General features: G+C 43.3%; 2 protein-coding genes across 5 annotated transcripts; one reads left to right on the top strand and one right to left on the bottom strand.

The window, feature by feature from the left end:
• Window positions 1-150,722: 150,722 nt before the first annotated feature.
• LOC141113183 (probable ATP-dependent RNA helicase DDX60) lies at window positions 150,723-491,355 on the top strand. 2 transcript variants are annotated; one of them, XM_073606131.1, is made up of 38 exons: window positions 150,723-150,807; window positions 194,940-195,096; window positions 195,321-195,390; window positions 195,652-195,841; window positions 201,102-201,440; window positions 203,189-203,299; window positions 205,297-205,422; window positions 219,110-219,268; window positions 226,583-226,733; window positions 230,924-231,085; window positions 234,709-234,811; window positions 255,321-255,427; window positions 257,199-257,368; window positions 284,950-285,202; window positions 290,814-290,980; window positions 292,880-293,029; window positions 293,427-293,576; window positions 297,309-297,428; window positions 329,212-329,307; window positions 329,833-329,948; window positions 332,835-332,959; window positions 333,049-333,158; window positions 350,464-350,568; window positions 351,191-351,319; window positions 355,599-355,720; window positions 357,644-357,787; window positions 364,462-364,588; window positions 376,688-376,840; window positions 379,691-379,795; window positions 385,259-385,459; window positions 386,279-386,383; window positions 395,578-395,719; window positions 412,614-412,735; window positions 419,892-420,039; window positions 423,529-423,671; window positions 450,799-450,950; window positions 452,315-452,377; window positions 485,729-491,355. In XM_073606131.1, exons 2-38 carry the CDS (start codon window positions 194,949-194,951, stop codon window positions 485,829-485,831), a joined length of 5,187 nt encoding a protein of 1,728 aa, XP_073462232.1. In that variant the 5' UTR covers window positions 150,723-150,807; window positions 194,940-194,948; the 3' UTR covers window positions 485,832-491,355. The 2 variants fall into 2 exon arrangements, with proteins under 2 accessions (XP_073462232.1, XP_073462223.1); XM_073606122.1 differs by having other exon boundaries at window positions 290,811-290,980.
• On the bottom strand, window positions 491,281-535,750 carry LOC141113193 (uncharacterized). Of its 3 annotated transcripts, none has more exons than XM_073606144.1 (10): window positions 535,133-535,749; window positions 532,537-532,617; window positions 511,156-511,389; window positions 507,842-507,864; window positions 506,384-506,523; window positions 504,945-505,030; window positions 504,756-504,863; window positions 494,186-494,828; window positions 493,987-494,088; window positions 491,281-491,389 (listed from the first exon to the last, which is right to left on the bottom strand). In XM_073606144.1, exons 1-10 carry the CDS (start codon window positions 535,598-535,600, stop codon window positions 491,385-491,387), a joined length of 1,890 nt encoding a protein of 629 aa, XP_073462245.1. In that variant the 5' UTR covers window positions 535,601-535,749; the 3' UTR covers window positions 491,281-491,384. The 3 variants fall into 3 exon arrangements, with proteins under 3 accessions (XP_073462245.1, XP_073462265.1, XP_073462256.1); XM_073606164.1 differs by lacking the exon at window positions 535,133-535,749 and adding an exon at window positions 533,415-533,463; XM_073606155.1 differs by lacking the exon at window positions 504,756-504,863 and having other exon boundaries at window positions 535,133-535,750.
• Window positions 535,751-564,043: the final 28,293 nt, after the last annotated feature.

Genomic DNA, 564,043 nt, shown 5'->3' with positions numbered 1-564,043 from the left:
GAATTGCCTCCCTCAAAATGACTGTCCTCCCGAAGCTCCTATATCTCTTCCAAACACTTCCCATACCAATTCCGCTCGCCCAACTGAAAAAACGTCAATCTGACCTACTTCATACATGGAATTACAAAAGACACAGGGTACCGAGATCGGTGTTGGTGGCGTCCCGCAATGAGGGGGGATTAGCATTCCCTAATATTAAATACTATTATGCAGCCCAACTGCGAGCAATAGCTTCATGGTTCACCCACAAATCTTACAATAAATGGACTGAAATCGAAAAATTATGGCCAACTCCCATACATCCAAATAATCTGCTGTGGAGTGCGAATGTGGACGTAGCCCCCGAACGTATGCTGGGCCCCATGTCCCATCTAAAGTGGATATGGCGTACCCTAGCTCCTATTCATGGACTCTCATCAGAAAATTCGCTCCTGACTTCTTTCATCTGTAACCCCAAGGTGCCAGATAGCCTAACTTATCAAATGTCACACCCTTGGACATCCCGGAATTTATTCCACTTTGGGAATTTGGTGGACCCTAGGACACGGAAACTATTGCCATTCGCCGATCTACAAAACAATAATGAATTCCCCAGACAGGCATTTTATGGGTATTTACAAATCCGGCATTATGCACTTACTATAGCACCCACCCTGCAATTTTCACCCCCATCCCCATTTGAAACCATAGTTTTGGCAGGTAACACCCAGAAAGGGCTCATATCGAGCATATACAAGATCCTAAACATTTTTTCTAGGAATGGACAGGGTAAAAACTCTTATATGACTAAATGGGAAAAGATCCTCGGCGAGGAAATCCCTATCACACAATGGCAGATCATATGGGCCCAAACGGCGAAGAGCTCAATATGCTCATTATACAAAGAAAACTCTTATAAAATTCTCTTACTGTGGTACATGACTCCAGATGTGCTCCACGCCATTTTCCCCAATAGTTCCGATAGGTGCTGGCGATGCCAGGGAGCAAGGGGCACCTTCCTACATATATACTGGAGTTGTCCGCTGCTAACCCCTTATTGGTCCACAGTCCAACAATTACTGGCCCGCCTCCTGGACACACAGGTCCAGGCGTCCCCAAAATTCTTCTTGTTGGGCTTATCACCACTTAAACTTCCCATCCCATATAAGAAGCTAGTGCGTCACATTCTAACAGCGGCAAGATGCCTCATAGCACTGCACTAGAAACGCTCTACCCCTCCTTCTGCTGAGGATCTTTATGCCAGAATTAAAAATGTGGAAGTGATGGAGAGGATGACAGCCAGAATACAAGACAGATTGGAAGCACATAACAGGGTCTGGAAGCTGTGGCGCCTCCGGGAGAACCCACCATGATCAGGTAACACCACCACTGATACAACTACTATATCCCTCTCTACCTTTTTCTCTTTCTATTACCACCCTCTACTCTCCTATACTATATAATCCTGTGACTCCTACAGTTACAGATAATAAAGTTAGTCTTGCAACAGCACTAAAGTTATAAACTTGCCACCAGATCTACTAAAAGATAGACAATGGATCACTGTTGGCATTTAACAATGTTTTAATATTAGTGTATAGATGTTTAATACCAGCATTATATACAACAACTTGCATTTATGTACCACCTTTTACATTTACCCTTTATTATTACATAATGTATTGCAATTACGAATGATAATAAAACGTTATTTAAAAAAAAAAAAGAGTAAACACAGTTGATTGATAATAAATGGCTTCAGCCACACACTAACCACCAGTGAAAGAAATGTTTTTGTGTTATCATTCATATTCTCTGAAAAATGGCCAAGAAATCATAAATTCTGCCAGGGTAGGTAAACTTATGAGCACAAATGTATGTACAAATAATCTTTGGATTTTTCAAAAGGCCACAAGGCAGATAGCCATCATATGTACCGCAAAAGGAAAATACAAACAACTTCAAAATAAAAAAAACAAAGCCAATCTGACACACTGGACCACTTAGATAATTTGACAGGTCACCAATGACGAAGTCAAGCTGAATTATGCATCTTTTATGCTAGAACTTTTTTTTTTTTTTATTTCTTTGCTATCTGTCTCCCAGAGTTCCTCTATTAGTTGCTTTTTACTTTCTTTTTGGGTTGCCACTTGTCAAGTATTTTACTCACCTGGCTGGCAATAATGGGACTTGTTGCCAAGTTATTTAATTATATATTTTTTGGTCAGACTGACCTGTATTTGACCTCCTTGACTCAGTGAAGCTGCTTTTTCATTATCATTACTTTGTATGGAAAAAAATGTTCTGATGCTAAAAAAACATATATACGAGACATTAGAGCACATAGTTACAATCAGAGTCAGCCACATTGGCCCTGGCCTAGGACACAGGGTTGCCAGATTATGTCCCCACTAATATAGTCTTGGGTTGGTAGGCTTGCTTTTGCTTAAAGTGATTGTAAAGTCTCGTTTTTTCCCTATAAAAATAACAAACATGTTATACTTAACTGCTCTTTTGCAGTGGATTTGCACAGAGCAGACCAGATCCTCCTCTTCTCAGGTCCCTCTTCTGTGATCCTGGCCCCTCCCTCCTGTTCAGTGCCCCAACAGCAAGCAGCTTGCTATGGGGCACCCAAGCTGAGTCACAGCTCCCTGTGTCCATTCAGACATGGAGCCCCACCCCTCTCTCTCCTGATTGGCTAGCTGACTTTGATTGACAGCAGTGGCAGCCAATGATACCACGGCTGAGACACTCGTGGACATTACTGGACAGAGAGGGATCTCAGTGTAAGGGGTTAAATCTGCTTAGACCAGGACAATCAATGAGAATTCTTTCAGAGCTCTGGAAGCATCCAATGCACACAAGATAGTTGTTCAATGAATGCTTGCTTTTATTGGTAAGGGTCGTACCTTTATACAAATTATGGACAAAGAATATTGCACAAAGAAAAGGAGGGAGGGAGGGAGGACAGAGTTCATCACATGAGGCATAATTCCTATATAAACATATAGCATTTCAGACATAGTCTAAACTAGTATTTTAGCTGATGGTTGATATTATTATCTAAAAACATAATTTAAACTATTTAATGCTGATGTTCTGACTTTGTCTGAAGACATCATTTCAAAACCGGTACTTACCAGACCTTATCTATCCTGTGGTGATCGTGACAAACAAGACCCTAAAATAAAGCTATTCCTCTGTCAGCTATTTTAAAGTTTTAGTCATGTTAACCCTTTCTCATCCTTCAATCCCCTCTTAAATCACAAAGTGATTTCACCATGATCACTTAATGTTCTCTGTGCGGGGTCATTTTGTTGCGTTGTATAATTACAGATAGATTGAATAAGCTTGAACAATATATATATATATATATATATATATATATATATATATATATATATATATATATATATAAACAAGGAAAAAAAACAGGCACATTAAAATTAACATTCCTGCCTGTCAGAACCAAGAGAAAATGAAACCGAAAAAATCACCAAAACTTCCTAGTCCCTTAAAGGGGTTCCACCGATCTTTTGCCAATATCTCTGGCTTCAGCTTGGAGGTTTGACACCTTCTTTCGGTGTTTATCAATTATATCATATTAATCCGGAAATTCGATACTGGTATTATGAATCCATGTGCAGCACTCATAGTCCTTTGTTACTTTACAGTCCAGTCAGAGCAGCATTGGATTCGATAGCTTCTTCGTGCATATCTAGTTGTTTACGAATAGCCCCTTGTTCAATACTTAACAGTTTGATGTCTACAGAATTATTTTCCATAATTTCCTCCATAATTTTGGAGTAGTTATTCAATATTTTCATTATTTCTATTCCCCATCCTGTCCATGAGGGAAACCATGCCCAGGCTTGGTCTTTATCAGAAAACAACTCTTTTTTCTATGTGTTTAAGGGGGTACCTGGGGTATGCTCTAGCTTTCAAAAGATGTTGGTGCTTTCCTTTTTCATCCCCTATGATTCCCATAACTGGAATCAATGAGGCCAAATAACACCACCCATGGATACCAACTGGTATCCATGGATAGCATTTCTTGCCGCAACATACATATACACTATCCCCTAGGGAAAATGATGGTTGGCTTATAGTATCCTGAAAACTTTCAGAAACAGCGGCCATGGTCAACTGGTTCAATACGGAACTCACAGGGTTGTTGATACCAGCTCCCTGATTCAAGGAGGTATTTAAATTTGTATTAACTTCTGGGTTATATTTACAGGGGCAGCTAAGAGAGGAATTTGGAGTGTGCTTCGATGCAATTTACTACATACCCAACATTTTTCATAACCTGACTTCTGAGCATAAGAATACTTATAGATAGTGAAGTAACAACATTTTATCAGTAGGGGGGTATGAGTCCTTTGGGCCACCCAAATTGGATTGCCTCCTTTGTCTAGTTACTGTTCCATTAGAAGGGGGGCTGCATATGGTCTTTAGGGTGCCCAAGTCCTCAGGATATAGATACAGTTAGTGATTATCCATGTGGGCAGAAACACCATCAGTGTCAGCATAAAGAGTAGGCACAAGGCTTTCCCAAAAGTCTGTTGTGAGAGAAGTGAGGTCATCTTTTTCAGAGTCTTCATCACCTGTTTCACTTGCTCTTCGAGGATTTGCATCACCTGCTTCACCTCCTTTATCTGTGTCTTGCTTTGTGGTCCTTTGTGGTACTTTATCCTCTCGGCGTGGATCCAGGCTCCAGATTGTTCCGTGAGGGCAGCGGTTCTGGTCACTGTGACTACGCAAGTGGGCAGGCCAAAAGGGTAATCTTGCTTCTTGATCCAGTTCAGCTGGTGAATTACCACATCTCTGGGTTGGAACTCGTGTGTTGGTTCCTATGAGGGTAATGGAAAAGAAGAGAATACTTTACTGTAGATGCCATTCAACTTCATAATCAAGTTTCTACAATATTCTTCCTGTATCAAACTCAGATCTCCCTGCTCTATTACCAAGGGTTTCTTAATCCAGGGCGTGGGAAAAAGGTCGACCCATCAGGATCTCAAAAGGGTACAAGTGATTGGTCTTGGAAGGGGTCATTCTTATTTCTGCTAAAACCGCAGGCAGCACAGTTTTCCATTTAGCAAATGTGCCACCCGTAGCCTTCCATTTTTTTTATCTTTAATCATTCGGTTCATTCCTTCCACTATACCTGAACTCTGTGGGTGATATGGAATTTCCACTCTATTTGCAAAGTCTTGTGTTAACATTTCAGCTGTAGCTTTCCATCCTTTATATCCTATGCCATGGTACTGTGAGATGAATAAAGGTGCACTTGCTTTTGGTATGCCTGGTTTCCCCTCTTTGGCAAGGAGTCCTGTCTCAGGACTCATTGTCAGACCCTGTGTATGCCAATAGGCCAGAACTTCTGGTGAAGCCATAGCCTGTAGATCCTGCAAAACCTGGTCCCAGGGCAAAGTTGGGGTGTAAGGGGGGGCATTTGGATAAAAGCTGGGACCGTCAAAGCAGCTTGTTTAGCAGTGGCGTCGGCCAGTGCATTTCCCTTTGAAATGTCATCAGTACTGTGTGTGTGCTTCCGTAGCGTGACCTAATGTAAATGATGTAGCCATTTCTACAGCCAAGGCACAAGAGGCCAAAGCCCTTAGACACGCTGGCATGCCTTGTATCAGAACTGGGACTACTCTAGAAAAAAAAGGCTGCAGGTCTCAGCTTTCCTCCATGCTCTTGTGCAAGGACCCCAGCCATGGTTTTACAGTTGTCCCTTGCAAACAAATGAAACACTTCACTGTAATCCCAAACCAGAAGCCATTACCATAGCAGTTTTAAGATACACAAAAACATTAACCATTTCATCATTCCGTTTCATAGGGTCAGGGCTGTCAGGTAGAGCAGCTTTTCTCAGTAAGTTATCATGGTAGGAGCAATCAGATATCCAATGGCGGCAGTAAACAATCGTACCTAAGAAGGTTAACACTTCATTCTTGGTACGTGGGTGGGGCAGACCCACGAGAGCCGCAGCTCTCTTGTGACTGATTCTCCTTTCACCGTGGGGCAGAGTAAAATCAAGACACTCAACAGTTTCCTGACACCATTGGAGGCACAGCTTTTTTCTTAGACACTTTGTGACCTGTCTATGCTAAATGTTCTAACAGTAAAACAGAATCTTTCTGACAGGCTTCCTGGGAGGGACTATACAGTAGGTCATTGACGTACTGAAGAGGGACAGAACCATGGCTAGGCGCCCAAGACTGTAAGGTGGCCTGGAGAGCTATTGAGTAGACTGCAGGTGAGTTTCTATAGCCATGGCAAGCAATTCCAGGTTATTTGGCGCCCTCTATAGGAAAAGCAAGTAGACGTTATGTCTCTTCCTCAACAGGGATGGAGAAAAAAACATTACTTAAATCAATAACTGAAAAATACACTGCCAATGCAGGTATGGAGGTAATGAGAGATGGCACAGCAGTTACAATAGGGGCAATGGGAATCACAAGGTTATTTATGGCTCGGAGATCCTGCACAAACCTGTATGATCCACCACTCTTTTTGACTGGGTTTATGGGAGTGTTATAAGGTGATATGATGGGTCTTAAAATTCCTTGTTTCAGGAATTGCTCAATAATGGGTCTGTAGCCTTCCTCCTTTTCTTTGGAGAGATGGTACTGCTTGTGGTAAACTGGGGATACTCCTTGTTTTAGTTTGGCTTTGTAAGGGGTACAGGAAATGTATCCTACATCAAGACTGTCTTTAGCCCAGAGGGGGTGGTCCTGTGGAAATAGGGGAGGGACTTCAGTTTGAAAGAACAGTGGTAATTCTATGGCTACTCCCCCTCTTCGAGTCAAGAAAATTTCAATTTCTAAGACTCCTATTAAATCTCTATCCAAAAGATTTGCCAGGCATGAAGGTATTATCCTGAATGAATGATGAAAGAGTAAAGTTCCAGTGACAAAGTCAATCACTATCAAGGATCATATCTGCCAAAGAGCTAGCTTCCTCTTGGCCTATTTGAGTGGTGGTGGGGGGTCCCTGTTTCCTTCATGTACTTTATGTCCCACTCAGGGTCCCCTGTGTACCATGGGAAAGCTTTCTTATCCCCCAAACAGAGTCCCCTGACCATATCCATATGGAATTGGTCATTTGCGCCTGTGTTTGGGAAGGGGGGGCTACTATACATACTTTCAGTCCATGCGGCTAGATTGTCTATGAAAAGATTTATCAAAATTTAATCCGTTCCACATACTCTGACCACATAGTCTTTACATGTCTCTACGGGATTAGGTGGGGGTATTCTTTACTTTCTCTCTTACCCATTCTTAATTTGGTTACAAACTTATACAAACTTACCAAAGGTTTATTGTCTTACCTTACAAGACCCTCTTGCAATGTACAACAATAATATAAGCTCTAAACAATATTCTTATACAGTACAATACAATAATCTTATACAAGATTCTTATTTTTATACAGCGATAGAAAGAAAAAGCAAAAAGGTTGGTAGAATTCCACTGATTGTCCGGCTCTTTCCTTAAGAGTCTCTATTTTACTATTTTCAAATCAGTCTCCCAAAGACTATAACTTTAATGTGCTTGCCAAAAGCACATGTGCTTCCCAAAAACACGGCAGTTTACAATTAACCTCTCTACAATTTTGCACTATCAGTCTCCTAAAGACTATTGCCTTAATGGGCTTGCCAAAAGCATGGCAGTTTGCAATTTTGCATTATACAAGGATGCGGTATTGTCAGAGCCAAGGCAAGAAGAACAGCGTCAACAAAGCAGACACAATTCACATACTTCAGATGATTATTGCATTCCACACGCTGCTGCCACCACTGTAAGGGGTTAAATCTGCTTAGACCTGGACAATCAACAAGAATTCTTTCAGAGCTCTGGAAGCATCCAATGCACTCAAGAGAGTTGTTCAATGAATGCTTGCTTTTAATGGTAAGGGTCCTACCTTTATACAAATTATGGACAAAGAATATTGCACAAAGAAAAGGAGGGAGGGAGGGAGGACAGAGTTTATCACATGAAGCATAATTCCTTTCTAAACATATAGCATCTCAGACATAGTCTAAACTAGTATTGTAGCTGATGGTTGATATTATCTAAAAACATAATTTAAACTATTTAATGCTGACATTCTGACTTTGTCCGAAGACAATTTCAAAACCAGTTCTTACCAGACCTTATCTATCCTGTGGTCACCGTGAACAACAAGACCCTAATATAAACCTATGACCTCTGTCAGCTATTTTAAAGCTTTAGTCATGTTAACTCTTTCTCATCCTTCACTCAGGTAAGTGTTAGGGGGGCTGAGGGGGGCTGCTGCACACAGAAGGCTTTTTATCTGAATGCATAGAATGCATTCAGATAAAAAAACCGTCTGCCTTTACAATCCTTTTAAGCAGGAAAATTAAACTGCTACTTAATAGTTAGGAGAGGGCCAAAATAGAAATGAAAAATGCCTGAAAGTTCAGTTCATCCGTTCGGGTCTTCTTTCTGAACTGAGGAGAAAGCTTACACTCACAGTGCAGTTTCTCTAATCAAATGTGCAATCAATAATACAATGATTTCAGTTTGATTGTTAGACATTGATGAGTGTTGGGGCTCTTTTTAACCACTTGACCACTGGGCACTTAAACCCCCTTAATAACCAGACCAATTTTCAGCTTTTGGTGCTCTCACATTTTGAATGACAATTACTCAGTCATGCAACACTGTACCTATATGAAATTATTGTCCTTTTTTTCACACAAATAGAGCTTTCTTTTGGTGGTATTTAATCACTGCTGGGTTCTTTATTTTTTGCGCTATAAAAGAAAAAAGACCGAAAAATCTGTAAAAAAATGCATTTTTCTTAATTTCTGTTATAAAATTTTGCAAATTAATAATTTTTCTTCATATATTTTGGCCAAAATTTATACCGCTACATATCTTTGTTAAAAATAACCCAAATTGGTGGATATTATTTGGTCTTTGTGAAAGTTATAGAGTCCAAAAGCTATGGTGCCAATATCTGAAAATTGATCACACCTGAAGTACTGAAGGCCTATCTAATTTCTTGAGACCCTAACATGCCAGAAAAGTACAAATACCCCCCAAATGACCCTTTTTTGGAAAGAAGACATTCCAAGGTATTTAGAAAGATGCATGGTGAGTTTTTTGAAGTTGTCATTTTTTCCCACAATTCTTTGCAAAATCAAGTTTTTTTTTTTACACAAAATTGTCATATTAGCAGGTTATTTCTCACACACAGCATATGCATACCACAAATTACACCCAAAACACATTCTGCTATTACTCCCGAGTACGGCGATACCACATGTGTGAGACTTTTACACAGCGTGGCCACATACAGAGGCCCAACATGCAGGGGAGCAACTTCAGGCGTTCTGGAGCTCCCAGGCCAATTCTGACATTTCTCTCCTACATGTAAAAATCATCATTTACTAGCTAGAAAATTACATCGAATCCCAAAACATTATATATGTTTTTTTTTTAGCAAAGACCCTAGAGAATACAATGGTGGTCATTGCAACTTTTTATCTCGCACGGTATTTGCGCAGCAATTTTAACGCTTTTTTTTAAAAAAAAACAGTTTTGTGCTTTAAAAAAAACAAAACAGCAAAGTTAGCCCAATGTTTTTGCATAATGTGAAAGATGAAGTTACGCCGAGTAAATAGATACCCAACATGTCACCTTTCAAAATTGCACACGCTTGTGGAATGGCGCCAAACTTCGCTACTCAAAAATCCCCATAGGCGACGTTTTAAAATTTTTTACTGGTTACATGTTTTGAGTTACAGAGGAGGTCTAGGGCCAAAATTATTTCTCTCGCTCTACCGATCGCAGCGATACTTCACATGGGTGGTTTGAACACCATTTTCATATGTGGGCAGGACTTACGTATGCGTTCACTTCTGCATGCGAGCACACAGGGACAGGGGCGCTTTAAAAAAAAAAAAAATTTTATTGTTCATTTTACTTTATTTATTTTAGTTTGATGCTTTTTTCCAAAAAAAATGTTTTGACCACTTTTATTCCTATTACAAGGAATGTAAACATCCCTTGTAATAGGAATATGGCATGACAGGTCCTCTTTACAGTGAGATATGGGGTCAATAAGACCCCACATCTCACCTCTAGGCTGGGAAGCCTGAAATAAAAAAATAAAAAAAGATCCTGGCTTCGATCGTAGCGGTGAGTCGGTAGAAGCACCGGAGGGCGGCGGGAGGGTGGGCATCCCGTAAGAACGATCAAGCAGTGGAACAGCTGCTATGATCATTCTTATAGTGTAGGGAATCGCCGGCTGAAAAAGCTGATATCTGAATGATGCCTGTAGCTGCACCCATCATTCAGATATCCCCGCACAAAATCAAGGACGTCGTATGACAGCCAGCGGGCAGGAAGTGGTTAAAACGCATTTTTTTCTTTTAACACAAAGTTGTCCATTTATACAATATTTCTAACACATAGCATGTACATGCCAAAAATGTCACCCCAAAATAGATTCTCCTACTCCTCCCGAGTATGGCGATACCACATGTGTGAGACTTCCACAGCCTGGCCACATACAGAGGCCGAGTACAGCCGAGTATGGCTGAGCATGGCAGAGCATGGCTGGGTATGGCTGAGTATGTCTCAGCATGGCAGGGTATGGCTGGGTATGGCGGGGTATGGCTGAGTATGGCGGGGTATGGCTGAGTATGGCGGGGTATGGCTGAGTATGGCGGGGTATGGCTGAGTACGGCGGGGTATTGCAGAGTACGGCGGGGTATTGCAGAGTACGGTGGGGTATTGCAGAGTACGGCGGGGTATTGCAGAGTACTGCGGGGTATTGCAGAGTATTGCAGTGTACTGCGGGTTATTGCGGGGTATTGCAGAGTACTGCAGGGTATTGCAGAGTATTGCAGAGTATTGCGGGGTATTGCAGTGTACTGTGGGTTATTGCGGGGTATTGCAGAGTACTGTGGGGTATTGCAGAGTACTGTGGGGTATTGCAGAGTACTGCGGGGTATTGCAGAGTATTGTGGGGGCATTGCAGAGTATTGTCGGGCATTGCAGAGTATTGTGGGGCATTGCAGGGCAGTGCAGGGCATTGCAGAGCATTAGGGATGGCTGAGCATGGATGGCTGGATGTCACTGTGCAGCGCTGTGGGCACTACACATCCAGCCCACAGCGCTGCAGCCATCCATCCATCCCCTTTTCCGCTCACAGTGTACCGATCGGTACACAGGGGGGGAGGAGAGGAACCGGCGTCATCAGATGACGCTGGTCTGTTTACATGTGATCGCTCCGTCAATTGACGGAGCGATCACATGGTAAACGGCCGAGATCAGCTTCCATTTACCTGGGTTCCGTGATGCGCCGGGTCCAGAGTCACGCCGGGTCACGGATGTGTTCGGGTGCGCGCCCCAGGGGGCGTGCGAGAGGGGAATTCCGGGAGGATGTCATAGTACGCCCTCCCAGAGTTAAGCAACTGCCCTGCAGCCGTCATTCGGGCTGGTTGTTAAGTGGTTAAAGTCTATACACACACACACACACACACACACACACACACTGCATAGTAAAACTTGCAGTGTACAAATTAGGCCTCCTGAAGTCAAAGCAGTCAAAAATGATTTCTGATTGTTTGCTCTGACATTTGGGACTCTTGCTTATGGCATACATCTATACAACAGTCGTTTTTAACTTTTTAGCCCTTTCGTGCCCCTTCAGGGCACCAATTTTCACACCCCTCTTCATAAGAACAATACTATTTTTAGGGGTATTTGTGAGGCCATGATGCAATGTTAACATATCACTGCAAACCCAAGCAAAACTATTTCCTGGTACCATAAATAATATGTATCGTGCTACAATATCCCCTATATTATGTTTAAATGAATAAATAAATAAATGTGCAATCAAAACCAATCACATAAATGAAAATAGATGCAAAAAAAACAAAACAACAAATAGAGTCATATATATTCTTAAAAAAAATGTGTCCATATATTCTGAAGCAGTCCATAAATAATTAACTTGTGAAGAAAGTGATTTGATCCATCTTAATTTCTTGTAGTGCAATAACACTTCAAACTTAATGTGACCTCCACTTTCCCCTCATAGGCACACTCTCACCTTTATAGATGGCCCTTTATATTTCAAAAGTCTAAAAACTCCCCTTTAAGCTGGGAATAGCTGCAAGCAGGTGGCCATTGCTTAATAGCTGATATCTCGCCTTTTATGGATTCTTATCAGGAAAGTAAATTCAATAGTAAACAAAGACAATCCATATTGCTTTCCATAAAAACAACATTCATTTATTTAAACAACTAGTAGACTCACATGCTACAACATTCAGAAAAGCTTATCTTGCATTGCACAATCTGGACTATCACTTTAATGTCACAGCCACTAACAGGAGATCTTGATCACCGTGCCCCAGTGTCGATCATATTACATATAGAGCCCTCCCACTTGTGTGTTCTCCTTACTCCACCCTACACATTATATCACATTTGCTTTTGTCAGGGGCACGAGTTAAGGAGAACTCTCACTCATTATTTGTATGCTGATGACTGCTGAATTGAGAGTGTTAGTATATAAATATAATATATATCAATCAAAGAAAATATAAAAGCCAAACCAAATAAAATGTATACTCAGCCACATCTATTAGTAAAAGCAGTACATACTGCACACATTACACTTATTAGGCACACAGTTAACCCTTCCATTGCCTCTAACCGTTGCTGCTATATAAATTCTGTATAATAGATGTTAACCCCTTCCCAGCCAGTGTCATTAGTACAGTGACAGTGTATAGTATTAGCACCGATCACTGCATTATTGTCACTGGTGATGTCAGTGACAGTTGGTCAGATCCCACCCAATGTCAGTTAAGTGTCAGATTGCCTACCACACTATCACGGTCCCACAATAAGTTGCTGATCACCATCATTACTAGTATAAAAATAAATAAATCAATATTCCAGTGTATATACCACCATTTATAGATGCTATAACTTTCATACAAATCAATTTATATACACTTATTGTTATTTTTTTAGTGTTCTTGGCTACTCCTCTTCTGTGCCGGCCTCATAGCAATCACAAAAAATAAGCAACATATTCCCCCAAGTGTGAAATATAAAAAAAAAACAAGCGCTGAAATGAAAAGTAAATAAAATAAAATAGAATAGAACAGGTGATTGAAAATTAAAATTACGCTGCTATCAATCATAAGTGTACAGGCACCCAAATGTTAAAATAAAAATAAATATTGATGCGCTCTAATTAATTATCAATCAGTGCACAACTTACTCCAAAGTGAGTTCAAATAAGTGCAAATAAATATAGCCAACAAAAACCGTGCATAAATGCATGAAAATTGCAAGAAATTCCATGTGATAAACACACTAAAATGTGCATATAGGTGTGCATTAATAGTGCCAACAAAGCACAAATGCATAAAATTACATGTGATAAATTAGATACTAATTTTAGAAAGTTTGGTCATTTGATGGAGAAAAAAGTCAGCCTATGGTGGGATATTGCTACTCATGAGCAGTATAGTAAGGAAAATTTAGTACCCAGAAGATTAAGATGGGAAGTTCCCATTAGTGATGGCCTAATAGATCAAGATGGAGTGAATGAATGGTACCAATTTTTTAACAAAAAAGGCATGGATTTAGTGCATTTTGCCTCAAAAGGAAACAGAGGAAATTGATTATGATTAATCAACAAATTGCAGAGTGCGAGTTATTATTGGAACCATTTAAAGATACATATTTGGGGGGCGTGGCTTGGCGCATGGAGCTGTAGGACGCACATCGCGGCAGCTCCCGGTCCTGACGATCTCCACGGGGCTCTATCTCCTTCACCATCACCCATCCAGCTGCCAAGAACGTCCTGATGGGTAAAGGAAAGCCCAGGGACCACTCGAAGCCTGCCGGTGACCGGACACAGGGCGATTTGGGGAACATTGTAACCCGTTCCTCCGTGGCCTACCAGAGCCAGAGAGCCTCCAAGATGGCGGCGGCGCCTCCATCTCTGGCCCGCTCAGCACATGCAGATGCCGAACAGGTACTGTCCAGGGGCCGCTCAGTCTCCCTCACGGATCTGGAGCCCCCACTATACAACCCACACAGCCCCCAAAGCCTCTCCCAGGCCTCCCTGTGCTCCGGGGATGGATGGGACATGGAGTCGCAGATGCGATCCATGCATGCCTACCTCCGCTCTCTACCTACTAAAACTGACTTTGAACATTATGTCTCCCGCATGGAGAAGTCATACAGGAAAGAGATTGCTGAGCTCAAGAGGGACCTAGGGACTAGAATGGAGGATGTAGAAAACACCACTGATGGTATGTGCAATACATTACAGTCCCATGAAGAGATCCTTAACACCCATACTAACATACTACAACAGCTCATGTACCACCAAGATGACATCGAAAACCGTAGCAGACGGAACAATATTAGAATCCGCGGCATACCAGAAACCATAGATCACAATGATTTACATGGAGCAGTCACTGCCATATTTAACCAAATCCTGCAGCAACCCAAAGATACCCCTATTGAGCTGGACAGAGTTCACAGAACCTCAGGCCCACGTAGTTCTGATTCCTCTTTTGTTCGGGACACGCTCTGCAGGGTGCACTTTTATAAAGTTAAAGAGGAGATCATGAAAGCAGCCAGCACGCAGGACTCCATTCGGCTGAATGACACCCCAGTAATGCTGCTGCCTGACCTGTCGCGCCAAACTCTGGCCATGCGGCGTGCACTTAAACCGATCACATCTGTCCTCCAGGAAAGAAAGATCAAATATCAATGGCGGTTCCCTTTTCAATTACGGGTCCATCATGAAGGCAAAACGGCCCTTTTCCGCACATTAGGAGATCTACCAAGGTTCCTGAGCACTCTGGAGCTACCCCAGATCTCCCTGCCAGACTGGCCACTTCCTTCTGCTACTCCGGGACTTCCATTCCACACACAATGGCAGAAAGCAAGCAAAAACAAGTGACCCAGAAGCTCCCCTCAGAAGTCTCCAGACGGCTGACTGGTCTCTAGGCTCTGCAGACACCACATCTTTACCCTGCCACCGTGACTATTGTATTGTTTCCTTTTTTTTTTTTGATCTCTTCTCTCTTTTTTTTTTTTTTTCTTCCCCTCATGGAAGGAAAGAATAGGAAAGCGGTGCAGGCCGTCACCCTTGAACCACTTTCAAGTGGTAAAGACCTCCCTGGACTACCTACCTGTCTACTACACTAACAGTGTTACAGATCCAACACCCCCCCTCCCCCCCCCTTTTTCCCTTTTTTTTTTTTTTACTTTTTTCGCATCATCATTTTTACAGATGCCCTTTTTGTCCCCCCACACTATCCTAGTTGGATGTCCTTTTCAGGATGATCCTTTCAAATTTTTCCTCTATTATTATCCACATTTTTTTTGTTTCTCTCTCTTTTGTGGGGACAAGGCTGGGGCGGATGGGCTCTATAATTATGACTTACCCCCCCCACCCATACTGAAACTCGCTCTTAACTACGAATTAATACACGGAAGCCTTATAGCAATGCTTACATGTTTTTTTTTTTTTTTTTTTTTTCTGATGTGTTTGGGAGGGAGTGGGGGTATACCCGTTATTTGTGACAAGTTGTTACTTATATGTTCTTACCAGGTTACCTTATGATAACAAATTGATGGTTATATAATGTTTTCACCAGCTTTTGCTTCCCCCATGGACCCCGGGACCGGGAGGCACTCTAGGTGCTCACCACATCCCCCCCCTTAGGACTTGTAGTGCCTGTTCGCGCACTTTACTGATATTAGTTTATAAGCACTTTACAGAAATGTTTCTACATTCAAAAGATTACTTAATGCTGCCACCTAGTGGCTTATTTTTTTACCTATTTTTCTTTCTTACTTTCTCCCTCCCTTCTCCTCTCTCCTCTTCCACCTCTTTTCTTTCCCCTACCTACCCACTTACTTCACTCCCCTACCCTTGGGCTGGATGGACCTCGGCGCGGACGTTATTAACATATACTGTTACCTCTCCTCATTCCCATTATGTCTTCACTTGAGCATCTAACCTTATCGTCCTATAATTGTAGAGGCTTCAATACCCCCGAGAAAAGAAGCCAGGTGTTATACCACTTTCATAAGACTAAAACTAAAATCCTGTTCCTACAAGAGACGCATTTCCGGGGTTCCGAGATTCCATCCCTCAAAAACCCTCATTTTCCCCAATGGTTCCACAGTATGAACCCTCATGCAAAATCCAAAGGGGTATCTATAGCTTTTCATAAATCGTTCCACCCAGAAGTCTTAGATTCCCTGATAGACCCACTAGGGCTTTATTTATTCCTCAAACTCAAATTTAATTCTTCTGTCTTCACAGTGGCTAATGTCTATGGACCAAACCAGGATCAAGGGAACTTTCTATCCAAGGTTCTAAACAAATTGCTATCATTTGGGGGTCCTTGTGTCATTTTAGGTGGTGACCTCAACACAACTCTTTCTCCGGCCGTGGACACTTCTTCGGGTAAGTCAGCCATGTCTCACACGACTCTTACACACATAAAATCCCTTTTAAACTCGGCACAGCTCGTAGACATATGGCGGATACAACATCCCCTAGAGAGAGACTACAGTTGTTACTCAGTAGCTCATAAATCCTATAGCCGTATCGATTACTTTCTAATCTCCCAATCATTACTAGATGTACCACTCAAGGCCTCCATAGGAAATATCCTCTGGTCGGACCACGCACCCGTACACCTCAACCTAGCCCATCCACCAAAATCCCGCACCCAGTCCTCGTGGCGACTTAATGACAATCTACTGACTGACTCGGTATGTGTTGCAGCAGTCGAAAAAACGATTAGTGACTTCATTACAGATCACCGCCAAGATGATACTAATCCCCTTATTAAATGGGAAGCTCTGAAATGTGTACTTAGAGGGACACTAATCCAGCATGGCTCTCGGCTAAAAAAAGCCAGAATGGCCGATATCTCACGTCTCTTATCTATGATTAAAACGCTTGAAGTCACACATAAGCGAGACTTAGACCCTGCAACATATACCGACCTATCTAATGCACGTAGAGACCTGCTCCGTCTACTCAATGCTAATTCCCTTATAGCTAGAGATCGAGGACGCAACCGACATTACACTCTAGCTAACAAATGTGGACAACACCTCGCGAGAGTTCTCCATCCTCGCCCCCCACGCCGACCTATACCACAAATCTGTACATCTGACCAACGAAAAATTAATAACCCCAATGGCATTTCTAGCGCATTTACACAATACTACTCAAACTTATACAATCTCCACACCTCAAATGGGACGACCCCTACTAACGACACACACCTTTCCTCCATGCAGGACTACATCTCTGACACAGCCCTACCACATTTAAACCCTGAACAGACATCCGCCATGGACGACCCCCTTACAACAGAGGAATTCACTGCTGCTATTAAAAGCCTGAAAAATGGTAAATGCCCAGGCCCCGATGGGTTCTCCCCGACATTCTATAAATCCTTTGCTCAACATCTGACCCCATTACTAACTAGCGCATTTAACTCTATAGACGATACCCATCTTCCCTCTAGAGACCTCCTAGCAGCTACTATTTCTGTAATACCCAAACCTGGCAAAGACCCCTCTCAATGTAGCAGTTATCGTCCCATTTCACTCCTTAACCTGGATATTAAGCTCTATGCCAAAGTCCTGGCTAACCGCCTATCTCCTATCCTACCTTCACTCATACATAAAGACCAGGTGGGATTTGTCCCTGGCCGAGAAGCTAGAGACAATACCACAAAAACCATTCACCTCATTTCCTATATCCGAAAACACAATCTAAAAGCTTGCCTGCTCTCGTTTGACGCCGAGAAGGCCTTTGACCGGGTCAATTGGGACTTCTTACGCCTCTCTTTGCAACAGATAGGCCTTGGCTCCACTTTTGTCTCTAGGGTCATGGCCCTATACTCACGTCCCTCGGCGTCAGTCCTGGTCAATGGTTCCTCCTCCGCTTCATTCCAGATTTCAAACGGCACACGACAGGGCTGCCCCCTGTCTCCCCTTCTTTTTGTTTTAGTGATCGAACACCTGGCCCAGGCCATTAGACAAAATACATCTATAGTAGGAATTCAGACACCCTCATCTCAACATAAACTTTCGCTTTACGCAGATGATCTACTAGTCTACATACAACAACCTCATACTACCCTGCCCTCCCTGATGCACGAATTTCGTAAATTTGGACAGTTTAGTAACTTCAAACTGAACATGTCTAAGACTGAGGCCTTAAACATATCATTACCCAGTAACACCCTTACCCAACTACAGACTAATTTCCCCTTCCAATGGGGTTCCAGGGGCATCTCTTATCTAGGGATCACAATTCCTGCAAATCTCTCTGATCTCTATGCTTTAAATTATATACCCCTTCTATCCCGGATTAGGAAGGAATTAGATTCATGGAACCCCTCCACACTACCTTGGTTTGGACGCATTAATACATTGAAAATGGACACCCTACCAAAATTACTATATTTATTTCAAACCGTTCCTATTATGGTCCCTAAACAATTTTTCACGTCTCTTCGCTCTATGTCCATACGATTCATATGGCAAAATGGCATGTCCCGCATTCGTCACAACTTACTCACATATCCCAAAATACAAGGCGGTGTGGGCCTACCTGATTATGAGCTATACCATAGAGCTGCACTGTTATCCCGGGTCCTAGAATGGTTCCCTCGCCCTTTCCCCAAGGCGTCCACCATGGTGGAACAGGATCTATCCACCTTAGATCTCAGAGCCTTGCTTTGGGGATACGGACGACATCTACATTCATTCTCCTCTACTTCCCCACTGACGATTGCAGCTTTACATTTTTGGTACAAGAAAGGCATACAGACTCTCCTATCCTCAGACCCTTCGCCACTCACCTCCCTATTTGACCACCCCGTACTCCCTCAGGATGAAGGCTCTACCACAATCGGCCCATATTCCCGCTCTATGTGGCCCGTGGCGAGATCATTTGTGAACCCTACCTCTGGTGCACCCATCCTCCCAAATACACAGGGTAATTGGCTCACAGCCCTCCGTATATCCTCCTATTGCTCAGACCTGTTCTCCACATCTCAAATCCACAGACCCTTAACGGAATTCGAACAACTGTGCTCTCTCACGGAAACCCCCAGACACTTACTTTCCACCTTATACACGATTCAAAATATACTACTACATAACCGACCTCCTTCATACACCAGGAAGTGGGCCACAGATCTGGGAAAGGAACTTCATTCAGAGGATTGGCAAAAATCATATTACTTTACACATAAATCTTCAATTTCCTGTTATACACAGGAAAAAAATTTTAAGCTTCTTTCCCGATGGTACAAGGACCCCCAATCCCTCAATAAAATTTTCCCTTCGGTCCCATCCTCCTGTTGGAGGTGTGGCTCAGAAAACGGAAGTTATCTACATATATGGTGGGACTGCTCATCTATTCAACCACTTTGGTCCCAGGTTTTCTCCATTTACAGTAGTCTCTATGATCATCCCTTACCACCCTCCCCAGAAATTGCATTACTGTCCATGCTTCCTGGTTCCATCACCTCACAGAAACGCTCCCTTTTATGCTTTTTTTTATCGGCTGCCAGGCAGATCATACCCTTATTTTGGAAAACCCCCACTAGACCCCCACTTACTTTATGGGTGTCAACAATGAATGACATTATGCGCATGGAGGAGAGGTTGGCCTTAGATAACGATACTTTTGATAAATTCAAAACTCTATGACTTATCTGGATTGAATACTCTACGTCAGACGCCTTGAAAACCTTATTGACCACTCAAGGTTAGACACAAATGTTCATCTTTAATACTCCTTGCATATATTGTCGCGCCGAGGTCTGCTCCACGCCTTTCCCCCTCCCCTGTATCCTATCCCTCTTTTCTTTTTTCCACCCGCTTTTCTTTTCTTTCTCCTTGCTTTCCTGAACTTTAATATGACCTCATAGTCAGTGGTTATAGTCTCTCCTAGACTAATTTATAGGTTTTTATAGACAGTTTACTACTATACAATATTGCTGGTTAATGATAGTCCCCTTTCACGCAAGATCTAATCAAACATTGTACACTGAACTAAGAAATACTCAATGATGTCTTTGTCATCAATAACTGACTACCAATATTTGTGTACAAATACTCTCTGATATTGTTAATAAAAACATATTTGACACTAAAGATACATATTTGCTACATTAACTAGGCAACTTAACAAAGTGTTAGAGCAGAAAGATGTAGAACTTAAACATAGGAATAAAAGAAAGTATCTGAGAGATACTAATGACTACCAATTAGAACAGGTTTTCAATTGGCAGGTTAATTTTAAACAAGGAAAAACAGGATCAACTACTTCATCCCCTGACAGAGAGGTTAGGATTGTTACCCCAAGAAGAGAACCAAGATATAGAACACCGGAAAGAAGATCAAGAACCTCTGAAGCATCGAGATATGTAAGAGAGTCTGAAGTGGAACAAGAAAGAGTATATAGGGAAGATAATGGACCAAGAACTCCAAAACCGTGGTGGAAAAATAAAACTAAAAAAAAGTCACCAAGAAGACCCTATTGGAAAAACAATGGGAATAGGAAAAATCAGAGGCCTCACCATTCACCTCATAATTACCAGAGGCCATTTTATTCACCTCACAATCAAACTAATAACTCACCTTATTATCAAAATGGCAATGGAAGGAATCTACTGAATGGCAATCCAGGCTATTACCATCAGCAAAATTACAATAGGAATGAGCCAAGAGAATACCATGAGAACTCTTATAGGAATGAGCCAAGAGAATATCATCAGAATTCTAATAGGAACGAGCCAAGAGATTACCAACAGAATTCTAATAGGAATGAACCAAGAGAATACCATCAGAACTCTAATAGGAATGAACCAAGAGAATATCATCCAATCTCTAATAGGAATGAACCTAGAGAGTACTCCCATTATTCTAACCACACTCAACATGATCAATATCAACATGAATTGAGAAGAAGCCCGATACATACCCAGAATAGGTATGAACCATTAAGGGATTACAATGATGAGGAACAGTCGCGCTCTTTTTTAGAACACCGCAGGAACGAAGACTTGCCTCTCAGACAAGACAAAATGATCAAAGAAAGAAGTCCAGACAAAAAAGGGGATGTCGAGGTGGATTCAAAATTCAAAAGAAAAAGAGAACAGTAGGCGAAGACATATACAGTTTAAGTGGAATAGAATTTAAAAAAGCGGAATTAACCACATTAGATAAAGGATTGAAATATGCCCCCACAATAAATCTCAACAAATTCGAGATGTATGTCGACATTCAAAAGTACACTAGGAAACTTAACATCAAGAAGTACATGTTAAATAAACTCCCTAACAGTCATACCACAGAATCGGAAACCCCAGGGAGAATCATTCATAGTAATTTGAGAAACAAATCGTTGTTCAATCCTCCTGCTCAAAATAATTAACATATTGAAGTATTCAATAAAATGGTAACGCAGGAATTGGAGCAGTTGAAATTCAAATGAATATATGAACCTCGGAATATCCAAACAGGAATAAAACAGCTAGAAAAAAACAAGGAAATGTAGTGAGGCCGGCGGACAAAGGAGGGGCAATTGTTGTGTTATCTAAGGACTATTACAATAAAGAATTATTGGGTCAATTGAGTGATATTAATACATATATTAAACTCAAAGGAAAACCTACAAAAGAATATAAATGTGAACTATCGGATCTAGTACTGAAAGGCAGTGCAAAAAATATTCTAACAAAACAAGAATCGAAATATTTGATACCTGACACCTGCAGAGTACCCATTATTTAGAATTTAGAACAACCACCAGATTACCATACAATTTAACCCCGCATTCTCAATGATGGATGGACTGTTGGGTTAACATTATTATTAGTTTAAGTCATAGGAATTGTGACCAACTGTGTTATTCCTTATTCCGCAATATGTATTGCCCACTAAAATATTAGCTTATAAGAGCTGACATGTGCATACTATACACATATTGATTTTTGTTTTAGCGTGTTTATCACATGTAATTTTATGCATTTATGCTTTGTTGGCACTATTGATGCACACCTATATGCACATTTTAGTGTGTTTATCACATGCAATTTCTTGCAATTTTCATGCATTTATGCATGGTTTTTGTTGGCTATATTTATTTGCACTTATTTGAACTCACTTAGGAGTAAGTTGTGCACTGATTGATAATTAATTAGAGCGCATCAATATTTATTTTTATTCCCCCAAATGTGCAGTCAAGGAATGTATCCCATTCACCATGAGTCTACCAGAAAGTTTATTTCAATCTTCGAGCATTTTGTTAAGAAAGTGTATAATATGTAACCAACACTCTGATTGTATCAAGTATTTGCTTTCATTTCCCTAACCAATTTCACCAATTCTTTCTTATATTCCATTGAAGGGTTTCTTTGTCATATGTATCATATTCAGATAAAAGGCATGTCATTTCAGTATAATAATCCTTGTTCAAAACCAAAATTGCTGGTCTGATAGCCACATCTTTTCTTCTATCCTGATATGGTCTCATCCCTTTTTCACATAGTTTGATCTTATTACTACAGAAGAGGTCACCAAACTTTTCTCAGGAGCCTGCCACATTGACCCTGGCCTAGGACACAGGGTGCTGTCAACTAGTATGGTCACCCTCTTGCTCTATCCTATGCCCCCTCACTCACATCTTCAATCTCTCCCTATTTACTGGGATCTTCCCCTCCCCTCTAAAGCATGCACTGGTCACCCTCATACTTAAAAAGCTTTGACTGGACCCACTCTGTAATCTCTATAGTGGAAATCCCTATTCTTGAACCACTTAAATGGTGCAATAAACTGATATCGTGATCCAATTTCCTTTTGTTGTTGCAATGATTTATTAGGTTGAACCCACTGTTGTTTCTGTTCCATCAGATCTGAATCATACAAGGGTCTGGTTAATCCATCCTTGCCTTTACTCTGTGTGTCAGTATCTTTTACCTCTCTTTATATTTGTCTTATCAGGCATGGAATCAGTTGATGGGGGGGGGGGGGGGGTTCTCACTATCACAAATTTTTATTTGCCATATAAAAACTTCCTGATTATTCCTGTATTCCCCCAAATTTCTTAAAAACTCCTTACTCTTAACATGTTAAATTCCCTGATTAACAACCGCTTGCCGACGGCCCTACTTAGGAGTATGGCGGCAGAATGGCTCTCTTGTGCCGGATCACATACCTAGTATGTGATCTGGCACTTCTGGGTAGAGGATGCGCTTGCCAGCTGTGCTTTGATTAGTCACAGCGTAAGCCAATCAGCGGGTGCCAGTCAATGATTGACCACCGGTACCCGCTGATCGGCGAGGAGGAAGACATCACAGAGCTCTGTCTATGTAAACAACACAGAGCTCTGTCCTGTCAGCAGGGATGTGCAGGTTTTTGTTTCTCTGAAAAGCAGGAAATAAAAACCGGCACATCCCTTAGTGAAAGCACCTCACAGTAAACACATAAACACTAGATAGGCACAAATTTAATCCTTTGCTCATCCTAGATGTTTAACCCTTCTTAGCCAGTGTCAATAGTACAGTGATAGCGCATATTTTTAGCACTGATCACTTTATTAGTGACCAGTGGTGACCAGTGACACCAATACAGTGATCAGTGCTATAAAATGCACTGATTACTGTGTAAATGACACTGGCAGGGAAGGGGTTAACACCAGGGGGCGATCAAGGGGTTAACTGTGTTCCCCGGGAGGTGTTTCTAATTATATGGGGGATGGGCTGCCTGGGAGAAGAGAGAGATCGCTGTTCCTGATCACTAGGAAAAGCAGATCTCTCTCTCCTCCCCTGTTAGAACAGGGATCCGTTTGCTTACATTGGCAGGTTCCCATTCTGGCTCTCTTTCCCGCGATCACGGGTGGCCGATAGACATCGAGTCTGCCGAACCCGCAGCCGAGCTCCCACGGCGGGCGCGTGCACACAAAAGCCGGTGCACGAACTGACATACCAGTACGTCGATTCGCGCAGCCGTGCCAACTTGCTGCAGTATAACTGCGGCGGCTGGTCGGCAACTAGTTAAATACATTCATTGTGATTTTTATGGAAAGCATCATGGATTATCTTTGTTTCTTTTAAGCTTACCTTGCTGTTAAGGATCCATAAAAGGTGAGATATCAAAGATCACAAGCCATCTGCTTGTAGCTATTCCCAACTTTAAAGGGGAAAAAAGTTTTAGACCTTTGAAATGCAAAGGTCAATCTATTAAAATGTGAGAGGATACCCACAAGGGGAAGGTGGAGGACACATTAAGTTTGAAATGTTATTGCACTACAAGAAATGAAGATGGTATTAGTTCACTTTCTACACATGTTGATTATTAATGGACTGCTTCAGAATAAATGGACACATTTTTTAAGATCATAAATGTTTCTATTTGTAAGGTCCCTTTCACACTAATGTGGTGTGGTTTTCCTCACACCACAAGCTGCAGTGCAGTGTTCAAAAAAAAAAAAAATTATCAGTTATACTTACCTATAGATAGTTGTATCATAGATAGAAGATATCTGTGGTAAAACATGCAATAAATGTATAGTTCGTCTACATTGCTTAACAATTCCTAATTTATGGGAAAGTCATAGATATCAAAAGTCTCTTAAATGGATGTCCTTTAACTGTCCCTGTTTTAGTAAGGTTCACATGTTCATCAGCATCTGACTTTATAGTAGCTTTCAGACCTCATGCACACTGGGTCTTTAGCCCTAGTGCCTAGTACTGTATGTGCCCAGGGATGAATGCCCGGAACAGGAGAAGTCTACATTCTGGGCATTGGTTCCTCAGCGAACATGGTGCTAAACTTTAGTACCATTTGGTACAGTTTCCAGCCCCGTCCAGCTGTTGAAAATTTCAGCCTCTTATGAATCTTTAGAAGGCTGCTGGTAGCGGGGGTGGACAGTACACCTATACTTTCCACCCACACAAAACCACCAGTGTCTGAAACACAGGAGGTCTTAAAACTGCTATAAGGTTAGATGCTGATGAACATGCGGATTAACAAAGTACCTGATGCTGTATCAACTCTTCTTTCATCTCCCAGCTTCCCTTTCTTCTATATATTTAGACAACCTTAAAGCCTGGTGGGCTGCTTGAGCCTGTAGCTTCTTAAATGTCTTGTATACAGTGCCGGGCTGAGACAGAAGAGGCACCCACCTTGGGCACTGTGCTGCAGAGGGTGCAGCTGAGCTGAGAGGCTTTTCTGTCTATGCTTCGCCCAGCCATGTTCTTTTACTGTGCAGGACTGAGCTGTCAAACTGTTTGGCACTCTGCTTCAATGTCAGTGTGACAGCTGCAAACTGAGCATAGCACCCGGCTGTAATGTAGCCGCAATAAATACAGGGGTTTAGCCACGTTCTCTCTGCACAATCTGCAAAATTGAGTTTGTCAGCTTGGGTGCAAATTGACTTTGCATTAATTTATGAGTGAATGCTACTATTGTAGCTTCCATTCATGTCTTATGCCCCATACACACGGTCGGATTTTCTGATGGACAATGTCCGATCGGAGCGTGTTGTCGGAAATTCCGACCGTGTGTGGGCGCCATCGGACATTTTCCATCGGATTTTCCGACACACAAAGTTGGACAGCAGGAGATAAAATTTTCCGACAACAAAATCCGATCGCGTCAATTCCGACCGTGTGTGGCCTGTTCCGACGCACAAAGTGCCATGCGTGCTCAGAAGAAATTCCGACACGGGACAGCTCGTTCTGGTAAACTTAGCGTTCGCAATGGATACAGCACTTTCGTCACGCTGCAATGTTAAAAATGGTTTAATACAGTGCACTCTCTTCTTCTTTATAATGTGACAAGAATTAAGTCGTTTTGCTGCTCATATTCACACACACTTCTCACAAAGTTTTATTTGTGTTTTTTTAGTGGGATTCCCTCAATATATTGTTATTAGTTGTCACATCTGACAGTTTTATTTATTTTTTTTTTTTTTGGATTTTCAGCCTTTTTTTTTCTTTAATGTTTGGATTTTTTCCAAGGCTGATCTTTGCTCAATGTTATTTTTATTTTTACTCCAGAATATTTTTGTGTGTGTTTTGTGTGTCAAGTTACCCCAACACCATTGATATCTTTTATTATTTAATCTCCAGGAGATTGTTTGGTGTTGGTGTCCCTTGTTCATTTCACATTGTATATTTGAAATGTACCTGAATCCTCACAAACAAACTGTCATTTTTGAAGTAAAACACATAGGAGAGTATAATTCAAAACAAAAATCCTTTATTAAGGGATCAGAACCAAGCAAAGAGGAAGGCAACACTGGATCAACATGAGAAATTAGCGAAGCCTGGGACCCCCACGGCAGACATCAATTCTTCAACATCAAAATTGGTGGCCTGAGGAGTCCATATGTAAGGGAGGGCAGTCTGGTCCAGAAGTCCCAGAGATCCGGATAGCAGCAGATGACATCTGTGTCCCCAGGCTGTGGTACCACAAGAGGCTGCATCTTTTGGCCAACCAGACTGAACCCAGGGCAATCACTGTCTGGTCTTCCTTCCACGCTTCCTTCCGGGCTGTGGCTGTGCAGTTGGAGAGTAGGACCTGGAGGAGGAGGAGGAGGAGGACTGGGAGGACCTGGAGGAGGACTGGGAGGACCTGGAGGAGAGGGAGGAGGAGGAGGACCATCCCAAAGCTGTGTGTGAGGTGTAATTTGGCCCCTCATACCTTTCTCCAGAGCCTCTGATATGAGGGCCTCACACATGGCTTTTTGGCCCTCCTCCATCCTCTGCATTTTATATGCTATGAATGCAGCAATGTTCTCCTGCCTGGTGTGGGGTGCTCCCAGGACCTCTGTAGCCCTCCAAAAGAATGCTATAGCCGCCTCCTCTAGGGCACTCGTCCTACTGCCACTTTCTGTTTTCAGGTGTAGGGGAGGGACCTTGATATCAGCCAGCCGGCTCGGCCCGGCCACCTCCTGGCTGAGACTTCCCTGTGTATGAAAAAGGGACATGGTTGTAATGTTTTGCATCATCAATCACAATCCTAAATTAGTACTCCCAACTAACATCTAGTTATCATTGATTGGACAAGCAGAAATATTTAGAGGAATGCTATACCTGGCTCAATCTGGGCTCCTCCACATGTGGCCTGGAAGGCCCAGGTTGGGCGTCAGAAGCCTCAGCCGGGGGGGAAGGAAGCGTGGAAGGAAGACTGGAGAGGGATGGCCTGGGTTCAGTCTGGCCTGCCAGAAAGTGCAGCCTGTCGTAGTACAACATCCTGGGGACATAGATGTCATCTGCTGCTCCGGATCTCTGTGAATCCAGGACTTTCTTGCGCTCCCTTAGATATGTGCTCCTCAGGCCACCAATGAAAATCTTTAAATAAGTGATGTCTGCCGTGGGGATCACCTGCTTCACAATTTCACACAATTGCTCCAGTGCTGCCTTCCTCTTTGCTTGGTTCTTGAAATGGGGGTGGGTAATCTCCCACAGACAGGGCAGCTCACTTAGCATATCTATGAATACTGACATGAAGTCATTATCTTTCATTAAGATATCCATGTTCACTGCAAGACACAACACAAGACAAAGACTAATGTCAGACAAAACTCTCCTAATCTTGTTACAATATAGGCCTCAATCTAGAAGCAGTATAGGCACAAGTTTGGCTCTTACCTTCGTTCTTACGATCGGCGCGTCCAATGCTCCTTCCTCCGCTCACAGATCGTACGTAATACGCACGCGTGTTACGCTTTATACACACTGCGCATGCGTGTAACTCCGCCCGCCCCTGACGTTCTTTCTAGTCTATTCCCCGCCCCTTTTCATTCGGCGCAGTGGGTGAAGAGCACATGGCGGAGTTACAGCAGGTGCGTGCTAATTCGAACAACGAGGAGGAGGAAAGCCCGGATCCAGGCACGTCCCGATCCAGAAGGAGACGTTTTAAGGCCACAAATATGTTGTTTGGGGAGATGTTGGAGATGGTCGACATCATGAAGAAGTCCGACTATGACGGAAAATATGGGCCTTACCCCAACCCCAACATCAGAAAGGCCAAGATCATGGCGAAAGTGGTCAGGAGTCTTGAGCGGAATTTCGGGGTACGAAGGTCTAAAGATCAGCTCAGGAAGCGGTGGTCGGACCTGAAGTTGAGAGAGCCAGAGCAGTACCGAAAGATCCGGAGAGTGCTGCAAAAAAGTAAGTAGTTGTGCTGTGTTCCTATTCTTTCTGTCTTTATTCCGTTCGTTCTGCTCCATATGCTTTTAGTAATTGTAACGTTTCAAAAGGTCAACTTTAATGTTCATGGGCCCATTATTCGTTCATATCAAACATTTTTCTTTCGGCCTCTAGAACACCATTGCATTTTCACACATTTTTGGGGGCCTACTTGGATGCCAAATATTTGTTTGTGTAGATGGGTTTGTTACTAGAATGAAATGCAAACTAGATTGTGTTTAAGGAGAGGACACTGAGCAGCTGTTTTCACATCTGGACACTGGAGCACTAGTGTGGGACCCCAGAACACCCTTTTTATTAGGGGGGCCACACAGGTGCTCCAGTGTATACTATAGGGGGGGCTACATCTGTGAAGCTTGTACTAAACAGGTAAAGTATTGCAGCTTGACAAAGGGCAATAAAAAATATACATCTTGGAACTCGGCTAAAATAGATAATTGTACCCCACTTCCAAGCAATGTTTTCTATTTCTACTTCTGCCATCAAATATCTGTGTGCTAATTATACAATTTTTGTTTTACATAGGGGAGAAAAGACTCGGACACCCCTCATCCCAGGAGACCAGAGACCCCCCCCCTCTGGTAGAAGGGGAAATACCAACCCAAGAAGCTGAGCAGGAGGAAGAAGAAGATGTGGTGGAGATTGGCACCACAACAGGTGAGTGTCTGCGACCACAGACTCAGGTAAAAGAGATGGATGGTGGCAGATTTTTGAGACCTTTTTTTTTGTTCTTTATCTCTTTTTAGGTGATCGTGATCCAGAACGCTTTACATCTGAAAGTGCCCAGATACTCATCGGGGAGATCATGGGGTGTAATCTCCAATTGCAAAACATCCAGCAACAAATCACTGATGTTATTAAAAAAAATAATAACATCATTGATGTTTTGGGGCGAATTTAAACCCCACAAAATCACCTGTTTTATGTTACTAAAATTTTTACAATGTTTAGAAAAGCCAAATTTGGAGGATGCACACAGTGTGCCAACATGTGCTATCTGCCATCACGGGAGATCAATGGACGCGTTTTGGGGGTGCAACCCCTTCCTCAATTATAAAGTCGCATTGAGGAAGGGCTTGCTCCCCCAAAACACGTCCCTTGATCCCCCCTGATGGCAGATAGCACATGTTGACATTCTGAACTTGGTGTGCATCTTCCAAATTTGGCTTTTCCAGGGGTGATTTCCCCCCATCTGAACGCAATATCAAACACAGTTCCTAAATACTCATGTCTGATATAGCCTTCAGGTTTTACCATATGTGAACAGTGTAAGTTTTTTGGCTTTCAGGCCTGTTTTATCTGAAATGGATATTTCGATTTTTGATAATGCTACTGCAAACATTGTTATACAACAAACATGTTGGTTTGTTTTAAAAACCTTGCGGAAATGCACATGTGATTGTGCAGCTATAAAAAAGTGCCTTACTCAAGAATGTGTGGATTATTGTCTCAACACTACAACACTTTTGGGGTGATGTAATTGCTGTTTTATGCACAAATGGGGGTTATTTCCTAAGGGCAATTACACTTTGCACTACAAGTGCAGGTTCAGTGCAGTTGCAAGTGCACTTGTAGTGAAATGTGTTTTGGCATTTAGGAAGTACCAGCCAACACTATTTTTTATAAGGTTACCCAATCACGACATTTTCTGCACTCAAAACATTTCTGTCAGGGTCAGCTAAAACAAACACAAGCAGTAAATGTCCACCAAGAATTTCTTGTGTTTGTTTTTTATTTTACAAAGGTGTCACAGATTCTCTGGCATATTGATAGCCCCCCTACCCGCAAAGAACTCCAGGTAGCGTAACCGGACATCACGGGCATTCAGGGAGGGCAAGCCAGGACGGCCACTTTCAAGCGCCGTCAGTGTTGATGGATTTGGGATTCCGGCCTCAGGCCCAACTGAGCCAGCATAGTTGGCTGAATGTTTTCTTAAAAAATTATGGAGAACACAGCAGGCAAGTATTATATGGTTCAGTTTATACTCCGCCATATGGATGGGTGTCAGAAATAATCGGAACCGGCTGGCCAGGATTCCAAATGTGTTCTCCACCACTCTTCGGGCTCTGGCCAGCCGGTAATTAAAAACCCTCTGTTCCGGGGTGAGGGTCCTCATCGGTAATGGCCGCATCAGGTGGTCCCCCAGCGCAAATGCTTCATCAGCAACGAACACAAATGGGAGACCTTCAACATTGTCCTCTGGAGCTGGCAAGTCCAAGCTGCCATTCTGGAGACGCCTGTAGAACTCCGTCTGGGCGATCACTCCACCATCGGACATCCGGCCATTCTTCCCCACGTCCACATACAAGAAGTCGTAATTAGCCGACACCACCGCCAACATCACTATACTATTAAACCCCTTGTAATTATAATAGTACGACCCCGAGTTGGGTGGTGGGACGATGTGGACGTGTTTCCCATCAATTGCCCCTCCGCAGTTAGGAAAGTCCCACCGCTGGGCAAAGTGGGAGGCCACAGTCTGCCATTCCTGTGGCGTGGAAGGAAACTGTTGAGGAAAAAACAATAAACATTACTATTTTTTCACAGAAACATGGCAAGCAGATTATACACAAACATTATGGGGCAACCTCCAGATAGCATTTAATAAGGGGAATTTAACAAGGCCAAAGTATAAGGTACACCTATCATATTCCCCCTCCCCCCCTCTCATGGGCCATTTCTAACATTATAGGGGGGGGAACTCTTGGACAGGTAACCCTCTTCACTTCATTTTGAGATGAATGCCTAAATACAGGGTATTACTTGGAACAGCCCCTCCTTAGTTACACTATTAGCAGACCACTGGACAGGTAAGAAGTGTCTGAATACAAAGATATAAATACACATTGTACACATTTGAGGACATTTGGACATTCTGCTATTACCTATCAAGATAATAAGATACAAAAACTTTAAACAGTTCCATTGGAAAGTATACAGGCAGGCCCTTGCACTACATGCTTTGGGGAATTCATCCATAAATCTGACCAGTAAAGAGATGGGTATAGTGTGTATGGGTTTGGCAAAGTCAGCAGATAGATGATTGAGGATAGAGAATTGGGATCAGCTGACTTAGCAGTTGGGGGAGGGAGGGTTACCAAAAATTTGTGGACACCACAAAAAAAGCCTCTGGCACTCTGCCTGAATTTAAAGCTAAGGAAAAACAACAAGAAAGGCGCCTCTTAGTAAACTGTATATTTAATGGTGTATAAGCATTAAAAACACTCACATTGAAAACTTAGATAGTCCGGCATGGAGAGCTCAGTATAGGCATACAGGATTGCGTCCTCCTCTGTCCACAGTCTTATTCCTCTATTGCTGACGGCTGGTCCGTGTGGCAGAAGCTTCCGGTATCAGTGATAATCCAGAACGAGGCTTGGGCACTGCCGAGTAGTCAATTGGGAGGCTGGGACGCTGGAACGCACATCCAAAGTATGTGCAGTACTGCCGTAAGGCGACGCGTTTCAGAGCATGCGCACTCGAGCGCGCTCCTTTCTCAAGCTAGGGAGAATACAAAAGACTAAAGCCTGTTTAAGTGCTCTAATGGCACCGCCACCTAATGGATATAGTTGTAATTGCATAAGGAATACAGATAATATAAAAAAAGGGCCAGACAGAATGATCTATATATTTGTATTAAAGACTAGGTATTCCTATTGTGTGCCTACTGATTACTGGTTATAAAGCATTAATATGTATGTAATGATTTAAATATTGTTATGCTTACTACCACCGCTTATGGCAAATATAGTGAATGGATTAAATGAATAAATTTAAATAAATACATCTATTTAAATAAACTGTAGTGGTGAGCTATATATTTATATAATTGCCTAAATGGACTAGTAAACCATGTATATGTGTGGTTGACTAATGCAATATATAAGAATAAATAGTATTCTTATGGGCACATTATGACACTATCTAATAGAATAATACTAATAAGAAATAAAAAATAAAAATTATGAAAAATAGAAGATGATAATTAAAAATTGGATTAAAATATAAATTATAATTGGAACATATATATGTACTAAAAGATTTATACTAAAAGATATATATGTATATTTATTTTAAAATGGTACTTTTCGTTAAAATGAACCTCAACTACTAATGGGAGGGCATATTAGATATATTACAAGGATTCTTATTATATAAATGTATATTAATCAAATATTCACTCTAGGCCAGTATTATTATAAAATGGTGGATATCTCTAATTCTTCGTTAATTCCACCAGGATTTAGGGCGTCCAAAGAATAAATCCAGAAGGTTTCTCTTTCACATAATCTGTAAAATCTTTCAGCTATGGGTAGATTTTTTGGTATTTGTTCAATAACCCATACCTCGAGACCTTCAGTGGATTTAGCATGGTGTTCACAGAAATGACGGGGGACACTGTGTTTGTCCCTCCCACCTTCTATTTTTCTTCTGTGTTCCCCGAATCTTTGCCTAAGTGGGCGTATCGTGCACCCCACATAGATGAGATTACATGGGCAACTCAGGCCATAAGCTACAAACTCCGAGCCACAATTGTAGAAATTGTCAAGTACGTAGGTTTTTCCTTTGGTGGTAAATTGTTTTTTTCCATGCTTGACAAAAATACAAGTTTTGCACATGGCTTTTCTACATTGGAACATGCCCTTGAGAGGAATCATATGGGCCTGTGCTGGTGCGATTTCTTTAATGGGCTTTAATTTGCTGGGTGCTATTTTGTTTTTTATATTAGGGGCTTTTTTATAAGTGATTTTAGGGTAATTGGGTAGAACTGGTTTGAGATATGGATCCTCAAGAAGGATGGGCCAATGTTTTCTAAATATTGCTTCCATTTTCGAGAATTTTGTATGAAACCTAGTAATAAAACGTCCTGATGAATTGGATGTGTTTTCATTTTGATGTTGGGTAACAGGTATAGGTTGCAAATAATGTTTTTGTGCTTGGTCAACCAATGACTCTGGATACCCTTTGTCTTTAAGTTTTTTTCTGAGTAGATGGCTTTGTTCTATATAGTCAGATGTTTGTGTACAGTTCCTCCGTAGTCGGCAAAATTGCCCTTTAGGGATATTGTTTTTCCATTTTTCATAGTGGCAACTTTTGTAATGCAGCAAGGAATTTCCTGCTGTAGGTTTGAAGAAGTTCCTTGCGTGTATCTCATTGCCAACATGAAAAAGGTCAAGGTCAAGGAAAGATAATCTCTCTTTGTCCATGACATGAGTGAAACTCAGGCCATGTGGATTATTATTGCAGTGGGCCACAAACTTGTTAACAACATCAACTGGACCATCCCAAATAATAATAATGTCGTCTATGAAACGACCATAAAAAATGAGATGCCTGAGAAAGGGATTATTTTGCCAAATGTATCTGGATTCCCATAATCCCATTGCTAGATTAGCATATGAGGGCGCAAAGTTGGCCCCCATAGCTGTCCCCTGAATTTGTAGATAATACTGTTCATTAAATGAAAAATAATTGTGAGTTAAACAATATTTAGCACAATCCAAGATAAACGAGGCCTGTTTGTTGCTCATATATGGGTCTTGGGATAGAAAATGATTGAGTGCTAATATTCCAAAGGTATGAGGAATAGACGTGTACAATGAGTTCACGTCTAATGATATCCAAATATATTGGTCCTCCCATCTATACGGTTTTAATAAATCCAACAGATGGGTTCCATCTCGGATGTATGACTGCAGTCCTTGAGCTAGGGGCTGTAGGTGGTGATCAATATATTTCGATAGGCCAGAAGTAATACTGTCCATGGCAGCGATTATGGGCCTTCCTGGGGGATTGGTCTGGTTTTTATAAATTTTGGGTATGTGATAAAAGTATGGGGTACGGTAGTAATCCCTCCGTAAGAAGGATGCCTCATTCTTATTAATGATGTTTGATTGAATAGCCCCATTAATGAGAAGGTTTATATCATTTTGAAATTCTGGTAGTGGATCAGACCTTAACTTTTGGTAGGTGGAACTATCTGCAAGTAAACGTTCTGCTTCTTTTATGTAATCTGATCTGTTTTGGATTACGATTCCACCGCCTTTGTCAGCAGTTTTTATGATTAAATCTGTGTTATCTGTTAGTGCTTTTAAGGCCAATTTTTCTTTTGTGGTAAGGCTGCCAAGAGTAGTGGAACTTACCTCCCCTTGACCACACATCTTTTTTAGGTCTGAGAACACCATATTATAAAATGTGGTGAGGTGTGGGCCTTTTGATGGATATGGATAGAAAATTGATTTAGGTTTTAGTCCAGAGTGTTGTACTGGTGGAGAGGTATGTAGATGTTGAGTAAAAAGGTCTAATCCTGTATGTGAATCGTCATGATAGAGATGCTCGAGCATCTCGATCATTTCTACGTCAAAATCAAATTCTTGGTTTTCCGATGGAGGATCTGTAGTACTTATCGGACAAGGACTGTTGATATTATTTTTGTTGTCTTTTGCATCTTTGATTTGAAAAAATCTATGCAGTGTTAGGTTTCTGATATATCTGTTTATATCTTTGAACAAAATGAATGGGCCTATCGAAATATATTGATCACCACCTACAGCCCCTAGCTCAAGGACTGCAGTCATACATCCGAGATGGAACCCATCTGTTGGATTTATTAAAACCGTATAGATGGGAGGACCAATATATTTGGATATCATTAGACGTGAACTCATTGTACACGTCTATTCCTCATACCTTTGGAATATTAGCACTCAATCATTTTCTATCCCAGGACCCATATATGAGCAACAAACAGGCCTCGTTTATCTTGGATTGTGCTAAATATTGTTTAACTCACAATTATTTTTCATTTAATGAACAGTATTATCTACAAATTCAGGGGACAGCTATGGGGGCCAACTTTGCGCCCTCATATGCTAATCTAGCAATGGGATTATGGGAATCCAGATACATTTGGCAAAATAATCCCTTTCTCAGGCATCTCATTTTTTATGGTCGTTTCATAGACGACATTATTATTATTTGGGATGGTCCAGTTGATGTTGTTAACAAGTTTGTGGCCCACTGCAATAATAATCCACATAGCCTGAGTTTCACTCATGTCATGGACAAAGAGAGATTATCTTTCCTTGACCTTGACCTTTTTCATGTTGGCAATGAGATACACGCAAGGAACTTCTTCAAACCTACAGCAGGAAATTCCTTGCTGCATTACAAAAGTTGCCACTATGAAAAATGGAAAAACAATATCCCTAAAGGGCAATTTTGCCGACTACGGAGGAACTGTACACAAACATCTGACTATATAGAACAAAGCCATCTACTCAGAAAAAAACTTAAAGACAAAGGGTATCCAGAGTCATTGGTTGACCAAGCACAAAAACATTATTTGCAACCTATACCTGTTACCCAACATCAAAATGAAAACACATCCAATTCATCAGGACGTTTTATTACTAGGTTTCATACAAAATTCTCGAAAATGGAAGCAATATTTAGAAAACATTGGCCCATCCTTCTTGAGGATCCATATCTCAAACCAGTTCTACCCAATTACCCTAAAATCACTTATAAAAAAGCCCCTAATATAAAAAACAAAATAGCACCCAGCAAATTAAAGCCCATTAAAGAAATCGCACCAGCACAGGCCCATATGATTCCTCTCAAGGGCATGTTCCAATGTAGAAAAGCCATGTGCAAAACTTGTATTTTTGTCAAGCATGGAAAAAAACAATTTACCACCAAAGGAAAAACCTACGTACTTGACAATTTCTACAATTGTGGCTCGGAGTTTGTAGTTTATGGCCTGAGTTGCCCATGTAATCTCATCTATGTGGGGCGCACGATACGCCCACTTAGGCAAAGATTCGGGGAACACAGAAGAAAAATAGAAGGTGGGAGGGACAAACACAGTGTCCCCCGTCATTTCTGTGAACACCATGCTAAATCCACTGAAGGTCTCGAGGTATGGGTTATTGAACAAATACCAAAAAATCTACCCATAGCTGAAAGATTTTACAGATTATGTGAAAGAGAAACCTTCTGGATTTATTCTTTGGACGCCCTAAATCCTGGTGGAATTAACGAAGAATTAGAGATATCCACCATTTTATAATAATACTGGCCTAGAGTGAATATTTGATTAATATACATTTATATAATAAGAATCCTTGTAATATATCTAATATGCCCTCCCATTAGTAGTTGAGGTTCATTTTAACGAAAAGTACCATTTTAAAATAAATATACATATATATCTTTTAGTATATATCTTTTAGTACATATATATGTTCCAATTATAATTTATATTTTCATCCAATTTTTAATTATCATCTTCTATTTTTCATAATTTTTATTTTTTATTTCTTATTAGTATTATTCTATTAGATAGTGTCATAATGTGCCCATAAGAATACTATTTATTCTTATATATTGCATTAGTCAACCACACATATACATGGTTTACTAGTCCATTTAGGCAATTATATAAATATATAGCTCACCAGTCGATCAACCACTACAGTTTATTTAAATAGATGTATTTATTTAAATTTATTCATTTAATCCATTCACTATATTTGCCATAAGCGGTGGTAGTAAGCATAACAATATTTAAATCATTACATACATATTAATGCTTTATAACCAGTAATCAGTAGGCACACAATACGAATACCTAGTCTTTAATACAAATATATAGATCATTCTGTCTGGCCCTTTTTTTATATTATCTGTATTCCTTATGCAATTACAACTATATCCATTAGGTGGCGGTGCCATTAGAGCACTTAAACAGGCTTTAGTCTTTTGTATTCTCCCTAGCTTGAGAAAGGAGCGCGCTCGAGTGCGCATGCTCTGAAACGCGTCGCCTTACGGCAGTACAGCACATACTTTGGATGTGCGTTCCAGCGTCCCAGCCTCCCAATTGACTACTCGGCGGTGCCCAAGCCTCGTTCTGGATTATCACTGATACCGGAAGCTTCTGCCACACGGACCAGCCGTCAGCAATAGAGGAATAAGACTGTGGACAGAGGAGGACGCAATCCTGTATGCCTATACTGAGCTCTCCATGCCGGACTATCTAAGTTTTCAATGTGAGTGTTTTTAATGCTTATACACCATTAAATATACAGTTTACTAAGAGGCGCCTTTCTTGTTGTTTTTCCTTTGCATACTTGGAGCGGCTTCACCTCCCATCAAAAGGCTGCCCTACCTATAGACTGTTTGCATCTCACAAAGAGCGCATCGCTCAAAAGGACATTTTTATAGCAACATTTGAATATAATACGAACCATGTAACCTGCGCTATTTGTTTGTTTATCTCTGTGTGAATTTAAAGCTAAAATAACATTAACAAACATTTTAGGGGGTGTTTGGGGTAAAGCACTACTATGGAGCTGATAAAATACATTGTTAAGTGACTACATGAGGTGAATATAGGGCAGGAGACACCATGCTGGAGAGGTTATTGAAGGGCAAATATGTATGAAGGACATAAAATAATAATTACATAAAAATCCAGCATGCATGAGGACAAAGGGGACATTCACAGCATATTCCAATCATGGTAATTAGGGAATGAGGAAAGAAATACAAGATATTAGCAAACATTCAATACAATAAAATATGATATAAAAGGATAAAAATCTTACCTTCATATACTCCTTCTGCAGGACCTGGATGATGGCAGAACAGGTCTCTGGGATAATGATCCCCAGAGCCTGGGGGGAGATGCCTGTCGAGAACTTCAAGTCCTGCAGACTTCTCCCTGTGGCCAAATACCGCAAGGTAGCGACCAACCTCTGCTCCGGAGTGATGGCTTGCCTCATGCAGGTATCCTGCCTGCTGATATAGGGGGTCAGCGAAGCCAACAGACGGTGAAACACGGGGTCCGTCATCCGGAGAAAGTTCCTGAAATCATCAGGATTATTCTCACGGATCTCACGGAGCAAAGGCATATGACAGAACTGGTCACGCTGAAGCAACCAATTCTTGGTCCATGAACTCCTCCCCACCCTGTTCATGGACTGGACTTGTGTCAAGGTCAGGACCCCAACACCAAGCCCCCGCACAGCACGAACTCTACGAGGAGTACGCATAAGAAACATGGCTAGAAAACGGTCGGCTGCTTAGAACGAAGTAACAGAACGCACTGAAGAACAGCAAGGCCTGTGAAGAGCAACCTGAAAACCAGTAACGAACTAACAAGAATACAGTGACTAAAGTCACGCGGAACTTGCTTGCACGCACTGAAGAGCAGATACAAACCCACAAGCACAAACTGAACGGCAGAAAACGATCTGAAAGCCACGAGTCTGAAAAAGCGCGAATCGTCTCTCACCAAACTTTTACTAACACGAGATTAGCAAAAGGAGCCCAAAGGGTGCCGCGCTTGGTTCTGAACCGGCCTTTTCTAGTCTCGTCGTACGTGGTGTACGTGACCGCGTGGTTGTCGATCGGAAATTCCGACAACTTTGTGCGACCGTGTGTAAGCAAAACAAGTTTGAGCCAACATCCGTCGGAAAAAATCCGAGGATTTTGTTGTCGGAATGTCCAAACAAAGTCCGACCGTGTGTACGGGGCATTACTGTTGTGTGTGAATAAAAGCAAAATAAAAAAAATTGTAAATTTTTTTTTAGCCTCTTATTAACCCTTTATTAAAACTAAATTCATTTTTATTAACTCCTTCATTACCTTAGTATTTTTTTTCGTTGTTTGTATAAAAACTTTGGAAATTTGTGTTCATTTCTGTTTCCAGTGCTAAATTTTAACCACTTGACCTCCAGAGGATTTACCCCCTTCATTTCCAGGCCATTTTTTGCAATACGGTCGTGCGACGCTGTACCCAAATACATTTTTTGTCCTTTTTTCCCCATAAATAGAGCTTTCTTTTGGTGGTATTTGATCACCTCTGCGGTTTTTATTTTTTGCACTATAAACAAAAAAATACAGACAAATTTGAAAAAAAAAAACAATATTTTTTTTAATTTCTGCTATAATACAGAAAGTGTAAAAAAACGGAAAATCTAATTCAAATACCGTCATTTCCTTTCCTGACGAGCTCCATGGCAGCACAGTTGGGTGAAGCCCTGCCCACCCCCTACGTAATCAGGACTTAACTATACATTTTTCACTCACCTCAGCCTCAGTGTTCCATAACTTATACTACTTAACTGGGCGGGTATTGTGCTGCCATGGAGCTTGTCAGGAAAGAAAAATTACGGTAAGTATTTGAATTCAATTTTCCGTTTTCCTAACGGCTCCATGTCAGCACAGCTGGGAATTAGCTAGTCACACATGAGAGGGAAATGCTTGAGAACATTTTTTAATCTACACTGGAGGTGGAAGCCAGAACACTCCTGCCAAAATCGACGGTAGTCAGAGTCACCGGCCCCACGCAATAAGGTGCCCCATGAAGGTATGTATGGATGTCCATGTGGTTACCTTGCAGATCGTCTCCAAGGACACTTGTCCCGCCGCTGCCCAGAAGGTAGAGACTCCCCTAGTGGAATGCACTGTGACCCCCTCAGGCACAGACAAACCCTTCGTTCTCTAGGCCAACGATATAGTCTTGACTAGCCATGAGGTGGTCACCCTACCAGAAGTGCGAAGAGATGGTCCGACTTTCTAAGTTCGGCCGTCGTGTCCACATAGGCTTTCAGTGAAGACCCCACATTGAGTGGATTTGGATTCTGAGAGTTCTCTGCGAGAAACATTGGGAGCGTGATTTATTGTGTCATATGCAAACTAGAGGCTACCTTTGGGACGAATCCCAGCATTGGCCTGAGCACCACTCTATCTGGGAAGAAAGAGAGGAAGGGTTCTTTAAACCCCAATGCAGCTATCTTGGATACCCTTCTGGCTAAAGTTAATGCCACGAGAAAGGCGGTCTTCAATGAGAGATGCCATAGAGAGACAGGAGAAACAAAGGTGTCTGATGAAAGGAAATCCAAGATTAGAGGCAAGTCCCACTTTGGAAATCTTAGAGACCTCGGCGGTCTTAGGCGGATGGCCGCTCTGAAGAATCAGATCACCAAATTTATCCACGGCCCCTGGGTACCAGTGAAACCTGAGATAGACACATGGGCCTTCAAAGTACTTGTGGAGAGGCCTAGTTCCAATCCCGCCTGAAAGAACTTCAGAATGTGGCAGACCCTTGGCGAATATGGCAAAAAGTCATGTCTGTATGCAAATTCCACAAACTTGTTCTGGTATAGGAATTGTTGGTACTGTCTTTCCTGGCTTTCATTAGGGTACTCGTGACTCTGGCTGAGCAACCCAGACTGATTAGCCTTTGCCTCTCAAGACCCAGGCTGTCAATTTCAGGCTCTCTTGGGTCGGGTCGCAGATTGGGCCCTGCTTCAGCAGGTCCGAAGTTACTGGTAGAGGGCATGGTTCCCTGATGCTCAATGAGAGGAGCAGAGGATACTAAGGTCTCTTCGGCCAGTCTGGTACTACCGCCAGAATGGACACCTTCTCCTGCCGCAATAAGAGGAGGATCCCCGGGATCGGAGGGAAGGCATATACCTATCTAAAATTCCATTCTGCTGTTAGAGAACCTACCCCCCCCATTGCTTGCGGGTGACTCCCTGCCTACGGATGTAAGCCACTGCCGTCACATTGTCTAGCTTCAAAAGGATGGGCGCTCCTTGAATCCGACTCTTGAAGGCCAGGAGGGCCTGGAAGGCTGCCCTCAACTCCAGTATACTGGAAACTACATTGGCCGCCTGAAAAGTCCAAAGGCCTTGGGCCAAGTGGTCTTTGTATAGGGCTCCCCAGCCTGTACCGCTGGCATTCAACTGGACTATTTGCCACCTTGTTGTGAATCAGGAGTGGCACCGAAGAAGATTCTGCTGCCTTGATCACCGGTCCAAGTTGACCCTCATCTGGACTGTGATCTGGATTCTCCGACCAAGATCCCCCAATCTCCATTGATCTAGGAGACCCATTTGGAAGAGGCGTGAGTTCCATTGAGCCCATTTGACCATCGAGGTGGTTGAGATCATTATACCAAGAAGTCGCATGCAGTCTATTGTTGGCAGGTATGCCTTCTTTCGAGCTTCCGACATCGTCTTCAGGATGGAGGACATCTTGTCTCTGGGTATCTATCTTTGCACTTAAGTACACCAGAGAGTCGGTATGAGGTTACTCTTTTCTTGAATGATCAGCCAGCCAAACTTCTTCTACGTCAACAAGGTTGTCTTCCGGTGTGTCAGGAGTATGTCCTTGTCTTGGCTTAGAAGTAAAATGTCATCCAAATAGTGGTGTATACGGATTCCCTGCAATCGTAGATGTGCCACCAGGATCTTTGTGAATACCCTGGGAGATGTGGTTAGCCCAAAGGGCAGGCATACAAATTGATAGTGAAGTTGTCCTACTGCGAACCGAAGAAACCTCTGGTAGAACAGGGCCACGGGCACATGAAAGTACGCATCCCTGAGGTCCACCGACAGTAGCCAGTCTCCTGGTTGAATGACCTTCAGGATTGTTTGGAGCGACTCCATCCTGAATTGATCCTTCTTGATGGACCTGTTGAGGTCCCTGAAGTCTATTACTGGCCTCCAAGTCCCCGACTTTTTCTGAACCAAGATCAGAGGCGAGAAGACTCCAGAAAAACGCTCCTGTTAAGGAACTGCGACTATCGTTTCTTGCTCCAGAAGGGTCTGTATGTATTTCCAAAAGACATCCTGTTTTCCCTTTTCCGGAGGCATTTTTGTTGAGACCAAGGCTCTGCGGGGCTGCTTGAGAAATTTTCAGCTGTTCCCGTACCTGGTGGTCGATATCACCCATGGCTCCCTAATCCTTTAGTCCCACACTTGATGGAACCTGAATAACCTGGCTCCTACCTGGCAAGTGTAAGCGGTGGGTAGTCAAAAAGACTTCTGAGGTTCTTGCCCCAAGGAAGAAGTTGGTCTTCTAGATTTGCGGTTTGTCGCAGAATTTGGCCATTGCCGGCGAAACTCCCTTCCTGGCCTGTAGGACCTGGCGTCTCTGCCTGTAGGTCTTGCCATGTTTCTTAAGGTTGTGATTTTCTTATGAAGCAACCTCTGATCCTGCAGGATAAATCCCGATTTCTCACCAGTCGCTTTTGCGATGGCCGTGTCCAATTTGTTTCCAAACAGGGAGTAACCCTGGAATGGTATCCTGCACCATCCCTGCTTGGACGCTGGGTCAGCCACCCAGGGCCTAAGCCACAGGGCTCTTCTGGCAGTTACTTCATTTAGCATAACTTTCGCCAAAATCTTGATTAGGTCGATGGATGCTTCAGCCATAAGCTAAGCTGTTAGCTTCAAATGTGCTAACGAGGCTAGGACCTCAGCTTTGCCCAGGTCCTTCTCCACCGCCCCCTCAGCTTTATGCATCCAGACCTCCATGGCCTTAGAAATGGTGGCCAATGCCATTGACGGCCCACATGCTCCACCAGCCAGTGTGTAGATATTTTTAAGATCTACATCTACCCTCCTATCCTTTACGTCCCTGAAGGATACTGCGTCATCCAGTGGCAAGGTTACGTGTCTGGCGAGGCGCATGAGTGCCGCATCCACTACCGGAGGCTCCTCCAGAACCTTCACCTTCTGTTTTAAATGGATACAGCTTTGCGAACCGATTCTTGAACATCATCTTCTTATCTAAATGCTTCCACTCATCATAGATCACTTCCTGGATCTCTTCCATGAAGGGAAAATTCACTGCCTCCCACTTCATGTTTGCAAAATACTTTGCTGTTCTTCCGCCGCATCTTCCCACAGCAGGGCCTGCCTAATCTTTCACAAAAGGTTGGTCTAAGGCGAAATCAAATCCATCATACTGGGTATCCTCCTCTTCAGCAGAGGATGCATCTGAAGCCAACGGTGCTTGTGCCTCTGGGTTAGCCTGAGCGGCTGGATGTCTTTGAGGTAACAGGGAGCGAGAGGTAGAAGAAACTGGAGCAGTTGAAGCCTGCATCTGCGTTGCAAATGACTTCAGTGTTTCCTCAAATGCCTGTTTCATTAATGATACCAGCTCCGTCTTATCAGGTTCCTGGTTCTTTGTCGCTTTTTTGAAGCAATCCACACAAGCCGTCTTACCCGCATTGCCTTTTTAGGGCAAGCCCAACAACCTCCTGGCTTGGGCTGATCATGATGCAATTCTCTGCGGTGACGCCCCTTGAGGGAGAGTGGGAACGAGAAGCCTCTCTTCTGTGGGAGTGTCGATCTTCCTGTGAGGATGAATGTCTCTCATTCCTTCCCGAGCTTCTATCCTCTGATCGCCCAGGAGAGCCACGATGAGACCTGAGGAGCAGCACAGATAGGCTTGAGGAATTAGTCTGCCAATATAGAAAAATCTTAAATGTATATTTTCCGGAGAGCGCATGCGCGGAGCTCTGTGTAAGGCTGCCTGAGCCGAGAGCTCCATTCCAGCCTGATATAGCGGCACCCGTAGCAGACAAAGCAGCAGTCGCACAGACTGAAAATTTTACAGGCAGACTACCTACTTAAGGGGAACACCCTCCTATATTCATACTTTATTTAGGAGGGACTCCAGACCATAATTTAAGTCCGTGGACTTTGAGGGGAAAAATCCAAAATGGCCGCCGATATGCAGAAAACAGAACCCAGCGCATTCTGCCTCACAGAAAAAATGCCAGTTTTTACCCCTGAGACACTAAAATCTACCACAGGGCTTCAGACAGGCACTCCTCAGGTATTCATACCTCAACTGACATACTCTGAACCCCTTACTAGCCACTCAATACCTGACCATTCCATAGTCTCCTCTGGACTAAATTTTTCCTCTCAGAATATCTCAGTCCCCTCAGAGGCTCTTTCAGGGGAGCAGGCATTTATTTTGACGGACCTATTTCAAAGGTTTTCAGAACTCCTTGATAGAGGACTAGCAAACACAGCGGCTAAAATTACCGGAGACCTGAAAGCCGACTTTCAAAATATAGGAACAAGAATTGACGCTATAGAACACAAATTGGAGGAAACAGTGGCTGCATCAAACCAAAATGCGAAACAGTTATACACTGTCCAGGAACAATTAGATTTTGCCATTTCCAGAATCAATGAACTGGAAAACAGATCTCGCAGGTATAATATTAGGATCAGAGGGCTACCTGAATCTGTTACGGACATACCATCAGCAGTCCAGAAAATGATCAGAGCCATACTTCCCAATATTCCCCAGCACCGTCTAGAACTGGATAGAGCCCACAGAGCCCTAGGACCTCCTAGAAAGGATGGAAAACCCAGAGATATTATCGCCAAGCCCCATTTTTGTGCCGTAAAAGAAGAGGTCATGAAACAAGCCAGATCTGCCCCGCAAATATTCTGCCATGGCCACCTGATTCAGCTTTTCGCAGATCTATCCCCTCCACGCTTCAAAGAAGGAGGGCACTGAAGCCACTTTTACTGATCCTCACAAGAAATAAAATACAGATGGGCCTTCCCACTAGCAGTCAAGTTTACTGACAAAAGGAGATCCTACTCCTTTTCCAGCTTCCAGGAAGGGGAGAGATTGCTATTACAACTCAAACTCATCTCGCAAGAAACAAAAATGGATACCGCCACTGTCTGTCCCAGCCCGACCAAAAGACCCAAACCCGACGAGCTCACAAGGCCCACTTTGGAACAAGGGAAGGGCGAAGAAAAGCAAGGACGACGAACCCTCCTGAATAATGACTCCTACACCATTCTTGTTACTTGTCTCTTAAACGGATTTAGAGACCGTTCACAGACCTTTCTGTGACACTTCTTAGGGGCTTTTACCCTCATTTGCTATTCTAGTCCCCTTGCCTGTTTTATAGTTATTCACAATGCTTCTTTTCCTTTTAGCCTATAGGTTCCATCTATACGCTTTTAGGCTTTAACAGCATATATCAGTCATTGATGTCTAGGTCTTCATGAAAAAACTTAATTTTTAGAGGACTGTGACAATGCATAATTGTATAAGTCAATCTTGTAGTGCTATTTTTATTAATAATTTTTTCCTGCTGTGGGCGCCCTGTGTGGGGCTGGTCCACATGCGCTTCCACCTATTCCTTAGAAAGCAGTAGGTCTCTGGGGACTAGGTTGTCTATACCCTTTGGGTCAGACCTCTATTTTTTTTTTCCAGGCTTCGGAGGGGGGTGTCTCCTCTCCCAAACTCTGATTCTGTATGATAGGAGACTTTCCTTTCTCTTTTTTCCTTTTTCTTATTTTCTCTTCCTATTCTCTTCCCCTTTTTATTGATACGTGTCTAACCTGTCTTTACGTTACAGAAATCCACATTCTCAGATTAACAATGCATATAATCCTCCAATCTTATCCAGTGAATGAGGTCATTATCACGCTTTTGGTCAGCAGACTTCCTAGGGTGAGTGAGGACTTAATTCACAAGTACATTTTTATTGACTTCCATGGCTGACAACACACAGACCCTCCTTAAAATAGCTACTCACAATGTTCAAGGCCTTAACTCCCCAATTAAAAGAAGAAAAATTCTGGATTACCATAAATCCCTTAACATAGATATCCTACTCCAAGAGACGCATTTTCCTGTACGGTATAGTCCCAAATTTATACACCCACACTTTCCCCAATTTCACCTAGCGCTGAAAATAAAACTAAAGGGGTAGCTATCATTTTTTCAAAATCGTGTAAATTTGAAAAGAATATAGAGTACATTGATCCTGAAGGGAGAATACTTTTGGTACAGGGTACAATAGAAGGACACCTTCACACTATAGTATCTTATTATGCTCCCAATAGAGGACAGGCTGTCTTTTTTAAGACTATGATGGATACATTAAACCCTATGCTTGCGGGCACAGCCATTTTTGGCGGAGATTTGAATGTAGCATTCGATCAGACTTTGGATAAATCTAAACCCTTAAAGGATCAACTATCTTGCTCAATCAAAGAAAGTCATAAAATTGCAAGAATAATTTCTACTCATGGATTAGCTGATGCCTGGAGAGAACTAAACCCCACTAAATGTGATTTTACACACTATTCACACCCTCATAATGTTTATGCTAGAATAGACCATATTCTGACCCCCACATATCTAATACCATCAATTCGCAGCGCTCGCATTAAAGATACAGCCCTATCTGATCATTCAGTGGTTGTCATAACTTTATGTTCTAGTATGTTAAGTAGGAAGTGAGGTCATTGGAAATGAAATGAGTCAATTCTATCTAACCCACATAATGTAGAGTTAATCGATAAAGCGCTTAAAGATTATTTCTCTTTTAATGCCACGGGGGACATTTCATCTGAAACTCTTTGGGCTGCCCACAAGGCCTTCATTCGGTGTAAAATTATTCAAATCTCTACCCAAACCAAAAGAGAACAAAGAACTGAAATAGAGCGTCTAGAAACTGAGTTCACTACCCTCGGAGCTCGCCACAAACGAGATCCATCCTCAGTCTCTATTTCCCTATTGGATAAAACTAGACTGGATCTCAACCTAGCCCGAACTACGCAAGCAGAAAAGGTGATAAGATGGAGTCATAATAAATTTTATTAACATACAAACAAGATAGGGTCATTACTAGCGAGAAAACTCTCCCCCGAATCAAAATTCATACAACACCCAAGATCAGAATAGCAGGTCAACCCCCCACAGCTAATTCAGTCAAAATCTTGGACGCATTCCAACCTTTACAGCTCATCTTCCCATTCAGACAAAGAACTTCCTATCCCAACTTTAACTTCCTCACATAAAAATTTACTAGAAGCTCCCTTCACGGTAGATGAGGTTCAGGAGGTCATTAAAGACCTCAAAAGAGGGTCAGCACCAGGACCTGACAGTTTATCCATTCCCTATTACAAAGCCTTCTCAAGAACTTTAGCACCCCATCTGACCGATTTCTTTAACTCTAAAACACAGGGTGTTCCCTTAGATACTCACCTCAACTCAGCATACATCACAGTCATCCCCAAACCTGATAAAAACCCTGAAGAAGTTAACAATTATCGCCCAATCTCTCTCATTAATAATGATATCAAGATAATGACAAAAATATTGGCCAACCGTTTATCATCCTTTATTAATTCCTATATACATAAAGACCAAGTGGGCTTTATTCCGGGCAGACAAGGCCCGGACCAAATAAGATGAGCAATTAATTTGATCTCCATTCTACAATCTGGCTGGGGGAGGAGTGAGACAGGAGGGGCTTCTTTTATCACTTGACCTGCAAAAGGCCTTTGATACAATTTCTTGGCCATACATTTTCTCCCTTTTAGAGCGTTGGGGTTTTGGTAGGCGCTTCATAGGACTGCTTCAATCCCTGTACTCGCAACCTAGGGCACTAATTCGTCTACAAGGACATTATTCGAAACCAATAACTATAGCCAGGGGAACAAGACAGGGATGTCTGCTTTCCACTATAATATTCGCCATTGCTATAGAGACTTTGGCAATAGATATTCGCCACAATCCAAACATTAAAGGGGTATCATGCGGAGATCAAACCCACAAATGTGGGCTCTTTGCAGATGATCTTCTCTTATTCGTGGCTTTTCCATTGACCTCTCTTCCAAACATATGTCAGACCCTTAATAAGTTTTCTAAAATAACAGGCCTGAAGGTCAACTATACAAAATCCCAAGCCCTTAATGTTTCGCTCCCCCCACCAACTGTATCTCAGTTAAAACAGTCGTTCAAATTCGATTGGAATGACGACTCCATCAAATGGGTATTACACTTACTGCCGCTTTGAAAATCTCTACACAACTATCCCCCTTTATATAAGAAATTAGAAAATGACCTTAAAACCTGGTCCAAACATGAACTCTCCTGGTTAGGTAAGATCAATTCAATTAAAATGACCTTACTCCCAAGAATTTTATATTTTTTCAGATCTCTTCCCATTCCAATTAATAAATCTCATTTGAAAAAACTCCAGAGCAAGATTCTCAAATTCACATGGGGTGCCACTGGCTATCGAATACCCCAACACACCTTATTTCACCATAAAAGTAAGGGAGGACTAGGTCTTCCAGATCTTCACAAATATTATATAGCCGCTAGACTGGCTCAACTATCCATAATTTACTCAAAGCCTGAAAAACCAGACTGGATCAATATAGAGCAACAAGCAGTACCCCACTTATCCTTAGATTATTTATTATGGTGTCCACCTAAGAAAAGACCTCCCATAATGGCCCAAACCATGTCCCAATCTTGCGCTCTTTGGGACAGCCACAGAACTCCCCCGACTCTCATTTCCATAGGATGTCCCCTATCACACTTATTCAATAATCCAGACTTCCCTCCAGGCTTAGATAGAAAAACATTCCAATGGTGGGTGGACAAGGGACTATATCGTATAGGACATTTCTTTAGATCTGGAAAGCCCATAACCCTTACCTATTGCGTCAATACGCTGAAACGTCCTAATTCTGAAAGTCTCCGTTTCGATCTAATTTCTAAATTCTTACACCAAATTTGGAAGGATAAACCCCTTTCACTCCAATTCACAAAATTTGAGATCTGGTGTGAACAAGCTATGGAACAAAAAGGAGGAATTTCTGTGATTTACTTGTGCCTCACTCACTACAGCTAAATCCTCCTATATGGAGGCCTGGGAAAATGATCTTCAATTCAGTTGGGACTTAGAAACCTGGCATACCGCCTACTCAAAATCTTTATGGGGAATTCTTATGTTTCCCTGATGGAAGCTAACATCAAGGTTATAACCAGGTGGTATTTTTTTTTTTTTTTTTTGTAAAATCTTTATTTTAAGAACATTTCAGTGAAAAAACTTTACATAGAGTAAACATGTATAACAGAGCCCAGAGAAGGTTTACAATGACACATGCTGTTGCAACCGACCAAACCTTAGTTAAGATTAGTTCACAGTTTTTGTGGCCTTTAAACATCCTGTTGAGTTCAAACGCCCCCGGGGAGTAAGTCCCGTCCAATAACGGTCCTCCCTCATCTAAGGTATTGACTGCTTAGGTGGGTAAAGGGGGCACCCCCGCCGGCGGCTGCCCGAGAAGAGGGGGGCCGTCTGCCTCCAACAACCTCTCCCAGACCGCCAGACCGGCTGAAACCCCCCCCCAGACTCCCAGTTTCCAGAGTGTGAGACACGGCCCCCCGCCCCAATAGGGTTTAGAGGAGCCGAGTCCCCCCTCCTGTGTTTGGCCACTGCTATCTTATTTCTGGTTGTTGCAGTGCATAATAAAGTTATTTTCCAACCTATGGGCAGAGAGGTATTATGTGCTTTATCAATCATAATTAGTAGTAAAAGACAAGTGGAAGGGAGAGAGAGAAGGTTAGATAAAGAATTGAAGTGGGGGGGGGAGGTTAGGTAGGGAAGGTGGGGGGGTAGGTGAGGAGCGTACCTTATGATCTGGAGGAGTCTCAGAGATCTGCGCCGAACGGGCCTCAACCACGGCAGGTCCTTTCAATGTTTGAGGTGTAGCTTGTTCACTATGTGAAATTATTAACGTTAAGGCGGGATCTTAGGGAGGGTTCCGCCAGCTCTAGCAGGGCTATATCTAAACTGTAATTTTCATGGTCAGGTTCAGACATATAGTCTTTCCAGGGGGTCCATATAATTTCAAATCTTTCTACCTTCCCCCTACAGGTCGCTATCCAATGTTCGGCTTCTCTAATGTCATTCACTTTCTTAATCCAGTCTGTTTTTGAAGGGGTCTTGGTTTGTTTCCAATAAATCGGGACAAGGTGTCTGGCTGCGTTTAAAAGGTGTGGCAATATGCATTTTTTGTATCTACTGATTGGCATCTGTGGAATATGCAGGAGGAAGTGTGCTGGGGATAAGGGGATGTCAAGATCTAAGATCTCTTTTATTAGGTTTTTGATTTCACTCCAATATGGTTGGATCAGTGGACATTCCCACCAAATATGGAGGAGTGTACCCCTTTGTCCACACCTCCTCCAGCATTGGTCTGACACCAAGGGGTAGATGCGAGCTAGGTCGGCCGGAACCCGGTACCATCGTGATAAAATTTTGTAATTAGTTTCTTGGGATTTGGATTCTATGGAGCTCGAGTGGGTGAGATGATATAGGTGCGTCAGTTGAGCTGGGGAGAGGTCCATCTTTAAGTCCTTTTCCCATGCCCGTATATAAGTATAGGCCTAAGATTGTCGGTAACATTACTTAATAAACGGTACATTTCCGAGACCATGTAAGGAAATGGTTCTTCTTCTATGAAAAACTTTTCAAAGCTTGTGAGAGTGGAAAGGTCTCTAATTGATTTCCCATGTATCTCGAAGAAGTGGTGGAGTTGCCTATACCTCCAGAAATTTATTTTGGAGCCCCCGTGTCTCTTTTGTAGAGATTCAAAGTCCATTAGTTTACCTTTATGCATTAATTTCCCACAGCTGGCATTACTATCATCCAACCAAGGACCAAAGAAGGCCATTTGTTCACCTGGTGGGAACCAAAGGAACCCCCCCAATGGAGCTAGTGGTGACATAGGAGGGGACAGATTTAGAGCCGAGTTTAATTTGTCCCAAGTGGAGAGTGCGTGAAGCGTCAGGGGGGAAGTATCCTCCGACAGTCCCCTGCACTCTCTGGGTAGCCATGGAGCATAAGCCAGGTTCCTGCCCGCTAGCCACTTTTCCAAGGAGACCCAAAGCTTGGACTGGGTGTGGAAGCGCCAGCTGAGGATTCTCTGAAGGACTATGGCTCTATGATATTTCAAGATGTCAGGAATTCCCAGCCCCCCCGTCGATTTGGATCGTTTCAACACTCTCAAAGCTATTCTGGATTTCTGTGCGTTCCATACGAAACCCGATAGTATGCTGTTAATCTGGGAGAAAAACTTGTTCGGTAAGGGGATGGGAATCATTTGTAGGTAAAAAAGGATGTGGGGCAAAATGTTCATTTTTATTATATTGACACGTCCTATCCATGTAAAAGCGGTCTTAGTCCACTGTGAAAGGTCTTTCCTGATTATGTTAAGAAGGGGGGGGGAATTTGTGGCGTATAGGGTATCATAACTGTCTGTCAGTTGTATTCCTAGATATCTGATTGAGGATTTGGCCCAGGTAAATGGGAAGGCGTTTTGTAAGTTACTCATCAGGGAGGGAGGCAAGTGAACAGGCAAAATTTCTGATTTAGAGAAATTAATTTTAAAATTTGATAATGACCCGAATTTGTTTAGTTCCTTCATCAGAATTGGCAACGAGATCAGGGGTTCTGATAGATGGAATAGAACATCGTCTGCATATGCCGACAGTTTGTGTTCAGTTGTTCCAACCTTTAAGCCCTTTATGTCTGTGTTTGCTCTGACAGTGCATAATAACTGTTTAAGAACTAGAGCGAAGAGGAGAGGAGAAAGGGGGCACCCCTGTCTCGTGCCATTCCGAATCGGGAATTGGGAGGATAGGACTCCGTTCACTTTTACATGTGCACAGTGAGTGGAATAAAGAGCTAGAATCAAGGATAGCATGCGTGTTTTAAGTCCTAGAGTCTCTAATACCATTTTTATAAATGTCCAATCAACCCGGTCGAAAGCCTTCTCGGCATCAGTAGAGAGAATTACATAAGGTTTTGAGTTTGGGCGAGTACATGCCCAATGTATAAGTTGGATGGCTCTGACTGAGTTGTCTCTTGCCTCCCTCCCTTTTATGAACCCCGTTTGGTCTGGGTGGACTACGTTAGGTATAAGGTTTCCAAGTCTATTTGCTAATACCTTCGCCATAATCTTAACATCAACGTTAAGAAGGGATATGGGCCGGTAGCTTTGGGGTAGCATCGGGTCTTTGCCCTCTTTGGGTAGCACTGTTATGTGTGCTAGGAGCGCCCCAGTGGGGATAGGGTTCCCCTCTGCAATGGCATTGAAATATTTGCACATGTGGGGACTTAAAAGATGTAGGAATGTTTTATAATATGTCCCCGTGAAGCCATCCGGTCCTGGACTTTTCCCTTTGGGCAGGGATTTCACTGTTAACTCTATCTCCCCTGGTGATATTGGTAGTTCTAGTTCTGTGCATTGATCGTCATTTAAAGGCGGGACACCGGCTGAAGCCAAATAGTCTCGTATGGCTGTAGTTCTATTTGTCTGGGCGTCTAAAGGGTGGTGAGGGGTCAGGTTGTAGAGTTGTGTATAATAGTCTTGAAACCCTGAAGCAATTCCAGAAGACCGAACCGAAATGTCTCCATTTGAGGAGCGTAGTTTTTGGACATAAGTCTGAGCTTGCTTCTTACGAAGAGCTCTAGCGAGCATGAGCCCACACTTATTTCCATGTTCATAATATTTGTGTGAAAGGCGTCTGGCTTGCTTGCGAGTCTGTCTATCTAGTAGACGTAGCAACAAGTTTCGTAGTTCAGTTAATCTCTGTAATGCCCCAGGGCTTCCATTTTGTTTATGTTTCAGTTCTGCTTCTTGTAGGGCGGTCAGTACTCTTGTGAAGTCTGCCTGGAGCATCTTTTTAAGTTTGGCTCCTAAGGATATTAGTTCCCCTCTGATTACGGCCTTATGGCCTTCCCACACTATGCCTTCTTTGACATCACTAGTAGTATTTTCTCTAAAATAATTTGTGATGACCTCCGACACTTTAGCCTCCACCGCCGCATCATCTAGCAAATTTTCATTTAATCTCCACGTCCAATCCCCACGAGAGCCGGACGGGAGTTTGAGAGTCACACCTACCGGTGCATGGTCCGACAGTGTGATGTTTCCAATGAATGCTGACTGTAGGAGCTCCAGTGCCGGCCGATCAACATATATATGGTCTATACGGGTATAGACATTGTGCACTGCTGAGTAATAGCTGAAGTCCCTCTCTACAGGGTGTAGGGTCCTCCAGCTATCAAGAAGCATATGTGATTGAAAGGACTTACGAAAATGTTTTAGAAAGGCATAAGAGTATGTGTGGCTAGTGTTGGAGGTGTCAATGGAAGGGTCTGGGCTGACGTTGAAGTCTCCTCCAAGGACAACAAATCCTTCCTTAAACTCTGTCAAAAGTTCGAGGGCCTTATCTATGAAGGAAATTTGATTTGAGTTGGGAGCGTATATCGAAGCGAATGTGTATTTGCGCCCTGCTATGATACCTTTCAGGAAAATGTATCGACCTTGTGGATCTATTTTACTGTCTGAAAGTTGCAAAGGGCATGTTTTGTGGATCGCTATTGTAGTCCCTTTAGATTTAGAGGTAGGGGAAGTGCTGTGGAACCATTGATTATATAAATGGGTTGGAAATCTAGGTATGGAGAGGTGGGTAAAGTGGGTTTCCTGTAAGAAAACTATTTGTGCCTTCAGTTTTTTGAGTTCCCACCATAATTTGTTCCTCTTCCCAGGGGAGCATAAGCCTCTTATGTTTTAGGATATTACCTTTAGCATAGACATGATGGGTCGGGTGTTTGGACGTATGTCGTGCGGTCGAGCCCGTCCGACGCAGAGTCCCTAGCGATATATTGCTCCTGGGAAAAAGAGGGTGGGGTAGGGAGAGGGTGGAGGAAGTCAGAAAAGTAAAGGGAAAGATAGCACAAAAAGATTACCGTTAAAACATACAAAACAGTACAACTTGTGAGTAACAGTGTTAATGAGAAAAACTTCTGCATGTGAGGTGTGAGGTCCATTCTAACAACGGAAGAGACCTCAGACCTTAGACTAATGTCCCAACTAGGGACAATACCCAACAAGGGGTGGCCTACGTGGGGAGACGTGAGCCTAAACATGGGGGGGAGACTTGGTTTTAGGTTGGTTAAGCTGAGGGCTTGTGTTTGAATAGCCCGCTTTGCATATCAGATTGGTAGAGAGAGGGGAACGTCTCAGAATGTGGGTATGGTTCCTTCGTGGTAAATGTATAGGTAACCCAGAGACATCAAGGTATCACATGAAGACTGCAGCTTTAATCTCGGGTGGTGGAGGGCCCCACCGCAGGATCTTGATTCTGGTGTTGTCTGTCTCTTCTGCGGTTCTTGCGGAAGACTGTTGACCATTGAGAGGGTAATTGAGTCCCAGGGGCATCAAATGGGTTCCTCCAATCCGAAAAGTCCACTGGATCTAAATCGAGAGTGGAAAGGAAATTTGGGAGGTCATCCTTATTGCGCAATGTAACTTGGCGTCCGTTTTTAGTCACTTGTAGGAAGAAGTGGAAGCCCCAGCGGTATGGCAGACCCGCCTCCTGGATGGCATTCAAGAGGTGACGCAGAGCTCTGCGTTGCATGAGGGTGCGCATGGAGATATCTTGATAGAAAAATAAGTGCGCGCCGTCAAAATCATAGAATGGTTTACCACGCATTTTTTTGCATAATGCGGTCTTTGAGGTTGTATTTGTGAAGTTTGCAAATTATGTCCCTAGGATTGTCCACATCTTGAGATGGAGGTCTTAAGGCTCTATGTGCTCTATCAATTTCTATTGGCATAGTTGCTGATAGGCCCAGTATATCCCTAAAAATGTCTGTCAGTGTGGGAATAATATCCCTTGATGCTGTGGCTTCAGGCAGACCTCGAATCCTAATATTGGCTCTCCTGCTGCGATTTTCAGCGTCATCCAGCTGGCAAAGCAAGTTTTCAATCTGCTGGCTTTGTACTTGACATTGGGATTGCAGCATAGTAGTGCAATAGTGGGGAGAACCTCCTCTAGTTTTTCTTCTACAGATTCCACTCTATTGCCCAGGTGTGTGGTGTCAGCTTTCAATTGGGCTATATCTTCAGTGAAGGCTTTTTCTACCCTGCATGTAAAGCGCTCCAAGTCCTCTTTGGTGGGTAGGGACATAATATGGCGCCGAATGTCCTCATCACTGAGATAGTCAGAGATCTCAGAGCGGCCTCCTAGAGAAGCAGGGGAGGTACAGGGGGCTGAATCACTCACCGACCCTGGGGATGGAACCGGAGATGCTGGGGAGTTTGTTCCCTTCAGTGTCCGGGCCGTGGCTGCAGCTGGCTGGGAGGATTTGCTTGTTTTCTGGGCCTTCCCGGTCGGCGCCATCTTGGAGGGTTCGCGGCCTTGTCCCCGGGTCCCTGAAAAGTAGGAATCCAGCTGTCCCTGTCTGGTTTTGTCGGTCCTTGCCGGTTGGGTGGGTTGCCTTAGTCGCTGTGACATGTGGGGAGTCTGCAGCGGCGATTTACCGTTTTTCACTGATTAGTGCGGCGGTGGAGCGGAGCTGAGGCAAGACACAACCTCACTCCTCCATTGTCCGGACACGCCCCCCAACCAGGTGGTATTTAACCCCCACCAGGCTTGCAACCATATATCCAATTGCAGATCCAACTTGTTTCAGAGGTTGTCAACTATTGGGAACAATGGTTACGTTTTTAATAGGATATTTAAGGTGACTGGTCATCAGATTCCTATATCCATTCTTGTAGTTCTTCTAAATGCCCACATACCTCTCATTCCCAAGCACACACAAAAATTAATTCACTTCATACTTACAGTTGTCAAGCTTATAATAGCAAAAGCTTGGAAGAAACCTAGGCCCTTCTAATCAGAGGTCAGAAGAAAAGTTTCCTGGATAATGACCCAAGAAAAGTTAGCCAGCATTTTAGCCGACAGGATCCCACAGTTTGAAAAAATCTGGGATCCTTGGGCTAAATATATAGGGACTTATATTTCGCATGGTGTCACACCGGCTCTTTCTCCTTCCAAGCATTAGGATAGACCCGCATCCCCTTTCTTTCTCTCCTTTTCCTTTCTTTCTCTTCTTCTGTCCTTATATCTATATGTTTTGAGGACACCTGGAAATTACATTTGAAGATTCTTATCTCCCATTTTAATTTATTAAATCAACAATTATAGTTCATTTTATCTTCCTTCATGTTGGACTGGATATTCCTGTCAAAACATTTATTTTGACCGGGTGGTGGGGTCATTGGGGGGGGGGTGGAGGGTTCGCTCCTTCGGCACAGTATGATCCCGTTAGGGGTGCCGGGGGTTGGGAATACCTCTATTCCCTTAGTGCTCTCCATCAGACCGGGTTACCTAATAAGTTGGCCTCACAGGATTGGAATATTCACTATTATTTATATCCGTTTTTATTTTATTCCCAATTATTAATAGCTTACTGTTGTGAACTCGTCATTTTCCAGGATTTAATGTTATGAAATGTTGATGAACATTTAAAATGTTTATTAAATATATCGTACTGTATTCTATGTATTTTTAAAATAAAATATTTTGAAAGTAAAATGTATATACTCCTTGGTATCTCCCCTACCTTATTTGCAAGTGCTGATCTTTAAAGGGGGTAGGCATTTTGATTCTGCTGGAAAAAAAAAATATAAGACATGTTATGTCCTGGATAAAAACGTTATAGCAGGTAATATGCAGGAGTAAATCTTGCAATTTGCAAGGAATACCAGAGAGGAGGGGTGTAGGCACAGGCAGCCTTAGAGCACACAGAGCACAGTAACTGTAATAGCAGATGCTTCTTTAGGTAGAAGCACCTTTTAAAACTGGCTCCCTTAAGGCTTGCTCCACCCCCTCCTCCCCTGATTGGCTGGGCAGCTCTGCACATGCTCAGAGTGGCCGCCCAGCGTGTGTTCAACGCTGGCCCCCATCTCTATCTTGGAGAACACAGAAAAGGCAGAGAGACACAGCACGCCGCCCAGCTCCCCCAAGCTGACTGTTTAAGGCAGCATGAAGCTGCCCCGAGGATCAGCAGCGGGGCTCCCTGACAAAGTTGCCATTAGCAGCTTAGGAAGCAGGGACCGCGTCCACCAGCAGACAAATCTGGACAGACAGCCAACACTTTATACCAGCTAGGAGGGGAGACCCCATTAGTCCTGACCTAGGAGGAAGAAAAAGGAACGCTAGGCTGAGGTAGGTGATCCTGATTACGTAGGGGCTGGGCGGGGCCTCACCCAGCTGTGCTGACATGGAGCCGTCGGGAAATTACATTTCTTCATTCATTTAGGTCAATATGGTTTTTGTTGCATATTTTTTGGTATAAAAATCCCAATAAGCGTATATTGATTGGTTTGCGCAAAAGTTATAGCATTTATAAACTATGGGATATTTATTTTAATTTTTATTTTTTTACTAGTAATGGCAGTGATGATCAGGGATTTACAGCAGGATTGCAATATTGGGGCGGACAAATAGGACACCAAACACTTTTGACACTTTTTGGGGACCAGTGACACTAATACAGTGATCAGTGCTAAAAAATATGCACTGTCACTGTACTAATGACACTGGCTGAGAAGGGGTTAACATCAGGGGTGATCAAAGGGTTAACTGTGTGCCTAGGTTGTGCTTACTCACTCTGGGGGAGGTGTCTTGACTAGGGGAAGGCAAAGATCCGTGTTCCTGCTTTGCAGAAACACAGGATCAATACCTTCCATTCTGAAAGAACGGCAATCTGCCTTGCTTACATAGGCAGATTGTCATTCTGCTTGTGTCCTGTGTAATCGGCAGGGTGCTGGCGCACATCAAGTCCACGGTACCCGCGCGCCACACACTCTGGATTTTTAGATCACCTACTAGGTACGTGATCTGGTGCAGAGCGGATGCTCTACTGCGGTATGTCTACGGTAGGCGGTCGTGAAGCAGTTAAGAAAATACTCTGTTCCAGAAATATTATTCTAATGCTTTTATCAAAGGGAAAACACAATTTGTAGCTAACCCTAATGCCGCGTACACACGAGCGGAATTTCCGTTGGAAAAATCTTGGATGGTTTTTCAGATGGAATTCTGCTCAAGCTTGCCTTGCATACACACGGTCACACAAAAGTTCTCTGAACTTTTGACCGTCAAGAACGCGGTGACGTACAACACTACGATGAGCTGAGAAAATGAAGTTCAATGCGTCCTTTTTTGCGCGTCCGAATTGCATACAGATGATCGCATTTTCGGATAGGAACTTTAGCTGACCGAAAAATAGAGAACATAGTAACATAGTTACATAATAGGCGAGGTTGAAAAAAGACACAAGTCCATCAAGTCTAACCTATGTGTGATTATGTGTCAGTATTACATTGTATATCCCTGTATGTTGCGTTCATTTAGGTGCTTATCTAATAGTTTCTTGAAACTATCGATGCCCCCCGCTGAGACCACCACCTGTGGAAGGGAATTCCACATCCTTGCCGCTCTTACAGTAAAGAACCCTCTACGTAGTTTAAGGTTAAACCTCTTTTCTTCTAATTTTAATGAGTGGCCACGAGTCTTGTTAAACTCTCTTCTGCGAAAAAGTTTTATTTCTATTGTAGGGTCACCAGTACAGTATTTGTATACTGAAACCATATCCCCTCTCAAGCGTCTCTTCTCCAGAGAGAATAAGTTCAGTGCTCGCAACCTTTCCTCATAACGAAGATCCTCCAGACCCTTTATTAGCTTTGTTGCCCTTCTTTGTACTCGCTCCATTCCCAGAACTGGACAGCATACTCTAGGTGCGGCCGGACCAGAGTCTTGTAGAGTGGGAGAATTATCGTTTTATCTCTGGAGTTGATACCCTTTTTAATGCATGCCAATATTCTCTTTGCTTTGTTAGCAGCAGCTTGGCATTGCATGCCATTGCTGAGCCTATGATCTACTAGGACCCCCAGGTCCTTTTCCATCCTAGATTCCCCCAGAGGTTCTCCCCCCAGTGTATAGATTGCATTCATATTTTTGCAACCCAAATGCATTATTTTACATTTTTCTACATTGAACCTCATCTGCCATGTAGTTGCCCACCCCACTACCCACCCCTGACCATTCCGAGTACTCCCCATTTATCACCACCCTCTGAACTCGCCCTTGTAGCCAGTTTTCAATCCATGTACTCACCCTATGGTCCATGCCTACGGACCTTATTTTGTACAGTAAACGTTTATGGGGAACTGTGTCAAATGCTTTTGCAAAATCCAGATACACCACGTCTACGGGCCTTCCTTTATCTAGATGGCAACTCACCTCCCCATAGAAGGTTAGTAGATTGGTTTGGCAAGAACGATTCTTCATGAATCCATGCTGATTACTGCTAATGATACCGCTCTCATTATTAAAATCTTGTATATAGTCCCTTATCATCCCCTCCAAGAGTTTGCATACTATTGATGTTAGGCTAACTGGTCTGTAATTCCCAGAGATGTATTTTGGGCCCTTTTTAAATATTGGTGCTACATTGGCTTTTTTCCAATCAGCTGGTACCATTCCAGTCAGTAGACTGTCTGTAAAAATTAGGAACAACGGTCTGGCAATCACTTGACTGAGTTCCCTAAGTACCCTCGGATGCAAGCCATCTGGTCCCGGTGATTTATTAATGTTAAGTTTCTCAAGTCTAATTTTAATTCTGTCCTCTGTTAACCATGGAGGTGCTTCCTGTGTTGTGTCATGAGGATAAACACTGCAGTTTTGGTTACTGAAGCCCCCCGATTCACTCGTGAAGACTGGGGAGAAGAATAAATTCAAAACCCTTCGCCATCTCCCCATCCTTTGTAACCAGATGTCCTTCCTCATTCTTTATGGGGCTAATATGTTTAGTCCTCCTTTTTTACTGTTTACATACTTAAAGAATTTCTTGGGATTTTTTTTGCTCTCCTCCGCTATGTGTCTTTCATGTTCTATCTTTTAGCCGTCCTAATTGCACCCTTACATTTCTTGTTGCATTCTTTATAAAGTCTCAATGCTGAGGATTCTCCTTTGCTTTTATATGCATTTTTACATTGGAGTTAAGCCATCCAGGACTTTTGCTCGCCCTTTTAAATTTATTACCCAATGGGATACATTGGCTAATGCCCTTATTTAATATGCTCTTAAAGCAAACCCATCTCTCCTCCGTATTCTTTGTTCCAAATATTTTATCCCAATGTATGCCTTTTAGCAAAGTTTGTAGTTTAGGGAAGTTAGCTCTTTTGAAATTCAGTGTCTTTGTATTCCCTTTATTCCCTTTATGTTTCCTATTTGTGTGATTTATACTGAAACTAATTGACCTGTGATCGCTGTTACCTAAATTGCCCCGTATTTCCACATCCGTGATCAGGTCCGTATTGTTGGTAATCAGTAGATCCAGTAATGTTTTATTTCTAGTTGGTGCGTCTACCATCTGACCCATAAAATTGTCCTGCAAGACATTAAGGAACTGGTGAGCCTTAAATGAATGCGTGGTTCCCTCTGCCCAGTCTATGTCTGGATAATTAAAATCCCCCATTATGATAACGCTTCCCATCCTTGCTGCTAATCAAAATTGTGATAGGAGATCTGTCTCCACTTCCTCCCTCAGGTTAGGGGGGCTATAGCATACTCCCAGTATTATTTTCCCCTTAGCTTCATCCCTTTGGAGCTCTACCCATAAGGATTCTACCTTCTCCCTAGATCCCTCAGTGATGTCATCTCTCACATTCAGTTGTACATTATTCTTGATATATAGGCATACCCCTCCCCCTTTTTTACCCTCTCTATCCTTGCGGTAAAGGGTATACCCTTGAATGTTTGCCAGCCAATCATGAGAGCTGTTGAACCAGGTCTCTGAAATTCCCACAAAATCCAAATCCTCCTCATACAACAGTATCTCTAGTTCACCCATCTTGTCCGCCATGCTCTTGGCATTGGTTAACATGCCACATAGTTTAGACCGGTCGCATATTGTCTTCGTATTGGGTGTTTCAAGATTGCAACTAGGACTTGCTACTATACTTAAGTTGTGTTTTTGTGCTTTGGTCAACCTACCACTAATGCCCCCAATACTACCCTCTGGAATATCTTCCACGCTGACTATCTCTACCTCTGGACCCTCCCCCCCATCGCCTAGTTTAAAAACCCCTCTAACTTTTTGGCCATCTTCATTCCCAGCAGATCTGCAGCCTCCTCATTTAGGTGCAGTCCGTCCCTTCTATAGTACCGGTTATCGACTGAGAAGTCGGCCCAGTCCTCCAGGAACCCAAACCCCTCCTTACTACACCAGCTCTTCAGCCACTTGTTTACTTCCCTAATCTCCCTCTGCCTTTCTGGTGTGGCTCGATGTACCGGTAGTATTCCTGAGAATACTACCTTGGAAGTCCTTTTCCTCAATTTAGCTCCTAAGTTCCTAAAATATGTTGCCCGGTAGACAACATACTGTTCGGCGCTTCAGGTCTTGGTTACAGATTGCCCTCTCTGTCCTTCTAAGAATTGAGTCCCCTTCCACCAGAATCTGTCTTTCCTTTCCCTTCGCTGCCCCCCCACTCTCACTGGAGGAGTTCTTCACCCAGCAGCTAGGAGAGTCCCTCAGCTCCAGCAGTACTCGTCCCTGACTGCTTTCACCAATGTCACTCAATGGAGCGTACTTATTGGGATGCTCCAGTCCTGGATCGGCCTCCCTGGCACTTCCCCCTCTACCCTTCCTGACTGTCACCCATCTACTCTTTGCTAGTGCCTGCACCCCTTTGTCTCTACCCGCCTCTGTGCTGGCCCCTGCAGGCCCCTGCCGTGTACGTTCCTGGCTCTCCTTTAGTATGGAGGGACTTCTCAGTGCTGACAGTTGCTTCCCCAGATTCAGAACCTGGGCTTCCAGGGTAACAATGTGCTTACATTTTGCACAGCAGTATCCGCCCTCGATCGGATGATCAAGGAATGCATACATGCAGCAAGATGTACAAAGAGTCGCCTCTCTACACCCACAGGGCATCGTACCCATAAAATTTAGAGAGGACTGGGGATTATACCCTGTCCAAATTACCTAACAGCTAGCTTCCTGGCACTAATACTTAAGACAATACACAGGTACACAACAAGACAATACACAGGTACTCGCAGACCTACGTGCACTTGCAGAACAGTTGCAGACCTACGTGCACTCGCAGACCTACGTGCACTCGCAGAACAGTTGCAGACCTACGTGCACTCGCAGGCCTACGTGCACTCGCAGGCCACTCGCAGGCCTACGTGCACTCGCAGGCCACTCGCAGGCCACTCGCAGTCCTACGTGCACTCGCAGGCCACTCGCAGGCCTACGTGCACTCGCAGGCCACTCGCAGGCCTACGTGCACTCGCAGGCCACTCGCATGCCTACGTGCACTCGCAGGCCATTCGCATGCCTACGTGCACTCGCAGGCCATTCGCATACCTACGTGCACACGCAGGCCACTCGCAGACCTACGTGCACTCCCAGACCTACGTGCACTCGCAGGCCACTCGCAGACCTACGTGCACTCGCAGGCCACTCGCAGACCTACATGCACTCACAGACCATGCTCTCAATCTTTTGCTGGCTGGAATTCAGCCAGCAAAAGACCGATGGAGCATACACACGGGCGCATTTTCCGACAAAAAGCTCTCATCGGAGTTTTGCTGGCAGCATTTCCGATCGTGTGTACAGGGCATAATTCTTTTATATAACTAATTAATGCTTATTTTTATTAACGCCTTCTGTTCGGTTTCAAATACCACTTTATGCATTTACATTCCTCCTTAGACCCAGTCTGTCTAGACAGTATGGTCACCTGATGACTCGGCACAATCCACAGGCAGCTTAAAGAAGGACTATGGCCAAAATGAAAATATATGTGATGTAACTCTATAATCTGTTAAACATCTCACTGGTTGTTTTGCAAATAACAGTAAGGATATTGAGATATTGTCAGGAAGGGCATGCCAGCACCCAAGATGGCTGCCGAAGAAGATGACCTGTTACCTCTGTCTGTCAGGAAGGGCATGCCAGCACCCAAGATGGCTGCCGAAGAAGATGACCTGTTACCTCTGCCCCTGTTAGAATGCCATTGGTGCACACACACCCTGTGACAGCTTTTGACACCCAAACAGGCTACTTAAACTCAGTCAGTTTCCAGACTCAGTGCTGTCTGCTCTACAGCGTTCCCTGTGTATCCTGCAATTACCTACCTGACTTCCGTTCCTGTTGTGACCCGGCTTGCTTCTTGACGTTCCTGTTTCCTGCCTGCATCCGACCCCGGCTTGTCCTCTACTCTGCATCTACCTGCTCCTTCTGCCACTTCGCTGCCAGTCTGCTGACGACCCGGCCTGTAATCTGATTCTGCTTCCGCTTCAGCCTCTGTTCCTGACGTGCCTGTTTGTGTATGACCCGGCCTGCCTGTACCTGCCTTCTCTTCAGCCTCGAGGGTGCCACCATCCCTTCTGCTGCACCTGCACTTCTGCCTGTGGGGACCGATTGTCTACTCGCTCCAGCTACCTGCCTACCACTGCTCTGGGATTTCTACACACACCTCTAAAGCCCGGCCCAGTGCTCCGATCCAGCTCCAGGTTCAGTGATCCCGCCAGGCACTCGTGCGACTCTGCATCTCGGTGCTTCCTGTCAGCTCTATCAGGGGCTCCAAGTCAGGGTTGTAAGGGAGGCCATCCTCTGCATATCAGGCTCCATCACCAGGTACATGACAGTAGCAGACAGAAATGTCTGAGCCTGTGCAAGGACCCTCACCTATGGAGGAACTCTGTCAACACCTAGCCGGATTAACACAAGCTGTAAAGGACTTACAACAGGGTTATACCCAGCTGAAAGGCCAAATACAGACCTTGTCTGCCTCTGCTCCTGCTCAAGCACCTTCCACTTCTGGGATGCCAGCAGCTCCCGCAGTCGTTATGCTACCACCTGAACCCAGAGTCCCAACTCCTGAAAAGTTCCACGGAGAACGCAACGAGTTCAGAGCCTTCCGCAATGCATGCAAACTCTATTTTTCGCTACAACCACAAACCTTCTCCCTGGAAGCCGCCAAGGTCGGGTTTGTCATTTCCTTGCTTCAGGGGGAACCACAGGCCTGGGCTCACCGACTCCTTGAACAAAAGGCCACATCTCTGACGGACTTAGCCTCCTTTTTTGGAGCCATGGCTCAGTTATATGAAGACCCCCAGCAAGCCGCTACTGCGGAAGCCGCCCTTTACACGCTTCAGCAGGGTCACAGGGCCGTGGAGGACTACGTTTCAGAATTCAGGCGCTGGAGTTCCGACACCAGCTGGAACGATGCTGCCCTGCATTACCAGTTCCGCATGGGCCTTGCTGATAATCTCAAGGACGAGCTAGCATGAACAGGTGTCCCCTTCACCCTGGAGACACTTATAATTTTGTCAATCCAGACTGACCATCGCTTAAGGGAACGTAGGTCGGAATGAGCCACCGACCAGTCCCGTCCAGTATGGATGCTTCCACGAGTGTCTGGTTCTTTCAGTCCCGCTTCACCTGCTCCTGCCGCATCCGCTTCAGACGCATCTGAACCCATGAAGCTTGGTCTCCTCCGTCCTTCTCTGACTACAGAAGAACGCCAGCGCAGACGCCAGCTAAATCTTTGCCTGTACTGTGGAGGATCAGGACATTATGTGAGGTCTTGCCCGGTCAAGATCCGCAAATGCCTCTCAGTTACATCCGCTTCTCCTCCATCTCTACCCAATCACTCTGATCATCTTGCTCTTTCCATTTTGTTACAGCTCCCAGGAGGAACTATCCAGACCCCTGCTATAATTGACTCTGGAGCTTGCAGCTGTTTCATAGATTTAGCTTTTGCTGCCAAACATCACATTCCTCTACTACCCAAGGCTCAGAGACTTTCTGTACATCTGGCAGACGGATCCACCATTAAATCTGGATTGGTTACTCATGAAACCATCCCGTTATCTACCACCATTGCCGAGAACCATCAAGAGCTTCTACGCCTAGATGCAATCGCTTCCCCTCTGTTCCCAATCATTCTGGGTATGCCTTGGTTAAAAGCTCATAACCCTCATATTAACTGGGTTACAGAAGAAATCAAGTTTCTTTCCCCCTATTGCCTTCAGTATTGTTGGCAAGAGAATCATCAGGACCAATCTCCCCTGCTGTGCAACGATTTGGAGTCCGAAGCCCGCCAAGTCGTTCCAGTAGCATATCACAACTTTCTGGATGTTTTCAGTAAAAAAGGGGCAGAAATGCTTCCTCCTCATAGGGCTTATGACTATCCAATTGAGCTCCTTCCTGGGGTTGAAGTTCCTTTTGGCAGGATCTTTCCTCTATCTGAATCTGAACTTGTTGCTTTGAAAGACTACATTGATGACAACCTTAAAAACGGGTTTATTCGCCCTTCCACATCTCCTGCCGGTGCAGGGATCTTCTTTGTAGAAAAAAAGGACCACTCATTACGGCCCCCGTGAACTTAATAAGGTCACTGTAAAAAAACGTTACCCTCTTCCACTTCTGTTGTGAGGGAAGAAAAATGTCCGGACAGCCGCACACCAGGAGAATATGATCCAACGAAATTTCTTTATTGTAAAATCAGGAACAAATCATGTACAAAGCACCATGGATAGAATGTACAGATAATCAGCTAACGCGTTTCACGCTCTGCGGAGCGCTTATTCATAGCTAACAGTAATAAAAATGAAACCACATATATACCATTTATCATGAATCATGTGACCAAGTGGTAAATCTAAAATGCAGAACAGCTGAGATCTGATTGTGAAGGGTGTGAACATTGGTCAGTGGTTGATGAGCACAGGGGTGAAAATCCCTGGGCAGGGTGTATATGTGTAAGCAGCGGCAAAATGTAGAAAAAAGGAATCAATTATATAAAATGCTATATAAGCATGTAAGACACGTAAAGTACATATGAAGAATGATAAAATAAAAAGGTGAAGAATGGGGCTATATTTGGATTAACGTGAAAAATAAATGACGAAAAGTGAATGAAAAGATTGAGAAAACGTAATGGGTAGCGAATGCTGGTGTAAAAATAAAAATAAATATAAATTACACCAGAAAAGTAAAAAGGAACAATGCGTGTGAAGTGTTTGGGGGGTGAAGGAAAAAGAAAAATATGGGGTTTCTGTGTATGCAAACAATATCGCAATAACGTGATATTAATGCTGTGTATGGATATTGTGAAACTAAAAAAAATAAATTTTTATATGTATATATATGTATAACAATGGTTATCTGATTGTAAAAAAGTGATGTGGTACTGTGGAAAGTGGAAGTCCCATAAGGAATGTTTGCTTAATGTGTCAAAAGACCATGAATATGTGTGTGTTTCATGTGTGTGAATGAACTCTATGACCAGGATGTATGTGAATATAATAAACATGTGTTTTAATTCTGTTTATAAAATACATGGTCATATAGAAAAAGGGGAGGGGGAAAAAACACATACATGCACACTTCCTCTGTTCCCAATAAAAACAATACTAATATATCAGAATTGAATACATTTGTGTCCACATGTCAATTATTCTGGTGCGTAACATCAATTTTCTGTAAATTGTGAAAATGAAGCACCTTTCCTAAAGAAACGAAAAAGGAGGGGGAAACCTTCATCATTTGACATGTGAAGACATATATTAGTACCGTAAATAACATATTATAAATACTATCATGATAAAAATTATTATAGTGAGCATGAAAACCATGCTTATAACAAAAACAACTCCATATTTTTCAGTGTGTACATAAAAAACCTATAAACTAGGCACTTACATGCACAAACCAATGTTTATATATTTGTGTATCTGTGTGTGCACAGGTGAAGGTCGCAATTAACGGGAGAAAAACTTTCCAGGTCAATAACCTTGTGCACACGCATTCACACAGAGACCGTGCTTGTTAGGATTTTAATTTTCTATAAATGGTGAAAAAAAAACTTTTATTATAAAAATTACGTGTACATATACTGATTAAGATGAAAAACCATATAGAAAAATGTATATTTGTCCTAAACCTGAATCAACAAATCATGGTAATACTAAAGAATATTTGTTAATTACATTAGTCTTGTTTAAAACTTGGATTCCCAGAGATCAGGATAAAAGGAAGAACTCTCACAAAGTGACGTATCTTTTTGAAGAGAAAAGAGTAATGGACATATTTATGTGAAAGCCTCGAGAGGTGTTAATCAAAATAATTACCGGATGTATTGAGTTAAACCCTACCGAGTATTAAGGTTGTCTAGGTATTCAAATATATCAAAATATATTAAGTAGTATTTAAACATAAACTTGACAACCCCAACAAACGATTAAGTGACTGGATGAGACTATGTCGGTGCTAGTGGAGAATATAGTAAAACTTCGTTGTAAGCATAGCGGCATATGAATGATTTTAACCACTTGACGACCGCCTCACGCTGATATACGTCAGCAGAATGGCACGGGCAGGCAAAATCACGTACCTGGTACGTGATTGTCTTCCCGCGGGCGGAGGGTTCGATCGGACCCCCCCCCGGTGCCTGAGGCGGTCGCCTTTGGTCTGGCAGCGATCAGAGATGAGGGGGAGGCCATCCGATCGTGGCCCCCCCTCGCGATCGCTCCCAGCCAATGAGATTCTTCCCCTGCCTCTGTGTAGTACACAGAGGCAGGGGATGTGATGTCATCTCTCCTCGGCTCGGCAGTTTCCGTTCCGGCGCCGAGGGGAGAAGACATCAATGTGAGTGCACAACACACACACATCACAGTAGAACATGCCAGGCACACATAACACCCCCCTTTACCCCCTGTTCCCCCACCCCCGATCACCCCCTAATCACCCCTCCCCCCCCTGTCACACTGACACCAAGCAGTTTTTTTTTATTCTGATTACTGCATGGTGTCAGTTTGTGACAGTTACTGTGGTAGGGCAGTTAGTATTAGCCCCCTGTAGGTCTAGGGTACCCCCCTAACCCCCCCTAATAAAGTTTTAACCCCTTGATCACCCCCTGTTGCCAGTGTCAGTAAGCAATAATTTTTCTGATCGCTGTATTAGTGTCACTGGTGACGCTAGTTAGGGACGTAAATATTTAGGTTCGCCGTCAGCGTTTTATAGCGACAGGGACCCCCATATACTATCTAATAAATGTTTTAACCCCTTGATCACCCCCTAGTTAACCCTTTCACCACTGATCACCGTATAACCGTTACGGGTGACGCTGGTTAGTTTGTTTATTTTTTATAGTGTCAGGGCACCCGCCGTTTATTACCTAATAAAGGTTTAACCCCCTGATTGCCCGGCGGTAATATGCATCGCCCCAGGCAGCGTCAGATTAGCGCCAGTACCGCTAACACCCACGCAGCATACGCCTCCCTTAGTGGTATAGTATCTGAACGCATCAATATCTGATCAGATCAGATCTATACTAGGGTCCCCAGCAGTTTAGGGTTCCCAAAAATGCAGTGTTAGCAGGATCAGCCCAGATACCTGCTAGCACCTGCCTTTTGCCCCTCCGCCCGTCCCAGCCCAGCCCACCCAAGTGCAGTATCGATCGATCACTGTCACTTACAAAACACTAAACGCATAACTGCAGCATTCGCAGAGTCAGGCCTGATCCCTGCGATCGCTAACAGTTTTTTTGGTAGTATTTTGGTGAACTGGTAAGCACCAGCCCCAAGCAGCGTCAGGTTAGCGCCAGTAGCGCTAATACCCACGCACGCACCGTACACCTCCCTTAGTGGTATAGTATCTGAACGGATCAATATCTGATCCGATCAGATCTATACTAGCGTCCCCAGCAGTTTAGGGTTCCCAAAAACGCAGTGTTAGCGGGATCAGCCCAGATACCTGCTAGGACCTGCGTTTTGCCCCTCCGCCCAGCCCAGCCCACCCAAGTGCAGTATCGATCTAACGATCACTGTCACTTACAAAACACTAAACGCATAACTGCAGCGTTCGCAGAGTCAGGCCTGATCCCTGCGATCGCTAACAGTTTTTTTGGTAGCGTTTTGGTGAACTGGCAAGTACCAGCGGCCTAGTATACCCCGGTCGTAGTCAAACCAGCACTGCAGTAACACTTGGTGACGTGGCGAGTCCCATAAGTGCAGTTCAAGCTGGTGAGGTGGCAAGCACAAGTAGTGTCCCGCTGCCACCAAGAAGACAAATACAGGCCGTCGTGCCCATAATGCCCTTCCTGCTGCATTCGCCAATCCTAATTGGGAACCCACCACTTCTGCAGCGCCCGTACTTCCCCCATTCACATCCCCAACCAAATGCAGTCGGCTGCATGAGAGGCATTTTCTTTATGTCCTCCCGAGTACCCCTACCCAACGAATCCCCCAAAAAAGATGTTGTGTCTGCAGCAAGCGCGGATATAGGCGTGACACCCGCTATTATTGTCCCTCCTGTCCTGACAATCCTGGTCTTTGCATTGGTGAATGTTTTGAACACTACCATACACTAGTTGAGTATTAGCGTAGGGTACAGCATTGCACAGACTAGGCACACTTTCACAGGGTCTCCCAAGATGCCATCACATTTTGAGAGACCTGAACCTGGAACCGGTTACCGTTATAAAAGTTACAGTTACAAAAACAAAAAATATATATAAAATAAAAAAAAATAGTTGTTTTATTGTTCTCTCTCGCTCTATTCTCTCTCTATTGTTCTGCTCTTTTTTACTGTATTCTATTCTGCAATGTTTTATTGTTATTATGTTTTATCATGTTTGCTTTTCAGGTATGCAATTTTTTATACTTTACTGTGCTTTATTGTTAACCATTTTTTTGTCTTCAGGTACGCCATTCACGACTTTGAGTGGTTATACCAGAATGATGCCTGCAGGTTTAGGTATCATCTTGGTATCATTCTTTTCAGCCAGCGGTCGGCTTTCATGTAAAAGCAATCCTAGCAGCTAATTAGCCTCTAGACTGCTTTTACAAGCAGTGGGAGGGAATGCCCCCCCCCACCGTCTTCCGTGTTTTTCTCTGGCTCTCCTGTCTCAACAGGGAACCTGAGAATGCAGCCGGTGATTCAGCCAGCTGACCATAGAGCTGATCAGAGACCAGAGTGGCTCCAAACATCTCTATGGCCTAAGAAACCGGAAGCTACGAGCATTTTATGACTTAGATTTCGCCGGATGTAAACAGCACCATTGGTAAATTGGGAAAGCATTTTATCACACCGATCTTGGTGTGGTCAGATACTTTGAGGGCAGAGGAGAGATCTAGGGTCTAATAGACCCCATTTTTTTCAAAAAAGAGTACCTGTCACTACCTATTGCTATCATAGGGGATATTTACATTCCCTGAGATAACAATAAAAATGATTTAAAAAAAAAAAAATGAAAGTTTAAAAATAAGATAAAAAAGCAAAAAAAAATAAAGAAAAAAAAAAAGAGCACCCCTGCCCCCCCTGCTCTCACGCTAAGGCGAACGCAAGAGTCGGTCTGGCATCAAATGTAAACAGCAATTGCACCATACATGTGAGGTATCACCGCGAAGGTCAGATCGAGGGCAGTAAGTTTAGCAGTAGACCTCCTCTATAAATCTAAAGTGGTAACCTGTAAAGGCTTTTAAAGGCTTTTAAAAATGTATTTATTTTGTTGCCACTGCACGTTTGTGCGCAATTTTAAAGAATGTCATGTTTGGTATCCATATACTCGGCCTAAGATCATCTTTTTTATTTCATCAAACATTTGGGCAATATAGTGTGTTTTAGTGCATTACAATTTTAAAAAGTGTGTTTTTTCCCCAAAAAATGCGTTTGAAAAATTGCTGCGCAAATATTGTGTGAAAAAAAAAAATGAAACACCCACCATTTTAATCTGTAGGGCATTTGCTTTAAAAAAAATATATAATGTTTGGGGGTTCAAAGTAATTTTCTTGCAAAAAAAAATAATTTTTTCATGTAAACAAAAAGTGTCAGAAGGGGTTTTGTCTTCAAGTGGTTAGAAGAGTGGGTGATGTGTGACATAAGCTTCTAAATGTTATGTATAAAATGCCTGGACAGTTCAAAACCCCCCCAAATGACCCCATTTTGGAAAGTAGACACCCCAAGCTATTTGCTGAGAGGCATGTCGAGTCCATGGAATATTTTATATTGTGACACAAGTTGCGGGAAAGAGACACATTTTTTTTTTTTGCACAAAGTTGTCACTAAATGATATATTGCTCAAACATGCCATGGGAATATGTGAAATTACACCCCAAAATGCATTCTGTTGCTTCTCCTGAGTACGGGGATACCACGTGTAAGACTTTTTGGGAACGGGACCCCAAAAACCAAGCACCGCCTTCAGGCTTTCTAAGTGCGTAAATTTTTGATTTCACTCTTCACTGTCTTTCACAGTTTCGGAGGCTATGGAATGCCCAGGTGGCACAACCCCCCCCCCCAAATGACCCCATTTTGGAAAGTAGACACCCCAAGCTATTTGCTGAGAGGTATAGTGAGTATTTTGCAGACCCCACTTTTTGTCACAAAGTTTTGAAAATTAAAAAGAAAAAAAAAAAATTTTCCTTGTCTTTCTTCATTTTCAGAAACAAATGAGAGCTGCAAAATACTCACCATGCCTCTCAGCAAATAGCTTGGGGTGTCTACTTTCCATTTGGGGGGGGGATTTGTGCCATCTGAGCATTTTATGGCCTTCAAAACTGATAGGTAGTGAGGAGTAAAATCAAAAATTTACGCCCTTAGAAATCCCGAAGGCGGTGATTGGTTTTCGGGGCCCTGTACGCGGCTAGGCTCCCAAAAAGTCCCACACATGTGGTATCCCTGTACTCAGGAGAAGCAACTGAATATATTTTGGGGTGCAATTCCACATATGCCCATGGCCTGTGTGAGCAATATATCATTTAGTGACAACTTTTTGTAATTTTTTTTTTTTTGTCATTATTCAATCACTTGGGACAAAAAAAATGAATATTCAATGGGCTCAACATGCCTCTCAGCAATTTCCTTGGGGTGTCTACTTTCCAAAATGGGGTCATTTGGGGGGGTTTTGTACCGCCCTGCCATTTTAGCACCTCAAGAAATCACATAGGCAGTCATAAACTAAAAGCTGTGTAAATTCCAGAAAATGTACCCTAGTTTGTAGACGCTATAACTTTTGCGCAAACCAATAAATATACGCTTATTGACCTTTTTTTTTTTACTAAAGACATGTGGCCGGGGGCTTGGCCTGGATGGGCATGTGAGCGGACGCTGTACACGGAGCTCCTGCTATTGATCCTGCATAGATCCTGAACCCGCCACTGATCCGAGCCTAGAACCGACCCACCAGCACAGCATAACCCCGCAGGACACCCCATACCGCAGGCGAACGGTTCCGGACACCCAGAATGACCAGAAAGGGGGAGAAAGAAGCAGCAGCAGCGGCGGCCATGGACGGCCAAGATGGCGCCGGCTCTCCTCTACCCCAGCGTGTGGCTCGCAGCACAGACAAGACACAAGAACCGAGCGGTAAGGCAGCAAAGTCTGGGAAACAGTGGGGGAAAGAGCAGCCCAGAGACATGGTATACTATGCCCAAAAGATGCAGGGACAGAGCAGTGCTCCCCCCTGAACCAGCAGTCACTAGCAATGGAGACTGAGGGGCAAGAAGGCGCCATGGCACTAGATGACACGCTGCCTTTAGAGGGCTCCCTCATCCTTAATGCAGATGGCTCTGACTCCATGCAGGAAGAGGTACAGCAGCCTACACTGAGTGATATTCTGCGGGCGGTGCAGAGCTGCACAGCGTCTGTGAATGGACTGAAAGTGCAATTTGGGAGCCTCACTGAGACTGTCTCTCTCCTGCGCCATGACATTCAAAAGATAAGGGAGAGAACCACAGAGGTGGAGGGAAGGATCAGTGAAGTGGAGGATATACTACCCCCCTTCACTAGGAATACTAGGAGTGCATTGCAGCAAGCAGCACAAGCCAACGCCAAAACATCGAGAGCCGTCTCAGGAGGAATAATGTACGCATAGTGGGGCTCCCGAAGAAGGTGGAGGGCAGGGACCCCACAGCGTTTACAGAAATGTGGTTACAGGACATATTCGGCAAAGATGCCTTTACCGCGCTTTTTGCAGTGGAGCGAGCCCACCGTACACCACTGAGACCCCACCCTCCAGGCAATCCACCTAGATCCATGTTGGCCAGACTCCTGAACTATAAGGACAGAGAAATAATACTTGGATTGGCCAGGGAAAGGGGTGCAGTGCACTATAACGGAACAAAAATTTCATTCTATCCTGACTTCTCTGCAGAGGTACAGCGCAAAAGGGCCAAGTTTGCAGAGGTGAAGAAACGATTGCAGAAGATTCAAGTCACTTATGCCATGTTGTAGCCGGCCAAACTACGCATTACAGCAAGAGGTCAGTCAACATTTTTTGAATCTGCAACCGAAGCGTCCGCCTGGTTGGATCGCAATGAACAGGATCTCAGGAGGCGGAGAGAGGCTGATATGGGAGACTGAGCGACACTACACGGAGTTGTGAGGTCGGTCTGTTACTATAAGACGTTTTAAAGTCTACAATACACAATGTGGGACACTGTTCCTATTTTACAAAGTTAGCGCGTGACAAGAGCTTTGTTCACAAGAGATATACCAAGAAACAGACACCAAGGTGGGATAGTTGTACCCACAGGAACTTTTTTGGTCACTCAATTTTCACCCCAGTTGAAGGGGCTGGTTAGAAAGTGCCCGGTTGGCACAAGTTAACGACACAATTTAAGGTGCGCAGACGGAATGGGGGAGTCCCCCTCTGACCGATGCGGGACAGTTGCTCACACCCAAAAAACAGGTTTTAAATTGCGGACCACACTGTTTCAGCTAGGAAGGACACTTTTGAATATGGAGATACCACGCACATGCTTCCTCAGATGTCTTGGGTCATCATTGCCAATCAATGCTGAATGCCACACCAGGAAAATTTGGGTCCTTGGGACATGCACTGATTTTTTTACTGCCTGTGGAGGAGGCGAAGACAAAGGTTTACCCAGGACATATCACTTTACAGCACCAGACATGGCGAACACTCCAGTTGTGACATGGAACGTCCGAGGTGTCCATGATCCCTTGAAACGTACTATGATAAGCACATGTCTGAGAAAGTTTCACCCTGCAATAGTGAGCCTCCAGGAGACTCATCTAACAAAGGATACAGTTAGCTTTCTGCAGTATTCCTGGGTGGGCAAGGCCTACCATTCCACTCACACTGCATATTCTCGCGGGGTGAGTGTTCTGGTACATAAGTCCTTGGCCTACCAGGAATTAGACGCAGTTATTGATTCCATGGGTAGATTTGTATTTTTACATTGCAGGTTATATACCTTGATGTTGATTTTGGTGTTTGTGTACATACCTCCTCCATTCTCTAGGGAAATATTGCAGCTCCTCTTGACTTACCTGGTCAACAAACCTGATGTCCCTATAATGATCATGAGAGACTTTAATGGCTACCTAGATCCCAGACTAGACAAGCATCCCCGAGCACAACCACCCTCGGGAAACAGGGGCACTATTTTGAGCAGACTACTGATAGAGGTGGGATGGATAGACTTGGAGAGCTAAACACCCTACAACCAAACAGTTTTCGTGCTTCTCCAAAACCCACGGGTCACTTTCCCGTATAGACCTGTGTGTGGGGTGGATTATTTACCCCGGGGGGTCTCTGATCACTCCCCTCTGGCCGCATACCTTACTACCAGACTGGCAACCACACTGCCGAGAGCACCGTGGAAACTGAATGCTTTTTGGCTAAAACTTTTCACTTCCCACGATAGAGTAATGAAACAGATAGAACAATACTTTTCTGACAACCGGAGGCAAACTGACTTATTATTGAGATGGGATGCCTTTAAGGCATGCCTAAGGGGTACATTTATAGCTGAAATTGCTGACGTAAAACACACTTGCGCAGCCGTACTGGTACAGGTGGAAGACCGGGTGAAGCAATTGGAGCTTGCTTTTGTTTTAGACTCCTCAGAGTCCGCGAGGGAGGCATGGATATCGGCTCAGGAGTCCCTGGACCGGTTGAGGTCCTCCGCCGTGGAACGCAAATGGTTCTTTACTAAACAAGCATTTTACGAAGAGGGTGAAAAAACTGGTAGAATGTTATATCTCAACAGTCGTCCCCTGCTATAGGAGCGATACGTAGCTCCTCGGGACGTCTGGTGAATGATCCGGAGAAAATTATAGAGGAGCTGGCATCTTTCTATGCTGAGGTATACAAGCCATGTGACAGTTACAGACGAGGAACTGCAGACATACATGGGTACAATAACGCTTCCAACTCTGACCCACCAGGCGAGGGGGGAGCTGGAAGCACCGATTTCACTAGACGAACTGAGGGAGGCAGCAGCCTCTTTCCCTACATGCAAGGCCCCGGGGGACGATGGGCTTCCCATGGAGGTTTACACCCAATATGGCGAAATAATCTTACCTAAACTGCTTGAGGTATTAAATGCATCCTTTACACTGGGAAGGCTACCCACCACCATGACTAAAGCTAATATTATATTACTGTTAAAAATGGGTAAGGACCCCTTAGACCCCGGCTCCTATAGGCCTATATCGTTGTTACAGAGCGACATTAAATTACTAGCTAAAGTACTGGCCATGCGGGTTATTAGGATTGTTAGATCAATCGTTCACTCAGATCAAGCAGGGTTTATGCCTCGAACATCTACAGCGACCAATCTTAGACGACTATACCTAAACATGCAGACTCCATCGGAATTTGTGGGCCGTAGGGCTGTTGTCTCTTGATGCCAATAAGGCATTTGACAGCGTGTGCTGGAGGTATCTGTGGGCGGTTCTGGCCAAGTTTGGGTTTGGGCCCAGATTCATCCGGTGGGTGAGGCTGCTGTATGATACGCCACGGGCAGCCATACGTATGGCGGATAGAATGTCACATGCCTTTGGATTGGGCAGGGGGACCAGACAGGGGTGCCCTCTGTCCCCCCTGCTCTTTGCACTGGCTATAGAGCCCCTGGCAGTACAGGTGAGAGACTGCCCACAGATTAGGGGTTTTCGGTATGGTGAATTGCATGAAAAAATCATGCTCTACGCCGATGACATGCTTCTGTTTTTGGAAGACGCAGAGGGATCCCTAGACCAGGTAATGTCTCTTATAACAGAATTTGGCCACTTTTCAGGCCTCACTATTAACTGGACTAAATCTGCGTTAATGTTTATAGACGGTTCCCCGATAACTAATGAGAGACCCCCGAGTCAGATACCCGTAGTGTCTACCTTTAAATACTTAGGTATAAACATCTCACCTAAACTTACGGAATTTTGTAATCTAAATATCTACCCTCTGCTGTCGCGATTTAGAGATAAAATAAATGTTTGGAATAAACTTAAGATGTCCCTGGCAGGAAAAGTGAATCTCATAAAAATGATTCTGATGCCACAATTTCTATACATGCTACATAACACGCCGGTAGTTATTACACTGAAGATATTCAGAGTGGTTAACTCTTTATTTCGGCTGTTGCTGTGGCACACCAAACCCCCCAGAATTAAATTGGAGCAGCTGCAGTGTTCAAAGGAGGGGGGAGGCCTCGCCCTCCCCAACCCCTGGATATACTACTTGGCAGCACAACTGCAGCATCTGCCGATGGGCTCATTGGCTAAGCTTATGCTGGTGGGCACAGGGGCGGAGTCTATACCCGAGGGACTGGAGGCTCATCTTTTCCAAAGGCCCAACAAGCAAATGCCCACATATACACTTTTACAGAAGGTATGGAACAAAGCTAAACAACTACAAAATGTAACAGGCTTTACCAAGTATAGCCCGATATGGGAAAATAAAACATATCCTGAACTTGCCAAGATCCAACAAGGGCACAGGTGGCGCTGCAGTGGTATCACTCATCTGAACCAGATATTTAGTAATGGAACATTGCTGTTGTTCAAGGATTTACAAACTAAATACTCTCTGCCTAACAGTATGTTATTTTACTATTTACAATTACAACATGCAATTAAAGCACAAGGGGTTGCGACAGATTGGTCCCAATCCCCCACACCGGTTTTTCATATAATGCAGGAGGCGTCAGAGACTAAAGGCATAATTTCACAATGCTATAACATGCTATTAGCGTCATTGTTAGAAGGGTATCCCACAAAGGTGGCTGCTCAATGGGATGCGGATGTGGGCCCCATATCGGGGGAGGTGTGGAAAGAAGCTTTGCAAGCGGTTAACACCTGCTCACTAAACGTGGCGCAGAAGGTCTCCCAACTATATATCCTATTGAGAGTACATTATACCCCTGTAAGGTTATATAGAATGGGCAGAGCACCAGACTCATTATGTGGCAGATGCAGGGCAACAGCTGGGGACCTGATTCACCTCCTCTGGCATTGCCCCAAACTCCATAGGTATTGGACAGAGGTCCTGGCTACACTAAATCAGGTGTTCCAGGCCAATGTCCCTCTAGATCCGTTGTGTTGTTTACTGGGAGTTCTGGAGGGGGTAATTGCGGAGGAGGTGACGAGGGTTGCCTTTGCACGGGCGTTGTTTCAGGCTTGGAAGGTAATACTGATGGGATGGAAGTCTGCTGCGCCACCTAGTAGCAAAACATGGATACAAAACATGGGAAAAACGCTTATAATGGAAAAATATATATACCACCACAGGGGTAGCCCTGGAAAATTTGATAGACTGTGGGACCCGTGGTTAGACGTACCTGGAATAAGCCCCATGGAATTGGTACAGATGAGACTGCTAAGAAGTGTTTAAAATCAAGGACGGAACGAGGTTCCTGTCGGATGGTTGAGAGATAGACCACATGATAGATATGACATGTAGATGCTGAAAGTGTGTATTGGAGGATGGAGGAGGAAGGTGTGTGGCAACTGGAGAATATATTGCCGGTTTAATCAGATGGGACACATAGTCCGAATGCTGACAGTTTTAATTTGCAAACTATAACACCTGATAGAGAGCTATATTACTACTTGGAAAAAGAAATGTTGATTATGGTTCATGTATAATGTACTGTGTGTTTTTTCTTATGAGCAATAAAACCTTTTTTGATTAAAAAAAAAAAGACGTGGCCGAATACATTTTGGCCTAAATGTATGACTAAAATTGAGTTTATTGGATTTTTTTTATAACAAAAAGCAGAAAATATTTTTTTTCCAAATTTTCGGTCTTTTTCCGTTTATAGCGCAAAAAATAAAAACGGCAGAGGTGATCAAATACCATCAAAAGAAAGCTCTATTTGTGGGAAGAAAAGGACGCAAATTTCGTTTGGGTACAGCATTGAATGACCGCGCATCAGTTAAAGCAGCGCAGTGCCAAATTGTAAAAAGTCCTCTGGTCCTTAAGCAGCATAATGGTCCGGTCCTTAAGTGGTTAAATCGGATACCATTTCTCCACAAAGCTATGAGTGAATATCGCTGTGTCAATGGTCTCTTAGTGATCAGTAAATGTGTTGCCTTGGTTATGATTTGTGTCTAGCCTTTAATCCAGGTGTGGAAAAACATCAGAGGGCTTTAAGATTTTACAAACATTGTGTCACTATTTTGGAAGATAACAAGATGTCTAAATAAATACCATCGATCAATAGACGCAAAATATATTAAGTAGTATTTAAACATAAACTTGACAACCCCAACAAACGATTAAGTGACTGGATGAGACTATGTCGGTGCTAGTGGAGAATATAGTAAAACTTCGCTGTAAGCATAGCGGGATATGTATGATTTTAAAAGGGATACCATTTCTCCACAAAGCTGTGAGTGAATATCGCTGTGTCAATGGTCTCTTAGCGATCAGTAAATGTGTTGCCTTGATTACAATTCGTGTCTAGCCTTTAATCCAGGTGTGGAAAAACATCAGAGGGCTTTAAGATGTTACAAACATTGTGTCACTATTTTGGAAGATAACAAGATGTCTAAGTAATTACCATCGATCAATAAACGCAATAAAGCTGTATGCAAAAGCATGCAGCTAAAAAATATAGCTAAAATAATTCAGTGAAAATGTAACTAGATGGCTATGTCTATGAGTAAGGCGATCCATGGTTACACTAAGGAATGAAGAGTGTGACAGACCTCATAGAGCTGAGCGAAAATCCATTTCATATGTGTCAAGCTATGTAAAAAATAGTAACCATTAAACAAAGGTATTACTGTGTCTATGTGTGTAGCCAACTATGAAAGTTGTATGTAGCTAGAAAAAGGCTCTGAACTGAACATAGCCATACAACAAAAATAGGGATAGATTTAAAAATAGAAATAGATTGCGGTGTCACCACGTCCATAGACACCGTGGGCTATAAGAATAAGTGGAGCCCAGGTGTTTGCTCAGCATTTTCATATGAGTTTCACTCTGTTAGCCCTATTACTGAGTTAGATGGTCTATGTGTCTTTGTTTTTTCAAAAATTAAAAATTGAAAATCTACTAGACCTAATATAAAGGTCAATTTCCAAAAATCTAAACACAAATAATATTATTTATAATATGTAGTAGAGGAAAAAGTGAAACTGGAGGATAAACATGTGTGTGTAAAAGCGGACTCAAAGTGAATATGGATCGCTGTGTCGCCACGTCTATGGACATTGCGGTCTGTGAGATCAGGTGAGCCAAGATATTTGCTCAGCTTTCGGTGTAAGTTTTACCCTATTGATCATATCGCTGAACTAAATAGTCTGTGTGTCTTCATTTATTTATTAAGGAGTAGGGGGTTCGCTAAGCTTTGTATGAAAAGCATAAACATAAATGGTATTATTTTTAATCATGTTTAGTTATATTATGCTTTGAATTTACTTGTTGCTGTTATATTGTGGATGTAAAGATAACTTGACCCATAGTTATGGTTACAGTAACGAGTAAATATTTGGGACCGATGGGAGTGTATATTGTCATTACCATGAGAGGTCTTTGAAAGGGAAAATTAAGCTAAATAATGAGCATAGAGACTATATAATCACAAACCAGAATAAGTAAACCATGTGTTAATCATAGTAATAAGAAACATCCCATTCGAAGTTTAAGCCAAAAGGAATTCTAGTATTTAAAGAAAAAAATCCAAAAAACTTCACGTTTGCATAAAAGATGGAACATATCTCCTCCTCTAATAGGCATAACTATTTTTTCTACTCCTTGAATAAACAAGCTGGAGACATCTTTTTGGTGTACGAAAATCCAGTGCTTGGCCATATTTGTTAATTTATCTTTTGCTGTGTCATATAAATGGTCATGTAATCGATCTTTTAGACGCCGTGTAGTGCAGCCAACATACTGGATTTGACATATGTCACAAGTGATGATGTACACCAAAAACTGTGTGTTGCAGTTAATGAAAGAGGGGACTTTTTGCCTTTTGTACATGAATGTATATTTCTCTCTACTTTGATGTGACAACAGTAATTACAACGCCTTTTTCCACATCGGTAATTCCCCGTTAAATTCAACCAATTAGTTTTATCTTGTTTCCTTGGGAATAAACTCGGTGATAGGGAATTTCCTAGAGTGGGTGCCCTCCAGGAGACCACTTTAATGCCCTTGGACAGGACCTTACTGTAAACTGGGTCATTGTGTAAGATAGGGAGATATCTGTTTATGTTATTCTTTATCTTGTTAAATTCTGAGCTAAAGGGTGTAGAAAAAATTGGGACACCCACTGGAATTTTGCTGGAGGGTTCTTTTTTATTTCTTTTTTGTGTGCTCTCTTCTAAAAGAACATGTCTAGAGATTTTACTGACAGTATTGAGAGATTTTGTAATTAGGGATTCTGGGTAACCACGGTCTTTGAAGCGTTGTGCCATGTCATGAGATTCTGCGTGAAAACTTTCAGGTGTACTGCACAAACGTTTTAGCCTCAAAAACTGGCCGTATGGCACCCCTCTGATGGTATGTTTAGGGTGTGCAGAATCAGCTCTAAGGATGGTGTTTCCCGCTGTGGGCTTTCTGAAAAGGCTAGTGTGAATCGCATCTTCCATCCCTGTTAATCTTACATCAAGAAACACTATACTGTTGGTTTCCAGAGTTCCCGTGAATTTTAGATTGAGATCATTGTCATTAAAATAGGAAAGCCAAACATTGATGTCAGCATTGGCATCAGATGTGATAAATAAAAGATCATCAATGAAACGACAGAAGAATACTGTGTCTAGTCGGCAGGGGCTATTACATCCAAAGATGCGAGACGTCTCCCAACAACCCATAAAAAGGTTGGCCAGTGAGGGCGAAAATTTCGCTCCCATGGAGGCCCCGCATTTCTGGAGGTAATAGCCCCCGTCAAACATAAAGAAGTTATGGGTCAGGAGGTATTCCAAAGCTTGTAAAATTAAATAATATAAATCTTGTAATACTAAAGAAAACCTCCCAGATCTTTTCAAAAACCAAGCAACCGCTTGAAGACCCAAATGGTGCGGGATGCTAGAATACAAGCTAGTGACATCGCAAGTGATCCATCTGTAGTTGTCTTTCCACTTAAAACCTTGGAGTTTACCTAAGAGCTGTTTAGTGTCTCTCAAATAGCCTGGTAAATCAATGGTTAAAGGTTGTAACTGAGAGTCTAGCCATTCTCCCAATTTTTCGTTTAATGAGCCTATGCCGGCTACAATTGGTCTGCCTGTGAGGGGGTTGAGACCTTTATGAACTTTAGGTAGATGATGAAATATTGGTGTGATGGAATGTTCAGGAATGAATAATTCTTTATCCGTGGGTGAAAAAAGGCCAACCTGTATTGCCCTGTCAAGGAGAGCAGACAGTTTGGTCTTAAATGTGGTCGTGGGGTTACATGAAAGTTTTTGGTACGTGTGTGTCTGACAGTTGGCGTGGAGCTTCCTGTCTGTATGTTTCTGCATCTAACACTACCACAATGCCCCCTTTATCCGCATTTTTAATCACAATACTATCATCTGTTGTCAGCGCTTTAAGAGCTGTTCGTTCATTCATAGTTAAGTTGTCCTGCATGGATTTTTTATGACAATTGCGAGCCAGATGAGTCAATTCACCCTCCACCATTTTTTAGAACAGATTCAGATCCTTTCCCCTAGATGCCACCAGATAAAAATCTGATCTAGATTTAGGTAAAAATGTATTACATGTGTCAGGGGGATCCCTGGGGAAAGGATCCGATTCTATAGCCAAATCAGTCAGATCATTAAGAGCACAAACATTCATAAACAATAGAGGTGAAGGGGGAAACTCACCTGAATCTCAAGTGGCTGGAGAGACATCTATTTCTTCTGTAGATGAAAAATAATGTTTTCTAAGGGTGAGATTCCGGGAAAACCTATTAACATCTAAAATGGTTTTAAACAAGTCAAAGTGTTTATTGGGGCAAAAGTTTACACCTTTTGCCAGAAGTTTGGTTTCATCTTCCTTAAGTGGTCTCTTAGAGATGTTCATGACACTGTATGTTACTTCTTTGTTCTGCCCCGCAAACTGTATTGGGTGTTGTTTGGGGTTTTGGTGTTTCCTGCCACCTCTCCTGGTTTTCTTGTGTTGGAAGGTTTCTTCTTCTTGGAGTGTCCGGACCTGTGAGGGTTTCCAGTGTGTCTTGGTGTACCTGCTCTCTGGATTTCTGCGGGTTCTTCGGAGCGATCAAAGGAGGAATCGGATGCGGTGTAAACATAAGTGTCATTAGCAGGTATGCTCTCCTGGTCAGAGAAACTAACCTGCTTTCCTCTGTTCCTCCATGATCTGTTAGGGATTAGGGATGAGCCGAACACCCCCCGGTTCGCACGAACGTTAGAACCCCATTGACATCTATGGGACTCGAACGTTCGAAATCAAAAGTGCTCATTTTAAAGGCTAATTTGCATGGTATTGTCCTAAAAAGGGTTTGGGGACCCGGGTCCTGCCCCAGGGGACATGTATGAATGCGGATTGACGTCCGGGAAGTGGTTCCGTTTTCCTGACTGGACGTCATATGACGTCCAGCAGGATAACATGCCGCAGCGCGCCCCCGGGGGCGCGCATCGCGGCGATTGGTGGATCGGTGTGTCAGTCTGACACACCGCTACACCGATCTTGGTAAAGAGCCTCCACTGGAGGCTCTTTACCTTGTGATCAGCCGTGTCCAATCACGGCTGATCACGATGTCAATAGGAAGAGCCGTTGATCGGCTCTTCCTCACTCGCGTCTGACAGAGTAGAGGAGAGCCGATCGGCGGCTCTCCTGGCAGGGGGGGTCTGTGCTGATTGTTTATCAGCACAGCCCCCCCGCAGATCACCACACTGGACCACCAGGGATCGCCACTAGGACCACCAGGGAAGGGGCAACATGTGAATGGCCAGGTATGTACCCCATGGCCATCCACATGTGCCCAGTGTGCCAAATCTGTGCCAATCAGTGCCCACAAATGGGCACTGATTAGCACCATTATGTTGCAGTGATGCCTAGCAATGCCACCCTTAGGGGCATCACTGCAAACAAGCAGTGTCATCAGTGCCACCCATCAGTGTCCATTCATGCCACCTGTCAGTGCCCATCCGTGCCCATCAGTGCCCATCTATCAGTGCCCATCTGTGCCAACTATCAGTGCCACCCATAAGTAACCATCAATGCCACCTACGAGTGCCCATCAATGCCACCTATGAGTGCCCAGCAGTGCCGCCTATAAGTGCCCATCCGTGCCACCTATGAGTGCCCATCAGTGCCGCATACCAGTGCCACCTATCAGTGCCCATCAGTGCCACCTATCAGTGCCGCCTATCAGTGCCCATCATCAGTGCCACCTCATTGGTGCCACCTCATCGGTGCCCGTCAGTGCAGCCATATCAGTGCCCGTCATTGAAGAAGAAAACGTACTTATTTACAAAAAGTTTTAACAGAAACAAAGAAAAACTTGTTTTTTTTCAAAATTTTCGGTCTTTTTTTATTTGTTGCGCAAAAAATAAAAACCGCAGAGGTGATCAAATACCATCAAAAGAAAGCTCTATTTGTGGGAACAAAATGATAAAAAATTTGTTTGGGTACAGTGTAGCATGACCGCGCAATTGTCATTCAAATTGCGACAGCGCTGAAAGCTGAAAATTGGCCTGGGCGGGAAGCTGTCTAAGTGCCTGGTATTGAAGTGGTTAAAGTAAAAAAAAAAAAAAAGTGAAATATTCCTTTAAATATCGTACCTGGGGTGTGTCTATAGTATGCCTGTAAAGTGGCGCGTGTTTCCAGTGTTTAGAACAGTCCCTGCACAAAATGTTATTTTTAAAGGAAAAAAATCTCATTTAAAACTGCTTGCGGGTTTAATGTAATGTCGGGTCTTGGCAATATGGATGAAAATCAGTGAGACAAACGGCATGGGTACCCCCCAGTCCATTACCAGGCCCTTTGGGTCTTGTATGGATATTAAGGGGAACCCCGCACCCAAATTAAAATAAGGAAAGGTGTGGGGCCACCAGGCCCTATATACTCTGAACAGCAGTATACAGGCGGTGCAAACAAGACAGGGACTGTAGGTTTGTTGTTAAGTAGAATCTGTTTGTAATTTTGAACGGGTACATTTTTAACGTGTTTAGCTCCAGCCAAAAAATCTTTTTTAAGCTTTTTGGAAAACATAGGGAAGGGTTATCACCCCTGTGACATTTGTTTTGCTGTCTGTCCTCCTCTTCAGAAGATTTCACCTCACTTTTTTTCCCAATGACAAATGTTTTTTGAAAATTTGGGGTTTTTTGTGAAACAAGGATTGGAAAGCATCAGTGGAAAGGAGAAATGTTTTTCCCATATTAACTCTTACAGGAGAGAATTTCCCTTCCTAGGGGTAGATTTCATCTCACTTCCTGTTGTCTCCTTCTGTTTGCAAGTAGGAGTCGTTTGTAAGTTAGATGCTTGAAAGTAGGGGCCTGCCCTATATACTCAGCAGAAATTTGGGCCTTAGGTGTTGTTGTGGCCACAACACTGTAAGCCCTCACAGGGCCCTGCTGTGAAATATTAGATCAAGAATTGTAATTACATGCCCCTGTTGAACAAGGGCAGAAAAATTGGGCCTTTGGTGGTGGTGCTGGTGCCACAACACTAATGCCGCGTACACACGGTCGGACTTTTCGTCTACAAAAGTCCGACAGCCTGTCCGACAGACTTCCTGCGGACTTTCGGCGGACTTGCAGCAGACTTTCTAACGAACGGACTTGCCTACACACGACCACACAAAAGTCCGACGGATTCGTACGTGATGACGTACACCGGACTAAAATAAGGAAGTTCATAGCCAGTAGCCAATAGCTGCCCTAGCATGGGTTTTTGTCCGTCGGACTAGCACACAGACGAGCGGATTTCGGGGTCCGTCGTAGTTACGACGTAAAGATTTGAAGCATGTTTCAAATCTAAAGTCCGTCGGATTTGAGGCTGAAAAAGTCTGCTGAAAGTCCGGAGAAGCCCACACACGATCGGATTACCAGCCAGCTTTAGTCCGTCGGCGTCCGTTGGACTTTTGTAGACGAAAAGTCCGACCGTGTGTACGCGGCATAAGTCCTCACTCGCTCTTGGTGGGTGCAGAAATGGGCCCTGCTGTGAAATATTAGATCAAGAATTGTAATTACATGCCCCTGTTGAACAGGGGCTGAAAAATTAGGCCTTAGGCACTGGTGCTGGTGCCACAACACTGCAACCCCTCACAGACAGACACTCTAGTTGGAACGCAGGAACGAGCCCTGCTGCAAAGTATTGCATCAAAAATTGTAATTACACGCCCCTGTTAAACAGGGGCTGAAAAATTGGGCCTTAGGCACTGGTGCAACAACACTGCAACCCCTCACAGATACTCTAGTTGGAACGCAGAAATGAGCCCTGCTGCAAAGTATTGCATCAAAAATTGTAATTACACGCCCCTGTTAAACAAGGGCTGAAAAATTGGGCCTTAGGCACTGGTGGTGGCGCCCAGAACCAAAAATGTTCTTACAAGTTATCAGATTGATCATTGAGGAGGAAGAGGATAATTACTCAGGGATAGTCACTCAGCATCAGCATAGGCAGTCTTTGAAGGGATCTGAGATTTCAAAAAAAATTATTCGGTTACATTAGCATCAGGTGCTTGGTAGCTGGCGGTGATCCAAGACTGATTCATTTTTATGAAGGTCAGTCGATCGACCGAGTCGGTGGACAGTTGCACCCTGTGATCGGTTACAAAGCCTCCAGCAGCACTGAATGTGCGTTCTGAAAGAACGCTGGATGCAGGACAGGCCAGTAGCTCAATTGCATACTGTGCAAGCTCTGGCCAGTGATCCATCCTCAAGACCCAGTAACCCAGAGGATTTTTGGTGGGAAAGGTGTCCAAGTCAGATCTTGCCCCTAGGTATTTCTGCACCATGTAAAACAGACGCTGGCGATGGTTGCTGGAACCGATCATACCTTGGGGCTGCGGACCAAAAAATTGTCTGAACGCATCGGTCAGACGGCCACCTTCTCCACCGCTCCTTCTTTGACTGACCGAAGCCTCAGCAACACGTTGTCCAGAAACAGGAGTGTGTAACCTCCCAGTCTCTGGGAACGCGTTGCACAGACCTTTCTGTAAGGCCTCCCGAAGATGTTTCATCCTCTGCTCCCTCTGCGATGGCAAGATAAGGTCCGCAACCTTACCCTTGTAACGTGGATCAAGGAGGGTTGCCAGCCAGTATTGGTCCTTCTCCTTGATACCACGAATACGAGGATCCTTACGCAGGCTTTGCAGGATCAGGGAGGCCATGCAGCGTAGGTTTGCTGAGGCATTCGGTCTGGAGTCCTCTGGGTCACTAAGGAGGACATGGTCCGCAGCCACCTCCTCCCAGCCACGTACAAGTCCATGTGTTTCTTGGGACTGATCCCTTAAAGACTGCTGCTGATGCTGAGTGCCAGGCTCCACCTCCATACTGACACAATCTTCCTCCTCCTCCTCCTCCTCTTCCTGTGTGATCGGCGGGCATGCAGGAACACTGTCTGGATAAAGGGGGCCTTGAGAGCTAAGGAAGTCCTCCTCTTCCTGCCTCTGTTCTGCCTCAAGTGCCCTGTCCATTATTCAACGCAGCGTGTGCTCCAACAGGTGGACAAGGGGGACAGTGTCACTAATGCATGCACTGTCACTGCTCACCATCCTCGTGGCCTCCTCAAATGGTGACAGGACAGTGCATGCATCCCTGATCATGGCCCACTGGCGTGGGGAAAAAAAAACCAAGCTCCCCTGACCCTGTCCTGGTGCCATAGTCGCACAGGTACTCACTGATGGCCCTCTGCTGCGTGTGCAGCCGCTGCAGCATGGCCAACGTTGAGTTCCACCTGGTGGGCATGTCACAGATTAGGCGGTTCTTGGGGAGGTTAAACTCCTTTTGGAGGTCCGCCAGCCGAGCACTGGCATTATATGACCGGTGGAAATGCACACAGACTTTCCTGGCCTGCCTCAGGACATCCTGTAAGCCCGGGTACCTGCCCAAGAACCGTTGCACCACCAAGTTAAGGACGTGAGCCAAACAGGGCACATGGGTCATTTGTCCCTGTCAGAGGGCAGAGAGGAGGTTGGTGCCATTGTCGCAAACCACCATTCCTGCCTTAAGTTGGCGTGGCGTCAACCACCTCTGAACCTGCCCCTGCAGAGCTGACAGAACCTCTGCCCCAGTGTGGCTCCTGTCCCCCAAGCACACCAGCTCAAGCACCGCATGGCATCTTTTGGCCTGCGTACTTGCGTAGCCCCTTGAACGGCTACGGAGCACCGCTGGTTCCGAGGACAAAGCACAGGAAGAGGCCATGGAGGAAGACGAAGAGGAGGGGGTGGAGGAGAGAGGTGTGTCACAATCATTAGCATTTTGGAGGCGTGGTGGCGGAACAACCTCCAACACTACTGCACTTTGTCCTGCATCCTTCCCAGCTGCCAGCAGAGTCACCCAATGCGCCATGAAACTTAGGTAACGTCCCTGTCCATGCCTGCTGGAGCATGAGTCAGCGGTAATATGCACCTTACCGCTGACCGCCCTGTCCAGCGAGGCATGGACATTGCCTTCCACATGCCGGTAGAGAGCCGGAATTGCCTTCCGTGAGAAAAAGTGGCATTTGGGTACCTGCCACTGAGGAACCGCACATTCCACAAACTCACAGAAGGGGGCAGAGTCTACCAACTGAAAAGGCAGCAGTTGAAGTGCTAGCAATTTTGCCAAGCTAGCATTCAATCGCTGGGCATGTGGATGGCTGGGAGCAAACTTCTTTCGGCGGTGCAGCAGCTGGGGCAGGGAAATTTGCCTGGTACAATCTGACGTTGGTGTACCAAAAGCAGATTGCCCACAAGTACTTGGCTGTGACACACCTAATTCTACACCTTCATTCCTCTCAGTGCAGGTCTCAGAGAGGACTGAAGGTATAGTGGGGTTGGAGATCTCAGCTGATGAGGAGCAAGCAGAGGTCCTCTTTGTTCTTTGGTGTGGGTCTTTTAGATACGCTTGCCAACGAACTGCATGGCAGGTCAACATATGTCTGGTCAAGCATGTGGTACCCAAGCGGGAGATGTTTTGGCCACGCGAGATACGCTTGAGACATATGTTGCAAATAGCAGCGGTGCGATCTGATGCACTCGTCTCAAAAAAGGCCCACACCAAAGAACTTTTTGAATAACGCGCAGGGACTGCAGCGCCCTGCACATGTGGAGCTTTGGGGTGTGATGCAGTCAATGTGCTGCCCTTAGGCTGGCCCCTGGAGGGCATCCAGCCTCGGTGATGTGCCGCCTCCTCCTCCTCCTCCTCTCTCTTATCAGGCACCCACGTTGAGTCAGTGACCTCATCATCCCCTCCCTCCTCATCACTGGAGCAAACCTGGCAGTATGCTGCAGCAGGGGGAGCATGACTGCCAGATTGATGTCCTTCTTGGGCACCCCCTCTGTCCGTGCTCATGTTACTGCCTTCATCGAGCTCAGTATCATCATCAGAGCCTTCCAAACCCTGGGCATCCTCCTGGAGCATGTACCCCACACTGTGGTCAAACAGTTCGAGGGACTCCTCAGGAGGACATGGTGGGGCTAGGGAAGGAGTCACTGATGACATTGAGCCGAGGGAAGAGGCCGCTGCTTTGCCAGACAAAGTACCCTGGGCATGGGTGAGAGAGGATGAGGAGGATGAGGACAGCTTGGTCATCCACTCGACCAAGTCTTCCGCATGTTGCGGCTCAACACGGCCAGCTGCCGAAAAAAAGGCCAAGCGTGTCCCACGGCCACGTGCTGATTAGGATGCACCATCTCCACGACCAGCACTAGACACAGAGCCTGCTTGCCCTCTCTTATTGGCTTGTGACTGTCTGCCTCTCCTTCTTGGCCTTCCAGACATACTAATGGCCTTTAGCTGCACTAAGCTGGGATAGAGATAGAGATATAGAATATATATTATATATATATATATATATATATATATATATACACTCTGATACTGCAGCTAGCAAAATCAACTGCCTGCCAGTAGTATAAGAACACCACCAACCTTCTACAGGTAGCTTTAGCTGAGCTGAACACTGTGCAGAGCTCGCAAATAACTAACTTGTAGCTTTTTTAGCTGCCTGCGGTAGTGATAGGATCAGGAAAACACCACCAACCTTCTACAGGTAGCTTTAGCTGAACACTGTGCAGAGCTTGCAAAAAAATAACTTGTAGTTTTAGCTGAACACTGTGAGCAGGACGCACTGCACTAACTTGTAGCTTTAGCTGAACACTGTGAGCAGGATGCACCGCACTAACTTGTAGTTTTAGCTGAACACTGTGAGCAGGACGCACTGCACTAACTTGTAGCTTTAGCTGAACACTGTGAGCAGGATGCACCGCACTAACTTGTAGTTTTAGCTGAACACTGTGAGCAGGACGCACTGCACTAACTTGTAGTTTTAGCTGAATACTGAGCAGGACGCACCCCACTAACTTGTAGCTTTAGATGAACACTGTGCAGAGGTCTCACTACACTAACTTGTAGTTTTAGCTGAACACTGAGCAGGACGCACCGCACTAACTTGTTGTTTTAGCTGAACACTGTGAGCAGGACGCACCCCACTAACTTGTAGTGTTAGCTGAACACTGAGCAGGACGCACCGCACTAACTTGTAGCTTTAGATGAACACTGTGCAGAGGTCTCACTACACTAACTTGTAGTTTTAGCTGAACACTGTGAGCAGGACGCACCGCACTAACTTGTAGTTTTAGCGCAACACCTGGGATGCATATATATATATATATATATATATTTATATACACACACACACAATACACTGTAAGTGCAGCTAACTCACTGATTGTCCTGCCTAATCTAGCTAACTCAAATGAAATGACACTGTCTCTGTCTATCTCTTTCAACGCCGGAACACACACTACACAGGGCCGCCGTGCAGGCGGCCTTATATAGTGTGGGGCGTGTTCTAAACCCCCTGAGCCATAATTGGCCAAAGCCACCCTGGCTTTGGCCAATTACAGCTCTCTACTGACGGCGCTGTGATTGGCCAAGCATGCGGGTCATAGTGCATGCTAGGCCAATCATCAGCCAGCAATGCACTGCGATGCCGCAGTGAATTATGGGCCGTGACGCGCCACGCGAATTTGGCGCGAACGGCCTATATCATTCGCAATTCGGCGAACGGGCGAACAGACGATGTTCGAGTTGAACATGGGTTCGACTCGAACACGAAGCTCATCCCTATTAGGGATGAATTGCGGTCTTTTCCACGTATAAACCTTGTTATTTTCATAATCATCTTTATCTCTGGCTAATTTGCCTTTTTTGCTGTCAATCACAGATTTTTCCATCTTGTCTAGTCTTCTATTTAGACGACCATCCAGGTCTGAAAACCCTGTGTGGTTTTGTAAAGAGGCGAGTTCCTTTTGTATTGAAGATATGTCTGTTTGTAGCGCTTCCACTTCTTTTTTTCCACTTCCACCTGAATTATTCCAGCGACTCGGTACGGCCACCATTTTCACAAAATTGGATCTTCGGGGTGCTTATAATCTGGTTCGCATACGAGAGGGGGATGAATGGAAGACGGTGTTCCGCACACGGTTTGGGCATTTTGAATACCTTGTGATGCCCTTTGGACTTTGCAATGCCCCAGCTACCTTTCAACACTTCATCAACGATGTCTTCCGAGATTTCCTGGGTCTATTTGTTGTTGTTTATTCTGATGATATACTAATCTTCTCTCCCTCTTTAGATCACCACCGTAGTCACGTCAAGAATGTATTGAGTCAACTTCGACAGCACGGACTTTATGCAAAACCGGAGAAATGTGTATTTGAACGCCAAAGCATCCAATTCTTGGGTTTAATCATTTCCACCGAAGGCATCCAGATGGATCCCCAGAAGGTTACAGCCATCCTGGATTGGCCTGCTCCCAGTGATAAAAAAGGTGTCCAACATTTTGTGGGGTTTGCAAATTTTTATCGAAATTTCAGCAGAAATTTTTCTGCAATCATATCCCCCATTACAAGTTTAACCAAACAAGGTACAAGATTCTCTTGGTCTCTGGAAGCTCAGAAAGCTTTTGACACCCTAAAAAGACTTTTCACATCTGCATCTGTCCTGAAACACCCTGACCCAGCCTTGCCCTATGTCTTGGAAGTAGACGCCTCAGAAACAGCGGTCGGAGCAATATTGTCTCAGAGGCAGGGAGCTAAGGCTCTACTGCATCCAGTTGCTTTTTTTTCCCGCAAGCTGTCAAATGCCGAAAGGAACTACGACGTCGGGAACCGTGAACTTTTGGCCATCAAAGCCGCCCTGGAGGAATGGAGGTACCTTCTAGTGGGGGCCGCACACCCAATCTTGATCTATACTGATCATAAGAACCTCAAGTATTTAAGAACAGCAAAAAGATTGAAACCCCGACAAGCCAGATGGGCACTATTCTTTTCTAGATTCACTTTTCACTCAACGTTCAGGCCCGGATCCAGGAATGCAAAACCCGATGCGTTATCACGCATGTTCAGCAAACCTGAAGAAATCTCATCTCCAGATACCATTATATCCCCTGGGAACTTCCTGTTACTTCAAGGAGAGTTAATAAAACAAATTAAACAAACTCTAGTAAGGAACCCTTCATCAGCCGGGGTCTCTCTACTGGCAAAGGATGGGCTACTTTGGCATGAAGACAAGGTCTTTGTGCCAGAAGACCTCCGAATGGCCATCCTGGTGCGATGCCATGATCATGTGCTGGCAGGTCATTTTGGCATTGGCAAGACAACTGAATGAGTACAACAGACATTTTGGTGGCCTGGGGTGGAAAAAGATTGTGGGAAATATGTGGAATCTTGCACCACTTGCATCCGCAATAAAAACCAGCAAATCCAGAGCCTGGGGTCTGCTAAAACCCTTACCTGTCCCCAGTAGACCTTGGAAGATGATCTCAATAGATTTTATTGTAGAACTTCCCCCATCTGAGAGCCACAACACCATTTTTGTAGTTGTCGATAGACTATCTAAGATGGCACACTTCCTGCCCATGAAGGGCACACCATCTGCTCGAGAAACAGCTCAAACCTTTGTCAAGGAGATCGTAAGGCTTCATGGGATTCCGGCCAATATTGTGTCCAACCGTGGGGTGCAGTTTACATCCAGATTCTGGAGAGCCTTATGTGATTCACTCGGGATTGAACTTTCATTTTCTTCTGCATATCACCCACAAACGAATGGGCAGACAGAGAGGACTAATCAAACCCTCGAACAGTACCTGAGATGTTTCTCCTCATTTTCTCAAGACGATTGGGCTTCTCTGCTTCCCCTGGCCGAGGTTTCTTATAACAATTCAGTACACTCTGCTACAAAGCAATCTCCATTTTTTGCAAACTACGGTTTCCACCCTTCTTTTTTGTCTAATACAATTCCAGATTCCCCTGTACCAGCTGTTTCCGAAACTATAAATTTCTTCAACGCCAATAACAAACTGCTACAGGAAACAATGGCCAAGACATGGCATACAATAAGGACGTTTTTGACAGGAAAAGAAGGGGAGAATTGATCTTGAACCCTGGTGAGCAAGTGTGGCTAGCAACTACTAATTTGAAACTGGCCTGTCCCTCGAAGAAATTTATAGGACCATTTCCGGTGAAGAGACGGATTAATGAGGTTGCGTATGAATTAGAGTTGCCTGAGTCATTTAGAATCCACCCTGTGTTCCACATAACCTTGTTGAAACCTGCCATTCCTGACCCCTTCCCAGGACGAAGTTCCGGCCCTCCTGAACCTGTAATTATTGACGGGGAGGAAGAGTTTGAGGTGGAAACAATCTTAGACTGCAGGAAGAGAAGAAATCAGATCCAGTTCCTGATAAAATGGAAAGGGTATGGGCCAGAGGACAACTCCTGGGAACCTGAGGGTAATATCCATGCCCGAAATTTGGTTCAAGCTTTTAAGAACTCCCATCCTGACAAGTGGGCCAAGTTGGGCATCCGGAGGCTGCCCTTGGGGGGGGGGGGGGGCAGTGTCAGGAAGGGCATGCCAGCACCCAAGATGGCTGCCGAAGAAGATGACCTGTTACCTCTGCCTGTCAGGAAGGGCATGCCAGCACCCAAGCTGGCTGCCGAAGAAGATGACTTGTTACCTCTGCCCCTGTCAGAATGTGCACACACACCCTGTGACAGCTTTTGACACCCAAACAGGCTACTTAAACTCAGTCAGTTTCCAGACTCAGTGCTGTCTGCTCTACAGCGTTCCCTGTGTATCCTGCAATTACCTACCTGACTTCCGTTCCTGTTGTGACCCGGCTTGCTTCCTGACGTTCCTGTTTCCTGCCTGCATCCGACCCCGGCTTGTCCTCTACTCTGCATCTGCCTGCTCCTTCTGCCACTTTGCTGCCAGTCTGCTGACGACATGGTCTGTAATCTGATTCTGCTTCCGCTTCAGCCTCTGTTCCTGACGTGCCCGTTTGTGTATGACCCGGCCTGCCTGTACCTGCCTTCTCTTCAGCCTCGAGGGTGCCACCATCCCTTCTGCTGCACCTGCACTTCTGCCTGTGGGGACCGATTGTCTACTCGCTCCAGCTACCTGCCTACCACTGCTCTGGGATTCCTAGAGACACCTCTACAGCCCGGCCGAGTGCTCCGATCCAGCTCCAGGTTCAGCGATCCCGCCAGGCACTCGTGCGACTCTGCATCTCAGTGCTTACTGTCAGCTCTATCAGGGGCTCCAAGTCAGAGTTGTAAGAGAGGCCGTCCTCTGCATATCAGGCTCCATCACCAGGTACGTGACAGATATCTACCTTTTCCTCCACAGCTGAAAGCTCTCTTCCTTTAACCATTTCCCGACCGCCCACTGTAGATATACTGCAGCAGGGCGGCCACTCTGCGCCGGATCACATACTTAGTACGTGATCCGACACTTCTGGGTCTGGGGTGTGCATGTACAGTGACAGTACATATTTTTAGCACTGACCACTGTATTAGAGTCACTGGTCCCCAAAAAGTGTCAGTTAGTAACCCGACTGTCCACTTCAATATTGCAGTCCTGCTATATGTTGCTGATCGCTGCCATTACTAGTAAGATAAATAAATAAATACAAATATCCCATAGTTTGTAGCTGTTTATTGGGATTTTTTTTAACTAAAAATATGTAGCAGAATACATATTGGTCCTAAATTGATAAAGAAATTAGAATTTTTAGTTGTTTGTTTTTTATTTATTTGATGCGCAATTGTCAGTTAAAATAACACAGTGCCGTATCGCAAAATATGCCCTGGTCATGAAGAGGGGTTAATCTTCCAAGGGTCAAGTGGTTAATGAGGAGACAACGCTACTTCCTCTGTTTCTAAATGCTTCTGTTGTCCCCTTTTGCATGATGCTGCTCTGTACAGTCTACAACATGCCATCATTACATCATTGCGGGAGTGGCTCGTACTGTCCATGAAAAGCTCAGGCATCTCAATCTTCACAGAAGTCCCGCCAAGGCTCAGCCCACTCCCCTCCTCACGATCCAACTGTGAAGCCCCACCCACCCCGCCTATGTCCCGCCCAGTCCAACTTTTGCACCGCCTACTCCTGCCTATGCCCGCCCACTGCTCTGTTTTTATACAGGCTGTTCCCATCCGCTTGGCTTCTCCTCTAATAAGCTGACAGAAGACAACAGGCAGCAAAAAGCATACAGATGAATTGAAAAATCTGTGTGCGAAGTTACCTGCAGGTAAAAACTGATAATGATATGATTATTACAAAATAAAAAACATATATCAAATGTTTATACAATTAAACCTTTGTGAGATTTTTTTTTTTTTTTAATCCAACAAAATGAAAGATATATTTTACACATAAATGAGTAATTTTAATATTTTTCTCATATCACATATCCAAATCATATTATGAAAAAGATACTTATGCTTGCACTTATAACCGCTTTGGTTGCAGAGCACCCTAAACATTCTGTGTCACCTCAGGGTGCCTATTACCCACAGAGGTGGAAGGGTGAGTGACACAGGATGATGATCAGTGCCTCAAAGGTCATGGGGGACACATGATGATCAGGGAACTCAGGAACCAAAGGGGACACAGGATGATCAGGGGCTCGGGGGTTCACAGGGGACACAGGATGATTAGAGGCACAAGGGTCACAGGAAGATCAGGGAACTCAGGAGTCACAGGGGACACCACATGATTAGGGGCTCCAGGGTCACAGGATGATTAGGGGACACAGGATGATTAGGGGCACAAGGGTCACATGATGATCAGGGGACACAGGATGATTGGGATTCAAGGGTCACAGTGGACCTCGGATGATTAGGGAATTTTGGGGTCACAGGGGACACAGGATGATCAGGGGCTCTGAGATCACAGGGGACACCCTCTCTCTTTTTCTCTCACTCTCCTCTCTTTCGTCTCGTGTTTCTCTCCTTCCCTCTCTCTCTCCCTCATTTCTCCCTCTTATTTTCTCTCTCCCTTCTCTCTTTCATTCTCTCTTTAAAAATACGTAAAATATATTTAAACCTTTAAAAAATATTAGGTCAAATAAAAAGCAACATTGTAAACAAATGGTTGACAACTATTCCATCTTCCATCATTGCTGCAGCAGCACTAGCAAAGTCACATAGGTTGTGCTGACTCTACATAGCACACGCCCAGCTATTGATTGACAGATGGGCGTGTGTTATGTAAAATAGACTGAGCATGATGTAGTTCCCTGTGAGATATGCAGATACTAGCACAGTGGAAGGAAATTACATGCCAACTCTGCAGAACTCCTCCCATCATCACTAGCATTATCCAGCAAAAGAGGAATGGTGGAGGGGATTAGAGACCACAATTGCAGACCTCTGCCGGCTTAGCCCCCCCATATCAAAATTTTTGAAAAAAATCTTATGCAGTTTGTTAGATCTTTGTTAGATCAGGTTAGATCAACCATTGTTTGCGTTAGATCTCACACAGAAGAAGCGATACTAACAGTTATTTGCTGGGGGGCTAACCCGTCATCAGCCCCCCCTTATCAAAAAATTGACTAAAGAGTTAGCTATTTTGGAAGCAATTTGTTAGATCCGGTATGATCAAGTGTTTTTAACGTTAGATCTCACATAATTAGAGACTTATTAAGTGATTAATGAGGGGGGCTGGCCCCCCCTTATCAAATTTTCGGGCCAAAAATCATTCAGGCTAATAGATATTCGTTAGATCCGGTAAGATCAAGTGGTTTTAACGTTAGATCTCACATCATTTCAGAGATATTCCACATCAAAATAGAGATATTAGGTGGTACATATGGACGGGTTAGCCCCCCCTTATCAAATTTTCAGGCCAAAAATCATTCAGGCTAATAGATATTCGTTAGATCCGGTAAGATCAATTGGTTTTAACGTTAGATCTCACATAATTAGAGACTTATTAAGTGATTAATGAGGGGGGCTGGCCCCCCCTTATCAAATTTTCGGGCCAAAAATCATTCAGGCTAATAGATTTTTGTTAGATCCGGTAGGATCAAGTTGTTTTAACGTTAGATCTACATCATTTCAGAGATATTCCACATCAAAATACAGATACTAGGTGGTACATATAGACGGGTTAGCCCCCCCTTATCAAATTTTCTGGCCAAAAATCATTCAGGCTCATAGATATTCTCTAGATCCAGTAAGATCAAGTGGTTTTAATGTTAGATCTCACATAATTTCAGAGATATTCCACATAATAATAGAGATATTAGGTGGTACATAAGAATGGGTTGGCCCCCCCACATGCCATTTTCTGACCAAAAATCATTCAGGCTAATAGATATTTGTTAGATCCGGTAAGATCAAGTGGTTTTAACTGTAGATCTTACATAATTTCAGAGATAATTCCATAAAAAAATAGAGATATTAGGTGGTACAGACGGTACATCCATCTTCAACCGTCTCTGGATGGTCTCTGGAACCTTCTTTGCATGGTTCTTCAGCGGGTGCCTGTAGTCTCTCCTCACACCTCCGTTCACCTCGCCTCATGGTGATCTCTTCTCAGACCAACAAGCTTAAGTCTTTAGCTAGCCCCCCCTTCTTGAAAAGCAGGCTGGGCTTGGTAGTTCCACCCCCTGTAGAATCAATGGGGCTATATTGTGAGCCGTGGTCCTCTGCTGCTGCTTGATTGGCTCCCTCTCCCTGCCAATAGGGACACAGGAAGAGGAGAGGGAGGGGGAGAAATCCCCCACAGGGACTGACAGGCGTGCTCTCCCTCAGTGAGTGCCTGTGTAAGTGTCTATTCAGTCCGGTGGTCGCTGGCAGGAATGGCGGGAGGTGCGGGACCATGGGTGATAGAGTAGCACCCGCTACACACTCCCCCCACCAAAGAACCTTTGGTCTGCCAAAGGAGGTAAAGAGTCTATGACCTATTACATGCTTTTGATATGCACACGGAAAAAAAAAAAAAACAGGTTAGTGTGCACAGGAAACCATACAATTTACATCTGAATTAAAACCCTGGCAGAGGAACATCCCACCAATTAGAATAGGAGGGGAGGTTAACTGGAATGGCCCAGCTAGATGTGCCAGGGGCTGAGTGTCAGAAACCAAGAAATCAGGTCGAGACAGAAGTACAGTTAAATCACACTTGTTTAATAATAAAAGTAAAAAGAACAAACGTAATCAAAACATAGCCAAAGTTCAATAACCGGAACGGATAGTCAGCCAAGCCAGAAGTCAGGGATCAATGTAGTGGAACAGCAAGCAGGATCTGGAGCCAGAAGGGATGTCAGCAAAGCAAGTCTTGAACAGGATCGCAGGAGATTGTTTTTGTGATGTTGACCAAGGTGAAGGCAGAGATCCTCTGGACTGGACGGCTTAAGTAGGCAGGACTGACGAGCAGGATATCATCAACAGCTGAGTAACTGTGGAGAGATAGGAGCTGGCAATTATCCGACAACTAAGTGGCCAGCTCAGAGAAGGAAGGGCTGAGCCCAGCCCTGACAGTGAGTTGGGATTGTCCACCACCAAATCTGCGGTGGAAGGGTCAGTTTCTTCAAGAGTCCTTTTTACAATGAGAACGACCTCCTCAGAGCTGTCACCCAAAGTATCATATGTTAGTCTTTTGGGCGGGTGAATAACCCTTCTCTCTCGCTGTTCTTTAGGTTCTGGGGTTGCAGGCACACTGGTCTCTTCTTCTTCCTGCATATCAGCTTCAGCTTCCTCAATGAAGGATGGAAAGTCTTAGGGGTCTCTTGTCAGCAGGGAAGATTGAGGGTCTTCCAACTCTTCAAAAGGTGGACCTTGAGGTACAAACTCAGGAGCCTCTGGCCTGAGAGTCACCTCAGTCACCTTGGGAGGAGAAGAAAGGGGGTGGGGGTGGGTGGCAGGCCCTGGCATTTGAGATGGCCACAGACAATCTTTCTCTTCATCCTCGCTGTTTTCATCTTCAGCAAGGGGTACAGAGTGAGATCTAGTCACTGGCTGGGATCTTTCGGAGGCCGTGGGTGTGGACTGTAAATCTGGCTGTGGTGGCACATGAACTGCTTCTGACAGAGGCAACAGATGATTGTAATGCTAAGTCTTCAGCAGGCCTGTGCATCCCTCTGGCCGGATTTGATATACTGGGTGTCTGGGCAGATGCTTGCAAAGGACATAGGTTAGCCAACTTGTGCTTTCCAAGGACACCCAGGTTTCTCAGCAGTACCTTGTCATCCGGCTGTAGGTCCTGCACTCGTACCCTAAGGTCAAAGTTTATTCTGTTTCTCTGTCCTCAGGCATATGAGGCAGCTTGAGCCTTATCAAAGGGGGTTTTCAGACGTCTCTGCAGGCGATCCACATACCCTCTGTGGAAAGTTGCTAAGGTATGGTCGAGGGATGTGCCGAAGGCCAAGTCTACTGGCAGCCAGGCCTACGGTCTGAACATCAAACTATAGGGAGAGTAACCTGTGCATCATTGGCGATGCTGTTATAAGCATGCACAATAGCCACTATATGCTTGCTCCAGTGCTGCTTTTGTTCTGAACTTAGAGTTCCAAGTATATCCAGGAGGGTTCAGTTGAATCTCTCTGGTTGAGGATCCCCTTGAGGATGATAAGGGGTGGTTTTAGACTTCCTGATGCCCAACAGGTCTGAAAATCTCCTGATGAGACTACTCTTGAAATCTCTCCCTTGATCAGAGTGGATGCGTTGGGACAGACCATAGTGCACAAAGAATTTCTCAGCGAAGATCTTGGCCACCATGGATGCTTGTTGGTCCCTCGTCGAAAACGCCTGGGCATACCAAGTGAAATGGTCAGTCACTACCAGGATATTTCCCTGCCCGCTCAGATCAGGCTCCAAGCACAGAATGTCAATGCACACCAGCTCCATGGGTCCTTGACTCTGAAGATGGTCCATTGGGGCAGCTCGTGAGGCAAAGTCTTCCTTTGGATACATCTGTGGATACATCTGATGCAGGAGTGGCAATAGTCCTCAACTTCAGCCTGCATGCAGGGCCAGTAGAACTGGTCCCTCACCAGGAGAAAAGTCCTTTTGGTCCCTAGGTGGCCATGGTTGTCATGTAGGTGTCAAGGCTGGGCTCAGCCCTTCCTTCTCTGAGCTGGCCACTCAGCTGTCAGCTAATTGCCAGTTCCCATTTCTCTCCACAGTTACCCAGCAAGTCGTCCAGCTCACTTGATCTCTGCCTTCACCTTTGTCAACATCACAGAGTCTTTCTCCTGCGTTCCTGTTGAAGACTTGCTAGGCTGACGTTCCTTCTGGCTCCTGATCCTGCTTGCTGTACTACTACGTTTATCTCTGGCTCTCTGACATTTGCTTGGCTGACTACCCGATCTGGTTACTGAACTCTGGCTTGTTTTAACTACGCTTACTCTGTTTACCTTATTATTATTATTATTATTATTATTATTATTATTAAACAAGTGTGATTTAACTATACTTCTGTCTCAGTCTGATTCATGGTTCCTGACAGTAGGGCAGTTAATACCGTCTCCGTATGTTTTTAAGGTAGGAATAGCTGCCATTTTTCTTCAGAATCGTCAGAGGGGCCCCTTCGGTAGACCAACCCTCTGTGCACCTGAAACCGATCCCACTCTTGGTGCAGCAGATGGGTTTCCTTCGGGGAGTCAGTGAGGAGAAAGTCAGGGCATTGGCTCTCCAAGGCCTTCAATGCCAAGCTACAGGGAGGGTCCTCCAACTGGTCCCTCCACAGGTCTTTGACAGCTTTGGCAGACCTTCATCCCCGACTTTAGCGACATTGCAATAACATCTGGGGACACCAACGACTGACACTACAACCTCTTCAGTCCTGGATCCTACTCAAGGTTGATGTTCTGCTCCTTGACATAAGGCTCATACCCTTCAGGTGTCAGTTGGGCCTATTCTTCTGGAGGGTCTCTGGAACAATTGGGCATCAGCGTCTTGTTTCCTGACCCCAGTCAATACTTCAGGCTGAAAATAAACCCTGATAGAGCAGCCAACCATCTGTGACCCGTGGCGTCCAACTTGGTGGAAGTGAGGATGTAGGTGAGAGCATTGTTGTCGGTCTTGATCACGAACTCCGCTCCATACAGTTAATTCCTCAGCTTATCCACCCACTTCAAGGCCAGGAACTCAAGTTTGTGCATGGGATAGTTCTTCTCGCCGGGGGCCAAGTTCCGACTCACGTAGGCAACAGGCCGTAGATGGCAGTCATGCTCTTGATATAGCACCCCACCTAACCCATCCCGACTGGCCTCAAAGTGTAGCTCGTATGGCTTGGTTGGATCTTCATAGGCCACGACTGGAGCGGTTGTTAGGCTTCACTTCAGCTGCCTAAAACCTCTTCACACTTCAGAGTCAATTGTTCCTGAATTAACTCTCTGGGTTTTCTGGGCCCTCCAGCTGGTCTGACAGGCTTCGCCAGATCAGGGTCAGCGACTTAGCGAATCCCTTGACAAATCTTCTGTAATAGGAGCAGAATCCCAGAAATGACCTAAGCTCAGTCACGTTGGTAGGCCTCGGCCAGGAGGTCAGTGGCTACTTCATCAGCAGACACAATGTGACCAAAGTAGTTGATGGAGGGTTGATAAAACTGGCACTTTTCCAGAGACAGCTTCAACCCCCTCACCATGGCGTCTCTTAAGGACCTTCTGCAGATACTCTACATGCTCTTCCAGGGTCTTGCTGAAAATGATGATGTCGTCTAAGTATACCAACACCTCGATCAGTTTCATGTCACCCACAGTCTTCTCCATTAGCCTTTGGAAGGTGGCTGGGGCACCAGACAGGCCTTGATGCATACAGTCAAATCCAAACATCCCCTGCGGGGTAATGAAAATGGTCTTCTCCCGATCCTCAGGGTGCATGGGGATTTGGTAATACCCACTCTTCAAATCCAGCATGCTGAACCACTTCGCTCCTGACAGACTCTGCAAGTCATCTTATATCCTTGGGGTGGTATATTGGTCGGGAATGGTCCTTCAGTTCAGCATCCGGTAGTCAATACCCAGCCTCAGTGACCCATTCTTCTTCCGTACCATCACTATTGGGGAAGCGTATAGACTCTGGGACTCTCGGATGATGCCTGCCCTCTTCAACTCTGCCAGTTGTTCATGCAGATCCTCCAAGTCCCCTAAAGTAATCCATCAAACGCTTTCCCTGAACAACTTATGCACTCGAAGAGATAGATCTGGTATTGGGCATTTTTTGTACACCCCACATCAAATTCCCTCTTGGAGAATGCAGCCTGCCATCTCAGGAGCTGAGTCTTGGCCCTTTCCTTCCATTCAGGCAAAAGGGGAGTATTTTTCGGATAGAGCTCCTCCACAGAGATCCCATCCTTTGCTCCCCCCACCAAATCAGACGGTCGGGACTGGGGTGGCCAGATTCACTTGTCCCAGCAACATCTGAGCCGGCATCTTCACTGGCGAGGCTGTTATGTTGCGGACACTAACCAAGATCTTCCCGTGACTTCTTTGCAACCCTTTTTTTGAAACCACCTCGGGAATTATCTCCACTCCCATGTCTTCTCTCTGTCCGTCTGATTGAAGGACAATGAAAGGGCCTGCTTGCTTCCAATTTAGCTTGACAGATGCTCGTAAATAGGCCACTTTACCAGGCTGTAACACCTTCTCACACTTGTCCAAGCGCCAGATCTTTCCCTTCTGTTTTTGTACCAGGTGCTGGTAGGCTTGTCTCAGCATGGGGTGCAAACTTGTAGTTGAAGTGCCCGGCTCCAGAACAAGAGGTGTCAACAGCATTCTGACAAGATCAGTATTGGTCCCTATGATGAGAGAACTCTTACTGGCCCCTGGTGGGCGAGGACAGACCACTGCCTGAGTTTCAAAAGTCTCGGCTTTCCCAGCCATGGAGGGATCGAAGGTCAGTTTGACCGGTAGATAGTCATCATAGGGGAAGTTCTGAGTCACAATGCCGCATATCTGCAACTCTTCCAACTTCTGCAAAGGCAGGTGCTTGAGGTGCCTGTCATAGAAGTCTCTGTAGAGAAGGGTCACTTAAGTTTCAGTATCCAGAAGGGCCTTGATTTAGACTCCCTTTACTTGGATGGGAACAACAGGAGAAGGTCCCACCAGCTTGTCAGGGAGCATGGAGGAAGTGGTGGTTTGTATCCGCGCTCCTCTCTGCGAGGTTCTGATTGGGCTTAAGTTTGCGCTAAGTTCTGGGAGTCTGGTGTGCATTGACTCTCCGACACCAGGCAGCATTTGTCAAAAGAAACAGGACACTGGGTTGCTTGGAGGCAACAACGGGGAGCTCTCTGCAAGGGTTTGGACTTTCGCTGCTGTCTCTTCGTGTCATTGGTTTTGAGCCAGCTACCGTAGATGGGCACCCGGTTGGCTCCTTCACCAGAGCCCTCCGAAGTTTCCCTCTGGCTTCTGGCACTGTGCTTCAGGCTTCACTGGGCTTGGACACACCTGTTGATTAATGTCCCACATAATTTCAGCATACCTCGGTATGCTCAATGGCACTCCTCACTGGTACACATGAAAATGCTCATCGCCGCCTCCAATATAGACACTAGTATGGATATGCATGCATCGCTACCAAATATCCATAATATCCCTGTAATTATGGATAATCAAACATTAAAATCACTTGATCTTACCGGATCTAATGAATATCAATTAGCTGGGGTGATTTTTTTGGCCCGAAAATTTGATAAGGGGGGGCCAGCCCCCCCTCATTAATCACTTAATAAGTCTCTAATTATGTGAGATCTAACGTTAAAAACACTTGATCATACCAGATCTAACAAAATGCTTCCAAAATAGCTAACAGGTTTGGTCAATTTTTTGATAAGGGGGGGCTGATGACGGGTTAGCCCCCCCAGCAAATAACTATTAATATCGCTTCTTCTGTGTGAGATCTAATGCAAACAACGGTTGATCTAACCTGATCTAACAAACTGCATGAGATTTTTTCAAAAATTTTGATATGGGGGGGCTAACCCGGCAGAGGTCAATTGCAGCTATATGGTAGGAAAATAATAATTTCAGTTATGTTTATTATCATATGTAACTTTCAGGTATTTATATGAGGATTTACTAAAAAGTGTATGTTGCCTTTAGTTGTACTTTAAGGCCTCATGCAAACTGGATGTTATAAAAAAAACGCCACTAGCATTAGCTGTAGAACAAGTTTTGCAGCGTTTTTACAGTTGCGTTTTTCAGCTTTAGCGTTTTTTAGCTGTAGTGTTTTTAGGAGAACTATACACCCACAAAAGCTTATGGCTCAAAAACACAGATAAACACCAAATAGCCACATTTTTTCATCATTTTTAAGCGTTAAGAGTTAGAGCTTTTTTACAGCTGAAAAAACTCCTCTTAAAACCCACTAGTTCTGGGGGGTGGTTCCAGACAGAAAACATCCCTGCCAAAAAACGCTGATAGATACAAAAGACGAACCCAACAAAGTGGGGGTTATTTACGAAAGGCAAATCCACTTTGCACTACAAGTGCACTTGGAAGTGCAGTCGCTGTGAATCCGAGGGGGACATGCAAGGAAAATAAAAAACAGCATTTTAGCTTGCACATGATTGGATGATAAAATCAGCAGAGCTTCCCCTCATTTCAGATCTACCCCTCAGATTTACAGCGACAGCACTTCCAAGTGCACTTGTAGTGCAAAGTGGATTTGCCTTTCGTAAATAACCCCCAATATTGCTTCAGATAATTGCAGGGCAGAGAATGTTTTTCCACTCTTGAAATCTGAGAAGCCAATGACTTTCCTAAGCCCTGTGCCTGTGAATAACTAACCCACTTACTGAGGGAACAATAAAGAAGTGGGGAGGGTCTAGCTAGGACTAAACCAACTAACACTAAACAAAAGGGGAGGACAGAGGAAGATTCCAAAATCACAGTAGTAAACAAGTTGCAGTGGCTCAAAAATGCCACTAGATGTGAGCATAATACAAAACAATAACAACTAAATGCAGTTCAATACAGCAAACATTCCTTCATCCACATTGAGTGTGGATGGGGGCATCAAATAAAACATGGTCCATATATAACCAGTTTAAGGAGAAGCATTGCCAAAGTTCGTTTGTCCATGCTTCTCCTGTGGGTCACAGGAGTGCTAAAGCCCGCTGTCAGCTGACATCACAGAGCTGGTCCAGGCTCTGGAGAGATCCTGCCCCCCCTCACAGCCCAGTGTTCCAGTGAGCATAGTTGGCAACATTGTAAAAAAAATTTTAGGGACACTTTTTTGGCTGTAGGTGGAGTTGCATTATAATTAGGGGGTGTCTGTAGGCGTGGCTTAGGGGAAACGGTAAAATGCAAAAAAAATAGCCGTGGTTTACGCAAAATAGTGGGCATGGCTTAAATGGGCGTGGCTCAAATGGGTGTGGTTAGAGTCTGAGATGAATGAGAGATGGAGAGGGAAAGGGGGAAAGGGGGGAGAGGGAGAGGGATGGGAGAGGGACAGCAGCCCCAGATCCTACACCACAATAGCAATATGTGTATTCCAGAGTTTAACAATCAGAAGATAAAGATACTCCAAACACCTGGTGTTAGCACTTCAATCATCCCGGCACCATGGTTGTTGTGGTGTCAGGATGATTGAAGCGCATTATTTCTATTATTACATTGTAATATAAAATGAAATCATTCAACTCACCATAATGCAGAATCAGTGGGAGCCCTGAGCGTGTCACCTGCCACGTCGCCTGCCACCAGATGCCCCCAGCAGAGTCCATCCTTACATCAGGTGCCCCCATCAGCGGAGCCTTCCTCACATCTGTGTCCCCAGCAGCGGAGCCTTCCTCACATCTGTGTCCCCAGCAGCGGAGTCCTCCTTACATCTCCTTACATCTGGTGTCCCCATCAGTCCTCCTTACATCTGGTGTCCCCATCAGTCCTCCTTACATGCCCGTGGTGTCCCCATCAGCGGAGTCCTCCTCACATTAGCATCCGTCCCCAGCAGCGGAGCCGGCCTCACATCAATGTCCCCATACAAAAAAATAATAATAAACATGCCATAAATCTATCCTCTATTTTGTAGAGGCTATAACGTTTGCACAAACCAATCAATATACGCTTGTTGCGATTTTTTTACCAAAAAATATGTAGCAGAATACATATTGGCCTAAACTGAGGAAGAAATTTGTTTTTCACATATTTTTTTTGGATATTTATTTTACCAAAAAGTAAAAAAATATATATATTGTTCATAGCACAAAAAAAAAATGCAGAGGTGATCAAATACCACCAAAAGAAAGCTCTATTTGTGGGGGAAAAAAGGACATCAATTTTGTTTGGGTTTAGTTTCGCATGACCGCACAATTGTCAGTTGAAGCAACGCAGTGCCGTATTGCAAAAAATGGCCTGGTCAGGAAGGGGGCAAATCCTTCCAGTCCTTAAGTGGTTAATGCAGATACTGGAAACAGGTCATTTCTATAGTTAGTGCGTGTTGAGTTGCTCTTTTGTTGTTGGCAGATTCCCTTGAGGATCAATTAGAGTCAGTAGGACTCTGCTTGTGCACATGCACCCACTAGTGCATCATTATGACAGACAGGGAGCTTAAAGCCTAAGCTACAGGAGTGAGAAATAGCTGGAGCTGGGAGGAGGGAGGAGGGGACAAGATAGACGCAGTGAGAGCAGACAGATGATCTATTCTGTGTTTGGTTGCCCTTTCCACTGCTCTAATCAATGTTGTTTAGAGTAATAGGAAAGATTTTTTGTAGTTTTTCAAACAAAAATCATGTCCCAGATCCAATGGATCACCTAAGCCTACAGGTACTTCTTACCCTAGAAATGTCATTGCCTCCCTCCTTCATGCCGGCTGCGTCTGTCATGTACCCTTCAGTGGCATCTAGTGCATTCCCAGGTTTCTCTGTGTGTTCAGTGGAGAGGGGAGGGGCCTCCCCTTTCTACTGAACACAAGGGGAGCAGTCCTCACGCCGGCAGTGGCGGCCATCTTATTGTAGCCCGCTGGCTGTTTTTGCTAAAACATTCACGATTTTACCCAGGACAAAAAAGCGAAATCCCGAGAATTTAATTGGGATGAGCTCCGATCAAGACGAGGGTCCCAAAATCGGGATTGTCTCTGGAAAATCGGGACTGTTGGCAAGTTTGAGTGAACGCTGGAGGGGCAGAGTACCAGCACTGTCAGTCACTGCTCTGTGCTCAGAGTGGACCCAATAACTTAGAGATCAGCAGTCTTTGACAGCTCAGTTCTTGGTGTAGAGGCGGCAGAGGATTGGATCCATGCTGCATCTGCACAGGTGACTAATGGCCCATACACACGATCCAAAATACATTTTTGCATGCTAGTCACTTATCAAAAATAGAGAGTTTACTAAAGTTACAAAAAACTCTCATAAGACAGAATAAAAAAAATCGGAAGGGATGTCATGTGTTTTTGTATTGTGTTTTTGGATGATAACTGTACTGATTAAATGAAAATCGTACTATCGGGTATCATACGAGAAACTTTTTCATGCTTGTCCCATCAGATAATATCGGATGAACTGTCGTGATTGGCTCTCAAAAGCTCTGTACTTTACTATCCGATTATCGTACGAAAGCTGTATTTTTCGTCCGATTTTCGGATCATGTGTATAGGCCATATGAATATCCATTTTTTTAAGATCCCACGCTTGTCTTTTAACATCCTGTTTCACAAGTCCTTTATCTCCTGCCATGCCTGTGCAGTAGAGCCCCATAGACGTTTCTAGAGCTTGTCTCCCTGTGTCTCCTTGGCAGAGATGGAGTTAGATGGGCCTCAGACTCCTATGGGGCTCTACTGTGCAGGCATGGCCAGGGACAGAGGATTGTGGTGCAGTATGTAAACAATTCCGGGGAGCCATAGCCATCGGATTGAGAAAAGTATGCATCTCTGGAGGCAGAGAGGAATGGGGTGGGCTCTTTTAATTCAGCCTAAAGAGGCAAACAAGATAGGCACACTATCTGTGAAAATGAACTTATCCTTTCAGGCTGGGTTCACATCTATACAAATGGCCACTGCCCTCACCTATAACTGGCCTTTGCAGCAAAGAGCACATGGAAGGGCGACAGATATCAAACAAAACCAAAGAAAATTCCCAGCTCAACTTACCCACCAAAAAAAGGGGGGATGAGAAACAGAGGGTTTCTCTAAAGAAGGTCAACAGAGAACACTATTGTCAAATACAAAACCAGCTTTATTAATAACCAAAAAATAAATAACCAATAAATGTATCAAAAGTGAAGATATAGGCAATATGGACAGACGGTTATCACAAACCAATTAAAATGGACAACGTTGTCACAGGGGATATTAAGATCAAATGGGAGCCGCGGCTACACGCCCACACATACACATCATACACACTAGATATGGGGTATATTGAATTAGGGATAGTCCTGCCCAGTAGATTGGCGATTAATGGAAAGTGTTCCCAGTATAGAGTATCCAATAGGGCAGGAACAGTCCTATATCACTAGTTTGGAGGTGATGTGAGTGGGTGGATGATCTGACAAATCAAAAAATTGGACCATAGATGGAACGATCTCTCAAACGATCATTGCACTCAGTGGTTACTTAGATCACAGCTGATGAAATAGATTACAAGCGCTTTCCAGGTTGCAGTAAGAATGATTGTACAGACATCTGCAGAGGCAGCAGGATAAATGTCCTTGGAGACAGCATTTAAGGAAACATAGAAAAACTGACATACGTTTTGTTGGAGTGCTGCGTAAGGTGGAAGGATCTCACTAACCGCACTGTGTCCGTCGTCAGACTATGTTAGTCCTGGATGTTGAAGTCTCTCTGTGGACAGATGCCTTTGTGTGGCTCACCAGGTGTGCAGGCCGGTAAGGAGTCGTCGCTCACTGCTCCTCACCATGGAGCCGCCGAAGCACCGCTGCCGCCGTATGATGCGTGGCTGCAAGGAAAAACCAACATCAGCTGTTGGATCAGCTGTTAGGTCCGTGTAAGGATGAGTCAGATCAAATTGCGCGCGGCTCCCAAGGACGTGCTGACGTCACACCGCTGACGCGTTTCACCAGCCAATGGACGCTGGTTTCCTCAGAGCTAGGAGGGGTCAAGTGTGGTGAGTTTAAATAAGCAATAAAGAGTGCAGATACTACTTGTATCCACTAGATGTCGACCATAGCCCCTCAGTGTAAGTCATTCAGCAAACAAAGCATACATTCTAATTACATGATTAGGATAGTGATATTAGATATTTACGAGATAAAGGCGGAGAGGATGTAGAAAAAAAGTAAAAGGAAAAGGAGTACTTTAACAGTTTTTTTTTTTTTTTTTTGGAAAATCAGCCATGGAAAGAGTGAAAAATTAGAGGTAATGTTTATAATAGGGATTTTATCTCCACAAATAAGAAGCATTGTTTATGTTTCTAGGAAGGATTGTAAACTGCATTCAGTGTTTAACCCCTTGGGGGCTAAAGAATCTAAAAAGTACGTCCACATTTTCTCCTTTTGCAGGAGTATAGTGTCAAAATCGCCCCTTCTGGGGGGCAGATTAAGCACATAGATCCCTTTAACTGTAAGGCCTGCTGGGTTGCTGTCATGAAATTTAGCAAAGTGTACTGGAATAGGTCTGTCATCATCCTTATTCTTGGTTTTATTCCTAATGCCACTGATGTGTTCGCTGATCCTGATTCGGAGCTGACGTTTGGTTTTTCCTATGTAATTTTTATTGCAAGGACACGTGAGCATATATATGACACGTGTCGTTGAGCAATTAATAAATTGTTTAATTCGATAGTCATTGCCACCCCTTGGATCAGCGAACACATCAGTGTGATGCACATATTTGCATATGTTACAATGTCCGCATGCATGCATGCCTGGGGGAGGTTTTCTCTCAGTCAGCCAGTTTTTATTAATCGTTCTGGTATATTCTGAATGAACCAGAGTGTCTCCCAAATTACGTGACCTTTTGGCCGTAAGTAATGGTCTAGGGCTAATTATGTTAGCAATGAGGGGTGCCGATTTAAGGATATGCCAGTGTTTGTTTAGGATCTCCTGGACTTGGGTCCATTGCGAGCCAAACCTGGTGATGATTCTGGGGAAGTCACAATGTGATTGGTCCGTTTCCTGGGGATTCTTCTGTGTGATTAGAAGGTCCTCACGTTTAGTTTTAAATGCATTATTTTTAGCTTTTTTGAGAGAATTATGTGAGTACCCTCTTTTCCTAAATCTTTTATACATTTCATGTGCTTCAGTTAGAAATTGATCCTCCTCCGAGCAGTTTCGTCTGATCCTTAAAAATTGTCCAGTGGGTATACCCCTAATTAGCGACTTTGGATGATGACTCTGTGCTAAGAGGAGGGTATTAGCTGCTGTTTCCTTTCTAAAGGTGCTTGTTGCTATTTTATTTCCACATCTAGTGATTTGTAAATCAAGGAATGAGAGGGCATCAGTAGAATACGAATAGGTTAAATGAATATTCCTTTCATTGTAATTTAGTAGGGATAAAAATTCCAAAAGTTGTTCCACTGAGCCCTCCCATATCACGAGTACGTTGTCGATGTACCTTAACCACAGCGTGCATCTATGAGGACGAAGTACTTAGATTGCTGAGTGATAACTCGACCTATAAAAAACTGACTGGGACCCCCTTTCCCGCCCTTGTCGCCACCTTGAACACTAAATTAAAAATAGCTATGGAAACAGGCCTACTCTCTAATAAGGAATACTCATACCTTAAAGTAGAAAATATAACAATCCCCACATTTTATATCATTCCCAAATTGCATAAGTCTTTATCCAACCCCCCAGGGAGACCTATCGTCTCGGCCATCAAGGGTCCCCTTGAAAGAGTTGGCAAATTTGTGGACTCGATGATCAAAGACATGGTAACTGAATTACCTTCTTTTGTCCGTGACAGCAGAGATATACTTCTAAAGTTGTCCAATTTCACTCTATCTCCAAATGCCCTACTGGTGGGGATAGATGTGGAAAGTCTGTACACATCGATTCCCCACCAGTGGGGTATTCAAGCCACAAAAACTTTCTTGGACATTCATCATCCATCATTTGGAGCCCACAATGAATTCATTATAGAACTATTGGAATTCATGTTGGGCAATAATTTCTTTCAGTTTCTTGGGAAGTTCTACCAACAAATCAGAGGCACCAGTATGGGTGCCCCTTGGGCCCCGTCCTATGCCTGTCTCCATTTAGGACTTTGGGAGGAGGAGGTCGTGTACAAGTCCTCGATGTACCTTGACCACTGCGCGCTGTGGTTAAGGTACATCGACGACGTACTCGTGATATGGGAGGGCTCAGTGGAACAACTTTTGGAATTTTTATCCCTACTAAATTACAATGAAAGGAATATTCATTTAACCTATTCGTATTCTACTGATGCCCTCTCATTCCTTGATTTACAAATCACTAGATGTGGAAATAAAATAGCAACAAGCACCTTTAGAAAGGAAACAGCAGCTAATACCCTCCTCTTAGCACAGAGTCATCATCCAAAGTCGCTAATTAGGGGTATACCCACTGGACAATTTTTAAGGATCAGACGAAACTGCTCGGAGGAGGATCAATTTCTAACTGAAGCACATGAAATGTATAAAAGATTTAGGAAAAGAGGGTACTCACATAATTCTCTCAAAAAAGCTAAAAATAATGCATTTAAAACTAAACGTGAGGACCTTCTAATCACACAGAAGAATCCCCAGGAAACGGACCAATCACATTGTGACTTCCCCAGAATCATCACCAGGTTTGGCTCGCAATGGACCCAAGTCCAGGAGATCCTAAACAAACACTGGCATATCCTTAAATCGGCACCCCTCATTGCTAACATAATTAGCCCTAGACCATTACTTACGGCCAAAAGGGCACGTAATTTGGGAGACACTCTGGTTCATTCAGAATATACCAGAACGATTAATAAAAACTGGCTGACTGAGAGAAAACCTCCCCCAGGCATGCATGCATGCGGACATTGTAACATATGCAAATATGTGCATCACACTGATGTGTTCGCTGATCCAAGGGGTGGCAATGACTATCGAATTAAACAATTTATTAATTGCTCAACGACACGTGTCATATATATGCTCACGTGTCCTTGCAATAAAAATTACATAGGAAAAACCAAACGTCAGCTCCGAATCAGGATCAGCGAACACATCAGTGGCATTAGGAATAAAACCAAGAATAAGGATGATGACAGACCTATTCCAGTACACTTTGCTAAATTTCATGACAGCAACCCAGCAGGCCTTACAGTTAAAGGGATCTATGTGCTTAATCTGCCCCCCAGAAGGGGCGATTTTGACACTATACTCCTGCAAAAGGAGAAAATGTGGACGTACTTTTTAGATTCTTTAGCCCCCAAGGGGTTAAACACTGAATGCAGTTTACAATCCTTCCTAGAAACATAAACAATGCTTCTTATTTGTGGAGATAAAATCCCTATTATAAACATTACCTCTAATTTTTCACTCTTTCCATGGCTGATTTTCCAAAAAAAAAAAAAAAAAAACTGTTAAAGTACTCCTTTTCCTTTTACTTTTTTTCTACATCCTCTCCGCCTTTATCTCGTAAATATCTAATATCACTATCCTAATCATGTAATTAGAATGTATGCTTTGTTTGCTGAATGACTTACACTGAGGGGCTATGGTCGACATCTAGTGGATACAAGTAGTATCTGCACTCTTTATTGCTTATTTAAACTCACCACACTTGACCCCTCCTAGCTCTGAGGAAACCAGCGTCCATTGGCTGGTGAAACGCGTCAGCGGTGTGACGTCAGCACGTCCTTGGGAGCCGCGCGCAATTTGATCTGACTCATCCTTACACGGACCTAACAGCTGATCCAACAGCTGATGTTGGTTTTTCCTTGCAGCCACGCATCATACGGCGGCAGCGGTGCTTCGGCGGCTCCATGGTGAGGAGCAGTGAGCGACGACTCCTTACCGGCCTGCACACCTGGTGAGCCACACAAAGGCATCTGTCCACAGAGAGACTTCAACATCCAGGACTAACATAGTCTGACGACGGACACAGTGCGGTTAGTGAGATCCTTCCACCTTACGCAGCACTCCAACAAAACGTATGTCAGTTTTTCTATGTTTCCTTAAATGCTGTCTCCAAGGACATTTATCCTGCTGCCTCTGCAGATGTCTGTACAATCATTCTTACTGCAACCTGGAAAGCGCTTGTAATCTATTTCATCAGCTGTGATCTAAGTAACCACTGAGTGCAATGATCGTTTGAGAGATCGTTCCATCTATGGTCCAATTTTTTGATTTGTCAGATCATCCACCCACTCACATCACCTCCAAACTAGTGATATAGGACTGTTCCTGCCCTATTGGATACTCTATACTGGGAACACTTTCCATTAATCACCAATCTACTGGGCAGGGCTATCCCTAATTCAATATACCCCATATCTAGTGTGTATGATGTGTATGTGTGGGCGTGTAGCCGCGGCTCCCATTTGATTTTAATATCCCCTGTGACAACGTTGTCCATTTTAATTGGTTTGTGATAACCGTCTGTCCATATTGCCTATATCTTCACTTTTGATACATTTATTGGTTATTTATTTTTTGGTTATTAATAAAGCTGGTTTTGTATTTGACAATAGTGTTCTCTGTTGACCTTCTTTAGAGAAACCCTCTGTTTCTCATCCCCCCTTTTTTTGCAATATGTTTAAAAGGCCAACTTGAACTGCATCCAGGCTTTTTTCCTGTATGATAGGTCTATACTTACCCGCTGGAACGAGCCACCATTATTAATATTCATTGGTTGATCCGGGCAAAAATCCTTGTCTTTTTGTCAACTTACCCACCAGCCTGCAACCAATTGAACTATCCTGTCTAACAGTATGCGTTAACAACAGGGATATAGTTTGCAAATACATGCATAAGCTACAGAGCCCTATCAAGGCACTGTAATATTTTCTGTAGTCCTAACTCTAAATTTGAGAGCCTCCACAAAGGAAGCACATGTATCATAATGGATAGGCAAAGGACATGTGAACCTGGAGAGAGCCCACCCCTCCTTACAGGCACAGGGGAGCACTTAAAGTGTTACTAAACCCAGGACCCTGCATTCAATATATCTTCACTATATCTGGTCTCACACAGTACACAGAACATGGACATGCAATTATTTTAGTAAATATAAAATGCTAAATACCTTTACAGTATATAGTAGCAGTATATAGTAGTCTTATGATTTCTATCACTTCCTGGTGAAGCTTGTAGGAGAAGTTTTCATATTGCACTGAGCTGTCCTATAAAGCTGCAGACCCTCTGTCTGGACATGTCTGGACAGTGCTGATTGGCCCTGTGATGATCACATGCAATCTCCCAAGAAAAAAGCACTACACACCAAACTGAGCATGTGCAGCTTAACTCCAAAGGCTCTGTCTTATCCAGACTTGTCCAGGGGGACAGTGCAGGGAGTAGGGGTGCTGAAATTAATCGTTGCATCGCGATTCGGGTGTCCCCGATGCGGCATCGATGCATAAAAACCAGAAAATCGATGTCCGGTGACGTCATTATTAGTAGCCCCGCCCCTCCCGGGAAAGCGCTCCGAGCATATTTTTAAAATGTCTTTATTTTAATAAATGTATTACAATGGATGCTGTGCCCCCGCTGTATGTGCTTTTTAAAAAACAATGTCACTTCATACCGAATTTCGCCGGTATATGATCATGTGACTCCCGGCCTGTCCCGCCCCTCTCCTCTTCCGTCTCCTGAGTCCTGACGTCAGCGGGGATTTCTCAGTCCCGCCCGGCTCTCTTTTGATACGATAACTATAGTCAGCGGGTGGGACTAAGAATTCTCCGCTGACGTCAGGACTCAGGAGACACGTGAGAGGAGAGGAGAGCGGAGAGGGGCGGGACGAGCCGGGAGTCACATGATCGTATACCGGCGAAATTTGGTATGAAGTGACATAGTTTTTTAAAAGCACATACAGCGGGGGCACAGCATCCATTGTGATACATTTATTAAAAGAAAGTAATTGTGGGGGGTTAGTGATGGCTGCATTTAATGGGCACAGGTGGCTAAGTTTGGGCACAGGTGGCTGAGTTTGGCGGGCACAAGTGGCTGAGTTTGGCGGGCACAAGTGGCTGAGTTTGGCGGGCACAGGTGGCTGCATTTGATGGGCACAGGTGGCTGCATCGCGGAATCTAATCCAATCGAATCGTTGACCAGATAATCGTAATCGAATCGAATCGTGAGACCAGTGAAGATGCGCACCCCTAGCAGGGAGGGGGAGGATCTGTGCATACAAGATCAAGCAGCCTTTTTACACAATGCAGAGGATAAACCCCTTAGGTTCCACAGTGAGTATAACAAGCATGCTTTACTACTGTCAGGCTAGGAGCATATAACAGGTAACAGTTCAGGTGTTCTGATTATGCAAAGAGTTCAAAGAACAAGAGCACATACCATGAGCAGGTCTAAGCAGAGCAGGTCAGCTGGGAATTGTAGTTCGCCCTTGTAGATAAAGGTAGATGTTTGCTGGACCTTGTAGTTCACTGCTGCAGATGAGAATAGATATTAACTGGTGCTTGTAGTTCACCGCTGCAGATGAAGGCAGTGGCGTAGCGTGGGTTGTCAGCACCCGGGGCAAGGCAAGTAATTTGCGCCCCCCCCTAACCTGCGGACTTTTATCACTCCCCAAGTCCCTTCAAATACAATAGTACTGACCTACCTGATTCCTATACTGACCATTACACACTACACTGACCACTATACTATACTGTCCACTACACTAAGAACTACACTGACCACTACACTACACTGACCACTACACTACACTGACTACTACACTATGCTGTCCACTACACTAAGAACTACACTGACCACTATACTGTCCACTACACTACACTGACCACTATACTGACCACTACACTAAGAACTACACTGTCCACTACACTATACAATACTGACCACTATACTACACTGACCACTATACTGTCCACTACACTGAGAACTACACTGACCACTACACTAACCACTACACTGAGAACTACACTACATTGACCACTATACTGTCTACTACACTACACTGACCACAATACTACACTGACCACTATACTACACTGACCACTATACTACACTGACCCTTATACTACACTGTCCACTACACTATACTGACCACAATACTACACTGACCACAACACTGTACTGACCACTACACTGTACTGACCACTACACTGTACTGACCACTACACTGTACTGACCACTACACTAAGAACTACACTGACCACTATACTGTCCACTACACTAACCACTATACTGACCACTACACTGAGAACTACACTGTCCACTACACTATACAATACTGACCACTATACTACACTGACCACTATACTGTCCACTACACTACACTGACCACTATACTGACCACTACACTGAGAACTACACTAACCACTATACTGTCCACTATACTATACTGACCACTACACTGAGAACTACACTACATTGACCACTATACTGTCTACTACACTACACTGACCACTATACTACACTGTCCACTATACTACACTGTACTGACCCTTATACTGCACTGTCCACTACACTATACTGACCACTACACTGTACTGACCACTACACTGTACTGACCACTACACTAAGAACTACACTGACCACTATACTGTCCACTACACTAACCATTATACTGACCACTACACTGAGAACTACACTGTCCACTACACTATACAATACTGACCACTATACTACACTGACCACTATACTGTCCACTACACTACACTGACCACTATACTGACCACTACACTGAGAACTACACTAACCACTATACTGTCCACTATACTATACTGACCACTACACTGAGAACTACACTACATTGACCACTATACTGTCCACTACACTACACTGACCACTATACTACACTGTCCACTATACTACACTGTCCACTATACTACACTGTCCACTACACTACACTGTCCACTACACTGTCCACTACACTATACTGACCACAATACTACACTGACCACTATACTACACTGATCACTACACTGTACTGACCACAATACTACACCGACCACAATACTACACTGTCCACTACACTGTACTGACCACTATACTACACTGACCACAATACTACACTGACCACAATACTACACTGACCACAATACTACACTGTCCACTACACTGTACTGACCACTACACTACACTGTCCACTACACTATACTGACCACAATACTACACTGACCACAATACTACACTGTCCACTACACTACACTGTCCACTACACTACACTGTCCACTACACTGACCACTACACTGACCACTACACTATACTGTCCACTACACTACACTGTCCACTACACTACACTGTCCACTACACTACACTGTCCACTACACTACACTGACCACTACACTACACTGTCCACTACACTACACTGTCCACTACACTACACTGTCCACTACACTATACTGACCACTACACTATACTGACCACTACACTACACTGACCACAATACTACACTGACCACTACACTGTACTGACCACAATACTACACTGTCCACACCACTATACTGACCACTACACTATACTACACTGTCCACTACACTATACACTATACTGTCCTGCCTAGTCTTCCTATACTGACACTACATATACGGTGCCTGTCTCTTCTCTCCCCCCCCCCCGTTTATCTATTTCTTACCTTATTGTGTTGCATCGGTTTGGAGGATGAGAAGACATCTGCCCCGGCGCTCACACTCTCGTCTCCCCTGCGCTCCGGCCGCCATATTCATTTTTCCCGGCGCACTGTGATTGGGCGAATGGGGGTCATGTGCGGAGGCGGGACTTCAGGAGCGACTGTGATCGCGGATAGGCCAGCCCCACGCCGCACATGACCCCCATACGCCCAATCACAGGGCGCAAAACACTAGACATGGCGGCGGAGCGCGGGGGACACAGGAAAAGAAATTAGGAGGAGGCAGCCAGTAGTGACACTACTGGCACGAAATTGCGCCCCCCTAAATTTCGCGCCCGGGGCCACGGCACCCCCCGCACCCCCCACGCTACGCCACTGGATGAAGGTACTACAGTAGAATCAGGCAAAGCGTAGTCTAGGCAAGCTGGGTCATACACAGGTAGATTAGAGTCCAAACGGTACAGAATCAAGAGCGAGCAAACAGGGGCAAACAAGCCAGGTCATACACAAAATACACAGAGCAGATATCAGCTGGATCAAAACAAAGGTAAACTCTAACACGAGCACTGATTGAATGCTGATACAGGTGATTTAAAGGTGAGCTGGCCAATCACTGTTGTTTCCCAGGCAAAGGCTGTGTCAGGTGAGTTGTGCTGGGTCCTAAAGGGATCCTAGTACTGACAGTACCCCCCCTTTGGAGGCTGGAATGAACAGGTTTCAACAATGAAACATGAAAGACTTTGGAATGCGCATGGATGGGGGGAGTTTTAATCTATAGGATACAGGATTAACAATCTCCGAAATTTCATAGGGCCCGATGAATTTTGGGCCAAGTTTTTTAGATGGAACATGCAGGGACAGATTCCTAGATGATAGCCACACTTTGTCACCAACTTTACATCCTGGTGCCTTTGAGCGCCTCTTGTCAGCCATTTTCTTAAAAGGCTGCACAGAGCGAGAAATAGCACGATTAACATCGGACCAGATTTTGGAGAAATTTTCAATTGTGGTGTTGGCATCTGGAACATCAGAGAGTGGAAGATCAAAGGAGCACACATGATGATGCAACCCATAAACACAGAAGAAAGGAGAGGTCCCTGTAGATGTGCTGGCACAATTAATAAAGGCAAACGCTGCCCATGGAAGGACGTTGACCCACTCCACCTCATCATTGGCCATCAGACAACGTACCATCTTCTCTAGAGTCCGATTATTCCTTTCTGTTTGGCCATTTGTCTCAGGATGATATGCTGAAGAATATGATAACTTAATCCCCAGCTGAGAGCAAAGGGCCTTCCAAAACTGCGCTATAAACTGAGAGCCGCGGTCTGAGACAATGTTAATTGGTGCCCCATGGAGCCTGAAAACATGTTTAATGAATAAAGATGGCAGTTCTTTAGCAGATGGAAGTTTCGGAAGCGGAACAAAGTGGGCAATCTTGCTGAACCTGTCTATCACCACCCGGATCGTGGAACATCCCTGGGACGGAGGCAAGTCAGTGATAAAGTCCATAGATAAATGGATCCAGGGACAGGTAGGTATTGGTAGAGGACATAGGAGACCGGGGGGGCTTAGAGGTACTGCTCTTGCTTCTGGCACAAACTTCACAGGCCTGGACGAAGGTTAACACATCCTGCCTAATCGATGGCCACCAGAGGTTGCGAGAGATAATCTCAAAAGTTTGTCTAAAACTCGGATGTGCTGCAGGTTTTGATGCATGTACCTGCTGCAATACCTGCAAACAAAGAGCCAGGGGCACAAAAAGCATACCAGAGGGAGTGGAGGGAGGGGCTTCAGCCTGTGCAGGTAACAAGGCCTCAGAGATGTCTGTCTGGGTGAAAGCCAAAATCCTATCCTCAGAGATAATGGGTTGTGGAGGAAACGGAGGAGGAGACTCTGATAAAAAGCTGCGAGACAAGGCGTCAGCCTTAATATTTTTTGGCCCTGGTAAATATAAAATTGTGAAGTCAAATCTGGATAAGAACAATGACCACCTGGCTTGACGTGAGTTCAGTCTTTTAGCAGAACGGATGTATTCAAGGTTTTTGTGGTCAGTCAGAACTATGAATGGATAGCCAGCTCCCTCCAGCCAATGTCTCCATTCCTCCAAAGCTTTATGGCTAGAAGTTCTCTGTTGCCTATATCATAATTATACTCTGCTGGGGAATATTTACGAGACAAGAAGGCACAGGGGTGGATGGCAGCATTTTCTTAATGAATTTTCGATAGAAATTTGCAAAGCCCAGGAAGCGCTGAACTGCCTTCAGGTCTGAAGGTGATGCCCAGTCTAAAATGGCTTGAATCTTGGCTGGATCCATGGTAAGGTGTGTCAGAAATTAGGTAGCCCAGGAAAGGTACTTGTTTAACATGGAATGAACATTTTTCAGGCTTTACAAAAAGGGAGTGAGTCTTTAATCGGGCCAATACCGAGCAGACATGCTTCTGATGTGTTTCAAGATTGGGAGAGTATATCAAAATATCGTCTAAATATACAAGCATGAAGCGACCCAACATGTCACGGAAAATGTCATTCATAAAGTTCTGAAAGACAGCTGGTGCATTTCTGAGACCGAAAGGCATGACAAGACATTCGTAATCACCATCCTTGGTGTTAAAGGCTGTCTTCCATTTGTCGCCTGCACGGATGCGCACCAGATTATAAGCTCCCCTTAAGTGCAGTTTGGAGAAGATTTTGGCTCCCTAGATTTGAGAGAACAATTCTGTGATGAGAGAAAGAGGATACCGATTGGGAACAGTTATTTTATTTTAGACCTCTGTAATCAACACAAAGTCTCAGTCCCCCATACTTCTTCGGAACAAAGAAGCATCCTGCTCCTGCGAAAGAAGTGGAGGGACGGATGAAACCCTTAGCTAGGTTTTCCTGGATTTATTCTTGCAAGGCAAGATTCTCTGGCTCAGACAGTGGAAAGACTCTCCCTCGAGGAGGTGTAGTGTCAGGCAAGAGGTCAATGGGACAATCATAACTGCGATGAGGAGGTAAAGTGTCAGCAATCCCTTTAGAAAACACATCCCGAAAGTCCTTATAACAAAATGGAATCTGTTCCATTCCCACTTGACAGGTAGCAAGTCGAACAGGGTGCTGGATGCAGTTATTTTTACACTGATTGGACCAAGCCAGAATATTTCCTGTTCGCTAGTCAATTACAGGATTGTGCTTCTGAAGCCAAGGAAGGCCTAGGATCAAAGTGATCCCAAAGTGAATTACAGTGGGTAAAAGTATACGATTGTCCCCCTGGGGAGATGAGAGCAGACCTAAGGTGACCTCCCCGCAATCACCTAGGTCCTGGAGTTTCCCGGACGTGTAGGGCACGAACGGAGAATATGACCCTTGAGGCCACAATATAAGCAGAGTCCCATGTTACGCCGGTGTGTGTTTTCCTGGGCAGATAACCGGGTGGAGCCTAACTGCATAGGTTCTTCCTCAGATTTGGCACTGGAGGTGGAATAGTCAGGTGGCAAGGGAGGTATATAGTTTGCCACAGCTGTAGATTGTTCTCGCTTCCTCTCTCGCTGGCGGCGGTCAATTCTAATGGCTAGACTCATAGCCTCCTCCAGTGAGGCTGGGTAGGAGAAGTTGACCAGAGCATCCTTAATTGCATCTGAAAGGCCTATTCTAAACTGGCTGCAGAGAGCTGCATCATTCCAGCCAGATGCCGGGGCCCACCCGTGAAACTCTGAGCAATACATTTCAGCTGTGGTAGTTCCTTGCTTTAAGTTACGCAGGATTGATTCTGCAGTAGCAACATGATCTGGATCATCATATAGCAACCCCAGGGCTTCAAAGAAGGCATCTACTGTTAGCAAGACTGGATGGTTTTGGTTCCAGGTTAAAGGCCCAAGCATGGGGGTCACCCGGTAGTAGAGAGATAATGATTTGAACCCTCTGAGTTTCAGGGCCAGACAAGGATGGCCTTAACTTGAAATATAATTTTCAGCTGTTTTTAAAGTTGCAAAAACCCTTTATGGTCACCAGAAAACCGGTCAGGCAAAGGAATTTTTGGTTCAGGTGGAGTTTTTGTAGCGGTGGTAGTAGAAGGAGAATGCACCTTGGTGAGCTCTGTGGCCATTTCCTGAACTCGATGGGATAAACGGCAAAGTTCCTGTGCAAACAACTGAGCCTGCCCAGGATCCATGATAGGTTTTCCTTTTTATGTATGGCTCGTGTTAATATCAGGCTAGGAGCATATAACAGGTAACAGTTCAGGTGTTCTGATTATGCAAGGAGTTCAAAGAACAAGAGCACATACCATGAGCAGGTCTAAGCAGAGCAGGTCAGCTGGGACATGTAGTTCACCGCCGTAGATGAAGGTAGATGTTTGCTGGACCTTGTAGTTCACCGCTGCAAATGAGGATAGATGAAAACCCAGAGGGCTTTCACACTGAAGCCGTGCGCTGGCAGGACGGGAAAAAAAGTCCTGCTAAAGCGCCGCTAACCCCCCACCCCAGTGTGAAAGGGGCCTTACACAAGCACTGATTGAATGCAGGTGATTTAAAGGTGAGCTGGCCAATCACTGTTGTTTCCCAGGCAAAGGCTGTGTCAGGTGTGTTGTGCTGGGTCCTAAAGGGATCCTAGTACTGACAACTACATATACAGACTGATTTTACTGTTGTGGGTTTAGTAACACTTTTAGGAGGGGTGGGCTTCCTCCAGGCTCACCTGCCCTCTCCCTATCCATTATGATGCATGTGCTTTTACTATGGACGCTCTCAAATTTAGAGTTGGGACTACAGAAAATAATGGGGTGCCTTGACAGGGCTCTGTAACTTATGCATGTATTTGCAAATGTTTGCAAACTATGCCCCTGTTTTTAACGCATACTGTTAACCGCTTGCCGACCGCCAGCCGTCAATTGACGGCCAGGCGGCGCGGCTCTCGTTGCGGGAGGGCGTCATATGACGTCCTCCCATTTAAACAGGGAATGCGCGCGATCGTGCGCGCGCATCCCTGTTCCTTCGGTGGCGGCGTGTCACGGAGACACCGCTCGCCACCAAGGGGGGTGAACAGCCATTGGACATGGCTGTTTACCACGTGATCGGCCGTGATGAAGTCACGGCCGATCACAGATAGGTCCACCCCATTGTGCACGGCGCATGCGCGCGATCGCGAGCGCGCTGCGCATGCACGTCGGTGACGGAGTGTTCCCGGGAACACTACTCGTCACCGACACCGGTAAACAGCCATTGGCTGGCTGCTTACCCACGTGATCGGCTGTGATCCATTCACAGCCGATCATAAATGTAAACACAGAGCGGTAACTAGCTGTTACCAGCTCTTCTCTCCTCACACACCGTTTCCAGCGTGAGGAGAGAAGAGCCAGAAGCAGTGAGTTACCGATCTGTGTTCTGTAGTGTCTGCACCAACACCACACCTGTCCCATCGCCCCCCCCCCAATTGTCATCTGTCACCCAACAGTCACCAGTGTCACCCAATAAAGTGCACCTGTCACATAAGGGACTGCCATCAGTGACCGTCAGCGGTGCACCTGTCACCTGTCACAAATCAGTGACCATCAGCGGTGCACCTGTCACCCGTCAGCCGTCACCTATCAGTACCGCCAGCCATCACCCGTCACCCATCAGTGACCACCAGCCGTCACCCATCAGTGACCGCCAGCCGTCACCCATCACCCATCAGTGACCGCCAGCCGTCACCCATCAGTGACCGCCAGCCATCACCCATCAGTGACCGCCATCAGTGACCACCAGCCATCACCCATCAGTGACCGCCAGCCGTCACCCATCAGTGACCGCCAGCCGTCACCCATCAGTGACCGCCAGCCGTCACCCATCAGTGACCGCCAGCCGTCACCCATCAGTGACCGCCAGCCATCACCCGTCACCCATCAGTGACCGCCAGCCGTCACCCATCAGTGACCGCCAGCCATCACCCGTCACCCATCAGTGACCGCCAGCGGTGCACCTGTCACCCGTCACAAATCAGTGACCATCAGCGGTGCACCTGTCACCCGTCAGCCATCACCCGTCACCCATCAGTGACCGCCAGCCATCACCCGTCACCCGTCACCCATCAGTGACCGCCAGCCGTCACCCATCAGTGACCGCCAGCCGTCACCCGTCACCCATCAGTGACCGCCAGCCGTCACCCATCAGTGACCGCCAGTCATCACCCGTCACCCATCAGTGACCGCCAGCGGTGCACCTGTCACCCGTCATAAATCAGTGACCATCAGCGGTGCACCTGTCACCCGTCACAAATCAGTGACCATCAGCGGTGCACCTGTCACCCGTCAGCCATCACCCGTCACCCATCAGTGACCACCACCTGTCACCCATTAGTGACCGCCAGCCATCACCCATCAGTGACCGCCAGCCATCACTCATCACCCATCAGTGACCGCCAGCCATCACCCGTTACCCATCACCTGTCACCCATCAGTGACCGTCAACCATCACTGATCACCTGTCACCTTTTAGTGACCATCACCCATCACCAGTAACTGTCCGTGGCCTGTCACCCATCAGTGACCATCGCCTGCCACACCGTCATCACCGATCAGTAAACGTCAGCTGCCACCCATTGCACAGCCCATCAGTGACCGTCACCTGCCACCTGTCACACCACGTCATATCCAAAAGAGTATACAGCAGTGAGGAGGCGTTCCAGATCCTCTCCATGACTGATGAGAGCAACGGGGAGTTCTCATCAGATTCCAATTTGGATTCTGATTTAAGTTCGGCATTTGAACCAAATAGTGAATCGACAAATGATTCGGAGGAAGAATGGGTCCCTCCCAAAAGGGCACGGCACTCTGGAAACCAGGATTATATTCCCAGGCACAGTACCAGCGCTGCCACCACCAATAGGCCCCAGGAACAAATTCCCAGGCCCAGTACCAGCGCTGCCGCCAGCCTTAGGCCCCGGGAACAAATGCCCAGTACCAGCGCTGCCGCCGGCGATAGGCCCCAGGAACAAATGCCCAGACCCAGTACCACCACCAATAGGCCCCAGGAACAAATTCCCAGGCCCAGTACCAGCGCTGCCGCCAGCGTTAGGCCCCGGGAACAAATGCCCAGTACCAGCGCTGCCGCCGGCGATAGGCCCCAGGAACAAATGCCCAGACCCAGTACCAGTCCTGCCACATCACGCCTGAGTACCAGCACAGGAAATTCCAATCCAACTACTGGAGTGTCACACCCCCCAAGAGCCAGGGCCTCTACATACATGCCAGATGGTCTTGCCAACCCAATATGGCTGCCTTCCAACTCGGCATCGCCAATTATTCCCCCGTTCACAGCACTGCCAGGTGTGCAGACCAACACCCAAAATTTCTCAGAGATTGATTTCTTTCATATGTTTTTGCTGCAATTTATTGTGGACCAGACAAATTTGTATACCCAGCAATATATTGCCAACAACCCCCAATCATCCTATGCCCGTCCTTTTGAGTGAAGAGATCTGAATTTGGAGGAGTTCAAAAAGTTTATGGGCCTCACCCTAAACATGGGAATTACAAAAAAAAATGAAGGACATGCCTATTGGTCCACCAACCCTATCCACAATATGCCCATTTATTCTGCCCTAATGTCCAGGTCCCGATACAAGATGATAATGCGCTTTCTTCACTTCAGCGACAACACCCAGTGCCCTCCCCACAATCATCCAAATTACGACAAGTTATACAAGATTCGCCCACTGATAAATTTCTTTTCTCAACAATTTGCAGAACTCTATGTCCCCGATCAGAAAATTTGCGTCGATGAGTCCCTGGTACCCTTTTCAGGTCGGCTAGGAATAAAGCAGTATATTCCTAGCAAAAGGGCCAGATACAGAGTAAAGTTATACAAGCTATGTGAGAGAGCCACGGGATATTTGTATGCATTCCGCATATATGAAGGAAAAGATTCCCAGCTCCAGCCCCCTGAGTGCCCGGCCTACATGGGCACAACTGGAAAAATTGTATGGGACCTGGCATACCCACTTCTAAACAAAGGATATCACATTTACGTTGACAACTTTTACACCAGCCTGCCCCTATTCAAACACTTATACACTGCAAAAACCCTGGCCTGTGGAACCTCCAGAAAAAATAGAAAGGGCTTCCCACAATCTTTAGTGAACAAAAAGCTGCGAAGGGGGGAAAGAGCATCATTGAGATGCAACGAAGTGCTGGCCTTGAGGTGGAAGGATAAGAGGGACGTGCACATGATGTCCACCATCCATGAAGACACTGCAATTGTGGTACAAAGAAGACAAGGTCCCATTGAAAAGCCAACATGTATCCAAGATTATAATCTCTACATGGGGGGGTAGATTTTAACGATCAAATGATTCAGCCCTATTTGTCAATAAGGAGGTCCCGATTCTGGTATAAGAAGGTAGCAATTTATCTCATTCATTTGGCCATTTACAATTCCTACGTAGTCTACACCAAATCCATTGAAAGCCCCGCCCCCTTCCTAAAATTCATAGAAGAAGTTGTCATGTCCCTCATCTATCACCAAAGACCCCCCCCAGAAGACCTTCGCTCTGAGGCTGTTTGCCGACTCCATGAGCGCCACTTCCTCTTCAGCATTCCACCATCTGAAGACGGCAAAAAAAATGTCGCGTGTGCACCAAAAGAGGATTTAGAAAAGATACCAGCTACCATTGTCCTCAGTGTCCCTCCTAACCTGGCCTTTGCATTGGTGAATGCTTCGAACTTTATCATACATCAATAAAATATTAGCCCATATTTTTAACCATTTCTCCATTTTCATCATCTGTGCTGACCATTTTCCATTCTTTCCCAAATAACTATGCCACTGCCTTCCATGCAAACTGACCCTGGCCTGTTTTTTGACTATGCCTCTGCCTACCGTTTGGACTGCTTTCATGTTAACTGACCCTGGCCTGTTTCGTGACTATGCCTCTGCCTACCGTTTGGACTGCCTCCACGTGAACTGACCCTGGCCTGTTTTATCAACTACTCTACTGCCTACCGCTTGGACTGCTTACATGTGAACCGACCCTGGCCTGTTTTATGGACTATGCTTTTGCCTACCGCTTGGACTGATCTGTTGCCCTACTACTGTAGTACACAGGGGTCTCACATATGTGAGGGGCTCCAGAATTGTTTTTCCGGTTGGAGAAAACAATTATTTTTGTTTTCTCCGGGTTTCGGAATTAGGGTCTGGAGTCCGGAGGCTTCATAGAGATTTGGGTGGGTCGAAGCCTCTACCCCTGTGCCCCTGTGCACAGGTCTTACCTAATTGTGGCCCTCAGCCTGCTGCTGACTTACTGCCACAATGCCCATGCCTGTCGCATGAATGGACCACACCGCTACCTGGACTATGCAAATAATTAGCTGTAGCAGGAGGCAGTATGTTTATGAAGGGCTGGAGAGCGGTACAATAATGAGTGTCTGCAGTTAACAGTGTACCAGGACCAATATTATGGCTGTGCTGGCTGTCTCTGCCTGGACAATTTCTATGGACTGTTCTGTGCTGACTATAGACAATATTCCTGCCTGCTGCCTGGATAGTTAATATTGCTGTCGCTAAGCACCTCCCTGCCTGCTGCCTGGACCAGTGCTCTCCTCTGTGGATACTACTAAAAGCACAGGTAATGCTTTTTGTTTTACCCTTTCTGCAATAGAATTTATTTTGGATTGTAATTCTTGGTATGTGCATGCTATGTGTTAGAAATATGAAGGGTTTTCAAAAATGATAGGTTGCCAGGAAATTATATATGTCATTTATGCTCCTAGAAAGCCTGATGGTGCTACTTTGATGTTGGGCCTCTGTATGTGGCCAGGCTGTGTAAAAGTCTCACACATGTGGTATTGCCCTACTCAGGAGGAGTAGCAGAATGTATTTTGGGGTGTCATCTTTGCTACGTACATGCTATGTGTTGGAAATATCTGATAAATGGACAACTTTGTGTAAAAAAAAATGCGTTTTCATTTTTTTCCACATTTTCCAAAAACTTCTGGAAAAAAATGAACAGTTCAAAAGACTCATTATGCCTCATAGATTATACGTTGGGGTGTTTGCTTTCCAAAATGGGGTCATTTTGGGGGCAATTCCATTGTCCTGGTGCTCCAGGGCCTTCAAAAGTGTAATAGGTGGTTGAGAACTGAGATGTGTCATTTATGCTCGTAGAACGCATGGAGATGCTACTTCAATGTTGGGCCTTTGTATGTGGCCAGGCTGTGTAAAAGTCTCACACATGTGGTATCGCCATACTCAGGAGGAGTAGCAGAATGTATTTTGGGGTGTCATCTTTGCTACGTACATGCTATGTGTTGGAAATATCTGATAAATGGACAACTTTGTGTAAAAAAAAATGCGTTTTCATTTTTTTCCACATTTTCCAAAAACTTCTGGAAAAAAATGAACCGTTCAAAAGACTCATTATGCCTCATAGATTATACGTTGGGGTGTTAGCTTTCCAAAATGGGGTCAGTTTGGGGGCAATTCTATTGTCCTGGTGCTCCAGGGCCTTCAAAAGTGTAAATGGTGGTTGAGAAATGAGATGTGTCATTTAGGCTCGTAGAACGCATGAAGATGCTACTTCAATGTTCGGCCTTTGTATGTGGCCAGGCTGTGTAAAAGTCTCACACATGTGGTATCGCCATACTCAGGAAGAGTAGCAGAATGTATTTTGGGGTGTAATTTGTTGTATGCATATGCTCTGAGAGAGAAATAACCTGTTAATATAACAATTTTGTAAAAAAAAAAAAAAAAAAAAAAATCTTCATTTTGCAAAGAATTGTGGGAAAAAATTACAACTTAAAAAAATTCACCATGCTACTTACTTAATACCTTGGAATGTCTACTTTCTAAAAAGGGGTCATTTAGGGGGTATTTGTACTTTTCTGACTTGTTAGTGTACCAAGAAATGAGATAGACCATCAGTACATCTGTGTGATCAGATGTGATCAATTTTCAGTGATTGGCACCATAGTTTGTAGACTCTATAACTTTCACAAAGATCAAATAATTTACACTAATTTGGGTTATTTTTACCAAAGATATGTAGCAGTATAAATTTTGGCCAAAATGTATGAAGAAAAGTTACTAATTTGCAAAATTTTATGACAGAAACAAAGAAAAAGGCATTTTTTTCACAAAATTTACGGTCTTTTTTATTTATAGCACAAAAAATAAAAAACCCACTAGTGATTAAATACCACCAAAAGAAAGCTCTATTTGTATGAAAAAAAGGACGCAAATTTCATATGGGTACAGTGTTGCACGACTGAGTAATTGCCATTCAAAGTGTGAGAGCGCTGAAAGCTGAAAATTGGTCTGGGCAGGAAGGGGGTGTAAGTGCACTGTATTGAGGTGGTTAAACAGGACAGTTTGGTTGGTTAGCAGGCTGGTCGGTATTTTGAGCTTGGAATTTCTTTGGTTTTGCTTTGCATGGGTTCACATCTATGTAGTTTGCGATTGGTGGGTTCTACAGTGCATTTTACTGTGTGTTTTTTTGCACACGCGATCTTACCACGATTGTAGCAATTTGCGTTTTTTTAATTTGTTGTTGGGCAGATTAAAAAATGCAAATTATGGCAAAATTACGGTAAAATTGTTAAAAAAATGCACTACATGCTTTTCTGCAGCTTCTCCATTGAAGTCTATGGAACCAAAAAAAAGCACCGTTTTGGGCTTAAAAATGCCCTTTCCAAAAACGCAGCGGCTGAAAAGCACATAGATGTAATTGTTTCCCATAGGAAACCATGTTAAATGGACTATAGTGCGTGTCTGCAAAAAGCACCAAAATGCATAGGTGTGAACCAGGCCTAAATGCTTATTTTTTCCCAATCACACTACTGCAGGCTTTTTGTTGTAAAAAGCAATAAAAGTTCTTGTAAAAAGTTTATGAAAGCATGTTTTAATGGTGAACAGGAGGAATACATGTAAGAATAGTTTCTCCATAAAGAGACCCTTCTAGTGTACGTTGTTATGGATAATGTTTCTTTAAATGCAACTCTGTAGTGCATCTCTGTTGTACTTCTTGTGTGGTGTTTCCTGTTCCTGCTTTGTCTTTTCAGTAAACATGGCTTCTGTACAGTAATGGCTTGTGCTGTCTCTTTACATATATCACATCAGACATGATGTCAGAAGATTTCTGGATCCATGCTCGTTCTACACACTTTGATGCTGAGAGCCTGCTAGCCTTGATGTGAGTGTTCTTGGAACTGATTGTGCCTCCTAAGGCCTCATGCACACGATACGCTGTTAAACTCGCGTTCAGAGGCAGTTGGACACTTTTTTTACTGCCCCTGAACCCATTCATGTTTTCCTTTGTGTCCATGTACACAGTCTCGTTTTTTGGCGTTTTTAGGCAGTTGCGTTTAATCTCGTTTTTCCAGAAGCAAAAAAATGGGTTCAGACGCAAAAGTTTTCCATGTTTCAGACGCCGGTACCGCGTTTAGGTTTATAAGTGTTGTTTACAACCCGACTTTGGGGCCACATATCTCGGGGTCACTTGGAGCTAGGAACCCCAAATTTGGTGTGCTCACATAGAAGCACTAGCACTATAACATATCCAAATTGGGGTTCCTAGCACCAAATGGCCCAGAGATATGGGGCCCCAAAGTCAGGTTGTAAAATGTCATTCTCTGCTGCAGAAAAGTGCTTGACATTTTGCGACCCGACTTTGGGGCCCCATATCTCGGGTCAACTTGAAACCCCAAATGTGGTGTGCTAACACAGTTAGACTAACACTATAACATATCCAAATTTTGGGTTCCTAGCACTAAGTGGCCCTGAGATATGGGGCCCCAAAGTCGGGTCACAAAATGTCATTCTCTGCTGCAGAAGTGCTTGACATTTTGCGATTTTGTATCTCGGGGCCACTTTGTGCTAGGAACCCCAAATTTGGATATGTTTAATGCTAGTTCCACTGTGTTAGCACACCAAATTCGGGGTTTCTAGCACCAAGTGGTCCCGAGGTATGGGGCCCCAAATTTGGGGTGCAAAATGTCATTTTCTGCTCTGCTAGACGCAAACGCGGCTAAACACGGCATGCAAACGCGGCAAAACGGGCGTTTCTAAATGCCGGTTTCAGCTTTTAAAAACATGTATTCAGCAGAGTTTGCACTGGCATCTCGTGTGCATGGGGCCTAACAATTGCAGTCCTGTCCTGGATGCTGAGTATTTGCAGCAAGGAAAACAGCATCATGGCAGCTAACAGCATTCCACTGCCTGAGGCAATGAGGGTGAGTGGACATGTCAGCAGTAACTGGGACAATTTCAGGGCAGAGTTTGAGGACTACTCCCTAGCCACAGGGTTAAATGAGAAGCCTGCAGCAGTGCAAGCAGCCACACTAAGAAGGGTGATGGGCAGTGAATGCCTCCATGTTTACAAGCATAATCTGTGTAGCACTGACCCCCGAAGGAGCTGCTGATTTATTTGGGCCTGTACTCTGCTTTATACCCCTTTGAATGTCTCAGTCCCCCTGACACAGCTGTGGTGTACTAGTGTGCAGTTAGAACGAAATCACAAAGGCAAGTTCACAATACTCAATATAATATACCTGTTTGTAGTTACCTTACCCTCTTCTCGGCTGGTGATGAAGAGGAAAAAACAGCAATCACACAGTTGTACTTAAATAATAACCGTATTTACTGTAGTTGTTGTAAAAGGTTTAAACTACAATGGTTGTACTGTCAGACCAACATAGTCTGACAGACAACTAAACTTTATATTACAAAGGTACAATACAGGTGTATAATATCTGAAGTAATATATGAGCGGTATAACAAAGTAAATAGGATACCGTCAGAGTGAGTGTATCTCACTCTAAGCACTGTCCTATTTCCTGCGCGCTTAAGCTGTACTAAATCAAATGTTGACCTGATTAAGTACAAATTAACACTAGGGAGCTTCCTCCTGTAATATCACACCACCCTGATATAGTAAAATAACCCAAGGCCTTATGTGTTACTGAACAGTCCTTTATCTTCTTTTCTTCTGCTAGCAACAAGGTAATTTTGTAATCCAAGGGTTAATGATTCCTTATCAAAGTATGCTGAAAAGATGAAAGCCAGGCTCTGGTGCCGTGGCACTTTAACTAACTTTGATGCCAAGGACTCAGTACTAATTCCTCTTGAATCTGCTTGTGGGACTATGGGTCCCAGCAACTCTATCTTGTGTACACATGTGTATGAAAGTGCATCAAGGAACTTGTGGACAACAGCCTCTCACCCAACCAGGACAGTGATGTCAGAAAACTCCTTTCTGATGTACAGGGTTCTGTCTCCACAGTATCTCAGTTCATTCGCTGCGGCCACGCTGTACCACTTCACAGACGGAGTCCTCGGTTACCTCCTTCAAGGGTCTCTGGAACAATCACACTGCTGCTCCAGCACGCTGTGATGTAAGGCCAGATCAAAGACTACTCACAGATGACCGGGAGTACTCTGTTACCTCCTTCAAGGGTCTCTGGAATGATCACACTGCTGCACTAGCACGCTGTGATGTAAGGCAGGATCGCTGGCTGCTGTTCCACTCCGCACAGGGTAGGCCGCAACTCTGTGGAACACACACACCCACAGAGCCCTACTGGCAGGCCACGCGTCCCAGGAACAAGAGACTTAAGATGGCCGCTCCCAGCCTTTTTATAAGCTTCCAAGGTCAAGTTAATGTCCAGATATAAACAAACAAAACTTCCAGGTCAACTTGAAAAGCGAAAAGAAAATAAAGATTCAGTCCTTTTGCACTTTGGCCGCTAGATGGCAGCAGAGGATAAGATGTAACATTAACATTAAGTTACATCAAAAATGTGTCCCCGCTACATCTGAATTTCACAGAGGAGCAAAAGAGTGACACCAAAACCATTCTGGATGCATTAGAAGCTTTCTTCAGACCCTCTAAAAATGTCATATATGAAAGATATATATTTGGCTGCAGGATAAACTGATTGACAATATCAATGCAGCCTCTAAACAACAGCAAAGCTTCAAAAACCAGCAGCATAAGTTTTAGCACAAGGGTCACCTACACAACTCACCTGGGAGGAAGCCTGCATCCTGCAAGTATTGCGGCAATATGCATGTACGAGAGAAAGAAAAGTGTCCTGCATATGGGAAAATCTGTACTGCATGTGGTAAACCAAATCACTTTGCAAAAGTGTGTCTCTTCACTTAAATGGAAGCAAGTAAGCTGCACACAATTGAGCAAATGTCAGATCCGGAGAATGCACACCTGCTTAGCACTGTTATGGTTTACTCCTCAGAATATGCTGTAAACACAAAGGGCAAAAAATGGTTTGTAAACCTCAGATTAAACAATATAATCCAACCCTGCCAGCTGGACTCGGGTGCAACGTGTGATGTCATGAGTATAAAGGACAAAATGAAACTGGCACCCAGAGCACCCTTTCAGCCTAGTAGCACCAAACTAAAGTTGTATTCAGGGGAACTAATGGAATCATTGGGGCTATTCCAAACAGAATGCAGCATACGTGATTGTATACACAAACTGAACTTTGAAATTGTTGACGCCCATCAGAAACCGCTATTATCGGGTTAAACATGTGAGCGCCTTGGACTGATGCTGTTCACCATTCCTGCTGAGCTACATAATGTTGATAATCAGCCTGCAAAATCTCTGACTAGGCCACTGACAAAACCGCAAATTCTTCATGCCTACAGTGATGTGTTTGAGGGCCCGATAGTTCCAGGAGAGGTTAGTTTTGAACTTGATCCTACCATTCAACCTGTACAATGTGCCCTATGCAATGTGCCTATAGCCATTAAGGCACAGGTTAAAGCTCAACTAGATAAATATCAAGCTGAGGGACATCTAACTTCAGTATCAGAGGCTATAGATTGAATCAGTAACATGGTTGTTATCAGAAAGCCTGAGAATATGCATTGATCCCAAGTTTCTGAATATGGCCCTGAAACGGTCACACTACTTAATGCCAACACTCGATGATATTTTGCACAAACTACCTAAAACATGTGTCTTCACACTTGTTGATGCTAGAGATGCCTTTTTACAGTGCAAAATGGATGAAAAGAGTAGCTACATGACCATGTTCTGGACTCTTTGGGGCAGAAAGAGATGGCTCAAACTACCATTTGGAGTCTCTGTAGCATCCGAGGTATACCAACGAAAGCAGCATGAACTATTAGGTGGTCTTCACAGAATTGAGCCTATAGCTTATGACATTCCTATAGTTGGCTGCGGTTATACAGATGAGGAGGCTGAGCATGACCATGATGAAAAGTTAATTGCGCTACTGGATCGTTGTAGGCAGGTGATGCTGAGGCTTAGTGTAAAGAAATTGCAGTTCAAGGTGGAAGAAGTCCGTTTCCATGGACATATCCTGTCTTCACAAGGCTTAAAAGCTGACCCGGATAAGATTAAAGCCATTGTGGACATGCCACAGCCTGCTGATGCCAAAGCGGTACAGAGATTTATTGGCTTTGTTGCATACCTAGCAAAATTCCTGCCACACTTATCTGAGGTGTGTGAGCCATTAAGGTGACTTCTGGACAAAGTTGCAGTTTGGCACTGACTTCCTAAGCATGACCAGGCAGTAGAGGATATAAAACGCTTGGTAACCTCTGCCCCAGTGTTGAAATACTAATGTCACAGATCAGCGACTACATCAACTTATACAGCACACTTATGCCCTGTACACATGATGGAAAATGTGTGATAGGACCTTGTTGTCGGAAATTCCGACCGTGTGTAGGCTCCATCTCACATTTTCCATAGGAATTTCCGACACACAAAGTTTGAGAGCTTGCTATAAAATTTTCCGACAACTAAATCCATCGGAAATTCCGATCGTGTGTACACAAATCGGACGCACAAAGTGCCACGCATGCTCAGAATAAATTAAGAAACGAAAGCTATTGGCTACTGCCCCATTTATAGTCCCGACGTACGTGTTTTATGTCACCGCGTTCAGAACGATCGGATTTTCCGACAACTTTGAGTGACCGTGTGTATGCAAGACAAGTTTGAGCCAACATCCGTCGGAAAAAATCCATTGATTTTGTTGTCGGAATGTCCGATCAATGTCCGATCGTGTGTACAGGGCATAACAGTGATGCAACTTTACAAACTTTGAAGTCTATTGTTTTGAGTGGGTGGCCAGATGAAAAAGAGGCGGTACCTGGAATTGTAAGGGAATACTGGTCCTTTAGAGATGAGATCAGCATACAAAATGGTATCTTGTACAAAGGTCCAAGGGTCATTGTGCCAAAGTCACTGAGAGCAGAGATGTTATTAAGCATACACTCCAGCCATATTGGTGGTGAAGCATGCTACAGATCAGCTCGTAATACTCTTTACTTTGTCAGTAATTGTCCCACCTGCAATGAATATGCCCACTTACAACAAAAAGAAACCATGATGTCACACGAGATACCTACAGGTCTGTGGCAGATTATCAGTATGGACTTATTCAACTATGCAGGCAAGGAATACCTGCTATTAGTCTATCATTATTCAGACTTCTGGGAAATAGACCTTCTTCCCAACTTATCCACTGAAGCTACAATTAAGAGGTGCAAGGCTCAGTTTGCACGTCATGGCCAACCAGATACAGTGATCTCCGACAATGGCCCTCAGTTTGCAAGCCTACAATTCAAAAAATTTGCCACTGAATGGGAGTTTGAGCATGTTACTTCCTCACCAATTCACCCACAGGCTAATGGCAAAGCTGAATCAGCTGGTAAGATTGTTAAAAATATATGCAAGAAAGCACAAAGTGATGGTGGAGGGCCATTTTACATTGGATAAATACTCCGACTGAAGGCATGGATAGTAGTCCGGCACAAAGACTGATGTTAAGGAGATTAAAGTCCTCCTTACCAGTAGCAAATAGGCTGCTTGACCCCTCTGTCATACAAGGTGTTACAGAGAAGTTAAGGATTAAGAGACAAGTGTCAAAGGCACGATATGACACTTCGGCCAGAGATTTGCCAGAATTGAATATTGGGGAACGAATCTGTATGAAACCATTACCTGGGGATCGAACAGGCTGTTGGAGGTACTTGTCTGCAAAAGGTTGCTCCACGCTCCTATCTTGTGGACATTGAAGGAACTCTCTATCACTGCAATCGAGTGGATTTGAGAGTGGCAGAGCAGTCTGAATCTCAGTATCCCGTTGATAGATCATACTCACCCATTGACAGTGAGGCATGTAAAGAGGCAATGCCTCATACCAATGGCAATGACAGTTCTGAGCAAGCAAGTATACCCGATAGCTGTCAAGCGCAGAGCATGCCAGCACGTGATGAATGGATCCCAGTAACTTCAGAGAGGGCTAAAGGAATCCTTGCACAAGGGCCAGTCTTCACCTGTAGTGGTAGATGTTCAAAACCACCTATGAGACTAAAGCTATATAATGTGTTATTGCTGTGTCTCTTGAATTTCACAATGTTCATTTATTAACACTAATGCCCCGTACATACGGTCGGATTTTCCAACGAAAAATGTGTGATAGGACCTTGTTGTCGGAAATTCCGACCGTGTGTAGGCTCCATCACACATTTTCCATTGGATTTTCCAACACACAAGGTTTGAGAGCAGGCTATAAAATTTTCCGACAACAAAATCCGTTGTCGGAAATTCCAATCGTGTGTGCACAAATCCGACGGACAAAGTGCCACGCATGCTCAGAATAAATAAAGACATGAAAGCTATTGGTCACTGCCCCGTTTATAGTCCCGACGTACGTGTTTTATGTCACCACGTTCAGAATGATCAGATTTTCCGACAACTTTGTGTGACCGTGTGTATGCAAGACAAGTTTGAGACAACATCCGTCGGAAAAAATCCATGGATTTTGTTTATGGAATGTCCGATCAATGTCCGATCGTGTGTACAGGGCATAACAGTGATGCAACTTTGCAAACTTTGAAGTCTATTGTTTTGAGTGGGTGGCCAGATGAAAAAGAGGCAGTACCTGGAATTGTAAGGGAATACTGGTCCTTTAGAGATGAGATCAGCGTACAAAATGGTATCTTGTACAAAGGTCCAAGGGTCATCGTGCCAAAGTCACTGAGAGCAGAGATGTTATTAAGCATACACTCCAGCCATATTGGTGGTGAAGCATGCTACAGATCAGCTCGTGATACTCTTTACTTTGTCAGTAATTGTCCCACCTGCAATGAATATGCCCACTTACAACAAAAAGAAACCATGATGTCACATGAGATACCTACACATCTGTGGCAGATTATCAGTATGGACTTATTCAACTATGCAGGCAAGGAATACCTGCTATTAGTCTATCATTATTCAGACTTCTGGGAAATAGACCTTCTTCCCAACTTATCCACTGAAGCTACAATTAAGAGGTGCAAGGCTCAGTTTGCACGTCATGGCCAACCAGATACAGTGATCTCCGACAATGGCCCTCAGTTTGCAAGCCTACAATTCAAAAAATTTGCCACTGAATGGGAGCTTGAGCATGTTACTTCCTCACCACGTCACCCACAGGCTAATGGCAAAGCTGAATCAGCTGGAAAGATTGTTAAAAATATATGCAAGAAAGCACAAAGTGATGGTGGAGGGCCATTTTACATTGGATAAATACTCCGACTGAAGGCATGGATAGTAGTCCGGCACAAAGACTGATGTCAAGGAGATTAAAGACCTCCTTACCAGTAGCAAATAGGCTGCTTGAACCCTCTGTCATACAAGAGGGGGGCGTTCACTTGTTCACCCATTGGCTGCACCCGCGACCTATCGCGGGTGCGGCCACACTATTTCTGACTCAGCATTTCCTCCACTATCATACGGCCTCTGCTCTGCATCGCTGCACGACGCTCCCACAACCCACAAGGTAACTGTTTTGCACCGCCATGGATCCCTCCAGGCAGACGCACCTCTGCCTCACCTCCCCTCTCTCCTTACCTCTACCATTGCAGGTTGGACTTCCCTGGCCTGGACCCCCTGGCAGAGCACGCACCTCCACTGCCCCTAGACAGCCACCTCCTTCATCTACCCCCCCCCTTTTTGGGGCACTCCTTACGATCCTAACAAGGAAGTGGATGGCATACAACCTGGGACTTCATATAGGATCATTGCACTTGCTCACCGGGCCGGACCATACCAAACCCCCCCCCTCTCAAGGATCTACAGTCTCCTGCCTGCACGGCCCCCCCTTTCTCTGCCCTCTCCAGGTACATTACTCCTTTTTTGGCATATGTATGCCATATATTCTTTATACACTTGTCCTGTCCCACATCAGGGGCAGGTTTTTATAGCCCACTCCTCCCTGTGACATACCTTTCCACCTGGTTGTAATATCTCCCTTCTTACCCTTTGGCCCCCTACAGATTGGAGCCTACCCAGGATTACTCTATATTACGGTGGCTCTGTGGCGCCCTCTGCTGGGGAGCTCTCTCTAGGCTGCTCCGCCGGGCTTGGGTGCTACAGGCCTGGCGTGGATTGGGAACGAGCGATTTGCTGAAGTCCAGTGGTGTGTTTTTATATCCCCCCAAACAAACCCCCCCCCTCCATTTGAGTGTTGTTTTGGATACAATACAGTAATGCATGCCTTTCAAGCAACGCAATATGGTCAGTACCTAATGTTTCCTACCATGTACGCATAAGCACATTTCTGTAGTAATATAGTTATACTTTTCTATGGTGCTACTGACTTATTATATATTAATATATACATATTACTGTACAATTTGTTTATTACTGTCCTTTTGATTTATAGATATAACGTCTTGCTTGCTGATCCCTATCAGACACCCCTGAGGAAGAGTCTATCTCGAAACGTGTCGGGTACTCTCTGTGTGTGTGTCCCATACATACCTGGAGTTCTATGATTGTGGATCTTCTGCATATTGTATTGCCATGTTTCATGTTTGTATTTTGTATCCTGTACCCTATGCCAACTCATCTGTTGTACCCTAGATTTACCCGAACCTATACCTAAATAAATACCGAACCCTTTGCAATCAAACTTATATCTTCTATACTCCTCATTATACTTTATTACTCTTGAGTAGGTGTCCCCTTTAAAGTTCCGCAAGAGGATCAAATTTCCATTTCTCTCTGTCATACAAGGTGTTACAGAAAAGTTAAGGATTAAGAGACAAGTGTCAAAGGCACGATATCACACTTCGGCCAGAGATTTGCCAGAATTGAATATTGGGGAACTAATCCGTATGAAACCATTACCTGGGGATCGAACAGGCTGTTGGAGGTACTTGTCTGCAAAAGGTTGCTCCACGCTCCTATCTTGTGGACATTGAAGTAACTCTCTATCACTGCAATCGAGTGGATTTGAGAGTGGCAGAGCAGTCTGAATCTCAGTGTCCCATTGATAGATCATACTCACCCATTGACAGTGAGGCATGTACAGAGGCAATGCCTCATACCAATGGCAATGACAGTTCTGAGCAAGCAAGTATACCCGATAGCTGTCAAGCGCAGAGCATGCCAGCACGTGATGAATGGATCCCAGTAACTTCAGAGAGGGCCAAAGGAATCCTTGCACAAGGGCCAGTCTTCACCTGTAGTGGTAGATGTTCAAAACCACCTATGAGACTTAATCTATAGAATGTGTTATTGCTGTGTCTCTTGAATTTCACAAAGTTCATCTATTAACACTAAAAGGGGGAGATGTTATGGATGATATGTTTCTTTAAATGCAACTCTATGGTGTATCTCTGTTGTACTTCTTCCTGTGTGGTGTTTCCTGTTCCTGCTGGATCTTTTCAGTAAACATACCCGGTTTCCCCGAAAATAAGACCTAGTGTGATTGTCGGTGATGGCTGCAATATAAGCGCAACCCCCCAAATAAGCCCTACCCTGTTTCCCCGAAAATAAACCCTACTCTGAAAATAAGACCTACAAGGACTTTAACTAGGGCTTATTTGGGGGGTAGGACTTATATTGCAGCCATCACCGACAATCACGCTAGGTCTTATTTTCGGGGAAACAGGGTAGCTTCTGTACAGTAATGGCTTGTGCTGTCTCTTTACATATATCACATCAAACATACGTCACTGAGAACTCCCTCCCTGGTGTCCCTAACCTGCGCTCAGCATCTGTTGATGTAGTGAGGAAACAAAACTGACACAAGTTAGGAGGAGAGGGTGGGAGGCTCCATGCTCAGCATCTGCTCTATAACTGCCAGCAGGTTCTCCTCTAAGCCCTGAGACTGACTTCTCTGGACTGACTCACAGCTCACAAGGTATGATGGTGCCACTTCTGTCACTTTTTTTTTGACACATTCGCTGAATTTACACATTCTGCAGTTTTCCTGTATTGACTGCAAGAAATAGATTCTAAAAAATACACGCCTATATAAAGTATGTATCTATATATTTTTAGTGCTACTGCATTAACCGTAATTATAGACAACGCAGAAAGTATTTCATGTCATTATACCTTATTTATTTCTTTTTTTTTTTCTCGATAAAATTTTTTTATTTTGAAAGAAAACAAGTACAGAAAACTCAAACATCATGGAAACACATACAGGTGTTGGCATTGCAATACTACAGTGCATGCGTAAATATCAACATTCCAGTAGTGGCCTTTCCTCACTGTCGCCTGGTCTTGTAGTATCTGTGTAGAAATACAACTTGCTCTACTAGACCTGGCCTAACAATAATACCTGTGTAGTGTTCACCTATCTTCTGGTTCACAGATTTAATGTCCGGAGGAATTGGTTATTCTAAGTGGTTGGGAGAGTTATTTTGAGCTTGGTTAGTGGGGTTTGTGGGTGTTAGTAAGGGCCGGTATGTTGTGTCTCTGACTTGGTCGTGGAACTAAATGCGTTTGACAGAAGAATAGGTATGGTGAAATGTATTTAAGGAGATAATCTGTAAGTGATCTGGTTGGTATTTTCATTGTGGGGGTAGTTGTCTCGAGCACTGTAGGTCTTTGTCTAGTGATCTGAGGAAATGGGCGATCAATAGGTATGTCCAGGGTGGGATGGGAGGCCTGTTCATTTGGACAGCTAGGTTTGAGGGCGACCGGAGTTTCCCCGCGTTAAAGAATTGATGTGTCCGGGTTTGGTCCTGTGACCAGTTGTCTGCGAGGAAATGGTGACACATTCCGGTAGGGAAGTCAGGATTTAATTTGACTGAAGTTAGTGGTCCTGGTATGGAGGATATATTCGTGCAGGTGCATAGTTTTTGGAAGCACGATAGTGTTGGTCCTATGAGTGGGTGTTGCCGGATTGTCGACGGGATGTGTTTAGGAGTCATCCAGGGAAGAGAAGCTAGGGGGAAGGAGATGAGGGATTCCTCAAGGGGGACCCACTCTTTGTGTGGTGAATGAATGTTCCAGTCTACTATTCTGGACAGGTGTGTGGCTGAGAAGTAGTTGTGAATGTCTGGGAGGCCAATTCCCCCTAATCTTTTTGGTCGGGTGAGTTGCTGGAAGCTGATTCTGGGTTTCCGATCCCCCCAGAGGAATCTGGAACACATGCTTTTGTGTGCCTTAAAAAAGGTTTGTGGGACGTGGATCGGTATTGTTTGTAATACATACAGTATTCTTGGTAGAGCATTCATTTTTAGGATTGCTGCTCTGCCAAACCATGAGAATATAGGTTTGTTCCAGTTCTTAAGGTCTTTATTAAGCGTATTTAGCAGAGGTAAATGATTTGTTGCGTAAAGATCGGATAAATTGGAAGGGATTTGGATGCCTAAATATGTAATTGAGTCATTTTTCCAATGAAATGGGAAGTTGACCATGCATTGTTTTTTAATTTCTGGTGGGAGTGATATGTTAAGGGCATATGATTTGGAAAAGTTAATTTTAAGATTGGATAAGGATTGGAAATGTTGAAATTCAGACAGAAGGTTAGGTATGGTAGTTAGGGGTTCTGTAAGGAACAATAATATATCGTCCGCAAAGGCGGCGTATTTGTATTCCTTGTGGGGAGTTTGGATTCCTTTAATGTCCTGATTTAACCTTATTTTCCGTAAGAAGGGTTCCAAGGTGAGAATGAAAAGGATGGGGGAAAGGGGGCATCCTTGTCTGGTACCATTGCGGATGGAGAAGGCGTCTGACAGAGTGCCGTTAACCCTGACTTTGGCCGTTGGGTTGGAGTACAGGGATAAGATAAAGCTTAGCATGCGGGGTCCTAAACCTATGGCCTTAAGTACTGCTTCCATGTAATCCCATGCCACTCTGTCAAATGCCTTCTCCGCGTCTAGGGATAGGAAGAAGCCTTTTTTTCCGGTGTGGGTCATCAGATAATGTAGGTTGATGGCCTTTATGGTGTTGTCCCTGGCTTCGCGTCCAGGGACAAAACCCACCTGGTCTGCTGTAATAAGGGAGGGGAGGAGAGGGAGAAGTCTGTTTGCTAAGATCTTTGAAAAAATCTTGATATCGACGTTCAATAAAGAGATTGGCCTGTAACTGCCTGTATTAGTGGGGTCCTTGCCTTCTTTAGGGATGACCGTTATGTGTGCTTCTAAAAGCCCGCGGGAAATTGTTTTTGAGGGGGAGATTGAGTTAAATGCTTTTAGATAGGGGGTCTGAAGTGTCTCTGCAAATAGTTTATAGTATGCCGCGGATAGTCCGTCTGGGCCTGGGCTCTTGCCGGGTTTTAATTGTTTTATGGCTTGTGACCATTCAGCTGGGGTGATTGGTGATTCGAGTGTTTTGGCTATGTCTGTTGGGATTTTCCCTGCACCGAAGTCGCTTAAGAAGTTTTGTATTTCTTTTTGTCTGCGTTGGGATGAGGGGTGTTGTTGTTGGACTTGTTGAGGTTGTATAGAGATGCATAATATTGTTCAAATTCCTGTGCGATATCTATGTTCTTCGTGTGTATATTGCCTGTTGGAGAGTGTATCTGATGTATGGTATTTTTGGCTCTTTTCGAACGGAGAGCCTGTGCTAGTAGATGACCTGATTTGTTGCCGTACTCATAGAAGAGCTTCTGAGAAAGGGCAAATTTTCTTTTTAAGTTACGGCCCAGTTCTTCTTGTATGTGTGAACGGAGTTCGGTAAGTTCTGCATGTGTGTTTTGAGCTAATGTGCGCTTATGTTTCGCTTCTAGTGTTTTGAGTTTTGTGAATAGGTCTGAGAGCTTGGCTGATTTCTCTTTTTTGATTGCCGCAGCTAGAGATATTAGTCTGCCTCGTACTACACACTTGTGAGCCTCCCATTGTGTCAGCTGTGATACCTCTGGTGTGTCGTTTTCGGCGAAGTATTGTGTTAGGCATTTATGGATCTCTTCTTCTCTAGTTTTGTCTGTCAGGATGGACGTGTCCAGTCTCCATATGTTGGTATGTGCTATTTTGTCTGGGAAGGTAAATGTGGCCGAGATAGGGTGATGGTCTGAGAATGTCATGGGCTCTATTGTTGCTTTAGTTAGGGTTTGGAGGTCCTGTTGCATAATAAAGAGGTAGTCTAGGCGGGAATACCTTTTATGTGGGATGGAGAAGAAGGTAAAGTCCTTCTCTTTGGGATTGAGGGTTCGCCAAGTATCATGAAGTGACAGGTCTTGTAAACTCCTCCTAATTTGTTTGATGGCCCTAAAAGGGAGATGTGAAGTGCCAGATGAGGTATCTAAGAGAGGGTCCAGTGGAACGTTCAAATCGCCTCCTAGAATCAGTGTTCCTTCTTGAAATGTAATTAGTCGGCATGCTATGTCTCGGATGAAAGGGACCTGGGATGTATTGGGGCTATATATGTTTGCTAGTGTTATTCGTTTATTTTTGAAAGTTCCTTTCAGAAAGAGGAACCTGCCTTGGTCGTCTACAAGAGAGTCTGCAATTTGGATAGGTGTGTCCTTGGAAAGAAGTATGGAAACCCCTTTGGATTTAGTGGTGTGGGAGGTTGCGTGGAAGCTGTGGGGGAAGAAATGATTTGTCAGTTTGGGCACTGATTTTGTACAAAAGTGAGTTTCCTGCAAGAAAACTACATCTGCTTTCATGGATAGCATGCTGTTTAGTGTTTGTGAGCGTTTTTCAGGGGTGTTCAAACCTTTTACGTTCAGAGATATGAGTTTCAGTTTAGAGTTAAGGATTCTCGTTTTTGGTGTGTCCATGGTAATGGTAGATACGGGATGGGATATGATAATGATACTTTTGGGAAAGAGGAGTCAGAGAGGGAATGGAAAGGTCGGGGGGGCTGGAGTAGAGGGAGTAGGGGAAGAAAAAAGAAAAAAAAAAAAAAAAGGAGGGAGGGGGGGGGGGGGGGGGGAGGAGGGGAGTGAGGGTTAAGGGAAGTTTGGATAGGATAAGAGGAGTGGGTAAGGGGGGTGTGTATCAGGGGATAATACCGGTTAGAGAGTTGAACCTGTCAGCCCTCTATATAGGGGGGTGGGAGTCCGGTATGGTCAACGATAACTGCCAGAGTCTGTTGCGTGGGGGTGGTAGATAAGGTTGCACAAGAGGTGTGTGCTCTGTGTTCCTATGAGGCCAGAGGGCTATTTGTTCGGCATGTTGTAAGTGGTGTCTATGGTTTATGGGGTGGGGGATGAGTCCTCATCCTCTTCTGAGACCGATCCACTACATTAGTAATTAGTGTTAGTAATGGAGTGCATGTGGGTTGTCAGTATCGGATGGGGGGGTGGTGTGAGGTATATTCTAGGGGTGCTGCCGTCTGAATAGAAGACACGTCTTGGACATAGTGACGATAGAATACTATGGCTGAAATATGTTTAGAGGGAATCTCATTTGAAATTGGAGTGAGAACAATTCCTAGTGAAGGGTTTAAGCAGGTGGATGATGTAGAGAGTACCCTTGGTGTGATAGGTTTGTTTAATAACTTTTTAGAAACGTAGTGTTGAGCAACTTGTAGTTTTAACCTTTACATGACACTTAATAAGAAGAAAACCATATAAAAACAACAATCATGGAAACTATAACTGTAATACCTGCTGTGAGTAAAAGTGGGGTTTTGGGGTCCGAGATGGAGGTGTCCAGCTGTTAAACCGATAAGTTAAGTTTTATGGGTTAATCACGATGAGGAAGAGGGTGGGATCTGATAGGCAAGATGTCATTTTGGGTATAATATGTATGACCCTTAGCTCTTCTTGTCATATGTTTTGTGAGGAGTGTGAGAATTTCACCTGGACACCTCCATCTCGGATTATCCGAGATAAGGTAAGGGGAGGCATGAGGTTCTTTAGTGGGACCTCTCGGTCCGTACTCCACTAGAAAAACATGAAAGTCTGTTGTTAGATCTGCTTATGATACAATACAGTGTAGCCCCATTCACAATCAAGGAGAGTAAGGGATAAAAGAGAAGGTGAAGGGTAAAGAAGGTAGGTTAGTTAGGGTGGCAGAAGAGAGACATTAAGAGAGTAGTAAGAGAGGTGAGTTGAGTTAAGTGTGTAGGGTGGATGGTATAGTTAAGAGGTGGGTAAGAGTAAGAGCATACTTGACTTCACGTCCTCGGGTGGTGAGGGTTGTTCCAGTAAGCTGTTGTATGATAGGGGAATGCATAATTCGGCAAACAAAAAGAATGGTTAGGGGGGTGTTGCCCGTCCCCAAAGGTTGGTCCGTATGTCCACAATTGTTGATGAGTTTTGAGTTTCAAGTCTCCATAGGTGTATGGGGGTTTGGTGAGGGAGGTGTTCGTGCTCCGGCTGATCAGGTGAAGGTCCTGGCGGTGAAAAGCTGGGGAAGTCTCTAGGGTGGAGCGGTCCTGCCGTTGCCATTTTCTGCTTAGATCTCCTGGGACATGGCACATAGTGTATCGTGTGGGGATAAGGGTGCTCATGTGGTAAGATAAAGTGTGCTTCGGTCTCCATTGGGTGCTCCGTTAGCGTCTCAGGCGGTGGATGAGAGAAGCTTTGCAGGCTGCAGTATGTTTCAGCTCCGCGGCGTAAGTTAGCTGGCGAGCTTCCTCATTTGTGGGTACAGGTGGATAGCAGAACATGTGGGAGTTATAACAAAAGTCTTTGGTGTGCTTCCGGGGAAAGTCTTCATATCTAAATTGTTGAAGTTGGGCTTTAGATTTCACTATAATTGTATTTGAATGTGATTCTGATAAATTTATTACTGTCCGATTCAGTATTCTCTCTCCGAGTGGGAGTGGGGCAGGCACTGTGTGTCTGTAGTTGTTGAGCTGGGGGTAAGTTTACTTCATGTGGGGCAAGCGATGGGAGCTTTGCTGCTTAGGCATAATGGTGTCAAAGCGTGTGGGCATATACGAGTATCATTGTAGTGCTTCTTATCACAGTCAGGTATAAAGGAGCGAACTGAACTATTGAATGTCAGGTGTCATGGGGGTGCTGAGGTAAGAAAACTGTACCTTATCAGAGCATTCGTGCTCTGCGGTGAGCCGGAGAGGCTGTCGGGCTTCCGTTCCTGGGGCCTTCTGCGGTTGCCATAGTTGAATGTGGTGGAGCCGGTTGCTGCGTGTGGCGGCGGCGGCGTCTTATGCTGAAGCCTCCTGCTTCGTCCACTCCGTCCATGGATGTTGCTCTGTTGATTGAAGGGAGTCTGAAGTCGCTGTACCAATCAGGTAGGTCTACAAGTGGAAGATCTAGGGTAGAGCAGAAGTGTTCTAGGTCTTCAGGGACTCTGAGGTTTGCTGTACGTCCCTGGTGTGTTACTGACAGGCAGAATGGAAACTTCCAGTGGTATACAATTGATCTCGCCCGTAGCGTGTCAAGAAGGGGCCTCAGTTCCCTTCTGCGCTGAAGGGTTATGTTGGACAAATCCTGGAAGATTTTGATGTTAGAACCCCTGAAGGACAATTGGTTTCTGCCTCTTGCTTTATATAGGATTTCCTCCTTTAGTGGGAAATCTGTCAAGCAGCATATTGCATCCCTGGGAGGGTCCGTGTCTTTCCCCCTCGGGCGGAGTGCTCTATGTATTCGCTCAAAGGCGATCGGTGTGTCAGGGGGTCTTTCTAATAGGTCATTGAAGATATTGGCGACCACTTGTGAGAGATGGCTGGGCTCTATGGATTCGGGGATCCCTCTTACCCTAAGGTTGCAGCGTCTCCCTCTGTTGTCGAGGTCTTCCATGTGTCGGTTGATTTCCCTCAGGTGTATGGCGTGTGATTCGGTTAGCTGCTGTACTTGGCAGAGGAAGGCATCATGGCGGGCTTGTGTTGTTTCCACCTCTTCCACCCTTAGAGCTATAGCTTGGATGTCGGCTCTTAAATCCGAGATAGCGGCAGAGAGAGTGTTCTTTATGTCTAAGGCGACACTGCGGAGATCATCGAGGCACAGTGCTGGAGATGCACGGTTCTCTGAGCTCTCACTACCGCGCCGCGGGCTTCTGCTGTGTGAGCGGGACTCACGAGGGATGGCGTCTTGAGAGGGCTGCGTCCCGCCTCTAGGCCTTGTCCGGAATATCTTGGGTATTTGGCGGCTTAGCTGCGTGTCTGGACTCCGGAGCGGAGCTGGGTCTTGTCGCCGGTGCACTCCTGGGTGTGCTCTCCATTTTGTAATGGCGGTGGGTTCGTGTGCTAGCCAGATGCTGAAGTTGCTGGGCCTCGTGAACGGGAGCTCCAGAACTACACGTCCATCTTGGTACGATGTCAGGCCACGCCCCCTCCTTATTTATTTCTAGCTAAACTTTTTCATGATACTAGAATCTTTTGGTGCACATTACATACCAAAAAGAAAATAGTGCTAGCACCAGTATACATAAAATGCTGCTAGCAATAGAAGTAGATACACAAGTAACTTCTGAGTGATAATATAACAATAATTGCAGCACTTCAGTCATAAAATATATTACATGCAAATATATTACAACATTACATGCATAAATCCTTAATATAAAAATTCATAAGGTGTAAGAAGTTCATATGCATGCCATAAATATACCATATCACCATCACTACAAATACAGTGGCTATAGAAAATAACCCCCCCTTAACCCTTTTTCTGCCAGGCCCTGTGCTCCATTTTGTACACTCAGGTGGCCAGATCATTTTTGCAATTTTTTCCTTTGCTTTTTTATTTTTCACTTATAGCTTATAAATGCGTAAATGTTCATCATATCACTATTTTCACTAAAAATACACTAACATCCTTAATATTGCACATAAACACAAAGTAACTTACAAAATTCCTGCTAAATTACTGTAGTACTAAAGCATCGTTCAAGTGTACGCCCATGAAGGGCCATGTTTACCCGCACAGGGATGCACAGGTGTTCCGTGCATCCCCGTAGAGACAGTCCCATTTATGTCAATTGGGATGCAAAGGCTGCACAGGCATAGCTGCTACTTCCAATCTGACATCCGTGTGGGTGTGGGTACATGACCCCGAACGCAGACAATGTGAGCTCAGGGACATGCATGCAGACTTACATGGATATAAAATTGGGAGCAACGGCTCTGTTTGTGCAGTAGCTACATCCCTAATGACATCAATGGGACTGTCTGCACAGAGATGCACGGAAGTCGGAACACCTGTGCATCCCTGTAAAGGTACACTGTGTAAGCCCTGTGTGAACAAGGCCTTAGGCCCCTTTCACACCAGCAGATCGATCGGGTCTGCCTGTTCGTTTATCAATCGGACCACCCATTGTTTTCTATGGAGAGGCTGATGTAAATGGACATGTGTCTGTTTACACCCGCCTGCATCTGATCCAGTCAAGTCCGCTAAAAACAGAAGGATGGGGTTTCCATTCCCCATCCATCTATCGGAGCGGATGGTATCAGATGGAAATGGAAAGGCAGTCTGTTTCTGCCCCATAGCGAACAGCGGCTTTGTCTGTGTCCGCTCTGCATCAGCGGAGCGGACCTGTCATCCGCCTGCTCAGCGGGGATCAGCAGACAAATCCCCCGCTGAGCAGGCAGATCTGCTTAACAGAGTCCGCTCCATGTGAAAGGGGTTTTAACAGGAGCCGGTCCATTACCGTGTAGGGGTGAGTGCAGGAGTGGGTGCTGTCACCAGACCTGGGGGGGGTTGCCTCCCCCAAAAGAGTCACTGAGTCTTACTATGTTTTTTTTTTTTTTTACTTTTTTACAGTTATGTTTTTTTTTTTTAAACTGACAGTCTGATACAGTACATAGTAACAATCGAGGTTACTATTATCAGCTGTCAGTGGACATTTAGAACCGATTATAGTGATCGCTGCCTGCGCCCACTGTGCTGCACGGAGGGCAGGGCCGTTTTTAAGGCAGGGCAAAAGGGGCAGCTGCCCTGGGCCCTGTCATTGTTGTGGGGCCCAAAGCAGCTGCCTCATACTTGCCAACTATCCTGGTTTAAATTCCCTCGTCCCCTGAGGTTTTAGTCCCTTGCTGTGTCCTGATATCTCAGTGTGAAGTGCTGCTACTAATGCTGCCCAGCTCTGCCCTTTTGTTGTGTACAGATGACTCACCTGCAGACCCTGTGTTTACATGTAAATTACCGGCATTCATATGTAAATAGCGGCAGCATTCATATGTAAATAGCAGCGTGCGGCGGCATTGATATGTATATCATGCACCCCTGAAGTCATATCCACAGTAATCTCTAGCAGCCAAACAAGCAGAAATCGTGTCCTGTAACCTCTAGCAACTAATCAGTGAGCCGTAATGTGTGCTGTAACCTCTGGCAACCAATCGCAATAGCTGCCTGATCTGATTCAGTAAACTGATTGAGTCTAGCTGCTATTTATTGTATGTCTCAGAGCAGGTGGAGAGAAAAAACTTCATGGGGGCCCCAAGAAAAGTTTTGCCCAGGGTCCAATCAATATTAAAGACAGCCCTGACGGAGGGGGGTGGTAAAAAGCCCCCCCCAAGCCCAAGCTTCACCCACACCCGCACCGCTCCCCGCTGTGATCCCCAGCCTGTCAGAGTGCTGGTGAAGAAGCTGCAGGCTGCGGGAGGGGAAGGAGGGATGCCGCTCTCAGCATTGATGGATTGGGAGTGCAGGGTCCAGTATGGGGGGTGATCAGAGTGATTGGGGGGGACACATGTGGACCCCCCAAGCCTTATGCAACACCTGAAGCCGGCAGCAGCGGCAGAGGAGGGATGCCAGCTTTTGATGGTAGTTGCGGGGGATCGAGTTTGGGGGGTTGGATTGGGTAATTAGTGCTGGGGGGAAGAAGGGGGGTGAATGGATTGAAAGGAGAGTGGGGTGAGTAGTTTTAGGTGGAAGGGAGCAGTGGGGCGTGGAGAGGCTGGGGACAGGGAAGGGGCGGCATGAAGGGGGCTCTGTCTTATACAGACTTGTCCAGGGGGACAGTGCAGGGAGGGGGAGGATCTGTGCATGCAAGATCAAGCAGCCTTTTTACACATTGCAGAGGATAAACCCCTTAGGTTCCACAGTGAGTATAACAAGCATGCTTTACTACATATACAGACTGATTTTACTGTTGTGGGTTTAGTAACACCTTAAAGCGGAGGTCCAGCTGAAATTTTTTTTTCAAAAGTCAGCAGCTACAAACACTGTAGCTGCTGACTTTTAATAAGCACACTAACCTGTCCAGGGTGCCCGCAATGTCGGCCCGCCCGAGGCCGATCCGTCTATCGGATCGGGTCCCGGCGCCGCCATTCGAACTAAGAGAAACAGGCAGTGGAGCCTTGCGGCTTCACTGCCCGTTTCCTACTGCGCATGCGCGAGTCGCGCGGCGCTTTGTGAATGGCCGGCTGTGTTCTGGGACACACGCGGTTCCCAGAACACAGCGCGCCCCATTCCCCAGAAGACAACGCGAGGAGGAGAAAAATGAAGATCACTGCGGAGTAGGAAGTGGCAGATTAGGACGATCTGCCTAGCAACAGCCATTTCTGGTAAGAAAAAAAATTTTTTTTTTAATTTTTAGGATCATTTTTATGTAATTTTTTTTTTTTTTTTTTTTTTTTTAGGTGGACCTCCGCTTTAAGGAGGGGTGGGCTTCTTCCAGGTTCACCTGCCCTCTCCCTATCCATTATGATGCATGTGCTTTTACTATGGACGCTCTCAAATTTAGAGTTGGGACTACAGAAAATAATGGGGTGCCTTGACAGGGCTCTATAACTTATGCATGTATTTGCAAATGTGTGCAAACTATGCCCCTGTTTTTAACGCATACTGTTAGACAGGACAATTTGGTTGGTAAGCAGGCTGGTTCGGTATTTTGAGCTTGGAATTTCTTTGGTTTTGCTTTGCTTGGGTTCGCATCTATGCAGTTTGCGATTGGTGGGTTCTACAGTGCATTTTACTGTGCGTTTTTTTGCACACGCAACCTTACCGCGATTATGCAGCAATTTTTTTTTTTTAGCCTTTCTTTTTAGCCAATTTGTTGTTGGGCAGATTAAAAAATGCAAAATCACGGTAAAATCGTGGCAAAAATGCACTCCATGCTTTTCTGCAGCTTCTCCATTGAAGTCTATGGAACCAAAAAAGCAAAAAAAGCACCGTCTTGGGCTTAAAAAAGTCCCTGACGCTTTCCAAAAACGCAGCGGCTGAAAAACACATAGATGTAATTGTGTCCCATAGGAAACCATGTTAAATGGACTATAGTGTGTGTATGCAAAAAAGCACCAAAAAAAATGCATAGGTGTGAACCAGGTCTAAATGCTTATTTTTTCCCAATCACTCTACTGCAGGCTTTTTTGTCGTAAAAAGCAATAACAATTCTTGTAAAAAAGTTTATGAAAGCATGTTTTAATGGTGAACAGGAGGAATAAATGTAAGAATAGTTTCTTCATAAATGGACCCTTCTAGTAGTGTATGTCACTGAGAACTCCCTCCCTGGTGTCCCTAACATACGCTCAGCACCTGTTGATGTAGTGAGGAAACGAAACTGATTTAAGTAGGAGGAGAGGGTGGGAGGCTCCATGTTCAGCATCTGCTCTATAACTGCCAGCAGGTTCTCCTCTAAGCCCTGAGACCGACTTCTCTGGACCGACTCACAGCTCACAAGGTATGATGGTGCCACTTCTGTCACTTTTTCTGACACATTTGCTGAATTTACACATTCTGCAGTTTTCCTGTATTGACTGCAAGAAATAGATTCTAAAAAATACAGACCTATATAAAGTATGTACAGTATCTATGTATTTTCAGTGCTACTGCATTCACAATGCAGAAAGTATTTCATGTCATTATACCTTATTTATTTCTAGCTAAACTTTTTCATGATATTAGAATCCTATGGTGCACATTACATACCAAAAAGAAAATAGTGCTAGCACCAGTATACATAAAATGCTGCTAGCAATAGAAGTAGATACACAAGTAACTGCTGAGTGATAATATAACAATAATTGCAGCACTTCAATCATAAAATATAATGTTCAGTGTCAATATACAACATTACATGCATAAATCCTTAATACAAAAATTCATAAAGTGCAAGAAGTTCGTATGCATGCCATAAATATACCACATCACCATCGCTACAAATACAGTAGGTATAGAAAAGACCCCCCCCCCCTTTAACGCTTCCGCTGCCAGGCCCTGTGCTCTATTTTGTACACTCAGGTGGCCAGATTATTTTTGCAATTTTTCCTTTGCTTTTTTATTTTTCACTTATAGCTTTCAGAATTTGAAAAGACCCCTCAAACTAGACATTTTCTGAAAGCACATGACCTGTAGAATAAAAGTGCTACTGATTTTTTTGGGCCCCGCAATAATTGCGTAAATGTTCATCATATCGCTATTTTCACAAAAAATAATTATTAATTAATCATTAATATTGCACATAAACACAACGTAACTTCAAAAATTCCTGCTAAATTACTACTAAAGCATCATTCACATGTGGCATACTAAAGTGTACACCCATGGAGAGCCATGTTAACCCGCACAGGTGTTCTGTGCATCCCCGTACAGACAGTCCCATTTATGTCAAATGGGATGCAACGGCTGTACAGGCATAGCTGCTACTTCCAATCTGACATCCGTGTGGGTACATGACCCCGAACTCAGACAGTGTGAGCTCAGGGACATGCATGCGGACCTACATGGATATAAAATTGGGAGCAACGGCTCTGTTCGTGCAGTAGCTACATCCCAAATGACATCAATGGGACTGCACAGAGATGCATGGAACACCCGTGTATCCCTGTAAAGGTACGCTGTGTATCCCCTGTGTGAACAAGGTCTTAGGCCTCTTTCATACAAGCAGATCGATTGGGTCTGCCTGTCCGTTTTTCAGGCGGGCCCAATCGGACCACCCATTGTTTTCTATGGAGAGGCTTATGTAAATGGACATGTGTCCGTTTACACCCGCCTGCATCTGATCCAGTCAAGTCCACTAAAAACAGAAGGATGGGGATTCCATTCCCCATCCATCTATAGGAGTGGATGGTATCCGATGGAAATGGAAAGGTGGTCCGTTTCTGCCCAATAGAGAACAGCGGCTTTGTCCGTGTCCGCTCTGCACCAGCGGAGCGGACCTGTCATCCGCTTGCTTAGCGGGGATCAGCAGACAAATCCCCCGCATAGCAGGCAGATCTGCTTGACAGAGTCCGCTCCATGTGAAAGGGGTAACAGGAGCGGCCGGTCCATTAGAGGCGCTGCTTCCCTGCAGGGCGCCGGACTAATTCTTTTTTTCAAGCCACATGATTAGAACTCGGGCTTTAATTGGCTTGAAAAAGGTTGGGCTAGGGGAGCAGAGCATTGCACCCCAAAACCACCCACTTGTAACAATAGCAAATTAATATTCGCTATTGTCTTCCGCCATCTCCCGAGGAATGGAGTGAGTGTGGGGGGAGACCATCACCGTGGAGGGGTGAGTGCAGGAGTGGGTGTCGTCACCATGGAGAGGCTGGGTGCAGGCAGACCTGGGAGGGGGGTTGCCTCCCCCAAAAGAGTCACTGGGTCTTGCTATGGTTTTTTTTTTTTTTTTTTTTACTTTTTTACAGTTATGTTTTTTAATATGTTCTCTTTTTTTGAGACAGAGAAAGGGACTGAAGCTAGTCCTTTTCTCTGTATCACTTTACTTGAATGAATCAGGAATCTGTATAGAGATTTCTCGCTTATTCATATACTGACAGTTTGATACATAGTAACAATCGCAGTTACTATTATCAGCTGTCAGCGGACATTTAGGAGCGATCATAGTGATCGCTGCCTGCGCCCACTGTTCTACACGGAGGGGGGTGGTGGTAAAAACATGTTTTCCAAGCCCCCCCAAGCCCAAGCTTCACCCACACCCACACCGCTCCCCCCCCCCCTCCCCACGCCACAATCCCCAGCCTGTCAAATTGCCAGTGAGGAAGCTGCAGGCTGCAGGAGGGGAAAGAGGGATGCCGCTCTCAGCATTGATGGATCGGGAGTGCGAGGGACGGTATGGGGGGTGATCAGAGTGATTGGGAGGACACATCTGGACCCCCCAAGCCCTATGCAGCACCTGAAGCCAGCGGGAGCGGCAGAGGAGAGATTCCGGCTTATGATGGTAGCTGTGGGGGATCAGGTTTGGGGGGGTCACATCGGGTACTCAGTGCTGGGGGGAAGAAGGGGGGTGAATGGGATAGGAAAGGAGAGTGGGGGGAGTAGTTTTAGGTGGAAGGGAGCGGTGGGGGATGGAGAGGCTGGGGACAGGGAAGGGGCGGCTTGTAGGGGGGTGGTCACATTTAGGCTTCATGTACATGGAATGTTTTACGACCTCTCCTGAACGATTTAACTTGACAGATAGTAACCCACGTTTAAAACAGCAGTTTTTCCGCATTTACATGCCGCGTTTAGCAGCGTTTTGCTGCGTTTGCGTTTAAAAGTGTTTAAAAAAAAAAAAAATTAAATTTTATTTTTTTTCAAAAATAGCCAAAAATGAAAAACGCCTGTAAACAAATAAGCGTTTAGCTCTTGAAATGCCTGTAAACTCAGCTTCTGAACCCATTTTTTGCGTTCCAAAAAAAGCCTCTAAGCTCAACTGCCTAGAAACGACTATAAATGACCCTGTGTACATGTACTGATAAGATAACATATAGGAGAGTTCTGGAGCAGTTGAAAAAAATCCCCAACTGCTCCTAAACATTCATTTAGCAGCAGCAGCAGTGTACATGAGGCCTTAACCACTTGCTTACAGGGCACTTAAACCCCCCTCCTATCCAGACCAATTTTCAGCTTTCAGTGCTGACACACTTTGAATGACAATTGCGCGGTCATACAACACTGTACCCAAATGAAATTTTTATCACTTTTTCACCACAAATAGAGCTTTATTTTGGTGGTATTTGATCACCTCTGCGGTTTTTACTTTTTGTTAAAAAAATGTAAAAAACTGAATTTAAAAAAAAAAAAAAATTTATTTGTTTATGTTTTGTTATAAAAAATTTAAAATAGGTAATTTTTCTCCTTCATTGATGTACGCTGATGAGGCAGCAGTGATGGGCACTGATAGGCGGCAGTGATGGGCACTGATGGGTGGCAGTGATGGGCAGCACTGGCAGGTGGCACTGATTGGCACTACAGGTGGGCATTGATAGATGGAGCTTGTGGGCACTGTTAGGTGGCGCTTGTGGGCACTGTTAGGTGGCACTTGTGGGCAGTGTTAGGTGGCACTGTGGGCAGTGTTAGGTGGCACTTTTAGGTGGCACTGATGAGGCAGATGTGCCTCTTCCACTTCGGGACCGATGTCCCTGACATCTCAGCCGGTGATCGGCTTTTTTTTCTACCCGCGCTGTCAGCGTGAGTAAAAAAAAAAAAACGATTACCGATCTTTTGTTTACATCATGTGATCAGCTGTCATTGGCTGACAGCTGATCACATGGTAAGGGGCCGGGAACGGCCCCTTACTCGGATCGGTGATCATCCGAGTCTCAGTGACTCGGTGATCACAGCGCGCCCGGCGAGCGCTCTGCATTGCGCGCGCAGGGAGCGTGCACAGGGGAGGCCGTCATATGACGGCCTCCCAGGAATGCAGGTCCGCGCTGTGGCCGTCATTCGGCCATAAACATCCAAAAACGTTCATGTGTGGACACATAGGATAACATAGAGGGGAGTTTATGGGCTGTTAAAAAAAAATACCCAAACTCCCAAAAACTTCCGTTCATGAGCTTCAGTGTGCATGGAGCCTAGAGCTGAATGGCAAAGGAAGCACCTAGTCTGTTCAGGCTGGCGGGCCTGCTTCTTCTCTACCACTTCCGAGTGCCCCTCCGCCTTTACGAGACAGTGCTGGCCGGTTTGTGAGCAAAAATACAGAATACTACTACCCCAATTGAAGAAGTGTGAAGGTGATTGTTCCTGTGGAGACGTTGTCTGATGCCTGAACAAATCTGTGGTGGATGTCCTTGAGCTGCTCATAATCTGGCAGCGTGTATTTGTTGTGAGTGCACATTCCATAGTCTGGTGATTGGGAATTCATGTGATGACATCTTTTATGGCATGGTAATGCATATGGGCTTTTTGCACTTCTGGATTATCACAACAACATTATGAACTTTTTATTCAGGATTTATGCATGTAATGTTGTATAGTCGCCCATTACATATCCACCGTATATATCCAGCCTTTAAGATGTCTCAAGGTCAAATGCAAGATTTGAAAATATATCTTCAAACATCTTATTTTTTATCAACACACAGTTATGTGTGCACAATGTGCGTGTTAGGAATTTGTTTACATCTGCAAGATATGATAAGATAAGCTGCATTAGCAAAAACCTCCATCGAGTTATGGATTCCATTGAGCTGAACTTTAGACTTGTTATACTTGTTTTTAATAGGCGCATAGGTCTTCTTGTTAAACTTTTTTTTTTGTTGCACTTTTACGAGTTCAACCTAGATGTCACATTTATTTCAGAAACATAAAAACTTAGAAGAGTGAAGGCAGAAAAAAGATCAAGTGGTCTGTAACCAGTGGTGTATTTAGGTTTTGTGCTGCCCTAGGCCTGACTAAACTCGTGCACCCCCTAATTTAAATATGACCCACCCCTTCTTGTCAAGACCACACCCCTTGCTGTTTAAGACCCGCCCTGAAATCTTCAAGTGGGGACACTAGTTCTCAGGGCCTGGGGGCAATGGATTCCCTTAATTTGCATAGATTTCCTCTCACTTCCTGTATGGCTATGGGACAGGAAGTGAAGGGAAATCGCTGCAAAGGGACAGGGATGGTAAAAAATAAACTGAAAGGGGCTATAACCCTCCCTTATTCTATTCACAATGACAAAAAAAAAAAAGTGTTGCCTATAGTTCTACTTTAAGCACACATTTCCAAATTTCTGATAATTTTATGGAGAGGACTAAGAAGATATAACCATGCCAATGGTGCAGCAGAAAACATATAGCACAGTGAGGAAGGTTTGTGGTCCAGGATGATAGGACAATCAAAATTAGAAGCGGCACCCCCCTCCCCCCCCAGTTGCGATACCGGCCGCCCACATACCGTAATTAGTGTGGCCGCCTCATGGGGTCGCTCGACTAATTTGCCTCTCAGCCCAGTCCGCCCCATAAGACTGGCGCTACAATAACAGTGTAGCGCAAGCCGGCGGGGACTCTTTCCCTCCTGCCCCTCTGCAAAGTGCTGCCCTAGGCCTGGGCCTTGGCCAGGATACATCATTGTCTGTAACGTAACGTGGTATACAACCCCTGCTCTTCTCACCAACTCGTGACTAAAGTGTTAGGAATGTAGATTGTCTAGGGGTATTTTTAGACTCTCGATACCTCTGCATAAGGTGTACCTTCCAATCCCCACAGGTCTGTGAGATTAGCCCATTGAGACAATGATTAAAAAAAACAATGACAATAGTCTCTCCGAGCAAAAAAACTAAAAGTTTATTCTAATAAAAAAATGAAACAGAGAGGACCGAGCGTAGATAACACCACATCCCAGGTAAATATTGATAAAGAGAAATGGACTTTAAGGCTTATTAACCCTCGGGACTTTTTTGGTGTATTAAGTTTGCAGTATTTAGAACATATCGATTCAAAAATAATGTTTTTTTAAAACCAGAGATTTTAATTTAAACAACTTTTTAAGAAAAAGGGGAGTATAATATCAAATAGAGATACAGAAATTGAATAAAATATAATGACACATCATGATAAGAATACCACTTTTCTCAACATGTTTCGCTCACTAGAGCTTCTTCAGGAGATTTAGCATGTGGCATCATTGTTGTACTAAAGATTACATAAAAAGAAACAAAACAAAAAAGAAAGAGATCAATTAATTATTAATTACATCATTCGTTTAGATTAACATTTTTGCATTTAAACAGAAGGGGAACATGTATATATAAATAAATATGAACAATATTATCGAAACATAGTGTAAGAACATAAGGTCTACATTTCATATACACACAAAGTATTAGACTGCTGTATTGAAAAGGGAATCTTACCTAAAAAATGTATTATACTCAATGCTAGTAATCCTAGATGCTTTGGGTTCTACTCCATGGATAGTCTACCCCAAAGACTCAACGCCTCATGTAGAAGTTTGTGTTAGGATTACTCTTCTCTTGTGATCAGTCGAACTCCAGATGTATTGAAAAGCAGACAATTTATTTCAGATGTGTCACACAAATGGATGATGCTTACAAGCCAAAAGATGCAGTAAGAATCACACAAAGAGATGTATATAGCTATAACGCTTCTATTGGCTGAGGAAACACAGATAGCGTGCCTGGTACAAAATGGTACTTTATTTGGCTAATTAGTGTTTCCTGTACAGTCTTGTTCTACCATATACGGTTAAGCCTAATCATCCTACAACTTACTATGGAGTTAGTTAAAGCAAACGATATAGCAAGTAAATACAACAATGTGCTCAGAAGTCATCTTAAGGCCCCTTTCACACGGGACGGATTCGTGTTGATCCGCCCCGTGTTTATCCGCTGCTCAGCGGGGATCGCTCCGCTTTCCCCAGCTGAGCAGGCAGATGACAGGGCAGGACCCGCACACTGTGCAGGGACCGCCCTGTCAGATCTCCGCTCTCCCCTATGGGGGATCGGAGGAACACGGACCGTCTGTCCGTGTTCCTCCGATCCGCTCTGCAGACGGATAGAAAAATAGGATTTTCTTCCGTCCGCAGAATCGGACGAGAGCGGAGGCGGACGACATCGGGTGTTAGCGGATGTACATCCGCTGACACCCGCTATCCCATAGGGATGCATGTATGTCCGTATTTCATCCGAAAACGGATGGATGAAATACGGACATACGGTCCGCATGTGTGAAAGGGGCCTAAAAGTCAGTCTCAGGGTTATTGTTTTTCTAATAGTTTTCCTAATAGTCACACAATAAATCTTTAAAACTTTTATAACAGTTTGCAGAGATAATACAAAGGCGATCAAGGTTGGAAAAAGTCCTTACTGGCGAGAGAAGGACCAATAAAAATAAAATCGGTGACAAAAATATATACACATATATACATGCATATAGTATATTATGTTATATTTTTGTTAAATCTAAATAATTGGGTAATGATATCTCAAATAAATAAGAAAAGATATTATTTTGGAAGTTACCTCAGCTGCGTTAATTAGTAGAATCAATCTAATCCGATAGTCCCATCCACAGTGTTAATTGGACAAAAGACATTTTTAAAAAGCGGATGTATAGGAGTGGAAATAGCATGGTGGGTCACAAGTATTGAGGGAGACCTGGAAAGGGAAGGGGCCGGCACCCACCCAGTTTAAACCAGACCCTAAAACGTAATGGTAAAAGAAAGAAAAAAAGTTGAATGTGTTGATTGTTTATAAAAAAATGAGGGTGTCATATAAGGGGTCAGGCAGCTGCTTTTTCATAGCGCAGCATAGATCTACCTTAATGAAGCAATGAGTAAGGGTTGGGGGAAGTCCACCAGAGAAGGAGAGCTCCTTCCGTCTTATCCTGGATGTGTCCAGCAGAGGAGTGACGGGAAAACAATATCCTTCATGTATGTCATGTAGGATAGAACCTTATCATCAGGAGATTGAATGCGTGCAATTATGCAGGTACAACACTTGAAACAGAGGTAAAGAATCAGAGCAAGGATAAATATCATAACAATGACAAGGACAATGTCTTTTAACCATGAAAATACACCTCCAAACCCAAATCCTGCATTGTCAAATGGGCTCCATGTTTTAGCAATGTCCCTAGCTTCCTGCTGGAGCTGGCCTACTTCTTTTTTGTTGTGCAATAATATCATAGTAGTCAGGCACCTTGGCACTTATGTTAGAGATCCAAGTACAGCATTCGTAGTCCTCATTCTTTTCACATAAACCTGTGAGAGCTACACTCATGCTTTCTATAGATAACTCATGTAGTTCTAGCTGTTTTCTAATTGCTCTAGTTTCTATGTTTAACAGCAATGTCATCTGAATTCCTCTCCATTATCTCATACAATATACTTGAATAATTGTTCAACCTTTTCATCATGTCCAAGAAGGAAACCATGCCCAACCCCATCCTGTCCAAGAAGGAAACCATGCCCAGGCCATATCTTGTTCATAGAACAATTCCCTTTTGTCGCGGTGTTTGAGGGGGTATCTGGGGTGTATACTGGTCTCTAGGGGATGTCCCCTTTTATCATCCCCTACCACTCCCATGACGGGTACCAAGGATGCAAGATAACACCATCCCTTAACATGGAGCACCCAGGGATAACACACTTTCCCACAACATACATAGATACTTTGTCCTAGTGCAAAAGATCTCTTAGCGACAATCTCATGAGTGTACTTATCCTGTGTTGCGATTATAAATTGGTGGAATATATCACGTACATTATCAGAGAGGGAGGAAAAGGTTATGCAAAGTACGGTTTAGCTTTGGGTCAGATACTTGAAACAGTGAGCAGGCATCCTTGGCTTTGCCCCTGCATTCGCACATGGAGATGTTAAATATTGACCTGCTACAAATGGAGGGGTTAGTCTGTGTCTCATTCCCTAAATTAAAACACCAATCAGGGGAATGACTTTTACCTGCTATTGGAAAGGTAACAGTGTTGTTTATGTACAGAGTGGATATGTTAATTAAGAAGACAGGAGGAGTCTCCTTGAGGAAGGAGGAAATATTTAAAGGTCCAGCCAAAAGGGGAATTCGGGCAGTGCTAGGATGTAATTTGCTATATATCCAACATTCTTCATACCCTGATTTTTGAGCATAAGCATACTTAAATTTTAGCAAAAGCATCTTATCAGTAAAACTATCTCCAATTTCTCTCTTTGTTCTAGCTTGTGTCACTGTAGTGTTCTCTTGTGTGTGTGTGCGTTCCCACAGATACTTTTAATTGCACCCAAATCTTCAGGGTGGTAGATACAGTTAGTGATGATCCAGGTGGGTAGGAACACTATCAGAGAGATCAGGATCAGGAGGCAAAATGCCTTGCCAGAAGTCTGTGGTGAAATAAGCAAGGTCATCTTCTCTGGTCGGACCTGCTTTCCCAGGAACTCCTACTTCGTCTGCTTGGACTTCTGCTTGAGGGCCTCCTTTATCCAAGGTCTCCTTCCTGCTCCTAGGGCTTTGGGCAACCTTTTTTACTCGGCTGGCATGGATCCAGGACTGGCAGTTTTCCACTAGAATGGCTGTTCTGGTCACTGCAACCACTGTGGTAGGAGGTCAAAAGGGATACTCTTGCTTCTTATTCCTGTTCAGCTATTGGACCACCACGGTGTCTCCCACCTTGAAGGTGTGAGTAGCTTCCTGTGAGGAAAAAGGAGAGGTGCAAGCAACATTTCTTTTGACTGTATCCAATGTTTCAATCAGTTTTCTTACATATTCTTCCTGTATTAAGTATAAATCTCCCTTTTCTATCATTAAAGGTGCTCTGGCCCATGGGGTGGGGAAAGGTCTACCCATCAAAACTTCAAAAGGTGAATACCCTGTTGTTTTGGAAGGGGTCATTCTTATTTCTGCCAGGACTGCTGGGAGGACCTTTTTCCAGTTGGCAAAGGTTCCTCCTGTGGCCTTTCTTATCTTGTCTTTTATTGTTCTGTTCATTCTTTCTACTGTCCCTGAGCTTTGAGGGTGGTAGGGAATGTGAAATTTCCATTCTATCTTGAGAGTTTTTACCAAGTCCTGGCAGACCCTGGCCATGAAAGCTGGACCATTGTCTGAGTTTATTTGAAGTGGGCATCCCCATCGAGGAATGATTTCCTGAGTGAGGATCCTCACTACTGTTTGTGCATCTTCTTTTGTGGTCATGAAAAGTTCAACCCACCTTGAGAACATGTCCACAATTACCAAAAGATATTCCTGTCTTTTGCCTAGTTTGGGCATGTGTGTGAAGTCAATCTGCAAATGTGTAAAAGTTGTTGGATATATCAGGTGTTCATGTTTGGCCTTGTGTGTGATGTTTGGATTGTTCCTGATACATGTAATGCATCTTGAAACATAATCCTTTACCAGCAAGATGCATTCTGTGATATAAAAATCTCTACTCAGAAGATCAGCCGTGACTTGTATACCTGCGTGGCCTATTCCTTGGTACTGAGATGAAGAGTGATGCACTTGCCGTTGGTATACATGGTTTCCCCTCTTTGCAGAGAAGTCCAGTTTATGGATCTTTCTGCACACCCTTTTTATCACAGTCCCTTAACTCATAATTTGATGCATAATCCTGGAGATCTGCGAGTGACTGTTCAAATGGGGATAGGTCAGGTATCAGCATAGCCATTTGGATGTCTGCTGTCTGTGAGATAGCAGCTTGTTTAGCAGCAAGGTCAGCCAGAGCATTTCCCCTGGCTATCTTTGTCTGTTGGCCTGTATGTGCTCTGCAATGTACTATAGCCAGTGTTTTAGGTAGCTGGATAGCTTTTAGCAGTGACATTACCAAAGAAGAATGTGAAATGTTCTTTCCATCAGCTGCCACAAAGCCACGCCTATTTCATATCACACCGAAGTCATGTACCACGCCGTACCCATACTTCGAGTGTAAATGTTTACATCCTGACCTTCAAAGAGCTGGCATGCTCTAGTGAGTGCAATTAATTCAGCAGCCTGTGCTGATTGATATGGGATAGGCTTGGCCTCAAGTATAGCATCTGGAAGCTGCACAACTGCATAGCCTGCATGGTATGTGTGATCATTTGGCCTAGAGCAAGAACCATCTACAAAAACATTCTGTATGTCTGGCAGTGCTGTGGAAGATAAATCAGACCTGGGTGATGTGTCTTGGTGAATGAGGTTTATGCAGTCATGTTGTGGCACGACCTCATCCTGTTCTCCTTTTAATCCTAAAAGGGCGTTTAGAATTGGTGCTGGGCCTGCAGTGGGAGAAGCATATTTAATGAGCAATTTTGGATTGGACAGCAAAATCACCTCATATCCGCTCAACCTAGTAGAGTAGACATGTGCTGTGATTGTACATTTTTCAACAGGATTGACACATTGTGGGTGGTGTGAAGTGTTGTGTCGTCTCCCAGAGTGAAAGAAGTGGCCATCTCAACCACCATCGCACAGGATGCTAGAGCTCTGAGACACGCGGGCATGCCTTGAACCTGCACCAAATAAATCAATCACTGAAAAATACTCTCGGAAGGTATGGCGGTAAGTATTGATGGCACATCAGGCACTATTGGAGCAATCGATACCACTAGGCTATTGATGGCCCTTAGGTCTTGTACAAACTTATAGTCACCAGTTGCCTTCTTTACCGGGTTAATGGGAGTTTTGTAGGGCGAGACAATTTCCCTTAAGATTCCTTTCTTTAAGAAATCCTCGACTATTGGCTGTAAGCCATCCTCCTTTTCTTTTGATATGGGGTATTGTCTGTGATATATAGGCTGGGCCCCTGGTTTTAAAGTGGCTTTGTAAGGTGTACAAGGGATAAATCCCACATCCAGTGAATTTTCCACCTACTCCCTCCTCTATTCCTCCTTCAATCACCTCTTCTGTCAAGGAGATGGATGGAAAAAGGGTGAGGATGTTTATTCTATCAGATTCTACATATAAACCTCCTTGCTTTGTGACTTTCATTGTAATTCCCAGTTTTCCTAGTAAATCTCTGCCCAAGAGATTCACCGGACAGCCAGGTATTATTCTGAAACAGTGTTGAATCACTGATCCTATTCCAGGATTGAAAGGGGTGGTGTTTTAAAAGTTTTGGTCAGTACCCCATTTATTCCCATTGAAGGCTCAGCATTTGTGACCTCTCCTCTATAAAAATCCTTGCTAATTGTACTGCACGTAGCTCCAGTGTCTAGTACATAAGGGGTTCATTTTCCATTCACATACAGTGAAATGATTGGCTGCTCTTGATAAGAGTGAGAGATAAGGGGAAATGCTGGGATACCACCCTCAGGGCAGCTTCATTGTTGTTGTTGATGTTGTTGCCAGGTGATGGGAAATTTTGCATTGTGTTGCTGTGAATTCTGCTGTTGTTGTGTACCGGAATTTTGTGGGGCTGCATATGAGGCAGGGGGTCATGTGTTAGTCAGTTCCTGTTTATAGTAAGGACACTGTATCTTCCAGTGTCCAGGGTCTCCACAATTGAAACACCCTCTTTTTCTCTGTGTGTAACTCCCTCTTTGTCCTTGCCCCCTGCCTCTGCATCCCCCTCCTCTCTTTTTATAAAAGTTTCCCCTTTGATTTCCTGAGAAATCATTTTGATAATGTGTCTGCACTGGTGTTTGTTTAGGAATGTCAAAACATCGTGTAGCATCCTTCTCTGTCAGCTTCTTGCAAAAATCAGTTACCGTGCTTGTAGCCCAATCTGATATTTGCTGTCTTACTGTAAGTGCATGTTTAGGGCCAAGGTTGCTGAGGTATATCTGTATTAAGAGACTGTGCATGTTATCCTGGACGCTAAGTCCTGCCTCTTGTGTCCAAACTATAAATCTTTTCCAGAATTCTAACAGAGATTCTGCTGGCTTTTGTTTGCAAGCTACAGCCTTGGGTAGGGAAGATTTATTAGTGAACGCTTTCTTCATTTCAGCCTCTACCTCTGTCCACATATTGACCCGCCCATCTTTGGTATTTAATTTGTAGTCTGCGGCTTTTGTGGTGGGGGCCTCTACTGTGTTAATAGTGGGCACTTTTGTCCAATCCCAAGGGGAGGTGGTCCCTACCAAGTTGTCTATAATGAGCCTTATGTTTTCTTGTGTGTAATTTCTGCCAGTGCAAGCTTTCTTTAGATAGCTTATAGCTATCAGTTGATGTGGTGGGTTTGGGACAGTGTTTTGATAATGCAGTTAATGTCCTTAATGTCAATAGGCTTCATTACCAAAAAATCACCCACAGTCATAAATGGGAACTGTTGGGCAACTAGTTGCATGTTTTGTTCTCCTTCAAAGTTGTCTTTCCCTGTTTCCACTACCTCTTTTTGCTGCGTGTCCTCATGTGATGAGGTCTTTCATGCAGCTTTTGATCTGGTTGTTGGGGGACTTATTACAGCTATGGCTGAACCCGAAGGCTGTGTAGGATCATGTGGGTGCTCAGTACCTAAGGTGGAAGAGACATCCACTGCCTTCTGGGGAGCAGACGGCGGTGGTCTTTGGGCTACGGGGGCTTGCTGTTGGGCTTGTTGTGCTTGGGGAGGTTGTTGTGAAACGGTAGGCAGTGCCGGAGCCACTGCTGCAACCTCTTGTTGGACAGGGGGTGGTGTTCTATCTACTTGTGGACCTGTCGCTGCAATTGCGGCTAAAAATTCCATGTCCTCTTTCGAGAGCGAGGAATATATTTGTTTATATGGCTCCCCCTTGAGACTGTGGAATGTAAGGGGGGGAGGTGGGGCACCTGGTACAGGCATGGAGAAGGTTGATTTAACCCTTTTCTCAAAGAATGTAATCCTGGAGCTTCTTTGTCCCTTAAATTATGTGTCCTCTTTTTTTGCTTTTTATCTGTCCTTTCATACCAGTGGGGGGCATAAGTTAACCAGTTCTCTCCTCCCTTTCTCATATAAGTCATGTCCCATTGTGGATCAGCCGAATAGTATGGAAACGCCTCTTTATCTCCAAGACACAAACCTTTATCATATCCATATGGAACGTATCATTCTCCCCATTATGGGGGAACGGACTACTGCTACCCATAGCCTCTGTCTATCCTTCTAAGATGTCCACCCAGGGGTTAATGTACACATAGTCAGTTCCACACACACGCGCTACATGACTTTTACAATTTTCTCCCATGTCCGTGGTGGCGGGACATTTTTTCCATTAACTCTTCCCATTATAACACAGTGCAGATTTGTAGATACTAAGTCTTCCTCTTTTTTTTTTCTTGGCAAAATGCCAATAAGCACTCCTTATGGCCAGAGGTTCCCCTGATCAAAAGCAAGCTTTGTACGTTATTACTTTTCTTATGTTTATAACCAAACCATTTTTATTTACATTTCAAATTTTTGGCAGAGTGCCAACAGGTTCAAACAGTGCCTTCAATTGCGGTAGTACTAATGCTGCAAACAATTCCCCACTATTACGATTAGTGAGATATTAGCACTTGAACCCTGTTTGGCAAAAAGCCAAAAATCCAAATTTTGCACCTGAATTCCCCTTCGCAAGAGATGTCAGTAGCAAAAATAATTATTCAAATAGCTTGTTTTGATCAAACGTTATCCTCAGAATATCCTGCCAACTACAATACGATACAGGTTATATCTTATACTTTAGAGTCAAAGCATTCATATGTAAATCATTAAAAGTAAGCATCAATACATCACCTGATGTTGTAGCATCACTCTACGTTTCATTATAACACAGTGCAGTGGAAAGGTGTCGTCTTACCTTACGACACTTGACAAATTCCACACAGACAAATTACAAATTATCTTATGACTGCTACGCAATAGGAAGATAAAGCAAAGAGATCAGGTTTTGTCCGGCACACCTTATCAGACTTTTTCTTATAATTACAGTACTGTATAAATCATAGATTTCTCAGAATCTACGGACTTCCCAGAGCCCTTAAAAACTCTCCCGGAGTTTTTTTTCTCACTGTTTACCCGAAACAGTAGCTGCTGCTACACAGAGCAGTCTCTGAAGCCCTCCCAGGGCTTATGTCACTGTTAACTCAGAACAGCCTTATTATTGCTTCTCAGAGCAATTAAACTTATCGAAGTCTAAAAAATTAATTACAAGTCCCTTTAAAGGAATCGATCTCTAAATAAATCACGGCAAGAGATAAATAGAGATAAATCAACTCACCGAAACATATTATGATCGATCCCGGACGAGCCCCCAAGCTGTTAGGAATGTAGATTGTCTAGGGGTATTTTTATACTCTCAATACCTCTGCATAAGGTGTACCCCCACAGGCCTGTGAGATTAGCCCATTGAGACAATGATAAAAAAACAATGACAATAGTCTCTCCGAGCAAATCTAAAAGTTTATTCTGTCTCAATGAATATAAAGGGGGCTTTCAGAAAGCACAGCCCCCTGAACATTATCTAATATTATCCAATCAGATACAAAGACATTTTATGACAAACCCGAAACTTAACAGAAATATTCATTACAACGTCATTTCTGAGAAATCATGTGCTTTAAGAGAAAATTGGAAGTATCATATGAGAAATGAAACCAGGAAAAGATAACAAGAACAATAGACAGTAACACAGCTGTTTGTAAAATAGAGTACAGGATAAAACACAAAATGGAAACTGATTATTGTAAATATGCCTTCAAAAAGGACTGGCCAATCTCACACTACGCCGTCACGTAACAATGCCAATCCCACCCTGTGCACCCTGCACAAAGATTTTCCATCTTGCTGGCCCACAATCTAGGTGCCAGCAGCCTGAGAGTGGTTGTCACTAGTTTAGTTAATTAAGCAATTAACTCTTTTACTGCCACCATTGACTTTTACTGAAGAGTCGGAACTTCCAAAGACAAATATATTCAGAGATTAATCATATACAGCAGCACTCTACAAGAGACAGGGATTCTTTTAGTTTGCATTTAAAGCTTTAGAGACAATTTCAACACTTTTCAAAATAGGGTTTAATATTAAAAAGGTCAAAGTTATGCAAATAAAATATTTACAGAAAAGGGGTGCTACAAAGAAATAAAGAGACAATAAAGCAACAGAGAAGAAATAAAACGGAGTTGAAAATGAGAATACTTGCATAGTCCTATTTCAGCAGATTCCAGTCAATGAACAAGGTAGTAAATTGGCTCTCATAACGTGACAGGACTTCAGTTTCCTAAAGTTGCCTGAGAGTTGTCAAAATGTCATGCCATTCCCCTTTTCTCTGGTATTAAAGGGGTCTTGACAGAGGCCATCTGACCAATTAACCTCTCTGGCGGTATTCCCGAGTGTGGCACGGGGTTAAATTTCAGTACCATTAACGGTAACCCCCGAGCCAAACTCTGGATTGCATTGCAGGATCCTGATGCAGGTTACTTACCTTGTCCCCAGGATCCTGCAATGTCCCCCCGCTGTGTTCTCCGCCCGATGACTCTGTGTACTGGGCTCCGTTCGTTGCGAGCGTCACGACACATGTGAGCGGAGCCCAGCTGCAAATTCAAAAAGTGAAAAATTCATAACACATACAGTACACTCTAATCTTACAGATTACATTACTGTATCAAATCATTTCACATCCCTTTTGTCCCTAATGCTTTGTCCAGTCCCCTTCATGCAGTTTTATAGTTTTATATTATATATACTGTTCTTTCTGCCTGGAAACTTGAGATTGTCCATGGCAACCAAAAAGTGTCCCTTTACGTCAAAAGTGGTTTTAGACCAGCTAGAAAACAGTGATAGTAAATTAGAACACTTGCAGAATTGAGTGATAGTGAATCGTGGGGAAATGAATTTTATTATTATTATATAATTATTTTTTATAATTATTTATAGTTATTTATTATATTATAATTTATGATTTTGTGTTTTAAACTTTATCATACCCGGGATATCTACTAGACTCTTGTTTGGACAGATTTAAGTGTGTTATTACTAAGAATTACAGGCCTACAATATAAAACGCCAAATTTCTATGCAAAACAATTGTACCGCTTTGAGACGCAAAAATCTGACATAATCAAACTGCCAGGGTGGTTAAGCGTCTGAGGAGTGGTTTTCTGGGATGCCACTATGTTTATGACTATGTCCCAGATTCAGTTTTCTATAGGTATTCATATCTCTGAATACCTACTGGGTACAGTCTGCTAACATGCAGATTATTATCCAGCCTAAATTTAGCTCCAAAATGAATATAAATGTGATATGTTTCGGATGCCCAGACTGGTTCTGCTCCCAGTACTAGGGTGTGTGAGCTCAAAACGCTACAAATTTACTGAGGGAGGTAAATATGTCTATATTCTGGCTGTGCTATTATTATTTCATGAGTTAAGACATATGTTGACGTTTTAGAGTTTTGGCTGCTAGCCAGTCTAGCAGAAATGTGTATTGGCCATTTCCTTCAGCTGAGCTATTTACAACCAGGTATCTGTTAGTTCTCTGGATTGCTCAAGCTTGCGAGGGTGACAGTTTTATTAGGGTTTCCAGACTGAAATTGTGGATTGGGCAATGGAGAGGTCTGTGTGTCCAATAGATGGATTGATGAGGTCTTGCCCTCAGTTAACAGTTTGTGTATTCCATGAACTGAAGGCGGAGGGAGGGGAAAAGGTCACTACCCGTGTCCCTGGTTAAACACAGGACAGATAGTGACAAGTTAAATGTAAGGGCTGTATTTTGAACATTATGGCTGCCACACACTCATCCTGTCATGTGCCTAGTACACAAGACCATCACATGGTCCACCTGGACTGCTGCATTTATTTTTAATTTTTAACTTTTTTTGTCTGAATATACTGTAGGCCTAAAGTAGACTTGTCTCAAACATGTTTAAATCCATTTGGGCCTCATTCACACGGGGTGTATGCATCCGTGCTACATGTGGGGGCTGTGTATGCCGACACAGGGATGCACGGGAGTTCATTGCATCCCCACTCAGGCAGTCCCATAGCTGTCAATTGGGAAGCAGCACTGCAGCACTGTGCACAGACACAGCCACTGGTCCCAATCTGACATCCTTGCGGGTGCGAGTATACGCAGCGCTTACACTGGGCACAGGTGCATATGCCCCATTTCAATGAGGCTTTACAGTTGACTGACTCTCTACCTCTGTTGGAAGTCAATTTGAAACCTCAACTACTTAAAATAATGCTTTCTAAGGCTAATTTTGAACTTTCCTCCTCCTAGTTTGAGATCTTGGCCCTATATTCTTGATCTGAACTTCTGTCCTCCTGAAATTTATTCACACCCCTAAAGCCTAACCACACGTTTAATGTCCCTTTAAATAGTTTGTTTGAGCACAGCTGGCCCAAACAAACTATTACTGCACTAATAGGTACTCTTGCTGGGCATGCTATGTAAACAGTATACTGTGCTGTGTTCTGGCAGTGGGGCAAAAACTTTCCATTCCACTCCCAGAACAAAATAGTCTCGCTGAGTGCTGCTTGGCCATTCTCAGGGAGCTTTGCAGTCATTGAATAAATATAAAGCTTGCTCTGATTGGAGAGCATAATGTCATATGCCCACTTCTCCACCTCAGTCAATCACAGGAAGCTTTGTTTTCATTCATGGAGCACAAAGATCCCTGTGAATGTCTGAGCAGCAATTAACCCGACTCTTTTTTGTTTTGGGAGTGGAACAAAAACAATCCCACTGCTTGAACACAGCGCTGTGACTGGAGGTTGTGTATTCTGTCACGTTTTTGGATTGATATGAACATCACTTGCATGCTGGTTTGACATCTTTTACTGTTTGAGCTCTTGCTATCTGGTGAGTAGTATGACTGGAAAAGAGAAGGAGGATTGTCTCACAGCACTCATATAAAGTTTAGGAAGTCTAATTTCTAGCACTGCAACTTTGTTTTTATTGTTAATTAAGGACCTCATATTTTGGCCTTTTTGTTTTCGGTGGTGTTTGTAGAGACTGTGCACCATTGCAGACATTAATAAACTGTTTATCCAAGGTTCGTAAAGAGAACATGCGGCCAGGATTTAAGGTTAGAATTAATGAGGGGTAACCTTAAATTGAGTAAAGGGTTCTTTACTGTTAGAGCAGTAAAATGTGGAAATCCTTCCTCCAGGACGTGGTACTAGCTGAGAGTGTTGACAAATTGTAGACGTCTTTCTCAGGAAGCAGAATAGAGTAAAGAGGGTTTGATCTCCATAACTGTTGCTTACTTGTTGCTAGGATTTGAATGCAGTTATTTTTTAATGAATATTTCTCGATAATTGGTTTTAATTTGGTGTGTAATAAAATATACTGTATTATTTAAAGTTTATTTTGTTGATATTATTGAGCCAATTGAATGAGTCTATGCCGCAATGAGTCTTTTGCATATATGATCTTTATTGGTCTAGGGAAGATATGGTTGCAATATGAGTGAGTACTTCATACATCTTTTGTGTAAAACATTCTAATAGTGCTAAATTTGATTCTTTGCTAACAAGCGCTGCAACAATAACTGTACATAACTAGGATCTATGACTTTTTGATACTTTCTCAGTTATTTTATTTTATATTGCCATCAAGTTTTTGGAAAGGTCTTAATTTTGTGTAATGATAGTAAAGTGGTTTCTCACATCTCTAACTGCCCTTTTGTGCAGGTTAGTTGTCCACTCTATACTATCATGGTAATTAAAGTGTTATGGGTGTGTCTGTTAGATCTAGATATAACGATGGTGTCTTTCTATGTACAATCCCTGGCAAAAAGTATGGAATTACCACTCTTGGAAAATGTTCATTCAATTATTTAATTGTATAGAAAAAAACAGACATGCCTCAAAACTATTTTCATTTAACATTCCAACCTCCTGGCTTTAAGAAACACTTAAAAAAAGAAAGTCCTCCTTTATATCAGATGTCACCATCAGAGTCCCCCTTTACATTGGATGTCCCCATCAGAGTCCTCCTTTACATTAGATGCCCCCCCCCCCCGTACTCACAGCAAGTCGCCTTCCATCCACCTTCAGATCAGCCGGGAGAAGTCAGAGAAACCGAAAGTGAAGGCACAGGACCCGCCAATCACACACCACAGCAGTGAACAATGCTATAGAAGGAGTATTCAGGGCGCAGAGCTCTGTGCCCTGAGGTTTTTCTAAATTAAGCCAATAGAGCTTCTTGTTTGCAATCACGTGTTTGCAAACATGTCATGCATCCCATAGCAGCTGTGTGTCCGGTGACCTGCATACACTTAAAAAGGCCCTCATTTTTTTTTTCATTTTTTTTTTCCCAGTGATTGCAGCACGTCATGCTTCTCATACACCTGTGTGTCCGGCATCCCGCACACACTTAAAGGGTCTGGACCTCAATTCAATTGAAAATCTATTATGGAAATTAAAGAAAATGTTCCATGACAAGGCTCCAACCTGCAAAGCTGAGCTGGCAACTGTAATAAGAGAAAGTCGGAGCCGAATTGATGAAGAACACTGTTTGTCGCTAGTTAAATCAATGCCTCAGAGAATTTAAGCTGTTATAAAAGCCAGAGGTGGCACAACAAAGTACTAGTGGTGTACTGTAGTGTTTTTTTTCATGATTCCATAATATTTTCCTTATAAGTGAGTGATTCCATATTTTTCTTTGCGACTGTTTTTGCAGATTAAGCAATTGACTACAGTTTTTTCTTTCTTTTTTCTTTTTTTAAGTGTTTCTTAAAGCCAGAAGGTTAGAATGTTAAATGAAAATAGTTTTGAGGTATGTCTGTGCTTAGTTTTTTTTCTACACAATTAAACAATTGAGTGAACATTTTCCAAGAATGGTGATTCCAACTTTTTGCCAGGGGTTGTATCTTTACCCTATGATTAAGCTCCTGTGGGAATGAAACGCGTTGGAGCTGTCAAAGCAGCAGATGAATTGTTTGGCTTGAATAAATTACAAGTTGGTTTTTATGGTGAGTGGCTTTTCCCCCCTTGTTTTGGATTATGCAAAAATTATATGTGCAGTGGCCGATGACTGTGGAGAGCCAGCTCCTGCAGCCAGAAGACAAGAGATACAAGTGTAGCCTAGAGCAGAGCATGGTTTGCTTGAAATATGCTGCAGTAGGGATGGGCGAACAGTTTGACCTGAGCAGGAGTTTGGGCTGGACATTTGCCTGTACAGCCGTTCGCCAAACACCCGAATTTGCAGGGTGTTCGCCCCGACGAACAACCTCCAATGCACTGAGCACTGTACAGTGCATTCTGCGCCCTGATTGGGCAAAGCTTTGCCCAATCAGGATGCATTGTAAGCTGTTTGTTAGGGATGTGGGGGACGGGAAGCCGACCGCGGCGTCCTTAACAACTGATGAGTCATCAGCTGTCAATGGGTTTCACCGCTGACAGCTGAACAATTTTAAAAAAGTACCGGTAACAAAAAAAGAAAGAAAAATAATGGTGTAGGGTCCCCTCCCCAGTCCATACTAGGCCCTTCGGGTCTGGTATGGATTTGGAGGGGAACCCTATGCCAAAATGTAAAAAAAAAAGGCATGGGGTCCCCCACAAAATCCATACCAGACCCTTTCCTGGGCATGCAGCCTTGCAAGTCAGGAAAGGGGGGAAACAAATGAGTACCCCCCCTCCTGGGCCATACCAGGCCACATGCTCTCAACATGGGGGTGGGTGCTTTGAGACAGGGAGGGCTCTGCCCCCCCACCCCAAAGCACCTTGTCCCCATGTTGATAGGCAAGGGTCTCTTCCCAACAACCCTGGGCTGTGGATTTCGGGGTCTGCAGGCATGGGGGCTTATCAGAATCTGGAAGCCCCCTTTAACAAAGGGGCCCCAAAATCCCGCCCCCACTATGTGAATGGGCAGGTACATAGTACCCCTACCCATTCACCAAAAAAGTGTACAAAAGTAATAAACACAAGAGACAGTTTTTGACAAATCCTTTATTAAAAAATAAAAAAATAGTGTCCATCAATGTAAATCCATCGTCAATCACGCCACCCGCCGGACCAGAAAAATAGAAAAAATTTAAAACACTCTCGCCTCCTGGGAGGCATTCTGCCGTATGCTCGCTCTGCGCTTTGACATTTCTTATATAGGCAAGGGGCAGGGCCACCTGGCTACGTCACACGGTGGCACCGGCCCCTTCTGTCATCACGTGGCCTATTATGTCCCTCCCTTTCCTGACCTGCCAGGCTGGCTCGTTAATCCCCCCCTTCCCTGACCTACCAGGCTGAATGCCCGGATAAGGGTCTGGTATAGATTTTTTTTTTTTAATTTTGGCATGGGGTTCCCCTCCAAATCCATACCAGACCCCAGGGGGCCTGGTATGGACTGGGGAGGGGGACCCCACGCCGTTTTTAATTTATTTTTTCAATAGCCGGGTGTCGGCAATTGGAACCGTGAATCTTTTTAAATGGGTTTTTACTAGGGTTGTCCCGATACCGATACTAGTATCGGTATCGGCAGGCACCGATACCGAGCATTTGCCCAAGTACTTGTACTCGGGCAAATGCTCCCGATGCTTCCCCCGATACCTGGAAGACAGCTGTGATCGGCACGTGGGGGAGTTACAAGATCCTCCCCCAGCGGCTTTCAGCGGCTTTAGTGACATACAGCGGTGATCGCTCACCGCTGACTGTCACTGCATCCTCCTCCATGCCCCCTCCGTTCCTCTGTCCCCCTCCGCTGTCCCCCTCTGTTCCTCTCTCCTTCCCTGTGTCTCTCCACTGTCCCCCTCTGTTCCTCTCTCCTTCCCTGTGTCTCTCCGCTGTCCCCCTCCGTTCCTCTCTCCTTCCCTGTGTCTCTCCGCTGTCCCCCTCCGTTCCTCTCTCCTTCCCTGTGTCTCTCCGCTGTCCCCTCCGTTCCTCTTTCCTTCCCTGTGTCTCTCCGCTGTCCCCTCCGTTCCTCTTTCCTTCCCTGTGTCTCTCCGCTGTCCCCTCCGTTCCCCTCTCCTTCTCTGTCCCCTCCGTTCTGCTGTCTCTCTCCGCTGTGTGAATGGACAAAGTCAGCTGACTCTGTCCATTCACATAACTGAAACATTGTAATCTCCTGTGATTAGGATGTGTCAGTTTATGAATGGAGAGGAGCCGCTGTCTTCTCTCCATTCATTCTCAGTGCAGCTGAGGCTGCAGAGAAAGGGACTGGGGAATTTCTATCCTCTGTCTCTTTCTCTGTCTCAAGGGGGAGATATCAGAGGTCTGTTAAGACCCCTGATATCTCACCAAAGCCCCCCAACAGGGCTGATTAAAAAACAAAAAAAAACAAAAAAAAAAAACATATAAAGAATAAAAAAAATATTATTGTAAAAAATAAAAATTTTTGTGTTCTTGTGTAACTATCCATTTCATCAGTGGCCGCCCATAATGCAGGGTGCAGGGGCGCCGCTCCCCTATTCAAGCGTCTGGCCCCCTAATCTACATGCGGGGCGCCGGACGCATGAATAGCAATGTTTTTTTTTAAGCACGTGATTAGAGCCAGAGGCTCTAATAGACTTCAAAAAAGAGTGGGCTCTGGGCGCAGAGCACTCTGCTCCGAGGCCAACCAGTTGTGTAACAATAGCAAATGAATATTTGCTATCGTCACACTGATTCTCCTCCCAGCCAATCAGGAAGTGGGTCTTGAGACCGTTTCCTGATTGGCTGAAAGGAGAAGCGATTCTCCTGGCCTAGGAGGAGGCGGGTGGATGAGGGAGGAGACGCACGACCGCCGTGATGCCTAGGATGAGACACAGGAGAAGCTGCTAACTGTCGCCCAGAGGGAAGCAGGATTGGTGTTATGGGGTGACCCAGCCGACCTGGGGGGCTGTGGGTGCATTGTTTGCTGCCCTCCCCCCAAAAAAAAAACAAAACACCAGCCGCCACTGCATTTCATAGTATAGTAAAAAGATAAAAAATGATTTACTTCCCAACTGAATGAAAGGTAAAGTACAAAGTGGGAAAGTGCAATATAGTTTGCAGCTTTCCAGATTACCCAAACCTCAGGTTTGCCATGAAAGCTATACCCAAGCCCCACTGAGTAGAGGAAGTGGGGCTGGCCTGTAATGTATCTTTTGGTTCTAGACTCTGCACAAGGCATTCATACTTATAATCAGGGCTTTTTTTCTCAGAGAATAGGTGCAGGAACTCAACCATACCCGCCGCACTCACATACCTGCCAAATGGCATCAACTAGTATCTCTTCCCTCTGCATACAACCCCCTCCCTCCACTGTCCTCATCCCCCCCTTAAAAGCTCCACCATCTGTCATATATCTTACCTTTGTTGCAATATTAAGCTGAAACACCTATCCGGCTGTAGTACCTCCCAGCATACTCTATTATACTACAGTCACTTGCAAGGGAGATTATGCAGTAGGAGCATCAACAACTGGTCACCAGGGAAAAAATGGAAACCACAGAGGGTGCAGCCTACCACGCACCCTCTCCTGCCCATTACTGCACTAAACCCTGGGCACCTGTTCTGTATCTCCCTTGTCCCTGTCCGGCACTCAGTGGGATCTGGGCAGGAGATCTGACCTGTGGGAGCTACTGGGAGATAAGCTATCACTTGTAAATGCAGAAGCTGGACTTCAGTGTTACCAAGTGATAGTGATGAGCAGGGAGCAGAAGACCTGAGCCAGAGGTGGTGGAACTGAGTTCCCCCTAGTTCCTGCTGAAAAAAAGCCCTGCTTATAATGCAATATGTTGAGTCAGTCGCAAAGTGCTTTAAAGGTCCTGGGCAAGTGTGCAAACCTCTGTTGAACCCTGTCCCTGAAGACTCCTTAGAAAGTATGCTTGCAGGAGGAGTGAAGACTAGCAAGAGCAGCATGCTCTCCAGATCCTCTTTATCCTATATATCCTTTGATGTGCCTGGGGGCTGCTGCAGGGCCCTTGCTGTACCTCAGCAGCGGTGTATAGGGCTTTTGCCCATGTCTTAAAGGGAGCCTGCATTGATACATACAGTTTGATTCTCCTTTAATGGGTTCATCCAACAGTTAACACATAATTGGTTGCATGACTGGTGGCAGGAAAGTGGAGCTGCACCAGTTTTTAAATTTGCTGCTCAACCGGTTTGCCTTCTGTAGCTGTTCGAACTCTGAGTCCTTCTGCTTTTCCGTGAGTCCCCTCTATGGTGCCATACTGTGCATGCATACGCCTTTTCCTCAGAGCATACACAGACCTTGTTGCCCTTCTGGCATCTTCTGTACCCTGCATCAAGTTTACGCTCCAGTAGAAGTTAACTGGGCTCCCTTCTGCCTTATAAGTAACCTGGTCACAGATGACATTAACTCTTCCTGCTCTGCAGCAAATTTGTGGGCACCTTATGGACCTTTCATTCTGTACTAGTATGGGAGATCATAATCACCAAGTTCAGCAGTCCTCAGGACCAGGCCAGCTTGCGATCTGCTAACAGTGCCTGGGGCACTTGAAGTATCCCCTCCAAAAGACCTAACACTGATAACCTAGGTCACTGTCCCCCCTCTAAGTTACATTACTTTTCAGGGTCTTCCTTAACTCCTTCAGGGTTAACTCCTCCTCTGCATTGTCTAGGGAAGATTTCTTAGTTACTATGTCTGAGTTTATGAGCAAAATTGCAGCCATGATAGCTGACACAGAATACAGGGAATGCAAGCGTGTTTACACGCTCCCTCTCCTCCAGAGTCTCTGAATTCCCTGAGGCTGAATTTGCTTCTGTACAGTAAGCTGAAGATGAGGAGGATTGTACCTTATCCTGAATTTGAGGACTTGGTACATGGAGAGTGTCATCCTGCAAAGATTACTACAAAATGTAAGGATACCATCTTGGTCCTTATTGATGAAGTCTGCATCAGGATTTGAACCTGCCTTTGCCAGCTATACCTTAAGTGGCTAGCCTGGGTTTTCTAAGGAGTTCTTAACCTGTTGTTAGGATGTCTGCAGAGCAGCAGTACAAGAAAAGCCTCATGCATGTTTATTCTCCCGCTCTACAAGACTCTGGTCCGCCCGCACCTGGAGTATGCTGTCCAGTTCTGGGCACCAGTCCTCAGGAGGGACGTACTGGAAATGGAGCGAGTACAAAGAAGGGCAACAAAGCTAATAAAGGGTCTGGAGGATCTTAGTTATGAGGAAAGGTTGCGAGCACTGAACTTATTCTCTCTGGAGAAGAGACGCTTGAGAGGGGATATGATTTCAATTTACAAATACTGTACTGGTGACCCCACAATAGGGATAAAACTTTTTCGCAGAAGAGAGTTTAATAAGACTCGTGGCCACTCATTACAATTAGAAGAAAAGAGGTTTAACCTTAAACTACGTAGAGGGTTCTTTACTGTAAGAGCGGCAAGGATGTGGAATTCCCTTCCACAGGCGGTGGTCTCAGCGGGGAGCATTGATAGCTTCAAGAAACTATTAGATAATCACCTGAATGACCGCAATATACAGGGATATGTAATGTAATACTGACACATAATCACACACATAGGTTGGACTTGATGGACTTGTGTCTTTTTTCAACCTCACCTACTATGTGTCCTTTGATAGGGAAGGCCTTTATGGTGAATCCCTAGTCAGCTCCATTAAGGAAATCAACAGGGGGAAGAAGGGGGAAGAAAGAAAAACAAAGCAAGGTCAACACATGGGAAACTCGCTATTACTGAGGCAATAAAGAGTTTGTTTCATTTCTACTGGTTCTTCAAGTTTAAGGCAAAACCTGGAATTTCAAATTCTGTCCTCCATGTCATCCAAGCAAATCCTGCCTACAGCATGGGGGTAGCCTCACTGGTCAGAGTTGAGGGGGCATTTTTTGGTCTTCATGATTATCCAGCCCCAGGACATTTCAGATATTTGGGTCTAGAACATGCAGCCTCCACCAACAGCCTATCCCATGTTGTCAAACTTGCCAAAATCTCTTCAAAGATTGGTGGACCATCATGCTGCTCTAGCACAGTTCCTTCAAGGGATCATTATTATTATACAGGATTTATATAGCGCCAACAATTTGCACAGCACATTACAATATACAGTATCTCACAAAAGTGAGTACACTCCTCACATTTTTGTAAATATTTTATTATATCTTTTCATGTGACAACACTGAAAAAATGACACTTTGCTACAATGTAAAGTAGTGATTGTACAGCTTGTATAACAGTATAAATTTGCTGTCCACTCAAAATAACTCAACACACAGCCATTAATGTCTAAACCACTGGCAACAAAAGTGAGTACACCCCTAAGTGAAAATGTCCAATTTGGGCCCAAAGTGTCAATATTTTGAGTGGCCACCATTATTTTCCAGCACTGCCTTAACCCTCTTGGGCACGGAGTTCTCCAGAGCTTTAACAGGTTGCCACTGGAGTCCTCTTCCACTCCTCATAGATGACATCACGGAGCTGGTGGATGTTGGAGACCTTGTGCTCCTCCACCTTCCGTTTGAGGATGCCCCACAGATGCTCAATAGGGTTTAGGTCTGGAGACATATTTGGCCAGCCCATCACCTTTACCCTTAGGTTCTTTAGCAAGGCAGTGGTTGTCTTGGAGGTGTGTTAGGGGTCTTTATGTTGGAAAACTGCCCTGCGGCCCAGTCTCCAAAGGGAGGGGATCATGTCACAGTACATGTTGGCATTCATGGTTCCCTCAATGAACTGTAGCTCCCCAGTGCCGGCAGCACTCATGCAGCCCCAGACCATGACACTCCCACCACCATGCTTGACTGTAGGGAAGATACACTTGTCTTTGTACTCCTCACCTGGTTGCCGTCACACACGCTTGACACCATCTGAACCAAATAAGTTTATCTTGGTCTCATCAGGACATGGTTCCAGTAATCCATGTCCTTAGTCTGCTGGTCTACAGCAAACTGTTTGCGGGCTTTTTTGTGCATCATCTTTAAAAGAGGCTTCCTTCTGGGATGACAGCCATGCAGACCAATTTGATGCAGTGTGCGGCGTATGGTCTGAGCACTGACAGGCTGACCCCCCACCCCTTCAACCTCTGCAGCAATGCTGGCAGCACTCATATGTCTATTTCCCAAAGACAACCTCTGGATATGACACTGAGCATGTGCACTCAACTTATGTGGTCAACCATGGTGAGGCCTCTTCTGAGTGGAACCTGTCCTGTTAAACCGCTGTATGGTCTTGGCCACCATGCTGCAGCCCAGTTTCAGAACCTTGGCAATCTTCTTATAGCCTAGGCCATCTTTATGTAGAGCAACAATTATTTTTTCAGATCCTCAGAGAGTTCTTTGCAATGAGGTGCCATGCTGAACTTCCAGTGACCAGTATGAGAGAGTGAGAGTGGAGAGTGAGAGCGATAACACCAAATTTAACACACTTGCTCCCCATTTACACCTGAGACCTTGTAACACTAACGAGTCACACAACACCAGGGAGGAAAAATGGCTTATTGGGCCAAATTTAGACAATTTTACTAAGGGGTGTACTCACTTTTGTTGCCAGATGTTTAGACATTAATGGTTGTGTGTTGAGTTATTTTGAGGGGACAGCAAATTTACACAAATTTATACAAGCTGTACACTGTACTACTTTACATTGTAGCAAAGTGTCATTTCTTCAGTGTTGTCACATGAAAAGATATAATAAAATATTTACAAAAATGTGAGGGGTGTACTCACTTTTGTGAGATACTGTAAAGGGAGACACTACAATTACAATACATTTCAATACAGAAGGAATAAGTAGGGTCATAGCCATTGTCCCAGAAAAAGAGAGGCTTCATGTTTTCTATTCAAACCTGTTTGCCATCCCAAGAGTAAATACCAGAGAACTTTTTGCCCCCCCACCACACACACACACATATATCAAGGCTACCTGTATTTTACTGTGGGCATGTAACATTATCAATTTTTCACCTCCCGCCCTCCCCCACCCCCCTTTAGCCTGTCCACTGCACCTTGAACAAGTTTCCCCCCTTTTCTCACTCTACTTTGCTCTCAGGATATCCCTATGTAAGTGTGTCTGGATGACCTTCTTCTGAGGGAACAGTTGACCAGCTGCCAATGTTCAATGGGCAGTGCTGACCCTACAGATACAGTGGATATAAGAAGTCTACACACCACTGTTAAAATGTCAGGTTTCCGTGATGTAAAAAAATGAGACAAAGATAAATCATTTCAGAACTGTTTCCACCTTTAATGTGACCTATACACTGTACAACTCAGTTGAACAACAAACTGAAATCTTTTAGGTGGAGGGAAATAAAAATAAAAAACTAAAATTATATGGTTGCATAAGTGTGCACACCCTGAAACTAATACTTTGTTGAAGCACCTTTTGATTTTATTACAGCACTCAGTCTTTTTGGGTTTGAGTCTATCAGCATGGCACATCTGAATGTGAATAAATGTCAGAAAAGACCTACTAGAACAGCTGAACTTTATTTGGGGTTAATCAGAGGCACGTTAAATGATGGCAGGTGTGTACTGACTCCTATTTAACATGAGTTTGAATGTAATTGCTTAATTCTGAACACAGCTACATCCCCAGTTATAAGAGGGTGTGCACACTTATGTAACCACATTATTTTAGTTTTTTAGTTTCACTTCTGCCCCCTAAACGATTTTCCTTTTTTTCCAATTGAGTTGTACAGTTTATAGGTCACATTAAAGGTGGAAAAAGTTCTGACATTATTTATCTTTGTGTAATTTTTTAACATCACAGAAACCTAACATTTTAAGTGGTGTGTGTAAACTTTTTATATCCACTGTATCTGGGTGGATCCTGAATCTCAAGAAATCAGAACTGTCTCATCATATGGAGTGTTTGGCCCTGATCTTAGGTGTAGCCCTGTCCAAGGTTTTCCTTTCCTGGGCAAACTTCATTCTATTTATCCAACAGGCTTTGTGTCAGGGCACCAATGGCAGAAGAAGGACTCTAGGACTCAGCATCTGTCAGGACAACAATGGCAGGAGAAGGCATCTAAGACCCAGCATCTCTACCAGCACTTCACATGGGCCTTTATAGGGAAGTCTGTCAGTGGTTGAAGTTGCTGATTGATCTTCAGCTTGTACCGTATTCCTGTGATCCTTGTTCCTGAAAGTTCTCTGCTACCGACCCGGCTTGTCCTTGACTATTCTCCTGCCTGTCTCCTGGCCTGGCTTGTCCACTGATATTATCTTCTGTTCTCCTGTGTCTGACCTCGGCTTCCCCTCTGACCTTGCCTGCTCTGTTATCCTCCTGGCTTGAACTGACTTCCCATTGTTTCAGTGCTACTACAGACCTGCCACGTCTCACAGGTGCCACCTGTCTGCAGCCACTACTTAGCACATCAGAAACCCTTCTGAGTTCCTCTGCAAACAACATCACAGGTGACACATGCTACTCCCAGCTCGGGACCTGTTACCCTGGAGACCATTCCTATCTTAACAACCACAGATACAGGTCACCAAGAACTCCTCCAGTTCGATGTAATCAGGTCTCCCATATTCCCAGCCATCCTAGGAATACCCAGGTTGTGGGGCCACAACCCACAAATTGACTGGTCCAAGGGAGAAATCACTTTCTCATCTAGCTACTGTCAACAACACTCTGGCATCCCCATGCATGATGATTCTCCCGTGTATTTGTCCATCCAGTGTCAGAAACCATGAAATCAGTGTAATAACTGTGGAGAGATAGGAGCTGGCAATTAGCTGACAGCTGAGTGGCCAGCTCAGAGAAGGAGAGGCTGAGCCCAGCCCTGACAGTACCCCCTCCTCAACGACCCCTACCCCTTGGAGGACCACCAGGCTTGAGGGGAAAACGTCTATGGAAATCATGGAGGAGGACAGGGGCATGTATGAAATACATTCGAAATACGCATGTTAGAAGGAAGGTCTAATGCGTAAGCCACTGGGTTAATCCTGCGAGGAATACAGAAAGGCCCAATAAACCAAGGTGCAAACTTCAGTGAGGGAACACGAAATCAGAGGTTGCTAGATGACAGCCAGACCCTGTCCCCAACCTGGTAGGAAGGCGCAGGCAGGCGTCTGCGGTCAGCATGGAGTCTGTACCTATCATTAGCATGTCGCAAAGACTCCTGGACTTGTGCCCAAGTGGGATGAAGACCACGGAGATGCTCCTCTAATGCAGGAATATTCTGCGGAACAAATGAGTCAGGCAACATGGAAGGTTGGAAACCATAGTTCTCCATAAACGGGGACAATCAGGAAGCAGAATTCAAGGCACTGTTGTGAGCAAACTCTGCCCATGGTAATAGGTCTGACCAGTTGTTATGATGGTCAGAAATATAGCAACGTAGGAATTGCTCCAAGGACTGATTGGCTCGTTCTGTGGCCCCATTAGACTGCGGGTGATACGCAGAGGAAAAAGCAAGCTGAATTCCCAACTGTGAACAAAAGGCTCACCAGAACCTGGACACAAACTAACTACCCCTGTCCGAGACAATCACCTTGGGTAGCCCATGTAAGCGAAAGATCTCCCGAGCAAAAATTGAAGCCAGTTCCTTAGAAGTAGACAACTACTTAAGTGGAATACAATGAGACATTTTCGAGAGGCGGTCAACCACTATAAAGATGTCATGGACGAGGGGGCGTGACTTCCGCTGATACGACCGGATGTGAGCGGCGGAAGCTCTGAGTCAGCCTGAGTCTCCGTCAGTATCCTGAGTAGTACGTGCTACAAACCGAGACCCAAGACCCCGATATACGAACGAACCCAGCAGCAAGATGAGTACTAAGCAACTGGCAGCTGATCGCCTAAAAGAGTATGTGAGGACGGAGAAAACGGAAAGCATTCAAAGCCCCCCGCAGACAAGGAGCGGCGGGCCTTCGGTGCTGAAAGTCCAGAAAATGAGCGTGCCTCCGTCTTAAGCAGAGAAATCAGGGAAAGCTACGAAGCCAACGCTGGAGCAGGTGAGCGGACAACTAATGGCGGCCATCCAAGCAAGCAGCGTGGGACTGACAGGTAAAATGGATGAAATCAGAACGGATATTGGACTGATAAGGCAAGATATGCATAGTATCAGAGATAGGATGGCCGAGGTGGAAAATAGGATATCTCAATTGGAAGATACAGTAATTCATATACCTAAAAAGATAGCAACAGTAGAAAAGCAGATTTGTACATGGCAGCAGAAAACGGATGATTTTGAGAATCGGATGCGTCGCAATAATATAAGAATAATAGGTCTGACGGAGAAAGTGGAGGGGTTTAACCCGGGGGACTTTATTGAAAAATGGTTGATAAAAACATTTCCAGAGATGGAGGTATCAAAGGCATTTGTGGTGGAGCGGGCGCACAGGGTCCCTGCAGTAATACCTAAGCCTGGGCTTCCCCCCCTAGACCTCTGCTGGCGCGTCTCTTGAATTGCAGGGACAGAGATACAATTCAGCGTAATGCGAGACAAAGAGATCCACTATGAGAATAGTAAAGTGTCAATATTTCCAGACTTTTCTCTAGAGCTACAAAAGCAGCGGGCAACGAGGTTAAGAAAAGATTGAGAGAAGTAGGAATAGAATACTCTATGGCATATCCAGCCCGGTTGAGAGTGGATGAAGGAGGAAAGACTGTGTTTTTTAATACACCGGAGCAAGTTAAAGAATGGATTCAATCAATCAAAACTGTATCTAAATAATATGAAATAGAAAATCGTGAGATAACTTAAAGAAAAAAGAACTACCGGGACAAAATACTGGAAGAGGGGGGGGGGCTGTGTTTGATTGATGGAGGTGGGGTGGGGGAGGGAGAAGAGAAATGGTGTTTTTTTTTTTTCTCCTTCCTCCCCCCTGTGACCCCTGTCGGAGGTTGAAACAGGGGTCATGGGAGAGATGCAGGAGAATGTAGTGCACCCCGCTCATCACAGAGTGGGAGTAATGGTGTGGCCCAGGAGGGGGATGGATAAGGGGGATGCTGTGGTTTGATAAATTTGTTTTTGTGGAGTGACAACAATTGGAGGTGGGTTTTTTTTGTTTTTTTTTGTTGTTTGTGTGTGTGAGGGCCAAAAAGCACAAAGTTAATCACAAAACAAAACACTTGGGGGGGAACAGCAGAAACGTATACTAAAGAAGTGAATATAACAAGATGGGATAGAATAAGGGGGGGAGGGGTGGGAGCAATAAAGAGTGTTATTAAGAAGAATTGGGATCAAGGGGGTAAGGGAATCAATGGGGAGAATGAAAAGTTAATCACATAGTATGATTTAAGCACGGAAATACAGAAGGAGGGAGATTCACTTTTTTTTTTTGCTCTGCCTCTCCCTCTCCCTCCCCCTCCCGCCTTTCCTTCCCTAGTGATAGGGAAGGATATATTAACGAAAGTACCCTTCCTTTCTTATTCACATGGAGGGGGGGTGGAGGAGTAGACAGGCTGAAACAAGTCGAATTACCTATATAAAAGCTGATGCGATATGTCGGTAATGCCCTAAATTTAAGTTTGTGTCTGATGGATGAATGGATGAATGGAGGAAAAAGGAAAATATGGTTACCAAATGATTAAAAATGGGTAAAAATGAATAACAATTGTACCTTTATATCTTGGAAAGTGAGAGGTATGGGTACACGAGTAAAAAGGGCACAGGTACTTGCAGAAATTAAGAAAACTCAGGCCAAAATAATTTGCATCCAAGAAACACATATGGTTAAGGAGAGACTTGATTATCTAAAAAAACCATGGATACAATGGTCTTGCCACTCTTGCCATACAACTTTTTAGAGAGGGGTTTCACTAATGGTGCACCAGTCAGTGGCGTGGGAGTGCATCAGGGTAAGGAGGGATTCAGTTGGGCGGTACGTTTTTGTCTTTGCCCTGGTGCACTCACTACCAATGGTCATTATGGGGATATATAATCCACCCCCAGCTACACTGGGAGTATTGAAGGAAGCAATGTTATTTATGTCAGAATATCCAGAGGCATATGTTGTATGTATGGGAGATTTTAATATGTGGCTGGATCCAAAGATGGATAGATTTGGAAAAAAAGTCTTGGGAGAGGTGAAGGGTCTAAAATGTTGGACAGCTTCCTGAAGGAGGTGGGGTGGCTTGATATTTGGAGGACTAGAAACCCAGGGGTCAGGGCCTATTCATGGCATGCTCCGGGTAGGGGGAGCATGTCTAGGATAGGCCTGGCCCTGGGAAATGAGAAAATACTCCCAATGGTGCAATCAGCCACATACATGATTAAAGGGGTGTCTGACCACTCTGGGCTTATCTTTGAGCTAAAGATGGGTCCCAGAGGAAGGCGGCCGGGATATAGAATACAGCCCTACTGGCTAGCCCAGATTGGGTCAAACGACCGTATACCGGAGCAAATGGAAATGTTTCTGGAAGCCCATGGGGACAGTATAAAGGAGGGAGTAACATGGGATACCTTCAAGGCGTATATAAGAGGGATAGTAAGATCGACAATATCATATATTAAACGCACCAACAGGCAAGAGGAAGAGGAAATGGAAGAAGAATGTAAAAAGACCGAAACAGAGTTTATTAAGAATCCCTCTATCATGAATCAAATAAAATGGGTAGGAGCGGTGCGCCAATATAAGAATCAGCTAATAATTAAAAATAAGCGTAAGAAGCTCCAGTCAAAACAAAAAAATTATTATGATCAAGGACATTATGCCAATAAAATAGTAAATTATCTGATAAAACAACAAGTATCCACACTGGCTATAACAGAAGTGAGGAATGAGAGGGGGGAGATGGTCAAGACAGTGAAGGACATTGGGGAAACCTTCTATAGATATTATGAGAAAATGTATACATCAACGTTGACATGTACAGGAGAGGAGATAGGAAAATATCTAGAGGATTTGGAGTTCCTGAAATTATCAGAAGAGCAAAGGGAGGCGTTGGAGAAAGATATTGAAGTGGAGGAAGTAAAAGAAGCCATAGAGTCTTTGGGAAGGGGTAAATCACCAGGACCCAATGTCATCCCATTGGAAATGTATCAGGGATACGCGGAGATTATCGCTCCGACATTGACCAATATGTATAGGGGGACATTTGATCGAGGGGAGATGCCTGCATCCATGTATGAGGCAACAGTAATACTGATACCAAAACCAGAAAAAGACAGGAAGGAATGTGCGTCCTATAGACCAATATCCTTGTTAAACTTCGACAACAAGGTATTGGCAAAGGTATTGGCTAAGAGGCTTAATGGGGTTATTCTATCTATTGTATCAGGGGATCAAACAGGATTTATGCCAGGGAAGTCCACTACAAATAATATTAGAAGAACTCAGCTGATGGTTCAGCTGAAAGATTGTTTTCCAGAGTCGAGTGCCTTAGCTTCGTTGGATACGGCCAAGGCATTCGACTTGATAGAATAGGAATTCCTGCAGGCCGTGTTGGAAAAAAGTGGTTTTGGGGAAGGATTTAGAAAATGGGTGAGAATTTTGTACAAACAACCATGCTCTAGCCTTCTGATAAATAGAATTCTGTCCCCCACAGTGAAATTGCAAAGGGGAACGAGACAGGGGTGTCCGTTGTCCCCCCAATTGTTCTCACTTGTTATAGAGGTACTAGCTAATAGGTTTGGACAATCTAAAATATATAAAGGGATTAGAGTGGGGGATAGGACTGAACACATAGGACTATATGCAGATGACATCATATTATATATGGAGGATGCATATAGCTCATTAGGGGAGGCAATGAAGATAATAGAAACAAATTAGATACTATCAGGACTTAAAAATCCGCATTGATGTTATTAAGACTAGGAAAGGAGAGGAATTTCCAGACCCCATTAAAAATAGTGGACACTTCTAAATATTTAGGAATAAATATTACATTGGAAGCAGAAGAAGTCTTTAAAGCAAATATAGACCCCTTGGTAGAATTTGTAAAGAATAAGTATGGAGTATGGAAAAAACTACCGTTATCAATGGCAGGGAGAGTTCAGTTGATTAAATCTATTATACTACCGAAGTGTCTCTATGTGATGGCGCATTCGGAGGTAAAAATACCAAAATATATATTCAAAAAATTAAACTCCCTGTTAACTAGATTTATCTGGGCAAATGGGCGTTGTAAATTAAAGCTCTCCACGCTACAAAGACCCAATACTGCAGCAGGGCTGGCAATACCAGATCTATACTTATATTACTTGGCGGGGCAATTAAAACACTTAAGGACCTGGGTAGTTCAGGAACGAGAAATGAGGGTGGAGAAATATTTACTAAATAAAATGCAGGTAGAAGATTTTCTAGTAGGATTAGAAATAGCAGAATTAAGAAGGATTGGAATAAAAATTCCTCTTCTAAAGCTGGCCAGGTCGTTGTGGAAGGAGGTAAAAAAATTAACGGGATATAGGAACATTCCACCAGAAACATCATTATGGAACAACCCAAGGTTTGAAAAATTAGAAATATTTGAAGATAGTAGTTACTGGAAACAGAACAAAATAAAAACTATTGGCCAGATGTATAATAATAATGTAATAGTGACATATGAGAATATGTGTAAACAATATAACCTCCAGAGCAAACAATTTTATAGATACCTACAGTTAAGACACTTACTACGAGAACAGTTTGAAAGGAAAGAACCAAAAATCTCTAGATATCCCCTCATAGGAATATTAACATCTCAAGGACCAAAGGTACTGATATCTAAGTTGTATTCACACTTGCTACAGAGTAAAATAAATGGTGACCCGGTGGGTGTGAGGGAAAAATAAGTGAGCAGGACTGGGATGAAATCTGCTCCTCGCACCTGAGAGTATCGCCGGCAATAAATAATACAATAATTGAGTTAAATATAATACATCAGACATATTTGACACCAAATAGATTATATAAGATGGGGAGGATGCAGGCGTCAGACTGTACAAGATGTGGAGAGGGAGGAGCGGATTTCATCCATGTCATGTGGCAGTGTGGATGTATAAGAAGGTATTGGCAACAGGTATTTAAGAAACTAGGAAAAGTCATAAATAAACCTATGACGGCTACGGTGGAGTTGTGTGTGCTGGGGGTGGTAAAAGATAGGGTGTGTGGTTACACTAGGATATTTTTGCAAAAAGTATTATTCCTGGCCCGAAAACAAATAGTGGAAAAATGGATCCAGCCAAGCCCACCTACAATAAATCAGTGGGTGAGGGTGGTAAACCAGGTGGTCCCATGTGAGAAAATAATGTATGAACAAAGAGGAAATATACAGAAATATGATAAGGTTTGGGCAAAATGGAATAAATCACATTTGACGACAGATATAGGAAGACCAGAAATTACAGTATAAAATAAGTAAAAGGAGAAAGAATCAGTGACCATAAGATGAATGAGAGGGAAGAGTGAGTGTAAGAGTGAGAATGATAATGACATTTATGTAAAATGTGTAGAAGAAAAAATATAGAAATGACAATGTAAGTTGTGTTAAATAACTTGTAAAGTAAAATTTAGCAATAAAGAGTTTGGAAAAAAAAAACCCACCATAAAGATAACTGTGTTGCCCTGGGAGTTGGGTAACTCCACAATGAAATCCACAGACAGGTGGGTCCTGGGCCTCTCTCCATTGGGTATGGGTTGTAGGAGGCCCACTGGAAGATGTTGTGGAGTCTTACTCTAAACACACTTGGAACAGGCAGCTACGAAGACGCTTATATCAGCATGTAGACTAGGCCACCGGAATTGTTGGGAAATGGCCCAAAATAGTTGATTCTTCCTGGGGTGGCCAGCAGCCTTGGGAGAATGGTAAGTCTGGAGCATCACCCAGCTGCAGCGGAATCGAGTGCTTCGATACAAAGGCAGCATCAATGAACAGGCCTGCATCCCTAGAGTCGATTAGAGCCTGTATCTCGACGGACAACTCAGCCCAAAAAAGGTGACCGAAACCAGGGGCTTATCCTTCTGGATAACTGGGGATGAAACAACGCCACCTAAGGTCTGTCCGTGACAGGACCTCAAGGAAGGGCGTTCCTTGGATGGGTAGGACAAGAATTCAAAAAGTGACCTGCCTGGCCACAATAAAGGCACAATCTGTCCCTCCTTCTAAATGTTCTCTCATCCATAGAGAGGCGAGTGAAGCCCAAGTGCATGGGTTCATCTCCACTGACCGACTCGGTACCAGGAGGCATGGGAGGTGAGGGAGGCACGAGTGGGACTGCAAAGCTCAGAGGCAAACGTACAGAAGGCTGCCGCAAGCGTCTGGAGTCAATGAGGATGGCAAACGTGATCAACTTCTCCAGCACAGTGGGTATATCTCGGGCTGCTATCTCATTCTTGATGGATTCCGAGAGACCATGAGAAAAAGCAGCCATGAGAGCCTCATTGTTCCAAGCAACCTCTGCTGCCAGAGTATGGAATTCAATGGCGTAGTCGGCAACAGTTCTCGTACTCTGATGGACATGAGGCACTTGGAAGCAGAAGTGTAGCATGCGTGAAGATCAGATACTCTTTTAAAGGAGGCCACAAACTCAGGGTAACTCAAGACAATAGGTTTTTGTGTCTCCCATAGAGGGTTTGCCCAGGCCAGGGCTCTCTCAGAAAGCAAAGATATCACAAAACCCACTTTGCTTCTGTCCGTGGGAAACACCTGGGGCAGCATCTCAAGGTTCATCTCAACCTAGTTGAGAAACCCTCTGCATTGAACTGGATCGCCCCCAAATCGCTGGGGAAGTGGAGGGAAACCAGACATAACTCTTTTAGAGCTAATACTCGAGGCGGGTGCCTGCACAGAGACTGGTGCAGCAGCAGGGACAGCCTGCAACTCTTGTACGGGAGCAGCCAGAGTGGGAGATTCCAGGTGAGCCATGCGACTCAGGAGCGTTTGTAACACCATGGCAAACTGATCCATGCGGTGATCTTGCTCATCCAATCTAGAAAAAATCGTACCAACAAGTGTATTGACTGTATCGTCTGAATTCATGGCCTTCGCCTACTGTCAGAAACCATGAAATCAGACCGGGACAGAAGTACAGTTAAATCACACTTGTTTAATAATAAGAGTAAATAGAACAAACGTAGTCAAAACATAGCCAGAGTTCAGGAACTGGAACGGATAGTCAGACAAGCCAAACGTCAGGGAGGCGGGGGTGAGCATAGTAAAACAGCAAGCAGGATCTGGAGCCAGAAGGGATGTCAGCCAAGCAAGTCTTTAATAGGAATGCAGGAGAGTGTCTCTGTGATGTTGACTAAGGCAAAGGCAGAGATCCTCTGGGCTGGATGGCTTAAGTAGGCAGGACTGACGAGCAGGATATCATGAACATCTGAGTAACTGTGGAAAGATAGGAGCTGGCAATTAGCTGACAGCTGAGCGGCCAGCTCAGAGAAGGAAGGGCTGAGCCCAGCCCTGACATCCAGCCCTCAACAGATACCAGTCTTGCCGTCCCACCAGTTTATCACGATTTCCTTGATGTATTCAACAAAAGGAAAGCCGATACTCTGCCCCCGCACTGGTCCTATGATTGTCCGATATAATTACTTTCCAGAGCAGAGATACCTTTTGGGTGCATCTTTCCACTGTCCGAGACTAAGCTTTAAGCCCTCTGACAGTACATTGATGAAAACTAGCTAAGGGATTCATCCGTCCCTCTTCCTCGCCGGCCGGAGCAGGTATCTTCTTCGTTGAAAAAAAGGAACACTCTCTGACCATGTGTTGACTACAGGGAGCTTAACAAGATCACTATCAAGAATAGGTACCCACTTCCCCTTGTTCCGGAATTATTTCAGAGGTTCCGAGCAGCCTGGGTATTTACAAAGTTGGACTTAAGGGGGGCTCACAACCTAGTCCACATAAGGGAAGGGGAGGAATGAAAGACTGCCTTCCAAACATGCATCGGTCATTTGGTATACCTCGTGATGACCTTCGGGCTTTGTAATGCTCCTGCTACGTTCCAGGACTTCGTGAACAACATCTTCTGAGAGTACCTCAACCTTTTTCTCATTCTCTACCTGGACGACATACTGATTTTCTCAGCCTTACTCGAGCTCCATGGAGACCGTGTCAAAAAGGTGCTAAATACCCTAAGAACTCATGGGTTGTACGCTAAAGCAGAAAAATGCAAGTTTGAAAAACAATCCATTCAGTTCTTGGGACTCATAATCTCTACCAAGTGAATTTCTATGGATCCTCAGAAGGTCTCAGCAATTATGGAATGGTCCGCACCTTCGGACATTAAGGGAGTCCAAAGATTCATAGGCTTCGCTAACATTTACCAGAAATTTATCAAGGGTTTCTCAACTATCATTGACCCGATTACTCAGCTCACTCACTCACATCCACGCTTTCTTTGGAATCAAGAATCATAAGCAGCCTTCAAACAGCTGAAAGCCCTATTTACCTCTGCCCCTGTGTTACAACACCCAGACCCAGCACTCCCTTTTGTTCTCCAGGTAGACGCTTACAAAGTAGCAACAGGAGCTTTCTCAACGTCAGGGCCCAACGGCTTTGCTTTACCTGGTAGCTTTTTGTTCCAAGAGACTAAACCAGGCCGAAAGGAATTATGATGTGGGTGATAAGGAGCTCCTGGCAATTAAAGTAGCCTTCAAGGAGTGGAGGTACCTGCTGGAGGGCGCTAGTCACCCAATCATGATCTTTACAGATCACAAGAACTTGGAGTACTTGAGATCCGCTAAACGCCTAAGACCTCAGCAGGCTAGATGGGTCTTGTTTTTCTCCAGGTTTAGTTTCCATTTGACCTACCGACCAGGATCCAAGAACGGGAAGGCAGATGCCCTATCCCGGATGTTTTTTGAACCTTCTGAACCTGCTACCCCGAGCACCATTCTTTCTGCCCAAAATTTTTTGATAATTCAGCCCAGTCTGGAATCATCCATCAGGCAGGCTTCCACATCATGTCCTGAACCCAAACAAGCCTCACAAAAAAAGCAGGATGGATTGCTGTGGCACCAAAATAAGGTCTTCATACCTCTGGAGGCAAGGCCTCAGGTTCTCATGACCACCAGCTATCCAGACACTTTGGAACTAGTAAAACTTGCAAGCTCGTCCAATGGGCCTTCTGGTGGCCTAACCTTAGCCGGAACTGTAGGGCCTATGTCAATTTCTGCACAGTGTGTCTATGCAGCTAGGGCATTAAAGCTAAAGCCTGGGGGTTATTGAGGCTTCTGCCCATCCTTAACCGTCCCTGGGAAATTATCTCCATGGATTTCATCGTTGACCTACCTACCTCTGAAGGATTTACCACCATTTTGGTAGTGGTAGATCGGCTGTCCAAGATGGCTCATTTCCTGCCCATGGTGGGTACTCCTTCTGCTATAGAAACTGCCCACATCTTTATCAGAGATCATTAGACTCCATGGCTTACCCAGTGACATTGTTTCAGATTGAGGGGTACGGTTTTCCTCCAGGTTTTGGAGAGCCCTCTGTAATGCAGTGCGAGTGGAACTTTGCCTCTCATTCACCTACCATCCTCAAAGTAACGAACAAACCAAACTCACAAATTAGACCCTGGAAAAATATTTGTTTCTCTGTTTCCTTTCAAATCAACTGGGCATTCCTGCTCCCACTGGCAGAATTTGCCTACAACAACTCTTTACATTCAGCAACCAACCAATCTCCATTGTGAGCCAATTATGGATTTCACCCTTCCACTCTGCCAGAAACAATGTCTGAATCAACAGTACCTGCTGTGCAAGACAGGTTTACCTTTATACAAAACAACTACCAAACCCTTCAAAACTGCATACAAAGGACTCAAACAGATTACAAGAGGTTCTTCGACAGGAAACAAAGGGGTAATCCTACCCTTAAAGTTGGGGACAAGGTGTAGCTGTTAACTGTGAACCTGAAGCTGCTGTGCCCATTGAGCAAGATGGGGCCAAGATATATTGGTCCTTTCCAAATCAAGCGCGAGATAAACCCAGTGGCATTTGAGCTGTCCCTGCCTGACTCTTACAGGATCCACCCTGTCTTTCACATTTCTCTTCAAAAGCCAGCCATTCCTGACCCGTTCCCAGGAAACCATCCCTGCCACTGGTAACTATTGGAGAAGAAACAGAGTATAAAGTGGAATCAGTTCTGGATTGCAGGAAGCGAGGTAGGCAGATCCAATATCTGATTAAATGGAAGGGGTATCCACCCGAAGAAAGCTCCTGGGTACCCGAAGCCAATATATATGCCCCCAGACTTCTCAGAGAGTTCTGGGCCAAATACCTGGGGAAAATCGCCCAAATGGGCATCCGGAGGCTGTCCGTCGGGGGGGCACTGTCAGGGCACCAATGGCAGGAGAAGGACTCTAGGACCCAGCATCTGTCAGGAGGACACCAATGGCAGGAGAAGGCATCTAAGACCCAGATCTCTACCAGCACTTCACATGGGCCTTTATAGGGAAGTCTGTCAGTGGTTGAAGTTGCTGATCAATCTTCAGGTTGTACCGTGTTCCTGTGATCCTTGTTCCTGAAAGTTCTCTGCTACCGACCCGGCTTGTCCTTGACTATTCTCCTGCCTGTCTCCTGACCTTACCTCGGCTTGTCCATGTATATTCTCTTCTGTTCTCCTGTGTCTGACCTTGGCTTCCCCTCTGACCTTGCCTGCTCTTTTATCCTCCTGGTTCAGAACTCTGGCTTGAACTGACTTCCCATTGTCTCAGTGCTACAATAGACCTGCCACATCTCAGAGGCACCACCTGTCTGTGGCCACTACTTAGCACATCAGAAACCCTTCTAAGTTCCTCTGCAAACAACATCACAGATGACCTGTGCTACTTTGAGCCTTACTCCTCCTGTTCTCCCTTTCAGGGGAGTCTGGAACTTAGCAGCAAGGAAAGCCCTCTCTCCATTGGCCTCCAGCACCAGGTACGTGATAATTAGGCTCTGCAGGGGCTAACTGACCCTCCAATTTTGAATGAGGGTCATGGGCCTAATGGTGTCCTCCTTCAAGGCAGTTCTACATGCCCAATTTCACTCCAGACCATTGCAACTCGGTATTCTGCAGCATGGGACAAGCGTGTGCAGTCTTTGGATCATGCTATATGCCTGACAAGTAGGATTAGGCTTGCTCTGGCATAGTGAGTCATTAATTCAGCAATGGATTCAGAAAAAACTTCCTCCTAATGGTTTAAAAAGTGCTTAGGGATGCCAGCCTACCGGACTGGGGAGGAGTCCTAAGGTACCCTCTCAGTACAAGGAAGTTGGTCGTCGTGGGAAGCTCATCTCCCAATAAGTGTTCTGGCACTCAGGGCACCTTGGTCATTCCTTCAGTGCTGGACCTCTCATCAGCGAAGTCATTGACTTTCTGTTTGTTATTCCCGAAGGCCCACGTAGGACATAGTCTGATTGTCGTTACACTATTGCTAGGTGGATTCGACAACTCATCATTCAATCTTATGACCTCAAGGGCAAAGTCCCCCTTTCCCTGTTTAAGTCCACTCCACTAAATCAGTTAGCACTTCATGGGCTTTTCAGCTTCAGGTATTTATTTTTAAAATTTGTAAGGCTGTCACCTGGTCTTCTGTTCACACATTTGTCAAGTTTTACTGGGTGGATGTTCAGGCCTCAGCTGATACTGGCTTCAATCATAAGTTTCTTCACATGGCTCTGTAGGCTCTGTTGAGCCACCCTCATTAATCTGTTGTTTTTTTGTAGGCATTTTATCCTTTGTTTGCTATGTTACTAATCCTTCAGGAGGACTGCTGTCGGACATCCCAATGTACTTGAATACTCACCCTGTGTCTCATAATGTACAATTAAGAAAGTTAAGAATTGAAAAGAATATTTGAATTACTGTTGAATTACTTTTAACCGTTAAATTACCATTAGATACTTTTTTGGAGTATAATACAGAACTCAGGTCCTCTAGCCTCTGACCTGCTCCTGCTAACTTCTACTAATAACACTGAGGCATGTTGGGAGTGGGAGGGGTTTTACTGGGCTGGCCTTTCAGGTTTGACAACGTCCAACCTACTGAAGGCAGCATAAGCTGGTGTACTTGAATGCTTATCCTGTGTCTCATAATGTTCAAGAAAAAGATTTCACAGTAAAAATCATGTTTTATCACCTATGAGTTCCAAGGCTTTGCATTTGAAATCACTTTCAGTCTCTCCTATGGCGAGCCTTTGAAGGGGATATCATGTCTATAATCACTTTGTGCAAAAGACCCCTATCTCTTTTCACCTTTACCGAGCATATACTGTGTTTTACAAAGTGGATAGTTTGTGCCTTTACTAGTGCATGTATTACAACTTTGAAGCCAGACAGCTTGGCACTGTGGCAGGAACAAATTCTGGAACAGCATTTGAAGCCAGCTAATGGTAGAATACATATGGGGATGACATTTTCAGAAACAAATACTGCTGCAGCTGCATTGCAGGGCATTTTCTAGATGGCTACAGTTCCCCTTTAATTAACTGTTTTCATTCCACAAATTAAATATTAGAATATTGTGCCTCACTTCCCTTAAGAATTGCTTTTTATATAATTTTACACATAGATCTACATCATGGCCACAGACAAACCCAGAAAAAGGAGAGGCAAAAATAAAAATAACCAATGCTCTACAGAAGAACAGTTTTCTGAGCCAAGTATACCAACTGCCAGCAATGATCATCCTCCTAGCCCTGGAAGAAGATTTGCAATTCAAATGTCAGGTAAAGCTATCCACCATCCACCTGCTTGTTTTAACATGTAATCCGCTTATCTCTAACAGTGGCCATAAGCCATAACATAATCCCCATCCTACCCCCCAACCCCCCCCCCCCCCAAAAAAAAATAAAAACAGTGCTGCAGTCTAATGTAATAAGCCGGCCTTCTACTGTTGGGCAAATATAACAAGTTACAACATGCATACTAATACACAATTTTTATCATGCAGAGCTGTCAGAGCATAACGATTTTCTTTTTGGAATGGCAAGCTTTCTCATGGAGCAGTTATCAAGAGCCAAGTAAGTAGAATATGCAGGTTTTAACTGACCTGAAGCATTTTTTCAGTGCAGCACACCTCAATGGATAAATGTTTACATCTGATGTGTCATTTAAAATTAATTTATGTGTGAAATGCACTGAAACTTAGCACTATCCCACACGAGAGACAAAAAAATGTAATGGATTTATTGGAAACTAAACTTGTGCTACATATTTGGAGGATATACCGTATGCATCTTAAAGAAAAGAAAACTGTTCCGTAATACTGTCATTTCTTTCAGGTTTGAAAGTTTGCTTAATGATTACATGGAATCTGAATTATTTGTGATTGATGGAGATTCTTTAATTATTACATGCGCTACCAATGAATCTCTGAGGAGAGGACAGAATTTGCATTTCTTTTTCTTGGTGGAACGTTTTCTACTCAATTTGACAAATAAAGGAGCAAAATACAGCATTGTATTTTTCAATGTAGGTGCTAATTTGTTTATATAGTTGATGATGTCTGCATGAAATATTTTAATATGTAATAGCATGTGTTCCTTTGAATATCTTAAATATTATGTTTTTGTTTCTGAATTTCCCTTTTTTTTTAAATAAAAAAACAAATGAATCTAATTTTAGATGATGTTATAGTTTCCTTGTGATACTGTGAAGCAGATACTGTATGTAGTCACAGGTGACAGGATTTGGCTGGGTCTTTCATGTGTTTTTGGGAGTAGTTAAATAAATGTTGCTTCTGGTCTGGAAATAGTAGTGAAAATATAACAAAGGTGTAATATATTATGCCTCATTTGATATGGAAAAATCTACCTGATTAAGTCTTACGTTCAGAGTTGCTAAAAAAAAAAAGAAAAAAAAAATAACCCTTTAGGGATAGAAACCTAGGACAACCATTGTTACTTGTTTTTTAAAGAGGCAGTATTCAGGGCTGTGACTACCTAGTAATACAGCCAGTAGTACAGCCATTCCAAGTACACAGATGAAAGACGATGTTTCAGCTCCGGCAGGCAGGGGGTGGGGACCGAATGTCATACACTGCACAACATAGAGCAGAGAGCCGAATGAAGTCTAAGACCTGGGTGAAGGGAATAAACTCACTGCCCTCTACACAGTCTCATAGGAAAACATGCACATCTGAGGCTGTAAAATGCAGATAACAGAGGGAGGAGATAGCAGACAGAAATCAATCTAATTTTTTGGATTGAGATTATTACACACTATAGAGGGATATGGGTTCACCAGTTGGGTTTCACATGGATCCTGAAGTGTGCAATGTCTGCTGTGTGTTCTCCGCATCTGCAAGTCTCCTTCCGCTGGATGGAAATTGTGTTGTACCAGTCAGAGGCAAAACAAATGGCAGGGCACACATGTATGAGCGTAACTAGAAAACACAGGGCCCCATAGTAAACATGTTCATGGGCCCCCAAAAGAAAAAAGACACACTGTTGTACAGGACCCAAATTGCCATCGCAAGTGACGGAGGACTAAAAAAGGATGCTGCTGTGATAATGAGTCAGATCTGTGTACAGCTTTGCATACACAATGAGGCAGTGTAAAACAGTGAATGTATAGCATGCCACACAAAGCGAAACAAAAGAGCATTTACAACTCAAAGTACAGAATAAGGTAGCGCGGAATATAAAATGTACAACAAAGCTTATAGAAAGAAGAATTGTGAATTTGCAGCATGGCATATGGAATGAAGTAGTGTGAAATAGGGATAATACAGCATGGCATATCGGATAGGGAGAAGAATAGGAAATATAGAGTATGGCATATGGATTGAGGCAGTTCAGAATATGGAAAATACAGAATGTTATATACAGTATAGCATTACACACAGAATCAAAATAGGGAATAGGGAATGTACAGCATATTGAATAAGGCATTGCAGAAAAGTAAAAGTACATTAGAGTGAGACAACTGAGAGCATTTTAAATATGGCAGACTTCTGCTACTTCTGCTGCTAAGGATGGCCCTATCCAGATCTCCATTAGCAAGAGTGGATGAGAAGTGTTGGGTGAAAGGTCTCCTGCTCTGCCAGTAACACTGGTCCACCCAACCCCATCTAGACCTCCATCAATGTGGGATAAATACAGGATTTGACAGCTCATCCTATTCCTTCTCTTATTTATAAACAAAGAAGCTAGCAGAGGAAATCTTCGACTACTTGCTTCCTCTGCTGCGCTCTGCAATAGATGCCATCAGTTAGAGCTGCAAAGGAAACAAGTAGTGGATAATTAACTCTTTTGGCTTCTGTGTTTACAAATGATAGTAATGATGGGATATGCTGTTGAATCCTTTGGAGGTCTGGATGGGATGGACGGCAGTTCTCAGGTCACTTACGCCTTACAGTTGGCCAGTAATTGTAGTCTCTTTGGCAGTGTTTTTTTAAAACCATGATTTCTATATTCTCACCAATGATATTCTAGGTAAGTGTGAACAGAAAGCAATATGACACTGAGATTTATAAACAGTATATCATAAATGTTACTGATAAATGGGTACACATCAATTAAAATCAATCACAGTTGCATACAGAAAGCTAAGTCTCAGTCCCCTTCAATTACATCTCTCCTCTCCCCTCCAACTGTTAACCACCCTGAGCTAGCTGTGCATTTCCCTTATTACAAGCTGGGCTGAGGCCTTGGCATCAGTCGAAAAGATGGCAGCACCAACCAGCTGCCCAAAAACATAAAACACAGAAAAAAGGAACCCTACATGTTTAACTTCTTGTCACTCATTTAACGCATATGTGCGGGGGCAAGAGGGGGGGATATAACACCCACAGGCAGAACATATGTGCCCATGAATGGACAAGGTTTCTGTGCTAAGAGCATGCTCACTGCATGCATCCATCACAGTGCTGATTCTCTCACATACAGCTTGCGGCCTCTAGTCATGAATGGGAGTCAGCGGGATGGGCTCACGATCATGTGATCACTGTGAAAGCCAATTATTGTGATAACATGATCGGGAAGTCAATCCTTTCCCCTGGGCCTATAGATCCACTTGAAGGGACACGCCTGGATAGGAAGGGTTTACACTTAAAGTAAGACTAAACTCGGGTTTTAAAAAAATATATATATTCAAGTATGTATTATATTCTTAACGAAAAATTTAGCTTCTATTGCTCTCAGCCTCCTCCAAATCTCCAAGTTCCTTTTTTTGCTACTGTGATCCCATTTCCTGTTAGATGGTGGTTACATTTGTTCTCCATGGTCTCACTGTGTAAAAACTTAGCCACCCTCTCTTGCTCACTCTGAAGATGGACTAAGGATTATGGACTAGGGGATTTTTAGTGTACAAACAGCAGTGCATATGACAGCAACTAATGTGTACAGTTCATCTCAAAGAAATGGATACGAGCATTGGAAGCTTGCAGAGGACATTAGACTTTTCGACCGGACTGGTCCGACGGACCGAATCCGGCAGACAATCCGACCGTGTGTGGGCTCCATCGGACCTGCAGCCGACTTTTTCGGTCGAAAATCTGACGGACTTTAGATTTGGAACATGTTTCAAATTTGTCCGACGGACTTGAGTCCGGTCAAAAAAATCTGCTCGTCTGTATGCTACTCCGACGGACGAAGACCCACGCTGGGGCAGCTATTAGCTACTGTCTGTCAACTTCCTTATTTTAGTCCGGTCGTACGTCATCACGTACGAATCCGTTGGACTTTCGTGTGATCGTGTGTAGGCAAGTCCGTTTGTTCAAAAGTCCGTCGGAAGTCCATCAAAAGTCCGTCGGAAAGTCCGCCCGTGTATACGCGGCATAAGAAACACTTTCATGAAAAATAGATTACAGCGCCAGTAGTTAGTGAATATGTATAAATTATTTTTGGAGAATAAGGATCTTGTTTAGTGTTACATTAACTAATATAAAGCAATTAAAGAAACAGTAATAATATATATAAAACCACCATAACAACAAACAACACATACTTGTACTCCCTTACAAGTAAATATATTTTAATCTTCTTATCTTCAAAAAAACATTCAGGTGGTCTATCAAAGTTCAGCCTTTCTTATTCCTAAATAGGGATGGATAAACGGTTCGACCCAAGCATGAGTTTGGGGCAAACATTTGCCTGTTCGGCCGTTCACAGAATCAGGGTGCAGTGTAAGCTGTTTGTTAAGGAACGGGGCCAGGAAGCCGGCCGCCACATCCTTAACAACCAATGAGTCATTAGCTGTCAATGGGTTTCCCTGTTGACAGCTGAATAAAAAGAAAAAGTGGCGGTAAAAAAATAAGGGGGGGGGGGGCATGCCGTTTTTTTCTTTATTTTTTAATAGCCTGGTGCCGGAAATTGTAACCGCAAATCATTTTAAATGGGATTGACTCTTTTTTTTTTCTTTAGAAAATTCAGTTTTACTGTAACATGTTCTGTATATGCTACAAATGGCCACTTTACAGGCACATTAAGGGGGGCCCCCAGGCATGATATTTAAAGGAATTTTTCCTTTTCATTGTTGCACTCTAAGCATCATTAAAATCACTGCTTCTGAAAAAACAATTGTTTTTAAAGAAAAAAAAATTGTCCCCCAGGGCAGTACCCAGACCCCCATACTCCTTTTATGGCCAATTACTTGCATAAAAGCCTTCAAAATGGGCACTTTTGATTTTTACTGTTCAGCTCCCACAGACTTCAATGGGGTTCACTGTTCGGGTTAGAACAATTCCCCTGTTCGGGAGTTCTGCTGCGAACCAAACAGGTATACATGGTATGGGGTGACAACATATGTCCAAGGAGTAGGTTCCCAAAGAGTTTGTAGTTTACCTGTATTATGAGCTCCCTTCCAATGTATAAACACACTATTCTCAATATTCAAGGGGTTCTTAAGAATTTTCCTTATGATGAGATGTCTGCTGTATTAGACTCCCCTGTATATCCTTATACTTCCATTGTACATTGTATTCATGAGTTTAGTGTATTTAAATTTTTCATTAATGGGGGCTAATTGAGCATGTCCAAGGGCATAAAAAACATAAAAACAAAAATGGGTATAAATTGTGGTTAAGTGTAAAGAAGGATTTTTAATCTCAAACCAGTTCCTGTGGATATAATGTCCATCCTTTTTTCTTTTTTCCTCTAATGTCCTCTAATGTCTTTGACATTTATAAGAGAATGTGGTTGAATTGTTCACATGCTCCATTTTCGTAAGAATGATAAGGTGTAGAGTGTGATCTGCACTTCAAAATCCTCAAATCCAATATCACCTGCAAAGTTCTTCTATTACCTGGCTCTCAGAACAGACCCCTTGGTCAGAATTAATACAGTATATTGTGGGGCTTCATACAACAGGCTGAATGTTTTCCAGAGTACCTGAGCAGCAGAGTTGGCTGTATGATCTCAAATTGGAACAACTGCTGCACATTTATAAAAAAAAAAAAAAGGATCAACCATGAGTAGCACAGTAGTGTCCTGTGCCCCCCTGCTGGTTAACTTGCAAAGTTAACTAAAGCAGATCCCATACTCCCACCCTCCATTTAGCTTGGTTTTGCCTCTCACTCCGCTCTTCTATTAAAAGGAGAACGGTGAATGTTGTGGAGAAGTATCGACACAGCCCTGTTCATGATCTACCTGTCGGCTTCCCGCGTTCGACAGGTAGATCGTGATCGACGGGTTGGCGGCCTTGGTTTTATTGAATGCATAACTCATCTAATTGGTCATGTAATTATTTGAACAGCTTTTTCTAGGATTAACATTTTTGTTTTCATCCACAGGATATGGAACATTTGTATACTGGATGTCCTGACCTTATCTCTTTACGCTCCCAACTTATGTTGCATCTTGAAAATAATACAGACATCACTGTACATTACTTTTCCAACTTTTTATGTGAGCAATGGAGGGAGTTTATCAACCATCAGGCTCTTTATTTTGTGATGGCTTCTGATGAAGGACTAAACAATGAACAGACATGTTTTTTGAATCTCTTTATCCTTCATGCACTTGGAAACCAAATAAATGTTGTTCTCACAGCTGGACAGGACTCGGATAATCTCAGGGTTTTTGGCTATCATGTGAGTGCCACATTTCATCATAGACAATATCTGCAAAAGGTAAGCAATACTATCAATACATCACATATATCACAGCAGAAACATTGTGTATAGTTTTGAAACATCCAAGAGCTGATGTATGAAAAGCCCACTTGCCTTTACCTATGTGTAGAGAAGAAAAAGGAGGGTGGGGGAGTGGGGCAGTTGCTGAAGCTGACCATGCACTTACTCATAAAGTCAATGGTTGTGGTGGACTATCTCGGTACTGATAAACAACAACAAGATTGATATATAAAAAAAGATAATTTATTACATAAAAAAATAACATACAGAATTAATTTTAAAAACCAGATTTGAGAAAATCAATAAACAAATACTCAGGATTCCCCCAAGAGATATCTATTGATGAAGTGTATCTCAAGGATTGGTCTTTCCTCAAGTTTACCTATGTGTATTTGGGGCACCTGTATGTTTGCATTGGTAGTCCAAGATAATTTTAATAGTTGGTAATAAAAAAGTAATGTAAAAACATCCAACATGTTTTCTGGACCACTCCACTCTTCCTTTATGAGGGTTCAACACAGGATACTATATTAGAACCAGTACACGCAATAAGAAAATCGGGCGAATGATCGTCTGGTTTTCCTCGATGTTTTACAGCAGGTCAAAACAGAGGATGGTACTAATTGTACAAAAATTCTCACACGACAAAGCCTTTTTTTTTTATTGTTTATTGTTTCTGATCATGCACAGTCTTTCGTATCCGATTTTTCTTGTACGAAAACTGTACAAAAACAGTACTCATTTAACAAAAATCATTTGTTTTGTTCATGTACAAGAAAAGTTCTGTCCCTTCAGAAAATTTTCATTTGGAAAGTCTGAATCGGATATCAAAAGTTGTGTACACACTATAAGAAAGTCAAACGATCGTACCTCATACAGAGTTTTTCTTACGATTTTCTCATAGTGTGTCCTGCACTTAATTTGACAACAGCTGCTGAGCAGCAGTGGAGCTCCATTGCTGCTCTTTGCATACTACAAATTCCTTAGTCCATAGTCCATCTCAGAAGTAAGCAATAGAGGATACCTACATTCCAAAATTCAGTTGGACCACGAAGAACAAATGTAGCCACCCTCTAACAGAAAATCAGATCACAGCCAAAAAAAAAAGAAACTTGGAATTTTGGAGGATGTTGAGAGCAATAGAAGGTACTTTTTTGAATTAGGAATATATACTTTTCTGTCAGACAGCACAGCCAGGAGGGTGACACTAACATCTCTGTAATGCCTCGTACACACGATCAGAAATTCGGCCAGCAAAAGTCCGATGAGAGCTTTTGGTCAGAAAATGCGACCGTGCGCATGCTCCATCGTACTTTTGCTGACCGAATTCCAGCCAGCAAAAGATTGGGAACATGTTCTCAATTTTTCGGTTGGAAAAAGTTCCGATCAGAAATTCCGATCGTCTGTAGCAATTGCGACGTGCAAAATTCCTACACATGCTCGGAAGCATTGAACTTAATTTTCTCGGCTCGTTGTAGTGTTGTACGTCACCGCGTTCTTGACGGTCGAAAGTTCAGCAAACTTTTGTGTGACTGTGTGTATGCAAGCCAAGCTTGAGCGGAATTCCGTTGGAAAAACCATCCAAGATTTTTCTGATGGAAAATCCGCTCGTGTGTACGCGGCATTAGAGTCTAAGCATGCTCCTTAACAGCACACGAACATGCAGTAGAGCCTGATTGACTCCAGAACAGGATATAAGGTAAAATCAAAACTTAAGTGTATTAATCATTTCTTTATTTCTTTAGAATGGTGCAAAGATAAAGAAAGTTTTTCATAAGCTAATTACAAGTTTTCAAACACCTGAGAGAAGTAATTGTTTACCCTATTTGCAACATTTGGAAAACGTAAAAAAACAGGTAATAGAAGCCTTGGTTACACTTATACACACACTCTCTATCATATGTTTGTAACTGGTATGGTTGCTTAGATAGATTAGATTTGTTGTGGTTTAAACAGGTACTGTATAGAGATTAAAGAGAGATAATGGTTATTTGAGATTTTAGTATTTGTCTTTACATATACTTTAACTGCAAAGCTTTACTGCATCAGGACTTGTGATTCATTTGCATCCAAGGAGATATAGGTGGAATGCCATACTGTATACTGCAAGCTGAATGTAACCTGACCTCTCTGTAGTGTTTGCAATACTTTGAGATTTTGATTGTGGGAAATATTAATTTCAGTCTTTTTTTATTATGGCACAACAGAAAAAGTATATTTAAAACAAAGAACACAAATAGAATATATTGGAGCTTACCAGTAGGGATGAGCCAAGTGTACCTGGGTTCATTCAAAGCAGGGTTGGTGAATGTCACAGAAGTTTGGGTGCCGAATCCAAACCCCATTGAAGTCAAAGGGATCTGAATGTTAAAAATCATTTCTGCCCATTTTCTAGGCAAATAGGCAAGGGATGGGCAAACAAATGACATGGAGAGCTGGACACTGTTTTGGGAACATGTACGAGAGTAAAAACATTTTTGAAAAATTTCTGTGATTTTAATAATGTTCAAAGAGAAACATTAACAATGCAATACTCCTTTAAATCATATGCCTGGGGATGTCCTTAATCTGCCTGTGAAGTGGCATATCTGTATAATTTATACAACCTAATACAGCAAAACTGACATTTACAAATACAAAAAAATGCTTTGCAAAAATTATTGATAAATGACAACTTGAGCTGCTTTGCTTCAGTTTGTAAGCAAATAGTTGAGGATCCCTTTATCTATACTAGAACCTTATGCAAGATAGGGGTCTGGTATTGATGTTAATTGGGGACCCTATGGTAAACAAAAATGGCATAGGGTTCCCCCCATAATTCATACCAGGTAGGGATTTCAGGGGGGACCCTACACAAAAAAAAGCATGGGGTTCCCCTTAGAATTTTACACTAGACCCTTTTCCAAACACGTAGAAAAGGATAGGGAGGAACATGTGGCTCACACGGAATGACATCACGGGAAAGTCAGTGAGATCATCCAGGAGACCCTGCCTATTTATTTCTATTCAGTTGTCTTCTGCTGGAGCTGTCATTCACGGGTGAGCTGTCATTGGGATTGAATCTTATTGGCGTCTGGCAACCGGCGCTTCCTTAGCAACCCTGACAGCAGAGGAATGAAGTGGTCATATATAGTAGCAAGAGAAAAACATGCTACTATATATGATGTCTGGCCCCTGCCAAACCGACTGACAGTTCGGCGCTCGGAGGAATGCCCAAACAAGCAAATTTGCAACATGTACTCAGATCTAACAGGAAGCTCATGCCTGCTTACCAGTCCTTATATTAGGTTGCTGCCTTTCTTTTATTTTTTCAGGAAATTTCCCTTATTTTCATTGTCACTGTAGGAATGAAGTGTTAAGGACTACAGAGCACCTCCTTTTCTCATAATTTCCATAACATAGGGAATAGTAGTCTGTAGTCCACAGAGAGAACAGTGATAATTGTTAGCCTTGGCAGAGAGCACAAAAGTCAGCCCACAAGATTTCTGAAAGGATCAATGGATATTTTCTTGCACTTATCAATTAGCTATAACAAATCATTTTCAATTCTATATTCACCAAAAGGGAGCAAATTATAAATTTCTTGTTGGGGACTACATACACTTTAGTCTGACTTTCCTATGCAAAAATAAATGTAAATTGTTTAGAATGTAAGACCTAAAGGTTATTTAAAAAAAAAAAATGTCAAGTATGGTAGTAAATTTTGATATCTGAAGTTATAGTGTTCAGCTGGCTTTTCCTTATAAGTACTAGTTTACAAGTGTACTGAGAACATAGCAGTTTACATGGTTTGAGTATGTGCTACATGCTGTGCTTAACTGACCCATATTAAGTTTACTTATTGTTTTTATAGGTTTATCATGAGATTTCTCTTCTTAGAACGCATTTAAGTGATGGATCAGACATACGCATACTCATATGTGCAATTTCATGTTCTATGACATTAAGAATATTTAATGAGGCGCAAAGGACACCACAGGTATGTTTTCAATATAAAAAGTATGCATTATGAGATTCCAGGTCATGCTCAAAGTTTTATTTATTTCATTCATCACATTTTGTTGAAGTATGTGTCAGAAACCATGAATCAGACCGAGACAGAAGTACAGTTAAATCACTCTTGTTAAATAATAAAAGTAAATAGAACAAACGTAGTCAAAACGCCAAAACCCAAAGTTTGGTAACCGGAACGGATAGTCAGACAAGCCAGAAAGTCAGGAGGCCAGAGATCAGCGTAGTGGAACAGCAAGCAGGAGCTGGAACCAGAAGGAATGTCAGCCAAGCAAGTCTTTAACAGGAACGCAGGAAATAGTCTCTGTGATGTTGACCAAGGCTAAAGCAGAGGTCATCTGGGCTGGACGGCTTAAGTAGGCAGAACTGACGAGCAGGGTAACAACAGGTGAGTCACTGTGCAGAGATAAGAGCTGGGAATTGAGCAGCCAGTTCAGAGGAAGGAAGGGCTGAGCCCAGCCCTGACAGTGTGGGAGAGTAATTTTGGGAGGAACTGCTTTTAATATGATTAGAGTATTCAGTAAATACCTGTGCTTATATGTTGTGGTCCATTTTTTACCACTTGCTATACTGCGGCAGACTGGCTTGGCTGCGCAAATCGCTGTAGCTGTACATTGGGCTCGTTCACGACTCATTGTGGGAGCACGCACGTGCCGATTAGCCAGCCGGGGAGCCAATCAGCGAGTCTGGTGGACTTGATGTCCGCCGGCCGCCCACAATCGTTCCCTGCGGAGACAAAACGGGGATCTACAGAAGTAAACAAGGCAGATCTCCGTTCTGACAGGGGATCACACAGAGATCTTGTCTTTCTGCTATGCAGGAAGACGGATCTGTGTGTTATCCCAGGCAGCTCATTCCCCATACAATTAGTAAACACACCCAGGGAACACATTTGACCCCTTGATCGCCCCTGATGTTAACCCCCTTCCCTGACAGTGTCATTAGTACAATATCAGTGCATATTTTTAGCACTGATCACTGTAATAATGTCACTAGTTCTCAAAAAAGTGTCAAAAATGTCAGTCAGGTGTCCGATCTGTCCACCACAATGTTGCAGTGCTGCTAATAATTGCTGATTACAGCCATTACTGGTAAAAAAAAAAAATTGCAATTAATCTATTCTCTTATTTTGTAGATGCGATAACTTTTGCGCAAAAAAAAAAAATCAATATACGCCTATTGGGATTTTTTTTACCAAAAATATGTAGCCGAATACATATTGGTCTAAATTCATGAAGAAATTAGATTTTTTACATTTTTTATTGGGTACGTTTTACAGCAGAAAGTAAAAAATAGTGTTTTTTTTTCAAAATTGTCAGTCTTTTTTTGTTTATAGCGCAAAAAATAAAAACTGCAGAGGTGATCAGATACCACCAAAAGAAAGCTCTATTTGTGGGAAAAAAGGCATCAATTTTTTAGGTACAGCGTTGCATGACCGCGCAATTGTCAGCTAAAATAACGCAGTGCCGTATTGCAAAAAATGACCTGGTCATTAGGGAGGTAAATCCTTCTGGTCATTAAGTGGTTAATGACATCGCTTAGTTCTGTGGTAAGTTCAATTCAGCTGGAGATTATTTGGTCATATTAACCACTTGCTTACTGGGCACTTAAACCCCCCTCCTACCCAGACCAATTTTCAGCTTTCAGCGCTGTCGTACTTTGAATGACAATTGCACGGTCCTACCACACTGTACCCAAATGAAATTTTTATCATTTTTTTCCCACAAATAGAGCTTTCTTTTGGTGGTATTTGATCACCTCTGGGTTTTTTATTTTTTGCGCTATAAATGAAAAAAGACCGAAAATTTTGAAAAAAAAACACATTTTTCTTAGTTTATCTGATAAAATTTTGCAAATTTTTAATTTTTCTTCAGAAATTTTGACCATAATTTATACTGCTACATATCTTTGGTAAAAATAACCCAAATTAGTGGATATTATTTGGTCTGTGTGAAAGTTAGAGAGTCTACAAGCTGTGGTGCAAATCATAAAAAATTGATCACACCTGATGTACTGGTGGCCTATCTCATTTCTTGCGACCCGCCAGGAAAGTACAAATACCCCCCAAATGACCCCTTTTTTGAAAGTAGACATTCCAAGGTATTTAGTAAGATGCATTGTGAGGTTTTTGATGTTGTCATTTTTTTCCCACAATTCTTTGCAAAATGAAGATTTTTTTTTTTTCCACAAAATTGTCATTGTAATAGGTTATTTCTCTCACATGGCATGTGTATACCACAAATGACTCCCCAAAATACTTTCTGCTACTCCTCCTGAGTACAGCAATACCAAATGTGTGAGACTTTTACACAGCCTGGCCACATACAGAGGCCCAATATTGAAATAGCACCATCAGGCGTTCTAGGAGCATAAATTACACATCTCATTTCTCAACCACCTATTACATTTTTGAAGGCCCTGGAGCACCAGGACAATGGAAACACCCACAAAGTGACCCCATTTTGGAAAGCTAATACCCCAACGTATAATCTATGAGGCATATTGAGTCTTTTGAACGGTTCATTTTTGTCCAAAAGTTTTTGGAAAATGTGGAAAAAAAATGAAAACGCATTTTTTTTACGCAAAGTTGTGCATTTATAAGATATTTCCAACACATAGCATGTACATAGCAAAAATGACACCCCAAAATACATTCTGCTACTCCTCCTGAGTACAGCGATACCACATGTGTGAGACTTTTACACAGCCTGGCCACATACAGAGGCCCAACATGCAAGGAACACCATCAGGTGTTCTAGGGACACATAGCATTCACATACCAAGAATTACACCCCCAAATACATTATGCTGAGCAAAGAGTAAACAAAAGATTACCTGTGGTTGTAGTAGCGCAGTTGTACACAGGAGGATAACACTAGTCCAGGCAGCAGGCGGGGACTTGGTCAGCAAAAGCGAATGCAATTTTCCAGGCAACAGGCAGGAATACTGTCCATAGTCAGTACAGGCAGCAGGCAGGGATACTGTCCATATATAGTCCAGGGTCAGTGCAGGCAGAGATTGTCAGCAGTGCCAATATATTGGTCCTGGTAGTAGGCAGGTCCATGTGGTGTGGTCAGTTCATGCGACAGGCAGAGGCATGATGCCATAGGTTCTACAGGCAGCAGGCAGAAGTAGGGCCTCGTTCAGGACAGAATGGGGACAGGGGTAGAGGCTTCTCCCACCCAAATCTCTTTGAAGCCTCCGAGTCTCCAGACCCTAATCTAGGAATGAGAAAACAAATGAAATTGTTTTCTTCATCCAGAAAAACAATTCTGGAGCCCCTCACATATGTGAGACCCCTGTGTTCTGAATCCCACTAGTCCACTGGCAGGGTACAAGATCAGTCCAAGAGGCAGGCAAGAGGCATGGTCAAACAGTCCAGGGTCGGTTCCAGATCAGGCAGAGGTATGTACAGAATCGGTAGGCAGAAGCGGGGTCGAATAACAGTCCAGGGTCAGTTCCAGATCAGGCAGAGATATAAACAGAATCGGTAGGCAGAAGCATGGTCGAATAACAAGCCAGGGTCAGTTACAGAGCAAGCAGAAGCATAAGGGGTGTGAAGGTGTGTGAAGGCAGGAAGTGAGGGTTATGTTTACCATACTTCACTAATAATTTAGTGAAGTATGGTAACGGCGGAAACAGTCAACTATGCAGAGGCCTGGTTGGGAAGGACATTGGGGACAATGATAAGTGGTGTCTCTTCTCACCCCTCATTTGGAGCACACCCGGTATTTTTTTTGACGTTTTTGGCCTGTTGGTCTGGGAGGGATTTTATCGGGAAAGTGGCGTTCAGAGAGTCTGCTAATTACATTGGATCTAATGTTTTCTGGTGGGCCGTTCGGGTATATAAGGGCAGTGGTGATTTCTTCCTGGTAGCCAAGGAAGGGTTTGGGTCTGTCAGTGGAGTTGCGATAAATTACATAGGTGTTGTATATGGCCAAATTAAATAAATAAATCACAACATGTTTATACCACTGATATGTTCTTCTAGTGGAAAGGTAGGGCTCGAGCATCTGGTCGATGAAGTCGACACCCCCCATATACATGTTGTATTCATAGATACACGTCGGCTTTTGAATTGGGCCATTCCTCCTGGTGATCTCAACAAATGTGTTGTTGTGGATTGAAGAAAGCATGTAGACGTCCCTTCTGTCCCTCTACTTCACAGCCAGAATTTCCTCATTCCGTAAGCTCGCTGCCTCCCCTCTTCTTAACTTATTGTTGACGAGGCTTTGAGGAAAGCCCTTCCGCTTCGTCCTTACGGTGCCGCATGCTGGAGTCTTCTTTCTATGAAGGTTTCGGAACAGGGGCAAACTAGAATAAAAATTGTTCACATACAGATGGGAGCCTTTCTCCAGGAGTGGGTTTATGAGTTCCCAAACAACTTTCCCACTCGATCCAATATTATTGTGGGCAATTAGGGGGTTGTAGCTGGGTGTCCTTCCCTTCGTATAACATGAAGGCATAGGTATACCATGTAGCACGATCGCACAATTTGTACATCTTCACCCCATAGCGGGCCCTTTTGGTGGGAATAAATTGTTTTAAGCCCAGCCTGCCAGAAAATTTGATAAGGGACTCATCCACACATATGTGTTGGCCTGGGGTAAACAACTGGGGGAAGATTTCTGAAAAATAATTTATTATTATAATTTTAAAAAGCTTGTCAAAATTTGGGTGATTTCAGGGAGGGCACTGGGTATTGTCGTTATAGTGAAGGAATCTCATAATCATAAGATATCAGGCCCTGGGCATTATTGAGGAAAAGATGGACATGTGGTAGATGGGGAGGGTAGAGCAATACAAACGTATTTCATTTTTTCTGTTTAGTCCCATACAGAACGTGAGGCCCCAAAAAATTTTAAACTCCTCCACTGTTAGGGCTCTCCACTCGTAGGGACGGGCATAAGAGGGCGTTGGGTTACTTGCAATAAATTGTTGGGCATATAGGTTGCACTGGGCCACAATAGATGCAAGCATGTCCTCAGTAAAAATAAGGTGGAAAAAGTGTATCAGGGAAAAATTTTCTGTGTCCACCTGGACTCCTGGCTGGGCAGTGAAAGGGGGAACGTTAGCGTCTCCTGAATTAGGTGGCAGCCACAAGGGGTTTTGAAGGGAATAGGGAAGGCTGGCATGGGACCTAGCCCTTTGGGACTGAGGTGACACCCCACTGGTACGTGGCCTTTGCCGAGGTACTGTGGTGCTGGTGCATGGCACTGCGGTGCTGGTGGATGGCACTGCCTCCTCACCAGTACGCCTTCGTCTGGCGGGCGGACTCTCATCCTCCTCCTCTGAGGCTGTCAGTGTACCACTGGTTAGGACAGGCTCGTAGTCCACGTCAGACTCAGAATCGGAAAATGAGGAGGAATCCGAAGTGGAGAGCTCCCCGTTGCTCTCGTCGCCCGGAAGAATACTGTACACCTCCTCAGCTGAATATAATCTTCTAGCCATTGTTGGTGATGACAGAAGGCACTGATGACAAGTGACACTGATGATAGCCAGCACTCTTACGTGGCACTGATGACACGTGACACTTACGTGACACTGATGATACTGATACGTGGCACTGGCGACACTGATAACAAATGGCACGTGGCACTGACAGGTGGTACTGACAGATGGTATTGACAGGTTGCACTGACAGGTAGCACCCACAGGTGGAACTGATGGCAGGTGGAACTGATGGCAGGTGGCACTGATGGCAGGTGGCACTGGCAGATGGCACTGGCAGATGGCACTGGCAGATGGCACTGGCAGATGGCACTGGCAGATGTCACTGGTAGATGGCACTGGCAGATGGGACTGACAGATGGGACTGACAGAGGCACTGGCAGATGGCACTGGCACTGGCAGATGGCACTGGCAGATGGCACTGGCAGATGGCACTGGCAGATGGTACTGATATTATGTGTGTTGGCACAGTGTATGTGTTTTTTTTTACTCACAGTAATTAACGCTTTTGACACAGTTCGCTCTCCCTCCTCACACGCTGTCTCTGTGTGAGGACGGAGAGCCGGCAATGAGAGATGATCTCATATGTTTACATTTGAGATCATCACTCATTGGCAGAGCAATCGCGCTGAAAACGGCCGCTATGATTGGCCGTTTTCAGCGATCTGTTACTGGCTGTGTCCAAGGGACACGGCCAGCACAAAACTTCCCCGATGCGCACCCGCGGGAGCGCGCAACGCGGAAGTAAACAGGAGGACGTCCAGGGACAGCCTCCCGGCAGATAGCGTCCACGCTGCAGCCATGTTTCGGCTATAGCACGGGCGCGAAGTGGTTAAATCAGAATTAAACACAAAAGTAAACATTTATTATATTGCACCTTACTAAATCTTACATGTGATGGCTGCATTAGTTTTCATTTTTTTGGGATTTATTTTTCTTGTGTTTTCAGCTGGTGATCAGCTAGTGTTGTTTTTCAAAAGAACAAAGCTTTCCTGCAGATGTATCAGTTCCAGGGATGAGAGAAACCATTTACCACTGACAGGCATGCTTACAATGGTCAGATTTTATTTATTTATGTAAAACCTTTATCCCAAAAGGAAAAAAACTTTTACTGTAAGGCCCCTTTCACACGGGACAGATCCGTGTTGATCCGACCCATGAACATCCGCTGCTCAGCAGGGATCTCTCCGTTTTTCCCAGCTGAGGCGGCGGATGACAGGGCGGGACCCGCACACTGTGCAGGGACCACCCTTTCAGATCTCCGCTCTCCCCTATGGGGGATCGGATGAGCACGGACCGTCTGTCCGTGTTCATCCAGTCCGCTCCGCAGACGGATAGAAAAATAGGATTTTCCTCCGTCTGCAGAATCGGACCATAGTAGGGACGGATGATATCGGGTGTCAGTGGATGTTCATCCGCTGACACCCGCTATCCCATAGGGATGCATGTATGTCCGTATTTCATCCGAAAATGGATGGATGAAATACAGACATACGGTCTGCACGTGTGAAAGGGGCCTAACTGTTTATAAAGTATTAACTGGGGCTCAGCTTCAGGTTATTAGTTTATTTAAATGTGTTAGTGCATCTAACACTCCCCTCCCCGAGACTGACAATGCTTCTGTCCAAAGTTGCTGTGCTTCCTTCATCCAGAGTGCAGGCACTCTAAGGCTTCATTCTCACGAGGCGGATCCGCTGCCACGGAGTCCGCCTCTGTCTGCCAGCTCAGAGGGAGATCTCCGCTGAGCCGGCGGATGACAGGTCCCTCTCTGCTCACTGAGCGGGGAGGGGCTTGTCGAGCGCCTCTGGTTGCTATGGAGAGATCGGACGAAATTCGGACAGCATGTTCATTTTCATCAGATCTCACCCGATCCGATCCGCCAGGGACGGATGTGAACGTAGGGCCATCCGTCTGATTTTTGCGACATGTCCGCTGACATCCGTCACTCCATAGACTAGCATGGAGTGCCCGTTCAGTTCCGCCGACAAAACTGACAGGCGGACCTGAACGGTCCGACAGTGTGAAAGGCGCCTAATAGAAGAGTTGTGTTACTGGCCGGATCACTAGGTAAAAACAGAGGGGAAAAAACATAATAAAAAGAAAATGAATGCAGCCAAAATGTCTAATGATTGGTAAGCTGCAATATAATACATTTCGGGTTTTGGGTTTAATACCGCTTTAATGTTAAAATTCTGGAAGTCAAATGTTTTAAAATCTGGATGTTTTGGAGGTGTGAGGCATTTGTAAAGACTTCAGTAGTAACTTTTGAAGTATTTTGTGTGGGTTATATTTGGGTATGAGTCCCATCAGGCTGAAGTTTGAGTTCTGGGGTGGGCCTGGGGAGTCTTTTTTCCTCAGTTTAGGCTGGGTTTACACTATTGCGAATTGGATGTGGATTCTCCACATTCAATTCGCAATAGGAGGAGATTTTGACTGGCTCTCTATGGAGCCGGTTCACATAACTCTGCTGCGGATTCCTGTGCGTTTTTTGGGCCGTTTCAGGTCTGAAGTCAGCCAAAAATTCAGGCTGAAATCGGACCTGAAACAGTGAACGGGGACGCACTGGACCCCTGCTGTGAGCCGCATGCAAAGATAGTGTGAACCCAGCCTTAAAGCGGGGGTCCACCTATCTATCGTTTTTTTTTTTTTGAGTTCATTCACAAACTTTTCTTCTCAGCATTACATACTCACATATTGTGTGTAATATGTCCGCCTGTGTCAGATTTCGTCGGAAAGAATAACTTATATTATTCACTGCAGGCGGTTTCCATCTTCATTGTGGGCATTTGAAGCCCACAAGCATTTATTTCCTGGATGTGGTGAATGCTGTGCTCCCAGCATTCACCGCTCGTTCCAGCACATGCACAGTGGCATCCTGGGAAGCCTGAGACTAGCTCCCAGGAGTCTGGGAGAGGCTAGAAACACGCCTACTCCCACGGGAGGAGAACCAGGAAGTGCAAAGAAGAATAGAAAAATAAAAGGTAATTACGGTGATTTAAATTTTTTTAAACGGCATGTCAGCATCTAGGCAAGGAAGAGAATACATACAGATATTGTTCAAAATTTGGGTGGAACTCCGCTTTAAGCCTCGTACACATGATCAGATTTTCGGATGACCGTTTGTCCGTTTTTTGTTGCATGCTAGTCTCATGTCGAAAGTGAAGAGGTTACTCACCATACGAAAATTCTCGTACGATGGAATACAACTTCAGAAGTGACGTAATGTGTTGAATAGTTTCGTATGTGTTCTTTCATTGCTGAGCATGCGTAGTCTTGCTCTTATGATTTTTTTTTTTTCGTACAAAACCGTACTAATTAAATGAAAATCGGACGTAGAGTTCACGTAAGACAATAAATTTTCTAGTCTGCACATCCAGCTTCTGATGTATGAAAAACTGGAATCGGCTGTTGAAAGCACCATACTAACGATTCGAAAATTGGCAGATCGTTCTTCAGACAAAATTTTACTTCCGACTTTCGTATTGTGTGTACGGCCTTTAAGCCTCGTACACACAATCGTTTTTTCCGACTGGAATTGTGTGTTGACAGACTGTTGGCCTAAAATCCGACCGTTTGTATGCTCCATCGGACAATTGTTGGATTTTGCGCGGACAAATGTTGGATGGCAGGCTTATAAACTTTCCACGGACAGCGGTCTGTTGTCAGATTTTCTGATCGTGTGTACACAAGTCTGGTCAGACAACAGTCCAAAGTACAAACACGCATGCTCACAACCAAACACAACATTAGCAGAAGGTGCCCAAAGGGTGGCGCTAAAGAGCTGAAAAGCCACGTAGTACGTCACTACGTTTGTGTTTGTTGGCCGACAATTGTGTGCCGTTTGTATGCAAGACAAGTTCATGGCCAATGCCCTTCGGACAAAAGTCTGACGCTTTGTCTGCGGAAAATCCGATCGTGTGTACGAGGCTTTAGAGTGTTTTTCCTAAGGTTGAAGGACAAAAGATTTGAGCTGGTTTATTAGGCCTACTACTTTCTGGAAGGTTGCTAAAGCTGGGAGTTACAGAAGCTAAATTGGACTGGAACATCTGAGTATAGCTACTAGGGTTGCCACCTCATCCCTTTTAAACCAGAACACATATGAATTACACAGGTTCTGGGGGTAATTTAATGCAAATAAGGCACAAAGTGAGTTTAATTACCACCTTAATCAGGCACGGAACCTGTGTAATTAATATGTGTTTGGTTTTAAAGGGATGAGGTGACAACCCTAATAGCTACCCTAACTTTACCTGAGCGGTCTAAGGCTATGAATATGAGTTAGAGTATGAGGGAGCCTCCTTTTGTGAAGTGCATCTTTTATACAAAGAGTACATTAGTATTTGACACTTAAAGTTCTTTTAGGGTAAACCATCATTTACATATAGAGATAAGGCCCTCTACATTATATGGCAATCATTTTTACATAATAACAAATAAATAGTTGTCCAGGCTAAAGTAGTTGCAACCCTGGCATTGCCCCACAGAGATGGTAAGGTAACAGATACATTTTATATATGCAGAGATGTTGTCTAATTCTATTCTACGAATAAAATCGGAGTTGTATGACATTTTAACCACTTCAAGCCTGCAATACGTATATATACGTTGTGGCTTTGAAGTGGTTTACTGGGATTATGACTGAAAATATCAGTCATAACCCCGGTACCGTTTTTTTTCAGCTGACTTTCTCTTGAAAGTGTTCTAAGCAGGTCATAAGCAGCTGGAACGCTTTCAGAAGCGGTGGGTGATGACGTCCCCCCTCCCGCCGCTTGCCGGTGTCTCTTGGGCTTACCGTTACCACTGGTTCGCCCAAGAAATGATACAACTGTGCGGCCATCTGGTCTCACAGGCGATCAAAAAGTATATCCTCTTTGATCGCCTCTATGGCCTTGGTGGCCCAGAGTGACGTCATGATGTCACTTCCGGTCCAGAGTGGAAATAAATAAATGTTATATATTTTTTTTAAAGCAAAAGATAAAAAAATGTTTTTCTTTTGCTTTTAATGGTAAAGAAGAGATTTGGAGACAGTATAAAAATAATAAGAAATAAAAAGTAAAATACATAGAAAAGCGAACACATATGTAAGTCACGCACACATATGTAAATGGTATGCGCACTGCACTTGTAAGGTATTACTGCGAATGTTAGCGCGAGAGCAATTCTAGCACTAGACCTCCTCTGTAACACTAAACAGGTAATCTGTAAAAATTTTGAAAGCGTCGCCTATGGAGATTTTTAAGCACTTTAGTTTGTTGTCATTCCACGAGCGTGCACAATTTTAAAGCGTGACATGTTAGGTATCTATTTACTCGCTCTAACAAAAATAACAGGGTATATATTATGTTTTGTTTTTTTGTATTCATTAAAGTGTATTTTTTTCCAAAAAAAACCCAGCGCAAATACCGTGTGACATAAAACAAAAATTCAATGATTGACGTTTTATTCCCTAGGGTCTCTGCTAAAAAAAAATGTATAATGTTTTGGGGTTATAAGTACCATATTTATCGGCGTATAACACACACTTTTTTCCCCTTAAAATCAGGGGAAAGTCGCAGGTGCGTGTTATACGCCGATACCCTGCGATCCCGAGCTATCCGATCAACTCGGATAGCTCCGCTTGGGACTACGAGTGGAGCCGAAAGTGAACGAGAGCCGCTGGAAAGAGCTGAGGACCAGCTCTGTGTATTTCGGCGCCGGCGGCGCCATTTTCAAATCGCGGTCGGCGATTTTGAAGCCCGGGAAGCAGGGACAGGGGATCGAAGGCTGCACTGGGGCAAGGCTGCACTGGGGAAGGCTGCACTGACAAGGCTGCACTGGGGAAGGCTGCACTGACATGGCTGCACTGACATGGCTGCACTGACATGGCTGCACTGAGAAGGCTGCACTGAGAAGGCTGCACTGACATGGCTGCACTGACATGGCTGCACTGACAAGGCTGCACTGACAAGGCTGCACTGACATGGCTGCACTGGGGAAGGCTGCACTGACATGGCTGCACTAGCAAGGCTGCACTGACAAGGCTGCACTGGGGCAAGGCTGCACTGAGAAGGCTGCAATGATGGGCATTTAAATGTAAGTTTTTTTCCCTTCAACTTCCCTCCTAAAAGTTTTTTTTTCCTTAAAATTCCCTCCTAAATTGGGGTGCGTGTTATACGCCGGTGCGTGTTATACGCCGGTGCGTGTTATACGCCGATAAATACGGTAATTTTCTAGCAAAAAATACTGATTTAAACTTGTAAACAAAAAATACCAGAAAAAGCTTGGTCTTCAAGTAGTTAAGGGACACGTGTTCTTTCTCCAAAACTTGGACCTATTGGAGTAGATAATAATTAAACTATGACTTATGTGACTAGTCATAGATTGTATTATTTTTCTGAAGTAGGGTGTGTAATTCAGTGCTAAGGTGGTTGAATATTGTGCTGGTGGAATCGTTAGTGTAATTGCCGCCATGCAATAGGTTGTTTGGTTATGCAAGCTTTGGGTGACCACATTTTCAAACTGCCATTCAGGGATTTTCCCCTTCTTCCCTCCAAAAGGAGCAGTGAGCCAGCGGCAGTGGTGGAACTGTCAGGAACCATGAATCAGACAGAGACAGAAAATGCAGTAAAAATCACACCTTTTACTATAATAGTAAAATGGTACAAATCAGTAAACGTAGTCAAAACATAGCCAGGATATGGTAGCCAAAGCGGCGAGTCAGAACAAGCCAGTAAATCAGGAAGCTAGAGATCAGCGTAGTCGGTGGCAGCAGACAGGATCAGGAACCAGAAAGGACATCAGCCAGGCAAGTCTTCAGCAGGAACACAGCAATGAGTCTCCAGATATGTTTGACAAAGGTGAAGGCACGAAAGCAATGAACCAGGCAGTTTAAATAGCCAGAAGGGGCTGGCTGATGAGCAGGAAATGATCACCAGGTGAGCCACTGTGGAACGATAACCAACAGCTGAGCAACCTGAGCACTGAGAAGGGAGGGCTGAGCACAGCCCTGACAGGAACATGTAAAACAGGTCTCAGCTAGGGGTTCACCAGGACACAGACTGACAGTGAGTAACAACGGCGATGCGGTGGCTTTTTTAGGGGGCATCAGTTTGGCCCAGGAGCAATTCCGGGACACTGTATTTTCCTGGAATGAAGGTGCCCGGGACCCAGGACAGATCTGCCTAATGCAAGACTATCCCGAGCAATCCAGGACACGTGTTCACCCTGCGCAGGCTGGGAAAACATTGGGGAGGTGGGCCTAGAGAGAAACCTCTGAAGTCTAGTGTCCTTGGTAGACCTATCTTCTGATTGTGAGGCAGCAGTGGACTGCCACTGCTTTTTTTTTTTTGCCCATTTGTACAGTAAATGCTTTGCCTGGAAAGTCCCTGTATTCTTTCAAGCTACATGAAGCTTGTAGAAGCAAAAGTGGAGGCAAATGATGCAGGACCAAAGGGGAACTCATATATTATGCATCCACCATGTTCACTATCGAGCCTGTAGCATCTTGTGAAAGTTTGAGAGAGATCTACAAAGGTTTGTGTAAGGACTGCCTGTAGGTGTCTGAGTTACTAACTTACAACAATGCAATTTGCAAGCAAGCAAATAAAAAATAAGTGGAAATGTTATTGCTAACAATAAAGAATGTAGAAGGGGATTTCTTGAAAAAAAGAATGGCATGATTCCTTGTACTGCTTCCTCAATTGTCTTGTTTGCTTAATAGTAAGGCATGTCTAAGGTTGCCAGGCCTTTACGTAAGTCTGTTAGTAGAAATGTATGGGAGGTGCCTTTGCCAGCCTTTTTTTGAAAATGCTAACCTGCTTGCATAGTTACAGTATTTCTGAGTCATAGACACAGAACATACATTCTGTAAACAGTTGAGAAAAGTGTCAAAATTCCTTATCGTTAAAATTATTCAAGGTCAAAGACTTGGACAACATTGAAAGAAAAGCCTCAGTATGACAGGCAAGAAACTAATATTCCTAACAGGGAAGCCAGCAATGGCAGCCTGCATCCTTTAACATAAGTAGGAAAGTGTTCAACCTTCATTTGGGGATATACATGTTTCTACATATTTATTATATCCTAATTAAAAACTGATCAGATATGGTATAGTGCCATGGAGATTTGATTAATTTAAATAAGTAAAGAGTAAAAAGATTAGATTTTATTTTAGTTATTATAGTAGTTTTTCAAAACTAATTGTTTGGTATTTATAATTTTTGCAGGGTGATGTTTCATTCTTGGCAATAGATGAAGTGGCTGACCTATGTAGAATGATGTGTCTTAGTGAAGCTTTAATGATTGTTCTGCCTCTTTCTCAAAGGGCAAAATCTAGGCTCATAAATGCTAACTGGAACATGGAAGCTGCCTTAATTTTAAATATGGTAAGTACTAATATATATATATATTTTTCGCCAGCCAATCAGGCCACTGAAGACTGATTGGCTGGCGAAACGCACTGGGCGGGACTATACAGTTACATAATTTCCGGTCTATCGAACATTAACTGGTTTTACTGCATGTTTTTATCTTTAACCACTTCAGCCCCGGAAGAATTTACCCCCTTCCTGACCAGGCCATTTTTTGCGATATGACACTGCATTGCTTTAACTGACAATTGCGCGGACGTGCGACCCTGTACCTAGATTAGAAGCAAACTCCAGCAGGAGCTACAGAGTATAAAAAAGTAGAGAGGCATCTCTAAGTGTAGCAATATTGTTATAGTTAATGAAAGTACAACATTTAGCAACTTACATGGTTTAGGATTAAAAGAGGCACATCTAAGTATGTAGGCAACCGGGGTAAAGCTGTCCACATAGGCCATCCCCCGCACCGCCGTCTCTCACCACTGTCAGTCTGCAATTGACTACCCTGCAGTAGAGCGATTTGAAAACGAGGCTTGAACCGCTCATGGAGCGCAGAGTGGAAGGGACGACGTCGATGGCGGTGAGGAGGATGGTCTATGTGGACAGCTTTACCCCGGATGCTTGCATACTTAGATGTGCCTGTTTTAATCATCAACCATGTGAGTTGCTAAATGTTGCTAAACCTTCATTAAATGTAATAATATTGCTACACTTAGAGGCGCCTCTCTTCTCTTTTATACTCAGTTGTGACATGACGCTACTTGTATATCAAGACATCGCTTGTATATCAAGTCAAAATTTATTTAATATTGTTCTCAAACCAAGTTACTCTCAAACCAAGGTTTTACTGCATATAGAGTATCTCACAAAAGCGAGTACACCCTTCACATTTTTGTAAATATTTTATTATATCTTTTTATGTGACAACACTGAAGAAATGACACTTTGCTACAATGTAAAGTAGTGAGTGTACAGCTTGTATAACAGTATAAATTTGCTGTCCCCTCAAAATAACTCAACACACAGCCATTAATGTTTAAACCGCTGGCAACAAAAGTGAGTACACCCCTAAGTGAAAATGTCCAAATTGGGCCAAAAGTGCCAATATTTTGTGTGGCCATCATTATTTTCCAGCACTGCCTTAACCCTCTTGGGCATGGAGATCACCAGAGCTTCACAGGTTGCCACTGGAGTCCTCTTCCACTCCTCCATGACGACATCATGGAGCTGGTGGATGTTAGAGACCTTGCCCTCCTCAACCTTCCGTTTGAGGATTCCCCACAGATGCTCAATAGGGTTTAGGTCTGGAGACATGCTTGGCCAGTCCATCACCTTTACACTCAGCTTCTTTAGAAAGGCAGTGGTCGTCTTGGAGGGTCGTTATCATGTTGGAATTCTGCCCTGCGGCCCAGTCTCCGAAGGGAGGGGATCATGCTCTGCTTCAGAATGTCACATTACATGTTGGCATTCATGGTTCCCTCAATGAACTGTAGCTTCCCAGTGCCGGCAGCACTCATGCAGCCCCAGACCATGACACTTCCACCACTATGCTTGACTGTAGGCAAGACACAGTTGTCTTTGTACTCCTCACCTGATTGCCGCCACACACTTGGCACCATCTGAACCAAATAAGTTTATATGGGTCATATCAGACCACAGGACATGGTTCCAGTAATCCATGTCCTTTGTCTGCTTGTCTTCAGCAAACTGTTTCCGGGCTTTCTATTGCATCATCTTTAGAAGGGGCTTCCTTCTGAGATGACAGCCATGCACACTAATTTGATGCAGTGTGTGGCGTATGGTATGAGCACTGACAGGCTGACCCCCACCCCTTCAACCTCTGCAGCAATGCTGGCAGCACTCATATGTCTATTTCCCGAAAATAACCTCTGGATATGACGCTGAGCACGTGCACTCAACTTCTTTGGTCGACCATGGTGAGGCCTGTTATGAGTGGAACCTGTCCTGGTAAACTGCTGTAGGGTCTTGGCCACCGTGCTGCAGCTCAGTTTCAGGGTCTTAACAATCTTCTTATAGCCGAGGCCATCTTTATGTAGAGCAACAATTCTTTTTTTCAGATCCTCAGAGAGTTCTTTGCCATGAGGTGCCATGTTAAACTTCCAGTGACCAGTATGAGAGAGTGAGAGCGATTACACCAAATTTAACACACCTGCTCCCTGTTCACACCTGAGACCTTGTAATAGTAACAAGTCACATGACACCGGGGAAGGGAAAATGGCTAATTTGGCCCAATTTGGACATTTTTACTTAGGGGTGTACTCACTTTTGTTGCCAGCGGTTTAGATATTAATGACTGTGTGTTATTTTGAGGGGGACAGCAAATTTACACAGTTATACAAGCTGTACACTCACTACTTTACAAAGTATAATTTTTTCTGTGTTGTCACATGAAAAGGTATAATAAAATATTTTCAAAAATGCGAGGGCTGTACTCACTTGTGCCAGGACTATCAAATACTGCCCACAGACCTGGAATGAGGCCAGGGTACTTTGATATACTAAAAGTTATGTGGCGGCAGGTTGGCTCTCCTGCGAAAATCTGACTCGATGTCCACCAGCAACCTGTGATCGCCTAGTGCAGAGTTAGAATGGGGATCTGCCTTTGTAAACAAGGCAAATCCCAGTTCTGACGGGACATGACAGAGATCTACTGTTCCCAGTCATCGGGAACAGTGATCTCTGTCATGTCCCAGGCAGACCAACCCCCCTCCACAGTTAGAACACACCCAGGGAACACAGTTAACCCCTTGATCGCCCCCTAGTGTTAACCCCTTCCCTGCCAGTGTAACTTTTACATTGATCAGTGCATTTTTATAGCACTGATCAATGTAATAATGTCACTGGTCCACAAAAAATGTAATTTGGGGTCAGAAGTGTTCGCCGCAATGTTGCAGTCATGCTAAAAATCGCAGATCCACGCCATTACTAGTAAAAACAATAAAAATAAATAAACGTCCACAAATCTATCCCATAGTTTGTAGACACGATAACTTTTGTGCAAACCAATCAATATACGTCTGTTGGGATTTTTTTTTATCAAAAATATGTAGAAGAATAAATATTGGCGTAAACTGATGAATAAATTTGTTTTTCTATAAATTTTTTTGGATATGTATTATAGCAAAAAGTTAAATAAAATTTGTTTTTTTTTTCAAAATTGTTGCTCTTTGTTTGTTTATAGCGCAAAAAATAAAAACCACAGAGCTTATCAAATACCACCAAAAAAAAAAGCATTATTTGTGGGGGAAAAAAGGACATCAATTTTGTTTGGGTACAATGTTGCATAACCGCGCAATTGTCAGTTAAAGCGAAAGCAGTGCCGTATCGCAAAAAATTGCCTGGTCATTAAGGGGGCAAATCCTTCTGGGGCTGAAGTGGTTAAGCCAATTTTCAGGCTGTACAATTTGTAATGCATTCATATAGTCAAAGAGACCATTCATCGCGTGTAGCATGCGCAGACATTATTCATAAGGCAGCTCCAGTGCCTTGAAAAAGTATTCACACCCCTTGAAACTTTCCACATTTTGTCAGGTTACAACCAAAAACATAAATGTATTTTATGTGATAGACCAACACAAAGTGGCACATAATTGTGAAGTGGAAGGAAAATGATAAATGGTTTTCAAAATGTTTTACAAATAAATATTAGAAAAGTATGGCGTGCATTTGTATTGAGCCCCCCAATACTTTGTAGAACCACTTTTCACTGTAATTACAGCTGCAAGTCTTTCTGGGGGTGTTTCTACCAGCTTTGCACATCTAGATAGTGAAATATTTGCCCATTCTCCTTTGCAAAATAGCTCAAGCTTTGTCAGATTGGATGGAGAGTGTCTGTGAACAGCAATTTTCAAGCCTTGCCACAGATTCTCAATTGGATTTGGGTCTGGACTTTGACTGGGCCATATTAACACATGAATATGCTTTGATCGAAACCATTCCATTGTAGCAATTTAGGCTCATTGTCCTGCTGACTCTAATGCCCTGTACACACGGTCGGATTTTCCGATGGAAAATGTGTGATAGGACCTTGTTGTTGGAAATTCCGACCGTGTGTGGGCTCCATCACACATTTTCCATCGGAATTTCCGACACACAAAGTTTGAGAGCTTGCTATAAAATTTTCCGACAACAAAATCCATTGTCGGAAATTCCAATCGTGTGTACACAAATCCGACGCACAAAGTGCCACGCATGCTCAGAATAAATTAAGAGACTAAAGCTATTGGCTACTGCCCCGTCTATAGTCCTAATGTACGTGTTTTACATCACAGCGTTTAGAACGATCAGATTTTCCGACAACTTTATGTGACCGTGTGTATGCAAGACAAGTTTGAGCCAACATCCGTCGGAAAAAATCCATGGATTTTGTTGTCGGAATGTCCGATCAATGTCTGACCGTGTGTACAGGGCATAACAGGTTTTCTTCAAAGATTGCCCTGTATTTGGTTCCATCCATCATCCCATCAACTCTGACAAGCTTCCCTATCCCTGCTGCAGAAAAGTATCCCCCAACATGATACTGCCACCACCATGTTCCACAGTGGGAATAGCGTTCTCAGGGTGATGTGCAGTGTTAATTTTCTGCCACACAAAGCGTTTTGCTTTTAGGCCAAAAAGTTCAATTTTGGTCTCATCTGACCAGAGCCCCTTCTTCCGCATGTTTGCTATGTTCTCAACATGGCTTCTCGCAAACTGCAAATGGGACTTCTTATGGCTTTCTTTCAACAATGGCTTTCTTCTTGCCACTCTTTCATAAAGGCCAGATTTGCGGAGTGCATGACTAATAGTTCTACTGTGGACAGATTCTCCCACCTGAGCTGTGGATCTCTGCAGCTCCTTCAGAGTTACCATGGGCCTCTTGGCTGCTTCTCTGATTAATGCTCTCCTTACCCGGCCTGTCAGTTCAGGCCATGTCTTAGTAGGTTTGCAGTTGTGCCATCTTTCTATTTTGGGATGATGGATTGAACAGTGCTCTTTGAGATGTTCAAAGCTTGGGATATTTTTTTTTATAACCTAACCCTGCTTTAAACTTCTCCACAACTTTATCCCCGACCTGTCTGGTTTGTTCCTTGGCCTTTATGATGCTGTTTGTTCACTAAGGTTCTCTAACAAACCTCTGAGGGCTTCGCAGAACAGCTGTATTTATAGTGAGATTAAATTACACACATGTGGACTCTATTTACTAATTAGGTGACTTCTGAAGGCAATTGGTTCCACTAGATTTTATTTAGGGGTATCAGAGGAAAGGGGGCTGAATACAAATGCACGCCACACTTTTCAGATATTTATTTGTAAAAAAAAAAATGAAAACCATTTATCATTTTCCTTCCACTTCATAATTATGTGCCACTTTGTGTTGGTCTATCACATCAAATCCCAATAAAATACATTTACCTTTTTTGGTTGTAACGTGACAAAGGGATATTTTCAAGGCACTGTATTTATTAGCAAGAAAGGTGATACTATAATGTACCATCTTATAAGGTGTAGATTATCTAGATCATTTACATCAAGTGATGTTATTCAAAGCAGCTGTAAGAATATAGATATTACAAATACTGAATTGTAAACCTGTGGGGTTTATAAAGGATAGGATAAAACAGGAATATGAAGCAGAACAGCTTGAACAGCGAATAATTAAAGTGGTGTTCCGGCCGAAATTATATTTTTAAATAAAAATACCCCTATAATACACAAGCTTAATGTATTCTAGTAAAGTTAGTCTGTAAACTAAGGTCTGTTTTGTTAGTTTATAGCAGTAGTTTGTTATTTTATAAACTTACAGCAAGTGTGGGCATCTGAAGCCAGACTGTATTTCTTCCTGGATCTCATCCTTGCAGATCTCGCACATGCTCAGTGCAGCACATGCAGTGTAATAGGTTTCAGGTCAGGTTTCCATAGCAACGGCAGTGTCAGAGGAAGTTGCCGCCCCTTCCCAGAAGGCATTGCAAACAGGAAATGATGCGATGGGCCACGGCCAGGGAGGAAGAAGTGAAAAATGAATACAGCAGTTATACAGTAGGTGCTGAGAAATTTTTTTTTAAAATATCCAATTCGTTTACAGTGCACAGTGTAGTGAGGGATGCTGAAGAGTTGTAAAAGTGGGTGGAACTCCACTTTAAATTCTTACATTTGGAATACAATGGATTAACCACTTCCCGCCCTCCCAAAGTCATATGACATCGTCAGGTTTGAGCAGTGATATCTGAATTATGCCTGCAGTTACAGGCACTATTCAGATATCTTCTTTTCAGCCAGACATTCCCTTTTCCATAAGAAGAATCATAGCGGCTGTTCAGCCACTTGATAGTTCTTATAGGCGGCGGGAGGGGACGCCCCCCCTTCCCGCCACCCTCCTGTGCTTCTCCCGGCTCACCCCTGCCATTGGCGAACCGGAGAAGGAACGGCGGATGTTGACCATAGAGATTTCTGGTGGGCCAGATGGTCCCCGGAGTCTCTATGATCGTTTGGAGGCCGGGCGCGATGTTATGACGTCACGTCCGGCCTTTGCATTTGTGAAGCCAGGATCTTCTTTTTTTTTTTATTTCAGGCTTCCCAGCCTAGAGGTGAGATCTGGAGACTTATTGACCCCAGATCCCACTGTAAAGAGGACCTGTCATGCACTATTCCGATTATAAGATCGGATGCTTACATTCCTTGTAATAGGAATAAAAGGGATCCAAAAAAATATTTAATTAGAAAGCATCAAACTAGAAAAATAAAAGTAAAATTAACAATAAAAAATAAAAATAGAATTTAAAGCACCCCTGTCCCTGCGTGCTCGCTCCCAGAAGCAAACGCATACATAAGTCGCACCCACATATGTAAACGACGTTCAAACCACACATGTGAGGTATCGCCACAAATGTTAGAGCGAGAGTAATAATTCTAGCACTAGACCTTCTCTGTAACTCAAAGCATTAGACCTGTAAAAAATGTTAAAGCGTCGCCTATGGGGATTTTTAAGTACCGAAGTTTGGCCCATTCCACGAGTGTGTGCAGTTTTGAATCGTGACATGTTAGGTATCTATTTACTCAGCGTAACATCATCTTTCGCATTATGCAAAAAAAATGTGCTAACTCTGCCGTTTTTTTTTTTCAAAATATCTTTACCACGCAAGAAAAAAAAGTTGCAACGACCCCCATCTTATTCTCTCTGCTAAAAAAACATGTATAATGTTTGTGGGTTCTGTGTAATTTTCTAGCAAAAAAATTATGATTTTTACATGTAGGAGCAAAAATGTCAGAATTAGCCTGGTAGGCAAGTGGTTAAACTTATCTTTAATCATGACTGTATGAACATTTTTTTAGCTAAAAATATGTGAAGCTTTTGCCTTAAACCTTCTAAGAACTCAATGTAAAAAACTGGCTGGATCAATAAACTGGACTTATATATCCAACCTCAGTGATGATTTACTGCTGAAAAACATTGCCTATTACTGTGAAAAAGAGATGTCCACTGGTAAGTGTTTTACTATGTATTGAACACAATATGCTCTTTATGTATGTATTTACGGTAGTTAACTACAAAAGCATGTTAACACCCTCCTACATTTTGTAGTTCAGATGCTTTCAATCAAACAATAGTATCTATTATTGCTACAGCATACAAGGACATTGCAGACATTTGCGCTTTTCCAACATTGTGGTACCAGGTTGGGGAGGGCCCTTTTTTCTTTCCAGCAGGATTGTGTGTCTGTGCACAAAGGACTATAAAGTCAGGGCTCTGCAAAGAACCTAAGTGGCCTGCACAGAGCCCAGATCTCAACATTATTGAACACCTTTAGGATGTGTTGGATTGTGAGTCAAGTCTTCTTGTAGTATCTCATAGAGATGGGCCGAACACTCCCCGGTTTGTTTCGCGCCAGAACCCTCGAACAAAGTTTGGAGCCGAAAAATGAAGTCTATTAAACCCAAACTGGAAAAATGCCCATTTTGAGGGCTTAGGTGCAAGTTATTGGACATGTATGAATGAAGAAAGGTTTGTAAAAAACCATCATTTTTAAATGAGCAGTGATTTACTGCTGCTTAAAGTGAAACAATAATAATGAAAAATTCCTTTCAAAATAGTGCCTGGGAAGTGCCCTTAGTCTGCCTGTAATGTTGCGCATTTGTACTGTGTATAAAACATGCCGCAGCAAAAGTGACATTTATAAAGGCAATAAAATTACATTTTCCCTGCAAGATTTCTTTATTTTATAAACAAAGGCTTGGGGAGCCAGTCTGTATGATGAGGCCACAATTTTGTGCATTGGACACAAGATTAGAGATTTTGTGGGATAAATTCTGGTGTCTGCTTTGCAGACTTTGAATAATAGGTGTGGAAAACTTGGGCAAAAATTGTGAAAAAAAGTGTTGGTGTTGCCTTAACACCATATCCCTATTGAGGTACTCTTGATGAAAGCAAGAATTGGCCTTGCTTTAAAAAATGTAAATGATATGCCCCCTGTCAAACAGTGAGGGAAAAATTGGGCTTTGGGCGTTGGTGGTGCCTTCACACTGTAACCCTACAGAGGTACTCTTGACAAAAGCAAGAATTGGCCTTGCTGTCAAAAATTTAAATGATATGCACATGTCAAACAGGTGCGGAAAAATTGATCCTTGGGTGTTAATCGTGCCCATGAAACCTAAGCCAAAAAAAACTTCTTCCAGATAAAATCAACACCCACAAAGATAGGAAGCGTAGACAGTCTTGCAGAGGTTCCAGATCCAGAAAACGCTTTATTGGCAATATTGGTATCAGGGGATGATAGCTGCCTCTAATCTAGGGCTGATTCATTTTGATAAATGTCAGCCGGTCAACAGAGTCTGTGGACAGACATGCTCTTTTATCTGTCACAAAACCTCCAGCAGCACTGAATACCCATTTGGAAAGCATGCTGGATGCAGGGCAGCCCAGCAGTTCAATTGCATACTGCGCAAGTTCTGGCCAGTGGTCTATTCTCATGACCCAATAACCCAGTGGATCGTCAACTGGAAAGCTTGTCATGTCTGTTTTTACCCCTAGATAATCTCCCACCATATGATGAAGATGCTGCCAATGGGATGTAGAAGCTGAGGACTAAATTTTTTTTTAACTGCATCAATGAGGGAGCCCCCTTCTCCATCGCTCCTCTCTTGACCAATAGAAGCCTCAAAACTAGCCTTTCCATGGGACTGTAACCTAACAGACTCTTCTTTTTAAAGTGGAGTTTCGCGAAAAAAAAAAAAATTTAGATGTCAGCAGCTGCAAATACTGCAGCTGCTGACTTTTAAAATAAGGACACTTACCTGTCCCGGGGTCCAGCGATGTCGGCACCCGAGACCGAACCATCCCTCAGTCTTCGGGTGTTGCCGCCGCCATTCTCACTGAGGGAATCAGGAAGTGAAGCGTTGCGGCTTCACTGCCCGGTTCCCTACTGCGCATGCGCAAGTCACGCTGCGCGTCTATACTGGTCCCCATTGTGTTGTGGGAACTGTGTATTTCCCACAGCACAATGGGGGTGGGCGGGGAGTCTGCAGCTAGCTGCAGCTAGCTATACCCGGAAGTGGGTGCAGATACCTGTATTATACAGGTATCTGCACCCCCCTCCCCCCTGAAAGGTGCCAATTGTGACACCGGAGGGGGGGAGGAATCCGATGAGCGGAAGTTCCACTTTAGGGTGGAACTCCGCTTTAAGGTGTCCTCAAGAAATTTCATCCTCTGTGAGTGTGGGAATGTGAGTTCTCAGACTATCCCCTTGTAACGGTGGTCAAGAAGGGTTGCCAACCAATAATGATCCCACAAATTCTCAGGTCCTATCACGGGCTTTAAAGAATGAAGGAGCTCATGCACCGCAAGTTTGCGAAGGCATGAGAAGAAACCTGCATCCAATTCACACTAGTGTGAACCCAGACTCAAATTGGCTTTGGCTGCTTTCAGTTCTACTTCTGCCTTAAAAACACCACTTTTACAGCAGTCACACAAATAAAACTAGCATATGTTCAACAAAAGCAACAAAAAAAAGAACTTTCTTAAATATGTAATTTAGGTGCATATTGTACAACTGACACAATATAAGTGCATTTTTGTATCCGTCGCTATAGAAACTGCAGCAAGCAAGACATTTTAAAAAATGTATAGTGAAAACTAACCCTAAATACAATAGGAAAGAATCTAAACAACAGAAGTGTAACTGGGCCCTAACAAAGTCAGACAGCATTGAAAATGTTTTTCTTTAAACTTTTGCTACAGCTACAGTGCTAGACAATATCACCTTTACCCTGGATGACCCCAATATAGACACGCAGCAGAGGAGGACTGCGTGATTTCACCATTGCAATATTGAAGTATGTGGAAAGGATGGTAAAGAACAATTGCAGGGAACAAGTGAAACAATGCTATTCAGCAAACACAGTAAAATGCTAAAGTAAAATGCTAAAGTCAAAAAGTCCTCTCAGTTTACCTTACTCTAAGGCTCCATGCACACTGAAGCTCATAAACGTCCATTTTTGGGAGTTTGGGCGGTTTTTTTAACAGCCCATAAACTCCCCTCTATGTTATCCTAGGTGTCCATGCACACATGGACGTTTTTGGACGTTTATCAGCAGGGGAGTTTATGAGCTGTTTGAATGCCCTAAAATCTCGTTCAAGAGCAACAGAGCTTTAAGCCTCATCAGGGAGCCATTGATTTAAATAGAAGTCGCACCAGAAGTCGGAGCATGATGATCCAACTTGCAGTGCGAATTGTGTTTTGAGAATGAAGGGGAACCTCCGCCAAAATGAAAAAAAAAATTGGTGTGGGGTTCCCCCCTTCAGATGATATGAGACCCTTCGTGTTTTAAGGGGAACCCGTGCTCGGATAAAGGTTTGGTATGGATTTTTGGGGGAACCCCATGCCATTTTTTGGCATAGGGGTTCTTCTTAAAATCCATACCAGACCAAAGGGTCTGGTATCGTCCGAGGGGGGGGACCCCACGTCAATTTTTTTTTTTCATTTTGGCGGGGGTTCCCCTATCCTCAGCACACAAGTCGCACCGCAAGTCGGATCATCATAATCCGATTTCTGGTGCGACTTCTATTCAAATCAATGGGCTCCCATATGGAACCACTGATTTTGAATAGAGGCAGAGAAACGCAGCTAAAAGCTAGCGTGGTTAAACGCGCATTGACGCCAATGCAAAACACTGATAAAATTGTGTTTTTAAAGCAGCGTTTTCCTGCCAGTAATCTGACATCCAGTACTACTTTTTTGAGCGTCCTGTGTGCATGGAGCCTAAGTTTTGTGTAATTCACTGCAGCAAGAATAGAATTAAACTCTTTTGAATCTGATTGATAGTTGTAAAAAATCCTTAGTCTTTGCATGAGGCTTTCCATTTGTAAGCAACATTGAGGAGCAGTGGGTGTGTTTTGGAATAGCTATCTTGCGTCACTTTCATCATCGGTTCCTAAAACACCAGATTACTAACAAAATGACCAGGCGGACTAGTGTACTGCAGCAATGCCTGGGTAAAAGAAAAAACCTGCAGTATTTAGCAGCTAGCCTATATTTCCTGTTTGCATTTAAAGGTCTAATTTTCAATGGTATGGGCATTTAATAGTAACATCTGCAATGCATTTTCCCTAACAGATTTTGTCTATTGAGATATATTTTATATGTGAGGTAGAATGACTTTTCTCTTTTCACCTTGGAGGTTGTGTTCCAGATATACATTTGGAAACCGGGGAGGAGATTGAGCAGGTGTTTAGACATATCTGGGATATAACACTTCAGCTAAGTCAGTGTGGAAACCAATTACAATCATATCGTCTTCGAACAACAAGACCCTTCCTTTCAGAGGATGCTTCAGTTAATGGTAAATAAATAAAACATTAAAAAAGTGTACTTTAATATATATATTATTCAGTATCTCCCAAAGTGAGTACACCCCTCAAATTTTTTGTAAATATTTTATTATATCTTTTCACGTGACAACACTTTGCTACAATGTAAAGTAGTGAGTGTACAGCTAGTATAACAGTGTAAATTTGCTGTCCCCTCAAAATAACTCAACACACATCCATTAATCTCTAAACCGCTGTCAACAAAAGTGAGTACACCCCTAAGTGAAAATGTGCAAATTGGGCCAAATTAGCCATTTTCCCTCCCCGATGTCATGTGACGCGTTACTGTTACAAGGTCTCAGGTGTGAATGGGAAGCAGATGTGTTAAATTTGGTGTTATCACTCTCACACTCTCATACTGGTCACTGGAAGTTCAGCATGGCACCTCATGGCAAAGAACTCTCTGAGGATCTGAAAAAGAATTGTTGCTCTACATAAAGATGCCCTAGGCTATAAGAAGATTGCCAAGACCCTGAAACTGAACTGCAGCACGGTGGCCAAGACCATACAGCGGTTTAACAGGACAGGTTGCACTCAGAACAGGCGCCATGGTCAACCAAAGAAGTTGAGTGCCATTCCTATGTCTCTTGCATTATTAAAAATCTTTCACCAGTTTAACCCTTAACCTTACATTTACAATAGATTATTTTATGATTTTTGAAGTCCAGCCCTCTTTCTAAGTGGACCCAGCACTTTCCTACTAAATCATCCAATAATATTGTCATTTGTGACAGGGAGTAACTGGGACTCAGTCACCCCTCTATGTATCTTAAATGCAGTTATGATTCTGCAGACTTGCATCAAGTTTTTGAGCATGCCTCAAGAAGAAAAAAAACCTCCTTTAACTCTGGCATGACAATCCTGGGTATCTTGGAGCTTCATGAAGCTAACATTACAGCATGTAGCAGAAAGCTATTATTTATCATATTGCTAGTGGCAAGAAAGCAATCCCCCACAAATGGATTTATTCCCATCCATTGTCATTGCCTCTTTTTTTTTGGAAAATAATTTTTATTACATTTATTTTACAAGAAAAAAAATCCATACAAAAATAACAAGGTACAACCTGGTAACAGTTCTCACCAGGTTGGTAACCTCACTAACATAGAAAACTAACTATGTATAAAAAAGAAACAACCCCATCCCCCCTTCCCATTTGTGCAACATTCCTTAAAGTGCATAAGAAAACCAAGCAGGGACTAGAAGCCCTATCAGCTGAGTACATCATCACTGAATAGTAACCAGATGAAAACAGTAAGGATCTAATGATCAAGACACTCCTATTCATATATGAGAGAAGTATATCAGGGCTGCTACCGCAATACTAAAGAAAACAATTCAACCAAGAGCAGCCAACACTGCCATACTTTTAGAACTTGTTGGGGCAGCCCCTATTCAAGTATGTGGCCTTATATAAAGGCAAAACCTTATTAATGATGCCCTTTCAGTATGATAACGAAGAGGCCTCTGGCTTCTTCCAGCATAACAAGATGGCATTGCGAGCATAGAAAAATAGCAAGTGAGAGAAGAGTGGTGCTACCTCCTCCACTAGGCCCAGCATACAAAGTGAGTGACCCCTGTCCATAACTCCAGTATCGGCTCACAGTGCCAAAAAATATGATCAGAATCGGCTGGAGAGGCGGTACATCGCCAGCACTCCACCGAGCCAGTGCCATAAATAGTGGCTACTCTTGCTGGAATATAATAAGCTCTATGGAGCGGTTTAAATTGAATGTATCGGTCCTTTGCCGACACCAGAGTACTGAACGGACAGCCCCACTTATCATCCCAATCATCCCCCTGGAAGTTAGGGATTAATGGCATCCAACTGTCCCTACATTTGGTAAGTGCTTTCGGCCCTTCTATAAACAATTCCCTATAGACTTCAGACAGGGGCTAAATTGTGCTAAAAATGCATGCCGCAACTGTAAGTAATGGAAGAAATACCAGTTATGAAGGTGATATTTAGACTTTAGCTGGCCAAATGTAAAGAGTCTCCCCCCCCCACGATATCCTGTAATTGTCTGATGCCAACCCAGGCCCACAAGGCGGGTTCTGGAATTTCACCAAGCCTCAAACCATATTTGCTAATATCTTGCTAACTTAAACCAAACAATAGATTATACAAAGCTTTGCCTTGACCGTCTTGGTACACTCCTTGGATGTTTTCCAATGACTCCCCCAGAGCAACTTTGACCTGCTCTTGAATTGTCCCCTTAACCACCTCAGTCCCGGAAAATTTGGCTGCTTAATGACCAGGCCATTTTTTGCTATACGGCACTGTGTCGCTTTAACTGACAATTGCGCGGTCGTGCGACACTGTACCCAAACAAAATTTTTTTCCCACAAATAGAGCTTTCTTTTGGTGGTATTTGATCACCTCTGCGGTTTTAATTTTTTGCGCTATAAACAAACAAACGTGACAATTTTGAAAAAAAAAAACATTTTTTTTACTTTTTGCTATAATACATATACCAAACTTTTTTTTTTACTTTTTGCTATAATACATATACCAAAAAATATATAAAATTAAAAAAAATATTTTTTGTGCTATCAACAAAAGAAAAGCGACAATTTTGAAAAAAAGAACACAATATCTTTTACTTTTTGCTATAATAAATATCCCACATTTTTTTTCAAAAAAACAAATTTTTTCCTCAGTTTAGGCCGATGTGTATTCTTCTACATATTTTTGGTAAAAAAAAAATCACAATAAGCGTATATTGATTGGTTTTCGCAAAAGTTATAGAGTCTACAAAATAGGGGATAGATTTATGGCATTTTTATTATTATTTTTTTTTTACTAGTAATGGCGGCGATCTGCGATATTGTGGCAGACAAATTGGACACTTTTCAAACATTTTTGGGACCATTGACAATTATACAGCGATCAATGCTATAAAAATGCACTGATTACTGTATAAATGTCACTGGCTGTGTTCTAACTGTAGGGGGATGTGACTGTCTAGGTGGAGAGAGAGATAAGTGCTCATACTTAGTATGAACACACAATCTGTCTCTACTCCCTTGAAAGAACCGGGATTTGTGTGTTTACACACACAGATCCCGGTTCTGGCTCTGTCACGAGCGATCGCGGGTGCCCGGTGGTCATCGCACCTGCCGGGTACTCGCATCAGCTCCAGGCACACCTAGTGGCCAAAAGGAAAAGTGACGTAAGGGAACGTCGATTTGCCCAGCCGAGCCAACCTGCCACAGTAAAACTGCGGTGGTAGAGTTAATAACTCTATTTAAATAGTTTGAGTTAGTGGCTGGCTGCAGCTGGACATTCTTCTTGTAATTATTTTACACAAATCTGCTCCATTGTTAGCTTACTATTACATCTACTTTACATTGATAGTATTGGATTGCATCCTATGCAATAATTATTCATCCTCAATAAAAAAAAAATTTTTTTTTGAGAATTTAAAAATTCACTGTTTTTGAAAATAGCATAAAACCAATATTTCAGCATTTTTCATTTTGGTACTTACATTTAATTTGTTTAAATGTTGTTTATATCATTACAAAAGATATATAACTTTTTAAGTTACATTTTAATTTATATTTACTTCTGTCATTTATTTTTTCAATTAAGTGGACATGGAAAGAATACAGAGTTTGGGACTAATACCAGTGAGTTCTGATATAATTGATGACTATGCTGGGGACATTGTGAATGATTTAGCAGTGTTAACCAGGTACGAAACTATTTATATTTAAATGAAGTGTACACAAGTGTTTGGTATTCTTTATTAACTGTTCTCCCGTGTGGAACATAGTTAAATGATATCTAAAAACATGAAATAGTTGTTATGTTATTTACCTATTAAAGCAGTATTAAACCCAACAGCAAACATTTATTATATTGCAGTCTACCAATTCCTAGATGTGATGGCTGTATTAGTTTCTCTTTTTAGGCTTTTCTTCTATTTTCATCTGGTGATCCTGCCAGTAAGTCTATTTTCCTTTACAAGCTCAAGCTCTCCAGCAGAATGTATCATTCCTCCAGTTGTGTCTCACTAATACAGAAGGTGTGTTACTGGCCAGATCATCAAGTTAAAACAGGGAAAAAAGGCAAAGAAAACTGATTCATCCACTGCATCTAATGAATGCATAAAAATAAAACCAGCGCTTATATCAGTGGCGGCCCATAATGCAGGGCGCAGGGGCGCTGCCCCCCTATCCATGCATCTGACCCCCTAATCTACATGGGTGGTGCTGGACGAATGGATTCCAATGGGGTTTTTTTGTGATTAAAATCAGAGGCTCTAATAGGCTTCAAAAAAGGGTGGGCTCTGGGTGCATTGTTTCCTGCCCCCCAAAAAAATATACCACCACCCACCACTGGCGTATATAACTAATTAGCACAATCTTTATGCTTGCAGATGTATGGTACAGAGCTTCTTATAACAATTTAACATCCTGGTATGATCCTGCATGTGTAAGGGTCAGATAAAGTTCATATATCCCAAACAGGTGAATGGTGTCTTCTTCTCAAATAACGTCCAATACAATACTCCCAACGCACACGTTCCTGCACAAACGGCTGTATTTCAAATAAAATTGTCACCAGCACACCAGGATCTCCAAAAATCGGTCCAAAAACTTTAATCACATAGTGTCAAAAAAAGGCAAAAGCGAAGTTTGATCTCACATGCTTGAAGAAGGGGTCCTGCGTGGCTCCGAAACGTCGCTTTTGCCTTTTTCTGACACTATGTGATTAAAGTTTTTGGATCCATTTTTGGAGATCTTGGTGTGCTGGTGACATTTTATTTTCCTGACGCCTCCATGGCAGCACACGCTGGGTTGTGACTCCGCCCCCACAACCTGACAGGATTGGTTAGCTATAAGTTTGAAGGGGAGACACCCCGCTGCATTCTCTTTTTTATCCTCACCTGACAGATTGGGATAAGCAGCTTGCTCCTGTTGTCAAGATAAAGAAAAAGCCTCTTACCGCACTCGCCCCAGCAGGTTCAAGCCTCTCCTGTTTGGAAGTCCCTCCTGTACAGTCTCTAAAGGAGCTTCTATGGAGGGAACCCCCGGTCTGGTGGTCTCAGGGGGCGTCTGGACATCTGGCACAGTAAGCTTTAAAGAAGCTTCATATTTTTGCAGTGGTCTCCTTTTCCTTTTTGCCTGTACTTTGCCTGTAGCTTGTTTATGGTGTTTCTTCTGCTTAGGGGGATTGCTGGCACTTGCTGTCCACCGCTGTGGAACCGTCATGGCCGCCGAGGCCGCCTCCTCCACTCTGCAATTGGCCTCAGGGCCTAGTTCTGCCTTGGGAAGGTTATGCCCTTCTCCAAGATGGCGCCGAGGCGCTCGGGACGCTCTGCGCATGCGCGGGAGCGTCATTTTGCCGCGACGGCGGCGGCAGATTTAAAAACACAGGCATTTCTGTGTTTGTTGCTGAGCAGTATTACAAATACCTGAATGTTCACCGTGCGTTCAACTGCTTTGCCAAAAAAGGACTCAGCAAGACCAGGTAAGTCAATTTATTCGATTTAGCCTTTTTTTAAAAAAAAAAAAAAAAAGAAGAGTAAGATTTAAAAAAAAAATAAAAATTTTTTTCCTTTTCTCTTATTTTCCTTCAGTCTACACTGTCTTACTATCACTATGGAGACCACTGCCCGCGCAGACCACCATCAGCAAAGGAGGTAAGAGGCCATTCGTCATTGGTAAGTATTGAAGAAGGGGAGAGAAAAAAGAGAGCCAACCACTAACGCTGCGTTTTTGGCAGCCCCACCAGGTCAAGAGCCGCAAGTTCCAGGCGTGAGTGGAGATCAAGTCATGCGTCAAGCAAGAAGTCTCGCAGAAGCCGCTCAAGATCCTCTTCTCGCCACCGAAGACATAGCCGCTCACGTCACAGCCGCTCAAGACGCAGCCGCTCCCGTCACAGTCGGTCACACCGCAGACGGTCACCTTCATCACACCGCCAAAGCCGCCACACCCGTCACACCCGTCCTGCAGCAAACGCTTGCTGGGTATGCGGCGCACCAGCCTTGCCAGATAAGCTAGTCTGCAGATCCTGCTTTAATGAAGCAGCAAAGGACAAAGAGCTAGACGCAGCAATGGCTACGGAGCTCATAAGAGAATCTGTGCGGGAATCCATAAGGGAGACAACAGCACCACTAATCGATAGGCCTACGCCTAGCACATCGGTAGCGGATGACCGCCAACCCCAGGCATCAGAACCCTCCTCAGGAGATGAGGATCAGGACATGTCAGCAGGTTTTGATTTTTCCCTGGTACAGCCTTTCGCAAAGTCAGTCAAAGAAGCGATAGGCTGGGAAGAAGATAAAGAGGAACCGCAGAAAGTCCGGAAATATTTCCCAAATTTAAGGAAAGAACCAGAGAATTTCCCTTTTATAGGTGAACTGGAGGATCTAATTAAAGATGAGTGGGAAAGATCTGATAAGCGGTCCAGTCTCACCAACAGACTGACAAAAATGTATCCTCTGAAGGAGTCAAAAGTCAAATCATTGATGAACGCTCCAGTAGTCGACTCCTCCTTGATGCGTCTTGCACGGCATGTCACTCTGCCTATTGAAGACGCAGTTTCCTTTCGGGATGTTCTGGATCGGAAATTGGATCTAGAATTGAAGAAAGCATACTCCACTGCCGGGGGCGCGTGCAGACCAGCAATTACCACAGCAGCAGTGGCCAAAGCCATATCAGGTTGGGCAACCAAGGTGGAAAAAGATCTGCAAGACGGTACTGAAATAGACAAAATAATATCTTCTCTTCAGGAGATCAAGTTGGCAGGTGACTTCGTGGCAGAAGCTTCAGTGGATATTATAAGATCCTCGGCGAGATCAATGCTAGCCTCAGTCACGGCAAGAAGGGCCTTGTGGCTGAAACCATGGATGGCCGATACTGCATCCAAAACAAACTGGTGCAGAATTCCATATGATGGCTCAAACCTGTTCGGGTCTAAATTGGACACCGCTATTTCAAAGGTAACAGGAGGGAAGTCGGGATTAATTCTCTCAGATAGAAGACCCAAGGCCCAAAAGGGTTCCTTCTTCAGGCGCAACCTTCCTGAGAAATATAGGGAAGCTAGATCCTACCGTCCTGGTAGGGAGTTTAGAAGGGACTGGAAGAACACAAGACCTTCCTTCCTAAGGATGCAGAAGTACAAGCCTACCCCGGCAGGGGAGCAGCAGAAGTCTTTTTGAAGGTTCGCCTGCCCACTCAGTACAGGTGGGCGCCAGGCTCAAGGACTTCGCACAGATTTGGTCAAGCCATATAGAGGACCAGTGGACTCTTTCCACGATCAAATTTGGACACAAGTGGAAGTTTATGGGCAAAATTCCAAAAAATCACTTCCAATCAACAAGACTGCCATCTTCACTAGTCAAAAGGAAGTTACTATTAAAATATATAGTGGAATTGAAGGAGAAAGGGGCAATCCTGGAAGTTCCGTCAGATCAAAAGGGGAGGGGGTTCTATTCCCCACTATTTTTGATAAAGAAGAAGACCGGAGACTTACGTCCTGTATTGGATTTAAAAAATCTCAACAGGAACATAAAAACAGAGGCCTTCAAAATGGAGAGTCTGCAGTCTATACTTCTGGCAGTGAACCTGGGCGACTGGATGCTCTCAGTAGATTTATCAGACGCTTATCTACATATTCCAATTCATCCCGCCTTTCAAAAATTCCTCCGATTTGCCATCAACAAAAGCCACTTCCAATTTCAGTGCCTTCCTTTCGGCATCTCGTCGGCTCCCAGGACATTTACCAAGGTCCTTCTACCCTTGGTTGCATTCCTCAGGGAAAAGGGTCTGCGAGTCCACCATTATTTGGACGACATCCTGCTCTTGGCAGAGGATCAAGAAACCTTGCTATGCCATCAGAAGATCTTACTCACGACTCTCCAAGACTTCGGCTGGCTAGTCAACTGGAAAAAGAGCAGCTTACAACCTACTCAAAACATGGTATTCTTGGATCTGAACACCAAATTGAACATGGTACAACTTCCTCAGGAGAAGATTCAGCCTCTAGTACAGAAGATGTGGAGATTACTATCAGCAAGGCATCTTCCAGCCAGAATCTGCTTAAGTGTGCTAGGGTCTATGGCTGCAACCCTGCCCATGGTGCAATGGTCACAATGGCACATGAGAATCCTCCAAAACTCCTTTCTGAGGCAGTGGGATGGAGTATCGATGCGTCAGACCATTACTATCTCCAGACCAATGAAGCAATCAGTGTGGTGGTGGACACACTTGACCAACCTCAGGAAATACAAACTGATAGTTCCCCCAGATCCGATAATAGTCACCTCGGACGCCTGTCAGAGCGGCTGGGGAGCTCACTGTCAAGATCAAGCAGCGCAGGGCCGATGGCAGTTCCGGGGCCAGGATTTAGTATCGAATATACTGGAACTCAGAGCAGCCTTCCAGGCCCTCATGGCATTTGCACCAGTCCTCAGAGGGAAGAACGTGCTTATTCGGATGGACAACAAGGTGGCAGTATCCTACATCCAGAGGCAAGGGGGTACCAAGAGTCTCACATTGATGGAGGAAGTCCGCCCTATCTTGGAATGGGCACAGGCACACCTAGCAGATTTAAAAGCAATATATGTTCCTGCGGCACAGAACATGTTAGCCGATTACCTGAGTCGAGAAACTCTTTCGAACAACGAATGGTCCCTGAGTCTCCAGGCCTTTTCTCTTCTTACGGAGACATGGGGAGTACCAGAGATCGACTTAGCAGCTACTCCTGCGAATACGAAGTGTCGGAGGTTTCTGTCCAGAGCATCTTTCCCTTCAGCCGAAGGGATAGATTGTCTAATTCACCCCTGGAACTTCAAGTTGGGGTACATATTCCCGCCAACTCCGCTAATTGCGAGATTCCTGTCCAGGCTTCGGAGATCTTCAGCCACGGTAATCACGGTAATCCCTCTTTGGCCGAGAAGACCATGGTTCATGACCCTATTGCAGCTCAGCCTTCAACCTCCAATCCTCCTTCCGGTAACTCCGGATTTGCTATTTCAAGGCCAATTCCTACATCCAGCTCCAGAGAAACTGCATCTGACAGCATGGAAGTTGAAAGGGTTAGGTTAAGGGAACAAGGCTGCTCACAGGAAGTAATATCGACTTTGATGCAAGCCAGGAAGAGCACCACCAACACCACCTATACAAGAATTTGGAACCAATTCTTTAGAATGGCGCAGCAGAAGGGATGGGATCCTATTGCTCCAGAACCTTCTCAAATCCTAGAATTCCTCCAATCAGGAATCAACAAAGGTCTAAGTTCAAGTACCCTTAAGGTACAAGTATCTGCCTTGTCGGCCAAAACAGGCACCAGATGGGCATTACATCCGCTGGTTATCCAATTCCTGAGAGCCTGCCTGAAAATCAAACCTCCTAAGAAACCAGTTTTTCCATCATGGGATCTCTCAATAGTTCTTGAAGCCTTCACCAATCCTCCTTTTACTCCATCTGAATCAATATCTCTATGGGATCTGACTCTAAAACTATCCTTTCTCATTGCAATCACATCAGCAAAGAGGGTGTCTGAGATCCAAGCACTGATGGCATCAGAACCTTACTTGGTATTCTTTCCGGATAAGGTAGTACTAAGACCTTCAGACCACTTCATCCCGAAGGTAGCAACTTCCTTCCATTACAACCAAGATATTGTCTTACCATCCTTCACTAATGATCAGGGTGAACCTCATCCTCTGGATGTTAAAACTACCATCATTAGTTACCTGACGGCTACGAATTTTTTCAGAAAGACGGATACCCTCATGGTCATCCCACATGGAAACAGACGAGGTCAAGCGGCTACTTCACGTACTATCGCCTCCTGGTTAGTCAAGTCCATCAAGAAGGCATACTCCATGCGGCATATGGCAATTCCTGAAGGCATCAGGGCTCACTCGACCAGGGCAGTGGCTACCTCCTGGGCAGCGTATTGCAGGGTTTCACCGGAGACTATTTGCAAAGCAGCAACTTGGTCCTCCAGACATACTTTTATTTCTCACTATAGAGTAGATTCTGCTCACTTGGCTATGGCAGACTTCGGTAGATCCGTTGTTAGAGCCAATTCTTCCGCATTATAAGGAATAAATATTATTTTCTTGCACCCACCCGACTGGCGAGTTATTTCCCAGCGTGTGCTGCCATGGAGGCGTCAGGAAAACGGAAAATTGTATACTCACCTTTCCGTAATTTTCCTTTCCTGACGCCTTTCCATGGCAGCACACAGATTCCCACCCCGTTTTATGGTGATATATTTACAGAGAATGCAGCGGGGTGTCTCCCCTTCAAACTTATAGCTAACCAATCCTGTCAGGTTGTGGGGGCGGAGTCACAACCCAGCGTGTGCTGCCATGGAAAGGCGTCAGGAAAGGAAAATTACGGAAAGGTGAGTATACAATTTTCCGTTTTTCTTCTCAAATAATCCTCCTCAAAACTCCAGATTAGTGTCACCAAAAATAAATAAAAAGCTATATAGTGTAGTATATCCATACACACCATATGTTCAATACCTCTTATAATTTTGTGCTCACACATACAGCGGGTAAAATAAGTATTGAACACGTCACCATTTTTCTAGCTAAATATATTTTTAAAGGTGCTATTGACATGAAATTTTCACCACATGTCTGTAACAACCCATGAAATCCATAGATACAAAGAAACCAAAACAAATAAGTTCAGAAATTAAGTTATGTGTAATAAAATGGAATGACACTGGGAAAAAGTATTGAACACGCTAACTGAAATTTAGTCAAAATCCTTTGTTAGTAATGACTTCAAGATGCCTCTTGTATGGAGAAACTAGTGACATGCATTGGTCAGGTGTGATTTTGGCCTTTTCTTCCACACAAACAGTCTTCAAATAATGAAGGTTCCGTGGGCCTCTTCTATGAACTCTGATCTTTAGTTCTTTCCATGGATTTTCAATTGGATTCAAGTCATGTGATTGGCTGGGCCATTCTAGCCACTTTATTTTCTTTCTTTGAAACCAATTGAGCGTTTCCTTGGTTTTGTGTTTTGGGATCATTGTCTTGCTGAAATGTTCACCCTCGTTTCATCTTCATCATCCTGGTAGATGGCAGCAGATTTTTATCAAGAATGTTTTAGTACATTTTCCATTAAACCTTCCTGCAATTATATGAAGTTTGCCAGTATAGTATGCTGAAAAAGAGCCCCACACCATAATGTTCCCACCTCCAAACTTCACTGTTGGTATTGGGGTGTTTTTGGGGTGATGTGCAGTGCCATTTGACCTCCAAACATTGTGTATTATGGCATCCAAAGAGTTCAATTTTGATCTCATCTGACCAGACTATATTCTCCCAGTATTTCACAGGCTTGTCTAAATGTTGCGCAGCAAACTTTAAATGAGCTTCAACATGCTTTTTCTTCAGTAATGGAGTCTTGCGTGGTGAGCATGCATACAGGACATGGCAGTTGAGTACATTACTTTGAAACAATTGTACCTGCTAATTCCAGGTCTTTCTGAAGCTTCCCACAAGTGATCCTTGGCTCTTGGACAACTCTTTTGATAATTCTTTTCACTCTTCTGTCAGAAATCTTGTGAGGAGCATCTGGTCGTGCTTGGTTTATGGTGAAATGATGTTCTTTCCACTTCTGGATTATGGCCCCAATAGTGCTCACTGGAACATTCAGAGGTTTAGAAATCCTTCTGTAAACAATGCCATCAGTATATTTGGCAACAATAAGGTTGCAAAGGTCTTGCGAGAGCTCTTTGCTTTTACCCATCATGAGATGTTTGCTGTGTGACACCTTGGTAATGAGACACCTTTTTATGGGCCATCAGTTGGTACTGAACCAGCTGATATTAATTTGCACTGACAAGGGGCAGGATTGCTTTCTAATTACTGATATATTTCAACCGGTGTCTTGGTTCTCCATGCCTTTTTGCACCTCCCTTTCTTTGTCTGTTAAATACTTTTTCCCTGTGTGATTCCATTTTAATACACATAAAACTTAATTTCTGAACTTATTTGTTTTGGTTTCTTTGTATGTATGGATTGCATGGGTTGTTACTGACATGTGTTGAAAATTTCATGTCAATAGCACCTTTAGAAATATATTTACCTAGAAAAATGGTGACGTGTTCAATACTTATTTTTCCCGCTGTATGTGTAAACATGTAGATATTGTGCTTCGCCCAGTCCTTTTCACTCCTTTAGGTCCCCATGCCAAAATACTCTTTTTTTTAAATCAAAAAGGGTTTTTATTGAACATTTTAAGTAAATACATCTTCCAGTGTACAATTTTCTACATTTCAGTGTCATATTCATACAGTGTAAAGCATAGGTTCTTATAGTATTACTACATAGCCCTCTAATTTTCATTATACCATGTCAAAAGTATATTTAACTCCCAACATCCTTCCAATACGCATGTATTGTACCTCCTTTCCATTTTCATTAACTTATTTATCTAAGGACCCTGTAAGAGCCTTGTCATGACTAGTTCTCTCGGACTAAGTCCAGGCGTGTCTAACCAATTTGATCAAATGCGTTCAAACCTATGTGGGCAGCCTCTATGTTGATATATGTATTTTTCCATAATTAGAGTTTTACCCATATGTGTTATCCACATTTTGACAGAGGGCGGTACTGCAGACTTCCATGCCATTAGTATAAGTTTTCTAGCTTGAAATAGAGACCTGGAGAAAGCCACTTTAGTTTGTTCCTCTGGGATTACCTCATCCAAAACCCCCAACAAGCAGTGTATAGGATCTACCGGTACCGTCGTTTGGAACACTCCATTTAGTGTATTAATCACCTCGTGCCAGTACTGATGAAGCTTCGGACACCGCCACAGAAGATGTATAAGATCCGCACTGTGCTGCCGACATCGGCAGCACATGGGGTCTGCCACTCTGCCCATCCTGTGCAACTTGGATGGAGTGTAGTGCACTCTAAGTATTATATAAAGTTGGGACACTTTTTGCGCAACATTAAGGGAACACGTGGGTATGGCCTGTAGCGCTTCCTCCCATTGATCCTCAGTTATCTGACCCAGGTCCCTTCTCCATGCATCAATTGCCTTACATGGGTAGGCACCTAGGTACTTGGCAAGTAGCATCTGGTAACACATGGAAATAATCCCTTTAGTTACACTGGATGACTGCAACACATGGAACACTGGCGTGGGACAAAGTTCCCACTCACCTGCGTCTCCCTGCGCTGTAACTGCGTGCCGAAGCTGTATATATGGATAGTACATAGTGTCTGGGAGCCCAAATGTGTTCTGCAGTTCTGTAAAGGACATCAGTTTACCATGTTTAAATATGTGAGAAAGCATGGTCACTCTGTGGGCCTTCCATCTGGGCTCACACTGTAACTTAGCCAGCTCCACATAGGTGCGGTTTCCCCATATTGGGCTGTATTCTGTAAATCCCTGCACCCCTTGTATTTGTCTACTTTTGTTCCATATTTTCTGTACCAGGGATAGTGTCGGAGTTTTTTTGTTAGATTTCGCGAATATTTGTGCCTCTAGACCCAGAGGAATGGTCTCAGCGCCCGTAGCAAAAAGCATCAATCGCGCTGCTGAGCCCATTGGTTCTTGCGCCATAGATCCCACAAGGTGTTGCAACTGCGCCGCAATATAGTATAGCCAAGGGTTGGGGACCGCCAACCCTCCGCCATCTTTTGGATACTGCAACTGCTCTATCCGGACTCTGGGTGCTTTGTTGTGCCATAGCAGTCGTCGAAAAAGGGTATTGACTACTCTGAAAATTTTTAAATGTATCACTACTGGTGAGTTGTGAAGGAAATATAATAGCTGGGGCATTAAAATCATTTTAATGAGATTTGCCTTACCCGCTAGTGACATCTTTAAGTTGTTCCATGTGTTTATTTTGTCTCGAAAGCGGGATAGCAATGGGAATATGTTTAAAGAGCAGAAGTCCCCAACACATGGGGATATCTGGACGCCCAGGTATTTAAATCCAGTGGTGGTTGGAATGGGGCAAGAGTCAGGCAGACTCACATCCCGGCTCTCGTCTAGCATCATCAGGGCCGATTTAGACCAATTTATAGTCAGGCCCGAGAAATGACCAAATCGCTCTATTATATCCATTACCCCCAGCAGTGATTGACTAGTGTCTCCCAGGAATAGCAGCATGTCATCCGCATATAACATGAGCTTTTCATGCAAGTCACCATACCTGAATCCGACTATCCGTGGACTGTCCCTTATTTGAGCCGCCAGAGGTTCTATAGCGATCGCAAAGAGTAGGGGGGACAGCGGGCAACCCTGCCTCGTCCCCCTACCCAGAGCGAAAGCGTCTGACATCCTGTTCGCTATTCTAATGTTGGCCTGAGGGGCTGCATACAGCAGTTTTGTCCATGCCACAAACCGCCTTCCAAAGCCAAACCTGTCCAGTGTCGCCCATAAGTATCTCCAGCTAACGCTGTCAAACGCCTTATTGGCGTCTAAGGATAAAAGAGCTCTGTGTCCCTCATTGTCAGCCTGTATTTGCATATTCAAATATAGCCTCCGAAGGTTTGTAGCTGTGGACTTCTGCGGCATAAAGCCAGCCTGGTCTGGGTGTATGATTGAGGATATTATGCCATTGACCCGAATTGCCAGGACCTTGGCAAGGATCTTTACATCGCTTTGGAGTAGGGATATGGGCCTATACGAACCCTGGTCTACAGGATCCTTCCCTGGCTTAAGCAGTAAAATCACATTTGCTCTGGTCATGGAATCCGGCAATCTACCCCTATCTAGGCTGGAATTGAAAACCTTTAGTAGTTCAGGCAACAATTTTTCTCCATACTGAGAGTATACCTCCATTGGGAGACCATCCTCCCCTGGCGCCTTACAGGTAGGGAAAGAACTCACCGCCACCTGGAGCTCCTCTATAGTTATTGGAGCGTCCAGTTGCCGTCTCGCCTCAACAGACAGTGTGGGTAGATTTATGTTAGCCATAAAAGCATTGAGATCATCATCTGAGTAGGTCTCTCTAGATTTGTATAGATCCCTATAAAAATTTGCCAGCTCAGAGATAATATCATCAGGAGCATTAACTATCTTGCCATTGGCAGCTCGTATGGCTCCTATAGCCGGTGATTGTTGTTGTGATTTTGCAATTTTTGCTAATAGGCGGCCCGTCCTTTCCCCCTCCTCACAAAATGCCAGTTTCGAAAAAAATCTCTTACGTTCTGCAGCGGAGGATCGCACGCGGTCTAAGGAATCCTGAGCCGCGATCCATGCCTCCCCTGCAGAGTCAGTGGGATCATTCACAAATGCCAACTCTAGTTGACTCACCAAGTCCTCCGCCTGCTCTAGCAGGACCGAGGTATTTTGTTTAACCACATTTATTTCCTGAATAAATAATCCTTTACAATATGCTTTAAGCTGTTCCCATTTATACAGGATATCTGTGTGCTGTCTATGTATTCTAAGAAATTTATGGATCTGAGCCTCTATCCGTTCATGCGAAGTAAATAGTTTAAGCCAGAAGGCATTTAGTTTCCATGGGGCCTTAGATAATAGACTGGAGGGTTGCGCATTCAGCCATATGACTAGTGGGGAATGATCAGACACCCCCCGTGAGTAGTACTCCACCCTCGAGGTGTATCCCACCATATCTGGAGTGCCGACACAGAGGTCTATACGGGACAGAGAGCCATGTGTCTTGGAGAAACATGAAAACTGTCTATGGTTTGGGTAACGAACCCGCCATAGGTCAGTCCACCCTATTTCCATTAAGAGACGGCTAAGGGCAGTTCCCCGACCTCCCCTGGGTGGAACCATAGGAGGGTGCCTGTCCATTCTAGGGTCCAGGCAGCAGTTAAAGTCTCCCATAATTAATATTGGAATGTCAGGTTTATTAGTCACATATGAAACCAGTAGCTGCAACACTTCCCTCGAGAACGGGGGTGGTATATATATAAATGCCAGAATCATGGTAATTGTATATATTTTGCAATGGAGAAATATAAATCTGCCGGATATGTCTATCAGAGAGTCTAGCTCTTGGTATGCTATGGCCTTGTGTATCAGTACACTTACTCCACGGGAAAAAGCAGAGTATGTGGAATGATATGCCTTCCCCACCCATGCATACTGCAGAAAGCTAACCGTATTGTCCTGCAGGTGGGTCTCCTGCAGGCCAGTGATGGCGGGGTGGATCCTGCGCATGACTGTAGATATCATTGTTCTCTTCAAAGGATCATTTACCCCCCGCACATTCCAAGACATTATAGGTGTGCTAGCCATACCAAATCATTATGAATTAATCTATGCATATAAAACATTCCTGCATCCTCATATACATTTCCCTTTACGCCCCTGATATGAACTGTGTTGAGTTCAGATGTGATCGTCACTTGACTTAGCACCTTATGGGCCATGTGAAAGAGTCCCGTACACAGGAGATGTAGTAGAAAACTGATAAACAAACATCTGCGCCACTGCGCTTTCCTGCGATTACGCTGTTGAATCGATAAGTGAGTTACAGTCAGTGTTCCTGTAATTTCTAACTTGGTGTAGTAAAAGATTCCCAACATCCGCAGGTTTTGATCATTAACCTTCAACTTTTTGCCAACAGGGCAAATATATCTGTGCCACAGCAACCTAAACAGTAGATTGAAAGCGCACATTGCACTGACATGCACGCCAAATAGGCGGTTAAACTTGTGAGTGTTCAAACACATATTGCAATTAAACTGCCATTCGCTGATGGTGAAATTTTTATCATGAGTCCACTTTGAACTTTGTAAGACTGCACAAGTGATGGGGCGCCCATCCTGCCCGATTAGTGTGGATTTGACTACGTCATCCGTCTCCATTTTCCCTTCGTGGTCTTCGGATGCCCTGCTCATTGCGGTCTAGCCAATCCGCTGCATCTTGAGCGTTTTCAAAGAAGTGATTTTGATCTCCTGCTGTAATGCGCAGCTTGGCCGGAAAAAGCATGGCGTACTTTAACTGTAGACGTTGCAACCTTTTCTTGACATCCATGAATTTAGACCTTTTTCGCTGCACTTCTGCGGAAAAGTCCGGGTAGAAGGATATTTTAACTCCATTAAAGTGTATTGCTCCCTTTTCTCTGGCCAATCGAAGCACCACCTCACGATCCCTGTAATTCAGGAGTCTGGCAAGCACTGACCTTGGGGGACTGCCGGGTGGAAGAGGACGCGGCGGCACCCGATGTGCCCTTTCCACCGCGTATAGGGGTGAGAACGCCTCTTTCCCAAAAATTTCCTGCAGCCAGCCTTCAACAAAATTAGTGGGGTCCCTGCCGCCAAAATACTCTTACCAAACTATTACAATCTTCAAATATCCATCGACAAATTTCTTTTTTCCTCCTCTCCGTCCAAGCATTCTGCTACTTCACCAGTCTTTGTGAAATACCAATTAAAAACAAAACATATATACAACAGTGTAATACTGTTATGTCAAATGAGATGCTATATAAATAATTGCGCTCACATATGTCAAATGTGCTCAAACGTATTAAAACATATCCCCCTGTGCACTCCCGTTGGCATGCTTCAATCCTCATGCTGACATACCTTAGCAAAATTCATGCATATATGTCACTGGACTTTCTCTTGCTAATATAACCTCCTTTTCCACTTTCGCGTATTCATATTCACTCCAGATTAGATATTGTCCTCCTTAAAGTGCAGAATAATCATGTAAAAGAAGCATAATACCAGCCATAGTACAGCAATATATGATACAAAAAAATCCTTTATTGCATACCAGAATGCTCACATGTATTGAAATGAATGAAAGACCAGAAACCAAGATGGTGGTTCGGGCACGTCCAGTTCTGCCATGACATCACTCTTCCGTGTTTCTTCCAGCAACTACGATACTCTTTCAGTGTAATTGACTGTTTGAATATACACAGAGCCGCCATCAGTAGGGTACAGCCCATACACTTGTAAGGGGCCCCAGCGTCTGGACAGGCCCGGCCAACTGACAGGGATGTGAGAAGGCAGGGGCAGGTGCAGAGGAGCTCTGTGGATGCTCCTGTATGTGTAAGTCAGCAGGCTGCTGCTCTGTCATTGAGCTGACAACGGGCTCTTTGCTGCCACCTCTGGCCATTTCCTGCATGTGCACCCCTCTGCATGTGGAAACAAGAGCTGGGACTAGGACCACCTTACAAGTAAGGGCTGTTGTGCAGGGGAGGGGGGCTGTGTGTGTGACTGTGTACATGCCTGTGTGTGTACATTTCTCTGTGTGTACATGTCTCTGCATGTGTACATGTCTGTGTGTGTACATGCCTTGTGTGTGTGTACATGCCTCTGTGTGTACATGCCTCTGTGTGTGTACATGCCTGTGAGTGTGTACATGCCTGTGAGTGTGTACATGCCTTGTGTGTGTACATGCCTATGTGTACATGTCTCTGTGTGTACACGTCTCTGTGTGTGTATATGTCTCTGTGTGTGTACATGTCTTGTGTGTGTACATGCCTATGTGTGTACATGTCTCTGTATGTGTACATTTCTTGTGTGTGTATACATGCCTGTGTGTGTGTACGTGCATGTCATTAGGGATAAGCCGAACACCCTCCTGTTCGGTTCGCAGCAGAACATGCGAACAGGCAAAAAATTAGGCAGAAAACACGAACACCGTTAAAGTCTATGGAGCACGAACATGAATAATCAAAAGTGCTCATTTTAAAGGCTTATAAAAAGTGTTTGGGGAGCTGGGTCCTGCCCCAGGGGACATGTATCAATGCAAACATTTTTTTTTTTAAACGGCCGTTTTTTTGGGAGCAGTGATTTTTTTAATGCTTAAAGTGAAACAATAAAAATGAAATATTCCTTTAAATATCTGGGGGGTGTCTATAGTATGCCTGTAAAGTGGCACATTTTTCCCTTGTTTAGAACAGTACCACATCAAAATGACATTTGTAAAGGAAAAATTGTCATTTAAAACTGATCGCAGCTGTAATGAATTGTCGGGTCTCAACAATATAGATAAAACTCATTGAAAAAAAGAGCATGGGATCCCCCCCAGTCCATTACCGGGCCCTTTAGGTCTGGTATGAATATCAAGGGGAACCCCGAACCAAAATGTAAAAAAAAAAATGCTTGGGGGTCCCCCTAAAATCCATACCAGGCTCTTCGGCTCTGATATGGAAATTAAAGAGAACCCTGTGCCAAATTTTTTTTAAAAATGGTGTAGGGGTCCCCCCCAAATCCATACCAGACCCTTATCCGAGCACGCAACCTGGCAGGCCGCAGTAAAATAGGGGGGGACGAGAGAGCGACCCTCCCCCCTCCTGAACCATACCAGGCCACATGCCCTCAACATGGGGAGGGTGCTTTGGGGTAGCCCCCCAAAGCACCTTGTCCCCATGTTGATGGAGACAAGGGCCTCATCAGCACAACCCTTGCCTGGTGGTTGTGAGGGTCTGCGGGCGGGGGGCTGATCAGAATCTGGAAGCCCCCTTTAACAAGGGGACCCCCAGATCCCAGCCTCCCTCCCTGTGTGAAATGGTAATGGGGTACAAGTACAAGTGTCAAAATGTTAAAAACGACAAAACACAGCTTGGGACAAATCCTTTATTAAAAAATAAAAACATAAAAACATCCCACGATGTCCATTCATCTTCTTCTATCACGCCGCCTGGACCAAAAAAGAAAAAAAAAAAAACCCGCGACTGATCCGCCTCCATGGAAGGCTCCAGCCGTCTGACGCGTCTTCGCTTGTGACAGCTCTTATATAACTGAGGGCGGGGCGTACAGGTGTGAGGGGGCTGAGAGCGTACAGGTGTGAGGGGGGCTGAGAGCGTACAGGTGTGAGGGGGGCTGAGAGCGTACAGGTGTGAGGGGGCTGAGAGCCTACAGGTGTGAGGGGGGCTGAGAGCGCACAGGTGTGAGGGGGGCTGAGAGCGCACAGGTGTGAGGGGGGCTGAGAGCGCACAGGTGTGATGGGGGCTGAGAGCGCACAGGTGTGAGTGGGGCTGAGAGCGCACAGGTGTGAGTGGGGCTGAGAGCGTACAGGTGTGAGGGGGGCTGAGAGCGTACAGGTGTGAGGGGGGCTGAGAGCGTACAGGTGTGAGGGGGCTGAGAGCGTACAGGTGTGAGGGGGCTGAGAGCGTACAGGTGTGAGGGGGGCTGAGAGCGTACAGGTGTGAGGGGGCTGAGAGCATACAGGTGTGAGGGGGCTGAGAGCGTACAGGTGTGAGGGGGGGCCGAGAGCATACAGGTGTGAGGGGGCTGAGAGCATACAGGTGTGAGGGGGGGCTGAGAGCGTACAGGTGTGAGGGTTTCACACCTGTACGATACGGTCTCATCTGACCAGAGCACCTTCTTCCACATGTTTGCTGTGTCCCCCACATGGCTTCTCGCAAACAGCAAACTGGACTTTTTATGGCTTTCTTTCAACAATGGCTTTCTTCTTGCCACTCTTCCATAAAAGCCAGATTTGTGGAGTGCACAACTAATAGTTATCCTGTGGACAGATTCTCCCACCTGAGCTGTGGATCGCTGCAGCTCCTACAGAGTTTTCATGGGCCAGGTGCCATACTCTTTCCATTTTCAGATGACGGATTGAACAGGGCTCCGAGAGATGTTCAAAGCTTGGGATTTTTTTTTTATAACCTAACCCTGCTTTACACATCTCCACAACTTTATCCCTGACCCGTCTGGTGTGTTCCTTAGGCTTCATTCTGCTGTTTGTTCACTAAGGTTCTCTAACAAACCTCTAAAGGCTTCACAGAACAGCTGTAATTATACTGAGATTAAATTACACACAGATAGACTCTATTTACTAATTAGGTAACTACTGAAGGCAATCGGTTCCACTAGATTTTAGTGAATACAAATGCACGCCACACTTTTCAGATATTTGTAAAAAAAAATAGTAAACCATTTTTCATTTTTCCTCCACTTCACCATAATGTGCCACTTTGTGTTGGTCTATCACATAAAATCCCAATAAAATACATTTACGTTTTTGATTGTAACATGACAAAATTTAGAAAATTTTAAGGGGTATGAATACTTTTTCAAGGCACTGTATACTATAAGGTGAAAAGTTTGGGGACGACTGTCATATTCCATTTAAAACGCATAGTCATTATTATGTTGTCCCCTTCCCCACACCCTTGCGTTTATTACAGCCTTCACCCTCCTTGAAAGGCTTTCCACAAGACTTTGGGGCGTGTGTGTGGGAATTTGTGGCCAATTAGGTAAAATATAAAATAAAATTTGTGAGATCAGGTACTGATGTTTGAAGTAGTAAAGCATGAAGTAGTAAAGCAGACACCTTTGAACCGCAGTATTTTCAGTCTAGGGAGACGGTGAGGGAGACGGTGGTGTTAGACTAGCAGATTTACATGGCCTTGACTAAAAAAAATAAAGCAGAATTCTAGCTAACACTTTAGGTTAGGTTCACATCCATGCGGCTGCGCTTGATGCGTTTTTCAGTGTGTTTTGCTTTTTTAAAACCTAATTTTTTATGCATTTTTGCATGCCATTTTCATGCATTTAGCGCTTTTTAAATTTTTTTTTCTCTTTAACCGCTTGCCGACCAGCCGCTGTCATTATACAGCAGCAGGTCGGCATGTTCACGCAAACTGTCGTAGCTGTACGTGGGTCCCTTTAAACGAGATAGCAGGCACGCGCGCATGCGCTGCACTGCGGGGATGCTGATGCGTGTGGCTGGCGGCCGTGATGTCCACCGGCCAGGCACAATCTCGGGCACGAGAGCCAGAACAGGGACGTGTGTGTGTGTAAACACACAAATCCCTGTTCTGTGAGAAGAGGAGAGAGAGAGATTGTGTGTTCCTACTAGCTAGGAACAACGATCTGTCATCTCCTCTACTCAGTCCCATCTCCCTACAGTTAGAACACACACGAGGGAGCACAGTTAACCCCTTGATCACCCCCTAATGTTAACCCCTTCCCTGCCAGTGACATTTACACAGTAATCAGTGCATTTTTATAGCACTGATCGCTGTATAATTGTTAATGGTCCCAAAAAATGTGTCAAAAGTGTCCGATCTGTCCGCCATAATGTCACAGTCCCGATAAAAATCACCGCGATTACTAGTAAAAAAATAATAATAATAAAAAGACCATAAATCGTTCCCCTCATTTGTAGACGCTATAACTTTTGCACAAACCAATCAATATACGCTTATTGCGATTTTTATTACCAAAAATATGTAGAAGAATACATATCGGCCTAAACTGAGGATAAAATTAGCTTTTTTTAAAATAAATTGGGGATATTTATTATAGCAAAACTGCCCCCCGCCCCAAAGCACCTTGCCCCATGTTGATAAGGACAAGGGCCTCTTCCCGACAACCCTGGGCTGAGGTTGTCGGGGTCTGTGGGCAGGGGGTTTTATCGGAATCTGGAAGCCCCCTTTAATAAGGGGGCCCCCAGATCCCGGACCCCCCTATTTGAATGGGTATCGGGTACATCGAATCCCTACTCATTCACCCGAAAAAAGCAGTGAAATGTTATAAAAAAACAAGAGCTGGTTTTTAAAGAACTTTATTAAAATAAATCTCTGCCAGGTCTGCTTTGATGTCATGATGTCAACGATGTTGTCTGATGTATTTTATCTTCAATAAAGTCTTCACTTTTGCTTGAGTGCGATCAAACCTTTTCCTGTTCCAGTGGCTCCTATCCAGACTGGATCTGCACAGTGAGGTTGAAGCATGGGATTGCTCTCACCTGGAGCGGCTTGGCTTTGCTTTCTACCAAGCCCCGAGCTGTCTTCTCCCCGAGCTGTCTTCTCTTCGAGCTGTCTTCTCAGCTCTCCCAGTAATGTCTTCTTCCCGTGCTGATTTCTCCCCGAGCTGTCTTATCCCCGAGCTGTCTTCTCCCCGAACTGTCTTCTTCCCAAGCTGTCTTCTCCCCAAGCTGTCTTCTCCCCAAGCTGTCTTCCCCTTGTGCTGACTTTTCCTTGTGCTGTCTTCTTCCTTGCCAGCAGGTACCTGTTAAAAACAAAAAAGGCTGCTCTTCTTCTAAGGCTGTCTTCCTCAGTTGTGTTGTCACTCGCTGTCTGGCATCTCTTATATAGCCATGGGGCGTGGCCATCTGGTGATGTCACCCGAAGAGCCAGCCCCTTGTGACAACACATGTCAAGGAGCCCCCCACCCCAAAGCACCCATCCCTTCATGATGAGGGCATGTGGCCTTGTATGGTTCAGGAGGGGTGGCGGAGGGAACGCTCGCTCGTCCCCTCTCTTTCCTGACCTGCCGGGCTGCATGCTCGGATAAGAGTCTGGTATGGATTTTGGGGGGAACCCCACAACATTTTTTTTTTCAATTCAAATTTAAAATCCATACTAGACCCGAAGCCAGTTTTTTTTTCTTTTTAGCTGCCAATTTTTTTTTTACATTCAGCTGTCAGCTGATGACTCATCATTTCTTACGGATGCAGTGGCTGGCTTCCCGGCCCCCTCCTTAGCAAGCGTGTTTACAGTGTTTAAACAGAAAAATAAAAGACGAAAAAAACATCAAAAATCGCATCACAAACACAACATTTCTGTGATTCTATTGAAGTCTATTACACGTAAAATGCGGTAAAAAAGGCCCCGAGCCTTTCCGAAAATGCACCGGCTGCAAAACGCATAGGTGTGAATGTGTCCATAGGAAACCATGTTGAATGGACTGTAGTGCGTTTCTGCAAACTGCAAAACGCACTAAAAAACCCATAGGTGTGAACCTAGAGTTATAAGCAGTTACAGCAAACATTTTTTTCCCCTTTAGGATAAAGGTTTTACATGCAAGCTGACCATTGTAAGATCAACCCTAAAACTGCTAGTTTGTCTGGACAGCTTGGTTTGTTAAATAGCATAAGCGCACATTTATGTGTGCTTATGCGTGTTTAGGAGCGTTTATGCGTATTTGCATGTAAAAACAAAGAAAACTGCTTCTCCAGGAACGCATGACGGACATTTTTTTTTCACCCCTCAATGCTGAGCAAAAAAATGTGCTAACATGCCTGCATGTACATGGGCGCATTAGCATGCAGATGTGTTCAGAGGTGTGAAAAAAAAAAATCAAAAGCCCCTGAAAACAAATTTGAAATGAAACAGACTGGGAAAGACACAAGGTCACAATAACAAGAAAACGAATACAATCACTTAATTTAAGAATTGGTAAACTGCAATATGTTACATTTTTGTTTGGAGGTTTAATACCACTATTAACCTCTCATGTTAACTTAGAAGTGGTTACGCAATACTGATTTTCTTGTTTTAAATGTGTGTTTATTTCCTGCATTTGTTAGTGACGATCCGGCATTGGCATCACTTGTCCAAGCTAAACCATTTGATGAACTCACACACTGGCATTCCAGACGACCGCTCTCGGATGACTATGACAGAACAAAATGGGGTATTATTACAGCTGGGACTTGAAACTGGCACCATTTTATTGTTTTTCCCTCAGATCTGAGAAAAAACTTTGCATTATAGTATTGCTTACTTTGAGGCTAAAATGTGTTATTTCAATTTTAAATAGGCTGGATAGAGGTTAAAACCTTTTTCAACATTTTTTTTTCTGTGTTCCTGTTTGGGAGCTTTCTACTCCTCCCCGTCTATCTTACATATGTCAGACAGAACATTAAATAAGGGGTAATCTCAGTAACTGGGATACAGAAATCAATAAAAAAAATATATTGAGTTGATCTTTAAAGCTAACCTGTGTTTTATCAATGCAGTGCACCAAGTTTGCTTTAATACCACCTCCCCTCATTGCTCCATTCAGCTGCCAGAAGTAATTAAAAAAAAGCCCTGTGTACACTCCACGCTGCTCTAGTTGGAGTTTATAGGGATGAGAATTCTCTTCCTGCACCCCATGTGACAGTGCTAGGCCAATAACAAAGCATCAGTGCTGCCATATGAGTGGAAAAAAGTACTCCCTCTTACTTGGAAGTACTACTGCGTAATGTTTATGTACCACCAGGAAGAAGGGCATTAACCAATTACCCTCTGGAAGATCAGCGGGTGCCAGTGGTCATTGGCCAGCACCTGCTGATCGGCTTGTGCTGTGGCGAATCACCCTCCCCCTACCCAGAAGTTCTGGATTATGTACTAGGTTCATGATCCGGCACAGGAGAGCCACTCTGCCGCCGTGCTCATACATGAGGCGGTCAGCAAGTGGTTTTAAAGCAAACCTAATATTTTTTTCTGTATGGGCAAAGCACAGTTTTGCTTTAAAGTAGATTTTTTTGTTTTAAATATCACCACATAGGAAACACCAAAAAGATAACACTTACCCCTTCTGCATTGTACAGCAAGGTTGGGTGGGCACAGTCTCTACAGAGTTAACAGTTTTCTCTTAGGGTCGCTAGGGTCAGGATCCCTGTCCATGGACGGATTGTGTAAAATAATATTGCAGATTATGAAGGAAGCAATGTCCTGGCCAATGTTTTTGTGATTAAGGAATATTTAACACCTATGATGCATTTTGTGACAAAAAGTGTGTAACCCCGATTATCTTGATGGCTGGATGCAGAGCAATCAGCATGGAAAGACTGTCCATGGTTATCTCAGAGAGCCTGCTTTTTTCTACTCCAAGAACCACATGACCTAAAAACAAGTTGTAACCCTTCCCTATCCAAAACAAAAAAAAATGGCGGAAAATTCACTTGCTTCAATATTTTCATTGCTGCTTGAGACATTGTTTTTTCTTATTCGCTAAACTAACAACATTTACACTAAACATACAGAAATCAGTCTGTTTGCTGCTTAGTAATATTTATTACTTTAGAAGAACTCAACAGAGCTGGATAGATAGATAAATCTTTTGTGTAATTCTTTTAGTATGTTCGAGCTCCGTGCTCCTAACGACATATACACAGCAATGCCGGGCCAAAAATTGTCGGAAAACGGTTGGTTCACCAGGAACTGGCTGACTTTTTGGCCCATGTGTATAGCTGCCTGTCCGGAAGAAGCTGGGCTCACAACCATCTTCTGTCGAACTGGCACGCTTGAAAATCGCCAATGACTGCGAACGCTTATCGGTGTGTTCTGGAATGGGGGGCAGTCCTCCTGTCAGAACACAATAGCTTAGTGGGGAGATCGCTGCCATAACATCGATTGTGTTAGTACAGCGATCTGTCAGGTTTCTTTTTTCGTTACCTAATTTTTATTTATTTTAACAGAGCCAATTAAGGATGCTTATGCCCTTAGAAGCTATCAGAGATTCCAGACTTTTCAACGATTTTATGGAAAATCCTTAGGCATGAGTATGTCTAAACAGATTGTATTGAAAAGTTTCACTGAAATCAATCAGAAAATTCACAAGGCTCATGGACAGAAAAAAGAAACAAAGGTAATTAGGTTTGCCTTCTTTATGTGGTTACAGTTAAGTATCATAGTGCATCTCTACTGTTCAAAGAGTAAAAAGGAGTAAAAAGAGGTAGGAAAAGGAGATGGGCACTGTGGTCCTCCTATTTACCTATCACTGTTGCAGCACTTTTAGATAGATCTATGAAAGGGTTAAGCTGGCTATTGACAGTATAAGAAAGTTGAATGTTCAGGCATCATTTAAAGAGGAATTAAACTCTACTTCTGCCTTTTACCTATAGGTAAGCCTATAATAAGGCTTACCTATAGGTAGTGTAAATATCTCCTAAATGTGCATATATTTACTGTACAAGCAGCCAGTGACATCACTGGAGCATGCACTCTGAAGGAACGGCCGCCCGTGCCATTTCTTCAGAGCCCTGTGTCGTGTTGCATACTAGCTCATGCCCTTGTCTTACAGGTTTTTTTTTGGTTTTCCTTTTTTATAAGAGTTTACAACCTCTTTAACCACCTGTAACACCCTGCTAGATGCTAGGATGTCAGGGAAATGTAGTTTTTTTGGCTCCTCTGTAATCATTGGAGCAGCTTTTGATTTCTTTTGGCTGTTCTGGATTTCACAACCTGCAGGTTTGATTGCTCTCTCCTGCCTTTTAGAGGTTTCTAGAACATAGGAGGTTGACAAGTCCAATGAACAGCATGAATATTTTTTGTGCCACAGCCAATCCCTTGGGAGGTGGGCCCAGTAGGTGGCTGATGGGCACATAAATAGCCTGAGTTTTAGAACAGAACTGCCACAAGACACCTGGAAAGTGCATAGCTGTCCTGTGGCATTGCGTGCATTAATCTCTCCCCCACTGAAGAGTGTCTGGTGGATACTGTGAAGTATACAGCTATTCTGTGACATTGTGTGTACTGACCTGAGCTGAGCTCAAAAACCTAGTGCTGTTTTTCTTTGAGTGAAAGTGTCAGTGGTAGCTCTAACTGAGACAGCTCTTACAGGATCTCAGTTCTGGCCATCCTCTCTGCTCTTGGCATAAAGACTGATCAGAGAAGTCTAGCCTAGTGAATTGTGCCATCCTGTTATTATTCAGTGTTCCTGAAGTTTCCCATACCACCCCCTATCTTCTCCTACTGTGGAACTACAAGTCCTATCATGCCTCTGCCTGTGGGAGTCACGCTTGTAACTGTCAGTCTTGCAATGCCTCATGGGACTTGTAGTTCCGCAACAGCTGGAGGGCCGCCAGTTTGACACCTGTGCCCTAGACTGTTTACTGATTCAGAGTTAATGGATTGTTGCTGTGTGCTTGGCTGCCTCTGCACTCGTTTTAGAAAGAAAGAGTTAAATTACAGCAGCTCCTTCAGAGGTAGCACTACACACTTTCAGGAAATGGTGCCAACTACTATGCCTATAGACTACCCTCTAATTTCTATGATAAGAGCAGTGCACATTAAAAACAGTAAAGATTAGCCTAAGTTTTCTAACATGATTACTATTCTTCCCAGTGAGTGTCCAGCTGTGTTAAAGGAGATCATAGAGATAAGCTGGATCGGATTTTCTAATGTCTATGAGCATTTTAACCACTTGCCGACCGGGCCATAGCCGAATGACGGCTACAGCACGGTTGGCTAATTCTGGGAGGCCGTACAGAGACATCCTCTTGAACTCACACTTCCCTCGCGCCCCCTTGTGCACGCACCTGGAATCGTCCATGATCACCGGGTTCTCCGGACCCTGCGCCACATGGATCGGGGTAAAGGGCAGATGACAGCGGCCCTTTACCACATGATCGCTCTGTCCAATGACGGAGCAATCACTTGTCAACAAACCGGCGCATGTCTGGTTGAGCTCTCTCCTCTCCTCACATGAGATCGGTACAGCATGTGAGCAGATGAGAGAGCTGGTGTAGCAGCGCTGCTGGCTGGATCTGAAGTGCCCACAGTGCTGATCTGTGCCCATTCATGCCTCATCAATGCCTTATACATGCCCATCCATGCCTCATATGTGCCTCATACCTGCCCATCCAAGCCTCAAACGTGCCTCATACATGCCCATCTGTGCCTCATACATGCCCATTCATGCCTCATACATGCCCAGACATGCTCATCTGTGCCTCATACATGCCCATCCTTGCCTCATCCATGCCTCATACATGCCCATCCATGCCTTTTCTATGCCACATCTGTGCTCATCCATGCCCATCCATTCCTCATCCATGACACATCAGTGCTCATCAATGCAACATCAGTACTCATCCATGCTTCATCAGTGGTCATCTATGCCACATCAGTGCTCATCCGTGCCACATCAGTGCTCATCCATGCTCATCCATGCCTCATCCATGCCACATCAGTGTTCATCCGTGCCACATCAGTGCTCATCTGTGTCACATCCATGCCCCATCAGTGCTCATCCATGCCTCATCTATGCCACATCAGTGCTCATCCTGACGGTGCTCTCTGTATGTTGGGCCTCTGTATGTAACCAGGCTGTGGAAAAGTCTCACACATGTGGAATGTCTACTTTCCAAAAAAAAGGGTCATTTGGGGGATAATTGTACTTTCTTGGCTTGTTAGTGTCTCAAGAAATGGGACACATTCAAGTACAGTACAGTACATCAGGTGTGATCAATTTTCAGTGATTAGCACCATAGCTTGTAGACTCTATAACTTTCACACAGAGCAAATATTATACACTGATTTTGGTTATTTTTACCAAAGATATGTAGCAATTTAAATTTTGGCCAAAATTTATGAAGAAAAAATACACATTTTCAAAATTTTATAAAAAAAAAAAAAAAATGCATTTTTTTACAAAATGTTTGGTCTTTTTTCATTTATAGCACAAAAAATTAAAAAAAACCCAGTGGTGATTAACCACTTCAGCCCCGGAAGGATTTACCCACTTCCTGACCAGGCCATTTTTTTGTGATATGGCACTGCATCGCTTTAACTGACAATTGTGCGGTTTGTGCGACGCTGTACCCAAACAAAATTTATGTCCTTTTTTTCCACAAATAGAGCTTTCTTTTGATGGTATTTGATCACCTCTGCGTTTTTTATTTTTTGCGCTATAAACAAAAAAACAGCGACAATTTTTAAAAAAATTAATATTTTTTACTTTCTGCTATAATAAATATCCCCATTTTTTTTTAAACTAATTTCTTAATCAGTTTAGACTGATATGTATTCTTCTGCATATGTTTGGTAAAAAAATTGCAATAAGCAATGATTGGTTTGCGCAAAAGTTATAGCGTCTACAAAATAGGGGATAGATTTATGGCATTTTTATTATTATTATTTTTTTTACTAGTAATGGCGGCAATCTGCGATTTTTAGTGGGACTGCGACATTGCGGTGGACAGATCCGACACATTTGACACTTTTTTGGGACCATTGACATTTATACAGCAAATAGAGCTAAAAATAGCTACTGATTACTGTATAAATGTCACTGACAGGGAAGGGGTTAACACTAGGGGGCGATCGAGGGGTTACCTGTGTTCCCTATGTGTGTTTCTAACTGTGGGGGGGAATGGGACTGACTAGAGGAGGAGACTGATCACTGTTCCTAATTACTAGGAACAGACAATCTCTCTCTACTCCCCTGACAGAACGGAGATCTGTCTGTTTACATTGACAGATCTGTCTCTCCCAGGAGCGATCACGGGTGTCCGGCGGACATCGTGGCAGGCGTGTACATGCATCAGCTCCTACGTCATGCGGCGGGCGCTCCCCCCCCCCATACCCCTTAAAGCGCCCACCATACAGCTACGGCGATTTGTGCAAGGGAGCCAACCTGCCGCCGTATAACAACGGCAGATGGTCGGCAAGGGGTTAAATACCACTAAAAGAAATCTCTATTTGTATGAAAAAAGGACAAAAATGTCATATGGGTACAGTGTTGCATGACTGGATAATTGCCTTTCAAAGAGTGAGAGCACTGAAAGCTGAAAATTGGCCTGGTTAAGAAGGGGGTATAAGTGCCCAGTGGGCAAACGGTTAATGTATTCATTCACAGGATAAAATTAGCATATAGAAAAAGACAAGATTAAAATTCACGCTTAGTGTATGGGATTGCAGCATTCACAAATGTTTGAATATAGGCCTTAAAAACTAAATAAAACAAAAATAAGGCCGGTGTCCTCTTTAAATGCAATTACAAAGTGAAACAAAACCAAAAAAACATAAACATGAATAATAAGAGCAAAGCATAAATACATATGTGCCAAAAAGTCAAAAAATTACATCAAAAGTCCACCAGCGACTCTAAGTGCTTCTAGTGGTAGCTCTCCTCCATGCACAGCCTCTTACCAAAGAAATTATCACTGCGCTGAGCACTTGTAATAATACCGGAGGTCCCAGCAATCAGCTCCAGTATGAAAACACCAGAGGATATCTGTCTCCTTAGCTCACACTCAAATCCACAGATGATGGCCAAATTAAACTAAGGAGAAGTCCCATGCAGTACAGCTTAAAACTTGAATTTATTTAAAAAGTATTGCACCTACATGTTCAGTAGGAACAAACAAACGGTAAAGAGTATCGCCGTAGGACCGACCGGCGAGTTGACGTCAAAGAGCAGCTCCACACAACACGTGTTCCCCCAACAGCTGTCCTCAGAAAATGAGTGACATATTGTTTAAATGTCACTCAAAGCACCTTGAGTCACCAATGGACTTTTGATATAATTTTTGGACTTTTAGGGACATATGTATGTACCACCCTCTGGAGTTTGCTAGAGGTAGAGTAGGCAAACCATATCCTGACTCATGCTGTAAATTTGTAAATCTGTAATTGGGTCAGGGTTATTGGAGTTCAGGGCTGAATGACTCATCATGGTAGTTCTCTGGTGCCTCCCCCTGATGTCTAGAAGTTTGGAGGACCTTTAAGAATTAGTGGGCGGGGGTTAGGAGGTGCTGCCATGCATATTTATGAGGCCTCAGCCAATCCCCAGTAGTGGACTGGCAGGGGACTGAGATAACCTCATAAATAAACATGGGCCATGCCAGCAGGGGCAGTCGGGTGGAAGATGGGAATTCATTGTTGAGGGAGACAGCTTTCCTGGAGGCACAGGAGCAAGAGAGGCCAGAGTGAATAATTCAGCACTGGTGGGGACTAACAAAGGGGGAGACTTTCACATGTAGCCAGTCTCCCTTGAAGACAGCGGGGGGCTTAAGTCTTCTGCCTTTCCCCTGAGAGATCCCCAGAGTCAGCTGGGTGGGCTGGTGAAGAGTCAGTCAGGCAGACTGGTGTAGGGAGACACAGCAGCAGCCAGGTAGGCTAGCATTGCCCGAGGAAGTGGTGCTGGGACCAGTGGCTACAGAGGAAAACTGAAGGAGAAGCTAAACACTGTTTCACTCAACAAGTGCTATTTCTAGGGACTGTGAGTTGCTGCCTGTAAAGGGCTGTTACTGAACTGACAAGGAGTCTGTCAGTTCCAACAAGAGTGGAGCAGCAGAAGTGTTTGCAGGAGAAAAGCTAAAGAGGAGTTGTCCCTGAAGTTGTTGATGCCGTCAAGTGGGCATCCCATAAACTCCCTATCCCCATACAAGTTGTTAACCTCCTAATAAACAAAAAAAACCAAAGCTACTGTTTTCTGACTTTGAGTGTCTGTGAAGATTCAGTTTGCCTGGCTCTGCAGGAGTTGGGGATCCCTGTTCATTTGCAGCTCCTACGTGGGGTGTGCAACATGTATTTATGCTTTGCTCTTATTATTCATGTTTATGTTTTTTGGTTTTGTTTAACTTTGTGATTGCATTTAAAGGGGACGTGCACACTTTTTCTTTTGTTTTAATTTAAAAATTCTCATATGATGGGAGACTGTTCTGTGTACCCACAGCTGACACTATGGTGTCTGGTACAGATGTGTCAAGGGGTGAGATGGGGTTTTCCCTCTCTGAATTGGCATTAGAGGGACCAGCCATCTCAGAGTTTCTTTTGCTGGTAACTTGGGTCACCTCAGAACATTCGCCCAATGTATCGTAGGTTAGTCTTTTTGGTGGGCAAATGTCTCTTTTAACCCTTTGTCCTTTGGGCGTTTTCACCACTCTTGAGCAAGCATCCTCATTTCTCAATTAAGGCTCTTGCACTTCACTGTCAGTAGGAGTCAATTGCTCTTCAGAGTGCCCAGTTAGTGGCACAAATTCTGAGGCTTCTGCCCTAAGAGTCCCATTATTTCCTCCTCCTGCCTGAGGTGAAACACCGGCTTCAGCTTCGGGTATCTCCGATGACCACAGCCAGCTTATCTCTGTTTCTTCTCCCTCACAGTCTTCAGTTTCTAAGGGTTCAGGCTGAGACCTAGTTACTAGTCGACGTACAGCAGTGGATGTAGATGGTAGATCCTCCCGTGAAGTTATCCTGACCGCTTCTGTGAGAGGTAGAAGGTGATTCCGATGCCAGGTCTTAAGTGGTCCAGTCCTCCCTTCCAGTCTGATCTCATACACTGGGATCCATGGAAGCTGTCTACATACAACATATGACTGTGATCTCCAACGGTCAGCCAGCTTATGTTTCCCTGGGATGCCCAAATTTGTTAATAGGACTCGGCACCAGGTTGCAGGTCCTGAATCCGTATTTTGAGGTTGAAGTTCCTCTTGTTCCTACTTCCTCTGGTATCTGACGTGGCTTGAGCTTTTTCATATGCTGTCTTCAGACTCTTCCGCAATCTATTCACATATCCTCGATGAGAAGTCTCTGAAGTGTGATCCAAAGAGGTTCCAAAAGCCAAGTCTATCGGTAACCTGGCTTCCCGCCCAAACACCAGGCGGTAGGGTGAATACCCTGTAGCGTCACTCCTCGTGCTGTTGTAAGCGTGTACCAAGGCAGTGATGTGCTTTCTACAATGCGGTTCCTGTTCAGAGGCCAGTGTCCCCAACATGTTGAGAAGGGTTCTGGTAGACCTCTCTGGTTGAGGGTCCCCTTGTGGGTGGTAGGGAGTGGCCTAGACTTCTGGATACCTAGTAGATCCAACAGTCGTTTGATCAGAGTGCTTTCGAAGTCTCTTCCCTGATCTCAATGAATCCATTGAGGTAGGCCATAGTGGATGAAGAACTTTTCCACCAGGATCTTTGCCACTGCAGACGCTTGCTGATCTTTTGTAGGGAATGCCTGAGCATAGCGGGTAAAGTGATCAGTGACTACTAAGATGTTTCCCTGCCCACTCAAATCAGATTCCAGACATAGGAAGTCTATGCATACCAGATCCATTGGCCCTTGACTCTCTAAATGGCCCATTGGGGCGGCTCGCTGGGGCAAGGTCTTCTGTTGTATGCACCTGAGGCAAGAGTGACAGTAGCTCTCCACTTCCATCCTCATGTGAGGCCAACAGAACCTGTCTCTTACTAGCTGAAGGGTCCTTTCGGATCCCAGATGGCCATGATGGTCATGTAAGGCGATCAGCGCCCTCTCTCTATGTTTCTCTGGCAGAAACAATTGCCACTTCTCTTCAGGATCTTCAGAGGGGCCCCTTCGGTAGACAAACCCTTGCTGCAGCTGCAACTGATCCCACTCTTTATGCAGCAGGTGGGCTCCCTTTTGAGTGCTCTTGAGTAGCAGATGAAGGTGTTGGCTCTCCAAAGCCTTCAGTGCTACAGAGTGGATCTTCTTGTTTGTCTAATCGGAGGTCCTTTCTGGATAGCTTAGGTAAACCCTCCTCCACAATCTGAGTGACATCACAGTAGCACTTGGGCACCCCCACAGCAGACACTCCAATTTCCTCAGCTCTAGCTCCACCTTTCCATTGTTGTTCTGCCCCTTCACAAAGGGCTCTTACTCCTTCAGAGGTAAGTTGGGTCCATTCTTCTGGATTGTCCTGGGGACAGTGATATCTTCTTGACAGTGTGTCTGCGTCCCGGTTCCCAACCCCTGGTCTGTACTTCAGGCTGAAGGTAAATGCCGAGAGGGCAGCCAACCATCTATGGCTGGTGGCGTCCAATTTTACTGTAGTGAGCAAGTACGTGAGAGGGTTATTGTCCGTCTTTATCACAAATTCAGTGCCATTCAAATAGTCTTTTAGCTTGTCCACTACAGCCCACTTCAAGGCCAAGAATTCAAGTTTGTGGGTGGGGTAATTCCTTTCAGCAGGTGCTAAGCTCCAGCTCACATAAGCAATGGGTCTTAAATGTCCCTCATGCTCTTGGTAGAGCACTCCGCCCAGCCCGTCCCGGCTGGCATCCACGTGCAGTCCGTAGGGCCTGGTAGGATCCGCATAAGCTAAGACCAGAGCAGTGGTAAGGCTCCACTTCAGCTGTCTGAAAGTCTCTTTACAATGCGGATTCCACTGATCCTGGATGGACTCCTTCTTCTTCCTGAGACCCTCTTTTGATTTTCCAGGTTTATCTGAGTCTACACCAGCTTTCTCTTGGTTCTTCAATAGCTCAGTGAGTGGATGAGCTATCTTGGCCAACCCTTCTACGAACCTCCGGTAGTACAAACAGAACCCTAAAAATTCGTGGGTCTGGGCCAAGAGGTGACAGCTTCTAGCTTCTGAGGGTCTGTGGCCACTCCATCAGCGGATACGATGTGGCCTAAGTAGTTTACTGAAGGTTGATAGAATTGGCATTATTCTATGGAGAGCTTCAGGTCTTCATCATGGAGTCTCTTCAGAACTTTCTCCAGGCGCTCTTTGTGCTCTTCCAGTGTTCTGCCAAACACTATGACATCATCCAAATACACCAGTACTTCGATCAAGTTCATGTCGCCAACAGTCTTCTCCATCAATCTTTGAAAAGTTGCTGGGGTCCTAGACAGACCTTGCGGCATGCGATTGAATTCAAAGAATCCCACAGGGGTAATGAAAGCGGTCTTCTCCCTATCTTCAGGGTGCATGGGAATCTGGTAATATCCGCTTTTCAGGTCCAGCACACTGAACCACTTTGCCCCTGACAGGCTCTGTAAGGCATCTTCTATCCAAGGTGTGATGTATTGATCGGGAATGGTCCTTCGGTTCAGTGTCCTGTAGTCAATACACAACCGTAATGACCCATTCTTCTTCCTGACTACCACTATTGGGGAGGCATATGGACTCCGGGACTCTCTGATAATCCCTGTCCTCTTCAGCTCAGCCAGCTGTTCCCGCAGGTCCTCCAGACCTCCCAGTGGAATCCGTCTGACTCTGTCTCGGAAGGGTTTGTTTTCCTCCAAAGGAATCTTGTGTTCAGCACTCTTTGCAAGCCCCACATCAAATTCACTTTTGGAAAAGGTAGTTTTTCACCTTAGGAGCTGGGTTTTGGCCCTCTCCATCCAAGCAGGTGTGAGGGGTGTGTTCTTCGGGTAGAACTCTTCCAAAGGAATCTCTCCCTCTTGTCCTCCCACGATACCACACGGCAAGACTGGGGTTGCTTGATTTACCTGTCCCAGCAACACTCTGGCTGGCACCTTCACAGGTGAGGCTGTTGTGTTTCGGACAGTGACTGAGACTTTTCCTCTGCTCCTCTTAAGTGCCTTGGTCGACAACACTTCTTGGATTATTTCCAGACCTTTATCTTCATTGTGTCTGTCCGTTTCAAGGACGATGAAGGGGCCAGGTCGTCTCCAACTCAGCTTGATAGAGGCTTTTAGGCAGACTACCTCACTGGGTTGCACCAGCTTTTCACTCCTGTCTAGGCGCCAGATTTTTCCCACTCCTTCTGGTGGGGCCTTCTGCTCGTGCACTAGATCCTGGTACACTTGTGTTAGCATAGGGTGCACACTCGTGGCTGGGGTGCTCTTCCCTTGTACAAGTGGTGTCAGAAGTCTTCGGACCAGGTCAGTACTGGTCCCAATGATGAGGGAACTTCTATTAGCCCCTTGAGGGCGAGGACACACCACTGCCCAGGTATCAAAGGTTTCGGCCTTTCCCGCCACACTCATATCGAAGGCGAGCTTGATGGGTAGGTAGCCGTCATAAGGGAAATTCTGGGTCCCTAGGCCCCATATCTCCAATTCCTTCAGCTTCTGTAGTGGCAGATGTTTGAGATGTTTCTCATAAAAGTCCCTATACAACAAACTCACTTGGGTTCCAGTGTCCAACAGGGATTTAGTGTAGATCCCTTCTACCTGTATGGGGACAATTGGAGAAGGTCCCACTTGCTGGGGGGGAGACCCATGAGAAGTGGCAGGTTTAACTTGTTTGTTAGTTTTCACACCTTTCTTCCGTGGACTCCTTCTTGTGCCTTGGCCTAGCCATGGTCTCAGGGACCTGGTACATATAGGTTTGTTTGGAGTTGGCTGCTGTGACAGGGCGCTCAGTTGACTCCTTCACTGGGGCCCTCTGAAGTTTTCCACCAGCTTTTGGTGTTTTGTTTCAGCTTTTGGACTTGGGCACACTCGCCTATGATGCCCAACCCCTCCACAGTTGAAACAGGACTTATTTTCCGCAACTGCAGGGCTTAACAGTGTTTTTGGTGCTTGAACTCCTCCATCGGGTGGAATAGTGGGCCTGGCGGTCAACAGAGCCATCATCTCCATTAGTTGCGACACCTGAGTCTTGAGAAGCTCGATCTGAGGGTCACCATCATTTACACTAGCCGTCCTGACTCCAACAACAGGTTTTGCCCTTTGAATTTTTCCTTTTTTCCTCTCAAGGATGGCCTCCTCTTCCCGCACAATTAGGATCAGGTCTGGGTACTTCAGGATGCCACCATCTTGGCGGGTTCTTAACTGGAGCATGATGGGGTCCAAAGGCTAGGCACCCCTCACGACTTGCTTGGCTCGGACTTCATCCACCTTCCAGGGGTCTAAACCCTTTTTCACCAAGATCTGGTGTATGATTTTATCCAAGCGCCTCATGTATTCTGCCAGCTTCTCTCCCTCATTCTGGTAAGTGTGCTCCAATTGATAAATTAGGTTGGGAACTTTTTCTGTCCGCCCAAACATATCCTGCAGAATGTCTAAGTAGTCCTGAGCCACACAATCCTGTTTGCTGAGCTTCAAATTTCGGATAGCTTCCGAAGCAGGCCCTCTTAAGCTCCCTGCGATTCTCTGCTTCTTGTGAGCCTCAGGGATGTCCCATTCATCCAGGGCTTGTGTGGTCTGCTCCAGCCATTCTTCAAAGCTGTCTTCCTCTGTAGGTACAGGCCGTTTTCCAGAGAAAACGCTAAGTTTCTGGTATGCATTTCCTGAGTATGTGGGGTGTCCCTTCTGGCAATTGGCCACAAAGTCCCCCAGGGCTGTCAAAATCTCTGGTTCAACCATGGCTGGACATGACCGGGTGGACACCTTTGCTTTGGCTGATTCACCTGCATGGAGCTGGTGGGGCTTTCACCTGGTCCCTCCGGGTGCGTCAGCTAAAACTTGGTCTTATTAGCTAATTTCACACTTGTGCCTTTAAAGTTCTCAGGGACTCCCTTTCTCCACTCCAACAGGGCATAGGTGCAGGAGGTCTTATGGTCTGGCCTGACAGTAACCACCATTGCCTTTCTATCTGGGGACAGTGCCTTCACCAATTTGCGGATTTGTTCTTTCTCCCAGACATCTCCCCAGAACTTAATCGCCACGCTTGCTTCTGAGCGGGCGCCTTCTGCTTCGCACCACTGCACCACAGTGAGGGGGTCCATTTTAGGGCTATGGAGGGTGGGCTTGATTGCAGAGTAACAGTTATCCCGGACAAGCCCCCACATGTAGCATTTACCCCTGAAGGAGCTGCTGGGTTGAATTGGGCCTGTACTCTGCTCTTACACCCCCAATACGTGGCTCAATCCCCTTGACACAGCTGTGGTGTAGTGTTGGTGTGAAGCTAGCAACAAAGGATAACCACACAATGTACAATATTACAATAATGTACCTTTACCTTTACCTTTGTTACCCGTTGTTCAACCTGCAGGGAAAAGGGACAACGCCTCACACCAATTGTAATTAACCAGAATGTATTCTTTACTGGAACTGGTATAAAGCAATAATTACAATGCTGTACCATCACACAAACGTAATGCGACAACACAGTGGGTATTCACAAGATTTTTTTAACATATAAGGAACTCTTGGATGACCCTCTCCGGCGCGTCTCCAAGTGGGACCAATGCTCAGAATGCCAATGTTTTGTCTCTGAGCACCTTCCCACTTACAGCACGCTGTAATAAACACAGTAATGTAAAGCTATCCACCCAGTACAACACAGTTACTAAGGAGCTCCCCCTGCTTTATAATACAGTCCTTACTTATTGTGAATAAACGCAAGGCCTTGCGATAAAAGATGTAGTCTTCTGCTAGCTATTGCATTGTAATACTTATAATCCGCAGGATTTCAGACCAATAAGGCAGTGTGGAATAATTTTACAGCAGTAACTTCAACCATGTAAAGTATTTGTGAACTCCTTCCCTGGGAATGAACTTCTAGCGGCAGTCACTTGGTAATGAAATCAGGCTTGAGGCCTGTGTGAGTGTAACTCTATTTAACTGAACTGTTCCGTGGGACTACCAGTCCCAGCAACACTTTGCAATCAGTCTAAGTGTGTGAAATGCGGTACAAACTTCTGGGCATCAGCCCTCTCACCCCACTAGGTCCAGACAGATAGATGCCTCCGCTCCACAAGATCTCAGTTTGTTTGCTGCGGCCACGCCATCACGCTGTTCCGTTCACAAGATGACCGGGAGTCCTCAGTTACTTCCGTCAAGGGTCTCTGGATCCTTCCCGATCCAGCCACACTGCTACTCTAGCACACTGTGGTGTGAACTTCTACTCAGGCTTCAAGTTCGCTCCGCACAATGTAGGCCGCGGCTCTGTGGGACACACACACCCACAGGGCCCTGCTGACAGGCCATGCGTCCCAGGAACAAGACAGCGAAAAATGGCCGCACGGGCCTTTTATTGCCTACCCAGCATGCAGTTTAGTCACCCAGTGTTCATGGGTAGGTAGGTGAGCATTCCAGGTAAGTGAGTTCTTTCACAAGGTAAACATTAAGTCACTTCCTGCTTAGCTTGTGTGTGAAAAATAAAGAAGTCTATTCACATTTTTACCACTGGAGGGAGCCCAATACCAGTATATAACATTGTCTATCACTTTTGCATTATATGGCATTAGAAAGCAAAAATGTTGGTGCTACATACAGGCATATCCCACTTTTAAGTACATAATGGGGTTTATTTACTAAAGCTGGAAAGTGCAAAATCAGGCTCACTTTTGCATAGAAACCAATGAGCTTCTAACCCCAGCTTGTTCAATTAAGCTTTGGTAATAAAACCTGGAAGCTCATTGGTTTCTCTGCAGAAGTGAGCCTGATTTTGCACTTTCCAGCTTTAGTAAATAAACCCCATGTAGTGGTGGTACTCTCTCAGAATAGCAGCAGTTCCTTAAAAGTGAGTAAAATGGTTAATCCTATAATCACCTGTAGAGTAGCAAATCAACAGTATTCTGAATCATCCACTTCTTCAGCAGACAAATTAGAGTGGCATATCATCCAGATTGTATTCCAATAGGTCTCAGTAAATGCTTCCTGTGTTGCTGAGGATGTAGCACATCAAAAGGTTGAAACCAGTACATCAAGGTGACAGAGCCAGTCTATAAATGCTGTAATGTTGTTACCCAGACTTATCAAAGAGAATGTCCATACAGTATATATGCCTTAACAGGGACCAACAAGACTATATATGGTAGTAGGTGCAACATTATCCTGTCTCCAGGTGGATTTAACCTGTCTTTAGTAGTTTACAAATGACCACGTGCAGATTTCTACAGAGGCCACTGAGACCTTATATGCATTGCTTGTATAGTCGATGCATGATCATCCAGTCTTCAGGTGGATTTAACCTGTCATTAGTGATACAGGTGGATTTAGCCTGTCATTAGTAGTGTACAAATGTCCACATGCAGACTTCTACAGGGATCACCAAGACCTTGTATGCATTGGATGTATAGTTGGTGCATCATCATCCGATCTGGATAATATTGTACCTACAACCATATATATTGTATCAGTGGTCCCTGTGAAAGTATATAAACAGTGCCTTGAAAAAGTATTCATATCCCTTGACATTTTCCACAATTTGTCATGTTACAACCAAAATGTAATTGTATTTTATTGGGATTGTATGTGATAGACCAACACAAATTGTGAAGTGGAAGGAAAATGATAAATGGCTTTCAACATTTTTTACAAATAAATATGTGAAAAGTGTGGCGTGCATTTGTATTTAGCCCCCCGAGTCAATACTTTGTAGAACCACCTTTCACTGCAATTACAGCTGCAAGTCTTTTTGGGGATGTCTCTACCAGCTTTGCACATCTAGAGAGTGACATCTTTGCCCATTCTTCTTTGAAAAATAGCTCAAGGTCTGTCAGATTGGATGGAGAGTGTCTGTGAACAGCAATTTCAAGCCTTGTCACAGACCTTACTAAAACATGAATATGCTTTGATCTAAACCATTCCATTGTAGCTCTGGCTGTATGTTTAGGGTCATTGTCCTGCTGGAAGGTGAACCTCTGCCCCAGTCTCAAGTCTTTTGCAGACTCTAATGCCCCGTACACACGGTCGGACTTTGTTCGGACATTCCGACAACAAAATCCTAGGATTTTTTCCGACGGATGTTGGCTCAAACTTGTCTTGCATACACACGGTCACACAAAGTTGTCGGAAAATCCGATCATTTTAAACGCGGTGACGTAAAACATGTACGTCGGGACTATAAACGGGGCAGTGGCCAATAGCTTTCATCTCTTTATTTATTCTGAGCATGCGTGGCACTTTGTCCGTCGGATTTGTGTACACACGATCGGAATTTCCAACAACGGATTTTGTTGTCGGAAAATTTTATCTCCTGCTCTCCAACTTTGTGTGTCGGAAAATCCGATGGAAAATGTCCGATGGAGCCCACACATCTTTCCGACAACATGCTCCGATTAGACATTTTCCATTGAAAAATCCGACTGTGTGTACGGGGCATAACAGGTTTTCTTCTAAGATTGCCCCGTATTTGGCTCCATCCATCTTTCCATCAACTGTGACCAGCTTCCCTGTCCCTGCTAAAGAAAAGCATCCTTACAACATGATGCTTCCACCACCATGTTTCACGGTGGGGATGGTGTGTTCAGGGTGGTGTCCAGTGTTAGGTTTTCGCCACACATAGCATTTTGCTTTTAAGACAAAATGTTCAATTTTGGTCTCATCTGACCAAAGCACCTTCTTCCACATGTTTGCTGTGTCCCCCACATGGCTTCTCGCAAACTGCAAATGGGACATCTTATAGCTTTCTTTCACCAAAGGCTTTCTTCTTGCCACTCTTCCATAAAGGCCACATTTGCAGAGTGCGCGACTAATAGTTGTCCTGTGGACAGATTCTCCCACTTGAGCTGTGGATCTCTGCAGTTCCTCCAGAATTACCATGTGCCTCTTGGCTGCTTCTCTGATTAATGCTCTCCTTGTCTGGCCTGTCAGTTTCTGGACGGCCATGTCTTGGTAGGTTTGCAGTTGTGCCATACTCTTTCCATTTTTGGATGATGGATTGAAAAGTGCTCTGTGAGATGTTCAAAGCTTGGGATACTTTTTTATAATCTAATCCTGCTTTAAACTTCTCCACAACTTTATCCCAGACCTGTCTGGTGTGTTCCTTGGCCTTCATGATGCTGTTTGTTCACTAAGGTTCTCTAACAAACCTCTGAGGGCTTCACAGAACAGCTGTATTTATACTGAGATTGAATTACACACAGGTGGACTCTATTTTTTAATTAGGTGACTTCTGAAGGCAATTGGTTCCACTAGATTTAGGGGTATCAGAGTAAAGGGGGCTGAATACAAATGCACGCCACACTTTTCAGATACTTATTTGTAAAACGTTTTGAAAACCATTGATCATTTTCCTTCTACTTCACAATTACCGTACTTATCTGCATATAACATGCACTTTTTCCCCCTAAAAATTGGGGGAAAATCGTGGGAGCGTGTTATACGCCGACAGTGTACCTCGGAGGGGAAGGAGGGGGACGAGTGCCGCCGGAAATTACCGAGCCGTCATCTCCTCTCCACTCGGCTCTAACTCTGCTCGCATGTCACACACACAGTCCCGCCTCCGCCACCGGCAATGGACCAGTGTTTACAGGAGCTGGTCCAATGCTGATGGTGGAAGCGGGACTGTGTATGTGACTGCCGACTGAAAGCCGAGTAAACAGATGATGGCTCAGTGATTTCCTGAGAGATGGTGAGCTGCATTGATTGGGGAGATGGACACAGATCAGGCTGCAGATGGGCACAGATCAGGCTGCACTGAAGCTGCAAATGGGCATAGAATAGGCTGCAGATGGGCACAGATTAGGCTCCAGAAGAGCACAGATCAGGCTGCATTGAAGTTGCAGATGGGCACAAATCAGGCTGCACTGAAGCTGCAGATGGGCACAGATTAGGCTGCATTGAGGCTGCAGATGGGCACTAATCAGGCTGCATTGATGCTCACTGACCATTATTTTGCTTCAAGGTGGTTTATTTTAAAAAAAAGTTTTTTTTCCTGAAACTTCCCTCTTAAATTGGGGTGCGTGTTATACGCTGGCGCGCTATACACTGATAAATAACTTTGTGTTGGTCTATCGCATAAAATCCCAATAAACTACATAATTTACGCTTTTGGTTGTAACATGACAAAATGTGGAAAATTTTAAAGAGGTATGAATAATTTTTCAAGGCACTGTATGTGTATATATATATATATATATATATATATATATATATATATATATATATATATACACAGTATCTCACAAAGTGAGTACACCCCTCAATTTTTGTAAATATTTAATTCTATCTTGTGACAACACTGAAGAAATGAATGACACTTTGCTACAATGTAAAGTAGTGAATGTACAGCTTGTATAACAGTGTCAATTTGTTGTCCCCTCAAAATAACTCAACACACAGCCATTAATGTCTAAACCGCTGCCAACAAAAGTGAGTACAATCCTAAGTGAAAATGTCTAAATTGGACCCAAAGTGTCAATATTTTGTGTGGCCACCATTATTTTCCAGCACTGCCTTAACCCTCTTGGGCATGGAGTTCACCAGAGCTTCATAGGTTGCCAGTGGAGTCCTCTTCCACTCCTCAATGATGACATCACAGAGCTGGTGGATGTTAGAGACCTTGTGCTCCTCCACCTTCCGTTTGAGGATGCCCCACAGATGCTCAATAGGGTTTAGGTCTGGAGACATGCTTGGCCAGTCCATCACCTTTACCCTCAGCTTCTTTAGCAAGGCAGTGGTCGTCTTGAAGGTGTGTTTGGGGTCATTATCATGTTGGAATACTGCCCGGTGGCCCAGTCTCCGAAGGGAGGGGATCATGCTCTGCTTCAGTATGTCACAGTACATGTTGGCATTCATGGTTCCCTCGATAAATTGTAGCTCCCCAGTGTGGGCAGCACTCATGCAGCCCCAGACCATGAAACTCCCACCATCATGCTTGACTGTAGGCAAGACACACTTATCTTTGTACTCCTCACCTGGTTGCCACCACACGCTTAACACCATCTGAACCCAATAAGTTTATCTTGGTCTCATCAGACCACAGGACATGGTTCCAGTAATCCATGTCCTTAGTCTGCTTGTCTTCAGCAAACTGTTTGTGGGCTTTCTTATGCATCATCTTTAGAAGAGGCTTCCTTCTTTGACAGCCATGCAGACCAATTTGATGCAGTGTGTGTGACGTATGGTCTGAGCACTGACAGGCTGACCCTCCCACTCCTTCAACCTCTGCAGCAATGCTGGCAGAACTCATACGTCTATTTCCCAAAGACAACCTCTGGATATGACGCTGAGCACATGCACTTAACTTCTTTGGTCGACCATGGCGAGGCCTGTTCTGAGTGGAACCTATCCTGTTAAACAGCTGTATGGTCTTGGTCACTGTGCTGCAGCTCAGTTTCAGGGTCTTGGCAATCTTCTTATAGCCTAGGCCATCTTTATGCAGAGCAACAATTCTTTTTTTCATATCCTCAGAGAGTTATTTGCCACGAGATGCCATATTGAACTTCCAGTGAGCAGTATGAGTTAGTGAGAGTAATAACACCAAATTTAACACACCTGCTCCCCATTCACACCTGAGACCTTGTAACACTAACGACTCACATGACACCGGGGAAGGAAAATGGCTAATTGGGCCCAATTTGGACATTTTCACTTAGGGGTGTACCCACTTTTGTTGCCAGCGGTTTAGACATTAATAGATGTGTGTTGAGTTATTTTGAGGGGACAGCAAATTTACACTGTTATACAAGCTGTACACTCAATACTTTACATTGTAGCAAAGTGTCATTTCTTCAGTGTTGTCACATGAAAAGATATAATAAAATATTTACAAAAATGTGAGGGGTGTACTCACTTTTGTGAGATACTGTATATATGTATATACTGTAGACATTCTACATCCCAAGTTAAATCCACAGGTTAAATCCACTTTGAAACCTTTCTCATATTTGGAGCATTCAAGTTTGATGGATAATATGAGATAAAAAGGTGTGCCAATCTAAGTGCAGTATCCAAAAAACTTGATTAAATGTATAAAAAAGAACGGCCAAATGGCTACTCACAATAGATCAGTGGGGATAAGGCATGTGGTACATAAAGATGGCCCATAGGCAAAACCTCAGCAGCTCTCAGTGGGTCCCAAGGTGGTGTGAGACGCTGTGGGCGATGTTGACAGGCAGTCCGTGGTGTGTAGCCCTCTGCTGGTGGGGGCTTTGGTATGGGGGGAGCGGAGTACCCACGGTGTCAGCAAGGTCGGACCGGCATCTCCTCAGGACCAGAAAACAGAAGTCGGAGCGAGGTGAAACCAGCCTGGAACGCACCATTCACTGGAGAGGGAGCTGCGTGTCTTGACGTGTCAGATGACGCGTTTCAATGCTTCCGCATTTTGTTCAGATCTGATTGGCATGCCGGGTGGACATCATTTAAATAGGAAGGGAAGCCGGCGTTTGTCGCTAGGCGACGGCGTCGGCAAAGGGGATTGACAGCATATAAAAACAAGTGAAGACTATGAAGAATGGTATAATATAGAACATAGAATGTGAATGAAACTCTAACAATAAAAATTCATACCTGAATAAAGAGGGAAAGGGAACCATATAAAAAAATTGAAAAATGGAAGATGGGAATGAGAAAATTTGAGAAAGATGAGAAAGGAAGTAATAAAGGAATGGTGAATCATGAGAAGGATAATAGGTAAAAATAAAGACAGAAAGATAAGAAAGGAAGTAATAAAGGAATAGTGTATCATGAGAAGGATAATTGGTAAAAATAATAAAGAAATAATGAAAAATATGAGAAATATGATGAGGAAAATGAAAATAAAGAGAAAAATGAATGATAAATAGAAAATAAAAAATAATAATAATAATAAAATAATATAATAAAATAATAAGAATAAAATAAAATAATAATAATAACAAATATAAAATAATATATATAAAAAAATGAAAATAATAATAAAAAACCTAAAAAATATATATTTATGTGCTGCGGACCAACCACACATGTACTCACATGAAGTCCCGTTTATGTTTTATGTTTTAACCTTTTTATTTTTTTAACTTATTCATACCTGAATTATCACTGAATTATTACTTTTTGGTATATATATATACATTTTCAACTGATATATACACTTCTCTATACATTGCTTTGTACTCACTTTTCTCCTTTGGTCTATTGCTCTGTACACCTTTTTTTCTTATTTCCCATTTTTTGTTTTTAACATGGATATCATAGAACAATTGGAAGAACACAAATATGTACTTTTAGATGAATTATACGCTATTTTTCCTTCTCATGCCTTTTCATCCTCCCTCCACTCCCGTACTTGGTCTATTTCCAACTACAGGGACGCATGCACAAGGATGAAACGCATAGAAGATCTCACCGCGTCTGCCAATACGCAGTGGTGGGACGGTTTCTTTTTGAAACAATATTTTAAATCCACAATTTCCTCACGGGGACTCCGCATACTCAAAGGTTGTACTTTTTTGGATGGAGATCTCTGCACAGAGTGGGAGGGTGTTGCGGATTTCTGCACCCAGAAGTGGATACAGCTTTTGATTACCCACAGAGACAGACGTTATCATTTCTTACGTAGTAAAATGGAAACATATGTTAAAGAATTTCTGTCCATTCACCCACTTTTGCCCACAAAATGGTTAAAAACCTTCAAAATAAACACTAAAAAAAGTGAAAATTCCCTGATTGAAAGTAAATTAAGTTCAGAAGGGACCTTGATGATTATTCGTACCAGAGAGTTTTCAACTGGAAAAGAAAATGCAGTCATTCCCCCTCACTCTTGCCCCATCCATGTGCCATTAAGCTTCACTTTTGGTTGCCTGTTCCACCCAACACTCTGAGACTCTGGATCTTGTATCCATATCTCCTTCACACGACTCTCAGCCTCCTGTTCAGTCTGAGAATTCTTCCCTTTCCACCACCATTCCCCTTCCGGCCGCTCACACCAGTCAGTCTCCTTCCACATCTCCAGTACTTCCATCTCTGTCAGGTACTCACCAAGGCCGAGTTGCTGAGAGAGGCTCCCCTTGCAGCTGGGCGCACGACACCCTCTGGAAGTGGCACAGTGGGTATCGGGCACGAAGGAGCACGGGTCACCAGCAGGTATTAGAATAGCTGGGAGGTTCTTCAAATAGAGGGTGGTCCGTGCTGGGTGGCTGACACCTTACTGGAACTGGCTAGGCAGGAGTCTGGAGAAGAAGACTGGAGCCGGCAGAGGTTGCAGAGGGTCAAACACAAGGCAAAGTCCGAGAGCAGGCCGGGGGTCAAACACGGGTAGTCAAGCAGGCTGGAGATCAGAACACTGGGAACAGGCAGAGACAAAGTCCAAAAGCAGGCCGAAGGTCAAACACGGGTAGTCCAGCAGGCTGAGATCAAACACTGGGAAAAGGCAGAGACAAGTCCAGGAACAGGTCGAGGGTCAAATACAGATGATCAAGCAGGTAGAGAAGTCCAGGGAATAGCCAGAGGTCAATCACAGGAGAGGTTCAAAGCGAGGTCAAGGACAATCCGTGTCACGAAAGGCAGGCACAAGTACAAAGGTTCAGGAACGGGTCACAGGAGCTGAAAAGACAAACCAGCAACAAACACAGGAAATGGTCATCTTTATATAGGCCCGCCAGGGAGAAGTCCCGCTGTACGCATACACGTTCGTGCTGATGCGCTGCGTCGTGCACCCACGTGAGGTAATCCGTTCGGGACACACGCTCGTACCCGCCGATCGAGTGATGATACGCGCTGATGAGCAATTCTACCACGCAGGCGCACGGGGAAGCGTCGATACTGGCAGGCCCTGATTCTGCCATTTCCCTGACAACCTCTCTCTTCCCGTTCTTCCCTTGTCCCCTGTTCCCATCAGGCAGAACAATTGATCTCACTTACATCTAATCCCCCATGCCATACGTCCACAGGTACCGATTCCTCATCCAGCAATTCCATTGCTCAGTCAATTTCCCCAAGCGTCATCCTTACCTGTACCAATAATGATCCTGCTAACACATAGTGACCTTCGGGAATTCCTTGTCCGAGATTCCCACTTCTTTTTTAGACCAGATCCCCTCGCCCATCCTGATTCCCTCCCAATCCAAAAGAAAAAACGTAGAAGAGGTAGGCGAGGGGGACATTGTAAACTCAGAGACACTCCGTTAAAGTGCGGAAACTGTAAAGATCTTTAATTTATCCTCATACACACTCAATGATCATGAAATCTCACTGTTATCTCGAGGCCTAAACTTCGCTCCCACAGTTTTTCCTAATTCATTCACCATATTTAAAGATTTAAATAAATTTATTCGTGACCTCACTCTTAAAAGACATTACAACATGAAAGACAAGAAAACCATTATCTCAGCTACCACTACTTCAGATGATCCTTCTCATTCGCTAGAAACATCAGCTGACCACCAAGCCATTCTGGACTTATGTGAGTTATGGAACACTGATGAGGATGATGACCTGATAGCTTGGTCACAATACTCCCAGTCTCCTCCACCCATTCAACATACTTTCTTTAGACCAAAATCCATTTTCAACCCCACCCAATCCAAAGGCCCGTTCCTCACTACCTTCTATCAAGTTGTTTACAAGGAGCTTTTAGACCTTTGTTTTTCAGAATCCTCTAAAGCCCATTATTCCACCAACAACCTCAGTCCCCAGGAACTGCTAGCTCTTAAATCTCTCAGTACTAACATGGAGATCATCATCAAACCTGCAGATAAAGGGGGAGGGGTCATGTTGCAGAATAGATCAAATTACCTCTAAGAGACTTACCGTCTTCTTTCTGACACAAATACTTATGAAAAATTAAAAACTGAATCACTGGCTCACAGAGGAGTCCAATGCCATCATCTCGCGGGCATTAGCTCAAGGTATTTTAAACAAATCAGAAACCGCTTTTTTTCTTAAACCTTTCTTTCAAGTTCCTTACCTTTATCACTTACCAAAGATTCATAAGGACACGAGTAATCCACCGGGCCGTCCTATAGTGGCATCTATGAATAGCATCACCACCAGCTATTCATTGTAGATAGACCACTTTTTGCAACCATTGGCTCAGTCCCTTCCATCTTATATCAGGGACGGAACCCATTTGATAGATGGGACCCTTCCTATTTATGGGTCTCTTTAGATGTATGTTCTCTTTACACATCTATACCTCATGAAGTAGGGCTCCAAGCAGTTGCACATTACCTTCATTCTAATCCCACTCTCAATTCATCTCAGGTTGATTTTATCATTTCTGCCACCAAGTTCTGTCTAGAACACAATTATTTCACCTTTGATGGACATTTCTATCTACAAAAACAGGGTACAGCAATGGGCGCTAACTTTGCACCGAGTTACGCCAATCTGACCATGGGACTGTGGGAGACCAGGTGTATTTGGGACAACAATCCCTTTTCAGCACACCTGGTCTTCTACGGTCTTTACATAGACGATATCATCATCATTTGGGATGGCCCCCCTAGTTCTGTCCATGACTTCATCACTTTTTGCAATAATAATCCATTCAGATTATCTTTCACGTCAGTTATGGATTCAGAATCCATTTGTTTTCTGGACTTGGAACTATCTCACATTAATAATCAGATTGTCACCAAAAACTACACCAAACCCACAGCTGGAAATTCTTTTTTATATCATTCTAGCTGTCATCACCCTAGGTGGGTTAATAATATACCAAAAAGTCAGTTCCATCGTCTCAGGAGAAATTGTACTAGAGTAGAGGACTACAGTTCCCAATGCATCACTCTCTCCAATAAATTTATCGATAAGGGTTATCTGATCGCTTCCATCAGCGAAGCCTCCTCCCTTTATTTGACAGACAATCCACCCATATCCAAAATCCAGAATACTGAACCAGCAACCAGATTTGTTACGCAGTTCCATGCTAGGTATAAAAAAAAAATGGAACACATCATAAAAAAACATTGGCCCATCTTGACTCAGGACCCTCATTTATCATCCTCTTTACCTACTGTTCCTAAATTTGCTTATCGTAGGGCCCCAAATGTCAAGGCCAAAATTGCTCCCAGCAAAATTCAGGTTCACAAAACATCCTCCACACTTATGCCCCGTACACACGGTCGGACTTTGTTCGGACATCCTGACAACAAAATCCTAGGATTTTTTCCGACGGATGTTGACTCAAACTTGTCTTGCATACACACAGTCACACAAAGTTGTCGGAAAATCCGATCGTTCTGAACGCGGTGACATAAAACACGTACGTCGGGACTATAAACGGGGCAGTGGCCAATAGCTTTCATCTCTTTATTTATTCTGAGCATGCGTGGCACTTTGTGTACACACGATCGGAATTTCCGACAACGGATTTTGTTGTCGGAAAATTTTATATCCTGCTCTCAAACTTTGTGTGTCGGAAAATCTGATGGAAAATGTGTGATGGAGCCTACACACGGTCGGAATTTCCGACAACAAGGTCCTATCACACATTTTCCGTCGGAAAATCCGACCGTGTGTACGGGACATTAGACAACTCACCCTCATCCCAATAGTTGGCAACAAAGCTCTATGCCTCACCTGTGCCCAGGTTACACATGGTAGAAAAACATTTACAGCAAATGGTAACAACTACACCCTTAAATCCTTTTTTAACTGTTCCACAACCTATGGGATATATAACCTGCCCTTGCGGGTTATTATATGTTGGTAGAACGATCAGGACTCTACGTGCGAGGTTTGGAGAACATAGACGAGCTGTCCAAGCCAATAACCCTCTATACAGTACTGCCCGTCACTTTACCTCTCATCATCAACAAAATACCTCTGACCTCAATGTGTGGATCATCAAATCCATATCAGATAAGTACACTTCAGCCGAAAGATTTCAACTTCTATGCAGGCAAGAAACTTTCTGGATATATTCATTAAACAGTATGACACCCAATGGCCTTAACGAAGAAATAGAGATTATTAAAGTTATATAATATTTTTTTTTTGTTTTTTCTCTGATACATTCTCTCTAATATGGTCTCCTAATTTTGACTCATGCATATAATGTATGTATTTTTGATGGACAGTGTATTAAGGATTTTTCAGGTTTTCACAGATCTCTCCTTCTCCTTACTGCATTTCTCTACTTCTCCTACTTCGCTCTAGTCTCCTAGGTCAGTAGTTTTTTCACCCATACAGATACAGTGCTCACTATTCCTCACTAGGTCCCCTTCCAACTGGCTGTACAGTATAGCCTATGTATCCACCAGTTTACTTTTTTACATATGTTTTTTGAATGTCAATCCATTATTCATTCTTCATCCCCCCAATACGCCCATTTTATTTTTATTCTTACATTACATATTACATGTTATCTTTTCCCCCCTCCTAATTTTCCCCTTTTTTCATTTTTTATATTTATTTTTATTTTTCATTTATTTTTTATATATATATATATTTTAGTTTTTTATTATTGTTTTCATTTTTCATTTTTTTATATATATATTATTTTATATTTGTTATTATTATTATTTTATTTTATTCTTATTATTTTATTATATTATTTTATTATTATTATTTTTTATTTTCTATTTATCATTCATTTTTCTCTTTATTTTCATTTTCCTCATCATATTTCTCATATTTTTCATTATTTCTTTATTATTTTTACCAATTATCCTTCTCATGATACACTATTCCTTTATTACTTCCTTTCTTATCTTTCTCTCTTTATTTTTACCTATTATCCTTCTCATGATTCACCATTCCTTTATTACTTCCTTTCTCATCTTTCTCAAATTTTCTCATCCTCATCTTCCATTTTTCAATTTTTTTTATATGCCCCCATTTCCCTCTTTATTCAGGTATGAATTTTTATTGTTAGATTTTCATTCATGTTCTATATTCTATATTATACCATTCTTCATAGTCTTCACTTGCTTCTATATGCTGTCAATCCCCTTTGCCGACGCCGTCGCCTAGCGACGAACACCAGCTTCCCTTCCTATTTAAATGATGTCCTACCGGCATGCCAATCAGATCTGAAGAAAATGCGGAAGCATTGAAACGCGTCATCTGACACGACCAGATGTCATTTCTGCAGCTCCCTCTCCAGTGAATGGTGCGTTCCAGGCTGGTTTCACCTCGCTCCGACTTCCGTTTTGCGGTCCTGAGGAGATGCCGGTCCGACCTTGCTGACACCGTGGGTACTCCGCACCCCCCATACCAAAGCCCCCACCAGCAGAGGACTACACACCACGGACTGCCTGTCAACATCGCCCACGGCATCTCACACCACCTTGGGACCCCGCACTGAGAGCTGCTGAGGTTTTGCCTATGGGCCATATGTACTACATGCCTTATCCCCACTGATCTATTGTGAGTAGCCATTTGGCCGTTGTTTTTTATACATTTGATAAAGTTTTTTGGATACTGCACTTAGATTGGCGCACCTTTTTATCTCATATTGTCTTCCAGAGTTCTTTCTTCTACTCTATAGGGAGCTGCCGCTGGTGCTCAGTATCAATTTTATTTTGAACTTTTGTATTTGGGACTTCTGCTTTGCAGCGTATATAATAGACATTTATATCTCTTTTTCATATACGCGAACATTACGGTTTTATACCATTTTCCTGGACATTATTATCATTTTTTATATATTTATATTCTGTTTGGTCTTTTCATGTTTGGCTGGTATTTGCGCCATTTCTCCCAAGTTTGATGGATAATAACATTACAGCATTCATAGACTGGCTCTGTCAGCTTGATGTCTTGGTTTCAACCTTTTAATGTGCTACATCCTCGGCAACACAGGAAGCTTTTACTGAGCCCTTTTGGAATACAATCCAGATGATATACCACTCTAATTTGTCAGCGGAAGAAGTGGATTATTCAGAATATTGTTAATATGCTACTGTACAGGTATCCTAGTGATTGTAGGATAAACCATTTTACTCACAGAGCCTTTGAAGAAACTTCTGCTATTCTGAGAGAGTACCACCACTGTTGTTATATGATTATTACATGCTTATTTGTATATTTGGTAAAAGTTTTTTGATTCATTCATTTATACTGTAGGATGTATTTATGTGTTTTGAAGACCATTTTAGGAATATCTTGGGTTTTAGCAGGAATATCTTTTTTAACTTGTGTTTGTGTGTATATTCTATATAGATATATATTTAATAACATTTATTTGTTACACAGTAAGCTGCATAAGAGTCAGATGATTTTCTCTTCCATTATTGTTTTCTATAAATATATATTAGATCTTCTGTGGAAGCCCTATAAAAATAGACGTTTTTACAGAAGTTGTGCTAGCATTTTACTGTGGTCTCCTGAAAACAATATTATATTCTAATTACGGTAAAAATAAAAACATGAATGTTTAGCCACTCTCCACCCTGCAATGTACCCGTACATCACGGGACTTTCGGTAGTGATACTGGTATGATGCTTACAGCAGGTACTACTTTTTTCGTCTGGCGGAGCACTTTCAATTAAAAGCTATCCTAATATCTAGATAGCTTGATTACTTTGACAAGCGGTGGGAGTGCTTTGACAAGCGATGGGAGGAGGGCCTCCCCCCCTTTCGCTGCCTTCCACCACCTTCCTGGGCTCTCCCGCCTCACCGGGGAACCCAGGACTGCATTCAGCAGTTCCGCCAGCTGACCATAGAGCTGATTGATGACCGGAATGGCCCTGATCGTTTCTATGGTCTGAAACTGGAAATGATGAGTATTTCATCACTCCCAGTTTCGATGGATGTAAACAAAATGGTTATTACTGGTTTGAGAAAAGCATCAGATCATACCAATCTTGGTATGATCCAAAGCTGTTAAGGGCAGAAGTGAGATCTGGGATCTGAGAACCTGTCACTGCCTATTGGTATCACAAGGGATGTTTACATTCCTTGTGATAACAATAAAAGTTATAAAAAAAATAAATTAAGGTACATTGTAAAAAAATAAAAAATAAAAAAACATTTAAACTTTTTTTTAAAGCTCCCCCATACTCGCTCGCAAAAGTGAACCCACGCGTCAGTCCTGCGTTGGTACGTAAACAGCAGTTGCACCACACATGTAAGGTATCACTGCAAATGTCAGATCGAGAACATGTACATGTATGAGAGAAGAGTCAGAAAAAGGCCTGGTCTTTAATTTGTTCAAGTATGTATCTGCGAGTAAATAATAATCCAAATTGTATTCTTAGATGAGCAAAAAAGACCAAATAATTGAAGAAAATCTGAAGAAGACCAGAACCCTGGAAGAGAAGAAGGAAATTGAAAAGTGGAAAGCCAAAGCTTCATCCCTTGCTGGAGAAATAAGGAGTGACATCTTCTGTGGGATGAGACAAGCAGAGCAGTTTATCAGCTCATTGCAGACAAAAACTATAAAACTTCAGGCACAGTTTCATGCTCTTGAAACATGTTTCGCACTGTGGGTTAACCACTGTAAAGCTAACAGTAAGCATTATTACTGTTATTATGTTTTCTTGTTTTCCATACAGTTTTTGAACACAATGGGAATTCATAAGATATGCTGACAGTTGTGTAATTCAGTAGGTGTAAAAGTGAAAAACATTTGTTTTAATATCATTGTTTACAGGGGTGGACTGACAACTAATGGGGCCCCGGGGCAATAGGAGATCATGGGGCCCCCTGTGTCCCCCTGTGTCCCCACACTCAAGCCACACCCACACAATGGGAAATACCCAGATAGCAAGGATAACTTGACACACATTTGTGGCAGTATTGAATTGTAAGTCTTGTGAACTTGCTGCACATCTTCCCTGGTAAGTTGTACACTTGCAGAGCACTTGAAGCACAAGTTCTAATTGACACTTTTCCAATTTGTAACAAATTTGCAGTGGCAAGTCTATAGCAAGAGCCCGGCATGTCTATAGCAGGAGACCTGCAAGTCTATAGCAAGAGCCCTGCAAGTCTCAGCAAGAGCCCTGCAGGTCTATAGCAAGAGCCCTGCAAGTCTATAGTCAGAGATATACAAGTCTCCATTTTTGGCAAGAAAAAAAGAAGCAAGCAGCGCAAATCTATAATCCCACAATCTGGTGATAGTGAACCCACTGCTATTAACCTAATCCCTTACTGTACATGTGTGAAATACATTCAATCTGTTGCATAAAATAATTCATCTATCATACAAAAATTATTTGTTTCTATGAAAACAATTAAAATGTAAATGCTGTTAAAAAAAGTGCAAAAGAAAAAGCAGTGCTTGATCGGTCAGTTTGCCTCTGCCCCCAGCCTGTCCTGATCCCTCCCCCCCGTATAAATGTATTGTCTAATGAGTATTCGCATTAAACCCATTATCATCATAGTGGGCAGGTAAATCAGTTGGTGGATGTACTCACTGGTTTTGTCCCCCTTGGGCCTCTGCAGCAGATTCTGCACCATGCCTAGGTCTTCAGCTTTGACAGCATGGAGCAGCTTCTGGTCCTTCCCTAGTCTCAGTGCTGCACCCCGGGTGGAGGACGATCCTGAGCACTGGAAAGGAAGGGCATATCCTGGTGGAGCTTATTGGTGCTCACATTCCTGGTATTCTTCCCTGGAGAGGAGGAGGAAGACGAGAGATGGGGTCCATTGTGCTGCTGGGGGGAGGACACACCTCCAGCGGGGAGGAGCCAGGAACAACTGGGAGTGACCACCATCTTTATGAGACGAGCTGAATGGGGATAGCAGGACACTGAGCTAAACAGAGACCGATGGGGGGGCGGTGCCAGATCTGAGCCCGGGGGAGAAGCGCTGGGAGTAGGAATAGAATGAGCGGCCAAGAGGGGAGGGAGAGATAGCAGAGGGATCGCCCCTTCCACTGGTCTCCTGGTCCTGCCTCCCCTCCCTGAGCCGTATGATTGGCTGCACTGACTGCAAGGTCAACACTGTGTGATGTTTATTAACCGATAGATATAAGGGGTCTCTCATGGAGCCCCCTAGTGTCCCCAGGCCCTCGGGCAGTGCCCGATTATATACCTGGAGGTCAACTGATGAAATGACTGAATTTACTAAACTGTAATAAAGATAAATAAAGAACACATAGGGATTGTCCAAGTTGAGCAGCAAAGCTGATCTACAACTCTGTGTGGTTCTAATCACAACGTACTGTAATCTCTCTTGCTTTCTGACTGCAGTCTGACCCCCAGGACAGGGAGGTATATGTGTCCTGATTGATATAGCAGCTACCCAGCCAGTCTCTGCCTAGCTTGTCAATTAATCTCACATTTTGGAAGTGCTCAAGCCAACACTTGCAGTACATATAACCATGACGTTTTTGGTATAGAACAACCATGAACATTTCAAGGACAATCCCTGCCCTGGGACCATTTCCAACACGTTTCACCCAAAAGAGTTAAGTCATAGAGATACATCTTTTGGGTGCATTAGGCAGCCCTTTAAAATGAATGGACTAGTCTAACACAGTACATGTTAAGACCTGACATATCCTGGGTCAACACATGCTCATAAAATGTACCAGTACAGTGTCAATCTAGCCAAAAGTCAATCAAGGCGTTAGGTTAAGCTTTAGTGCTTAGCTAAATGGACGTTAAAGGGTTATTTCAGCCTCCACCCCCCATATGCCTTCACGATACTTAAAATGTGATGCGCTGCTAAGTGGAATCTATCTGGTATGTCCTGGAAGTGCTGCCAGAGAAGGGCGAGAACAGCAGGAGTTTCAAATCCCCAGACAGCTAGACTGGCTGTGGGGATGCTAACAGCTCCATAACCCCAGAGGTAAGTACAGTGGGGACCAGGGGTGGGTAGGGTGTCCAATGTTAGGTTACCTTGGCATTTTTTCTGTAAAGTTGAACTAACACTTCAAGTGTGATGCCGCGTACAAACGAGCGGACTTTACAGCAGACTTTGTCCTGCGGACTTTTTGACGGACTTTCCGAATGAACGGACTTGCCTACACACGATCAACCAAAGTCCGACGGATTCGTACATGATGACGTACGACTGGACTAAAACAAGGAAGTTCATAGCCAATAGCTGCCCTAGCGTCGTTTTTTGTCCGTCGGACTAGCATATAGACGAGCAGACTTTTCGACCGTACTCGAGTCCGTCGAAAAGATTTGAAACATGTTTTATTTCTAGGTCCGTCTAACTTTTGGGGAAAAAAACCCACACACGATCGAATTGTCCGGCGGACTCCGGTCCGCCGAACCAAGTATGTCGTAAAGTCCGGCCGTGTGTACGCGGCATAAGTATCGGGATAAGGTTAAGCCTAGTACACACGATCAGAAAATCGAACGACAAATACCGCTTTCGACCTGATTACGTCAGTTCATCTGAAATTATAAGGGACAAATGCGATTATTTTTCTTATATGATACCAGATTTAAGTTAAGTTTAATCCGTACAGTTTTCATCCCCAAAAAATTGGAAGAACAAGACCACGTATGCTTGGAAACAAAAGAATACGTTACAATACAATACAACACATTACATCAGTTCCAAAGTTGTATTCTGTCCTACGAGAATTTTCGTAACTTGGGTAACTTCATTTTCAATATGAGACTAGCATGCAAAAAAAATAAAAAATGGATGATCATTAATTTGATATTCTCATTTTGTGTACGAGGCTTTAGGGGTATGGGGGGAACTTTTTTCACACTTTGATTTTAGCTTCTAAAATTCTTAGTGCACCTCTGCAATGCTGTGTTACAAAGGCTGACCTCCTATTTTTCTATTTAGGTATCAAAACAGTTCTAATGTCTTCTGTACAAGACACATGGACAACAGTTTTAATGAAATGATATTATACAATCCCTGGCAAAAAGTATGGAATCACCACTCTTGGAAAATGATCATTCAATTGTTTACTTGTGTGAAAAACTAATCACAGACATGCCTCAAAACTATTTTCGTTTAACATTCCAACCTTCTGACTATAAGAAACACTTCAAAAAATAAAAAAGAAAGAAAATTGGAGTCAGTTGCATCTGTGTTTTCAAATCAAGCAGAGGAAAGAAATATGGAATCACTCAATTCTGAGGAAAATATGGAATCACTATGTACTTTTGCAGTTCTAAAACAAATATCTGCATCAGATTACATCCTGAAAAATGCTGTCATCATCACCAAACATCCTTTCAATTGATGGAATAAGAAAAGTGTCCAAAATATCAATATAAACTTGTGCATTTATAGAAGTTTTAATGACCTTTATCTGACATGCAACCCCATATCATCAATGAAATTTGCATGTTTTCTTCAGAGAAAATTGAGTACTGCCGTGATACTTTTTTTATTTGCACTAACATACAATTTTTCAGGACAAGCTTTCAGGGTATGTCCTCTTCTTCAAGGTCCAAGCAGTACTGCTTGGACCTTGAAGAAGGGGACATACCCCGAAAGCTTGTCCTAAAAAATTGTATGTTAGTGCAAATAAAAAAAGTATCATGGACAGTATTCAATTTTCTCTGTCACAATTGCACTAATACGGCTACAATCAAATCTAGCATGTTTTCTTCAGACAGTCGTCTGCATAAATCTCATTGGAACGGCACCAAACAAAAGTTCTAGCATCATCACCCTACCCAATGCAGATTTAATATTCAGTCATCCAGTCATGTACTGTGGATGACTGAATATCACTTTCATCCAGTCATCCACAGTACATGATTGTGTTTCTTTAGTCCACTGTAACCTTGTCTTTTTCTGTTTAGGTGTTAATGATGGTTTTCGTTTGGCTTTTCTGTATGTAGATCCCAATTCCTTTAGGCAATGTCTTATAGGGCGTACACACGGTCGGACTTTGTTCGGACATTCCGACAACAAAATCCTAGGATTTTTTCCGACGGATGTTGGCTCAAACTTGTCTTGTCTACACACGGTCACAGAAAGTTGTCGGAAAATCCGATCGTTCTAAACGCGGTGACGTAAAACACGTACGTCGGGACTATAAACGGGGCAGTGGCCAATAGCTTTCATCTCTTTATTTATTCTGAGCATGCGTGGCACTTTGTCCGTCGGATTTGTGTACACACGATCGGAATTTCCAACAACGGATTTTGTTGTCGGAAAATTTTATCTCCTGCTCTCCAACTTTGTGTGTCGGAATATCCGATGGAAAATGTCCGATGGAGCCCACACACGGTCGGAATTTCCGACCACACGCTCCGATCGGACATTTTCCATCGGAAAATCCGACCGTGTGTACGGGGCATTACAGTGCGGTCACATACATTGACTCCAGTTTCTGGCCATTTCTTCATCATTTGTTTTGTTGTGCATTTTCTGTTTTCAAGACATATTGCTTTAAGTTTTCTAACTTGACGCTTTGATGTCTTCCTTGGTCTACCAGTACGCTTTCCTTTAACAAACTTCCCATTTGATTTGTACTGACGAAAACCAGCATTAACACCTAAACAGAAAAAAACAAGGTTATAGCGGGCTAAAGAAAAGCACTCATGGACTGTGGAGGACTGGATGAAAGTGATATTCAGCGATGGATCACCAATCCAGGGCAAGGATGCTAGAACTTTTGTTTGGTGCCGTTCCAATGAGATGTATGAAGCCTGAAGAAAACATGCAAATGTCCACAATCATTGATCAAATGGGGTTGCCAGGTGAAGGTACGGGAGAGAGGACAGTCTTTAAATCTTCAATAAATGCACACGTTTATATTGAGATTTTGGACTCTTTTCTTATTCCATCTAATTGAAAGGATGTTTGGTGATGATGACTTCATTTTTTAGGATGTAATCTGATGCAGATATTTGTTTTAGAACTGCAAAGTACGTGATGATTCCATAATATTTTCCTCAGAATTGAGTGATTCCAAATCTTTTTCTTCTGCTTGATCTGCAAAAAGAGTTGCAACTGACTACCGTTTTCTTTCTTTTTTTTAACTGTTTCTTAAAGCCAAAAGGTTAGAATGTTAAATGAAAATAGTTTTGAGGCATGTCTGTAATTAGTTTTTATTCTACACAATTAAACAATTGAATGAACATTTTCCAAGGGTGGTAATTTTATACTTTTTGCCAGGGGTTGTATAATACTATGGTTATTTTTTTAATACTATGTTTTTTTGTTTTGTTTTTTCACTTATTTGCAGCAGATAAAGAAACAAGAGATCAGAGAATTGTTGTGGAAATTATGAAGCTAATACAGGCAATTGTTAATGATAACCAGGATATGTCACAAAGGGAAGAGCAAAAAAAGGTGTCTCCTTTTCTTATTCACTTAGGATTTGAAAACTTAGCCGAACAACTGCATTACCTACAGGTAACTAATTGTCCTATGCAAGTTAAGATGTAAATAGGTTTTCCACTTTATTAAAAAAAAAGTTGTTCTCTGCTTCACTGTGTAGTGACATGGGTGGGCTTCCTTTCTGGGTAGAAACTGTCTTAATGGCTCTGAAATTCAGCTATAATGGTTCTGTCATTACTGAAAGAAACTCAGTGAATTGTTATTCGTATTTTTAAATTTGTTTATCTAAAGATAAAGTAGTAGATAAAGTAGTAATACAGTTTAATACAGTTATCTTAGTTTGGGCCATAATCATGGTTTTCATCAGATTTTCATTTTGAAAATGCAAGTTCTAGTACAAGGAAAGTAAAATAGAGAAGATCTTTTCTGATCCTTTAAGGCAATCAGATAATCATGAGATATTATACTTTGAAGTGATCTACAGAGACTGACTGACTACTTTGAAGTGATCTACAGAGACTGACTAGAACTAGCTCCTGTGGAAGTCTATCCTACATATTTTTTTTGTTTTTTTTTTTGTTTTTATTGCAAAGAATCTTTATATGGAGGCCAAAACTCTTTTTTTTTAACAGGTATAAAGAATGTTTACCTGTCTTTTGGAATATACTTTTAGTATACAATCTTGCATCAAATTTACTACATGCACTTAATTATTTATTTTTTTATTAATACAAAGATCATATGCCTCCTTAATTTAGGGCCAGTGTCAGCAAGCTTGGTGCTGTGTCAATGAGCTTGCTTTTGATTTCATTTTGAGATCCTTCTGACCTGCCTTTTGTATTCTCATAGACTTGTATCGGTAGAAAAGTAGTTTTGACATAAATAAAAGCCCATTGACACAGGTGCTTAAAGCAGAGCTATATCCAGATTCTCTCCAGCACTACAGTGTCCTAGAGCTCCCTGCTGGCTGTGGTCCTCTTCATCCAGACCGGCTTCCGGTACTGATCCTTGCCTACTTTCTTTGGCCCTCTGAGATGGCATCACTTCTGCGCACGCACAGGTGTGCATTCATCTCGGCATGTCCGAAATTTGTACATAGCATGTCTCTTCTGCATTAAAGTCCTGCCTGTTTGACAAATATTTTGTTCCTGCTTAAAGTTCCACTTAAGTTAAAAAAATATTATTATGTTACAGCACACAAATTTAAAATCATATTTGACAAACTTTATTTAACTTTTTAGTTCTGCTTAAAAGTACATAATATAAATTTACACCAGGTGATTCACTAAAGGAATAGAAAATGTTCACTTAGCTTAGTAAATAAGATGAAGCTTCATTGACTTAAAGATGTTCTAACGCCTAAGCTTTTTTTAAGGTAAAAACGCCCACTACCTGTTTCCCCTCCCCCACATCCCTAAACACTTACCTGGCTCCCCTCATTGATCCAGAGCTTTCCCTGGCTGTTCCTATTTTCATGGGAGACACTGAGAGCAGCGGGAGGTGTGGCCGAGCTGTGTGTGTCTATGAATGCACACAGCATGGCTCGAGAGTGCACCTGCACAGGTCCCCTCTTAGAACACGGCTTGCTGAGGGGGCACTCATAAGAAGAAGGGGTCAAGAGTGCTGGCAGAGGATACCAGAGGAGGTAAAGGACTGCTCTGTGCAATATTTACATTCACTTTAAGATTAAACAATCTCTTGCTAGTAAAAATCATTTTTCTTTAAATTCCCCTGCAAGTGATTGAATGTTCAAAGTAAACACAGCTTTACATTATTTACTATGATTTATGTTGTGAAGTGAACATACACATTTCAACATGAACAGCCTCTGCTCCTTTAATAAATCAAACCTGATGTGTCTTTCGAAAACTGCATAAGGGTAGCCTTTTTCGGGTATATGGCTTTTCCCTAAATAGTGGAAATAGTAGATAAAAAATTATGTGTTTTTTATGTACATCGGGGTTGCAATTTCAGGTAACCAGGTCTGAAAATAAAGAGAGTAAGTATGCAGTTGGAGTTGGGTCATCTCGTTTCCAGATGCAGTATATGGGTCCATATTTAAAGAAAGATGAGAGAACAGATCCAGATCCAAGGATTCAGCATTTTATACCAGATACTTGGCAGGTAGGTTTGAAATATCCTGCTAAACAGCTAAAACACTCTAATTTCATTTGTTTGTTTAAATATTTAGAGTAGAAATGATTCAGAGCAGAATGTTCTTTTCATCTGTATTTGGGGTCCTCAGATTGCCAGATTTGCTTCCAAAAGTAAAGCATCGGAGTTCATATTTTTCAGGGTTTCAAAGCAAGTGAAAATGTGACCTTTGTTATCTCAATGGTTAGCAATCTTCTGCAACTCCAGACAGGATCAACATCATTTTTGAGGGCAAAATATTGTCTTACATACAAACTTATTGCACTTTAGGAATCTGTGTGTGGCTATTACACTAGTAAAAGACTACTGCAAAAGTATATTTAGCTGAATTAGAGAGGCAACTGTTGATATTATTTTCTTGGCTCAGAGGGAACTCCTTGATGTGGTGGACAATAATGAATCTGCTGTAATAGTGGCTCCCACCTCTTCAGGAAAAACCTATGCCTCTTACTACTGCATGGAGAAAGTGTTGACTGAAAGCAACGATGGAGTTGTGGTCTATGTTGCTCCTACTAAGGTAAGGTTTGGCACTTAAAGGAAACCTGTCAAAAAGAAGTCTATATAAACAACCACAGGTGGATGCCACCATTCTTCCAGTATTTCACAGGTTTGTCTAAATGTTGTGCGGCAATCTTTAAACTAGCTTCAACATGCTTTTTCTTCAGCAATGGGGTCTTGCGTGGTGAGCATGCATACAGGCCATGATGGTTGAGTGCATTACTTATTGTTTTATTTTAAACAATTATACCTGCTAATTCCATTTCTTTCTGAAGCTCTCCACAAGTGGTCCTTGGCTCTTGGACAACTCTTCTGAAAATTCTTTTCACTCCACTGTCAGAAATCTTGTGAGGAGCATCAGGTCGTGCTTGGTTTATGGTGAAATGATGTTCTTTCTAAATTATGGCCCCAACGGTGCTCACTGGAACATTCAGAATCTTAGTAATCCTTCTGTAACCAGTGCCATCAGTATGTTTTGCAACAATAAGATTGCAAAGGTCTTGAGAGAGCTCTTTGCTTTTACCGATCATGAGATGTTTCTTGTGTGACACCTTGGTAATAAGACACCTTTTTATAGGCCATCAGTTGAGACAAAACCAGCTGATATTAATTTGCACTGACATGGGGCAGGATTGCTTTTTAATTACTGATACAGTATCTCACAAAAGTGAGTACACCCCTCACATTTTTGTAAATATTTTATTATATCTTTTCATGTGACAACACTGAAGAAATGACACTTTGCTACAATGTAAAGTAGTGAGTGTACAGCTTGTATAACAGTGTAAATTTGCTGTCCCCTCAAAATAACTCAACACACAGCCATTGATGTCTAAACTGCTGACAACAAAAGTGAGTACACCCCTAAGTTAAAATGTCCAAATAGGGCCCAATTAGCCATTTTCCCTCCCCGGTGTCATGTGACTCATTAGCGTTACAAGGTCTCAGGTGTGAATGGGGAGCAGGTGTGTTAAATTTGGTGTTATCGCTCTCACTCTCTCATACTGGTCACTGGAAGTTCAACATAGCACCTCATGGCAAATAACCTTCTGAGGATCTGAAAAAAAGAATTGTTGCTTTACGTAAAGATGGCATAGGCTATAAGAAGATTGCCAAGACCCTGAAACTGAGCTACAGCACGGTGGCCAAGACCATACAGCGGTTTAACAGGACAGATTCCACTCAGAACAGGCCTCGCCATGGTCGACCAAAGAAGTTGAGTGCACGTGCTCAACGTCATATCCAGAGGTTGTCTTTGGGAAATAGACGTATGAATGCTGCCAAAGTTGCTGCAGAGGTTGAAGGGGTGGGGGGTCAGCCTGTCAGTGCTCAGACCATACGCTGCACACTGCATCAAATTGGTCTGCATGCCTGTCGTCCCAGAAGGAAGCCTCTTCTACAGATAATGCACAAGAAAGCTCAAAAAACAGTTTGCTAAAGACAAGCAGACTAAGGACATGGATTACTGGAACCATGTCCTGTGGTCTGATTAGACCAAGATAAATTTATTTGGTTCAGATGGTGTCAAGCGTGTGTGGCGGAAACCAGGTGAGGAGTACAAAGAGAAGTGTGTCTTGCCTACAGTCAAGCATGGTGGTGGGAGTGTCATGGTCTGGGGCTGCATGAGTGCACGGGGGAGCTACAGTTCATTGAGGATACCATGAATGCCAACATGTATTGTGACATGCTGAAGCAAAGCATGATCCCCTCCCTTCTGAAACTGGGCCGCAGGGCAGTATTCCAACATGATAATGACCCCCAAACACACCTCCAAGATTACCACTGCCTTGCTAAAGAAGCTGAGGGTAAAGCTGATGGACTGGCCAAGCATGTCTCCAGACCTAAACCCTATTGAGCATCTGTGGGGCATCCTCAAACGGAAGGTGGAGGAACGCAAGGTCTCTAACATCCACCAGCTCTGTGGAAAAATGTGAGGGGTGTTCTCACTTTTGTGAGATACTGTATATAATATATATTGCCAAAAAGTATTTTGAAGCTTCCCTTTACATGCACATGAACTTTAATGGCATCCATGTCTTAGTTTGCAGGGTTCAATATTGAGTTGGCCCAACCTTTGCAGCTATAACAGCTTCAACTCTTCTGGGAGTGCTGCACACATGGTTTAGGAGTATGTCTATAGGAATGTTTGACCATTCTTCCAGAAGCGCATTTGTGAGGTCAGGCACCGATGTGGATGAGAATGCCTGGCTCGCTGTCTCCACTCTAATTCACCCCAAACGTGTTCTATCGGGTTGAGGTCAGGACTCTGTGCAGGCCAGTCAAGTTCCTCCACCCCAAATTCGATCATTCATGTCTTTATGGACCCCTTCCCTTTTGCTTTACGTACAGCTTTTAGTCTGTTAGGATATGTCTCTACTAACTTCGCACATCTAGACTTTTTTCTTTGCAGAACTTCTCAAGTTCAGTTAAATTTGATGGTGACTGTGGACTTCAGTCTTCAAGTCATTCCAAAGATTTTCAATGGGTTTTAAGTCTGGGCTCTGACTAGGCCATGCAAGAAATCTTTTTCTCCTTCAACCACTGTATGGTCATTTTTACTGTGTGCTTTGGATCATTGTCATGTTGGAAGGTAACCCTTCTTCCTCATTGACACTTTTCTGGCAGAGGGCAGCAGATTTTCCTCAAGAATTTGACACTATTTTGCCTCATCCATTTTTCCTTCTATCCTGACAAGTGCCCCAGTCCCTGCTGTAGAGAAACACCACCATAGCAGGATAGTACCACCTCCATGCTTCATTGTAGGAATGGTGTTATTTAGATGGTGAGCTGTATTGGATTTCGACCAGACATATCGTTTGTTGTTGATGCCAAATAATTACATTTTAGTCTCATCTGACCAAAACACCTTTTTCCTGTGGCCTCAGAATCTTCAAGGTGCTTTTTGGCAAAGCTCAGTCGTGACTGCATGTGGCCTTTCTTAAGGAGTGGCTTTTTCCTGCAACGCTCCCATACAAGTCACATTTGTGGTGAATTTGTGATATTGTTGTCACATGCACACAATGACCACACTTTGTCATAAATTCCTGCAACTGCTTCAGAGTTGCTCTAGGCCGCTTGGTAGCCTCTCTGGCCAGTTTCCTCCTGGCTCTTTCATCCAGTTTGGAGCGACATCCAGATCCAAGGAGGGTCTGTGTTGTACCAGATGCCTTCCACTTCTTAATAATAGACTTCACTGTGCTTCTAGGCATTGCTAAAGCATTTACATTTTTTTTGTATCCATCTCCTGACTTGTGCCTGTCCACAACTTTATCTTGGAGATTTTTTGACAGTGCCCTGCCACCCATAGTGGATTTTTTGCTTCAGTTGTACTACCAGGGATTGAAATGCTCCAGGAAAGCTCTTTTCATGCTAAGCTATTGAAAGGGACCACAGCTGATCACAGTTGATTGAGTCATTTTTCCAACTCAGTGATTCTGTTTTTGAAATTGTTTTTATTTTCTGACATGTTGGTGTTATATCTTTTACTTGGATGTTATAAGTTGAACTGAGTAAATACAGCAGAATAAAACACAAACTGTGTCTGTCTTAATTTCAGGCTGCAAAGCAACAAAATGTGATTATTTTAAAGGTGGATGATACACAGTATAAAATGGCATTTCAGTGTGGTCCTGTGCAGCACAGCTTATGGCTTGCATGTAACAGATTATAAAAAATGTACACTAAAATATTTGACAAATTTAAAAATAATTGACCTACAGAATTAAAGCACATTGTTTATTTTACATTCTAGGCTCTTGTAAATCAAGTAGTGGCCACTGTAATTAATCAGTTCACCAAAGATCTACCAAAAGGAGTTGCATTATGTGGGGTTTTCACAAGAGATTATCGATGTGATACGTTGAACAGCCAGGTTAGTATCATTTGTATATATTGTAGAATAAAATGCAAAAAGTTACTACATTACATATGGATGAACACTGTGGTACTTAAACCACACCTCCCAATTTTCTGAAATGATAGAGTAACGCATTTTACAATACAGTTTGTAGGCCAAGGATATGTCCCTGACATGGCCCCATTTACACAGATCACAAAGATCTAATATGCAGAAAATGGCTAAACAAAAAAAGTTTTGGACCTCTATTTTTCCTTTTATATTGGGTTTTCAAAAAAAAAACAATTATAGAGGTTGGATAAAATGTTTAGTGCAGCATAACACTTGTTAGTGAAATAGTATATTTTGTTTAGAGATGTACACATTAAGCCACAAAGAGGGACAACTGAGACTGCATGAGGAACAGTGGGATTTGATCTCATAGGCGGAACATTACGTTTAAATAAGGGACAGTTGGAGCTATGCTTAAAATGATTGTAAAGGTTTTTTTTTTTTTTTGTTTAACAACAAGTTATACTTACCTACGCTGTGCAAGGGTTTTGCACAGAGCGGCCCCTGATCCTCCTTTCCTAAGGTCCCCCGGTGGTGCTCCTGGCCCCTCCTCTTCATCGAGTGCCCCCACAGGGAGCCACTTTCCATGGAGGGGCACTCATGCGGGCGTGCTCCCGAGTCCTGCTGCTGCGTCCATTGACACAGACAGCAGGACTCGGCCCCGCCCCTGGCTCACGTGTCACTGGATTTGATTGACAGCAGCGTGAGCCAATGGCTCCTGCTAGTGTCAATCTATCCAATGAGGACCCGAGACAGCGGCTGGAGTTGCTGTGCTTGTCCCGGTTGCTGGAATGATCGGGCTCGGGTAAGAAAAAGGGGGCTCTGGGGGGCAGCTGCAGCACAGGAGGTTTTTCACCATAATGCATAGAATGCATTAAGGTGAAAAACCACAAGGGTTTACAACTCCTTTAAACTTTTCATTTTTTGGGTAGAATAGCTTTTAATGGTAAGCCACGGAATATCTTCCTTAGGCTTGATTCACACTAATACGTTTTTTGATGCATTTTGCAGAAATGCAGGGAAATTTTTTAACATGGGTTCCTATGGAACATGTTCACATCAATGCATTTTTGTGCCTCTGCGTTTTTGGAAAGGGCCGGGGACTTTTTTCCTGCAAAATGCAACGTTTTGCATGTAATAGAATTCAAAGAACCCGCATCCAAAACGCATTTTTACCGCGATTTTTACCGCGTTATCTGGAGGCCACGCCTCCTTGTGACATCACCGCCCGGGGCATCCTGGGTCGTGATGTCACAAGGGGGCATGACCTCCAGATGACATAATCCCATTTCCATGCCCCCATCGTTATTTAAGAAATGCAGGACATCGGCGCCAACAGATCAGCGGGACGCAGCATCGGAGGAGGGTCATCAGCGGGAGTGGCGGCAGAGGAAGAAGAACACCGGACAAAGAAGACAGGAGAAAAGTGGAAGAAGAAGCAGGGGGAGAAGGAGAAGACCGGAGGATGAAGATGCAGGAGAAGATGGAGGAAGATGGGAGGGAGAAGTGGAGAAGAAGAAGAAGATTTTTAATAAAAGACTTGTCAAAAACTGTCTACTGTATTTTTTAACACTACGCTACTTTTTTTGAGTGAATGGGTAGGGGTACAATGTACCCCATGCTCATTCACATGGGGGGCGGGATCTGGGGCCCCCTTGTTAAAGGGGGCTTCCAGATTCCAATAAGCCCCCTGCCCGCAGACCCTGACAACCACCAGGCAAGGGTTGTCGGGAAGAGGCCCTGGTCCGCATCAACATGGGGGCAAGGTGCTTTGGGGTGGGGGGCGCAGAGCCGGTATGGTTCATGAGGGGCGCTCGCTCGTCCCCTCCCTTTCCTGACCTGCCGGGCTGCATGCTCGGATAAGGGTCTGGTATGGATTTTGGGGGGACCCCCACACCATTTTTTTTTTAAATTTTGGCATGGGGGTCCCCTCCAAATCCATACTAGACCCAAGGGCCTGGTATGGACCTGGGGGGGGGACCCCACGCTGTCTTTTCTCTCGTTTTTTTATCCGGCAATTCTTTTTTTTTACATTTGGCGGGAAGCCTGCTGACAAGTGATGACTCATCGGTTGTTAAGATCAAACAGCTCTTCAGCCATGGGCTGGCTTCCTTGTAAAGGCCCCTGTGATGCGCTGGCGGAGATGCTGGCTCCTAGGGCCCTTCTCCTGCCCTGACAGATGCTGGGTTCTAGAGTCCTCTTACTATTGGTACCCTGACAATAACATGCTGGTTTCTTTTTATGTTAATTTTATATTATTGTTGTCATCCAATAGTGTGCCAATGGTGTAAATATAAAGAATCTGAATATTGGGCTGGAAGATTATGCATACCAAAGAGCTTCCACATTCAACTGATTTTGTGATAAGTATATTTAAAATTGTAGAACACTAAAATATTCAAGTCCCAAAGACCAGTTTATTCCAATGATAGATTGTTTGCAAAGCCAAAGTGTTTAACTCACTGTAACTCTGCCTCCTTCAACTGGGAATACAAAAATTAGCTGCTGAGAGATGCTGAGTGGACTGGCTACTTGAGCCACCTGCTGCTGAGGGGTACTGAACAATTCTTAACCTTTAAATAACACCCACCTACATCCTGATAGTTGAGTCCATATACACTGTTTTACCATTGTAAGCCCTGAGGAAGGGAGCAAGATTATAGCCCCCAAATTTTGTTGGCTTTGCATACAATAATATAACTGGAATAAACTTTGGACTTGAATATTATGGTGTGATATGTCAATTCCAAATTCCCCAAAACATGGTCAACGATGTAATGTGATTTTGTAATGGTTTTCTTTTCTATATTTTCATTGGGGTTTTTCTTGTACAAATTGGTATATCTAGCTTCTGAGGGCTATTAGGGATGGGCAAACAGTTCGGCCCGAGCATAACTTCAGGCTGAACTTTGGTTGTTCGGATGTTCTGAGAACACCGAACAATATACCATCATGTGAACAGTGACGCAACTCATCAGAGAAAGAGCCGTGTGTCGTCACTTCCGGTCGCGGCCGAGACCGGAAGTCCTCACGTTATACTACGCTGTTTGTTTTGAATTGGAACTGTAAGTTGCTACATTTTTAATATTAAATATTTCTGGTTATACTACACTATGGAGCCCCCCTCTTCCCTTATTTCATGTGAGTGAGCTGACTGATATTCCGCTGAGAGTATTATATTATTCTGGATGTCCTGGAAATCGATCCTGGAAGTTGGTCATTTGTTGTGGAATCAGCATCTAGCAGAAAGGGTCATTTATTGATTGGTTTGAGGTAAGAGGCTGGGGCAACAAACTGTTTTGCGCACCCCGGATAGTGAAATCTCCTTGGATTTGGCACTTGCACTTTGTTGGATGAACTTTTTGCACCGTTGGATATTTTTGTATGTCACCATATATGCTTAAAATTTTCTTTCACTTTAAATGGGACTTTTTTTTGCACAGTTTTACTGGAATTATTATATTGTGATTTGCATATCTTTTTTTTTGCTCAGATTGCACATATTCCTATTGAAATAACAAAGTTTACTTTGCTTATTTTGCACACCTTTTGCACTTTATATCATTATTATATAATTCGAATAATTAAGTTTACCTCACCTATTTTGCACATTTTATACACTTTATTTCAACATTATATGAGTTTTGAAGCTAATACTATTGTTTAGATTGCACTATTGGAATCACAGTATATGTTTATTACATTTACATATCCCACTTTATTTACAAGTTTACTGAGAGAGCTATACATCATAATATTTTTTTATCTGATTTAGTAAGCACCACATTTATTTACCGAACAATATGCAGTGTTTGGGGCAAATTCGAAAGCCGCCGGAACACCGTTAGGCTCGATTCACACCTATGCATGTTGCTTTTGAGCGTTTTTGGAGGTTTTTTTTTCATGCTTGCCACGTTTTTGAGCAGCGTTTTTGCCGCGATTTTGCCGCGATTTGCGTTTTGCGTTTTTTTTTTTTTTTTTTTTACAGTTTTTTTTTACAGTCTAAAAAAAAAATTTTAAAAAAATTAAAAAAAAAAAAACGGCAAAAACGCATCAAAAACGCATCAAAAACGCTGCAAAAACGGTGCACTTGCGTTTTTGATGCTTGTCCATTGAAATCCATTACATGCAAAACGCTGCTTTTTGCATGAAAAAAAGTCCCCGACCCTTTAAAAAATGCAGAGAAACAAAAAGGCATTGATGTGAACATGTTCCATAGGAACCCATGTTAAAAAATTCCCTTGCATTTCTGCAAAATGCAAAATGCATCAAAAAACGCGCTAGTGTGAATGGAGCCTTAAAGTCTATGGGACACTAACATGAAAAATCAAAAGTGCTCATTTTAAAGGCTTATATGCAAGTTATTGTCATAAAAAGTGTTTGGGGACCTGGGTCCTGCCCCAGGGGACATGTATAAATGCAAATTTTTTTTGTAAAATGGACGTTTTTTTTCAGGAACAGTGATTTTTTTAATGCTTAAAGTAAAACAATAAAAATGAAATATTCCTTTAAATATTGTGCCTGGGGGGTGTCTATAGTATGCCTGTAAAGTGGTGCATTTTTCCTGTGTTTAGAACAGTACCACAGCAAAATGACATTTCTAAAGGAAAAATTTTCATTTTCATTTTTTCAAAACTGATCGCGACTGTAATGAATTATTGGGTCTTGGCAATATAGATAAAACTCATTGAAAAAAAGAGCATGGGATCCCCCCCCCCCCCCAGTCCATTACCAGGCCCTCTGGGTCTGGTATGAATATTAAGGGGAACCCCAAACCAAAATTTTAAAAGAATTGCATGGGGGTCTCCCTAAAATCAGTACCAGCCCCTTCGGGTCTGATATGGAAATTAAGGGGAACCCTGAGCCAATTTTTTTTTAAAAATGGCGTAGGGGTCCCCCCCAAAATCCATACCAGACCCTTATCCGAGCACGCAACCTTGCAGGCCACAGGAAAAGAGGGGGGACGAGAGAGTGCCCCCCCTTCTGAACCGTACCAGGCCGTATGCTCTCAACACGGGGAGGGTACTTTGGGGTAGCCCCCCAAAGCACCTTGTCCCCATGTTGATGGGGACAAGAGCCTCATCCCCACAGCCCTTGCCCGGCGGTTGTGGGGGTCTGCGGACGGGGGGCTTATCGGAATCTGGAAGCCCCCTTTAACAAGGGGACCCCCAGATCCCGGCCTCCCCCCTTTGTGAAATGGTAACAGGGTACAAGTACCCCTACCATTTCACAAAAAAAGTGTCAAAATGTTAAAAACGACAAAACACAGCTTGGGACAAGTCCTTTATTAAAAAATAAAAATGTTCCACGATGTCCATTCATCTTCTTCTATCACGCCGCCCAGACCGAAAAAGAAAAAAAATCTGCGACCGATCCGCCTCCATGGGAGGCTCTCGTCATCTGGCGCGTCTTCACTTGTGACAGTTCTTACATATCTGAGGGCGGGGTCACCCAGTGACGTAACCGGGTGGCCCCGCCCCCTCTGACACCACGGAGAAGCCATGGGTAAGTCCCCTTGGCATCAGAGGGGGACAGGGTCACCCGGTTATGTCACCGGGTGGCCCCGCCCTCAGTTATATAAGAGAGAGCTGTCCTCTGGCTTCCCCGTGGCATCAGAGAGGGGCGGGGCCACCGGTTACGTAAACGGCTGACCACACCCCCTCTGACGCCACGGGGGAGCCATGGGGAAGTCCCCGTGGTGTCAGAGGGGGGCGGGGTCACAGAAGAAAAAGAAGATGAATGGACATTGTGGAACATTTTTATTTTTTAATAAAGGACTTGTCCCAAGCTGTGTTTTGTCGTTTTTAACATTTTGACACTTTTTTGTGAAATGGTAGGTGTACTTTTACCCCATTACCATTTCACACAGGGGGGAGGCCAGGATCTGGGGGTCCCCTTGTTAAAGGGGGCTTCCAGATTCCGATAAGCCCCCCACCCACAGACCCCCACAACCACCAGGCAAGGATGGGGCTACCCAAAAGCACCCCTCACATTTTTGTAAATATTTTTGTAAATATTTTATTATATCTTTTCATGTGACAATACTGAAGAAATAGTAAAGTAGTGAGTGTACAGCTTGTATAACAGTGTCAATTTGCTGTCTCCTCAAAATAACAACACACAGCCATTAATGTCTAAACCACTGGCAACAAAAGTGAGTACACCCCTAGGTGAAAATGTCCAAATTGGGCCTAATTAGCCCATTTTCTCTCTCCAGTGTCATGTGACTCGTTAGTGTTACAAGGTCTCAAGTGTGAATGGGGAGCAGGTGTGTTAAATTTGGTGTTATCACTCTCACTCTCTCATACTGGTCACTGGAAGTTCAGCCTGGCACCTCATGGCAAAGAACTCTCTGAGGATCTAAAAAAAAGAATTGTTGCTCTACATAAAGATGGCCTAGGCTATATGAAGATTGCCAAGACCCTGAAACTGAGCTGCAGCACGATGGCCAAGACCATACAGCGGTTTAACAAGACAGGTTCCATTCAGAACAGGCCTCGCCATGGTCGACCAAAGAAGTTGAGTGCACGTGCTCAGCGTTATATCCAGAGGTTGTCTTTAGGAAATAGACGTATGAGTGCTGCCAGCATTGCTGCAAAGGTTGAAGGGGTGGGGGGTCAGCCTGTCAGTGCTCAGACCATACGCCGCACACTGCATCAAATTGGTCTGTATGGCTGTTGTCCCAGAAGGAAGCCTCTTCTAAAGATGATGCAAAGGAAAGCTCGCAAACAGTTTGCTGAAGACAAGCAGATGAAGGACATGGATTACTGGTTCAGATGTGTCAAGCGTGTGTGGCGGCAACCAGGTGAGGAGTACAAAGACAAGCGTGTCTTGCCTACAGTCAAGCATGGTGGTGGGAGTGTTCATGGTCTGGGGCTGCATGAGTGCTGCAGGCACTGGGGAGCTACAGTTCATTGAGGGAACCATGAATGCCAACATGTACTGTAACATACTGAAGCAGAGCATATTACATAGTAGGTGAGGTTGAAAAAAGACACAAGTCCATCAAGTCCAACCTATGTGTGTGATTATGTGTCAGTATTACATTACATATCCCTGTATATTGCGGTCATTCAGGTGATTATCTAATAGTTTCTTGAAGCTATCAATGCTCCCCGCTGAGACCACCGCCTGTGGAAGGGAATTCCACATCCTTGCCGCTCTTACAGTAAAGAACCCTCTACGTAGTTTAAGGTTAAACCTCTTTTCTTCTAATTGTAATGAGTGGCCACGAGTCTTATTAAACTCTCTTCTGCGAAAAAGTTTTATCCCTATTGTGGGGTCACCAATACAGTATTTGTAAATTGAAATCATATCCCCTCTCAAGCGTCTCTTCTCCAGAGAGAATAAGTTCAGTGCTCGCAACCTTTCCTCATAACTAAGATCCTCCAGACCCTTTATTAGCTTTGTTGCCCTTCTTTGTACTCGCTCCATTTCCAGTACGTCCCTCCTGAGGACTGGTGCCCAGAACTGGACAGCATACTCCAGGTGCGGGCGGACCAGAGTCTTGTAGAGCGGGAGAATTATCGTTTTATCTCTGCAGTTGATCCCCCTTTTAATGCATGCCAATATTCTGTTTGCTTTATTAGCAGCAGCTTGGCATTGCATGCCATTGCTGAGCCTATCATCCACTAGGACCCCCAGGTCCTTTTCCATCCTAGATTCCCCCAGAGGTTCTCCCCCCAGTGTATAGATTGCATTCATATTTTTGCCACCCAAATGCATTATTTTACATTTTTCTACATTGAACCTCATTTGCCATGTAGTCACCCACCCCATTAATTTGTTCAGGTCTTTTTGCAAGATTTCCACATCCTGCGGAGAAGTTATTGCCCTGCTTAGCTTAGTATCGTCTGCAAATACAGAGATTGAACTGTTTATCCCATCCTCCAGGTCGTTTATGAACAAATTAAATAGGATTGGTCCCAGCACAGAACCCTGGGGAACCCCACTACCCACCCCTGACCATTCTGAGTACTCCCCATTTATCACCACCCTCTGAACACGCCCTTGTAGCCAGTTTTCAATCCATGTACTCACCCTATGGTCCATGCCAACGCACCTTATTTTGTACAGTAAACGTTTATGGGGAACTGTGTCAAATGCTTTTGCAAAATCCAGATACATCACGTCTACAGGCCTTCCTTTATCTAGATGGCATGATCCCCTAACTTCAGAGACTGGGCCACAGGGCAGTTTTCCAACATGATAACGACCCCAAACACACCTCCATGACGACCACTGCCTTGTTAAAGAAGCTGAAGGTAAAGGTGATGGACTGGCCAAGCATGTCTCCAGACCTAAACCCTATTGAGCATCTGTGGGGCCTCCTCAAATGGAAGGTGGAGGAGCGCAAGGTCACTAACATCCACCAGCTCCGTGATGTCGTCATTGAGGAGTGGAAGAGGACTCCAGTGGCAACCTGTGAAGCTCTGGTGAACTCCATGCCCAAGAGGGTTAAGGCAGTGCTGGAAAATAATGGTGGCCACACAAACTATTGACAATTTGGAAATTTTTACTTATTAGTGTACTCACTTTTGTTGCCAGCGGTTTAGACATTAATGGCTGTGTTGAGTTATTTTGAGGGGACAGCAAATTTACACTGTTATACAAGCTGTACACTCACTACATTGTAGCAAAGTGTCATTTCTTCAGTGTTGTCACATGAAAAGATATAATAAAATATTTTCAAAAATGTGAGTGGTGTGCTCACTTTTGTGAGATACTGTATGTTCTCCTTAAAATAAATGTTGCTTGACTTGATCTAAAAATAAGTATTTACATACTATAAAATGATACAGTAAGAGTAAAAGAGTAGATACTGATGCTTTACATTTGAAGAGTCAGGTCTTTATAACTGAAAAGCATTTTTAACAGAGTAAGCCAGAATGTTTAAATCAGAATGTACCTAAATGCATTTTGCTTTACCAGTTGGGTTATTACCTGGCTCAAGGTTTCAAGTGTTTATGGACCATAAAATCAAACGTTTTCAACTATATAATTTTTGATGTTTCATTGACTAGTTAAAGGCAGTCTTATGTTTTTTCTACATTTAGGCAGAATTCCAGGTAACCAATCAAAGTGACACTAAACTATACCTTCGGCCTCCTGTTTTCATGTGTACCTCATGCAGGGCCATGTTTTACCGGCATGGGGATGCACAGGTGTTGCATGCATCCTTAAGCTGAAAGTCCCATTGCTATCTATTGTGATGCAGAGGGTCCATGGACACAGCTGCTGTTGCAGCCAGAGTAGTGTCTGTATCCGTGCTGCTGCTGCGTCCAAAGTGACAGGTATAGGACTGTTGGCACAAGGATGCATACAACACAGGGGCAGATCCGGGGGGGCAACATGGCAATTGCCCCCCCTACCCCCGAGAAATTAGATGCGGATGAGAGAGCTGGCGGCTCTGCGGGCGGGTGAGAGAGCAGGCAGGTGAGAGAGCGGGCGGGCCGGGCAGCTGAGCGGCTCGGCGGGCGGGTGAGAGAATGGGCGGCTGGGAAGGTGAGAGAACAGGCGGGCCGGGCAGCTGGGCGGCTCAGTGGGTAAGAGGGCGGCTGGCCAATCAGCGAGCCAGCGGGCAGGGGAGCGGACAGATGACATCATCTCTCACCTCCCTCCCTGAAGTTCTGCCCTCACTGTGCAGGCAGCAGTGGGCAGCAGAGAGATTACATCATCTCTATACTGCCTGACTCTGGGACACAGCAAGAGACAATTCCCACCTTAGCAGCAAGTGACAATTGGCAATGAGTGACAGGTGACGTGGCAAGTGAAGGTCCGCAACGTGTGGCAGATGACATGGCAAGTGACAGTCCGCAACTTGTGGCAGATGACATGGCAAGTGACAGTCTGCAACGTGTGGCAGGTGACATGGCAAGTGACAATCCGCAATGTGTGGCAGGTGAAGTGGCAAGTGACAATCCGCAACGTGTGGCAGGTGACGTGGTAAGTGACAGTCCACAACATGTGGCAGGTGATGTGGTAAGTGACAGTCCACAACGTGTGGCAGGTGACGTGGCAAGTGACAATACGCAATGTGTGGCAGGTGATGTGGCAAGTGACAATCCGCATCTGGTGGCAGGCAACAGTGGCAAGTGACAATCCACAACTTGTGACAGGTGACATGTCAAGTGACAATCTGCAACTTGTGGCAGGTGACGTGGCAAGTGACAGTCTGAAACTGCAGACAGGTGATGTGGCAAGTGACAGTGCACAACGTGTGGCAGGTGACATGGCAAGTGACAGTCCGCAACTTGTGGCAGATGACACCGCAAGTGACAGTCCGCATCATGTGGCAGGTGACATGGCAAGTGACAATCCGCAATGTGTGGCAGGTGACGTGGCAAGTGACAATCCGCAACGTGTGGCAGGTGAGGTGGCAAGTGACAGTCCACAACGTGTGGCAGGTGATGTGGCAAGTGACAGTCCGCATCTGGTGGCAGGCGATGGAGGCAAGTGACAATCCGCAACTTGTGACAGGTGACGTGTCAAGTGACAATCCGAAACTTGTGGCAGGTGACATGGCAAGTGACAGTCTGGATCTGGTGGCAGGCTATGGTGGCAAGTGACAATCCACAACGTGTAGCAGGCGACGGTGGCAAGTGACAGTCCGCAACTTGTGGCAAGTGACAATCTGCATCTGGTGGCAGGCGACGGTGGCAAGTGACAGTCCGCAATGTGTGGCAGATGGCGTGACAAGTGACAATCAGCATCTGGGGGCAGGCAACGGTGGCAAGTGGTACACTCAGGCTCCCACTGATTCTGCATTATGGTGAGTTGAACTATTTCATTTTATATAACAATGTAATAATAGAAATAATGAGCTTCAATCATCCTGACACCATAACAACCATGGTGCCGGGATGATTGAAGCACCAACACCAGCCATTTCCCCGATAACTTGCGCGCAAAAAACGTATCTTCTGGCAGTGCCCCTCCCGAGAGTAGAATCTGGATTGTTGTGGAAATTTTTATTAATGTATGTTGTCAGATGTCCTCCAGTGTCAGTTTTGCTGTAATACGCTCATGTGAGGGTATTCGCACATACAGACGGTGGAAGACCATTGACTGCAGAAACCTTCCCGTGGACACGGCAGATCTGTTTGCTCTCTTAAGAATGTTTCTTTTTGCCTCACCAAGGGACTGGCCACTCCATGGCGACCGCATCTAAACTCTTAAGTAAGCAGATCTGCGTACTTGGGAACCATTGCACAACCATACAAAATTATGGCCCACTGAGCCACGATAGAGTATGGCTCGCGTCATTGGAAGCAGTGGGAATGTGCACACGATCGTGTTTAGGGCCATGTAGTTAGTTTTCAAATTGTGAGTCCTTTCTGTCTAACAGGATGCTTGCCGCATGGCCCTGAACACAAGCGTCTGCACACAACACTACTGTATTTCTATTTGAATATATACATGTGTGTGTGATTGGTTCTTTTGAAAGAATACGAGTGCCACTTTCTTTTGTTATCCATGTTTTTAGTATAAATAAAAGGAGCCTGGCTGTTCTCTGGCAGATTCTGCTAAGCTCATGGTGATACCAGCATCTGCGTCTGTGTTACTTGGAGTGAAAGAAAGGCACGTTTTCCCGGCATTATATGAGAGAGCTATATTTATACTTTTAAGCGCAAAGAAATGATATGCTTTTAGGGAGAAGCTTAAAATTTCCCTGACAGGATCCGCCCCTGACGCAACAACTGTGCATCCTAATGACAGTAAACGTGGCCCTGCACGAGGCATGGATGAAAATGCTTTCTGTAAACAAGGCCTTATTCTTCAAAAATAATCCATACACATTTATTTGCCCTGTAATCCATCTTTCCTGAAATTGTTCCTTATTGTGTTTTTCTGCCACCTTGTAACATCCTCTGTGAGCTCCTGGACCTCTTCTTTTCTGCTCACATCCATTTGTTTGAAACAAGCACATGTTAGTTGTGGTCATGTGCACTGCTTTATGCATACTACACATCTGACAGTCCATCACAGGAATGAGCGAGAGAGGCTTGCTATGTTCCTACATAGAGTGGAACCATAGATAACATACTTAGCCACCCTCTAACAGGAACATGGATCACAAAAAAAAAAAAAAAGGAATTTGGAGGACGCTGAGAGCAATAGTAAGTACTTTTCTGAGTTAAGAATACATAAATGAAATGAATGTAATTTTTTTTTAAACCAGATTTTAGTGTTACTTTAAATACATATAAGTTTACAGTTTCATCTTCCTAAATATTTGTGGAGCTTCTTGTGTTTACACCTCCGTAGCACTGCACAGCCATGAAACACATACTTTTCCTGGTCCAGCAGAGCAGTCAACGCCACAACTCTTTGGACTGGACATTGAAACAGCATTATCACCTCAGTCAGAAGGAGTTCCAGGAATGAGTAAACCTGAAACAGAGAAAATTAAAGCTGAGCCAGGAAGTAGCCATTTAAAGTGGAATTCCAGTCAGATTCTAACTAAGCCTAAATCACCCTATTCCAAGACTATTCTACCTACCCTGTAAAAGAAAATATGACTGTACTTACCTATTCTGAATCCGGTCCAGTCACATAATCGGGTCCCGACACCTGGACATATATGTGTCACCGGCGCAAAAAATTGTTTTGAGTTGCTGTAATCAAAAAAACACCACTAGGTGAAAAATAGAAAATAAACTGTGTGTTGAGTACGCTACTCTACTTTGGATACACCACTCTTTTAAAATTTATACCTGTGCAAACATCATAATCCCAAAACCTTATATCACATGCAATAGTGCCTTATTATCCAACCTACTAAATATATCCTGAATATATCTCAGCAGAAATAAATACAAAATTGATATATGACATTTGTATCCAAACTATAATGTCCAAATTCGTATGCAATGTGCAATGGTTGCAGAGGTTTCTATAAAACCTTCCTTTGAATTTACAATGTGTATTATCCGTGACTCTTTGTGACACTTCCACCACTTTCGTGACAAGCCCACCACCACATGGGTTAGCCACTCACCAGATGCCAATGAACAATGCGCCTTTGGTTCATTTAGTAGGGATAACCACTCCACCTGCACCGTTTCTTTGCTGACCCCAATGCACTATATATGGACCATGTCCTCCTCATAAGAAATAGACAGCGATCATTGCGCAATATGTAAAAGCTGTTTATTTATACTAAGTTAAGAAAAAGATTGTACACTCACATTTCAAGGTGCCCGTAAGCCGGCACCAAGCTATTCCAGCAGCTAATAATGGGTGTAGAGATGGCGTTGTGTGATTCCTGTGCCGGCATGCGGTGCAAGCCTCGTTTTTACCCGGCTTGCGCTTCAAACCTCGCTCTCGCCTAGCCCGGAAATGACGTATTGACATGATGAAAATCTCCCAGCAGCCTCTACACGTTTCGCATCATAGTTTGCGTCATCAGGAAGCTGCTTGTGATTGGTGTGTCACCCTATTTATACCCTAAGCTTGTTAATTTGGCCAATGAATTTCGTTATACTGGAAGTTGGTTAGCCGCCATTTTAACTCTGGTACTTTGCCCACACTTATTCCTATGTGTTTAACATACATTCCCCTGGAAGTTTGTCCGCCGCCATTTTAGCTATGGTTATTTGCCCACTTATTTGTTGCGATTACCCTTGTCTCAAGTCTCATTAGTAATTTTACTGAGATGTGATTAGTTCCTTTTCCTCGCCGGGGTCACCCATCTAGAGCAGCTGGAAAAGCTTTTACAAATACATTAACAACAAGATTATACTTTAAATATTTTTATATTGATCTAAAACTTTATTTTTAAAACCTTAAGCTTGTTTTTGTTATTATTTATTAGACCTACTTCTAAATAAAATGTTTATTCATGATTGCAAAAACCCCTATAAAAATTTTAAAATTCATTAGAAAATAAACAAAAAATATATAATAAAATAAAAATAAATTAGAAAGAAATATATTAAAATATAAGAAATATATATATATATATATATATATATATATATATATATATGGCATGAAAAAATGTGAAAATAAATAAAAATAGAAATAAAATTAAGATAAAAAAAAATTGAAAAATATATTATAAAAAAATTATAATATAAACATAAGATAAAAATAAATATAAAAATAAAAATAAAAAATAAAAAAATAAAATAAAAATAAATGGAAAAATGGGATTCGCACTCAAATATCTAATAATCCTCTAAAAAGCAGTTGACATCAAGTTCAACGTTCAACCCCAATGGCCTCATTGTATTTAATTTGAATATCCAGTAAGTCTCATTTTTTGACACCTCCCTTCGCATATTCATGTTTCTCCAGTTTTTTTCAATTTTGTCACAACTTCAAATGTTGTGACTATTCTATCCACCTTGTAAAAGAAAAGAAGTCTATACTTACCTATTCTGAAGCCACTCTGGTCTGATCTGATGATTGGGTCCCAACACCTGCTTCAGTGTAGAGGAGAGGCATAGACTTATTATAGGTCATCTATTGTCAGCTGTCCCTCCTCTACACTGAAGCTGGCACTGGGACCCAATCATCAGATCAGACCAGAGTGGCTTCAGAATAGGTAAGTATAGACTTCTTTTCTTTTACAGGGTGGATAGAATAGTCACAGAATGGGAGTAGGATTAGGCTTAGTTAGAATTTGAGTGTAATTCCACTTTAATCTTCCTGGGTGTGCAGTTGGCAGGGGTGTATAAATCAGAGCATGCTTGAGCAAATTACAAATGATTCGGCAGGTAAAACAATAAGCTAAAATAAGTAAAAATAAGCTAGTGTGCAAGGAGTCTAAAGGTATAGGTTTGCCCCAATTCTGAATTTCAGTTCAAAGAAACAGTGAAAGAGGTACCAAACTTATTTGTACATGCTTTGGCATATGGGTAGTGAAAAATAGCATTGACATTGAGGTTTACATATAACATTATTTGAATTATTCTAAATACTGTTTTTTAGATCTTCTGTAACCCAGTCACATGATCATTTTTCAGGTTCCTCTGCAACTCAATGGGTAGTATGCGAGGGCAGAGCTCATTCCCTGCTTGTGTTGCGCCTTGCACACCGCATGATCCTGTCCTTTGCTTGGGGTCGCATAGAGCTCATAGGCGGTCTGGCAGTCACAAGACTATTTGTAAAAGAAAAAATTGATATAAATATCAATAACAATATTTTAAAAAAGCCCATATAAGTAATATTTGCTTAGTTTAATTATCATTCATTTATGTGAAAAAGATACAAAAAATGGAGGGAACTGGGATTTTCAGGGTGCAAAAGGGTGACACAAAATGTATGTAAAAATTTCACATTTTATTTAGAAAAGTTGATAAAAACATGTTTGTAAAAAGAGTTTACATTCAAGATACTGAAACAATCTTTATGACCGAAGGATTTATTTCTCAACATGTTTCACCACTTGCCGTGGCTTCTTCAGGAGAGTAGTATCTATCAGGCACTGAGAAGACAATACAGTGAATTACAAGATAAACATTAAAGGGACAATCAAGAAATCAATATAGATACAAAGCAAAAAATTATACCACACATCCAATCTGCCAATGCAATACTTTAAGCCAAATATGGGATCTATTTACCTGTATGCAGGTCTTTCAAAAAACTGAATAGCGAATTGAATATAAACTCAAGTAATTACGCTACTTAAATCGGGAAGCAAACCCAACCAGAGGATCAGCTGATGACCACAGAGAGTAAGTAAAATCACATTTTTAACTGATGGAAGAGGTCCTAGAATGTGAGTGGAGAAAGGAATAAAGAATATAGACCTTATAGACCTTAGACCTTATTGCAATCTTTAATTTGAATCTCTTAATTCTTTGTTTCATTTTTTATTTATTCTATTTTCTAGAAAAAAAAGGGGGTAGAGGAATCTGTACCTGTAATAAAGGACTGGCTTAAAACCAAAAAAGTCCAAATTGCTTGGCTGCATTGATTCGTGTTCTTTCCAAAACGAAGCCCCAAAAGAAAGAGGGGGGAAAGGACAACAAAAAACCTGAAACCAACAGCAAGATTTCAGTCAGAAGACCCTCAACCAAAGCACGGGTTCCTCAAAGATTAGTCTAGGATTTCCTCAAAATAGCATAAAATACCTGGGTTAGATGATATGTGAAGAAAATGACATCATCCTCCTCTCAAGCTGGATCTCTATTAGACCACCACCAGAGTGGTTAAATACCCTCCCCCTCTCCAAATTTGGCGCCAAAAAAACGGCGCCAGAACCTAGGGGAAGGGCGGACGCTGCAGGGGCATCTACCAATAGGCAGTAAAACTGGAAGTGACACTTCTGGCTAAATCGGGAAGAAAAATACATCAATCAAATTAGTATAGTCAATGGTGCTAGGCACACAGGAAGTGACACTAGGTGGCGCACCGGAAATGACAAAGCAACACCTCTGGGACTGTCAGCAATGATGTAAATGACCAAAAAAGGCCAGAGACACATCTAAATTGATATGTATACAAACTATTGGAAAAAGAGGAAGTGTAACCGGGAAAGATGGAAAAATAACTGCTACCTTTTGTGTGGACAAAGTTCACACAAAGGTTAAGGAAAGATGCAATTGGCGCCAGCCAGTGGAAACAGACTTACCACTGGGAATGGCGCCCTGGGCGTCCGTATGGTCATCTAATCCTTGTAGGTGCCTCCTTAATTTGAAAAACATAATTTAAATTCTAGGACTCTTGGGAAGAAAAAAAAATTTTTTTTTGTTTTTCTCCCTTTTTTCCATTTCTATTAGTATATGCAAAAATAGTTGATAGATAAAATCTGCATAATTGATCCAGAAATCGGAAGATTTTCTCCTCAGATGATTTCAGTAAATTTTTCAACAATGTTTTGATTTGGCGTCGATTCATCGATGACATTTTTGTGGTGTGGACTTCTTATTTTTTTGGACAAACTCAAGGCCAACTCATACAATCTTAAATTCACTATGACTTACGATCAAAATATGATTAATTTCTTGGATATTTCTATTTATCTTAATTCAGATGGCACACTTGGCTCCTCTTTGTTTAGGAAGTCCTCGTCAGGAAATACCATCCTACATGCGGCCAGCTCCCACCCAAAGTCCTTGGTGGCGAGTATTACTTATAGTCAATATCTACGAATAAGGAAGAACTGCAGCCACGACCAGAACTTTGAAAAGGAAGCCTGGACCTTGCAGTTACGCCTCTTAGATAGGGGCTACAGCCGCTCCATTCTTAAAAAGGCATATCATAGGGCCAAATCACACAATCGAACTGAATTAATCCATTCGTCGAAACCCCGAAAATCGGACCAACAGGTACAGTTGATAACAACATACTCTAACCACTTCAGCCCCGGAAGGATTTACCCCCTTCCTGACCAGAGCACTTTTTACAATTTGGCACTGCGTCGCTTTAACTGCTAATTGCGTGGTCATGCAATGCTGTACCCAAACGACATTTGCGTCCTTTTCTTCCCACAAATAGAGCTTTCTTTTGATGTTATTTGATCACCTCTGCAGTTTTTATTTTTTGCATTATAAAAGGAAAAAGACCGAAAATTTTGAAAAAAAATGATATTTTCTACTTTTTGTTATAAAAAAAATCCAATAAACTCAATTTAGTCATACATTTAGGCCAAAATGTATTCGGCCATATGTCTTTGGTAAAAAAAATGTCAATAAGCGTATATTTATTGGTTTGCGCAAAAGTTATAGCGTCTACAAACTAGGGTACATTTTCTGGAATTTACACAGCTTTTAGTTTATGACTGCCTATGTCATTTCTTGAGGTGCTAAAATGGCAGGGCAGTACAACCCCCCCAAATGACCCCATTTAGACACCCCAAGGAAATTGCTAAGAGGCATGTTGAGCCCATTGAATATTAATTTTTTTTGTCCCAAGTGATTGAATAATGACAAAAAAAAAAAAAAATTACAAAAAGTTGTCACTAAATGATATATTGCTCACACAGGCCATGGGCATATGTGGAATTGCACCCCAAAATATATTCAGCTGCTTCTCCTGAGTACAGGGATACCACATGTGTGTGACTTTTTGGGAGCCTAGCCGCGTACGGGATCCCGAAAACCAATCACCGCCTTCAGGATTTCTAAGGGCGTACATTTTTTATTTCACTCCTCACTACCTATCACAGTTTTGAAGGCCATAAAAGATGGCACAAAACCCCCCAAATGACCCCATTTTGGAAAGTAGACACCCCAAGCTATTTGCTGAGAGGCATGTTGAGTCCATGGAATATTTTATATTTTGACACAAGTTGCGGGAAAGTGACAAATTTTTTTTTTTTTGCAGTGTGGGACTTTTTGGGAGCCTAGCCGCGTACGGGGCCCCGAAAACCAATCACCGCCTTCAGGATTTCTAAGGGTGTAAATTTTTGATTTCACTCTTCACTGCCTATCACAGTTTCGGAGGCCATGGAATGCCCAGGTGGCACAAACCCCCCCAAATGACCCCATTTTGGAAAGTAGACACCCCAAGCTATTTGCTGAGAGGCATGGTAAGTATTTTGCAGCTCTCATTTGTTTTTGAAAAGGAAGAAAGACAAGAAAAAAACATTTTTTTTTTCTTTTTTCAATTTTCAAAACTTTGTGACAAAAAGTGAGGTCTGCAAAATACTCACTATACCTCTCAGCAAATAGTTTGGGGTGTCTACTTTCCAAAATAGGGTCATTTGGGGGGGTTGTGCCACCTGGGCATTCCATGGCCTCCGAAACTGTGATAGGCAGTGAAGAGTGAAATCAAAAATTTACGCCCTTAGAAAGCCTGAAGGCGGTGCTTGGTTTTCGGGGTCCCGTACGCGGCTAGGCTCCCAAAAAGTCTCACACATGTGGTATCCCAGTACTCAGGAGAAGCAACAGAATGTATTTTGGGGTGTAATTTCACATATTTCCATGGCATGTTTGAGCAATATATCATTTAGTGACAACTTTGTGCAAAAAAAAATAAATTGTCTTTTTCCCGCAACTTGTGTCATAATATAAAATATTCCATGGACTCGACATGCCTCTCAGCAAATAGCTTGGGGTGTCTACTTTCCAAAATGGGGTCATTTGGGGGGGGTTTGAACTGTCCTGGCATTTTATGCACAACATTTAGAAGCTTATGTCACACATTACCCACTCTTCTAACCACTTGAAGACAAAGCCCTTTCTGACACTTTTTGTTTACATGAAAAAATGTATTTATTTTTGCAAGAAAATTACTTTGAACCCCCCCAAACATTATATATTTTTTTAAAGCAAATGCCCTACAGATTAAAATGGTGGGTGTTTAATTTTTTTTTTCACACAGTATTTGCGCAGCGATTTTTTAAACCCATTTTTTGGGGAAAAAACACACTTTTTTTAAATTTTAATGCACTAAAACACACTATATTGCCCAAATGTTTGATGAAATAAAAAAGATGATCTTAGGCCGAGTACATGGATACCAAACATGACATGCTTTAAAATTGCGCACAAACGTGCAGTGGCAACAAAATAAATACATTTTTAAAAGCCTTCAAAAGCCTTTACAGGTTACCACTTTAGATTTACAGAGGAGGTCTACTGCTAAAATTACTGCCCTTGATCTGACCTTCGCGGTGATACCTCACATGCATGGTGCAATTGCTGTTTACATTTGACGCCAGACCGACGCTTGCGTTCGCCTTACCATGAGAGCAGGGGGGGACAGGGGTGCTTTTTTTTTTTTTTCCTTTATTTTTTTTTGCTTTTTTATCTTATTTTTAAACTGTTCTTTTCATTTTTTTTTTTTTTAATCATTTTTATTGTTGTCTTAGGGAATGTATATATCCCCTATGATAGCAATAGGTAGTGACAGGTACTCTTTTTTTTAAAAAATTGGGTTCTATTAGACCCTAGATCTCTCCTCTGCCCTCAAAGCATCTGACCACACCAAGATTGGTGTGATAAAATGCTTTCCCAATTTCCCAATGGTGCTGTTTACATCCGGCGAAATCATGAAATGCTCGTAGCTTCCGGTTTCTTAGGCCATAGAGGTGTTTAGAGCCACTCTGGTCTCTGATCTGCTCTATGGTCAGCTGGCTGAATCACCGGCTGCATTCTCAGGTTCCCTGTTGAGACAGGAGAGCCAGAGAAAAACACGGGAGACGGTGGGGGGGGCATGGGGGGGCATTCCCTCCCACTGCTTGTAAAAGCAGTCTAGAGGCTAATTAGCTGCTAGGATTGCTTTTATATGAAAGCCGACCGCTGGCTGAAAAGAATGATACCAAGATGATACCTAAACCTGCAGGCATCATTCTGGTATAACCACTCAAAGTCGTGAATTGCGTACCTGAAGACAAAAAAATGGTTAACAATAAAACACAGTAAACAGTAAAGTATAAAAAAATTGCATACCTGAAAAGCAAACATGATAAAACATAATAACAATAAAACATTGCAGAATAGAATACAGTAAAAAAAGAGCAGAACAATAGAGAGAGAATAGAGAGAGAGAGAACAATGAAACGACAACTATTTTTTTTTATCTTATATTTTTTTTGTGGTTTTTTTTAACACTTTTTTTTGTAACTGTAACTTTTATAATGGTAACCGGTTCCAGGTTCCGGTCTCTTAAAATGCAATGGCATCTTGGGAGACCCTGTGAAAGTGTGCCTAGTCTGTGCAATGCTGTACCCTACGCTAATACTCAACTAGTGTATGGTAGCGTTCAAAACATTCACCAATGCACAGACCAGGATTGTCAGGACAGGAGGGACAATAATAGCGGGTGTCACGCCTATATCCGCGCTTGCTGCAGACACGACATCTTTTTTGGGGGGGTTCGTCAGGTAGGGGTACTCGGGAGGACATAAAAATGCCTCTCACGCAGCTGACTACATTTGGTTGGGGATGGGAATGGGGGAAGTACAGGTGCTGCAGAAGTGGTGAGTTCCCAATTAGGATTGGCGAATGCAGCAGGAAGGGCACTATGGGCACGATGGGCCTGTGTTTGTCTTCTTCTTGGTGGCAGCGGGACACTACTTGTGCTTGCCACCTCACCAGCTTGAACTGCACTTATGCGACTCGCCACGCTACCAAGTGTTACTGCAATGCTGGTTAGCTACGACCGGGGTGTACTAGGCCGCTGGTGCTTGCCAGTTCACCAAAACGCTACCAAAAAAACTGTTAGCGATCGCAGGGATCAGGCCTGACTCTGCGAACGCTGCAGTTATGCGTTTAGTGTTTTGTAAGTGACAGTGATCGATCGATACTGCACTTGGGTGGGCTGGGCTGGGCTGGGCCGGGCGGAGGGGCAAAACGCAGGTGCTAGCTGGTATCTGGGCTGATCCGCTAACACTGCGTTTTTGGGAACCCTAAACTGCTGGGGACGCTAGTATAGATCTGATCGGATCAGATATTGATCCGTTTAGATACTATACCACTAAGGGAGGTGTACGGTGCGTGCGTGGGTGTTAGAGGTACTAGCGCTAACCTCACGCTGCTTGGGGCTGGTGCTTGCCAATTCACCAAAATGCTACCAAAAAAACTGTTAGCGATCACAGGGATCAGGCCTGACTCTGCGAACGCTGCAGTTATGCGTTTAGTGTTTTGTAAGTGACAGTGATCGATCGATACTGCACTTGGGTGGGCTGGGCCGGGCGGAGGGGCAAAACGCAGGTGCTAGCAGGTATCTGGGCTGATCCCGCTAACAGCACAAAAAAGTCAGTGAAATCATCCAGAAATATTGGCCTCTATTATCCAATGACAAAGTAATCTCTAAATATGTCAAACCAATCCCCTCCATTACCTATAGAAGAACTAGGTCCTTAAAGGATCAATTGGTCCATAGCCATTTGACACAGAGATCTGCAAGAGATATTCGGAAAGGCACTGCCCCGTGTGGCAGGTGCGATTTCTGCAGCTATATACTAGACTCAGAGGAGATAACCCTTCCAGATGGGACTGTATATCAACCCAATTTTTTTGTTAATTGTCAATCTATTGGGGTGGTCTACTATATGAGGTGCACTTGTAAGGCCTTTTATATAGGGAAAACTAAGAGACCCTTCTTCCACAGGATTAGGGACCATGTGTCCCTCGTCCAAAAGAAAAAGATGGAAACAGCCATTAGTCGACACATGGGTTGATACCATTCATTTGATCTAACAAAGATGACATTTTTTGCCCTGGAATTCCTGCCTATTCATGAGAGGGGGGGGAGACGTGGACAGAATTCTCTTGCAGAAGGAGACGAGGTGGATCCATTCCTTGGCTGCCACCCCCCCCCCGGGCTCAATGAATCCATAAGCTTCAGGCCTTTCCTCTAGGGATCTGTATGGCCATTTTTTCAGTTGCTCCTTGAAGGGATCATTTTTGGCCTCTATTGTTATTTGACATGTGTTGGGTTCCTGTATCAGGCTTTTATGTACACCCCATCTGAACTGCCTTCACTTTATTTTTGACCATTGGGATTTCTGGATCAATTATGCAGATTTTATCTATCAACTATTTTTGAATATACTAATAGAAATGGAAGAAAGGGAGAAAAACAAAATTTTTTTTTTTTCTTCCCAAGAGTCCTAGAATTTGAATTATGTTTTTCGAATTAAGGAGGCACCTACAAGGATTGATGGCCATACGGACGCCCAGGGCGCCATTCCCAGTGGTAAGTTTGTTTCCACTGGCTGGCGCCAATTGCATCTTTCCTTAACATTTGTGTGAACTTTGTAAACACAAAAGGTAGCAGTTATTTTTCCATCTTTCCCGGTTACACTTCCTCTTTTACCAATAGTTTTTATACATTTCAATTTAGATGTGTCCTTGGCCTTTTTTGGTCATTTACATCATTGCTGACAGTCCCAGAGTTGTTGCTTTGTCACTTCCAGTGCGCCACCTAGTGTCACTTCCTGTGTGCCTAGCACCATTGACTGTACTGATTTGATTGATGTATTTTTCTTCCTGATTTAGCCAGAAGTGTCTCTTATGGTTTTACTGCCTATTGGTAGATACCCCTGCAGCGTCCGCCCCTCCCCTAGGTTCTGGCGCCGTTTTTTTTGTATATAGAAAGGGGGTTTTGGGACTTTAAATGAAGCACCCTCAGGTGCCTCCATCCCGAAATCGAATCAAAATAAATAGGGAGTTGGAACTTTAAATGAAGCAGATGGATAGTGGAGGTAAAAAAGCAGTATAAAGATTTTATTTAGACAACATTAAAACACATAATTCGTCATATGTAATGTACAATGAGCGTGCACAGGGCCTGAACATATTGTGTAGAAAAGTACATGCATAGCAATAAATCAAAGTAGTAACCATAATAGTATCATTGGCAATAATCCTGGTTCTGGTGCATGCATCCACATGGTATGTCTACATTCATCAAAAAGTATACAAACAAATCATAGAGTAGGATGGTTGTAAGTAAATCAGTAGCAGTCCATATAGAGTATGACTGTAGCATCAAATAGCTCGACGCGTTTCGTGGGTTGTCCCACTCGTCAGGAGCGGATGCGGTAAATATACCCAACCAGACGGTAAAAGCAATGCGGGGCAGCCGGTGCAGAGTCAGCCGAGGACACAACTCCCCCACGGGAGCTGAGGCGGCATAGTACAGAGGTGCAGCGTCAGATGGTATGGGGACATAAAGGGTATAGCTGATGTAACCATATACCAAAAAGTATGTATATTCCAAAGAATGAGTATATACCATCGCTGCATCACAGCACCACCAGCAAGCACCGTGGCTGGTGTGCAATGGCCCAAGAGGGAGACTGGTCAAACAGAGCGCCGTTTTTTTGGTGCCAAATTTGGAGAGGTGGAGGGTATTTAAACACTCTGGTGGTGGTTTAATAGAGATCCAGCTTGAGAGGAGGAGGATGTCATTTTCTTCACATATCCTCTAACCCAGGTATTTTATGCTATTTTGAGGAAAGCCTAGACTAATCTTTGAGGAACTCTTGCTTTGGTTGAGGGTCTTCTGACTGAAATCTTGCTGTTGGTTTCAGGTTTTTTGTTGTCCTTCCCCCCCCTCTTTCTTTTGGGGCTTCGTTTTGGAAAAAACACGAATCAATGCAGCCAAGCAATCTGGACTCTTTTGGTTTTAAGCCAGTCCTTTATTACAGGTACAGATTCCTCTACCCCCCCTTTCTTGTTCTAGAAAATAGAATAAATAAAAAATAAAAAATGAAACAAAGAATTAAGAGAATGAAATTAAAGATTACAATAAAGTCTAAAATAAAATGTACTTTATTCCTTTCTCCACTCACATTCTAGGACCTCTTTCATCAGTTAAAAATGCGATTTTACTTACTTTCTGTGGTCATCAGCTGATCCTCTGGTTGGGTTTGCTTCCCGATTTAAGTAGCGTAATTACTTGAGTTTATATTCAATTCGCTATTCAGTTTTTTGAAAGACCTGCATACAGGTAAATAGATCCCATATTGGGCTTAAAGTATTGCATTGGCAGATTGGATGTGTGGTATCATTTTTTGCTTTGTATTTATATTGATTTCTTGATTGTCCCTTTAATGTTTATCTTGTAATTTACTGTATTGTCTTCTCAGTGCCTGATAGATACTACTCTCCTGAAGAAGCCACGGCAAGTGGTGAAACATGTTGAGAAATAAATCCTGAGGTCGCACTATGTAAAGATTGTTTCAGTACCTTGAATGTAAACTCTTTTTACAAACATGTTTTTATCAACTTGTGATGTGAAAATGTGAAATTTTTACATAAATTTTGTGTCACCCTTTTGCACCTTGAAAATCTTAGTTCCCTCAATTTTTTGTATATTGTATACTTTAGGGATGTGGTGCCAAAATTTATATTGGAGGTGAGGCAATTATTCATATTTTCTCTTATGTGAAAAAGAAATTCTTTATTATCTTCTCGGGTGCCTCACCCTGTAGATATTCCTGTAGACTTTCCTGTAGACTTTTGAGGTTGTCCAGAACAGTGATTGACAGCAGCTTTTCCTTTTTGTCAGCTGCCCCATGTGGCACTCCTGAAGCGCTTTTTTGAAAATAGGAAGTGCTCCATTGTCAATCACATCTCTAAAGCCACCCTGCAAGACTGTCCATGGGGTGGGTAACAAGAGGAAGAAAAAGCCACTGTGAATCACAGTTCTGGGCCGCCCCACAAGACTGCAAGTGTCACAAGGGGTGGCTGAGAAGATAATAAAAATGTAATTTTCATGTAAATAGTTACATAGTTAATCAGGTTGAAAAAAGACACAAAGTCCATCCAGTTCAACCTTAAAAACAATAAATAAATAAATAAATAAATAAAAATAAATAAAATAAAAAATATCGTACAATCCAATATACCCAATTTTATACCCTCAGTTGATCCAGAAGAAGGCAAAAAACCCCAGCAGAGCATGCTCCAATTTGCTACAGCGGGGGAAAAAGTTCCTTCCTGATCCTCCAAGAGGCAATCGGATTTTCCCTGGATCAACTTTACCTATAAATGTCAGTACCCAGTTATATTATGTACATTTAGGAAAGTATCCAGGCCTTTCTTAAAGCAATCTACTGAGCTGGCCAGAACCACCTCTAGAGGGAGTCTATTCCACCTTTTAACAGCTCTTACTGTGAAGAAACCTTTGCGTATTTGGAGATGAAATCTCTTTTCCTCTAGACGTAAAGAGTGCCCCCGTGTCCTCTGGGTTGACCGTAAAGAGAATAACTCAACACCAAGTTCACTATATGGACCCCTTATATATTTGAACATGTTGATCATATCCCCCCTTATTCTCCTCTTCTCAAGAGTGAATAAATTCAGTTCCTCTAATCTTTCCTCATAGCTAAGCTCCTCCATGCCTCTTATCAGTTTGGTTGCCCTTCTCTGCACGTTCTCCAGTTCCCTGATATCCTTTTTTGCCCAAAACTGAACTGCATTTTCCAAAAGAGGTCTTACTAATGATTTGAACAGGGGCAAAATTATATCTCTCTCTCTGGAGTCCATATCTCTCTTAATACAAGAAAGGACTTTGCTCGCTTTGGAAACCGCAGCTTGGCATTGCATGCTATTATTGAGCTTATGATCTACCAAAACCCCCAGATCCTTCTCCACCACAGATTCCCCCAGTTGTACTCCCCCTAGTATGTATGATGCATGCATATTCTTAGCCCCCAAGTGCATAACTTTATATTTCTCAACATTAAACCTCATCTGCCACATAGTCGCCCAATTAGACAGTGCATTGAGGTCGGCTTGTAAATTGGAGACATCCTGTAAGGACGTTATTCCACTGCATAGCTTGGTGTCATCTGCAAAGACAGAAATTTTACTTTCGATCCCAGACCCAATATCATTTATAAAGATATTAAAAAGTAAGGGTCCCAGCACTGAATCTTGGGGTACACCACTGATAACCTTAGACCATTCAGAGTAAGAATCATTAACCACTACTCTCTGAATTCTGTCTTTTAGCCAGTTTTCTATCCATTTACAAACTGATATTTCCAAGCCTGTAGACTTTACCTTACACATGAGCCGCGTGTGGGGAACTGTGTCAAACGCTTTTGCAAAATCCAAGTATACCACGTCCACAGCCACCCCTCTGTCCAAGGTTTTACTTACCTCTTCATAAAAAGAAATCAGATTTCTGATAACTTCTGTCTTTCATGAATCCATGCTGTCTGTTGCTTAAAAAGTTTTTTTCCAGCAAGAACTCGTCTATGTGGTCTTTTATTAAATGCTCCAGTATCTTCCCGACTATAAAAGTTAAACTAACAGGTCTATAGTTACTTGGTAAAGACTTTGATCCCTTTTTAAATATAGGCACCGCGTTCGCCCTGCGCCAATCCAGTGGTACTATTCCCGTCATTAATGAGTCCCTAACAATTATATACAATGGCTTTGAAATTACAGAGCTCAATTCTTTTAGGATCCGTGGGTGGATGCCATCAGGTCCAGGTGCTTTATCCACCTTTATTCTGTCTAAATATTTCTGGACCATATCACTTTTGAGCCATTGTGGATCATTCGGGGCTGTGTCACTTCCAACCCCATTATGGACATGAGCTCCCCCATGCTCTTTTGTATACACAGAGCTGAAGAAAGTATTTAATAAATTTGCCTTCTCTTTGTCCCCAGTCACCCACTCTAGATTATTTTGTAAAGGGCCTACATGCTCAGACCTGGCCTTTTTACTATTAATATATTTGAAGAATTTTTTGGGGCTTGTCCTACTATCTTTTGCAATCTGTCATTCGTTTTGAATTTTTGCATCCTTTATTTCCTTTTTACATATTCTGTTAAATTCTTTGTAACATTTAAACAACACTAGTGTTCCCTACTTTAAAAGGTAATTACCATATTTTTCGCTCCATAAGACGCACTTTTTTCCCCCCAAAATATGGGGGGAAATGTCTTTGCATCTTATGGAGCAAATATACACCTGGCACCGCACCCCCCTCCCTCCAACGCCGCCATGTTACCCGGAGAAGGGAGGCAGGAGAGCAGAGGACAGATATGCCAAGCCCCCCGCGAGCACTGGGAAATCTCCCACTGGGCCTGTCACTCAGACAGAAGGCAGAACAGCCCAAATGAAGTACGGCCGCAGTGGCGGGTCAGGCTGCTCTGTCTTCTGTCAGGCGGATGTGATGATGTGATGCCAGGCTGCATTTATGGGACTGGTAAAGCTGCATTTATGGGACTGATAAGGCTGCATTTCTTTGGCACTGGTAAGGCTACCTTCATGGGATTGGTAAGGCTGCATTTATGGGACTGGTAAGGCTGCATTTCATTGGCACGGGTCAGGCTGCATTTCATGGGCACTGGTCAATATTTTAGTACACCATTTGGTTCAGAATATTTTTTTTCTTATTTTCCTCGGTGCGTCTTATAGTCAGGTGCGTCTTATGAAGAGAAAAACATGGTAATCTAAACCAGCATTTTTTATATGTATATACAGTATCTCACAAAAGTGAGTACACCCCTCACATTTTTGCAAATATTTTGTTATATCTTTTCATGTGACAACACTGAAGAAATTACACTTTGCTACAATGTAAAGTAGTGACTGTACAGCTTGTATAACAGTGTAAATTTGCTGTCCCCTCAAAATAACTCAACACAGCCATTAATGTCTAAACCGCTGGCAACAAAAGTGAGTACACCCTAAATGAAAATATCCAAATTTCCACGAAAGTGCCAATATTTTGTGTGACCACCATTATTTTCCAGCACTGCCTTAGCCATCTTGGGCATGGAGTTCACCAGAGCTTCACAAGTTGCCACTGGAGTCATCTTCCACGCCGCCATAAGGACATCACGGAGCTGGTGGATGTTAGAGACCTTGTGCTCCTCCACCTCCTGTTTGAGGATGCCCCACAGATGCTCAATAGGGTTTAGGTCTGGAGACATGCTTAGCCTGTCAGACAACAAAAGCAGTGGTTGTTTGGAGGTGTGTTTGGGGTCGTTATCATGTTGGAATACTGCCTTGTGGCCCAGTCTCCATAGGGAGGGGATCATGCTCTGCTTCAGTATGTCACAGTACATGTTGACATTCATGGTTCCCTCAATGAACTGTAGCTCCCCAGTTCCGGCAGCACTCATGCAGCCCCAGAACATGACACACCCACCACCATGCTTGATTGTAGGCAAGACACACTTGTCTTTGTACTCCTCACCTGGTTGCCACCATACACACTTGACACCATCTGAACCAAATAAGTTTATGTTGGTCTCATCAGACCACGGGACATGGTTCCAGTAATCCATGTCCTTAGTCTGCTTGTCTTCAGCAAACTGTTTGTGGGCTTTATTGTTCATCATCTTTAGAAGAGGCTTCCTTCTGGGATGACAGCTATGCAGACCAATTTGATGCAGTGTGCGGCGTATGGTCTGAGTACTGACAGGCTGACCCCCCACCCCTTCAACCTCTGCAGCAATGCTGGCAGTACTCATACATCTATTTCCCAAAGACAACCTCTATATATGACGCTGAGCGCGTGCACTCAAATTCTTTGCTCAACCATGGCGAGGCCAGTTCTGAGTGGAACCTGTCCTGTTAAACTGCTGTATGTTCTTGGCCACTATGCTGCAGCTCAGATTCAGGGTCTTGGCAATCTTCTTATAGCCCAGGCCATCTTCAGAGTTCTTTGCCATGAGGTTCCATTTTGAACTTCCAGTGACCAGTATGAGAGAGTGAGAGCAATAAAACCAAATTTAACACACCTGTTCCCCATTCACACCTGAGACCTTGTAACACTAACGAGACACCGGAGAGGGAAAATGGCTAATTGGGCCCAATTTGGACATTTTTACTTAGGGATGTACCCACCTTTGTTGTGATTTAGACACTAATGGTTGAGTGTTGAGTTATATTGAGGGGACAGCAAATTTACACTGTTATACAAGCTCACTACTTTACATTGTAGCAAAGTTTAATTTCTTCAGTGTTGCCACATGAAAAGATAGAATAAAATATTTACAAAAATGTACATACATACATATACATACACACACACACTGTATATATAATTTTTTTCTTTTTAAGATTTTGATCGATTTTTTTCACCACAACTAATCTTGTGACTGGCTGATGAGAGCTCAGCTTTCGATTACAATGATAATGCCAGAGCAGGGGAGGGCTGACCATTCAGGCACTGCCTGAGGGCCCGGGGTCAGTAGGGGGCCCCATGAGAGGCTCAGTCCGCCCCTCCTACCCATCCCTGCCGGCGGTTGATGCAGCGCTGGGAGAGAGCCAGCAGATGTGCTGGCTGGGATGAGAGCATCCCAGAGGTGATTGGAGTGGCAGCCACTCCGGCCGCCTCTTCCCCTGGGGAATTTAGCTGAGGGCCCACAATCCACTTCCCCACCATGTGTGACAGCCGGTGCTGAGCTGGAGGTGAGCTGGAGAGTGCTCCTGCAGAGCAGACTGGTCTCGGAGCTGGTAGTAACCTATGTGCAGCACAGCAGCAGGTTAGTGTGTGATGGCCAGCTCAGTAGTTTAGTATATCACTACGTTTTAATCGATACCAGCCAGGCTGAGTGTTTCTGCCCAGTGCCTATTCACCGGGTGCTATTCCCTGTCCTTACCCCTATATCTAATAACCCTGTTTTCTATATATACTGAGTGCACACTGATATCGGTACACTGAGTGCCACTTTGTGTACAGATATCAGTGTTTTATATAGGGAATAGCACTTAGTGTAGTACAGATATCAGTGTCATAGGTACCAGCACCCTGTACAGAGATCAGTGTTATAAATAGGGAATAGCACCTAGTGAGTGTTATTCCCTATATATATCACTGATATTTGTACACTGAGTGCTAGTTCCTGTATATAACACTGACATCTGTACACAGATGTGTACAGTGTACAGATAGCAATGTTATTTATAGGGAATAGCACTCAGAGAACAGATATCCAGGAACAGACTGACCATTCAGGAACCCGGGCAGTGACCACATCTCCCCCCCACCATTCCTCTCTTTCTCAGCCCCCTCTCTTTCACCCCTCCTCTCTCTCTCACCCCTCCTCTCTCTTCAACTCCTCTCTCTCTCTCTTTCACTCCCCTCTCTCTGTCACCCCCTCTCTCTCCCGGTTTCACCCCTTCCCTCTCACTCTCACCCCCTCTCTCTGTCTCACCCCCTCTTTCTTTCACCCCCTCTCTCGCCCTCCCTCTTTCTCCTTCCCTCTCTATCACCCTCTCTCTCTCTCTCACCCTCCCCCTCTCTCTCATCCCCCTCTCTCACACCCCCTTCCCTCTCTCTCTCATCCTCCTATCTCTCACCCCTTCTATCTAACCCGCCTCTCTCTCACCCTCCCCTCTCTAACCCCCCTCTCTCACCCTTCTCTCTAACCCCCCTCTTTCACCCTTCTCTCTAACCCCCCTCTCTCACCCTTCTCTCTAACCCCCCTCTCTCTCACCCTTCTCTCTAACCCCCCTCTCTCTCACCCTTCTCTCTAAACCCCTCTCTCTCACCCTTTCTCTCGCTTACCCCCTCTTTCTCTTTCATCCTTTCTCTCACCTCCTCTCTCTCACCCTCCCTCTCTCTCCCTTCTTCTCCCCCCTTCTTTCTCACCCCCTCTATATTTCACTACCCTCATTTTATCTTTCTTTCACCACCTCTCTTTCACCCTTCATCTCTCTCTCCCTCTTCTCTCTCACCCCCCTCACCCACTCTCACTTTCTTTTCTCACCCTCTCTCACTCCCTCACCTTCCCTCTCTCTTTCACCATCCCTCTTTCTCTCACTACCCCTCTCTCTCTCACCATCCCTCTCTCTCTCTCTCTCTCTCTCTCTCATACCCTCTCTCGTTCACCCTCCCTCTCTCACTCACCATACCCCCCCTCTCTCTCACTCTCCCCCCTCTCTCTATTACTCCCCTCTCCCTTCTATTCCTAAATCTCCTCCCTCTCCCCTTCTGTCTACAAAAAGAAGCTGGGAACTACTATTCAGGCTATGCTACAGTAAATATTTAAATGCCCCCTCTATGCAGCTGAGCTGTAATATGTAGGTGGGGCTTTGTGTGGGTGTAGCTTAAGTGTGGTCAGGGACACAGGGGGCCCCATGATCTCTTATTGCCCAGGGGTCCCATGAGTTGTCAGTCCACCCCTGTGCCAGAGCCATCCATCATGATATGCAGGAATGTCAAGTGGGGTGGCTTGGGGAAGAGGAAGAACAGGGCTTCTCAACACAGAAAATGGGGCATATGCATAGAGTGTGGCAATCCAGAAAACACGTAATCTGCCGGCATTCTTATGAACTATAAAATATTAATACAAAAATGAGGCACTTGATCTTTTTTCTGCCTTCACTCGTCTGTGACTCTATATAATATGGATTTTTTTTTCAGGTGTTAGTAACAGTGCCACAGTGTTTGGAAATCCTTCTATTATCTCCACATCGACAGGCATGGGTGAATAGAATCAAGTATATGATATTTGATGAGGTACGTTGTACTATACCACTGTACTGGGTGTAAAGATTGCTGGAGCATCAGAGTTATATATTTCAGTGTCAGATGATCAGCACTGGTAGATCGGTATAGTGCTTTTTGCACAGAGAGCAATGACTACTCCAACATCACACTAGACCTGTGATCCTAACACTAACACTCCTTTATATAAATCTAACCCCTGCTTTGCATGCACACCTCTTCTATGTTTGAATCATCTGCACCAACCTTCCTGCATTGAAAATACCACTACCAAGGTCCAGTAGCAGAATCTTTTGTGGTCAGTTTAATGGGAGTTCTAGTAGGGGCTGCTGGGACAGTAGACGCCTACAGTGGGGATCGAGGACACCATTTCTACTGTATGTACAGGCATATTGCATGTTGTTGGAGCACTGTAAAGATTTATTATAAAAAAGCATGCGTTTAACAAAAATAACAATGTAGAAATAACCTGACAACTGTGATACCAATAAAGTCTTTGCTTAATTGGAAATATGCAAATATATTTTTTTATTCCAGGTGCATTGTTTGGGAGGAGAGATTGGAGCAGAAGTCTGGGAACACATATTGGCGATGGTTCGTTGTCCATTCCTGGCATTATCTGCAACAATTAGCAATCCAGAACACCTAACTGAGTAAATGTTAACTATATTTATTTTAGTCTTTACATTCTGTTGTCCTGACAATAAGCTGCTTGAACTGTTTATTAAACCCAAACCAAAACCAAAAATGTAAAATATTACAGCATACCAGTTCTTAAATGCGTGGCTGGATTGTTTTCCTTTTTTAAGCTTTTTTACTTAATTTTCACCTTGTGATCTGACTAGTAAATCTGTTATTTTTCATTCTCCTTTAACAGACTAAGCTGTCTAGCAAAAGTGGCAGTTAGAGAGTTGAGTCAAACCATTTACCACTAAAAGGTGTGCTAAAATGGTCAGTTTTTTTCATATATGTGAAACTTTTATCCCAAAAGAGAAAAAACTGTTTGTTGTAACTGCTTATAAAGTTTTAGCTGGAGTTCGGCTTTATTTGTTAGTCAAGTCCATCTATATCTGCTAGTGCATCAAACAGTACCCTCTCCACAGAATGACAATACTGCTGTCCAAGGGTGTCTCTAATGTTCTAGAATAAAGACACCACAAGACAAGAAGTGTGTTACTGGCAGGAGCACCAGTTAAAAATAAAGGTAAAAAAAGCCTAAAAAAGGAAAATTAATGTAGCCACCATATTTAAGAATTAGTAAGTTGCAATATATTACATTTTTGTTTTTGGGTTCAATAACACTTTAAGTAAAGGTGGCCATACAAAATTAAGAAAAGCAATGATGAGAAGATGTTACTTGTGATAGTCAGTCTATGTAGGAACCCTTGATACCACAAAGAGATTTCTTGATGTGTTGGAAAACCGACACTTAACTAAACATTAGTCATTATTCTTTCCACATTTCTATCTGTGTGCAATTTGAGCAAAGATGTACACATGTATTACTTGTCTTTATTTTATGTATGGGCCAGGCTTTTGGCCTGTGAAGATGCATCAGTTTAACGTCAGTTTTAGATGGTTCTAAACCTATTTAAAATTCATTGGCAGGTGCATTTGAAGGTACTCCTTTAAGCAGGATTTGTGCATCCATAGGCTTGTATGGAAATGCAAAACTTGTTTAAAGTGAACAAAAGCCTGTTGACACAAGCAATAATACAGCTTTTCTACCCTATGTCTACCCTAACTGTAAATGTTGGGCCAAATGGGGCCTTTATGATGTAAAGGTTCAATCATTTACAGTATTTACCAAATGCTGATTTGCTCCTTCTATATCTATGAGTACATTTCAAAGGGAACCATTGCTTGTCAATCATGATGGGAGCTAAGCTGCAAGAAGTATATCTCTCTGGCCTTTATATAGCAAACAAGTCACTAACTGTCTCACATTGGCTATACACACACCACATTTTAATAGTCTTAATTGTAATTACACAGTTACAGTTCTCTAAAGCCCATAATCTCATAGTTACTAAGCAGCCTTGCTAGTGTTCAGGAATTGTTTTGGAAACTCCCCAGACAAACATACAACTATGCAGCTGTGCAGCTGCAATTCTGTGAATGCTGCTGCTAGACTCATACACCTTACTAACCGATCTGTGGCTGCTGCCCCACTCTGCCCTGCACTGACTTCCACTATCCTAGTGGTTCTTAACCTTTTTTGAGTCACAGACCCCTTTAAGAATCTGATGAAATCTATGAACCCTCTCCCCAGAATTATTCATATAAACTAAACGTTGCATTCAATGAATATATGTACTTTATTTTATTGAAATTTGATTGCCTCACATATACAGAATATCACATACACAAAGCTTGCATAAAGTAAACAATCAAAAAACTCATGCAAAAAGTAATGTCCTCTCATTACAGAAATGAAATACAATAATCTTGTACAAATTAAACAAAACGATTTTAATTCTACTCAAGTCTACTATTACTACTACTAGAAAATGAGGCACAAGATGGAAGTTGTGAAGAGAACAATAATACAGATTTAGAGTCTGCGCTATAAGCAATGGCAGAGTGTGTTTTATTGAATTTCCATTGACTGGGACAAGAGGGAGGGATGTTTAGTGAATGTAAATGTTATTTTTTATCTGACCCTCACGGACCCACTGAAACCCATCCATGGACCACTAAGGGGTCCATGGATGTAAGTTAAGAACCCCGGCACTAGCCTAACATATAAAATACAACAAAATACAACAACATACAAAGCCTTCCATAACACTACCTTCATCCACATTACCAACCGTATCTTGACATATCACCTAAATTGTCCACTTTGCTCCTTCCTAAACCTCTAGCATCCTCATCACTTCCTCCCATGCTCGCCTCCAGGACCAGTTATCTCCCACCCTGTCTGTCTTTAGGCGACCATGAAAACTCATTTATTCAGAGAAGCCCACCCTGCCTATACATAAAAACTGTACATTGACCACCTCCATAAGCTCATCCCCCACAGCTATTACCTTTTTGTACCACCTCCTCCTCCCTTTTAGATTGTAAAGCAAGCAGGGTCCTCCTAGTCCTTCTGTATTGAACTGTATTGTCATTGTACTGTCTCCTTTATATTGTAAGCACTGTGCAAACTGTTGGTGCTATATTAATCCAGTATAATAATAATAATAATAATAATAATAATAGGGACAATTTGGGAATTGGAGGGGTGAAAAAGAACAAGGCCAAGCACTGGGAGATGTGTACATGTCTATGGTAGAATGGTGTTCCATTGGGAGGAAAAGATCTGGACTGTGGGAAAACAGGGAGAAAATTGAGCTTCTGGAGCAATGCTTGTTATTGTTTCCCTTTATGGTGCTTAAGAGGTAGCTAATACCATTGTGATGGTTCTGTGAGAACAGAAACAGGAAGTTCAGCTACAGATCCCTCAACCGTCAGACACTTTCAGGCCTAAGGAATGTTGAACACTTTTAACGTACTTTAATTGATGGCTGTTTTTTATAAACTGCATTTTCAAGGTGGCTACAGTCTGTCAAAAAATACTGGGCACTACATGATGAAGCAGAGGAACACAAATTGCGGCCAAAAGCAGCTAAAAAGAAAGCATTAAAAGCAGAAAGGAGATCCTGCCGAGTTCGACTAGGTAAGTACCAGTCTGTAAATTAGCCACTTTTTGCCTTATTTTAATATTTATGGTATTTCGTGGCTGCTTTTTTCTCTTTTGCATTTTAGTTCTGCATGACAGGAGATACAATGACTTGGAAAAATTTGTGTGTTCTGTGAAAGGTGATGAAATTAACTTTCATCATTACCATCCATGTGCTGCATTAACAATATCACAAGTAAGCCTAAGTCTATATGATAATATATTTTGTTTATATTTTTTATTTTATGTTGTGTAAATCAAATAATGAAAGTGAAATCATTGGAGAAAAATATCTGTCTTGTAGTCTGCTTTCTTATACATAGCAAGTGATGTATTTGTCTGTATGTGGATAAAGAATAATTGAAGGGTTGAAATACTTTTCTTGGAAAACATGCAACTCTGAGATCCCTCCAGTGCATTTAGTCTTGTTGTGATCTCTGCCTAATTAGAATTTCAGAGATCAAACTATTTCATTTGGAATGCCAGAAGAGATCATGGGGTTGATTTACTAAAAATGGAGTGAGCAAAATCTGGTGTAGCTCTGTTTAGAAACCAATCAGCTTTCACTTTTTTTTTGTCAACGCTTATTTGAACAAGCTGGAGTTAGAAGCTAATTGGCTACCATGCACAGCTGTACCAGATTTTGCACTCTCCAGTTTTTGTAAATCAACCCCCTTGTGATAAAAATGCCTAAGCCTTTATGAAGGAAGTCTACAGCAGCATTTTCATTCTCAAAAGTGTTTAAGTGCCTCTGCCTTCTTCATTTAGCAATCACAGCAAGACTGTTATGATAGATTAGTATCTGAGCATTTATTATTTTTTTTAGTCTGGAATACAATAGGGAACAAAAACAATTTTGTTGGGTTATTTCCCTGTCTTTGATCCAATTGGGGAGATTTTCCCTCTCGTCCTGTCCTTGTGGTGCTTGTAACACAAAATATAAAAAGGGTGGGGGTTCATCAATAGGACAGAAAGGTACAGATATGTTGTCAGTAGGGATGTGCTTGATGTTCAGGTCGAACATAAGTTCAACTCGAACATCGGGCGTTCGTCTGTTCACCGAATGAGTGAACATTATGGGACATCCGCGGCAAATTCGAGCAACGCCGTGCATTGCTGTATGATGATTGGCCAAAGCATGCACCTGACCTGCAAGCTTTGGCTAATCACAACGCCCTCTGCTAAGATAGCCATAATTGGCCAAAGGCAGGGTGCCTTGCTTGTTTGTAGGTGACCAAATACTTATTTTCCACCATAATTTGCAAATAAATTCTTTCAAAAATCAGACAATGTGATTGTCTGGATTTGTTTCCACATTTTGTCTCTCATAGTTGAGGTATACCTATGATGACAATTACAGGCCTCTCTCATCTTTTTAAGTGGGAGAACTTGCACAATTGGTGGCTGACTATATATATATATATATATATATATATATATATATATATACACATATACACACACACACACATACTCTGCATCCAGTGTAGCCAATATCTACAGTGCATTCTGTGGTGTGCTGTTTCTAATACACTTCAGGCGGTGTATTATATATATATATACAGTCTATACAGTATACAGTCTATATATACAGTTTCTCACAAAAGTGAGTACACCCTTCACATTTTTGTAAATATTTTATTATATTTTTTCATGTGACAACACTGAATTAATTACACTTTGCTACAATGTAAAGTAGTGAGTGTATGGCTTGTATAACAGTGTAGATTTGTTGTCCCCTCAAAATAACCGAACACACAGCCATTCATGTCTAAACCGCTGGCAATAAAAGTGAGTACACCCCTAAGTGAAAATGTCTGAATTGGGCCCAATTAGCCATTTTCCCTCCCCGGTGTCATGTGACTCCTTAGTGTTACAAGGTCTCAGGTGTGAATGGGGAGCAGGTGTGTTAAATTTGGGGTTATCACTCTCACTCTCTCATACTGGTCACTGGAAGTTCAATGTGGCACCTCATGACAAAGAACTCTCAGAGGATCTGAAAAAAGAATTGTTGCTCTACATAAAGATGGCCTAGGCTATAAGAAGATTGCCAATACCCTGAAACTGAACTGCAGCATGGTGGCCAAGACCATACAGCAGTTTAACAGGACAGGTTCCACTCAGAACAGTCCTCACCATGGTCGACCAAAGAAGTTGAGTGCACGTGCTCAGCGTCATATCCAGAGGTTGTCTTTGGGAAATAGACGTATGAGTGCTGCCAGCATTGCTGCAGAGCTTGAAGGGGTGGGGGGGTCAGCCTGTCAGTGCTTAGACCATATGCCGCACACTGCATCAAATTGATCTGCATGGCTGTTGTCCCAAAAAGAAGCCTCTTCTAAAGATGATGCACAAGAAACAAACAGTTTGCTGAAGACAAGCAGACTAAGGACATGGATTACGGAAACCATGTCCTGTGGTCTGAGGAGACCATGATAAACTTATGTGGATCAGATGGTGTCAAGCTTGTGTGCCGGCAACCAAGTGAGGAGTACAAAGACAAGTGTGTCTTGCCTACAATCAAGCATGGTGGTGGGAGTGTCATGGTCTGGGGCTGCATGACTGTTGCCGGAACTGGGGAGCTACAGTTCATTGAGGGAACCATGAATGCCAGCATGTGCTGTGACATACTGAGGCAGAGCATGATCCTCTGCCTTCAGAGACTGGGCCGCAGGGCAGTATTCCAACATGATAACGACCCCAAACTCACCTTCAAGACGACCACTGCCTTACTAAAGAAGTTGAGGGTAAAGGTGATGGAGTGGCCAAGCATGTCTCCACACCCAAAACCCTATTGAGCATTTGTGGGGCATCCTCAAACGGAAGGTGGAGGAGCGCAAGTCTTTAACATCCACCAGCTCCATGATGCCGTCATGGAGGAGTGGAAGATGACTCCAGTGGCAACCTGTGAAGCTCTGGTGAACTCCAAGCCTAAGAGGGTTAAGGCAGTGCTAGAAAATAATGGAGGTGACAGCAAAGGTTCCCTCCGCTGGTAATATCGATCATTTGGCGTGCAGTACTGAGGTCCACCAGCAGGTGTCTCCTGGCAGTTTGGAGCTGTCAGAAGAGCTTTTCCCTGTTGGTATTATGTTATCTTTGGGCCGCAGTACTGGTGTCCACCAGCGGATGGACCCTGGCAGTTTGGAGCAGGTATTACCTTTTGCAATCAGGCATCACCTGACTTTGATAGGAAGTGCACACACACCTCTCCCTGGTATTGTCCTTGTGCCCTGACCTGCAGCCTGTTTACCTGTTATCCTGATCCTGAACCCTGATTCCTGATTCCTGTATCCTGAACCTGTTGTATCTGTTCCTGTATCCCTTCGTCCTTGCCCTGCAGCCTGATCCCTTACATCTTGTTCCCTGTCTGTTTACTCCTGGCCCCCCATCTACTGATCTCCTATTTATGACCCTGGCCTGGCTTGACTACGAGTCTGCTACTCCCTTTTGCTACATATGCTGGTTGGTTTATTATCACTGTTTGGTTTGTTCACTCTGTTTGTATTGGTGGTTTTTGGTGTTCACATTTATATGCATTTACCAGCAGTGACCAGTTGTTTGCAACTATACGTTCGGCTCACTCCCTGGTCGATCAGGGTTATATATTGTTTGGGGAGGTGCAGCCTTTGATCAAGATCTGTACTGAGCTGGCCCTGCCCTGTATTCCAGAGGGCCATGATGATTTCACTCCTCCTTTTAATATGAATCAGGTTGTATTCCTAGTATGGCTTTTTGAAGATGATCCCGCCGATTTTTGTGAGCAATACTCAGCCTGTTCCCCACTGGTGATTGCTGAGTGCATTGTGTCTGCTCAGTCTTTTGTTAGACAGGGAGATTTAAAACTACAGTTTGTACAACCTATACTTTCAGCATGGTCTGACATGGTGCAATCAGCCCCAGCCAAACAAACCACCTCTGCCATCAGACACCAGCCTACCCAAATGTATGTTTCCCCTTCACCCATGTCAACCTCAGTTGCAGCCCAGTATACGCTGCTCCCAACCAAATACTTGCTCTACCAGCGCTCCAGTCTGAAGAGCCAGTCCAGTCTGTAGAGCCAGAGCCAGCGTTCCAGTCTGAAGAGCCAGTGTTCCAGTCTGAAGAGCCAGAGCCAGCGTTTCAGCCTGAAGAACCAGAGCCAGCGTTCCAGTCTGAAGTTCCGGTGTCTGTTTCCCGGTCTGAGGGTGCGTTGCCCATTTCCTGACAATCCGGTGCCTGCTGCCCAGCCTGATGTGTTCCTGTCTGCTGCCCAGCCTGATGTGTTCCTGTCTGCTGCCCAGTCTGATGAGCCTCTGTCTGCTGCCCAGCCTGATGAGCCTCTGTCTGCTGCCCAGCCTGATGAGCCTCTGTCTGCTGCCCAGTCTGATGTGTTCCTGTCTGCTGCCCAGCCGGATGTGTTCCTGTCGCTGCCCAGTCTGATGAGCCTTTGTCTTCTGCCCAGCCTGATATCCTCTGTCTACAGTCAACAGTGCTGGTCATGGACATGGTGCATCCTCTGCAGGTGGCTGTGGGGCACGCTTGTCCTTTTTTTCTGCTGCTGGCTGTTTTATTGAGCCAGAACATGCAGAAGAGTTGGTGGAGTGGATAACAAAGCTGTCCTCATCCTCCTCATCCTCTGTGGCCAGAACAGCAGCTGCTTGGGCACCACATGCTTAACCAGACATATGACGACCTGCCATGCAGTCTGTTGGCAACAGCACTTGAAAGACCCATATCAAAGAAAAAGGTGGACTTCTCCTTGCTCCTCATCTGGGATCTCCAACCCTACTATACCTCCAGTCCTCTCAAAAACCTGCACTGAGAGGAATGAAGGTATAGCAATAGGTGTCCCAAGTACTTGCAGCCAATATGCTAGCAGTACACCACTATCTGATTTTAGCAGGCAAATTTCCCTACCCCAGTTGCTGAACCGTAAAAAGAAATTCAGTCCCAGCCATCCACATGCTCAGTGTATAAATGCTAGCTTGGCCAAATTGCTAGCACTGCAACTGCTGCCTTTTCAGCTGGTAGACTCTGCCCCCTTTCGTGAATTTGTGGAATGTGCTGTACCTCAGTGGCAGGTTCCAAAACGCCATTTCTTTTCATGGAAGGCCATTCTGGCTCTCTACCGGCATGTGGAAGGCAATGTTTTGGCTTCGTTGGACATGGGCGATCAGCAGTAAGGTGCATATTACCGCTGACTCATGGTCCAGCAGTCATGGGCAGGGACGTTACCTTTCCTTCACGGCACACTGGGTTACTCTGCTGGCAGCTGGGAAGGATGCAGGACAGGGTTAAGTGTTGTTGGAGCTTGTTCCGCTACCACGCCTCCAAAATGCTAGTGGTGATTCTGCCACAGCTCTCTCCTCCACCCCCTCCTTCTTCTTCCTCTATGGCCTCTTCTGCAGATTTGTCCTTTGAACCAGTTGTTCACCGTAAGCGTTCAAGGGGCTACGCAAGCAGTCAGGCTAAAAGATGCCATGCGGTGCTTGAGTTGGTCTGCTTTGGGGACAGGATCCACACTGGGGCAGAGATTCTGTCAGCTCTGCAGGGGCAGGCTCAGAGGTGGTTGACGCCATGCCAGCTTCAGCCAGGAATGGTTTTATGCGACAATGGCACCAACCTTCTTTCTCCGACAGGGACACTTGACCCATGTTCCATGTTTGGCACACGTCCTGAATTTGGTGGTGCAGCAGTTCTTGAGAAGGTACCCAGGCTTACAGGATCTCCTGAGGCAGGATGTGGTCATTTCCGCCGGTCATACAATGCCAGTGCTCGGCTGGCTGACATTCAAAGGGAATGCAACCTGCCCACCAACCGCCTCATTTGTGTCATGCCTACCAGGTGGAACTCAACGTTGGCAATGCTGCAGCAGCTGCACATACAGCAGAGGGCCATTAATGAGTACCTGTGTGAGTATGGCACCAGGACAGGGTCAGGGGAGCTTGGCTTCTTTTCGCCACACCAGTGGCTACTGATCAAGGATGCATGCACTGTCCTGTCACCATTTGAGGAGGCCACAAGGATGGTGAGCAGCGACAATGCATGCATCAGTGAAACTGTCCCTCTAGTCTCCCTGTTGGAGCACACGCTTCGTGGAATCATGGACAGGGCACTTGAGGCAGATCAGCCGGAGGAAGAGGAGGACTTCCTTACCTCTCAAGGCCCCCTTTATCCAGATAGCATTCCTGCGGGCCTGCCAAACACACAGGAAGAAGAGGAGGATTGCATCAGCATGGATGTAGAGGATAACACTCAGCAGCAGTCTTCAAGGGATGGTTTTCAGTCCCCAGAAACCCAAGGAGTTGTACGTGGCTGGGAAGAGGTAGCTACGGATCATGTGATCCTCAGTGACCCAGAGGACTCAGAATCGAATGCCTCTGCAAACTTACACTGCATGGGCTCCCTGATTCTGCAAAGCCTGTGAAAGGACCCTAGGATTTGTGGTATCAAGGAGAGGGATCATTACTGGCTGGCAACCCTTCTTGATCCACGTTACAAGGGTAATGTTGCAGAACTCTTCCTGCCTTCGCAGAGGGAGCAGAAGATGAAACATCTTCAGGAGGCCTTGAAGAAAGGTTTGTGCAATGCATTTCCAGACCCTGGGAGATTACAATCTCCTGGTGCTGGACAACGTGTTGCTCAGGCTTCGTTCAGTCAGAAAAAGAGCGGTGGAGAAGGTGGCCGGCTGACCGATGCCTTTAACCACATTAGCCCCAGAAGAATTTACCCCCTTGCTGACCTGAGCATTTTTTGCGATTTGGCACTGCGTTACTTTAGCTCATAATTGCGCGGTCGTGCGACGTTGTACCCAAACAAAATTGACGTCCTTTTTTTCCCACAAATAGAGCTTTCTTTTGGTGGTATTTGATCACCTCTGCGGTTTTAATTTTCTGTGCTATAAACAAAAAAAGAGCGACAATTTTGAAACAAAAGCAATATTTTTTACTTTTTGCTATAATAAATATCCCCAAAAAATATATAAAAAAACATTTTTTTTAGGCCAATATGTATTGTTCTACATATTTTTGGTAAAAAAAAATGCAATAAGTGTATATTGATTGGTTAGCGCAAAAGTTATAGCGTCTACAAAATAGGGGATAGATTTATGGCATTTTTATAAAAAAAATTTACCAGTAATGGCGGCGATCTGCGATTTTTATCGGGACTGCGACATTATGGTGGACACATCAGACACTTTTGACACTATTTTGGGACCATTGTCATTTATACAGCTATCAGTGCTAAAAAATAAAGAGGGAGGTAAGACGCTCTCTGAAAAAATGGGATTTAATGTGTCTGTTAACAGTGAGCCAATCCAGCGGTGATTAATATAAAAGTATACATTTTTATTTAACCACTTGCCGACCGCCGCACGACGATGTACGTCGACAGAGCGGCACGGGCAGGCAAAAGGACTTACAGGTACGTCCTTGCCTGCCCGCGGGTGGGGGGTCCAATCGGACCCCCCCCCCCGGTGCCTGCGGCGGTCGGCAAATCTCCCCCGGCGATCGGTGGTGAGGGGGAGGCCATCCATTCGTGGCCCCCCCCTCGCGATCGCTCCCAGCCAATGGGATCATTTCCCTGCCTCTGTATTGTACACAGAGGCAGAGGAAATGATGTCATCTCTCCTCGGCTCGGTAATTTCCGTTCCGGCCCGAGGAGAGAAGACAGGTATGTGAGTGCACAAACACTACACACACAGTAGAACATGCCAGGCACACAAAACACCCCGATCCCCCCCCCGATCGCCCCCCGATCCACCCCCAATCACCCCCCCCCTGTCACAAACTGACACTAAGCAGGTTTTTTTTTTTTTTTCTGATTACTGTATTGGTGTCAGTTTGTGACAGTTACAGTGTTAGGGCAGTGAGTGTTAGGCCCCCTTTAGGTCTAGGATACCCCCCTAACCCCCCCTAATAAAGTTTTAACCCCTTGATCACCCCCCGTCACCAGTGTCGCTAAGCGATCATTTTTCTGATCGCTGTATTAGTGTCGCTGGTGACGCTAGTTAGGGACGTAAATATTTAGGTTCGCCGTCAGCGTTTTATAGCGACATGAACCCCCATATACTATCTAATAAATGTTTTAACCCCTTGATTGCCCCCTAGTTAACCCTTTCACCACTGATCACCGTATAACCGTTACGGGTGACGCTGGTTAGTTCGTTTATTTTTTATAGTGTCAGGGCACCCGCCGTTTATTACCGAATAAAGGTTTAGCCCCCTGATCGCCCGGCGGTGATATGCGTCGCCCCAGGCAGCGTCAGATTAGCGCCAGTATCGCTAACACCCACGCACGCAGCATACGCCTCCCTTAGTGGTATAGTATCTGATCGCATCAATATCTGATCCGTTCAGATCTATACTAGCTTCCCCAGCAGTTTAGGGTTCCCAAAAACGCAGTGTTAGCGGGATCAGCCCAGATACCTGCTAGCACCAGCGTTTTGCCCCTCCGCCCGGCCCAGCCCAGCCCACCCAAGTGCAGTATCGATCGATCACTGTCACTTACAAAACACTAAACGCATAACTGCAGCGTTCGCAGAGTCAGGCCTGATCCCTGCGATCGCTAACAGTTTTTTTGGTAGCGTTTTGGTGAACTGGCAAGCACCAGCCCCAGGCGTCAGTTTAGCGCCGGTCGCGCTAACACCCACGCACGCACCGTATCCTCCCTTAGTGGTATAGTATCTGATCGGATCAATATCTGATCCATTCAGATCTATACTAGCGTCCCCAGCAGTTTAGGGTTCCCAAAAACGCAGTGTTAGCGGGATCAGCCCAGATACCTGCTAGCACCAGCGTTTTGCCCCTCCGCCCGGCCCAGCCCAGCCCACCCAAGTGCAGTATCGATCGATCACTGTCACTTACAAAACACTAAACGCATAACTGCAGCGTTCGCAGAGTCAGGCCTGATCCCTGCGATCGCTAACAGTTTTTTTGGTAGCGTTTTGGTGAACTGGCAAGCACCAGCCCCAGGCAGCGTCAGGTTAGCGCCGGTCGCGCTAACACCCACGCACGCACCGTACACCTCCCTTAGTGGTATAGTATCTGAACTGATCAATATCTGATCCGATCAGATCTATACTGGCGTCCCCAGCAGTTTAGGGTTCCCAAAAACGCAGTGTTAGTGGGATCAGCCCAGATACCTGCTAGCACCTGCGTTTTGCCCCTCCGCCCGGCCCAGCCCAGCCCACCCAAGTGCAGTATCGATCGATCACTGTCACTTACAAAACACTAAACGCATAACTGCAGCGTTCGCAGAGTCAGGCCTGATCCCTGCGATCGCTAACAGTTTTTTTGGTAGCGTTTTGGTGAACTGGCAAGCGCCAGCGGCCTAGTACACCCCGGTCGTAGTCAAACCAGCACTGCAGTAACACTTGGTGACGTGGCGAGTCCCATAAGTGCAGTTCAAGCTGGTGAGGTGGCAAGCACAAGTAGTGTCCCGCTGCCACCAAAAAGACAAACACAGGCCCGTCGTGCCCATAATGCCCTTCCTGCTGCATTCGCCAATTCTAATTGGGAACCCACCACTTCTGCAGCGCCCGTACTTCCCCCATTCACATCCCCAACCAAATGCAGTCGGCTGCATGAGAGGCATTTTTATGTCCTCCCGAGTACCCCTACCCAACGAACCCCCCCAAAAAAGATGTCGTGTCTGCAGCAAGCGCGGATATAGGCGTGACACCCGCTATTATTGTCCCTCCTGTCAATCCTGGTCTTTGCATTGGTGAATGTTTTGAACGCTACCATTCACTAGTTGAGTATTAGCGTAGGGTACAGCATTGCACAGACTAGGACACACTTTCACAGGGTCTCCCAAGATGCCATCGCATTTTGAGAGACCCGAACCTGGAACCGGTTACAGTTATAAAAGTTACAGTTACAAAAAAAGTGTAAAAAAAAAAAAAAAAACACAAACAAAAAGTTGTCGTTTTATTGTTCTCTCTCTATTCTCTCTCTCTCTCTTCTCTCTATTGTTCTGCTCTTTTTTACTGTATTCTATTCTGCAATGTTTTATTGTTATCATGTTTTATCATGTTTGCTTTTCAGGTATGCAATTTTTTATACTTTACCATTTACTGTGCTTTATTGTTAACCATTTTTTTGTCTTCAGGTACACCATTCACGACTTTGCGTGGTTATACCAGAATGATGCTTGCAGGTTTAGGTATCATCTTGGTATCATTCTTTTCTGCCAGCGGTCGGCTTTCATGTAAAAGCAATCCTAGCGGCTAATTAGCCTCTAGACTGCTTTTACAAGCAGTGGGAGAGAATGCCCCCCCCCCCACCGTCTTCCGTGTTTTTCTCTGGCTCTCCTGTCTCAACAGGGAACCTGAGAATGCAGCCGGTGATTCAGCCAGCTGACCATAGAGCTGATCAGAGACCAGAGTGGCTCCAAACATCTCTATGGCCTAAGAAACCGGAAGCTACGAGCATTTTATGACTTAGATTTCGCCGGATGTAAATAGCGCCATTGGGAAATTGGGGAAGCATTTTATCACACCGATCTTGGTGTGGTCAGATGCTTTGAGGGCAGAGGAGAAATCTAGGGTCTAATAGACCCCAATTTTTTCAAAAAAGAGTACCTGTCACTACCTATTGCTATCATAGGGGATATTTACATTCCCTGAGATAACAATAAAAATGATTAAAAAAAAAAAAAAAATGAAAAGGAACAGTTTTAAAATAAGATAAAAAAGCAAAAAAATAATAAAGAAAAAAAAAAAAAAAAAAAAAAAAAAAAAAAAAAAAAGCACCCCTGTCCCCCCTGCTCTCGCGCTAAGGCGAACGCAAGCGTCGGTCTGGCGTCAAATGTAAACAGCAATTGCACCATGCATGTGAGGTATCACCGCGACGGTCAGATCGAGGGCAGTAATTTTAGCAGTAGACCTCCTCTGTAAATCTAAAGTGGTAACCTGTAAAGGGTTTTAAAGGCTTTTAAAAATGTATTTATTTTGTTGCCACTGCACGTTTGTGCGCAATTGTAAAGCATGTCATGTTTGGTATCCATGCACTCGGCCTAAGATCATCTTTTTTATTTCATCAAACATTTGGGCAATATAGTGTGTTTTAGTGCATTAAAATGTAAAAAAGTGTGTTTTTTCCCCAAAAAATGCGTTTGAAAAATCGCTGCGCAAATACTGTGTGAAAAAAAAAATGAAACACCCACCATTTTAATCTGTAGGGCATTTGCTTTAAAAAAAATATATAATGTGTGGGGGTTCAAAGTAATTTTCTTGCAAAAAAAAATAATTTTTTCATGTAATCAAAAAGTGTCAGAAAGGGCTTTGTCTTCAAGTGGTTAGAAGAGTGGGTGATGTGTGACATAAGCTTCTAGATGTTGTGCATAAAATGCCAGGACAGTTCAAACCCCCCCCAAATGACCCCATTTTGGAAAGTAGACACCCCAAGCTATTTGCTGAGAGGCATGTCGAGTCCATGGAATATTTTATATTGTGACACAAGTTGCGGGAAAGAGACAAATTTTTTTTTTTTTTTTTTTTTTTTTTTTGCACAAAGTTGTCACTAAATGATATATTGCTCAAACATGCCATGGGAATATGTGAAATTACACCCCAAAATACATTCTGCTGCTTCTCCTGAGTACGGGGATACCACATGTGTGAGACTTTTTCGGAGCCTAGCTGCGTATGGGACCCCGAAAACCAAGCACCGCCTTCAGGCTTTCTAAGGGCGTAAATTTTTGATTTCACTCTTCACTGCCTATCACAGTCTCGGAGGCCATGGAATGCCCAAGTGGCACAAAACCCCCCCAAATGACCCCATTTTGGAAAGTAGACACCCAAAGCTATTTGCTGAGCGGTATAGTGAGTATTTTGCAGACCTCACTTTTTGTCACAAAGTTTTGAAAATTAAAAAAAGAAAAAAAAAATTTTTTTTTTGTCTTTCTTCATTTTCAAAAACAAATGAGAGCTGCAAAATACTCACCATGCCTCTCAGCAAATAGCTTGGGGTGTCTACTTTCCAAAATGGGGTCATTTGGGGGGGGTTTGTGCCACCTGGGCATTCCATGACCTCCGAAACTGTGATAGGCAGTGAAGAGTGAAATCAAAAATGTACACCCTTAGAAATCCTGAAGGCGGTGATTGGTTTTCGGGGGCCCGTACGCGGCTAGGCTCCTAAAAAGTCCCACACATGTGGTATCCCCATACTCAAGAGAAGCAGCAGAATGTATTTTGGGGTGCAATTCCACATATGCCCATGACCTGTGTGAGCAATATATCATTTAGTGACAACTTTGTGCAAAAAAAAAATAAATAAATAAATAAATTGTCACTTTCCCGCAACTTGTGTCAAAATATAAAATATTCCATGGACTCAACATGCCTCTCAGCAAATAGCTTGGGGTGTCTACTTTCCAAAATGGGGTCATTTGGGGGGGGTTTGTGCCATCTGGGCATTTTATGGCCTTCAAAACTGTGATAGGTAGTGAGGAGTAAAATCAAAAATGTACGCCCTTAGAAATCCTGAAGGCAGTGATTGGTTTTCGGGGCCCCGTATGCGGCTAGGCTCCCAAAAAGTCCCACACATGTGGTATCCCCATACTCAGGAGAAGCAGCTAAATGTATTTTGGGGTGCAATTCCACATATGCCCATGGCCTGTGTGAGCAATATATCATTTAGTGACAACTTTTTGTAATTTTTTTTTTTTTTTTTGTCATTATTCAATCACTTGGGACAAAAAAAATGAATATTCAATGGGCTCAACATGCCTCTCAGCAATTTCCTTGGGGTGTTTACTTTCCAAAATGGGGTCATTTGGGGGGGTTTTGTACTGCCCTGCCATTTTAGCACCTCAAGAAACGACATAGGCAGTCATAAATTAAAGGCTGTGTAAATTCCAGAAAATGTACCCTAGCTTGTAGGCGCTATAACTTTTGCGCAAACCAATAAATATACACTTATTGACATTTTTTTTACCAAAGACATGTGGCCAAATACATTTTGGCCTAAATGTATGACTAAAATTGAGTTTATTGGATTTTTTTTAGAACAAAAAGTAGAAAATATCATTTTTTTTCAAAATTTTCGGTCTTTTTCCGTGTATAGCGCAAAAAATAAAAACGGCAGAGGTGATCAAATACCATCAAAAGAAAGCTCTATTTGTGGGAAGAAAAGGACGCAAATTTCGTTTGGGTACAGCATTGCATGACCGCACAATTAGCAGTTAAAGCGACGCAGTGCCAAATTGGAAAAAGTGCTTGGGTCAGGAAGGGGGTAAATCCTTCCGGGGCTGAAGTGGTTAAACATATTTAAAATATACATTACAGAGTTTGCAATCAAGCGTCAGGATGACCATGCAATAGCTCGTGTTCAGAGAATATATATGATAGCCAGCCAACATGTTTCGCATATACTTTGCTTCGTCAGGGCATTAGGGACATCATTGATTATCTCTAGATTGCATACAAAATATAAGTAATTATTATAATTATCAAGACATTTTGGCCATAAATAAAAAAAAATACAGACCATAAAAAAGAATACATAATAAGAAAATAGTTGTGCTCACCTAATCTATTGCAAGTCGGAAAGACAAAAAAGTAGCCACCTCCAAAACCAAGTGCCCTCTAGTACATTACCCGGAGCAAAAAACCCCTATCAGTGCTATAAATAGCCACTGATTACTATATAAATTACACTGGCAGGGAAGGGGTTAAACACTAGGGGGCGATCAAGGGGTTAAGTGTGTCCTAGGGAGTGATTCTAACTGTGGGGGGGGATGGGCTACAGCTGACATGACAGTGGTCACTGCTCCCGATAACAAGGAGCAGTAGATCCCTGTCATGTCACTAGGCAGAACAGGGAAATACCTTGTTTACATAGGCATCTCCCCGTTCTGCCTCTCCGTCTCACGATTATGGGCCACCAGCGAACATCGAGTTCACAGGACCCACGGGCATGCTCCCACGGCGTGCGAAAGGCGAGTTTGCAAGGCGGTCGGTGGTTAAACAATTTTTCAGTCCTCAGTGTCAAGGTCTGATATGTTCAAGCAACCATCGCCAGCGTCTGCATTACATGGTGCAGGAATATCTAGGGGCAAGAGCAGACTTGGAGACCTTTCCAGCAGAGCATCCACTGGGTTACTGGGTCTTGAGGATGGACCACTGGCCAGAACTTTCTCAATACGCAATTGAGCTACTGGCCTGTCCTGCATCCAGCGTGCTTTCTGAATGCACATTCAGTGCTGCTGGAGGGTTTGTAGCGGATCAAAGAGTGTGCCTGTCCACAGACTCCGTTGATAGGCTCACATTCATAAAAATGAATCAGTCTTGGATCAGCAGCTATCAAGCTCCTGATGCTCATGTAACTGATTGAATTTGCTATGGATCTGGGATCCCTTGAAGACTGCCTATGCTGACTATCCTATTCCTCCTCAATCTTGATGATGCTAGCTTCCAACAATATTTTTGGTTTAGGGCACCACCACCACCACCCAAGTCCCAGTTTTTCTGCCCCTGTTTAACAGGGGCATGTAATTACAATTTTTTTTTATAATATTTCAATGCAGGGCTCAATCCTGCACCCAACAAGAGTATCTGTGAGGGGTTACAGTGTTGTGGCACCACCACCACCCAAGGCCCAATTTTTCTGCCCCTGTTTAACAGGGGTATGTAATTACAATTTTTTATATAATATTTCAACGCGGGGCCTGTTCCTGTGCCCAACAAGAGTATCTGTGAGGGGTTACAGTGTTGTGGCACCACCAGTACCACCACCACCAAAGGCCCAATTTTTCTGCCGCTGTTTAACAGGGGCATGTAATTACAATTCTCGATATAATATTTCACAGCAGGGCCCGTTCCTGCGCCCACCAACAGTAACTGTGAGGGCTTACAGTGTTCTGGTACCACCAACACCTAAGGCCCAATTTTCTGCAGAGTATATAGGGCAGGCCGTATAGTATATATACTGCTGTTTAGAGTATATGGGGCCTGGGGGGCCCCCATGCCATTTTTTTTTTATTTGGGTGCGGGGTTCCCCTTAATATCCATACCAGACCCAAAGGGCCTGGTAATGGACTGGGGGGAACCCATGCGGTTTTTTCACTGATTTTCATCTACCGTATATACTCGTGTATAAGCCATGTTTTTCAGCACATTTTTTTATGCTGAAAAAGCCCCCCTCAGCTTATACTTGAGTGAGGCAGAAAGGTCCGGCTGTCTGGCGGGGATGGGAGAAGGCAGGGGCGCTTGCAGGAGAGCTTTGGAATGTGTGTGAGTTTTTATTGAGCTGACATCGGGCTCTTTGCTGCCCCCTCTGGTAAATTCCTGCATGTGCACCCCTCGTGTGTCCTGGACAAGAGCTGGGAGTGGGACAAGGAACAACACCTAACAAGTAAGGGCTGCTCTACAAGTAAGGGGGGGTTGTGTGTGTGTGCATGTGTCTGTGTACATGTGTGTGTCTGTGTACATGTGTATCTGTTTATATGTGTGTGTCCGTGTACATGTGTGTGTGTGCCTGTGTACATGTGTGAGTGTGTGCCTGTGTACATGGGTGTGTGTCTGTGTACATGTGTGTGCCTGTGTAATTAACCAGTAGCTGCTGCATTTCCCACCCTAGGCTTATACTCGAGTCAATACGTTTTTTTGTGGTAAAATTAGGTGCCTCGGCTTATATTCAGGTCGGCTTATACTTGAGTAAATACGGTATATATACAGTATATTGCCGGGACCCGACAATACATTACAGCCGCGAGTAGTTTTAAATTATGTTTTTCCTTTTGAAATGTCATTTTGCTGGGGTATTGTTCTAAACATGGGAAAAATGTGCCACTTTACAGGCATACTAAGGACACTCCCCAGGCACGATATTTAAAGGAATATATCATTTTTATTGTTTCACTTTAAGCATTATTAAAATCACTGCTCCTGAAAAAAATTGCTTTTTTTTGCATTGATACATGTCCCCTGGGACAGGACCCGGGTCCCCAAACACTTTTTATGGCAATAAGTTGCATAGAAGCCTTTAAAATTAGCACTTTCGATTTTTCATGTTCGTGTCCCATAGACTTTAATGGTGTTCGTGCGTTCGAACAAATTTTTTGCCTGTTCGCATGTTCTGCTGCGAACTGAACTGGGGGGGTGTTCGGCTCATCCCTAGTCTCAGTGGTTCTAATAAAAGCCCACTCTAATAAGAATGTGTGTTTGTATGTGTTCTTATTCTAGAGACTGGCTAGCACTTTCTGTTCTGAGTGAGAAGGAATAACCCCAGTAGGGACACAGACAGCAAAAAAAATAAACAAATAAAAAATGAACAGAGGCTCTAATCCTTCCCAGCTGCATATAAAAAAATGGTGTGGAAGGGGATGATTAATGCGCTACCCAAAAGAAATGAAAACAGCTGCTACAAAACCATATGACAAAAAGGAAAAACAAATTAAAGAATAAATTGTAGCGCTAGAAACACACAAAAAATATTAATAATAAATAAAGTTCAAAATGCATATGGACGTAATGTCCCAGGAAAAACAGATATGTGATCCAAAGGAACAAAAAAGTCCACAATAAAAAGGGATAATCCGTATATCAATCCTGTCCGCTTCTCAACCTTCAGCTGGTATAACATCAATTTGAGCGAGTAGATAGAATACGCTTACCAGAGAAGTTGGATTCTACTGCCATGAGCATAGAATCAATGGAGCTTAATGCCACCCAGGGTGAAGTGGTGAAGAGTTGGAGGCAAGGGTAGAGCCTCTACCGGGCCGGGACGTCCCCTCTCTACCAACAGAAGCGGAGCCGGAAAATGGGTTCCAGAAAACGTAGTGGTTTCTCAGTTCCCCAGGGTCTGGAAAATGAGCAGCACCTCCTCTTTGCTAAAGAGAGACCTCGCCATGTCCACCTAGATGGAGATTCGAATCTCCCGTCAACTTGTTCTGGTGACCCTCACCTTCTGTCTCTCTGACAATGGTCACCAGACACAGATAGTGATCAAAATCTGATGAGGGTTATAAGCATTCTCTACTCTATCAAAATTGAAAAAAAAGATAGAAGTTTGGGCTATACGCACACTTTAGGGCTGGGTTCACAACACACGTGTGTTATACCATGTGCTAACATGCATTGTTTTAAGGCAGCCCATTTATTTCCCCATTCACTAGGCAAAACATTTTCACATGTTAGTAGATTGCCTCATATTGTGCCGTGCTGCAAGACACATGCAGTAAGAAGGTGCGTTGAGGTGAAATTCATATTGAATGGAATTGCATTGATCTAACACGTGTAACCACAGCTCAACAGTGTGAACCCAGCTTAAATGTTCATTAACAATAAACATTCTTTTATGATATGCTGTATTAAAAAAAATGGTGTCCATATTGGAAATAGTTACAATAAATCACATGGTAAAAAAAAAACATTGCTCAGATGAACCAGTAATATTCTTATTCATTTTTATGCTAAACTGAACTTATGTAGCCCACATGTCCCTCTTTTTAAAGCATGTGGTGTGAATAAAATAAATGGCTTTTTAATCGCCAGTTACTATTTCTTCTTCATAAATTAGATCCAGGAAAGTGGAATTCCAAAAGATCTGGCATTCTCTCCACGGGAAAGTTTACAGCTCTATGATGCTATGGTGACCACACGGCCAGAATGGCCCAGGAAAGCAGTAAGGACGATCATGTAGAAATGTTTTCTTTGTACTACCATGACATGGTTGCATGAATTACATACCACATAACCATGTACCTGTTTTTCTTTCTTTCACTGTTATACTGTAACGGTGCAGCTGAAACAAAAAAACATGTGCTGGATAGAGCCAAAACTGCAGGTGGTGTGGCTGGTATTCTCTATGCATAATTGTATTTGAACAGGTCTTTGAAACAGTATGCTTGAAATGTGTATTTAGACCAGGGTCTACACACATATTTTTGTATTTAGGCAATAATAAAGGCGTATATATATATATATATATATATATATATATATATATACACACATACTGTATATATGTAATTACAAAATTATAAGATAAATCTCTGAGTGCTGCAAACCTCAAATAATAAATAATAATAATAACAATCCCCCACCCCACATACACGTTACACCCTTCTCCCACACTGCCTTGTGTTGTACAGACTTTCATGTATTGTAGCCCTCCAATAACCACCATCCTTTAGTACAGCTTCCCTTGCAAATCTCTACCACTCAATCAGTGGCCATACTTTGTTAGTTTATTGCAGTTTATTGACAGTATTTCTATTAGCTAACACCTATATTTCTCTGAAAAGGCACTTGATCCGGAGAACAATGTATATCTTAAGGACAAACTTGCCATCACAAAAATAGATGCTGCCAATTATGAAGAAGAAGTGAAGAAAGAATTGAGTGAATGGGTTAAGAAAGGGTTCAATGCTGAGGTAATTCAAAACCTAAAATAAATAGTGAAACTGGATATAAAAGAACAAAACTTACAGATAGGCATTCTTAAATTTTCTAGGCATTATATTTTGATAGCCGTTATCTTCAAAAAATGCACTGGCCCCCCAACAGAAGATCGCTATTGACATCTATATACAACTCCCAACTGAATTACTTGTGATTCTACACCTGTCCATTTTAAACCCTGCCATATTAGACAAGTTTCATCATAAATCATTAAAGCCCAAATTAAATTACAGATGTAGCTATGCATGATAGGCATTGCACTAACTTCTATGTTCATAGTCTTACTTTGACTTTTCTGTTGTACAGCAGTTGTACAGGGCATCTAAATATCACTGCAATGCAGTAAGTACAAGTTAGACCCAGTTTTCTCTGACACCGCCTGTTGTTTCATGTAATTCTGTGTGAGGCCACTTGTGATAAGGGGTGTACATAGCTGTAATTTGGCTATGCCAGCACAGAACCCTGAAGTAGGCAAGAAGAAGCACTTTTACTGAGGACAAAAGAATATTGTAGGCATTTTTAAGCAACAATCAGTTTAAATCATAACATGTCAGGATACAGAATTATATTAAAGAGGTAATCAATTGTGCTTTAACTCATGCAAGCTAGCTATTTAATGTCCGTACTTTTAATTATTGAAAATAATTCACTAAACACTAATACTAAATACTAAATGGTATTTAAGACTGAAAAAAACTTCGGGACATCTGACCTAAATCCTGCGTTACTCAAAGAAGCATTAAAACCATCACAGAGACAGAATAATGTCCACCCCATGGCACTAATTGCATCCATCATAGAGGTATATACACTGATTATAAACACAACACATTTGTGTTTGCCCCTATTTATCATGAGCTGAACTCAAACATCTACGACTTTTTCTATGTACACAAAAGGCCTATTTCTCTCAAATATTATTCACAAATCTGTCTAAATCTGTGTTAGTGAGCACTGGATCAACTGTGGGTGTAGGTTTGTGTATATGGGATTGTATTTTTTTTTTGGTTGAACTTGATGGACTTGTGTCTTTTTTGGATGGACCTGACTAACTATGTAACTATGTAACTTCTCCTTTACCGAGATAATCCATCCACCTCACAGGTGTGGCATATCAAGATGCTTGATTAGACAGCATGATTATTGCACAGGTGTGCCTTAGACTGGCCACAGATGTTGCAAGTTTTGAGGGAGCGTGCAATTGGCATGATGACTGCAGGAATGTCCACCAGAGCTGTTGCCCTTGAAATGAAATGTTCATTTCTCTACCATAAACTGTCTCTAAAGGCGTTTCAGAGAATTTGGCAGTACATCCAACCGGCCTCACAACCGCAGACCACGTGTAACCACACCAGCCCAGGACCTCCACATCCAGCATCTTCACCTCCAAATTCGTCTGAGACCAGCCACCCGGACAGCTGCTGCAACAATGGGTTTGCATAACCAAAGAATTTGTGCACAAACATCGTCCTCATTGGGGTCTCGACCTGACTGCAGTTCGTCGTCATAACCAACTTGAGTGGGCAAATTCCCACATTTGATGGTGTCTGGCACTTTGGAGAGGTGTTCTCTTCTCAGATGAATCGCAGTTTTCACTGTACAGGGCAGATGGTAGACAGCGTGTATGGCGTCGTGTAGGTGAGCGGTTTGCTGATGTCAACGGTGTGAATCGAGTGGCCCATGGTGGCAGGGGGGTTATGGTATTGGGATACCTCTGCGGATCACATCGACGGAATATCATCTATTAGTATTTTCATTGGTATCGATTTGATCTCCTCACCAACCTCCCCATTTGAGATTGAGCTCTATTTTAACTTTACTATACATATGTGTTTTTTATTAATACACCTTTACCCTCTATATCCATCCCAAGAATGGTCCTTGTAGAGAGATGTGGGCTGCAAGCTGCCTGTGGCTGTGGCTAGAATGCTGCCTGTACTGTGCAGTCATTGTCAGCCTAGGACAGCTGACAGCAGTGGAGCTATTGGTGGGAGGCGCGCGGACCTATGGAGATGCGCGCGCACCAACGTTTCTGGCCATTCACAGGCAACTCCATGACGGCCGGAAGCAGCGGGTGAAACACAAACACACCCGTGCTTCTGGGCCATGTCCCCTGCACACAGTGTCTTCTGACACTTGTGGAAGGGGAACTGACGTCACGATCGGCCAGAAGTTGCGGGTGGAACGCAGGAACGCCTGCACTTCCTGGTCCTTCGGGCGGCGTGCATTCCATACGCTGTGTGCAGTGCCTATATGGCTCCTGGGAGCCAGAGAAGCCCCGTATTATCCACCGCGGTTTGTCCACGGCATGGGGCCACCTACGGAGCTGCTTGCAGGAGGAGAGGTATGTGTGGTCGGCGCCCCCCCACCCCCCCTTTTTTTGTGGTCCATACTGATTGTGCTACGGATTTGTTGGCTCAGTATATAGCAAGCAACATAGAGTGATGCTTGTTGCTTGTTGTTATTAGTACTGTCTTTCGGCTGTAAATGGGGATTGCACACAGAGGGAAGGGTCCAGGGAGGGTAAGCCTAAATGGGGGGTGTTGCCGTTTGTGAGGGGGCGTTGCTACCAATTGGGTGTGGCAGACACAGGTACTTATGCACACACATATATACATCTATAGAGAGGCAATTTCGAGAGACCAGTCATTGCCCGTTCAGGCTCTGAAGAAGGGGGTGCTCCCCTGAAACGCGTTAGCCATTGGCCATTTGCACCGGTCTGACCCTCTTGGCAATAGGTCCTGGTGTGTCGATCCACAGAACAGCGCATTTGCGCCCTTTTCAAAGCTGGTTTTGATACCTCGTTTGTGAGTATAATTTTTGCTGTTTTTATGCTGCAATAAAGTTTATCAGTGGTAATGCACTAGGTTAGTGCGCCCTCCTTCTTTTTTGTTTTTTCTAGCTTGAATACCCATTGTTCAGAGGAGGGCTGCAAGACGCTAGGCAATACCTTGTTATAGGTGGTCGCACCACATATTCAGTTCCTGGACACCTGAGCGCAGGAGAGATTTTTTTGTGTTTGTTTTTTGTTTTTTTGGTTTTGGTTTTGGGTTATGGTATTGGCAGGCGTATGCTAGGGACAACGAACGCAGGTGCATTTTATTGATGGCATTCTGAATGCACAGAGATACCGTGATGAGATCCTGAGACCCATTGTTGTGCCATTCATCCATGACCATCACCTCATGTTGCAGCATAATAATGCACGGCCCTATGTTGCAAGGATCTGTACACAAGTCCTGGAAGCTGAAAACATCCCAGTTCTTGCATGGCCAGCATACTCACCGGACATGTCACCCATTGAGCCTGTTTGGGATGCTCTGGATCGGCGTATACGACAGCATGTTCCAATTCCTGCCAATCTCCAGCAATTTCGCACAGCCATTGAAGAGGAATGGACCAACATTTCACAGGTCACAATCAACAACCTGATCAACTCTATGTGAAGGAGATGTGCTGCACTGCGTGAGGCAAATGGTGGTCACACCAGATACTTTTTTTTGGACCCCCCCCCCAATACAGTAAAACTGCACATTTTAGAGTGGCCTTTTATTTCGGCCAGCCTAAGGCACACCTGTGCAATAATCATGCTGTCTAGTCAGCATCTTGATATGTCACACCGGTGAGGTGGATGGATTATCTTGGCAAAGGAGACGTGCTCACTAACACAGATTTAGACAGATTTATGAACAATATTTGAAAGAAATAGGCATTTTAGGTACATAGAAAAAGTCGTAGATCTTTGAGTTCAGCTCATGATAAATAGGGGCAAACACAAAGGTGTTGCATTTATAATTTTGGTTAGTGTAGAATTGTGATTTAGGAAGTGCATACATAGCAATTGTCTCAATAACCATTCCAATACTTTCTACCATTTTGCACCTTGCACTAAAACTATCTGGGTTTTTGTAGGCACTTTTTTCAGTTTACAATGTTCCTTTCATTATTGTCCCACATAGGCTAAATAGTCATAGAGATGGTTGGGGGATGGAAGTTAACCACAATTTAGAGCACTATAAATTGAATTTATAGATGACCAGTTTATTAAATTTATACAAACCCAGAGGGATGTGTGGACAACAACTCTACAAGGTTGGACATTTATAGAAGAACAGAAATATTAATTTTCTAGTAAACTGACATAACATCATTGGGACTGGATACTCTTTTTAGTTACCTCATTTATAAAAGACACATTGATGTCACTGTCTTCTGAAGCCAAAATCTGACCTAACTAATTTGATTTTCCAGGTCTCTCAGGTGCTCAAAAGCCTTGGACACTTCCTATCTTCTGAAATGTACTGCCAACGTCATTTTCCAAACCTTGTTCAACGTTTAAGGCAACTTGATAAACTACCTGCTTTATTTTTTGCGTAAGCTTGAATAAAATATGGCATTCAAATGTAGACATACTTTTAATTACGAAACATCATTATACAAGTCTCCCAATGGGGTCTATTTACTAAAGGCAAATCCACTGTGTACCACAAGTGCACTTGGAAGTGCAGTCGCTGTAGATCTGAGGGGGAAATGCAGGGAAAACAAAAAACAGCATTTTTGCTTGCACATGATTGGATGAAAGAAATCATCAGAGCTTCCCCTCATTTCAGATCTTCCCCTTAGATCTACAGCGACTGCACTTCCAAGTGCACTTGCAATTAGACTTGTGCACAACGGAAAAATTTGTTTAGTTTTGGTTCGTTGTCATTCGTAAAATACATAATTTCGTTCTGTTATATTCGTTATGTTACGTTAATACGTTTTCGGATAATTCGTTATTATTTGTAGAGTGTCGTTATCCTGAATCTCGAATCATGTCAAACTCATTCGTTATATGCGCTATAAGTTTGTTTGTATTTGTTGAAATTTGATATTTATGTATGTATATATATTCGTGATAATGATTCGTAGTATGGAAAGTCATATGTTTATTGAATCTATTAACACACACACAATGACAATATCTCTTCTCCTCTGCTCAAATACAATACAATACCCTTCTCACTCAGTTCTCAGGAATACACTTTGCCAGTAATTCAACCTCCAGCACAAAATTAATCAGCTGATTGGACTGTAAGATTTATTTTGAGTTGACCTTTTGTTTCATTAGACCTTTAACGAATTACCGAATCATATCGAATTCATTTGTTATATCCGCTATCATTTTTTTTGTATTAGTTGAAATTCATTATTTTTTTATTCGGATGCATCCGAATGTCCGAAAGATGCAAAATTCGTCTGAATTTCATTACGTTACGAAGCGAATTGCACAAGCCTACTTGCAGTGCATTTGTAGTGCACAGTGGATTTGCCTTTAGTAAATCAACCCCCCAATCTAGATACAGTATATCACTCTGCAATGAGGACAGATTCTGGAATTTTTTGTTCCTTGCTCATCAGGTATAGGCACTATTTTTTAGCAGCAAATGCCATACACAGGAAGATTACCAGACAAATAGGGGTTGATTTACTAAAGACAAATATACTGCAAGTGCAGTTGCTCCAGACCTTAGTAAGTGAGCAGAAGCGCTGCTTATTTCCATCATCCAATCATGTGCCAGCAAAAATGCTGTTTTTTTATTTTCCTTGCACACGATTGGGTACTCTTTACAAAGTAAAGCTTCACATCATTTACTAAGCTCTGGAACAACTGCACTTCCAGAGGGCAACTGCACTTTGCACAGTCTATTTGCCTTTAGTAAATCAACCCCATAGTGTCTATGTGTCAAGGTTCTTCATGTGAATGGTTTGAAGTCAATTCTCTGATCCAATCAGCAGCCGCCTAGAAATGTATTGTTATTTATTTGTGTAGGGAGATAGGAGGTTACCATGCATTCTTGAATCCAGAAATCGTTGATATGGGTTATATGTCACTTGGGTCAGATTGTTTCCTGTTGAGATATTATATGGGAAATATTTTCTATGGCGGGATTTAGACATCAAGATAACAACTGAATATAGTTGTAGGAAATGTAGGTAGATGTCCATAACTGGGCGAAGGACCAAATATTCATCTGTCCGAATATCAGACAGAACACAAACAATTTAATAGCACTATATTGGTCCTATGCATATGTAAATTTGGCTTGTGCTCTAATTGAGCGCAACTTGGGTGGGAGCACTGGAGAATTTGCCAGATATTTCTGTCATGTGCTTTAAATCCATAGTTGTCATTTTATGCATTTATTACATATACTGTATGTGTGTGTGTGTGTATATATATATATATATATATATATATATATATATATATATATATATAGTAATTTAATGCAAATTCACTTAATCTGTTTAAGGTTTGATATTAAGTTAGTTGAACAATTAGCAAAGGAACTGGGACAGAATCTGACAAAGAAATCTGAAACAATGCAAACCCCGAAGATTGTGAAAGAAATGCAGAAACTGAATATGAAAGGAAAACGAATAGAGAAGACCATTAAGTAAGTACAAATTAATGTGTTGGTTTAACAAATACTTTATAAAAAAGCACATTATTATTTTATTTTTTGAAAGAGTCAGCAATGGCAGCTTCCGTGTTTCTCTCATGACTGGTTTTAGATATTGAGCAGAAGACATATCTTTTCCTGCATTTATTTGTTTACTATGTGCATGTGTTTTCCAGGAGAAGCTATACACTTAAATGGGGAGTGCCCAGTACTCATACTCTGGAATCTGCATTGCAGAGTACCCAGCATTAGGCATGGGCGAAATGGACCCCCGTTCGGTTTGCACCAGAACTTTTAAAAACCGCGAAAGTTCAGACCCATATAACGAACCCCAATAAAGTCAATGGGACTCGAACGTCAAAAATAAAAAGTGCCCATTTCGAAGGCTTATATGCAAGTAATTGGGCATACAAGGGTTTAGGGGTCCAGGTCCTGCCCTGGGGGACATGTATCAATAAAAAAAAAGTTTGTGAAAAACGTCATTTTTAAATGAGCAGTGATTTTTTGATTTTTAAAGTGAAAGCATAAACATGAAAATTTCCTTACAATATAGTGCCTGGGGGGTCCCCTTAGTCTACCTGTAAAGTGGCAGATCTGTACCATGTCTAGAATCTGCTGCAGCAATAATTGCATTTATAAAGGCAAAAAAATGAAATTTTCCCTGCAAGCTGCCTTTATTTTGCTCAGCAACAGCTGGGGAACCAGTGTGTATGATGAGGCCACAATGTAGTGTACTGGGAACAAGATTAGAGATTTTTTGGATACATTCTGGTGTCACTTTGACTTTGGATAGAAGTAACGTGTGCGTAAAAATTGGTCTTTGGGTGTCGGTGGCGCCTTCCCACCGTAACCCTATAGAGGTTCTCTTGATGAAAGCAAGAATTGGCCTTGCTGTAAAAAACTGCAATGATATGCACCTGTCAAACAGTTGCAGAAAGATTGGTCTTTGGGTGTTAATTGTGCCCATGAAACCTATACCAAAAACATTCTTCCAGATGACATGATTGAACACCCTCAAAGATAGGCAGCCCCGAAGTCCTGTAGAGATTCCACATCCCAAAAAGACTTAATCAGTGACATCGGCATCTGGGGCTCCATAGCTGGTAATCCAGGACTGATTCATTTTTACAAACGGTCCACGGAGTCTGTGGACAGAAGCGTTCTATGATCAGTAACGAAACCTCCTGCAGCACTGAATGCCCGTTCTGAAAGCATGCTGGATGAAGGGCAGCCCAACAACTCAATAGCATACTGGACAAGTTCTGGCCAGTGGTCTATTCTCATGACCCAGTAAGTCAGTGGATCATCAGCTGGAAAGCTCTCCATCTCTGTATTGGCCCCGAGGTAATCGTCCACCATGTGATGCAGACACTGCCGATCGGATGTGGAAGCTGACAGAGGACTAAAAAAATTCTGAAATGCCTCACTTAGGCAGACGCCTTCTCCAACACAACATTTTATCTTCTGCACTCCCTGTAGGGACGGGATGAGTTCTGAGACCTTCCCCTTATAATGGTGGTCAAGGAGGGTTGCCAACCAGTAATCATCCTTCTCCTTTATGCCACGTATTCTTGGGTCACAGGCTTTGAAGCATGAGGTTGCCCATGCGCCTCGAATTTGCAGAGGCTTGAGAAGCAGACTACTCGGGGTCACTCAGGATGATAGCATCTGGAACTTCCTCCTCACAGCCACGTACTACTCCCAAGGGTCCTGGGGTTGGAAAGCCATCGCTTACAGATTGACGCATGTCTTCCTCTTCTTTGAAGCCTATGAAAGTGCCAGAATCCTCCTCCTCATCCTCCTCCCCTCTCTCCTCCTGTGTGTTCTGTGACATAGGAATGATGGTGTCTGGATAAAGTGGGCCTTGAGATGAAAGGAAGTCCTCCTCTTCCTCTTGCTGCTCTGCCTCCAGTGCCCTGTCCATAATGCCATGCAGAGTCTGCTCCAGCAGGAACACAACAGGGATTATGTCACTGATGCATGCACTGTCACGGCTCACCATCTTTGGGGCCTCCTTAAATGGTGACAATACAGTGCATGCATCCTTAATGATCAGCCATTGGCGAGAGGAAAAAAGCAGAGGCGGCCTGTCATCGTGCTGTATTCGCACAGGTACTCGTTGACGGCTCTCTGCTGCATGTATAGTCGCTGTAACATGGATAAAGTCGAGTTCCACCAGGTGGCATGTCACAAATCAGGCGGTTTACGGGCAGTTGGATTTCCCGTTGAATTTCAGCAAGCCGAGCACTGACTGTGTATGACCGCCTGAAATGGCTACAGACTCTTCTGGTCAGCTTTAGCACATCTTGCAACCCTGGGTATGTGTTTAGGAAACGCTGCACCACCAAATTGAGGACATGTGTCAACTTTCCCTGTCTAAGGGCGGACAGGAGGTTTGAGCCAGTATCGCACACCACCATTCCTTGCTCCAGCTGGCGTGGTCTGAACCACCTCTGGGCCTGTCCCTGCAGAGCTGCAAGAATCTCTGCTCCGTTGTGGTTCGAGTCCCCTAAACACACCAACTGAAGCACTGCATGGCACCTTTTAGCCTGACTCTGGGAATAGCCCTTTGAACGCTTAGGGGGTACCTGATGTTTAAAGGACAATTCTGCAGGAGGGCATGGAGGTGGCGGAGGAGGAGGAGGGGGTAGAGCTCACAGGTCTGGCATCATCACCACCAGCTGTATGGAGATGTGGGGGCACAACAAGCTGCAGCACCGAGTCCTGTCCTGCATCCTTTTGAGTTGCAAGCAGTGTTACCCAGTGTGCTGTGAACAAAATATATCGTCCCTGTCCATGCTTGCTAGACCACATGTCAGCAGTAAGGTGGGTTTTACGGCTGACTGCCTTGCACAATGATGCCAGAACATTTCCTTCCACGTGATGGTAGAGAGATGCAACGGCCTTACATGAAAAGTAGTAGTGACTGGGAACCTTGCATTGTGGTACAGCACATTGTGCGAATTCACGGAAGGGGGCAGAATCCACCAGGCTGAAAGGCAGAAGTTGGAGAGCCAACAGCTTTGACAAGCTTGCATTTAGAGGCTGGGCATGTGGGTGGCAGGGACTGTATTTTTTTTCCGCTGCAGCAGATGGGGCAGAGAAATTTGCTGGCTACAGTCTACAGCTGGTGGTGTGCTGCTGGCAGATGTGCTGCTAGGACCTGGGACACCCTGTACTATACCATCATCCCTGTCAGTGGAGGCTGCTGAGAGGTAATGACTCGGTATAGCAGGGGCAGACTGAAGTGAGTAAGGAGGAGGAGGAGGAACAGATTTGTGCCCCTTTTGTGTGGCTTTTAGGTGCTTTTGCCAACGGCTGAGTGGTTGGACGTTAAATGCCTTGTTAACCACGTGGTACCCAAATGGTTGGTGTTTTTGCCACGTTTGATGTGCCTGAGACACAGTTTGCAGATAGCAACAGTGTGATCTGCTGCAGATGTGCTGAAAAAGGCCCAGACAGCTGAACTTTGGGTAGTGGGCCGGGAGATAACAGCTGCAGAATGTGATGGAATAGGGTGGCTGCTCTCTACTCTTTCTTGATGTCGGCCTCCTTGGGGTTGTGCCGCCTCACCTTCAGTTTCCTCCTCTGCTCTATCTGGCACCCAAGTCGCATCAGTGAGCTCATCATCATCTCCTCCATCTTCATCATTACCACTGGAGACAACTTGGCAATATGCTGCGGCTTGGGGAACATGAATGCCAATTTGTCTACCAGTGTACCTCCCTCTCTCTAGGCTCATGTTCCTGTCATCCTCAACCTAAGAACCAACATCTGAATCCAGTAATGGCTGGGCATCATCAAGGAGCAAGTGGCTGACGCTGTGGTCAAATAACTCAGCTGACTCCTCAATGGCTAATGTTGGGGCTATGGCAGGAATAGATGTGGACAAGGAGGCAGGTTTATCCACTCTGGTAACTGCAGGGAACTGCACATTTTGTCGTGCTTGCGTGACAGAGGATGAGAATGAGGAAGCTTTAGTAAGCCAATCCACCACCTCCTCTGCATGCTGTGGCTGGATAGCACTGGCAAACTCACTAAACACAGGAAATGATGCCCTTGCAAAGGACTGACCACCACGTCCACCTTTGCCTGTGGACACATTTGTTGCTGGCCCCCTCACAGTGCCAAGGGAATGTCTGCCTCTCCTTGTTGTCCTCCCAGACATTATTGGGAGAGAGGGGGTGGTGCTTATAAGAAAATGTAAAGGAGAAGTTGAAATCTGTACGTAGATGCACTTTAATCAATGTAAAGGGGTATATGGTGCACTTTAATTTGAGTACTCATACTACACAGACATACTCCACGGATACACTATAATATACTGCAATATAATGCGCCAAACGTACAGTAACGCACATAACTATATGGTGTTAAACTGGCAGTAACGCACACAAAAGTAAATGGTGTTAAACTGGCAGTAATGCACAAAACTATATGGTGTTAAACTGGCAGTAACGCACACAAAACTATATGCCGTTAAACTGGCAGTAACGCACACAGAAGTGGAATTGAAAGTTGCTGTGCTAAACCACAAAGTAAAATAATTAAATAAATGAATAAACAAGCTGCTCACATTGAAACAAAGTCCAAATAGATAAAATATATAGAAAGTGTAGCGCTAAATGAACCAGTGGATCACCACTAGTTATGGTGAACTAGAAAAAGATGTGAGTGGAAAACCTTTTTTAAAAACAAAAATAAACAAAATACTGTTTGGAGTGCACAAACACTGAAGAGTAAGGGATATCTAGAATGCAATGAAGTCTCAGAACTCTGAACAATGAAAAGGAAGAAAAACTTCATATAATAGTGTCCAATCATGTGACGCACACAGAAGTAAATGGTGTTAAACTGGCAGTAACGCACAAAACTATATGGCGTTAAACTGGCAGTAACGCACACAGAACTATATGGCGTTAAACTGGCAGTAACGCACACAGAAGTATATGGCGTTAAAATGGCAGTAACGCACAAAACTATATGGTGTTAAACTGGCAGTAACGCACAAAACTATATGGCATTAAACTGGCAGTAACACACACAGAAGTAAATGGCATTAAACTGGTAGTAACACACACAGAAGTAAATGGCGTTAAACTGGCAGTAACGCAATCAAATAGACGGTGTTCAACCATCACTACACTGACGCTATCTGAACTGTTCCTACTCTAGCTATACACTAATGTAAACATTACTGACATGGTCTCACTACACTACACGGAAACTATCTGATCTGTCCCTACCCTAGCTGCACACTATGCAAAGATGAATGATGGTCCTCCTCACTACACTCACACTATCCCTAGACTAACACCAAACTAATATTCTACACTGACAATTGAAGCAAAATAGCACAGTATGGCACACTAACTAACTTATAGGACTGAACAGAGCCCTGTTCTATCTCTCTCCACGCCGAAATCACACTGCAAATGGATGCCATTGAAAGAATACTTTTATACTGTGGGGCCGGAATGAGCCATAATTGGCTAAAGTCATGATTCTTTCACTGCTTCAGCCAATCAGGGCTTACAATGCACTGTTCAGCGCCGCAATGCATTGTGGTCGGTTCGGGGGGGGCGAACAAACAGTCAAACGACCCGCTTGTTAGGCTATTTGTCGAACGTCCGAACAACGAAAGTTCGGCCTGAACCAATGCTCGGGCCGAACCGTTCGCCCATCCCTACCCAGCATGTGTTATTACTGTGTTACTCTAATTGTTGAACCAGCTGGATGAGAAGATGTGGGGCAGTTGTATTTCTTATTGAAAAATATCTATTAGTTTTACATTATTTACATTTATATTGTTTTAAATGTATACACAGCTAGAGGAGTATTTCAGAAACACCATCATCTTTTTTTCCATATTGACTGTTTGTCTTTTAGGATAGAACAATGGAGCAGTCTTTGCTGCCTTTTACGAAAGTAACAGAGTCTGAAATTGTCATCTCTATCTTGCCTTCACTAGCTAGTGAGTCACTGATCTGGAACAAGCATGCAGCTAGTTGTGTCTAAACTCCTATCCTACATCTATGTTCTAGCAGGATTGGGGTGACACCTTGGGCCTTAAAAATAAGTAAGCAGTATCAGTTCCCATATTTGTAATGCTACTTCCATTTAAACTTTGTACACATTTTCTTGAATTATTTTTAAGAAAACAGAGTTCCAGTTAGATTAAGTTCTTTTTAGATTCCATGTATTTATTTACTACAATAGCATGCAAACTGCAATGTTAGAAACAATGATTTAATCATATGAAAAGTCCATTGGGAACATTACCAAAATAATGATTCAGTTCTTATGCAAATTCCCCCTATTTATAAGAAAGTGTATTTTAAAGCTCAACAGCAGTTTGATAAAATTAGGGGAAAGCAGCAAAATACTCCCCAGTGGACAAAATCCCTATGGACAAAAAGGTAGGGGCAATGTAATGGAATCTTAGTCAAGCTAGTTAGGGTTCATTGTGTCATGCTTGGCATTATTTAATTATTTAGCTATTTTAGATGTTGATTCCTATAGTCAGATGAAATAAACGTATTTGTGCAACCGGTAAGATGCTAGAAGACATTTTCCTTGTAGAGTCTGGAAAGATTAACAGGTGTGTGATTGGTTAATGAGCTAATACAATCAATGTGCATAAATCTATTCTGCTTCCATGACTTCAGGTCTTCGAGAAAAGATGAGTCCTTTATTAAAGAGGCCACAGCTGCAACTGTAAAACAAAAATATGAGAAAATATCCAAAGAATCACCAGAATGTAGCTATGCTAATTATGGAGCAGTGGACAGTGAGGTGAGGTCATGGGCTAATGACTATATCAAATAAATGATCAAAACATGCTTAAAATTACTTTTTAGATGTTCCTATTTCACAAACTGCATACAGTAAAACGTAATTTTTGTAGAGGAAAGATCTTTCTTTAACCGCTTCCCAACCATCCGCCACAGTTAAACTGCAGCAAAATGGCTCCCCTGGGCAATCCGTTGTAGCTGTACGTTGGCTCTTTAAAATGCTGCAGCAGGCGCGCGCTCGCAGCATGTCCCTAGAGCCGATGCTTGTGCCCGGCCGGCACGATGACCGCCGGGCACCTGCGATCGCTCATGATGCAAGAACCGGGATTTGTGTGTATAAACACACAAATCCCGGTTCTGTCAGGGGAGAGGAGAGAGATTGTGTGTTCCTACTAAATAGGAACAACGATCTCTCTCTTCCCCTAGTCAGCCACATTCCCCCCACAGTTAGAAACACACATAGGGAACACAGTTAACCCCTTGATCGCCCCCTAGTGTTAACCCCTTCCCTCCCAGTGACATTTATACAGTAATTAGTGGCTATTTTTAGCTCTGATCGCTGTATAAATGTCACTGGTCCCAAAAAAGGGTCAAAAGTGTCCGATGTGTCCGTCGCAATGTTGCAGTCCCGATAAAAATCGCAGATCACCATCATTACTAGTAAAAAAAAAAAATAATAATAAAAATGCCATAAATCTATCCCCTATTTTGTAGACGCTATAACTTTTGCGCAAACCAATCAATATAAGCTTATTGCGTTTTTTTTTACCAAAAATATGTAGAAGAATACATATCGGCCTAAACTGATGAAGAAATTCGTTTTTTGTTTTTTTTAATTCGGGGGATATTAATTATAGCAAAAGTACAAAATATTGTGTGTTTTTTTAAAATTTTCACTATTTTTTTGTTTATAGTGCAAAAAATAAAAACCGCAGAGGTGATCAAATACCACCAAAAGAAAACTCTATTTGTGGGAAAAAAAAGGCATCAATTTTTTGGTTACAGCGTTGCATGACCGCGCAATTGTCAGCTTTTGTCAGCATTTGTGGGGAAAAAAGTACATACATTTTGTTTGGGTACAACATCACACGACTGCGCAATTGTCAACTAAAGCGACGCAGTGCCGTATTGCAAAAAATGGCTTGGTTAGGAAGGGGGTAAATTCTTCCGGGGCTGAAGTGGTTAAATAGAGGAAAGCTCTGCCTATTAGGAGTGCTTCGAATGGCCATGTTATTCTCTTGCTGAGTTGGTAGCAACAGCATGTTCATTCTTTGATAGGAGACTAATCAGGAAAAAGTCCATGTAAAGTACATGTCGAAATGAGGCAGTTGACTAATGTGGAGCAGACATTCTCTTTATCAGAAGGAAAAAGACTGCTTTGGAGCTGTTTTATGAGGTGTACGATGGTGTTCTCCCATCCTAAAAGTCAGCCCTGTTCTACCAATAAATGAAGCAAGATCCAGCTTTTAGTAAAAATGTTATTGTTGGATCTCATTAGTATGCCTATCTTTTACTCCTAATGCCCCATACTCACGATCAGAAATTCCGCCAGCAAAAGTCGGATGTGAGCTTTTGGTCAGAAATTCCGACCGTGTGTATGCTCCATCGTACTTTTGCTGGCGGAATTCCAGCCAGCAAAAGATTGAGAGCAGGTTCCTATCCAAAAATGCGTTCGTCTGTATGCAAATGGGACGCGCAAAAAATCGTGCATGCTCGGAAACAATTCGACGCATGATCGGAAGCATTGAACTTAATTTTCTTGGCTCGTCGTAGCATTGTACGTCACCGCGTTCTTGGCGGTCGAAAGTTTTTTCTGACTGAAATTCCGATCGTGTGTACAGGGCATAATCCATGAAAAAACTGAAAATAAAAGTTAGGACTTGCCTAACAATTGTGGGGTAACAACAGAGTATAGCAGAGGAGAAAGGTGATAAAAGTGGTCACAAAAGGGGTATGTATAGCTAACAATAATCATGGGTTTCATTCATAGAGGATTAATGGGTTTCTCTTTATCATAGGCACTGGAAAAGGTAATAAACAAAGAGACTTATGCCGCGTACACACAGTCGGAATTTCCGACTGGAAATGTTCGATGTGAGCTTGTTGTCGGAAAGTCCGACTGTGTGTATGCTCCATCGGACATTTGCTGTCGGAATTTCCACCAACAAATGTTTGAGAGCAGGTTCTCAAATTTTCCAACAACTAACTTTGTTGTCGGAAATTCCGAGCGTGTGTACACAAGTCCGACGCAGAAAATTCCACGCATGCTCGGAATCAAGTACGAGACAGAAGCGCTCGGTCTTGTAAAACTAGGGTTCGTAATGGAGAAAGCACATTTGTCAGGCTGCAAATTTTTAAATCTTTCAGTGCAGCGCATTTTCTTCTTTATAATGCTAGAATAATATAGTTGCTTTGCTGCTGATATTCACATAGAGTTCTGACAAACTGATTTCTTATTATTTCTCGTGATCTCCTGAATAATCTTTGTTTTTGTTTTTTTTTTTTCATAAGATCTCCAGAATAATCTTCTTTTTTTTTTTTTTTCTTTTTTTTTCTCAAGATCTCCAGAATTTTTTTTTTTATAGTGATCTCCATAATATTTGTTGTCGTTTTGTGTGTCAAGTTACCACAACACCATTATTATCTTGTATTTTTTCACCTCAAAAGAGGTTGGTTGGTGTTGTTGTCCCTTGTTAATTTGCTTTTATATTTTTTAATCTACCTGCCTACTCACAAACAAACTGTCCTTTTTGAAGTAAAACACAGCCAAGTATTTGTCAAAACAAAAATTATAAAATTTATTAGGGGTCATAACAAAATAAAGAGAAAGGCGACGCTGGAGAAACTATTGAAATTGGTGAAGCCTTTGTACCCCAGGGCAGACATCAATTATTTCACAGACAAATTTGGTAGCCTGAGGAGTCCATTTAATAGGAAGCGCAATCCAGTCCAGGACTCCAAGAGATCAGGAGCAGCAGCAGATGACATATATCTCCTGAAGCTGTGGTCTTACAACAGCCTGTTTTTTTTTGCCAGACCAGACCAAACCCAGGCCATCACTCTCAAGACTTCCCTGCACACTTCCTTCCAGGCTGTGGCTGTGGTGTTGGAGGTGTTGCTGGAGGTGGTGGAGGAGTCATATGGTCCAACTCACAGACGTGGCCTTTATTGGTGAGTTGGCTCCTCACCCCCTTATTTAGGGCCTGAAGTATGACCTCCTCACAGATGAGGCGTTGGCCCTCCTCCATTACTTGCATTTTACTGGCTGTCATACACCCAAAGGCCTCGTGGACATTAGGGGTGTTTGTGAGGATCGCAGTAGCCTGCCGAATCAAAGCAGTCGCTGACTCCTCCAGGTTCCTCGCCTTCCTGGTCCTTTTTGTTGGAAGGCAGAGGGGAGGAACCTGGGATTCAGTCAGGCTACTGGGCATGGCCACATCCTGGCTGCCACTTTCCACGGCCACCTCCTGGTTGCAACTTTCCATGGCCTCTTCCTGGCTGAGACTTTCCCGTGTATGAAAATGGTACATAGTTTTAGTTTTTTGGTAATCAATCACACACAATTTTGAGCTCATGACTGTTGCAAATTGAATGTTAACAAATAGAAAACACTATCGTTCTGACCCCAGCATTTTTCATTCTTGTCCCAAACATTTTTGGCTACTACTGTCTATTGATATGTAAACCACTTTGTTAAATCAGAAATCAGTGATCAATAATAACATCTAGTTAACATCATTCATTTTTTGACAAGAAATATGTTGAACAATGCTATACCTGACTCAAGCTGGGCTCCTCCACATCTTCCTGGGTGGAAGGCCCAGGTTGTACGTTGGAAGCCTCAGCTGAGGTGGAAGGAAGAGTGGAAGGAAGGGTTGAGAGTGATTGCCTGGGTTCACTTTGGTCTGACAAAAACCGCAGTCTGTCATAGTACCAGAGCCTGGGAACATAAATGTCATCAGCTGCTGCTCCTGATCTCATGGAATCCTGGACCTTCTTGTGCTCCCTATTATATGTGCTCCTTAGGCCACCAATTTTGCAATTCAAATAGGTTATTTCTGCCGTGGGAATCACCGGCTTCACCAATTCCCACAGTTGATCCAGCGCTGCCTTCCTCTTTAGTTTGTTGTTATAATATTGGTGTTTTACTTGCCACAGACAGGTCAGCTCTCTGTACTTATCAATGACATTTGTCAGGAAGTCCAGGTCAGTAAATTTATTCATTTTATCTGCAAGACACAACACAAGTCAATCCCTAATGTCAGGCTAAACTCTCCTAATCTTGTCCCAATATAGGCCTCAATCTATAAGCAGTATAGCCCACTAACCACTGATGCCCCAAGGTAAAATTGTACCTTCGTTTGCATGATCAGCGCTTACGCTACTCCGTCCTCCGCTCACAGTTCGTAAGTACGACGCACGTGTGTTATGCTTTATATTCACTGCGCATGCATGAAACTCCACCCCTGACCTTCTTTCTAGTGTATTCCCCCCCTTCTCTTTCGGCGCAGTGGGAGAGCACATGGCGGAGACACAGCAGGTTCATGCAGAGAGCAGCAATGACAAAAGCCCGGAGCCAGAAACGTCCTGATCCAGGAGGAGATATAAGGCCTCAAATATGTCCCTTGTAGAGATGGTGGAGATGGTGGACATCTTGAAGAGGACCGACTATGATGGGAAGTATGGACTGTACCCAAACCCAAATGTGAGAAAAGCCAAGATCATGTCTAAAGTTGTGAGAAGTCTGCACAGGAATTTTGGGGTACGACGATCCAAGGAGCAATTGAGGAAACACTGGTCAGACCTGAAATTGAGGGAGCACGATAGGTACAGAAGGATCAGGAAAGTGCTTCTAAAAAGTAAGTATTTGTCCTGTGTTCCTCTTATTATTATTATTACTTGCATGCTGCTCCATGTGCTTTTCTTTACTGTTGTACAGTTTAAAATGGCAAGTTTCCGGTTCATGGGCACAGTAATCATTCGTAGTAAACATCGTTCGTTCGCCCACTAAGACGATGTTTTTGGCAGATGCAGGTTAACTACATTTGTTCATGCCTATTTGTATTAAAATAAGTTTAGTACATTGTTGTCTAGATGGGTTTGTAACTAGAATGAAATGCAAACTTGATTCAGTGTAAGGAGCGGACACTCAGCAGCTGTTTACACATCTGGACGTAGGAGCACTAGTGTGGGACTCCAAAACACCCTTTTTAGGGTGGCCCACACAGGTGCTCCAGTGGATACTAGGGGTCTCTCCATGTGTGATACTTTACCAAAAAAGGTAAGTATTCTAGCTTTAACAAAGGGAAAAAAAATTATGTCTTCAGCTTGGAAATCTGCCAAAACAGACAATTGTACAACACTTTCAAGCAATGTTTCATATTCCTATTTCTTGCCTCAAAAATCTGTGTGCTAAGTACACCTTTTTTTTATTCACATAGGGGAGAAAAGAATCGGGACATCTGAGGACACCAGGAACCCCACACCTCCTGAAGAAGGGAAAATCCCCACACACCATGAAGAAGATGTGGATTCCGAGGTTCAGGAAGTGGTGGGTGATGTGGGCGAAATACTGACCACAAAGGTCAGTGTCTGAAACCACAGCTTCAGGTAATAGATGTATGCCTGCATATTTATAATACATGGTGTGTTTTTTTTATTTGTAGGTGATGTGGATGTTGTGGAAGAAGAAACTCATTTCAACAGTGCAAGGGGATATAATGGTGTGCAATTGTGATTTAGAGATGGTCAAGGAAAATATCACTGATCTACAACAAAAAATGAAGAACATCATTGATGTTTTAGGCAGAATCTAAAACCCCCAAAAATGTAACAGTTTGTCATTGAATTTGTTTTTTTTACTAAAGTTTTAAAGTAATTTGAAAGCCACATTTTGAAGATGCACACAGTGTGTCAACGTATGCTATCTGCCGTCATAGGATATCAATGTACGCATTTTGTGGGTGCAACCCCTTCCTCGCAACTAAAGTAGAAGAGAGGAAGGGGTTGCACCCCCGAAACACGTCCATTGATCCCCTATGATGGGAGCTACCACATGTTGACAGTTGAACTTTGTAAGTTCCTGAGTTGTGTATGTTATGCTTTTAAACATGCCTGTTTAACCAAAAAAAAGGCTATTTCTACTGGCAAACATAAATGTTATACACCAAAGATGCGTTGGTTTGTTAATAAACCCTTTTCTAACGCACATGTGAATGTGCACGGAGTAAAATGTTTTATACTCAACAATGCGTGGCTTCTTCTTTCAATGCTCAATACCAGTTTTTGGAGTAAGTTGTAGTTTCAGTGACAATGGGGGTATTTACTAAAGGGAAATCCACTTTGCACTACAAGTGCACTTTCAGTGCAGTTTCAATGCACTTGTAGTGAAAAGTGGATTTTCCTTTAGTAAATAACCCCCACAGTGCTCTAAAATTTGCCACAATCAGGCCATTTTAGGGACTCAAAGCAATTAATTCATGGAGCTGAAAAGGATGATTATTTTTATCATTAATGCATTACATACATTAACAACAAAAACAATGTGTGTGTGTAGCAGACCCACAACATAATAGTTAGCTGAAGAAGAGATTGTCACCTCATGTATCGAATAAATTACATTTCCACTATTGAAGAAAATAGCTAAAAATAAAAGGCCATTGGAGAACCTAGGAGACAGCTAAAAGAAACACAAACAGTAGATCAAATGAAATATGAGTTCAGTTTATCAAATTTTTTTTATTTAAAACATGTTTTAGACATTGTCTGGCATATCAATCGCTACCTTACCCGCAAAGTACGCTACATACTTTTGGCGAACTTCGCAGGCGCTTTGGAGGGGCAAGCCAGGACGGCCAGCTTCAAGAGCCGTCAAGGTTGTTTGATCCGGAAAGCCGGCCTCAGTTCCAACTGAGGCCACATAGTTTGATGCATTTATCCTTAAGAAATTATGTATATATATGTATGTATGTATATTATATTCCGCCATGTTGATTGCAGTGAGGAATAGGCGGAACCGGCTGGCCATTATTCCAAAGGCATTTTCCACCACTCTTCTGGCTCTGGCCAGCCAGTAATTAAAAACCCTCTGGTCCAGGGTGAGGGTCCTCATCGGGAACGGCCGCATCAGATGGTCACCCAGCCCAAAAGCTTCATTAGCGACCAAGACAAATGGGAGTCCTGCCACGTTGTCTTCCAGAGATGGCAAGCCCAAGCCGCCATTCTGGAGCCGTCTGAAAAACTCTGTCTGGGCGATGACTCCACCATCCGACCATTTTTCCCCACGTCCACATACAGGAACTCGTACGTCGCCGACACCACAGCCAACAACACAATACTATTAAACCCCTTATAATTGAAATAGTATGACCACGAGTTGTGGACTATGTGGACGTGCTTCCCATCTATTGCCCCTCCGCAGTTGGGAAAGTCACACTGCTGGGCAAACTGGGAGGCCACAGTCTGCCATTCCTGTGGGTTTGAAGGAAACTGTGGAGTCAAACAAGAAAAAGAAAAAATTGTACTTTTGCACATAACATTGCAAGCAGATTAGACACAAACATTCTTGGCCAACATAAGTATAACATTTATTTTAAGGAGTATTTAAAGACAAAAGTATAAGATACACTTATCAGATTCCTCACCCCCTCTGATGGCCCATAAAAATTTTAGGGGGGGGGGGGAGATGTTTTGGACAGGTAACCCTCTCCACTTCATTGGCCCCTCCTTACACTATTGGCAGCCCACTGGACAGGTAAGAAGTGTCATAATCCAAAAATATGAATACACACTGTCCAAATTGAAGCACATTTTTACATTCTGCAATTACCTATCAAGATAATAGGAGAACAAAACTTTAAACAGTACCATTTGAAAGTATTCAGGCAGGCCCTTGCACTACATGCTTTGGTGAATTAATCCATAAATATGACCACAAAAGAGGTAGGTATAGTGTGTATGGGTTTGGCAAAGTCAGCAGATAGAATATTGGTATCGGTTGACTTAGCAGTTGGGGGGGAGGGAGGGTTCCAAATGAGATTTGGCCCCCCAAAAAAAGCTTCTTGCACTATGCCTGAATTTAAGGACAACAATAACATTTGGACACATTTTAGAGGGTGTTTAGGGTAAGCACTACAATGGAGCTGACAAAATACATTGTTAAGTGACTAGGATAGGTGTGTATGGGCCCAGTATAGCATGCTGGGGAGGTTAGTGAAGGCAAATATGCATGAAGGACAAAAAAGGAGCATTAAAAGCTTACAGCATGCATGAGGGCAAAGAGAACATTCACAGCATATTACAATCATGGTAATTAGGGAATGAAGAAAGAAATACAATACATTAACATACATTAAATGCATAGAATGTGATGTTAAAGGAGAAAACTTACCTTAATACAGTCCTTCTGCAGGACCTGAATGATGGCAGAACAGGTCTCTGGAGTAATGATTCCCAGAGCCTGGGGGGAGATTCCAGTCGTACACTTAATATCCTGGAGACTTCTCCCCATCACCAAGTACCGCAAGGTGGCGACTAATCTTTGTTCAGGAGTGATGGCTTGCCGCATGCAGGTGTCCTGCTTCGTAATATAAGGGGACAGCAAAGCCAACAGACGGTGAAAAACTGGATCCATCATCCGGAGATAATTCCTGAAATCATCTGGATTATTCTCCCGGATCTCCTGCAACAAAGGCATATGAGAGAATTGGTCACGCTGGAGCAACCAATTCTTTGTCCATGAACTCCTCCTCGCCTTGTTCATGGACTGGACTTGGGTCAAAGCAAGAACTCCAACACCAAGCCCTTGCACAGCATGAACTCTATGACGAGTATGTACCCGCAACATGGCTAAAAAACAGTTGGTTGGTCAGAACAAACTAACAGAACGCACTGAAAATCAGAAAGAACCTGAGAATAACGAGCTGAAAATCAGTAACGAGCGGACAAGAACGCACTGAAAAACAGATAAGAACTATTAAATAGAGCGCACTGAAAGACAGGAACGAACTGACAACACGCACTGAAGAACAGATACGAACCCACAAGCACAAACAGACAAGCAGTAACGAACTGAAAAGCACGAGGCTGAAAAGCGTGAATCGTCTCTCACCATACTTCTACTAACACGAGATAAGCACGAGATTAGCAGAAGGAGCCCAAAGGGTGGCGCACTGGCTACTGAACTTCCTTTTTATAGTGTCGTTGTACGTGTTGTACGTCACTGCGTTCTTGGCGATCGGAATTTCCAACAACATTTGTGTGACCGTGTGTATGCAAGACAAGTTTGAGCCAACATCCTTCGGAAAAAAATCCACGGTTTTGTTGTCTAAATGTCTGATCGTGTGTACGCGGCATTAGAAGCGTGACAAAAGGAAAAAAAAGTGGTCCATCGAGTCTGCCCCATTTTTTTTTAATTAATAGAATTTTTTTTTTTTTTTTGTTAACTTTTTGTCTGTGTATAGCTCTGTTTGTCCCAAGCATGTTTGAATCCACTTACTGTTGACTGACTCACTACCTCTGCTGGAAGTTTATTCCAAGTATCATCTACTCTTTCGGTAAAATATTGATCAGTTTTGAACTTTCCTCCTGCCAGTTTGAGGTCATGTCCCCATGTTCTTGATCTTGGATTCATATTGAAAATACTGCCCTCTTGAACATTATTCATCCCTTGATGTATTTCAAAGTTTCAGTCATGTCTCCCCTTTCCCTTCTTTCCTCCAGATTGTACATATGAAGTTCCTGAAGTCTCTCCTAAAATGTTTTATCCCTCAGACCTTTCACCATTTTTGTTGCCCATCTCTGGACTCATTCTATCTTATCAATATCTTTTTGTAAGTGAGGTCTCCAGAACTGAACACAGTATTCTAAATGAGGTCTCATTAGGTCTCAATAGTGCAATCAGGACCTTTTTACTCATTCTGGTGATCCCTCGGGTGATGCATCCTAGCCACACTGTTTGCTAACTTTGCAGTCATCTAAAGAAGTATTCCCATTTCATGTGGCTCTTGCACCCAGAGCTTTTTTTCAGCCAAAATGTGGTGGCATTCCATTCTGCCACTTCCAACTCTCGCCCTCTGCTCCCCACTCACCCATGTCACTTGTAAACACAGAAGCCTTCTGTGTTTACAAGGACAACTTTCCTCTCAATGGCTCTCACAGATCCCTGCCTGTCCTGAACTCACAGCAGGGACAAAAGAGAGTTTCAGGTGCAGTGTGGGATAGGGCATCACTTGATAAGCTGCACTGTGATCCCCATATGTGCCCAGGTGCACACTGTGCATTGCACGCCTCTAAACCCTGCACTCTGTATGTATTGCACCCCTAAACTCTGCACATAAAGCACTCCTGGTATTTATTGCCCATTTAAGATCCTCTCACTGTTTGATGCCATTCGGCAAGGGGGGGAGGGGGGGGGGCGTGGTTTAGTACCTGCACTTATTCTCTGAGAAAAAAAGGCCCTGCATACATTTTTTTTTATAGTTTTACAAATACAACTGGCCTTTTGAGGGAAACCATAATGCTGATGTGGCTCACGATAAAGTTAAGTTTTACACCCCAGGTCTACAGTGTGACCCTGTAAACGAATATCCATACTTTGTGTCACTGCACGGATAGCTCAGAAAGGAAAATTTTTTTAACTGAGAAGCAGTTCCCCAAACTAGTGCCTTATGTGCCTATATATAGCTGTCTATACTTTTAACTAAAGGGTTAGCCTACCAATGCAGATCTGGTTGAATGCCCACCGGCTTTCTGGGGGACCCTACTGATGCAGTCTCTTTGCTTGAGGTATCTGGTTTGTCTACTTGTGAAAGATCTTTGAAACTCCAGGATGCCGACCACAGCATATTACTTTTTATACGTTTACTATACTTTTAAAAGAAAAACAAAAACAACAATGGTGGTGTTTACGGTTTATAGCTAGAAAGACAGAGAGAGAGCTGTGGCTCCCTCTGATTACTGCTGCAGCATTCACCTCTCAGTCTACATGTATATGCTTTGTGGTGTCCAAACTATGGCCCTCCAGTTGTTAAGGAACTACAACTCCCATCATGCCTAGTCATGTCTGTGAATGTCAGAGTTTTACAATGCCTCATGGGAAGTGTAGTTCCGCAACAGCTGGAGGGCCATAGTTTGGACATCCCTGCTAAGGCTATGCAAGGTTTAGCTATCTTTTGCAGCCATTACAAGGAAGTTTTCCCTGATCTTGTTGGATCTTGAATAGTTCTGCATTACAGAGAATGCTGCAAAAAAAATTAAAAGTATTCTGCTGAAGCCAGGTAAGCAAGACTTCATAGCATAGAAGGCAGAGATTGAAAAGATGAAAGGTAAATCTCAATAGTGGATCACACAAGATATTAGATATCACTATTCAACTCACTTGAATTACCATTGATCATGAATTGATCACTTAAGATCTCTACTATTAATCACACCTTTCCATAATCCGTAAACTAAAAAAAGTGTGCAACCAGCCTTTAAAAAATTTGACTGTATGGATGTATGCCAAATTTTACAGATCCAAAGAATGTAAAAATTTTGGCTGTGATTTGGCCCAAGTCTGACAGTAGTGCTGTACACAAAGCAATAGCAGTTGTAAACACTTTCAGTCAGCTTTTGATCATAAGAGAAATCAAGTAGACCAATACAACCTAGCACCAACAGTTTTGTTCATTTAACAGTTTTAGTAGAAACTGTTGGTAATAGGTTGACTTGATCTATTGTTGAAGCTGATTGAGAATGCCACAAAACTGTATAGTACGGTATATCGTCAGCATAAGAACTGTAGCAAAGGAGTAATTAGGGCTTGGAAACTCAGTTGATCATAGTGCAAGGTCAGTACAAGTAAGTAGAATTAAATATATGGAGCACAAACACATTTTTTAAACTATATTGGAGATATATCTTATTCTCCGCCAATATCACAATGTTCTGAGCCGATCTAACTTCATATTTGACATTAACATATGGAGCTCCTCTATTCTTCCACTGTGTTCATTATGTGGATAAAGTATAATTTTTTTTCCAAATAATGTAACCTCTTTTATGCTTTAGTTATTCTCTTTCACTAACAATTTAGAAATAATATATTTCCTGTATGTAGACATTAATGGAAATGACTGAACAGATAAAAACTGTGAGACATTCAGAAGAGCTGATATCGCTGGCCGAAAGAGGCATTGGATACCATCATGGATCCATGGATTATAAAGCAAGGCGTTTTGTTGAAATGCTGTTCCGAATGGGGCACATCAGGGTAAGCAACATTTTAGAAACAGCACCATGCAAAATATTGAAAACTGTAATGTTATTAGTATAAAGTGAATTGCTCGCATTCATTTTTAGTGCAAGGAGAAATTTTTGGTTTAATAATTCTAAATGAACATTTTGCTTCTTAAACAGGAATCTAACAGGAATTTTCCATCTGAATGATGAGGTGATGTGCTTAGCATTATTCTGGGCACTGGGCAGGGGCAGGGCTTAATCTTAACTTGAGTAGCAGTACTCACATCTTTGTGGCTGCAGGTGCTGGGGGAAGAAGCTCATCAGCTCTCACCACATGGAATAAACAAACAAGTCAGCCTCAATTCAATTTCATTAGCCTTTACGCAACTTTATTGTTCCAAAACAAGATCAGTAGGAATGGGCTTGTGTATGTTTTAAAGTGGGTTCAGGTCCAAAACCGAAAGCCAGCTGTCATTCTTGGCACAATGAGCTGTAGGCAGTGGATTTCCCACACCACACCTGACATTACAAGGGGGCAGGGATGCTCATGACATCATTGAACTAACATGGTCACATAACCATGTCAGATCAAAGAATTACAGCTGGCTTACAGGATTCAACCTGGTTCCAAACAAACACAAGAGCAGTCTTAATCACAAGGATGTTTGCCTAGGCCAAGCCTAACATGTTATGTCCCTTCCTGAGTAAAACACATCAGAGTGAGGCTTGGTCTGGGTGGACTTCCTTGTGATCTTGCTCAAAGACAATAAATTGTGTCATAAGCGTACAGCCAGGGTGTTTGTTTATTCTTTGAGGGAAACAAAGTCTGGCCAGGAATTCAGTGCACATAAGGTCAGTTAGTTGCTTATTAATCCCCATAAAATTAAGAGCATGCTTTAAAGGAACAATCTCACAAAGAAAGGTTGCACTCTTGATATATGTTGCTGCTAATGACTAATAAATAATTCTAAAGAGGTTAGAATCAACTGGTAAATTTTCAGTGTGAATCGGTGATACCGAATTATGCAGGGAAATTCGGTACATCATAATTACAGGAAGACCTTGACAAAATAGGGGATTGGGCAGCTACATGGCAGATGAGGTTCAAAATTGAAAAACGTAAAGTTATGCACTTGGGCACCTAACTTACATATGCAAAATACACATTAGGAGGGGCTCCCCTGGGAAAACTAGTGATAGAAAACAATCTGGGTGTGCTTCTAGATCATAGACTTAGCAATAGCATGTAATGCCAACCCTCAGCTAACAAAGCTAGCAAAATTCTCTCGTGCATTAAAAAAGGCATACATTTAAGAGATAAGTCAATAATTCTACCCCTTTACAAAATACTGGTTCGTACTCATCTTGAATATGCAGTTCAATTTTGGTCACCAGGAAACATGTGGTTTAATTAGAAAGAGCTTAACGAAGGGCAGCAAAATTGATCAGAGGGATGGAAGACCTCAGCTCTGAGGATCGATTACATAGATAACAGGTATTCACCCTGGAGAAGAGGCGCTTAAGAGGGTATATGCATACAATTTACAAATATATCAAAGGTGACTTCAGTAACTGTAATAAACTCCACAGCTGGCCATAGATGTAACAAAATACAGCTTGTTCAGTCTAAGGGTCCTTTCACATGGGCTTGTCCATAATACGGATTCTGCTTGCTCAGCAGGGGATCGCTCTGCTGATCACCGCTGAGCAGGCGGATGACAGGTCCGTCTACGCTCACTGTGTGGAGATGGACCTGTCAGAGCCCTGCTGTCTTCTATGGGAGCTGGATAGAGAAAGGAGAAAATCCCTGTTGCCACACATCCATGTGTATGTTCAGTCTTAAAATGACAACCTCAGCCCCTCGGAGCCTAATCATGGGGAGATCCCATGGGATGCTCTATGGGAGATCGGATGAAAACAGACCACCTTTTCGTTTTCATCCGATCCGCTAGACGGATGGATAATAGGGTTTCAATCCGTTTGGATTTGAAGGACAGGATCGGATCAGATATTGGTTGATGTCAGATGATATGTCACCGCTGACATCCGCCATTCAGGGGATATTCCTTCATTCACCTCGCTTGTGTGGATTGAGGAAACCAATTGTGTTTTTTTATTCAGCCTTCTGGCTGTACAGAAACAAACCATATATAGCCAGCTTATGGTCTCTGAAGACATGCGGCCATGATTGGAGTTTAGAAGATAGGGGGTTTAACCTTAGGTTGTAGAAAGGGTTCTGTAGTGTTAAAGTAGTAAGAATGTGGAACTCCTTCCCCCAGGAAGTGGTACTGGCCAAAAGTGTTGAGAACTTCAGAAAATTTGTAGATGTCTTCCTCAGGAAGTAGAATATTCAGGGCTATTTAAGAGAAGAAAAATAACACACACATACACACATAGGTGGAATCTGTGTCTTTTTTCAGAATTGTAAACTATTGGCTGCAGTGCTGATCATATTCTGACAGCAGAGTCCCCACTGTGAAAATACAAAAACAGTGGGGAAGATTCCTTCATCCACCTTGCTTGTGTGGATGGGGGAATACATTCTTTTTTGTTTTCATCTCCAGCCGGCTGATCGAAAAAACTGATGCATGTGTGGCCAGCATTAATCTTCGCCTGCACTCTGAATTTGCTTATGCAGTTTTAATAGAGCCTTGAGTTAGGTGTTTTTTGTTACAAGTGAGCATTCCTTATTATTAATGAATATATTCACTAAATTTGCACCTTCAAAAGAGTGCACGAACAATGAGTTGGAGATTACCCACTTGTTTTATGGACTTAACAGACAGATGTTGCTTTGTGATTCCCCTTAGAGTCTTTTATTTTTTTGATAAAGGACTGACATTTTTAATACATAAATAAAAGTGTGTTGTCTTCTGCTCAGGTTGTGACAGCTACTAGTTCTCTTGCACTGGGGATCAACATGCCATGCAAATCTGTGGTTTTCCTCAAAGATTCATCTTACCTGGATGCACTGAACTACAGACAGGTACTGTAAATATAAAAAGTATATATTGTAGACTTGCATGCACTGAAAAGAGTTTTTTGGCATAAATGCAGAAATATGCAAGCATTGCCTGCCTGACCATGTCAGAAATGACATAAAGTGTTCCTTGAATAATCCTTAATTCTAAGAACTCTGATACTACTAGATCTGATTTCAGTGATCTAATATGGGGTTAAAAGACCTTTTCTTTATTGAAGAAGCCCCCCAAGGGAACTTGCATGCATGTACTGTACAAGTATTGACATTAGCTTGCAAAGTCATGCCCTGTGATAGAGAAATTAGTTCTGATATAAAATGCTAGTTCATGGAGCTTTCAGTGGACAAATAGCTACAGTGAGGGAAAAAAGTATTTGATCCCCTGCTGATTTTGTAAGTTTGCCCACTGACAAAGAAATGATCAGTCTATAATTTTAACGGTGGATTTATTTTAACAGTGAGAGACAGAATAACGCATTTAAAAAAAGTAAAACATTGATTTGCATTGTAATGAGTATAAGTATAAGTATTTGATCCCCTATCAATCAGCAAGATTTCTGGCTCCCAGGTGTCTTCTATACAGGTAAAGAGCTGAGATTAGGAGCTCTCTCTTAAAGGGAGTGCTCCTAATCTCAGCTTGTAACCCGTATAAAAGACACCCGTCCACAGAAGCAATCAATCAAGCAAACCGATTCCAATCTCTCCACCATGGTCAAGACCAAAGAGCTGTCTAAGGATGTCAGGGACAAGATTATAGACCTACACAAGGCTGCAATGGGCTACAAGACCACCGCCAAGCAGCTTGGTGAGAGGGGGACAACAGTTGGTGCGATTATTCGCAAATGGAAGAAACACAAAATAACAGTCAATCTCCCTCGGTCTGGGGCTCCATGCAAGATCTCACCTCGTGGAGTTTCAATGAATGGTGAGGAATCTCAAGGCAGCTGGGACCATAGTCACCAAGAAAACAATTGGTAACACACTACGCCGTGAAGGACTGAAATCCTGCAGCGTCCAAAAGGTCTCCCTGCTCAAGAAAGCACATGTACAGGCCGTCTGAAGTTTGCTAATGAACATCTGAATGATTCAAAGAAAAACTGGGTGAAAGTGTTGTGGTCAGATAAGACCAAAATCAAGCTCTTTGGCATCACCTTAACTCGCCTAGTTTGGAGGAGGAGGAATGCTGCCTATGACCCCAAGAACACCATTCCCACTGTCAAACATGGAGGTTGAAACATTATGCATTGGGGTGTTTTTCTGTTAAGGGGACAGGACAAATTCACTGCATCAAAGGGACGATGGACAGGGCCATGTACCATCAAATCTTGGGAGAGAACCTCCTTCCCTCAGCCAGGGCATTGAAAATGGGTCGTGGATGGGTATTCCAGCATGAAAATGACCCAAAACACATGGCCAAGGCAACAAAGGAGTGGCTCAAGAAGAAGCACATTAAGGTCCTGGAGTGGCCTAGCCAGTCTCCAGACCTTAATCCCATAGAAAATATGTGGAGGGAGCTGAAGGTTCGAGTTACCAAACGTCAGCCTCGAAACCTTAAAGACTTGGAGAGGATCTGCAAAGAGGAGTGGGACAAAATCCCTCCTGAGATGTGTGCAAACCTGGTAGCCAGCTACAAGAAACGTCTAACCTCTGTGATTGCCAACAAGCGTTTTGCCACCAAGTGCTAAGTCATGTTTTGGGAAGGGGTCAAATACTTATTTCACTCATTAAAATACAAATCAATTTATAACTTTATTGATATGCATTTTTCTGGATTTTTTTGTCGTTATTCTGTCTCTCACTGTTGAAATAAAACCTACCATTAAAATTATAGATGGATCATTTCTTTGTCAGTGAGCAAACATACAAAATGAGCAAGATCAAATATTCTTTTCTCTCACTGTATATAGATGATATAGATAAGCAATATCAGAATTTCAGTATTTCAGAATTGAACATTTGGGTTGTGATTCTTTTTTTAAACTAAAGAAGATTTTGAGCACAAATTTTAAATTGTTTGCCTTTTCAATCAGCCAGAATGTAATGGCTTAATATAATAAAAGGTTAAAACGAATTGGTTGCTACAGACAAAAATTCAGTTTTAGTGCCATATTACTTTTCTCTAATAATATTAAATCAGCACTGTTAAAGTGGTTGTAAACCCTTACAGACCACTTTGACCTACAGGTAAGCCTAGATTAACCACTTCCCGACCGGCGCACGCCGATGTAAGTCGGCAGAATGGCACGGCTGGGCAAATTGACTTACAGGTATGTCCATTTGAATTCCCTGCCGTGCCATTGCGTGCGCCGGCCGGGAGCTCCGTGAGTCGGGTCGTGGGTCCCGCGGACTCGATCGCCGCGGGAATACCCGCGATCGCCTGACGGAGAGGACGAACGGGGAGATGCTGATGTAAACAGCATCTCCCCGTTCTGCCTGATGACAGTGTCACTGATCACAGCTCCCTGTCATCGGGAGCAGTGATCAGCGTAGTGACACTGCTAGCCCATCCCCCCTACAGTTAGAATCACTCCCCTAGGACATACTTAACCCCTCCCCGCCCCCTAGTGGTTAACCCCTTCACTGCCAGTGTCATTTACACAGTAATCACTACATTTTTAATCGCACTGATCGCTGTATAAATGACAATGGTCCCAAAAATGTGTAAAAAATGTCCGACATGTCCGCCATAACGTCGCAGTCACAATAAAAAACGCTGATCGCCGCCATTACTAGTAAAAAAAAATTATTAATAAAAATGCCATAAAACTATCCCCTATTTTGTAAACGCTATAACTTTTGCGCAAACCAATCAATAAACGCTTATTGCGATTTTTTTTACCAAAAATATGTAGAAGAATACGATCAGCCTAAACTGAGGAAAAAAAATGTTTTTTTATATGTTTTTGGGGGATATTTATTATAGCAAAATGTAAAAAATAATGCGTTTTTTTTTTAAATTGTCGCTCTTATTTTGTTTATAGCGCAAAAAATAAAAATCGCAGAGGTGATCAAATACCACCAAAAGAAAGCTCTATTTGTGGGGAAAAAGGACGTCAATTTTGTTTGAGAGCCACGTCGCACAACCGCGCAATTGTCAGTTAAAGCGACGCCGTGCCGAATCGCAAAAAGTGCTCTGGTCAGGAAGGGGGTAAAATCTTCCAGGACTAAAGCAGTTAAGGCTTAGCTGTAGAAATATCTCCTAAACCCACATGGTTTAGGAGATATTTGCAAAAAGACAGGCACCGCTGTCTACAGCGCATGCGCACTGAGCATGCCACTGCTAACGGCGATATGCCGTTAGTGGCGGCTCCTGTGTGCATGTGCGGGAGTGACATCATCGTGCCTCGGGGCCAATCACAGCGCCACGATACCCGGAAAGAAGATGGACGCTCTGTAGCAGAGGGGACAGCGGTGACATCGCAGGCTTCTGTGTCAGGTAAGTGAAACATAATGGGCTACTATGTGATGCATAGTAGCCCATTATGCTTTACCTTTGCAGGGAAACAAAGAGGAAGTAAACCCATCAGGGTTTACTTCCTCTTTAAGATATGTATGAGAAAAAATGCTTATCACCCTTCAAATAACTCCTACATCTCTGTGAACTAACCCTATTATCAAATTTGATGATCAATGTTCACTAAAAATGTCTAATCATTTTTTTTTTTTGCATAAACCAATAAAAGCCTTAATTTTTACCCCCGATGGCACATGCTCCTGTACTCCTTAAAGAAGAACTTGCAGTAAAATGCATAATTCGCCTATTTGGGTAAAAGTCCCCTCTCCCTGCAAAAAATAGCTGCCTTACAGTACTAAAATGTACATATAAAGAAGACTTGCCTTGCCTCCATCTTCTGCCTATGGCACCTAGGTGAGGGTGATGACATGCTCCTTCCAGTAAAACCTTGGGGATTTTAGAGAAGCCCAAATCTTATGAGAAGATGCTCTGAAAAAAGATGTGTCTTCTTTTGAGATTTTGGGTACTCATCGTTCCCCGGGAATATCCCTAGTGCCATAGGTGCATCACGCTCAATGATGTAAAAGTGGAAAATACATTATCTAACTTTTGTTTTTTAGAGCTACATTTTAGAAGTACTATTATGCTGCAGTTTTTACAGGGGAGGAGGGAGGCCTGTTTTCATTGTCATGAAGCAAGTGTTATTTCAAAGCAATGACCCATCCAGTAATCTTACTAAATTAGCACTGACTCTCAAAATTCTGAAAAAACTGAAATGCAATGTACAATAATGCCTTTATTGAACTGAAAAAAAAGAATGTATCAATTGATGAAAGCTAATCAACTGTAAGATAAATACCACGTGCTATAGTAAATATAACTCACTTTTGTTCAAGCTGAATAACAGGCAAGCAACTAAATATACAGTTGAAATATAAATGTATAACAACTGTTTTATCTGCCACAGACTTTATAATTATAGGTAGCAAGCCAGCTTAGCCAGATCTTTGAAGTCAAGAGTATATACCCAGCCTGCAGACTGGAAAGTGAACAAGTAGCAAGACACTGTTGAGGCATCACTCCTTAAAGTGGAACTACACTTTATCTCAGCTCCACAAATCAAAAAAACAATTTAATTAATTTTTAATATTCAAAGCAAACTCACCCATCCATCAATGTCTCCATGCTTTATTTTGTTGAGAAATCATTTTGAAAAACACTTCCTAGCATTTGTGGCCATTGCCATGTTGAGTGAGGGCAGATGATTCATGTAGCATTTACTTCTTGGAATCCACCTGCCCTGAGAAAGCCCCTCCTCCCCTCTTCACCTACTGAAGACTCCTGAGATGTATGACATAATTTGCCCAGACATGGAAACCAGGAAGTAACTGAAGAAATGTTAAAAAAAAAGTTTAAAACAAGCAAATATGATATATTTTCCTATCCATTCATTAAAAATAGTCGATGTTGAGTAAGAAGAGTCGCTGGTTTGAATCCCAACCACGGCACTACCTGCCTGGAGTTTGCATGTTCTCCCTGTGCCTGCGTGGGTTTCCTCCGGGTACTCCGGTTTCCTCCCACACTCCAAAGACATGCTGGTAGGTTAATTGGATCCTGTCTAAATTGTCCCTAGTATGTATGAATGTGAGTTAGGGACCTTAGATTGTAAGCTCCTTGAGGGTAGGGACTGATGTGAATGTACAATGTATATGTAAAGCGCTGCGTAAATTGATGGCGCTATATAAGTACCTGAAATAAATAAATAGAGAGTGACGTTTGCTTTAATATGTGTATTGGCAGTATGTATTCTTGCAGGAGAGTCTGATTCTCCTAGTGTTGCTCCCCCCCACCACTGTAAATGCTGAATACAGGTGGAAAATGTAGGTACTTGTGCTATATGCGTTTCAAATTAATTCATAATTTTTTTACATTAATTAGAGAATCAGCATTTTAATGTTTGCCAGTGAAATGACAAATCATCCATTACATCATTACAAATAATACATTTTCTTTAGATGGCAGGGCGTGCTGGAAGAAGAGGACTGGATTTAGAGGGAAACGTCTACTTTTTTAATATTCCAATGACAAAAGTGGAGATGCTCATCAAATCCAATGTTCCAGAGCTAAGAGGCCAGTTTCCTCTGAGCATTTCACTTGTTTTAAGACTAATGCTGCTAGCAGCCAAAGCAGATGATAAAGGGGACGCCAGAGCAAAGGTGAATATTTATTAAATCAAAATTTTACCAAATACAGTGGAACCTTGGTTTACGAGTAACACGGTTAACGAGCGTTTTGAAAGATGAGCAACATTTTATAAAAAATCCTGCGAGTGTTGTCATGCAAAACGAGCAGGATTCAAGCCAATGGGGTGTGCAGTATTTTGGCCAGGTGGGCACATCGGGCAGGGGATCAGGCTGCGGTGGGCATCTGGCAGCGTCTCCTCTGTCCTCTTCTATTCAGAGATCATGGCGGCTTCCGCCGTGCATCTCCCCCCTCCTCCTAGGCGTCCAATAAGATCGCCTGACCTTACAGCTAATCGGGAAACGGATATCAGACCTGCGCTTCCTAATTAGCAGAGAGGTGATTCACTATTAGAAAAACAAATGAACTTACCTGGGTGGGCACATGGCGAAATGCTCTACGCTCCGAGTCCACCCTATTTTGAAGCCTATTAGAGCCTATGGCTCTAATCAGATGCTTAAAAAAAACACCCCGCCGCAGTAATTCATTTGCCCGGTGTCCTGAAAGGATCCAGACGCATGAATAGGGGGTGGCTGCGGCGGCCGTGGATAGATTTATGCTATGCCTGAATCTATCCATTAACCATATAGGGGGGTGGCGTGGATAGAGGGGGTGGCGCCCATGCGCCCTTAATAGACGGGCCCTGGACTGGATCCCTAATGTGTAATGGTGTGTGTTTCAATTTGAGAAAAGAATGGGAGGCTCTTCTTTGCCTAGTTTTTTCACATGTAATAGTTTTTGTGGTGTGTGTGCGCGTGTGGTAATCTTTAAATAACTGTGTTTTATATTTTTAGGTTTTATCTGTTTTGAAGCACTCACTCATGTCATTCAAGCATCCAGTTGCGACTCAAATGTTAAAGATGTTTTTTGTGTTTTCTTTGCAATTCCTGGTCCATGAGGTATGTATGTATGTTGCAACAGATCAAAATGTTTATAAATGCATTGCTTAAAGGCTAAGTTCACCTTTTTTTTTTTTTTTTTTTTCTTTTTATTCCAGCTCCCCTATGTACCAATATGGCATTTGTGTACTTTTTTTGCAAAAATATCAAAGCTTTTCATAAAATCTACAGACACCTACCTTACTGTCTTCCATCCATGTTTCCAAACATATCTATTGCTTCTGTCTTACGTCCTTATAGACTGTAGTTTATGACACAGGAAGGAGTTGACCAGCTGACCTCATTAGCACACACCCTGCATCATCCACCCACTCACTCCCAGCTGCACATTTTTAAATGAAATGCAATCAATCAGTGATCACCCTTCTCACTAAATACACAATATACAATCAGATTGCATAGTGTATGGCCATCTTTATACAAGTACATAGGAGGGAGTGGACAGAAACACTCAGCTCTCAAGCCCCGTTCACAACTCTGCATAGCGGGAACTCGTATTCCCACATGCGTTTTTTGGTTTTTTTTTAGCTTGGTTGGGATGCGTTTTGGAACATTTATACTCAACACACATAGGGCAGCCCATCCACCTGAATGGGCTGCCCTACACACAACAATCGCCCCAAAGAAGCTGGGAGTGGAGCTTGGTACATTTTTTACTGTGATTTTTGGTGCAGCACATTTCTGAAATGCAAGGAAAAGTAGAGAATGTGAATATTCTTGTGTTATCGCACCAATTTCACTTCCAGGTCCCATTCACATGTAGCATAGTAGGAGTGAATGTTTTGTGTCTCGTTTTTCCTGTGACAAGCATGGGGTAGCCCATTGATTTAAATGGGATGTGCTATATGTGGCTTATGGGACATGTTGGCGTTTTGTGGTTTGCGTATTTTTTACTGTGCGTTTTGCAGCATTTGCGACTCGTTTTGTCACATGACAAAATGTGTGTTTGCTTCTGTGTTTGGTGTGCCGCTAACAATTAATGGCACTGAAAGTGCAACTAGTAATTTTAGGTATATAAAGATGGCCATACACTATACAATCTGATTGTACAATCTCCTTTACATTTACCAAATTTATACAAAAGGAGAAAACACCTATCTAGTCAATCATGCTATATCCAATCAGGCAGGCCCTTGCACTATATAAGTGATGGCAGATCTAAAGGAGATTGTACAATCAGATTGTATAGTGTATAGCCACCTTTATACACCTAAAATTACTAGTTGTGCTTCCAGTGCCATTAATTGTTAATGACACACCAAACACAGAAGCAAACACTTATTGCCATGTGAAAAAACGAGGGTGGAATACTGCAAAACGCACAGTAAAAAACCCGCAAAACGCCAACATGTCCCATAAGCCACATATACAACCCCTGGCAAAAATGTTGGAATCACCAGTCCCTGAGGATGTTCCTTCAGTTTATTGTTGTAGAAAAAAAAGCAGATCACAGACAAAAACTAAAGGCATTTCAAATGGCAACTTTCTGGCTTTAAGAAACACTAAAATAAATCAAGAAAAATAATTGTGGTGGCCAGTAACAGTTAGATTTATAGAACAAGCACAGGGAATAAATTATGGAATCACTCAATTCTGAGGAAAAAAATATGGAATCACCCATATGGATTAAATCTGCTTGTTAGTATGTAGGTAAAAAGGAGTGATCACACCTTGGAGAGCTGTTGCAACAAGTGGACTGACATGAAGCATGGCTCCAACACCAGAGATGTCAATTGAATAAAAGGAGAGGATTATCAAACTCCCTAACCACTTCAGCCCGGGAAGGATTTACCCCCTTCCTGACCAGAGCACTTTTTACAATTTGGCACTGCGTCGCTTTAACTGCTAATTGCGCGGTCATGCAATGCTGTACCCAAACAAAATTTGCATCCTTTTCTTCCCACAAATAGAGCTTTCTTTTGATGGTATTTAATCACCTCTGTCATTTTTATTTTTTGCGCTATAAACGGAAAAAGAGCGAAAATTTTGAAAAAAAATTATATTTTCTAATTTTTGTTATTAAAAAAATCCAATAAACTCAATTTTAGTCATACATTTAGGCCAAAATGTATTCGGCCACATGTCTTTGGTAAAAAAAATGTCAATAAGTGTATATTTATTGGTTTGCGCAAAAGTTATAGCATCTACAAACTAGGGTACATTTTCTGGAATTTACACAGCTTTTAGTTTATGACTGCCTATGTCATTTCTTGAGGTGCTAAAATGGCAGGGCAGTACAAAACCCCCCCAAATGACCCCATTTTGGAAAGTAGACACCCCAAGGAAATTGCTGAGAGGCATGTTGAGCCCATTGAATATTTATTTTTTTTGTCCCAAGTGATTGAATAATGACAAAAAAAAAAAAAAAATTTACAAAAAGTTGTCACTAAATGATATATTGCTCACACAGGCCATGGGCATATGTGGAATTGCACCCCAAAATACATTCGGCTGCTTCTCCTGAGTATGGGGATACCACATGTGTGGGACTTTTTGGGAGCCTAGCCGCGTACGGGGCCCCAAAAATCAAGCACCGCCTTCAGGATTTCTAAGGGCATAAATTTTTGATTTCACTCTTCACTACCTATCACAGTTTTGAAGGCCATAAAATGCCCAGATGGCACAACCCCCCCCAAATGACCCCATTTTGGAAAGTAGACACCCCAAGCTATTTGCTGAGAGGCATGGTGAGTATTTTGCAGCTCTCATTTGTTTTTGAAAATGAAGAAAGTCCAGAAAAAAATTTTTTTTTTCTTTTTTCAATTTTCAAAACTTTGTGACAAAAAGTGAGGTCTGCAAAATACTCACTATACCTCTCAGCAAATAGCTTGGGGTGTCTACTTTCCAAAATGGGGTCATTTTGGGGGGAGGGGTTTGCCACCTGGGTATTCCATGGCCTCCGAAACTGTAATAGGCAGTGAAGAGTGAAATCAAAAATGTACGCCCTTAGAAAGCAGAGGAGGTCTACTGCTAAAATTACTGCCCTTGATCTGACCTTCGCGGTGATACCTCACATGCATTGTGCAATTGCTGTTTACATTTGACGCCAGACCGACGCTTGCGTTCGCCTTAGCGCGAGAGCAGGGGGGACAGGGGTGCTTTTTTTTTTTTTTTTTTTTCTTTATTATTTTTTTGCTTTTTTATCTTATTTTTAAACTGTTCCTTTCATTTTTTTTTAAATCATTTTTATTGTTATCTCAGGGAATGCAAATATCCCCTATGATAGCAATAGGTAGTGACAGGTACTCTTTTTTGAAAAAATTGGGGTCTATTAGACCCTAGATTTCTCCTCTGCCCTCAAAGCATCTGACCACACCAAGATCGGTGTGATAAAATGCTTCCCCAATTTCCCAATGGCGGTGTTTACATCCGGCGAAATCTAAGTCATAAAATGCTCGTAGCTTCCGGTTTCTTAGGCCATAGAGATGTTTGGAGCCACTCTGGTCTCTGATCAGCTCTATGGTCAGCTGGCTGAATCACCGGCTGCATTCTCAGGTTCCCTGTTGAGACAGGAGAGCCAGAGAAAAACACGGAAGACGGTGGGTGGGGGGGGCATTCCCTCCCACTGCTTGTAAAAGCAGTCTAGAGGCTAATTAGCCGCTAGGATTGCTTTTACATGAAAGCCGACAGCTGGCTGAAAAGAATGATACCAAGATGATACCTAAACCTGCAGGCATCATTCTGGTATAACCACTCAAAGTCGTGAATGGCGTACCTGAAGACAAAAAAATGGTTAACAATAAAGCACGGTAAAGTATAAAAAATTGCATACCTGAAAAGCAAACATTATAAAACATAATAACAATAAAACATTGCAGAATAGAATACAGTAAAAAAGAGCAGAACAATAGAGAGAATAGAGAGAGAGAGAACAATAAAACGACAACTATTTTTTTTTATTTTATATTTTTGTTTGTGTTTTTTTTACACTTTTTTTTGTAACTGTAACTTTTATAACGGTAACCGGTTCCAGATTCGGGTCCCTCAAAATGCGATGGCATCTTGGGAGACCCTGTGAAAGTGTGCCTAGTCTGTGCAATGCTGTACCCTACGCTAATACTCAACTAGTGAATGGTAGCGTTCAAAACATTCACCAATGCAAAGACCAGGATTGTCAGGACAGGAGGAACAATAATAGCGGGTGTCACGCCTATATCTGCGCTTGCTGCAGACACAACATCTTTTTTGGGGGAGTTCTTTGGGTGCCTCTCATGCAGCCGACTGCATTTGGTTGGGGATGTGAATGGGGGAATTACGGGCGCTGCAGAAGCGGTGGGTTCCCAATTAGGATTGGCGAATGCAGCAGGAAGGGCACTATGGGCACGACGGGCCTGTGTTTGTTTTCTTCTTGGTGGCAGTGGAACACTACTTGTGCTTGCCACCTCACCAGCTTGAACTGCACTTATGGGACTCGCCACGTCACCAAGTGTTACTGCAGTGCTGGTTTGACTACGACTGGGGTGTACTAGGCCGCTGGTGCTTGCCAGTTCACCAAAACGCTACCAAAAAAACTGTTAGCGATCGCAGGGATCAGGCCTGACTCTGCGAACGCTGCAGTTATGCATTTAGTGTTTTGTAAGTGATAGTGATCGATCGATACTGCACTTGGGTGGGCTGGGACGGGCCAGGCGGAGGGGCAAAACGCAGGTGCTAGCAAGTATCTGGGCTGATCCCGCTAACACTGCGTTTTTGGGAACCCTAAACTGCTGGGGACGCTAGTATAGATCTGATCGGATCAGATATTGATCCGATCAGATACTATACCACTAAGGGAGGTGTACGGTGCGTGCGTGGGTGTTAGCGGTACTGGCACTAACCTTAAGCTGCCTGAGGCGACGCATATCACCGCCGGGCGATCAGGGGGCTAAACCTTTATTCGGTAATAAACGGCGGGTGCCCTGACACTATAAAAAATAAACGAACTAACCAGCGTCACCCGTAACGGTTATACGATGATCAGTGGTGAAAGGGTTAACTAGGGGGCAATCAAGGGGTTAAAACATTTATTAGGTAGTATATGGGGGTCCCTGACGCTATAAAACGCTGAAGGAGAACCTAAATATTTACGTCCCTAACTAGCGTCACCAGCGACACTAATACAGTGATCAGAAAAATGATCGCTTAGCGACACTGGTGACTGGGGGTGATCAAGGGGTTAAAAGTTTATTAGGGGGGGGTTAGGGGGGTACCCTAGACCTAAAGGGGGCTAACACTTACTGCCCTAACACTTCTAACTGTCACAAACTGACACCATGCAGTAATCAGGAAAAAAAAAAAAAACCTGCTTGGTATCAGTGTGACAGGGAGGGGGGAGGGGTGATTGGGGGGGGATCGGGGGTGTAATGTATGCCTGGCATGTTCTACTGTGTTGTGTTGTGTTTTACACTTACTCAGATGTCTTCTCTCCTCGGCGCCGGAAGGGAAACTGCCGAGCCGAGGAGAGATGACATCACATCCTCTGCCTCTGTGTACTATACAGAGGCAGGGGATGTTTCTCAATGGCTGGGAGCGATTGCGAGGGGGGGGCATGATCGGATGGCCTCCCCCTCGCCTCTCAATGCTCCCAGACAAATGCCGACCACCGCTGGCACCGGGGGGGTCCGATCGGACCCCCCGCCCGCGGGAAGGCAATCACGTACCAGGTACGTGATTTTGCCTGCCCTTGCCATTCTGCTCACGTATATAGGCGTGAGGCAGTCGGCAAGTGGTTAAAGAGGGTAAATCATCACACAGTGTTGCACAAGATATTGGTTGTTCACAGTCGGCTGTGTCTAAAACATGGACCAAATACAAACAACATGAGAAGGTGGTTAAAGGCAAGCATACTGGTAGACCAAGAAGACATCAGAACGTCAAGACAGAAAACTTAAAGCAATATGCCTTGAAAACAGAAAATGTACAACAAAACAAATGAGGAACAAATGGGAGGAAACTGGAGTCAACATCTGTGACTGAGCTGTAAGAAACCGCCTAAAGGAAATGGGATTTACATACAGAAAAGCTCAAAGAAAGCCATCTCTAACACCTAAACACAAAAAAACAAGGTTACAATGGGCTAAGGAAAGGCAATCGTGGACTGTGGATTATTGAATGAAAGTCATATTCAGTGATGAATCTCGAATCTGCATTGGGCAAGGTGATGATGCTGGAACTTTTGTTTGGTGCCGTTCCAATGAGATTTATGCAGACGACTGTCTGAAGAAAACATGCAAATTTCCACAGTCAATTATGATATGGGGCTGCATGTCAGGTAAAGGCACTGGGGAGATGGCTGTCATTAAATCTTCAATAAATGCACAGGTTTACATTGAAATTTTGGACACTTTTCTTATCCCATCTATTGAAAGGATGTTTGGGGATGATGAAATCATTTATCAAGATGATAATGCATCTTGCCGTAGAGCAAAAACTGTGAAAAAATTCCTTGAAGAAAGACACATAAGGTCAATGTCATGGCCTGCAAACAGTCCGGATCTCAATCCAATTGAAAATCTGTGGTGGAAGTTAAAGAAAATGGTCCATGACAAGGCTCCAACCTGCAAAGATGATTTGGCAACAGCAATCAGAGAAGGCTGGAGCCAGATTGATGATCTGTTTATCACTCATTAAGTCAATGCCTCAGAGACTGCAAGCAGTTAGAAAAGCCAGAGGTGGTGCAACAAAGTACTAGTGATGTATTGGAGTGTTATTTTGTTTGTTTTTCATGATTCCATCATTTTTTCCTCAGAGTTGAGTGATTCCATAGTTTATTCCCTGTGCTTGTTCTATAAATCTGTTACTGGCCACCACAATTATTTTTCTTAATTTCTTTTAGTGTTTCTTAAAGCCAGAAAGTTGCCATTTGAAATGCCTTTAGTTTTTGGCCATGTCTGTGATCTACTTTTTTTTCTACAACAATAAACAACTGAAGGAACGTCCTCAGGGACTGGTGATTCCATAATTTTGTAGCACAGCCCATTTAAATAAACGGGCTGCCCTATGCGTGTCACAGGAAAAACGAGCCACAAAATGTGTGCTCCCACTATGCTAGATGTGAATGGGGTCTGAAAGTGAAATTGGTGCGGTAACATAAGAAACACAAGAAATACACATCTGTGCATTTCAAAAATGCGCTGCACCAACAATCACAGTAAAAAATGCACCAAAGGAAAGATGGATGCAGATCCTCGCTACTGGCCCATTGGTTTCCTTATCTGCCTCACAGAAACAATCACATTTGTCTATCCTCCATCGGACCTTTAGGCCTCATGTACACTGCTGCTGGTAAACGGACGTTCAGAGGCAGTTGGATGCTTTTTTCAACTGCCCCTGAACTTATCCAATGTTATCTTATGTGTACATGAACACAGGTTCGTTTAATGTCGTTTTTAGGCAGTAGCGTTTATAGGCTTTTCTTTGAGGGCAAAAAAATGAGTTTAGACGCCGAAGTTTCAGACGCCAAACGCAGCTAAACGCAGTAACTCGCATTTAGCTGCATTTCGTTTACAGGCATTTTTCATTTTAGGCTATTTTGAGAAAAAAAAATAGTTTTCTAACGCTTCTAAACGCAAACACGGCGAAACGCCGTTAAATGCGGCATGTAAACACAGCAAAACTAATGTTTTAAACGTGGGTTATTATCTGTCAAGTTAAATCATTCAGGAGAGGTTATAAAAACGTCCCGTGTACATTAAACCTTAGAACCCCTATTCAACTGCACAAATGGGGTAGGAAGGACTTCCCCTTGTGTCTCCAAAATGCCAAATTCACCCTGGCACTCTGATACACCTATTGTGGAAATGTCCAAAACTGGCGAGATACTGGCAAAATGAGCTTGGAGTCATTAACAGTGTCTATCAGTTACATTTACCACTGCGTCCGGCTACTTGTCTGCTTAGTAATCTAGAAGAGGAATTATACTCCCCACCTACCTACACTGTTCTACTCGGGCTATTATATCTATCTAAGAAACTGATATCACGATATTGGCTCTCTCCTCAGGTGCCTACGACATGCCAATGGATACAACAGGTTAATGCTATAATGATTAGGGAGAGATATGCATATCAACACAGGAATGCAAGTGGCAAATTTACAAAAATCTGTCAGGAATGGCTAGACACCCCTGCGGTGGCACCAACTCAGCTGATCCATGATAGATTACTTCAGATATGAGTGATTCACCTTGGAGTGTGTGGCTGGCTTGGGGGGGGGGGGGGGGGGGTGGACAGGAGGAGGTGATGATTAGTCTATCATGCACATATTTTGGTTGGTTAAAAGGACTACACACACACTAGAGATCTGTTTTAGCTTTAGTTTTATTGAAGTTTTGTTTACTACATTATGCCAATAACGAACCCTTCCTTGCTGCTGCAAACTGTACACCTTGTTGTGCCATAAGAACACTGCATATTGGTTCGATTTCTGTATTGTACAACCATTAATGCACTGTTTATTGCGCCGGAAATATTTTCCTAATACGAAAGTTGTAATATTATACTTATGCACTTTTGTACAATAAAAATTATTTTCTGATTAAAAAAAAAAAACGCACCAAGCTCCACTCTAAAAAAAAGTTCTGAAGCTTCTTTGGGGCGATTGCTGTGTGTAGGGCAGCCCATTCAGGTGGATGGGCTGCCCTATGTGTGATGAGTGAAAATGCTAAAACGCCTCCCCCCCACAACAAAAAAAAACACATGTGGGAATGTGAGTTCCCGCTATGCAGAGATGTGAATGGAGCTTGGCAGCTGAGTGTTTCTGTCTATTCCCTCCTATGTACTTGTATAAAGATGTCCATACACTATGCAATCTAATTGTATATTGTGTATTTAGTGAGAAGGGTGATCACTGATTCATTGCATCTCATTAAAAAAACGTGCACCTGGGAGTGGGAGGGTGGATGATGCAGGGTGTGTGCTAATGAGATCACCAGGTCAACTCCTTCCTGTGTCATGACCTACAGTCTGTAAGGACGTAAGACAGAAGCAATAGATATGTTTGGAAACATGGATGAGGACAGTAAGGTACGTGTCTGTAGATTTTATAGAAAGCTTTGATATTTTTGCAAAAAAAGTACATGAATGCCATATTGGTACATAGGGGAGCTGGAATTTAGAGAAAAAAAGTGAACAAAGGTGAACTTATCCTTTAAGTACACATGTATCTGCTCGTGTCTTTTGAATCGTGTTAATAATAGCCTTTATTTTTTATCACAGGGATACCTGGATAAAGAGTGTGACCCCTTGGAATTAACAGGACTAGTTACTCATTTGCACTATCATGAACCATCAAATTTTTTGTTTGTCAGTTTCCTAAAAAAAGGACTCTTTCACGAGTTATGTAAACCAAGCACTAAATGTATGTTATATAGCTGACAGTCTATGTCATTTTAAACCCTATGCTTTTCTTAAAGTCTCTATTCATGCAGTGTATACAGTGCATCCGGAAAGTATTCACAGCGCTTCACTTTTTCCACATTTTGTTATGCAAAGATTTCAAACAAACTTCTGTCACGTTGTCATTTTGGGGTATTGTTTGTAGAATTTTGAGGAAAATAATGAATTTAATCAATTTTGGAATAAGGCTGTAATATAACAAAATGTGGAAAAAGTGAAGCACTGTAAATACTTTCCGGATGCACTGTATCTTGTTTTAAGCTATATACATGAAATTGCTCTTAGATGTATTCAGTGCACTGTTCAAAAAGGTAAAAGAAGTTTTAAACAAAACCTCACACCCCATTCCCATTTACTTTTCTCCTCAACTTTGTAAATGCAGTTACAAACGTCAGACGCACATAACCAAACCATCTAAATGTTATGGCCTAGCACAGTTAGAGTAAGTATATAGGGTGCAAATGGAGCCTGGGGTGAGGGAACAAATAAGGGTAAGAAAGTCTCAGGGAAAGTCTGTAAGGGAACAATAGGGTCCATGGTATTAACCCTTTCATGACTAAGCCTATTTTTGAAATTTGGTGTTTACAAGTTAAAATCCATATTTTTTTTTTGAACACTGTTTACATATGCGGGCGTGACCTCCGTATGCGTTTTCTTTGCTGCGCGAGCTCGCGGGGACGGGGGCGCTTTAAAAAAAAAAAAAAAATTCCTATTTATTTTATTTATTTTTATATTTATAAATTGTGTTTTTAAAAAAAAGATTTTTGATCACTTTTATTGCTGTCACAAAGAATGTAAACATCCCTTGTGACAGTAATAGGTGGTGACAGGTACTCTAAAAGACCCCTGATCCCTCCTTTGCACTTCAAAGTATTCAGATCGCTGAAAACGGCGATTCTGAATACTGTATATTTTTTTAAACCGGAACCATTGGCAGCCGAATAAACGGGAAGTGACGTCATGACTTCGCTTCCGTGTTTACGATTAGGAGGCTGGAACAAAGCCGCTCACGGCTTCATTCTAGTCCGTCCCCAGCCGCCGGAGGCAGCCGATTGGTCATCGGGCCTCCTGATGGAACGGGAGGCCCGGTAAGAGCGGCGGGAGGCGGCGGGAGGGGGGGGAACGTCCCCTCCCACTCCTCCGGTATAACAGCCGAGCGGCTTTTAGCCACATCGGTTGTTATAACTGGATAGCCAATCGCCGACTCTAAAAAACAGTACCGGGATAATGCCTGCAGCTGTGGGCATCATCCCAGTATAACCCCGGAAAGCCGAGTATGCACATCTGCGTATGTTCGGCGGGAAGGGGTTAAAAACCAATAAGAGTCACTGGGGAGGCTGCATTTTCCTTGGAGAGTTGAGGATAGGTAATCTGGATCTATAAAACAAAAGGAAGAAAGGAGCGCTACCTCCTAAGTGTAGACGTTTACCAAGACTGGGCTAAAAAGAGTAGATTACACTCACATTGTGAAAGGGTTAAAAACATATAAAACCTTGACTGCAAAGCTCGGCAGGGTAGCAGCGGGGGATAGAAGGACAGCATCTGAGAGCCAATTACCGATCCTAGCAGATTCACCAGGTACACAGGAAGGAGATCAATCGCTGCTGGAAGCAACAGAGATGGAGATAGTGAGAAAGATAGGAAAAGGGGGAAGGAAGTTTCTTGCCACCCCTTTTCCTCATGGGAGAGCGGTGGGAATGGCAGTTTCAAGTTCCCCCTGTGGAGCCTGTTGCTCTCAGGGGGAACATAGGAGGCTCACGTGGCTTGGAGAGGGGTACAGGTGACCTCTCCTGAGTCCCGTGTAAAAGCCCAGGAAAATCCAATTTAAACTGGGTAGAACTAGGCTAGTTAGGGATATAAAAAGGGGTTACGTCGCTAGCGGGCTCATTCGCCTCAGAAGAGGAGCTGTGGTGTTCTCCCTGGGGTTATCTCCACTGAACAAACAGTGTCTTCTGAGGCCGGGAGATAAGTCTCCTGCGTCGGCTGATTGAGCGGGCGGGCGGGCGAGGATGGCGGGGAAGCCTGGATTCACCAGTGCTTAGACCTACTTCGCTCTTCGAGTCAAGAGGCTCCGGTTGGAGCCATAACATCCAGCGCTGGACCTGGGCTAGCATCAGCCGCGGAAGAGCGGCAAGTCGAAGTGGTCCGGGAGCCCGCACAGCACCAGGAGGAAGTTTGGCAGGAGATCGTGAAAGAAGATCCGGGGCGGCGTAGAAGAGGAGGCACCACCCCCGTGAGTGAGGCAGCGAAGAGACGGCGTATCCCTCGCAGTGATACTCCCCCTCCCCGCCTCGCTCTGCTGCTGCAAAAAGAGCTAGTCCTTCTCAGGATCGTGGCAGAGGAGCGGTGGGCTGAGCTAGGGGCGTGTCCACTAATAGGCACAGGCAATCTCAGCAGAGAGATGGAGCGTCGAGAGGCAGTTCGGTGGGCGTGTCAAGAGGCGGATCCGGAGGCGGGACGAACGGCGGCATTGAATCAATGGATCGGGCTTCTTCACAGCAAGCACAGCCGTCTCCATGGCAACAAACAACTGTAGCAGCAAGCGAAGCAGGGCCTGCATTCAGGCCTGCTTCAGTCTCACCTGCGAATGATAGGGATGGCCAGTTGTCAGCTACCTCATTGGGTCTTTATCAGCAACAAGGTATGAGTGAGCCATCATCTAGCCTTTTGTTATCTAACATAGCTGAAATGTTATCTAAATTAGGAAAGGAATTACATGCTGGTAATAGTAATACTCAGAATGTGCAAAATTGTTCTGTAGTAAATAATGATTTGTCAGCTGTTGGTGTTTGGTCACCATCTAGTGCTAATTGTGATCAAACTCCTCAAATTAATACAGATATAGGTTTTTCTTCTTATCAGTCTGCTAAATCCCAGAATTTGCCAGAAACTTGTTTAAAAGAATCTATGTCATGCGAGGTTACTCCTCTAGGTTATCAATTGTTGAATTTAACTAAGGAGAAAATTTGGCGGGGGGAATTTATTGACATTTTGTCTTTACTTCCATCCGCAAAAGATTTTATTAGTAAAACAGATAAAAAAAGATGTCGATGATAGACGTAGACCTGTACAAAAATCTTTTAATAATTGGTTACAGGCCTTTTGTATTTTTTCAGGAGTTTTATGTGAAAAAACTCCTGAAAAAAGCGCTGGTTTATTCCAACACCTGGATATCATTATTGAAGCTTTCAGAAATTTTGGTGGAATTTCGTGGTATAATTACAACAAAGCGTTTCGTCAGAAATTATCTGTTCATCCTAATTTAAAATGGGGAGTTAAAGATGTAGGCCTTTGGCTGAATCTTTTTCTACCCCAAAGACCAACATACTCTAAGCAAATCACAAACCCTCAAATTGCAAGCAATTCCGGTTATAAAAAAGGAATATGCTTCAATTTTAATGACAGCCAGTGTAGATGGCCAAACTCATGCAAGTACAGGCATGAGTGTGCTTTCTGCGCCGGTACCCATTCAGTATCCAAATGTTTTTAAAAAATGTCAGCAGCAAATCAACAGTCGGGGAGTTTTCCAAAAAGCAGCAACACCAGTGATGCTTCAAAATATGCTCCCATGGCTCAAATTGTTTCCAGATCGGTTGAAGGCTCAAATTCTCATTGAGGGCTTTAGAGATGTTTTTTTATTACCTATTTTTTCGGGACAAAAAGACTAGTTAGTAATCTAAAATCAGTAGATGAATTTCCCAACATAGTTTTATCAAAAATTAATACTGAAATTTTAGAAGGTAGAGTCGAAGGTCCGTTTAGTTCCCCTCTTTTCAGGATTTTAGGATTTCTCCGTTAGGTATTGTTCCAAAAAAAGAAAAAAATTCCTTTAGATTAATTCATCATTTATCATTTCCCAAAGGTAATTCTCTCAATGATCAAATTGATGATAGTTTGTCATTGGTTTCTTATGCTTCTTTTGAAGATGCCCTTACAAAGCTTAGATGCTTAGGTAAAGGGGCTATGATGGCAAAAGCGGATATTAAATCAGCTTTTCGCCTCCTTCCAATTAACCCATTATGCTTTAATTCCCTAGGTTTTTTCTTTAATGGCAAATTTTATTTTGATAAATGTCTGCCAATGGGTTGCTCTCTGTCTTGTTTTTATTTTGAATCTTTTATTTCCTTTATAGAGTGGGTGGTTTCTTTTATATCTAGTTCAGAATTTTTGATACATTATTTAGACAATTTTTTATTTTTAGGTCCTCCTAGTTCCCCTGATTGTTTTAATTTATTAAATACATTTTTTCAAATATGTAGTCACTTTGGTATCCCTTTGGCAAAAGAGAAAACGATTTGGCCTTCAATTTGTTTGGAGTTTTTAGGTATCGTCATTGATACAAATTTGATGGAATTTAGGCTTTCTGATTCTAAAGTTGAAAAACTTAGAACGTTACTGGTGGCTTTAATTAGAAAAAAGAAAGTCTGTTTAAAGGAGATGCAGTCTCTTTTAGGTCTTTTAGCATTTGCTACCAGAATTATGCCGGTGAGAAAAAATTTTTCCGGGAGACTATATCTTTCAATCTCTGGTTTAAAATCTACGTTTTCCCATATCCGATTATCGCATGATATGAAAGAAGACATAATAGTTTGGCTGCAGTTCCTTTATCACTTCAATGGTAGAGCTATGTGGCAGGAGGAGTTCATTCTGGATAAAAATTTCTTTCTATTTACGGATGCCGCAGGATCTTTTTGCTTTGCCGCTATTTGGCAGAACCATTGGTGCGCGGAGTGTTGGAATCCAATTTGGCAAGTAAAAGGATACTTAAAAAACATAGTTCTATTGGAATTATTTCCCATTATTGTAGCCATCGAAATTTGGGGATCTTTTTTCAGAAATAAGAGGATTCTGATAAGAACGGATAATAAAGGCGTTATGTATGCCATCAACTGCTTAACATCAAAGTCTCCACCAGTCATCATCCTTTTAAGGCATATGATTTTTAAATGTTTAAGCCTAAACATTTGGTTAAAAGCTGTTCATGTACCAGGTAAGGACAATGATTTGGCGGATGTATTATCTCGCCTGCAGATGGATTGTTTTTTCCAGTTATTCCCGGAGGTGGACCGAGTGGGACTGTCATGTCCACCCAATTTATGGGACCTGGTTTGAGGCTCATATCTGCGTACATCATTAATTCAGTAGCACCTTCGACTTAGGCTGGGTACCAATCGGCCTGGTTTCTTTATTTAAAATTTTTGAATTTGATTCATGAACCGATAGGTTCTTTTTCTGAAAGTTTAATATTGCAATTTCTTAGTTTCTTATTTGCCCAACGTTACTCATGGTCTTATGTACAAAAGACCTTGTCTGGTATTTCTTTTTTCTTGAAACTTAAATATCTGCCTTCCTGCATGCAATATTTTTCTGTTAAGCAGGCTTTAAAAGGTTATAAGAAAGATAATTTTAGGAGTGATGCACGCAAACCTATTACTCCGAAAGTTTTGGGCGAACTTTGCTCAGTTACGGATAAGGTTTGTTTTTCAGCGTTTGAATCAATGTTATTTCAAGCTTAGAGTGTCTGAGCTGGTTTCTTTAAAAACATCAGATGTTCATATTTCTAGAAGTTCACTTAGGATATTGATTAGTAAATCAAAAACAGACCAATTGGGCAGGGGTACTTGGATACAGTCAGACAATTGCGTGAGTTCTCGCATTTGTCCAGTTTACTTAGTAAATCAATATTCTTTGGTTAGGCCTCCAGGGGTTTTAAATTTTTTCATACATGAATCAAGCTTACCTCTGACTAAATATCAATTCATATGTGTTTTGAAGAAATGTTTAAAAGTTTTAAATTTAGATCGTGATCAGCTCACGTCTCACTCGTTTGGAATTGGAGCTGCTACTGAAGCTGCAAGATTAGGTTTAGATGTGAATTCAAAAAAAAAGGTCGGTAGATGGACATCCGATAGATACCTGTTATATATTCACCCTAACAAACATTTTTGATTTACTTCAGGTAAAATCTGCATTGTTTGGATTGTTGGACACTCGTTCATCTATTGGGCGCAGCTCAGAGCTCAGCACAGAATTTATACTGTTAATTTAGGTTTGGATGTAAATAAATTTAAGGTTTTTTGGAGTGGGAGAAGAGGTATGTTATGGTCTGATTTAAATTTGAAAATTTCGCAGCTTCTTCTTCGTTTTCCCCCACCAGATGTTTTAATCATACATCTTGGGGGAAATGATATTGGCAAGTGGAAGACTTTGGATATTATATTTCAAATTAGGGATGACTTGCAAAAAATTCAATTAACTTTTCCTAACACTAGGGTGATTTTTTCTGAGATTGTGCAAAGATTGGGTTGGCTTTCTCCTCCCTCTGTGCGCCCCTTTGAAAAGATCAGAAAACGGGTTAATAGGGCGGTGTCAAAACTCCTGTCAAACCTAGGTATGTTCTCCTTTAGACATACGGAATTAGAGGGTGGTATCGAGAGTCTTTATAGGAAGGACAGTGTACATTTATCCGAAATAGGATTGGACATTTTAAACGCAGACCTAAGCTCCTGTGTAGAGATGGCCGCGGGTTGGGGTTCTGTGGTCAGGTGGTCATAGGACCACCTGCCTTTTGGGAATTGTGTTTTGCAGCCTGAGCCATAGTGGCTAGGTTAGCTTAAAGCTTATATATGATATGTGAATGTTTGAATTAATTTATTTATAAAACGTTTGAAACCAATAATAAACAACCGCGGCCTTTATTATCCAATGCTTGTCTGCTGGTATTTATTTTACTTAAAGTGGAGTTCCACCCACTTTTACAACTCTTCAGCATCCCTCACTAAACTGTGCACTGTAAACGAATTGGATATTTTAAATTTTTTTTCTCAGCACCTACTGTATATTTGCCGTATTCATTTTTCACTTCCTCCTCCCTGGCCGCGGCCCATCGCATCATTTCCTGTTTGCAATGCCTTCTGGGAAAGGGCGGCAACTTCCTCTGACACTGCCGTTGCTATGGAAACCTGACCTCAAACCTATTACACTGCTTGTGCTGCACTAAGCATGTGCGAGATCTGCAAGGTTGAGATCCAGGAAGAAATACAGTCTGGCTTCAGATGCCCACACTTAAGATGGCCACGGCCTGCTGTAAGTTTATAAAATAACAAACTACTGCTATAAACTAACAAAACAGACCTTAGTTTACAGACTAACTTTACTAGAATACATTAAGCTTGTGTATTATAGGGGTATTTTTCTTTAAAAAGTATCATTTCAGCCGGAACACCACTTTAAGTTTCAGGCAACATTTCCCGCCTGCTGTCCCATGATAGGAAAAGGGGGATGGCAGTTTCTTGCCACCCCTTTTCCTCATGGGAGAGCGACGGGAATGGCAGTTTCAAGTTCCCCCTGTGAGGCCGGGAGATAAGTCTCCTGCGTCGGCTGATTGAGCGGGCGGGCGGGCGAGGATGGCGGGGAAGCCTGGATTCACCAGTGCTTAGACCTACTTCGCTCTTCGAGTCAAGAGGCTCCGGTTGGAGCCATAACATCCAGCGCTGGACCTGGGCTAGCATCAGCCGCGGAAGAGCGGCAAGTCGAAGTGGTCCGGGAGCCCGCACAGCACCAGGAGGAAGTTTGGCAGGAGATCGTGGAAGAAGATCCGGGGCGGCGTAGAAGAGGAGGCACCACCCCCGTGAGTGAGGCAGCGAAGAGACAGCGTATCCCTCGCAGTGATACTCCCCCTCCCCGCCTCGCTCTGCTGCTGCAAAAAGAGCTAGTCCTTCTCAGGATCGTGGCAGAGGAGCGGTGGGCTGAGCTAGGGGCGGAGGTGGACCGAGTGGGACTGTCATGTCCACCCAATTTATGGGACCTGGTTTGAGGCTCATATCTGCGTACATCATTATTTCAGTAGCACCTTCGACTTAGGCTGGGTACCAATCGGCCTGGTTTCTTTATTTAAAATTTTTGAATTTGATTCATGAACCGATAGGTTCTTTTTCTGAAAGTTTAATATTGCAATTTCTTAGTTTCTTATTTGCCCAACGTTACTCATGGTCTTATGTACAAAAGACCTTGTCTGGTATTTCTTTTTTCTTGAAACTTAAATATCTGCCTTCCTGCATGCAATATTTTTCTGTTAAGCAGGCTTTAAAAGGTTATAAGAAAGATAATTTTAGGAGTGATGCACGCAAACCTATTACTCCGAAAGTTTTGGGCGAACTTTGCTCAGTTACGGATAAGGTTTGTTTTTCAGCGTTTGAATCAATGTTATTTCAAGCTTAGAGTGTCTGAGCTGGTTTCTTTAAAAACATCAGATGTTCATATTTCTAGAAGTTCACTTAGGATATTGATTAGTAAATCAAAAACAGACCAATTGGGCAGGGGTACTTGGATACAGTCAGACAATTGCGTGAGTTCTCGCATTTGTCCAGTTTACTTAGTAAATCAATATTCTTTGGTTAGGCCTCCAGGGGTTTTAAATTTTTTCATACATGAATCAAGCTTACCTCTGACTAAATATCAATTCATATGTGTTTTGAAGAAATGTTTAAAAGTTTTAAATTTAGATCGTGATCAGCTCACGTCTCACTCGTTTGGAATTGGAGCTGCTACTGAAGCTGCAAGATTAGGTTTAGATGTGAATTCAAAAAAAAAGGTCGGTAGATGGACATCCGATAGATACCTGTTATATATTCACCCTAACAAACATTTTTGATTTACTTCAGGTAAAATCTGCATTGTTTGGATTGTTGGACACTCGTTCATCTATTGGGCGCAGCTCAGAGCTCAGCACAGAATTTATACTGTTAATTTAGGTTTGGATGTAAATAAATTTAAGGTTTTTTGGAGTGGGAGAAGAGGTATGTTATGGTCTGATTTAAATTTGAAAATTTCGCAGCTTCTTCTTCGTTTTCCCCCACCAGATGTTTTAATCATACATCTTGGGGGAAATGATATTGGCAAGTGGAAGACTTTGGATATTATATTTCAAATTAGGGATGACTTGCAAAAAATTCAATTAACTTTTCCTAACACTAGGGTGATTTTTTCTGAGATTGTGCAAAGATTGGGTTGGCTTTCTCCTCCCTCTGTGCGCCCCTTTGAAAAGATCAGAAAACGGGTTAATAGGGCGGTGTCAAAACTCCTGTCAAACCTAGGTATGTTCTCCTTTAGACATACGGAATTAGAGGGTGGTATCGAGAGTCTTTATAGGAAGGACAGTGTACATTTATCCGAAATAGGATTGGACATTTTAAACGCAGACCTAAGCTCCTGTGTAGAGATGGCCGCGGGTTGGGGTTCTGTGGTCAGGTGGTCATAGGACCACCTGCCTTTTGGGAATTGTGTTTTGCAGCCTGAGCCATAGTGGCTAGGTTAGCTTAAAGCTTATATATGATATGTGAATGTTTGAATTAATTTATTTATAAAACGTTTGAAACCAATAATAAACAACCGCGGCCTTTATTATCCAATGCTTGTCTGCTGGTATTTATTTTACTTAAAGTGGAGTTCCACCCACTTTTACAACTCTTCAGCATCCCTCACTAAACTGTGCACTGTAAACGAATTGGATATTTTAAATTTTTTTTCTCAGCACCTACTGTATATTTGCCGTATTCATTTTTCACTTCCTCCTCCCTGGCCGCGGCCCATCGCATCATTTCCTGTTTGCAATGCCTTCTGGGAAAGGGCGGCAACTTCCTCTGACACTGCCGTTGCTATGGAAACCTGACCTCAAACCTATTACACTGCTTGTGCTGCACTAAGCATGTGCGAGATCTGCAAGGTTGAGATCCAGGAAGAAATACAGTCTGGCTTCAGATGCCCACACTTAAGATGGCCACGGCCTGCTGTAAGTTTATAAAATAACAAACTACTGCTATAAACTAACAAAACAGACCTTAGTTTACAGACTAACTTTACTAGAATACATTAAGCTTGTGTATTATAGGGGTATTTTTCTTTAAAAAGTATCATTTCAGCCGGAACACCACTTTAAGTTTCAGGCAACATTTCCCGCCTGCTGTCCCATGATAGGAAAAGGGGGATGGCAGTTTCTTGCCACCCCTTTTCCTCATGGGAGAGCGACGGGAATGGCAGTTTCAAGTTCCCCCTGTGAGGCCGGGAGATAAGTCTCCTGCGTCGGCTGATTGAGCGGGCGGGCGGGCGAGGATGGCGGGGAAGCCTGGATTCACCAGTGCTTAGACCTACTTCGCTCTTCGAGTCAAGAGGCTCCGGTTGGAGCCATAACATCCAGCGCTGGACCTGGGCTAGCATCAGCCGCGGAAGAGCGGCAAGTCGAAGTGGTCCGGGAGCCCGCACAGCACCAGGAGGAAGTTTGGCAGGAGATCGTGGAAGAAGATCCGGGGCGGCGTAGAAGAGGAGGCACCACCCCCGTGAGTGAGGCAGCGAAGAGACAGCGTATCCCTCGCAGTGATACTCCCCCTCCCCGCCTCGCTCTGCTGCTGCAAAAAGAGCTAGTCCTTCTCAGGATCGTGGCAGAGGAGCGGTGGGCTGAGCTAGGGGCGGAGGTGGACCGAGTGGGACTGTCATGTCCACCCAATTTATGGGACCTGGTTTGAGGCTCATATCTGCGTACATCATTATTTCAGTAGCACCTTCGACTTAGGCTGGGTACCAATCGGCCTGGTTTCTTTATTTAAAATTTTTGAATTTGATTCATGAACCGATAGGTTCTTTTTCTGAAAGTTTAATATTGCAATTTCTTAGTTTCTTATTTGCCCAACGTTACTCATGGTCTTATGTACAAAAGACCTTGTCTGGTATTTCTTTTTTCTTGAAACTTAAATATCTGCCTTCCTGCATGCAATATTTTTCTGTTAAGCAGGCTTTAAAAGGTTATAAGAAAGATAATTTTAGGAGTGATGCACGCAAACCTATTACTCCGAAAGTTTTGGGCGAACTTTGCTCAGTTACGGATAAGGTTTGTTTTTCAGCGTTTGAATCAATGTTATTTCAAGCTTAGAGTGTCTGAGCTGGTTTCTTTAAAAACATCAGATGTTCATATTTCTAGAAGTTCACTTAGGATATTGATTAGTAAATCAAAAACAGACCAATTGGGCAGGGGTACTTGGATACAGTCAGACAATTGCGTGAGTTCTCGCATTTGTCCAGTTTACTTAGTAAATCAATATTCTTTGGTTAGGCCTCCAGGGGTTTTAAATTTTTTCATACATGAATCAAGCTTACCTCTGACTAAATATCAATTCATATGTGTTTTGAAGAAATGTTTAAAAGTTTTAAATTTAGATCGTGATCAGCTCACGTCTCACTCGTTTGGAATTGGAGCTGCTACTGAAGCTGCAAGATTAGGTTTAGATGTGAATTCAAAAAAAAAGGTCGGTAGATGGACATCCGATAGATACCTGTTATATATTCACCCTAACAAACATTTTTGATTTACTTCAGGTAAAATCTGCATTGTTTGGATTGTTGGACACTCGTTCATCTATTGGGCGCAGCTCAGAGCTCAGCACAGAATTTATACTGTTAATTTAGGTTTGGATGTAAATAAATTTAAGGTTTTTTGGAGTGGGAGAAGAGGTATGTTATGGTCTGATTTAAATTTGAAAATTTCGCAGCTTCTTCTTCGTTTTCCCCCACCAGATGTTTTAATCATACATCTTGGGGGAAATGATATTGGCAAGTGGAAGACTTTGGATATTATATTTCAAATTAGGGATGACTTGCAAAAAATTCAATTAACTTTTCCTAACACTAGGGTGATTTTTTCTGAGATTGTGCAAAGATTGGGTTGGCTTTCTCCTCCCTCTGTGCGCCCCTTTGAAAAGATCAGAAAACGGGTTAATAGGGCGGTGTCAAAACTCCTGTCAAACCTAGGTATGTTCTCCTTTAGACATACGGAATTAGAGGGTGGTATCGAGAGTCTTTATAGGAAGGACAGTGTACATTTATCCGAAATAGGATTGGACATTTTAAACGCAGACCTAAGCTCCTGTGTAGAGATGGCCGCAGGTTGGGGTTCTGTGGTCAGGTGGTCATAGGACCACCTGCCTTTTGGGAATTGTGTTTTGCAGCCTGAGCCATAGTGGCTAGGTTAGCTTAAAGCTTATATATGATATGTGAATGTTTGAATTAATTTATTTATAAAACGTTTGAAACCAATAATAAACAACCGCGGCCTTTATTATCCAATGCTTGTCTGCTGGTATTTATTTTACTTAAAGTGGAGTTCCACCCACTTTTACAACTCTTCAGCATCCCTCACTAAACTGTGCACTGTAAACGAATTGGATATTTTAAATTTTTTTTCTCAGCACCTACTGTATATTTGCCGTATTCATTTTTCACTTCCTCCTCCCTGGCCGCGGCCCATCGCATCATTTCCTGTTTGCAATGCCTTCTGGGAAAGGGCGGCAACTTCCTCTGACACTGCCGTTGCTATGGAAACCTGACCTCAAACCTATTACACTGCTTGTGCTGCACTAAGCATGTGCGAGATCTGCAAGGTTGAGATCCAGGAAGAAATACAGTCTGGCTTCAGATGCCCACACTTAAGATGGCCACGGCCTGCTGTAAGTTTATAAAATAACAAACTACTGCTATAAACTAACAAAACAGACCTTAGTTTACAGACTAACTTTACTAGAATACATTAAGCTTGTGTATTATAGGGGTATTTTTCTTTAAAAAGTATCATTTCAGCCGGAACACCACTTTAAGTTTCAGGCAACATTTCCCGCCTGCTGTCCCATGATAGGAAAAGGGGGATGGCAGTTTCTTGCCACCCCTTTTCCTCATGGGAGAGCGACGGGAATGGCAGTTTCAAGTTCCCCCTGTGAGGCCGGGAGATAAGTCTCCTGCGTCGGCTGATTGAGCGGGCGGGCGGGCGAGGATGGCGGGGAAGCCTGGATTCACCAGTGCTTAGACCTACTTCGCTCTTCGAGTCAAGAGGCTCCGGTTGGAGCCATAACATCCAGCGCTGGACCTGGGCTAGCATCAGCCGTGGAAGAGCGGCAAGTCGAAGTGGTCCAGGAGCCCGCACAGCACCAGGAGGAAGTTTGGCAGGAGATCGTGGAAGAAGATCCGGGGCGGCGTAGAAGAGGAGGCACCACCCCCGTGAGTGAGGCAGCGAAGAGACAGCGTATCCCTCGCAGTGATACTCCCCCTCCCCGCCTCGCTCTGCTGCTGCAAAAAGAGCTAGTCCTTCTCAGGATCGTGGCAGAGGAGCGGTGGGCTGAGCTAGGGGCGGAGGTGGACCGAGTGGGACTGTCATGTCCACCCAATTTATGGGACCTGGTTTGAGGCTCATATCTGCGTACATCATTATTTCAGTAGCACCTTCGACTTAGGCTGGGTACCAATCGGCCTGGTTTCTTTATTTAAAATTTTTGAATTTGATTCATGAACCGATAGGTTCTTTTTCTGAAAGTTTAATATTGCAATTTCTTAGTTTCTTATTTGCCCAACGTTACTCATGGTCTTATGTACAAAAGACCTTGTCTGGTATTTCTTTTTTCTTGAAACTTAAATATCTGCCTTCCTGCATGCAATATTTTTCTGTTAAGCAGGCTTTAAAAGGTTATAAGAAAGATAATTTTAGGAGTGATGCACGCAAACCTATTACTCCGAAAGTTTTGGGCGAACTTTGCTCAGTTACGGATAAGGTTTGTTTTTCAGCGTTTGAATCAATGTTATTTCAAGCTTAGAGTGTCTGAGCTGGTTTCTTTAAAAACATCAGATGTTCATATTTCTAGAAGTTCACTTAGGATATTGATTAGTAAATCAAAAACAGACCAATTGGGCAGGGGTACTTGGATACAGTCAGACAATTGCGTGAGTTCTCGCATTTGTCCAGTTTACTTAGTAAATCAATATTCTTTGGTTAGGCCTCCAGGGGTTTTAAATTTTTTCATACATGAATCAAGCTTACCTCTGACTAAATATCAATTCATATGTGTTTTGAAGAAATGTTTAAAAGTTTTAAATTTAGATCGTGATCAGCTCACGTCTCACTCGTTTGGAATTGGAGCTGCTACTGAAGCTGCAAGATTAGGTTTAGATGTGAATTCAATAAAAAAGCTCGGTAGATGGACATCCGATAGATACCTGTTATATATTCACCCTAACAAACATTTTTGATTTACTTCAGGTAAAATCTGCATTGTTTGGATTGTTGGACACTCGTTCATCTATTGGGCGCAGCTCAGAGCTCAGCACAGAATTTATACTGTTAATTTAGGTTTGGATGTAAATAAATTTAAGGTTTTTTGGAGTGGGAGAAGAGGTATGTTATGGTCTGATTTAAATTTGAAAATTTCGCAGCTTCTTCTTCGTTTTCCCCCACCAGATGTTTTAATCATACATCTTGGGGGAAATGATATTGGCAAGTGGAAGACTTTGGATATTATATTTCAAATTAGGGATGACTTGCAAAAAATTCAATTAACTTTTCCTAACACTAGGGTGATTTTTTCTGAGATTGTGCAAAGATTGGGTTGGCTTTCTCCTCCCTCTGTGCGCCCCTTTGAAAAGATCAGAAAACGGGTTAATAGGGCGGTGTCAAAACTCCTGTCAAACCTAGGTATGTTCTCCTTTAGACATACGGAATTAGAGGGTGGTATCGAGAGTCTTTATAGGAAGGACAGTGTACATTTATCCGAAATAGGATTGGACATTTTAAACGCAGACCTAAGCTCCTGTGTAGAGATGGCCGCGGGTTGGGGTTCTGTGGTCAGGTGGTCATAGGACCACCTGCCTTTTGGGAATTGTGTTTTGCAGCCTGAGCCATAGTGGCTAGGTTAGCTTAAAGCTTATATATGATATGTGAATGTTTGAATTAATTTATTTATAAAACGTTTGAAACCAATAATAAACAACCACGGCCTTTATTATCCAATGCTTGTCTGCTGGTATTTATTTTACTTAAAGTGGAGTTCCACCCACTTTTACAACTCTTCAGCATCCCTCACTAAACTGTGCACTGTAAACGAATTGGATATTTTAAATTTTTTTTCTCAGCACCTACTGTATATTTGCCGTATTCATTTTTCACTTCCTCCTCCCTGGCCGCGGCCCATCGCATCATTTCCTGTTTGCAATGCCTTCTGGGAAAGGGCGGCAACTTCCTCTGACACTGCCGTTGCTATGGAAACCTGACCTCAAACCTATTACACTGCTTGTGCTGCACTAAGCATGTGCGAGATCTGCAAGGTTGAGATCCAGGAAGAAATACAGTCTGGCTTCAGATGCCCACACTTAAGATGGCCACGGCCTGCTGTAAGTTTATAAAATAACAAACTACTGCTATAAACTAACAAAACAGACCTTAGTTTACAGACTAACTTTACTAGAATACATTAAGCTTGTGTATTATAGGGGTATTTTTCTTTAAAAAGTATCATTTCAGCCGGAACACCACTTTAAGTTTCAGGCAACATTTCCCGCCTGCTGTCCCATGATAGGAAAAGGGGGATGGCAGTTTCTTGCCACCCCTTTTCCTCATGGGAGAGCGACGGGAATGGCAGTTTCAAGTTCCCCCTGTGGAGCCTGTTGCTCTCAGGGGAAACATAGGAGGCTCACATGGCTTGGAGAGGGGTACAGGTGACCTCTCCTGAGTCCCGTGTAAAAGCCCGGGAAAATCCAGTTTAAACTGGGTAGAACTAGGCTAGTTAGGGTTATAAAAAGGGGTTTCGTCGCTAGCGGGCTCATTCGCCTCAGAAGAGGAGCTGTGGTGTTCTCCCCCCACCGACACCCTTTTATTATTTATTTTTGTCGTGGCTGTTGTTATGTGGTAAGGTCACCTTTGTAAAAAAAACAAAAAAAAAAACCAAAGGGGGACTAGTTATTGATATGTTTTGATGAATAAAAGTTTAAAAGTTATTAAAAGTTGGGAATTGTGTTTTGCAGCCTGAGCCGTAGTGGCTGGGTTAGCTTAAAGCTTATATATGATATGTGAATGTTTGAATTAATGTATTTACGTTTGAAACCAATAATAAACAACCGCGGCCTTTATTATCCAATGCTTGTCTGCTGGTATTTATTTTACTTAAGTTTCAGGCAACATTTCCCGCCTACTGTCCCATGTACATTTGTTTGCACTGAAGACCTATAATTGCACACATACAGTAGGCTTTTACAGGAATTTAGAGGTAGGGGCGTTTAGAAGCAGAAAAAAAAACATCACTTGGGTGTTCAAAAGAAGAATGTTTTGGTGCTTGAGCGTTTTTTTTTTTTTATTTATTCCAGTGACCAGAATAAACTAATATAAACTAATAAACTCATAAGTAAATGCCCAAGCACTTGACATGCCTAAGTGCATTTTTAAAATCGCAGCATATGTTATCTTTTTAAGCTGCTTTTCTCCTGCTAAGAGAAAAGCATTTTAAAAAGCCCCACTGTATATAAAGCCTTAATGTGATCTTTCTTCCTACCTCAGTGGATTTGCTAAGTTTAGACTCGTAACAACAAGATCAGACAATATAGTCACACAAGGCACACCAAAGATCGGGGGCAAAGGCTGAGCTGTCACCCTGATCAGTTAGTGTTCAATTCTGAACATATGGATCCAAAAATTGATGAGCTGTACATACAGTTCATATCCCACCAACAAAACTGCGCTAAATACACAGGGATTGCAACAACAAGAACCTTGCTATATAGCACTGGTAGGCCGGTTGGCAGTCTGGTTGGCAGTTGGCAGTAGTCTATTAATATAGGTGATAATATGTTACTAAGTTAGAAACAAAGTCTGTGTAGCATCCCAAGTAGCCCCTGGCTGATTATATTGATGAGGGCTAGGGAAGGGGACTGGGAGGATTTTTCCATAAATGTGAACTTTTACTTTAAGGGACAGTGCTAAATACTCTTTACTGTGATATATTAGTAACTGTATTTTTCAGCATCAAATGAAAGTGCAATAACTGTTTTCTCTGTAGATCCTGGCACATTTCCAGATTCTGTTATGGAAACTTTAATGCTGGTGTTGGCACACTTGTTTGGAAGAGAATACATTCTTTCACAGAAGATGAAATATATGGGTCCTTTCTTCCAATCCAAGGTAGATGTCAATCTTATCTACACATACACGTTTGTTCATATGAGTTCTGTTACCTGGCCTATAATATCACACATTGCTCTGAACTTATATTAGCAACATTTGGCTGATATTGATAGTGATTGTAAATGCTAACATTCTTTAAATAAAACAATAAACATTTCATACTTATCCTGCTCTGTGCAATGGTTTCTGCACAAAGTGGCCCTGAACTTTGTCTTCCCGGTTTCTCCACCAGCGCTCCAAGCTCCTCTTCTCAGGGTGCCCCCATAGCAAGCCACTTTCTATGAGGGCACACCTGCAGGCTGCCTCCCAAGTCTATAGACACAAACAGTGGGGCTTAGCCCTGCCCCCCACTTCCTCCTCTGACATTTGATTTCCATTGGCTCCTGCTGCTGCCTGAGTTCCTGTGAAAAGAGGATGAGAGGAGAGAGAAGACTGCAGCCTTGCACAGTGCTGCATCGCTGACAGGCTCAGGTAAGTGTTTAGAAGAGGGGGAGGGTGGGGGGAGTTAGTGGGGGTTTCTTTACCCTAATGCATTCCCTGCATTAGGGTAAAAATCGCCAAGGCTTTAGAACCACTTTAAAAATTAATGTTTTTTTTTTAAACCCCCCTCCTGAAAACAGTGTGCATGTAAAATGTTAAAAACAATATTTGTAATATCAGGAATGGTAAGTTTCACTGCAACTTTGCAAAAAATTGGGGAATTTAGCTAAAATGCATTGGAGTCAATGGGAAAGTCAAAATCAATCAATAGTATTTTAGGTGTTTTGTAAAGGTGCAATACACTTTAAACTGGTTCCTAAGCACCATGGATGTCCCTGTAAACTATTCTGAACCTGTGTTTGGACCAGAATATAATTCTTAGAGCAACTTTGAAGTGGAGCTCCACCCGAATGGGGAAGCTCCACTTGTCTGCCCCCCCCCCCTCTGCTGCCACCTTTTGGGGGAAGGGAGGAGCGGGTACCTGGTTTTGACAGTTTGCTCCCCTCATTCCCCTGCAGCCTTCTGGGATACTTCTGGTCCAAGAAGACTGTGCTTCACGTATGTGCAATAGGAAACCAGCTGTGAAGCCGCAAGGCTTCAGTGCCGGTTTCCCTTTGTCAAGATGGCGGCGCTAGCACCCGATAGCCGACTGAAGATTCACCTCGGGTGAGAACACCATTGGATGCCTGGACAGGTACACGCCATAATATTAAAAGTCAGCAGCTACAGTATTTATAGCTGCTGACTTTTAATTATTTTGGGGGGAGCCTGGAGCTCCTCTTTAATTATATAAATACTTCTAATGTTAACCATACCTCGAGCACTAGCCCCAATGGCAACCTGAACCCTAAAGATAACCCTCAACAATAAACCTCTTATAAACAAAGTTATTTGCTTGTTAAGATAGTGCTGTAGTGCCTGTTCATCAGCATTTTGTACTAGTTCAAACCTCAAATGCAGATCAATGAAAGTTTTTGCTTGCCTACCATCAAACTTCTGTGTGAATTACAAAACACCTTATGTAGCCAAAATCAAGGGAGCAGCCTTGTTGCTCATCCATTGATAAAGTACAGTGAGTGAGTCTTGTCACCCTTGGACAGGAAGTGTAATATGGCAAGTAGATATGTGTGATTAGTTTCGTACGAATCGAAAATTCGTACGAATTTCCGGAAATTCGTACATTTGTACAAATCCGAAATACAAATTTTTATGCATACGAATTCTGTACGAAATATGAAATTTCGTTTATGAATTTTGGATCCAAATTCATAACGAACATTCGTAATTGTTACGAAAAGTTAACGAACCTAAAAGTTAAAAACCCAGGAAGTCAGCACAGCATAGGGATGGTGGGAGCCCCTCATAATGATAAATTCATCATAACAAAAATTCGTAATTTACGAAAAGTTAATAAACTTAAAAGTTAAAACCCCAGGAAGTCAGCACAGGGATGGTGGGAACCCCTCATAATGGGCACAGCGGGTGTACACTCAGACCCGGGAACTCAGCACAGGGATGGTGGGAACCCCCGATAATGGACACAGCAGGTGTACAGACCTGGGAACTCAGCACAGGGATGGTGGGAACCCTATGGGAATTTCTATGCTTACGAATTTTATACAAAATTTAACTAACGAATTTCGGATCCAAATTCCGTTACAACAGAATCGTGACTGGTGTTTTGTTCACCAATCAGAGGAAGTCAGCACAGCACAGGGATGGTGGGAACCCCTCATAATGATAAATTCATCATAACGAACATTCGTTATTTTTAAGAAAAGTTAACGAACCTAAAGGTTAAAAACCCAGGAAGTCAGCACAGCACAGGGATGGTGGGAGCCCCTCATAATGATAAATTCATCATAACGAACTTTCGTTATTTTGCGAAAAGTTTACGAATCTAACGAAAATTCGTATTTCGTACGAATCCGAATAAGATTTTGGACATGAATTATGAAATACAAATTAATTTTCATATGGAACAAAACAAATTTATTAACAGCACACATGTCTAATGGCAAGCTCACCATATGAAAATAAAGGAAGAAATGGGATTTTTGTACTCACCGGAAAATCTCTTTCTCTGAAGTTCATTGATGGACACAGCAATCTAATCTTGACCTTAGGGTTATATCGCCACCTTTAGGAGAGGACTAGGCAGAACATAACAAAAAAGCAAAAACACACCTCCGCCCAGGGGTCAATCCTATCGGCTATAACCCCTCACTCTGCACCCAGCAGCTCAGTTCGTCAAAAAGCAGTACAAACATAAATAGGAGGGGTGAGTGCCGTGTTCGTCAATGAACTTCAGAGAAAGGGATTTTACGGTGAGTACAAAAATCCCATTTTCTCTTTCGTTCATTGACGGACACAGCACTCTAATCTTGACCTTAGGGACGTCCCCAAGCAGTGTCAAAACGAGGGGTGGGAAGACAGAGAAAATAAACTCTACCCACAACAAAAAGAACTCCTCAACCGAGGAGCCGCAACCTCAGATGGCCGCCCTCAAAACCTTGCGGCCGAAGCATGCATCCGAAGATGCGCCCACATTGACCTTGTAAAATTTGGTGAACGTGTGAACTGACGACCAGCTAGCCACCTTACACACCTGATCAACAGACGCTTGATGCTGGAAGGCCCAGGAAGCGCTAACTGCCCTGGTAGAATGCGCTGTGACGAGAAAAGGAGGCGTCCGCCCCCTTATGGCATAAGCCTGAACAACAATCTTTTTGATCCACCGAGAAATGGTGGCTGCCGAGACCGTCAGGCCCTTCTTTGGGCCAGCCACTGAAACAAACAGAGAATCCGACCTCCGGAAGAGAGCCGTAGCAGACAGATACACCCTCAGAGCCCTGACCACATCCAGAGAATGTAAGGCGACCTCCTTAGGATATGAAGGTCGAGGACATAAGGACGGAAGCACAATGTCCTCATTTAGGTGAAAGGCAGAAACTACCTTTGGCAGGAAAGAAGGCTGTGGGCGCAGCACCGCCTTATCGTTGTGGAGAATCAAATAGAGAGATTTGCATGACAAGACCGCCAACTCAGAGACCCGCCTTGCGGACGTAATAGCCACTAGAAAGACTACTTTTTTGAGAGAGCGTTAGTAAAGGAATCTCTCTAATGTTCTCGAACGGTGGTTTCTGACCACCAGATTCAGATCCCACGGGAGCAGCGGCGGGCGTACCGGAGGAACCACATGCCCAACCCCCTGTACAAACGTACGCACCAATGAGTGCAGCGCCAGAGGCCACTGAAAAATACAGCCAAAGCTGATATCTGCCCCTTAATGGTGCTTAGCGTGAGCTTCTGGTCCACCCCCCACTGCAGAAACAGCAGAATCTTGGAGACAGAGTATGAACGCGGATGCCACCCCATCTCCTCACACAGAGAGATGTAGGCCTTCCAGGTGCGACGATAAATCTTCCTGGAAGAAGACTTCCGTGCCCTCAACATTGTGGAAATCACTGAAGTCGATAGCCCTCGGTCCCTCAGCACCTGGCTTTCAACAGCCATGCCCTTAAAGTCAGTGACGGTAAAGCAGGGTGAAGTATCGGACCTTGAGACAGAAGGTCCTCCTGCACCGGCAGCCGCCAAGGAACATCCGCCACCATTCGTACTATGTCGGCATACCAAGGACGTTGAGGCCAGTCTGTGGCAATCAGAATTACTAGAATTCCCTCGGCCTCTACTCTGCGCAGCAGACAAGGAAGAAGCCTGGAGGCGGAAAGGCATAAATGAGCCGGTAATGAGCCCATGGAGCTACCAACGCGTCTGCCACGTCTGCCCAGGGATCTCTTGACCTGGCCACAAACCTCTGTACCTTCCGATTGAGCCGAGAGACCAGGAGCTGAAACACTTCCGGATGCAGTGACCATTCCCCCTGGTCCAGCAAGTGCCGACTTCGGTAGTCTGCCTGCCAGTTTACTACGCCCGGAATGTACACGGCTGACAGGGCCGTCACGCGCCGCTCTGCCCACTGCAGGATGTAAGAAACCTCCAGCGCTGCTGCAGAGCTCCTTGTTCCTCCCTGATGACTGACATATGCCACCGCCGTGGCGTTGTCTGACTGGATCCTGACCGGATGACCCTGCAGCCTCTGCGACCACGTGGAGAGGCATCACCTGATTGCCCGTAGTTCCAGAATATTGATCGACAGACGGAATTCCTCCTGCGTCCAATGACCCTGAGCCGACTGGATGCCCGGAATCCCCCCCCAGCCCGACAGGCTGGCGTCCGTCGTGATCACCGTCCAATGCAGAGGAAGGAACGATTTCTTGGACCTTCCTCAGCCACCAGAGAAGTGAAGCCCTGGCTAGACAACTCACCCGGATTTGGCAGTCCAGGGATGTCGGAGGTTTGTCCCATCTGGACAGAATCTCTTTCAGTAAGATCCGAGTGTGGAATCGAGCATATGGTACCGCCTCGAAAGTAGCTACCATGAGGCCCAGAATTCGTATGCAAAAAGGTAGCGACGACCACCTGCGGGACATCAGTAACCGCACTGCGGAGTGGAGAGTCTGCAGCTTGCTTGAAGGAAGAAAGACTCTCGCCTTTGAGGAGTCCAAAATCAACCCCAACTCCAGACTCTGGGTCGGTAGCAACACCAACTTCTGGAGATTCAACACCCAGCCAAACTGCTGAGTTTGCATGGTGATCGCCAGATCCTCCCTCAGTTCTGAGGCAGAAGCTGCTCTCAGGAGGAGATCGTCCAGGTAACCTACGATCGCGATCCCTCATTGTCTCAGCAACCCCAGAACCGGAGCCAACACCTTGGTGAAGACCCTTGGCGCTGTTGCTAAGCCAAAAGGAAGAGCCACAAATTGATAGTGCGCGTCTCCGACTGCAAATCGCAGGAACCTCTGGTGCCTGACGCATATGGGAACATGCAAGTATGCGTCCTTGATGTCCTTGACGCCAGGAAATCCCCCTGAGGCAGTGCAGCAACCACGGAACAAATCGACTCCATCCTGAACCTCCGAACCTTCACAAAGCAATTAAGGGCCTTGAGATCCAAGACCGGACAGACCCCTTCCTTCTTTGGGACTACAAACAGATTGGAGTAGAACCCCTGAAACCTTTCCGACGTCGGTACAGGCACTATCACCCCACGGAGAAGCCAGTCCTGTACTGCCCCCAACAGGGCCACCCGATGAGACGGAAGGAGATGAAGGTTGGAGGGAAAAAATCTGTCTGGCGGACAAGAAAGAAATTCTATCTTGTAGCCTGACAACACCAGCTCGCAGACCCACTGGTCGGAAAAAAGTGAATTCCACCAGTCTGCAAACCCCCAAAGGCGACCCCCCACCCGATCGTCGGGTGGGGCAGACCTTCATGCGGAGGCTGAGTTGTTCGCAGGATTGTTAGGCTTGCGATACCCGGGACGCTTCTGTCCCTCAGGGGACCCTTTGTTGGACTGGGAACGCTTATTCGCCGAGACGGGCGAACGAAAAAGCCGCTTCTGAGTGGAAAAGGAGGGCCCTTGCCTACGGCGTGGCTCCTTACCCTTTCTAGACTGTGGGAGCAAAGTACTCTTTCCCCCAATAACATCTTTAATAATGTCATCCAGAGAGGCGCCAAACAGCCTCCCACCTTGGAAAGGCAAGTCCACCAGCGCTTTCTTAGATGTCTGGTCCGCAGACCAACATTTGAGGGCTGTTTGTGCTCAGAGACAGAGACTTACTATTGCACTCTGTGTCGCTACTGATCTCAGAACTGCATAACTTACTCCTGAAATCTGTAATAGTGACACAGAGGTCAGTGCTGATGCAAAGTTCAGGGGTTAGCAGTGCGTGACACAGCGTTTGGGGGTAAGCAATAAGTGACACAGAATTCAGGGGCCAGCAAGAAGTGACACAGAGTTCAATAGTAAGTGATGCAGAGTTCAGCGGTCAATAGTAACACATAGTTCAGGGGTCAGCAGTATGTGTTGCAGAGTTCAGGGGTATGTGTGCAGAGTTCAGGGGTATGTGTGCAGAGTTCAGGGGCATGTGTGCAGAGTTCAGGGGTCATCAGTAAGTAATGCAGAGTTCAGGGGTCAGCAGCAGGTGATGCAGAGTTCAGGGGTCAGCAGTAAGTGACAGAATTCAGGGGCTAGCAAAAAGTGACATAGAGGTCAGTGATGAAGAGTTCAGAGGTCAGTAGTAACACAGAGTTTAGGGGTCAGGAGTGTGTGTTGCAGAGTTCAGGGGTCAGCAGTAAGTGATGCAGAGTTCAGAGGTCAGTAATGATTTAAGGGTTAGTAATAAATGATAGAGTTCAGTGATCAGTAGTAAGTGACACAAAGATCAGGGGTCAGTAGAAGGTAAGTCACCTACTACTAACCCCTGAACAAGTGCCTCAACTTCTTATGTTGAGTCCTGGCCCCTCCAATATACCTCGGCAAATACATTGCTGTACATTTCCTTTTTGACACTGTCTCATTCTATACTCTGACTCTTTGCCGCAGCCTGCGCAGCTGCATTTTATCATTCACTGCCCAGGGGGATTTATAGGTGTGCTTACAGGCCCACTGCTTTCATAAAACACCCCTGGGTAATATAATAGTCTTTTGAGAGTTTTACCCTTCTGTAGAGTGGTAATTCTGCTTTAGCACAGAACTCAAGGAAAATAAAATGTATTGATTCATAATCATTTAACAAAAGTTGCTTCAGCATGGATTTTGTTTGTGCAGGTCTTTCTTGAGAAACTACCAGATGATTTTGCTGCTGTCGTGGAAGAACACAACAGGAAAGTTGCATTAATATTTGGTCAGTGTATTCTGACAGCTTCTAAACTGGCAGATACAGAGAAGGAATATCAACTTCCTCTCTCAGAGATCAGTAAGTGATAATGTATAATCATTGATCATTTAGGAATGCATGTAGTGTTTTGTATTGTAGTGTTTAAGAACTCCCATTGCATGAGACCCACAATAGGTAAGCAGAGGTAGTCTTTAAATGCTGCTCAATCCATTGGCACCTTGGAAACCTCTCCACGATAACACACCACAGAAGACAACAAAGAAAAATCTCTTTATATCTAGCCTGTAAGATTTTGTCAACATTTCTTTGGTAAACTTTGAATGCTTTGGTAAACTTTGCATACTGTTATGGTATTCATGTTTGAGCTTTGCTCATACTTTGTCATATAGTAGTATAATGCCATCTTGTGATATTTGAGAGGGCCCACATAAGTAATGCACAACATGAGGCAGCCAGAAGAGAATAAATAAAGTATGTACACCATCTTCAGATGAGGATAGCACCAAAGTTGTTAGGACAACTCACATAACCCCTCCCACCCCCCAGCAATCCTCTGTTTTTCGCTAGCATTCTAGGCTGCCCATACATGAGTCTTATGCCGCGTACACACGAGCGGACTTTCTATCCTACTTGGTCCGGCACACTTTCCGACGGACTTTGTCCGCCAGGTGCGCCGGACTTTAAAACGGACGGACTTGCCCACACACGCCGGGACTTTCCGGCGGGCTAAGTCCGCCCGTCTTTCCGACGGACTTTCGCCGGAGTTCCGGCAGACTTTCAGAATGAACGGACTTGCCCACACACGGACAAGTCCGTTCATTTTGAACGTGACTCAGGTGCGACGGGACTAGAAAAGGATGTCAATCTTGCCGCTTTTATCGGCGAGATTGACACCTTACTAGCCCCGTCGCGGGGCATACCAGGCCCTTAGGTCTGGTATGGATTATAAAGGGGAACCCCGCTACGCCGAAAAAACGGCGTGGGGTCCCCCTAAAATCCATACCAGACCCCGATCCGAGCACGCAGCCTGGCCGGTCAGGAAAGGGGGTGGGGACGAGCGAGCGCCCCCCCCCTCCTGAACCGTACCAGGCCGTATGCCCTCAACATGGGGGTGGGTGCTTTGGGGGAGGGGGGCGCCCTGCGCCCCCCCCCCCAAAGCACCTTGTCCCCATGTTGATGAGGACAAGGGCCTCTTCCCGACAACCCTGGCCGTTAGTTGTCGGGGTCTGCGGGCGGGGGCTTATCGGAATCTGGGAGCCCCCTTTAATAAGGGGGCCCCCAGATCCCGGCCCCCCACCCTATGTAAATGAGTATGGGGTACGTGGTACCCCTACCCATTTACCTAGGAAAAAAGTGTAAGTAATAAAACACACTACACAGGTTTTTAAAATATTTTATTAAACAGCTCCGGGGGGGGGATCTTCCTCCGGCTTCGGGGGTCTTCTTCCGGCTTCGGGGGTCCCTCCGCTTCATCTTCTCCCGGCGTCCGGTTGGTTCTTCTCCGCTCTCTTCTCCCGGTGTTCCTGTTCTTCGGCCGGCTCCTCTGCTGTCTTCAAGTAGCTCTCTTGCCAGCAGAGGTCCGGACTTCTGGGCTTCTCTTCCCCAGATGTTGACACGACGCTCTCTCCTGCTGGACTGCTCTCCGAGGGCTGCGTTGTGACTTATATAGGTGGAGACCCCGCCCCCTTTTGATGTCACAGTCCCTGGGCATGCTGGGACTGTGACGTTTTAGGGGGCGTGGTCACTGGGTGATGTTGACCACGCCCCCTAAAACGTCACAGTCCCAGCATGCCCAGGGACTGTGACATCAAAAGGGGGCGGGGTCTCCACCTATATAAGTCACAACGCAGCCCTCGGAGAGCAGTCCAGCAGGAGAGAGCGTCGTGTCAACATCTGGGGAAGAGAAGCCCAGAAGCCCAGAAGCCCAGAAGTCCGGACCTCTGCTGGCAAGAGAGCTACTTGAAGACAGCAGAGGAGCCGGCCGAAGAACAGGAACACCGGGAGAAGAGAGCGGAGAAGAACCAACCGGACGCCGGGAGAAGATGAAGCGGAGGGACCCCCGAAGCCGGAAGAAGACCCCCGAAGCCGGAGGAAGATCCCCCCCCGGAGCTGTTTAATAAAATATTTTAAAAACCTGTGTAGTGTGTTTTATTACTTACACTTTTTTCCTAGGTAAATGGGTAGGGGTACCACGTACCCCATACTCATTTACATAGGGTGGGGGGCCGGGATCTGGGGGCCCCCTTATTAAAGGGGGCTCCCAGATTCCGATAAGCCCCCGCCCGCAGACCCCGACAACCAACGGCCAGGGTTGTCGGGAAGAGGCCCTTGTCCTCATCAACATGGGGACAAGGTGCTTTGGGGGGGGGGCGCAGGGCGCCCCCCTCCCCCAAAGCACCCACCCCCATGTTGAGGGCATGCGGCCTGGTACGGTTCAGGAGGGGGGGGGGCGCTCGCTCGTCCCCACCCCCTTTCCTGACCGGCCAGGCTGCGTGCTCGGATCGGGGTCTGGTATGGATTTTAGGGGGGACCCCACGCCGTTTTTTTCGGCGTAGGGGCTTCCCTTTATAATCCATACCAGACCTAAGGGCCTGGTATGCCCCGCGCTCGCCGCAATAGGAAAATGTGTTTTTCCTATTGCAGCGAGCGTGAGATGCAATACCCTGCCCTCGTGTTGTATCTGGTCCGTCACCAGCCTACACACGAGCGGGCTTTCCGTCGGAGCAGCACACACACGAGCGGACTTTCCGCCCGAAACTGAGTCCGGCGGAAAGATTTAGAACTTTCTTCAAATCTAGGTCCGGCGGGCTTTTGGGAAAAAGTCCGCCGGAAAAGTCCGCCGGTGCCTACACACGGGCGGATTGTCCGGCACACTCTGGTCCGCCGGACCAAGTATGCCGGAAAGTCCGACCGTGTGTACGCGGCATTAGTTACTCAATTACCCTATTCATACACTCGATGTAGGAACCCCCCCCAGGGTTAATTTATTTTGACAGCAGGTAGACTTCCCCACATCAGAATACACTGATCAGCACCACCGGCGTCAGCTGGCGGCGTTGATCTAGAGAACATTTTCCAACAGGCTGGTTAGATCGATAGATCAACTTGTGTACAACCAGCCTGCCTATAAATGGATTGAAATTTTTTGATGATTCAATGAGCTGTCAAAAGTGCTTAAATAACTGAGGGTTTAATATTACTTTAAGCTTAGATGCCTAGACCAAGTTTAACTACATCAGTATGCATCTGACAATAACTATTTTGTTTAACAAAGGGTCAGAGAACTAGGAACACATACATTTGCACATCCCTAGTATTTTTTTTTTTCCACAATCAAGATTTATTGAAAGTATATAAAAGTATACAGTATGACATTGTAGCATATATCTAATAGGGCACATGAATAATTATGTCAGTTTACATGAATGGTGATGATCAATTTACAGTGTACATCAATAAAGTAATAGTTTAATGTTTCATGTTAATTAATATTCTTTCATCAAGGAGCATTTTGTAATTGCACTTATTTACATCCTGCATTATTGTAACATTTGGGTCATTTTTTAGATCTTTCAGGCAAGGAGTGCATGAATTCAGGGTTGGTGCATCATCTGATGTCACGCTCTGAAGGAAAAAGTGGAATATCACCATTTGCCTGTCTTTCGGGAAACACTGATCATGACTTGATGACAATGAAAAATATAAACAGTGTAAGTAGAAAAACTTGGGGATACATTGTTCATTCACAGTATACTTTTTGGTTTTATGTAAGTTCACTTTCACACAGGCTTTCTGATCAGGTCCGCCTGTCCATTTTTTAGGTGGACCTAATAGGAAACTCCATGCGGCCCTATGGACAGTTGGATGTAAATGGACTTTTATCTGTTTACATCCAGCTACCTCAGAGTCTATTCAGGTCAGAAAAAAAAACAAAAAGGACCTTGCAGACCTAAACGCAATGGATCGGATGTAGCCTAATGTAAATGGACAACTGAGTCCGCTTACACGTGGCTGCCCATTTCTTTCTCGAACATCACGGGACACAGAGCCACAGTAATTACTAATGGGTTATATAGGGTATCACTGGTGATTGGACACTGGCACACCCTATCAGGAAGTTCAACCCCCTATATAATCCCTCCCTTTGCAGGGATACCTCAGTTTTTACGCCAGTGTCTTAGGTGATGGCTCAGAAGCTCAGGGATCCTGTAGATAAAAAGATGGAATCCCTATTGAAGGATGTTTTTTCCTTAGCCGGTTCAGTGGCTCAACCTCCAGTAGCAGCGATTGAAGTCTGTCAGTACTTAAGAGACCATGTTAAGCAGGTCATCAAAGTATTACCTGAACAGCAGGCCCAGGGGTTTGCTAACCTTCCAGCAGCCTTATGCTTTGTGGTTGACGCCATTAGAGATTCTATCGTGCAAACCTCCCGTCTTTCACTGGGGTTGGTGCATATAAGTAAAATCCTATGGTTGAAAAATTGGTCAGCCGAAGCACCATGTAAGAAGCTCCTAGCGGGGTTTCCATTTCGTGGTGATAGGTTGTTTGGAGAGGACTTGGATAACTATATCAAGAGAATGTCTTGTGGGAAAAGCACTCTCTTACCTGTTAAGAAGAAGAGTAAGCGTCCCTCTTTCAAACGTACTCTTTCCCCAGCGCCGGGGGCTTCAGCCTCCAGGCAGTCTCAACGGCCGCCTTCATCTGGGTCCAGAGACAAGAGTAAACCCCAGGGACAAAAGAAGTCCTGGGGGAAGAAGCCTACTAGGCAAAACACTAAGACCTCTGCATGAGGGGGCGCCCCCGCTCACTCGAGTGGGGGGAAGACTGCGACAGTTCTCAGGGCTCTGGCAGGAGGATTTCCAGGACAGATGGGTAATCTCCACGGTAACCTTAGGGTACAAGCTGGAGTTTCAGGAATTTCCCTCTCCTCGGTTCCTCAGATCAAGTGTTCCCAGAGATCCAGAGAAGAAGCAGTCGCTCCTTCTAGCGTTAGAGCGACTTTTGTCGCAGGAGGTCATTATGATGGTTCCCGCAAAGGACCAGGGATTGGGCTTCTATTCCAACCTTTTTACGGTCCAAAAACCAAATGGAGATGTCAGACCCATTCTGGATTTAAGGGATCTGAACTGATTCTTAAGGATTCAGTCCTTCCGCATGGAATCAGTCCGGACAGTAGTCCCTACCCTGCAGGGAGGAGAATTTCTGGCATCAATAGACATCAGAGATGCATATCTGCATGTGCCCATTTTTCCTGCTCATCAGAAGTTTCTGCGCTTCGAGGTAGGAGGGTGCCATTTCCAGTTTGTGGCTCTTTTGGGATAGCCACTGTACCTCGAGTGTTCACAAAGGTCTTGGCCCCTCCTCTGGCCAGACTAAGGGCTCAGGGTATAGCTGTCATAGCATACCTAGACGACCTACTATTGATAGACCGGTCGGTAGCCTCCTTGAACGGGAATTTGAGATCCACAGTCAAGTATCTGGAACACCTAGGTTGGATCCTCAACCTAGAAAAATCTTTCCTAAAACCAGTAAGAAGACTGGAGTATTTAGGTCTGATCATAGATACAAGCCAGGAGAAAGTATTTCTACCTCAGGCAAAGATCACTGCTTTAAGGGAGCTGATTCTGGCAGTCAGGACCAAGAAGGGTCCTTCTGTCCGCCTTTGTATGAGGCTGCTAGGGAAGATGGTGTCTTCATTCGAAGCAGTTCCCTATGCTCAGTTTCATTCAAGAATGCTGCAACACAGTATTCTGTCAACCTGGAACAAGAAGGTTCAGGCATTAGACTTTCCAATGCACCTGTCGGATGCGGTGCGTCAGAGCCTCAATTGGTGGCTCATACCCGAAAACCTGCAGAAGGGGAAATCCTTTCTACCGGTTACCTGGACGGTGGTAACAACAGATGCCAGTCTGTCAGTTTGGGGAGCAGTTCTGGAACAGTCTGCGGTCCAGAGGATATGGTCCAAGACAGAGAGGACCTTACCCATCAACATTCTGGAGATCCGGGCGGTATATCTAGCCCTAAAAGCCTGGACTCTCAGGTTACAGGGCTGCCCGGTCAGGATCCAGTCCGACAATGCCACAGCAGTGACTTATGTCAATCATCATAGGAGGCACCCGGAGCCGAGCTGCTCAAAAGGAGGTGAACCAGATCCTAGTCTGGGCAGAGATGCATGTGCCATGCATATCGGCAGTTTTTATTCCAGGGATAGAGAACTGGCAGGCGGACTATCTAAGTCGCCAGCATTACTCCCAGGGGAATGGTCTCTACACCCCGACGTCTTTTGGGCCATATGCCAAAGATGGGGGGTCCCAGATGTAGATCTCTTTGCATCCCGATTCAACAAAAAGATAGACAGATTTGTGGCAAGGACGAGGGATCCTCTTGCATGCGGGATGGATGCGTTGGTGATTCCGTGGCATCAGTTCTCACTGATTTATGCATTCCCGCCTATTCTGCTACTGCCACGACTCCTTCGCAGGATCAAGCAGGAAAGGAAGTCGGTGCTTGGCCCAGAAGGACTTGGTATGCAGAAATAGTAAGGATGACGGTGGTTTCCCCGTGGACCCTACCGGTACGCTCAGACCTGTTATCTCAAGGTCCAGTGTTCCATCCTGCCTTACAAACGCTAAATTTGATGGTTTGGCTATTGAGACCCACGTTCTGAAGAGTCGTGGGCTCTCAGGTCCTGTCATATCTACCTTGATCAATGCAAGGAAGCCAGCTTCCAGGATGATTTATCATAGAGTCTGGAAAGCTTATGTATCCTGGTGTGAGTCCAGAGGTTGGCATCCCAGGAAATATGTCATAGGTAGAATTCTTGATTTTCTACAATTAGGATTAGAGATGAAGCTGGCCTTGAGTACCATCAAGGGCCAGGTCTCTGCTTTATCAGTATTATTTCAGCGGCCACTTGCTTCGCATTCTTTCGGTCCGAAGCTATATGCAGGGGGTGATGCATCTTAATCCTCCGGTTAAAGCGCCCCTAAACCCCTGGGACTTGAACTTGGTCCTGGCTGTGTTACAGAAACAGCCTTTTGAACCAATAAGTCAGATTCCTTTGGTCTTGTTGACAAGAAAGTTATTTTTTCTGGTGGCCATCTCTTCTGCTAGAAGAGTTTCAGAATTAGCAGCCCTTTCCTGTAAGGAGCCTTATTTGATTATACACAAGGATAGAGTGGTACTGCGCCCTCATCCTAGTTTTTTACCGAAGGTGGTTTCTGATTTTCATTTAAACCGAGACATTGTTCTGCCTTCCTTTTTTCCAGATCCCTGTTCTCCGGAAGAGAGATCTCTACATTCGTTGGATGTAGTAAGAGCAGTTAAGGCCCATCTCGGGGCAACTGCTCAGATCCGCAAGACGGATGTTTTGTTTGTGCTGCCAGAGGGTCCCAATAGAGGACAGGCAGCGTCAAAAGCTACCATTTCTAAATGGATTCGACAATTGATCATTCAAGCTTACGGTTTGAAACAGAAGATTCCTCTGTTTCAGATCAGGGCACATTCCACAAGGGCTATTGGTGCTTCTTGGGCAGTGCATCACCGGGCCTCTATGGCTCAAATCTGCAAGGCCGCAACCTGGTCTTCAGTTCATACATTCACCAGATTCTATCAGGTGGATGTGAGAAGGCATGAGGATATCGCCTTTGGGCGTAGTGTGCTGCAGGCAGCGGTAAAGGGTCCTCAGGTCTGATTGCACCCTACTTGGTTGTGGTTCCCCCCCCTCAGGTAGCATTGCTCTGGGACATCCCATCCGTAATTACTGTGGCTCTGTGTCCCGTGATGTTCGAGAAAGAAAGTAGGATTTTTTAAAACAGCTTACCTGTAAAATCCTTTTCTTTCGAAGGACATCACGGGACACAGATGTCCCGCCCCTCTTCTAATACACTATATTGCTTGGCTACAAAACTGAGGTATCCCTGCAAAGGGAGGGATTATATAGGGGGTTGAACTTCCTGATAGGGTGTGCCAGTGTCCAATCACCAGTGATACCCTATATAACCCATCAGTAATTACTGTGGCTCTGTGTCCCGTGATGTCCTTCGAAAGAAAAGGATTTTACAGGTTAGCTGTTTTTAAAAATCCTATTATTGCTGTCGCGGGTCCGCCCGCGTCTGCCAAGCGCATGCTGAACTAACACGGATGTCAAAAACCTGACATCTTGTTTTGCTCTGATTCTGCAGGGGGCCCATTGATCCCCTGCTGAACTGAGCAGACTTGTGAAAGGACTCTTATGCTGGCTATACACTATACGAAAAATCGGCCAAACCCATTTTTGAAAAACGAACATTCGGCCGTGAGCGCAAACGATAGTGCCATCATGTATTGACCGATAAATCGTTCAGTGGACATAAATGAATGCATTTTTTGTTGTTGTTTGTGAACTAAGCGGCTCTTTCAGGGCGCTTTGCGGGTGCTATTTTTAGCACTTTAGCGCCTGCAAAGTGCCTCAGTATGAAAGCAGCCTAAGCCCAAGAGAGGTTCAGTCTGTGCTGAAACTGACAGGTCGCCTAATAGTAAGCTAAGCAAGCCTTTAGCAGCCCCATAAACATGCTGTAACAAATTAATGTCCCTTGTTGTGTTAACCAACTAAGTTAAAGAGAAACAAATAAGCTGACTGAAGAGATTTAGGACTGATTACAAAGTCCCCTGCCTATTTACAGAGATTTAGTTGCTAGACCAGCTGAACACAAATGCCATCATCAAAATTCCTCAAGAAAAAAAAAGGAATTGATATTATTCATTTGGGTAAAAAACATTAGGCCAGTCACTGTATACCCCAGCCTCCAACCATCATGCCTCAGCTTTATGCAAATCCTAATAACAACCACACAAAGGAACTGGACTTGTGTCCCTCAATGGACTTCAAGAAAAAGATCTGACAAAAAGTCCAAATTCTTATTTCCTGATAATACAGTAAAGCACAGGACACAGGCTTCTTTGAATCATTACCCCTGGGTTATATGCAGCTACCTTCAGGTGACTGGACACTGACAATAAAAAAAAGCTGAAGAGACACCCAGCTAGCCTCAGTTTTTTGCTAGCATCCTCAGGCGATTAACCTCTTCTCTCGCCTGAGAGATCTGGTGTGTATGTGAGACAGCACTGGACTGATTTTTGGTTTAATATTGGTCGATGCAAAGGAGTCCGTTTTCCTTCAAAGAAGGAATGCGGTGTAGGTGGTCCTAGTTAAAGACTCTGGCTACTACCTCACTAATAGCGATGGAAATGACACTCCACTTTTTTGATGGGCATGGAGGTGCGCCTGGTACAAAAGTTTATCACACTTGAGGGTGTATTTGAGAAGTTAATTGAAGTAATAATTCACAAGTAACAGGTAAAGCCAATGCATTTTTGATTTCATAAAATTAATAGCTAGTGTAAACAATAAACAAAAAAGTAACTAGTCCAAAGAATTTCTCATAAAAGGCTGTGAATCATGCCTAAAATTAACCTAAAATTTTGATAAAATAGGCATCAAAGATAAGAACTCATAAGAACATAAAAACACATATCTAGGTGACAACTTTATATATCTATAGATTCCCAACATTATATATCCTGTACTACATATTTTACTATGGTCATAAAGAAAAAATGCACAAATGGTCTTATTAATGCTCTCATAAAGCACTTATCAAGAGAATATTAACAGATAATGCAGACCAGATGTATAAATACAAATGTATTATAATAAGCTTTCTTATAATATAATGGACACGGAGGCAAGACTGACTTGTAAACATGACTGTGGTGGGAAGAGGCCTGGAATCATAGAGGTTAATTGGAACAGCGATGCTGTTGAGAATCAGGTTGTAAGTGAAAATTAGGAGAAGAGAATAAAGCCTGGTACGCACTATTAGTTTTTTACATTAAAAAAAACTGTCAGCTCCAGTTGGAGCCACTGTACTAATGATCCGACGTTAATACAGCGATCTGCCTCCGCTGAGCTGTTGTGTTCTGATGGGGGGACGGCCCCCCTGCCAGAACACTCCAATCAGCACTCTCAGCCATTGACTGAGAATGCTGATCGGCAGCTGGTTGGCTACTGGTTTTGCAGCATGCTCATGCCGGCCGGCATACACATGGGCTAAATGTTGGCCGTTCCTACTGAACCGGCTGCTGCCAGCCGGCATTCGCCCCGTGTATCTGGGGCTTGTGAGAGGAAAAAGGAGTGGTGGGAGGAGTAAATATGGCTAGAGTGTATAAGGACTTTTTCACTAGTGTGATTTCAGATGCAAATTGAGCCACACAGAATCGCATGACAAGGGAAATCCCATAGAATATACAAACCTTATCAAAGTTGTATCCAAATAGCACTGAAAGTCGGATCACAATCGTATCACATCTTTAAGGGAAGTAACATCTAATACAAAGTATCTTTGAATAAAATGTGATAGAATGTTTCTGAGTGCAGAGTATCTGAAAGTATAATACGGTGTCAGGTTGGTAACTTTAGTTGTATGGGAGGAAAAGGGCAGGAGCCTGATGAAGGCTCTACTGAAAGAAGCTTACTTTCTTCTGCAAATGTTTTTTTTTTCTTGCTGAATTATTTTTTTCCCAAGAGGATTCCTTCATCGCTTGGCTTCACCATTGTCACTGTGGCACCTAATGCAGCTTTTGGATCAGTGAACTCCTTCAGGGACCCCACCTGGTAGAGATGGGGGACCAAAAAATGTCGATGTCTAAGAAGACGAAACGCATCGGGTGGGACTCCACTGCCGCCATTTTATATAACAAAAGTGCTGTTTTATTTACTCAAATGTGAGTTTTTCCATTTTTAATACATTTTTTATTGTATATTTTACGGAATTACACTATGTGGCCCTTTCTGTTCTCCCCTTTTTAACCCATTTGCCATCCATGCATATCGGGTCACCACCTTTAAAAGATACACCAGTCCATGGATGGTCGTGGGTTCCTGTTACAGTTTTCAGGGGATTCCATACTCACAGTGGTTGTCCCACAGCACAAGCTTGTTTGACCCATCGAACGTATGTTCTTTTGGGTTCAAACGTTCCAGTAAGCCTCCCTATTGTCGGTGGTGGTGTCTCTTCACTTCAAGTTTACATTTGTCCACCGTCAGGATCTTCACATGAAGTTTTTTACATATATGGGTGTCATGAGAGGGTTTACCCGTTGGTGGCGCTATCGGCCTCTTGGATCGCAGTACCAGTGTCCACCAGCGGGTGTCTTCCAACACCTGGGACCTGCAGTAAGAGGTCTCTCCTGCTGGTGGCACTGTTGCATCCTTGGGCCGTAGTACCGGTGTCCACCAGCGGGTGCACTCCGGCAGTGTGGAGCAAACAGCACACTTTGCGATCAGCTGTGACATGAGGTCAATTATAGTCAGTCCTATAAATACCCGGCAAGCCCTCATATGCTTGCCTTGGTATCTTTCTTCCTTGCGCCCTGACCTGTTAGCCTGTAAACCTGTATCGGACCCTGAACCTGTTCCTGAGCTTGTATCCTATCCCATCCATTATCTCCCTTTCCCAACCTGCCCTTGTTCAGTTGCTGATCTCCTGTGTATGACCTTGGCTTGGCTACGTTTATGTTTCTGGTATATCCCTTGTTCCTGCTGACCTGCTGTGTATGACCCTGGCCTGGCTGACATCTGTGATTCCGGTATTGCCCCTAGCTGTATATATTATCTGTTGTCTGTGGGTTTCTGTCGGTTGGTTGAGCACTATTTGTATTTGGGGTGTTTGTTTATTTATATTACTTATCTTAAATAAACATTATTCTTATTTCACTTTACATGCGTTTTGGTTTCCTCTTTGCAGTCCACACAATCTGGTCACACCTGTTCATGACAGTATACCAAGGCCATCTCTGACCAGAAGTGGCTGCACAGGGGAACCATCTCGGTTCTGTTGCACATTACTGGGATGAATTCAGATATAATTGCTTATTATGCTCTGCTGGCAACAGAGAGTTCTGAATATCTCCGCCAGACATTGGAAGGGTGGTCCAGTGATCAGCTGCTGGAGATTATCCGTTTAGCTCACTCTGTGGTCGATCAGGGCAGTATACGGTTTGAGGATGTTCAGCCTTTGATTGGAATGTGTACAGAGCTGGCTCTGCCTTGTATCCCAAAGGGCCATGATGACTTTTCTCCCCCCTTCAGCATTAACCAGGTTGCGTCCTTAGTATGGCTGTTGGAGGATGACTCTGCATCCTTTTTTGAGCATTATTCGGTTTGTCCCAAACAGTTGTTGAAGGATTGTATAGATGAAGTGCAGTCGCTGGTCAGACAGAGGGAATGTGAGGCCACTTTTGTGCTACCTGTACTTCAGGCATGGTTAGACCTGTTATGCCCAGCTTCTGTCAGCTCTCCACAAACCAGACCTGCTACTAAATACCTGCCTGCTCAGATGTCCTTTCTCCCATCACCCCTGGCAACCTCAGCTGCAGTCCAATATACCCTGCTCCCCACCAAGTATCAATGCCCTGTTTCTAATTCCTGTACCTATCCTGCCTTTAACCCACCTGCCTCTTCTCTAATACCTGCAACTTCCCAACAAGAACTCCCTCTGGCCGCTGTTCCCCCTTCCTTGTCATATCCCAGCCCTTCCTTTCAGTATGCCTCACCTCCTGTCTACAGTCCTACAGCCACCTACAGATCTCCAGCAGTTAAGCCAAAGAAGAAACGGAAGTTCTTCCCCACTCACACAATCCTGCCAGTAACCCAACCTGCTCCCACTTTCCAGTCTGATGTGCCTGCCTCCCAGTCTGATGTCCCGATGCCTGCCTTCCAGCCGGATGTCTCTGCCTTCCAGCTTGATGTCTCTGCCTTCCAGTCTGGTGTGCCCACCTTCCAGTCTGGTGTGCCCACCTTCCAGTCTGATGTTCCCACCTTCCAGTCTGATGCACCCGCTCTCCAGTCTAATGCGCCTGCCTTCCAGCCGGATGTCCCGATGCCTGCCTTCCAGCCGGATGTCCCGATGCCTGCCTTCCAGCCGGATGTCCCGATGCCTGTTTTCCAGCCGGATGTGCCAGCTTCCCAGCCTGATGTGCCAGCTTCCCAGCCTGATGTGCCGGCTTCCAAGTCTGACGTCTTGATGCCTGCCTATCAGCCTAAAGTTCCAGCTTCCCAGCCTGATGTGCCAGCTTCCCAGCCTGATGTGCCAGCTTCCCAGTCTGATGTGCCGGCTTCCCAGTCTGACGTCTTGATGCCTGCCTATCAGCCTGTTCCAGCTTCCCAGTCTGATGTTCCAGCTTCCCAGTCTGATGTGCCAGCTTTCCAGCCTGATGTCTCGATGCCTGCCTTTCAGTCTGATGTGCCAGCTTCCCAGACGGATGTGCCAGCTTCCCAGACGGATGTGCCAGCTTCCCAGTCTGATGTGCCAGCTTCCCAGTCTGATGTACCAGCTTCCCAGTCTGATGTGCCAGCTTCCCAGCCTGATGTCTCGAAGCTTGCCTTCCAGCCTGATGCCTCAATGCCTGCCTTCCAGTGTGATGTGCCTGCCTTCCAGTGTGATGTGCCTGCCTTCCAGTGTGATGTGCCAGTTCCCCAGTCTGTTGTCTCAGTGCCTGCCCTCCAGCCTGATGTCTCGAAGCTTGCTTCCCAGTCTGATGTGCCAGCTTCCCAGTCTGATGTGCCAGCTTCCCAGTCTGATGTGCCAGCTTCCCAGTCTATTGTCCCAGTGCCTGCCTTCCAGCCTGATGTCTCTGTGCCAGCTTCCCAGACTGATGTGCCAGCTTCCCAGACTGATGTGCCTGCTGCCCAGCTCGAAGTGCCCATGCCTGCTGCCCAGCCTGATGTGCCTGCTGCCCAGCTCGAAGTTCCCATGCCCGCTGTCCAGCCTGATGTGCCTGCTGCCCAGCTCGAAGTGCCTGTTGCCAAGCTCGAAGTGCCCGTGCCTGCTGCCCAGCCTGATGCGCCTGCTGCCCAGCTCAAAGTGCCCATGCCCGCTGCCCAGCCTGATGTGCCTGCTGCCCAGCTCGAAGTGCCCATGCCCGCTGCCCAGCCTGATGTGCCTGCTGCCCAGCTCGAAGTGCCCATGCCTGCTGCCCAGCTCGAAGTGCCCATGCCTGCTGCCCAGCCTGATGTGCCTGCTGCCCAGCTCGAAGTGCCTGCTGCCAAGCTCGAAGTGCCCGTGCCTGCTGCCCAGGCTGATGCGCCTGCTGCCCAGCTCGAAGTGCCCGCTGCCCAGCTTGGTGTATTCCTGCCCGCTGTCATCTCGGATGTGCCCGCTGTCATCTCGGATGTGCCCGCTGTCATCTCGGATGTGCCCGCTGTCTGCTCGGATGTGCCCGCTGTCTTCTCGGATGTACCCACTGTCCAGTTTGATGTACCCGATGCCCAGCCTGATGTGCCCTCATCTGTTCGGTTGGAGGCCATGAACTTTGGACAATTGCACCTTGTTAGAGCGTCCGGAGGCCGCTCCTTTAGGGGGGGTACTGTCATGAGGGTTTACCCGTTGGTGGCGCTATCGGCCTCTTGGATCGCAGTACCAGTGTCCACCAGCGGGTGTCTTCCAACACCTGGGACCTGCAGTAAGAGGTCTCTCCTGCTGGTGGCACTGTTGCATCCTTGGGCCGTAGTACCGGTGTCCACCAGCGGGTGCACTCCGGCAGTGTGGAGCAAACAGCACACTCTGCGATCAGCTGTGACATGAGGTCAATTATAGTCAGTCCTATAAATACCCGGCAAGCCCACATATGCTTGCCTTGGTATCTTTCTTCCTTGCGCCCTGACCTGTTAGCCTGTAAACCTGTATCGGACCCTGAACCTGTTCCTGAGCTTGTATCCTATCCCATCCATTATCTCCCTTTCCCAACCTGCCCTTGTTCAGTTGCTGATCTCCTGTGTATGACCTTGGCTTGGCTACGTTTATGTTTCTGGTATATCCCTTGTTCCTGCTGACCTGCTGTGTATGACCCTGGCCTGGCTGACATCTGTGATTCCGGTATTGCCCCTAGCTGTATATATTATCTGTTGTCTGTGGGTTTCTGTCGGTTGGTTGAGCACTATTTGTATTTGGGGTGTTTGTTTATTTATATTACTTATCTTAAATAAACATTATTCTTATTTCACTTTACATGCGTTTTGGTTTCCTCTTTGCAGTCCACACAATCTGGTCACACCTGTTCATGACAATGGGACTCATTATCACATTTTTTATTTATTTATTTATTATCAGTTTTCACTTGGACTTTTGTTTGAATGTTTATCACTAGTCACTGGGTTTATTGCATTTTGATTATACACATATTTGTATATGTTTTTATTTCTAGTTTTCATATTTGATCATTGGGTTTCATTTCCCTTTTTTCTGATATTTTTATGATTTCATACATTAGCGCTACATTCTTTTGTTTTCAGAGATAGGGGACCGTCTGTAATGTTTCTTTGAACTGGATCTTGCTGTGGGCACTCTCTTTGGCACATAGTGCCATGTGTGGTGTTAGCTGCAGGGTCCTTTAAAGGGCCAGAGTCATGATCTGCCTAGTGCAGAGCCCAGACTTTGAAGACTCCTGCAAGGTTATGGCCATTGTGGAAGCAAGGAAAATAATTCCTTATTCCTTCTACTGATATGGTGAAAACAGGGTAGAAGCCCTTTAAACAGTAACCATAGGGTTCCCCCAGATATTCCCAATTTGGGGTGAGGTACAAACTGCTGTCCACCTTTCCAGTGGCACAGTGTAGGGTCCCCGGATGGCCGGTGTTAATGTCATTTTGGCACCATTTAGTTGTGTTACTGGAGGATGTCTGGTGTGCACTCAGTAACAGCACAAGCTAAAAGATTTGATACTGAATGTCAGCAATGAGCTGGAGTTACTAATCTAAGATGAGTTGTTCTTAATAACTTTCTTAGGTGAGTGAGTTTTTAAAAAAATATTGGTTAATTTTAAGCTATACAGAGAGCACTATGTTTTTTTTCTCTTTCTGAGCTCATTCATTAGGATTACCTTGGTGTTGTTCTCTCCTCTCTGAAAGCGTGCGTTTATTTCTCCATTAGAGCCCGTCCCGGCTTTTTTTTTTTAAAAGGACCCTGTTCATTTGACTTTTTCTAACATTAAGGTTTTCCATGGGAGTTGGTGTTGGTGGAGTGAACATTATCTCATATTTGTACCCTTCTGAGAGCAGTTGTATGTTCGTCTTGAAATAAAGTGGACTATTGAACTTTAATTGATGTTTGATTTCACATACCGTATATACTCGAATATAAGTCGAGTTTTTCAGCACATTTTCTTGTGCTGAAAGTGCCCCCCTCGACTTATACTCGAGTCAAGCACTTTCCTGTCGCATCATGGCAGCATACACTTTGGGTTGTGACTCCGCCCCTCACAACCTGATAGGACCACATAGCTATAAGTTGTAAAGATGGCCCCCGCCCCAGTATTCTCTTATTTTTCCTCACCTGAAGGACCGAAGATATCAGAAGCACCCCCTTACCCAATTCGCCCCAGCCAGGTTCTAGCCTCTCCTGGGTGGAAGTCCTTGCCTGTACAGCCTCTAAACGAGCTAGATGGAAGGAACCCCACTCTGGTGATCTCAGGGGTATGTGCGGCTTCAGTATAAGCCTTAAATAGGCTTAGTTGTGTGCAGTGGTCTCCATTTGCTTTTTCCATTCTGTGGTGTGGTTTGCTGGGCGCTGTGGTTCCTCTCTGTGTCCCCTGGTTCGTGCGGGCGTCTCGGCGCTTCCGCACATGCGCAGAGCGCACTCTCAGGGCGCTCTGGTGTCTTTTCCAGGTTCCAAGATGGCGCCGAGCTCGGCTCGGCGCCACTGCGCATGCGCGGGCGGGACGTGAACCTGGCGGCCATGGCGGTGCATTTAAAAAGGACTCAGGCTGTCATTTCTGGTGCCTCCTCTTACCTGAAGTTTACTGGCTGTATTATCGGCTCTGTTTTACTCCTGGCGCTCCCCCTCCGGGGTAATTGTTGCTCCCTTCCTTACTGTACCCTTGATTGTCTTTTTTGCTTACTTATACCTGCCTGTACCTCTCCAGGTGTATCACAGTTTTCTTCCTTTCCATGGAGACCGCTGCCCCAGATCACCATCAGCCCAATAGGTAAGGGGGGGGATGTTCATGGTAAGTAGTGAAGATTGAAAAAGAGAGCAGTGCTAATGCTACCTAATTGGTCAGCCCTACCAGGTCATCAAGGTCGTCAAAATCAAGACGAAGGGAGACCTCACGCAGGAGAAGCCGCTCCAGTCATAGGCGAAGCCGCTCACGCGGCAGAAGTCGCTCAGCGCACAGGGGAAGCCATAGGAGGAGCCGTTCCTACTCCAGGCACAGACATTCCCATTACAGAAGATCCCCTGCTCGTAGGCGTCAGTCTCCTGCTCATCCTTCCCGTCCTGCGGAGAATGCGTGCTGGGTATGCGGGGCCACGGCCCTTCCAGACAAATTGGCCTGCCGCAGATGTATGGATGAAGCCACCAGGGAGAAAGAGCTGGTCACTATAGAACCTGCCGGGGTCCCTGCTCTGCATGTCTCAACTCCAGATGCGGAGGCTACAGCCCAAAGCACCTCACCATCTCATCCTAGCACGTCAAGGGAACAAGAATTCCCGTCGGACGATGAAGAGCCAGAGGCGTCAGCTGGGTTTGATTTCTCGCTCATAGGACCCTTTGTAAAGTCGGTCAAGGAAGCTATTAGCTGGGAGGAACTCGAGGAGGTACAGCAGAAACAGAGAAAATATTTTCCGAACCTCAAGAAAGTGCCTGAAGCCTTCCTATTTATAGAAGAGCTAGATGAGCTTATTAAAGAGGAATGGCAGAATCCGGAGAAGAAAATTAGTCTGTCCAACAAACTCGCTAAGTTGTACCCTCTGAAGGAGCCCAAGGTGTCTCCCTTGGTTTCCCCTCCGGTGGTAGACGCTTCTTTGATGCGCCTAGCCAGGCACGTGACGCTCCCCATTGAGGACGCAGTGACATTCAGAGATGTATTGGACAGGAAGGTAGATACAGACCTTAAGAGGGCCTACATCTTCGCAGGAGGGGCCTGCAGACCAGCAGTGGCACTGGCCGCCGTCGGAAGAGCTATTTCAGGTTGGTCGTCAAGCACCGCAAAACGCGTTGCCGAGGGCGCAGATCAAGACCAGATCATTAAAGCCCTACAGGAACTCAGCCTTGCAGGGGACTTTGTGGTGGAAGCTTCCGTAGATACCATCAGGTACGCTTCAAGATCCATGTTAGCCACTGTAATGGCCAGAAGAGCGTTATGGCTTAAGCCCTGGTCAGCCAACCCTGCCTCAAAATCTAACTGGTGCCAGATTCCATATGATGGGGTAAACCTCTTTGGTGCAAAGCTGGATACAGCAATTTCCAAGGTGACAGGCGGGAAGTCAGGTCTCATCCCTTCAGACAGGAGACCAAAGCAACAAAAAGCACCCCCCTTTAAGCACAATCTCCTGGACAGATACAGGGATGCAAGATCCTATAGACCTGGGAAGGAGTACAGGAGAACTTGGAAGAACCCTCAGACGTCCTTCCTAAAATTTCAAAAAGCCAAAACCCCTGCCTCCAATGAGCAGAAACCTTTTTGAAGGTACGCCCGCCCAACCAGCGATAGTGGGTGCCAGGCTCACAGGATTCAAGTTGGTCTGGGCGGAATTGATAAAGGACCCTTGCACAGTGTCCACCATTCGTGTCGGGCACAGGTGGTCATTCAAAAAACGCCCCCCAAGGGGTCACTTCTGTGCAACCAAGCTCCCTCCTTCCAGAGGAAAAAGGCTGTCCCTGGTACAGTACATCCAGGATCTGCTGCGGAAGCAAGCAATAGTGGAGGTCCCTCCATCTCAAAGAGGGCAGGGTTTCTATTCCCCACTCTTCCTGGTAAAAAAGAAGTCAGGGGATTTCCGCCCTGTCCTGGACCTAAAAAACCTCAACCGGTCAATCCGGGTAGAAACGTTCAGGATGGAAAATCTACAATCAATCCTCCAAGCGATAAATCGGGGGGATTGGATGCTTTCAATCGATCTTCAGGACGCATACCTGCATATCCCTATCCATGCAGAGTTCCAAAGATTCCTTTGTTTCACGGTAAACAACTGGCACTTCCAGTTTTGGGGGCCGAGCTAGACACAAGGGAGAACACGGTAGAGCTTCCAAGAGGAAAGATTCCTCCCCTAATTCAGAAGGTGAAGAAGGCCATCTCGGCCAAGAGGCTACCGGTCAGAGCATGCCTCAGCATCCTGGGCTCCTTAGCATCTACCATTCTGATGGTCCAGTGGGCGCAGTGGAACTCGAGGCCTTTCCAAATTTCCTTCCTGCGCCAATGGAACGGTATCTCAATGTCCCAGTCGATCTACATCTCTCAGGAAGTGAAGCAGTCGTTGCTGTGGTGGACACGACCTCGCAACTTGAGAAGGTGCGAACACATAGTCACTCCTCACCAGGAGACGGTGACCTCAGATGCCAGTCTGCAGGAGTGTGGACCCAACTATCAGGAATACGCGGCTCAAGGGCGTTGGCCGTTCAGGATGCAGGATGTAGTGTCGAATGTGTTGGAGATGAGAGCAGCATTTCAGGCCCTCCTGTCCTTCAGTTCCCTCTTGAGGGGGAAGCATGTCCTCCTGAGGATGGACAACAAAGTTGCAGTTGCCTATATCAACAGGCAGGGGGGCACCAGAAGCAGGTCCATGATGCAGGAGGTCCGTCCTGTCCTAGAATGGGCACAGCTGAACCTGTCAAGTTTAAGGGCAGTTTATGTACCTGGAGTCCAGAATGTGCTGGCCGACTCGCTGAGAAGGAATTTCACCTCCAACCACGAGTGGTCTCTGAGCTCACAGGCCTACGCTCTCATATCCCGGACTTGGTGTTCACCAGAGATAGACCTGGCTGCAACACCAGAGAATGCGAAGTGCCGGAGATTCCTATCCAGGATACCATTCCCTTCGGCAGAGGGGACGGATTGACTCCTGTACCCCTGGAATTTTCATCTAGGATACATCTTTCCTCCAACTCCACTTATAGCGAAGTTTCTCCTGAGACTCAAGGAGTCATCAGCACTGGTGGTGGCAGTGATTCCCTTCTGGCCGAGGAGGCCATGGTTTACCACCCTGATGCAGCTGAATACGGCAGATCCCCTGCCCCTTCCGTTGTCACCAGACCTACTCTCCCAGGGTCACCTTCACCCGAACCCGGAGAAGCTACACTTGATGGCCTGGAGGCTGAAGGGCTAGGTACCTAGGGCAAGGCTGTTCCCAGAGGGTGGTGGATACCCTACTCCAGGCCAGGAGGCCTACTACGAATAGCACGTATAGGCGAGTCTGGGAGAAGTTTATCGCCTTCGCTCAACAGCAAGGTTGGGACTTATCCTTACCATCGGTGTCACAAGTCCTGGAGTTCCTTCAGCTAGGCCTAGAGAAAGGTCTTAGATTAAGTACCCTAAAAGTGCAAGTCTCGGCCCTGTCCGCCTTGACAGGAATCAGATGGGCACAAGATCCCCTTGTGGTCCAGTTCCAGCGGGCCTGTCTGAAGTTGAGGCCTCCTAGGAAACCTTCCTTCCCAGTCTGGGACCTCTCGGTCATACTGGAAGCCCTATCTAGAGAGCCCTTCTTTCCTAATGAGAGCATATCCTTGTGGGATCTGACGCTGAAAATCTCATTCCTGATAGCCATAATATCGGCTAAGAGGGTGTCAGAGATGCAAGCTTTAATGGTCAGTGATCCATATCTGGTTGTATTTCCAGACAGATTAGTCTTAAGACCTTCGGACCGGTTCATCCCCAAGGTATCCTCATCCTTTCACTTCAACCAGGAGATTAACCTTCCAGCACTCACTACGGAACAGGGCGATCCTCACCCACTGGATGTCAAGGGTAATGTCCTGAAGTATCTCTCAGCTACCAGATCCATCAGAAAAATGGAAAGTCTCCTAATCATTCCACATGGATTCAGGAGAGGTCAAGCGGCATCCTCACGCACCATTGCGTCATGGCTGGTGAAGACCATCAAAAAGGCCTATTCATTGAGTAGTCATCAAGTACCTGAGGGCTTAAGGGCACACTCCACCAGGGCAGTGGCAACCTCCTGGGCGGCATATTGTAGAGTCTCGGCGGAGACAATTTGCAGAGCGGCCACCTGGTCTTCCAGGAACACCTTTATGTCCCATTACAAGGTGGATTCCGCCTGCTTATCCACAGTGGATTTCGGAAGATCCGTTATCCAGGCCAATTCTTCTATTCTTTGTTAATAAACTTAGTTTGAATTCCCACCCAGTATTTGCGAGTTACTTCCCAAAGTGTATGCTGCCATGATGCGACAGGAAAACGGAAAATTGTATACTCACCTTTCCGTAATTTTCCTTTCCTGTCGTATCTTCATGGCAGCATACAATCTCCCACCCATCTAAAGGTGATATATACGGAGAATACTGGGGCAGGGGCCATCTTTACAACTTATAGCTATGTGGTCCTATCAGGTTGTGAGGGGCGGAGTCACAACCCAAAGTGTATGCTGCCATGAAGATACGACAGGAAAGGAAAATTACGGAAAGGTGAGTATACAATTTTCCGTTTTTCTGCAGCAAAAAATTTAATTTTCCGAACTGAGTTTGGGTCCCCGTATCTCAGGACCACTTGGTGCTAGGAACCCCAAATTAGGTGTGCTAACCCAGTGGAACTGGTACCACAACATATCCAAAGCTGGAGTTCCTAGCACTAAGTGGCCCCGAGAAACGGGGCCCCAAATTAGGTTCGGAAAATGTCATTCTCTGTTGCAGAAAAGTGCGTGATATTTTCTGAACCAATTTTTGGGGCCCTGTATCTCGGGGGCCACTTGGTGCTAGAAACTCCAGCTTTGGATATTTTATGTTTCCACTGGGTTTGCACACCAAATTTGGGGTTCCTAGCATTAAGTGGCCCCGAGATACGGGGCCCCAAAATCGGTTAACTGTGTCCATCTGCAGCAATGTCATTTCTGGCCCATTTGGGTTCAGAGACCCCAAATTTTGGCTGCAGCTAGGGGGCATCTAGGAACCCTTAACTACCAAGTTTGAAGTTCGGGGGACCTATGGCTGCAAATGGGCACAGGGAGGCATGCAAATGGGCACAGTGAGGCTGCAAATGGGCATTGTTGACCCTCTTTTCCACTTACAGTAGCTGTGCATTTCTCACCCTCGTCTTATACTCGGGTCAATAAGTTTTTCCCATTTTTTGGTAAATTAGGGCTTCGACTTATACTCGGAACGACTTATACTCGAGTATATACGGTATGTGATTTTTGTTTAATGAGTGAAAGATTTCTCTGACAGTTTTGATTTATTCACACACATATATTGGATTGATTTATATAGGGTAATATTGTAGCCTGGTACAATTTATTTTTAAGCAATTTTTGCAAGGTTGGTCAACACTTTTGTGACACCACTGCTAGTTGAATTAGTTGTGTATGGTGAGCATAGGAGTTTTCTATACATTTTTGCAATGCAGAGTAACAAGGAGAGTTTAGGGAGAGTGGCCTGTGAGCTGTACTCTAAGATATGGAATTTGCAAGTAAGTCAATATTCCTCTGCTCTTAATTATACAGACAACTTATTCATACAGCATGGGATATCCCCAAACAATGAATACATGGGTAGGCAATAACTAGGCACATGGAACCGTGCCAACAGGCCCAAGTAATAAGGTGTGAAGTCCCAGGTTCAGAGTGCCATTGTAAGAACTGCTGTCAAAAGCTGAATCTGCAGAAGATTGGACATTCAACTGGTACAATTTTGAAAAAGTATAAACAGAAGACCAAGTGCAGTCTTACAGAGTTTGGCAACAGAGGCTTGGTACCTAAAAGCCCAGGATATGCCAAAAATTTGGTGGATTTGGCACGTAATGATGCAGGAGGAGGTACTTGTGTTTGAACGTAAGCTCTGTTAATCAAATTCCTTAACCACCATGCATCAGTGGATTTTGATGCAAGGTCCCACAGAAAGAACAAACATGGAATCTGTTTGTCTAATAATGGCAGTAGCCTTTAGGTACTACTAATGACTATGAATATGGACAGACAATGTAGAGAGACTTTCTTTGGATATTTAGGAGCAAAGCACAAGGATAGCAGATTAATGTCCTCATTGAGATGGAATCCTGAATTTATCTTTGAAAGAAAGGATGGTCTAGGGAATAATGCAACCCAACCAAGGGTCACCAGTTCAGAGACCTGTCTGTCAGACATGATGTACCAGGTTCTTCTGGGCTCGATGCTAGAAGAATCACTGTTGTCCTGTCTTGTGAGAGGAGAAAGCTAAATGGCAAGGCAGACAGCTCAATGGAGGGAAGGTAAAAACTAGCCTGAACTGAGCCCAGGGGATAACTAGAGAATTCAAAGCCAGAGCTAAAGGATCCTTGGCTCTGGATACAAACAGAGGTACTTTGTTGTAGTATCTGGAAGCTAGGATGACCACAACTGGAGTCCTCAATTTTTTGCATATCAGATTGAACACATCTGGACGAGGAGACTACTCCCCCTGGTCCTGTTCATGAGATAATCCGCCTGCCATTTGACCACTTATGGAATGTGAAATGCAGAAATCCTGCCTTTGGTCAATTTACCCCGAACGCCCCATAATGTTCATTGTTCGGCGAACGGGCGAACACCCGATGTTCGAGTTAAACTTATGTTTGACCCGAACATCGAGCTCATCCCTACCTGCCTGTATCCACTTCTGACCCTCCCAAAGAACATCAATAGGGAGGAGAGGAAATATACTGATATTTCCCAGAAGATCACTGCTGTTTATTTTGGAAGGTTTGATCTTATAGAGCAGTGGTTCTCAACCCTCCTAGTGCCATGACCCCTTGATAAAATTTCCCAAGTTGTGGGGACCCCCAACATTAACATTATTTTTGTAGCGTGGGGTGTCAGCACCCAAGGCAAGACAAGTAATTTGCACCCCTAACCCATGGATATTTAGCTCTCCCTGAGTTCCTTCCACTCGTACAGTATTAAAACCCCTTATGGTACATTTTAGGATGTACCACTCTTTCTCTTTGTTCTTTTTTCTTTCCCTTTTATCTCTCTCTTTCCTAATGTCTTGCCCCCCCCCCCCCCCCATCCCTCTCTCTAGCTGTTTTTCTTGTTCTCTAATGCCACGTACACACGGTTGCATTTTCAGACGGAAAATGTTCGATGGGAGCTGGTTGTCGGAAATTCCGACCATGTGTAGGCTCCATCGGACATTTTCCATTCAAATTTCCGACAGCAAAATCCGTTGTTGTAAATTCCGATCGTGTGTACACAATTCCGACACACAAAGTTCCACGCATGCTCAGAATCAAACAGAAGAGCCGCACTGGCTATTGAACTTAATTTTTCTCGGCTCGTCGTACGTTTTGTACGCCACCGCGTTCTTGACGTTTGGAATTTCCGACAAGATTTGTGTGACCGCGTGTATGCAAGACAAGTTTGAGCCAACATCCGTCTGAAAAAATCCATGGATTTTGTTGTCGGAATGTCCGATCGTGTGTATGCGGCATTATTCTTTCTCTCCCTTTTTCTTTGTTCCTCCCCTTCTTTTTTCTCTCCCTTCCATGTATTCTCTATTTTTATTCCTTCTCTTACTCTTTGGCGGGGGGTGGGATCAGTGACAGTGCTGGGGGGAGTTCTGATCGGCCAACGTAGGTGCTCTTGACAAGGTCATCTGCTGATCTGAAAACTGTAGTGGGGACTTTTAATGGCAACTATAATCACAGGTAGTGTTACTTACTGTGTCTACAAACTTTGTGGTGTCCCGTAGCAGTGACACCTATGCCGAAATCAGGAGATAGGGTCTCCTCCAGCCCCTCCCACTTCACATACTTCACCAGTCAGCTGACCCCTAGTCTCTGTCCCCCAGCCATGCCGTGAACTGAATGGGCGGCTGCGAAGAGGCTGAGTGGGAGGGCGCGGTCTCCAGGGACAGCCCTGTTGGGCAGCCACGAAATGGCTGGGAGAGCGGTGTTGGCTATAGGAACAGCCCAGGATTCGGTGGCCCCTGGCAAATCGTCATTTGACCCCGAGGGGGTCCCGACCCCCAGGTTGTGAACCACTGTTATAGCCTCACTTTCCACTCTTGCTAAGAACCAATCAAAGTCCACGCCACTGTCCTGAAGCTCATCTGCCAATGCAAATATAACCTCAAACCTTCCTGCCAGATTCCCTCTCATTCCTAGATAGGCTTCAGATCAACTAAAGCCATCACATGTGTAGGAGAAGATGACTTCGCCCACCATACAGTGACAGGTGCATATGGGCGTCGGTCTCCTTATGTCACTGTCCTCACTGCTATTACAGGAGACCCATCTTTCCTTCCTGAAAGATAAGGAACCTCCCAATCCCCTTTTCTGAGTCTCTCTAACTCCTCCCCAGGATAAAGGGATTTGGGTTTGGGTTCATGTGCAGTGTTGGGAAATGGTTTGGGGCTAACAGGAGGGGTCTGTTCTGTTTCCTCTAAATCTAGGCTGACATTATCTTGACTAGGAGTAGTGTTCCTAACCCTGACAGTTTTCCCAACTAAATGTTTCTACCTCTTCAGAAATTCTGCAGTCGAAATCCCATTTATCTCATCTTTAGGTACTCCTGCCTTTAATAGGTCACCCGCATTTGTTTCCTAGAGATAACTAGCCTGGTTTTCTCTTCACCTCCTGTGTTCTCTCCCACATTCCCTTTCTTCTCTGTTCTTTTCTGCTTGTATTCTTCCTGTCTGGCCTTGACCTTATCTATTGCCCTGGCAGGTTTTATTTTAATCTCCTCTAGCTCCCCAGACTGGCTTAAAGGGGTAGTGGCTTCATGAATCTTGCTGTTTAATTTCAGGCCTCCCAGCAAGGACAATAAAGGAGCCCTGAGATTAAATGGCACAGACTTCATTAGCTTAGAGCACAGAGCAGGGTAAAGGGTTCCATATCAGGACCCATCCATTCTGGAAACATATTTAATCCGGTTATACAAACCATCTCACGTGACCTGGAAATACCCTCTCCTATTGTTCTCCAGGACTAAGTATTTTCCAGGTCACTAGGACTAGCGTATACTCAAGCTATGCCATCTCTTACAAAGTCTAAAAGTGAAAAATTCACAATAAACTCTCTGGCTTTTTGCATGGCCTGATGCAATTGCAGATTAGGTTAACACTTCCATAGCCACTGCTTCCCTACCTGACAAAACAACACTGTCCGCCTCTTCATCCCTCAAATGTAGGAGCCAACTCAACAGCGGTTCCCCGGATCTCTGTCTGTTTTGTTTTGCAAGCTTATGGAGTTCAGTTTGTGTAAACTCCCGTACTTCTTCAAATTCAACATCTCTAGGGTTGGGATAATACACCTCCCCATTTGCCATATCCTCTCTATCATGTTGCCTTTTCCTATGCTTAGTAATGAGAGGTCTGGCACACTTTTTCTTTCCCGTTGGATGATCATTATCAGAAATATCAAACTCTATCTCCTGATCCTCACTATCATTTGAGGAGAGCACATCCTCACAATCCCAGTTTTTGGATGTGACAAAGGCATGTACCCTGGCTTTACTAACAGATTTACGGCCCTTCCTTTTCCTTAATGCATTCATTGATTTGGTCATGAGAACTGCACACCGCTCTTGCAAATCATCAGCCTGACTAGCAGTTGAACGAACACACTCCAAAGCAACTGCTAGCTGGTCTTTTAATACCTTAACTTCTGCCTCTGCCTTCTCCCTTCTCTGTGATTCAGTATGGAGAGCATGAAGAAAGTGCCAACCCACTGTGGACACTGTCCTCTTCTCTGCTTTACTTAAATCAAACCCCTTAAGGCTAAAATCTACAAAATTATCTGAGACTTTATCACCCCAGGTATTATTCAAGGGAGAAGCATACTTTGCAAATTCTGTAGCAAGAGGCTCCCTCTGGCCCAAATAGGTAAGCTGCACATTCCCCTCTGGACACCAGAAACCTCTGCCACCTTGCTTTTCCTAAACATCTTACGCAGCATTTTTACCTAGCACAAGCCACACAACACACCACAGAAAAACAAGTCTGCTTCAGTTGAACTTTAGAGTAATTATCCCGGACGAGCCCCTAATTGTTTTGCTTGCATCTATCTAGCAAGATTACTTTGTGGTATAAGCAAGGAAGCTCAGACCTGTGCAGCGTACAAATACGCTTTTACTGAACAAAAATGCTGTACATACAAAACGATAACAATATTAGGAATACAGTACAAGACTGACAGATATATCAAGCAAGATGCCTAGCAAATAAGCAGAAACTATGGTCTGTAACAGTAGAAATATGCTTAAAAGTTACTAAACTCCGGTTACAGTGTTTGTGATCTCCGTTGACAACTAGGACTCAGGCTTCTTAAGCAATTAGTGGAGAATCAGGCAAAATAGGTCTTCTGGCTGGTTACAAACCTTCTACCTGCTATGGTGTTAATGAATGATGAAGAGTCTTCTCCAGCTTATGCCTTGCAAACCTTTATATATATCAGGTTGTTTACCATAACAACCGATCAACAGAAAGACATCTCTGTAGTTTTCAATTAGAGAGGCACTCTCTAATTCTACCTCAAGATGGCACTCTGGTATAATACATGCCATAGGTAATATATTACCTGTTTACTGTAGCTATAGAGACAATAGACTGCTGAAACTGTCAACTGAAAACAACAGTGGTATCTACATTCCCATTGTATCCAAAAGCATTTGTTTGAGAAGTATCCACTCAAACCAAACCTGATTTATGGTACTGTGAAAACTAGTCTGATGGAGAAATAATTAATTTAATATATATTATTATATATTAACACCATTAGGCCCAGAATTCATGACAATTGCACAGTGGGTTTTACATCACAGCTGTCGGGCATGAGCTCTTAAAAGAGAGAACTTTCTTTTCTGGAAGAGAGACCTTTCCCTGGGATGTGTTCAAGATCAGATCCAAGTATTCTAAGTGCAGGTAGGGCTGGAGAGCAGATTATTTTAAGTTGACCACTTTGCCAAATTCCTGAAGAAGCTGAATTGTCTTTTGGACATTTGCTGAGAGTTGTAAGGGAGATGAATCCTTCAGGAGAAGGTCATCTAGATAGCCATTGACCTGGATGCCTGAGTTCTGAGAAGGCTAAGGAAAGGGTGCTAAGACCTTTATGAACATCCTGGGAGCAGAAGACAAGCAGAAAAGCAATGCAACAAACTGGAAGTGGTTTTCTGCCACTGCAACGAGTAGAAATCGCTGATGAGGTGGGTAAATAGGAACATGCATATAAGCATCTTGGATGTCCACATATGCAATGTGTTCTTTCCCTTCTGAGTTCTGAATGCTATCTTGTACCTGTTTAAAAACCACGATTGGAGCCCAAAGGTCTGGGATGCCTGTGTCCCAGAAGGATGCACATTGTAACAAACATCCCCCCTCCCCTGTTAGGAGTGAAGATTCCCTTTCATTGTGAAGAGGGCATAGTGGCCTTTGTTGGACAAGCACTGTGCCAAAAGGAAGGGCTGAACCTAGGTTTTGAAGTTGAAGCCTAGGTAGAGCATTGAGGTGCTCTGCATTTAGAGGAGCTAGGTTTTGCAACCTTTTTCTGAGGAAGAAAACCTTTCCCATATGTGACCTCTTTTATTAATCAGTCAAGTGCCTCACCAAACAGACGTCTTCCTTGAAAGGGCATACATGCAAGAAGTCTTTTGCAGGTAGCTTCTTCGGGCCAAGCCTTTAGCCAGAGAATTCTGTGCATCTAAGTTGAAGATTAGAGCCATTCTGGATATTGGATATTGTAGAAATTTGGCTCAACCATAAAAGATTGTGAGGTAGTTCCCACTGCTGTGTCTCAAATTGCCAAACACATTAACACAGTGCTGTGGCACAGTTTTTTAATGAGTATGGTACTCAGCAAGTAGAATGCTACTGTACTGTTTACATGATAGAAGGTATAATATGGAGTATATTGGTTCCATTTCAAATATGACAAGAATAACAAGGCTCTAAAACTAGAACTGGATTTTGGTTAACTGACACGTATTCAAAGGGACTAGAAAGTGCCATAGTAGGGAATTCAGGACCAGTTGAACATATGATAGGTAGCTTTACACAAGAAAGGCTCACTCCTAAAAATGTTTAAGCAGTGAGATGCAGGCAAAGCAATACTAAGGAACTGCCTAAATACTTCAGCAAAAAGGCAATACTGAGAAAAAAGGCAGAAAAGACTGATTTACAATGGTGACAGGACCACAGTACTTGATTGGAGGAGCACCCTTCAGCTATAGAACAGAACACAAAGTACTGGAAATTTTGAGAAAGTAGAGCTCGGTCAGTGAAGGCCACCTAGACACAGTAATGGGGTAAAAGTGGGGGTGAAGAAAGTGGCACAGCTCTAGTCTAGAAGAGTGACTTGTAGTAACAAGGTACACAAAGGTCTGCAATGTGGTAGAATGCAGAGCTTATATAAAGTCACTTACCAAACTTGCCCACAAGGCACCAAAGTAGTGGGGTACTAGTAGGTGTTGCACAACTACACTGAGGAAATAACCATATAATTGAGCCAAAAAAAGCAATACTTACAAATCTTTATCTTTAATAGACCGGGTCACACCTGAGGTAGTCTTATGGCTATAGACTAGAAAAATGCTCTGTATCAACAGAAGTCTGGAATGTGCTAGAATCTCAAGCTCAGTTAATGAATGTCACTCACAGACAACCACAGTTGCTATGTACATCAGGCGTTTTACACAACTAGGCTGATATACCAGGATAACAACTTTGCCACTTTTATAGTGTTCATGGACTGGGTCACACCAGAGGTTATGCCACAACTCTGGACCTAGAGAGTGTCATGCGGCTCATATTACACAAGGGTGTGGAAGGTGCTGAAAGCAGACGCCAGTGGCCAAAGGTTACATTCTAGGCAGCTTCTATAATCTTCAGTCCAGCAGGGTCCATTTACCGCCTTTGCTGAGGATAAGCTGATCCAGATAGCCGCAGTGTAGAGACTAGCTCAGGTGTAGATTGAAGATACCAAAGAAAAAATACTTGCAGTAAAATAAGATTGAAGAGAAAAAAAGGTCCAACCTCCAAGACACTTGCAAAAAACTGAGCCATGATGGCTGGAGGCAAGGTTATATAGCTGCCAACCTGAAGTTTGCCAATGTCCAGGCCTTTTGAAGACAGCAGTATAATTGTCCAAAGATGTTCCTGTATCTATCAATGGAACATATATTTATTTTTTTAAGGCATGCTTCATTCTGAAAAAGCTGAAATGGTCTACCTATTTTATTCTGCTTCAAGTGATGAAGATTTTATATATTAACTAACATTTAGGTGCTGCAAAGGTAAATTGTGGAAACTTGACACAACACCTGTGTTTGAGCCATTCATAGAAACAAGTGAGGTTCTTCCTTTTGCCCTCCAGCTTGTTGGCTTTAAATTATGGCTGGAAAATCCTTGCAAATACATATTAACATATGAAGGTCCTGCAAAGTACAAACGTGATGAACAATAAACAATTTTCTACAGGAGCCAGTACAAAGTACAAAAAAATAAATAAATACAAGAATGTTGGAAGGTTGCTATGCTTTCCTGTACTTTGCACCAGCCTAGTAAATCATTTTAATTATGCACAATAGCATCAGCTATTTATTTTACTAATTAATATAGATGAACACACTTATTTGTGGATAGTTGGAAGAAAAAACATTAGGCAAAATACACATACTCCGACACTCTAGCTCAGTCTCAGTATACAGTGGAACAGTTAAATGACACCGCAATTTTTTCAATTGCTGATGGAAATTGCAATCAAAACATGATTTGTTGCTATGTTGCTTCTTTATTTTTTTTTTTGTAAATGAAGAATGTTTTAGACAATGTTTGCATATTTTCAATGGAAGCAAGACAATTTGCTTGAAAATTGAAAGACTTAACTTTTTAAACTTCCTTTTATCAGATGATGTTGTCAACCATTCAAATTCCCGAGAAGTATTTCCCAATTTTTTATTTGGAGAAAACTGATGCATGTGGAAGAGCATTGATCCTCAACTCCTATGCCCTTGACTTTTATAAACATGGTTCAATAAAGGCAATCGTTTCTGATAACGGGTATTTATTTATATATAAGAATATATTTATGTCATTTGAGGCTGCCTGGTGTGTTTAAAGAGACATTCAGCTCTACAAGCCTTGCCTTCGTAGAAGGTTATATTATTCTAGTAAAATACTAGTCACCAGCAGCGGTGGCTGTTGTTGTTTTTTTTTTTTTGGGGGGGGGTGGCAAGCAAACCCTCCCACCCCTGGAGTGTCTCGCGACCGGGCGATCAGTCATCCAGGCACTTACCCCATGTAGGTTGCGGGCAGGCAGCGCTCCTACGGGTGACGGCTTCTAGCGCGTCTCCTCCTCCTCTGCATCGCGGTGGCTTCCGTCGTGCGTTTCCTCCCTCCTAGGAGTGCAATAGAATTGCCTGTGCTTTTAGCCAATCGGGTGACGGGTCTCAGGACCCGCTTCCTGATTGACCGGGAGGAGGATCAGTGTGACAATTCATTCGCTATTGTCACACAACTGGGTGGGCTCGGAGTGCAGTGCTCTGCGCCCCGAGCCCACCCTTTTTTGAAGCCTATTAGAGCCTCTGGCTAATCGAAAAACACCCCCCTCCCATTGGAATCCATGCATCTGGCGGCGTGCATGTAGATTAGGGGGCCGTATGCATGGATAGAGGGTGGCGGCGGCCGTGCGCCCCTAATGGGACGGGCTGGAATTGGTTACCGGTATTGCCAGTGATCTTTCTGCAGCTTATGTTTTCCCCATTTCTGACTTAGCATACCTTGTTTTGCACTGTCCTTGTGTGGGGGTGGGCATCTTGGTAAGGACAGGGTTATATCAGAGCTTCCAGCAAGAAGAATCAAACAGTCATACCAGTGGATTTCAGTCAGAGGCTGCCCTAATCACAAATACACCATTATGGGGCTGTAGGTGCAGGGGTGTCTAGACCCCCACTAACATACCAATAAGAGCACTGTTACATTTCAGCAGGAATTCCAGACAAAGTATACATTCTTAGGCACAATTAACATTTCCCTATAACATAGCATATTTTCACTTTTTTAATTAAGGCCTACAAACCTATATGTCAAATTGTATCAAGGATGATCTTTTTTTTTCAAAGGTGTCAGAAAATTGCATACAGTAAGTAATTTCAACTGTGTTTATAACGTGTAAATGTTCTCATAAAAACATTCAATTTACATACCAAAATATTGCACAGGTGTAGAATCATTGAGTTACATGAATGAGTCGATCAAGGAGGTTCTGTTACTTGAAATCGGTCAGTCATTATGAATTAATGACCCAATAAGTGGAAGCTTAACTCTTATTTGATTCCTAAGTTGTTAATTGTTATGTCTAGATATCAACTGAATGTTTTATGTAATGTTGTTATATGTATATTACATTCATATTTGTATTCCAGGTTTATTGAAGGAGATGCTTTTTACAAATTAAGGGATTTCTCACTTTCGATTGCAGCCATCAGGTAATGTTACTGTATATTCACTGAAATTAGAGATATAATTTTATGGAATATACAGAAATGGGTTAATTTAATAACGTTTCTGCTTCAGTGAACCAGTGATTACATTTATAGGTTAACAAGGTTAAAAACTAGAAATTGCACGTTTTCTAACGATTTTTACATACATGCAAATTCCACAGGTGGTTGCAGGAAAGAAAATTGTATCATCTATGGCCTACCCTAGTGACAAGTCTAGGGGACCAGCCAGGAAGCTGGTTACTGCAGTAATGAGAATAGATGTTTTAGGAGCATGATGGGACATGCATTGTTTAGTGGATAAGGGTCCATTGTGCAGGCCTTGCAATCCTTCCTAGGAAGGAAGGAGTTGATTTCCGCTTGTGAGTGTTAGCTGCTAGGAGGTGTAGGAGAAACAGTCTGCCTTGTGAAGCAGCAAGTAAGAATGCAAGTAGGAATGTGTAGCAGAGAAAAAAAACACAGGGAGGACACATTATAGACTCCGTGTGTACCTCTCTGAAGGACAGCATGAAATAAAAGGCTGGGATGTGGATGGACAACTTCTAATGCAAAGGTTTTTGAATGGGTTTAGTGGGTTCAACAGGAGAAGAGCTTGCAGTGAATGACTGCCTGAGGGGAGTGAACAAATCGTATCAGAACAGTAGAGGAGGCACATTGGAAAGGGAGGTATGATGGAGGATAGGCAGGCCCTCCCTCAGCAGCTGCCTCTGTGTTTTTCTCATGGAAATTTATGGAAAAGAGTAGCTCACCTTCAAAGGGTATGTGCAACCTTTCACAAAGGTGTTCTGCTGACGTGGCTTTAAGCCATAACATTCTGCGCATATGAACTGAAAGCAAGGTCATACTGGAGATATAACGCATAATAAGTGTAGTGCTAGCAGCAAGTTTGGGATCATCTATAAGCAAAAAAAAGTTTACTACTAATTTCCGCAGTTCAGTTTGCCATTGCCTGGGTAAATTGACAATGTGGCAATAGCCACTTGCAGGGCTGGGCCTGCCAAGGCAAAGAAGGGCCTCAGTGAAGTCTCCAAATGCCTAAATAACTGAATCTCTAAAGAAGAGAATAATCTACAGATTGTATTCATATACAATCAGTAGATTATTTGGTGAAAAAATAGCTTGGTTCACATTGGGAACAGTCCATTTCTTCCTAAAAACCCCTTCTATATGAAACCAGGCATACAAAAAATACATAGAGAAAAAGCTTTCTAGGGATAGCCTTGTTTTTCATGCTCAGAAGAATATGTGGGGGATGAGCAGCACTAGGTGTATCTATCCACAAGCCAGAACGCATTGCTTCTATCAATGAGTCAACTGTAGCCAGCATACAATGAGAAGCTGAAGAAGTAACTTTATAATACTCTGGTGGTGAAAAATCTTCTGCAGCTTCCCGCTAAAAAATCAGCATCCCCCTTACAATCAGAAAATTAACTATTAAGGTTTTAATGACTGAAGCTACTCAGGGGTTGGATAAGTGGAAGAGTGTTTACAGTGTTAGTACCTCAATCTAGAAATAGCGAAAGCCTTTGGAATAGATCAGACATATTGGTAGAGAATTCTGCTTTAGTTAGACAGGCCGCATGCTGCATGTTTGTGAGGGTTTCTGATTTAGGGAGTGGGAGCAGTGTTAATGTAAAACCTTGCTCCAGAACAAGGGAATTGCTATCAATGTGAGAGGCACTTGGAGTTTCCTCAGGGCCTGGGGAGGAATCACCACTTTTTTTTCTATGTTGTCCCATGTGCCTGTAATCCACCATTGCTAAGTGAAGATCTTCCCCTGTGGGGTACTTACAGGATAGATGCAAACTGAGGGGGTTCAACATGTCTGAAATGAAGGTGCTAACAGAGTTCCAGTAGTTGTGTTTCTGAGGTATCAGGCAACAGATGAGATGGCAATCTGCTTGCAACAGCAGAAATGGCGACCCGAAGTGTGTAGTCAGTAGCCAGAGAGAAATTTCCAGTAGTGAGGGCAATAAAAATTATTGCCAATTTTAAATAGGTAACCGTTATAAAAATAATTTTGACTTGCCTGTAAATTCCATATCTTAGTGTACAGTACAGGACACAGGCTCAATAGTCGCAGACCCTGAAATTTGCTGGTACCTTCAGGTGATTAGGCACTGGCAAAGCTTTTGAGGATATGCCCCCTGGGCATCCCCCTAAAAACCTATCCCACTCCATGAGTGCTCAGTTTTTTTTAGTAAGAAATGCAGAGAAACACAGGAACAAAGTGGAAGGTGGCCTGTATCCTGTATTGTACTCCATGATATTGAATTTAAATGCAAGTCAAAATTCTATTTATTTTAATCATGTAGTACAGGACACGGGTTTGATATTCATAGAACCTGGGATGTCCCCAAGCAATGAATAAGCAGCGTGGGCAACAACAAGGCAAACAGAACTATGCCAATAGGCCTAATAGTGACAAGGGTCAATGGAACTCAAGAGTACTGCTGTAAGAACCTTAGATTGCACGCCCACCCTGGTGGGACTTAGAAAAGGTATGAACTAGGTGGTGGCTTACAAAGCTGGGCAACAAAGGGTTGATGCTGGAACACCCAGGAAACTACTACTTACCTGGTATAGTGAGCACATATTCATTTAAGGGGTGCTTTATCCTTTGGGGTGTAAGCTCTTGTCTTATTCACATAGCAAGAGTGGACCATGAAGCAGGGTGTACTTTGCGAGGTCCCAAGGGAAGGACAACTTGGGAGGTTCGTCTTTGTCACAGAATCTTTAGCTCTAACAGTGTATAGCAGTTTCTTTAGGGTGCTTAGGAGCAGGGCACAATGAAGGAAGGATTATGTCTTTGTTGAGTTGGAAGGATGACACCACCTTAAGCTGAACTAAACTCTCTCAATCAACATTGACTATTTATAATCCTTATGCTGCTAGCATTTGTAAATAGTATTTCCTATTTACTTGTTTCAAACTATTTTATTTTACATTTCTTAACCGCTTCAGCCCCGGAAGATTTTACCCCCTTCCTGACCAGAGCGCTTTTTGCGATTCGGCACTGCATCGCTTTAACTGACAATTGCGCGGTCATGCGACGTGGCTCTCAAACAAAACTGACGTCCTTTTTTTCCCACAAATAGAACTTTCTTTTGGTGGTATTTGATCGCCTCTGCGATTTTTATTTTTTGCGCTATAAACAAAATAAGAGCAACAATTTTGAAAAAAAAACGCATTATTTTTTACATTTTGCTATAATAAATATCCCCCAAAAATATATAAAAAAACATTTTTTTCCTCAGTTTAGGCCGATCGTATTCTTCTACATATTTTTGGTTAAAAAAAATCGCAATAAGCGTTTATTGATTGGTTTGCGCAAAAGTTCTAGCGTTTACTAAATAGGGGATAGTTTTATGGCATTTTTATTAATTTTTTTTTTTACTAGTAATGGCGGCGATCAGCGATTCCCGGCAGGCGCGCACGCAATTGCATGGCGGGGAATTCAAATGGACGTACAGGTACGCCCATTTGCCCAGCCGTGCCATTCTGCCGACATACATCGGCGTGCACCAGTCGGGAACCGGTTAAGTTACTTCCTGGTTTCCAGGCCCAGGCAAAATGATGTCCTACATCCCAGGACTCTTCAGGAGGGGAGGTGGGGTTTTCTCAGCTAAGCACCCCTTCAGGCCTGGCCTAAGGACAGATGTATTCCAGGAAGTAAATGATAAACGAATCACCTGTCCTTACTCAAGATAGTTGTGGCCAGATATATTAAAGGGTGTTTTTCAAAATGATTTCCCAGCAAAATAGAGCATGGAAACATAGATGGAGGGGTGAGTTTGCTTTGAACGTTAAATATAAATTAAGTAGTGTTTTCAGTTTGTGGTGCCCAGATGCAGTTTAGTTTCGCTTTAGGAAAACATGAGGGTCTTGGACACAAGACTTATCCCTATGAAAAATTAGGAATGGCTCCTTACAAGAGAGCGCGGCTAATTCAGAGGCATGTCTGACAGATGTGATAGCCACCAACTAGGCTATCTTGCAGGAAAGGTCATCCATGGGGAGTTACTTGATGGGTTCAATGAGTGATTTCTGCAGGGCATAGAGAACCCAGTTGAGGCTGAAGTAAGGATAGGTTGCTGTTAGGGGAGGTTTGATCAAATAAACACATTGCAGAGATCTGTGAATGTGAATTAAAGTACAACTTTCAGCTCAGCTAGTGGCTTGTAGTTTCAATGGAATACGAGGTCACCGTTAAGCACCCTCGTACTCTATTTACTTTTCCCACAGCTCTGAAACTGACAGGCTGTACAGAGGCATGGGCACATTGCTGTAATGTGGGAATGACAGAATCTAAGACCCCTCTGTCCCTCAAGACCTGGGTTTTAAACAGCCATTCCAATAAAGCCTGTGACTGAGACGCAAGATGAATCAGAAGGCCCTGAGATAGCAGGTTTGATCTGTTTGGAAGAAGTCAGGGGTTGTCTCTTACAAGTCTTATTATGCCTTTGTACCAAAGTACTTCTAGGTCAGTTTGTTTTTTGGTGCATTGAGAATCGCTGGTTTCTTCCCTTACAACACCCACCATTTTATTCTTTAGGGCCTAATATATATATATCTATATATCTATAAAGATATAGATATATAGATATATATATACACAGTGTCTTGCAAAAGTATTCACCCCCCTCTGCTTTTTACCTATTTTGTTACATTACAGCCTTTAGTTCAATGTTTTTTTTAATCTGAATTATATGTGATGGATCAGAACACAATAGTCTAAGTTGGTGAAGTAAAATTAGAAAAATATATACATAAAACTATTTTTCAGAAATAAAAAACTGATAATTGGCATGTGCGTATGTATTCACTCCCTTTGTTATGAAGCCCATAAAAAAGCTCTGGTGCAATCAGTTACCTTCAGAAGTCACATAATTAGTGAATTGATGTCCACCTGTGTGCAATCTAAGTGTCACATGATCTGTCATTACATATGCACACCTTTTTGAAAGGCTCCAGAGGCTGCAACACCTAAGAAAGAGGCACCACTAACCAAACACTGCCATGATGACCAAGGAACTCTCCAAACAAGTAAGGGTTGTTGAGAAGTACAAGTCAGGGTTGGGTTATAAAAAAATATCGAAATCTTTGATGATCCCTAGGAGCACCATCAAATCTATCATAACCGAAAGGAAAGAACATGGCACAACAGCAAACCTGCCAAGAGACGGCCGCACACTAAACCTCAGGGACCGGGCAAGGAGGGCATTAATCAGAGAGGCAGCACAGAGACCTAAGGTAACCCTGGAGGAGCGGCAGAGTTCCACAGCAGAAACTGGAGTATCTGTACATAGGACGACAATAAGCCGTACGCTCCATAGAGTTGGGCTTTATGGCAGAGTGGCCAGAAGAAAGCCATTACGTTCAGCAAAAAACAAATTGGCACATTTTGAGTTTGCGAAAAGGCATGTTGGAGACTCCCAAAATGTATGGAGGAAGGTGCTCTGGTCTGATGAGATTAAAAGTGAACTTTTTGGCCATCAAAGAAAACGCTATGTCTGGCGCAAACCCAACACATCACATCACCCAAAGAACACCATCCCCACAGTGAAACAGGGTGGTGGCAACATCATGCTGTGGGGATGTTTTTCAGCAGTCGGGACTGGGAAACTGGTCAGAGTTGAGGGAAAGATGGATGGTGCTAAATACAGGGATATTCTTGAGCAAAACCTGTACCACTCTGTGTGTGATTTGAGGCTAGGATGGAGGTTCACCTTCCAGCAGGACAATGACCCCAAACACACTGCTAAAGCAACACTTGAGTGGTTTAAGGGGAAACGTGTAAATATGTTGGAATGACCTAGTCAAAGCCCAGACCTCAATCCAATAGAAAATCTGTGGTCAGACTTAAAGATTGCTGTTCACAAGCACAAACCATCCAACTTGAAGGAGATGGAGCAGTTTTGCAAGGAGAAATGGGCAAAAATCCCAGTGGTAAGATGTGGCAAGCTCATAGAGACTTATCCAAAGCGACTTGGAGCTGTGATAGCCACAAAAGGTGGCTCTACAAAGTATTGACTTTAGGGGGGTGAATAGTTATGCACATTGACTTTTTCTGTTATTTTGTCCTATGTGTTGATTGCTTCACAATAAAAAAAAAAAACATCTTCAAAGTTGTGGGCATGTTCTGTAAATTAAATAATGCAAATCCTCAAACAATCCATGTTAATTCCAGGTTGTGAGGCAACAAAACACAAAGAATGCCAAGGGGGATGAATACTTTTGCAAGGCACTGTATATAGTTTGGGTATTCCTAAGTCATTTTCTAGCAAAGAAAAAGCCTATTTTTATATATGTCAGAATTGCCCCGGGTGGCAAGTGGGTAAATTGTTGCCTATGGAAAATATAGGATACCAAAACTCGTAGTTTTGGGGGCACTCGCAATATACGCAACCTCATCTTTTATATTATAACAAAAAAATCTGAAATTATTGTGTTTGTGTGCCCTAAAATTAACTTGTGCATCATTCCTGTCGGTACAGCTGATTTCCTACATGCTTACTGAAAAACTTTCCCCCACTCTTACAGACGATATTACAAATTTCATTATTAGATATATCCTCTGGATTGAACTCTTCTTTCTAGGTATTGAGTTTATACAGAAGTGAAAATAAATGTGCTTGGTGCAAACACATTAAAATGATTAAATACAGTGCTGAAAAAAAATCACTGAATAAAATAAAACCAACAGCTGCACTCACAGATATCATAATACTATGATATCCCAAACACCTACATAAAAGGTGTGTTGCACTGTTGTGCATATAACTAATCCACAAACAATTTCAAGTGTAAAGCATTAGGTCCACAAGAAAGTTCCAAAGTAATGTGTCTAACTGTGAACCGCAAGCCATGAAAGCCTCCACTTGCCTCATTGCTCCATCCACCACCACCACATGGACATCCTTGAGGCCTCATGAGAAAGGAGGTTTAACCCCTTCACACCTAAGGGTAAAACATATCTAAATGCCTAAGCACAACTTTGCCATGTGTTAGTAAAACTGTACCTATCATTACAACTACTTTGTCCTGAAAAAAAAAACAAGGTATAATTCTCCTGGATTCACAAATTGGGCATTCATTTGGTGGTAAGTGATAATGGCTATCTCCTGAGTTTTTTTTAAATTGTCATAGGGAAACTGGCCCAAAAAAAACATTTTAAAATGTAGTTGTATATTTCTTGTTACACCATAACCTACTACCAAAGTACAGCCCAAAAAAATTCCCCTGTTCCGAACGATCGCAGCGCTACCACACATGTGTAAGTAGTAATACCCGTAGTACAGGCCAAAAAATATAGTGCTCAAATTGTGCTTTTTTTTAATCCTACCTAAAACACACTGACACAAATTTAAATATTTTTAAAGAAAGATCCTGCCAAAATATACAACCCATGACCTTTGACCCAAACATTGACCTAGATCAAACCTTGATCTAGCTATTTTTTTATTTAATTTATTTTTTTACGCGCTTTTTTTCTCTCTGCAAGGAAAGATAGATACAATGTATCTCTCCCCTCTATTCACAGAGAGAGAAACACAGGGGCCGGCTTCACAGTGATGGATCACGGTGATAGCCAATCAGAGGCTATCATGGTGGTCATGTGACCCAGAACCGGGAGATCCTGGTCCCGATCATTAGTATGGGACTTGGGGCTGTCAATGAGACAGCCCCAAAGTCACGCACGCTACACGCACAAAGTCAGATATGCATATATGCAGCCCCATGGAAAAAAACCCCAGTCCAGTGGGGCACATTGGAATGAAGGGGTATGCGCTTTACAGGCGTTTTAGCGCTAAAAATAGCACCTACAAAGCACCTCTCCTGTCACTGAGTGCTTTCACACTGGAGCAGTGCACTTGCGGGACATTAAAAAAAGTCCCGCAGGCAGCATCTTTGGGGCGGTTTAGGAGCAGTGTATACACCACTCCTAAAACGCTCCTGCCCATTGAAATGAATGGGCACCGCTGCCGAAGCGCCTGCAAAGCACTTTGGCAGCGGCGCTTTTTCTGTGCTATTAACCCTTTCTTCGGCCGCCAGCGGGGGTTAAAAGTGCACCGCTAGCGGCCGAAAAGTGCCGCTAAAGCTAGCGGCGCTTTACCACCGACGCTTTCACCACTCCAGTGTGAAAGCGCCCTTAATGGTCGCCAGAAAGGAGATGCCTTTGAATCCTTTTCACTGGAATTAATAATCAGCTTCCACCAACTCCAGTAGATGTGAGGAAGGAGGAGGGAACCTCATAGTGTAGCATTTCCAAACATTGTTTTATTCAAATATCCATGTACTCGCAGGATCAAAAGAACAGCAAAGTACTAGCACAAAGACAAACGCTGCCTGTCCGGGTCCGTGTGATGGTGTCAGTGTTTGGCTTGACCCCTATGCATATTGTCCCAGAGATTGCAGTCAGCGGGTAGCCTACTTCTCCAGGTGGGGTGATATCATCATCATCATGCTGACCCAGCGGTCAGTATTTGTTTTTCTTCTAGTACCTGAATCAATAGTTTTTTTATTGATATATTAGAAACAGTATACAAAGGAAAAAAATGTATACAAACCTGTATACAAGCAAATACAAAGGTATAAAAGGAGCAGGGCCCTCTGATTCCTACTGTATCAAAGTGTATTGTATTTGTACTGTCTACCCTCAAGTTGTAAAGCGCTACGTAAACTGTTGGCGCTATATAAATCCTGTATAATAATAATAATATACAGATATAGTACACAAGCAGTATAAACAATTAGGCATTCGTGTAGAATAGGTAATGGTGCAAGCTTTTTGGTGGAGGGACAAATTATTAGAAATTAGTACAGATAGTAAGTTATTAGTGCAATTGTTGGGTATTGGTACAATCTTTACTGATTGGTACACATTGGACTGCCAGTAGGGAAGCCTGGACATCTCAACATATAGTGCAGAGTTTGTCAATAACACTTTACATTTTACAAATGACATGGTTTAATAAACGAGAAGATCTTGTAGTAAAGTATGACGGTAGGCTCATATTCCTACTCTTCCATGTTTCCCATTGTTTATCAAATTTTGCACTGGTTAGGGATTTGATGGCTAGTATGTGTTCATTGGTGTAATTTTGTTGTAGCAATGAGGTCACCTTAGAAAGATTGGGACAGATATTAGATTTCCATTTTCTGAGAGTGGTTAAACGGGCTGCAAGCAGGATTTGTGTAACCACAATGCTATCCAAACTTGAGTAAAGAGCTATGCCGATGTTGAGGAGTGCCAGTTTTTGATTAGGATGTGATATTATGCTCGTTATTGAAGATCTAAGTCTGAAAATTTGTTTCCAATAGCTTGTTAAGCTGGGGCATTCCCATAGGGTGTGCAGCAGGTGCTCTATATGCTCACAGTTTCGGCAACCCTTGGGTGATGATGAGTTTGAGAATTTAGCCAACTGGTATGGTGTGTAGTACCATCTGTGTGTATTTTGAGTGTCATTTCCAAATGCATAGTGCAATGTGATGCTTGGTGAATTGCTCTAAAGGCTCTTTGCCATTGTAGGGGAGAAATTGTGTTGTTGGTCATTGTTGTGTTTTTTTGAAGAGTTTGTTTTGGAGGATATTGTAAAAGAAGGAAATTCCTCTCTCTAATGGTTTTTGTGAAGTATAGAAATTCCATAACGTGGGGTGTATGCTAAATTTAGGGATGGGAGTTTTGGTCAGGAAATGAACAATACAAGCGCATGTGAAGTGGTGCTCTCTTGGGAGCTTTTATCCTGTTATCATTGTTTCTACCGTTTTGGGTCTATGACCTTGCATGAAGTCTTTAATAGACTGTATACCGTCTTGTGAGAGGGAGCTGATGGGTATTGTGGGACTCAGAGCTTCCAGAATGTGTAAGGGGTGGTGAGTTATTTGCTTGTTTGTGTCCGGTTGCTGGTGCAGGCGTCTCCAAGCTAGGATGGATGCTTGAGTGGGTGCAGTCAGTAATGAGATATCCCAGGGGTTTCCATAAATCACATTCTTGAAGGGTTCTTAGGTTGGAGGTAGGGGCTAGTTCTGCTTCTATTTCTGTCCAAAGTGGAATGTCCTTTTCTCTGGACCAAAATTTTATTTGATCCATATGGATCGCCCAAAAATAGTCATGGATGTCTACCACCCCTGCTCCGCCAACTAATCTGTGCTTAATCAAGTTAGCTTGTTATGCCATAGAAAGGTTCACAGGAGACTCGACATTTTTCAAGGTAGTGATTTGGTATGTGGACAGGTAGAGTCCAAAATATGTAAAGAATTTGGGGGAAGTATGGTCATCTTAAAGGCTGCCAGTCTTCCTACCCAAGATAGTTCATACTGCGAGATGTGGTGTAGCCGTTCCTTCACTTTGACTATGAGTCAGTTTAAATTGGCCGCAATTAGGGAGGATATAGTGTGTGCCAAGGTAATACCCAGGTATGGGATTCCTTGTGAACTCCACTTGAAGGGGAATGTTTGTTGTAGGTTTTGTTTGATCGCCATGCTTAGGCCAAGATCTAGAATTAGGGATTTAGAGTAATTGACCTTGTAGTATGATATGGTACTAAATTGAGACAATATTTGGTGGGCATGTGGGAGTTAGCTTTTTGGGTCTGTCATAATTAGGATCACAGCATCTGCATCATATTATTATTATGTAATACTAAAGGATGTGTCCGAATTGTTTCTGCAAGGGGTTCAATCATTAGATTGAAGATGGTCGGTGATAGTGGACAACCCTGTCAAGTTCCATTAGTGATGTTGAACGGTTTGGAGAGGAGGCCAGAGATGTAGACAAACGCTGATGATTGCAAGTATAAGGCTAGAATTGCAGAGAATATAGTACCTTGAAATCCAAATTTACATAATACCGATGACATACAGTATATTAACAAATGCCTTCTCTGCATAAATGGAGAGGAGAGAAGGTGTTTGAGTTTGTTCTGCATAGTGTACAATATTGAGCACTCTTCTTGTTGCGTCGGAAGTTTGTCTGCCCCTTATGAATCCCATCTGGTCGCCTTTAACTAAAGACGGAATGATATCCATAAGGCGTTTGGCTAGTATTTTCACGTATACTTTGATGTCTGTTTTTAGAAGTGATATTGGCCTAAAATTGGCTGGTGTCGTAGGGTCTTTTCTTGGCTTAGGCAAGGAAGGAGAAGGAACGAACTGCTTTAGTGTAGACTCGTAGTAAGTGAGGGGATAAAATACTATTAAAACATTTGAAATATTCGTTGGAGAAACCATCCGGGCCTGGGGATTTCCCATTGGGGAGTGATGTTATGATATGTTAAATTTCTTTGGTTGTGAAAGGGGCATTCAATTTAAGTAGATGTGCCTCTGAGAGGGTAGAGAAGTTAAATTTCAGTAGAACATTTTTGATGTCCTATCCCGAAGGCTGGGGAGTGTTTGGGTCATCCCTAGCAATCAGCAAATTGGTTCGCTATATCCTGGGGCAGTGTTTCTCAGCTCCAGTCCTCAAGGCGCCCCAACAGGTCATGTTTTCAGGCTTCCCATTATTTTGCACAGGTGATTTGATCATTTTCACTGCCTTAGTAATTACCACAGCTGTTCCATCTGTGGGAAATCCTGAAAACATGACCTGTTGGGGCGCCTTGAGGACTGGAGTTGAGAAACACTGTCCTGGGGGTTTGTAACTTTGTGGTGTAGGATGGGGTGAATTAGATGTGTAATTCTGGATTTAGCTTGGGCTATTTTTATCCTGTTAGCCAGGTGTTTGCCTGCCCAATTCATGTTTGCATAGAAATTTGATTTTATATGACGAAGCATTTTATCATATTGCTGTGTTAGCAGGTTTCTTAGCTCTTCTTGTAGTTTGCTAAGCGTTATAGACGTGTTCTGATTGGTGTCATGTTTGTTCAGGGTTTCTAATCTATTTATGTAAGACAGGAGGGAATTGAGTTTGAGGCTGTAACTTTTTTTGACCTAGCACCTTGTTGAATCAGAATACCTCTCATGTATACTTCATGAGCATTCCATAGGGTGTAGGGGTTGTCAACAGAGGCTGCATTAATATGAAAGAAGTCTATAAGATGTTGAATAATAATTGTAGAGCTGGTAGAATCTTGTAATAAGCGAATGTTACAGCGCCAGATGGGAACAGAGGGGGAGGCATGCTTCTCTGCTATGGTAATGTAGATTGCAGCATGGTCAGACCAGGTTATATTATGTATCCTGGATGAGGATACCTTTAGTAGTAACCATTTATCAGACACAAGCATGTCAATATGGTAATATGTACGATGTCTGGGAGAGAAGGAAGTGTAATCTCTTTCGCTCACATGCTGGCATCTCCAGACATCGTACAGTTCCTCTAAGTGAAACAGTTGACGTAATGAGGTACCACGACCTTTCACCTAAGAGCTATTGTCTAGGTGAGGGTCAGTTATTAAGTTGAAGTCCCCACATATCAAGAGTTGACCACATTTCATGGAGATGATTTGTTTAAACAATGTTCATAGGAACCTAAGTTGGTGGGAATTTGGTGCATATAATGGCACTAACGTATATGGTTGTGTGTTCATTTCGCTGGTGATAATGATGAACCTGCCTTCCGGGTCCAAGATGGATTCCTTTAGCTGGAAAGCAAAACAATTTCGGATGGCTAGAACTCTTTTTTTCTTTTCTTGGGCACAGGCTAGATGTATGTAGGGGTAGTCTTGCATTTGTATGTAGTAGTGAGCATTTGGGTATGTTAGATGTTTGGACTTGTTTCCTGGATGCTAAGTCTGTCGGCTTTTTGCTTGCATGCTTCCTTCCACATGGAAAAACGCTTAACTGGGTGATTTAGGCCCCTTTCACACTGGGGCGGTGGGGGCGTCGGCAGTACAACAGCGCTATTTTTAGCGCTGCTGTATCGTCGTTCTTGTAGCTGTATTCGGCCGCTAGCGGTGCGGTTTTAACCCCCGCTGGCGGCCGAAAAAGGGTTAAAATCACTTGTACAGCGCGGCTATAGCCGCGGTATTGCCGTGGTATAGCCGCGCTGTCCCATTGATTTCAATGGGCAGGAGCGGTTTAGGAGCGGTGAATACACCGCTCCTTCACCGCTCCACAGAAGTGGTTTGCAGGACTTTTTTCACCGTCCTGCCAGCGCACCGCTTCAGTGTGAAAGCCCTCGGGCTTTCACACTGAACAAACAGCGGAGGCTGTTTAGGGGCGGTTTGCAGGCGGTATTTTTAGCGCAATACCACCTGCAAACCGCCTCAGTGTGAAAGGGGCCTTAGGCTCCTGGCATTAGCCTCCCTGATGGTATTTCCGAGTGTGGCTCGCTGTCTGCGGGCTCGTCCTCTGCCCGAAGCCTCTGTGCCAGGCTCTGTTCCCTGCGAGCGTCGCAATGCATGGGGGCGGAGCCTGGCGGCAAATTCAAAAAATGTAAAAATCATAACACATACAGTACTGTAATCTTATAGATTACAGTACTGTATGAAATCATTTCACTTCCCTTTTGTCCCCAGTGCTTTGGCCCATGCCCTGCATGCAGTTTTATATTATATATACTGTTCTTTCTGCCTGGAAACTTGAGATTGTCCATAGTAATCAAAAAGTGTCCCTTTATGTCAAAAGTGGCTTTACACCAGCTAGAAAACAGCGATAATAAATTAGAACACTTGCAGAATTGAGCGATAGTGAATCGTGGGGAAATGTATTTTATTAGTAGTATATTATTGCAAAAAATCTGAAATAATCATACCGCCAGGGAGGTTAAGTGAGAGGCAAGTAAAGGCCATTTTGCAAGATTAGGGGTGTGTTTGGTGATGTAGCGATCCTACTCATTTTTATGACGAGTTTGTAGCAGTCGAAGGTGTACTCTTTTGTGCTGGTTGTCTTCGGGCAGGGATTGTGTCCATTGTTGGTGGGTCGTTTAGGATATCTTGTGTGACCGCCGAAAAGAGGTGGGTGTGCTGCTGGGTTAAAATTTGTAACGTGCTGTGTACCACATAAAGGAAGAGAACAAAATAGGACAGTAGTAACGTTGAACATAGGTAGACTGTAAAAAGGGGATCTGTTGTCAGATCCGAGTGCAATAAATGCACCCAAAGTAGTGGGAGGGAGATAGGAAGTTATGTATAACTTTCCTCTAACCGAGGGGTTGTGAGGGTTTGTGTAATATGCAGAAAGTTAGGGTCCACCACCGTGTTTCTTGGGACCTCTCTTGTGTGATACCACCTGCCATTCTGGTTCCACTGTCAGCGGCGGTTTCGGCTGGGTTGGTGCGGATGTAGATTTAGGAAGTATGCCCCATTGTCGTAGGGCGGTTAGACCCTCTTCTAGTGTTGTCACCGTGGTTGTTGCTCCGTTATGGGTAAGGGAAAGCGTAGCAGGATATTTCCACTTGTGTAGAGGCGTTGAAGGGTGTGTCTGGATAGATCTGGTAGGAGCTGAATTGTCGCATATATATCTGGTAATTGCTCAGCTTTCCTGAATGATGTCATCAGTAATTCCTTCACGTGGTAAAAATGTACTCTAAAGGACATTCTTGGGCACATCAGCAGCCAAAAAGGATGGTTTTGGCAATATATGGATCCGATCGATCGTTAGATCGTGTCGACAGTGCTAGTGCTAAAGAGGAGAATAGGCTCAGTACAAATTGTTGCAGTTGATGGGGTGGCGCAGACTCAGGGATGCCCCTGAGTTTGACGTTATTTCTCCTGCATCTGTCTTCTAGGTCAGCAATTTTGTCTTTTAACCATGTCATTTCTTCATTTTGTGCATTGTGGGAGTCTACTAGAGTAATAAAGGATGCAGAGTATTCCCCCATGGTGTGTTCCACATGATCTACTCTTCCTCCTAAAACATGCACTTCCACTTGGCACTGTTTTACACTGGACACTAGGTCAGCCTGCAGGGATGCCCTGAGTGACAGCATCATATCTTTCAGAATGGTGTCTGACCCTGTAGTGGGAAAAGCTGCTATGGGATCTGTCACTGCTGAGGTGATTCCTTTGGATGTCTGGGGTGGTCCACTCACCTCCATCTCTGGTGCTGCTGGGCGGAGAGTGTTTGTGGGCCTTCAACTTCACTGGGCTCCAGCTGGTCAGGCTGGAGGTGGTGCTGCTGTGACCCCGTTTGTGCCCTATTATCGTGCTGGCCGCAGCCCACCATAATATTCTCGGTGCGCTCATGCTGTGAGGAGCGAGCCCCATTTTGTTGTGGCCTTGGAATCACAGGGAAGAATCTGGGCAGTTTATTCATTCGTGTCACTTCTTTTCTGCGCCGGGTCATCCTGCGGCTGTTCTGGAGTTGGATGGAGGTGTTGTGTGGCTTCTAGGGCAGTGGTGGGCTCAACTGATTGTGGATCCTCCCCACAGCGGCAGAGTGGAGCTCGTGGATTAGGCGTTCATCTTAGAGCTCGGTCGCCACACCCTCTACCTGGCTGTTCTTTGATCATGTGAGTACATGGAGGTTTTAATAAAACAATGTTTGGAAATACTACACTATGAGGTTCCCTCCTCCTTCCTACAAAACGCTGCCTGGAGTAGATGTGATAATTTGGGGAAAGCAGGCCATTCATTCTACTCTGAGGCATGTCTGGTGACAGATTTATATAATAAATTGATTTGCCCTAAAACTTCAAGCAACCACTTAAGGACTAGCTCTGTTCTCAGATTTTGGTGTTTACAAGTTTAAAAGTTTAAAAGTTTTTTGCTAGAAAATTACTTAGAACCCCCAAACATTATATATTGTTTTGTTTTTCTAACACCCTAGAGAATAAAATGGCAGCCATTGCAATACTTTTTTTCACACCATATTTGCTCAGCGGTTGTACAAGCGTACTTTTTTTGGAAAAAAATTCACTTTTCTGAATAAAAAAAAAAATAAGACAACAGTAAAGTTAGCCCATTTTTTTTATATTGTGAAAGATGTTACGCCAAGTAAATTGATACCTAACATGTCACACTTCAAAATTGCGCCTGCTCGTGGCGTCAAACCTTTACCCTTAAAAATCTCCATAGGCGAAGTTTAAAAAATTCTACAGGATGCAGGTTTTGAGTTACAGTGGTCTAGGGGTAGAATTATTGCTCTCGCTCTAACGATTGCGGCGATACCTCACATGTGTGGTTTGACCACCATTTTCATATGTGGGTGCTACTCACGTATGCGTTCGCTTCTGCGAGCGAGCTCGTCGGGACGGGGCGCTTTAAAAATTTTCTTTTTTTTTTTAAATTTATTTTACTTATTTTTTCACGGTTTTTTAAAAAAAATAAAAATTTGGGTCACTTTTATTCCCATTACAAGGAATGTAAACATCCCTTGTAATAGAATAAAGCATGACAGGTCCTCTTAAATATGGGATCTGGGGTCAAAAAGTCCTCAGATCTCATATTTGGACTTAAATGCAATAAAAAAAAAAAAAAAATTTGCCATTTAAAAAAATTTATTTGGCCCTTTAAGAGCTATGGGCGGAAGTGACGTTCTGACGTGGCTTCCGCCCTGCAGTGTCATGGAGACGGGTGGGAGCCATCTTCCCCTCACTCTTCTCCATGTCAGCCCAGGGGACAGACGCGATCACCTCCACCGCTGCCGACGGCTCCGGTAAGCGGCGGGAGGGGGGTGGGCACCTCTACAGATAACTGTGATCTCGCGGCGAATCGCAGCAGAAACCATCATTATCGTAAACACGACCGGCTCCTGAAGAGATGGATACCTCGGTTGTGGCAGCGGCTCCTGCCGTTACCAAGATATTCGTCTTTAAAGTGCCAACGTATATATGTACAGAAGCCGGACGGCAAGTGGTTAAAAAACAACAAAATTTATAATATTAGCCCCAAGTGTAGCCACTGCACTCTATGTCTGAGGTAAATGCCCAGGGGCTCACCCACAAAGAAATGTATACATGCCCAGGCACTCACAGGTCTTGCAGAAGAGATAGATGAACACAGCAGCGTTTCTATTGTTGACATTTTGATGAAGCCCAGCCTATCTTGCTCAAGCCTTGAGCAAGATGGACTGAGCTTCATTGACGGGTTGACAATAAAAACGCTGCTCTTTTGATCTATCCCATCTTTAAGACTTTTAAGTGTCTTATCTATCTATTTCCAGTCTTCATACTACCAAGTCAGCATAATATTGACTGAAAGACATATAAAGTAGTGCAGGGTTGGAGATTTCTCAGATATTATAGACAGCAGCAAATATTCCCCATTTCCAGTACTATTTTTTTTTTAATATTCCTAAAGCAGTGTCTTTATATTTAGGCTTTTTGCCATCTGTTTTCACCTGATACAGCCAGTAACACCTCCTTTATTAAAGTGCCCCCACTCTGGATGAAGCAACAAATAATAATAAAAAGAAGGGAACCCTGGGATGGTACGGGTGAAGGGGTAGGGAGTAATGAATGGGTAAATCTGAGTATAAGGAAAAGAAGCGTACTAAATGGTGTGATTGGTATGAGAGATGCCCAGAAATAGTAAAAGAAAAAAATACTTTATTAGAATATACAAAAATGGTTATAAAATAGTGAACAATACATACAAAATACCTAAACCACACAAGTGTGCATACTGGTAAGAGGAAGCATACATATATGTGGTACATAGGAGCCCAACATGTTTCGGATAGGAATAAAAATTCAGTTCCTTCTTCAGGGGTTTCCTGTAAGGATTGTTTGTATGATCTGGGGGAAGTATATTAATAAAACATACCAGTCATTAGTATATGTATATATATATATATACACATATACACATATATATATATATATATATATACACATATACACACACACACACATATGTACATACATATCATGAATGTATATCATAGGTGTAAAGGGTATAAAGAGCAGAGTTGTTGGAGGCAAAGAAAGAACATATATGTGGAGTGAGAAATAAATTGAAATGAGGATGGGAAATGAAAAATTATGAGGATGTGAGAAGATGAATAAAAATAAGAGCTCAAAATACACCAGATATTCAAAGTAGTATAGAGCATTATGGGGACTTACTCGTTTAAACAATTAGCTGCATACAGAGCAACGGGCTATGGTCTGACAGTCTGCTGAATGGTACTTCAGGTCATCATCACCATGGTTCATCGCATATTCAGGTAAGGGAGGCCATATGTGAATTTATATATAATGGAGGCCTGGACTCAAAGGTGGTATGGAGATTTTCTGATGTATGTCAAGGAGAGGTCATTGACGCCATATAGATACGGTGAGGCACGTCAAACCACCAGCGTCCACGAGGAACAACCAATACAAAAGGGGAATTTACGTCCCTACATATAAGAAATATAATATTGAAGTATAGATGTCAAAGGTCCATGAATTGAACAGAAATCTATACGAAGATAAGTGTTAAATGTGCAATGTATGTAATTAATATGGTTATAGCCATCTAGACCCTTTGGTCACATTTGGGTTATACCAAGAAGGGGAGGGGGGGAAGGAGGGAAATGGGAAACAAGTTGGAAGGGGGGGGGGAAGGGGAGGGGGGGGGATGGCAAAGGTTAATGCATATATATATTAATGTAATATGTAGTGCCTAAGTAGACATATGAGGATAATGGGTGTCTAGGGCCAATATCGGCACGTTTACCCCCGACAGCCATGTCCTATAATATACAGCATACAGCCAAAACTTTTAATATGGATAAAGTGAGTTAAATGGGGGTATACCCAATACACGTAACTCTATATAATCATGGCATAGGCAAAAAGATGACATTGCATGGTTAATTCGGTGTATTCAAATGATGTTGGAAACAATGCTTACTTACAAATTGTAGAGTATATGGAATCACAACCTCCTCCCAGAAGTCCAACCAGGGTATGCAGCACAAATGTGTATGCATTTGGAGGTTTTTTAAAAAGGGATCAGATGGGGGAGGAATGATTACACCTGTGTTGGGCGGGGAATGTGTGTTACTGACAATTGTAAATAATAGATAGTAAGGCCAGGTGCGGGTGGGACCCGACCTCACTGCCCCTCCGCTGAACAGTGTCAGCAGAGGAGGTAATGTGCGCCGGGAAGTTGTTCCCCCGGCGCGACGGCGTACATCGCGTCAACAGGCGCGGTGACGTCAGACGTCGCAGCGCCTCCGACACAGGAAGAGAGGACTCGGTAAGGCCGCCCTGGATGGCAACCGTATCGCGCATGTGCGAGCGGCGAACCAATGGGCGGCCGAGAGTCCTGGGTATGGCTCCACTATCCGAGGATGTGGAGCCTACCTGTGCCGGGGGACATAGTGCTGGCGATAAACGCGACACAGCCGATCACACGGCAGTCAACTCAAATAGAGCAGGCCATCCAAATGTATGAAATTTGTGTAATATATGATAGGTGATCCTGTAAGACCAAAAAGAAGCAGCAGAGTGTCAGATCAAATACAAACCCAACTGTGTACATTAATATACAGTCAGGGCATGGATAATCAGTAATTGTACATAATATATGTATGCAACAAGCGCAATATACAATCATGTCTTAGATTACCAAAGACATATCATGAGAATACTGATGGGATTATAAATATCAATGTAACATTATATCTCATATAACAAATGAAAAAAAAAAAAAATTAAAAAAAATACATTGTGCAGTATCGTTATAAATGACAGACTTTTTGAAAAGAACTCAAATTTTAACGTAATCTATACGTTACATATATAGGATACTGTATGATTAGATTCGATAGGCAGAGTGTTGCTAGATGGCCTGCTAATAGAGTCAAATTAAGTGGCTATAGGTCCCTCTCGTAACCCCCTGACGTGAAGCCTTGTAAAAATGGTTTAAAGCTCAATATTTCGTTTAGGCCTGGGGGTGAGGTGGCATTCAAATTTGCAATCCCTCTCATCTCCCTTTGGAGAAGCAGTTTATTAAGGTCTCCACCTCTAAACGTCTGATGGATGCGGTCCAAGGCTATAACTGAGATTCTGGGAAAGCGTTCACAATGGACTAACTTTATGTGGCGACCCCATGGGGAATCAGGGTCTTTCGATTTCATTGCCGCTATGTGTCGGTATAGGCGCTTGCAAAGTTTCTGGATAGTTTTGCCAACATAAAAACAACCACACTCGCACTGTATTAAATACACTACGAGTGTGGTCTGGCAATTAACGTAATGCCTTGGAAAAAATGTCCATCCATTAGGAAGGCATGGATTTATATTGGTATTGATATACTTGCAGTAGCCACACGACCCACATGGAAAGGTGCCAAGTGTATTGCACGGGTCGCCACGGGTCAGTCCCTTGAACTCGCTCTTAACCAGGCGATCACCAACCGAGGTGTTGCGTCTGAAAGTAATTAAGGGGTTGGGGGAAACAAAAGGGCCCACCAAAGGGTCATTAGTTAATACATGCCAATATCTAGCAAAGATCTGCCTTATCTCTGTATGTTCATTGGAGAATGTAGTAATTATCCTGGTATAAGGATTGTTGTCACGGTTGGCTCTGTTGCGTGGTTGTATTAATTCCTGTCTGTCCCGACTATTAGCCTTATTAAAGGCTCGTTTTAGACTCTTGTGGCTATAGCCTCTATCCAAGAGGCGATTTTTTAAAGCTCTGGCTTCACGTAAAAAATCGTCATTGTTAGAGCAGTTTCTTTTTATTCTGAGGAATTGACTGAATGGGATAGAGTTAATTAATTGTCTTGGATGGAAACTATCCGAATGTAGGATAGTTTTCCCGGATGTGGGTTTGCGGTGGAGTTTGCAAGCCAAAAAGTTATTTGTATTCTTGAATATCTCAACGTCCAGAAAGGTAATTGAGGTATGGTCATACGTCATAGTGAACTTTAGGTTAAATTCATTACAACTGAGTATGGTTAAAAAATCATGAAGTGAATTAACTGGTCCCTCCCACAAGATAAGGATGTCATCGATGTACCTGCGCCACATAGTGATATGGCGCAGGTACATCGAGAGATCGCCATCGATCCCCCAGGTACAGATTGGGTAGACCTAAACGAAATCAAAGAACCCGAACACATAAGACTCCCACTAAAAAATCCACCCTCCCTGACAACACCCCTGGTCCAATTCCTGCCAGTTCAATCACTAAAGAAACTCCTTCTACTACCATCAAAATCCCGAGTTTGTTTCAGCCAAAAAACTTGAATACCCCCTCCACTGTTCCAACATAGAACACTCTGTACCTCAATCATATAACATAATTAATCTTTCCTCATACCCCCTCACAGTGGATGAATCCTCTGTATTATCCAAGGGTCTTACATTTTGCCCTAACCGAAAAACTGACAAATTTGAAATAATAAAAGATGTACATCTGTTTACTCGCAAGCTCCAACTTCAGAGCATGTTTAACAAAAAAGTGTTGTAAACTCAACCACTTTTCAAACAGTCAAAGAACGCCAAGCACTAGCAGATTTAAACTCACTCTTAGAAGAGAGCGATACCCGAGACCTCATCGATATTATCGATTTGGAGTCTTGCTTAAACACACCGACCAATCCGATTACAACGGTACAACAAGCTTCTAAATTAAAGAAAAAGTCAGACCTCTATCCTTCTCCATCTTCCAACCATGGGATAGCTGCCTTCCTAAAATTAATCACCCAAGAGATTAAAAGTATGAGTACCAACTCTCAAGTAGCTGATAATTTAACTACGAATGAACAAATAGCCCTGAATGATCTAGCCCAAAATTCTGACTTGGTTATCAAACCTTCAGATAGGGGCGGGAACATTGTTCTGATGAACAATGAGCAATACATATCCATGTGCATGAAAATATTGAATAACACAGACTGGTACAGACCTATCGAATTCCAGACAATTACTCGATTCAACGAGGAATTCTACATTCTCGTTGATCGAGCAATAATAACATCATTTCCAACCAAATGTGGAAATATATCCGCACCGCATTCCCAATGATCCCCACATTTTATTCCCTCCCCAAAATTCATAAAAACCCTATAGATCCACCGGGCAGACCCATCGTGTCAGGCAATGGCTCCATCACTGAAAACTTATCTAAGGTTGTTGATGAACATTTCAGACCACTAGTGTCGTCCTTACCATCTTACATAAGGGATACCATCCATCTACTCCAAATTATCAATGGAATCCAAGTATCTGACCATACGATCTTGGTCTCTATCGATGTTGAAACATTGTATAGCTCTATACCGCATAGCACAGGCTTAGCGTGTATTCAACGTATTCTGTCACAAACTATCCCTTCTGAGAAAGCATTCAATGACTTTATATTACAATCATTGGACTACATCCTTCAACACAATGTCTTTAGTTTTCACTGACAATATTTCCTCCAGGTGCAGGGCGTGGCCATGGGCACATGTTGTGCCCCTGGCTACGCCAATCTGTACCTGGGGGAATGGGAAAAGACCTTGTTCAACGATGGCAATCTCTCGATGTACCTGCGCCGTATCACTATGTGGCGCAGGTACATCGATGACATCCTTATCTTGTGGGAGGGACCAGTTAATTCACTTGATGATTTTTTTAACCATACTCAATTGTAATGAATTTAACCTAAAGTTCACTATGACGTATGACCATACCTCAATTACCTTTCTGGACGTTGAGATATTCAAGAATACAAATAACTTTTTGCAAACTCCACCGCAAACCCACATCCGGGAACACTATCCTACATTCGGATAGTTTCCATCCAAGACAATTAATTAACTCTATCCCATTCAGTCAATTCCTCAGAATAAAAAGAAACTGCTCTAACAATGACGATTTTTTACGTGAAGCCAGAGCTTTAAAAAAATCGCCTCTTGGATAGAGGCTATAGCCACAAGAGTCTAAAACGAGCCTTTAATAAGGCTAATAGTCGGGACAGACAGGAATTAATACAACCACGCAACAGAGCCAACCGTGACAACAATCCTTATACCAGGATAATTACTACATTCTCCAATGAACATACAGAGATAAGGCAGATCTTTGCTAGATATTGGCATGTATTAACTAATGACCCTTTGGTGGGCCCTTTTGTTTCCCCCAACCCCTTAATTACTTTCAGACGCAACACCTCGGCTGGAGATCGCCTGGTTAAGAGCGAGTTCAAGGGACTGACCCGTGGCGACCCGTGCAATACACTTGGCACCTTTCCATGTGGGTCGTGTGGCTACTGCAAGTATATCAATACCAATATAAATCCATGCCTTCCTAATGGATGGACATTTTTTCCAAGGTATTACGTTAATTGCCAGACCACACTCGTAGTGTATTTAATACAGTGCGAGTGTGGTTGTTTTTATGTTGGCAAAACTATCCAGAAACTTTGCAAGCGCCTATACCGACACATAGCGGCAATGAAATCGAAAGACCCTGATTCCCCATGGGGTCGCCACATAAAGTTAGTCCATTGTGAACGCTTTTCCAGAATCTCAGTTATAGCCTTGGACCGCATCCATCAGACGTTTAGAGGTGGAGACCTTAATAAACTGCTTCTCCAACGGGAGATGAGATGGATTGCAAATTTGAATGCCACCTCACCCCCAGGCCTAAACGAAATATTGAGCTTTAAACCATTTTTACAAGGCTTCACGTCAGGGGGTTACGAGAGGGACCTATAGCCACTTAATTTGACTCTATTAGCAGGCCATCTAGCAACACTCTGCCTATCGAATCTAATCATACAGTATCCTATATATGTAACGTATAGATTACGTTAAAATTTGAGTTCTTTTCAAAAAGTCTCTGTCATTTATAACGATACTGCACGATGTATTTTTTTTCCTTGTCAAAAGAAGTTTATTGAGTATACAATGTTATAAAAGATACATAAAGTAAGTTTACAAGGATCTATAAAGTAAGCTCATTGTTTTACAGTAGGGTTTATATAGGTAAATATCATGAAATTTCAAATATTAAACATTGGGTTCACGTAAACCTAAATTAAAGATATATATCATTTCTTTAGTTACTTTTGTAGGTATTTAAATGATTTATACCTACTATACATATTGTTTACAAGTAGAGTGTATATAGGTCAAATAAATTCTGATAATGAGCTTTAATCGTAAGGTGGAGAAAAGGAAAGAGAAAGAAGAAAAAGGGTTGAAAGGTAGAGGTATGGTCCACAAGGTTGTCCCGCTCGTCAGTTTATTATTCTTTTTAGTTCTCTTTGAAGCCTTAGAATGGGTGTCTCTGTAAGTCATTTAATCTGTTACCATGGCAACAGGACAGAGTCATTGAAGTTTGACAGGAACTGTTGTTTTATCCAAGGATGCCAAAGTTTTTCAAATTTTGGAATTTGATCGATGGCTACCATCTTAGCATGGGACATTGTATTATTCATTCTGTGAATTGTTTCTGCTAGTACCAATGTAGGAGATTTCCATGCCTTGGCCACTGTTTGTTTTGCAGCCGTTATTAGTTGGATCATAAGTTTGAATTGAGAGAGTGTTAACCATTCCGGTTTTAGATTAAGTAAAGTTAAATATGGATCTGGTTGTATTATTTTTTTAAATATTTTAGATGCAATCACGAAGACTTCCTTCCAGAAGGTTTGGATTACTGGGCACGTCCACCATATGTGTAAATATGTGCCTATTTCTGGGCATCCTCGAAAACAAAGAGTTGAGGTATTAGGTGAATATTTTGCCACTCTAGCGGGTACAAGGTACCAGCGAGTTAGGACTTTATAATTTGTCTCCAGTGCTAAGATGTTGGGTGAAGATGACGTAGAGGTGAGCCATATGTTAGACCAGTCCGTGTCTTCTAAAGTTCGTCCCAGGTCCTCCTCCCACCTCTGAACGTAAGAGGGTCTATTAAGATTTGCTACTCCATATAATTGATTATAAAGTGATGAAATTGTACCTTTAGCAAATGGATCTTTTGTACAGATTGATTCAAAAATGGATAATTGGGATAATGGTGTATCCCCTTTTAGGAATGGTGTATAGAAATTTTTGATTTGGAGATATCTGAATATCTCAGAGTTTGGTAGATCATATTTTTCTCTAAGCGATGGGAATGAAAGGAATGATTTAGATGCTATGAAGTCATTTAGTGTCTGAATGCCTGATGTTGTCCAAGCTTTAAAAGAATTTGGGTAGATCCATGCCGGATAAAAGGCCGGATTTCTGATAAAAGAAAGGAGAGGATTGTGTGGAGATTGTAACTGATATTTGGTTTTTAGTTTATCCCAGAGAGATAAGAAGTTGTTAGTTATGGGATTATGAATTTTAAAGCGGTCTTTAGGATCAAGCCATAATAAATTTGATATTAATAGAGGGTCATTTTCTGAAGCCTCTATAAATACCCATAATGGGATTTCCTGTTTGGCATGGTATTTGGACAGACTGGCCAAATGTGCTGCTCTGTAGTAGTTAGTAAAATTAGGGTATCCCAGGCCTCCTTTATTTTTGGGAAGATGTAGTGTGTGTATAGGTATACGTGGTTTAGAAGAGCCCCATATAAACGAAGTTGCTCTTTTTTGTACTATTCTCAAAAAATAGGAAGGAATTGGAATAGGGAGGACTCTGAATAGATAAAGCAATTTGGGTAGAATAGTCATTTTGATTGCATTAATCTTCCCTATCCAGGATAAAGGAAGTTGCGACCATTGTTTTATTAGATTTGTGATCTGTCTTAATACAGGAGGATAATTGGTTGAGAATAAGTCAGAATGAGATGCTGTTAAATGAATTCCAAGATATGGGATTGATTTTTCTGCCCATGTGAATGGGAGTGCAGCCCTAGCCGGGATCAATTCCATGTTTGTGAGTGAAATATTAAGCACTAGGCATTTCTTAGGATTAATCATAAGGCCGGATAGGGCTGCAAATCCATCAAGAGCTGGTATTAGGTTAGGACCAGAGACCTGTGGTGATGATAGAAAAAGTAATATATCGTCTGCAAATATACATAATTTGTGTGTAATACCTCCTACTTCAATGCCAGTTATAGTTTGGTTTGTTCTGATGTATTGGGCCATGGGTTCGAGTATAAGGGCAAATAATAAGGGAGATAATGGGCAACCCTGTCGGGTACCTCTTTCGATATTAAAGGCTTCAGATTTGTATCCAGCATATTTTATATAGGCTTTGGGTTTATTATATAATGCTTTGATCCATGTTAAAAAGTGGGGTCCAAAACCCCATTTTTGTAATGAATATTGCATATATTGCCAGGATACTGTGTCAAATGCCCTCTTAATATCGAGAGATAGAAAACATAAAAGGGATTTTCCGTTTTTTAGCAATATGTGCCAATAACACTGCCCTGCGTATATTATCGCCTGCCTGTCTATTTGGCATGAAGCCTACTTGAGCTCTATGTATTAATTTTCCTATAATGCTATTGAGGCGTTTTGCTATTATTTTTGCTAATAATTTAATATCAAGGTTTAACAGAGAGATAGGCCGATAATTCACACAGGAAGTATCATCAGAAAGGGGTTTTGGGATCATACAAACAATTGCCATTAGTGTTTCTTGCCGAAAAGAATGTCCATCTAGAAGTTTGTTAAAAGTTTCAGTGAGAATGGGAGAGAGTATTTCTGAAAATGTTTTATAGTATAAAGCCGAGTAGCCGTCTGGGCCTGGTCTTTTGTTAAGTTTTAGGTCTTTTATGGCGTTAGCAACTTCATCTATAGTTATAGGCTCATCCAAACTGCTTTTTTGATTCTGAGATAACTCAGGTAAGGTTATTTTTGAGAAGAAGGATTCAGCCTCTGTAGGATTAAATTCATTGTTTGTCTTGTATAAAATTGCGAGATGTGAGTGAAATTTATGGACTATTTTAACTGGATTACAAGTGTAAACATTTTTTGATAATTTCAAACGTATTGGTTTGAAAGATTTGTTAGTTGAATTTAATGCCCGAGCCAAATATGTACCTGGTTTGTTTGTATTCATGTAAAAATTGTGTTTGGAGCGTTTGAGGGATTTATCAACTGACTCAGTGAGAAATAGATCGTATTCCAATCTAGATTTTTCCAGATGAGATTTTGTACTCTGAGATGGATTATCTTGAAATGATATGTAGGCTGCATTAAAATTGAGTTCTAGTTTTTTTGCTAGATTTTTGCGTTCCCTTTTAAATAGTGCCATTTGTCTTTGTATTGTACCAAGCAAGACAGGCTTATGAGCTTCCCACAGTGTTATTGGGGAAATGTCTGTTGTATTATTAATTGATATGTATTCCTTTAAAGCTTGTTCAATGGCCATCTGATGTAGTGGGTGTTTGAGCATTATGTCCGGTAAGTACCACGTTGGGTCATGCGCTTTTGGTATGGCTGAGGCTATAGTAGTGTATACTGCATTATGGTCAGACCACGGAATCGGAATTATATCTGATGCAATAATTTCTGGTATCATTCCTATTGTTAGAAAAATATGATCTATTCTGGTGAAGGTTTGATGAGGGTGCGAGAAATAAGTGAATTTCTTTTTCATTGGGTTACTTTCTCTCCATGAATGTACCAGATTGTATTTGGAAAGAAGTTGAGAAAAAGGTAATCTAGAGGTTATTTTGGATGGTGTAAAAGGTGATTTATCTAGAAATGGGAGGAGGACCTGGTTCGAATCCCCACACATTATCACTGTTCCTATTTTGTGTGTATTAATCACTTGTAATATATGTGAGAGGAATGGTGTAGGTTGTTTGTTAGGAGCGTAGTAGGAAATCACCGTGATTGCTGTATCCATTATATAACCCATGAGTATCAGGTATCTACCTTCTGGGTCTTTAATTTCTGATAAGGTGAATGGTGTGGATCGGTGAAATGCAATTAGAGTTCCCCTTTGCTTGGTACAGGCAGAAGCCGTGTAAATTTGTTGATAAAAAGGAGAAATATATTTTGGAGTAGAATCTTTGGTGAAGTGTGTTTCTTGGAGGCATACTATGTGAGCCTTCTTGTTATGGAGAGTACGGAAGGCTTTGGTCCTTTTTTGAGGGACATTTATTCCCTGAACATTCAGGGAAAGTATATTCAGTGGTGCCATGGCAATAGATCAAATAGTTTTGACTAGGGCTGCAACTAACGATTATTTTCATAATCGATTAGTTGGTCGATTATTGTTTCGATTAATCGATTAATCGGGTAATAACCTTAAAAAAAAGTGTTGTGTATAATTTAGTTAGTATGTAAAGTTTAAAAAAAAAACGATGTATTCTTAAATATCTCTATGCAGTGGTAAATATAAACAACTATATGGTTAGGGAGCAAAATATTAAATCCACTCTGAGAATAACAGACAGAAGAGATATACTATATATACACTATTAGAAGAGAAATACAGTTTTTTGGCCAATTTGTTGCAAAAACGAATTACATGCTTTTCTGCAGCTTCTCCGTTGAAGTATATTGAACCAAAAAAGCACCGTTTTGCATTAAAAAAAAAAAAGTCCCTGACCCTTTCCAAATATGCAGCGGCTGAAAAAAAGTATAGTTGTGAAAGTGTCCCATAGAAAACCATGTTAAATGAATTGTAGTGTGTTTCTGCAAAAAGCACCAAAAAACACAAAGATGTAATACAGGTCTAAAATGTTTAGTAACATAATGGGGTTAAAAAAAACTAAAATGAGCCCTTTATAGTACAAAAAAAGCAAATGATCACTACTGTAAGGGGTTCATTTTTTACTGTAGAACTGTGAAAGTAATATTTACAGTAGCGATTATTTGCTCTTTTTGTACTATAAAGGGCTAATTTTATTATTTTTAACCCCATTATGTTACTGGCCTATTAATCGATTATGAAAATAGTAATCGATTAATTTCATAATCGATTAGTTGTCGATTAATCGATTAGTTGTTTCAGCCCTAGTTTTGACTTACTTTTTGTTATGCAGAGCTGACTGCGCAGATCAACCTGTGTGGACTGAAGAGATGAATAGATAGAAAAGAAACCAGTGAATTCTGGAGTAAAGAGTAAACAAAAAACATATGAGATTAGATGATACATTGTATAAATTATTTTTTGCAAGTAATCACAATTTACCCGTGAAAGAGAATAAATATCTCTCTCAGGGGAATAAGTCCCTTCGTCACACTCCCACATAATATGGTTGGGAGAATGAGGATGGCTAATGGGGGTACACGGATCTTCCGCTTACAGGAGAGAAGTGCTATGTCAAAAGACATCAAAATGATGTTTCATTAATTGGAGTGCAGAATATAGTTTTTGTTGAAATTATTTATTCCAGGGTGGTTGTATATGGTTAGTCTTGCCCTAGGCTAAATAATTCAGTTAGAAAGGTACTGTTAATAACTTTGGTATTGATGAAGATAGTTTGAATTATTTTGGGATTTTAACCCTTTTAGAGTAAACAATTACATATTTTATTCATATGTAACTGTTTAGATATGTTAACTCATAAAATAGAGGTTGTATTGCTTCAGATTAGAATAAACAAAAACATAATTCTAGGAACTAGTTAGGTAATAATATATTTGTTTTAAGAAAAGAAAGAAAAAGTTTCCATTACTTCTGGATTATTGAATATATTTGTCCTAAAAAGTAATAAATCTATTGTTATTACCTGATAATATATAACTGAACAAGAATTTCCTTATTTCACTTATATATGCTAAGGCTATATGAATCAGAAGTAATAAGAAATATAACTGGAATGTAACATGATACCACACAGTGTGTGACTATCAAAATGCAGTTACATTCAGTTATAAATATAGGTTTTTTATAGAGAACCATCTCTTAGTATAATAAATGAAGAGATATCAGGAATTAGGATGTCAGTCCATTGAATCTTCTTGGCCCATGGATGATGTGGCATCTTTTGTGAGAATGATGATTCCCATTTTGTTCTGAAATTTTCTGGGTGCTGCCTGAAGGTGAAGATGATGCCATTCTTCTGCGTGTGGGAGTGTTGCTGCTTGTGGGTTCTGTCAGATTTAATTTTAAAAGGGTTTGTTGTAATTCATCTGCTGATCTGCTTCTGTAAATTGTACCTTGGTAGTTAAATCTGACTGAAAAGGGGCAGCCCCATTGATACATAATGTTGTGGCGTTGCAGTTCCATTAGTTGGGGTTTCATGGATCGTCTTTTAGTAATAGTAAGTTGGGATAGGTCAGCAAAAATTTGATAATTGTGTCCTTGAAAATTAAGTTCCTTTTTTTCTCTTGCAGCAATTAGTATTTGTTCTTTCGTTCTGTAATAATGAAATTTTGTGATTATATCACGTGGGGGTCCATCTTTCTTTTTGGCTGTGAGGGCTCTGTGTACTCTGTCCAGTTCTAAACGTTCAATAGGGATATCTGGCTTTAGTTCTTGTAATAGAGCAGTAATAGTAGATTGCAGGTCTGTCACAGTTTCAGGTATTCCCCTTATGCGCAAGTTTGAACGTCTGGCTCTATTTTCGTAATCTTCGAGCTTAGTTTGAAGTATTAAATTCTCTTTTTTTAATTGTTCCAATTCTGTTATATTTTCTTGGGTTGTAATTTCAATTTCATCCATTTTTATTTCTAAGGCTGCGGTGCGGTTTCCCAGCTCTCTTATTTCTTTGGTTAGGCTTTTTGTTATTTGGTCTGAGGTTTGTTTTAAAGCCTTATGAAGCATCTTTTCAAATTGTAATAATATTACTGGGGATACTGAGGAGGCTTGTGGAGAAGTTTGTGAGAGGATTTGTTCTGTATCTGACTCAAATGGAGAGTCTTGCTGTGACATTTTCTGTCTGTGAGAGCGCCCTGATGCTGTATCTTGTGAGGTGACTGGAGCTACTTCAGCTGCAGTGAGTGCCTGTCGATGTATTTTTTTAAATTTTTTTTCATTTGTTATATGAGACATAATGTTACATTGATATTTATAATCCCATCGGTATTCTCATAATATGTCTTTGGTAATCTAAGACATGATTGTATATTGCGCTTGTTGCATACATATATTATGTACAATTACTGATTATCCATGCCCTGACTGTATATTAATGTACACAGTTGGGTTTGTATTTGATCTGACACTCTGCTGCTTCTTTTTGGTCTTACAGGATCACCTATCATATATTACACAAATTTCATACATTTGGATGGCCTGCTCTATTTGAGTTGACTTCCGTGTGATCGGCTGTCGCGTTTATCGCCAGCACTATGTCCCCCGGCACAGGTAGGCTCCACATCCTCGGATAGTGGAGACATACCCAGGACTCTCGGCCGCCCATTGGTTCGCCACTCGCACATGCGCGATACGGTTGCCATCCAGGGCGGCCTTACCGAGTCCTCTCTTCCTGTGTCGGCGGCGCTGCGACATCTGACGTCACCGCGCCGGGGGAACAACTTCCCGGCGCACATTACCTCCTCTGCTGACACTGTTCAGCGGAGGGGCAGTGATGTCGGGTCCCACCCGCACCTGGCCTTACTATCTATTATTTACAATTGTCAGTAACACACATTCCCCGCCCAACACAGGTGTAATCATTCCTCCCCCATCTGATCCCTTTTTAAAAAACCTCCAAATGCATACACATTTGTGCTGCATACCCTGGTTGGACTTCTGGGAGGAGGTTGTGATTCCATATACTCTACAATTTGTAAGTAAGCATTGTTTCCAACATCATTTGAATACACCGAATTAACCATGCAATGTCATCTTTTTGCCAATGCCATGATTATATAGAGTTACGTGTATTGGGTATACCCCCATTTAACTCACTTTATCCATATTAAAAGTTTTGGCTGTATGCTGTATATTATAGGACATGGCTGTCGGGGGTAAACGTGCCGATATTGGCCCTAGACACCCATTATCCTCATATGTCTACTTAGGCACTACATATTACATTAATATATATATATATATATATATATATATATATATATATATATATATATATATATATGCGCATTAACCTTTGCCATCCCCCCCCCCCTCCAACTTGTTTCCCATTTCCCTCCCCCCCCCCCCTCCCCTTCTTGGTATAACCCAAATGTGACCAAAGGGTCCAGATGGCTATAACCATATTAATTACATACATTGCACATTTAACACTTATCTTCGTATAGATTTCTGTTCAATTCATGGACCTTTGACATCTATACTTCAATATTATATTTCTTATATGTAGGGACGTACATTCCCCTTTTTGTATTGGTTGTTCCTAGTGGACGCTGGTGGTTTGACGTGCCTCACCGTATCTATATGGCGTCAATGACCTCTCCTTGACATACATCAGAAAATCTCCATACCACCTCCATTATATATAAATTCACATATGGCCTCCCTTACCTGAATATGCGATGAACCATGGTGATGATGACCTGAAGTTCCATTCAGCAGACTGTCAGACCATTGCTCTGTATGCAGCTAATTGTTTGAACGAGTAAGTCCCCATAATGCTCTATACTACTTTGAATATCTGGTGTATTTTGAGCTCTTATTTTTATTCATCTTCTCACATCCTCATCATTTTTAATTTCCCATCCTCATTTCAATTTATTTCTCACTCCACATATATGTTCTTTCTTTGCCTCCAACAACTCTGCTCTTTATACCCTTTACACCTATGATATACATTCATGATATGTATGTACATATACTAATGACTGGTATGTTTTATTAATATACTTCCCCCAGATCATACAAAAAATCCTTACAGGAAACCCCTGAAGGAACTGAATTTTTATTCCTATCCGAAACATGTTGGGCTCCTATGTACCACATATATGTATGCTTCCTCTTACCAGTATGCACACTTGTGTGGTTTAGGTATTTTGTATGTATTGTTGACTATTTTATAACCATTTTTGTATATTCTAATAAAGTATTTTTTTCTTTTACTATTTCTGGGCATCTCTCATACCAATCACACCATTTAGTACGCTTCTTTTCCTTATACTCAGATTTACCCATTCATTACTCCCTACCCCTTCACCCGTACCATCCCAGGGTTCCCTTCTTTTTATTATTATTTGTTGCAATGTATTATCGGGATGTGGTGAACCGGGTATAAATCTACTTTTACACTCGTATGTGGTAGTGCACCATCTCCTATTTAAACCACTCTGGATGAAGGAGCACATTTGAATAGCAACATTGTCAGTCTGGGGAGGGGGGGGGGAGCGTTAGATGTACCAGCTTTTTTAAATACACTAAACAAATTGATATCAAACTCCAGTTAATACTTTATAAGCAGCTACAGCTAACAGCTTTTTTTTCCTTTTGGGATAAAGATTTTACATGAATAAACACTGATCTTTGTAAGCACCCCTGTCAGTGTTAAATGGTTTGTCTTATTTATAACTGATTCATTTCGATTCAATGTTGTATTTAAAAATAACAGACAAGATGAAAAATACTGTAGAAGGCATAAAAAAGAAAACAAATGCAGCCATAACATCTAAGAAATGCTAAGTTGCAATATAATAAATTATTACTTGTGGGTAATACCACTTTAATTGCAAATTTGTTAATACATTTCTTTTTACAGCATCTCCTTGAGGGAAATGTGTGAAGATGAATATGATCCAGTTCCATTGGCTTTTGAACAGCTCAGAGAAAAGTTCCGGCAGAAACTTGACCTTGTCAAATAACATTTAAAGAAAAATTAGCATCTCTACTACATATTTATTCCTCTGCTTTGTAAAAAAAAAAAAAAAAAAAAAAAAAAAAAAAAAAAACAGTTTTGGTAATGGCTGCTAGATTTTGACAGTTAATTTTTAGATTAGTGGGGCCTAAGTGGAAGCTGGCTGGATTGTTTAATATATTAGCTTATAAAGGCTTGGACACCATAATACCTCCAGGTACACATAAACAGGGACAGAAGCACTGGCTGTCAGAGACACTGCAGTTTGCAATAATTTTAAACCAACCAACAAAAACAGATGTTAATGCATATCTGTCTGCATCAAAAACATAAAAACTAATTAAGGGCTGTCACAATGATGAGAATAGGGGATTTTAACTACCCTGAAATTGACTGGAGAAATGGCACTACTAGAACAGTTAAAATGGCAAAAATGTATAAATCTATTACAAGAGATTTTATGGTACCGTTCATAGAGGTCCCAACTAGAAAACATCTGGGTAGCAGTGACCATAGCACAATTTAATTCAATGTTAGCTATAAAACAACATACTGGAAAGATAAAAATACTTTAACCACTTGAGCTTCGTAAGGTTTAACCCACTTCATAACCAGGCCATTTTTTTGCTAGTCAGTACTGTGCTACTTTAACTGGCAATTGCGTGTTCATGCAACACTGTACCCAAATTAAATTTATAACATTTTTTTTTCACACAAATAGAGCTTTATTTTGGTGGTATTTGATCAACACTGGGTTTTAAATTTTGGGCTATATAAGTGAAAAAAAAACCACATTTCTTCTTTCTGTTATAAAAAATATCCAATAATTCAATTTATTGATTAATTTATGTGAAAATTAAAGCATCTTCAAACTATGTTATATATTTTTGAAAATTGATCAATCCTGATTTACTGATGGCCTATCATTTCTTGAGGCCCTAAAATGCCAGGACAGTACAAATACCCCCCACATGACCCCTTTCTGGAAAGTAGACAGTCCATGGTATTTAGGAGGAGGCATAGCGTGTTTTTAGAAGTTGTAATCGTGTGTTACAATCTTTTGGAAAAAAGGGAAATGTATATATTTTTTTTTTTTTTTACACAATTTGTTTTTTTTATCATACATTCACAAATGCAGTACTGTGTCATATTACTGGTGTGGCAGTGATCAGGGATACGGACTAGTGAGACTGTTTTAAAACAAAAAGAATACATTTTCATTACATTTTCTAAACTTTTTTTTTCCCCTCTTTTTACTTTTTTTTTACATACTTTCATCAGAGTAGTTCAGTGTCACCATAGTGACACTGTACTACTCTGGGGGATAATCAGGGATTTTTTTTTTTTTTTTACATTTTGAATTGCGGTCACAGTGATTATCACTAACAGCAGTGGTTTTGAACTGTCATGAATGGGTTACTTTCATAACAGCTGTGACTACTAGTGACTTGTGATTGACTGCAGCTAATCACAGGGTACAGGGTGCTGTTATTGGTCCAGGTACCATGTTATAGCTTTGGGACACTCACAGTATCACTATAGGAATCACAGCAGTTACAAAATTAATTCATAACAGCTTTGATGACGTTGCAATCACATTATCCCACATCCGCCAAAAGCAGCCGGGCACCAGGATCCGCTGCATCTGGGCACGGGAGTGGCATGCTGTGCACCCCTTACCCAGAACAGGCTGATGACATACCAGTATGTCATCGATCCTGCCCATATTAGCCACAGTAAAAGTACTGCGGAACCCTTTCCTGACCAAGCCCTTTTTGCGATACAGCACTGCGTCGCTTTATCTGACAATTGCGTGGTCGTGCGACGTTGTACCCTAACAAAATTGACGTCCTTTTTTTCCCACAAATGGAGCTTTCTTTTGGTGGTATTTGATCACCTCTGCGGTTATTTTTTCCTCTATAAAATAAAAAAAAGAGCGAACATTTTGAAAAAAAAAAAAGCTATATATTTTTTTACCTTTTGCTATAAGTATTCCCCAAAAAATAAATATAAAAAATAAAAAAAACATTTCTTCCCGTTTAGGCTGATATGTATTCTATATATTTTTGATTAAAAAAAAATCTCAATAAGCTTATATTGATTGGTTTGTGCAAACATTATCGCGTCTACAAAATAGGGGATAGATTTATGGCATTTATTATTTTATTAGTAATCTGCCATTTTTATTGTGACCGCGACATTGCGGCATACAGATCAGACACTTGACACTATTTTGGGACCATTGGCATTTATACAGCGATCAGTGCTATAAAAATGCACTGATTACTGTGTAAATGTCACTGGCAGAGAAGGGGTTAAATACTAAGGGGGCGATCAAGGGGTTAAATGTGTTCCCTGGGTGAATTCTAACTGTAGGGGAAATGGGCTCACTAGAACATGACAGATCGCTGGGAGCAGTAGATCCCTGTCATGTTGCTAGGCAGAACAGGGAAATGCCTTGTTTACAGTCATAATCGAAGGCCATCAGTGGACATAGAGTCCGCGGGACCCGCGTGCACACAAGCCCCCGATGACGCAGCATGTTGTTTTGCGCACTCATGTCACTTTGCTGATGTATATTGGCGTGAGCCAGGTGGCAAGTGGTTAAATACCTTCTTCAGCTCTGTGTATACAAAGGAGCATGGGGGAGCTCATAATGGAGACACAGCCCCAAATGATCCACTATGGCTCAAAAATGATATGCTCCAGAAATATTTAGACAGAATAAATGAATAAAGCACCTGGACCAGATAGCACACACTCATGTGTCGTAAAAGAATTGAGCTTTCAGCAATTGTATCCAATGTTTAGGGACACTCTAACCACTCGCCGACCAGCTGCCATCATTATACTGTGGCGAGTCGGCACTAACCCGCGAACCGTCGTAGCTGTATGTTGGCTCCTTTAAGCGGGATAGCAGGCGCTCGTGGCCGGCAGTGGACGTAGTATACTTGGATTTTGCAAAAGCGCTTGCCACAGCTCCCCAACAAATGGCTAATGTGTAAAGTCTACAGGCATGAAAAAATCAGTTTTTAAATGAGAGAAAACTGTGCAGGGGAATAACATCCTTCAAGGATCTCTAATTTACAAGCCAACCTCAATGAATTGTTTAAATGGGCATCTGACAACTGAGGTTTAAAGTTTATAGATGTAAAATTATGCACTTTGGGGCTAAAAATATGCATGCATCATAGATTCTAGGCGGGCGTACAACTGAGGGAATAGGATCTGGGTGTTGTGGAAGATCATAGGCTTAATAATAGCATGCAATGCCAAGCTGTGGTTTCCAAAGCGAACAAAATCCTCTCTTGTATTAAAAGGAGGTACGGGCTGCAGAGAGAGAGAGAGAAATATAACATTGCCCCTGTATAAATCATTAGTAATACCTCATCTAGAACAAGTAGTTCAGTTTTGGGCACCAGTTCATAAAAAGGATATTGGCGATATGGAGTAAGTGCACAGAAGGGCAACCAAACTGATTAGAAGCCTGGAGAAGCTAAGCTGTGAGTGTGGATGGACTTGTGTCTTTTTCAATCAAATTAACTACCGTATTTATCGGCGTATAACACGCACTTTTTTCCCCTTAAAATCAGGGGAAAATCGTGGGTGCGTGTTATACGCCAATCCCCCGCCGATTGTGAGCCTCTCGCCGGCTTTCAGCCGCTCTTGGCGGTTTTTGGCCACTCTCGACTGTTCTCGCAGTCCCATGTGAGCCGCCGAGATATACAGGACATCCGCCTCTGTATCTCGGCGGCGCCATTTCTAAACAGCAAGGTACTGACAGTGTACAGACTGTCTGCAAATGACACAGGGGCAAGGCTGCAATGATGGACGCTGACAAGGCTGCAACGATGGACAAGTCTGAAGATGGACACTGACAAGGCTGCATTGATGGGCATTTAAATGTAAGTTTTTTTTACTTAAAATTCCCTCCTAAACTTGGGGGGGGGGGTGTTATACGCCGATAAATACGGTATGTAAGAAAATAAGCAAATGTAAGTCTTACCTCTTCTGAAAGCTCATACTACCTGGAACTGTTCTGTTCCTCTCTACGGACCACTCTACGGCATGCTGATTAGTTAAGAAATCCCTAGGGAGCCATCCAACAGCTTCCCACTACCTGGTATGCCCATGTCTCCGAGTGCTGATCTGCAGACTGGGGCTCAGTAAATGAAAGCTTTCTAAACAATAAGAGTGCTATAAGGACCCAAAATTCTAAAGCAGACATGCACCTTACATATCCAAGTCTACATTATAATGTTTTATGGAGTAAGTTGTTCTTACAAACTACTACTACAAACATGGAATATAATGCACACAGAATGGCTGCAACATGTTAATATATGTATACGTGTTTTATAATGTATTGGAGGCCATAGAGAATTGTTGGCGTTTTGATGTGCAGTGTTTAGGACAAATGAGCATGTAAAGGGTTCACATGGAGAACCTGCAAGGAAGGGATTATTACATAAGTAATAATCCCATAATAAACCTATAAGTACCCAACAGTGCAGCCTTTCAGTGCCCAGTGTCGCCTATCAGTGCCCATCAGTGTCGCCTATCAGTGCCCACCAGTGCCACCCATGCGTGCCCATCAGTGACGCCTATCAATGCCCATCAGTGCAACCTAACAGTGCCCATCAGTGCCGCCTTATCAGTGCCCATCAGTGAAGGAGACTTATTTATTTACAAAATTTTATAACAGAAACAAAAGAAAAACTTTTTTCTCAAAATTTTAGGAAAATTTGTGTTTAGCAAAAAATAAACGCAGAGGTGATCAACTACCACCAAAAGAAAGCTTTATTTGTGGGAACAAAGTGTTAAAAATTCTGTTTGGGTACAGTGTAGCATGACCGCGCAATTGTCATTTAAACAGCGACAGCGCTGAAAGCTAAAAATTGGCTTGGGCAGGAAGGGGGTGTAAGTGCCTGGTATTGAGGTGGTTAAATAACATTGCTGACTACACATATGCAGGGGAAACAGTTTGAAATAGCCAAATTAAGTTGGGGAATTACAGGCTGCTGACAATTTAAAAACCAGAAGGAAAGAAAAAAAAAAATGTGGTTAAGGGATTGAGAGAGTCCTCCCTACCCCTTCCTTTTTTTCCCCCTCTCGCTCTCTTTCCTCGTAATACCCCTACACTGTTCATCTTACCATTTGCAACATACAGTACGTGTTCCTTTTGGGCTGATCAGAACCTATAAAATGCACATACCATACATGCAGACCCTGTACATGAATGAGATTCCCTATTTTATAGGAAAATTTAAATATACTTCAACTGTGTACTGCTTTATGATGTACTTTCCTTGTTCTGTTCTGCAACTGTACCATCCATTTGGTACACTGTTAACAGTTAAAATATGTATGGTTGAATGTGGCCATTGCACCTTAAGATGTAATTTATTTACCCATCTTGCTCACTAAAGATTATGAAAAAAAACATTTTTCAGCAGTTGGAGTGAAATAAAAATACATATTGTTTTTGTACTTTATTTTTGCAATACTATTAAAAAGGAATTTTCAGTTTATGTATTATGGTTCCTGGTATCACAAAATCCTATCCTGTAAAGAAAATGCAAATATTAATGCTTACAATATGAATACATACATAATATACAAAGAGGAAAAATAGAAATGCAATAGAATAAGTCAAACAGGAGTGTCTGGAAACATTTTTGTATATGCCAGAAAACCTTTTTATACAATATTTTTCAAAAAATAAATAAAATTTTCAAGCAAATTATACTGTAAAAATAATGTATAACTATAAATTAACTATGAAACATAAAAAAAATAAAAAATAAATAAAAATCACATTTTCTAACAATTTCTATTTAAAAACAGCAGGTTTTAGACACAAAAACACTATTGCAAATATATGTGGAGGCCACACTGCCTCCTCGACTCTAATGTTTCAGCGTACCCATGTTGGAGCATATATAGCAATGGATAATATATTCTAAGGGCAGGTATATCATCATTTATCCATTGCTATATATGCTCCAAGGGGAGAATAAAATCTCAGTTTATGAGTTCTAACTCCCTGTATTCCCTGCATGCTTTTCAGATTCCACTTTTGCTGTTTACTTTCCATTTCTAAAAGACATATCCCATGGTACCTTGCTGCCTGCAAGCAGCGATTCCTGAAACTCCTCTCAGCACTTGTGTAGTTCAGAAAGCAGGCTCTGTGAAATGTGTGACACAGCAGTGCCTACTCACAGGGCATAGTTGTTACATGTCACAGAACTCAAGGAAATGGGGGTTGATTTACTAAAGGAACACACACTTTGCACTACAAGTGCACTTAGAAGTGCAGTCACTGTAGATCTGAGGGGGACATACAAGGAAAATAAAAAACAGCATTTTTTGCTTGCACATGATTGGATGATAGAAATCACCAGTTTCCTCTCATATCTACAGCGAGTACACTTGCAGTGCAAAGTGGATTTGCCTTTAGTAATCCAACCCCAAATTGTATAGGGCTCTTCACAAAGCTTACAAACTAAGATTGTACAGATTAATAGGAGTAGGCTAGAATTAATTGAGCTACAATGTGGAAGTGACCATAGATATGCTTTAAACATGTAAATGATTTTATATTACTACTGGGAGAGTCAACGATTTGAGCTGGTCAAAGCCCCACTTTCTTATACAGTGCTGTTAGTCAAAAAAGTACTTCATGCTAATCCACTTAAAAAGCTGCAAACACCAAAAATTATTAAGTCATCCAAAAAAAAAAACTCTATATACAAAAAGTGTCACGCAATTAAAAAAAAAAAAAAAAAAAAAAAAAAAAAACACACCACATACGCCTTACCACAATTAATCACTATAAAGTGCAAATGATTATATATAAAATTCACAAACCACAAGGGAAGATGCATCACTATCAACCCCAAAAAACATTAAACCTTTAACAATCCCATGTTATTGTACGCACCATGCACTTTATTGCAAATTAAGTTATTTGAGACTTTATACAATCATTTTAAAGTGAATAACTGATGTGAGGTTTAAAGTTTTTTGGGTTAATAGTGTCACCCTTTTCACACAGACACACACATTTGTGGTTTGAGTTTTATTATACAATCATTTACACATTGCACTTCATAGTGATTAATTTCAGTAAGGTTTAATGTTTTAGTAGTTTATTAAATAGCATGACACTTTCGCATAAACATTTTTAACATGCTCATATAAGCAGAATGAGTGAGCAGATTTTTAAACACTACTGCCTACGCAGTTGATATTATGGAAAGCGTACAGTGCTGTACACATTATCAAAACAAAAAGCATTAGAGCCACTTTGCTTCAAAATTGACGCCTCATGTCGAGTTTGAAAGGAGTTGAAATTCTTCCATTCAAATCTATGGTAATGTGCTGCAACATTACAATTAATAGGAGTTTGTGGTGCGACTTTACATGCCAAAAAATGCATGTTGACAGCGGTGCAAACATGCAAAAGGCGGTTTAACACTCATTAAACGCTTATGAAATGCACCCATTAACATGCTTTAACACTATAGGCGCATTTGATAAGCATTAGTATTTAGAGCCAGTGTGAACAAGCCCTAAGAGCCCTTTCACACTGATCTGCGGGCAGCGTTAGCGGTAAAGCACTTTACCATCCTTTTAGCAATGCTTTTTGGCCTCTAGCAGGGAGCTTTTAACCCCCGCTAGCGGCCAAAGGGTTAAATGCGCCTGTGAAGCGCCACTGCAGAAGTGCTTTGGCAGCGGTGCCCATTCATTTCAATGGTAGAGGAGTGGTGTATACACCGCTCCAAAGATGCTGCTTACAGAACTTTAACATCCTGCCAGCGCATTGCCCAGTGTGAAAGCACTCGGGCTTTCACATTGGGGTGGCAGGGGAGGCGTTTTTTCAGGCGTTATTTTTAGCCCTTTAGCACCTGAAAAACGCCTCAGTGTGAATGGGGGGCCAAGTCTGAACTGACACAAGCATGCCACCTTCTGGCAGCAGTGGCAATTATTCATAAGCTGTATTTAATATCTACCCGAGAAAAAAAAAAATATTTTTTTTTTTTAGTTTGAGCACAAGAAAATTTACACAAATACATTACTCAAAATAAAAGTTTAATAATAAATGGTTCACAGGCATATTTCTCATGATTAACACATTGTTGTGCCTGATGAGCTATCACCTGTACTGTTAGATGGCTTGGCCTGTTCTGTCTCTTCTGCATCAGAGTTTGCATCATAAAATTCTTCACAACTGCTAGAATGTGTAGCATGGTCCTCAGAGACTGCAAAAAAAAAAAGGAAAAAAATGTTCTTGTTCTCTAAACCACAACCAGACATTACAAAACTATTGTAAAAAACAACCACACAAGAAAAACTTACATGACTTATCTTTTTTTCCTTGTGCTTTACACTCCTGCTGGCTGAATGGATTGTAAAACGGATCTGTAACTTTGGTTTCAAAAGGGTCCATTTTATTGCTAAAAATGAAAAAAGGCTTGCTTTCAAATGGTTCAGCATTTGCGGTGGTCTGTAAAAATGATGCAGTCTTTGGCTTTTTCCATGACTTTGCACTTTTGCTGGGCTTTGTTAAATCTGTGGCGTCGGACTTGCCCAAACAAAAGCTTGGAACAACCTTCAGAACTTCAGTCTCTTTCTGAACCTTACTATCAAGGGACAGGTCACTGGCTGCTCCTTTCAAGGAACAGCTTACAAGATCTTTGGCCCTAACTGCTGCATAGGTTGGGAATTTAAATACAGCTTTGTTTAGACTATCATTTTGAGGCTCCTGTGCAATCTCCATTTTTGATTCAGCCTTGTCAATGCTTTCTTGGGTATTTTTACTAGTGGAACAGGCCCCAGAAAAATCTGATCTTCTAATTTTCGCACTTAATCTAGTTGCTTCGCCTATTCTCAAGTTAGGACTGTCTTTAGCATTAGACAAAGTCTGTACTTTTCCTTCAGGCAAAGAAACCCCAGTACTTTCCTGTACGACCGAGTCTTCATAATATTTCATCCGAAGTTCCTACCGGAGAAAACAAGGCTTCAGAGCAATGACTCTTAACATTTATATAAACAAAATATTTTTTTTTTTTTTTAACATTCATGGCAGATCTTCATAAATCACCTAAATCCCTAAGGCTTCATGTACACTTGGCCGTGATGTACCGCAGTCGTAGGAAAATGCAAAACACGATTTTGCTGCACTTTGCAGTTTCCCTCGGCCAGCGGTCAAAACGTTCCTATACTGAGCGCAATTCATCCATCATAAAAAACAGAGGGGAGGGATCAGTGTACTAAATTATTAAAAGACAGAGAGGTTTTTTTTGTACTCTTAAAAAAAAAAAAAAAAAAAAAAAAAAGAATTTTACAAGTAAAACATTTTCTTAATCATATATTACAGGGCATAGGATCTTGGTCTCAGATGGTTGGGATATCCAAAAGCAGTGCAACTGAGGGGTGGGCAACACAGCAGCAAAAGAAGTCAACAGGCAAACAAGCTGTTGATTAGGCCTACGCTTTCAACTCACACTATAATACATACCATTGTAGGTCCAGTTCACTAGGTAGTTTGTTCGCTTGGTTGCCAGTCAAGTCCTGATGAAAGGAGCGCGTAGACCAAGGAAACGCGTTGGCTACTTCTTGATCTGTACCCCTGACCTTTAATGGGACCTCTTAGCAGTGGCGTGGCACTTAAATTTCAACCTCTCTTACATTACACTACAAGCCAAGGAGACTGTGGAGATCCTCTGGGGTGTAGAAGCCACCTGCCCAGGAACCAGATCATTCACACCAACATTAAAACTTAGGGATAACCATAACAGTAAAATAAACCTTTGGGTCCAGCGCTATCCTTCCACTTTCCTTGAAAACTCAAGAGGGCAGGCCAAAGCACCACATGGCATCAAGCCTGAATATCCTCTCGGAAAAATGAAACAAACGTAATCTGATGAACAGGTGGCAACCTTGGAAATCTGTGAAACGGATGTTAAAGCACAGACAGATGTCACAGGATTGCATTGTAAACACAGCCTTCCATGAAAGTACACTTTAGTAGACCCTGTGTGAATGAGGAAGGAGAAGAGAGACCCTTTGGAAATAAAGAAGGCCTTTGGCCTTAATACAACCTTATCCCTGTGTAACAGTAAGAAGGGCTCTTTAGAGGAAAAGGTTGCTAACTTAAACTGACATTGCAGAGGTAATAGCAACAAAGAAGGCAAACTTATAAGTGAAGGCAGAGGAATCTCGCTGATAGAGTAAAAAGGCAGCTTCTGATGGACTGAGAAGACCGGTTTCAAATCTCAATGTCACAGGGAAAGGCAAAGGGAGCCAAGTGAGTGACACCCTGCAGTCAAGTGAGTGACACCAATGAAGGAGAGGTAAGCGGTCCATGGGCACTCAGGAGCAACCACTGATGCAGACCAAACGGAAGGAAGAACAGATCTGTCCTACAGAAATGGAATTGCCCAGCCTCACGCTGGGAGAAATAACCTTTCAAGTAGACTTGGGGGGGGGGAGTTGATATTCTAGATTTCAAAAGCATGGGGATGACCAAATCCGATAGGCTGCTGTCTCTAGGCACCTGGGCTTCAAATCCATGAGACTGAGAAGCTAGATGGTGGACCAGTACCTGAGACAGAAAATCTGGGCACACGAGGAGGACCCACAGACATTCTGCCAGGAGTCTGAGACTGCCTGAGTACCACATCTTCCTGGATCAGTTTGGTGCAATGGGAATTACCAGAATGCCCTCCATCTTGATCCTGTGTAGTAGACCAGGAGGAGGAAAGGAATAAGTGGTTAGCATTTCTGCCTAGCAGCACTAGGGTCAAATACCAACCAGTGCACTACCGCATCTCCCTGTGCAGGTTTCCTCTCACACTTCAAAAACATGCTGGTAGGGTAATATGTATGTAAAGTGCTGAGTAAATTCATGGAGCTATACAAGTACCTAACAAATAAATAAATAGATCAGGCTGAATTTATCCTGGAAAGTCATCAGGGCATTCACTGTAAAAACTAAAAGATCCCTAGATCTGCTCAGGTTTGAACCTGAGCACCAGGAGGCCTGAGGCCCAAGTCTGGCATCCTCCACCTGTGAGAAAGCTTGAAACACCTCTCAGTGAAGGGACCATTCTCCTAAAGCTAGACGATGGCTGAGGAGATCTGCATAACAAATTTCTCCACCTAGAATGTGCATGGTGATCAAGGCTGGTACAAAAAGTTCTACCAAAGCCGGAATTACTAGAATAAATATCAGGAGACAGGCTTACTTTGTCAATATAGCCACCTTGAACTGAGAGGGTACCTGGGACTTCTCTCCAGCCCGATAGGCTGACATCCGTCGTGAGTACCTTCCAAACCAAATGGAGGAAGGATTTCTCAAATTCCAGCACCAACTTGTGCCTCGCCATGCCAGGGAAAATCTGGTCTTGCTGGGCAGGTGTATGGGACAATCCAGAGACTGCACCCTCTTGTCCCATGCTGCTTGAATTATGAGCTGCAATGGCTTACAGTGATAATGGGCATGTGGAACTGCCCTGAAAAGGACACCATTTGGCCCAAGACAATTACGCAAAGTAGAGGGTCAACTGGCTTCTAGACTGCACAGTCTGAATGTGGGAGAGGAGTGTCTGGGGTTTATCCAAGGAAAAGAAAGAAAAACTTGAACAGAGCCATGTCCAAGGCTAAGCTCAAATACCCCAAGCTATGAGGCAGTTCCAGTGCTGAATTATGGGGATTCATGATCCACTCAGTCCAATGGATGTTGGTTGACATCTGAGGCAGCCGTTTTCTCAGAAGAAGGTTGTCCTGATATCCCACTATGGGGAAGGCCTGAGAGTGAAGCAGAGTAATAGAAGCCAGCACCTTGGTGAAGAACTGAGGTGCAGTGGACCGGCCGAAGTGAAAAGCAATGGTATTGTTGTGTATACCCACATCAAATGCAGGCAGCATTGATGTTCTAGAAATAATGGGGACATATGAGTACTGGTCTTGATGTCCTCGGAGGCCAGGATGTCTTCAGGATGAAGGCAGACGTTAGCAAAGCGGGTGGATTCCATGCACTTAGCATTTTTGCACCTAGCAGAAGTTAAGGACCTTATGCTACTTTTTGCTGTGGGGATAGTGAACAGGTTTGGTAGAAACCTAAAAACCTATAACTCTACTGGGGTAACAACTATGACCTCCCAAGAGAGGAGCTGCACCAGAGCCGAGTAAAGTTCCACTATTACACGACGATGGAGACAGACTAAATTTCCAGCTTGTAGATATCATGCCCTGAACAAAGAATAAAAAATGTCCTTGAAAAATAGTCCAAGGGTGCATCAAAAGGTTTACACTGAAACGGCACAAAATTTGAATAGGAGGCCTGCATTCCTTACAGTGTTTGACAACTGGGTGCTCGTAGTGACAGCAGGCACATGCGCAGTATACTTGCAAGATTGCAATGTATAAATGGTTTGCTGATAAATCAGCACTAGACATCACCGTGAAGAAAACTGCCACATGGAAACATTGCACAAGGCAAAAGGTATGTGGCATAAAGTGGGAAAGAGGGGAGAGATAAACAGAATTAAAAGTATGCACATATAAATTATGGGTGAGGTAACCTGAAAAAGGCAATGATTAAGACCCGTTTTTCATACTGAAGTTTTTCAGGAGCTAAAGGGCTAAAAATAGTGCCTGTAAAGCGCTGAAAAACGCCTCCCCTGCAGCCCCAGTGTGAGAGCCCGAGTGCTTTCACACTGGAGTGGTGCGCTTGCAGGACATTATAAATAGTCCTCCAAGCAGCATCTTTGGAGCGATATACACCGCTCTTCCACCGCCCCTGCCCATTGAAATTCAGCAGTGGTGCTTTTAACCCTTTCTTTGGCCGCTAGCGGGGGTTAAAAGCACCCCGCTAGCGGCCAAAAAGCACTGCTAAAACTATGGTAAAGTGCTGCTAAAACTAGCGACGCTTTACCGCTAACGCACCCGCTGGCAGTGTGAAAGGGCTCTAGAGAGAAAGCTGCATTTTTACAATCTGCTAATGTGAAGACATGTAATCAATTAGCATACTATATACAGGATGATAATGTAATGCAATAATAGCAGAGATACTAAATACAAGCAAATCATAAAGCCTACATGTGCCCATGTAGGTACCGTATAAAAAAATCCTACTAGAATCTGAAAATACAGATGTGGGAACTCTGGCTTGCAATCAGTGGGAAAAAATAAACGAAAACAATGAGAAGGCAGTATTAGGCCCCTTTCCCTCGTGCGGATAACGGGAGGATCAGTTTTTGGACATCCGCTTGCTCAGTGGAGATCACTCCGTTGATCCCCGCTGAGCCGGCAGTTGACTAGTCCGTCTCTGCACACTGCAGAAATGGACCGGTCAGATCTCCGCTTTCCTCTATGGGGGGAAATCGGATGAAAACGAATGTCATCCACTGACATCCGCTATCCTATAGGGATAAATGTATGTCCGTTTTTCATCCAAAAACGGATAGATGAAAAACAGACAGACATACGGTCTGCCTGTGTGAAAGGGGCTTTAAGCAATAAACCACAAATAGTTTATTGGGGTATAAGTTCTTGTCGGTGACTCTGTTCTATGGCCAATTTATTATCACAAAAAGGATGTTTCACCTACATTAGGTACGTGGCTTGCTGAGGGGGCACTCCTAAGAAGGAGAGGACAGCCACCAGTACAGCCTGATGTGATGCAAGCAATTGGCAGCGCATGAGTGAAAAGCGCTGAAGGTAGAGAAAAAAAAAACGCTAGTGTGCCGAAGCCCTGATTGGAAGGGCACAATGTAAACTTGTAAACCTTTAAAAACTGTGGTTCATAGACCCGTAAGTGGCACAAGGATGGGTTTCAGGAGGTCCGTGAGGGTCAGATAAAAAAAAAAACAAAAAAAAAAAACAAAAAAAACAACATTTACTATACAGCCCTACCCATGGTCCCAATAAATGACTTCCCAATGGAAGAAATTAAAACGCACCCTGCTACTGCTTATAGTGCCAATTGCTAAGAGTCTCTTAACTTATTAGCCCACGTTTACCATTTCACTTTGTATTATCGTTCTCTGCACAACCGCCATCTTGTGCCACACCATAATAGCAGTGTGTGACCTGCCTTATGCCTTGGTGAATGCAAGATTTCCCAAGTGATTTTTATCACACTGGTTTTTCTGACTCTGCCTAATAGGTTGTTGAGGCCATAACTTCTGGTAAGCGCATTCTACACTTTCCCTGGTGGTGGATTCCTGCACTTTCATGACACATGAACGTGAATGGAGACAGCATGGACATTTACTAGGACCACTCATGTGTAGTCACATTATGATGCAGTTAAGTCTATGGCCTTTTATATATTTGTTATATTTTATGTGATTGATCAATGGTTGCTCATTCATTTGCACAACAAATGCTAGTAGTCAGATCGCTGGCTTCTCTAATTAACAAGCAGAGTCAATTGACATGATCTTTTAATACACCTTGCACAGTTTGTATGTTTATTGTATTATTCATTAGCACAACACTTATTTATAAGCTTAACCACTTCAGCCCCAGAAGGTTTTACCCCCCTTCCTGACCAGAGCACTTTTTAAAATTTGGCACTGCGCCGCTTTTACTGGGGTCATGCAATGCTGTACCCAAACTAAATTTGCGTCCTTTTTTTCCCCATAAATGGAGCTTTCTTTTGGTGCCATTTGATCACCTCTGTTTTTATTTTTTGCGCTATAAACAAAAATAAAGCAACAATTTTGAAAAAAAAAATATTTTGTACTTTTGGCTATAATAAATATCCCCAAAAATGTTTTTAAAAAAACAAAAAAATTTCTTCATCAGTTTAGGCCAATATATATTCTTTTACATTTTTTTTTTCAAAAAAAAATAAATAAATAAATCACATTAAACGTATATTGATTGCTTTGCGCAATAGTTTTAGCATCTACGGACTATGGGAAAGATTTATGACATTTTATTTTTATACTAGTAATGGCGGTGATCTGCGATTTTTAGAAGTACTGCAACATACAGATCGGACACTTTTGGGACCATTGACATTTATATAGCGATCAGTGCTATAAATATGCACTGAATACTGTAAATATCACTGGTAGGGAAGGGCTTAACACTAGCGGGGGATCAAGGGGTTAAATGTATGTTCCCTTGGTGTGTTCTAACTGTATGAGGATAGGACTGACTAGGGGAGGAGACATATTATTGTTCCTACTTTTACGTTTACACACAAATCCTCGTGCCAGGTCTTGTGCACGCGATCGCGCGTGGCCGGTGGGGATCGTGACCACACGCATCGGGTACCCCGCCATGCAGAGAGTGCACGCGTGCCCTCTGATGGCTCTTAAAGGGAACCCCGTATATATACTTGGGTTTCGCACAGGGGGTGCCATTCTGCCCCTGTAAAATGCAGCTGGCTAAACCATAAGATGAATCAATTCCCACATCTACACATTCAGTGTGTATGTGGAAATCCTCCCCGCTGTGTCATTATATTTTGACCCCTGCCTTCCCACCATCAGAATATACAGATCAGCGCTGCAGTCTATTGTGCAAACTAAAATTTTCCAGATAGATCAACTTCTTATGAAACAAGAATAGCAATTACATATATAGATTGCTTAAGCCACCAAGTAAGCTCACCCAGTAGACATTGGGGATTATTTACTAAGCTAAAAGAGTTCAAAATCAGGCTCACTTCTGCATAGAAACCAATCTGCAGAAGTGAGTCCGATTTTGCACTCTGCAGCTTTAGTAAGTCAACCTCACTGTTTGTAATAATTATAGTAGAATGAGTTATAACTGAAAACATGGTACTTCAAAAAAAAAAAAAAAACGCATTTGACTAAACTTTGGTTATCAAGGTTTCCCGAACTTTATTTTTGCTTCACATATTCAAGAAAACCTAAAAATGTGAGAAATATTGCCAATGACACTGGAAGCTGGAAAATAAAGTACACCACTACATCAGTGATCTTTACTTGCTTCTGGGTCCCATGCTGAGCGGCTGTTCTCCTGCACTGTGAACACGTGTGGTCAGCCGCTGGTCATGGGCAACAGAGAATTCTTTGCATTTTCTGAATGAATGCAAAGCGTTTATATGAGGTGGAGAGGTGAGGTCACACTCTTGTCAGATCAAAGAACGCATTTTATTAATTCAGAAAATAGTGCCCATGCTGATTCACCCGACCTCCTGTATTGACAATACATCAGGCTATCTGCCCAGCACAGGACCCAGAAGCAAGTGGAGATCACTGAAGTAGCAGTGTCTACTTCAATGAATTCCAGCTTTGGGGGGCATGGATATGCCATATACAGAGTTACACTTTTTCCAAGCTGGGTCACTGCTGATGCCTGGAATCAATTCTTTACCCCCTTCCTGACCAGAGCACTTTTTGCAATTCGGCACTGCGTTGTTTAACTGACAATTGCGTGGTCATGCGACGTTGTACCCAAACAAAATTGTGGGAAAAAAAGGACATCAAATAGAGCTTTCTTTTGGTGGCATTTGATCGCCTCTGCGGTTTTTATTTTTTGCGCTATAAACAAAAAAGAGCAACAATTTGGAAAAAAAAAAAAAAAAAAAACGCATTATTTTTTACTTTTTGCTATAATAAATATATATATAAATATATATATATATATATATATATATATATATATATATATATATATATATATATATATATATATATATATATATATATATATATATATATATATATATATAAAAAGGTTTTCCTCAATTTAGGCCAATATGTATTGTTCTACATATTTTTGGTAAAAAAAAAAAAAAAAAATCGCAATGAGTGTATATTGATTGGTTTGCGCAAAAGTTATAGCGTCTACAAAATATGGGATACATTTGAAGCATTTTTATTAATTTTTTATTTTTACTAGTAATGGCGGCGATCTGCGATTTTTACCGTGACTGCGACATTATGGCGGACATATCTGACAATTTTGACACATTTTTGGAACCACTGGCATTAATAAAGCGATCAGTGCGATTAAAAATGCATTGATTACTGTAAAAATGTCACTGGCAGTGAAGGGGTTAACACTAGGGGGCGGTGAAGGGGTTAACTGTTCCCTGGGAGGTGATATTAACCACTTGCCGCCCGCCATATAGCAGAATGACGGCGGCAAAGTGGTTTCAATATCCTGACTGGGCGTCATATGATGTCCGCAGGATATTGAGCCACTGCGCGCCCCCGGTGGCGCGCCCCCGATGGCGCGCATCGCGGCGATCGTTGTTGCGGGGTGTCAATCTGACACCCCGCATCACCGATCTAGGTAAAAAGTCTCTGACGGTGACCCTTTACCACGTGATCAGCCTTGTCCAATCACAGCTGATCACGATGTAAATAGGAAGAGCCGGTGATCGGCTTTTCCTCACTCGCGTCTGGCTGCTCTCCTGACGGGGGGGGGGGGGGTCTGTGCTGATTATCAGCACAGCCCCCCCTCGGATCCTACCCAGGACCACCAAGGAAGCCGCCCAGGACCACCAGGGAAGCCAGCCACACTGGACCACCAGGTATGCCCCCTAGACCCCCAGGGAAATACAACTCAGTGCAAAGGCAGCTGCCAATCAATGCCCAGGCAGCTGCCAATCAGTGCCCACTCCAATGCCTACCACTGCCAGTGCCACCAGGGATGCCTATCAGTGCCGCCTATCAGTGCCCATCAGTGCCACCCAAAAGAACCCATCTTTGCAGCCTTTTAGTGCCCAGTGTCGCCTATCAGTGCCCAGTGCCCACCAGTGCCACCCATGAGTGCTGCCTATCAATGCCCATCAGTGCTGCATATCAGTGCTGCATATCAGTGCCCATCGTCAGTGCCCGCTCATTGGTGCCACCTCATCTGTGCCGCCTTATCAGTGCCCATAAGTGAAAGAGAAAACTTACTTATTTACAACATTTTTAAACAGAAACAAAAGCAAAACTTTTATTTTTTTCAAAATTTTCGTTTTTTTATTTGTTTCGCAAAAAATAAAAACCACAGAGGTGATCAAATACCACCAAAAGAAAGCTCTATTTGTGGGAACAAAATGATAAAAATTTAGTTTGGGTACAGTGTAGCATCACCGCGCAATTGTCATTCAAACTGCGACAGCACTGAAAGCTGAAAATTGGTCTGGGCAGGAAGGTGTCTAAGTGCCCTCTATTGAAGTGGTTAACTGAAGGGGAAGGGGACTAACTAGAGGAAGTGACGGATCATGGTTCCTAGCTAATAGGAACACACGATCTGTCACTCCTGTCAGAACAGAACAGGGAAGTGTGTGTTTACACACACTCGTCCCTGTTCTGTGTCTCCTGGTCACGATCGCTCGTGGCCAGCGGTCACCGCGACCGTCGGCCACGAGCATCGGCACCCCTGCTGCGCAGCGGGCGTGCACCTGCTATCTGGACCCTGCGAGCCAACGTACAGTTATGTGGTTTCGTGCAGGGGAGGTCCAGAAGCGGTTAATGCTGATCTCTATAACACCACTAGAAATAGAGATGTGGTTATCACCAGGACATTCATCCACAGACAAAAATTTAACCAGTGTCAGAAGTTCAGGGTCTTCCTCACTCTACTAAAACTTTTTCTCTGTGCCCTATTGGAGAGATTTCCCATCACAGAAAGTAAGGGGCAGTCAAGAGTTAAAACAAATGTTTTGGCTAGAGTGGGGCTTCAAGGGTAACGCCACAAACAACTTAGTGTAGGGTGAGGGTTCAACTACCCACTTGTTTGACCATTTCACAAAACACAAAACAACTACTTGCTTCCCCGCTACAGCTGTGACTGATAATTTTTTTCTAAACAAACCACCCTGCTAATTATTTATGCGATCACCGATTTCACCTCTGGGCTCTTAACACAGTTAAATTCTGTGCAACATTGTCAATGATTAACCAAGCATGTATTATAAAAAAAATATTGAGAGCAATATTACCTCAAAGCTCAAGTGTTTATACTCTGGCATCTCTGTTATAGATAACAAGCGAATGGCCAATTTTTGTATCTGACCTTGAAGATAACAGAGCTCTTGACTTTGGACAGGCTGTAAAATATGACAGTGAACAGTGTGCCAGATATTCACACATAACTGATCAATTAAGTTATCACACTAGCGGATACTTACAGAATATTTCTCAGCGGGTGTTTGTTCAGGATTCCATATTTTAGTTATGGTTTTAAATGAAATTCCATTAAATTTAGGCTGAGAAACTGTAGGAGAAAAAGTAGGTGTAAGCAACAATTACCTGATTATTTCCTATCCTAGGTCCATAGAACATAAGATATACCCCAGGAGCACTGGAGGACAGGAATTAATACCAAACACATACCAATTCTCTTACTGCATTTGCAATAAAAGTGTAGAAAGGTAGTGATATGCTTTAACAACTAAATAACGAGCAAAACAACTGCTGCTGAATTAATTAGCATGGATACAGCCTTACCTTGTTTCCACTGGTGGATACTGTACCATCAACTGTAATAAACCCATGTAGACTTTATAACCTGTATGAATGAGCGTTCCCACAGCTAACAGGTGGGCCCAGTACTTTTGGCACCCGAAACACGTTGGGAAACTGACAGGGCTGAAGTCTTACCAGAAGATGAGAATACTTAGGGCATGTTTTGTCAAGTTTGCATTGTAATCTGGCTTCACGAATGCAATGAAGGGGCTAAATTACTTAGAAGTGTCAACAAGGACATGGGGTACAATGTCAGGTGTTAGTCTGGCTTCATTAATGCAGCTTAAAGCTACATTGCTATGCATGTTCTACAAGAACATGGGGTAGCATGCAACACTGCATTCACCTTATTTTGGAAACGGTCCTTTTATAAAGTTTTTTGGCCATGTATTACAAACATTTCTTGCAACTAGGACAAGCTGTGACTAGAATGAAAGGGGTTGTAAACCCCCCCCCCCCCTTTTACTTACCTGACGCCGATGATTCCAGCGACGGGGACGAGTACAGCAGCTCCAGCCACTGTCTTGGGTCCTCATTGGATAGATTGATAGCAGCAGAAACCATTGACTCCCGCTGCTGTCAATCAAATCCAGTGACACGGGAGCCCGCTGTCTGTTAATGGATGCAGCAGCAGGACTCCGGAGCATGCCCCCATGGAATGCGGCTCTACGTGGGGGCACTCGAGAAGACGAGGAACCAGGAGCGCCGCTGAGGGAACCCAGAAGAGGAGGATTGGGGCCACTCTGTGCAAAACCCCTGCACAAAGGTGGTAAGGGTGACGACATGTTGCTTTTTTTTTTTTTTTTTTTTTTAACAACAAACACCTTTACAACCCCTTTAAGGAGGAGACTGCTAAGCACATATCAGAATCACACTGTCAGAACACACTTACATTCTTCTCACAGCAGCTACAAGCAGTTTGGCTCAGTCATCTTGTAGTAGTGGATATCGCAGCCATGAAAATAAATCCTTCCCCCCACAATCACAATCTAAGTTATTATCACTATAATGCAGATACACATTAGAACCAAATTCATATCTATCTCTATATATATAAAAAAAAAGGAGGAGGAGGACAGGAGGTACTGCAGGACGTGCTGACCATTAGAAGTGCATGCTGTAATATTCACTGCTGAAATAGCGTCCAGAACTGCCTTGAGATCCACAATAATAGGCTTTGGATTTACTATATCTTGATCATGGGAGGCGGTAAGTTCCATCAGGTCAAGGTTGGAGGTCATTCTGTGAAGAAAATAAATGTCACATATATTCAGGTGATTTTGTCGATTCATTAAAAAGCCTGCTTGAGGAGAGAAAACGCGAATCTCAGAGAAAACTGATATGGTGTTGGGCTTCATAATAAATTCCCTTTAAACTGGGAGACTAGGTTTCTTTGCCATGCTTCCTGCCCTGCCTAACACCCTAAAAAGCTTTAGGCTATATAGTGGGTGAAAGTTAAGAATCCTTGGTCAGGTTCTTAAAGCTTTTTAGGACCCTGCTGGGGAAATTTGATAACATTTCCTGTGTGGGAACTGCAACAAGAATGAGCACAGTCTATGAAACTGACCTTTATGGCAATAAAACATTTTCAATACAGAGTAGTTAGAACCTCCATCAAGTTTTTTTATTGCCATGTTCCTATTGGGGAGAATCTCATCACCTCTCCAACAACAGGGACAGCGCAGCAATAACTACTCAAAAGATGTAACACTTTACCTCTATATTCAACTCACAGGGTAAAGATGAAAACAAAACACCACACACACATACTTAAAGTGGTTGTAAACCTATGTTTTTTTTTAACAGCAAACTTGTTATACTTACCTGTGCTCTGCAATGGTTTTGGATACTCTTCTCAGGTCCTCCGCTAACACTCCTGGCTCCTCCCCCCTGCCTCCATAGCATGTAGCTTTCTATGGGGGCACTTGTGCAAGCACGATCCTGAGCCACGCTCTGATTTTATTGCCACACAGTGTCTTGGCCCCACCCCGACACTCTCTGCTAACTGGCTGTGATTAACAGCAGCAAAGCCAAAGGCTCCTGCTGCTGCCTCTCTTTACAGTGGGGGGAGAGAGCTGAAAGAGCCACTGCTCTTGTCCACAGTGCCAGATTGAGATCGGCTCAGGTAAGTAAAAGGGGGCGGGGCACGCTGCATACAGAAGGTTTTTGTTACTGTTATGCAAAGAATGCATTAAAGTTAAAAAAAAGTCTGCCTTCAGAACCATTTTTAAAGTAAACTTTCACTAAGATATAGATTGCAATTCTGATCACCTAAAATGCTAGTTACCTTGCTGCGTCTGGCTTTACTGATTTCAAAACAAAATGCATGCAGCAAGTGAAGTTCCAAACTACAGACGTATATACCAGTTCAGTGTCAGCAACTTGGAAAGCATGCAGTCTTTGCATTGATGTAACAGCCAAGCAGGAGAGTTAATCAATGACAAAATTACATATTTTTCATTATAGGTTTCTTTCAAATCATAGCCATCTGTCTTACTAAAACACAAGTAAATACTACAAAAGATTAGAACACTTTACTGCAACAATAAGTTATACAGACCTTTTATTTAGACTGCAAGCCATCTGAAAAAGAAAGAAAGTTTGCAATGTAATAGAAGCATTGTTTAAAGAACAGCAAAGATTGAACATAAAGGCCCTTGGATCCAACACATCTGCAAAGTCTGACAATGGTGGTACACCCACAACTTTAAAAATAGACAATGGAGGGCAGTATGAAGTAATCCTGAGTGTTCAATGTAATGTGCTAATGGGAAATTTTTCAATTAAAAACTAAACAAAACCTTCTTATCATTTTCAGCCAAGGAAGCTGCCATCTTGGCCTTTATTTGATCTTCAACTGCCATGGTGCTGGACATGTGATCAGTTATGACACCAGCCATGGGATAGTTTGACAGTTTGGTTGATAGTACAACCAATGTGACAGTTACATTCTCGGCACAAGTCAGGAATGGAACTTTTTTTTTTTAACTGTGTTAAATCAGTTTTGCTGTAAAATAGAGACACTCTTGAATTAGGTACCTGAACAAAACAATTTGAGTTTGATCTGATATTTTTTCTTCTTAAGGCCCCTTTCACAAGGGGCTGTCCGTTTTGAAACTCTGCTTGCTCAGCATGGATCGATCCGCTGATCCGACGGATGACAGCCCGTCTCTGCTCACTGTGCAGGGACGGACCTGTCAGAGCCCCGCTCTCCTCTATGGGGGATCGGATGAAAATGGACCGCCTGTCCGTTTTCATCCGATCGAAGGATGGAAAATAGGGTTTCCATCCATCTGGATTTAGCGGATCGGAGCGGATGTCAGCAGCATGTCCCTGCTGACATCCGTTGCTCCACCGAGGTACATGAAGCATCCGTTCAGGTCCGCCTGAAAAACTGACAGGCGGACCTGAACGGTCCCGCATGTGTGAAAGAGTCCCAAAGCAGAACTTTACCCATAACAACTTGATAATAAATTATGTTCTTCAGCAAGGAACATACATTCCACATTAATAATGATGCTGCCAAAATGAGGGTGTGCTGTAAATTGCCTCCAGCATTGCTCGCGTTTCTTCTTGCTGGAGGCTGTCATTTTGCTGAAGCCCAGAGCCCTGAACAGCAGTAAACCATTAACCACTTCAGCCCTGGAAGAATTTACCCCCTTAATGATCAGGCCATTTCCTGCAATACGGCACTGTGTCACTTTAACTGACAATTCCGAGGTCGTGCTGTACCCAAACAAAATTTTTTATCCCACAAACAGAGCGGAATTTGGTGGAATTTGATCACCTCTGCGGTTTTTATCTTTTGCGCTATAAACAAAAAAAGACCAACAATTTAGAAAATCATTATATATATATATATATATATATATATATATATATATATATATATATATATATATATATATACATATATATATACACACATACATATATACATACATATATATATATATATATATATATACACATACATACATACATACATATACACACTTTATTATTGATTGGTTTGCGCAAAGGTTATAGCATCTACACAATAGGGGATATATTTATGGCATTTTTATAATTATTGGAGGTGATCAGCGATTTTTAGCAGGACTGCGACATTGCGGCGGACAGAGATTATATCTCTCTCTCTCTCTCTCTCTCTACAGTAATCCTGTGAAAAAACATATCAACACTTTGCATATAGTGCATTATGTTAGTTGAGGTTGTGCCAGAGCTCCAAATAAGAGCTGCAGACAGTGCTTTATTTTTAGTCATGCAAGGTTCTGTAATAGGAAATAGGATTTTCTTCTTTATTACAATTTTATATTATTATTTACTAAATAGAAACACTGTGAAAAATGCATTGTTTTACTATTTTAAAACACAACTTGTTTGAACTGTTAGTATCACCACATCAATTTAAAACAAAATAGGTTATGGTTTTTATCCTGCAAGGACCCTAAATATGGGTCTATTTACAAATGCGTAACTCATGTAAAGGCGGTTAGTATGTCCACTGTAGTTTTTAAAATGAATGCCATTTCTCATACCATGTCTATATACGATGGTCTTAGCTAACATGAACATAAAGTGACTATAAAGGTTTTTTTTTATTAAACATGTTATACTTACTTGCTCTGTGCAATTATTTTGCAGACGACCTAAATCCTCTTCTGGGGTCCCTTGCAAGCACCTTCGGCTCCTCCTCCATTCTGAGCTTGTGCGGGCTCGATCCTGAGCCTGACTGCGTGCGTCTATTGACACACACAGCGCATCTCAGCCCTGTCCCCTGCTCTCTGCTCAGGGGATTTGACTAACAGGAGCCAATGGCTCCTGCTGCTCTCAGCCAAGCCTGTGAGATAGGGGAGAGGACAGAAAAGCTGCTGCAGCTGGGACAGCCCTGGCTGACATCGGGCTCAGGTAAGTGTTTAAGGCGGGGGACTGGGAGGAGCTACTAAGCTTTTTTTTTGGGGGGGGGGGGGGGGGGGGAGGTAACAAAGGACCCTTTTCCTTTAAAGCATGAAAAACAGCACAATGTTTGTGCTGTGTAATTTGGCCCCTTCCATCACCTAAAACACCTGGCTGATCCTGACAGTTTCTGCTCTCCCTTCTGTAAACTGACCACAGTTAATCATGGCTGCTGAGACCTCCTTTCTGCCATTGGCTTCACTAGGGTTGGTGTCACCTGGTGCGGTAAAATATGTTGTCACCCAGCAAGTGCATATAGATGTGTGTGTCAGTTCTCAGCTGAAATGTTCGCGTTTCCATTTTGTGGGGAATTCCACCCAAGAACAATATACAGGCAGTTGTTTTGGAATTAAAAGGTGAAGTCCAGCTTGAGCTTGTTTGGCTGGGCTTCTCCTATGGGTCACAGGAGAGCAATTCGTTTTGCACTCCTGTGACCCGTTTTCAGCAGAGACCGGTCTGAAGTCTCTGCTAATGTCACAGAAATCAGTCCAGGCACTGCGTCAGACAACGTCTGGATCCGCCAGGTGCCTGGACTGATTACCCGTCTCAGCCACTCAGCTCCCCGCTAAGAGGCTGAGACAGCCGCTCCCCGCCCATTCATAGCTCAGCGCTCCAGCGAGCGCGGGGGGTGGGGGGGTGTGCAGAGCAGAGAGCTGCTGCCTGTCAGCTCGGGGAGCTGTGAGAACCAAGCCATTGGCGATGTTCGATTGCTCGGTTCTCAGTGCAGAGGTGCCGGGGGACAGATGAAGCAATGGCCCCATGCTGGATCCACCTAGGTAAGTATAATGGGAAAAAGAAAAAAAAAAAAAAAAAAAAAAGGGGAAAAAAATACTTCTCTTTTAAAAGTAAAAAAATAGAGTGATGTTGGGGAAGCATTTGCATTTTAACTCAGTTGTACTTGTTATATAATATTACCTGAAGAAAGCATTTTGGTTCAGATTCATCCACAAGGCTTTCACAATCCTTCAGAAGACTTTCAACTGTGACTTTCTGATGAGCCATTGCTGTCTCGCGTACTTCACGCCGTTTTATAGCAGCATTTTGTTGCTGTTTGATAAACTCCAAACACTGTTTTTTCTTTAAATCCAGAGCCTTATATGCTTCATCAAATGCTAAGCTAACCACGTCAATGTTCTTCTTTAGCGTATCCTAGATATGAGCAAACAGAAAACACTTTAAAGTTTCCAAGGGCAGTCACAGTAAAAAACGCAGGGCTATAAAATATTCAACCACTTCAATACAGGGCATTTTCACCCCCTTCCTCCCCAGACCAATTTTTAGTTTTCAGCACTGTCGCACTTTGAATGACAATTGCGCAGTCGTGCAATGTTGTATCCAAACAAAATGGATGTCCTTTTTTTCCCACAAATAGAGCTTTCTTATGGTGGTATTTGATCACCTCTGCAGTTTTAATTTTTTGCACTATAAACAAAAGAAGAGCGACAATTTTGGAAAAAAATCGCAATAAGCGAATATTGATTGGTTTGGGCAAAAGTTATAGTGTCTACAAAATCCGGGATAGATTTATGCCATTTTTTTTTTTTACTAGTAATGATGGCGATCTGCAATTTTTTTCGTGACTGACATATCAGACACTTTTGACACCATAAGCATTTATACAGCGATCAGTGCTATAAAATTGCACTGATTACTGTGTAAATGTGACTGGCAGGGAAGGGGTTAACACTAGGGGGGATTGAGAGGTTAATTAGGTTTCCTAGGGAGTGATTCTAACTGTAGGGGGGAGGGGACTCACAAGGGGAGGAGACCGATTGGTGTTCCTCTGTACTGGGAACACACCATCGGTCTCCTCTCACCTGACAGGACGTGGATCTGTGTGTTTACACACACAGATCCACAGTCCTGCTCGGTTAACGGCAATCGTGGGTACCCGGCGGACATCGCGGCCGTGGGGAATGCGCACCGGGTCCCGAGCAACGCGGCGGGCGGGCGCGCGCCCCCTAGACGGCCGGGTAACCCAGGACGTCGTATGACGCCCACCCAGGATGGGAGATCCCTCCTGCGGCCGTCATATTACTATGGGCGGGTAGGGAAGTGGTTAATGTGCCCTGCAGATAACTAAATCTGCATTTAGGCCTTATTCACATGGCATAACTATCCTAACACCTATGTGAAGGGCGTTTTTACTGCGATTTTGCACAGGTCAATGTAAAAAGCAGAAAAAAAGGCCTGTAATCTGCCCCAAAGAAGCTCATGTTCTTTTTTGAGCTTAAGACGTTTTTCAGGCATTTTGCTTCAGGTGACAAAATGCTCAGATGTGAACAGGTGCCATTGAAATGAATGGGATTTTGCTTGTTGGGTGTTTTACGAGCTGAAAACGCTCAGATGTGGAAAGAGAGAAAAAGAAAGAAAAGGAATAAAGAGAAAAAGAAAAGGAAAGGAAAAGAAAAGAAAAGAAAGGAAAAGAAAAGGAAAAGAAAAGGAAAAGAAAAGGAAAAGAAAAAGAAAAGAAAAAGAAAAGAAAAAGAAAAGAAAAAGAAAAGAAAAAGAAAAGAAAAAGAAAAGAAAAAGAAAAGAAAAAGAAAAGAAAAAGAAAAGGAAAAGGAAAAGAAAAGAAAAGAAAAGAAAAGAAAAGAAAAGAAAAGAAAAGAAAAGAAAAGAAAAGAAAAGAAAAAGGAAAAGGAAAAGGAAAAGGAAAAGGAAAAGGAAAAGGAAAAGGAAAAGGAAAAGAAAAAGAAAAAGAAAAAGAAAGATTTCCTGAATGTCAACACTAGCCTGTTCTGTGTGTATGCACTATTAAACCGGTATATGACTGCAATGCAATCTTTGGGGAAATTTTTAAAAATATGCCTAATCCACAAATCAAAAGCAGACATGAGGCATCTTATCTGTGCCGATATAGGCCAGTAGCTTAATTTTTTTAGAATATCAACGCCCGTAAAAGAGGACTATACAGAACCCACACAAATATAGCACCAAATACTGTATGTGTCAAGCTTACCTTTTTTGCGAGTGTCATGTCCACTGAAGGGCAAAGGAGGCAAAAATAAAAGTATACAAAATTGGCACGTTTCAAAACGCAAAGTATAAGTGGAACATAAAACTGTGGAACTGCGAAATGTAAAAACTACATTTATAAGCATGTAAGGCTGGCCATTCATTATACAATTTTCTTGTACAATTTTACTTTAGATTTACTAAAACCGTATAATATGAGATCAAACCTAAACACTTTAAATTTGTATAAAATCAGGCGGGGCCCTTGTACTACAAAGTTGAAGGTAAATCAAAAAGGAAAAAAAAAAAAAAAAATTGTATAATGTATGGCCAGCTTTACAATCTACAGCAACCAGAACAGCTTCCAGCTGTTCAGGGTGGATATAAATCAACGATAAAAAAATTTAAAAAAAAAAAAAAAAAATGTATTTAAAAATCGATTTTTTTTTTTTTAAATGTATTTTAATAAAATGCGTTTGGAGTAAAAATCTATCAAAAAGATAGTTTTCTATTGAAGATACATTAATAATTTAATTTAGCACGAAATGGAGCATGAGGCTGTATATTCTGCAATATTTACATTTTTGGTAAACTTATTCAATGAATACAAGCTCTGTAAGCTGAGATAACATGCACTATATTGATGCATTCACACAATTTCATAGTAACCATGAGATAAAACAAAGTTCAGGAATATTCATTTATCCCATTGTTTTGCAAATCTATGTACACTACAAACTGAATAATTGAATCAGTTCTGACATTGCTGTTTTAGTAGCCTTACAGATTATTATTCTAAATAGAATCTTTAATATTAGCAAACAAATTGAAGGTTTCCTAACTAGAGGTCGACCGATATGGGTTTTTCTCTGGCCGATGCCGATATTTAGAAATCGCGGTGGCCGATGGCCGATATGTGATGCCGATATATTAGGCCGATTTTTTTTTTTTTCTTTTTTTTTCCCCCTTCATCTCATAAAATCTAACAGTTAGACCCCTTTCACACTGGGGCGTTTTTTTAGGCGCTTTTGGCCTAAAAATAGCGCCTGTAAAGTGCCTGTAAAACGGCTTCCCTACAGTCTCAGTGTGATATCCCGAGTGCTTTCACACTGAGGCGATGCGCTGGCAGGATGTCTTTGGAGCGGTGTATACCGCTCCTTCACCACTCCTGCCCATTGAAATGAATGCGCACCACTGCCGAAGCGGCTGCAAAGCGTTTCGGCAGCAGCACTTCAGGGGCACATTTAACCCCTTCCTCGGCCGCTAGCTGGGTTATAAGCGCCCCGCTAGCAGCCGAATAGCGCCGCTAAAATGACGGTAAAGCGCCGCTAAAACTAACAGCGTTTTACCGTCAACGCCTGCCCGCTCCAGTGTGAAAGCAACCTTAAGTAATAAGTGATACAGAAAATTTTTTACATTTAAACATTTTATGAACAAAACAAACCTCCAATCAGTTCACTTGTATGTATAATTTAGATTAAAAAAAAATAACTATATCTTAAATATTAAATACACAAAAACAGGTAACCAAAACTTTTGGACGAAAAAAAATGGGCTAACTTTACTGCTTTTTTTTTTAATTAGTGTATTTTATTTTTAAAAATTTCGTTTGAAAGACCGCTGCGCAAATACCGTGTGACATAAAATATTGCAACAACCGCTATTTTATTCCCTAGGGTCTCTGCTAAATATATATATATATATATATATATAAAATGTTTGGGGGTTCCAAGTGATTTTCTAGCAGAAAATACAGAATTTTTACTTGTAAGCAACAAATGTCAAAAAAGATTTAGTCTTTAAATGGTTAAACTGAGAACTTCTACACACTGAGTTCAGTCTATTGATAAAAGAACCCGAAGAGATACAAATGTATCTTCTTATCAGATTTGGCAGGCTGCCCAGAGGAGGAGAGAAGAAACCTTCAGACAACTTGCAATTGACTTCTATTACAGAAGTCATTTGCAAGTCCCGCTGAAGTTATAATCGGCTTTTTTTATCAGCACAATCGGCCGATGCCGATTAAGTAAAAAAAGCCAAATATCGGCCGATATATTGGTCGACCTCTATTCCTAACTACCAGCAAGAATAAGTCCTTTCATTTAAAAGAGCACCTGCCATTTCAGATCCATCATGGCAGCGCCTGTTAGTGGGCATCCACTCACCTGCTCTCCACCACGTCCCTCACCTTGTGTCACTGCCGCATCACCAGCTGTGCCATTAAAGTGAAAAGGACTGTTGGTGAGTCAACAGCGGGTCAGAGGAGGAGCCGCTGCAGGACAGAGATGGCAGTTGCTCTTTAAAAATTATGATTTAAAAAAATCGACTTGATTTAAATCAAATCCACCCTGCAGCTGTTTAGCAAAAATCACAGATCATAGTCGATTTCTGATTGGCTGCTAAGTGTACACACACAAGGCCACTTTTTGTGCTACAAAATCAGCCCATCAGTATGTGGCATGAAAATGTATTTATACGTGGGAACTGTCACATAAAAGTAGGAGTGATATTTATCTTATGTACTCTCTCATGATGCAAACACACTTGTATAGTAGAAAACAGCAATGCACAGCGAACACGCTCTTATTTACTATTATAGTTCATATGAGCATTCATAGACAAAATATTTTGTTATGTTTAGCTTACATATCCTTGACACATATTGCTATATAAAAACAACAGGATACATTTTGGTGTTTTTATACAAAACATTTAAAATATATATTTATACTGAATATACACTTAAAATATTTACTTTTGATTTACCCTTTCCCTTGCAAACAAAACTACTATGTCCCAACACCAAAGGAGTACAAAATACTAAAAATATGTATTATAAGCCGCTCTCATGAAACATTAATGCACATCAAATATAAATCTAGCCTGGGAACATATTTGGTCTGGGGACAGAAGTTCTCTACTGGTGGCAGAATGAGCAGTGATTAAGGCTGGGTGTGGCTAAATCATGTTAAAGTGTTACTAAACCCACAACAATAAAATCAATCTGTATATGCAGTAAAGCATGCTTGTTACACTCACTGTGGAACCTAAGGGGTTAATCCTCTGCAGTGTGTATAAAGGCTGTGTGAACCTGTCTTTCTGATCCTCTTCTTCTGCTGACTCCAGTTTATTTCCTGATAAAACAGAGCATTAGGGGATAAGCTGCAAATGCTCAGTTTGGTGCATATTGCTAGAGTTTTTTTCCCCCTCTTGCGAGGGTGCATGTGATCAGCACAGGGCCAATCAGCACTGTCCAGGGGGTCAGGAGTCCTGCAGAATGACTTATAGGACAATCAGGGAAAAATGAAAACTCCTCCAAGCTTTAAACTAGACACGGATACAAGTCACAAGACTGCTATATACACACTGCTGAGAAAAGGTATTTAGCCGTTTAAATTTACTAAAATAATTGCATTTCCTTGCTCTGTGTACTGTGGGAGACCAGATATAGTGAATGCAGGGTCCTGAGTTTTGTAACACTAAGTGGGATATGCGGGGGAAAAAAAAAAAAAAAAAAATTTGGCGAAATGAAATTTGTGTAAGAAAATTTGTTTGAAAATCTGAGTCATTTAAGTGTGACAAATATGCAAAAAAAAAAAAAAAAAAAAAAAAATCAGAAAGGGGGCAAATTCTTTTTCACACAACTGTATATCTATGAAAGGAGCGCCACCTGGTTTCAAAGCGTTTGTTGTGCCAATCATTTTGCAGAATAGTGTCTAGTTTTTCTCTAAATAAGGTTTTAGGATCTCTTCATTTCAGATAAGGTGGGTGGTGTCTGAGAAATCCAGTGCTTGAAAAAAATCCTGCAGAAGGCAGGAGGCGGAGCCTAGCAGAGCAGACATGCATTGTTAGAGCTCCACACCGCTGAGGAGAGAAGAGAAGGACAAAGCGGAGCCTGCAGGCTCAAAAGGTATCCATTTGAACCTTTTTACCCCAGGGAACAAACTGTGAAAGTTTGGGCAGGAAATATGGTACTGGGAGGAAACCGTGGCAGAAATAAAAATCACCTCACAAAGAGCTCACAGGCACTCACTGCAGCTGAAGCAGCTCCAGTCACCTCACAAGATACAGCATCAGGGCGCTCTCACAGACAGAAAATGTCACAGCAAGACTCTCCATTTGAGTCAGATACAGAACAAATCCTCTCACAAACTTCTCCACAAGCCTCCTCAGTATCCCCAGTAATATTATTACAATTTGAAAAGATGTTTCATAAGGCTTTAAAACAAACCTCAGACCAAATAACAAAAAGCCTAACCAAAGAAATAAGAGAGCTGGGAAACCGCACCGCAGCCTTAGAAATAAAAATGGATGAAATTGAAATTACAACCCAAGAAAATATAACAGAATTGGAACAATTAAAAAAAGAGAATTTAATACTTCAAACTAAGCTCGAAAATAGAGCCAGACGTTCAAACTTGCGCATAAGGGGAATACCTGAAACTGTGACAGACCTGCAATCTACTATTACTGCTCTATTACAAGAACTAAAGCCAGATATCCCTATTGAACGTTTAGAACTGGACAGAGTACACAGAGCCCTCACAGCCAAAAAGAAAGATGGACCCCCACGTGATATAATCACAAAATTTCATTATTACAGAACGAAAGAACAAATACTAATTGCTGCAAGAGAAAAAAAAGGAACTTAATTTTCAAGGACACAATTATCAAATTTTTGCTGACCTATCCCAACTTACTATTACTAAAAGACGATCCATGAAACCCCAACTAATGGAACTGCAACGCCACAACATTATGTATCAATGGGGCTTCCCCTTTTCAGTCAGATTTAACTACCAAGGTACAATTTACAGAAGCAGATCAGCAGATGAACTACAACAAACCCTTTTAAAATTAAATCTGACAGAACCCACAAGCAGCAACACTCCCACACGCAGAAGAATGGCATCATCTTCACCTTCAGGCAGCACCCAGAAAATATCAGAACAAAATGGGAATCATCATTCTCACAAAAGAGGCCGTTATGCCACATCATCCATGGACCAAGAAGATTCAATGGACTGACATCCTAATTCCTGATATCTCTTCATTTATTATACTAAGAGATGGTTCTCTATAAAAAACCTGTATTTATAACTGAATGTAACTGCATTCTGATAATCACACACTGTGTGGGATCATGTTACATTCCAGTTATATTACTTCTGATTCATATAGCCTTAGAATATATAAGTGAAATAAGGAAATTCTTGTTCAGTTATATATTATCAGGTAATAACAATAGATTTATTACTTTTTAGGACAAATATGTTCAATAATCCAGAAGTAATGGAAGCTTTTTCTTTCTTTTCTTAAAACAAATATATTATTACCTAACTAGTTCCTAGAATTATGTTTTTGTTTATTCTAATCTGAAGCAATACAACCTCAATTTTATGAGTTAACATATCTAAACAGTTACATATGAATAAAATATGTAATTGTTTACTCTAAAAGGGTTAAAATCCCAAAATAATTCAAACTATCTTCATCAATACCAAAGTTATTAACAGTACCTTTCTAACTGAATTATTTAGCCCAGGGCAAGACTAACCATATACAACCACCCTGGAATAAATAATTTCAACAAAAACTATATTCTGCACTCCAATTAATGAAACATCATTTTGATGTCTTTTGACATAGCACTTCTCTCCTGTAAGCGGAAGATCCGTGTACCCCCATTAGCCCTCCTCATTCTCCCAACCATATTATGTGGGAGTGTGACGAAGGCACTTATTCCCCTGAGAGAGATATTTATTCTCTTTCACGGGTAAATTGTGCTTACTTGCAAAAAATAATTTATACAATGTATCATCTAATCTCATATGTTTTTTGTTTACTCTTTACTCCAGAATTCACTGGTTTCTTTTCTATCTATTCATCTCTTCAGTCCACACAGGTTGATCTGCGCAGTCAGCTCTGCATAACAAAAAGTAAGTCAAAACTATTTGATCTGTTGCCATGGCACCACTGAATATACTTTCCCTGAATGTTCAGGGAATAAATGTCCCTAAAAAAGGACCAAAGCCTTCCGTACTTTCCATAACAAGAAGGCTCACATGGTATGCCTCCAAGAAACACACTTCACCAAAGATTCTACTCCAAAATATATTTCTCCTTTTTATCAACAAATTTACACGGCTTCTGCCTGTACCAAGCAAAGGGGAACTCTAATTGCATTTCACCGATCCACACCATTCACCTTATCATCAGAAATTAAAGACCCAGAAGGTAGATACCTGATACTCATGGGTTACATAATGGATACAGCAATCACGGTGATTTCCTACTACGCTCCTAACAAACAACCTACACCATTCCTCTCACATATATTACAAGTGATTAATACACACAAAATAGGAACAGTGATAATGTGTGGGGATTCGAACCAGGTCCTCCTCCCATTTCTAGATAAATCACCTTTTACACCATCCAAAATAACCTCTAGATTACCTTTTTCTCAACTTCTTTCCAAATACAATCTGGTAGATTCGTGGAGAGAAAGTAATCCAATCAAAAAGAAATTCACTTATTTCTCGCACCCCCATCAAACCTTCACCAGAATAGATCATATTTTTCTAACAATAGGAATGATACCAGAAATTATTGCATCAGATATAATTCCGATTCCGTGGTCTGACCATAATGCAGTATACACTACTATAGCCTCAGCCATACCAAAAGCGCATGACCCAACGTGGTACTTACCGGACATAATGCTCAAACACCCACTACATCAGATGGCCATTGAACAAGCTTTAAAGGAATACATAACAATTAATAATACAACAGACATCTCCCCAATAACACTGTGGGAAGCTCATAAGCCTGTCTTGCGTGGTACAATACAAAGACAAATGGCACTATTTAAACGGGAACGCAAAAATCTAGCAAAAAACTAGAACTCAATTTTAATGCAGCCTACATATCATTTCAAGATAATCCATCTCAGAGTACAAAATCTCATCTGGAAAAATCTAGATTGGAATACGATCTATTTCTCACTGAGTCAGTTGATAAATCCCTCAAACGCTCCAAACACAATTTCTACATGAATACAAACAAACCAGGTACATATTTGGCTCGGGCATTAAATTCAATACGTTTGAAATTATCAAAAAATGTTTACACTTGTAATCCAGTTAAAATAGTCCATAAATTTCACTCACATCTCGCAACTTTATACAAGACAAACAATGAATTTAATCCTACAGAGGCTGAATCCTTCTTCTCAAAAATAACCTTACCTGAGTTATCTCAGAATCAAAAAAGCAGTTTGGATGAGCCTATAACTATAGATGAAGTTGCTAACGCCATAAAAGACCTAAAACTTAACAAAAGACCAGGCCCAGATGGCTACTCGGCTTTATACTATAAAACATTCTCAGAAATACTCTCTCCCATTCTCACTGAAACTTTTAACAAACTTCTAGATGGACATTCTTTTCGGCAAGAAACACTAATGGCAATTGTTTGTATGATCCCAAAACCCCTTTCTGATGATACTTCCTGTGTGAATTATCGGCCTCTCTGTTAAACCTCGATATTAAATTATTAGCAAAAATAATAGCAAAACGCCTCAATAGCATTATAGGAAAATTAATACATAGAGATCAAGTAGGCTTCATGCCAAATAGACAGGCAGGCGATAATATAGCAGGGCAGTGTTATTGGCACATATTGCTAAAAAACGGAAAATTCCTTTATGTTTTCTATCTCTCGATGTTAAGAGGTCATTTGACACAGTATCCTGGCAATATATGCAATATTCATTACAAAAATGGGGTTTTGGACCCCACTTTTTAACATGGATCAAAGCATTATATAATAAACCCAAAGCCTATATAAAATATGCTGGATACAAATCTGAAGCCTTTAATATCGAAAGAGGTACCCGACAGGGTTGCCCATTATCTCCCTTATTATTTGCCCTTATACTCGAACCCATGGCCCAATACATCAGAACAAACCAAACTATAACTGGCATTGAAGTAGGAGGTATTACACACAAATTATGTATATTTGCAGACGATATATTACTTTTTCTATCATCACCACAGGTCTCTGGTCCTAACTTAATACCAGCTCTTGATGGATTTGCAGCCCTATCCGGCCTTATGATTAATCCTAAGAAATGCCTAGTGCTTAATATTTCACTCACAAACATGGAATTGATCCCGGCTAGGGCTGCACTCCCATTCACATGGGCAGAAAAATCAATTCCATATCTTGGAATTCATTTAACAGCATCTCATTCTGACTTATTCTCAACCAATTATCCTCCTGTATTAAGACAGATCACAAATCTAATAAAACAATGGTCGCAACTTCCTTTATCCTGGATAGGGAAGATTAATGCAATCAAAATGACTATTCTACCCAAATTGCTTTATCTATTCAGAGTCCTCCCTATTCCAATTCCTTCCTATTTTTTGAGAATAGTACAAAAAAGAGCAACTTCGTTTATATGGGGCTCTTCTAAACCACGTATACCTATACACACACTACATCTTCCCAAAAATAAAGGAGGCCTGGGATACCCTAAATTTACTAACTACTACAGAGCAGCACATTTGGCCAGTCTGTCCAAATACCATGCAAAACAGGAAATCCCATTATGGGTATTTATAGAGGCTTCAGAAAATGACCCTCTATATTATATCAAATTTATTATGGCTTGATCCTAAAGACCGCTTTAAAATTCATAATCCCATAACTAAACACTTCTTATCTCTCTGGGATAAACTAAAAACCAAATATCAGTTACAATCTCCACACAATCCTTTTTCTTTTATCAGAAATCCGGCCTTTTATCCGGCATGGATCTACCCAAATTCTTTTAAAGCTTGGACAACATCAGGCATTCAGACACTAAATGACTTCATAGCATCTAAATCATTCCTTTCATTCCCATCGCTTAGAGAAAAATATGATCTACCAAACTCTGAGATATTTAGATATCTCCAAATCAAAAATTTCTATACACCATTCCTAAAGGGGGATACACCATTATCCCAATTATCCATTTTTGAATCAATCTGTACAAAAGATCCATTTGCTAAAAGTACAATTTCATCACTTTATAATCAATTATATGGAGTAGCAAATCTTAATAGACCCTCTTACGTTCAGAGGTGGGAGGAGGACCTGGGACGAACTTTAGAAGACACGGACTGGTCTAACATATGGCTCACATCTAAGTCATCTTCACCCAACATCTTAGCACTGGAGACAAATTATAAAGTCCTAACTCGCTGGTACCTTGTACCCGCTAGAGTGGCAAAATATTCACTTAATACCTCAGCTCTTTGTTTTCGAGGATGCCCAGAAATAGGCACATATTTACACATATGGTGGACGTGCCCAGTAATCCAAACCTTCTGGAAGGAAGTCTTCGTGATTGCATCTAAAATATTTAAAAAAATAATACAACCAGATCCATATTTAACTTTACTTAATCTAAAACTGGAATGGTTAACAATCTCTCAATTCAAACTTATGATCCAATTAATAACGGCTGCAAAACAAACAGTGGCCAAGGCATGGAAATCTCCTACATTGGTACTAGCAGAAACAATTCACAGAATGAATAATACAATGTCCCATGCTAAGATGGTAGCCATCGATCAAAATCAAATTTCAAAATTTGAAAAACTTTGGCATCCTTGGATAAAACAACAGTTCCTGTCAAACTTCAATGACTCTGTCCTGTTGCCATGGTAACAGATTAAATGACTTACAGAGACACCCATTCTAAGGCTTCAAAGAGAACTAAAAAGAATAATAAACTGACGAGCGGGACAACCTTGTGGACCATACCTCTACCTTTCAACCCTTTTTCTTCTTTCGCTTTCCTTTTCTCCACCTTACGATTAAAGCTCATTATCAGAATTTATTTGACCTATATACACTCTACTTGTAAACAATATGTATAGTAGGTATAAATCATTTAAATACCTACAAAAGTAACTAAGGAAATGATATATATCTTTAATTTAAGTTAGGTTTACGTAAACCCAATGTTTAATATTTGAAATTTCATGATATTTACCTACATAAACCCTACTGTAAAACAATGAGCTTACTTTATAGATCCTTGTAAACTTACTTTATGTATCTTTATAACATTGTATACTCAATAAACTTCTTTTGACAAGGAAAAAAATCCTGCAAGCTACGAGAAGACTTATGAGTGTCCATTGGCAGTTTCCTTGTAGCGATGATGTGAGCGAGACCCCGGAGGGATTCCACAGCTTTGGGTATCCAAACAGGAGGAGAATGGGATTCTTTGGTATCTGGCAATCAGTTACCCCCCTGGATGAATGATAGGGTGTGATCCCAGTATTCTGAAATGGGCGAATATGTCCATAGGTGGCGTGGCTTGATGGTGGAGCGAGCGGCCGCATAGTTACACCGCTCCGGCTCTTAACTGCCTTTCTTCAGGCATCCTGCGCCCTATCTCCTCACCGAAGGGCTCCATTTGCTCCCCACAGCGGTGGGCACAAGGCAGGCTGGCTACCATGGTGAAATACGGGCCACCTTGGCCCTCATCCACGTCGGACCGGCTGGCGGGGTTCCAGAGGCAAGATGACGCCGGGACACAGGCTTTCCAGGCAGCCACGCTGCAGGCATCTGTATCTGAGGACCGGAGCTCTGCTAGTGGGGTGAGTGTTTCGACTCCAGCTATTTTCTGCACTCAAACAGTCTCCCAGTCCTCACAAGACTCCCAGGCAGTACAGTACCCCCAGCAATTTTCTGACAATGATGAGCTTCATCCCCCTGCTGAACCTACCCTAGCCACCATTATGCTGGCTATACAAGATTGTAAGGCCTTACTCACTACCCAAATAGCCTCTATACGTTTAGATTTCTCACTCCTGAAGCAGGACGTCCAGAACCTCCGCGACAGGGCCGGGGATATGGAGGAACGTATTCGTTCTGTAGAGGACACTGTGCACCCCTTATCTGTTAAAGTGAGGGATAATACTGGGGAACTAGCTGCCCTTCGCGCCAAAATTGATGATTTGAAGAATCGTTCGAGAAGGAACAATCTCCATTTTATAGGGTTCCCCGAACGCGCAGAAGGCTCACACCCTGAAAAATTTCTATACTCCTGGTTGAGGGACATTTTTCGGTACGGATGCACCCTCGTTCTCTTATGTGATTGAGAGGGCACACCGTACCCCTCCGCGTCCTCCACGGGAGGGAGTACCTCCACGCTCAATCATAGCTCGCATCCTCAATTTCCAGGATAAGGTGACCATCTTACGAATAGCAAGAGAGAATGGTCTGCTCAAGTATAATGGCAATAATATATCTATCTATCCTGACTGCTCCGCTGAAGTGCAGCGCCAGCGCATCTCCTTCTCAGCAGTGAAGAATCAACTACGTGAAGAGGGACTGAAATACGCCATGCTCTTTCCCACCAAGCTTCGCATCATATTCGATGGTAAAGCTCACTTTTACACCAGTCCTAAGGAAGCCGTGGCTGAATGATCGCTATGGACCTGCAGCCAGACGCAGAGGTAACTGACAGCAACACCTGTTCAATGTCCCCTTAGCTGACTACCTTCTTGACACAGCTCTGAAGTCTCCCATTCACTATGTGCCTGACCCATGTTACTGGGGCTGACCACTTTTACTAGAAGAACCAAAAATCCTGCAATAACTTTCGCCGTCTCCTGTGAGCTTTCAGGAACATTACTTATTTACACATCAGGCCCTCCTCCTACACATGGAATTATTATTGTTATTATAAAAAAAAAAATTTTTTTTTTTTTTTTCTCTCTCCCCTTTGCTTGGCCAGCCGTTTCGTTTATTCACCATCAAGAAGGACTGATCCTATCTCTGTCTTCATACAGATGTGCAGAAACAACATCTTAGATCAGGACATAACTTTACTTTTTAATTTTCAGTCGAAAGCCACGCCAGACTCCACATTACCTCCCCACCGGTTAGTGGTGTGACCACGGAATAATTGGACCCTCAACAATAGTCCCCTTTTTTTTTCTTTTTTTTTTTTAAGGGGTAGGAGGGGTTTAGGGTTTCAAGGCTCACTAAGTTGGGGATGGCCGAGTGGGGTGGGGGCTACGGGTTTTTCAAACATGGTTCATTTTTTGCTCTTTTTTTTTTTCCCTTTCTCCTCTTTTTCCTTTTTTCATGTTTTATAACTGTTGCTCGGAACAGCTCATTGGTTCTCTCCGGGTTATCTATTAACAGCACAGATTTGTGTAAACATAGATATCTGCAATGTGGTATAGATGTAGTTGAATGCATGTGGACTGGCACGGCCTGTGAGGTATTAGATATGAGTGCACTTACTTGTCTTTGTGATCATGGTATAATGTCTATCTTACAATGACAAGGTCCTTAAAAATAGTGTCATGGAACACTAGAGGGTTGAATGCCCCTCAAAAGAGGTCCCTTGTTTTTTCAGTCCTAAAGAAATGCCGTCCCCATATCATATGCCTCCAAGAAACTCACCTGATACTAGGGTGAGGGCCCTTAAGCGAACATGGCTGGCTCAGTATTACCATGCTACACACACAAATTACTCTAGGGGGGGTTTCTATTTTACTGGCTAAATCCCTTCCGGCTGAAACTATACAGGTTAAGACGGACCCAAATGGGAGATTTGTTATACTTACTCTGCAAATTTCATTAGGAACGCTTACTCTTGTAAACATTTACCATCCCCCCCCCCCCCATTTTCGGTGGAGGGGTTTATCGAAATTGTCACTTCACTTGTTGAATAGACCCCCCCGGACACTTACTTTACATTGGTGATTTTAATGCTATATTAGATCCAGCCGTGGACCGCTTGGGGGGTGGGGGTAGATCTTTTCCCTCCCTTCTGAACTGGATGCAGGTTTATGACCTTACTGAATTATGGCACTGGAAACACCCAGACGAAAACCAGTTCTCTTGTCATTCAGACTCCTTCCGCACTATGTCTCGGATTGATATGGCCTTTGCCCCTGCGGACACCCTTCCCCTTGTCTCTGCGGTTTCATACCTACCTAGAGGTGTCTCAGACCACGCTCCTCTTTCTGTGGACCTCGCCATTCTTCCAGGCTCAGGCCCTTCCATTTGGCAGTTAAATTCTTACTGGCTGGAGGATGAGGTGGTACAGGGGACATGTAGGAAGGGTATTACGGAGTATTGGAGAGACAATGTGGGAACAGTGGACCCTTCTGTGGAATGGGAAGCATTTAAAGCCACATTGAGGGGCACTTTTATGTCTGTCACTGGGGTCTTGAGGAAAAATAACCAACAACTTACTGCGGAGCTAGAAGCCGCCATGGTGCGGGCTGAGTCTGTGTATGCCTCTGACACGTGAGAAGCATGGCTACAGAAGCGTAGGGAGTACGAACTCCATTTGTTAGACCTTACTCAAAAGCGACTGTTACATACGGCACAAAAATCATGGTAATAAGGCTGGACGCCTCTTAGCATATCTGACAAGACCTGACCGTCCCCCGGTATCTATACCACGTATCCTTACTATGCTAGGTCAAATTAGTGATGTTCCTGTGGATATCATGGAAACCTTTTTAAACTTTTACAAAGACCTATACACGTCCAGGGCTGAGTACACTGAATCCCAGCTAAACAAATACCTTGCTGACGTATCTCTCCCCTCCCTTTCCACTGAGGGGAGGGATATGTTAGAGGCTCCCATCTCGGTTGAAGAGATTGCGGCGGCCATTTCGCAAATGCCAGCTCATAAGACTCCTGGGCTGGATGGTTATCCCACTGAATGGTATGCACAATTTAGGGATTGACTGTGCCCACTTCTGTTACGTACGTATAACAGGGCCTTGGATGCTGGGATCCCCCCCCCCACTATGCGAGAGGCCTTGATCATACTCCTGCTGAAACCCCGCAAGGATCCACTTAAATGTGAATCATACCGCCCAATATCCCTCATAAATGTGGACGTTAAGATCCTGGCTAAAGTGCCTGCAAACTGTTTAAATGCTGTAATTACGTCCTTGGTCAATAGTGACCAGGGGGGGTTTTATACCTGGAAGGTCCACCAGAATGAATATCCGTAGATTGTTTCACAATCTGCAATATCCCCATGATTGCCCTCATAAACGTGCCATCGTGTCCCTGGACACTTGTAAAGCATTCGATAGTGTGGAATGGCCGTATCTCTTTCGGGTGTTGCAGCTGTATGGTTTTGGTCCCCGCATGGTGGCATGGATTAGACTCCTTTATGCATCCCCCCGAGCCAGTGTTCGGGTTAATGCTTCGGTCACTGAGTCATTCTTAATTACTAGGGGTACGAGGCAGGGATGCCCACTATCCCCGCTTCTATTTGCCTTGGCTATGGAGCCGTTAGCGGCACGAATCCGTTCTTCCCCTTCCATTAAAGGCCTGCCTATTGCTACCATAGAGGAGCGTATCTCGCTCTATGCAGATGACACCATGGTGTATCTGGCAGATACCAATGCGTCACTCCAGTCGCTGTTGGCCGAGATCAATACTTTCGGAGACTTCTCCGGATTCCGAGTGAACTGGGACAAATCTAGCCTGTTCCCTTTGGATTCTGCAGCAGTCTCTCAGATTCACCCAGACTCCAAACTGCAGGTGGTGTCCTCTTTTCAATATCTTGGGGATCTTGGTACAGTCGCCTTTATCCACTTACATTACTAACAATTTAGATCCTATACTGAGTCGCCTACAGGAGCAAACTAGGCAGTGGATGGACCTGCCTCTGGACCTTATGGGAAGGGCAAGTTCACTTAAAATGGTTTACCTACCGAAATTGCTATATGTGTTGGCCAACTCCCCTTGCAAAATTCCTAAATCTATTTTTAAACGTATAGATATGATTTGTACAATGTTCCTGTGGAGTGGGGGATCTCCTAGGGTGGCACTTGAGACGCTAAGGCTGCCGTCACACATGGCGAGCTTGGCGTTTCCAAATTTTTTCCTTTATTACTTAGCATCACAGCTGGTGCATGTTCATGACTGGCTAAGTCCAGTCTCGGCAAATGCATGTACCACCACTGAAGGAGCCATTGCGACCTCCATGGAAACCTTACATAATATTGTTTATAGGGGCAAGGTCCCAAATCGACCAGGTACCTCCATGCTGGCCACTTCCCTCTCAATCTTTCGATATATTGTTACAAAAATTTCTAGACATACCTGGTCAGCATCCCCAAATAATCCCCTGTGGTTTAACCCCACTCTGCAGGAACTATACTCCTTGCCCGACACCAAGGGAGTAAAATATCTATGTCATCTATACAATGCCCACGGCTTTCAAACTTTTCACCAACTGAGACTTGACTTTGACCTACCACGCTCTTATTTGTTCCACTATCATCAACTTAGGCACGCTATACGAGCTCAATTTGGTTCCCTAAATGATCCCACTAACTTGCCCCCGCTAGAGAGGCTGCTGAGACAACCCGACCCTAATAAACTTATTTCTACATACTACGCAGCCCTAATGACAGATTTTAACCCCAGATTCAGCAAAGCGCAGGAAAAATGGGCGTCCATGGACATTTCACTTACCGAGGAGGACTGGACTGAGTTTAATGACACATACAAAAATACGGTCATTTCATCTAGGGACCGAGTTATACAGGTTAAACTTTTTCACCAATCTCACCTTACCCCAGCTAGGCTATATAAAACGGGGTTGAAATCCTGGGCTGATTGTTTCCGTGGCTGCGGAAGGGATGCTGATTTCATGCACTGCTTCTGGACATGTCCACTGGTTCAGGACTTCTGGGTGGAAGTGGGTTCTTTCATTTCCTCTGCTCTAGGCCTTCCTAACATTATCCACCCAAAAAAAGCGCTATTAGGGATCTTTGGAGACTTACAGATATCATCACAGGCTAAGAGATTACTATGTATCCTTGATTTCTATGTTAGAAAGACTATACTCTTGTCATGGAAGGATATACAGACGCCTTTAAAATCTCTATGGCTAAAATTAATTAATGACATTATACCATTGTACAGACTCACCTTTGAACTCAGGAAACGGACAAAAATGTTCCACAAAATCTGGGGTAGATGGCTTGCCAGCCCCCTGACCCTCTCTTTGTAATGTATGCATGGTAGGGTTCACTTAGAGGCCGCGCCAGGTTAGACTATAATTTATGCAGATTACTAATATTGTTATACACTGACGAAATGCTTGCGTGTGTAACTATGTGAACGATATCAACTGCTATGCCACTATTTGTTCTTTGTTTACATATGAGCTAAGTACTTGACACATGACAATGATTGACCGAGCTTAATTAAGTGGTTGTTTGTTGTGCTTGTTTTGCACAACTGGTTTGTAAAATCAATAAAAATATCTTTAAAAAGAAAAGACAGTGGAATAATGTCATGCTCGAGACTCTGCACCGAGGACAGGAGGCCTCCTTTGGTGTTGGAAGTCCGATGAAGAAAGGGATATAGGCTTTGTGCATCAGTTTGAACCACGTTTCCCTCCAGGATTCGTTACCAATTTTAGGGTAATTGCATATCCTTCTAGAATTTTGTCGATATCGTCTCCAGATATATCTTTGGTCCAGGATTTTATTGATGTGTGGTGTAGCGATTTCATAAAAGTTGAGTTCAGTGGTTTGTAAATGTCTGTAATCGAATAATGTTGTTGTTTATTCAGCTTGTCTAGCAGGAATGGACGAAACCCTTTTTGTTTCGACAGGTCTCGTGTATAAAGTTCGAGGTTTGTGACACTTGAAGGAAGTGATGTTTCGGTAGGTGAAATTCCTCGGCCAGAGAGTTGAATGGCTTGAGAGATCCAGTGTCTTCTTCATATAGGGAGACTACAGTTATCAAACCCTTGTCTTTCCATTTTGACACCGGTTCATATGGAAGGCCTTGAGGGAACATTGGGTTCCCTTAAATAGGTAAGTATTGGAGACAAAGGGAGAGAGTCGCATTTTTTTCCCTCGACTCCCGCAATGCTATTACAGTGTCTCAGATTAATAGGTTTTGCTTGATATGATTGGGAGTCGATCTTAATGAGCTATGTAGCAGTGCTGATAAGTTATAGGGTTGGACCATAGCTGACTCCAATTCATAGTTTATATACCTTGAGGCTTGGAGATTTGTTGTTTCTGATCATGCGCAATCTTTCATATCTGATATTTTGCGTACAAAAACAACACACATTAAACAAAAATCATTCGTTCTGTTTACTTCAAGAATTTTTTTTTTGAGTTTGTCCCTTTGGAAATCATTGTTTGCAAAGTTGGAATCGGATGTCAAAAGTTGTGTACACTTTATAGGAAAATCGAATGATCATGCCACATACAGAATATATCTTCCGATTTTCTCATAGCACGTACAGGGCTTTAGTGTTGTTCATTTGCTCTACATGTTGTCCTAATAAGGTATTCCAATTGAAGGACTTATTTGTTGGCATCTTTGGCAGTTGATAAAAATACACCTGGGGGGAGGGGGGGTGCTGGAGTGTTGGCATGAACAACCTCGTACAGTGGTCCCAAATTAGTTCACTTAAAGCAGAGTTCCACCCATTTAAAAGTCAGCAGCTACAAAAAGTGTAGCTGCTGACTTTTAATACACAGACATTCACCTGTCCCACAGTCCAGCGATGCGGGCGCCCAAAGCCTCACTCCTCTCCACAGCGCCAGCATTGTAACTGTGGGTGCCCAGCTGTGGCTTCACAGCTGGGCGTGAGCCACAATGCACGTCGTGAATGGCCAGGCAAGCTTTTGGGACCTGTGACGTGTCTCAGAAGATTGCAGGGAGGGGGGAGAAGTGGACTTCCTTCTGGCACCGCGGTGCCAGGAGAGGAAGTGGGAACTGGGTGCCTGTCAAAACTGGGTACCTGCTCCCCTCCTCCAAAAAAATGACATGCCAAATGTGGCATGTCAGGGGGTCACCAGTACTTAAAGCAGAAGTTCTATTTTTGGGTGGAACTCCACTTTAAACTGAAAAGTGAAGATTTGCTGTGTTATAGGAAATAATTTTAGGCCTATTCACACTATGCAGCGACTGGCATTTTTCTGCACCTGATCAATGCAAGTAGTGTGAACGGGCCTTAGAACGGGCCTTAGAAATATTAATTGTGACTAAGTAAAATTTGAAACATCTTCCTTTTGGCATGAATTCCTTCCAAAAATAGCAGTGCACTTTCTGGTAATTAAGTGTGCATATTCCCAGACCAAATGCTTCATAGCTGTATTTCTGCAGTGTGAGATCTAAGGCACTGCTGCCTCTGACTGCTAGTCTCAGGTGATTTGCCACTATCCTTAGTGCTATGCAGCTCACTTTTCCCTAGCTCAGAGAGTCTCCAAACTTTCTAAACAAAGGGCCACTGTGGTAACTAGGTAACTGTGCTTCAGATGTCAGGGGGCAGTGGGAGTAGAAAATATCCTGGCGTTAGTGGGAGTAAACAATGTCCAGTATTGAGGAAATATTAGCACCCCATTATTGGTATCAGTGGGAGGAAAAGTGTCCCACTGTTGGTTTCAGTAGAAGGAATAGTGCCTCGTATTAGCAGAAAGAAAAGTGCCCTAGGGGCCGAATAAAGGTATGCAAAGGGCCACAGTTTGGAGTCCACTGCCCTAACTATAGGCTCTAAATATTAAGACGCAAAGCCCTGCCTCTATCAAGATAGTCACCTCCACACAACGGAAAACAAGGCATTTCCTGTCAGTAGTAAGGAAAAGACCAGCTGCAAGTAGATCACTTCCAGAGTTCAGTTCATAAAGCAGAATGAGCAACTCCCTTCTCTTCCAGCTCACTACTAATGCAAAGAACTTCCAATGATAAAAAGAATTGCAACATTGTAAAACAGCCATATTTATACAGCACAATACTGCAGCTGTTAACATAAACCAATACCATTTGCCAAAACCAACTCTTAGGCTACTTTCACACTGAGGCGCTTTACAGGCGAGCCTCCCTCTCCTGTCACTAGTGTGAAAGCCCGAGTACTTTCACACTGGAGTGGTGCACTTGCAGGACGCTAGAAAAAGTCCTGCAAGCAGCATCTTAGGGGTGGTTTAGGAGCACTTTATACAGCGCTCCTAAACCACCCTGCCCATTAAAATGAATAGTCATCGCTGCTATGCGGGCGGTATTAACCCCTTCTTCGGCCGCTAGCAGGGTTAAAAGCGCCCGCTAGCATCCGAAAAGTGCCGCTAAAACGACAGTAAAGCTCCACTAAAATTAGTGGCGCTTTACTGCCGACCCTCTCGCCGCCCCAGTGTGAAAGTAGCATTATAAATTTTGAAAAACAAAACATGCCCAGTGTCTCCGTTCCTGCTAACATCATGTATTTTCCACACACAAAAAAAAAAAAAAAAAAAAAAGGAAGTTTACCTTTACATCCTCATCCGATGTGTTCTTGGTAAATCTTTCATGCATTTCTCTAAGTTTTTTTAGACTGTTAAAAAATATCAGCTATGGAAGAAAGAAAATCATATAAGTAACATGAAGTATCAGCAAATAAGATATCCAATATTTTACCTTACCTTCAGTATGTCATAGTAAATAAATGTCGTCATCAAAGCAGAGGTCTTACAAAATGCTATTCAAGCATACAAATATATTCACAGATTTTCATGTATGACATAGCAAGGAGCTGCACCTCTATGAACGTGTAGCTTTTTAGCCAAGCAAATGATCTGATTAGCTTGTGATTTATTCATATTCTGATGGAGAACCCACAGGAGCATACTTCATTCAGAGTTTCCAGGTCTTCTAGAAAATACATGCATCTTTCAGACAACGTATGCCTGATACGGCTATGCTTGCAGAGGGGGTCCTCTTATTTATGGAGGGTCATGGATTCTCTCCCTACCGATCTAATTACCAAGCCCTGACACGTGAGGCTGGGTAGCGAGTCCCATACTCCTTCATGACCATAAGTACTGAGTGCTTTCCTTGTTCCTGGTGACTCTACTAAACTCCGGGTGAGTAAAGGATATGTGTGTGCTGATTGGGAAGGACAATGTGAACCAAAGATGTCAGACAAGAATGGCCATATTTCAGCAACAGCAGCCAGAGATGGCTCAATTTTCTCCATGGCTCCCCTGGCAGCTCTCCACCTGGTAGAGACCGCCTTGAGGGGAGGTTGATGTGTTTGCACAAGTAGGCCTCCAGCATAGGGTGTACTGGTTCCCAGGGTTTGCCACCAATGTTTTATTATTATAGTGGGATATTAGATAGGGATGCTGATGTCAACCCTGGCAGCTCACCTTCTCCTCCTGGTAGACCATGTCCAGGAGATTGAGGTGTTTCCACTAGTAGGACTTCAATGTTTGGTGCCCTGAATACCAAGGTTTGGCCACCCATGTTTTACTATGACACATGGTACCCGCTTACCTCCTCCTGCTTGTAGACCCTGTCCAGGAGGTCGATGTGTTTGCACCAATAGGAATCCAGTGTAGGGTACACTGGTTCCCAGGGTTCGCCACCCATGTATTATTAGAATGGGATATTAGATAGGGATGCTGATGTTAACCCTGGCAGCTCACCTTCTCCTCCTGGTAGACCATGTCCAGGAGGTTGGTGCGTTTGCACAAATAGGCCTCCAATGTAGGGTGCCCCGATTTCCCATGTTTTATTATGTGATATTGGATAGGGATGCTGATGTCAGCCCTGGCAGTGCACCTTCTCCTTCTGGTAGACCATGTCCAGGAGGTTGTATTTTCACTAATAGGCATCCAATATTGGGCCAGATCCCTTTTTTATTATTATGGGATATTAGCTAGAGATCCTGTTAGCTCACCTTCTCCTCCTGGTAGATCATGTCCAGGATGATGTTTGCACTAATGGGCCTCCAATGTAGGGTGTCCTGGTTCCCCACCCATGTTTTATTATTATGGGATATTAGATAGGGGGGGCTGATGTCAGCTCAACTTCTCCGACTAGTAGACCATGTCAAGGAGGTTGTGTTTGCACTAATGGGCCTCCAATGTAGGGTGCCCTGGTTCCCCACCCATGTTTTATTATTCTTATGGATATTGGATAGGGGTGCTGCTATCAGTCCTGGCAGCTCACATTCTCCTCCTAATAGACTATGTGCAGGAGGTTATGCTTTCACTAATAGGCCTCCAATGTTGGGCTGGATCCCCGTTTTATTATTATAATATATTAGCTAGAGATCTTGATGTTAGCTCACCTTCTCCTCCTGGTAGACCATGTCCAGGAGGTTATGTTTGCACTAATAGGCCTCCACTGTAGGGTGCCCTGGTTCCCCACCCGTTTTATTATTATGGGATATTGGATAGGGGTGCTGCTATCAGCTCATCTTCTCCTCCTGGTAGACCATGTCCAGGAAGTTTTTTTTTTTACTAATGGGCCTCCAATGTAGTGTGCCCTGGTTCTCCACCCATGTTTTATTACTATGAGATATTGTATAGGGATCCTGTCTTCTGCTCGCCTTCTCCTCCTGGTAGACCATGTCCAGGAGATTGGTGTGTTTTCAGTAATAGGCCTCCAATGTAGGGTGCCCTGGTCCCCCACCCCATGTTTTATTATTAGGAGATATTGTATAGGGATCCTGTGGTCTGCTCACCTTCTCCTCCTGGTAGACCATGTCCAGGAGGTTGTTTTTACTAATGGGCCTCCAATGTAGGGTGCCCTGGTTCCCCACCCATGTTTTATTATTATTATGAGATATTGTATAGGGATCCTGTCATCTGCTCACCTTCTCCTCCTGGTAGACCATGTCCAGGAGGTTGTTTTTACTAATGGGCCTCCAATGTAGGGTGCCCTGGTTCCCCACCCATGTTTTATTATTATTATGAGATATTGTATAGGGATCCTGTCATCTGCTCACCTTCTCCTCCTGGTAGACCATGTCCAGGAGGTTGTTTTTACTAATGGGCCTCCAATGTAGGGTGCCCTGGTTCCCCACCCATGTTTTATTATTATTATGAGATATTGTATAGGGATCCTGTCATCTGCTTACCTTCTCCTCCTGGTAGACCATGTCCAGGAGGTTGACGTTGTGGAAGATCCCCTGGTGGTGGCAGGACACACACTTCCCACAGCAGAGGACAGCACAGTTCTTACAGAAGAGCTCCAGCTTGTGTTCCGGGTGCTCCGGGCAGCGCCCCGCCGCCCCCTTCTCACTATAGTCAGCTTCCTGGGCGCCTGCCCCCTGTTCCCGGGAGCCCAGGGACAGGAACCGTACCATCTCGGCCAGGGTGGTATTGATGGGCAGAACGGCCAGGCCGCCGGGGATGGAGCTGACTTTGCGGCAGAGAGGACACGTGACCTGAGCGGGCCCCGGGAGGGTGAAGCGCAGGCCCCGGGTGTGGGTCTCTCCGCCACATTCCAGTACACAGCTCTTACAGAAGTTATGAGAACACAGAGGGAGAGTCACCGGATCCCGGAACACGCTCAGACACACGGCACACGTCAGGCTGGCTTCCATCTCCGCCTACAGCCGCGATATGTGTGTGTCAGAGATGGTCCCGATACACAACGTAAACTTCTCAACCGTTACCACAAGATACGGAAGAGTCCTAATGCGCGCGCCCCCACAAGCTACTTCACACACTGCGCATGTGCAGTCTGAGTGCTTGCGCGCTCCCGCGGCCTTTTCCGGGATGTAGCCCATCCCCGGACACGCCTCCTCTACATCATCACAGCCCCGCCTGCCTTGTTATGAGTCCCTGTGTGCTGCCATGTGTGTGGAATATAATAGAACAGGAAAAATAATGCTTCTTTTTGCATTTGATATCACTCCAGTTTCTTTGTATTACATCTACCTAGTGTTCAGCTTTCACTTCTAAAGCTTTTCTTTTTATACCTTAATGCATTTCTTGAATTCAGGTTAAAAAAAGGTTTTATGACTTGCTGTTCCCCTGTTTACATCCAAATACGTAGAGCCCAGTCACACCAGAAACTGCAATTACTGCAAATTTTTGCATGTGCATAGGGTTGCCACCTGTCCAGGATTCACCCGGACAGTCCGAGTTTTGAATCATGTGTTTGGGTTTCAGGCGGACTGAAACCCGGACACATTCAGACTGGACTGTGGCTCCCCAAGTAACCAAGATAGTCACACACAAATCTGTTGCCTTCTGGGGGCAGGTTCGGCATCACTGGGGGGGGCAGGGCAATGATGTCAGCAAGAGTAATTTGGCCACACCCACTGTTCGCTGCAGTACGCTATGCGCACCACAATACCACTTTCCTTGGGGCACCCAAAGGTGTCCCAGGCCACTAAAGTGTCCAGGTTTGGCTTGAAGAAAAGGTGGCAACCCCACATGTGCAGCCATTGGCTCCTGCTGCTGTCAGTCAAATCCAATGAGGAGAGAGCAGGGGATGGAGCCCAGCCAGACTGTATGTGTGTCAATGGACGCACACAGCCTGACACAGAAGCGAACCCCCCAAGTGTGTCCCCATAGGAACCATCTTTCTATATCTTAGCACCACAAACTGAAAACATTACGTAAGTATTTTTTAACTTCTTCCTAATGTCCGTACGCATATATGTGGCCTCTCAGCAGGTGAGCTTTAACGCCACATCTATGCGCCCCCAAATGCGGACCACACAGGGTGCACGCTCTCGGCACAGCAATGTTTACATTTGGAGGCACATATATGTGGCGTTAAAGCCCACTCACCGAGAGGCACATATATGCGTACGGACATCGGTAATAAGTACATTTACTGACAGATACCAGAAAGCTCCCGATGCCTACTTGTGATCAGGAGCTTTCTTATCATGTGACCGCTCTGACAACTAGTCAGAGCGGTCACATGATCAGAATTCCCACCTCCGCCTCCCGGCATTTAGAACCTCCTAAAGGACCAGGTGGTGGTGGCAGGAAGGGGTTAATATTCACAGCAAACCTACCCAACCATCTATGTCTCCATGCTTTATTTTGCTGATGGAGCCGTGTGAGTTATACTTGTGTAATGTAATGTTATGTATGTGTAAATCAAAAAAAGGGAGAGGAAAGAAAACGAATTCTTCAACAAGGAACCAGCAAAGTAGCAAAGATATAATTTATTTTAGAAAAATGATTCCACATATACACCAAACAAAATCAAAAAATATGACATTAAGTGAACCAAATACCACCACTAAAAATAAAATAGACAACGTTGTCTAAGGACAAAAAACAACACACAGATGGCCACCACTAGACATACAATTACATACAACTAGCTAAGTGGACAAGAACCGTCTCATATATTGTATCTGAAAAGTACTATAGAAGGCCAGGAAGTAATTGCATGCAGCCGTGGATAGAGGGAGTCCGCTGTGCACGCTGCCGATAACAGACCAGAAGTATAGCTATGAATATAGGCCACGAGGGTAGCTGATTATGGCACTAGCATGCGGAGACCCAGCTGTAGCTGATAACATGCATTTGGCAGCTGTATAGAGCTTGTACATAAGTACGGGAGGGAGTGTGTGCCAGCATGGATGATGATGAATAAATACAACGTATTGATGGATCATGAAGCGGAGACACTGGGAATACTATAGTGACAATGGTCACAAGAGATAATGGATAAATACAGTCTCACCAGTCCATGGATATCACTGATTGACAGGCATACAAAACACTCCGATCCTCCTCGGGTCTTTCCAAATGGTACGAAGCAGCTAAGTCCTCCTCTGGCCAAGTAGAAGTAGCTCATAGGTCTGTATAGACGAGTGCCAACCAGGTTAGTGGAGATTGCAGGGAAGTTATGACATATCACCTGGATGCGGTATGACTTCTCAGACACTTCCTGGTTCCGTACGGCAAGACGGCTTCAGCGGCCTAGCGAATCAGATACCCAGGGCTGATGGGTAGATCTGTGTGGGTACTACGTGGAGTGTGATGGCGTCATGCTGACGCGTTTCATCCGTCAAGGATTTCTTCAGAGCATGCGCCGTAGCCATGGCAGGCGGCTTAAATAGCCATCCCACTTACAGACGTAGCTACGTAAGCTATCGGTTGTCTTTCATCATCCTTACTGAGGATGCTCTGGACGTGTTCACTGATTCTGATCCTGAGTTTCCTTTTTGTTTTTCCCACATATTTTTTGCCACATGGGCATGTGAGCATATAAACTACTCGTGTGGTATTGCAGTTAATAAAGTTATAAATTTTAAACTGTCTCTTGCCATCAGAATCAGTGAACACGTCCGTGCGCTCCACATACCTACAGATAGTGCATCTGCCACATTTAAACATGCCCCTCAGGGGTGGAAGTTGGGTGAGCCAGTTTTGACTATGTGACCTTTGATACTCGGAATGGATCAGATGGTCCCTGAGGTTCCGAGAGCGTCGAGCTGTAAGAAGAGGGCGTTCCCCCACTATTTCACCGAGAGCAGGGGAATCTGAGAGGATATGCCAGTGGTTACTATCTATCTTGTTTTCTTATTCTCTTTAGTACCTCCCCTTTTTCTCACTTACGAGGTGCTGCACCCACGGACGGGCCTGTTTTATCTATATTTGTTGTTGTCTCATGGTATGTATGGCTGTCTGTTTATTGCGCTGTTGCCTAGACAACCGATAGCTTACCGTAGCTACGTCTGTAAGTGGGATGGCTATTTAAGCCGCCTGCCATGGCTACGGCGCATGCTCTGAAGAAATCCTTGATGGATGAAACGCGTCAGCATGACGCCATCACGCTCCACGTAGTACCCACACAGATCTACCCATCAGCCCTGGGTATCTGATTCGCTAGGCCGCTGAAGCCGTCTTGCCGTACGGAACCAGGAAGTGTCTGAGAAGTCATACCGCATCCAGGTGATATGTCATAACTTCCCTGCAATCTCCACTAACCTGGTTGGCACTCGTCTATACAGACCTATGAGCTACTTCTACTTGGCCAGAGGAGGACTTAGCTGCTTCGTACCATTTGGAAAGACCCGAGGAGGATCGGAGTGTTTTGTATGCCTGTCAATCAGTGATATCCATGGACTGGTGAGACTGTATTTATCCATTATCTCTTGTGACCATTGTCACTATAGTATTCCCAGTGTCTCCGCTTCATGATCCATCAATACGTTGTATTTATTCATCATCATCCATGCTGGCACACACTCCCTCCCGTACTTATGTACAAGCTCTATACAGCTGCCAAATGCATGTTATCAGCTACAGCTGGGTCTCCGCATGCTAGTGCCATAATCAGCTACCCTCGTGGCCTATATTCATAGCTATACTTCTGGTCTGTTATCGGCAGCGTGCACAGCGGACTCTCTCTATCCACGGCTGCATGCAATTACTTCCTGGCCTTCTATAGTACTTTTCAGATACAATATATGAGACGGTTCTTGTCCACTTAGCTAGTTGTATGTAATTGTATGTCTAGTGGTGGCCATCTGTGTGTTGTTTTTTGTCCTTAGACAACGTTGTCTATTTTATTTTTAGTGGTGGTATTTGGTTCACTTAATGTCATATTTTTTGATTTTGTTTGGTGTATATGTGGAATCATTTTTCTAAAATAAATTATATCTTTGCTACTTTGCTGGTTCCTTGTTGAAGAATTTGTTTTCTTTCCTCTCCCTTTTTTTGATATGCTTTTTAATTCAGAGGAACACACCCACTTGTGATTTCCTCAGCCCCTGGGTGTTCGCGAGTAGCTTCATTTATATGCAGATGTTGTTAGGGTACCATCCCCATCTGCAAACATCTATATTGAATTAAGCAAAGTTTTTTGGTTCATAAGTTCTTTTTTGTTTGTTTATATGTATGTGTAAAGTTATACTTTAAGAAGGTCACCTGCTGTGCATTCAGTAATACAAGTGGGTGCAGTAGAGGATAATGCAGAGATAGCAGCCTTGAAGTCAAAGATGTCACAAGTGATGGAAATTATGACCTTACTGGCAACTAAAATCACCACATAGCCCGAGGGTTCCATTCCCAACCCCTGTAAACACAGGCCAAATGTCGGGAAACATTTGCCGGTCAAAAAAAAAAAAAATGACTGACATTTAGCCTGTGTGTATGTCGGTCTGTCCGATAGAAGGCAGCTTCTGTCGGACAAGCATGCAGCCGATGGTCTCCCAATCAGCACTCTCAGCCAATGGCAGAGAGTGCTGATCAGATTGTTCTGGAGGGGGCCGCCCCCCGTCAGAACACAACAGCTCAGCGGGGGAGATAGCTGTACTTTGCATAGTGAGTACAGCGGCTCCGACTGGAGGTGACAATTTTTTTTCGTTCAAACCCGCTGGGTTGAATGGAAAAAATCTAGTTGTGTGTACCAGGCTTAAGGCTGTACCATCGATGGTGGAACTTTTGACACCTTGAACATTGTGCGTTCCTGACTTCCAAGTGCTAATCAGAGTTTCATGATAATGGGGACAAACACAGACTTAGTTTGACAACTCTTTGCCCCTCTATTTCAGAGAGTGAGGCCACATCTGAAGGGGTACATCCCATGTTGCACACAGTATACCAGAGTATGGCTCAAGAACAGAAAACTACAGTCAAAGGGGTAAGAAAGGTTTGGAAATTGGATGGAACAGACGGGGTGATTTACGAAAGGAAAATCCACTTTGCACTGTAAATCCGAGGGGGACATGCAAGGAAAATAAAAAACAGCATTTTAGCTTGCACATGATTGGATGATAAAATCAGCAGATCTACCCCTCAGATTTACAGTGACTGCACTTCCAATGCACTTGCAGTGCACTTGAAGTGCAAAGTGGATTTGCCTTTCGTAAATAACCCTCAAAGTCTTACAGTCAGGTGAAGTCATGTGTCTATGGGCCTTAGTCAAGTTGAGTTGGAATCAGCCTGGCCCTTACGTCATTCTCAAGAGCGATCAGCAGAAGGAAGATTTAGGTTCGGAGTTGATTCCAGAAGTAGTTTTGTTTAAGGTTCTACAGAGAACCCATGAGAAAGTCCCTGACAGTGTACAAAATACTACTGGTTCTCCAGTGAAACTTCAGACTCAAATGTTCCTGTGCCTCTCCTATCATGGTGGTGAGGAAGAAGAATGGGTGTTTGAGAATGTGAATTGACTATTGCACTCTCAACAAAAGAACTATCCTAGATCAGTACACCACCTCTCGATTAGAAGATACTCTACAATGTCTGTCGGGTGTTAAATTGTTCAGTGTGTTGGACCTGAATAGTGTATAGCATCAGATCCTATGCATCCTGACTAGGGATGAGCTTCGAACATGAGTTCGACTCGAACATTGGCTGTTCGCAAGTTCGCCGAACAGCGAACAATTTGGGGTGTTCGCGGCAAATTCGAATGCCACGGAACACCCTTTAAAAGTCTATGGGAGAAATCAAAAGTGCTAATTTTAAAGGCTTATATGCAAGTTATTGTCATAAAAAGTGTTTGGGGACCCGGGTCCTGCCCCAGGGGACATGGATCAATGCAAAAAAAAGTTTTAAAAACGGCCGTTTTTTCAGGAGCAGTGATTTTAATAATGCCTAAAGTCAAACAATAAAAGTGTAATATCCCTTTAAATTTCGTAGCAGGGGGGTGTCTATAGTATGCCTGTAAATGGGTGCATGTTTCCCGTGTTTAGAATAGTCTGACAGCAAAATGACATTTCGAAGGAAAAAACTACTGCCGGCTATTGCATTGCCGGTCCGAGTTAATTGATAAAAACGGCATGGGAATTCCCCACAGGGGAACCCCGAACCAAAATTTAAAAAAAAAATGACGTGGGGGTCCCCCTAAATTCTATACCAGGCACTTCCGGTCTGGTATGGATATTAAGGGGAACCCCTGCCAAAATTTTTTTTTAAAATGAGGTGGGGGTCCCCCTAAAATCCATACCAGACCCTTCAGGTCTGGTATGGATTTTAAGGGGAACCCCGCACCAAAAAAAAAAAAAAAAGACGGCGTAAAGCACAAAGCACAAAAACACAAGGTGAGTATAGTAGCAAGTCCTAGTTGCAATCTCGAAACACCCAATACGAGGACAACATGCGACCGGTCTAAACTATGTGGCATGTTCACCAATGCCAGGAGCATGGCGGACAAGATGGGTGTACTAGAGATACTGTTGTACAAGGAGGATTTGGATTTTGTGGGAATTTCAGAGACCTGGTTCAACAGCTCTCATGATTGGCTGTCAAACATTCAAGGGTATACCCTATACCGCAAGGATAGAGAGGGTAAAAGAGGGGGAGGGGTATGCCTATATATCAAGAATAATGTACAAGCGAATGTGAGAGATTACATCACTGAGGGAGCTAGAGAGGAGGTGGAATCCTTATGGGTAGAGCTCCAAAGGGATGAAGCTAAGGGGAAAATAATACTGGGAGTATGCTATAGGCCCCCTAACCTGAGGGAGGAAGTGGAGACGGATCTCCTATCACAAATTGGATTAGCAGCAAGGATGGGAAGTGTTATCATAATGGGGGATTTTAATTATCCAGACATAGACTGGGCGGAGGGAACCGCGCATTCATTTAAGGCTCGCCAGTTCCTTAATGTCTTGCAGGACAATTTTATGGGTCAGATGGTAGACGCACCAACTAGAAATAAAACATTACTGGATCTACTGATTACCAACAATACAGACCTGATCACGGATGTGGAAATACGGGGCAATTTAGGTAACAGCGATCACAGGTCAATTAGTTTCAGTATAAATCACACAAATAGGAAACATGAAGGGAACACAAAGACACTGAATTTCAAAAGAGCCAACTTCCCTAAACTAAAAACCTTGCTAAAAGGCATAAATTGGGATAAAATATTAGGAACAAAGAATACGGAGGAGAGATGGGTTTGCTTTAAGAGCATATTAAATAAGGGCATTAGCCAATGTATCCCATTGGGTAATAAATTTAAAAGAGCGAACAAAAATCCTGGATGGCTTAACTCCAATGTAAAAATGCATATAAAAGCAAAGGAGAAGGCCTTCAAAAAATACAAGGTTGAGGGATCATCCTCAGAATTCAGACTTTATAAAGAATGCAACAAGAAATGTAAGGGTGCAATTAGGACGGCTAAGATAGAACACATAGCGGAGGAGAGCAAAAAAATCCCAAGAAATTCTTTAAGTATGTAAACAGTAAAAAAGGGAGGATGGAACATATTGGCCCCATAAAGAATGAGGAAGGACATCTGGTTACAAAGGATGGGGAGATGGCAAAGGTATTGAATTTATTCTTCTCCTCAGTCTTCACAAGTGAATCGGGGGGCTTCAGTAACCAAACCTGCAGTGTTTATCCTCATGACACAACACAGGAAGCACCTCCATGGTTAACAGAGGACAGAATTAAAATTAGACTTGAGAAACTAACATTAATAAATCACCGGAACCAGATGGCTTGCATCCGAGGGTACTTAGGGAACTCAGTCAAGTGATTGCCAGACCGTTGTTCCTAATTTTTACAGACAGTCTATTGACTGGAATGGTACCAGCTGATTGGAGAAAAGCCAATGTAGCACCAATATTTAAAAAGGGCCCAAAATACATCCCTGGGAATTACAGACCAGTTAGCCTAACATCAATAGTATGTAAACTCTTGGAGGGGATGATAAGGGACTATATACAAGATTTTAGTAATAAGAACGATATCATTAGCAGTTAGCAGTAATAGCAGTAATCAGCATGGATTCATGAAGAATCATTCTTACCAAACCAATCCTTCTATGAGGAGGTGAGTTGCCATCTAGATAAAGGAAGGCCCGTAGACGTGGTGTATCTGGATTTTGCAAAAGCATTTGACACAGTTCCCCATAAACGTTTACTGTACAAAATAAGGTCCGTTGGCATGGACCATAGGGTGAGTACATGGATTGAAAACTGGCTACAAGGGCGAGTTCAGAGGGTGGTGATAAATGGGGAGTACTCAGAATGGTCAGGGGTGGGTAGTGGGGTTCCCCAGGGTTCTGTGCGGGGTCAATCCTATTTAATTTGTTTATAAACGACCTGGAGGATGGGATAAACAGTTCAATCTCTGTATTTGCAGACGATACTAAGCTAAGCAGGGCAATAACTTCTCCGCAGGATGTGGAAACCTTGCAAAAAGACCTGAACAAATTAATGGGGTGGGCGACTACATGGCAAATGAGGTTCAATGTAGAAAAATGTAAAATAATGCATTTGGGTGGCAAAAATATGAATGCAATCTATACACTGGGGGGAGAACCTCTGGGGGAATCTAGGATGGAAAAGGACCTGGGGCTCCTAGTAGATGATAGGCTCAGCAATGGCATGCAATGCCAAGCTGCTGCTAATAAAGCAAACAGAATATTGGCATGCATTAAAAGGGGGATCAATGCAAGAGATAAAACGATAATTCTCCCACTCTACAAGGCTCTGGTCCGGCCGCACCTGGAGTATGCTGTCCAGTTCTGGGCACCAGTCCTCAGGAAGGATGTACTGGAAATGGAGCGAGTACAAAGAAGGGCAACAAAGCTAATAAAGGGTCTGGAGGATCTTAGTTATGAGGAAAGGTTGCAAGCACTGAACTTATTCTCTCTGGAGAAGAGACGCTTGAGAGGGGATATGATTTCAATTTACAAATACTGTACTGGTGACCCCACAATAGGGATAAAACTTTTTCGCAGAAGAGAGTTTAATAAGACTTGTGGCCACTCATTACAATTAGAAGAAAAGAGGTTTAACCTTAAACTACGTAGAGGGTTCTTTACTGTAAGAGCGGCAAGGATGTGGAATTCCCTTCCACAGGCGGTGGTCTCAGCGGGGAGCATTGATAGCTTCAAGAAACTATTAGATAATCACCTGAATGACCGCAACATACAGGGATATACAATGTAATACTGACACATAATCACACACATAGGTTGGACTTGATGGACTTGTGTCTTTTTTCAACCTCACCTACTATGTAACTATGTGGGGTCCCCCCAAAAATCCATACCAGACCCTTATCCGAGCACGCAACCTGGCAGGCCGCAGGAAAAGAGGGGGGGACGAGAGAGCGCCCCCCCCCTCCTGAACCGTACCAGGCCACATGCCCTCAACATTGGGAGGGTGCTTTGGGGTAGCCCCCCAAAACAGCTTGTCCCCATGTTAATGAGGACAAGGGCCTCATCCCCACAACCCTGGCCGGTGGTTGTGGGGGTCTGCGGGCGGGGGGCTTATCGGAATCTGGAAGCCCCCTTTAACAAGGGGACCCCCAGATCCCGGCCCCCCCCCGTGTGAAATGGTAAGGGGGTACAAAAGTACCCCTACCATTTCACTAAAAAAACTGTCAAAAATGTTAAAAATGACAATAGACAGTTTTTGACAATTCCTTTATTTAAATGCTTCTTCTTTCTTCTTTCTTCTATCTTCCTTCATCTTCTTCTTCTTCTTCTGGTTCTTCTGGCTCTTCTGGTTCTTCCTCTGGCGTTCTCGTCCAGCATCTCCTCCACGGCGTCTTCTATCTTCTTCTCCTCGGGCCGCTCCGCACCCATGGCATGGGGGGAGGCTCCCGCTCTTCTCTTCATCTTCTTCTCTTCTTCATCTTCTTCTTCATCTTCTTTTTTTCTTCTCTTCTTCTCTTCTTCATCTTCTTCTCCGGGCCGCTCCGCATCCATGCTGGCATGGAGGGAGGCTCCCGCTGTGTGACGGTGTCTCCTCGTCTGACGGTTCTTAACTGGCCAACCAGTGACCCCCGCCTCCCTCTGACGCACGGGACATGACTGGACTTCCCTGTGGCATTCCTCGTGACATCACAGGGAAGTCCCGTCAAGTCACCGTGTGTCAGAGGGAGGCGGGGGTCACCGGTTGGCCGGTTAAGAACCGTCAGACGAGGAGACGCCGTCACACAGCGGGAGCCTCCGTCCATGCCAGCATGGATGCGGAGCGGCCTGGAGAAGAAGATGAAGAAGAGAAGAAAAGAAGAAGATGAAGAAGATGAAGAGAAGAGCGGGAGCCTCCCCCCCATGCCATGGGTGCGGAGCGGCCCGAGGAGAAGAAGATAGAAGACGCCAGCGGAGGAGATGCTGGACGAGAACGCCGGAGGAAGAACCAGAAGAGCCAGAAGAACCAGAAGAAGAAGATGAAGGAAGATAGAAGAAAGAAGAAGCATTTAAATAAAGGAATTGTCAAAAACTGTCTATTGTAATTTTTAACATCTTTGACAGTTTTTTAGTGAAATGGTAGGGGTAAGTACCCCCTTACCATTTCACACAGGGGGGGGCCGGGATCTGGGGGTCCCCTTGTTAAAGGGGGCTTCCAGATTCCGATAAGCCCCCCGCCCGCAGACCCCCACAACCACCGGCCAGGGTTGTGGGGATGAGGCCCTTGTCCTCATCAACATGGGGACAAGGTGTTTTGGGGGGCTACCCCAAAGCACCCTCCCAATGTTGAGGGCATGTGGCCTGGTACGGTTCAGGAGGGGGGGCGCTCTCTCGTCCCCCCCTCTTTTCCTGCGGACTGCCAGGTTGCGTGCTCGGATAAGGGTCTGGTATGGATTTTTGGGGGTACCCCACGCCGTTTTTTTTTTTTGGGCGCGGGGTTCCCCTTAAAATCCGTACCAGACCTGAAGGGTCTGGTATGGAATTTAGGGGGACCCCCACGTCATTTTTTTTTTATTTTGGCCGGGGTTCCCCTTAATATCCATACCAGACCTGAAGGGCCTGGTATGGAATTTAGGGGGACCCCCACGTCATTTTTTTTTAAAATTTTGGTTCGGGGTTCCCCTGTGGGGAATTCCCATGCCGTTTTTATCAATGAACTTTTATGTGTAATTCATTAATAGCCGCGAGTAGTTTTAAATGGCTTTTTTCCTTCGAAATATCATTTTGCTGTCAGACTGTTCTAAACACAGGAAACATGCGCCCCTTTACAGGCATACTATAGACACCCCCTAGCTACGAAATTTAAAGGGATATTACACTTTTATTGTTTGACTTTAAGCATTATTAAAATCACTGCTCCTGAAAAAACGGCCGTTTTTAAAACTTTTTTTTGCATTGATCCATGTCCCCTGGGGCAGGACCCAGGTCCCCAAACACTTTTTATGACAATAACTTGCATATAAGCCTTTAAAATTAGCACTTTTGATTATTCATGTTCGTGTCCCATAGACTTTAACGGTGTTTGCGTGTTCGAATGAACTTTTTTCCTGTTCACATTTTCTGGTGCAAACCGAACAGGGGGGTGTTCGGCTCATCCCTAATCCTGACGATTGAGAGAAAACCGTTTTCATATGTCCAGTGAGATTCTTCGAGTTTGATCGGGGTTACAGCAACATTTCAGTGTTTGAAGGAGCAAACTGTTGTCGACAAGAACCTCATTGAAGTGTTAGTGCGGACTTTGGAAGCGCTTAAGGAGCGATTGGAGAAAGTCTTGAAGCGTCTCCATGAGGAGAGGGTTAAAATTGTCTCTTGAGAAGTGCCAATTCCATCAGCTATCATTCACCTACCTTAAGCATGTTGTCTCCACTGAGGGAGTGGCCACTGACCCCAAGAAGTTGGAAGCTATCACTACCTGACCTAGGCCCCAAACTGTGTATGAGCTGAGATCAATTCTGGGGTTCTGTTCTTACTACGGGAGGTTCATGGAAAGGTTTGCAAAGATAGCCCAACCCCTCACTGAGCTTTTATGGGCTGAAGAAGACAAAAAGCAAGAGACCTCAGAAAGAGTTCACTAAACCAAGGTGTAGTGATATATTAGATAGTGGGTAGATAATTAATTAGTAATTATTATAATGATGATGTAAGTACTCTTTCGCAGCAACCTAGTTCTTCCAGAGAGATGCACTTTATTGACTTCCAACACAAGTCAATGACAAAAATCCAATAGAGTAAATAACTCAGAGTCCCATTTTTCCTAGATCTGTGCCTTCATAGTCACACACAGACAAGACTAAACTATAGACTGAACTCCATGTTATATTCACTAGACACTGAATGGCTGAGCCATTTGATTGGCCGTTTCCATTCAGGCCTTTGATATGCTTTAGTCTTTCAGACAGACAACAACCCCCAGCCGTGAACAGCTGCAGTAATAAACCGCTCCAATTTGCACTCCCGCATATCAACATCAACAAGTCCCCTTTGATATGTGTAATTAGATTAACATATACCACCTGAACACCCTTTTGAGTCCTGGAACACCTACATTCCTAATCTTTATTCTTGCATATTGACATCAACAAGTCCCCTTTGATATACTAGTACCCTGGGAGGGAGTTTCTGCTAGGTCAATATTGTACTGTATGTGTACATATATATAATAATATAATATCCCACATAAATCGGCGAACATATTACAACATATACCCCCACTTGGGTCGGTTCTAACTACTAGAACTGACCCATAAATCAAACAACAAAAAATATCATTACGATTTAAGGTACTGAATGCTTTACAATGGCTCATATAAAATATGAAGTTGAAACTGGTTGCATCTCTCTTCACCAGCCTCTAAAATATCCCCATGAAACAGTTATTAGATAATATAACTTTTAGACCATGACTGGAAAAGGATTTGGTAAACATCAGTGGCCCATATAGCTGTTAGGCCTTATTATATCACATCAAGATCTTGAATATTGCACAAAGACAAGCTGATGTCACAGTCCATTCTTCGGTCTGACTTCCTCACATCTCTCACCATCTCACCGAAAGTAAACTTGGTATGCTCTGGGAGCTCCAATCCACATAAGTCCAGAATTCTCTCATCTCCAGGCTCAAGCTTTTCATTTTTAAAGATGCTTTTACACAAACATTCTTGTCAGAGAGGTTACCTGGTTGGGCGCCGATGCGCGCCGGGGCGCGTTGGTGCTCGTATTCCTGTGCGTGCTGGGGCGCGTGTTCCTGGGGGCACTGGCGTGTCTGGTCTGACCGGCCGTGGCGTGCAGGGTGGCGTCCAGGGTGGCGTCCGGGCGTGCGTGCGTTCGCCTATGGGCGTTACCACGGGCGCACCCGGTAGTGTTGACGTGCACGCCGGTGTCGGGGGCGCGTGCGGGGGCGCTTTGGCGAATCGGCGCGTGCACGAGCGCGGCGTTTTGGCGCCAATCAGCCTATTTGAGTCTGCCTCTAGCCCTGTTCGGTGCTGCCTGATCAACAGCTCTGTGTCTAGTTCCGTGATCCTCTCTGTGTTCCTGTATCTCTGAAGTTTGACCCGTTGTGACCCGGCTTGCCTTTTGGACCTCCTTGATTGCTGCCTGAACCCGACCCCGGCTTGTTTGACCTTGTTTCTGCCTGCTCCCTTTGTACCGTTGCTGCCAGCCCGTTGCCGACCTCTGCCTGTGTGTGACCAGCCTGATAAACTCCTGCTCAGCATCAGTTCCAGTATTCCTGAAGTTCTACCTGTTGCTTGAAAGACCACCCTGCTCCAGGATCCTAACATCAGGCCCTCATACCACTCAGCATTCGCGGGCTTCCTGTTTACTCTATCAGGGGCCCCGAATCGGATACGTAAGGGAACCTACCCTCTGCCCAAGCGGACTCACCTGTCTGGTAAGTGTGGGACCTGACAGTATCAGGCAGCCATGACTGAGTCCGGGCAGGGGGCCTCCCCCATGGATGAACTTTGCAGGCATCTAGCAGGCCTCACCCAAGCCGTCAAAAGCTTACAGGAGGGCTATACCAGACTGGAAGGACAGGTCCAGGCCCTTTCAGCATCCCCTCCGGGAGCAGCACCTGCTAATCCTGCCTCAGCGCCCTCTGTAGTATTGTTCCCACCAGAGCCCAGGGTGCCTACACCTGAAAAATTCTCCGGAGAACGTTGCAAGTTCCGGGCGTTCCGAACTTTATTTTGCCTTACAACCCCGTACGTTTTCCTTGGAGGCCACCAAAGTGGGGTTCGTCATATCTCTTTTGTCCGGCGAGCCTCAGACCTGGGCCCACCACCTGCTGGAGCAAAAGGCCAGATCTCTGGATTCCTTGAATGACTTTTTCATAGCAATGTCCCAGTTATACGAGGATCCCCAGCTAACAGCCACGGCAGAAGCCGCCTTGCACTCCCTTCAACAAGGCCGCAGAGTGGCCGAAGATTACGCTGTGGAGTTTAGGCGTTGGAGCTCTGATACGGAGTGGAATGACGCGGCTTTGCGTCACCAATACCGGCTGGGGTTGTCGGACCCTCTTAAAGATGAATTGGCACGGGTAGGGGTACCTCAGACACTAGAGGAGCTTATAAACCTGTCAATCCAAATTGACCGCCGCCTCAGAGAGAGACGTTCTGAGAGGTCCGTTGGCCATCCACGCCTCACTTGGATGCTACCCAGGGCTCCTAGTGCCCCGAACCAAGCTCCGCCTGTCCCGTCTGTTCCAACCCAGGAAGCTCCTGAGCCCATGCAGCTGGGACTGCTCCGTCCCTCTTTGACCCCAGAAGATAAGACACGTAGGCGCACACTCAACCTGTGCCTGTACTGTGGAGAGTCTGGACACTTTGCAAGGGCATGCCCCAACAAGAGACGTAAGTGCCTGCCGTCCTCCTCTTTGTGTGCACCTATTTTACCCAGATCCGGTAACCACTTAACACTTTCCGTTATATTACAGTTACCTGGAAGGAACATCCCAGTACCGGTCATCATTGATTCGGGAGCATGTAGCGGATTCATTGACCGGACCTTCATTGAAGATCATCATATTCCTACTCAAACCAAGGCCCAGGGATTGGCAGTTTTCTTAGCGGACGGTTCCACCCTCAGCTCCGGTCCTGTTACCCAGGAAACTGTTCCTCTACTGGCCACCATTGGCCTGGAACACCAGGAACTTTTACGCCTGGATGTCATCTCCTCTCCCCTCTTCCCAATTATCTTAGGAATGCCTTGGCTACAGGCTCACAATCCCAGTATCAACTGGTCCACGGGCAAAATCCAGTTTTTATCTGAATATTGCAAGCAACACTGTTTACAGGGGACCCCTATGACATCCTCTCAATGTCTTTGCCTAGATTCAGAAACCAAGTCTTATCAAAATCTTCCCGAACCTTACCGGGATTTCCTGGATGTATTCAGCAAAAAGGGGGCAGAAACTCTTCCAGTACATAGACCCTACGATTGCCCGATAGAACTCTTACCTGGAACTGAAGTTCCCTTCGGGAGGATTTTTCCCTTAACTGAACAGGAGCTGGGCACCTTGAAAGTCTATATAGACGAAAACCTAAAGAAAGGATTCATTCGTCCCTCCACATCTCCAGCAGGTGCAGGCATCTTTTTCGTAGAGAAGAAGGATCACTCCTTACGTCCCTGCATCGATTACCGGGAACTCAATAAAATTACTATAAAGAACAGATACCCACTACCTCTGGTGCCCGAATTATTCCAGAGATTAGGATCTGCTACCGTCTTCACCAAGCTGAGCCTACAATTTGATCCGCATAAGAGAGGGGGACGAATGGAAGACGGCTTTTCGTTCTCGATTCGGGCACTACGAGTACCTCGTCATGCCCTTTGGCCTGTGCAACGCGCCAGCCACATTCCAGCACTTCGTCAACGATGTCTTTCGTGACTTTCTGGATCTATATGTCATCGTTTATCTGGACGATATCCTGGTTTTCTCTGCTTCCCTGACTGAACACCGCAAACACGTGCGAAACGTACTTACCCGACTTAGACAACATGGGCTTTATGCCAAACTCGAAAAATGCGAGTTCGAGCTCCAATCTATCCAGTTCCTAGGCTTGGTCATTTCCCCTGACGGTATCAAAATGGATCCGCAAAAAGTATCCGCTATCTTGGATTGGCCTGCACCTATAGACAAAAAAGGAGTACAGCGTTTTATTGGCTTCGCCAATTTCTATAGGAAATTCATTAAAGGATTCTCTTCAATAATAACTCCCATTACGGAACTCATCAAACAGGGAATCCGGTTGTGCTGGACCCCTAAGGCGTAAGTGGCCTTTGAAAAACTCAAAGCTCTGTTTACGTCAGCCACTATCCTCAAACATCCCAACCTTGCCTTGCCTTTCGTCTTAGAAGTGGATGCTTCCGAAGTCGCGGTTGGAGCTGTGCTCTCACAAAGACAAGGTGCCAAAGCACTCCTGTACCCTGTGGGATTCTTTTCACGCAAACTCTCCTCTTCTGAGAGGAACTATGACGTGGGAGATCGGGAACTTCTAGCCATTAAGGCAGCTCTGGAGGAATGGTGTTATCTCCTAGAGGGTGCAGCTCACCCCATTTTGGTCTACACGGACCATAAAAATTTAGAATACCTAAGGACAGCTAAGAGACTGAAACCCCGGCAGCCTAGATGGGCACTTTTTTTTTTCCCGATTTATTTTTCATATCACCTTCAGACCCGGATCCAAGAATGTCAAATCTGACGCCCTTTCCCGAATGTTTCTTGATTCAGAGAAGACCCTGTCTCCAGACACCATCCTCCCCTCTGGGAATTTCCTGATCTTACAGGAGGATCTAATCTCTCAGATCAGACGGTCCTCTATGGGAATGTCATCACCTGCTGAAGCTTGTACCAAAGATGGGCTGTTCTGGTACAAAAATAAAATTGTGGTCCCTGAGGAGCTAAAAGTACGGGTGTTAAACTTGTGCCATGATCACAAACTGGCCGGTCACTTCGGCACACGGAAGACAATTGATCTTGTCCAATGCACCTTTTATAGGCCTCACCTTACTAAGGACTGCAAGGAATACGTCGAGTCCTGTAATACTTGTGCCAGAAGCAAGAGTAGCCGTGCAAGAGCATGGGGTCTGTTGAGACCATTACCAGTCCCAGAGAGACCGTGGGCCATGATTTCAATGGACTTTATTGTTGAACTCCCCCCATCAGAAGGTTTTTCTTCCATTTTTGTTGTGGTAGACAGGCTGTCTAAAATGGCCCACTTCCTCCCCATGAAGGGCACCCCTTCGGCTATGGAAACCGCTTCCATCTTTATCAAGGAGATCATCAGACTGCATGGAGTACCAACCAATATAGTTTCCGACAGAGGCGTCCAATTTACCTCCAGATTCTGGAAAGCCCTTTGTGGTGCCCTAGAAATCGAATTATCATTTTCTTCGGCCTATCACCCCCAGTCAAATGGACAAACCGGGAGGACGAATCAGACCTTAGAGCAATACCTCCGCTGTTTCTCTGCATTCTCCCAGGATGACTGGGCTTCCCTGCTTCCCATCGCGGAGTTCTCTTACAACAACTCACTACACTCAGCTACCAATCAGTCACCATTTTATGCCAACTATGGTTTCCACCCATCCTTCTTGCCTGGGTCTATTCCCGAGTGCCCTGTCCCTGCAGTATCCGAAACCTTGGACTTTTTCTCAAACAATAACAAATTATTGCAGGATACCATGACCAAAGCTCAAGAAGATTACAAAAGAATTTTTGACAGGAAGAGACGGGGAGAACTTGTTCTGGAACCGGGCAATTCTGTCTAGTTATCTACCGCTAACCTTAAGTTGGCCTGTCCGTCCAGAAAACTAGGCCCTAAATACTTGGGTCCTTTCTCGGTTAAAAGAAAAATTAACGATGTGGCATATGAACTTGACCTTCCTAACACCCTGAGGATACACCCAGTCTTCCACGTGTCCCTCTTGAAGCCGGTCACCCCCAACTCTTTTTCTGGCCGTAGTATTGGCCCGCCCAAGCCTATCTTAGTTAATGGCGAAGAGGAGTTCGAGGTGGAGGCAATTTTAGATTGCAGAAGAAGACGCAATCAAGTTCAATATCTTGTAAAATGGAGGGGCTATGGGCCCGAAGACAATTCGTGGGAGCCAGAAAGTAACTTGCATGCCACAGAACTTCTACAGTCTTTTAAAACTTCTCATGCCTCAAAGATGGCCCAGCTGGGCATCCGGAGTCTGCCCTTGAGGAGGGGGCACTGTCAGAGAGGTTACCTGGTTGGGCGCCGGTGCGCGCCGGGGCGCGTTGGTGCTCGTGTTCCTGTGCGTGCTGGGGCGCGTGTTCCTGGGGGCACTGGCGTGTCTGGTCTGACCGGCCGTGGCGTGCAGGGTGGTGTCCGGGCGTGCGTGTGTGCGTTCGCCTATGGGCGTTACCGCGGCCCTGTAGTGTTGGCGTGCACGCCGGTGTCGGGGGCGCGCCCGGGCGCGTGTGGGGGCGCAGGGCGCTTTGGCGAATCGGCGCGTGCACGAGCGCGGCGTTTTGGCGCCAATCAGCCTATTTGAGTCTGCCTCTATCCCTGTTCGGTGCTGCCTGATCAGCAGCTCTGTGTCTAGTTCCGTGATCCTCTCTGTGTTCCTGTATCTCTGAAGTTTGACCCGTTGTGACCCGGCTTGCCTTTTGGACCTCCTTGATTGCTGCCTGAACCCGACCCCGGCTTGTTTGACCTTGTTTCTGCCTGCACCCTTTGTACCGTTGCTGCCAGCCCGTTGACGACCTCTGCCTGTGTGTGACCAGCCTGATAAACTCCTGCTCAGCATCATTTCCAGTATTCCTGAAGTTCTACCTGTTGCTTGAAAGACCACCCTGCTCCAGGATCCTAACATCAGGCCCTCATACCACTCCACATTCGCGGGCTTCCTGTTTACTCTATCAGGGGCCCCGAATCGGATACGTAAGGGAGCCTACCCTCTGCCCAAGCGGACTCACCTGTCTGGTAAGTGTGGGACCTGACAATTCTACTTACATCTTTATGGTAAGAAGAACCATCAATGTACCAGCACTCACTTTCAAGGTCAAAAGATTTGGATACGGCAGTAAAAACTGTGCTGCAAACTATTTCCTTGCACTTGACATTCATGAGTCCATCTTGCAAGCATTTTACAATTCACATCTGTTTCTTTCCATTTCCTATTTGAGCAATGATGACAGAACAAGGTCCAAAGTCTACAGATGACAAAAATCCAATAGAGTATATAATTCAGAGTCCCATTTTTCCTAGGTCTGCGCCTTCATAGTCATACACAGACAGGACTAAACTATAGACTGAACGCCATGTTATATTCACTAGACACTGAATGGCTGAGCCATTTGATTGGCCGTTTCCATTCAGGCCTTTGATATGCTTTAGTCTTTCAGACAGACAACAACCCCCAGCCGTGAACAGCTGCAGTCATAAACCGCCCCAATTTGCACTCCCGAATATCAACATCAGCAAGTCCCATTTGATATGTGTAATTAGATTAACATATACCACCTGAACACCCTTTTGAGTCCTGGAATACCTACATTCCTAATCTTTATTCTTGCATATTAACATCAACAAGTCCGCTTTGATATACTAGTACCCTGGGAGGGAGTTTCTGCTAGGTCAATATTGTACTGTATGTGTACATATATATAATAATACAATATCCCACATAAATCGGAGAACATATTACAACACAAAGGGCAGAGAAAATCCTGAGAGTCCATAGAGGGAGAATGGTCTGATCAAAGTAAACAGGCTTTACTTCAGTTGAAATGGAGTTTAACCAATACCCTAATATTGGCCTATGCTGGACCAGTCAAGCCTCGTGAACTGCACATTGACACCAGCAGAGAAGGGTTAGGTGGTGTACTATATCAGGAACATGATAAACTTAAAGGACCCGTCTTACCCTGCCTGAGAGAAACTACCCTACTCATAAATTATAATTCTTGGCCTTGAAAAGGGCGGTTGTGGATAACCTGAAAGAGTACTTGTATGGGGCAGAATTTGAAGGTAAAATGGATAACAACCTGTTCACAAATGTCCTTGCTACAGCCAAGCTGGTTGCCACAGGACATCAATGGTTGGTAGCACTGGATTCTGTTTCAGTTTAAAAATTTGTTCTGGAGTTAGGAATAGGGACACTGATGCTTTATCAAGGAGACCTTACTAATCAGAGACTTACAAGGTAGAGTGGACTCAATTAGAGGTTTTCAGGTCTTGTGTCAAGAAATAGAGTATAGAGCCAGATGGGCAACAAGAGTTGCTGCTGCTGGCGTTCCAAAGTTCTACTGCAACTTAAAGTGACACTAAAGGTTCGATTTTTATTTTTTAAACATAACAAACATGTCATACTTACCTCCATTGTGCAGCTTGTTTTGCACAGAGTGGCCCCTAAATGGCGTTTTCTGGGGTCCCCCGGTGGCTCTCCTAGCTCCTCCCCATCTCAGATAACCCCCTGGGAGAAGCGCTCTCCCGGGGGGTTACCTTGCGCGCGCGCTCCCAAGTCCTGCATTCGGCGTCCATAGCCGCCGAGTGCAGGACTCGGCCCCGCCCCCCGACACCCGCGTAATTAGATTTGATTGACAGCAGCGCAAGCCAATATTTTGTATCAATGTGATGCCAATGTTCCGGAAGTATTATTTCCCGAATTTTCTGAACTCTGTTGGCGACAAAGACATGGAATCTTTGAACTTCGTTGTTTATGTATCCTAGGACAACTTGCGAGTCTGTCCAAAAATATTCTTCATCTATTTTTAACTATAATTCTTCTCTCAGAAACTTGCTTACTGATGCTGAAACAACAGCTGCTGTCAGTTCAAGTGTTGGTATTATCTGAATACTGGTAGGTGCGACTCTTTCCCATAACCAGGGCACAGTGTATTTTTTCTTCTCCTATCACTCTGATGTAGGAGCACTGTCCATAACCATAACTACTGGTGTCTGAAAAGTGAGGAAGTTCTATTTTCTTGTACTTTCCGAAATCATGAGGTACAAAACATCTAGGTATCCAAACTTCTCTCAAATTTTGTAAGTGTTTTATCCAAGCCTCCCACCTTGGCCTCAAATCTTCAGGTATGGGTTCATCCCATCCCAACTTTCGTCTACATAATTCTTGTAGTATTTCTCTTGCTTTGAGGATTACTGGTGCCAAGAATCCCAATGGACCATATATAGAAGCCACTGCGGAAAGAATGGTACGTCTGGTTGCAACTTTTTCTTTCAAGGATGTTTCAAAGAAGAACTCGTCATTCTCTACATTCCATCCCAATGCAAGTACATTCTGAACTGGAAGATGATAATAATTGAGATCTACATTCTTCATTGTTGATGCACGTTCAGTGTCACTGATGGATTCCAGTACCTCTCTGTTGTTTGAGATGAATTTGTGAAGGCGCAAGTCTCCTCTTGTGCATAACTCTTGGCTTTCTTTCACTAGTTTGATTGCAGATTCTGAGGACTCCAAATTTATAAGACCATCATCTACATAAAAGTTTTTCTTAAGAAAATTTGCTGCTGATGGGAAATCCCTTTAATTTTTATTGGCCATGTACCATAATTGGCGCAACCTGGAGACGACGAGGCTCCAAACAACTTTCATTCTGTATTCTGCTGGCTCTGTATCTCCGTCCTCCCACCATAGGAATCTCAGGAAGTCTCTATCTTCATTCTTCACATGAAACTGGTGGAACATCTTTTCACCATCACACATGACGGCTACGGGATACTTTCTGAATCTACAGAGTACTCCAGGCAGAGTGTTTGTAAGGTCTGGTCCTTTTAGTAGATGATCGTTCAATGCAACACCATCATACTTTGCTGAGCAATCATATACTACTCTAATCTTATCTGGTTTCTTTGGGTGGTAAACACCTTGATGTGGGATGTACCACACTTCTCCTTCTTTAGGTTGGTTATTAACCTTTTTTGCATGTCCTTCTTCAAGGATGCCTTCCATGAATTTCAAATAATCCTGCTTGAATTTGAGATCTCTTCCCATCATTTTCTTCAAACATTTTAATCTTGCTAGGGCAAGATTTTTGTTATTTGGCATACGAGGTCATTCTCTAAAAGGTAAGGGCATTTCAAGATAACCTCGTTGGTTCTGCTGAATACTTTCTTCTAGAATGTGTACAAACTTTATGTCTTCTTGGGATACACTCTTTTCTTTAGAACTGATGTCTGCAAAGTCAGATTCAAGGATCTTGATTACTGCCACTGAACTTACAGCTGGTAACTCTTGGACAGATATTCGATGACACAATCCTGTCACCTGTCTTGAGTTTGCAATCTGCTGTTTTTCTCCAACAACGCCCCATCCTAGATCAGTTTAAACAGCGTAGGGTTCACCCTTTCCTCCTGTGATTACTCTTCATGGTACCAAAGCTTCGGGACAATCATAAACAACAGTCCAACACCAAACTCCTACAGCGTGGACATTTCATGAGATATGACAGATAAGTGTTCCCATTTATTGGCTGTTTCACAGGTAGGTATGCAATCTCGATCTAGAGGTATATCGTCTTTCGTATAGGCTGGAGGTAGATCCAATGTGAGGTTTGAATGAAGTCCTCTAACTCTCAATCCTTTGACCCTTTGACTGTTCACTAATGTGTCTCTCACCGTCATTGTGGTGAGTTTGAGCTTCACTGGTTCTGTAGCCATTTGTAATTTCTTGCAGATTTCTTGATCAATGAAAGTGACATTGCTTTGGGCATCCAGTAGTGCATAGGCGTATACCTTCTTATTCTTCCTTTTAGGATTTGAAATGCACACTGGTACAACCATTGATGTGCCGTTGCTTTCCCTCACTCTGCAAGAGAATACCGATGCTTTCTTTTCTTCCTCAGCATCTTTAGGTATTGAGGATTTATCCTTCTTTGGACATTCTTCATGTAGTGGTGTAGGATGGCGTCCTTTGCACACGCTGCATGTGGCCCTTTTCTTACACTCCTTAGTAATATGGCCTTTTCTTAGGTACCCAAAACACAGTTGGTTATCAAGTACAAACTTTTTCATTTCATTTGGAGATTTCTTCTTCAATTGTTGGCACTTGTGTATAGAGTGGTTCTCTCCACAGAACATACATTTAAGGGTAGTCTGAGGATTTGTCGGTTCTGTCTCTCTACTGATCCCAGTACTGACTTTGAACTTGCTCTCGTAGGTATCTAGACCTTTAGCTGTTGTGTCGGTTGCAAAGCTAGCTGCTCTTGCACGTCTTATATCTCTCGCAGGCCTTTCTTCTAAGAATTTTAGGGCGTGAGATGCTGTTACTGGATTACATGCTATTCATGCTTCCTTATTAATGAACTCAGAGAACTTTTCAAAACTTGGGAAGTTCTTACTTAGATCTAACTGTTCAGTCACATAGCGATTCCATCTAGAAGCCACTTCTTCAGGTAGCTTAGCTAGCATCCTGTGATTTTCTAGATAGTCATTCAGTACTTCTAGTCCTCATACATGTGGGATGGCATTGCTCCATACTCTTGGAGTTTGAAATGTTCTTTAGGACCTATTTTGGGCCAGTTATTCAATTTCTCCCTAAAGGCTCTTTGTACTAGGAAATGATGACCATATCTTGCATTTAACTTTTCCCAAGCTTGCTTGTAGGTTTCTTCGTCTGTTCTATAGAAGTTACCTTCGAGAACTTTCTTTGCTTCTCCACCAACATATTTCTGAAGGTAGAATAACTTGTCAACTGGCAAGGAGCAATAATGCTCAATGATCATTTCAAAACTTGCTTTCCACTCTATAAACTTCAGTATGTCTCCTGAAAATACAGTAGGTTCTAGAACAGGAAGTCTTGCTGGGACTGTTCTCTATCATCTTGGTTGGACAATAGTCACAACATTCTCCTGATCATTGCAGTGACATCTAGGAACAGAATTATCCTAACTCATTTTTTCACTTAGTTCTGAATTGGTTGAGTTTCTCTTTTCGTTTTTCTGAGCAGGGATGGAAGGGCAATAACTTTTTTCTTCATTACATACTGGTGATTTCCTTCCATTCTCCTGGGCGTATGAAAGGAAGTAGGAGTCTGCATCTTCACTTAGTACAGATTTGGACTTATGATTACTATTCATGTCTTCTTCATGTACTCTGAGTCTGGCTTCTATAATCTTAACTAGCTTCAGTCTTTCCACTTCTGCTGTTCGTATACGCTGCGCCTCGATTGCAGATTCCATCTCAATTTGTGCTTTCTTGACAGCAAGTTGTTCGACAAGTTCCTTTCTTTTTGCTAATAAAGTACTTGAGGACTCTGATATGTTACTGGTACTTCTGCTAGTGGAAGAAGTACTACTTGTGATTGTGGTTCCTCCTAAAGACCTAGCATAGTCTCTCATAAAAAGCTTGTTCATTCTCTTTCTTGCCTTAACTTCATCATATTTAGCTTCAGATGATAGTTCTCTCATGAGCTTTACTAAATCTTTAGTGACTGCAGTACATGTGTCCATGTTCCTTACAATATCCTGGGGAGGTGTCGTAGATGACCACTGGTTGACATATGCTGCCATAAGCTCTGATTCAGATTCTTCTACAGTCTCTATCATATCACTCAAGTTTCCTTTTATACTTTCTTGCTTTAGTTTTCTACAAACATCTTTAATGTAAGATTTCCACTTATTATTTATTTATTTCAGGTACTTATATAGCGCCATCAATTAACGCAGCGCTTTACATATACATTGTACATTCACATCAGTCCCTACCCTCAAGGAGCTTACAATCTAAGGTCACTAACTCACATTCATACATACTAGGGACAATTTAGACAGGATCCGATTAACCTACCAGCATGTCTTTGGAGTGTGGGAGGAAACTGGAGTACCTGGAGGAAACCCACGCAGGCACAGGGAGAACATGCAAACTCCAAGCAGGTAGTGTCGTGGTTGAGATTCGAACCAGTGACCCTTCTTACTGCTAGGCGAGAGTGCTACCACTACACCACTGTGCCGCCCTCATACATTCTGGGGAACCTTTTTCCTTTTAATGCTGCTTCTTGCTCCAAATTTTCCAGCATCTTTAGGCTCGGTTTTCTGATACGTTCTGAGCATCTTAGTTCATTTGTTTGGGATATATTTGTTTGGGCCATGGCTAATGCTGCATCAGACTCTTCTACCTCAGACAGGTTCACTTGCTCTTAACCTTCTATCTTATCTATCTTTGTATCCTCTAACAATGGCATAACAATACAAGACTTAGACATTTTACTTTAAGTGCTAGAACAATCAATACGACTATTAGGGAGACTTTCACTTTAAATGCAACAGCAATAGGTGCAGGCAGTAAAAAATTACTTTCACTTTAAATGCAATAGCAATAGGTACAGGCAGTAAAATAACTTTAAAATATCTAAAATAACTAAAATATCCTCCTATCACTCCAGTTTTCTTCCGCCATTTGAAAGGGTACTACCCATGCCGTAAATGTAAGGTATGTGTATACAATATTTGTGGACGTAGAAAAAAGCTAACATTTAAATCCACTTCTACATCATTGGAATATGAAATGAAACATTTCACTACCTGTGCAACTAAATATATCGTCTACTTAATAACTTGCCCTTGTGGGAAGCAGTACATGCGACGTGCCATACATACTTTTTCCACAAGGGTAAATGAACGCATTATCAGTATAAAAAAGGGACGCACGAATCATACTGTGCCCAGGCATTATCTAGAGTTCCACAACAAAAATCTTGTAGGTACAAGTTTTCAAGTGATAGATAAATTCGTCCCACACTGGAGGGGCGAATCAAGAGGTGTTTCTAGACTTGAAACCTTCTGGATATAGCAGTTAAAAAGTTTTAAACCTTATGGGTTAAATGTAGACTGAGATATCTACGCCTTTATCAACAAGGCGTGATCCCACCATTTTATTCTGGACACAGATGCTAATTATATATTTCTTTTTTGGGGTAAATATACTTCTAACTTCCCGTCCTTCTTCATGATATACTTGTTCTCCCATACATCGGTTCTTGTTTTTTTCTTTTTAGGTTTTCTTTTTCTTCTGTTACATGCTTGGGTATTTTTGCATAGGATATATACTATACATAGTTATACCATATATTTGTTGTATCCAGCTTCATTGGCCATACATCTATAGTTGCTTTTTTGGTAATATATGTATTCTAGGGACCCTCGGTGTGTTTATCTGACTTCATGTGCCTAGAATTATCATTCCCCCCTAATCATATTGATTTCTTACATGTATGATTATTTACCTCATTTCTATATTAGTATTACTTTTTTGAATTTTTTGCAACACTATAGGGTTGATTTACTAAAGGCCAACAGACTGTGCACCTTGGAAAGTGCAATTGCACTCTGCAAGTGCAGTTGCTCCAGAGCTTAGTAAATGAGGTAAAGCTTCACTTTGCAAAGAATACCCAATCACATGCAAGGAAGATTAAAAAAACAGCATTTTTGCTTGCACATGATTGGTTGATGAAAGTCAGCAGAGCTTCTGCTCATTTACTAAACTCTGGAGCAACTGCTCTTGCCATGTGCAACTGCACTTTCCAAAGTGCACAGTCTTTTTGCCTTTAGTAAATCAACCCCTATGTGTGTATACATATATTTTCCGTTCTCAAGATTGACCATATAACCTCCCTAATATGTATTGTATATATTACATGCAAGTTTGTGTGGCCCTATGTCTCCTTTTGTCAGAGGTATTGCTTTGGAACATTCGGAATTATTAATTTTGCTATTTATTTTGGATTACACTTATAGCCTTACTAGCCATTTTAATTTATTTTAACTTTTGCTAGCACCCCATATTATTTTCTCAACAAGCCTTGAACCAATTGGCCTATTTTTGCCCACTTAGTATATGCAGTTAACTATAGGTTTAGTTGTCTGTGCTGTATGTGTCAACCTGTGACCTGCCCGGAATAAGCCATTGTCGCATTTTATCTGACGTGCGCCGCTCTGAGTTTCATGCTCACACACCCGACTAGTGCTATCAGGGATTTTTCTTTTAGCCGATGGCATATCTCCGTGCTGCATGTTGTGGTGTGTACTGCTGATGACGTGGTCACGTGGCTCGAGATACTGGCGTTATTGGTCACTCAGATGGAGGCTTGGTCAGTGTGACACTAACAGCCATACATTCCGTATCCACACTCTTCCATGGTGCAGCGTCATGACGGGTGACATCATGACGCTTGGGACGCATGTGCGTTCCGCGCTCATGCTCCACGTCACGTGGCGCCATGACGTTTGGAACGCAAGCGGGACACCGAAAGACGAAATCCGGGCCGGCCACACAGGCTTGTAATTGTAATAATTTATACCTGTATATAAGCACAGGAGGTGGATGGCTGGCTGGCGTATACCCCAGTTGAAGTCTTTTAAGACGAAACGCATAGGGTTAATACACTCCAGTCACCTCATACTGCGCTGTTTTTTATCTGTTCAATTGAACTGTTTTTATCGATTATTTTCTGTTTGGATATCCATTTTTTATTGCAAATAAATCCCATTATACGGATTCACACCATGTGGAGATTCTTTTCTCTCTTATATGCTTTAAATACCATACACCCTATCCAGAGGAGAAGTTTTTAGTGAGCTGATACCTGCTTCATGTTGGAGTGTTCCACCCATCTCCATTAAAATTGGCGCCTTGGATTTTCATTTGCCTATAGAGGAGGTTATCATACAGCTCACTCTGGGAGCTTGACTTCACGTCTCCGTTTCCATGCCTGATTGACCCACCACCGTATGGTGAGTTGGGTCCACCACTATTGGTAAGAGTACCTTTTGCTCTTCTCCCTCCCTGGATGGTGAAGACACTCCCGGGTGTACATGCACCATTGAATATATTTGCCCCAGAGACTGTCCGATAATTGCAGCAGTTGCATTTTTATAACACCACTGTTTATCTTTATCACTTTTGGGACTTATATTCATTTACCATTTATTTTGTTTTTCTTGTTTTCAGTTGTTACAGCACAGTGTCTTTGACCTATATAAGATCCACCACGGGTCCTTTATTTGTATGCATATTATTGTGTGTTCACTTTATTAGTCACCACTATCATATGTTGAGGCTCTCTATCTAACTGTATTTATATATACTGTTTTGCACATCCAGGTGCACTGTATTTTTCCCTTACACTATCTGTGTTTATTTTATTTATTATTTTTTAGATGCTTTTTTTGCGACTTAATGTCGCATGACACTTTTTTCCACTTTTATATGTTGTGAGTTACACATTATGTATAGATAGACGTTTTTACGTTTTCTAACATGAGAGACTAGCTTTTTGATACATTTTAGATAGCCTCTTTGTCTACACTTGTTTTTGTCCATTTATTCCTAGCGCTACACTTTTTATTTACAGTAAAATAACATTCACTTTAAATAATTTAGAGTCCTTGCACTACAAACTGTCCCTTGTTTTTTACTTACAGTCC

The sequence above is a fragment of the Aquarana catesbeiana genome, linkage group LG01 (assembly GCF_042186555.1).
Source record: "Aquarana catesbeiana isolate 2022-GZ linkage group LG01, ASM4218655v1, whole genome shotgun sequence".
NCBI lineage: Eukaryota > Metazoa > Chordata > Amphibia > Anura > Ranidae > Aquarana > Aquarana catesbeiana.
Note: the sequence above shows the minus strand (reverse complement) of the source record. Positions and strands in the feature narration are given on the sequence as shown.

Excerpts from the sequence above, each read along its gene's own strand:
- LOC141113193 (XM_073606144.1), bottom strand. The coding sequence starts at position 535,600 with ATGGAAGCCAGCCTGACGTGTGCCGTGTGTCTGAGCGTGTTCCGGGAT. Across the intron at positions 506,524-507,841 it reads GCTTGCAGTCTAAATAAAAG|AATGACCTCCAACCTTGACC; the intron begins GTCTGTATAACT and ends TTTTCTTCACAG. Across the intron at positions 504,864-504,944 it reads CACCCGCTGAGAAATATTCT|CCTGTCCAAAGTCAAGAGCT; the intron begins GTAAGTATCCGC and ends CATATTTTACAG.
- LOC141113183 (XM_073606122.1), top strand. The coding sequence starts at position 194,949 with ATGGCCACAGACAAACCCAGAAAAAGGAGAGGCAAAAATAAAAATAAC. Across the intron at positions 231,086-234,708 it reads AGAGGATGCTTCAGTTAATG|TGGACATGGAAAGAATACAG; the intron begins GTAAATAAATAA and ends TTTTCAATTAAG. Across the intron at positions 234,812-255,320 it reads GATTTAGCAGTGTTAACCAG|TGACGATCCGGCATTGGCAT; the intron begins GTACGAAACTAT and ends TGCATTTGTTAG.